Source organism: Anser brachyrhynchus, assembly GCF_964034855.1.
Source record: "Anser brachyrhynchus genome assembly, chromosome: 7".
Classification (NCBI taxonomy): Eukaryota; Metazoa; Chordata; class Aves; order Anseriformes; family Anatidae; genus Anser; species Anser brachyrhynchus.
The window spans coordinates 16187753-16653457 of record NC_137701.1 but is presented as its reverse complement, the minus strand read 5'-3'; the positions used below and the strand labels follow the sequence as shown (position 1 = coordinate 16653457).

The 465705-nt window shown below is 38.6% G+C and overlaps 7 protein-coding genes and 2 long non-coding RNA genes across 32 annotated transcripts in view; 5 read left to right on the top strand and 4 right to left on the bottom strand.

Moving 5' to 3' along the window:
• Positions 1-38592, bottom strand: part of CERKL (CERK like autophagy regulator) — a 54771-nt gene extending 16179 nt beyond the window's left edge. Inside the window, exons 1-4 of one of the 3 annotated variants that reach the window (XR_013953791.1) lie at positions 37942-38592; positions 14783-15025; positions 8757-8888; positions 2992-3055 (exon numbers count right to left, since the gene is read on the bottom strand). Coding sequence is in view for 2 of the 3 variants with exons in the window: in XM_080600449.1 (XP_080456575.1) it covers positions 2992-3055; positions 8757-8888; positions 14783-15025; positions 37942-38500 (998 nt within the window). In the remaining variant the exon portion in view is untranslated. The remainder of the gene's footprint in view (positions 1-2991; positions 3056-8756; positions 8889-14782; positions 15026-37941) is intronic. The other 2 variants (XM_080600449.1, XM_080600448.1) reach the window with 2 other exon arrangements.
• A 7673-nt stretch (positions 38593-46265) lies between these two features.
• NEUROD1 (neuronal differentiation 1) lies at positions 46266-49108 on the bottom strand. Its single transcript, XM_080600487.1, has 2 exons — positions 48987-49108; positions 46266-48595 (listed from the first exon to the last, which is right to left on the bottom strand). Exon 2 carries the CDS (start codon positions 48580-48582, stop codon positions 47503-47505), a length of 1080 nt encoding a protein of 359 aa, XP_080456613.1. The 5' UTR covers positions 48583-48595; positions 48987-49108; the 3' UTR covers positions 46266-47502.
• A 202-nt stretch (positions 49109-49310) lies between these two features.
• Positions 49311-108913, top strand: LOC308198287 (uncharacterized protein). The gene is made up of 4 exons (XM_080600501.1): positions 49311-52432; positions 76619-76688; positions 97439-97504; positions 106891-108913. Exon 1 carries the CDS (start codon positions 49379-49381, stop codon positions 50291-50293), a length of 915 nt encoding a protein of 304 aa, XP_080456627.1. The 5' UTR covers positions 49311-49378; the 3' UTR covers positions 50294-52432; positions 76619-76688; positions 97439-97504; positions 106891-108913.
• A 680-nt stretch (positions 108914-109593) lies between these two features.
• ITPRID2 (ITPR interacting domain containing 2) lies at positions 109594-154562 on the top strand. Of its 2 annotated transcripts, none has more exons than XM_080600330.1 (19): positions 109594-109643; positions 112691-112972; positions 113073-113121; positions 118403-118452; positions 119288-119344; positions 121960-121996; positions 123215-123313; positions 123823-124031; positions 124971-125680; positions 128788-128860; positions 135034-135125; positions 138826-140076; positions 142572-142652; positions 143022-143149; positions 144007-144157; positions 145259-145324; positions 146054-146464; positions 152751-152875; positions 153291-154562. In XM_080600330.1, the coding sequence occupies exons 2-18, from the start codon at positions 112738-112740 to the stop codon at positions 152859-152861; spliced, it is 3810 nt and encodes a 1269-aa protein (XP_080456456.1). In that variant the 5' UTR covers positions 109594-109643; positions 112691-112737; the 3' UTR covers positions 152862-152875; positions 153291-154562. The 2 variants fall into 2 exon arrangements, with proteins under 2 accessions (XP_080456456.1, XP_080456455.1); XM_080600329.1 differs by lacking the exon at positions 109594-109643 and adding an exon at positions 110341-112552.
• On the bottom strand, positions 153661-176751 carry LOC308198318. Its single transcript, XR_013953823.1, has 2 exons — positions 173337-176751; positions 153661-158941 (listed from the first exon to the last, which is right to left on the bottom strand). It is a non-coding gene; the product is annotated as an uncharacterized lncRNA (long non-coding RNA).
• PPP1R1C (protein phosphatase 1 regulatory inhibitor subunit 1C) lies at positions 158923-211397 on the top strand. 3 transcript variants are annotated; one of them, XM_080600528.1, is made up of 5 exons: positions 158923-163502; positions 166987-167047; positions 187598-187635; positions 189247-189307; positions 210964-211397. In XM_080600528.1, the coding sequence occupies exons 1-5, from the start codon at positions 163209-163211 to the stop codon at positions 211050-211052; spliced, it is 543 nt and encodes a 180-aa protein (XP_080456654.1). In that variant the 5' UTR covers positions 158923-163208; the 3' UTR covers positions 211053-211397. The 3 variants fall into 3 exon arrangements, with proteins under 3 accessions (XP_080456654.1, XP_080456655.1, XP_080456656.1); XM_080600529.1 differs by having other exon boundaries at positions 189247-189318; XM_080600530.1 differs by lacking the exon at positions 158923-163502 and adding an exon at positions 163509-164730.
• Positions 211398-215372: 3975 nt separating this feature from the next.
• LOC308198321 lies at positions 215373-236986 on the top strand. Its single transcript, XR_013953826.1, has 2 exons — positions 215373-215581; positions 233641-236986. It is a non-coding gene; the product is annotated as an uncharacterized lncRNA (long non-coding RNA).
• PDE1A (phosphodiesterase 1A) lies at positions 221276-404965 on the bottom strand. 18 transcript variants are annotated; one of them, XR_013953790.1, is made up of 18 exons: positions 375239-375257; positions 374896-375009; positions 279565-279678; positions 266348-266530; positions 265847-265913; positions 264725-264841; positions 263184-263324; positions 258251-258351; positions 255853-255978; positions 250419-250520; positions 250179-250299; positions 246236-246317; positions 244558-244678; positions 242595-242782; positions 232691-232966; positions 224900-225019; positions 222043-224573; positions 221276-221902 (listed from the first exon to the last, which is right to left on the bottom strand). XR_013953790.1 is itself a non-coding variant. In XM_080600441.1 (17 exons), coding segments are annotated over exons 1-16 (1932 nt in total). In that variant the 5' UTR covers positions 404589-404965; the 3' UTR covers positions 221276-224573; positions 224900-224942. The 18 variants fall into 18 exon arrangements, 17 of the variants coding, with proteins under 17 accessions (XP_080456567.1, XP_080456569.1, XP_080456568.1 ...); XM_080600441.1 differs by lacking the exon at positions 375239-375257 and adding an exon at positions 404587-404965 and having other exon boundaries at positions 221276-224573; XM_080600443.1 differs by lacking the exon at positions 375239-375257 and adding an exon at positions 378119-378151 and having other exon boundaries at positions 221276-224573.
• Positions 404966-438204: 33239 nt separating this feature from the next.
• DNAJC10 (DnaJ heat shock protein family (Hsp40) member C10) lies at positions 438205-462660 on the top strand. Of its 2 annotated transcripts, none has more exons than XM_080600387.1 (23): positions 438205-438346; positions 438843-439200; positions 441113-441278; positions 443060-443110; positions 444113-444195; positions 444381-444512; positions 445424-445517; positions 445748-445825; positions 447512-447555; positions 447922-448059; positions 449311-449400; positions 450057-450170; positions 450955-451069; positions 452062-452189; positions 452464-452580; positions 453823-453924; positions 454933-455088; positions 456433-456566; positions 458075-458128; positions 458515-458662; positions 459438-459557; positions 460765-460881; positions 461447-462660. In XM_080600387.1, exons 2-23 carry the CDS (start codon positions 439003-439005, stop codon positions 461456-461458), a joined length of 2391 nt encoding a protein of 796 aa, XP_080456513.1. In that variant the 5' UTR covers positions 438205-438346; positions 438843-439002; the 3' UTR covers positions 461459-462660. The 2 variants fall into 2 exon arrangements, with proteins under 2 accessions (XP_080456513.1, XP_080456512.1); XM_080600386.1 differs by having other exon boundaries at positions 438236-438588.
• Positions 462661-465705: the final 3045 nt, after the last annotated feature.

Below are 465705 nucleotides of genomic sequence, written 5' to 3'. Positions count from 1 at the left end.
AAAGAAAGAAAGAAAGAGAAAAGAAAGAAAGAGAAAGAAAGAAAGAAAGAAAGGAAAGAAAGAAAGAAAGAAAGAAAGAAAGAAAGAAAGAAAGAAAGAAAGAAAGAAAGAAAGAAAGAAGAAGAAAGAAAGAAAGAAAGAAAGAGAAAGAAAGATTGGATCCCATTCTCTTCCTGCTTATAATCAGGAATCATCATCTGTGTGTTTTTTTTTTTTTTTTTACCTCATTTTTGGTTTAGTTCTTGTTTTATACCTAGGCTTAAATATCCCTGCCACAGCAACAAAAACATGATAAACTGTACACCTAGAGGGACTTAAATGTGGATGCTGGATATTAATACTTTTTAAAACAGATATATATTCTTCTAATTTTGGGGGGCTGTATTTGTTGTTGTTATACACAGATGAATAATCCACAAAATAACAACAACAAAAATATGCAAACTTTGTTTTTTATTAATTTAACATTAATCATCAAGAGTTGCCTTTTTGGCCAGAAATAAGAGATACCATCAGGCACCAGGGATTCCAGACCTAATCAGCAAGAACCTGCTATGCATAAGGAGTAGAAAGCCTTGAGCAAACAGATTTAACTAAGACCATGAAGAAGCCTTCTTAGAGGAAAAAACATCTGTCTAGCCATCAGACACAAGTTTCTTAATCAACTGTTCCCTAAAGTCTGACTAACCCAAGCTACTTTAAACAAAATCCATAATAGTGTAGGCCCCTAATTAGGGAAGAAATACCTGTATATACCTTGCATATTTCTGTAACTGTACAAACAAGAGAATGCAGCTCAGAGGCATCACAAATGCACTCTATTTCTCACCACAGCTTGGCCCCAAGGCAGGGGAAAAGCACATTGCCAACGTGGGTAATTTCTTATGTCAGTAAGAAAAAAAAAAGGGGGAAGAGCAAAAGAGTTGAAGTATACAAGATGCAGCATGACATGTCTATGATCTTGCAAAACATAATGGGAGCTGGAGAAATCAGAGAAAATAAATGAAATAGAAGCCAGACAAAAACAGATTTGACAAAGAATTAAAACACAGCAGTATTGCTTACAGAAAGCACCAAGATACAAATACAAAGAACTTCCAACACCCTACTGGCAAGTTGAAAGCTTCTAATTTATTTCATATACTGTTTAACATGCAGGAAATATAACTCTTTTGGAAAGACAACATTAACATAACTCTTCTGGAAAGAAATTCAAGATCAGAAGTTGTATTTTACTGTACTTTTTACCTACTGTAATGAATAAAAACCTGTTCTGTCTTGGAGGTAGGGAAGCACTGTTCTCCTGTTTACATTGTAAACAGGGAACTGAGGGGCAGATACAGTAGCTGACTTGAACAAAACTGGACAGGAAGCCAGGGCACAACTGAAAAGAACTGGAATCTGCCAAGTCACAAACAACAGTGCACAGTATACAAGTAAAACTTCTCAAGACTCACTGGAAATAGTGAAGTGACACCATGTCAGGTGGCTACTAGAATTGCTAAAAGGGTGTTTTTTCATCTGTAGTATGATTTCATGGCTATGGAGTTAATTTTCAATTCAAAACAGATTCCATACATTTTCTGGTTTAATTTTCAATAAACTAGAATTATAATTAAAATTTTATTTGGGAAACACCAAAGCGTTTTCTTGAATAACCCATCAAGATATCTCCAGCTACATCAGTTGAAAAAATTACCCTTGCAATTCATTTTCTCTACAACCTCGCATCAAAAAAGCATCCCAAGTTAGATATTGAATAGGATGCTCTTATTGTGCTTTACTGAATGAGTACATGGGTGGAAGCCAGGCTTTTGGGGAAGTTATAAAACTTTTTTCAAACACTTCAGAAATTTCATTTTTACTCATAACCTCTGTTAATAAAATCTACTTAATTTCCACACAAGAGGAAGGAAAAAAAAAAAAAAAAAACACCTACAAGCCAAAAGCAAACACTTGAACAACCAACTTAGAAAGGATGGGGATCTTTTCACCTCAGACATCCAGTCACCATGGTATTTTCTTCCAGCTTCTTCTGTTCCTACTTCCCTTTGTATCTGGCTACTAGAGAGATGCCTCACACAAGTACTCCAGTAACTGCACCCAGTGATCACAGACAAAACAATAAAATATGGTTCAGAGCAGAAGGGGTTTGTGCAAGAGAATACCTGATAGGCTTTTCCTTTTTGCCTTCATATCTGCTTCCCAGGACAAACTGGTTCCCCAACCATCACCCCAAAAGGCAGTTATTAGATTGAAATAAATTATCCTCAAAATTTGAAATACCTAAAATACATCTTCTGATAAATTTTCTCACGTATCTCTGTGAGTTTCTAGAACTACTAAAAATTGAATCAGCCTATAAAACACTTCAGCTTTGTTGTGTAGCTCACTGCATATTCTGATAACAGCTCTGAGAAATGCTGTTAGACTTCCACAGCACACAAACCTATTCCAATTTATTCCAATTCCAACTGAATATGCTCCTGTAAATGTAAAAATAACTAAGATTGCAGTATTAATCTACACAACTGCAAGGTTTTTAAAAATGATTGAACAAAAATTTTCATTCTTGACTTCAAATAAGCTTGAATGATTTAATTTTAGAATTTTTAATGGGAACAAAAAAAAACAAACAAAAAACCATTCAGGTAACTTTTATATAAAATGTTCTCCTTAAGAGGCATTTGAATGGATAGAGTGAAATAAAAAGCACTTGCTTCATTCTTGCAAATACAGAATGAAGTCTTCATGAAATGTATTTAAGAAAGCTTTATGGTTATTTACCATTATTTATCAGTCTAATATACATAATTTTTTCAGTAAGTAATAAAAAAATAAAGCACCTAATTAGAATTGATTTTCTCCGACTGAATATATATTTGAAATGGAGTAACTCATGAAATACCTACTGGCATAGCTTTGGATAGAATACAAATAAAAACTACTGTTATGAGGCTTACTAACATTCATTGCCTCTAACCAACTTACCCATCAAATGCCTGGAGTTCACATTCTTTCAGTACCGAGAGAGCATGTCCTTCATATTCAGTTACTGTGGAAAACAACATTATTTATTATCAGAAGATTAGATAAAATATTTTTTTTCCTTCTAGCATAAGGAACATACAGTAATTTGGTGCAGAATATATTTTCTGATCATTAAATGCATTATAATTATGAAAGGTAAGTTGTACAGTCAGACTAGCTGAAAGACAAGACATTGAAACTCAGATGGTATCAGACACAGGCCTATTTAGTACATTTAAATCCAGAAAATTAGAGAAGATGTTTGTTGCATCAAAATGAAAGTTTTAGCACTGACACAGTTGGTAAACTTCAGGAAAATGTAAGCATACCCTCGGTTAAGACTGAATTATTTCAGTATCAATCACATTTAATTGCCTTTGTGTTAGGATATGCAAATTGCCAAGTCAAAAATATGAGTTAAACACAGAAGTATGAAATCAAGCCAAATACCAGTGACAACAGAATATAACACACAGAGGAAGGTGGCACAAGTATACACCAGAGTTCATAGCCTCTGGAGGAAATGAATCTGTCACTCTACATTGATGTCTCTGTGTTTGCTGATACCCTACATAGTACCGTAAATGCCAGCGAAGACAGGATAAACTGGCATACTACAGATGGCACAAAGCATCATAACTACATTTAGCATTTTCTAGGCCAGCTTTGCCAGAAGAGACAGCCCAGCTGCATCCACCCATCAAAGATTTTTGCTGACTGACATGACACTTGCAGATGGATTTTTTGTGTAAGAATGTGCATCATTATATGCAAAATTACATTAATCTTTCATGCTTGTCTGTCCCTGGTGCTAGCATAGTTTGAGGCTTTTCTCCAGTGTTTCTAAATACTGTTAAAATTATTAGTCGTGGTGTTTAAAACAATCATTCTGTATCTGTACCTGTTATAACATAGTATTTCTGCAGACTACCCAAATGCTGCTTACAAAAATAGAAAACGCTTCTCTCTCTCTCCAAACACACATATATAATAGTATCTAACTCATTCTTTAAAAAAGAAAAATCAAAATGAAAGTGATAGAATCTCTACAGTATGCACTAAAAATTGTCTATCAGCACCTAACTTCAAATTTTGCAAAGTTCTAGCACTTGGTGTTTTAGAAACTCTTAATGAGAAATTAGAATTATTTTGATATCAAAGTTAGATAATTATCATTTTGCTACATAAATGCTTATTACTAAAATAACTTTCAGGCATTACTTACTGAATTGCTTTCATGCAGGACCTATTCAGGAAGATCAGAGCACAGTATTTAAGCTACCACTGTACTCAGTGTTGTTTTTAAAGATGGTAACTCTACTTCTAGCAGTATGTGCAGCTCGTGAAAAAAATTATCAATAAAATCGTGTGCAAAAATGATGCAGAAAGATTCAAATACCTTACCGTTACTTCAATGAAGAAATAAAATCTTCCTGTGAAAACATGCAGCTAGTTACCAAGTTAAATGCCTGCTTTTTGAATGAAGGTAATGACATTTAGAAAGTTCTGAGTACAACCTAATTAAATTGGTATGGTAAATAAGATTTTATATTGTAAAGGAAAACATGCTCAGTAGTTTCCTAATGTAACAATATAAGTTACGTTTATTATTACAATATTAATTCGCTCAAAGAACAAGGACATGAAAATAAAGAGGGCACACGTCTACAGAGAAATCAGTAAAGGAAGTAAAAAAGAGTCACAGATTGATGGGAACTCCATCCTCTTTGCTTCTAATAGCTGAAATTTGGAAATTACACAGGCGAACTACTGCTAGGCATAAGTCTTGGGATGATTCCAAGAAATTTAAAATTTGATGAGCAAATGGCAGAGGAACACAGTATCCATTCTGAAGCACTGTGACAAAACAATAATGAAAAAAATAAAATTTCCAATAAAAAACTTGATGACAACTTATAGAAAATCTATCAAGTATAAAAAAAATATAAATAAATAAAAATCAACACAGGCGTAAAATGACCATGTCTAAAAGTTCTCTGCAGGCTAGACAACCTACAGATGGACATGTAAAAGTCATTCTGATACCTGGAAAAAAGATAGATGTTTGAAAATTTTGCTCCTGTTGTAATTCAGGAGGAAAACCAAATTTTGCTAAGAGGAACAAAGAGCATCTTTCACAGTTTAAGAAGGATTCAGGTAACATAATTGGCATAGATACTATTTTTTTTTCAACGATTTCTAACACAGATTTTAATTGAAAATGTTTTCCTTTTTTAAAGGCATTTTGCTCCCAAGCTCTAAATTACAGTAGGGAAAAGAAGGGAATTGAGTGATTTTGAGTTGAACAGAATCATATAATCCAAAACACTGTAACACCATATCTCATGTAGCAAAACTAGAAACTAAGGCTTCAGTCCCCACATAAAGAAAAAGTGATATATAATTGGTTCAATGCTTCAAAATGTGGGACACTTCCACATGACATGCCTAAATGCTGGCACTCATGTCACAGACTAGTGCCAATAGGATTAAAACTGCTTATAAGAACAACAGATTAACTGGTGTTAACATTGGAGGAAAAAATAATATTAATGTTATTTAGCGTATTGCAAGTTTAAACCAATGTTCTTTGCCCAGTTCTCAATCATTCTCTTTTTCTTTGTGATTCTGCCTTAAAAATGATGGGGGTGGAGGGGAGAAGGCTATTGTTTTTGACAAAACATCCAGCTTGTAATTGTGCATAAATGGAAGCAGAAGACTCAAAACTAAAAAGAGAAGACAAACTAGGAGTCTGTCGAGGTTACCTTTATTTTTTTTTCTTAAGTTTGTGTAGGATTTTGCAAGATTATCATGTTTCTAAAATAATAAAGCCAATCAGCAGTATTTGCCAATACTTGTAGGTGTCCCAGATTTGGGGGAAGCTTTTGGACTTTCAGAAGAGTCACCGTTCTTCTAAATGTCATATCCCAACAGCAGCACTCATAATTGCTAAACTCTTAAAAGACTGTATAAAAGACTGTATAAAAATACATTACCCTTTAAGACCTGTGGTCATTTTCAGTAAAATCAATGCATTTTTAGTGTGCAAAGTAATATGGAAAAAAAAAAATCTAAAAAAGTTTATTCCAACAGAATTGACAGTGAAAATTAAGTCATGACAAGGCTGATCATGTAAGAACCAAAAACACTAAAGAGTAACACCAAGAGCCAGCTACCAAAATATGAGATGGGATGAGCAGAGTTCTGTCTTTCATCACTTCATTGTCCAAGTTTGATATTTTTTGTTGTTGCAGTTGTTGTTTTTAATTAAATTTAAAGTCTTGCATTGTATATGCACTCAAAATCACTTCAGAGATTCGAATTTGCTATAAGATTTTTGTGTATGAATTTTAAGCTTTAAAGAAGTATATATGTAAAGACTAGAAGTAAACTATCTTCAATGTAAAAACTGTAGAGAAGCCTTCAATTTGTAGTACACAATACGCCTTTGTACACTGCTATGGAAGTAACTGGTCGTGTTTCAGAAAAGCAGTAATAATGAGATGCACACTTCAACATCACAAATAAAAGCCGTAACAATTATTGGAGGAAAAAATCTGTTACATTTACTTGAAATGAAGCACTTAAGAGTTTTTTAGATGTCACCAGTGAACAAGACTTTCATGCAGTCCCCGTTTTTTATTTTTATTATTATTTTTTTAATGCATAGCTCTTAATTATTTAGTTCTCTACTAGCATTTTAAACTCTAATGTAGTTTTCTCATTTTGCCTGTAGGAGGAGTGTTAGGCAGCTAATAAGCACTTCAGTATTTGGATGTTAGCAAAATAACTTTATTTTTAAAGGTAAGCAATTAAACATTTATCTAGCTAAAAACAGAAGTTTCTTTTCAGAATTTAAAAGAAAAATAATTGAAAATAAACTTTAAATTGCTTTTGTTCAAATAGGAAAAATGCTTTTAAAATCACTGAGAGTGATAATCATAGCTTATACTAAATTCTATGAATTAATCTTTAAAACTGTTGGTACATATTTGATATATTATGCTTTAGGATTTCAGATGACTACATAGCTAAAAACGTAATCTTACACACGTTAATGATAACTCTGCCTTTAGCTGAATTTTACAAACAAGGTTATGTTCACAGTAAAAATAAATGAAACACTAACCAGTAGTAAGGAATTTTTAAAGGGTAATTTTATTTAAATAGTTGCTTAAAACAGCTAAGTAATAATTTAAAACATAACATAGTTAGTAATCTCTTATTAAAATCTGCATGACAAAAAAAAAATAAAATATTTTTAAATTGTGACCAAACAACATTATGCTCAATTTCTAAGAAGACAGCATTCATTATTAATAATTTGTTTATGCTACTTTGTCTTGCAGGTGAAAAATACATCTGTGAGAATTAAAACTCACATAAAGCTTTTAATATTCCTTTGTTAGTTAAGAGAATTTAAGAAGAAATCACTACATAGTTCTAACAGATTGAATTCTTTTTCACACTTTTTGTGTCTTTAGTCTTCATTTGATTTTACTTTAAATTGTGGGCTAAATAATTTTAAAATATATAGAAACAGGTAATAAAATTAGCAAGACAAATCTCATACAAACATGTATTGCATTATTATATTCTTATACCTAAATCAGATTTTCTCAGAGCACTTTCTGGCATGTAGCCTGAACTAGTCATGATTTCACAAGAAGTTTAGGCAATAACTACAAGACAAACCCCATCTCTTTAATCTGGAACCAATTGTTTTGTAAACCAATTACAACAGACACGGGAAAAATACTTTTTGATATTAAAATGTCTTGCAAGAGAGTTTACACTTCACATGGATATGAAATGTGTAACCAAAGAACAGCAGTGTATTAAAGGGAATTATAATGCTATGAATATAAAATTATTTGGAGCAGGAAATATTAATACCATTTCTCTGTAAACTTGGATATTTGGGGGGACGACATTTCATGCAACTTAAGTAACTTTCAGTCATTTCACAGAAGGGGGCAGAAATAATGAGATCATTACTATTTTACTGCACTAAGAAAATCTGTTGTTTGCCTACTCAGTTTCTTACAGAAAGCCAATGAAATAAAACAGCTAAAGGGCAAATTCAGTGAAAGCCAGAAGGGCATAAAGCAGAATTCTGGCAGAATTTTGAGCTTTAAATCCAAACCTGATATCAAGAACCTATTAGTGAGCAGAAGGTAGCATCACTACAGCATTGAACTTGTACCTTCATGTTCTCCAGACAGCGATTCATGCCCGCCTGCCTGGTGAGAACTACCCTTGCCATCCAATTAATCACTTAGGCTTTCAGGTTATCCCTGAAACTGAGTCAGAACCTACAAATAGCATGTTCTTCCAATCAGCCCCAATCTCATGACCAATAAATTTTCTAGGAAGAGAGGTAATATTTTAAGACGTGTCTGTCAGAATGCAGGAAAAAATCTCAGCAAACATATACAAGACTGTGAGACAATAAATGCTTGTTTCCTTTTATTCAATGTTTGGTTTAAAAGTATGAAAGATACATTATTGGTATTGATGGCTATAGGGGAGAAAACTATTCAATGAAGAACAGAATTACTAAAACATTTTTTGATGAAAAAATACATTGCATTTTATAACTACATTAAATAAATTATAAATATAAATTCATTACTTGCAGACAAAGTCAATAAAGATTCAAATTGTCTTTCATGCTTAAGTATTTGTTTCACACAAGATTAAACTATGCTTTTGAAGCAACTTACCTGTGACGTCAGTTTTGATGTCAGCAAGCTTAAAAAGTGGTGCAACTTTTTCATAATAAACATGAGTGGCTTCTCGTTTGTGGCTGCTTGGATTAACAAATACTTTTAAAGATTTTGGTCTATTTTGAAAGCCTAAAAAGAAAACACAAAACATTTAATATTGCACGCAACCCAGCTATTCCTACAGCTTAACTGCATTTTTAATATTAGAACCAATATACTTTAACAGGATATGTAAATTAGAGTTTAAAAATGTATCCATTTCTTCTTGGATATGTGCTATGTATCTTTAAATTACAGAACTGCTTACTTTTGTGTGTACAGTTAGGAACAGTAAAAATGAATCACACATTAACCAAAATACCGTAGAACCAGGAAAAAAAAAAGTATATGTCATAACCTAGTTAAAGCCTGAAACAGGAGCATGTTGAATGTTGAGAAACTAAAAGATAAGTGGCAAAAAATATCAAAACATGTTCTTTTTGGAATTTAAAGTGAAACATTGCCAGCAGGCATAATGACAATAACACCCAACAGAACTGACAGCACAATTCAGTACTTTTGTTTTCTGGGATTACAAATCAACATTCAGAAATCTAGGAATTATTGTTCATTTTATTTTTTTAAAAGCTACGTTTAGGTATTCAAAGTAACTTGAACTCTGAACAAGCAACACTGAGAAATACTGTTATGCAAACAGCTCTGAGTCCTGCACATTGAGCCAATGAAATTTCTTCTGCGGAAGTATTTTTTGAATTCACTGTATCCTTTTTTTTTTTTTTGGGGGGGGGGGGGGGGGGGTATTAGTAAACATTTTTATATAAACACTACTTTTCAAGTTCCTATTTCTAGAATTCCTATAGTTGCTGTTATTGAGTGAGGATGATTTATTACAAAAAGCAAGTGGTGGTGCAAAATACTACCTGAGTTTTGCTAGTTACTTAAAATATATGATTTGAACAATTTTATATTCAATTAATTACTTTATAAATTCTCAATTTACTTTTAGTTTTAAGGTTAGATTACCACTTGTTTAGCCAAATGAAAGCTAGGTCTGATAAAGTACACCGCATTCAACGTTCAGGAAGAAAATTAGCAATAGGCCTCAACTCCAAAAGGAACCAAGAGTGAAAAATTTTTCCTGCCCCATATAGAGTCTTACTTCAAATTTTACAGCCACGCGAACCTTAAAAGTGTTGTCTGGGACTTCCTGAAGTTGTTTCCCCACTTCCTGTACCTCAACAACTGAACAGGAGCAAATCTTCTGAGAAATTATAACTAAACATTGTTTTAGCATCAAAGGAAAAGTACTCCTTAAGTTCAAAATATGATTATAAAAGTCCCATAGATTATTCTTTCACTCATTTAAACATATCAAAGAATCTGCAAATGAAAATTAGCACTTTATCCAACTTGTGCTAGTAAATCTTAGAAGATTTCTTAAAGATACTGAAAGAAAATTTAATGCGACAGTGTACTCCCAATGCACTGTTAATGCCTGATGAATCCTGAATGTCTTCAGTAGGAGGCCTTAGTACCTACACAAAGAAGTACATCCTTAGGAAACATGCCACATTGTGCACATGAAATAAAACAGCACTTAAGTAGAGATAGGTTCCCCATTTATGCCAAACTACATAATATGTTAAACACTTTCAACACTAAGAATTTGTTGCTAACCATCACTGATTTTCAATTTGAAGTCACTGGCTGCTTTGTTTCTCTGAGACATACAAAATCCATGATAAAGAAAAAGATAAAGCAGTAGCTTCCCAATCTTATTAGTTACAGAATTTCCCTCCCTCTCATATTTAAGTGATATTAGCATAAGACACACAGACTGTTTAGGAGTAAGGCAACAACACTTTTCCCCTATAAATGGTATGCTGATGAGTTCTCTCTGATGCACCACCATTGCTAACTTGAAAAAACCCTAAGAGGAAAACGTTTAATCTTTAAATGCCTGCTGGTAAGTTTTTACAAAAATCATTTTGAGAATATGAAGCAGTATCTTGTATTGCCAAAAGAGCAAAGAAGCATTATACAAAAGTGACCAATACGATCATGAAAGGACACAAGCAAAGGTGCATTCCAAAGGCTCTTGATGGAAGACCAAATCTGTGCTCATTTCTTTTTCATTTCACCAGCGGCATTTGAGTAGATAGATGGTACACTACTCATGTGGTTTCATGCCAAATGATTGCCAACAGACATGAATGGATAATTCTGACAAAAATTATTAATTATCGTTCAGAGTGCAATGATCGTGTAACAAACAACTGAGTTTAATGAAAGAAAATCCAATCATAATCAAAGACAAGATTTTCACACAATATAGTGTGAAACACATATAGTGAAAGTTCTTAAGTATTTTTAAATAATAATAATCTTTTAACTTTCTTTAAACAACACTGTGAATGAATTGGTCTGCAACTGATTTCAGTCTGTCAGCCTTTTGGTGCTGTCCTAACTGGTATTCTGTTATTGTTTTCTGTAGCTGCTCCATTTGAAATGAACCTGCAGCCTAAAGCAGGAAGGCCAACTGTTCCTCTAGTACTAACAAATGTGCTAATATGCACTAGTTTAAACTTGATCTATCAAGTGAATCAGTGAACCATGAAGGGTGGTGGGTCAATCAGGGTGTTCTGAAAACAAAGGCTCGGAGGGCAGCAGAGACGCTATGCTCAGACATACATCTGTGCTGCTTTCAGTTCTTAGTTTTATGAAAATGGGTTTATGTTACAAAAGTTAAGAGCTTGGAATCACGTTGTTATTACATGCATTTATAAATACTTTATACAGCAGTAACAATATTATACATGAGGAAAACTAATAATATGAAACATTTGTTAATGTAACTATGGAGACACCACTGTTAATATTAACTTAGCAAAGTTAATGTTTAACATTAATGGTTTAATTAAAACTTCATGCACGAAGTTTCAGACATTCGTATCAAATCCCAATACGAGAGAGATACTACAGAATGGTACATAAAAATAAAATGCACTTTATGCATTTTTAGCTACTTCATCATTTAATCTTAACAGAAGTGTCTTCTGTTAACTTACAGAGCTTTTAAGTGAAACTCTTTCAAATTAACTCTGTTAACAAGAATAAGACTCATCACAGCTAAAAGAAATTCAAAAAAAAAATAAAAGAAAATAGGTAAGCATTGCTAATTGTCCTTTTTCTCCCATTTCCAGGGCTGTCTTAACCCTTTAAGTAGCCCTGGGCATTTGCATGCAGAGAGGATTCCAAATTAAGCAGTGAATTCCACTTACACAGTATGTCTACAGCACATGCCCATAAGCCCTGCACAGAAACATGCAATGTATAAATGGAAATCACTGTGAGTCAGGTGCACAATAGGTCTGACATACAACACCAGACTAGGAACAACTGTCTAAGCTGCCATTTGGGGCTTTCCAGGAGCCAGTCCAGAATCTGGGCTCCAAAGGTGCATGCCTAAAGGTAGCAGCAGTCATTTTACATCAGATTAACAAATACACAATGTACAGATCAAAGTTTTCTTGAACATCGTATCATTGAGCAAGCTCTTAATATCTCGCAGGCATGCATCTGGACAACAGCACTTTTATGTAGAAAATAAGAATTTTTTAGAAGTGGGAAGACAGTAGCACGCTTTTTACCCTGTTACACACACACAGAAATGATCAATGCTTAAAAATCTAAAAAAAAAAAAAGTAAAATAGAAATTGTATTTATTTTCAGTTCTCAGAGATGCGCCTTTTAGAAATATTTAGCCATTCTGACAAATGAAAATACATATTTACTGACAGCTGTACCTAAGCATACAGACACTCTACTTCGGTAGATCACCTGCTTTTAATTTGCTCCATCCTAGAAGCAATAAAAATCCTTCAAGTAAATAGTTCACCAGTTAATGAAAACTTACTTTCTCACAAGATACATTAGGAAAAAGAAATACAGTTCAATTTCGACTATTTTAGAAGGATGGACTTTTAATTTTGTGTTGCAGTCCGTAAGGATATATCCTCAAATATAAGGATATAGCAGGATTATATCTCTGCTTATAGATAAGCAGAGATATATCAATGCAATGCACCTTTTGAGATTTTAATTACTGAAGAAAGAGCAGAACTTGATCTGTTGTATGCCACCGGGACCTTCCTGCCAATGTTTGTCACAATTTAAATTAGAAGAAAATTTTTTTCCTGAATTATATTGTTAGTATATCAACACTGTTTGAATTAATGATAATGTCTCTCTGCCACACTCAGTGTGGAAATGTTGCTGTCAATTTGCTGATTTTCTGGAAAAGGCAGAAAGGCAGTTTGAATACCTACTCAGTCTTCAAAAATCTAACAGTGTGAAAAACTACTTTTACTATAATTGCAAAACTCGGAACAATATACACTTTAGTAAACAGTATTGTGGGATTTGTGTTTGGATATTTTTCCCAACACACTCTGAGTCCTGATTATTCCTGAAGGAAAGGAGATAAATGTACTGAGTAGACATCAAGAAAAAGCTGCACGAGGTTTGACTTCTGGAGAAAGATGAAAGCTGAAGGAAGAACCAGAAAGAGCAACATTGCACAGAATGCTTTTTTCAGGTTCAGGTGGCTTGCAATTACAAAGCTATAAAACAGAGACTGCACCTCGAAGTGAAGGCAACCTGAGCAAGAGATACTGCCTCTTTTTTTCTGTGAACATATGGTATCACTGCTCCTGATGGATGGAGGGTAATCTGGGAACAAAACAGACATTTGCTCCGTATGCAAATGTCCTTGCCTTTATGGGTAGCTAGAGATCTGCAAGAATCTTGGCACTTCTGCAGATTTAGATATTTACTGATAAAGCTTTTCAAGAGGGGCAAGGGGAGGCAGTCTTTAATACACTATTTTGTTTGGAAAATCCAAAGCATATTGTAAGCAGTGTAAGTATGCACAATTAATGAACATTATTTCACTTTCTCTATTTCTGCTTAACTTTAATAGAAGAACACTATAAATCACTATTGGAAGTGCTGTTACAAACAGTACAGATGTGTAAAATTTGAATTCTGCAATCAGGCTCAGTATTAACAATTCAGCTGAAGTTTTAATAATCTATTATAAGATGGATCGTTTTTCTTCTGTAATGAAGAAACTCATTTGCTATAGTCAGTAAACAGACACAATTTTGAGATAAATCAGAGAGTTTGGTTTGCGTTTTGTTGTTTTGTTTTAAATCACAAGTGTACTATATTCCATGTCTTCCCAAAATTCGTAGTATTAAATTACTGTGAAAGGCTTTGGCTTGTTTTTGTTTTGGGTTCCTGTTTCCCCCCCACACACACACCCTGAACAGTAAATATTAACTTCTTAAATTTGATGCAACTTCCATGAAAAATACAACTTTCATTGGTTAACAAAGCATCCTGAAATTATTATAGCATACAGAAAAATATTTTTTTAAAAAAAGAACTGCCTCTCATCACTAACTAGCGTCAATACACTAGTATCAAATTATACAATAAGAGTCCTGCAGAACCTTAAGAGCCCTTTCACTTGTGATTTTATGCAGAGGAAGCCCCTCCCATTAGCCTCTAAGAATCTGTGGATCTCAAGCAGGAGCTACTAAACAGGTTCTGGGCAGTCTCTGAAGAGTCTCCGGTGCTGCAACAACTCCAGTACCATTACATGTGCAGCAATTCCAAGTGAAAGTACCAATATTGTCTTTTGTTTCTTTAAGAAACAGATTTCTCAGAAGACTCTTCAGTCAGAATGCAATCAGCTACTTATTTTCAGTGTTTGAACACTTCCAAAATATAGCATCAGCTTATTTTTTTTTTCAACATGCTTTACTCATCGTCACTTTGTTAAGTTTTATACTTCACCATGTAAAACTTTGGTAGTGAACAGCATTTTCCAACGACATTATTCATTTATTTGTGTCTTAATTTCTACAGGCAAAATATTTTTTCTAAGCATCATTCAACCTTATGCATCACCAATAGAAATAAGTCTGAAATAATATCAACCCCGATTAAGTGCTTACCATTCAAAATTTCCTTTAGATGTCTAAACCATGAATTACAGTGATCTTCACTTAAGTTGTTTAAATGGACAGCACAGTCTGTTAGTTTATTTTCTTCTTTATGCAAGCATTTAAAAATAGTGATACCCAATAAAGTACCACCTCTTTTCTGTCCCACAAAACGACGACGTTTTAGTTTGACTGAAAATACATCCTTCATCTCAATAATCTCCTCTTCACCCTGTAGAACCGTACTGGAATCACCTGTAGGGAGGGAAAAAAAAAGTTACCAACTAGAAGTAATATTTAAATCAAAATAAACAAACAAAAAACAACAATACTGTTATGTCCTCATCTCTAGTTTTACTTGTTGCATCTGCTCATGCCTATATTGAAACTTATTGCATAACTTATTGCATATCACATGTGTCAATCACTAATCTTATATTTTACCAACTCTATTATTTAGGTTAGGTATCCTGCTATACAAATAACACAATTTCAAAGTGGCTATAGTACCTCTTTTTTGATTCAAAGGCCTCAACAAATTTGAGGCTTTAAAAAAGTGACACCTCCCCCTCTTTTTGCATTGTTATTGAAGTGACAAGGCAAATTCTTCATTCTCTTCTTCTGAGTCATCTCTCTCAGAGATCAGAAAGTGTGCTAGGACCTAAGCTGACTATATAAATATATCTAATTACATATATAATTTATTTTTCCAATTGATACTACTGCTGCCCTTTGGGTTTAGACTAGAAAGAGATCAGAAAACAGCTGAGCAAAACCAGAAAAATACACCGAAAGCATGTCACCCATCTTTTCTTTCATTTTCAAGTTACATATTTGATTTAGACAACAAGAAAAACAATTTCAAAAGGGCTTGTGACAGTTCAAAACTCTCAGCCCCAGAGAGAGTTGTGTCAGGCTGGAACATGAAATGAAGGCTTTCTTATCTTGGGACTGACATACACGAAGATCTTGTGGTTGCTGACAGTGTCATGTAATGACACTAGTTGCAAATGCCTTTTGGAGGTGTAATAATTGAGCCACTGTGGTATAGGCTTATTCTGTTCCTTTTCTGCTCTCTTAAGATGTAAAACACCCAATTCCTCAAAAACAAACCCAGTCAAATACACAGACTGAAGGAAAAAATTCACCATTCCTGTAGGAGTCAGATATTCTGGACAGGAAAAGCAAACTTTCTCTGCCGTCTATGTGTTTACAGCAGATGCAATGTGCTATAGACCAATAAAGAGCCCCTCACAGTCCATGGCAGAAAAAAGCTAGAAAAAGAAACCTTTTTGAAATCTAGCAGCAGCTCAGTCAAGTGGTTTCTCAATAGCAAAAGGCATACCAGAGTGTGGTACCAGACCTTTGCCATATAGTACACCGAAGTTCCCAGGAGAAGCTGTGAAATGCTATTGCAGAGTTCTTCCTGGAGAGGAAGGACAGCACTGAGACCACAAAAACAGGGCTCACCTGTCCCAGTACCCCACGTTAAGTAGAGGGTTTCAGCAAGGTGAAAGTTTTTTTGAGCAGGAAAAGAAGCCTGCATGGATTCTTGTGACGGTTTGAGATCAGCATTTCCCAGCACCTGTCCCTGAACCAGGCCCTGCGGTGGCCGCACTCCTCTGCAGACGCCCCGCAGGATGGCACGCCAGCGGCAGGCTCAAAGGGCAAGCGGGCACCCATGGCACCGAACCTGAGGGCTGGATTCTTACCGACTCTACATCGCTCCTCTAAAACACCTGGGGAGTCTTCGTAGACCTTAAATGAATCACTTGGCAACATCCTGGATCACTTGTCTAGAACTATAGATATAGATGCTTATTTAAGACCCATCTTAACTATAAAAACAGCATTTTCAAAGGGGAGGTCTGCTCATCTTTTTTCCAGAAACACTTGTCAGACACACAGGCCACTGGACATTCCAGCACACACACAGTGTTTTAGGAACTTGGGTAAGCAACGACACATGAAGTATAATAGCAGCTGCTCAGCAGTTATTCACCCAGACAATACAAATATGCTAAATGGGTTTGCTTTTTAAATATTTTAAATTAAATAACATTTTGGAATATTAGCTTTGCTGAGAACATCACAAATTTTGTTGTGCTAATGTTATGCATACAAACCGTAAATAGATTACAAACATTAGGCTATTTGTCCTGCACAAAACAATAAAATGAAGGCCTGCTCAAATACTCTATTTCTGCTAGTAGTTTCCATAATACGACCTTAGTTGTCAGTCAGCTAAGGCTCATCTCATCTTGTCTCTTCATGCTACTACTTCAGCCAGAGTTTTATTTGCTTTTAAACCTTCCTCTTCCTCTACATTTGACATAGTTGTTGCTTAGATGCACATCAAAACTTTTGAAAATTAAAATAATACATTCTTACTAGGCAGCGTTACATTTTCAAAAATAGTATTTGACTCCAGCTGTTCTACTGGAACACATTTTTAAATACAGCTTGGAGAAGTATATAAACTATAGGAATACTGAATCATACAAAAGCATCATCCTCAAGTTTTAAGTTGTAAAGGAAATACTGAATGAGTTAGTATGATCAGAACCGGCAATTTTTACTACAGTTGAAAAGGAGTCTTCATGCAAGGCCTTAGGGCTATTGTACAATTTTTTATCTTCCATTTTTACTGAAAATAAGATCATCACAAATACAGTAAAATTTGATAAAAAATTCAGATGAAAATTTAAGTCATGAGTTATATGTATCTATTTTATACATTTATAAATATGTACATATATTTATAAATATATTGTATATATTATTATAAAATATCTCTAACAGGTAGTAACAACCAAGTTTACTTTAAAAATAAAGTACATATTGGATTAGACACTTTTTTAAACTTCAAAAAAAAACAACAAACTATCAGTTTGTTAGTATCATATTGGTTATCGCTAGCTGTTTCAGGACATTAACTGTCCTCTCACATTACTTAGAAAGATATTGGGTACCATCTGTTCTTGCAAGAGATTTAAGTATACATCTATTAGATATCATGCTATTTATTTAATTCAGTACCCACTTCCCATTGTTGTATCTTCTGAAAAAAAAGTCAATTTAATTACAAGGAATAAAGATAATCTCTTCTACCAGGCTGCCCTGTCATCATGAGAGCTGAGAGGGAACCTGTATGAAGTAGGTTACAGGCGTTAGGAAGAGTAAAACTAACAGCACTTAACATTTAACAAAGACCTAACAAAAACAGAATATATGGCACTTAAAAAAAATTACTATAAGCCAAGAGCTTGTCTAAATCAATCTCAGCACATCTGTCTGATGTAGAGCGTAAACAGGATTAGAGTTGGATTTATCTGCTTGACGCTAATTGTACTCACAGTTTCTGCACATGTCCACTTTTTTTTCCCCCAAAATACAGCATGAAAAAAGGCCTGCCTGATATATGAATTTCTAGGAAGTGTTATGCTTCAATTTATCCCGTCTCTGTTTTTAAAAAATTAGACTATCCTACATTTTTCCTATTAACAGTAATCTCTTATTTAATAAAAAATTTTGTCTAAATACACCAAATCAAAGGGTGAAGTACTAATGCACTCAAATACAGTTTAACTGTAAATAGCAAATAATTTTAAGTGTTAAACTAAGTTTTAAACAAATAGAGTATCTCATGTTTACAGCAAAATTGATCAAAACATACAAAAGAAAAAAACAGTATTATAGAAAACAGAACAGCTTGAAGAAATGCATCATTAAAATATAAGCACCAACACTTCAACAACATAACATTTGTTGGACTGTTATCTGACAATAGAGGCCCAACATCTAGGAGTGGTATCTGAGGACTTAATTTCTGTAACAAATATCTGAGAAATACATAAGTCAGGTGTCTGTATAGTTCAAGTACAAGATTTGGAAATAAGGAACCTAAGGTTCTACTCCCTTGGTCACGAATTCTTCGTATGACCTTTGGCAAGTCACGTAGTCCCACTTCATTCTATAGATAGAACTATTACACATTTTATCCTATTAGGCTCTCAAGTTTCCTTCATTGATAGTTCATTGCTATACCTGAGTACAGTGTAACATAATAGATAAACAGAAATAAAACCATCAAGATTATACCAAAGAAAATACGGTGAACAGTAGTTATTACAGTTCCTCTTACACAGCATGAACACTGTCTTCAACACTATTATTCCAAATATACAATAAAATACAACTGTATTAATATATATTTTTAAAAGGAAATAGAATGAAAAATAAAAACAGTTTTGACAATATGTTCACAAATTTATGCTTAGCAATATTTATTTAAAAATAGTAATTTTAAATAATGCCTAACTATTGTGTATAAAACACCAAGTACTAACTCAAGCCCGTTCTTTCCATCAGAAAGTGCAGTAAGGGCCATGCACCTGACTCATGAAACCACTCCAGAGTTTTCAGCTACTACTTTGGTTATGAAGGACTAGCAACGAGAACTATAAATGTGAAAGCATGATCATTTTTTGCCAGAAGAGCTAAGAATTACTGTATAGCTCACGTCAGACTATTCAATATTAATTTAAATACACAAAACATAAGACAGAAAAGCTACTTTCAAAACATCTGAATTTTCAAGCTATTTCAAAAAGACCAGTCATGCAACACCGGGGGGGGGGGGGGGCAGGGGACAAAAAAACCCACGATGCTATGCCTCCTACTCTCTTTCATCTCTTTCAGAAAGCAAAACTTCACTTACTGCTTGGCCAGAATATTGAACAATGAGATGGAGAGAAGGTGGTAAAGGTGGTACAGCATAGGCCAGGCTGGGGAAGACCTTTTTTGTTGTTTGTTTGTTTTTTAAGATCACCTTTATGCTACTTTAGTCCTTTTAAATGGTGTTATAAAGAGATACATAACACAACCAAGACCTTAGTTTAGAAAAAATATTTTCCAGACTGTGTGTAATGACCTCCTAGGGAACCACAAGAAGCTCAGGAAGTATTACAAAGCACTGAAGAGGTGCATCGCAGATCCTCCAGACCTGGAGAATAAAAGTAGGGTGCAGCTCCTACCTTCATCTTTTAATGCCACCTATTTACATGTAGCAACAGCTGTAACCCTTCAGGGCAGAAAATTGAGCTTAAAAGCATCTGACAGGAAAACAACCGATTTTCATTCTCCTTTAGAGAATCTCAGGGTGAAGTGATGTATTTTGCCAAGCCAATGCAACACCGTGCCATTAATCCCTCTTCCAATACAGGCACCTACCACAACTGTGGAGTCCAGCCTTTTCTTTGTTTTGTGTCTGGCACTTGACAAAGCCAAGTTAGTCAATTCAACTCCCTAAGGTAGCATAGATTGTCCATTTTATTTTATTTTTTTGCTGGCCTAGTCTTCTGACAAGTTGGTTAATGCAGTCATTTCAACACAAGTCCTGCAACCAGAGATGGCTCAAAGTGATAAGAATATACATAGCAGGAAAGGAGGAAGGACTGGAACTGTCTCTTTTCATCAGCATGAAGTCAATGCAGCTTGAGCCAACATGCTGTGCGCGTTAACTTCTAATTGCTAACTCCTCAAAGATCATCAACAAGAGTCAGCAAGAACTGGGAAAGATGCACACTAATTTTTTAGAACTCTATTCATGTGTTATTAAAAAAATATATAATACTCAGAATAAAACTGTACTTTAAAAGTCTATAATGACACAGTTTGTTGGACAAAAAATGACATTATTTTAATACAGCAGCAAAAGGCATCATGATAATTTTTTACTATTCACGTTTAGCAAAGTCACCCCAAAGAAGGAAACATGGCTGAAATTACCAGCCAGCAGGTCACTCTTCTCTATACAATGCTTTATTTCTGTATATGTCCAGGAGTACATTCCTGTATATTCATACAGGCATAATGTTCCTAGAAATAAAAAGGTTATGAAAGAATACTTTCATAATGCATTAGGATAGTCACCTCAAAAGCATTTCAGTCCCTACTTCCATAAGTCCCTCCCATGGTATTGTAGCACAACAAGTTTAATATAAAGCAGTCCAAGAAACAGAAGCAAGAATCCTTGACTCATGACTTCAGTTGGTTGCTTCCTCCAGCCTTCTGCCCTCCCTTCCCATCTCTCTCCATGTTCCAAACTTCTCTTTCCACAGGACTCCTTCACCAGTTGATTCTGATCCCTGTCCTCTACCACATCTTTTAAAAACTAATCATTCTTGTCCTTCCAAATACCCTAAGGCCTTCCTTCTTGCATGAGGCTCAGTACACGTCAGTCCCTGAAGCTTTCACTCACATCATGTTCCATGAGCAGCAAAGCACCTTGCTCTCAAACTACAAGGTAACAGCAGAACTTTGTCAGCCAAATACACCAAAATTCATATTTTGAAAGGAAGCCCAATAGTTTATTGAATAAAGACCTGAGCCAAAAAACGGCTCCACCATTGTGTGATTAAAACTTAGCACAAGACCTAGCATTTTTTCCAGACAAGAAGCTCCGCCTTAAGGAAGAGTTTCCCATTCGTTCTCCAACAAACAATTTAAGGGAGATTGTGAATTGAAAAAATAATCTCCAAAGAAGATCTGCTGGGAATGATGCTTTAGAGAACAGGGTTAGCTGAAAGGAAGGGATGCAGAGAGCCATTCTGAAACTAACGCACTTGACAGGGGACATGTGAAGTCTTTGCTTTTTAATAGTTACGTTTTCTCATTAACATCACATTAAGAAAGAGGTCACTGAAAATAAATTTACTATAGAAAGCTCTACATTTTACATTAAGAGTGTGGCCCACATACTGCCTAATTTCATAATACGATTGGGAAAGTAGCAGCAAACCTTTCACAAAGTGCCTGAAACTCTGTGGCGTTTCCTGTAAGAAGTGGAAGAAGTTATGTGACAAACGTCCATGCAGTGGAACAAACATCAGCAGGTTGCATCCTTTCGTAAAGCCTCTGCAGACACGGGCATCAGATAAAATGGATAGCTTTACAAAGACCAGCAGCACCACTAACATATAATGGAATTAATTAAAAGAGAGAGATCGGTGAAATAAAACAGAAGACTGGGATCTAACGACTTATGTGATTTAATACAATGGGCTAGCAGAGCTGAAAGGTACTAAAGAAACCCCAAAGAGGAAACATGAGCTTCATTTCACACTCTGTTGAAAAACCTCACATATACACACCATTTTGTACCTCCTAATTTGTGTCATAATCATGACAATTACTTTTGCCATTTCAGAAAATAATGGTGAAAAATTAAAATCACCTTCCAAGCCCACATGACATTACCAAGTTTGATCAATTACAAGTTAATAATTAATTCTACTTGCACTCTTACTGGCAAGAGATTTGCTTCAGCCTCAACTACAGATTTACAAACCATCCAATACTGCTAAATACCAGTGTCTGACATTCAGGAAATTCAGCATGCCTTGAATATCTGAATTTTCATCTTTTCTGAAAAGATTTTCAAGCAAACATTTTCTTCAGAAAAAAAAAAAAAAAAAGAACAGACATCCCATTCTAAACACCAGACAATTCCCTTCCATAAGCTATTGGTAATTCATGCATATTAGCAATTCATGCTTTTAGGTACTGAAGCACAGCTATCAGCTGCTAGATAAGCTCATCCATGAACCTCTCATCGATTAACAGCTACATGTTCAGTTTTACACTCATTGATCTTTAGTCTGTTTTTCTAGGAGATTTCTTCAAAAACTCAGCCATCCTTTGTATCATACTGCCTGAACCTTCTACACTCGCCCAAGGGTCGGAGATGGCAGCAGCACCACCAAAATCCTCTGGCGAGTATAAAACCCTTCTCTCGCCCCCAATGCGCTTCAGCTCGCTTGCCGCACAGGAATCGGAAGACTGTAAGACTACACCACTTTGCCTGCAGGGATGAATGAATCCCATTTTGTTCATGTAGACCACACTTAACAGACTTAAAAAAAATGCAAAGAAAAAAAAATGTTAGATGATCTTTATATTTTTTCCCCTTGCTCTTAGTGAAAATGTTCATATTTCTCTAATTAACTTTACAAAACATTTTTGGCATATTAAAACATATTTTATTCAACATGATATATGTTTAGTATGAAAAATAATTGCTTAGAACACAATACAAAATTTAAGGTATACTTAGTCAAGTTTTCGGTATACAAATGAGTTCTTTGTACGACGAAGAAAGCTTTCAAAATACAATACTCTAGAATCTTTCTGGTATTACTATCATTGTTAGTAGAGGGAACTTGCTACATTTACAGTGATGCATAATCCTGTGACTGAGGAAATTACATTCTCAGACTTTCATCAATTCTAAGATTTTGTTTGTAGCTTAACACGATGACAAAGCTCTCACAAAAGATTTGATACCAATATGATGTGACACAACTGAACCAAACCTTAATTTCACTCACAGTAAGAAATCACAGGATTAAGTAACACTGTGCAGTCTTTTAGAAAAGTTTATTGCTTCCAGATGGATGCAAGTTTCCTTTCAGCACTGATTTTATCTTCTGTACACAGGGTGCCAATGTTGCTATAAATATAGACAAAATGTAGTTATAAAGATAAATTATTAAAATATTGACATAAACAGGCTTATACAATACTGCCTCTTTCCACAGAGGGCAACTACATTAGAGCAATGCATATATTACAAATGTTCAACGTTAAAACACACGCACCCGTTTCAGAAATTACAGCCCATGTATGAACAAGCACAAATTTACAAGGTATCCATAAAATGACTTCTAATTCAAACTGCGTGCTCTTTGCCCCACGTTGTGTAGTGCCATGTGTTTCACTGCATGGTGCACACTACCAAGATGTCCACCTGTGCCCATGTATCTGTGCAGCAAGCTAAGTATATGCTTACTTCATTTAGCAGCAGAACTGTTGAATATACACTGTAATAATACACGTATGTTGAAATTAAACTAAAACTGTAAATAATAAATGTAAGCTCATTAAATTTCAAACCATGCGCTCAAGACACTGACAAAGTATATCAACAGCTCTACAAAATGTTTTAATAAAAAAATGAATTGTGGGGAATAACTGATTGGACTGTAAGAAAATCATATACAATGTTATTTTGGAAATCAAGATACACTAAAAAATTATGGGGGGAAGATGGTACTTTGAGTTGTTTTAATATTTTATGTTGTTACACAGTTCAGGAACTGTAAGAATATTGGTCACAAGTTATTTAAAATATTATTTGAAATTATCACGAGATTCTCAAAAATCTAAAGATCTCCAACTTTCTTTAGATTTATGTAATAACCACTGCATAAATTTGAATAAGATAATGCATTTTAAATAACATGCAGAATCCAGAAAATGCTTTATGAATAATATTTTAGCATTAAGTACCATGAAATTCAAAATTAACAACCAGTATAAAAATAACTTTCACTTTTACGTCAAACTGCATTAATATACTAAGTTACACATGGAAATGTATGCATTTTCAGACATATCAACTGACACTAATAAAAAAAACAGACACTAATAAAAAATTCTAAATAAATAAATAAATAAATGAAGCAAAAAACACCCCACAACAGTCCATGACTTATCCTTCACATCTTTGCATGGCTGGTAACCTCAAACAAGTCATCTCCCATTGTTTTTAGGCAAATTGGCAAGTTCCTTGTCATTTCAACCTATTACTCTTAACTTTGGTATTGTAACTGTAGCTACATACCACATTTACAAATGTATTCCTAATCATAGTCACTAAAGGTGATTTGTATCAAAGCATGGAAACCTAAGGACGTTTTCATAGTCTTTTGAATATATTTGGGGAGATAAGTAATAACCACACAAAGAATCACAAGAATGCAGCGTGAAAGAGTACCAAGAATTACCAGGATCAAATAGAAAGACCACTAATGAACTTAACAAAATACTCAATTTCTGATGAGTTCTTGCTGTTGGAGAAACACGCATGTCAGATGACAAAAATACTTTTCAAATTTCTATTAAAAACCGTGAATTTTTACTCCTCCAAAATGTGAAATGCTAGCACTATATCAAATGGTCACACATCTACAGGGACTACTATCACTACAAGGTTTAAATAAGTATCTCACTTGGAGATCCTGAAAATTTTACTCTTAGCATAAAGATCCTGCATATGGTTGCAGGATCAGGGAGAGATTCACATTCAAAGTACCCGTGCAGCCACTAACAGATGCATCTTCAAACTGGATTCAGCAGCAGCTTAGTTAATCCACACCATTACTTCAGAAACACGTCAACTAGCTACCCCTATCACTAAAATCAAGCTACTCTACAGCCTTTGCAAAAAACTGAGACTAAGAAAACTCAAGTAATGATGTCTTTGACAGGATCTTATGCTATAGATTACAATAAATATGACTCACATCTGTCCTCTTTGCAGAAAGCCTACTTTCACAACCAACAAAGCCAAATGATGATTATCTTAGAGTCTTTACAGCTCTTTCTACGGGAAATATAAAAATAAAAATTTGTTGTAAAATTCTTTAAGTAGATGCAGCTTAGGAAGAGGCATATCAAGAGGGGAACAAAACATCTACAGCTGAAAATACACAAATAGGGAACAACAGATCAGAAAAAAAAAAAAAAAAAGAGTAATTCAGAATTGGAAAACTCCAAAACCTAGTGAAGACTTCCAGCAGTGTTCAGAAAAATTCTCAGCACCACTTACTCATCTCCCTCTTCTAAAATAGACCATGTAGTTATCAATAAGGATGGAAAAGTTCAGAGTCTAAAATGGCTGACGCAGAACAAAAGTCTTCATTATGAACATAAGTACCTTGCAGATGGAGGCTAGGCAAACACTGATGTACAAATTCTACCAAGAAAACTTGCTTAGCAGTGCAAATACAGGTAGAGTTGCAGACGAGTAATGTGTGCTCTTTTACATAAAATATAGTTTAAATATAATTTAGCTGTTTTCTGGTACATAAGACCAGCAATATCAGCTCAGAGCAAGAGTCCATCTGGCCCAGTATCCTGTGTCAAACCATAGCCATAAGCAGATGGTAAGAGAAGAGAAGGAATCGAGCAAGCATTTTTTCTATTTCCCTCTAATACTCTTTTACTCCCCACCTGCTTTCATTCGGGATACCCAGAACTGACTGTGGTTTCTAGGTATTTAACAGCCCTCAAATGAGGCCTTCAGTCTGCAGCTGAATCCACAAAATCTTTTAGCATCACCAATATCCTTCAGCACTATGTTTCACAGTTCTTTTGTATTCACTGCATCCTTTTGTTTTGAGCCTGGTTCTTCTTATTTGATACACCTGACTTATTATATTGGAAGGTAGAAAGCTATTGCCATCTGCTCCCCCCATGCCCTATCTCACCTGCCTCTCTGTCAGATCAAAAAGAAATAATCCTTAACATAATAATCCATACAACAGTTTAAGTGATAGATGATATTTTCTTCAGAATAAACTTATGATTATATACAGTAGGAACAGTCTAACAACAGTTCCTGATCTTGATCCCAAGCTGATGATGTTAAATAAGAGATGAATACATTACGGTATTGTAATTACTGTTAATTGTATCAACTCTTGATTCACTGTCACATCTGTAAAATGGACATGTCTCTGAAGTCGTGCTGTAGGACAGAACCAACAGTATCTAAATGCTTTTCCATTTCTATTTTAACAGTCCACAAACATACAAACTCAATGTTTCTGCTTCTCTGTGTTTATCCCATGTCAGCTTTTTCCCTTCCATACCCCTTTCCAACCACATTGTTAATACCAGAGGCACTACGAACTTTTCAGGCAGCCTTCACTCCATGCATTAGAGAAAGAAAACAAACACTAGAAACATAAAACAAATAGAAACATATTTAAAGACAGCCTTCTTTCTACTGTAAGTTCATTTCATTAGTCTTCTTCTGCACACAAACTAATATTGTTAAACTTGCAAATGCAAAAAAGCAGTATCTGCTTTAAGGAAAACAAACAAGTGTATATGTATAAATATACCCTCGGCTCAGTACTGAATTTATGGGTACATTCCACAAATGGTTTCCATAAAACGAAACCTAAGGATGAAACTTCAAAAAGACAACCTGCTTGTTTACATCATATTTTAAATAATTAACTCTCCAACAAATGTAAGTGCAAAGAAAATGCTGTTTTGTTTGTTCTTCTGTAAGAAATAAACATACAAAAAAAAAAAAAAACCCACACCCTTAGTTGTTACTATTCCTCCTTCACAAAAGATGTACGAACAGAAAAGGACCTGGAGGATCTTCCCAGTTTAATCACAGCCTTATTTAATAAACACATTGCTGTTAAGTGACCAAGAATCATCACATTTCTTGTGAAATATTCATAAGCATTCTTTTTCCTTCAAAAAAAAAAAAAAAGCAGTACCATGTTAAAAATACATATCTATGTAAAATCTTTTCCTGATTATCTGAACATGTTGATATGTTTTTGTGGGCTTACCCTACAACATACTAACTGCAGAAATTGCTACACAGCACCACAGATCAGTTCAAAGTTTGAAGTCCACATGAGTTACCAACAGCTACAGCCACCTATCTGTTTGTGTACTATTGACTAGTGCCATGACAATTTTGATCCCTTGCTAATTATCTCTCTGCCAGGTACATTCACCTTGTAAAGGCAGCAGAGCAGGCCCTCGAAAAGTCCAGCACCACTCAGGTCTGGATCCTTTCACTGCCCTCCCCGGCAGGGCTGTGACGAGCAGTTCACCAGGGAGAAGAGCAGGGCAGGAACAATTTCTTGGTGAACCATCTTCAATACACTCAACAGACCAGCCAAGGAAACGTGTTATTTTCACATAAAATCCCAGCCAGTCATCTTGAAATTTTTCCTGTTTCCTTCTACTTTATTCACATGAGTTGTCATCTAAGTCAAAATACAATTGACTTTGATTTTAAAGCCATTTTCATATGTTACTTTAAGTGAGACTATTTCACTTATTCTGTTTCTGCTATACTAAGCAATACAGAAAAATATAAAGACAATTTTTTAAACATCTGTCAAATAAGTGTTTTTAATGTAATGATGAGCATTTAACTACTCAAACTCAGTATCTGCAAAACAGCATTATATTTAGTCATCAGTATTTATTACTGTTACCCTTAGCATGATCATTTGTATGTGAAATTTTGTTTTTCCAAGACTGTCTGCACTGTGTAAAGCTCTGTTTCCAGGATACGTATAATAGTGCAGCACATAACATCTGTTGCTTTGCATTTTCTGAGCTTTGCAAAGCATACTTTCCTATACTCACTTGAGTGTATGAGCTGACAGAAGAGATATATGGTCACAGTTCAAACAAACCGACAGCTACGACTACTACTCCGAACTAAAAAGCCTCTAAGTAACTACCATCGTACATAGCCTGCCTGAACAGACAAAAGCTGGGAAACCCAGAGTTCAGCACTGAATTCTGTTCATGAACTGACCATTTGTTTAGAATTGCAACACACAGGGAGGAAACAGCCACATGCTAGATGAGAGAACTGCGGGGTAAACTCAATTACCATACGCTTCTAGTCAGAGATTTAATGTGTTCTTACATCTACAACTGAATGAGAAGCTGGGGTGGGAGGAATTGCCGCCAGACCTTAAACATAAGTAGAATTTTATTCCATCAAATCCTTACAGAAAGGCTAGTATAACACAAGGCTCACATGAAAATTCAGACCTACATTTTTTTAAATACATTTTCTTATTCTTTTTTTTTTTTTTTTAACCAAACATATTTGTCTGTTACCACACTGACAGACCATGGCAGAGCTTCCATGCTATTACTGAGGAAAACTAACAGTTCCTTATAACATAAGGAAAGCAAATGGTGGGCCTGGAAAATACTTTTTTAATACCTCTACAAGTTATCTTGGGGTCATGTGAATAACTTTTGATCCACTTTGGATTTTGAGCTCCAATTTTACAAAAAATGAAACACTGTGGTTTGAAATACTCTACAAGCTCTGGCTTGCAATCACATTACAAAACCCTCAAATTAGTATGGCTTGAAGCCTTTTCTTGTTTTTTTTCCACTTAAGGACTTACATATTTAATGTATCAATCCCAAAGTTGCTAAGAACTACATCATCATACATAGATATATATAAGTTCTGTGTTATGATTTTGTTTTCTTTAATCTCTAGCATTCATAATATACTATTCAATATTTGGCATTTACCATACACACTACACAGAAATACTTGGTAACATTCAGCTAGGATGACAAATACAAATCACAAGAAAAAAAAATCATAAAACAAATACCCACCTATGAAAAAAAAAAAAACAAACAGGATATTCTTCAATCCTAAAAAGAAACACACTAGGAAAACATGGGGAAGGAATCAATTCAGAAGCCCACCCTCAATCCCTACATAAACATTTCAAAACACTCCCACTTACAAGTATGATAAAGACACAAATACAGCTCAAGAGTTTAAACAAATGTGTTCGTCTCCAGGCACCAAACTCATTCCCAAAAGATAAACCTATAGACTACTTTTCTACATCAGACATGAGCAACTCCTGAAAGCTAACTAAATAAGGGGGATTTGGATGTTGTGGAGAATGCAGCATGGATTCTTCTCCAAAAAAGAAATGGCACTGTTGGCAATTCTAGCACCACAAACATTCCAGGTTTGGGGGACATTTCTTGTTTCTCCACTGGACTTACTTTTTTTTTTTTCTTCCTCTCATTTTTAATCACTCCACAAGGACGCACAATAGGAAAACAGCTATATTGAGACATTATGGGGAGCACAATGTTCTCATTCAGTAGAAGCAGTGCATTTTTAATCTGCATAGTTTAATAATAAGAAAATACGTTAGGTTTTTAGGTTCAACCAAGAAAGACAACTGCATGTTAAATGAGTTGACTTTATTTTTCCTTTGGTAAATTTGTCATTGAAAAATATGAAGTAAATTACTTCTAGCTTCATAATCACCTTTGGAATTAATACACTTTGAATAAAAAGGTATAATGAGATGAGAATGCATGTCAATACACAAAGCCAAAGAAATACAAGAAGCCTAATTATTTTTCAAAATACTAATCTCATACATGCATTTAATTTTTAAAACCATGAAGAGTACTATGTGAAAGTGAATACTATCTTCATACAAACATACATCATACATTGGAAGCAAAATAATCAGTCACTTTTCCAAATAACACAAGCTCAACACACCATTTTTTTGTTGTTGTTGTTGTTTGTTTGTTTGTTTGTTTTTCCTGCAGAGGGCCACAGCAAAACAGTTTGATAATAAAGGCTGAAGTCCCACACAAATACCAATGTCTTCAACTCTTTATCATAATCTGTATAAAATCCAGTTACCCAGACCCATCTACATGTGAAAGATGATTATACAGCATGCCTTTTCACCCAAGAGGAAGAGCTTCCAACAGGCTAAGAACCCATTTGGGCTGCATTTACAAGGTCATGACTAAGCTGCCAGTCGCAGCAGCACACCACAGCTGAGCTTCACCTGTATTTGCTGCTTCACTCATTCAGCTTCACTTGCAGACATCATCCTAAGCTGTTATTACTGTCCACAGCATAAGCTGTGCTTCACCGAACAGGGGAAGGGTCCCCAAACTGTGAGAAACGAGTTCCAGAACTTCTTCCCTAGTGAAACAGTTTGAGAAATGCTGTCCTTGCACAGCCTGCACACACAAGTATTTTTAAGACCATCTAAACAGTGGGAAAGGGGAAGTTCTAGTCACCTATTTCAAGTTGACATTTCAAGTTGAAATAATAACAATAATGAAACTCTATGTAAAAAGGTTGATTTATCAACTTTCAGCTGCACTTAACTCTGTAGCATGCCAGAGTATGATGAAATCCAATTAAATCAAAAAATAGAGAGTTAACGTCTGTGAAATAGGAATCAATTTAGAAAAAGATCCCAGTGTAATGCAATTCTATAGGAGTCCCAGTAGTAAATGACAAAAAGGTCAAATTTTGAAAGGAAACAGCAGATACCACCACAAAACTAGCAGATGTTCCTAAAGGATCATCTGTACAAAAACATAAGCATATGTGAGAGAAATCCAACACTATCATGAAATCAGTTGGTGTCTAACATAATAGCAGTTCCTTATGGCAATATGGTAATACATGTATCAGATACTCAACACATTATGGCTTTTTGTCTGCACATACTGTTACAACATAAGTCATAAAAACCAAGACCACTGATTTCTTTGAAAGGAAAACATTAGGTCCATGATCCACAAAGACTATCCAATTCTTCAGGTTTATGCTCTCAGATTTGCAGCTATTTAGGGTCATAAATTGTCTAAGAAGGATACAAATATTTTTTAGAGTACTACACATATTGAAATAGAAATATGCCTCTAAAAACAGGGCCTAATGTAGTTGTATATACCTAAATGAAACAGCAAGCAAAAATGGATTCATTGTCTCCAGTGCTTGTTTGCTTGTTTTGGCATAAAAGTGGCAACAGCCATTAGTTACCTGCTGTTCTTGTTTAATGTAACAAATATACATTTTTAAATAAATATATTTAGTTAAAAAGACATCTACAATGAAAGGAAAATTGTTTTCCTAAATTTTGTTTATTTTGACTCCAGCAAGAACAGACAAACTTCCCTACTTTATTTCTGTTTTATAATTGCAAAATAAAGACAAAAAGGCCTTAATCGAAGCATGTCTTTTGTCAAAATACAAAATAAGAAAATGCAAAAGAACATCATATCCCGAATTCCAGCCCAGTCAGGGAGCACAATCCCCACTGCTGTCCCATGCAGGTACTCCAGAACCTCACCCCACACACACCAAGGAGAGAAACAGCTGCAGGCAAAGAAAGCAAGTGGTGGTCTCAGGGTCTGAATGGACAAGCTATTTGCAAGATTTTGTATTTATTTCCTGCAGACATTGCTTAAAAAAAAAAAAAAAAAGTTTATGGCATGTTTTCCATAGTCCTGTAGGCTCTTGGACATTTAAAGAGCACTGCTCCTAAATGGGAGGGACTACATGAAAGAAACCACACATTGTCCAAATGTTTGGGAAAGGGTGGCTAGTGCTGCAGACAGACTCGAGCGGTCTGATCAGAGAGACCAGAGTCTCTCTGCCATGGGAGTAAGCTACACCTGAAAGTCGAGATAAGCTGGTAACACATGTGACAACATACAAAAAATGTAAAGGTGCAGAGTAGAGGAACACAAATAGTAAAAATGACAACCAAGAAAAAGATTGCAACAGCATGTAGAATGTGAACAAGGCAGAGAAAAAATAACATTTCTCAAAGGCTGAAGAACAGGACAATTGAGAAACTGAGCTACAAGACTTATGCTTAGAAAAGGAATTTGTGAACTGTTTTTAATGGTTTGAAAAGAACTTTAGTTACCAGTGAAGAAGGGATGCTTAGCCCTGTACCATGGTCATCAAAATAGCACTAGCATGGATATCAAAGACTGGTGAGCATATCAATTTTTTTTTAATGTATGCGCTCAGATTCTTCCAAAGGAAACAGTTAACTCTTGCACACCTTTGCACAGAAAGCACAAAGAGCTAGCAGTTATTCTATGAACAGGAAACTGATAAGTTGGGTTTTTTGCTTGTTTTTAAAATATTTTAGCACATGAATTTGCATCCTACCCCTTTTTACCTCACCACCTTATTATGCCTCCTCTGGCTTTCCCTGCTTTTCCTGCCCTGTACCCCCCGGCATGCCCCTGCACGTCGACCAACAGCTGTGGTTTCCCCTCCATTCCCTGGTGCCACCTTCCATTGCCCCCCAGAGTCCCCCCACACCGGTGTGCCACCTCACCAAAACCCTCGCCCCTCTGCGGCCTGCTCCGCTGCCACTGCCGCCCCCCTCGCTGCCGCCCCAGGCCTGCTGGGCCCCGGCAAGCAGCACAGCCCGGCCTGGCTCCACAGCACCCTGCCACCGACCCTCGCTCGCCAGGCAGGAGGAAACAAGGAAAAAAGCTGAGCTTTGCCTTGCCAACGGTAACAGCACAGCAAAGCCTAATTATTTCTTAGTGCAACAGGACAATGAAAAAAAGAAAAAAAAAAAAAGAAAACCCACTACCTTTAAGCAAGTCTAAAACTCTCCATTTGATGGGCTACCAGAGCTATACGATAACAAAACCCACAGTATCAGCAACAGAAATACATTTCTATTAAAATGTAAATGCCATGAAGAAGAGTTATTACTTATGTGAAAGATAAATAACTTTGGGATCCTGTTAGCTCAAACTCACGTCACACTGTGAAGCAAGTCATGAACACATGCTATTTAACACACATGTAAACCCAAGCACACGGCAATGCAATTTGCAAGACATAGCAAAGAAACTTATTTTCTGGAACAAAGATTTTAATATCTGCTCTTTTTGGATAGAGAGAATCACAATACATACAAAAGCCCCTATTAGATGCCCAGGGTATGTTAATCCCTTTCAACATGCGCAGAGAGGTGCATAAACATGTAAAGTATAGGAAAAACAGCAGAAAACATGAAGCAATGTAAATTGTTCCACAGACACCTAGCCATGGACTCTCCCAGACTGACCGACTGATAAAGGAAAAAAGACACACAGAGAATCAAGACATTATGTCGAGAAGTTGACTGAAATAACATATTTGTGAGACTGATAATTAACATACTCAATTTCCTTAAATACTTTTTTTTTTTGGCAAAAAAATGAAAATTAACATTCTTTCACAGTTTCATGCAGCATTTATCTAAGACACATGCATTTTATGGACTTCCCTGAAAAAGATTTGAGAGTCTCTTTCACGTTTAGACACCTTGGGATTGTTTAGGACTGCATGATTTCTTCCTTCAATTTACATCTTAAAGCCATATATCCATGTGATACATACACATCACACTCTCAGTTATACTTTATATTACTTATTTTTGTGTCTTTTCCTCAAAAACAGTTTTCCTACTTAGACAATACATAAGCCACTTAGAGAAATTATGTTCTCTACATGTCAGGCAGAGAATCAAAAGCTTTCAGTTTGACCAACGTACAACTTTGGTAATTCACATTTTGTAACAGGCAGTTCCCATTTCCATTATTCCTGTCTGACCAATAGACTGACAGATGTCTTACTTTAGAGATCCCAAACAGACTATTGGTATCTATTTCACCCACATCTGTTCCTAAATAGCCTTGGCAGCAGGCCACTATGCACTCGGAATTAATTTTAAGTCCTTTATTGCTAACTCTTTCACTGTTTCAATACATCAGTAATTTTTTCCTTATTGCTGCACTTACATAAAATATTTATAAATTCTTATTTTAAATGCATATCAAGAAGATGATACTGTATATACTTAAACTACACATTGATCTTTTCTAACTCATGATAAAAATATATAGTCAATAATACGCTGACCTCGTGATTGCTCCAGAGATATTACTTTCTTGTCAGTCAATTAATTTAGAATATTGTATTCAATTACTCATATAAAAAAAAAAAAAGAAAAACATTTTATCTGACAGGTTTTTTACCCAAATACTCAGTCCAGCCTACATGCTGTCAGTCTGAGAGAATGCGTTCATATAACCTTGAGTCAAGTACACTAAACACACAACAAACTACACTTATAAAAAGATTTTCATAATTATCGAAAGCCTCCAGGCTTCCCATACCAATAAAAAACTGAGTCAGTGCTGCTCTTGTTCTGTTTCCTATCTGATAGAAGTCTGCTGAAAAACTGCAATTGCCACAGAGTTTCCCAGTTGAAAATCTTCAAAAAGATGCTGCTGGCTTTAAGGACGTATCAGGATTAAAGTTCTCATTCACATTCAACAGAGAAGAGAAAAAAAATCTTATTGGAAGAACAGAATAAAGAAAGCTGAACTGTTCCAAAATATAAATAACACCCACATCCACCATTGCTAATCCTCTATATTTTATTAGCTTTTAAACTTTAGCCACAGTGAAAAAATACTGCACTCTGAGCATCTCTTCTTAAATGCAAATAATTATTTTTCTGTCATTCTGTCAAGTGTATTACCTTCTGGAAATTTCTAAAAATCACAGCTAATATTCTGATCTGTTTTTCATAGAATCGCTTTGGTTGGATAGCTTTCTCTGCTGTTGCTTTGCAGCAGCATCCAGACTGAGAAGCCCTACAGTCTGAGACTGGATTATTAACACAGAGAGAGAAGTCTTGCCTTTCCTTAACTTCAGCGATGACTTTTATGGCATAGGAAAGTCACGTGGAAAGAAACTAGAGTAAAAACCAGTAATGGCTGCCTGCGAGCTCTGCTTTTCATCCCAGCATCCAATGCATCATTAAAAGCAAGCGACCTGGCAGGTGTCAGAAGGCAGCAGGCTGCCGTGAGAAGGGGCTGAGCTGAGCACCCCCAGGCTCAAATAGCAGCCTCGTGGCGGGGCAGCCAGGCCCTGCACCACGCTGCCCCCTCAGCCACCCCCCACATCCTCACCCTCAGGCCCCAGGCTCAGGCACTGGCCCAGGCCTTGCTTCTGCCCTAGGCTTTGCTATCACAGAGGACGACAACTTGCGAAGGATCATTCTTATTGGAGCAGGGAGGTAACAAAAACCCTCTAGGAGACTGCTGCTGCAGAAAGCAAGGGGAGAGTAAAGAAGGGAGTTCACTTGGTAATCACATTGGCCAAAAGCTCTACAGAAACAGTGTGGTGGGGCAGAACTGTGCTCACATCAGGGTTTACATGAACAAACCCAGAAAAAGCAGATGTCATGTACTTGGGAACATTAAGTTGCAGCTCTGAGCTGAAAGAGCCAAGGCGGAACAAGCTGCCTTTTGATGGGAGCCACGGAACTGCGGATTGTAAACAAGGACTTCAGCAAGGCAGGAGTAATCTTGGCAAACTGCTGAGGTGCGAGGGAAGAGAGGAGAAAGCGACTACCTGGCGCTTCTCTGACTTGACTGCCATAGAAGAACGGTCTTGTCCTAAAACAGAAAGAATTAGTACGTACAGGACCAAGCAGGAGACATCTAGTGTCAAATTCAGGCCACCTGGCAAAGCATGTTTTTGAGCCTAAGGTAAATTACATTATGAAACTTTTGGTCTGGAGAAAGTATGCTTAAACCAAATCCCAGGGGAATGGACCACTGAGAGTGATCCGTGCTGTTCAGATAGCCGTCGGCCATCTCTTGTACCTTCACAGCTCAGGCCATGCACTGCACCGCTGCACTATGGTCTCACAGAACGAGGCAGTCACGGGCGGCTCCTGCAGCACCAGCACATGTCCCACACTCAAACACTCCCTGGTAATTGCTACTCAGATACAAGAACGTGGGAGAGAAAAAACATCCAAATTCCAAAATCCCTATTTGACCTCTGCGATTGCCGAACAAATACCATCCTGACCTCCAGCATCCAAGATGGAAGGCAAAACAGACAAGTCCTCCACTGGATCCATGCTGCAAGGGCAGCAAGCCCAGCACAATGAAATCCTCAGCTCCAGCTGAGCTCACCTACAGACACAGGCAGGCACACACAGAGCTGTGCCAGCCCAAAGGAAGGAGTCACAGGTATTGGCATCTATTTAATGTGCATTACATTTACATGTTTACATGTTTACATTTACATATTTACATGTGCAGTAAGAGTCAAAATCCTGATATAACTGACATCAACTTGTCAGCACTGCTTAGTTCTGTCATCCACAATATGTTTGACTTTAAACACAGAGTACTTTGTTATTTTGCAGGAACTAAGACAGAAAATCTCCCCTTGTCTGTGTGAGTAAACTCAGGGTGAAGAGTTCTTACACAAAGTAGCAGTTTAGGGGGATTGGACTTTTCATAGAAAAACAAAAAAGAACAATGTATTCCCATCCCTGGAAGCATGAAGCAATACATATTGAAATTCATTTTTCTTGTTTGTACCTTAAAATCCACCACTGGTAATAATTTAAAAACAATCATGGACTTATAGTTCCTGATATATGACGATTCAAGCTACATTAAAGTAGCTAGCACATAAAATGGCAATCAAACTAGAGCGTTCCACATGGAACTAAATAATTCATAAATTACACTTCAGATCACGTACACAGAGACCTGTAGATAGTCCCAAACGGCAAGGAGGAGAGGCTACAGAGTTGTGCGTTACTGAAACTGCCACACTGGCTCCACAAAAGGAAGGTCTGCACAAACATCAGCACAGACATCATAAGAACTGAACAGCCCTGCTGAAAAGCAGGTATTTCTGTCTTTGCACAACACTGCATGAATGTGGTTACACAGCTCAGAGGCCAAGAACCAGCAGCTGCGCATGGCACCACATTGCTTGGTTTGAGTAGCTTTGGTGTCCCTAAATGCTACATGAAGTGAAGCGTATCTTCAGCTCTGGGCATTTGAGTACTCCTCCACAGCAGTAGCACCGGAACAACAGCGTTCCACACAGCTCTGGAGCCACATCTTACCCGTACAAAGTTTTAAGATCCTTCAGAAATAATGCTAAACTGAACTCGGACTTTTAGGCCTGGAGAAGTTAACTGTGCCGTAACAGAACACAGCTGTGTTGTCTGGAAACCGCATTCCTGAAACACAGCTTTGACTTATCCTTCACGTAAGCACCGGGAAGTCATTGCAGCAAACGGGCACTGTTAGGAGTACATATGCAGTTTTGAAAGTGACTTTGTTTTCAGAGTTTCTAGTAGGAAAAAAGAAAAAAAAAAAAAGACTATGTAAGTTTAGGGATCGTTCTTTTTCTTCTAAACTTTGGGATGAACTTTGTTTCACTTGACCACATCCTACAACGGCGTACCCTCACGGCATGTCGTATGTCACAAGGCGCCCGGAGCCCCCGGGCACCCCGGGCACGCCGATGGCGGCCGATGCAGCCGGACGCCGACGGCACCGAGCCCTCTGACCGCTCCGCCCGGGCTACCGAGGGGCTTACGCAGGCACAACTCGCGCACCTCGCATTTCTGCGCCACCCGCTAAGAAATAAAGGCTCTTTGCAGGATTAGGCGCTTCGGGTGCAAGTCGCTCGTTGCGCTATGAGCTATTTTGTTTATTTATTTTTATTAAGCAACAGGACAACCCCAGGGGGAAGAGGAGCTCAGAACCCCCTTACAGGCGGCGGTTCGCGGTAACTCCGTGCCGGAAAGCCCCGATGCCCTGCCCTGCGAGAACGGGCTCGGCACGGCTCGGCTCGTCCCCTGCCCCGGCCCGACAGCCCCGGCCCGTCCCACCTGCGGGGCTCTCGGGCACGATGGGGCTCCAGCGCAGCCGCCGGGCGCTCAGCACCACGTCGCAGCTCCTCTTGCCGATCTCGAAGATGCCCCTGAGGAGCGGCTCCTCTCCCCGCTCGGCCGGCGGGGGGCTCGCCGCCAGCGGGGCCACCCTGCGCCGCCGCTCCTCGGGCCCGGCCCGCCGCGGCGGGCGGAGGAAGGGGCCCGCGGCGCCCAGCATGGCGGCCGCCCCCCGCCGCGTCCCGCCGGCTGCCAGGGCAGCGCCCGCTCCGCCCCGCCCCCGGGCGGGGCCGCGGCCGCCCAGGGGAGGGCGGCAGGGGACGGGGCCCGGCCCTGGCCCTGTCAGGAGCCGTCCCGGGCGGGAGGGAGAGCGGCGGCTGCGGCCCCTCGCCACGTCCCGCTCCGTGGTGCGCGAAGGGCAGGGGGCTTCTGGGCGCCCTAACGCAGCTGGGCCCCTCAGCACCGTGCTGGCACCGCCGGCCCCCCTCTGGCTTCGTCGCCCAGCTGCTTTTAGTTCCTTCAGGAGGGCCACAAAGATGCTCCAGCTGACAGCATTCATGTAAGCCCCCTCAGAAGCGTTCCTGCTTTTATGTTATCACCGATATTGCTATCACTTGGCTTTAGAAAAGTGACATGAAAGCGTAACTGCCCTCTCCTGCTATGAAAGGTCAGGTGCCTCCCAGGTGCTGCCTGTGGCTTAGATAAATCAGGTCAGCACCGCAGCAGAACTGTGTAGGCCTCAGCACAGGTCTCAGGGACATGCACACCTCAGGGGGACAGGGGGTCCAGCACCACACATCCCTGGAGCATCTCCCGTGGGACAGTGCAGGATGAGTACCTGGAAGGTTGTTGCTCACCTCTCAGTCCCCTGACATAAAGGCAGGGGAGGGAGACACACTACTTTACTCCCTCCCCCTCAGTAAAAGATAGATGTTACTGTTTGCAGGTGTGACAGCTTTACTCGCAGGTGCTCTAAGATCCACTGATGACAGTCACATTAGAGCTCCTCTAGCAACCCCAGTTTTTAAGGTGCTTTTGAGCCTGCCAAGGCTTAACTCAGTGGAAAACAGCAAGGTTTTTTTTTTTAGTTCTGAGTTGTATAATGTCATGCTGGCTTACTAATGCATGGGAAAATACACTTAAACAAGCAGCTTAGTAATCTTATTACAAATACATAGGACTAGAGATAAAACCAAGAAGTAGAGCATTAAAATCAAAATACTGCCTTTTGCTGACCATGAGTGACACAAACAGCTCAAGCTATGTTGGGATATCTCCAAGGTTCTTTGTAGTGGTTGTCTCTCTAGAAGAGAAATGCTGTTACAGAGAGGCAAGTCTGTCTGCAGTCAAACGTCCCATGAGATATTAGATGATTACATGAATATAAAGCTGCCTTTGTTAATAGTTCCATAAAAACCTATACCAAGTGCTAATTAGTAGCCAAGAAGACCATTTAAAGAATTGTGGTACAGGTTTTTGGTACTCGTTTCCATCTATTACTTTGAGTTTAAAGCATGCTCTGAACATTTGCTAAATACACAACCTGTAAGTGCTTTTGAATTTGCACCATGCTATTGATTCAGCTTTAATTAAGTAGCCCTGACAAACCTGCCTTTCTGAGTAACATCACATAAAGCTTCTGATTGCTTAAAGCTGCTAACAATTGTCTTATTACAACTTTGCCATTATCCCTTAATTTCCTTTGTTGAAATATAAATATATTGACTGCAGAGTAATCAGATAAAGTGTAAACAACTTAAAACATGCAAACCACAAAAGTTTTGCATAATATTTTTTTCCACCTAAAGATGACTGAGTGACAAAGCACGAAAAGCTGCAAGTGAAAAAAAAAATTGCCTTACCAATTTATCACTGGTACAGCTGTAGATGATTAAATTAAACTTGTATCTTATTTTGGACATCAGTAGTCTCTAATATGTTTTCTTTCAAAAACAAAGCTAAACCATTAAAATGGAGGCATAATTTAAAAATGGATTTAGTTGCATTTATTTTGAGGCAGTATGCTCTTTATAACCCCTACTGTCATTCGTATTTATTTCTGGGACCATTTACTAGCCTATTCCATCTACATGTATTATATATTATCACTAGATTTATCATAAGGTACAGGAAAGGATGGACTAATAATTTTCTTAGAGCCATAAAAAACTATTCAGAGGAAGACCATTACAGCTTCTAAGGGATTGCAACATCCTTCAACTAATGTTTTTGAAAGTTCTAAAACTCCAAGTAATGGCAATGGAAATGTTTTAACTCAGTAACTTAATATAATAAAATGTAGTAGATTAAAACAAACCAGTAAAGTTGAGAGAATTGCATGTTCCTCCCATGATTTGTTACTACTTGCAAGTCTGGTCACTTGGTTTGTTAACAAAGTCCTCAGTCCCTACAGTCCCTTAAGGAGGAGGCAGACCATTTTTCCTGGATAAAATACAATTATATGCAAGTCGTATAAATTATATACTACTATACATAGTCAATACTATTATATGCAAGTCCCCCTGTACTTGGCTCTTGTGAGGCCACACCTCGAGTACTGTGTTCAGTTTTGGGCCCCTCACTACAAGAAGGACATGGAGGTGCTCGAGAGTGTCCAGAGAAGGGCGACAAAGCTGGTGAGGGGTCTGGAGAACAAGTCTTACGAGGAACGGCTGAGGGAGCTGGGGTTGTTCAGCCTGGAGAAGAGGAGGCTCAGGGGCGACCTCATCACTCTCTATAGGTACCTTAAAGGAGGCTGTAGCGAGGTAGGGGTTGGTCTATTCTCCCACATGCCTGGTGACAGGACAAGGGGGAATGGGCTAAAGTTGTGCCAGGGGAGGTTTAGGTTGGATATTAGGAAGAACTTCTTTACTGAAAGGGTTGTTAGGCAGTGGAATGGGCTGCCCAGGGAGGTGGTTGAGTCACCATCCCTGGAGGTCTTTAAGAGATGTTTAGATGTAGAGCTGAGTGATATGGTTTAGTGGAGGACTTGTTAGTGTTAGGTCAGAGGTTGGACTAGGTGATCTTGGAGGTTTCTTCCAACGTGGATGATTCTGTGGTTCGTTTTACTTTTTGAATACCACAGTTTTCAAATTGTTATATTGAATTGGGCAAAAACACAGAATAGCCCATCAATATTTGAACCATTTTTACAAAACTACTACTAGTACTTTCACATGTAGAACTTCCTTGTCCTTTCATGTTAAAAGGGTTGTGTATATTGCTGATCCCATGTAACATCCTAGGTGCTGTTCCCATTTTAGATTAAAAGAGATACAAGACAAACAGTAAACTTGTAGCAGTAACTGCATAGTAGACAGGCAAATGCCGGTCTAGTATACACCACTGAGCCTACATGTAGGGCCCTGGTTTGTTCTACATCTTGGAGCACAGACAGGATTTGGGAGCAGAGCATACAGGTACTTCTGATGGCAGAATGAAAGGGACAGCTGGAAGTACCACATTCCACATAAGGAATAGGGATGATATAGAAGTTATTGAAAATTGCTCAAAGCAGCTAGTTTCGTTATTGCCTGCTCTCTCACGTACATTTTGATTCAAATACAATAGATAAAAGAACAGATACACAAGAAGTCCTATTCACCTCTTAATAAGAAGTACATTTAAAGACATTTGACATGAGTCCTTCAAATTAATATTGCAGCTCTTCAGCCTCCAAAAGCATTCCAGTATTTATAAATATTTAGTGTTTTCCAGACAAAGTAACTGTCTTTGAATTTCATGTACCTCCTTCGGCTTTAGGGTGACTAATTATGCAGCACACAAGGATATTTATCTAGTTCATCAGCAGCTCTGTATATGACAGAGCTTTTTTTCCTCCAGTGATAATTACAGAAAAACATGTATTTTTACAGTATACCAGGTATAGAACATCATAGAACTGCGTCCACAAAACAATTTTGTTGAATGCTTTAGTTTGAAGCCATGTTACTCCATTTTACTTTAGAGCCAGTAGAGCTGCCTTAGAAACTTAGCACATTTGTATTTTTTTAAAACAGATGGCTCAAGTAAAAGTAGAAGGGGCAGAAAGGAGGGGGGCACCACAGGAAGGGAAGCAAGGCCATTGCCAGGGCACAGCAAGGGCCAGCTGTTCCCAGGGGACAGGGAGCCAGGGGGACCCCAAGGCGAGCACAGCAGTGCTGTTCTGGGCAGGGGCCATCGCACGGTACCTGAGCGAGGCCACTCAGCGGAGGGTGCCAGCACCAGCTGAAGCGCAGATCACTGGCAGGCTCGCTGTGAAGAGGCAGGGCTGAGGCCAGGGCAGGACATTAGGCTGCGTGCCTGGCTCTGCACCAGCAGCAGGGCTTGGCACCAGTCAGGGCTGTGACTGAACTGGAGACCAGCATCCTACAGCATCTCTGAGGCAAGAAGGTGAAGACCCTCCAGGATGAGCTTAAATAACTCTCGGGCAGATTGCAGGTGGGGCTGGTCAGGGCGATTAAGGCTAGTTAGTGCCCTCAGTGCCCTGGAAGCTGAAATGAGAGGAGTGTCAAGGAGCAGGAATGGCAGGGGCCCCATGTCCCTGAGAGCAGGGCCATGTGTAGCCAGGTTCAGCCAAGAGCCCAGATGGCCGGGCACATCCATCGCTTCGAGGCAGGTCCAACATCAAGCTGGGAAGCAGAGTCAGCGGGGGCAGGTCTGGTGGCAGCAAACATGGCCAGTGCCAGTCCGGCAGCCACCGGGGGAGTCTGTAGTGACAAGGCAGGTCCAAGGTCAAGCCAGGAAATGAAGTCTGTTTGTCAGGTAGGGGAGGCCTTTGTGGTTTCTCAAAGCTGCTTCTCCGCAGTCTGGACCCAGAGGGGACACTGCGTGTCAGGGTGCTGGCCTTGAGGACATGCAGCTAAACTACAAGGGGGGAAGATCCTTTGGGCCCAGACAAGAAGCAGCAGAAAACAGGGAGATGATCCTTAACTGACAGCATTCCTCACTGTATGAAGGACGTCATCTCTCACTGTGCTAAGAAGCAGTGGGAGTCTCAGAAATCTCTTCCAGGAGAATGTAGGGAAGGGAGGAAGAAGAGGTTGGATAGGAACAGAAAGTGAGGGAAGTATGGCTAGTGATTACTGGGAGAGCAACCAGGTAAAGCAAGCTATTGGAAGATAAACCTTCTCCATCAAGAAAAGGACTAGAAAAATGCAATGAAGTGAATAGGTGAGAAATTGTAAGGCCAGCTTTTGATTCGTGGATGGTATGATACTGAAGTTAGGGAATGGGAATTCAGGAGAGATGAGGGGAGGCTGTGAGGAAAATATCCGCTGGCCGCTCTGGAGAATTTGACTCTATGTTTCTGGTAGCTGGCCTGTTTCAGCTACTAGTAGAGATTTGTTCTGGAGAAATCTGAATTTTGAAATTGGCAGCATGTCCTTGTCTGGTGTTTTTCTGGCTACAGTGTCTGTTTATGCAATAAAGGTTTAGTGTGTGGTCAGTCATACTTTAGCTTTTCATTCCCAAATATTAGCTCTTCTTCTTGCATTGCTCCTCTAGAAGGAATGTATTAGAACTATCAGCATTAGTTCATCTCCTTTGTGTTGGTTTTCCTTGTCTTCAGAGAAGAGATATTAAGCAGAATACCAAGCTTTTTACACAGTAAATGGAGTCATAAATTGTTTTTTTCTGAAGAAAAAAATGGTAGCAACAGTCTGTAGAGGAGAGCATTACCGTTACTATATATCACTCTGTGTGCCTGAAAAGGAGAAGGAAATCATCTGGGGGAAAGAAAAAAAAAAAAAGAAAAAAAAAAAAAGAGAGAGAGAGAGAGGGGGAGAAAGAGAGAAAGAAGATCAGATAAGGAAAAGAAAGTCTGAAGTTGTAGAGATGGACAAGTTGGTTTAGGACAGATGTCTGCAAAGAAAAGAACAAGAAGGAATTAAAAGATTGTGCAGCGATGGAGTCTGAAGTGTAATTCATTCCCAAGAGCATCAGGAGCTGAAACCAATCTTAATTTAAAATAAAATAAAATAAAATGGAAAATGTGATAATGGAGAGGAATATAATACAAGATTTTTTTCACCAGAGGACATTTTTTTTTTTCCACTAAGGTTGATAATGCTTTCTTTTAAGATAATGAAGTTTTAATATGAATCTTCTGTTGTTCTGTCACCAAAATGTTAGCAAATACTGTATAATGTAATTTCTTCTATTTTATTTCATACAAAATGCAGTAATTATGCTGCAAACTGCTACAGTCTAGGAAACTGAAAGGCAGGGCTGGAAGTCTATGCTTTACATACCCTGTAGGCAACCTAAATACTTAAGAGAATGCTTTGAGAGCATTGTCAGTTTTAATTTTGTATTGCATAGCTTCTGACAGTTTGTTAAATACATATATGAATTATTTAAAAAACACTTATGTACATATTTAAAGAACAGTCTATTTGTAGGTCTTCAGATCACTGGTTCGATATGTATTCATGTACGATGTTTTTCAAGACTTTGTAATTTGGGATTTTCAGCTAAGGAATGAGTGTAGAGCATTTGTTAATTTCTGAAATAATTACTATACAATCTGTCTTGGTGAATAGAAGCAAAGACCAATATCTACATGTTTTCCCTGACGGTTCACCAAGCAAATTTTGATTTCTGTGAGTTCTTCCTGAATAGGAGAGAGTGAGAACTGAGAGATAATTCCTCTACGTGCTGTATATATACACAACATAAGTTGACTGTAGCTCTGAAATTTCTAAAACTATCAGATAAGGTTCTTCATTGTGCAGGAGCACTGCACTGTTAATAACCCTTTATTTCCAAGAGGAGGATTTATATTTATTATGTTTTTAATATGTCAAAAGCCACCATTCAGGTCAGGGTGAATCCGGTTTTGATCAGCTGCAATGCTGAAATAATTGCAGGAATTTGCACACTTGTGGACGTGACCCATCATAGTCGGGGCCTTGGCTGTGCCACAGGCAGCGAGGGCCAGCAGCCCCCCAGTCCTGGCCTGTTGCTTCAGAAAACCCAGAAGGGCGAAGCCATGGGCTGCGAGCATTGTGGTGCACTGCTCCTGCAGACATGGCCCCACTGCCTTCTTCTCGAGCGTGCACCAGGGGCAGAACAATTTCTGCTGTCAGAGAAGCGTGGCGGAAAGAAGGGGAAGGCCACTTGTCCCAAAGAGCTGCAAAAATAGTGTTCTAGGCGTCCACTGGATTACCCAGCATGTTTGTGGGGATGACTCAACCCCTCGGTTTCCTCCGCATGAGGAAGTTAGATAATCCCACTATAGCCTTAGTTAATTAGAGATATGTTCATAAGACAGGAACGGTGTGAGTAATTCTTTCCTTTGAAAGAGACCTTGATAGACCTTCCTGTGGGAGTCATGAGCAGAGATTTCAGGATTTGGCCTGATATTAGCAGTAAGAAAAAATAAATATCACGGAGGCATCAGGAGCAGCGCCGGAGGGGGGGAAGAAAAAAAAATCTCCAATATTTTATAAGGGGAAATAAAAAACAACCCTAAACTAATTGAAATAACAAAACTCACAAGTGATTTGTAAAGTGGAGCCTCCAGTTACCAAAATGCCTAATTAATTTTCCTTATTAGGTAGCAGACACTCAGATAGCCTAGCTAGATCTTTTAAGTAAATTGCATTGGCTAGCGGAGTTGAATTTCGTTATTAAGTATGGAAAAGAAAAAAAAATAAAAAATTAAAGAAAGAAAGAAAGAAAGAAAAAGGTAATTGAAAAGGTTTCTTGTGGTTTGGAAATGCCTTCCAAATATTCATTAAACATTTAAGCGACTAAATTCGCAGAATATGTTCCCAACATTGGCACCGGTTCTGCGGTATTCCTCTCATCAGATGGAAGTGGCGCGTGTTGTGCGGAGCGCATTCATGCATAACCAATATCATTTTCATAAATTAAAACCTCCCCTGCAGAAGGAACATCTGTGCCTGCCTTTGAATAAAGACGGTGGCACGCCAGTGGCCCCTGCCCGACTGCAAGAATCCCCGAGCGGCAGCGGCCGGGGGCCGAAGGGCCCGCCGAGCCCGGCCCGGCTTCTTCCGACGGGCTGAAAACCGACGGCCGCGTCCCGACACGGGCCACCAGGGCCACCGCTCCGGGCGAGGCGATCCCGGTGCCGGCGACCTGTTGGCAGCCGCCGCTGCCCGCCGGCGAACGGCGCGGCCGCCGCTCCGCGCTCCTCGGCCGCGCAACCGGCAGCGACCCCAGCCCCAAGGCCCCCCTCCCCGCTCCCATCCCCTAAATCCTCCCCCCTTCTCCTCCTCCTCCTCCCCGCAGCCGTGAGCGTTTGGCCCCAGCCCCGCGGGGGAGGCGAAGAACGCGGGTCCCGCTCCCGTGCTGGTCGGTTGTTTTTAACGCCAATTTTATTCTACAAATAATAAGTGGTGCACCTTTCATGAGCTATCCCAATGAAACAATAATCCCATAGGAATTACACTAAGAAAAAAAAAATCACATTTAAGGAGAAATGCAACATTCGACCAAATGTTCAATACTATGTTGTTGCAAAAGGACGGATGTTCTCTAAAATCCCAGTGTGCATTACACCATAATATACAGGATTACAAACAAAATTACAGTACAGATTGATTCCAGTTGAACCAGCATTACATTTCAAACAGCACTTATTCTGGACTGCATTGTACATGCAATAGCTATTGTTCTAATTACGGATTAAATGGTTTGAATTTGTTTCAAGCTACCGTACTAATCGACTACAATAGGTATATAGCCCAACTTCAACAACCTGATTAGTTTTAGGTTCCAATTTATAAGATGAATATATGACAACCACGGATCGTGTGAATATGTATAAAATCATGCATTTATATCGTCCGGAAACATTAACATCTTCAAGTTCTCTTCAGAAAAAAAAAAAATGAAAAGAAAAAAAAAAGAAAGAAAAAAAAAAACCACCACGGAATGCAGAGGGGTTCAAAGACTAAAAAGAAACAGTGCAAATTGTACGTGATAGTCAAGCAGCTTTTGATTTAAAAAGGGTGTTGGCATTTGCTCATAATATTTATATACAAGTTTGTGCAAGTCATGTGTTGAATTGATATGTTTTAATAGAAAATAAGTCTCTCGTTCTTATATCTTCTCAAGAGCTAGGGATCTGGTTCTTATTGTCAGGGGAAAAGGAAAAAAAAATAAAAGAAAGAAAAAGGAAAAAAAGACTTTCATGGGAAAGCAATTGCCCGGATTGCGCTTTTTTGTTTTTCTTTAACTATTCGAAAGGAAAGAAGTGCTAAGGCAACATAACTTCTCTAAGCACTTTTCTGCTGGTTTAAATTAGTTAAATTATTTTGTATAAATTAGATATAATTCTACCTTTCCAGTATGTATAAAAATCGATGAAGCTGCATGGTTTAAAATAGGAAATTCACGTTATAAAAAGTCATTAAAAATTCTGTACAAAATCACAACAAAATAATTCGGCATGGGAAAGGTAACAAGTAGGAAAACGTTGGTTGAAAAATAGAGATCTCCTATATACTTCGTAATTGGCCCATCGCTAGGTTAAAAATTGCATAGATCCTAATTATTGCTTGCGGTTTCGGCGGCCCGGGCGGGTGGCGGGGGTCAGTCGTGGAAGATGGCGTTGAGCGGGGCGCTCAGGACCCGCTCGTGGGGCGGGTGGCCCTCGTAGGGCGCCCCCAGGCCGTCCAGGGGCAGCTCGCAGCGGGCGGCGGCGCCCGAGAAGACGGCGGCGGCGTGGCCGGGCGCGGCGGCCAGGGAGGCGGCGGGGTAGTGCATGGTGAAGGCGTAGCTCTTGTCGAAGTCGGCGGCGGGCTCGTGCTTGAAGGAGAAGTTGCCGTTGATGCTGAGGGGCGGGCTGAGCGGGCCGTCGAAGGCGGGGCTGGCGCCGTCGGGGAGGCCGCCCTCGAAGAAGGGCTCGAGCGCGGCGCCGTAGGCGTGCGGCGGCTTGAGGTGGAAGAGGTGGGAGCTGTCCATGGTGCCGTAGGGCGGGCTGGGCAGCCCCGGCGACTGGTACGGGTAGGGGGGCGCCGCGAAGGGCGCCCCGGCCGCCGGCATGTGCGGCGGCACGTCCGGGCTCTGCTCGGGCAGGAAAGTCCGCGGGTTGAGCTGCAGGCAGCCGGCCACCAGGTTGGTGGTGGGCTGCGACAGGCCCTTGCACAGGGTCTGCACGAAGGAGACGAGGTCCGGGCTCTTGCCGGAGCGCAGGATCTCGGAGAGCGCCCAGATGTAGTTCTTGGCCAGGCGCAGCGTCTCGATCTTGGAGAGCTTCTGCGTCTTGGAGTAGCAGGGCACCACCTTGCGCAGGTTGTCCAGGGCCGCGTTCAGCCCGTGCATGCGGTTGCGCTCCCGGGCGTTGGCCTTCATGCGCCGCAGCTTGAAGCGCTCCATGCGCGCCTTGGTCATCTTCTTCTTCTTGGGGCCCCGCCGCTTGGGCTTCTGCTCGTCGTCGTCGTCGTCGTCCTCCTCCTCCTCCTCCTCGTCCAGGTCATCTTCCTCGTCCTCCTCCTCGCCGTTGCGCAGCGGGTCCTCCTCGACCTCGGCGGGCAGCGCCTCCAGGTCCTCCTCCTTCTTGTCGGCCTCGTGCTCCTCGTCCTGCGAGCTGAGGCACTCGTCCGCCCAGCCCGGGGGGCCCTGCGCCGGGGGCTCGCCCATCAGCCCGCTCTCGCTGTACGACTTGGTCATGGCGAGCGCCTGCCTGCCGGGGGGACGGGGATGGGGACGGGGGGGACACAAGCGCCGTGTCAGCAGCGGGAAAGGCACCCCGGGGACGCGCGTCCCGGCACCGTTACACAACGCGCCGGGCGGTTTAAGCTGATTACGCTTTAGGGGGGTGACACCGCCGGGCACCTGCCCTCCCTCCCGCCCCGACGGCGCCCGCCGCCTCCCGCCGGGGCTCCCCCTGCCCGGCCGCCCGGCCACCGGCTCCCCCGCGGTAACAGGTGCGGGGCCGGCCCCGGTCCCCGCTCCCCGGGCGGAACAATGCAGGGCGGCAGCGGGGTGGACGGGGGACCCGCACGCCCGGTCCGGTGACAAAGCCCCCCTCCCGGCCGGCCGCCCCGACGCCGCGGAGCGCTGCCCCCCGTTACCTCCGCTCCTCAGCCGGTGCAGCGCGGCGCCGGTCGCATAACCCCGCCGCTGCCGGCGCCCGCTCCGTGCGAGGGCGCCGCGCGTGTTTCCGCGGGGCGCAGCGCCGGCCGCCCCGGTTATATAGCGGGGACGGCGCTGCGCGGCGGCGGCGGCGGCGGCGTCGGGCGGGGAGCGGAGCGGGGGGGGCCGGGGGCCGGGACCGCGCCGCTCGCCCCCGCCCCCCGCCGCGCCTCGCCCCGCCCCGCCCCGCCCCGCCGGGCGCCGCCATCTGTCACCGGGGCCATTGTTCCGCCCCCCCCCCGGGTGGCCCCGGGGCTGCGGGAGAGGACCAGAGGGGACGGGAGGGGACGGGAGGGGACGAGGTGGTGGCACCGCGCACCGGGGCGCGGGGATGCGCGACGGCACCGGGGCTCCCCGCCGCGCCCGCCCCGTCCGTCCCGCCGCGCCCCCCGCGCCCCCGGCCGCGTTTCCCCCGGCAGCCGGCGCTGCCTCCCCGGCTCGGGCCGTCCCCGGCTCCGGGGCTCCGGTTTCCCACTTTCCCGTCCCTCCCCGTCTCCGGCCTCATGATTGCATCGCTCCAAGCGTCCCTTTTCTCCCCCGGACCCAGACTCCTCCTTCTCCATCTGTCTTCTCATTTGGCTTCTGCTTGTTTTGCTCCCGAATCTTTTCCCCTTTTTCTTTTTCCCTTTTTTTCCCTTTTTCTTTTTCCCATTTTCCTTTTCCCTTTCATTTTCCTTCCTTTTCTTTTTCTTTACCTTTTCACTTTTTCGTTTTTCCTTTTCTCTTTTTCGTTTCCTTTCATTTCCTTTCATTTTCCCCTTCCCCGTTTCCCGTTTTTTTTTTCTATTTCTTTTTTCTTTCTTTTTCTATTTGTCTTTTTCCTTTTTTATTTTTTTCTCTTTTTTTTTTACTTTTTTATTTTTCTCTTTTTTTTAACTTTTTTTGTCTTGTTTTGCTTTGTCTTCCTTTTTTCTTTTCCTTTTTTTTTTGTTCATTTCTCTTTTTCCTCTCTTTTCCCTTTTCCTTTATTTTCTTTTCCCTTTTGCTTTTCCCCTTCTTTCTCCTTTTCTGTCGCTCTGCCCCCGCCCCCCCGTGGCGCGACACGCGAGCCGCACGCGTCCCATCCGAGCTGCGCCCCCCCGGCCGCCCCCAGGGCTCTGCCCCCCTCGCCGGGGGCGCAGCCGGGGCCGGGCCCTGGCCCGGGGGGGCCGGGGGTGGGAAGAAGAGCCCTGGAAACGCCTTGCGGCTGTCCGGAGCGCCGGAGCCGCTCCCGAGGAAATCTCCTGGGTTTGCAGCATTATCTTAATTAAGATAATTGATTCATATTGCACCTGCGAGAGTGCGGGGAAAGGATGCGTCCCCAAATAGCTCAAAGCTATTGGAGAGGGGAAGCCGCGCTGTGATTTAGCGAGTGATTTACTGCCTGGGCGGCGCGGGCGGGCCGCGCTCTGCGCTCTCCGTCCCCAGCCAGGCACAGCCCGAAGGATCCTAAAAACAACCCCCAACCAACCCAAAAGTGCCGCTGCCGCTGGCCCCCGGCCCCGCTCCGCACCGCGGAGCCGCGCTGGGAAAGGGCGAGCGGGGCACGGCGGAGGGAGGGGAGAGAAGGGAGGGCAGGGGGTGAGGGAGGGCAGGGGGGGCGAGGGAGGGCGCCCCGGAGCCGGGGGTGTCCGGGGGGAGCGCGGCTCGGGGCCGCGGAGCCGGGCTGGGTGCGCCCGCACCGCGCCAGCTGCTCCCGGGGAGACGCGCGGCGGTGCTGGAAACCGGTGGGAAATGATAGAGGTGCCGTTTCTGCTCTTTTTTTTTTTTTTTTTTTCCTTTAGGACTCAGTGTATTAATGTTATTGAGCTTTTTTTTTTTTTTTTTTTTTTTTGCCGTTAGATAAAGGCTGTCGTTGTTTTAATTCTATAAATGTGAACTTCTATTTAGTTAATGGAAAAGACGTCGCCACTGAGGTTTAATTATCAGCTTTTTAAGTGACTGTTTTAGGCAAGCACACACAATTACGAAATCACAATAGATTTAAAATATCGTTCAAATTGATTAAAAAAAAACAAAAACAAATCAGAGAAGTACGTACCATTAAAGCAAATGTCTAAATCGTATTGGTAGGCCAGCTACCGCTTGAGTTTAAATAACATCAACAGCCTCCGCTATTGGTGTCAAACCACCTCTGTTATTAGGAAAAAGGATTCTTATCAGGCGGGATTTAGATGCTGTTATAACTGCAAAATCTAATTATTTTTGATCCAGGCATTTACCCCCAGAGTCCCACCTTGTTTAAATAAAGTGTTTTCTTTCCTCTTGAACAAATGCATTTCCATTTGAATTAAATATTGATAATTTGACCTTTTAGTTCCTTTAACTAATCAAAAGGAAAAAAAAAATCCAAATGTAGATCCTAGTGCCTTGCCCTAGTGGGTCTTTCCGCTTGAATAGACACTGAGATTAAATGAGTCAAACTTCCTCTTTCATTGCACTCTCTTTGCACTAATTGCTTATGCAAAAATGCAGATTTGTATTAATTAGTAACTCCGCTGATTAGTTCGGTGGTATTTTCACGTAATAAATCATGCCGCAGACACGATTTTTGGCACGTCCCCAGTAGTGGCTCAGGATGCAATAAGTTTTCCATATTAAATAAAATCTTAGACTAAATCTACCTTTTCGTTGCAGGTACACTGTGTACCACCTGCTGTATGCACCTGCTACGGGAAATTACCTTCTGTCCCTGGCAAGCCTCTTTCCCTTCCTTAATAATGCACTATTCTTCACAGGGTGTAGACTTTAAAATGTGAATCATGAATCACAGAATCAAACAATTAGATAAATCTGATGTTATTCTTAACCCTTTCACATGAATAATGCTCATTTTTAAGGGTATGAAACCTATTTAAGATGCATCAGGTATAGATTTTTTTTCTTTTCCTTCCTCTGCCCTGCTATTTGAGCTCCTTTTACAGCACCATTCCCTGCGTTGCCCAACTTATAATGCAGAAAAACATTTTTTTCTAGTTTCTTTTCCTTCTTTGAGTTGCAGAGACTGACCTTTTGCAAGCAGGACACTGTTTAGCTGGTGTTTGTGTCGGGTACAGAGGCCTCAGCAGAAAGAAGGCTCCACAGCATCAGTCATGGCATCTACACATTATTGAAAATGTCCCAACTTGCCCACATCGTGAAGGCAGCGTGAGACTCTCCAGAGTACACACAGGCTGACGTGGCTGGTATCTTAGATCTACAGCTGAAAAAATCTTTCCAAATTCTTTCCCAAATCACCCCAGACCGTACCTGTCTGTCTGTTCCCCTCGGACAGGGTTGTCTGTGCTTCACACCTTTTCCCAAGCCAGTCAGCACAACAAATACCGCCTGCCATCTCAGCCCTTGGAAAGAAGAATAACAGCTTCCAACTCAATACGAAAGAAGCAGACGCTGGTGTCATTTCCGTGTAGGTGACAATTTTGGGCGCAGATACTAAAGAAATCTTTGCCTTGCTCCTGCCAGCCTCCCACTCGTGTGCAGGGCCACTGCTGCAAACAAGCCTGCAGGGTCCGGCCCTTGGCCCCCAGTCTAACCAGTGCGATGGGGTGGAAGAGCAGCAGGCACAGGTGCCAGCAGATTATCCAAAGCTTTGCTGAGATTAAAATCTTGTCTCAATATGAGTTATTGCATATTCTCTAAATAGAAATCTCCTTAGTGGTGGCTTTAAAGGGTCTGCTTTTGTTTTCCCCTGAGAGAAAATAACGGTTGAACCCCAGGCTATACACATAATAGCTTGCACATTCATTCCCTATGGCCATGTGAGCTGAACATTTTGCAAAAATTTGCAGTTCCTAGCAAAAAAATCTCAGTTTGTTTAGTGTTGCTTTCTTCAAGAGAGAAAGCAAAAGTCAAAACACTCTTACTGCATTACACTAAAAATGATCCTGATTAATTTCAGAACATTGTTGCTTATTTTAGCTGTATCCCAAGAACAAAACAAGGAAGGTTAAATCAATGATCCAGTGGGATGGAAAAAGAGATTCAAATAATCATTAAATCTTATTACATAATGCGGCTTTGTTTTTACCTCTCAGAGTGAGTTCACACCTGGGTTTGGGCTTTAAGTGCTCCACAGTGAGCTGGGCATGATGGAGAATCAATCGTTTTCCCATCACAGCACAGTGCAACCTCGACATCTGGAGAACCAAACCAGTCAAATGAAACACTTGCTAAGCACTGCAAGTGTATATGAGGATATTCTCCATTTCATTCAGCGCTGCATTTTGAGTGGTTGCCTTCCTAAGCCATCCCTGTCATCACCCCCAAGTTACCCCCATAAATGCCACGGGCATTTCACAATAGTGCAGGATACTCCCAAGAAAGTTTGTCATCACATGTGACAGCTCCTCATCAGTGCTAGCGCTGCATGGCATGTGTGATGGGGTGCAGAGGGAACTAGCGATGCTTGCATTGTTACTCCTAGCAAAGCCTGCAAACAAGCCCACGCTGTAGTTGCTATTGTCCATGGTGCAAACTCTTTCACAGAACAGTGGTCTGCAACTGAAGAAGCAACTCCATGCAGTCATTTGGTAGTCAGCCTCCAGCAACCTGCTCTTCTTCTCCTACTTCCCACCCTGATAAGATTCTTGAACTATCTTAACTCTCCACTGCAATTACAACCTGTTCTCATGCAATGTCCTCCATTTTCTGGGGACAATCTTAATATTCATTTAGATAAATTATATAAATATTAAAGCCATAGGACAGTGGCCTAGAACAACATGCGCATAAACAGCCTGTAGCGACACTCCAAGGACTTTCAAAGGCAAGTTTCCACTAAGATCAAAAAGAAAAATGAAATACAAAATATTTTATTGTAAATTCTTGTGGAAAATTAACTTTCTCTGATCTTGCAGTAAGGAAGATAAAAGGGGCCAAGCACCTGAGGCTTGTAAGCCTTGTTCGGGTGCTTGGTGTATGAGAATTGAGGGTCATTGACTTTAAGTAATTGTGGAAGAAAGGTGGGCAAGCTGGGGAAAAAAGCGAGGGACTAGGAATGATCTACATGCCACAGGGTGCCAGGTGCCCTTTGCAGGAAGGCTGGCTTTAGCAGAGTTATGGCATGAGTGATTGCCAGTGAAGCAATTGCTACGGATGTTCTTGAGGGAGTCATCTCGCAGGGGGAGGTCCTGAAAGCAGCACTTCAGCAAAGGCTCCAGGAGAGAACAGACTTCAGAGGTGCAGAGGCTGAAAGACATGCCACCAGGCACACACACGCTTCTCTCCTGTGCACAGGTAGACCTTTCATAGCCACCTGTGGTGACTTCTGCCCAGGAAAGCACTGCTCTTTGCTCGTTGTCTTCTGAGGCTAGAAAAAAACATGTCCTGGAGAGCTGTAGCACTCTCATCTGCCTTAGTCCTTCTGTCAGAATTTTCTTCTTGCTGCTGAGCCTTTGCTTGGTTTATGTAGATTCCCAAGAGAGGAAGAACATGCTGGTAAATCACTGTCTTTCCTCCACAACTGAGCTCCAGTTACATGCCACTATGGTAATATAAATATTTACTCATTTTGTCCCTCTTCACCCCTTGTAAGAGGATAAGAGCATCTGGCCCTTTGTTAGTAGTCTATTGTCAATTTGCTGGAGCATCCACTTGTTTATGCTCACTTGTACAAGAACACATAAATAACCTTCCTCTCCTCTGTTCTGCAGAGCACAGCCACTGCTGAAAGTAGGTCTTAAACCTACTCTTCTAACAGGAGTGGAGAACTCTCCTCTGATGGCGTGCAGAACTGTGTTTGCCCGTACAAAGCACAAGGCAGTGGAGAGCAAATCTATGATTTTTGCATTTCCATAAATTTATCCTGCCACTTCATGCTACAGTGATTGCTACAATCTTGTTGACGACACAGAAAACCTCAAAACCAGCAGCAGGGCAATGGAGAAACAGATGTAGCATCTTTTCAAATTGACTGGAAGTGTAGTGGAAGCAGAAATATAGAGCCTACCAGCCCAATGTATTTCTGAAAATCTAGTTCAGACTGTCATTTGCAGTCTTTCTGTATCCATCTCATCTTTAGATAGACGAGTGCTCTGCAAAGCTAACAGTAAATAGAATGACTGTGTATTCTTTCTGAAGTTAATTTAAAGCTTAAAGTTGTCCATGTTGATTTTGATTTAGAGGAAGAAATCTAATGTAAAGGAAATTACTCCCTCTAGAATTAAAAAGCAGCTTATTTATTCATTTATTTATTTATTTTATTTTTTTAGTATATATATTACTTTAACTACTGTAAGGTTCAAAGTTCAAATAGCAAGAATTTCTCAATAAAAATGTATTACTTTGATATTATATTCTATTTCCACTATATTCTAAATTATACTTGAAAAGTATAAAATGTAGCTATAATTAGAGTCTCTTTGCAATTTCAGCTGGTGTCGGCTATATAATCAAGTTCATAAGTAATTTATAGCCCATTCTTCCACTATCTATCCACAACTAGTTAAAAGTTTATTGGGTCTACTTGATTTCAAATTACCTGTTGAAGTTTGGGGCAGCTCATTCAATAACTACTGTGAGCCAGTGCATGTAGGAGCTCCGATCTCCTGTGTCAGAGCTGCAGAGCAGGTCTGCAGGTCCGTCAGCAGCACCGCTGCTCTCCCATCCTTCAGTGAGGGGCTTTGTTCTGAGAAAACTAGCCTGACTGTGACAATGTAGGTGCATACTTAAAGGCAGGCATGTAAGGGATCTTAGTAAAGCCAGGGTGATTGCTTGCACATCTTCGAGCTCACAAATTTACAGAGCTAGAAGCAAAGCAGTATTTCACTGAGCTTTTGAAACAGGTAAGCACTCAGTTTTGGCTGCCTTCTCATGTGCAGTCAGACAAATGTAACAGCTTGCTGCTGCTCAGAGAGGGAGGGCTCATTTCCTCCACCTCCTTTTCCATTTCTTCCCTTCCTTTGCTCTCGGAGCAACCTGCTCCACCTCAGGAACCAGATCGGGTGCCTGCGTGACTGAGCCCAGAGAACTCCTCACCACTGCAGGAGTTACAGATCCTGGCAGACCTGATGGACACCTTCAGGGGCAAGGCGAGGGGCAGGAAGCACAGCTGGGAGCAGAATAAGGAAAAGGAGAGGTGGGAAAAGGGGTGGAGGAGCCTCTTGCTTTTTCTGCTGCAATGAGATGTTACATTGAGTCGTTGTGTCTTGGGGAACTGAACCATTTTAGCCATTTTCTCATCTTGCTGAAGTATCCAGGATGAACCTGCTGAAGCGTGGTTGGCAGGCTAGATGAACCTTTGATCTGGTCCAGTATGAAAATTATTGTGTTATTCTCCTTGATTTAGAAACCAGTCAGTGGCAGAAAGTAACTCTTGCCGTTCCCAGACTCATGATCCCTGAAACACCTTCAGTGAGGCTGAAGTCTCCCTGGATGGCTTAAGCCCACTTCATCCTATGCACTGCGCCATCCATCTGCAATGGGTTGCCTTCTGACTCCAAGTTCACCCTCGTGTGTCACTGCCTGCTAGTCCTGCCTGAAGGACAGATGGCACAAGGCTGCTTAGAGCTACATTCTTAGTTTGAAGAGATGGTAGCCCTCATTCATGTGGTAGCAGCATTGTTTGAGTCAGAAACGAAGCTAGCAAGTTCCACGGGGAAGAAAATGTCTGCCAAGATGTTTTTTCACAGCAGGTTGGAAAAGTTTCTGTAAAAGGATGGACTAAGTGATATTTGGAAAGAAACGTGCAGGAGCTGGTGTCAGACTCAGAGTAGCTGGTCTTCAGGATCCATCCCTGATGGCACATGACTTTTATGCATCTCTGCAGCTAACTCCTCCTTCCGAGGTGCAACCAGCACGACTAACATACAATCACTTTCAACTGTCTTATGGTTTGACTGAACTGATTATGATCAGAAGCTTGTTTCTAACAGTCTTAATATTACTATTTATTTGATTACAAAAATTAGTATTTTGTGCAAGTCCTTTCTGTAAAGAAAGGAAAACATCTTTACTTTAAATGTCCAGAATTGCTGGGTAAACCTCAAGTATCACACAATGAACTTAATCATGCCTTTTTTATTATTATTATTTTGTTTTGTTTTGTTTCTAGTTGAATGCAAGAGAAGAAGCCTTCATTTCTTTGCATAAAGGTGTAAATTGGAAATAGTATTCTTGACCGTGATGTGAGATTGTTTACAAGGAACTGAAAAAAGCCTTCAATGAGATATAGGCATTAGAATATGAGATGAAGTGAGAAAATAGATTTGATCAAATATTTTGCTTCATAGAGGCAGTAGAAAAGGAATTGAGCACCTGTGCAGAAGTTGGCTTTGGCGTGTTATGCTGTGGTGGGGAGATGAATGGCGATGAGGGCAGAGCTGCGCAGATGCGTGGGAGGGGTGGGGGAGGCAATGAAACAAGGTAACTTCGAGCCATTTCTCCGCTCATTTAGCTACTGCACTCCCAATCAAATTTCCACATTTATTAGGGAAGATGAAGAATGTCTCCAATTTATACCAGCTGCCGGTTGCCTTACACAATTAAAATGTGCAGAGGTACCACGGTGCTCTGCGGTCTGCAGGGCACAGCCTGCAGTGCGGATCCGCACTTGGCCCTGCGCTGGGGGAACGGGACCAGCAGCAGCTTGCCTTCCCTCCGGCCTCTGTAGCCATCAGGGCTCAGACCAGTAGTGCTGGCGACTCCGGGCTTGTCATCCAGGACTGTGCCACCCATGCACAGAGCAGGATTTTGTCTATGGACTCTTGATTCTGGTCTGGAATAGCAGCAGTACCACAGCATGAATACCTTTTTCTCTCCACCACCATATTCGGTTCATCTCAACTCATATATATATCCCTAAAGACAGCACAGAGGTTCCTGTATAGTTGGCAAACAATGTGGTGGTAAAAACCCTCTCTCGCTTCCTTCTCTCTTCTCCTTCGCAACATTTGTTTGGTTTCTCTGGCAGAAAATACAGGGAAGTCCTGTTGCTGTGTACCAAATAAAGCAAATATTTGTGAGATAATGAAAAGAAGCAAACTAACTCCCTCTAAAAATCTCTTTTCATGTTTGCATTTGTTTGCATGAGTATCTTTCTCATACATATTCTAGAAGTGAAATGGCAATGCTCCGTGTGCTCCATTTGTGTTCATAAGTAAATTTGTATATATATGTGTGTATGTGTTGAAGGATAACAACGTATATGTTCATGGCTATTAGTATCCTTCATTATTTACATATTACTATAGCTCCCAAGGAAGCTCCATCAGAAACTAGGACCTTACCATCTTTACTATTATAAATGGAAAATTAGAGGTAATCTAATCCGTTACTTCAAGACCCAGCTACTGCAGAAATATGCTGGCAAGCCGAACGACGACTGTTATAAATCAGCAAATAACGTGCATGAAATTGTATATTGTCTCAGAAAACTCAAATTCACAAACTGGCTTTGAATTTGTGAAAATATAAAATAATGCAAAAGGTACCTCTCCTGGATAACATTTTTTTCTAGGAAAGACTTGCATAGTTTTTGCTGTTTTGGTTTGGTTTTTGTTTGTTAGTGTTGTTTGTGGTTTGTTTGTGTTTTCCATTTAGCTCTCAAGCATGGTGGTGAAGACTCTAAAAGTCAAACAACTACCGTACCTAGTGAATGTCATCTTTTTTTAGCTTGTCTATAACCTACACGTTTTCATTTTCTCAGGTCTTTTCATTAACTAAAACTCTGCTGAACTTTTTCCAAATACAAGAGTTTATGAGAAAAAAGGATGCTACTGAGAAGGTTTCAGAATTGCTGCTTTCTGACGGGATAATCAGTTCACTTTGAACAGAACTATACTTCTGACTGAAAACATGCAGTTCTGCAACATCACATGGAAACATGTTTTTGAAATACTAGTGGAAAATACAAAGGATTTTCTAGTGACAAAAAAAAAATCAAAAGTCATGCTTAGTAAATATTTAAAAAGATATTCTTGGCTTCATGGTGGATTTCAGTAAAAATAGATTTGTGTCTTAAAATGCTAAGCAGTGATTTCAGATAGATTCCTACTGATTCAATGGCAACTGAAGGGGTGCAAATCTTCACAGCCAGTAGCAGTTAGAGCTAGACAAGAAGAAACTACCAATATATAATATTTTGGTGGCAAAGGGCAATTATTACAGAAAATGTAGAGATTACATGATGGAAACATTCATATCTCTTTCTCTTCGATAGCTGTAGCTTCTCATGAAGACAGATGAAAATGTCTTCGGCGTGATCTAAATTGCACGTAAGCCTCAGGGTTTCACTTCATGTCTTCTGATGCATCTCTGATCAGGCTTTGTTTTGGGATGTCTGATGGTATAGGACCATTAACCGTTACCAGTAAGTGCTAATGTTAATTACACTAAGCACAATTCTCCAGTTGGTCCATCTGTTATTCGTTTTTTTCTGTTACCTACTTTTGTTTGGGGTTTCCTCTTCACTCAAGATATTTTCTAGCTTTCTTTTGGCTTTATTTAAATAATGTAAATCGTCATGCTTCAATAAAATATGTTTATACTTTAAAAAAGAAAAAAGAAGTTCATGTTTTCAGGTGATTTTCTTAAGGTTGTTTTGGCATGTGTTTTTAATGTTTAGCTATAGTCTTTTATCTGAATGCTTAACAACAGTAATGTCTTGGATTTCATACAGAGTACCTCTTGCAAAATCAATCTCAGTATAATTTTGGACGAAGTTGGGCTGGTTTGCTCGCGTTTGAACCCTGCATTTTGCTTCTTTGCCGTCATCGTGTGAGAAGCGACTCGGTTTCTGTTTCCCTCGCTACCTTTGCCTTTTCCTTTTCTGATCCTTTTCGGCTGAAAGCGGTATTTTCAGTGTTATTCCCCTGCTGCGGCTCTTCTGGAGGGAGCTCTGGTCTCCCACCGCCCCGGGGAAGAGGCGAAGGGCGCAGGTTGCGCCCCCGCGCAGCTCCGCGCAGCTCCGCGCAGCCCGGGCTCGGCCACGGGCGCGCAGCTCCCCCTGCAGGGCGCCCAGGGCATCCCGCACGGCGCCTCGACGGGAGAACACTGAAATAATAACAATAAAAAACAGCGCAACGGATTTTTATAAATATAAAATAAATACATAAATAAATACACCCCCCCGCCCCCCCCTTCCCCCCCGAAGTATCTCAGCCTTTCACTGGCAGGCAGCACGCCGAACTGCAGCTCGCAAGGTCCAGGGATGTAACTGGAAGGACTTTGTAGAGAAACTTGACTATCTGGCTTTTGGGATAATTTTAGAGCTTGGGAGCTGAACACAAAGTTTGGAAAGTAAGGCTTGGAGCGGGGACATGTTTTCCTCCTGTATTCAGTGGGAGGTAAGCAGTGAACCAGTCTGGAAAAATGCTTTATCTGTAAACTCCGAGGTTTCATAAATTTCGAGATGGGGTGAGGTTATGGTTAAGTCTAGGATCTGGGAAAATAAGAGCTGCAGAAGCAGGTTGTCTGTTGTGTATTGCAGAGCCATGAGATTGGTACAGAGGTGTGTGAATGCCCAGTGGTTAGACAGAGGGCACAGGTGTTTAAGCTTTTGTAGGTGGACAGCTACTATTCAGTTTAGGGTTTGGAAAGGTAAGTTTGGAGGCATTTTTCCTAATATACATGGTAGGCCTTTTGAGGTAAAGGGAAGGCAGGTCTGAAGCTGTTTAATGGTCTTTTTTCAAACTACTCAAAGAACAGGGTAGTTAAGGGCTAAACCTTTCTTAAGGGCTAAGTCTGGGTCAAGTTTAGGAAGATCGGACCCCAGAAGCAGTCTCCTGTGATGATTTGTGAGGCCCTCCAAGACCTCAGGTAGAGGTCTTGGAAGAGGTCCACCATTAGATAGAGAGGGATCTGAAATCCTCTGTCAATTTTGGGGGGGCTATGAAGGTGGTTTTAATTTTCCTGAAAGCTAGAGTTAGGGCTAGGGTTTGGAAAAATGTTCCTTGCTGTATTTTGTAAGGTCCTCAGAGATCAGGTACACTGAGGAGAAAGGAGGTGACTGCCTCCCTCCTAATACTCCAGTAGCCTTTCCTCAGAGCTGTTTCTTAACAATTTTCCTTAGTGTTAGACTTAGGGTAAGGGTTAAGATTAGACCTGGGAATGTGAGGTATGCTGAAGTGAGGAGAATTTAATGTGATATCCTTAATTTTGGAGGAGCTTAGGAAACACTTTATTTTATTTTTTTAAGGGCTCATGTTTAATTACAGAGTGGAAAGCAGTGCTACGTATTTCAAAGCCCATGCAGGCTGCACCGTACCAGTAGGTGTGAATGCCTTAGACTTCAAAGCAGCCAAGAATTTCTGAGGCTTGATCAGGACTCCTTAACAGGTTTAGAAATCTGCAGAAGCTGGTTCTTTGCTGAAGTGTTCAAGCCTGGTGCAGGTAGCTTGGGCTTGGTAGTTAAAAATTTAAAGACCTTCATTTTTTGGACAGCAGGTGGTGCTTGGTCTACATCATCACTTTAGTTTTCATGAAAGTGCAGAAAACATGTCCAGAGGTCCCAGATTTGTAGCTTTCTTGCTTTTGTTAAATCTTAGTGTCTTTCCTCTTCAAGGGCAGGATCACTACTAGCTCTCACCTGGGGGAAAAGGTAACTTTCTGGTATTACAAATAGTAGAGACCTCTTTATTGGATCTCACTGTGATGTTCTTGAGAAATAAAGGCAAGATCTGAAAGTTTCTTGATTGCTATACAGATGATATTCTCATCTGTATGCCACAGAAGATTCTTAAAATTCCACATTTAGAAATATGTATCTCATCATGAGCACAGAATCACCTCCTAGTTACTGAAAGGCTGCTAGGAACACATATACACACACATGCATGCACACACACACACAAGACTTTTCTTCTTCAGGCTGGATAAACCCATGTCCCTCAGCCTCTCATCACAGGGCACATACTATTTCCTGAAAACAAACAAACAAACAAAAAAAGATGGTGGTGTCATAGGTTTGTAGTTCTTGACGGTTGTAGTGAGACCCAGATGCAATGGGTTCCTCTGAAATGAGAAGGGAACCGTGTCTACAAGGCTCTCATACACCTGTAATACTATAACACACATACAGAAGGGGAAGATTTTCTTTAAAATTGCATCCTTCAGTGGTTGCCACATGCTGTGCCAGCCCCTGTAATGTGAAGCAAATCCCCCATCCATGCTGAAAGCTGTGACTCTTGCAAATATCGCAGTGCGGGACATCCGTCTGTGTGTGCCTATGCACACGAATGTGGTTAACAAACGTGGACCAACTCAAAATACTGAGGTTTTAAATCTAAATTCCTATTTAGTATTCCCTTATTAATGGGATATATATTTTCTTTTCTGAAAGAGGCAGTATTACCTAGACACAACATAGCACATCTTGACACTGGCAGAAAGCTTGCAGGTTCCAGATACTGGCAAAACTTTTTAAAATCTTAAATTGTTTACATTTAGAAGCCAAAAACTTTTTTTGAATGTTCAAGCCTTGCATTTCCCCTAGCAGTTCGGCTTTTCCCTGTGTGTGGCATGTCCGATGCTGACACTTGGTGGTGCTGCAGTTACTAGGTTCGCGTTTCTCTGTTTCTCTGCTGAGGTCGGTTTGCTTCCTTCCTTCCTTTGCAGATAGAGCTTGGGCTGCGGGCTGGTGCAGAAAACGTCCTGTTCCCGTCGAAGACCCCCAGGACATCGTTACTCACATTCCTGAGCAACCACAGTCCATCTTGCAGTAGTTCTTAAGCAAGCAATAATAACTGCGATAATAATAATAATAATAATAAATCTGCCTTTATGGTGCACATTACACTACAAAAAGTGTAAGCATCCTTCTAGTCAAACAGTTCAAATAGAGGCATGGCCCAGTGATTACCATACACAACCAACACCAGCTCTGGAAGGGCTCTTCAGAGGTAATGGAGTCCTCTGCAGGCAGGAGCAAGGGTAGCAAGAGCTCTGCCTTGCCTCTTCCTGAATACCCGTGTAGCATTTATGGGACTGCCTCAAATATGTTTTTCACCAGCATCACCCACGTGGGATCCCTGCCTAATGAAGACCACAGAAAGATGAGGCACGCAGGCTGTAGGTGCGCCACTCCCGTAGGCAAGGGACAGCTGCCCCTGCCTGGTGGGCAGCGGAGGTCCCCACTTCTCCCAGCCTTCCTACTTCTCCCAGCCCCTCCAGGGCTCGCCTCTAAGTTCACAGGACTCCAAGGAGCTACAGGAGGAGAGGGGGCTGCATGGTCATCCTGCTCCTCTGCTTTGCTCTGCGAGGCTTCAGGTTTTCCCCCAGGCTCCCTGGGCACTTGGCATGTCTGCTGGCTTTACCCTCAGGGATACCTTCAAGATATCCTCGTGTGAAAACGGATATTGCACACAATCCTTGAGGGATCAGCAACAGTGCTTTCCTGCTGCGAACAAGGTACATTCCTGTGTGGGAGGCAGATGGTGCTGTGATGAATAGCTGTTCCCCTATCCTTACCCTCACTGGCTCAGCCTTCTACCTTTGCAAAACAACAGCCCTTAGTTTCAGGCAGGAAATAACCTGTAGGGACAAATTATATTAATTATTAGGACAAAGATTACCTGTTTAAGTGCAGATTCTTAGTACTAATTCGAAAAATAATCAAGATACTTCATTGTAATTAAATAAAATCTGCTCTTTCCTCCCCAAAGATTTCCCTTTAAATCTAATATATTGTTTGGTTGGTTAATTAATACTGAAATTAAAGACCCGGAGAAGTTGCAGTTCACATAGTATAAGCATGAACTAGAAGCATGACCGCTGTTAGGGGCATTCTGGGAAACTGTCAGATTACAGGCTTAAAAAAAACAAAACATGCTCTTTCTGACAAAATGCGGTGAACATATAAACAGCAAAGAAGTAAGAAGAGGAAGCATAATGAGTGTGTTCCTGCAGAAGCAAAGGAGGCACTGAGCTGATGTGGAAAGACTGTCTGCCTTATGAGGCAGTAAAATATGTTCTTACTTGGTGGTACCCTGTGGCGAAAGCCTCAAAACATATGGTAGGATCCGTTTGGGTTTTGGACACATGTTTTAATGCTTTTTAACATGCAAGCTTCATATTTCATTGGTCTTGGTAGATAAAAGTGAGCTTCTTATAACATCCTGCTGCTTTGCAGAGGATGATTTTATATGTGTGGACTTTGGAATTGGGACAGAAGGAGGGAATTATGTTCCAGCAGGAAAAAAAGAGATGCCCATCATCAAGTTATGAATGGGAGAAATTATAACATATATCACTTATTTAAGCACTGTCTGGAAGTTCCCTTCATTATTTTAACAGAATATTACTTTTTCCAGAAGAAAGACACATTTGTTTGGTTTTCATTTCTTGGTGTATTTTCATCATAGCTGTAATTCTCTCTTTCTTTCAATATCTGAAGATTAGATATGTTTAATAGAAGAATTTTTGTTTAACCTTTGCCTGTGGAACAGATATAAAGTTTGTTTTCCTTTGCATGCTGAGGTCTGTCCTTTTTACCAAAGGATTATATTACATGTCATTTTCCCCTGGAAATTAGAGAGCAACCATGGCTCTTCTGGGAAGTGGGGGAGCATAGCACAGTCAATCTGACATATTGACAATGGTTTGCTGAACTCTTGAGAAATTTGCTCCAGTTTATTTTAAATCTGTTTTAAATTCAATGCCAAATATTGCTCGATCTCTCTTCTTTCAGTCTAAAATATATCTTGTAACTTGTAAGTCAGTAATTTACAGATGCACTTGTATATCCTGTTTCTCCTGCTTAAACTCATTTACCTTAGCATGGGAAAAGTCCAGGGGGATTTTGCCACAGTTCTATAAGAACCTGCTTCCAGGATTAATTCCAGTGTTTTTGTCAGAAAGAGGTGATTTTTTTTTTATTTTTTTTATTGTACTCTCTGCATTCACAGAGACAACATTGTATAGTCATTTCTTTTTTCTTTTCATGAGTGTCCCCTTTAGTCTTGTTAGAACATCACACTCAGACACTCCCTGCTTTCAGGGTGCTTTTCAGCTCCCAGGGCTGAATGCAAGCTGGACCTTGCAAAAGGAGCTGAAGCCACAAACAAAAAGAGAGAGCCTGAGCTGGACCTCAGAGCAAACCTCACTATAAATAACTTCAACATTATTATGGTGCGAGTCTCCCTGCAGGATAACAAGAAATCTGGTATTAGTACCTAGCTAATTCACAAAGCAGAAACCAACAGTAAAGAACTACGCCTCCTTCCAGAACAGGAGACCTAATGTGTGGCCTGTAATTAGGGGACAGTGGGAAGAGAATAATCCCGTTCACAGCCAGAATGAGCTCTCCTTGAGGAAGCTCTGCTGGCTGGCAGAAGTCCCTAATGGCGTATATGGCAGTATGATCCCCTTGGGAAGAGCAGCTGTATCCAAACACCTGCATAGGCCTCCTGGTCCCGGCACTATGGCCCTAACCCAGCACTCAGTGCCCCAGGTTGTGTTCCCCCTGCCGTAGCACAACCCTTAGGGTTATTCCACTTCATTCAAAGCTTTTCACAGAAGATGTAGAAAAAATGCTGTAGGAGATCCTGTATCTAGCTGGACACATAAAAAACTCCTTGTTTTGGTGGCGTGACTGCAACCAGAGCAGCTGCCAGTCATTCCGATGCTGCCCTTCACTGTGTTTTCAGGCCTGACCTCCCTACTCCTGCAGAAAGAATAGCTCTGGGATATAATACCTTTCTCCTTGTTGTTGTCACTGTTAGTTCTTGTCTTTTTTTTTAAATAAGGTGTAAGGGTTTTTTGAATGTAATTTCTGGCCAGGCCCCATGATTCATACAAGCAGTTCTCAGTCTCCTTGATGCTTTCAAGCGACTAAATCTGTTTTCATAAACTACTGCATATAAATACACAGAAAAGAGCACAAGAAACAGCCTTTTAAAAAAATCCTAGTCCTCAAGATTTCCCTCTTAACGCTTCATACAGAATACAGCACTCTGTCTCTTCCGCTGCTCCTTAGTGCTAAGCAGGGCTGGAAATGAAGTGGCTGGCCAAGCCCATCCGGCTCAGCTTGCAGCATTTGCCTTGTCCAGGCTGTGGCAATGCACCTCCAAGGCAGATGGGTGTTTCTGAGTCCTAGCTCAGTTTCTTAACTGCAGCACCATTCTTTTTTTCCCACTCAAAATGTTCTTCAAGACCTTCTGTTTCCTGATGCACATACTGAGGGGCTTGGCTGCGCACAGGCAGCGAGGAGGTCTGGTTCCTGCGCAGAGGCAGCTGCAGCTCCCGCGCAAGGGTCACAAGCCTTTACAACAGCCATGGGGAAGTTTCTGTGGAAACTTATCCCGGGTGCTGCTGCTGAGTGGTCAGGAGGTTTCAGCCGAAAACTTTCTTTCTGGAAGTTATTCTGTTTGATGATTTTCTTTTCAGATCACATTTGCAGACTGCTAAAGTGCACAAAGGGAATGTGGCCAGATACTTTCTCTATGCCTTGTGTTCTGGCCGAACCTTGTAAACAAGCTATAACCCTCAAAGTAAATTTTGTTTTGCTTATCCTGTTTTTATTTTTATTTTTTTTTTCTTCTCTCCAGCTGCTCAAGACAAGAGGCTATATCTTGTTAAAAAAAAAAAAAAAGTATGCTTTTCTCCTGTCCCCATATTTCTTTCACTATTTAGGGGAAAAAATATACAATTACCATCCAGTTCAATTCTTTCAAACTGTAGATTGTAAAAACAGTTCTGCAAATTGCCCAAATCTTTTAGGGTGTGCACCTTGTTATACAGTAAAACCCCATGATGATTCATGGCCCAGCACTAGTGGGCTAGTTCAGAGGCTGCTGCTCTGATGTAAGGCTACCTGATCCATCATGTTTTGCCTTCAGCACGCTGCCCACTGTGCTGTCTTTGTGAAAGTTCATGCTCTGGGGAGAACAGTGCATGGAAATGGCTTGCTGCCCTGCAGGAGGTGCTTGCTTTCTCTGTTTTAGAAGTATCCACCCTGAGAGTAGACATTACCTTGATGGTATGACTCCTTAAAAAACGTAATTTCTTATTGCTTATAAATAAAAGGAGAGGAGAGGAAAAAAGAAAAATGAAGAGGAAATGGGAAAAGGACAAGGAAAAGAAAAATCAAAAAGGAAAAGGAAAAAAGAAAACAAAAAGAAAAGGAATGAGAAAAAGAAAAAAAAGGAAAAAGAACAAAAAGAAAAAGAAACAAAAAGAAAAAGAAACAAGAAGGAAAGGAAAGGAGGAAAATGAGAATAAGAGAAAAAGAAAGAAAAGGACAAACAGGGCATTTGAGGACAAGGCTAGAGGAGAGCCACATCCTGCCAGGTTGCCTGGGCTGTCTCTGCTCAGCGTGCTGAGAGGTCCCCCGGGTCTGTCCAAGGGAAACATGCCTCTTGCAGCTGATCCTTTGCCTTAGTCAGAAACATGCAGGGTCTGAGAAGACCCATACTTGTGCCTCCACTCTGCTGGTAGACTGTTGTGCATTAAGTTATTGCAAGGCCCAGCCATGTGTCTCTGCTGCTCTTGAAGCATATATCCTATTTCTCTCAGGCGAAGTGAGACAGCCATGAGCCGTGGTTGAGTGAACTGCACACGAGAGCAAAACAGGTTTCGGTCCAAATGGTCCTTGCATGGTTTTGAGAGTGAGCTACAAAGGCCAGTGCTCAGGAGCCACTGCTCCATTCTGCTGATGCCACGGGGTGCCCGAGCTCTGCCACGTGGGCACAGCGTGGGCCCTCAGCAGCACCTTGCCCACCACCCTGGGCAGCCCCGGGGCCTCCTTCATCGGGTGAACACTCGCTTCCTCCGAAAGCAAGCCGGGCCTGTGCTGGCAGCCCAGCAGCAGGGCTGCTGTACGGTCATGCCCTCCCTCCACTGAATGGGAGGAAAAGGTGGTGTGTGGGGGCACATCCTGTTTTGCAGGCACGGAGGGGCCGGGGCAGCATGCCACTCGCACTGCCTGTGCCCCGTTACCTCGCTCTGCTCCGTGAGGCACCCACTGTGCCGAGCCCGGCCCCAGCCCTGTCTGGCCACCCTCGCCTGGCTGCCAGCACAGCAGTGACTGTGGGGTGAAGCACAGGGCCTGGGCTGTGCTGAGGCCGGCTCATCTGGCTGTTCGGCCCTCACGGTGCAGTCTGGCCTTCCCCCTGCCCCACACGGCTGTGGGGAACGGGAGCCTTTCCTCCGCACACGGAGCACCCCTCTCCTGAGCCGCCTCCCCGGCATCACGTAGGCCGAGCTCTCCCTGGGGTCATGGATAGTCCTCTCGGCACGGCCAGCTGCGTTCCTGTAAGATGTGAGGAAACTTCACCTTCTGCCCCCTCTTCTGAGCGGGACTGAAGGCAGCCGGCGGATCACCAGCGGCTGGGGAAGGAGGGGAATGTGCTGACAGCCAGCACAGACCCTCGCTTCCTTAGGAAACCGGCCCAGAATTGGGATGGATGTATAAACAGAAAGGGGCTTGCAGTTTTATCTTCTGTGTGATAAAGCAGCGCCATGGAAAGTAGCTGGGTGCAGGGAAAGGGGCTTTTCAGGAGGTCACGTTTCCTGTGGTGGTCAAGAGAGGACACTGCGCTTCTCAGACGGGTGAAAGGGCTGTTTCAGAAGGCCCGTCCTCCCCCCGCAGAGGCTCGCAGCCTCTCCTGCATTTGTGAGATTGCATCTGGAAGGAAACAAAAGATGCAAACACCAGACCCAGTGTGTTAACTGAAAAAGATATTTTTCAGTCAAGCAGATGGTGAATAGAAACCTGCCATAGAAACCAGCTTACGCAACTCTTTTCACAACCAGCACGCCTGGTAAATACAAAGCACCAGATAGAACAGCGAGATAGAGCCAGTCAAAACAGCCTGTGCTATTAAAATGGTGAAGTAAAAAGCATATAGCAAATTACAAAGAGCTTGCAAAGGGTATGGAAAAACACAAAGGCAGTGATGTAATCCGAATATTGCTTCCAAACCCTGCAGTGATGGTCTTGGTGAATGTGTATGGCCGGCAAGCCCTACGGACACCAGTCTAAGCTCACCACAGGCGCGAGCCAGCCAAGGCTGTGGGGCAGATCCAGGCTCTGGCACCTGGCCTTGGGTGAGGGGAGGCAGGAGCAGCAAAACAAGGGGGCACAGTTGTGGAGGAAGAGAGGGGAAGAGAGGGCACAGAGAGCAGGAGGCAAACACCTGCTGTGCGGGTGCGTTTCTCCAAGCTGAGTGCTGTAGGGCTGTGACGGGCACTTGCTTTGGTTTAAACATTTAGTCATTTCGACTAAATGTTTATCACAAAGACCTGAGCTGTATCAATGGATTTAATGTTTGATAGGAGGCAAGCTCAACTAGGATACACAGCATGGTACATTAGCCATCTTCTGCTTATCCAGGCTTCGCCTAAGGATAGTGGGTATTTCAGAGGGCAAATGTTCTCCAAAACAGCCTGTTTCAACTCTCACCTGGATCAGCATTCTTAATTATTATGGGGAGTAAAATATAGTTTGAATTTTCTGGAAGCATTCAGAGGGTATTTTCTATCACTAGGATAGCAGGATCCAGCCTGGCAAAGAGTGGCACTTGAGCTTTATGCTCTGTGAACAAACCTGCTGATTTTCCAGCTGGTTTCAAATCTTCCCCTATTTTCCCCTAAATCTTAAACTTTTGTTTTAACAGTCACTTGGGTCCCTTGTATGGGTTGCATACTCTGACAGCAGCTCTCCCGTGTCCATGCCTTTCCTTCCAGAATCTTATTTTTGATTGACTTTCACACAGAAGAAACTCCCGGAGGAACTCGTTGAACCATATGGGTCTTATCTTTTGACATAACAATTATTGCCTGATAATAACACAATAGCAATAGCAGCATGTTTGGGAATCAACAGAGAAATACTAATGAATGTTAATGCATTGTTTTAATTTAGTACATTTGTTTTGTTGATGTACTTATTAACCTTCTGGTCTATGGTTAATAAGGCAGTCTATTTTAAGGTATTATTATCTGGGGGAAGAAGAGAAAAACAATGCTGATGAAGTTAGACAATTTGTTCTTCATTTCATTCACATTTTGCTTGGTAATTGACAGCAGATTTTAACAGCCAGCCCATAGACTGTGCTCTGACTGGAGAGACATTGATGTTATTTTAATAACACAGTGACAGAGGGATATGTTAAAAAGAGAACGCGCAGCTTATTTTAGATGCACAAAAGGACATTATGTCCAGGAAATGCCATGCGTCGCCCCAGGCAGCCCAGAGGGCTATAATGGTCACACAAGCTCTGCGCAGTGGTGAACGTGCCCAGCAGAGCCCGCGGCCACAGTGGCCAGTGGCAGGAAGAAAGCCAGCAACAAGCAGAGCATGGGGATGTTTGGTAGAGCACAGAGGGTCCCTCCCCACGGGGGCCAGTCGCTTCCTCTCTGCCTTAAATTCATCCATCCCTTCTATTCCAGCCTTTTGTTTCCATACTTTCTGGCTCCTATGGCCATAGTGATATGTGGTCCATTGGTGTCCTCAGCTTGGTACAAACCATGTAATTGCTGATTGGTGTGGGATTTGGGGTTGCTGAGGAAGGGACCAGAGGGTTTTCATTGGGAAAAGGAAGAGCCTTAAGAGTATCTCATAGTATCCTGAGACAAGGTATGTTCCTCCTCTCATCCCCCCATCTAGAAAACTTTTCCACTCTGCACTAGATTTATGTATGCATCTAGGGGATGCATCTAAGAGTACAACTCTCACTGGAAGGTAATGAGGTTGTGTTTCTAAAACCTTCTGGCCTGTTTGAAAGTTTCCCTCCGGGGCTTTTATCGCCACTGTACAAAAAGCAGAATCCCTCATTTACCTTAGCAGGAAAAACAACCTTAAAAAAATGGAAAGATGGAGCCCAGAAATGTAATTTTCCAAGCCCAGACAACACATACCTGTCAGGACCAAGTTTTACTGCTTTGTTTTCTAAACTGATCCACTTTCTCTGTGGATATGGAGACAGTACTTTAGTGCATGCCTATGCTGTGATTTTTGGAAGAGCTAAAGCTAAATTGTGTTATAATTTGCTTATTTCCTATTATAATTTGCCTAAGCCTACTTCTATCAACAAGGGGCTTAATAATAGCATCTGCTAGTTGACTCTTAGCTGCAAGTAAGCTACTTCAGCCATGTTTTCAGATACTAAATATTCTCTTTTTTAAATTGGGAAAAATATATTCCTGATAAATCAGGTCACTTTAAAATAAATTTGAAAGAAGGTGTTCTCCTTCTGCTGGGGTTTGTGTTTGGATATTTCTATTTGGTGACTGAGACTGCACACCCCTACACAAGTAGCTATCTGGACAGGGTCAGTGCCCACATTCTGGGGCTTGTGAACCCCCCCACCCCCCAAAAGGCTGTAGTTGAGCAATATCCCCCAAACTTTGCATTGCCACTGAAGTTCTGGGACAGGAACCTGTGCTCAATATTCATACCATATGAATTAAGTCCTTGTGTTGTGGACATGCTACAGCTCAACAGTGTTTTAGTGACTGTATGCTTACTAAGGCTGTTATTTTGTTACTTCCTTCTGTTCACAAATAACAGCAGGAACACAAGCAGGTTAGGACAGCACCACTTTATTCATTACAATTTATTCATTACAGTGTGCTCTCATATTATCCTTTTCCCTCTGAAGCAGCTGTTTATTCTATACCCTGCTGGTGCAATTAATGAGAATAACAAGGTCCACTTGTGCTGACTAACGCAGAAACCCCAACAACTTTCCAACAGCCACAGCAGGAAGGAGAGATCTGTGTGCTTGATGTCTTGGAAAAGCAATGGCATCAGCCTGCAAGTGTCGGGATTTGGTCTGTCTGTGCTTGGGAAGTCCAGGTCTGATCAACATAGGTTGCCTAGGAAAAGTAGTTGTACTGTCAAATTACTGTTCTTATTACAATACAACCACTCTCCAAAATGGCTTAGACCTTACTTTAAAATGTTTAAGAACCTATTTTGTCCCATAAAGCAACTCCTCCAAGAATAAGCATGAGTATTTGTTCTGAAGGTTTTTTTTTTTTTCTTTGAGTCTCTTAGGTATGCGTATTATACAGCTATGTGCCTTTTTTCAGTTCTGCACAGAGTATCCTGCTTTTTTCTTCAAAAGTATTGATTTCTTGGAAGCTGTATTGATCTGTGCTGGAAAAACACATACAAGTCATTATGGTATTCTTGTAATTTCTTATTAATTTCTACACAGACTTCAGTGCTTGTCTCCTACAAAGCATGCTTAGTGCAGCACTTTAAGGACAGTCTGATACAGTGATCTTACTGTTCAAAGTACTCTTCAGGTTTTTGAAGCTCCAACCTGAATCAAACAATTGCATTGGAGTGGTATCATCGATTTGCTCTATGATATGCCAAGTTGAGTAGGGAAGCATTTTAACGGTCACTTCAAAGAAGCCAAAATGTACTGTTTGGAAACTATTCTCTAGGAAGGATACCAAAGACATGGCAATGCTGGCTACTGCAAACCTGAAATTCAAGTGAAACCTCGAAGGGTGTGGATCTGTGACTCAAAACCACAAGGAGCTTGTACAAATCCCTCTAAGTTGAAAGACTGAAGATAACAGTTAGAAGCTTGGCAAAGCTAGATAGTAAGCTGCTCATGAAGTGAGAAGTAAGGTGAAAACAAACAAACAAACAAACAAACAAACCTGACTGTCCTGTCTTTAAGTTAAGACTAGATTATATTTTTCACATCAAATTTTTCCTGATACTGCTTAGAAAATGGACAAGTGAATTGGTAGACCTCAGATAACACTAGAGATGTAACCTCATCTATTTTTTAAGCTCTTATTTTTTCTTCAGTCATGTCTGAAACACAAAGGTTCCTTAATGTGCTGTTGTGTACAGGATTCATTTGTTTCCTGTTTAAATGTTTGCTTTGCCTTATGGTAACGTAACAAAGATGTGTTAGTCCAAGTTCATTCTTGGATAAGTTTGAATACAATGAGGCTGTGTGGATTTTAAGTTCATCCCACTCTATGAAGAAGAAATTTTTGATAAGCTCATCTAAATTTTTTGTCTTTGAAGTTTGGAAGAAAGTGAGTGGTCCTGGAGATCCAGATGGTCTGCTCTCTAGCAGCTCCTCTGCATGTTCACGTTGCTCAGTAGTTCAACTGCTCATGCTCTTTCTCCCTGTGAGAGAGTGGTGTAGGAAATGATTGAAACCTTGCTTGGTGCTGTTGTGTGATACTGCACAAGTTGCTTAACTCTCACTTGCCTCCCTTGGAGAAATAACCTTACATCTGAGTGTAGCCTGAAGTACAAGACAATTGATGGTTGGGAAATACCAGCAGAAAGCTCAGTTAATTGACATAGATTTGTGCCAATTTAAACTTCTAATAATAGTGGCCTGGTGGTATTATGGAGCTTGGGAAACAATGTGTTGTAAAATGCAAACCAATATAGCCAGCATGATGTATTGTAGGTTGGAGTCATCAGAAGGAAAAAAGGTCTAGTCAAAACAACTTGAGGAATTAGTACCAAACAGGCTGATAAGGTCCTTTTTCCATCAGAAGGGCTTGTGACAGCATACAGAAGTACTTGTCGTTCATGTCTAGAAAGAAAAGTGTTTTGATCCTGTGACAGCTTTTCACCATTACTATATATTAAGAACAAATGTCATCCTTTTCACAGCTTTCACCGGAACAGCCAAATAAACTGCGTCTATTTATAGCCTCTTGAAGAATACAGGCACTGGTATTTAAAGAACAGTTGGTGATTCATGGAAAACTGATAAACACTACTTTCAAAAACAATGGTGCACAGGGCTTGCATTGTGCTCCCTATAGCTGCTGTTTCTTGTATCTTACCAGTTAGTCATACATCCTGAAACACCCAGGGATCTTCCCTGTGGTACAGGTCTATTTGTGTCATGAATCTCATTATTCTTAGATGCTTTGTTTTCTTAATATTGTACTTGGTGTGCCTGTGCAAGAATACTTCTGCCCCTAAAATATGAATCCGTGGTAGTCTGCAGTGAGATGCTGGTAGATTAGCACCAGGACAAAAGTCGCTGCTATCACAAGTCACACTTGGCTTGGCAGCCTTACAGACCTGTAGGAACTGACCAGGCATGAAAATAACTTTTAACCCTAGGTTGGTCCTCTGGTATTACAACTGAAGCTTTTTACCTTTGCTGCCTGTGCTGTTTGTCCTGAGTAGATATAAGATGCCAGAATGGATGAAGCAGAATCTTTCCTAAGCATTTAACTGTGAAAGAGGTGGTTATTTTACTTCAACTCATTTCCTGAAACATTATATAATTTCTTGTTGAGCAAAGATAAGAGGCTAAACACAGTTGGTATTAATCTCTCCTCTAAATTAAAACAATGAGGAGCTATGCTCTGCAATACAGAAGAGGGAAATGAGAAACTAATTCAGTAACTCTAACTGAATGATCATAATTTCATTATCTGAATTTCCAAGGAGTTGCTGCTAGTGTACTACTCCAAATCAGTGATCATAAATGGGAAATCTGTGGTCTGGGGGCAGGGTGTATTTTATGTTGCTGCTTTCCAGAAATGAAAAGATTTAACAGAGGTCCAGTGGCCTAGTTGATGTGGGACTAAATCCGCCTCTGCACCATACTCTGGAGCCTGTGTCCCCGGCTGACAGATGGCTGTGCATAGGGGAGTGCATAGAGGAGAATGGGTTTTCAGGTGCCTCCTCTCAGTCTGTTCTCCCCAGTAACACAAGATCTACTTTCTGATTCTGGAATAAGTTCCTGGACTCTGGATTTCCCATATGCTGAGTGCTCTTGCTCGGCTGGGAGGCACAAAGGCCCTTCCCTGTCCTCCCTTCTGCGGTTAATGCATAAAGCCTCTTGTCTAACCTGTTGGTTCCTAGTGCCTGAGGACATGATGCCAGTAAACAAAAGGTATACTATAGCCTAGGATGACTTTCATTTACTTGAATATTCTTCATGTTTCTTTTGGGTTAGCCCCAAGAAATTCTCTTCCCAGAGCAGCTTTAATCTGTTCCCTGTTGAAAATAGGTAATATGAAGCCAGTCTAGTCATATCTAGACTGGATACATTTTTCTCAATGATATGTCATTGATATGGTTATATCCATTAGAGATGTTTTCCCTTCCATATGCACCAAACCAGAGTAGTTTTCAGAAAACACTTAAAGATTAGCCACAGCTGGTTGCCACATAATGATAAAAAATGCCAGCAAAATTATTGATAGGAAGTCGTAGCATTCATCAGTGTTGGAAGTGAATTGTTCACTACAGTACTTGTTGCTGGAGATGGTCAGTCATGTATCAGTGCCAGATTGTGCTGTATTTGCAACAGAGGACGATGGGTGGTGGGTGGCTCTTTCTCCAGTGCAGAGTTGGAGTTGACAAGGCAAGGAGTGAGCTTTTTTCCTCTAAAAAAACTCAGACTTTAAGTGCAGTGTTGTGATCCCAGTAAACAGGAGCTGATGCATTATCTGTGCTGAACCATGAGACTGGGCGCATTTCACATCAACAGACTTGGCCTGGATTTAATGAGTAACTTCACAAATGTTAATGAATGTAGAAGTGTAGTCTTCCTCTGGGTACTGCTGTGGGCTGTATTTGACTGCTTGCTGTATCTGAAAATGTGCCTACACAGGGTTAATGCAGTGTCAGCAGTGAGCACTGCCTGCTAATTCCAACCCTGTACCCTCCTGAGTCTGTGCTGCTTTCTGAACTTTGATCAGAAATGACAGCTAGATAATTGTTTAAGTGAAAGCTAATTATGTTATTATTTTATGTTCACTGGTCAATAATATGTACTTCTTGTCATTTATAATAGTGTTGGAGGGGGCACCTGGATCAATTCAATGCAGCCTCAACACCAAACATCCTATTTTTTTATTTTTGCTATGTGCATACAAAACAGTAAGCTCATTCTTTCAGCTCTCATCTCTGTGTGTGTTAATGCTTTGAGGGAGGAAAGCTTAAAGGGGCAGCAGGGCTTGCTCAAATACATGCAAGTTGGTTTGCAAGGAGGAATGAAAATACTGCTGTACTTTAATGAGAATTGTGAATGTAGTTATTTTTATCACAAAGGGCTTGCATAAAACCCTATTTGTATACGTCTCTATTGTTTGTGAACAATGGAATGCAACAAATAATGAAGGGAAAGTTATGAATGAATGGGTGTAGGTGTTTCTGCTCAAATTTTCTTTTAAGATATGAAACTTAAGTATTACAACAGAAGTATGTTTTTGTTAGGACCTACCTTCCCACAGTAAATTAAGGATCTGTGCCAGATTTCCTTGCTGAAAATTGCCATAGCTTTAATGACTCTTACCATGAGTGGAATTACCATTGCTTATGGACTAGTCACAAAAGAAGATTTCTGATGTCTAGGTGCAAAAGATGTAAGTAGGTGCTCAGTAGTACACTGGTAGTATGCATCGATTTTAAATTTCGTTCACTAGTACTGGGTAAGTCTCAAGATGTTCTGGCAGCCATGAAGACATCCTAGTTAGCATGACAATCCTGTGAAATTTCTGAAGCATATGAGTGGATTTAAACACTGTCTTCAGATGACGCTAGACGGAGTCTGGAAGAAAACCACTCTGGGGTTCTAAAATGTAAACTAAGGTATTTTGTATACCACGTGTATTTCTTCCTGCAGGGAAAGGTGGGGAAAAAAGCTGGGAAAAAACATATCTGACAGTTTTAATGCATCTTCATCTCCTTTACCAACAGTGGCTTGTCATCTCTCTGTGCTGAAGGATACCAAACACCAGGCTGGTGGGGCATAGATCTTCTGGACAAGGTAACATCTCTCTCCTACAGAAGCAGCTTCTTTCTTGGCCTACTGTGTAGTGAACCCTTCTCTTCTTTTCCAACCACTGTTTAAGTACTTTACATTAGGTAAATGTTGACAGAAAAGTGTAGTACTAAGCGGTAAACATATGAGGTATGTTCCACCATGGTTAACTCTGAGAAGACTTCCAATTTTGGGGGTATGCATGGTAGCTGAATGCAAGCAGTCAGTAGGAACTTTGGTCTCAGTAGTCTATTGCCACTGAGATGTTTCTGGGGCTCTTAAGACCAAAATCTTTTCTTGGCCTGAGGTGAGAACCTCAAACCCATGAGGAGACTCATGCTGACTGCTGTTCGTGTTGCTTACTACTTCATCTTTGCATTTATTGTCATTAGGGAAATTCACTTTTGGGACAGCCTCTGTTTTTGGCATGTTTCCCATCCACTGTATTTTTTTCTGGCTCTTTTCCCTGCTCTTGAGTATTCTTTCACTTTGTCCACCTTTTTCCCCATTCCTTGTATGAAACTAGCATTAGAACCATCATTGTTAGGGTTTAACAGACCAATTAGTTTAACAGCATGTCATTGTTTTCATATTAAATTGTGATTTATAAGATGATAGTGTTGGATAGCATATGAGTTCCTGGTGGGTTATTTTTGTAAATACAAGTGCCAGCATCCTGCTGAGTTTGTTTTTGTCCTGTTCGTATAATGAAAAGTTATGTTCCAAATAAGCCTTTTGGAGTTAGGTGGAACTACTAAAGTAGGACAGATATCTGATATCACTGCCCTACATTTACAGGTGCCTGTGTGAAATCAGATATACAGGACCTTGGGCAGACTTTTGCAACTTGTGTAGAGCATTAAGAAAGCTGGGTTGGATGCAGCAGGCCAAACTGGAAAGAGCTTGTTGGTTGTGGGAAGCAATGGAAGTGTTCAAGGCCAGGCTGGATGGGGCTCTGAGCAACCTGGTCTGGTGGGAGATGTCCCTACCCATGGCAGGGAGTTTGGAACTAGATAATCTTTAAGGTCTCTTCTAACCCAAACCTTTCTATGATTCTAATGTTACACTTCTTCTGATCACTCTTGATCCTATGCCAATCTACCAACAGCATCTGAACAAATCAGCAGTTTGTTTGTACACAGAGTGTACGTGGTTTCCATATTCCGTTTTCCTCGATCAAGCTGTAAATGTCATGCCTCCTGCTGGCAGACATGGTGGATTCCAGTGAAGATATGGTATTGCCCTCCTTCGCTCTCATCCTTCAGTCTCTTCTGTTTCCAATGGGAGTATTTCCCAGACACATACAAAGAAATTATTGCTAGGAAGTGGCGGAATTGTAATATTACCTGGCTTAAAGAAGGCCTAATTGATGGCTCCTTAGTAGAAACCCGTTTTGACTTCGTCTTCAGAAGTTGTACTGAAAATGTTAAATCAGGTCACATATAATTTTCAGAGTATTCACTGTAGTGAGTCTAACATACAACTCAGAGTAAGATGTCTAACAGTTAAGTGTTCCTTTAAGTTTCAGTTCACTGTAAGTTGCTGAAAGAAAGCTTTTTCCTCTGGAACCTGGCTATGGACTTTGATTTGGGGATGTCCCTTTCTAAAAGGATGCTGTACCCAAATGGCTGTGAGAGTCTCCAAGGGACTGTCTTACACCCTGTTTGCCACCCTGTGTCTATTTGATGTGGGGAATTACTTGAAGTTTTTTAGACACCTATAGCGTGAAGGGACTGCAGAACAAGATTGCTGCTTGCAGTCATTTTTGGGGAGTGATTGCAGCCTCAGACCTGTGACAGCAGATCCTGTCCTGTTTGTACTTGAGGGGTTCGGCTAGATCAGCCTAAGATACCTGCTAGTGTTAGAGGATACAATGATGGTGCAACACTCACTTTGCTCCCACAATACTGTCAGAAAGGAAAGCAGGTGCATTTTGAACATGTGGGAGAGCTTCATGTGAGGGAAATTGTACTCCTAGATAAGAAGCAAGCAAAAAGGTGATCTGCCTGGGAAAACCAATTGTACAATGCACGTGTTTTAATGCTGCTTAAGTAATCCCAAACAAAAGTTAATTTTGATAAATCCTAATGTAAGTGGTCTGTCTTCCTTTGTAGAAGTGAATTCATTTAAAATAGCCACTTAGCATGGAAGTGAATTTGTCTATGAAAGCAGTGAAGTGGTTCAATGGATCTACTTCAATGAGCTAAAGGTGTAACTGCTGCTGTTTTTACCCTCCATGAGAATATGGTCTCTCTTTGCTATTAAATCCAAAGAAGTCAAAGCATTGGAAGCGTTTTAGCATGACACCAGTAGGTCTGAACCCTAGCTCTCCTGTAGCTGACCTCCCTTATCTCACCAGATCTAAAAACTAAGGGCTTTGCCTCCACTCTTATAGAAGAGCTAGTGTTAGCACCCACTCTTTTCTGTGTTGGAACATGCCCTTTTTTTAATGAAAGTAAAGCCTAAAATGTTGCAAACGTTTTCTGAATGTTCCCACATGCTTTACCTTGAATATGCTATGAATGTCATCTTCTTAAATAAGGCCGACTATACTAAGGCTAAGGATGCTTGTGACATTTTCAGGATCAGCATTAGTGTTAGTGGATTTCTTTCCTGCAGTACAGATTACTGATGGTGCTACGTATGTAATGATACAAGGAAGGGATCAGACTAACAGTCACTTGATAGTTGACCCAAATAGCTGATTATGTGCACGCTCTCATTGAATCACAGCCACAGATCAATGAAAAAAGGGAAGCTAACTTTTCTACAACTGCAGCAGGCTAAGAATCATAGAATCATAGAATATGAATGCAAATTTTTACCATCTGATGCGTGGCAAATTGGAATTTGTGGGCAGAGCTGAGCAAAAGGGTTTTTTAAATTAGATTGACTGACCAGACTTGGAGAAAGGACATCTCTGGTTAGCTGAAACGTTTCACTTTGACTTTAAAGGGTGCAGTCAAAATTAAAAATAAAAGCATTTAGAAGTGATGTTGTAAAAAGTGAAAAATTTTGCTTTTGCAATGTCATGTTTTTTGATAACTTATTTTTAAGTAAACTATTTGACAGACGTAGGGAGAAAAGTGCTGAAGCTATTTTCCAAAGTCAACATGTTGTGACAAGGTTAAAAATCTAAGTTTTCACATTAGGTTTTCCCTTTCTAGACACTAATTCAAGGAAATGTTAAAAATACTGTTACAATTGCTATTTTAATTATTCTTTGTGCTTTGGCATGTTTCAGGTTTCTTTGCTTTATCATGTAAAATCCCTATTAAAGAATATTAAAACCAATTTCCTTGATATAATTTCTTTAACAATAGTTACCCTCTAAAAGGAAGTGTAGCAACTAATTGTACTTTTTACAGATAACTTTTTGTTTTCTTTATGCTGTCATACTTACGCTTTAAGACATTTTAGTGAATTTAGGACTTAATCTAGGAGAAAGAACCTAATTTGCCATACAGTGGGAAGCAGGGATTTCAGAAAAGTCCTGGAGTGAGAAAACAATTAAAATGCTAATGAATCTGGCCCAAGCAAAGGTGTTTATCCAAACAGACATGAAGGGAAGGAGTATAGTTTGAAATTGCAGCAAGAGATCAAAAGATGTCTGAAATGATTGCAAAAGGAAATTAAAATATATATATTAAAGCATAATTCATTTAATTAAAGGTTTTGTAAAACAGATACAGAACTAGGCACTGAAGTGGATGATGCAGATGAATGTTTGAAACGAGCAGCTGATGTAATGTTTAAACATGTTAATAAAAATATGGGTGCTTTGCTCTGCCAAGAATGAAGGATTTTTCTGTATAAATACAAAGTGCTGATCTGTGGAGACAGAAGAGGACCAGGCAAAGGTGCACATGGGTTCTTGAGAGGTAGATTTGCCCATTTTCCTTGTTACCAGCTTGTCTCAACTGAGATGTGACCAACTCCTTGATTTGCTGGGATGAATGCACTGGCGAGAAAAGAGGAGGCTGGCTTGCTGATGTTGGGACTGGAATTGGCGCTACTTAATGTCGGTTGCCATCTGGATGTGGGAAACAGGTGGTGACCCAGGGGATGGTGACACCCTTCTTGGTCATCACTGGAAAGATGAAAAGTTGCTCTAGAGGTGGTTGTATCTGAAGTCATACACAATGGTATCTCCTGTGCATAAAATAGACACTCAGGAGCTGCAAATGCATCCTGCTGAAGTCCTGGGTATGTAAGTGGGTGTTTGGTGGATCAGTCACTTCAGTGCAGCTGGAGTTGCTCCTCTCCAGGATGGAGAGGTTCTGCTTCTGCTATGCAGGGAGTCCACTACAGGCAGGTCTTTGGTCATTCCCCCACTGTTTTCACCTCAGAGGCTATTTTCAGAATGAGAATGAAGCGTGTAGATTGTTTTACCCTCGAAGCAAAAAGAGACAGCTTTGCCAAAATCAACAGCGTGTTTCAAAGCCTTCCAGGTTCCCTAAAACACAAAGGCTGACTCAGAGCTGTGACTCATGGTCAGGAAGCAGCAAGCCGGGGACTCCTTATCTGCTCTCCTATCTGGGGTGTGGGAACAAACGGTGGGGTGGGGCAGGTGCCTGCTGGTGGAAGAGTAGAGGAAAGGTTAAATATTATGACAGCTTCCACTTCTTGGGGAGAGGGCTGGAAAACAGTCATCCTTTCTTGCGTCCTTCCTTACTGGCAAATGGAGCTGTTTTAGTATGAGAAGCATGTGAGTACTGTTGTAGGTTCATTGACAGCTGTACAGTAAATCAGTCCCTGTGTGAATTATTTATGTGGAAAGCATTAGATTAAATCCTACCAGTGATGAGAGTACCTCAGGCATGCAGGAGATTGTCACTGCTGACTTTGCAAGGACTCTGGGCTATGTCAGTCTACTCTGTCTGGCTCTATTTACTGTCACCCACCTTCCTCCCCGCCAGCACACCAGTGATTCATGGTTGAGATTGTGCAGGGCTTTTGCACCTGAATTCCAAAGGCATGGATAGCAAAACCAGACCTTTCACTGGGACTTTAAAAGCTAAAGGGTGCTGCAGGGCCTGGGATTGTACCAGTGATTGACAGTGCACAGCATCTCTTGGCAAGAAGCTGAAGAATGCAGAGAACTTCCTGCATTAAGTTTGTCTGAAGCACTACATGCTCCCTTCAATCATTCCCTACTTTGGGAGAAAATAGTTACTTTTAAGCTTCAAAAGATGCGTAATGGTCTTTCCTTTCACATCTAATGCTAGGCAGTATTACCCCTATTATTTCACTGCTTCCTGACAGGCTGTCCAGTGGGCCGTGCCCAGCCACAGATGTGCTTACTTTGCTCTTTGATGGACATATGGCCCAGGACAAGTGATCCTGACTTGTGCCAGACCCATCTCTGTGTGCCCTGGATCAGCTGTGGGAGCATGAAGATCCCTTTGTGGCCTGGCCTGTCTTACTGTGAGCTTCCCACGCACCTGCCTCTGCTTGGCTCCTTTGGCTGGTGGGGCCATGTCTCAGACCCGCTGCCAGTCTCTGTGCAGTCTGGGCTTTCCCTCTCTTTCCCAGCCTCATGTGGCAGCATGTGTCTGGTGTAAATGAGGGTGGTGATTAACCAAAAAAAAAAATTAAAGAAATTTCTTCCTCTGGCTAGGATCCCACAAGACAGATGTTCCTGGGAAGTGGCTGCTCTAGGGCAATCCAGAGGAGTAACTGCAGCTCACGCAGGCACACCCAAACCAGCTCAAAATGAATTTTCTGGAGCAGCAATCAAGCACTGGCCCTGTGGGGTTGGTGCACAGGTACTCTGCTGGTACGGGACACCCAGCTCTGCTGAACTGGCCTGTGGTGTGCTTCCCCTGGGGTGCACCCAGGGCTCCCCAGGCCAAGAGGGCTGGCTTATCCTGTTGGAGAAAATGAAAGGGAAAAGCTGGAGGGGGCTGGGTTCAGTGCCCTGTGCTCCATGCAGCTATTTGCACTGGGATGTGCAGCAAAGGTTTGTTGCTGTTCTGCTGGTAGGGCTTGATTGCATCCGGGAGCAGTGCACATGGCTTCAGAAGTGAAAGGGAACAGGGAGAGACTTTAAAAGGTGTCACCTGTGCTTTCCCTCCAAGGTCAGTCTTGGTTTGACAATGCTGTAATTACCTGCTCGGCTCTATTTAGGGTATGTAAGCACGTGTAGGTGTTTGAGTTTACTCGTACATATGTGCTGGACATCCTGCCTCTATAGCAATACTTGCAGACTAAAGGTACCTGCTTTCTAGCGCGAGCTCTGCTGAGGTGGCCTGGCTGCAGCTGTGACAGCGATGTCTGAGGGACCCCAGCACAGCACCCCGACATACCCCGTCCTGTGTGTCAGTGGTGCCAGCTACTCCAATTACTGTTATGCCTTCAACAAAAATAATGTACAGTCATCTGGCTTTTTCCTATTTAGTTCAAAGTCTGTGAGCATTGCACCTTTTTGGTAAGGAGTCCTGTTGGGAGGAAGAAATGTATTTTAAGGAATTAGTGACTTCTGCAGCTCTTGTAGCTCTTCCAGGTATTTCTCTTCAACTCCTATTTCTTCCTCTTCTTGATCCTTTGTTGAACGTTATAATCCTGTGTTTATATCTGTCTGTTGCCATAGAAATAACTCATGTTGCTAACTAAGCTAGGAACTTCCTTGAGGGATAAAGGAAAGGGCTATTCCTTATAATTGCCTCATCTGTGAGAAAATAACAAGTCTCCAGATGGATTTCTCTTCAAAGATCACGAATTTTAACTCCTCTACCCTAATGTGAAAAGTTAGGCCCTTTGGGTGGCATTACACTAGCTTTCTTCAAATTGTTGGTCTAGCAGTGCTTCTGTATCCCGCCTCCCAAATCTGCTTCAGCTCTCCATCAAAAGGACCTAAGGATAGTTCAAGCTTTCTTCCCATCAAAGCTTTGCTTTTTCTGTTGATGCTGCAAATGTCTGACTGTTAGGTATCTGCCTAAAATATCAGTACTCTTTTGGAAGGAGCTAAAGTCAGTGAATGGCAATAGCTCCCCATTGTTGCTGACCCAGGGTTTGAACAAGGGACCTTCCAGCTGATGTCAGGTGTGGTGGCCCCTGTCTGCTCCTGGAAGTCCTTATTTGTGCACTGTCTTGTGCCACTGGTTTGCCCACACCTTTTAAAGTCAAAACTAAAGTCTTCAGTTTATCTTTGTTCTGTTGGATGAGAAAATTTACTGCAAACAACTACATAGTCTCTAACAAAAAACCAAACAAACAAAAAAAACCACAAAGCATTATATAGAAGGGAAGCCACAACAGCACTTACAAATGAAATGTGACTTACAAGGCTTTAAATGTCTTTTTGCCCGAAAAGTGACTTTTTTGCATTTAGATTAAGGAAAATGTTAGCATTTAGGAGCAGGGTGGTTTAAGTCTTTTCCACTGTAGGGAGAAACAAAGTGAAGTATCATACAAAACAATGCAAATTTAAGAGGAAGTTTTTGGCCTTCAGGAAGGCTGCTTTACATCCAGTTAATGTTTGTGTAGCGTGGAAGCCATGCTCAGCTTTGGTAGAACAATCTCCTAATTCAGCAACTGCTTTTTAAAGAAGTAGGGCAGCTGTTGCTGTTTGCAGTCTCTGCTCTAATTTTGCATGATTCCTGTCACTTAAAAATAAACTAAGCCCCATCCTGGTGGGCATGGGTGGTTGTGTGACATTTTATTTCACTAGGTTCCAAAGCACCATTTCATCAATCTTTATTCTTCCCTCCTTCTGCCTGCTTTTTCCAAATTCTGCTTGGTATTCTTTTCCTCTTCTGTCAAATGAAGCCCTACCACTTCTACAGTTCACCTGTTCCCAGTCTGTTCTATGCTACTTCAGTTCTTGCCATTTATTTTCTTAAAACACTGCAGAATTGGTGATGTGGGTTGAAAATGTTAATATTCATCTGCAGAGCTTGATACTTGTTACAGAAAACATTACTGGATTTAAACTTTATGAGCAGTTTGGGAAGTAAATATCCCACATGTGGGTAAACTGAGGTATGGAAGTAACATTTTTTCAAGGTTGCAAATAATTCAAAAGCAAAGAAAAAAAAAAAACAAAAAACAACAACAAAATATAAAAAGATCCTGAACTGACCCTAGGTTTACATTTCACTTCAAGTGTCTGCATTCTAGCAATCCACAATGTTCATCATGTGGAAAGAGTAAGTGAAATGAGCAATGTGATACTTTAAGAATCCTTTAAAACATCACTATTACACTTCGGATGGTCATGAAAATCTGTTTGGATTTCCTGTTGCTTTTTTTTCTTCTTCTGCATTGCGTAACTTCACCCCAGAATCTTTAAAATCAGATAGGGAAAGTATTTGAGCCCATGTCCCTGCAGTCCTCTAGCCAGGCTCTTACAATGGGTGCTCCATACTTGGGTCTGAGATGGCAAAGCACCTGAAGGTACAGAAAGCCAAAGGCACTGTGTTTCTAAGCACTTCTTTGCTACAGGCACACTCATAATGCTCATGTTTATCTATAAACCCTGCTTGCGAAAACATTTATCTCCAATTGTAGCATCAAATATTTGGGCAATTATAACCTTGGTGAAGGCTGAATAGTCTTGAAACCTTCACCACAGCTAGAGGCATACTTTTTTTTTCCTTTGCCTCACACTTGTGCTGGGGTTAGGAAGAGGGACCTGGGGGTGGAAGAGGGAGAGAGGTAGGGATGTCTGGAGTGGTGGGGGAAGGATGCAGTGCTTGTCTGGTTCTTTCAGGTCATGTCCAGAGAGGCCCGCCATTCCGCAGAGCTCATATCCACAACCACATGCTGACCTTGAAATATCCAGATGTCTCCATATTTCATGTGTTGACCTCTCAACAACAAATGGTGTTGGAAAACACTTGCTTCCTAGCATGTGCTAAAACAACAGTTGCTTTCCATAACTTCAGTTGCAGAGCTTTCTGCTATGTGCATGTTTTATTTTTCTTTATTTTTTTACAGTGCCAACCTCTTCAGAAGTAGCAGGATGTTGTGATCCATACTGATTCCTAATTTGACTACCAGCCACCAATTTTTTTTCAGGAAGTTTTTTGCCAGCTATGTCATAAAGAGAAATCTGCTCTGACTTGATAAAAAAAAATAGCTTGAACAGCAGTGAGTGCAAAATGATGAGAAGCAGAGCCAGCTCGTCTCCAGCTCACCTTCCTGTTTTCCTCATTAATACTCATTTTTGGGTAATGTCTGAATCCAAAGCAACTTGAAAACATCACAGTAGTGCACAAGTCCAATGAGGCCAGGTCTGAATCTAGTCCTGCATCTAGGGAGGGACAGGTTTGTCCTTTCAAAACCTGAGGTAAGTGCAGAATGAGGATATGACTCGGCCTGTCTGTTACTAATGATCTCTCGTAAAGAAAACAGATGTTAAACACAGATTTTCTTGGAAGCATAATATACCAGTAATTTAACAGGCAGGAATTTGGTTATAACATGCTGACCTTTAGCAGTCCTCTCATAATTTCTTGTAACTTTCTTGCTAAAAACTTGTTTTGAATAAAACCTCAAACATTTTTCTCTAATTTTGAACAGAATACCTTTAAATGAATGCAAAACCTAGTTTTTCTCGATTTTTCCTTTTTAGGCTCACTTCCTCTAAGTAGTTACAGGAAAATCAGAAGCAAGTATTCACTGGAATAATTAAAGCCAGTATTGAAATAGGTAAGGGCAGGAGTCCTATAAAAATATGCAGTTGGAAGCAAAAATAGAGGAAAAAAATATATGTTGCAGACCATAAAGTGAAATAGCTTCTTTAGCTCTGGAAAGCTCTGGGAGGATGGTGTCTGCCTCGAGACAGGAAGAACCCAGCCTCCTGCCTTGATCCCACGCTGTCTCTCGTGGGGCTCGGTCCTAGTCCCTGGGCCCTCTTCCCTGGCATGAAGAGTTGTGACTTCTCTTCCAGAGTTTGTTGGTGGATGCTTTAGCTTGTGTTAGGGTATGGTAAGATACTAGATATTTAATATAGTGTGAATATTTTAACTTTTGTGGGGGTCACAAGTACTGTGAAATACCTTAATCTGGGTTTTCACACAGTCAGTGTTGTATCCTGGCTGCCCTAGCTGCATTTTAATACTTCACTTTTAAATTCCCCTGTAAGCCTTAATTAATGCACCTCTAAGTCTCAAGGTGATGACTGAAAACATGTTTCTCAATCCTTCTCCCCTTGAGGTCAATGGAGAAGGCTGGCTTAATTTCAGTGGCGCGACGTGGCACACTGTGTTTGAGGTGTGCTTGTGGTGGGCTTGGGGGGCACTTTGCACCCCAGCAACTGTGAGGAGTGCGGCCTTGCTCCATACAGGGCCCAACAGTTAGGTTGTCAGTCTCGTCACCTCCTGAGATCCCTGCATGGAGGGGCTGGTGATGTACCTCCATCAGTCCTCAGCACCCATCTTCTCTCCTGGAGAGCTGGAGAAGTGTGGTGGAGCTGGAGGCCCTCCCTGCCTTGTTCAGTGGGATACTTGTTAGTAGGGGCACAGTGTTCCTGCAAATGTGCATGGATTTTCACAGACTCCTCTTTGCCAGCTGAGGACATAGGAAGGGGAGGAATTCAAGGTTTGGTATGTTGTTTGTGGTAGGGGCTGTAAAAGGTGCTCCATTCCTTAAGCCTTCTGTTTATCGCAGAAGTACCCCCAGGTGACAGAAGGCTGAAAAAGTGATTTTCAACTTCCTGTGCTTTCAGCAGTGACTTCTAACCCTGACCTACAAAGCATAAAGGGAAAGAATCTGAGGAATGTACTCAATGGCTGTGGAGCAAAACCAGCTACTTTTAATGAGAGTGACCAAGAAGCACAAACCTCTCCTCTTCCCTGAGCACAGGCTGAGGGCAGAGATGAGGTCTGAGCAGGTGTTCTCCCCTCCTGGAGCCCACCTCATCAGCATGGGTCTTCAGCACCATTCTCTGTGAGAATGTGAGAAATGTGTTGAAACCCTGACTGCAGTTTTGCATTCATTTTTTCGCTGCCGAAATTCTTTCGGGCATGTAGGAGTAGTAACTGCTGGGAGTTGTGCAGAAACGCTGACTTGGAAGCTGAGAGCTGCTGCAAGATTTGGGTGCCTTGTTTGCAGGAGAGGAACCTCTGTGCTGGCACAAGGGACTTACACTATGTATGATGCTGCCTTGGGATATCTTCTGAGAGCATAGCTTCCTCCTCAGCCTGGTTTTGAAGTCTGTCAGACCTGGTCATAGTATAATAGTGGTCACAAAAAAAATTGTTCTCTTTTGGGGAAAATAAGCAGAAAGCCCTGTGCTCTAGAATATTTCATCTCTGCCATGATTTCAGCTGAATTCCAGTCATTGTTTTCCTGCTCATGCTACATAGCAGAAGTTCATAGTGATTTGCCATATGATAAGCAGAATCTTGTCTCCAAAAATAGTTCACTGCCGTGCATAGATCCCTCTTTGCTTTTATTTTGAACCTTGCTTTTTGAGGGGTGTTTTCTACCTTCCTGGTTTTGAAACAGAAGACAAAGATATAAAAGTCTACTCCAGCCTTAAGCATACCATGTGAGGTGAAGTAATCACCTCTCTTGGGAAAGCTGCAGGTTGCTTGCAGTGGAGAATGTCCTGTAATAACATGGGAGTTTATATTTAAGAACTTTTAAGCACCCCATTTTCATATCTTAAGATGTAGAAAAATAGATGAACATATGAAAAGCAAACACTTGGGTAATTCGAGTTAGATGGGCGTGCTGCTGGAAACACTTAGCAGGGGTGGGAACACTGCACGGTGGGGGTGAACACAGGAGATGTTGTATGGACTTTGCAAAGTGCAAGTGCAGTAAGCTGGAAGATGGGGAGGGTGAATCCTGTGTGAATAGGCGCAACATGCATCCTGGTGTTGTACATTGGAGCTGAATGTGGTTCACTGAAAATATTCTAGTAGAACGGAACATTTTAGGCTGATGTCAGTTTAATTCTGAGGAGTGCAATAGCACAAGAAGTACTAAGTAAATTTGCTTGAATTGGAGAATCAGTGTTACAAAAAGCCATATATATTATAGCTACAGCTGTCCTTTTACAAGAGCTACTGAGTATCTGGTCACAGTATGGGCTTAGTGATATTTGCACTGCTCTCAACCTCAAAAAAGAAATCTAGTTTCATATAGAAATGAGTCTGAGTTAAAAAGTTCAAGCTGTAGTCAAGTCTTGGACTGAGTTGTGCCTGTTGGGCTACCAGTGAAATGGCTCTCTAAGCTGTAACATTAGGCAGGGGATTCTCAAAAAAAAAAAGAAAGGGGTAAATGTGTTTAGGCATGGTCCTGCTTCCATGCAGGGATCCAGGTCCCCCTGAACCATTTGCACTGTGTTGGTTTACATCTGAGATCTGCTCTGGAGCAAGCTGAACATCTCTGTATAGGCAGAGGCAGGCTTTTCTGGTCTGCCTCCAGGTGTGGACGAGAGGATGATGAGCATCAGAAACCAAGTCCCACTTGAACTACAGCTGTGAGCCAGGCCACACCAGCTCTTTGAGGGATACTGGAGAAGTGAACGGCAAAGCCAGTGTGAACTTCCCCGCTGGGGGTTTTGTGTGTTAGCACGTGAGCTGGTACATGCTGGGTGTGCTGGAATGCATCAGAAATTTGAATAATTTTTTCTAGCGTACTGACTGTGGGTGCTAAGACTGTATGATGCATGTATAGCACTGACATGGCAGTCGGCTGGGAAGTTGCCCTCATCAGTGGCTGCATCATTACCTTAAATAAACTTGACTGGAAACTCTAGTGTCAAAAAAAAAACAAAGTGAAGATCTTCATCTGGATCGCTCCCACTAATGTACTTTGCAGCTGTGGGCAAGCTGTGAATCACACAGGAGGAAAACTGCAGTGGTGGAGAGCAAGCTGTCCTGCACAGAGCTGCTGTCAGTGGTACGGTGTCAGGTCCTGCACTCGGCTGCTTGGCTGCTGCTGCGCTGTGCTGGCCATGGCACTGTGGCCTGTCTGCACCTGGTCCTCGGCAGCTGTGAGTGAGCAGAGCGTTGGGACTTGGAGAGAAGAGAAGGGCAGAAGCCTCATCAAACATGTGGTGTCCATCATAAAGGTGGCAATGCTTTCTGAGACCTGAGAGCTGTGCCAGAGCCAGAGGTGGAGCCTGGACTGCTTTAGTTCTTAGTTCTCCGTGAAGCTGAAAAAATGCCAGAATGTTGTTATTGTACAAATGAGGATGCTGTAGTTTCTTTAGAGAAATATTCTACTAGAGTGCCTGAGGTCCACGCTTGAAGGTTGTCCCTACTTTCTGCCATGTGCCTTATAAACACGGAGTAAGAGCACACGCCATATAAAAAGGATTGTGAGGAAGCAAAATACTATTGATGACTGCCAGCAGTTGCATGGTGCAGGTGGCCTGTCTGTGAGCTTGTGCTGCAGAAAGGAATAGGAAGGACAGTTGTCAGGTAGCTCTGTAACTACCTCAGCCCAAGTACAGGGACAGCACAGAGAAAACACAATTTTGAGCAGTTGTAAGTTGAGTGAAGGATGGAGCTAACAGAGAATGAGAACGTAGAAGTTGGAGATGAATCTAGAATGTAAGCAGCAGATGTGATAGAGGAGCGCAGGCACTAGAAAGCTTGGCTATAGGATGTCTGTCTTCTGGGTGGTTGTAGTGAAGCACAATGGACTTTTTCAAGGTGAACAGACATTCTGCTACAGTAAATAAAATGCAGCTGATGGCAGCCTTCATCTGTGTATTTTATCTGTACTGCTGAAGGTCTAGAGGCAGCTAAACCTTCCAAGTAGTTCCTAGGTTCAATCAGATGTTGCTCAGATGTGAAGATTAAGAACACTGAAAATAGGATCTGCATTACGTAGCCCATAGTGAGATTTTCTGCAATTTGTTGCTATAAAGCAAGGGATAGTATCAAACCTTTCTTAATGAGGATTTGCCAAGCTTGCCCTGAACTGACATCCAGATCTCTGTGGGATCTCAAAGCAAGGGAGAGACTAGTTTGGACAGGAAGAGGAAGGTCTGCATAAAGTAACTGTACAAGACCAACTCAGAAATGTGAGTGGATGAATTGAAAAGATAGGAACAAGGAAACATCTCTTCAGAGAAATGGCAGAATCTTAATATAAGGCAGTGTGGCAGTTAGTTAATCAGGCACCAACTGGACAAATTTTTAGACAATAACAGAAGCAAAGGGGTAGGAATACCTAAACTGAAGAGAAGAAAATACATTTATTAACAGATTAAAAAAGGGGGGGTGGGGGGGGTGGGGAGGGACAACGCTTTTAGTCTCTTTACCTGTTTCCTCTAGTGCTCCTGTTACTTCTTTCTTTTTTGGTATTTTGAGCATCAGAATTCTTGCCATATTCTTGAAGCTTTGAAAGCAAATGGGAAATCACTAGTCCCAACCCTGACCTTATTTCCTGTGCTACAATACAGAGACAACCCAAGGGAACTTTCAGGTTAGTTGGACATTCCCTATCTTTCTATTTAGATTTTATTTTCACTTTCCTTACTTGCCCAGCCTCAGTGTTGGCAGCTAGCACAAATTTATTGTGTGATCTTTATCTCTGGCATTGCCCTCTGAATGGTCAGCCCATTATCTCCTATCCCCATAAAGGCAACCTAGCTGTTGTAGATAAAATCTTGTGTACAGTACAGCTCTGGTGTGTCTTTGGGAGTGCTCAGATATAACCAGGAGGAGGAACTGCTGAATGGCCTCCTTTCTTCCTCCCCTGACTGCATGGTGGAGGTGCTGCAGCCACTGTCCTGATGGCAAATGTCCTTTGGGAAGAGCACAAAGCAGAGAAGTCTCTTCTGCTATGGCTGGAAAGTTTCAAAGAGACGGATGAATATCAATGGTCATGAAGGTTTAAACAGATCTCATTAGCTATGTTTCTGCTGGAAAGAAAATGTGGTGGGAGAGAGGTCTTTGATTCCATACACAGCCATCCTAGAGTAGTGTGCAACTGATGTGCTTAATCCCAGTAAAATCAATTGATGGGTAAGATGGGAAGATGTTATTAGCATACACTTGTGTATTGAACTTTAGATTTACAACAGACTCCTCTGAAGTCAATTGAGAACTGACTAGGTTTAATTGAATAAAGTCTTTATCTTCCTTGCTAGCATTATTTTGTGATTTTTCTTAAGCAGAAGAAGAGGCGGTGGTCTTCAGTGCATGCTGTATTTATTGACAGTGGACTTACAAGCAAATCTCTTGATTTCAAACCTTCCAGTTGGTTGAAGTTAGTGAAACTCTAAAACTAGTTGAGAGCTTTCGCTAAGCTTTTTTTTTTTTTTTTTTAGGAACTTTTAACTGTTGCAAATGAGTTATACTGTTTTATTCAGAAAATTATATACTTTTACCAAGTATACTGCTACCTAATTGGTTCCCTATAAGCCTTTCTCTGTGTGTCCACTGAAACAACTTGTGTAGAGCTTAAACAGATTTTAAAAGTTGCTCACTTAATTATTGTTTGTAGTTTGGATCATTACCTGAAATGTTATCTGTCTGGAATTAAAACATAGCATTGGTAATTTGATAAGTCCATATGGCCTCTTTTGAAATGGCAATTTTTTACTGTTTCTTTTCAAATATCTCTGCTAACAGTCAAACAAATGTACAATTTATGAAGATGCATTTTAAAGCTCTGTTAATCTACTGGCCAGCTTCAGACTGTAGTTAAAAACATGCCTGGTTACACCGGAAAAACATCTTCTCAGCAAACTGTCAACTTCCTTCTGGGTTAAAGCTCATAAACATTTTTTATTTATGAAGATTTAAAAAAGTTTTTTTTTTCTGTTTAGTTTCATAAACCAATCATGACTTAATCTGTTACATACTGCTAAGAAATATGGGTTCAATTAGTTCACTTTTTATGTCAACCCTTTGTCCAGGTCTGCATTTGCAGCTTTTAACTCTTACAGATTTATTTTCATGTATTCAGTTTTTAACTCTGAGACTTGGAACAACCTAGTGTACAATTTATCACACTAGTAATATTTTTCTCAAAGGTAAAGTAAGACCAAGTAATCTGTTGTATTAAATGTTTCTTTTTAAAGAAAAGACAATTATGTATTTGCCTGAATTTGACTTATTGAACATGTCTAGGCTGTTATTTCTGGACTGAACAAATAGTTCTGTGCTGCGGATCCTCAGCTGAACATTGTTTTCGTATAACAACTGAGGTTTAAAGCAAGTAGAGCCTCACTGTGATGTTAACCAGAATATTATCTGTTTGGGTTACAGAATTTTCTTACATAATGTGCTTCACTGTTACTTCCAGAGTTCGGCAGCTGTTAAACAAATATTGCCACAGAGTGTCTGCAGATTTCAGTGTTTAATTTCCTCTGTGCTATTGTTTGTCATTCAACAGAATACAAGTATGTAAAGTTGATCAATAGGGAAAGAAAGTGGCTCCTTTAAGTGGTGTCCTGGAAAAAACCTATGTATTTCTAATCCATGCATTCTCTAGTTCTTTCTCCAAAAGAGGCAATGTAGGAAGCAATAGTTATTTTTAAGGTACAAATTACTTTTTCCTTGATGGCATGCTAAAAATATCAGGAGGTTCATGGATAGGCCAGCTAGGTAATGATGTCTGTGGTGCTCAGAGGAGCCCAGAATAGGCTCTTCAGGATGGCTTTCCTAGTGGAACACGTGAGTTCCTGTGCCCAAGGCATGATTTACATTTTTTCTTAATGCTATTTACTTGATATTATTTCCTAGTTAAGTAATAGCTTTTGCGTGAATCATACCTACTTTGTCTCAAACTAATAGCGACTGCTTTGTCCAGTAAGTATTTAAAAATGGAATTGGTGCATGAAAATAGTAGCAGGTAAAGAAGCTATAGAGAAGAGGCTGAGGGGAAGGAATCCTTCTTGTTGCTAGAAAACCCTGATGGTTACTTGTAGTTAGAGAAATGTGTTTACAAACTCATTAGGGATGTTTGCCAACTCTTGAACTTAACCTGAAAGGCAAAACTACCACTGCCTTCAGGATTTAAACCTGAAACAATTACACCGATGAAGAGAGCTGCCTGTGAATGGAGGACAGGTGTCTGACAGTGGATGGTGGCATTTCACTGGTGAGGGATGGGAGGGAAAAACAAGGAAAAGAAAGTAATACTCTAAAAAAGAGACACTGAAGATGATACAATGCACTAGCTGGAATAAGCCCTGAATACAAGATTTTCAAGCAGTGGTCATATTTTAATAGTTTAATAGAAATTAATAGAAATTCCAACATGCTCAGAGTTAATTTGAAAAGATTTCCAAGCATTTCTTTTTCCACAACTCCATAGTAATAGCTGCTACAGGAGGGACATGAAATGAATCTATTGAATCAAGGATTTTAGAAAGGGTATAAATAAAATGTGTAGGCTATTTATTAGACTGCTTTCTAAACGAACAATCTAATCTCTTGTCTGTGTAACTTCATTATTGGTAATTGAAAGGGCTCAAATATTTTTCCGCGTGTTTTAACAGCAGATGTGGACTAGTCCAAGTGCATTGAGACTGTTTTTCCAGTTGCCAAGAGACAGTTTTCTTCGAGAATGCCCTGTGTTATGATAGCAGTCTTGGTGCCCTCGAGTTTTCTCGGAGGGTGCAGGGAGTCAATGTTCTGGTAACTCTTACCCCTGAGAAGAGTGACATGAGCTCAGATTCACTAATGTATGGAGAGCAGCAGCAGGCAGCTGCTGATGTTCAAACATGTTGAATGTTAAAAACCTTTTTTTTTTGTTCTGCCAATGACTTTATACCTTCAGGAAAAGGAATTAAGCTTTCATGATGAAAAGAAGAGAAGATATATTTTAATTGAAGATTGTTTTTTAAAAAAAGTTTAACAGACTAATAATAAAACCATTCCAAGCTGCCTGCCAGCTACTGTGAACAATTATTTGCTGATGTTGTGAGTGCTGTGGCTGTACTTTAAAAGTTTGTTCCCTGATGCCAGTGATCATGTTGCATTGTTCCTCTCCTATTATTGACATCAGAATGTGGGCCAGGAAATCCTGAGTCTTTGGCTCTTTAGTCTTATGAGTTGAGAATTATGATTAGCTATGAGTTAAGGAGTTGGACTCGATGATCCTTATGGGTCTCTTCCAACTCAAGAGACTTTATGATTCTAAGAATGTTTAATGGAATGAGTGATGGATGTTTGATAACCTTTTCTAAGTGGATTTCTTTTCTTTTCTTTTCTTTTCTTTTCTTTTCTTTTCTTTTCTTTTCTTTTCTTTTCTTTTCTTTTCTTTTCTTTTCTTTTCTTTTCTTTTCTTTTCTTTTCTTTTCTTTTCTTTTCTTTTCTTTTCTTTTCTTTTCTTTTCTTTTCTTTTCTTTTCTTTTCTTTTCTTTTCTTTTCTTTTCTTTTCTTTTCTTTTCTTTTCTTTTCTTTTCTTTTCTTTTCTTTTCTTTTCTTTTCTTTTCTTTTCTTTTCTTCAATTTTCTTCAATTTTCTTCAATTTTCTTTAATTTTCTTTACAGTTGTAGGTATTACACTTCAGAACTTAGATTTTGTTTTTTAAATCAGTCATCACTTTTGTGCATTACTTGTTCTTCTCTATTCCCAGCTGGCTGCTTCACAAGTGTGATTGTACATGAGTAAGATGTGGTGATTGCAGTGGGGATGGCAAAAAGCACAGAATTGCCATTGAAGGTTAAGGTGTCTTGCAGGAGGCAGCATCATAGAATAGCCTGGAGGCACTTGCTGGAGGGTAAGCAGTGAACTCACCAAGTAGGCTTGGACTATAGATTTGGTCTGTAACTTGTTCTTTGGATAGTGTTAAACTCTGGAGAAGCTTTTCAGGTATTCTCAGTCTTGGATGTTGTGAACCACAGGTGTCAAAGCCTTTCATTGTACAGAGGACATAATCACTCAGTTCAGGCCTGTGAGTGCTGTTCCTGCAGCTGAGTATCACCTGTACCTTCAAACGGAGCAGCTGTCCTACGTGCCTCAGCACAATCTCACAAGCTGTCATCTTCATGCTCGAATAAGCCTTAGTATGAGTTGGGGCTGAAAGCAGACACTGTAGTTACCCACTGCACAACAGAAGTGTTCTTGGCATTTTGTAGAGACATATTGTGACATGCCATTTCTCTGTGAGCAATGATTTTTCTCTGCAAATACCATTATACCATTATACCTTTTTTTTTTCTCTCTTTTTTTTTTCCTCTCCATTTTGTGCTGTCAAAACCTATATCTCTTTCAGTTAGGAGATATTGGACAATTCAGCTGAAATTCCATCTTCTCCTTTGTGTCATCAGACCACAAGTTCATTCTTCAAAAAGTACATGTGCATCATATTCAGAGTGAGCTATGGGGTCCAATTACCATGTTTCCTGTCACTCAGACAATCTGACAGAGGAGGGAAAGAGAAAAACACCCTCTATCAGTAACAAGTGCTGGCTATCTCTCTATCTAGCTGAAGTCCTTTTTTTAGCCTGCTGCTGGTGCAGGTTCAAGGCATTCATCCTTGAGAATCAGAAATGCTTACCTTGAATCTATAGTAGCTAAATATAAGTGTAATTTTCTGTGTTCCTTCACAATGCTGGGAAGAACTCCAAAGACCTGGGTTGAAGATGAGAGATGTGATGTCCATACATGGGGGTAAAAATAGCATAAGAGAGTGATTGGAAATAATATATTCAGCCTACAGCCATTAAAGGGAAACAGTAAGTTGAAGCAAATGCCTCTCGATGATTTGCTTATGAGACTTCTCAAAAGTGCTTGTTCTAGCCCTGTCACTCACGATACATCTTGAAGCTGAGGTTATTAAACCAGGCAAGGGTCAGTCCTTAATGATTCCCTGTCCATCTTTCTTTTAGCTTTGTTCCATGCTTGCCCAAAACTGTAGCTTTCTTAACAAAACTGTTTATGAAAACTTCTTGAAGAAACATCTTGTTTTTACCAACTCTAGTACGAAGCAGCACTTTGATCATTACAAAACCTTACACCAGTCCTACCACCTCTGTGTGTCTCCCTCCTGCTGCTGTTGTTTTCTCTCTCCAGCTGGAACTCAGCTCCAATTGTTTACCACTGGCCCCCATACATTGCATATACAGTCGTCCTCATCCCTCAGCCAAAGCAAAGCTATTCAGGGGAGGATCTTTTGTATTTTGATCTTCTGAGAATTTTCTATTGCTGTTATCTCCTTGACATTTCTCCCTTTACCATGCTTAATTCAAAATGAATAAAATTGTATTTTCTTCAAGTTTTAATGCATCCATAAAATGTGAGAGTAACAGGCTACAAAGCTATGAAAGATATCCTGTTGTTATCTTATTTTTTGTTATTTTATTTTGTTTTGTTTGAAGGCCATCATATTTCAATTACTACCTTTAGTACAGTCATCACTCCTCCAAGGTGTGTTATGTGCAGCTGTAATGTTTGTGGCAAGAGCTGTCTCTGTAATTAGTGCACAGCAAGCTAATTTTTGTAGTGGTTCTTCAAGTGGTTATACAGCTGCGGAATGCACACCAGCAAGGAAATACATAAGAAACTTTTCACCCATTTCATAACAATGCTGAAAATTACAGGATTCTGATTCTCTTCAAACTTTAAACAAATGACTTTGAGATTTTTTTTTATTTTTTTTTTAATTTTAAGTTATGTCTGAAGGGAACCATATGCTGCAATCTCAAGTCAAATTAACAAGCTGTAGGAAAAGGTTACACAACTATGTGCAAATAGACAGCTGTTTAAGCCACCCAACCAAAGGAGAGCCAAATCTGATAGAAGACTATACCAGAAACTATGCTCATATTTACTCAAAATTCAAATGACCTGAGATTTTTTTTTCCTTTCTCCCACCCTTTTGCCACCCAGGTAAATTGACTTGGATGCTTTTTGGAGGGAGCAAATGGTCCTGAGAACAGCCTGGTTTATGAAGAGGTAAGAGCTGTCTGGAGGGTAGGAGGTGGGGGAAGAAAGCTGGACTGGTGCTTTACTCCTCAAGATTTGTGTAAAATTATCCTTGAACTTTTGCTATTTCACATCTTAGCTTTGCCTCAGGTTGTGATTATCCAGAAATGAGTGGTGGACACAGCTCATCAATGAATTTGCTGTATTCCATTGCTTTAAGGTTGATATAGGCCTCATGCAAGATGAATTTGGTGTACAATGTGCCTTTCCTAGTAGCATCAGTCTCATTGTGACATTTGGTGAATATTCTGTGATGTCCATTTAGCTTTCTTTTCCTGAAATACCCCTACTCACTTTGCAGAGAGAAGTGGCAAGGAATGTTGTCCTACTGCGAGCAAAAAAAGAGGTTGACGAAACAATGAGCTCTTGCATTTGTTAGCTCAACTATTGGCTCTTTGCACATCCACTCACTCAGAGCATAACTGATGGAGCTTGAATCCATGTGTGTCCACCACATTCTTCCATCAATCAAAGCTGCACATGTGGCTTTGTACCTGCACTGTGATATGTGCCTGTGATATGTTCCTCGATTGTTTTACTGAAGTAATATGGGAGAATTCAAACCAGATCTCCTGAGGCCAAACTTCAGCCTGAAGAATCATTTCACTAGTGCTTGCCCTACTTTTCTTCTCTAACCCATGTATTAAAATCTGAGGACACTTTTTTTCCAGAGACAGGAAATCAGTTCCTGGTAATTTAATCCCAGTCCCTTCATATAAATGCCCTAACATCTCTAGGAAAGCAAAAAGAATCTGTCTATATACACTAGAATTGTCCCCAGATCTAAACATTTGTTTGACAAATATTCATTTGAAAAATCTTGAGACCAACTCATAGAGACTTTTAGGTAGTGACACTGATGTCCATTTGTCTTCCACTGGTGCTGATTTTTGTTTTTTTCCCAGAGTGCAAAGTATCAAGATTTCTACACCATCTTTTGTGACGATGGCTGAGTTGGATAATTGAAGGGCTAAATAGCTCAGTTCTTCATGCCTTGCATCCTTCACACGCTGGTCTAAAGCACAGCAGGACTTTGTTGAGAAGAAATTAAAGTGGGATGGTAGCATTGCTGGAATTTCTTCCTCCAGTCTCCCACTACTTCATCTTATTCCGTTCAAATACTTATTCCAAATAACCACAGTGTTTCACTCAGACTTTTACTAGACACATTAAATGTACATTAATGGCTCTTGCATGGATGATGTATTTGTAGCTTTAGGGGGGGGGGAAGGCAAGGCCACTTTGATATCAGTTTATGTACCACACAGTTTGTTTCTTGGAAAGCTCTAGGCCATTAAGAGTAGAAATTACACTGGAATATGTTCCATATGGCAGTTTCTCAGGTACTGTGAAAGCTAACCCAAGTTAATGATTAAAATGCATTTCTATCACTCTTTCCTTTTAGATGCAAAAAAAAGGGTTGGAGTTTTCCTTTTAATACTGTCATCTTTTTTTTCTGTGGCACTGTCCTCGTTACCACAGCATGCTTGCTTTTTTGTTGTGAAATATTTCATCTCAGCAGACAATCAAATGGGAGGAGGGTGGCTTTGCTCTTTAAGGTATTCTTGTATAAAAATGAGCCCTTGGTGATATCAGTGATTGATGGAGCACTAATAGCACTGGCGGCTTTAAGGTTCCTATTACGGAGTAATACTGGAAAATGCCACATGCTCCCTTCGTCCTTGCTGCACATTTTGCTGCAGTGCTGTCCCTCTTTGGGCAGCTGCAGAACATGCTGTCCTTGTGCTCAGCAGAGTCAGCAGCCACTGCACTCAGGAGGACCTATTTTGGGATTTGTCCCTATCAGAGGGACTTTCAGAGGTTGAAGGTGTAGCAGTAACATGGAAGAGAGATTAAGCTCAAAACCCTGTTTTGATACTCTTACATTCTTGGGGGCATTTATCCTCTTCTGTTATAAAGCAGAAGGTTTTTATTTGCCTGCCTGACAGGATGCTCTGACCTCATGACCACTGGATGGTGCATCCTCTGTAATAAGAAGCCCGGAAAGGAACCGTCACCATTACAAATATAGGAACCAGGTGTAAACACTCAGAAAAATGAACTTTAAAAATTAATGTACTTCAGGTTTATTTAGTTGCTTTTTTCCCAAAACTGTTCTGCCAGAAAAAAAAAAAAAAAAAGTCCATGCCTAAACCAGGAGAGCTTCCAGTGTCCTTTCCAACTATCACCAAATCAAGGGGAAAAGCTTTGGGCTGGGAGTCACATAAAATGTGGAGAGAAATAAATGCAACTATCCTCTGCTTGGCAGGGCAGCTCCTCAACCCCTTCTCATGAGATGAGGTAGAGCTGTGGACATTCACTCACCACCAAACTGCAGTTTGGTGGCTCTGGGATGTGATCAACAGCTGATATTTACTGAGACCACACAGCCTCAGCTGTTTGCCTTTGATGGCTTTCCAAGGCCAAACTAACTTTAAAAAACAATAGCATCAAACTATTTTTCAGAGAACCAGGGGTAGGATCAGGTAGAGAGAGATTCAGGAGCCTTTGCTGACACTTTCGTGCACTGTCTGGAGTGGGGTCCAGCCTGCTCCCTCTGGCACGTGGGCTGCTTCACTTCACCGTGTGCCAAAGATTTTCTCGTTCTGTGCTTTGTCTAGTGCATGACTCAGATAGCTGTAGAGTTCATGATGGGAGCATTTAGACCCACTGCAGCTGTGCCTGCTGCTGGAACAGCTACTTTATATCCCAGGCAGGTCACAGCACAAGACAAAGAGCAGCTGTGCTGCCAGCCCACGGGTCAGGAAGCATCTGCACCTTGGAAGAAAACTGTCAATTATACCAACAGATTGGTCACCTTAGTCCTCCAAAGTTACTAAAAAGATGCTGATCAGTTCATTTCTGCATGGTATTTTAAAACCGTGTGACTAGAACTACCACATAATGCTTTGAAGTGGGCAGTACTTTTGAATTAGCATTTACTTTGTGTTTTCACTTTTTAATTTTTTTTTTTTTTGCTAACACTAGAATAAGGAGATGAATTAAGCACCTTTGCTAATAAGCATGCATCTGACTTCATGGCTTCAGCAATTCATTTCTGAGGATTTACCAATGGAGCAGCTTAATCATGAAAAAAACTAATAAAGGAGAACTGAAAGTTAATGTTTTTCTCAGTGCTGGTTGCTGACAGTATTTTGGCTTGTGATAAAAGGAAACAAATTGTTGAGCTCTGAACATCTTCCTCTTCTCCTGGTACAATTTTTCAGCTATTAAGGAGCAGTTGTTTTTTCCCTTAAATCTTTGAGTGTTTCTGGTCAGAAATGCGGGTTTTGTGCTACAGCCATGTTGTCTTTCTACAAAGACAAATTCCTGAGGCTGGGATACTGGGACTGGTCTGAAAAACACTGTGCATTCTTCCTTCTTCATTTAAATAGAAGAGACACAGAAAGCTTGCAGAGGATGGGGGTGGAAGAAAATTTTGCTGTTGACTCTTTTCCAGAAGTGGGTGAGAAATTTAAATACAATTGAAATTAGATGGTTCAGATGGTCTTTGATGGTACAGATGAAGCTGAGTTTATAACTATTTTGTTTCAGTTGTCTTAGCTGTTGAAACCTCATGCAGTCTAGCTAGCAATGAATAGGAGCTCAGCTGAAGTTGCCAAAAGCTTCATATTTGATTTTCCAGCAAGCAGTAAGCTTAATGGATGTGTTTGCAGTGTGACTAATACATAAGCATTGATTTTCTAGAACCAATATATCAGGATACCCTGCAACATGCAAGGCTTGTAAGTGGCTACAGTTTGGATGCTGTGAAAAAGTCGTCTGTGTTTAGAACAATTTACTTCCTTTTCTAATTGACTTCGGAGGCAGAATTGCTTTATCAGCAATTTGCTGCTGGGAGTGCAAGGACCTTTTGTGAAGCAAATGGGCTCTGGCCCGGCAGGAGGGGGCGAGGAGGGTGGTCTGGACCCTGGGCTGCAGGACTTGTGCTGGTCCTCGTTGCTGGATGGGCTCTGCTGCCTTTCAACTCAGACAGAAAACAGGAGCGCAGCGGAGCCACTTCAAAGTGTTTTTTCGGCAACACCACCCTTTGTCAGACAGCACCAATTCCCTAAGCACCGTCAGTGTACTGGAAATAAACATGAACTCCTCCACTCTGCTTTTATTAATTGCTAAATGTGCTTTGTGAAAACTAGCTAAAGGGTGTTACCAGCTTATGGCTTTGCCAAGGCAGTAAGGTGGAGTTGCATGTGGGAATGAAGCCTTGTTTAATCAGGTTTTATAATTACAATTTTAGCTAAAGCATGTTGGGTCAAGCAGTTCCTGTTTTAATGTACTTACTGTTTAGCCTTAGTTTAAAAATTTACCAAACACCTATTCCATAACCATTCCTTACTATTGTGCATTGATCATCTACAAATATACATGCAATACCCATATGTTGTATTTTTGTTTCTTAATTTTTACTTCTATAACCAGCTTTAGACATCAAATTCCCCTGCAGTCCACTCAATTTTTTGAATTGGTTTTAATGATGGCAGCTTGAACTCATAATAAAGATGGGTGATCAGAGAGCAGTAGCAGAGCTTTTCCCTCTCTCATACGATGGGTGCAGTTTGGTTTTAGTGTTTTCCTAATTGGCCTGTTAGATAAAGAGCAGGTTTATACCCTCTGTGGTGAGGTGTAGAGAGGAGATGCTGTAGAGAAATTAAGAGCAGTGGTCTATGCGTGGTTCATACACAAGCGGTAATTTAATGTCTTTTGCCTAATATGTTTTGAGTGGTAAAGCAGAGGGTTAGAATTGCCCTGATTATAGAGATACGAAAAAACTTCCCAGTCTTAGGAGGAATGTTTCCAGATTTGAGACTGAATGACTTACTTTCAAAATTGTGAAAATGTGAAAAACCCAGCAGAAACTGCTGAAGGCGTGAATGACCAAGCGCAGGAGCCGGAGCTGCGGTGCTGCAGAAGCGTGCTGGGGACGGTGATGGGCGAGCTCAGGAGCCCACACCAGCCTGGCGACTCGCACAGCAGCCACGGAGCTGGTGCCATAAAGGTTAGCTATTTATAGGCAATGGGAAGGTTTCTGCTTTGTATTTGTGACTGCAGGTGAGCAAATACATGGAAAAATTTTATATTCATTTGTCATCTTGGTTCAGCTGATAAATCACCGGGTTTCTTCCCCAGTGGCAGACCTGTGCTCTTGATTTCTGGATTTAACATCTCTAACCAAGACATCTGCCAGTAGCTCTGAAAGATGGGGTTGTATAGCTTCTTATTGGTTTTGTTATATTTTTTGTAAGGTTTTGAAAACAGCATGTGAAGTGTTTCAGGGGGCAGGTGGAAGCAAAACCCTCTCCAAAGTCTTTTTTTCTAAGAAAGGAACATACATTCAGGAAAAACAAGAAACTCATGTTTGTCAGGAATTAGAGCCTAAAAGGTGGCTTGACTTTTTTTTTTTTTTTTTTATCTGAAAGCTTCTTTGGAGCCTTAACGTGAGATTAATATTTAAAGTATGCTTGTACTATCATGAAGTTAATCGATGGAGGGTGAGCAATCCCCACTTAAAAGGCACAGACATGGAAATTGGTGCATTCTCCACAAGAGACTCTTAATGATTTCCTTTCAGAGGCTGTGCACACTATCTTAATTATACAGAAGCCTACGTAAAGGTACCATTGGATTAGATCCAACAAAAGCTAAAGCAAACAATATGACAACGAAAAGGGCACTTGCGTCATTTCACTTTAGCATTTATAATACAAACAATAACTGGCAAATAAAAAGCTTCTAGACTGTGGTGTGCTCAGTAGTGCCAGGATAATTATTCCTTCACATTTAATCATTAAAACAAAGAATGCCATAACTGAAAATACAGGGACAGTCTTTCTTCTGTCATCATTTGTCTGGATGAAAGCAAGACCTTCTTTCAGCAAGGAGGTGTGCTTCCTGTAGCTCTTTGCTGCCTAAATTAAGTTAATCACCTCTAAACTTCACAGATAAGCCTTTCTGTGTGATCTTGTCCTGCGCGCATGAGTGCACACATCCAGCAACAAAAATGTATTGGAAAGGCTGGTCTATAAGGCCTGCAGGAGATAGAGCTGCTGCAGCTCGCCTTCAAGATCCCGTTGCTTTCTGTGAAGGCTAGGATCTGAGACACCCAGTAATGTTAATTGACACGATCATTGTTCCTGCATGGTAACTCTGGCATTCTGATCAAACCCACCTTGTGAAGCCAAGGCTTCTGGATCCGTGAAACTCCAAGCTCTTGTTCTGGAGAACTCAGCTTTAAAATGTGACTTTGGCTGTGGCAGTGCGCTGTTAACACACTTTGTCTCATAACTGAGGGGGAAAATATCCAAATCTTTACACACTATTTTTTAAAAGGATACTGATGTGGTATCAAAAGTCAGGCCTCTCCAGACCTTAATTTCTCTGCATCTTTGATTGTTAGGTGTATTTCAGTGTTACTAAAAATAAAAAATAAAAAAAAATGTTATCACAATATTCCTTAGCTCCTCGGAATGGCCAAACCCTCTGGATGGTGCTGGGGGCCTTCAGAGGATGATAGGTAGAGGACGGAGTCTCCCTCTTCCCTTACCAACATTTCTTACCTTCCTCTGATCACTTTGGTGGCCGTTCCTCAGAAACTTCAGCTTTTCATGGAGGTTGCAATGCAGCACCCTGTGGCGGGCTCCACATCCCCAGGCCTTACTCTTGTTGCATATGTGGCACTTTGGCTGTGTACTGGCATGCGTTGAGGAGAGAAGAGCAGCATTTTCTGTGGGAGGGCAGGAGGATGCACAGTCCTCCTCCAGCTTTGTGCAAGTTGTAAGTCTTGACAAGGGGCATTTGCAAGATGGGGTGGACACAGACAAGCTCACAGAATTAATAGCTGTCAGTGTGACAGCACTGACACTCCCTGCATGTTAGAGGTTAGTGTGCAGCATATCTGGTCCCTACAGCCACCAGGGTATGGGACAGAGGAAAGGAGGACCATATATGACATGTTTCTATATCCAGAACAACTGCCTTCGTCCATAGAAGGCTCAAAACTGTTTTAAATGTTACTAATGCATTTTTTTTAATATAAGGCAAGTTTTCCAATACTGGCAAAGCCTGATATATGAAGTGTTTGAAAGCTGACTTCTTGCCGGTGTCGGGGAACCCTGATTGAAAATACTGTGACCCATCCTTTCCCGTGGTGAGGGTAGGAGCCTGCTGAAGAAAGGGCCGTACACCAAAATAAGCTGTCACTGTCCCAAGCTTCATGCTCTAGCAGCGGTGATAAGAGCCTTGGTAAAAGTATGTCATGTTCTTATCCCTTAGGTGTTATGTCGTGCAATATCTGCCCTAATCAAACTAGCTTCTGACTTATTTACACAAATGGCAGAGTCCTTATCTTTAGTAGGGCAGTTTTTTCTCACCCTTCCATATCTACTGCCCACAATTTTCTGTGTGTGATAATCAGAGCCATTCCTGCAGTAAGTGATTGAGTACTTGGAAAGAGGCACAGATGTTAATGTACGTGCGAGAGTACTCGCTAGCTGCCGGCAAATGGGAAGTAAGAGCTGCAGAAAGTAAGAGCACTCTGGGATTAACCAGCCTCTTAGGGTGTGTGCAGGCATTGACTATTCCCACTGCACAGCAAAGGAAAGTTTTCCTCTAGATGTTGGAAATTTTTTTGTTTGGGTGTTGTTGTTAATTTTGTTGTTGTTGTTGTTTTGTTTTTTGCATACTGTACTTAAACTTTCAGTTCATATTTTAATTTATTAAACGGATGGGAGAATCATCTCTATCAGAGTTCAGGGATTGGAGACATGTTAGTTTGAATTACTGAATGCTCCCAAAGGCAGTATTAATTTAGTATCTAAAGTAGGAATAGACTGAATAGACAAAGCCCTCTGATTTAGCACCAGAAGGCTTGAACGTCCATGTAACAGAACCATTTCTCTGGGCAGCACAGGTTCTGTTCCCATTTATATGTGGCATCACTTTCACTACAACCAGTCCTTTCTACGCTCTTTAACAAGCTATGTTTAAAGTTAATGAGACTTCTGTGCATGAAGGTTTTGCCAGCCAGGATTGTAGACAGCAATGAGGTACCTGATTAGTACAAAATGTGACGCTTTCGTGTCTTGGACTTCTGCCCAGTGGGAGCCACTTCTGTTGACCACATCAGATGAATTCACGTAAGTCACCAAAGAGTTGCAGGCCAGGAATGGCTGTTGGTTTCTACTGGATCAGACTAGACTCTGACCAGTCAGCTAGGGAAATATCCTGCACTCCAAACACTGGAGGATCCATTTATAAACATTTAAAAATACATGCGACAAGATGGAGCTGTTAGACTGGAATATCCTCTTTAGAATGATACTGCCTGACCATTAAATGTCTATGAAAAAAAGATTTAAATAGCATAGTGACTCACCAAGAAGTTATTGAGCTGGGTAAATAAATCTTTCTTTAGATTTTATTGATCGGTGTGAAAGAGCTCGTGAAGTAAAATATGGCTTTTTCTTTAAGCAGCTTCACAGAGGAATTCTGGCCTTTGCACAGTGTTTTTTTGTTTTGCTTTGTTTTGTTTTGTTTTACTACCCTTAAATTCAAGTGTAGTTAATTTATATATAACAGGGGAAAAAGTCGATTTTGTTCCTTTTATTCCAGATTTGTTTTAATGGGGGTAATACACTGACATTTTAAATATAGATAATTTTTTTCTTCTCTTTCTTGCTGCAATATTCTTTAATCGACAATCTTTTGTTGGCCAAGTGCTAGTCTGAAGGAGCTACGAAGCCTGGACTCCCTCTCTCCCACCCCCCTGCTCCCACTGCCAACGATGGAGTTTATACTGATGGCACTGAGCACTATTGTTTAAACGGATGTCTCAACACCAAGTGGATGTGACTTGTACCAAGTAATACAAATACACCAAGACTGCCTAGCCCATCCTAGCTGTGGTTTTACTTGGCAGCTTTCTCTATTCTCAGCTTAGAATTTTCTTCTCATGTTTTTTGTCCTACCACTAGTCACAACTATAGGACAACTTGGTCAACGCCTTAAAGTCAATACTATTATCACTCTGGAATGTCTTGTATTTCCCAAGGAAAGGAAATGCATTAATTTTAGAGCTGAGTCAAGCCCACAAATGAATCAGTATATTGCGTAGATATATGACAAAACATTTTTGTAAATAACTGCTCTTGCAAACTGGGCTGCTTGGTTCCAGGTGACAATCAAGGGGCATGTCCTCTGTGCTTGCTTATACACATATATTGTGTGGATTTTGGTGATGAGGAATAATCTCAAGTTTATATTTGGTGGGGTTTGTTTTGTTTTATTTAAATTCTGAAGAAAAAACTGTTTATATAGATTATTTTCCTCTCCTTCTCCAGCCTCAATTTCTGAACTTGCTGGCAAATTTCAGCCCAATTCTAGGAAAGAAGAGAATTTAGCATTGTTTCAGTATGTTTCATAAAGCAGATAGTTGGACAGATAAGTGACAAAGGCTGAACCATGAAGTCACCCATCAGAGAACAAAAATCCATAGAAGAGAGACATTATAAATGCTCCAATGATGGAAGACTCAATGGAAGTGAAAATATCTACCCACAAAACCTGAATCCATAGGATACTCGATTGCCTCCATTCTGGAGCTGATGAAACTTCAACTTATTCATTTAAAAATAAATAAATCTGTCCGGTGAGTAGAAAATAGTATAGTATGCTGGTCACATTTGGGTATGCTGTGCTGATTTGTTTTGCTGTCCTCTGGATCATTGTTTGGCAGTGGACAGCAGCTACTCCATACCTCAATGTATGTTAAAAAGCTGAATTATTTAAAATGAAGAGTTCTACCAGTGATTTCAGTGAGAGCAGAAATGGGACTGAAAATATTGGTAGGCTGCTTTTCATTGTGGAGGATAAGATAAACAAATAGCTTTTAAATGCAGGTAAATCTTTCTCTTCTCTGTTTTTTTTTGGAGGGGGTTGTCCCTTTATCAGCCATTTGGAACACAACATTTGAAAATGATGAGGAAGAACAGTATAAACGAAATGACTGTGTTGCAGTTCTTCAACTGTAAAAAGAGCACAGAACTCTGTAGTATGGGATACATATGCATAAATGGACACTGTCCTAGAGCCATAGTCTTGTAAGGATGTTGCTCAGGAAGGGAATGAAAGTCTCTAAAGTTAAAGAAGTCTCTAGAATTAAAGAATTAAAAATTAACAGCACTGAAGGAGAAAATTCAGAATCAGTTTTAAAATTGAAATGAACCACACTTAAAATTCTGCATCTGTGGGGTATTTTTTCCTTAGCCTGCTTTCCTGGCAAAGGTCTTAATATCTTCAAAAATTACAACTGCCCATTGACACAGTTCAGTGATGTGAGTGCATTTACATCTTGGATGATTTAGAACCACTTTTACTCTCTCCTCTTCTTTATGGTGTTTTTTTTTTTTTTTCATACATTTCCGTACAGTTGGACTCAACTGCCTCCATCTGATTTGGTGGTGCAGCTGTAATCCTCTTCAGTACAGATATCCGGCTCTTCCTTTAGAAACTTCCTCTTGCTATACTATAGTTCTTGTAAACGCCCTAACGGAAGTGGTTTTTTTCCTCCTTCCTTCTGCTGCAAGAGGTCCTAGAAATACGAGTCACTTTATAAAACAGGCAATATTGAGTTTGAAAAGAGCCCAAAGTTCACTACTATTACAAAAAAATATATATATATCTGTATAGAAACATCATGTATATCACTTATATAAACAAAATGACTGGCAAAGCTGTGGAGGCTGTCTGAACACTTTAATTTATTAGAGTAAAACTGCTAGGTTATTTTCCATCCTTTTTATTCCATATGTTTGAGAGAGAACATCTGTCTGGTAACAGTGATGGTTCCAAACCAGTATAGGATTTTCTTCTTTGTAAAGAAAGATACTGGAATGACACTCCAGATGCAATTGCCTTTAACTTGCAACATTTCACTTTAAATACATAATTTAAAAAAAGAAAACATTTTTAAAATGAAATGCAGTATGTTGTTTTATGAGCATCATTTTTATTTAGTATTTTATGGCACATGTGTATTTTATAGGATGCAAGGAGACTCTCTGTTCTGCCTTAGCAAATTAGCTTTTCTGTTACTTGATTCAGGTTCCTGCAAGCTTTGATGGTATGAAAAAAATTAAGGTTTCCTTTTGTAAGTATGTTAAGAAAATCCTCAAAGGTCTAAAATGGCAGATGCTCTTGGAGTGCTTTGTCAGTATTGTGAGAGAGACAAGGATTTCAAAAGGCTTAACACAATAGAGGGTGTCTGTCCTATGACACAAACAAAAATCATAAAAAAAACCCACCATAAACAGCAACAAAAAAAAACAACCAACCAAAAATAAAAATAAAAATGAGGCATTTCCACTGGCAGGGAAAATACCTATGGAAGCTCTGTGGGCGAAAAGTGCTGGTTGGTCTCCTGCTCTTGCTAGAAACAAGACGAGGGTGCTGAGACGCACTTGGAGAAGCTGGGAAGTTGCCAAAGCAACTTGAAGAGATATCTGCACCTTCCCAACAACTATCTCCTTGAAGGAGCTCTGCAAAGATTAATCTCCAGCCTTTTTGCTTTCATTTGCAGATGCATGATATGTATTGGAGAAGTCAGAAAACCAAACTGCCCATCCCTGAAGGGGGCCATCAAACACAGAATATCACAAAAGACAGTACAAGACCTTTCTCCTTTGACACACAATAGCTATTGCTGGTATCTTGCCAGGTTGTCATTTTCATTTATAGTATAACAGAGGCCTAAGTAGACTTTTTTTTTTTTTAATAGTCTTGGCTCAGAAAGAAATCGCTTAATTTAACATAGTGCATTTACTAAAATGGAGCTGTGGAAACTTTAAAGATATACATGACATCAGGCTATGTGTTTCTTTGCATTCTCTTGCTCTTGAACACACACCCTGCCAAAGCAAATAACTGCACAATATTTATCATAGTTTTGTTACTATGTAGGAATGCTTTTTGTTATGATGTTTGTTAAGGTGAACTATTCATTAGCTCCTCCTCTCTTCTGTGTGGAAAAAACCAACCACATTGAAATCCAGTTGTAGTCGGGATATATTGCTGACTGGGAACTGCTTGTCCCAAGGTAAGGCCTACACTAGGCAGCAGCATGAAATTTCTCCTCTTGTTGAGAGCTGGTTCTCACTGCAATTTGAAAGTCCAATGGAATATTTTTTTTCCTTATAGTACCATTCCTTTAAATGTTCCAGCCTTTAAGATTACTCTCAGGTCTTCAGTCAAAAGGCCTTTAATAGGGCGTTAGCCACACAGAGCATTGGTACACTCTGAGCTTGTCCTTCAGGGGGACGTTGGGTTCTGCCCTCTGGGAAATATTGAAGGATCCCTTGATGCCCAGATCCAGCAGGAAAGCAGTCTGCTCATGCCCAAAGCATAGGAAAGCATAGCTGTAGCACAGCAGGAAAGTGCTACTCACCGTGAACTTGGACACTGGGACGAGTCCCCAGAGGAAGCGGTGGAAGTGCCTCGTTTATGTCTTTTTGAATTATGTAGGAATGATTTTTTTATTTTTTTTTAGACAATCTTGTATCTGAAATAATCCTCTACAGGAAAAAAAAAATCATCTTCAAAGCTTTTTACTCTTTGGAGAACAAAAGACAGCAATTTGATTTAGCAGGATACCTTGGGCTAAATTGTATCTGTGTGTGTATTCAGTGTATATTCATATATATTTATATACACATTTATGTATACAGGTCCAATGCCCAGATGACAAATGTAAGAAATGTAAGAGTTGGTTTTTTTTGTTGCTTTTACTTATTTATTTATTTATTTATATATTTTTACTATAATGCCAAGCAGTACTGCTATGGTGCTACGGTTATAAACCCTATTTCAGGAATCTATGCTGTAGTAGTTCTTTCTTATCTAGCTACTGCATTTTCAATTTTAATAGTTTCAAAAATAATTTGGAAAAAGCAAGTTGGCCTGATTTAAGTGACAAGAACTCCTGACAGGATTTTTTTCCCCAGTCACTTATTTCTTTGAAGTACATCTAACAAATCACCATCTGAAGTGAGAGGAGCTTTTATTACAAAACAAAATCACTTTTTGGTTACAAGTACAGAAAGAAATGAGAAGCCAGATATTTTCCATAGAAAGAAGACCTACTTAATATGGTGAGTGTGTGATCCTCATCCATATAGAGTCAAAAGGAAACTTTCTGGGACGTGATAAAAAGGTGCAAGTGAGAGTCCATGCTGTATGTGGCAGGCATTGCAGGACTGCATTGTAAAAAGCTACTGGCTGCTGTTTACATTTCAAACATTCCCTGAATATGTGTTGTCACAACAGACAAGCAATTATAGGCAATAATGTCAGTAATTTGTGGATTAAGAACTCCTTAAGGATGTATTGGCACAGCAGACAGTAGCCGCTTTTAGCTTGCAACTGTTCAGCCTCAGCTCTTGGCTGTGCCAATGAAACTGTTACTTCCCAGACGCTATTGTGTTCCCTGAGAAGCAGCAAAACAATCGGAGCAGTGAAATCTCTCACACCGCTCCTACCACCCACGGGATTCTGCAGCAGCTCTCACCGAATGTCCCAACCTTAAAGATTCAGTTTTAACAGATATATCTATTGATGCATACGCATGAAACAGAAATATTGGCTATTAGCTAGAGTAACGCTGTGCTAGGCTCTTATGAGCAAACCCAGAAAAATCAGTTTTTAAGACTCCAGGGCTGTAAATACACCCCTGTGTAACTTGGGTCAAGCAGGAAGCCACAGCACAGCGTGTCTGGTGGTGTGGGGCAGGTGCTGGGCCTCTAACTCACCTTGCTGGGAACAGACGTGGCTCAGAACATGGCCCAAACGTGATGGGGAAAAAAAAATTGTATTGTGTGAGTCTGCCATGGTGAGAAAATACTGTTTGGGGATCAGCAAGAAAAATTTAAGTGCAGTCTGCTCTTTAGAACAAACACTTGCATTTAAAAAGAATGATCAGAAATTCCTTGTAAGGTTTGAACTGCTAAGCTAGAAAATGAGAGGATATTACCATAGTCCCTTACCTGTGGCAAGAAATATCTATTTATTAAGCACCATCAACTTGGTCATTCCACAGCCAGATTTACTTTTAGACAAAAGGTATCTCATGTGCCTGCCTGTCAATGCCAGCTACACCTCCAGAGGACTCTAGTCAGTTTTGCTTTGTGCCTAGTAATTCAGCACCTTTTCCCAAAGCCAGCAGTAAGAGGGACCTTTTCAAAGAGCTCCTCTCCCAGGTGCCACGGCTGCGGGCGAGCTTTTGGGGCTCAGTGGGCAGCGTCTGGCATGCATTGGGGTGCTGTGCCAGGGCTGGCCCAGCTCAGGTGCAGGGCTCTTGGTGCCGAAACCTCGGCCAGCATCGCAACGAGCGAAAGGACAGCGGCTGGGAAAGCCCTCCGTCCCCTGGCCGTGAAAGTGGCTTTCTGCGTGACACCTTCTTCCCAGGCACGGGGACTCGCCTTTAGCTGGGTCCTCCCCACTCTATTTTGCTTGGTTCAGTGCTCCCTGAAGCAGACGACAATGCCTGGAAGCGCATCTCCCACTCCAACGCGGCTTGTTCGGTGCGGCGGCCGTCCCGCAGCCATCTGCTTGTGCCGGAGCGGAGGCCTGTGGGTTTCCCACCCCTGCAAGAGAGGCAGGAGGCTCCGCGGCGGTGCCGCGGGGGAGCCCCCGCCCGTCGGCGCGGTGCTGCGCGGTGCTGCGCGGTGCTGCGCGGTGCTGTGCGGTGCTGTGCGGTGCGGTGCTGTGCGGTGCTGTGCGGTGCGGTGCCGTGCGGTGCGGTGCGGTGCTGTGCGGTGCTGTGCGGTGCTGTGCGGTGCGGTGCGGCTCCGCACGGCCCCGGCAGGAGGCGAGCTGCCGCCGGCCCCGCTGCCATCACGTGGCCGCCGGGTTTTCTCCCCGCAGCGGTATGAGGAAGTCACAGCCGCCGCCGCCGCCGTCCGCAGCCTCGGCGGGCGCAGCCTCCGCCGCCGCCTCCCCGCCGCGCGATATGTGGGTACCGCGGGTCGGGGCGGGCCGGGCCGGGACCGGGGGCAGCGCGTGGGTGCGGGCGGCACGGCGCGGCGCGGCTCCGCTCGGCTCCCTTCCCCTCCCGCCCCGTCCCATCGCCTCCCCGTCCCTTCCCCGCAGGGTGGCTCCGAGCCGCGGTCGCCTCCCGGCGTGAAGCCGCCGTCGCGATGGAGGAGCCCCCGGCGGCGGAGGAGTGGCAGGGGGCGACCCAGAAGAGGAAGGCCTGGGCCAAGAGCCGGGACTCCTGGCAGGCGTCGGAAGCGGAGGACTTCTCGGCAGCGGCGGCGGAGCTGGCCCGCGGCGAGGAGGAGGAGGAGGAGGAGGAAGACGACGAGGAAGAGGAGGAGGAGGAGGAGGAGGACCACCTCGCCGGCGGCAAGCTGCCGCTGGCCGCAGAAGCAGGTCAGGGCGGGGGGCGGCGGGGCCGGGGACCCCCGAGGGGCCGCCCCCGACGGCCGGGCGGTTGCTGACTGCCGGCTTTTCTCTCCCGCTCTGCCCGCAGGCCACAGCGTGCCCAACGAGAAGATCGCGATATGGCTGAAGGACTGCAGGTGGGTGCTGCTGCTGCTGCTGCTGCTGCTGCTGCGGGGGGGCGAACCCACCTCCGTGGCGGCCGGTCCCGGGGGGGGCGTCTGCACCCCGGGACGGAGCGGGGTTTGCCGGCAGTGCTGCTGCAGGGCGGGATGGGGACGAGCTGGCGCTTGGCACCTTTACTCCTTCGTGTGCCATGCAGCAAGGCCGCAGGCTTTCCGAAGTCCTCTGGCAGGGGAGGAACTCGGCTCGGGAGAGGAAGGCAGCGTTGTTTTGGAAGCTGCTCTGTGCCTCGCAGAGGGGCTCCGGCTTAATGCCTCCCCTGCTGCCCGGTTCTTGCTGCAGCTTTAAAGAAACTGCTTATGTGGCAGTGGCCTCTGTGCTTAGGGGGTCTGCAGGAGCAGTGACAGTGTAGGCTAGCTTGATTTATCCAAGTCTCTGTCAGTCTGCTACCGTATGGACCGACTTCCTTAACTTGAGGCATGGGGTGCGTATTCTGTGATTCTGGTGCTGTTACAAAATACGCCGTGGGTGTTCAGAGCGGGCTGACTGCAGTACTTTTTCTTCAGCCTCAGTCACATAAAAGCATAAATGCTACATCCCATTGCAGCTGCTTCTCTCCTGTCTTTTTCTCCATTCAGTTCTAGCAGCCCTTGGAGCCAGAGCTGATGGGGGGAAGTGAACAATTAGCTTTCCAGTAGTTAACAAAATTTCAAGATCTCCCCTTCTTTTGAGCACAGCTACTTTAAGATGAAGATTTACCTCTAAGATTAGCTGTGCCTTTATGATCTTTTGATCCAGTAAGCGGCTGAGCTGAGCTTACTCCTGTAACTGAAGTGCGGATTGCTTTGTAGTTGCAGTGTCCTCAGTGTAGTTTTCTTCACAATCTCTCCAGGCTGTGCCTTGGGAGGGGGTGGTGGCAGCAAGAGTCTTGAAATCACGCTGTACCCCAAAATCCAATGTTCAAACCAGACAGGCTGTTCTCCCAGAATGCAAAAATGGGAGATTTTTCTGAATTTACCTGAAATCAGACCTAATGAAGTATATCCTTGAAAGTCTAACGAAGCATATCCATAAAGTGTTATAGATTTGGTGCTGTATTAAAACTACTTTTTGAGTTGGGAGAGGAAAAAATGAAGGAGCAAAGGGGGAAGAGGCCCTTGAGGGAGAAATGCTTGCTAATGCGGCTGTGGCACTTTTCTCGGTATCTGCAGGATTTTTGTCTAGAACCTTCCCTGGCACCGTCGTCTTTTCTATTTTGGTACAGAATTTAAGGAATAGCACACTACTGCAAATTTGCAGCACAAATATCTAATTGATATTCACAAATCTTGAATAATAATATAGAGCTTGCTCTTTTATTCGGGTCCTCCAGTAATCCGTTGTTAAAACCAGCTCCCAGCGCTTCTGTGGAATGTGTTTGCATCGCTGGCAGTTGATTCACGAAATGTGGGAATCTTATTTTACACTCAAATTCCATATCTTACATGTAAGGAAATAAAGCACAAGTTTACCCTTTTGCTGATATAGGGATGCAGGCTTCAGTTAATGCTTGTCTGTGAAACCCTTTGTGGCCCTTTCACAGAAGTCTTTTAAAGTGTAGTTATACTGTTGTAAATATTTTCAGAAGAATCTTGTGTCTCATCAGAAAGATAAAATTTGAATTTATTTTTTTTAAAGATCTCTTAAACCAAACTATCCAAGCTGGAGTGAGCCTTTGAGTCTGTAGCATGCAGAGGGCATGCAGACACTGCTCATATCACATGGGAGGTACAGTCCCAGCTGCCTGAAGTAGCGCACAGTTCCTTGTGTTTTAAAATCACAGAATGGGTTAGTTTCTGTGTATATGGTATACATGGGAGCAGTAGTAGCTAGATACATTCAGGAAAATGGTTATTCAGCTTACATGGTTATAAAGTGACTGTATGTATAGAAACCCTGAACTGATTGACTCCTGATAACAATGTATATAGGAAAAGAGGAAAGTGTAAAAGGTGTCAGAACAGCCCTATAGATACTATGCTATTGTTTAAAAAAAGAATACTTGAAAACAACAGTTGTTGTGAAAACTTATGATTGTTTTCATCCCAGATAATTATTATTTAATAACACTGCTTTTGCTGTGGAGCTTTGTTTGCTACAAAGTGTGGGCAACCTATGCAAATTGATCTCTTTCTGGTCTATCGCACAACTGCTTTCTTACCAGTTAGCCCTGCTACAAAAATATAACCATTACTATAAACAAGCATTCAGTTACTAAAATAAAGTATTTTCTCTGTTACATATTTTCTAAAAAGTCATTCCCATTTTGTCTGAGTTTATATCAGCTTTTGTGAAAAGTACATTGGAAGAAAATTGGCACATTTTAAATCCCACTTTCTGTTTTGAGTTGGCAGTAGCACAAAAAAATTAATATCAACCCACTGCATAAACAGATCTGCTTATAAGATTTATTCCTTCATTTGTTTCCAAAAGCATCAATGGTGTTATAAGTTAGATAAAAAGAATTACTAGTTGTCCTGTGTTAACCGTGTTAGCAGTTTGGAGCTCATATTGCTTGGCATATCTGTTTCACATCTGCTTTGGAGGAGAGATGAGTGTTCCTCGTATCCCATGCTTTTTAACTTTATTTTAAAAAAGAAAAAAAAAAAAAGAAAAAGGCAGCAAAACAAGAAAAACAAGTATGTATCACACTGTGATAAGAATTATGGAGGCTTCAGAAATGTCAGATGTTACCCAAAGTTTCCGGTTTGCTCATGTTTTGGGAATCGCGTGCCTTTGAAAAAGGGATTCTTTTCTCTCCTCCCAGAAGCTTGACAAGGCATTTTGAAGCAATGAGAAAGCTTGCAAAGACTTTTAGTTTTAACTCCTATTGAACTAAGATGGGAAAAAAAAGTGTTTGTATTACACTGATAGGAAAGGAGAAACTTTTGTCAGCTGTGCGGTGGTGTGTGTTATTTTAATTCAGTAAGTTTAAACTCCTCCAGTAGCATAGGGGGTGTCAGAGGTATTTAGGAACTATCTCCTGTAGATATGCAGGAAATGAGTTCTTGAAATGCCTCAGAAAGAAGTTGTTTTTGTTTTTTGCTTCAAGTTTAAAATAAACACTGCTCCTACCCAAGTAAGGCTGCAAAAGCAGAGGTTTAAATGGTGTTTCCAGCACCATGCAAAACCCTCGTCCCACTTGTGCAGGCGGCCTGCCGCTAGTGGCAGCTGAGCCTGCAGGACTGTGGGGACCCCCAGGCCTGACACGGGCCCTGCACAGCGCCCTCTTACCTGCGTCCCGGGGTTCATCCCGCTCCTGATACACCGCTGCTGGATTTAAGTCATTGGTACAATATGGTAATAAATGTGTGACTCATCCACGTGGGAATGCAAATGAAAAACTGCAGGGCTCCTTGGCCCAAGTGGCCGCTTGGCTCCAGCCTTTTCCAATGCCTGTGGTGCTCCTAGGGCCCTTCATACTCTCCCCGCTGTCCCCACATGAAGGTGGCAGGGCCTGTGGCTGCCTCTGGAGCTCCTGCACATGGAGTGGCCTCCAAACCGTACCTGTCACAGGGTGCCTGGGGACAGGCCCTGGGGAGCTGGCTCCTGGGCACCGCAGCAGGAAAACAGCCCTACACCAAGAAGCAGAGCTGCTCCTGCTGTTGTTCACAAGGATTTTGGTGTGGGTGCTTGCCCCTTGTTTAAATTTGTGCCTCACCTGCTTCTTAAACGCAGTTCTAAAGGAAGGGGATGCAACGCAGCTGTATGTGTGTGCAGGAGCGTGAGCAGGGAAGCAGACGGACAGAGCTGCTTTTCCTGTAGCCACCAACATGCTGCAGCGCTGACGGGCTTCACTTCTGAAAGAAATGCCAGCTTCAGTGGTTGCTTTCACTGCTTTTTGCCAGTTGGCTTGTGCATCCCTGAGCTTGACCAGCAGCACGTTTCTGTATGGAAAAGCTGGAGGTGCTGGAGTAGCCACCAGGGAACAGGAGGGAGAAGAAGGGGAAGGTCCCCTTCACAGCCAGCGCGTGAGCAGTGCGCTTGGTTGTTACCACAGAGCACAGGGCTGGCTGGAGTGTGAAGGGCCTAGACAGCCTGCCCTAACTTCTTTGAAACCCTGACATGAAACGTACACAGAAATCGAGGAGACTCAGTCTCTGTGGACCTTGTCCTGTCACCTGCAACACATTGGTGCACCTAGCTGCTTCTGCTGTTTGAGTTGGCCTCTTGCTGCAGTGGCTTTTCTTTGCTTTTCAAAAGATACGTCAAAGTTAGCTTGCTCCCTATCAGCATGTTGCATGTGGAAACTGAACTATTTTCGGGGTGGGGGCGGGGGGGAGAGTTGTAAAGTATAAGGTCTGTTACAAAGCAGATGCAAACTTCTGTTGCTTAATTTGGCCATGACACCAAAACAAATACTGTATCAGAGCACTGTTTGCTTCAAGTTCCTTGGGCAGGTTTATGTATTCGTCTAATTAAAAACCCAAATGAAACATACATAATATAGGCACATAAATCATCTGCTTTTTCCTTCTTTATGAGTATTACATTTCTGAATTTGTTTTGGACTTTGAGTATTATGCTACTCTACTTAACAGTGACAGGTCTTTTTGGTTAGAAATCTCTGAGACAAGACAAAGAAATACCCAGATAAAGTCGACAAATTTAATGAGAGCGCAGAAAGGGATTGGACCTGTTACTTGCATGGTTTCTGATGCTAATTTTGGACACAGCGGGATTTGAAAAATCTACTGCCTTTCAAGGAATAGCCATACTAAAGGTCATCTAAATAAGAGCTAATATAAAGAGTCTATAAAACGCCATCATTGGCAAGTGACAGCTGACATAGCTATCTAGGTTTTTATCTTTCTGATCAGCAAGTGCAGCTTTTCACCCCTCTCTCCAAAGCTTGAGGTAAATCTATGGTAAGAAGTTTTAAATTTGTAGAAAATTGGTAAGGTTTTTATCATGTAAATGAGATTGAGTTAGTCCATTCAAACCCCATGCTCGGTTTTCGGTTGTTTTGCTCAGAATTCTATGATTTTCCTCGAGAGAGGGCTGCTGGCCCTGAAGCTTTGCCCCAGCTCATGCCTCAGTACTGCAGTCGTTATCAACCTGTTTTGTTGTTTTTCCCTACAAAGCCTATTTGCTCAGAGGGCTGGGGATTGCTTGGGAAGTTATTGCCAGTCCTCATATGTTTGTGCTTTCTGGGGGCGGAGGGAGGGACAACCGCTATCACAAGCTTGTTGCACGCTGTAAGGAAGGACATGAAGCAGCAAGTTTTTAAGCTGGTATTAATCTCTTCTGTGGTTTCAGAACGCCTCTGGGAGCCTCCCTGGATGAGCAGAGCAATCCTCTGTTGAAGGGTAAGGAAAGGTTTTACCTACTGAGATCTTTTTTTCTGAGAAGCAAGCTCTTGTGTATGCTCACCCGAGACCTCAGCAATTTAACAGTGGCAAAAATGACAGTCTAGTTGGTCTTGCTGAATTATTCTCACTGAGAAGCAGTTGTGCCTGAGAAACTCAGGAAAGGAGGGTAAAGATCCCTGTTCAGTCTTTCTGGAGAGTTTAGTAAGCCTTAAAAAAAAAAAAAAAGGCAGAATGAGGAGTTTTTTCTCCGAGCTGGCGAGCATTTGGTAGTCTCTGCATCTAATAGCTCAGGTTGCCACACCTGAAAATTTTACTATCTGAGCAGGTCCGAATACTAAAGTTCAAAGTACAGTGAGAATTTGCAGGTAGTGACACAGCATAGAGGAGTTACTGGCTGTCTCTGGAGTCTTTGCTTGAACTCTTAATCTGGGATAGGGAGAGAGAGAGGGGAATGCCTAACCCGGACTCAAACTTTGGATCCCTCTGGTAAGAGGTCTGGAAGCTAATGTAGCAGCAGAAGGAACAGATATGGTGGGTAATACTCCTAGGTTTGTACTTGCAATTAATTTGCTTGCAGTCTGACTTGGGGATGTTTCTGAGCATAAAGTTAAAGCAGTGCTGTAGTTGTTCTCTTTCTTTTTTTTTTTTTTTATGTTCTCAAATGTAACTTCTTTGTGCATTTTTAGTGTATGACTAATGCAGGGATTGTAAATATGGTCTAGTTATATCCTGTTGTATCAACTGAAGTGTCTTGCTAATACCTTTAGTTAATCTGTTAAAAAGAAAACACTGCAGCATTACAGTTGTTGAACTGCTAACTGTACATTTTCAGGCATGCTGGTGAGAAATGGAGGAAGTTTTGAAGATGACTTATCCCTGGGAGCCGAAGGTGGGTGTGGCAGGATTACGACTTTTTCTATCGAAAAAAGAATCATGTTCAGTCATCTGATTTTTATTTTGAAAGATAGCATTTCCCTTCTGGTCAAAGTAAAGCAGACTAGAAAACCAGCACAGAACACACAGGAGAATGCAAGTAGATATGCTTTCTGAGTCTATTAGAATATTGTGTTTGTTAAACATGCTGGTCTGACCTGAAGGTCAGAGTCAGCCCTGAGTTCCTTCTGCCCTCACATGCTAAAGCCCACAGCTGCAGCACAGCCCAGAGTACTTGCTGGAGCTGTGTGAAAGTGTTTTCCCCTACATGTTGTTCTTGTCCATGGGTTCCTCTTGACAGTTGTGCATGCTCCACTTCCACCGAAATGCTTGGGAGTGGCAAGTGCAGGCTTTTGAAAGGAGAAATGAAATTCTGTCAGCCAAGAGGCAAACTCATTAAGAGATAAATGCTTTTAAAAATGAAAAATGTCAAAGCTGAGTAAATACTTTGGATCAGGCATGTTATGTACTCTGCCATTGTTAGATGCTTTCCTTTTCTTTCTCTTTCCCTTTTTAAAGAGAAGGAGATGTGGCTAGTCTTGTTTGGTTTAGCCTCCCTTGGTAGCTTACTCTTCATCGTGGGATAGAGGTGTCCACAAACAAATGAACAAAAAACTTCTAACAGTAGACCCTGAAATAAAATAGCACAAAATAGTTTCTCAAACTGGGTGCCGGTGGTATCTGCAGAATAAGAGCTCTAAGACTGTATCTGTTACCAGTTAAAAATAAATTTAAAAAAATCAACCTTCATCTTTCAGTGTTTCTTCAGCTACAGCTTTTAAAAAGTGTTAGAACCTGCGTAGTACAAAGCCCTTTTGTCCACAGCTGTCTTGCTAGTGATGTTGAAGTAGTGGGACACAGCCTGGAGAAGGAAGTGTCTTTAATATTTAAAGACTCAAGACTTCTGAGGAAAACAGTTGATCTGATAATGATGGAGAAGCAGTAAATTATTCGCTTACTGCAATAGATTAAATAGGATTATTATTATTTTTTCCTGTCAGTCTTTTCCGCTTGTTAGATTGCCAGCAGTATGAAGATTTCATAGGAAAAGTTTCTTTTTAACAATCATCCAAGATCTGAGCATATGACTAAGAATATGGGAGTCAGCACATTTTAGAAAATCATGTCACTTTTTTTTTTTTTTTTTAATTTCAATTTTTCCCCTCATCATTCTCAAGGATTTCTGTTCTTGGGGAGCAGAGAGTCTCTTAATGCTAGAATTGCTGGTTCGTTTCCATGTATAAGGACACGGGTTTTTCTGCAGGGCTTTGCTTCTGTGAGAGAACAACGGGACAACAGAGCTGCCTGGAGCAGCGCTGCGTGCCCTGTCATACAGACAGCCTGTTTTCAGCTGGCATGAATGCCTTGCTCTTGTGCATCCCTGGCTGCTGGAACCCAGAGACAAGCCAGAGCCCTGTGAGAATGGTGTGGAGGGCACTGGACAGGGTTCTGTAACCCCAGCACCCTGCTGAGCTGTTAAAACCCATGGTTCAGCAGCTAGAACTAGTCAACAATTAATCCATGTAGATAGGCTTGCTTTCATATTATATACAAGGATATTTTTAAAAAATGCATGTTCTGCATTTTGTATACATTTAAGATCCTTCGTGATGTCTCTGAAAAGGGAGGTGGTGAGGTTTCCATGTTTTACTCCCCGTTGCTGACATTTCCCTTGGAGGCACAGCAAGTTTAGATGCAGGGTTTTCCTGGCAGCGTTTGACATACCTTTGCTCTTTCCATAGCTGATTCCGAGGGTTGCTATGACATATGTGCACTCCTTGCCTCTCTTCTGTGGCAAGTTTGTTAATATTGAGTCGCCTCTTTGGGGGAGCTCATAATTTAAGGCTGGGGCTCAACTCTCTTCTTTGACAGGGTGTTGATGTTGTAGGAGAGTAATGCTGCCTGGGGTGCTGACGTGTGGAGCTGAGCTGCTGCAGCTTCAGAAAGGGCCGGGTTCCCCGCAGGGGGCTGGTGACCAGGCGCCTGGCATCTGGTGGCTGGCCTCCTCAAGAGTCCCCTCAACTCCCCATGTGGTGACAGGTCCCATCAGCTTGGTGTAGCTTTTGTTTATGGCTGGCACAGCTTGGAGAGCCAGGGCCCGGCCCCCACCAAGAGTTAACTGTGTTGGTTTAAGGACACGCACGCGGTCTCTGTACCTGGCCATGGGCACCAGCTGCTCTTCTCTTCTAGCTGAGCAATCTTCACATGACTGCATCTCCTCCTCCTCCCCCTTCAGCTGGTAATCATGTCTTCAACTGCAAAGCAATAAATTGTCTGTTTATATAACAATTGCCAACTTACTGCATGTAAAACTTCAAGTTAATATGATTCATTACGGCAAGTAAACATGAGTCCGTGCGAGATTTTATTTTAGACAAAGCCTGAATAAACCAGATTGTCTTTATATCAGCTGTAAACTAGGAACACTTGACAATCATATTTATATGGAAAGAAAAATCTGGCACATGCGGGAGTATTCATAGAAGCGCTTGTTGGCTACTTTTTTGTGTCAGTTGTGGGTAGTGTAATTGTGAGGAGCTTTGTGCATAACAACTTCTTGTTTCTCTACAGCTAATCATCTACGGAGTGATACCCAAATGGAAACATGGTAAACTTCTCTTTTTTTATTTGTTTGTTTACTTCAGAGAAATACTTATATTGGAGGGAGAGGTGGAGAGGGTGCAGTGGATGTCGTGAAGGCTACCCCAGAGCTAAAGCTCTTCTGGTCCTGCCAGTCTATGTGAGAAGGAAAGAGAAAATCTAGATACCACAGAAATAGTCAATATGAAATGCAGAAAAAAAAGCAGATTTTAATTATTCCAGCAGACATGAAGTAGTTTTGGGGGATGACGGGGGGGGCGGGGGGGCACGACACAGAGAAACAAGATCTTCTGAGTAACTGTGGTATGATTTACCTTCTTTGGCTCACTGATCCCTCACCATTTCTGTTTTTGCCTGTCAAAGCAGGTGTCCTTTGGGAGTAGGGAAAAAGACTTAGAGAGGAGAAGCTCCTGCTTTACAGGGATAGTTTCTGAATGAAAAGTACTGTAACTAAAACCCCTGCTGGGACTCCAGCAAACACCGGCACAGCCTCGCTGCTCCTCCTGAGCCGGGCTCTGTAAACGTGCTCTCAGGTGAATCCTCTCACCTTTGGTTTCTTAGTGGTTGTTCTGCTGTGTGTGCACTAGGATTTTCATGGTAAAATTCCCCCTTGGCAGGTTTGTCCCTAGGAGTAAGTAATGGTACGTCTGAGCCCGAGGTACCAGCTAACGCTGAGCAGGCTTCTCCAGACACAGGAAGGAAATAGCTTGGGATTGGGAAAGAAACTGGCCCGCAGTCCCTCTTGGAAATCATCTTGCTCCATTTCCTCCAGCCTGGAGCCTCTTTGCTTTCCTCAGGAGCCTGCCGGGTGCAGCCAAGGGTGAGGGAGGGCCGTGGCACGGCCGGGTGGTCCTGCCGGAGGAGGCAGCAGCCCGGGCAGGGGCAGGCCGGGCAGGGCAGGGCAGCTTGCCCGAGGCTGGGCTTCCTCGCTGGAGGAGGGTGGGATCGGGGAGGGTGGGGCAGCCGGGGGAGATCGGGGTTTGTTTTCTCAGCTTGCATTTGCCTTCAAATACTTAGAGTCTACATACGTTTTTACTGAGGCGTCCCAGGGCTCGCTTTTGTTATTGTATTTCAATAAGTGACATGGCTAATATAAACCAGATAACGCTGAACGGGGGAAGAGAAATTCAGCAGCATTGGAGACTTAGCTCCACTCTGAGACGGAGAATCAAATCCCCGAACAAAAGGGGTTTATCGCAGTGGTCCTGTCCATTTGTGTTGACAGCAATGGTATGCTGGCGAAGGAGAGGAGGCTTCAGTTCCACCAGAAGGGGAGAAGTATGAACTCCACCGGCTCTGGAAAAAGCAGTGCAACTGTTTCAAGGTAAAAGAGTGCTATGCTTTGAAGGTCATGGCGCAGTTCAGTGGAATTTGGCTCTGTTTTGCTGGCAAAACTTACTTCTGTTTCTAAGTTAAATGGACTTGGCTTGATTTATATGCATTGTTGCATTTAGTAGCTGAGAAGGGAATTCTCGTTTGGTTGCTTGAAAAACTGCTATTTGTTTTCAGTTGTGGTTTGCAGTAAATACTTACGGATGGTCCTAAGCCTTAGAAACGTTTGAAATCTTAAATAGCACTTTAAAATTGGAGCTCTGCAGAGTAAGGGCTGACTTTATAAATAACAGGATTGGATCTGAGATGTGTCAGGGCTGATGTCTCTGGTGGTGTGAACCAAAACTTCAGATGCAGTTATCTCCAAAATTATTTCCTAAAGTAGTCTGAGCTGTAGGAGTCAAAAGTTCAATAGACAAAGCTTGCTAGTGGACTGAACTAGTAGTTGGACAGAAGGCACTGTGTCCGACATAGACAGTAAACATCTTGTCGTTTGTCTAGTGTTTCTGAATTACTGGAGCTTTATGAGGAAGATCCTGAAGAAGTGCTCTATAACCTTGGATTTGGAAGAGATGAACCAGATATTGCTTCAAAAATTCCAGCAAGATTTTTTAATTCATCATCATTTGCCAGAGGGATAGATATCAAAGTGTTTTTGAATGCCCAGATGCAGCGCATGGAAGTGGAAAATCCAAATTTTGCTTTGACGAGTAAGTATGTTTTTGAAGCAAAGTTTATTTTTAATTTTTTTTAAACTACGTAAACAATCTCAAAAGAAGGTCTTATATGTAGTGTTCTGGCAAAACCCTTGTACAGTCTAAAAGCCAAATTCCATTCAGAAGCTGTAATGAGTCTCTACCTTGGTTTTAAATATGGCAAGAGGTGACCATCAGTGTTTTACACCTTGGGGTGAAGGAAAGAGATCTATAGCTGCGAAAAGAAATGAAGGGCGTCCTGTAGGATGTGTATTGCCTTCTGTTTTGTTTCATTCCTGTCTCTTTCTTCCAAGTTTGTCTTCTGTCGTAGATTTAGAACACTGAAACAAGTAGCTATATCCATCTTTTTCTTGTGTTCTTCAGTATCCATGTAGTATTTTTGAAAGCTGTCAGCAGTGACCTGCTTCTGTAGTTGTTGAAATCTGTCGGTATTGTTATTGACTTGGACAGGAGCTTTGTTAGGTCAGGAATGAGCATTTCTGAAATGAAGGCATAGCTGAAATGTCCTGTTGTATTTGTAGATGGACGGAGCAATCCAAGTAACACTTTTCCTGCCAGAACTCTGTAAATTAACTTGCGGTTGTGTACCTGTGTCCCTTTTTTACTTTGTGAAGACTTTCCATGCTGTTCTCCTTGTGCGTTTACCAAACACTCTTGCAAAGTTTTTCTTCCATTTCTTTTTACTGTGTGGTATCACTTTCAGCTTACAGGACTAGACAGTGTTCAGTCCATCTCTGGGACTCTGGATATAAGTAGAGAGATATTTGTTGGGGTGGGTGAGTGCAGGTTATGATGAAAATTCCCTCTTCAGATATGAAGAAAACAGCCGTCACTGACAGTTTGTACAATGATGTAGAGATAGATCAGCAATTCTGAGCTGTGATGACACCAAAGGTCCTCTTAAGCTCTGCCTTATATTTTGTTCTTGTGCAGGTCGTTTTCGCCAGATTGAAGTGCTTACTACTGTGGCCAATGCTTTTTCCTCTTTGTATTCTCAAGTCTCTGGGACTCCTTTGCAGAAAATTGGTAGTATGAACTCAGTGTCTTCCAGCAAAGAAGCTTCCAGCCCTCCCCCTTTAAATCGCAGCAATACAGCCAGTCGGTTAATGAAGACCTTGTCTAAGCTCAATTTGTGCGGTGCACAGCAGGCCGATGGTAGTGGCTGTCCTGTACCTTCACCTGTTGAGAAAGGGAAAAGTCCAGCTGAACCAGGGAGTGAGGAAAATGACGCTAAAAATGAATCTAAGTTACAAAAACACTCTAAAAAGAAAGACTCTCCCTCTTTTCTGGCTACTGTAAAAGAGGAGATAGCCAGTAGTCAGATGAATGCTACAGACGCTCACAAACCCGCAAGCCTGCCTGCTGGAACTGATGATAAGCAAGAGAATACTGTGCCTGCGGCAGATGTGCAAAACAGCAGGCTGGCAAACCCCCAGGACAGACTGTGTGAAGAATCTGGTCTTTTGGACTCTTCCAACCTCAGCAGCAGTTCCAACACGTCCAACAGCAGCACGTCCGAAAGCGGCGCCCCGACACAAAGGCCTCCTGTGGCATCACCGGGTAGAGAGCCCTGCGTTCCCCTTGCAAACCCCTCCATAATGAATCTCATGCTTCAGCAGAAAGACTCCTTCGAGATGGAAGAGGTAGGTGGAAATATATGACTTTGTTTTCACATACAGTTTACATAACTTGCTGGCTGCCAGCAGAGGAATGTTCCCTCCTGTGCAGTTGACAGTGTTTTCTCCAGGAATGCTTTACATTCTCTGGATGATAGGACAGTTGTCACTTTCTCTTGGTAGGCTGTGCTAGTTGATCCTCTTATTGAAATAATGCTGTTGACGATGATGTTGTTGTTCCTGAGAGTCAGAATGAATGTTCTCATTCTTCTTTTCATCAAGCGCAGGTAATTGCAGTCACTGGCAAAACCTATTAGGAACTTTTCCATTCTTAACACAATCTTTTCTTGTGGAAATAGACCTAGGTTAGACTTTGTATATAAAAAAGCCTTTGTAGATTGCTAACTGTTAATCTTTATTTTTTGTTACCTAAAAGTAAACTCAATACGTTTGTGGATTGAGCAAGACAGTGAAAAGTGCTGTTGTGTAGGGTAAGGTGCTCATCTCATGGTTTTGGTTTTGATGGCAATCTACTGTATGTGGTCTTGTTTGTTCTCTAGAAATTAATGTGATGAAACTTGCTGTTTGATGCACCTTTGGCAGTGGCTTAGATATAAATTTCTTACGAGCTGCCTTTTAACGTCTTCATAAGTGCATTTATCCATTTTTTTTGATTGATCATTGTCCCAAAGGGATTCTAATGCCCAGATTCCTGTAAGTAATTCACTTATGGGGGTAGTAAATGTGCAGCCTACAAATTCAAAAATGCATTTTTTATTTTTTATTTTTGCATAGACTCACACTTTGAATTACAAGATCTCTCTTAAATTACCAGATGGTTTTGTGGACACATTTTGAAGTATCTGTTGTTAACAGTCCAGCAGATAACTTTTTCGTTTATGTGAAATAGATATGTAAAATGAAGGGTGGTGATTTCTGTGCTGAAATGAGTGAAGAAAACAGGCCAACAGAAAGCTTCCAGATTTTTACAGAACGACAAAGTGATTTACCAGATATTGCCTAGTGCGGCGTTTGCACTGCAGACTTTTGAGTGTCTTCTAGATCAACTGATGTTGTAGTTGAAGAGACTTAATTGAATGGAAAGAGGTAATCTAGCCTCTTGTAGTTCTTGCCATTTGTTTGAGCCTATGTGCCATCACAACCATGTTGTATAGCCATCTACTGAACGAGAACAAAAGATTGATCCAGCTGAGGGGGGGGAAAGAAACTTGGTGTATTTTGATTTATTCAAATAATTCCTGGCTTACTTTTCAGCTGCATAATTTTCTTGATCCAGTTTGTTGTGTACAGATGTTTGTGCTGGCAAAATGGGAGGAGTGTGAGTGGTGATGGCTTTTTGCTGCATTCTCAATAGTTGGACCGGTTTTGTATATCCCAGAGGAGAAAACTGTATTTTGGCACTTTTAGGTGAAGTTGAAACAACTTTAAAAAAAAAACAAAAAACACAGAATTTTCTTTCAAAGTAAGTTAGACTATAAAGGGTTATGGAAGGAAGAAGGCTTACCAAACTCTGCACAAGCCAAATGCAATGCATTTGCAGAGTTTTGGTTGACACACTTTGCAGTGATGCCAGTACATAAACACAGCTGTTTTGGCATGATGATATGTGGTGTGGGATGGAGTTGTGGTGAATTTCGTTTATGCAATCTAATATATACGTATCAACTGCCTTCAGATCCCTGGCAGGAGGGATTCAGCTTTATTAAAGAAACTTTAGAACAATACCTGGCAGCTTGATTTTATTTTTGTTCATCTCTAAGCAGGGTCTAATGAACAATAAACAGTACTAGAAACAGTGAAAATAACTCCCACCCTTTTCTCTTGATTTGGAGTGCATTCATATGCCTAAGAAAGATGACAGATATATCAAGGAAGCTCTTTGCATGCCGACAAATGCCTTGGCAGTTTGAGCGCCCTTAGGAAGTCTGTCGCTGTGAAGATAGCTGCTGCGGGGGTGAGTCAGGGCAGGATTTCCCCCAAAGTCCCTCTCCTGAGATGGCCAATTAGAATCACGGAGGTCATTTACCAGCATTGATATTGGCTGAAGGGACGGGAGGAGAGGGGAGTGCTTCTGCACGCTCATCTAGCGGTGCCACTGACATGGTCAGGGTGCTGTCTCCTAGCCTAGGACAGGAGGTGGAAGGTATTTAGGTGAGAAGAGGCTTGGTGGTTTAGAAGCTGCAAATTTAGCCATCGGAAACTGGGAGGCTTAAGAAAATCAAGACATCTTCCCTTGAAGGCCGGTCTGATCAAAGGGCTTGTAAGATTACTTGCTGTTCCCGTTTGTTGTTGTTGTTGTTGTTTGTTTTGATATTTAATTTTTTAAAAAAGACACTTTTCCTAAACTTAAATGGTGAGTCCCTTCTCTGCTCCCCTGCATTTGGGCAAAATAGTCATTTACCTCTGAAAAACAGCCTTTGTCTCCTAAAGGATAAGTCTTCCAATTTATTGTGTAAGAGTAATGCTGTTTGCTTATTAATGGTGAAAAGTTCAGGCCAAGTACTTCTCAAAATCCCTCTAATTGAGAAAATGTACTGTTGTGGCTGCTATACATGATATCAATGCAAATAGAGTATCTTCTTTAACCAAATGCTAATTTGGGCTTTAAACTATTACTATGCTGATTTTGCATTTTTAATCTAATTAAAATTAGAAACAAAAATGTCATTGTTTGGCAATTTTGAAATTAGGCAGGCAGCCCATTAGAGGGGAGAGTTAGGGAGTAGTTGCATTGGGGGTTTTGTGCATGTAGACTTGCATGTGAACCATGAGGATTCCATCTGTTGCCCCCCCAAATAAAATGTATTATAGCTTTTGAACTAAACAAAGGCCTTCCTGTTGAGATTTTAGGCATATTATTTTCATCATTTGAGAAGTTGTCTAAGAACTGCTTTCTTAATAAGGCTGTTTCACAAAGTGATTAAGTAAGAAGATTAATTTTCATTTAGTTTTATGTTTCCCAGTTGAAATCTGCGTGGTTCTGCATACATTATCTTCCTGTTTTGTGGAAGACAAAATAGAAGTATTTCCACAAGTAGTACCCTGGTGAAGTCTGGAGTAACCCAGGAACACATTCCAGTTGACCTGACATATTCATCTTCTGTTCCCTATAGATCCAGAGTACAGAGGGAGATCTACCACACGTTCCAGCTTCTCACCAGCTGGCGGTGACCAAGTCAAGGAAAGGTGGGTAGACTGCAGCTCCCAGGAAACAGCAGCGTGCTGAGACTGCTTCCCTTTCTGAAATGCTGAAATCTGAGACTTCTAAAGTTTCTTTTCTCTTTAGAAGAGAAGAGAGATCTGTGTTTCCATTTCAGTTAAATCACAGAACGTTACTGCAAAGCGGCAACCAAATTACAGGCGGGATGACAGCGCTGTAACCTCACTGCCTGTTTTCACTTTTGTGCCATTGATGATAGCTCAGAGAAACTGAAACGTTAATTCAAATTGTATGGGATTTTTTTTTTTCCCTAGCAAATCCTGTAATTTAAGGTACCTATTTAAACTAAAATTATATTGTTTTAAACCTAAATTGCATGGTATGTCCAGCTTTTGCCTATGTGCTACTGCTTCATCTGAAGGCTGGCCGCAGAGAAGACTAGTGTCTCTGCACCCACATGGAAGTCATATTCCTTGGTGTGACAAAATGCACTGGCTCTTGTGGCTCACGCAGTCTGTGCTTTCATCTCAAATTATTATTTATATTTTATGGCTCAGGAGAGGTACAAGGCTGATGAATATTCTGATTGTCACTGGCCTTTACCCAAAGTTGGAAAATTAAGTCTCTTCTCTAACTGATATGTGTAATTAAAGAACTAGATCTTGTTGCGTTTAGCTACATGCCTAGCTTTGTTGCAATGTCTAGGTGAAACATGACTAGCTATTTGTGTAAGATGCTAAAGAGAGGCACAGAAACTGGTCTTAAGGCACAGAGGTCATCTTATTTGCCTTTCAATAAATGAACTGACAGTCTTGTGAACTGTCAGCTGAATTACATTAGTATGGTTGAGCATGCTCTGAACCTGCTGAAGGTTAATGACAGGCTATTAGGGATAGCTTGTGCTACAAATTCAGCAGTGTTTTGTTCAACACAGCATTGCACTTGCAAGTATTCTTTTCAGAGAAAGGTGACTTATGGAACTAGCAGCTGTAGTCAAGGAGTAGAAAAAATATAGATATATTTTTCTTCTTCTAAAAAGCTAGTTTTGTGGCTTTGGTTCCCTGTAGATACCTTACCCTCTTTCTCCATGCAAGCAAAAAAAAAATAAAAATTAGATGATCGTGTGTATACGTGCTGAAAGGTACCTAGCAGGTCTAGCAGTGGATCTCTAGTGTGGCAGGAGCAGGGCGTGCTGGTTTGTGTCTCCCAGCTAGTATATCCTACCTGTTTGTGAATACACTTGGCAAAGAGTAGCAATGACACTTTGTCCTTGTTCCAGCATTGCCAAGAGTTCTCACGTAAATTGTCTTATGTGGATATCAATGCTGATGGCAAGCCTGCACGTTTGCTAAAAATCAGTTTGGGATCAATTTTTTATTTCACCTGGAAGATGTAGAAAGTGTACGATGTTGTTATATGCAGGTCACAGTGAAATTGCCCAGAAGTAAAGCATTTGGTGCGAACTTACTTGAAACTTCAAAATAGCCATTTTTTTTTGCAGGTTGTTCAACATGACCAGTGTAGAGTTTTGCTTTCTCAGGAAGCAGGTGCTCGCCAAATTGAAAGACATCCAGTGTCAGTGGTCACTCTTTGAAAATGCTGTTTGTTGTGTCTGAATGTGTAATTCTGCTCTTACAAGCAATCACTAGAGGTGGGATCAGCTTGACACTCAAGCACTGGTCTTCTGTTACAATGTGATTTCGGCTGATGATTCTCATAGAGACACCACTTCCAGTGGTATTGGCTGTGCTGTACATAAGCACCCATCTATGAAAATTTGTTCCAGATAATTATTTCCTCTGTTGGAATAACAATACTTTTTTTTTTTTTTTCCTCCTGTAGGGGTACTTCTGTGTTAATTAGCAGGGTTAGTGCTGTTCAATACAGAATGTTACAAACCTTGCAGTGTCATCTTACTTCTACACAGAGAGCTGTGGATGCTTTCTCTGACTTTTACAGCAGTTGGAAGGGCATTTGAAGAGGTTCTATAATAAGATGTGAAGTATTTGAATTAAAAAAATGTCTTCACCACTGAAGCAGCCTGGAGAGTATTAACATATGCTTGAAAAGCACTGAGGGTGCTGCAGCTTAGGCTTCCCATTACAGCATGTTTCACATTAGCTTTGCTTGTAAGTGGTAAGCATATTTTTTCAAAGTGGCTTCCAAATGATTCTTTTGCTGCAGTAGTATCTTTGTGAAACATGTCATAGGGGATACAAAGAATTCTGGATCATGTACTTTTTGATGTACTTTTTAGGTTATGAAACCTAAACTAGGTGAACTAGTTTATCCATTAGGCCCAGAAATGGCATTCTGTTCTTTGCTGTTGCAAAGCTCAAATGTAGATATCTTTTTGTTCATGGATTTTATTTTTTTTATTTATTTTTTTTTTAAGGAGTAAGCTTCAGTTGCTTTGCACTGTAAGCGTACAGTGCTATTAAATGTCCACTATTAAAAACAAAACAAACATTACAAAACAAAAGCATCCAGAAAAAAACCACCTTTTACAAAGTTATCTGGAAGGAAAGTTCTTTAGTTAAAAAACAAAATTCTTCCTGACATTTATACAGCAGTACCTTCCATTCCAAAAATGCCCAACAAACAGGACAAATATAGGTACAACATGTACGGAACAAAGTATTCTCAGGGCTTTGTCAATTGTGAGTGTTTGGTTGCTGCCATCAGCAGCTTTGTGAAATTTTGAATAGCCCCAGGCCTGTTTCTTTTGTGGTATCTGACACAGATATTCAAAAACAGTAACTAGTTTTGAAAATTAAGTCCTTACAAGTGAAGAAAGCACATCATCAGCACTTCCTGTCCTTAGCATATTATTGTATTTATGGCTCTTAGTGGGTGCAGCTCCACAGTAGACAGGAGATGGGGGAGTGAGAAGAAAACATTTGGAACAGATTTAGAATTCGCAGGAATCTGTGTTCGTATATCCAGAAGCTAAGAAATCCCTGGAGACTTTGAAGAGTTTCCGCAGGAGTGCTGCCTACAGGACTAGTGCTGGGGTGCCATGTGTGATCAATATGGGAAAACAGGGCAGCAAGTCTTTAATCCCAGAACGGAATACTTCATAACTAAGTTGGGGAGTGTCAATTTATTAATAACCTCATGAAAAACAGAGTGCATTAGAGCTTTACCAATACTGCAGATGGAAGAAACGTAGATGTTACTAGAGCTTCACAGACAGTTTCTGTGCATTTCTCCTCTTCTGCATCAGCAGTAGAGTGACGCAGAACACATAAGACAATTATTTGATCGGACTGTTTGGATCTGTGAGACTGTCAGTCCATTGGCAGTTGAATATTATTTTACAAAAAATGAATTATTTCATTGTTTGATAATGATTCTCTAATTATTCTGTTTTCATTTTTTTTGGTAAACCACAGACCTGTCTGTTCATCATCTATTTCTGTTTAGAACTTTGACAGCTTATCTTTTATGTTTCTGAATACCTGCATTTTTCTGGCATGTATTCCATGCCTAAAAATATTTTAATGTTTTGTACAACTTAAAGCAATCATCCAAGGGACATTTTCATTTTGTGCTCAGTTTAACTGGGACATGAGTTTGACTTTTCCCTCTCTTTTTGCTCATCTTGGATGGTTCCTCTTCCCACACTTTCCTTACACTTTTAGAGAAAAGTATATTATTATATATCAGCCTCTGATGCAGAGTTTTCTGCGTTCAGTGTAAAGAGAGGGGAGCCATGTCTGATCAGCATCTCTTTGTCTTAAGACTCTGGTGTTGCCAGGAGGCATTTTAACCACGATCTGAATGTAACTTGGTACCTTTTATTTATTTATTTTAATGCTTCCCCCTCATCTGCTTGGATCTGAGAGACATCCAGGTGCCGTGGAGCAGGTTGTACATCTGGATCAGCACTTGACAAGAAGGGTGGATGCCATTACATATCAGCATAGCCCAATGTAATAGTTGATATTTCTAATCTTTACAGAGCCAAACCTTATCATTTTACTACCAAAGTAGTAGAGATTCCTCTTTGTTAAAAGTTTTTACTGCATTTACATGGTAGTCGTATAGAGGAGAATTCTGAGAATGTGCAAGAGACAAAGGTAGGTTATGGTAGAAGAAAACTAATCATACTTAGAAAATGTCTTCTCTGATTTGCTTTAAAATGTTCAGAAAACATCCTGGCACCTTTGCAGCAGGCATGGATGGCTACATTAAGGTAATGTGTCTTTAGGTGGCTCCAAGGCAGTTTGAAGCTGTTCATACAGCACTAATCTCTTGCCATGGATAAAGGCGATGAGGCAGGTATGAGTGGGCTAGGTTGGCCACTTAACTGGCAGTGTCTGTCATGCAAGGCTGTCAAAGCATGTACATCTATGTCTGTATATATGTATGACTGAAAAGGAAATAGAAAGGCAGGTCAATATTTTTCTTGAGCAGTGATAAATTCCACGCACATGAAACCAGATGCCAGTGCACACACCGGTGAATTCCTTTATCTGAACTATTTGGTATCTCTCTCCTGTAGCTAAGGCTTTCAGGGCTAATGCTTTTTTTTTTTTTCTCTCTCTTTTTTTTCTTTTTCTTTTTTCTTTTTCTTTTCTTTTTCTTTTTTTTTTTTCTCTTTTAAATAAAAAATCACCAAATGGGAAAAGAAACAGAGAGGAGGCCAAAATACATGACTGTTTACCTCAGAGAAGATGGCAGCTTCCCACCAGACCCAGATGTAGTAGCAACCTGCACACAGCATGCTCCTTCAGCAGTGTAAATTGTATTGTGTGCTTGCTATGAGCCAGGTCTGGTCTAAGTGAAGTAATCCCTATTGTCTTCACTGGGAGCTGGGTGGGGATGTCTGCCTTGTGGTAAAAAAAAGTTGTTTATCATTGCAGGATATTGTGGCTACCATGATAACAGAGTAGCAGCACAATTTGAAAGGCACTCCCTGAAAGCTGTATGAAATCCTCGATGAAGAAGTTTGAAGGGCAGTTTCCCTATCCTGTCGTTCACCTGCTTCTGTACCTATGCAGGCTTTTATTTCTGCATGAGTGAAATGTTCATCAAACTTAATATAAAAAAAAAAATAGTTTTGAATATCCAGTAGTTTCAAAACAGTTTTCATAATACATTCCAATGCATTGAGCTGTGAACTGGGATTAATTATATGATGACAGTTAAGTGGTGGAAGGAATGCGGGGCAAAATTCTGTGTTCAGCCGCCGAGAGCAGAGCAGCAAGCTTCTGCACCAGGGCAAGGGGGCAGCAGGGTGTGGGGGCTAAAGGCCGCTGGGGTCTTATCCCATACCCAAGCTCTTACAGGTCTGCTGAGGACTAGAGGTGAGATGTGGTTGTTGCCCAGGCTGCCATGGTCATGGGGGTGTGAGGTAAACCCTGAACGTGAGAAGTGCGTCCTGTGTCCAGTGGAGAAGAATGCAGGGCCACACAGCACCGTGCTGCGGAGCTTACTGAGATCTCCTGGCCAAGGAGCTCTGTGGTGTAGGGCTTGCATCAGAGGACACCACTCCTGGGTAGCACTGAGGAGTCTGGAGTCTCTCTAAGCTATTTAAACACTTACCTAATGTGGGTAGAAAGGAGCAAGAAGGAGGATCTTATCTCTGGAGTACAAAATGAATGCTGGGAATGTGCTTTGGCAGGTTGCCAGTCAGTGTGTTAGGGATGTTTTGTGTTTGTCCACCAAACCAGTGAGGGACCATCTCTAGCAGTTCTCCGTCCTGGGCACTGCTCTCTGCTCATCTAGTTCTGCTCCACTGGATGCATGGGATGGTGTGGGCTGGCAGGAGACACGTGAGCTCCTTTATCACTCTGATCAGGAGGGCTGGCAAACCTGTACGTGTCAATGCAAAAGCAGCTGTGGCACTGAATGCATGTGAATTAACCAGTGATTCAGTTTTGTGGAAGGAAAACTGCAGCAGTGGCAACATCAGCAGACTTTTTTCCACAGCACAGAAAAAAAAAAAGTTTCTCTTCCACTACTGCTTGAAGTTTCACAAGTAGAGTTTTGCATGAAGAAAGCTTTTGCACTTCGTATGATTGAAACAAAGAGGTTGTTTTTCTGAATTGTTCAAAAGGGAGTTTGGAAAGGAATTGTGCTATCTACTTGTGTTACTTTGATGTAAAAGGAAAGCATGTATTGAGTGTGACTGGGCTTAAGCAGTTATGATCTGTAAATGAATTACAGTTGGGTTTTGCTTTGTTTTAAGCAGATCAGCTGTTACGGACTGCTAGTCAGCACTCAGATAGTAGTGGCTTTGCTGAGGATTCTTCCACAGACTGCTCTCCGTTTAATCAGCTTCAGGTGAGTTTCCCGTATTGGGGTTGAAATATTACCTGTAAGTATGGTAGAGGAGAGACCAGGGGAGGGAAGGAGGGATACTGGTGTTTGACCTCCTTGATCATGACTGCCAGTCCCAGTCCTGATAAAATTTTTCATTTTTGAACTGGATCTGCTGAGTCCTTTACCCTATGTTAAAATTTAAAGCCTTTCTGATAGGAGAATCTGAGTATACGTGGGCCTGGAATAAGCTCTAAATTCAGTATTTCCTGTATTCTATTCATAGAACAGCTTGGGTGGGAAGGGACCTTAAAGATTCCAACCCCCTGCCACGGGCAGGGATGCCACCCACTAGATCAGGTTGCCCAGGGCCTCATCCAACCTGTCCTTGAACACCTCCAGGGATGGGGCATCCACAGCTTCTCTGGGCAACCTGTTCCAGTGCTTCACCACCCTCTGAGTGAAGAATTTCCTCCTAACATCTAATCTAAATCTCCTCTCTTTCAGATTAAAACCATTTCCCCTCGTCCTTTAATTATCTGTCCAAGCAAAAAGTTGCTCTCCATTTTGTAAGTCCCCTTTAAGTATTGAAAAGCTGCAATGATCTCTTCCCAGAGCCTTCTCTTCTCCAGGCTGAACGTCCCCAGCTCTCTCAGCCTGTCTTCATAGGAGAGGTGCTCCAGCCCTCTGACCATCTTTGTGTCCCTCCTCTGGACCCGCTCTAACAGTCCCACATCCTTCTGGTGCTGGGAGCCCCAGCCCTGGATGCAGCAGTCCCAGTGGGGCCTCACGAGGGCAGAGCAGGGGGGGCACAATCCCCTCCCTCCCTCTGCTGGCCACTCCTCTGGTGATGCAGTCCAAGATGCAGTTAGTTGGCCTTCTGGGCTGTTCATGGTATATTTTTTGTCACTGGCTCATGCTCCAGAATTGCAGTCCATTCCTCTCATGACTGCAGTGAGCAGATTTAAGGTAATGAAAGACTTTAGCTTTTCTGGTGATCATTAATTTCTTGCATCGTTTTTGCCTTCCCACTCATTTTTTACATGCTTTTCTATTCATTTATTTTTTTAGCTAGCAGCAGACAGAATGTGAAAACAATTTCATACTAACTTTACTGTGAAGGTGTACTAATATTTAGTCAGTCTTAAGCTCCCACTTTCTTTCCTGTTCCAGTTGCTTTGATCTCGGTTCTGGAATTTGCAGTGACACTGACCAGAGCTCTCAGGTCTTAAGGGAGGGATGCTTTTGTTTAGCCAGGTGCTTATGAGACTGATCAATACGTACATGTGCTCAGCATTATACCTGATACCTAGGAGAGGTGGTCTCTGCCTCTCATAAGTCACTCACACAGTATTAACCATACCTTGGTTGTCCTGTCAATCAGCCAGAGAAAACTCCAAGATGGATCCTGGTCGCAAGGCCATTGGGTAGCTGTCTGGGACCTAAACCACAGTTGAGAGAATACAATGGAAGCTTGGGTATCACCAGTAACGTCATTTCTGTGGCTTTCAGCTACTGAGCTTTTTTACAGTACAGTGACTTTCCTTGTGGCACACCAAACACATTTTAAAAGCCATTTTGCACTTACTAGGAGGAGGTTCCCATCCTCCCCATCCACCACCGTTTGCTTTTCAGTTTTGGTACTGGTATTCTGTCCTTTTCCATTTAGTACTTTGCCAGCTGAGTACCAAAATGGAAGACAAGACAGGTCTAGTCTTTGTGTCTCCAATAAACATCAACTTACTCTTACCAAAAGCAACAGAGAGAACAAAGAAAAGCATGAGCATGAGTTTCTGTAATGAACATAATAATCTGGGATACTGGTTCTACTCTGTACTAAACTGGGGCTACACTGAAATTGGGAAGCATGTTAGAAGGAGTCTCAGACTAGAATTGGTCACTCCTGATCTTTATATCAGTTACAACCTGATAAAGAGTCCATTAAAAGTGCGTTGCAACTAAACGCCTCTTCACTGGAAGCCTAGTGGAGTTTGTGTTGGTTGCAAAGTGATGAGATTTTTCTGCTTTCTATTATGCTGTTTTGAAAAGATATATTGAGACTGCATGAGATTTGTGCCATGGAGTTGCTAGGCTTTCTTCTGCCACTGTCACTGCTTTATTCAGACCAAGTACTGAGCTGAATTTAGAAAATACGGATGAATAATGAGACTAGGGAATAAGAGAACTTGGCAGCTAGTGAAGAGAACCTATGAAAAGAAGACAAAGGGGATACAGAGGGGTGTATGGTAAGTTAGTGCCATCTACTGTTAAATAATTGACTCTAGCAGCCATAGCATTCCTCTGGAACTCATGAGAAAACTGACAAACTGGAATCATATTTCCTTTCTTCCTTGACAGCCAAAAAAAGATTTCTAGGGGATATTTTGGTCTCAAGGTAGGATGTTCTTCAGGGGAGTTTTATGTTACCAAAGAAGTTAGAAAAATTCTCCATCCAAGTACTTGAATTTTTGTTTGCCTCACTTGTAAGTAAACAATGTGATGGAGAATTAGAGAGACAGATACACGTTTGTAGCACACCTCATTTCATCTAGACATTAGTCTTTTGTTCTTGTCATACCTTTGACTTGAACAGTATCTGAACCTGTACAGTCTTTAATACTAATTTGTGGCTGTGTCAGTGAGTGCAGTGCTAAGCACATATTTACAATGACGACCTTTGTGACTGAAATTCTCTTTTAGATGGTTGGAGACGGAAGTATTGTGCAATATACACCATAAATATTCTGTCTAGAAGGAACTAATAGTATCCTAACAGCAGAGAGGACTGCAGAAGTTAGAGATAGTAAAGCTTCTTTAAATTTATGTGTAAGTTTATGTGTAAACTGTGGTAAATTTTCAAGACTGTACTTTATACCACATATCTTACGAAAAATTTGTGCCCACTTCTAAATATACCTGTCAATCAGACTGGCCTAAGGAATATGCTTTGCAATCCATAGACTTTTCCTGCCATTTTTTCCCTATTAAATTAACAGCTGCCTTATACTGATGCTCTGATCAAGTATATAGGGAAATGCATCCTTCTGCAATAAGGAATTTAAAATGTAGTTTATAATAAGAAGGGAAAGATGTATTAGGAAAAAGAAATGGAGAATAGGGTAAAAGTGCTGGATTGTCTTCAATGGAGATGAGCAGCCTAATATTAGATTCCCAGCATCAAACAATTCTGTGACTTAAGACAGGCTGTGTATATAGGCAGACTGTTTTTTCCCACTCTTGGTGTTTCATTCTTGGTGCGGGAGAATCCATGATTCTCACTTCTCTGTGTGCATTCCCTAACACAACCCTTGGTTTCAGTGCTGAGTGTGAACTTTTATATATGGGACGTACCACGGTACCTTCACCCTGATATCCCTTTGTCATTGCTACCTAAATACTAGAATTTTACTGCTGCCACTTCTGTTCTTCTGGTAATAAAGAGTTTATTGTCAAATCAAGAAAATGTGTGAATGGTTTGCCTTTTTTTTTTCCCTTTCCCAAAACCATCTCCTTTTGGTGCCATACTTCCGTATGCTTCTAACCTATCTGATACTATGGTTTCTTTGTCCTCTTTCACTGTTTCTCCTGCACATGAAAATCATTTTGAATTATTCTACCATAATGCGTAATGGATATGGACTTAGACTCTTAGCCTGACTTCCTGAGAAGACAGTAGACCAGTCTCCAGTATGTTCACCCATTTGCTGGTTTGAATCTTTCCTAGGTTCAGGAGTCTTTGCAAGGCATGGGAAGCAGTGCTGACAGCTGTGACAGTGAGACAACCGTGACATCACATAGTGAAGAACAGAAGACACCAATAGCCAAGGAACTGCCCTGTTTCAATAAGTTTGAGGAGGAGGAAGAAGATGAAGAGGAAGAAGAGGAGGATGATGAAGATGAAGAGGATGATATCTCTCAAGTAGAGAAAGGAAAGGTAGAGGCACATTCTGAAAACAGAAGGAGAGATGATAAAAAAATCCATGACTATGAAACTGAACAAAATGGAGGCGAAAGCAAGTCATCTTATGTGTCGAAGACAGTTGCAGGAGAGGTCAGCTCTAAAGAGGAACATGTTTCCAGTGAGCAAAAAGAACTGGAGCTGCTGGAGGAAGGCAGTGATGAAAGTGATGTTGACAAAGACAATGTATTTGAGTTTCCTCAGTATCAAACACACCATATCCTCAAGTCACTGGAGTCTCTGGAAGGTGGCAGCTCCTCCCCATCTTCTGTGGACAGGGTTCATGTTGCTTTGCAAAGAGCCCAGATGAGGATCATCAGCACATCTGATTCCAGGGCTGGACGCGCTTTCCTTAAGTCAAAAGATCTCCTGAGGAAGCAGAGAAAATGGTTTGCTGAATCGGGCTATCCTCTAAGGCGGTCTCAGTCTCTCCCAACTGCATTACTGAATCCAGTGAAAGTGGTGTCCTCTGTGAACGTCCAGTTAGCTCCTGGAAAAGAGACTCTGTGTGGTCCTCCTTCTTTCACCTACAAGTACACACGTATGGAGGAAGATGAAAAACTGACGTCCGGGGATGACAAACAGGAGGGTAAGGCAGCTGCCAGCCAGCCTGTGTGCAAATCTACGCTGTTCATTGCGCCTTCGTCCTCCAAAAAAGAAGTTCCCCAGGCTGGGCCCCGCAGGCTGTCTGAAGAGCCCAGTCCCACCAGGGGACAGAGCTGCCCACTGCACACGCCAGCACACATGTCCCACTCAACATGCTCCCTCCACTCCCTTCCCACTGAGTGGCAGGACAGACCACTCTGTGAGCACATGAGGACACTGAGCACCCACAGTGTCCCGAGCATCTCTGGTTCTTCCTTCAGCTCCTTGCTTTCCCCCTTCGGCTGTCCCTTCTCTCCAAGGCACTCTGGATATCCTCATCGACCTCATGCTATCAACCCGCCCTCCACCGTGGAGATGCAACTGCGCCGAGTCCTACATGACATCCGAAACTCCCTGCAGAACCTCTCACAGGTAAGAGGAAGAAAAAATTTCCCCGGGCAAAGGGGCTTCTTAGTTTATCTTTATAAAACCAAAACATTAGTCTGAATATTCTTTTGTGTAGTGTGGGAGATCAGGAAAAAAAGGACATCTTGTGCAAGTTTGGTTTGCTGCTTCTTTCAGGAACTTCTGTTTAACATGTCAAATGATCCTGTCTCCAGTGCTCCACTATTTTTGCATTGATTTTTTTCTTGTTACAGTTGATTCTTGGGTGGGGGAGAGGAGCAATGTACGCTTCATCAGCTATTAGTTTAAGTTGATAGTCATTAGCTTTAGATTTGAAAATACATATTGCCTTTAATGATACTTTAATCTGTCTCTTTTCTGTGAATGATTTTTTTTTCATTGCAAGTCCAATGGCTTCATTAATAATGTCAGTGATGATTGTTTGTTCCATGCATATGTCTGTGCTGTTTCTTGCCAACCTTCTGGATGTTCAACTCTGGGTGTTCATCTAGTCAACATGAAGACATTGGCCTTTTATAAAGAATCAGTATTGTCACAACGTGTGAAATTTTGGCCATCTCACCTGTCAGAGAAGAAGTGCTTTAAAATGAAGCACATATTTTTTTACTGGTTTCTGTGACACCTTCTGCTCTTCCCTCCTGATTACCAACTGTCCCCTCTCCACCACCTCTGTACTGCTATTCTCTGAGTTCATGATCCAACTTAGGAGTCTGCAAGCTGCTGCAGGTGGCTATATAGGCAGAGCACTTGCAGACCCTGCTTGTTGATATATGAATACATGAAGAATATGCAGTGGTAGAGCTTCAGTGACTTCTGTGGGTTTTATCTAATTACAAACATCTGCTTCTCTGCTCCCTACTGGAGGTGGTGGGCTGTGGTGTTTGTTTTTACATCCCTTTTCTTCTGTTTATTTTGCCACTTGTCAAAAACCTGAGACTAGTCCAGCCTGACTTTGGTTATATCAGCTGCCCCTGCTTCATGGAGTGAGCTTTGGTATTGTGACACAGCACTGCAGTGGAAAGCTGCAGGCAAAGGGGTTTTAAGTCAGCCATTGCTCAAGGCGTGTCTGAGAGCGAGCATTTGCAGAATTTGACCTTCTTTGTAAAATTCCCTTGTGTGAATGAACTGCAGCCTTGCTATGTGTCAGGGTACAGTGTCACTACTTACACCATGCTAACTAAAGCTGCTGGAGAAGAAACCTCTGTATTACACCCAGAATTCATGTTCACGCTGATTATAATAATAATAATAATAATAATAATAATAATAATAATAATAATAATAAACAACAACAACAACAACATCAACATCAACAAAAACAACATCAGTTTCAGAGGGGATAATAACAGCTCCTAGCCCACTCATCCTGCTTCCAGAGTAATTTGTCTAGACTAGTTCCATTTTGGAGAGTTTGGTCCTTCTCACTACAGAGATTTTTATGAAAAGCTATTGTTCCAATACATAGTTTCCTTGTGCTGCTTTTCTCTGCAGACAAGACTGAGTTTGGCACACAGCATACTCGTCTACTATAGAAAATGTTGAGGTGTTTCAAATATATGCTTCTCTTATTAGGAAGGAAAAAAGAGGAGTAGATAAATTCCCAACAGAACAGGGAACAGAGAAAACTGGGAGAGGAAAAACAAAACATCCATCCCCTTGATGTGATCATGTTTGAGCAAAGCTCCTCTAGGTAAATTGACATGCTTCAAATTTTCCATGGCGTGTCAATAGTCCTTTGAATTCTTTCAAAATTATATTGGACAAGCTGTCTTTTTCTTGTTTGAAAAGGTAAGTGTTTTTGCTGTTTCCACTGTTCTTTGCTGTGCCGTGTCTCTACATGTAACAGCCCCTGAATTTTAACTGGTTGCTGCAGATGTTGAAGCAACATGCAAATAGAAATTCTTCAACAATTTTGTTTTCATGAGAGATCATTGGCAAGCAGGGATCTTTGAATGTAGGCAATATGGTGAGATTATAAAACCACAAGAACAAAATCAGCGCGCACACGCACACACACACACACAGAACTGCGGAAAATCCCACAACAAACGTGACTGTGATCACGATTTGAAAATGAGACACTTTAACTTACTCAATTCTCTTTTCTGTGTTGTTCTCTTTGTCTTTAGCTAAGACAATTGCAACTACTGAGTTTTCACTAATCTGCATTAGGCATTTTCTGGACCCATGTCTGGTGCAGTAAACTTAGCTTTTATCCCTACTTATTTTGTCAGACAGGATTAATTTTTTATTCTTTTTTTCAACTTCAACACGTTTGCATTACAGAGCTTTGGTACACATGCTTCAGTTAGGAGCCGGTGCTTCCATTTTGTAAAATTTCCTTTTCCTGTTACAATATTTACTTTGGTGGTGGAAATTACAGTGCCAGAAGGACTGTGTTTTAACATTGACTGCTTTTGGAGAATCTGACCATTTGAGAAGATGAGTTCATAAATGGGATTGTTGACATTCCTCTTTCAAATTGTTCATTTCTTCCCTAGTACCCAGTGATGAGGGGTCAGGATCCTTCAGCTGCCACCGGTTACACTACTCAGAGATCATCTATTCTACCTCTCTATGAAGTAAGTGCCCCTGTTCACACAATGATACTTAGTCAAAATAAAATAAAAAGAAACATCCTATAAGTGCCACAGACTGTGCTATGCATGGTCTTTGCTCTAAAGTGATAACATGACTCTATCCTAAATGTCAAAAAAGAATTAGTCTAAATACATGGAAGTAATTTCATGTGTTTGTATGGTACAACTGAAAATGTTTTCTTGAATTATAGCTAGCTCATAACATGCAATATCTGTAGTATTCTGAAGTTGTTGAGCTTCTGCTTGACTCAAAGAGCACACCTAGTCAAATGCGGTTATAGGGCCCAGACTTATTTAATTATTTTTTTCACCTTTTCTTTATTTTCTTTCCTCTTTATTTATTTATTTTAGAATACTTTCCAGGAGCTACAAGTTGTAAGGCGAAATCTAAATTTATTTAGAACCCAAATGATGGATTTGGAATTGGCTATGTTACGTCAACAGACAACAGTTTATCAGCACATGACAGAAGAGGAAAGGTAAAATGATTTTGTTTTTAAAAGAGAGAAAGCACTTTGACACTTCAAGAAATGAGCTGCTGCCTGTGAAATCAGAGAAAAAAAAATCTTACTAGTTTCAATATGAACAGGGTTTGAGATGAATTGTGGCCAAAATAGTTGTTTACTCTCATCTGTATATGTCTTCATTCTAGAGGGTCTTTTTTCTGTTTTTTTCTAATCCTTATTTCTCATTAATCGATGATTTTTTTTCCCCTTTCTGGAAAGTGATTTTACAGCTGTGGATTTTAAGGACTTTATCATAGGATATTGGACAGGAAAAATCTTAAAGATTTTTAGTTTAGATTTCTCCCCCCCAATCTGTATAAATGTAAGTAAAAAATAAAAATTGTAGCATTCAGATGCTACAATTCCAACTCACAGTAGCCACTCAACAAGTCACAGATGGCATTCATTATTCTGGCTCCGTGTGTTTGGTCACCATGAGTTGCAGGAACCGCTGATGTGGAACAATTTTTGAAATTGCTGATTTATTTACTTTATTTGAATTAACTCTTCACTAACTTACTTTAAATATATTTTAAATCAGTTGGCCTACTTTGACAGTGGTGTCTGGGCCAAAATGCAGTTGCTACAATAAAGCTAAAAACTGTGATACTCCCTGTTGTCTAGTTTTCTCCATGGAGTGATATATTTTCCCCAAGCTCCCTTTCTATAAGTGTAGCAAGACCTTAGTTCCTTCTCAGGCTTTCAGCTAATTTTCAGTGAAAGAGGCGTTTTCTGTGTTCCACCTTGAAATCCGTTGCATGGAGTCCGATTGCAATGTGCAGCTGAGGGCAGTGAATGCCACTGTTCTTTTTGTAATGGATTTTGTATAGATATGAAGCTGATCAGCTGCAGAGCTTGAGAAAGTCTGTCCGCATGGAGCTTCAGGAGTTAGAGATGCAGTTAGAGGAACGTCTACTTGCTTTAGAAGACCAGCTGAGAAGTCTGCACATGTCTTCCCCTTACAGACCTCAAACACATGTAGTGAGTATTACTTTTTCAACAGCATTGTATGTTTTCTCAGTGTAATGTGCATCAGTTTAATGTTAATAAACCATTACTGTTAAAACTTTTACAAAGGGATGACATCTGGGGAATCTGATGACAATGTGTCTATTATCAGGGGTCATTTTATTGTTTTCAGGCAGCATCTTAGGGAAAAGATGTGGAATCAGAGGGTCTTTCTTGCTATTAATGCATGTCAAGACATTTTTGGGGTTTTCAGTGCTTTCTTCTTTTTCTTCTTCATGACCCTGGGATTTCTGAGTTTTGGTAGGTAGTGCTCATGTCTGAAATCCTTGTGGGGTGATTATGATCTTTCTGGAATTTCCCTGCACTGATTTCCTTGCTTGTGAAAAGAGGGTAGAGAGACAAGGCACTGTGTTTCTCTCCCAAGAAACAGCATATGGTTCCCTCCAGCTCTACATGGAGCAAAAAACAGGAAAATCCAGTTGTCATCTTCAGGTTTCTTTTTCCACTTCTTTTTGTAGCTCGTTCAGATGAAGACTCCCTGCCAAACACAGGGAGAAGCTCTGCTTGCACAGACACTCTCCCAGAAGCTCAAGAGCAGTGGGAGAAAGGATACTGGTGTCTGGTGGTGTGGATATATCTTTCTCTTCTTTTTCACTCAGCAGAAGACTGTTCCTCTATTTCCTGCTGCAACTCTATCATCAGCCAAACAAAAGAAGCACAGACAGAAAGTATTATATGTTCTTCCTGGGTTTCATTCCTCTTTCTTAGCCAATCCCCTTCTACAGAAGAAGCACTGGCCACATCTTCTGCTTTAGTATTTTGTCATGGGAAAAAAATTGAAACCCAAGAACAGGAAAATATGGTATTACTGTGATCCCAAGCCAAGCTTGCATTCTTTGAAACATATAAATATCTTTTCTTTTTTGTAAATCCTTTTATAGAAGAGGGCTAGCTTTAAAAATGACTGAAATAAACTTTCTCCAACCAGCTCTGCTTCCTGGTTCCAAGTTTGTGCTTTTACCAAAAGTTGTCTGAGACACAGCGTGTTTATATATTAGATTCTGGTAGCTCTAAAAAAAATCCCCAATGCATTAACTTAACTTAATTTTTCAGGGTATGTATGGTAGCAGAAGTGCTGACAATCTATCGTGCCCTTCTCCACTGAATGTCATTGAACCAGTAAGTAGCATACTGTATGTTTGGCTAAGAAAAATAAATAAATAAATAACAGGAAGGAATATCTTAAAAAAAAAAAAAAAAAAAGATCACAGGAGATTCATTTGACACACAGTCCTGGAAATAGTTTACTCACTTGAGTAGTTCTGTTGAAAATAGTTGCATTTTCCCCTAAGCAAAGTTGACCATAGGTATAAGCAGCTGTGAAGTCTTGTTTATTTTTAAGAGGAATATGCAGAAGTGAGATGTTGTTGCATTTATTGACTGATGATGGTGAATTTTCCAGGGAAAATTATTTCTTATTTTTCTACGAAGATTATGCTAGGAGTCCAGAATAAGCTCCTGAACCACTGAAGTGGTAGTAGTTCAAAGACTGCAGGGGAAAAAAAAAAAGAAAAAAAAAACTTGAATTGTTTTAGCAAAGAAAAATAAAATCAAGCCTTTACGTGTGCCTCTGTCGATGGCTCTGGCAGGGTGCATCTGTATTGCAAAAGTCAGTGGTTTGGGGAACTGCCACAATTCTTATTTTTGTTGGCTTTCAAGAGAGCCCATTCCTTTTTATGGTCTTCTTTGTTACAGTCATAAAGGCAAAGCATATATTTATTTTATAGCCGTATTTGTTACATGGAGGGAATGAGTAAGTGATTGAATAAATAACAAGAAAGCATGGCTGTGTCTGTATTTGACTTTTTTATATGCTTATTCAGGCCTGTTTCTTTTCTGAATCCTTAGGTCTCGGAACTTATGCGAGAGCAGTCATTTCTAAAGTCTGAACTGGGTTTGGGACTGGGAGATCTTGGACTGGAAACTCTACCAGCAGAGGGTACAGAGTCCGTATTCTCCCATGGAAACTCTGATTCCTCCTCAGTGTGCTCCACTGCAAGTAGAAAAGCTGGTGTTGGATCCTCTGAGCTAACGGGAAAGTCTAAGAGTCAAGGCAAGAAGTTGTACCGAGCCTCTGTTGCCTTAACACCGGCACCCCCAGTGAGAGCAGGCACTGGACAGCAGGTGGAAAGCTCTGAGGAGCTTGCAGACTCCAAGCTGGAGGTGGAGCAGAAACTCGAAAAAGTCCCTCGAATGCCTTCAGTTGATGAAATCCACAAAAGCGTGGAGCAGGAAGAGCTGCAGCAAGTTATACGAGAGGTGAGGAGAGAGGGGTTGAGATCTAAGATGTTCAAACAGTGTTTACGGAAAATTAAAGCCAAACTACATGTAACTCTTTTCCACCAAGGTTTTTTATTCCCTCTCAAGCCAAGGCTCCTTACTATTACTGCCCTATTCCTAAAGACTCACAGTGTGTCACGAGATGTCCAAGCCACTTTTTTTTTTCTCAAGCAAAGCAGTGGATGTTTTTTCAGTGACAGTGGTTTGCGCACAAATTAATAGCTAGTTGCTACTATAAGTCTAGGTGAGAAAGAATTTACCATCTCTACTTCTTGGTTATGCAGCAGTATTTCAGATTCGCAAATGAAAATTTCTCTGTCATGTTTGCTTGCTAAAATGCCAGTTTGGATTTCATTTGATTGATGAAACACTGTGTCTAAAACAACTCTGTAGTAAATGTTAAAATGTTAAAAATACTTGCCTGGTCCCTCTACCCCAAACCACTAACAACTTGTAGAGTGTAAGTAAAGCAAGCTGAAGTCAGATGAGAAGTTATTTCAGACACCAAGACTGATGTTGAACCAATGCTGTTGGACCAGTTTCATTGGCAGTCAGTGAAACTGGAGGGTGCTTGGGTATTTCTCCTGTGGGCCAGGTTAAAAAACAGAACTAAAATTACATGCTTGCTTTGTCAGTGACATGACAAAAAGCTTTATGGCAAGTAGTATAAATGGGAAAAGAAACTTTTTTTTTTTCAAAAGCAGTGCCTATGAGAAAGTGGTGCTCTTTCTGCTGTGAGTACAGAAATGGGAGTTGAGAACTTACAGGTTTTATTCCCTCTCTTTCACTGGAGAGGGACCGCCTGGCCTTTAGCTAGGGGTCATTGGACCCTTAGCCTTTAGCACATCCTTTGAAGCTTTGGTGTGGTGCTGCCATAATCCACTGTAAAGGCCAGCAGAGGTGCCGTGCTCAGGAATATACAACAGGCCAGGTTGTAATGCTGAGGTACCACCCAGGTCTGCTTGCTTTCAGGCAGCGAATAACTGGGATCAGCTTTGTCTTTAAAACAGATGGGAGGCAGGCTTATCCTGCAATAAAACAGGAGCTGTGATTCCCGAGGGATCTTTTTTTACCACTCCTTCAGCCCCTTTCTTCCAGTGCAGAAAAAGGCAGAAAGTACTGGACTATAAGGTATCCTTTTACTCATTGTGCGACCACAAGACTGCTGTGTCTGTGCGAGTGGAGATGTTCTCTTGGCTGACTCACTGTGGGCTTTGCTATGTGTAGGCACTTAACACTGGCACAGTGAGATCTGTGAAGTAGAAGAGTATTACTGAGGAGCGTTCTGATTGAAGATAATAGCTGGAAGTATAAGAAGATATTTACTTTGCTTAGCTTTGGGTGACTCCATATATAACCAGAGCTGAGACTGCCAAGAATGATGCTTAGCCACAAGCATTAACAGTCAGAAAACTGCTGGTGTTAAAATAGGATACAGTTTGGCAGTGAGGTGAGGTGGATGCCAGCTTTCAACAAGTAACCTCATAATGCTGAATAATACCTTGCCCCATCGGTAGCCCCATTAGAGTCAGCGGGATGAGTTATAGACAGAGGCATTATCCTGGGGAAGGAAGGGTACTGCAGTCAGCTTGTGGTGGTGTACTACTGGACCTATAACCTCACCATTATTGTGGTCAGCATTTGGAACTGAACACCTTCTGGCCATCACTGACACTTACAGTGGAGCTTGTGATGCTACAGTTTTAAACTTCTACTTTGAATGCAAATGAATGAACAAGGTAGGGTGGCAAGCATTTATGTTTTAAATGTCTTCCTGGCGCACTGCCTCCCTCCTGCTGCCATCTTCTTTTGCTAGAGTTGGAAGAAGTCTTGGGAAAGGCCTTGTTTTAGGAGATGTCATAAAATACTCCTAAAGTTCCCAATTTCTCTCTTCCTGGTCCATTTGCTTTCTTTTCATCCATTTTTAAAGAGATTCCTTGCCTAACGTTCAGAGAATATTTGCAAATGTGCTTATCATGCCTTGCACTTTGCTGCTGATTCTGAGCTGAAGCCAAAATGTTTCTTTTGTGTTGTGTCCAGCAGTTCTATAGAAACCTGTGTTTCACAGGTCATGGTGGGATGCTGCTAAAGGAGAAAAAGAGAGGAAGGAGAGAGCTGTAATTCAAATGTATTGTAAGAACAACAGAGACAATAAAGGGAGCTGGAGTCAGAGTACAGAATTATTTCAGTTAATATTTTCTCTGAGGCTATCCTATGTGAAGGTTCCTTTTTAACTTTATTAATTGATAACAAAAAAATAAAATGTGAACTCTGCATAGAGATTGTTCTTTGAGTTGTGTGGCACTAGGGACTTAGTAATGCTAAAAGCATCTGTGCTGAACTGAGAGACTAGTATTCAGATATGAGTAGTCAGCAAATAGCTGAGCTTGACTCACTTTGTAAATGTCTGAGCACACAGAGAGATTGTCCGTCAGTTTGACTGTGTTGGCAGCCTGTTTTGGACCATCTCTGATTCAGAACATGAGAAGTTTTGCATTGGTTCATAGCACATGGTAGTTTTTGCAGAGCCAGAATGTACTATTAAATATTAGTCAGGAAAATCTCTTGTATTTCATTAGAGCTAAAACATAGCACAAACCGAAATGTGTCTTCCTTAAGTAGCCGTATTGTTAGCAAAAGAATTCCATTTTTGTTGTCAAAAGAAAGAAGTCTATTAGTATGCATTCTTGATATAGGCACTCACAAATGTTAAACCATTGCTTATTCCTCCCATTCTCTGTAGCTGCATGACCTCGTGTTGGGGAAAGAGAAGTCAGGCAGTGTTGCAGAATTTGCCTGGGTGGGTTGTAATGTATGTGAGCTTTGACCTGCAACTATGTGCTGGCATTAAAAAAAAACAACCCCTTGGTGTTAACTTTTAGCATTAATGGACTAACTCCCACAGAAAAGCATTTAACAATGCGAAATGTTAAACGCCGAACAGTGGCCCCCTTGTTTTGTTGAAAATACAGCCTGATCTCCACCAGAGTATCACATGAGGTACTTACTACTTGACATGTAGGTCACAGTGTGGCTAAGAGTATACCCAGGCCATCTCACTCTGCTCTTCTGCAGTTCAGAAGATGGGATAGTACGAAAAGCTTTCTGTTTAAGAATAACGTGTTTTTTTGTTGTTTTTGTTTGTTTGTTTGTTTGTTTTTGCTAACAGCCCTCCATCATAAATGACATTTTAAAGTTGTCCTTTAAAAAAAAAATGTACAATTTTCCAGTCAACAGGTTTGAGGAGGTTGTGATAGATTTTTAAGGATAGATAGATGGTTGGGTAGAGAATCTTCAGTTTTCCATTTCCATTTAAAGCCATGTTAGCTCAGCATTGACCAAAATTTTAATGTCTGTTGGTTGTTCGTCATTCCCTTGGGCAGACCATTTAGTTCCTCATTTTACAAGCATGCAAACTCATCAGTGCTGCCATGAAGAAGTGGCACAAGAAGAAAACTGACTAGAAGTAATCCTTTTAATTCTAGAAAACATACCTCAGATCAGGAATAAGAGGACAGTGAAAAGCCTTATGTCTGTTTTCCATCAAGAGCTGCAGAAGGCCTACCTCCAGAATTGCTACTGAGGCACATTTCACTATCAAGGAGTTCATTATATAGCAGCAACATAAGATTGTGGTAATGGCAATTCTTTCACAGGGAGAAAGATTACTGGTTTACTGTAGTAAAACTATCTATGAATGTGGAACTGTGTTATTAAAGCAATATTGAATATTAGTGTTGTATTAATGTAGTATAAGTATCATAACTGAGTGGGTTCTCTCCTCTTTCCAATGTTCAATTTTTCATTCAGCTGCTAAAAGTATGGGTGGAGTGCTCATTGACTGCCTTCTGTCCTTCCTACAGAGGAAGCCTTGGCATAGTGCTGTGCGCTGTGCAGAGTAAATGGAAGGTGCACCTTGCCCTAAATTGCTTGTGATGAAAAAGACAAATAGTGGCAAATGTCATGACAGGCACATGGGACTGAGTCAGCGCAGGAATTGATACCACACTCACCATGCAGGAATGACCTTGGTGGGTCTCAAAAGGAGCAAGGAAGCAGCGGCAGTGAAAAGCAGCAGCAGAGGGTGGCCTTGTTGTGTTCTGAGCAGAAAGGTGAGAGGCAGAAGGCTCAAGTGAATTACCAAGGTCGAGTGAGAAGTTGTTGGAAGAGCTGAGAACAGAGCAGGAGCTGCTTTCCTCCCAGTCTCTGCCTCATCACAAGACTGTCATAGTAGACCATTTACTTGCTAATTTGGGAAGCTTTTATTAGCTTACTTTGTAAAGTGATGTTTATTTTTGTCTATCCTGAGAGGAGGGTACAGAGTGCCTGCTTTGTAGTGTCCTCAGAGACCCAGCCCTTGTGATGCTGAGAATAACAGTGGAGAGAGGTGAGCAGAGCTCTGCTACAGCAGGGACCTGCTGGATAGCCAGGCTGCTGCGTGGCGAGGGCTCTCACAAAACTCGCGCTTCCTGCTGCATCTGTCAAGTCTGCATGGTGTCTTTCCATCTGCCAGAGTTTCTAAATCCAGGAGGCACTTACTGAATTGACAGTGGTCCTAAAGCTTTGTACATATGCGTGTGTGCATCAGCATAGATATTCACAGGACTTTTGGCAGTCAGTAAAATGGGTCCTGTTGAGCACTGGCTTTTCTTTTGTCCATTAAACAGCAAGCAATACAGCTGAAAACCTGTTTCTAAGTAATATTGTAGTCTGTGAATTTCTGCTTGATGCAAAGTAGTAATGAAACAAGGAACTTTGCCACTAATGGTTTAGGGATTGAATTGCTTGCCAATGAGGACAAGGGATAAATAACCCGTTGCGAATTCTGCTGCCACCCTTCTGACGTTGTTGCTTAATCCTTTTGACGCACCAGGAAAAGGGGAGACTTACAAGAATAATTGCAAGATGTTCACAGGGATGAAAAGAGGGCTATGCAAACATGGCAAGGCCTTTAGGAAGGCTAAATCTGAGTAAATATTAATCCCGTGGTATTGGTGGGGCATCAGAACACGAAGAGATTTTTTATTGGAGAAACCAGGGTAAGAAATAAGGGCTTTTTTTCTGGCATTTAGTCTCACATTCATTACAGCTACTTGGGCACTTGAAAGCTATTTCTGAAATGATGCTGAAAGGTATTTTCTTTAGCCTACTGAATGGTATTTTCTTTAGTCTAGGATCAGTTTTTCATGCCAGGAAATTATTTGTCCCTTATTGTAAGTAAAAGAAAACAACACTGCTTAGCTGGGCTAATCAGTGCTAACATGACTGACCATGGTTGCCATGCTCTGTTTCTCACCTGCCTACATTCTTCCACCGTCATTGTCCTCACCTGTCCCTATAACCACATCTCACTTGTTACTGGTTCCTGAAGTGAAGACTGTCCAAAAATGAATTGGTGCCCAAGATTTCTTTTACTTGTGAACAGCCCGTATTATTTTTCTCTGTTGTGTCCTCTTTCTCCTTTCCAGCACAATACGCTATCATAGAACTTGTTTTTAACTTATTTTCTCTTTCTTTTCTTTTACTGTAGCTGCCAATGCTCTGTTCCTTCTTTGTTCTGGCCTCACTCACAGTTAGGTGCCTACTAGTTATAATTCCTGTTTTTAACTATAAACTATGTTTCCTATAATTAAACTTAATGGATAAATGTTTTGTCACAATAGTGAAAAACAGTCTTTGCTGGCACAGATAATATCCTGTTGGTCAACAGATGATGTGAGGAACTGCTGAAGTTCTCTGTTTGTCTTTGCTGCTGAGAGTATGATTAGGATTAGCCTCCTCTTGATTTATATGAAGACAGCAGCTCATCTTTATAGACTTGAACCTTTTCTGCTGCATAATGCATCTGTGAGGTAGATAGATCTTCAAGATATAACTAATGTTAAAAAAAAAGGTGCGTTTGGGGTGCTTTTGATATGTATATCCTGAAATGCTATTTTCAGAATTTTGCATAGTTGAAATATATTTATTCTTACCATAAAACCAGCAGTCCTAAGTAGAAAATGCAGATATACTTACCATCTGGAAAAATAAAACTACTTTGCTTTGCATTTATATGATTTGTAAGAACTTTAAAATTACTTACATTTATTTTTTCCAAGGGAAACCCTCTTATATTTATCTGTTTGCATTCTTTAAAAGTTGATTTTTTTGGTGTTGTATGCTTTCATATGCTAATAATGTCAAACATGTCTGCAATATCACTTAGTTTTATTCATTGGTTGTATAACTTACTGACCTTAAAAATTCCTCTAATCCCTTTCAGATCAAGGAATCTATTGTTGGTGAAATAAGGCGAGAAATAGTAAGTGGATTGTTAGCAGCCGTATCACCCCAAAGCAGATCTGCAACTGCAAAACAAGATGCACAGCCATGAAATGGGTACTACAGGTAATCTTTGTCAATCTGCCAGAATCATTCAGTAGTTCACTGAAGGTATTTTGTTATCATGTGAAGTATCATCGTTAACTTAAATCTTGCTTGTTTCCCCCCTGAAATACAAGTGATCAGAACTGAAGTTCATTAAACACAGAGGTTATTGATATCCTGGACAGCTTTAGAAAATCAGTTGTTTTATAGTTTGGCCCATCCTACTGTCAGTTTTCATGTAGTGGTCCTTGATTTTTTTTATTTGTTTCTTTTAGTGTCCTCCATGGTAACTTCACATATGAATGCATAATTCATGAAGATTTCCTTAGTATGCCTGCATTAGACACGAATGTTATCAAAATACATGGTTAAACACAGAAAACAGACTTCCAAAAATCTAATTTAGCTATTTTTCTTGCTTTCTCTTTTCTGCAAGGTTGGATGTAGTCCGAAATGCTGTGGAATTCTGCTTTGGGTGGCATACACTGGCAAGTGTCAAGTTGTTTTTGCTTCAGGAGACGTTAAAGCTGCTGAGATAGGCTACTGTATTCGACGCTTGGTTCTATGATGTGTGCCTTTCCTTGAGTTCCTATCTAAAGACTTAGACACTTTAACTCATTTATTACTTCCCATAAAGCATCAACAAAATTGTGGCTCTCTGAAAGGTTTTGTATTTATTTGTATGTCTTTGTTGTAAATTTTTATGTAGCTAATTTCTTTTAGTGATGCATCATGAAACTTGAAAATTTGCAAACTTAACCAATTTATAAATAACACGCTCACGTTCAGCCTACCTTTTTAAAAAAAAAAAAGAAAAAAAAAAGAAAAAGAAAAAGAAAAAAGAAAAAAACAACAACAAAAAAAAAACACTGACCTCTATGAGGTATTTATTGTGCAATAACTGATCCACTTTGAGAGCTTGAAACAACCAATAATTGTTTCCACTTCTGTTACTTAGTGCCACTTCAAAAGAAGGAAAATATCCTGTTGAAAAAAATTGCTGTTAATTCTTGGGGCGGTTACTATTAGCAGAGTGGTTGAATGACATGAGGTTACTTAAAACTACTTAAAGTTCTGACACTGAAAGCCTTATCTTTGTGTAGAAGACAACTTTTAACTAATTTTATTTGCTTCCTTACTGTTTGTTTGCCCATCCCTCTGTAGAAAAGTGCCTTATTTTAAGCACTGTTTTTGTCTTTGTGTTGACTGCTCTCAGTCATTCCAAGAAAAGGTCTCTTCTGATTTATATTAACAAAATGCAATAAAAGTACTGATATTCTGAAAGCAATTAGGATGTGCAACTTGGAATGGATGAATGACCTTGCTTGTATTACGGGGAAAATGGAAAAAAAAATCTTTTCCTTCCCTATCCTTCACTGATTCTATTTTCAGTTAGACTAGTGAACATGCATTTGTTCCAGTGGAGAAAATTGGAAGTCATTGGAGGTTTTATGTGGTCAAATAGACACTTAGTGGATATGTAATATCCCATTTTGCTGTGCTTGGAATCTCTTTACTCCTTTGCCATTTCCAGCAACTAAAACTCTTTACTGTGTCAAGGTCTTTAATCAAAAATAGTTTGAAATGTAACAATATTAGAAGAAAAAGTTTATAAGATTTTTAATTGTGTTAGGAAGACACACAAGGGCTGATTTCTTTAAAAAAAAAAGTGTATATTAAACCAATAAAATATTTATTTTGCCTATAATCTGTGTCTGTTTTTCTGCACTTCCCTGTGCATGTTTTACTCTTAAGCAAAATAAGTTCTGTAGATTTGGGCCCATAGTACACAGAATGGAGAATGGCAGGAAAGCTTGGGACTTGGATTTCAGAAAGCTTTCAGATGTTCAGTGTATCCAATATGCTTTGGAAATGTGAGATATAAATTTGAGAGAAATGTTGGCACTTAAAAGCAAACTCTTAAGGTTGTTGGCTCCTCTTGCAGCTCTCAAGAATTTGGTTGGGCTCAACCTCTCCTCAGAATTTGTCCCTGTGAGTAGAGCCAGAGCTTTCTTGAAAACCTCATCTTGCATGCTTAGAAGCTGAAATATAAACTCCAACATCACTTATGCGTGGAAATTTGTATGAGGTTGCAAGCTGCAGTAGGTTTCTCCTTTCCTTTGCAGCTTGCGTGAGTACGTAGTTCCACTCCAAAATGTCACCCAGAGAACACCCAGCCAGACCCGAGTGCTACAACCTCCGGTTGTGAATGCGCAAAGCCAAAGCTTACCCAAATAACTGGAGCAGCAAATGCTCCCCTTGTCCCCCAGCCAGATTAATTAGCACACCCTGCCGTTAATGTAAATCCTGTGCCTGTGTGCTACCCAAAGTGGTGTTCCAAGAAAGGTGACAACTATGGCTCTGATGGAGCGATGGAGGAAAACACCCCGGAAGCTGGCGGCCGTCAAACAGGGGCTGCCAGCAGCATCCTCCGTGGGTGCGGCAGCCTGGCCACACTCCGCCTTGGTGAGAAAAGTCACTTGTATACAAGGTCCCAGAGTATCTGGGCCTCATTAGCTTGGAGCTTATAAGAATATTTGATCTCAGCAACTTAGAGTTTAATGTTTAATATATCCTAGGAAGTGAGAGAGAGAATGCCAATTTTTCATTCAGTTGATGGAAGGCAGATTTGCGAGCTTCTGGCATAATATAAAATAAAGGCATTTCAAGACAATATTTCTAAAAGCTATACTGAAACTAATGAATATACAAGCACCTAATTTTCTGTAATCCCAATAACAGGATTCTGCCACTCTTAAAAACACCTTCATCTAATATTTTCTGAGTGGCATTTATGTAGGTATAGGCATGCCTATAAACACTCGTTTGAAAGAAATAAATGTAGTGCCCTGCTGTCATATAAATTAACCTGAACTGATACCAACCTCTATTGACATTTCTGTTTGTGTTTTAGGAACAGCTGTCATTATTATTGGACACATGCCGAACCTGGGTGGCTTGCCCTTTAGTAATGTCAATTCAGCTGTAATGATTTTCTGAGCAAGGATGGTTTTTCTTTAAAGACTGAAACTGCTACTTTCCCTACAAATTAGTGTTGTCTTTTTTTCTGCCAGCATGCCATTTGATGTGAACTCTATTGCAGATTGAAACAGCTGTATTAGCGGCTGATAAATATTGATCAATCAAATTTGCTATGAATAAAGCCAGCAGTAATACCAGAGAAATTTTGGATGCTTTTCTGAGGTTTACTGTGATAGTGATCTTGGTGACTGCCAATTGGCTGCAGGACTATAAAGCAAGGGCTATATTTTGGAAAATATAAAAGCTAACTGTTTTCTACGGTTACAGGGCAACTCCATCCTTACTGATAGCATAGCAAATAGACTAATCTTTAGCCTCCTGCAAAGCAGCAAGTGGCTATCGTGCGGCACAGTTTGAAGCAGAGGTTTGGTGGTCTAGTTTTTGGAGAAATTGTGCCTTTTTTTTTTTTTTTTTTTTTTTTAAGATGAGTGAAAGTCTGTTTCTATCCCCCACCATTTCAGTGAAAAGCTACAAAAATGACCTCTGCTGAAATAAGGTGGTGACATCTCAGCATTCAGCAGCTGGAGAAAATAGCTGGGAATACAAGCGTAGCCCCACAAACCATGTGGGATAGCGCTGCAATGGCTGTGAGGTGCTGCTGCCACTTGGCCACAGCACTGTGTGTGACAGACCTGAGAAGGAAGGGACTGAGGATGACCACCGGCCCAGCTACGTGGCTGGGGACAAGTACGTAAGAGGCGGAGGCTCCTGCTGCTGGTAGGTTCAGCAACTCTGCTTGGAGAGCAGACTCAGGGTGGTCCTGCGTCTGAAAGAAGCAAAGGGCTCTTGGAACTTTTTCAGGCCCTTGCTGACCAAGACCTTCACGGGGGCGGGAGGCTGCCTTGTATCTACTGCTTTGTCTGAAAAGGTGTGGTGTGCCAGCCCTCAGCAGACAGCTTTTATAAGCCAGGTGATGTCCAAGAATATGCTTCAAGCCACATGCTTCCTAAAGACTGGTTTGCTCTGATTGAGGTCTCTTTTAAGGTGATAATTCAAAAACTCATTAACACATTCCAACCACTGATCTTCACCAGTATTACTCTACTGAGTCTCACAAGGAAGTGTTTATACTGCCTTTGGATTTTGTGTACTGCTGAGAAAATGGCTTCCACTTAAAATATAGTGTAGATAAAACCATGTTTGTTCATTCATATCACAGATGAATCAATTTCAATGAAATTGGCCGAAAGAAGATACTGATTATAGAGAGAGGTAACAGGAGCCCAAACTGGAAACTAAAGTAATTCAAGCCATGACTTACCTGTGTAGAACAATGTTGTGCCTAAACTACTGGAAATTTTCTCTTTCGGAGGAGTTTCTTCAATGGGGAAAATAAACAGAACTCTGAAACTTGGCTGATGATGCAAAATAGAGTAACTCCTGGTTAGATGGCTTCAGGCCAGTATAATGCTTTCTTCTGAATTTACATGACAATGTCAAAATAATATATGATTTGATTTTCAGGAAAAACAAGAAACGCATTGCCTTGGTGTGATGCGAATTTACTTTGGTATTTTATATATGAATTTAGATGTGATAATAAACTTTAATATTCATGCCATAGAATAAAAATGATCAATATCATTACAATCAAAATGTAACAATAAGAGCAATGACTTTTTTTAAGAAACAAAATAATTCGATCATTCCAAATAACTTGTATATCATTCAGTTCTGCATAGATGCTTGCTGAGTGATGGAGAGTATTGTATACAGATATATCTTTTTGTATTATTGTTTTATTTTTTTAACAGAGTAAAAGGGGTAAGCCTGGACAATGGTTAAGTAATTAAATTATAGCAATGAGAAGACAGCGTGACAGAAAGAAAGAATTGTCAGAGCAGGTGAGTAGTTTTTCTGCCTACTGTGGTATGTTTGGTACAGATGCCTAATTGTATAGCTTTTTCAAAGTTTGTGAAGATTTATATAACAGCATAGAGTTTCCGAGTTTCTTTTTTTTTTCTTTCTTACTATTTTCTAAACCAGTTCTGTTTTCCATTAGTTATTTGCTACAACTCACTAGGAAATTATAGTCTTTTTTTTCTTTTTTTTTTTTTAAAGAAAACTTCTACACAAATTAGCTTTAGGTTTTCTTTTAAAAGTGTAAAGACAAGACAAAAGAGGTCATTTTGAAGGCCAATTCCTGTGCTACATATTAAACAAAGCTTAGGATGAAATTGCTTTTAAAAGCAAGTTTAAAATATATACTTAATAAATTAAGTATTATTATTGGGGGGCTTAGAGGAAAATTTGTATATAGGCATGTTTTCATGCTGACATAAGTGATGAAAAAAAATCTCAGCAAACGGATTGATGATTACTGAGCATTAGGAGTCTAGCAGCATGGGCTCATGAGACAGTTGGAGTTAGAGTGCAGTTAGAAACATAAGAGCAGCCATGGCAGATGAAACCCAAGGTCCAGGCCATTCAGTATCTTCACTCTCACAGTGGCCAACAGCATATGTTTGGGAAGAGCCAAAGACCAAGTGGAGTGCGAGGAGCATGTCCACCCTCCCACCTTTCAGCACGCAGTGGCTCTGGATTTTCTGGACAGTGATAGTATACTTGATGGATTTCTTTTCCGTGAATATATCTTAATTGTTTTTCTAGTGCATGTACAGTTTTGGTGTCCACAGAATCCTGTGGAGATGAGTTCCAAAATTTACGCCCAGGTTGTATGGAAAAAGGATTTTTGTTTGAGCCAATCCCTTAATAATTTCACTGGGTGCCTTCTAGCTCTGCCACTGCCTTCAGACCCTGTGAGGTTGTGCCCTGTTGGAGAGGACACAGTTCACACTGGGGTCACCATTGTTTCCTAGCCTCATTCTTACTCACAGAGCTGCCCCGCACCTGCTGCTCCCAATGCTCATTTAAGAAATAGCAAATGATGATTCCCCTGACACCTTCTCCAAGTCACCAACCCTGTGATAATCCCTCCAGCTGTGCCAGCTGGACAGGTGTGGGCAATTCAGCTCCTCCGATGTGTCTGGCGTCTGCTGCAAACACCACCTCTGAGGATCACTCTGACTTCGCTAGGTCTGTCTTCTGAGATGGAGGAGGAGGCAAGAAAGAAAAAAATGTAAAACTCAAACAAAAATCAGAAATTTTAAAAATATATTGTGAATTTGGCATACTGAGAGTTTATAGCCCTGTTGATGAAAATCATCAATCATTTTCATCCCAGCAGGCTGTGTTTGTATACAGAGATTTCTAATCTAGACTCTGAAACTGTAGAGGTTTATTCCTTGTTCAGCTTCCCTGTGCTCTATATTTTAATTTTTGTTTAAAAAAAAAATATGGTAGAAATTCAATTTTATATTTCAGTTGTTTAGTTCAATGTTACAGTCAGACAATTTTTGCATTAAAGATTTAATATGGAAAGAAGGTAATGTAATTTCATTGTAAAGTCTAAGTAAACTGCCCACAGTAGTTCTGTTCATTGAAAAATGTGTTAGATTTACCCTCTCTTTGGTAAGGAAGTGAACTCTAGCATGACTTCCTGCTGAAATACCTCTGTAAACCTGTTATCAGAATGTTACTCTCTGCACTATTGAACTATAGTCTATATTAGACATGGATCTTTTGACTGTCTAATCAGTTTATGTCCCATTAATACAGCCCATTTCCTATGTTTTGGATGTGCTGATTCCACAGATGGCAGCGGTCAGCACCTACCAGTAAATGTTTGTACATTACTTGATAGTCAGGAGAGCTGTGACTCCCAGAGGAAGGCTTGAGCTGATAGCATCAGTTCTTACATCCTCAGGTCAAGGTAACTTTAAACTGATGATTATTAGAATTACACAGCTAAGGAGTGATTATCTCAACTAAAGAGAAATTATAAATAAAAATAGCTGTATTTTTTACATATCTGGTTCTTATGAATCCATATATACAGTTAATGTTGACCATAACTGGTGTTCAATGGACAAGTACTGCCAATAGAAATTTAGGTTATGCTGTTAGTAGGTCGACAGCTTTCACTTCATGTCCCGCTGACCCTGTGACTGCTCAATAAGGCTTTTGGTTCTCCATCCTGGCCTGCCTGTGGCAGCACTTGCTGCTCACAAGACAGATGTGTTCTGCTCTGTGTTGCCCCACATGTACAGATTATAAATCTTTCACATTTTCTGCATATCAATATCTGACTGTGTTTCCAGAGGTTGAGTGGGAGCTACCCACTCAACAGCAACACCTGTATTTAACTATTTTGAAAGGAAGTTTTCAGGGCCCTTTTGGAAATGTCAGTGCTTATTCTTGGAAGAGTTGCATCTGATTTTAGCACCTTCACAGGCAGCTCCAGGTCTCTCTCCTGTCCAGGTTGGTGCTGCAGTAGTCCCTGATCACCACAGAGAAGCAGAAGCAGATCGCAGCCACAGCCAAAATGATGTGGAGCGCAGGGCAGAGCCTGCTGAGTTCCCTTCACAGCAGCCTGGGTCATTGGCTGTGAAAAACATATAGTCCTCTCCTTATACAATAGGGAAAGTATCTCAGGCAGGAGCTGTGAATAATTCGATAGCTCATCATGACAGCGGTTCATACCAGAACCCAGTGAATGACATAGAAAGGAAAGATCTTAGACAGTTATTATTATTTTTCTTTCCATGATAGTTTTAGCTGAATCATGAAGGAATTTGAAACATTGTGGGGAGTGCACTAAAAACAGAAGATGAGCTAAAAGGATTTGGCAGTACTTAAATGCATTTCAGCTCTTCCCCAGACTATGATGCAGTCTATAGAAAATGCAAACACATTTTGCCTGGAGACATCTAGTGCTGCAAATTAGGTGTAAGAGTAAGCTGATGCAGTAATCCTGAAAGGCTATATCCGACTGCTCACTGAAATATGCCTCTTCTACTATTAAAAAAAAAAATACTTTTATTGTTGTAATGCACGTAAAGACGGCTGGGCAGCCAGCTCCAAAGCAGTGCAGAGAAGAGAGCAGCTGAGGCAGGCACCTCCACATTGCAGGCCTGAAGGGCCTCTCCCCGCTAGGCCTCTCCCCTCTAGGCCTCTCCCTGCGGCCTGGCAGTCCATTAGGGACCTGTCCCTCTGTCCTGTCCTGCCCTTGCTGTCTGGCTCCCTTCTCAGCCTGACAAGGAGTGGCTTTGTTACTTCGTTTCTTCAAGCGGCTGTTGAACTTGTTTCTCAGATACTATTGCTAGCAACAACTTCAAGACGTGATTCCTTTAGACAGCAATGTCCAGCAGTCGAGAGCTGAACCACCTCTATCAGCCTGTCAGCCCGTTAATGCTGTAACATTCTTTCACTATCTGAATGTGACCTGACTTTATCATTAGTGAAAGAAATTTTAAGCTTTTGCAATGAGAACTATAGCGCCTGTAATCCTATAGCTGTAATTGTAGCATAATTGAATACACAAAGTTTCATAGATACCTACAGTAGATGGCTTGTCTGTGATAGACATCTACAAGTTAATGGCATGTCTGCTCATGAAGGTCTTGTGAGACTGTATAATTAGACTGTCCTGAAAACCTCCCCCAACTCTGATTGTCCTTAGTGAAAGCTGCCTGGGCCTCTCTTCCTTCACTGTCAGCTCCGAGCTGTGCCAGCAGAACTGCTGCAGTTGTGCTCTGCCTCTAATCGTCTATCTATGGAAAGCACATTGTGATTAGTTTTGTAGGAGCAGTGAAGGTTTAAAAACAATCTTAAGAAACACTGAGCGTCATTGTTCGGTGTGTCTCTTTCATTTGCTGTGGTAAGTAGAACTAAGGTAAGCATTTCACCTTAGTGCTAAAAATATTCCAAAATCAGATAGAGAAAGCCTAAGATAACCTGATCTCAGGCCCTGCTTCAAGCAGCATGTGGGAACAGGTACCTCCAGAAGTCCCCTCCATCTAAGACTTTTCTGCAGTTCTACAATTCCAAGTTAACGCACTTGAACTATCACAATAAATCTGACAGGAAAATCACCAGCAACGAGACATTCCCTGAGCTGATTTACTCTGGTCTCAAACCATTGTATATATTCTGTCCTATCAGATGCTATCTGATAGGAGTTCCTATCTATTCTACTCATCAAAAAAACAGGTCGATGCTACTTTTTACACAGCTCAGTAAAGGAAAGCTTTCTACTACATTGCAGTTCCAGTTGTACAGTTGCTTTAATTAAGGGAGACAACTCTGAATAGGGGGGTATGTGGGCAAATTAAATGGTTGCAGCTTGAAGAAAAGATGTGGGAAGACAGCATCAGTATAAATCAATTGCATTTTTTTTTTTCCATTTAGCCTCTCAGGAAAAGGACAATTCTTTCAGATTCAAAGATACTTGAAGAATATTATATACGTAATTCACTTCTGTAATGTGGTGGTTTTTCAGTGAAAAGAACGTCCACAGATTCAGTCACTCAAGTGATCTTTTTCAGTCCTTTGTTTTAATGGATCTATGGAAAAATAAGTCAAAGTTATAACTAAAATTGGTTCCAGTTTATGAGTGGTGGCTTTGCAAACTTCAACTTTATGTAAGTCCAGGGATCAACTCTTGTGAGAAAAGCAACACAGCAGAATATGAAGCCTGTTATTTTTGGTAGGGTGTGCAGTGCTGAGCTCCATGTCTCTGTTCTGATCTCTGAACATCTGCTGCAAGCCACGGCTTCCTCATAGCTCTCAAAAATGGTTTGTGCCAACCAACACAAAGCATCAAGCAAGTTGTCAGTTAAGTCACTGGCATTTTTTCCAGCTACTTGCCATCAACTAGAAGCCACTGTGGTACAAAGGAGTTTTAATTTGGATGAGGAGAGAAATTTCAGCCCTGACTGTGAGTTATTTTTGATCATTGAGTCAACCAGGCCTTTAACTTCTAGTATATTCTCACCTTCTGGGCTAGACGTTTTTCATAAACTAACTGGCTTGTGTATTTGTCTCTGTTCAGAAATATCCTGGTATTCTGATAATGTGTTAACTATTTTCGTTTGTATGAATCCAAACCTTGACTTCCAGGTTTATTCTGCTGTGCACAGTCTGTGCATTATTTTTACCCATGATCTGTACTCCTTCCCCCGCCTTCCCTACTGGCACAGATGGGGAAATATTCAGTGGCTTTAGAATAAATCTGTGATGAACTGTGAAAATCCTTGATCCTTTCAGTGGCCTGGACCAGAAGTGTGTTTTCAAATTCCTTTGAGTTTTGGTTTCAGAGCCTCAGCTCTGAATTCTGCTGCTTCTCTGTTTCCTTACTGCAGTCTGTCAGGGCAGGCTCAAGTTACTCTTCTCTGTGCATTTTACCTGTTTGCTCTTCATCCTGACTGGTTGTATTTCTACTGAGAGAGTTCACAGATCTTCCAAAAAGCTGATGAAAATTCACTTGCTCTCTGCAGGTAGCCTTATCCCAGATAAAGCTGACTCTTCGAAGTGCCATACCAGTCAGGACTTGCCTTGTTTTCTTTCTTTCCAATTGTTTGTAATGGTTACCAGGAGATTGACCCAATGCTCTTTGGCTGTGGGCTTAGAGCTATGCTTACAACATAGTCCTTTGACCTGCCTACAGCATTGTCTGTCCAGGGACGCAGCTTTAGCATCAAGAACACCTTTGCTGCAGGAGCTCTGCTGTGCTGCTTTGCAGTGGTCAGGAGCTCTGAGCAAACGGGTAGGTTATGTTAATGGTCACTGTATATTGTTTCATATACTTCTCATTAAGATGAAATTAAAAGTGAAAATCAAGCAGATTCACCAGAATGTTACTGGTATGATTGACCAAATTATTTTCCTGGTCTTAAAAGAAGGCACAGATTTTGTACCCCAAAGTAGGATTTGGGACTCTGAATTTTAGCCTTCTAAAAGCGAAGTGACTAGGCTGAGCCATCTTTACTTTTTCTAGGGTTGATAGAGATAAAATGTCATCTCCAGTAGATGCTATATTGCACTTAAGTGGGACAGAACAAAACATGCTCTGATGTGTCAAGCTGTCGGGAGCCCAGATTGCTGGCTTAAATGTGGAACTTCTCAGTATCTGAAGTTATCTGAGATGGATCCTACCAGAAGAGTTTGCAGTCTAAATATGAACTAGCCTAAGGTGCAAACTGCACTTAGCATGCCAGATATGCTTCAAGAAAGTGTAGGCATCTACGTAGCATCATCATCAAAAAATCTTCCTGGAAGAGGTTTAGAAAAGTATTTGGAAGAGCAAAGGCGGTTGTGTGATACGTGAGAAGAGGAGAGCGGTTCTGGCACACTGTAACAGAAACAGAATTATTGCATCCACCCCTCCTGCTACCTCCACCCCCAAAATCTGAAAACTTCCTGATTTGTGTTCATCAATAATTAAGAGCCCATCAGCAATACTCAGAGGGAGCTTGCATTGCACTTCTGAGCAGCCAGATAGTAATGTACGGTGGAGAGATCCTCTCTTTCAAATCCCAGGGCTCCAGGCCATGCAATGCTAGTATTGCATTTTCAATTAGCTTCTGAGTGAATGCTTGGCATATGCAGAAGTGAACTGGTACACAATTAGCTTATTGTTCCTTTTAGCTTTGTGCTGAGAGGATCTGAAGGACTGGAGAAGAGAGGGGAGAGGGGAGTGGGGGGAAAAATAGTCAAGCCAGCGGCATCTCTGTGGATGTGGAATAAGGGAGCTGCTCAGCTCACACAGATCCACTTGCTAAGTCTGGAATTACAGCTGTTACTGAGGAGCACACAGCGTGGCTTTAGGGAGGGTGCCGGGGAGAGCCGCAGAACAAGGCTCTGTTCTCAGGCGCTCCAGGCTCTGCTCTCGCCTGCCTCACCTCAGCATTGCGATGGAGCCCAACAGCCCCAAAAAGATCCAGTTTGCTGTGCCGCTCTTTCAGAGTCAAATAGATCCTGAAGCAGCTGAGCAGGTAAGAAGACAAGTTTCTCTCATGGTTTTGAGGGAAAGGGGTAGAATGGGGGCGAGGTGCAGGGTGGTAACAGGTCATACTTATGGCCTAAATGCTTTTCCAATTTATATTAGCTTAACTACAGGTTAAATGCTTTGGAGGTTATAGCACTGTCTGGATACATGCAAAAAGAGAGTTGGATATATCCTCCAGCCAGAATAAGCCTTCTTTATCTTGGGTAGATTTATTCAGTATATATTTTCTGTGCTGTTCCTGTAACTGGACCTTGTGCTCTAACGCATACGCTCCACTTGAATACACATTCTCAATCAACTTAAGAAGATTGTTTTTATATAAAGCAAAACGTGAAGTTTATAATAGGTACCTAATAAGACATATTGCACAGTCCAGTTAGAAGACAGCTTATTTACCATTCATTTTAACATGATAAAATGAGTTACATTTTGCACAATTTATCCCTTCAGTTATATCCTGTATTTTACATGATTATTATAGTCTTATTTATATCATTTCTAAAATGTTTTAAATATTTGAAAAATATGTACGTAAGTGTAGAAATATGTCTGGATGTAGAATTATGTATGTATGAGATTAATATGTATACTATTTTAGGTTTTGACTCCCATACACGTACACAGATATCTGTAATATATATAAAGCAATAGAGCAGTCTATAGAGGAAATATGTTTTTCTGTACACATGGTTATTATGTACAGCTATGCATAGATGTACATAAAGAAGGACAAACATAAGCTTAGTAGAAAAGCTGGATAAATTGTAATTAGGTCACTCAGTATATTTCTCTCAGTGCAAGTACTTCTCGACATTTGCTTCTATTTTTGTACGTCTAGTTTTAGATGATACCAGGGGAATAGCATAACCTTGACAGTTCTGTGTTAATGACGAAAGTATTGGCACCTTCAGGACAGGTATCTTGTTTCCTGAATATTCTGATGTGAGCCTTTGCCAGAAAGTGATGGCTTGTGAATGACCACTGAATGAAGAAGTACTAGAAGGGTGCAGGAGCGAATTGCTGCAGGTCTTCATTTTGTCCATTGGTACTTCTGAACTATAAGATGTCCACGTTTTATGGAAAAGTCCTGCATTGAATTCAAGCAGGATGTGTTCTGATTTTTTTTTTTTCTGAAATCTGTAAGAACCATAGCATTTGGATTTCACTGAATTCTCATGGCTTTTGAAATGCTGTGTCACAAAATCTGCCTAGTATTTAAGGGTAATCATTTTGTTATTGTGAGTTTAATTCCAAGTGCTATTCAGTTATACTGTGGAAGTGTGATGAAATTAAATTAGTAAATTCTGCAGTCAGCTACTCTAATCTGGAATAACCCCTTTAAACCTGATGACGTAATTTTCCATTTACAGCTCTGAAAGCAAAATTTGAACCCAGCTCACTACAGAGCTCAGCAACTAAAAAAGAACAAATGCACTGACATTGAGCACTCGTGTCAGTGTGGTTTCTAGCTGAAATACTCAGTCTCTCTCTTAAATTCAATAGAATATTGATAGCCAGGAAGTTTTAGTGTAGCAACTTTCAATGCAAGTATGTCCATTATAGGAGGGTAGTCCATTATCATGCAGTTCAATCAGTGTTAATGGAACAAAAAAGCTTAGTCAAATAAACTTCAAATAATAAGAACTGCATACAATTTCTATTCAGAATTACATATTGATAGGTAAATATCTATGCTAGTGCCATTTGGAAACATTCTTTTTAAAGTCTTGACTACTGTTTTCTTTAGTTAAAGAACAATAACACCACTTCTGGCCACAGTTTAGAAATATAAATTCATCAGAAAACGTATATGCAATGTCAGCTCTCAAGTGTGCCTCAAAAATATTCATATTCATAATTGCTTGTGAGAGCTGTAACAGCAGTAGCTATTTGCATATATAAGTTCACAAACTACTGCAGTTATTTTCCTGAAACAAAGCTAAATGCCAATATTTTAAGATATAACCAAAACACATCAGCAATGAATGTCCAAAAACTTATTCGAGAAGGCTCTCCCCTGTGTTTCAGATTTCAATATACAAGCAGCCGCATGACCCTGATCACTGTCAGTCCAGAAGAGCAGTCAGAAAGACAGCGATGTGCTGCTGTTCCTTCAAATATTTTCTTTTTTAACTTTGCCTGGTTTACAGTCAGGAGGACATCAGATGGATTGATTGCTTTGCTTTGGGCGTGGGGTGATTGGTGGGCCCTGATGACTCTGTTTGGTTTGTGCATGTTACAGATCAGGAAAAGAAGGCCTACACCAGCATCACTCGTCATCATGAATGAGCACGTGCCCCCGGGTAAGTGCCAGCATACTTTCCAAACTATTGAATTTGTGTATTCGGGATTGTCTGCAGAATGGTTAGCCAACGAACTACATGATTTTAGAAATCCAGCATTAATTTCGAAGCACTAAATATTAAATAATGGACCATAGAACAGTTTGGAGTAAAAACCATGAATCTATGTAAATCTTGGCCTTCAGATGATGGCAATAATTTCAGTATTTTATACTTTTCTATGTTTTGTTGTATGCACAAGGAAGTAAACATGATCCCGATCCTTAAGACATAATTTGAGTTCTTAAGACGTAATTCGAAACACACTACCTACTTTACTTCACATCAAACTTTTATCTTATATAGCCCTCTGCAACATTATTTTCCTGTCTTATCTGTTCATTCTTTAAAAAGCAGTTCAGGCTTTTTCTCACTGATATATCCTTTAGATCATTACTGCATGTCTGAGAAATGCACTGAGAGAAGCATTTAAAGAGCCCTGCTCTTGAGGTTGAGATCATTGCAGCATGGCACGGATTAGGGATGTTCAAGCATGGCATATGGCTAAGGTTATATTATTTTGACACTGCAAGTGACCCATGCATTTGCTGCAGGGCTAATGCTGATCCCAGTTTGGAGAGTAGCATTCTGGCCTATGTTTCAGGCAGTTCAGCTCTCAGTAATGATGCATGAAAGATCTGCCTCAGACTGACTTTCCTTAGGTTAATGGGATCTACAGTGCCTGTGTTGCTAGGACTTAATTTAAAGCAAACTCACCTTGACTGATAATCTCTTTTGCAATTCACTTTGTACAGTTTGTACCGTCATATTTCCTTTTATAAACAGATACTTGGTAGAGTACCAAATCAAAACCAAACAGAGAATAAGAACTCTTTTTAATTTACAGGAAATTTTAGTGTAAACAAAGTGGTGCATGTCTGTTATCTCCTTTCCTGCAATGTTCATAATAAATCTTTAAATAAATCATTTTTATTATCAGTTAGGATTGCTGCAAGTATCAGTAAACTTCCATGTAAACCCAAGAGCTAGTATTCGTCCTTTTCACTTATGTTTATTCATTGATATGTTATCCCCTCTTATTAGGTACTGGGAAACTAGTATTGATGAAGGTTCTTTGGTTAAATTAAAATCTTGTCTTTTTTTTATTATTATTATTTTATACAGAGTAAGACAAAAATAACAAAATTATAAGCACCTTCATTTTCTTTCCCCCCTTCATGTCGTTTGTGCATGAGTATGTGCATACATGTTTCCATATGGCATGCTGGATACGGGCAAGTGTTTTGAAAGGAGTGTGCACATGTAGCTATGTAAACCCACCGAATACAAGATCCACAAAACCAAATTGGAAAGACAGATTATAGATTTACAACGGGAGTATGAATAGTAAATAAATTCATTATGGGTGTGATCTTGCAAGGTGCCGGGCAACTTGTGAAATTATTGTATACCTTCAACTTTCAGAGGAGTCAGCAAGTCCTAGAGACTCTTGCCAACTTGCAAATTAAACTCCAACTGCTAGTTTGCTACTTGATTTTGAATAGAGTTCAATAGTATAACAAATAATGATTCATCTCCAAACAACGGTTAATTCATTAATGCTTGTGTTTACAGTCAATAAAATAACAGTAGTAAGGGTGAAAACTTGACACTACCACAATTTTCATTAGAAGCATGATTCTCTAAATATATGAGAAAACTGAGCAGCAGAAAAATTAAGTGATATTGTCAAAGACAACTATTAAATTAGAACTGGACTAAACTAGAATCCTGTCTCTTGATTTTTACCCACTGAAGTACTCCAATTCCCTCATTAGGAACAGATAGTGAAGTATATGCTTCCAAGGGCATGAAATGCATGACCCAGTGCAATTCTAAATGTTCAGATGCCCATGCAAAGTTTACTCAAATTATCTAAACTTCTTTTATTTTGAAAATCAGCGAGAGGCATTTTCTGAGAATTAGACTTTTCTATAGCCTTCTGTTGCATCTGCTCTTGATTGCAGCATGAAAAAAGTAGCATTTTTGTGGTATTCTGGCATTCTGGATATAGACCCATCTGGAAACCAGAAGGGAGTAAAATGACATTTCTGGACATTTCAAAACTTTGTAATAAATTCTGTTTGAATTGTGCCATACATAGATCTAAAACAGTCATTTTCTTCTAAGTCTTCTCATCCATCCCTGATGTCTACAGCAGATTTGAGAGGAATCTGTCTTCACGGATGTAGGTAAGGGCCATTGTACTATAAAGTGAAGATGGAATGGCTACTAAGGATAAGTCATTTAAAACAACATTTGGAGATGACAACTACTTCAAAATTTTAAGAAGAGTCTCCTTGGCTTCCCTGCTTCCAAGGAGACAGTAAATGCCAGACCACACTAAATGATTTACAGGCAGGTGGTAGATGTGACTGCAGGAGCTAATATCAAGACCATAGTATCACTGATTGGTGCATTTGTTCCTGCTTACTCTGGTTGGCATCATATATAATTTCAATCAAAGTCAGCAAAAGAGAAATTTGAATCATGACAGCATCAATAATGATTGCAGTGAACATTATGGGCTTGTGAAGCAACATAGTGATAAAAAAACCTCAACTTTCTCTGTATGTGTTCTGTAAAGTGCTTCATTGTGGATTATGTCACATCTCAGCAGAGAAGTTAGCACTAGAAAAATTGAGACTCAAGTTATGAAGTGATTTACCTTGAGTGATTGTTGCCATCAATTGAGCTATATTTTTTCTGAGAATCTGATATTTGCTTTCATAATATCTAATTGGTTTTACTATTATTTGAAATTACAAGACCGTTTTACTGTCTGTGAGAGCAGAGCCTAATTTTAGTGGGCAGAACTACAGAAACTTGCAGTGCTTCATCCTAAGCAGGATGCCTGTATGGGTTACTGAGGAAGCCCAGTCATATCCTGCTATAGCTACAGTTGTTCGATCCCTATCCTTTAAAAAAGGGATGTAAGTATGTGGTTAGTTTTAAAGACATTTTTACCTGTCATGCTGCAGAAGAGCTTAATCCAAAAATTGCTAAAAGCTCTCCTGCTTCTTCTTTCTCTTGCAGTATCATTGAAGCCAACAGAAACTGAAAATTACATACCTGGAAAGCAACCTTTTCTTTAATGCCATAATATACTCACAATCTCCTGTCTCCTTAACAAGTGTAGGAGAATGTATATGAAAATCAGTTCTTACTATATGAAATACAGGTCTATCCATGCTTTAAACCAGCAGTGTCATACTGCAATGGCTCACGTGAAAGCTGGTATTAAGGCAGAGAAATGACAGCTGAGGGAGGAAAACATATCAGACCACAGCTCAGGTTTAATGCCATTAGTGCTCACTTTGATCAGAAAACAATGCCAGTGCTCCTGTATAGACTGGCTTTGTTACCGAGCCAAGGCAACATCAAACAGTCTGGCTGGCAGGGTCTGCTCAGCTCATGTCAGAGTGTTCAGTCTTCTTGAAATATTAGAATAGGGGTAAACATTAGAATAAATTCTGTGTTTCTGAACTTTCTATGTATTTGCTGTTTGCAACTCTCCTTTCTACTCAGTTGCATGGTTTGGCTTCCTTCCTTGTAATGTAAATGTTACTTTGTGTTTGGAAATAAGAAAAACATAGCAATGTGTTTTGATAATTCTTCAGAGCTGCCTTTTTGTATTTGGCAAATCTCATTTCAAGGTAGAAAAGGTAACTCGTAAGAAGGCTGTACCCGTATCCAGATAAGGAACTTGCTTGCAGTCTGTGTTTGGACATTAGCAATTTTTCTGTTGTGTTCCCAGCTGACTTTCAGTTGTCCAGACAGGGGCTCATGCCTCCCAGCTCACTGCAGGATCTCCAGAGCTCTGGTGAGATGCCTCAAGGGCAGGGTCAATATTTAGTACAGCCTCAAACAACGCAGACGGATGGGTAGTGGGAGTAAGAATGGCCCTTACACCTGCTGCAATCCCATGACAACCCAAAGCAGATTAGGGTGGGGTTTTTTTTTGCTTTTTTTTTTTTTTTTAATGCTAAATTGGTTCTAGACACTCCCAGTCTATCCCTGCATAATAAATCTTATTGCCATGTATAGCTGTGCTTTTCTGATGATGCAAACTATGCCAGAAGTATATCCTTGAGAGGGTAGATGTGTTATGTTCTATCTGACATTGAAGTTTTACATTTAACAATCACATTTTTTCTTGCAAGGCAAAAGAGAGTTGCTAGGTAGGAGACAGCTGTTTCTGGTCAACTATAAACCAGTCCTGCAGTCCTTTCTCAGGCAAAACTCTCACTGAAACTTGAATCAACAGAGAACTCTTGGTCTCACAGTTCATGAAAACTGATATGTTTTTCAAAAGCATGAGATTCTGGTAGGACATACTGCCTACTTTGGTTCAGAAAATAGAGAGTGAGTAAGCCAAATAACAGCTGTTTTCAATTGCAAATTTAGGCTTCTAATGTGGTTATAAAAAAACCTGTCATTAACTTTTTTTTCTTTTTTTTTTTTCTTTGGTCTAAAAAGTTGGCCTCTCTATATGCTAAATTTGAATATCATTTAAGTGTGCTGTCTGTTTTTATTATAGTCTAGGACTTCATGGAGGTATGGCAGTAAGCAATGAAAAAGATTTGTTTGCCCGCCACCACAGGACTGGTACAGCTAGCTCTGCGTGCGTTACCACTGGCACAAAGATGCTCAGAGATTAGGCACTGCTGGTCCGGGCAGTGCAGACCTTTGTGTTCCTCAACGCTGTGCTGAGAAGGGCCAGCTGACACGGTGAAACAATGAAATACATAAAACAAACACTGCATGAGCCCTAACAGGCAACAGAGGAATTCTTGAACTGGAAAGAAAATGTCTATGCTTGAAAAAACCCTGCTATCTGCAGGCTGATGTGTGACTTCAGAACTTCAGATGTTCAGTGGCAAACTACATCCCTTTTTTTTTTTGCCTATTTACGCTGTGCTAGGATGTTGTTTCATTTGGGTTAGTTTGAGTTTACTCTGCAGTTCAGGATCACAGAGTCCCTGGGACAAGCCACAGCATAAGTTCCTCACACATATGATATGTGAGTGAAAACTCCATGATCTGACCCACAAAAATAAAAAGAAGTTCATGGACTTAAATAAATTAATGAATAAATAAGGACAGGAAACTGTGCTTGAGCTGTTTTTAATGCAGCCCAGAAGCAACAGCTCACGCATTCCAAACAGAAGCCATGAAACCTTTTTTAATTTAAAAACAAAAATAAAAATTCCTTAGCATCTTTCAAAGGCAGAAAGGATTTTATGTCATCATCATCATCACTTGCCAAAGGACCTGTCATGCTGCCTGCAGTAAGGTAAAGACACCACGCTGGAGGACCAGGCTTTGATTTGGCTGGAATGAACTGTGCACTGCTCTGTCTGATCTAGAGGTTATCACAGAGGCACCCGGATGCATTTTTGCTGTTTTTTTTGAGGTCATGAACATGTTAGTTCACAAATATAAACATTCCCACAATTCATGCATTGTGTAAAACACATAGTCTGGAGCAGTGTGAAATGCGTACTGCTTCATACAGTGCCCAAGTAAGCTACATGTCTTGAAGATGAAAAAGAGCCAATAGTTTCAGGTCTTGTATTGTTCTGAACTGGTACCTTCAGGTAACTGTCAGGCCATTTTAACTCGCCATCTTAGCTGTCATATATTTGGTATTATGCCTTCACTCTTCCTTTGGCTGTTGTAGACATACAGCCTAATAAAAATATGTTGTGTCTGTAAGTGTTACGGTAGTTAAAGCAGCCTTCAGATTTCTTTAATTTGCACGGAAGAACCGCTATGGTAAAGAAGTACAATAACTACAAAGCATTATTGTGCCTCCTCTTTGGATGTACTACGTGGTCCTCAGCTCAGCTCAGGATGAGCCTTTGCTATTTGCAGCTGACAACCTAAACCCCCAGACTACACAGACAACTACAGTCTACTTGGCTGAAATAAGTAAATTCACAGTCAAAACAAGACAAGTTCCTCACATTCAGTGATGTTTGTCTTCCCTCCATGAGAAGGGGAAGCATGAGCTGCAGTCACGGTCATAGAAAGCTCTGGGTTGTGGAAGGGACTGAGTATGACTGCTGTCTGGAAAGGGAAGCTGGACATTTACAACCAGAACTCAGATTTTGGACCTAGATGGGAGAAATGGTGCGGCTGAGAGGACATGACGCTCATTCATAGTTTGGGTAAAATTACATTTATCCATTTCTCTCATTCCATCCTTTTATACTCCACAAGTGAATTTACTTCCTCTTCTACTTACCTGTGCAGCTGAGCTCCTAATGTGTGCCATGACACTGCTGGTTGCTGCTGCTTCCTGCCCTCTGTTGGTTTTGTGTTTGACGGGTCAACATCCGTGGAGCTATCTGAAAGTACAGGAGGTATTTTTAGAACTGAACCTTGTACTCTTCATCTGTTTTCCTCATTCCTTATACAAAAGCACCATAGAAACAGCCTTCTTCCATCCCAGGAGATTATTTGCAAATCATTTTTAATATATATGGTTTCGTGTTACATATCTCCAGCTCCTTGATTATCCAGTGTCAGGACTGATAAGCTTTCAAACAGTTTACCTCTGTTTTCATCTTAATGCACACTAATGTGACAAAGAGGTGTGCCATGGGGTAGAGAATAGCAGTGTGGAAAGCTACATAATGTTGTGAGAAAGCCAGTTTGACAGCTTCAAGCTTTATTACGCTCATAAAGCTTAGCACTTTGCTAGAGAAACCCTAACAGATTTGCTCTGTGCCAAATACTTATACACTTCATACAATTTGTTTTGGTGAGAAATGTGAATACATGGTGAGCTTCCGATTTAAAAAAATGAAACATGTAGGCATATGTAGCTACCTATAGTCAAAGTACCTAAGCTATATTTATTTAGTACAGCTATATGAGCAGACAATTATTGGGGCTTGTGACATTTAAATATATATTTTTGATCAAAATAGGTCCAGTTTAGCCTGGAGCAAAACATTCTGTTTGCATTTTGAGTTGGGTTATTTGTTTGTTTGTTTTAACAGCAGAAAAAATCATAGACAATTTGAAATTAAGTCCATTTAAGCACAGTAAGACAAATTGGCTTAAATAAGAATATCAAATTATTATGTTTTAAGATTGTTTAAATTATACTTCAATAATATAATAATACTGATCCTTTTTTTTTAACATAAAGTAATAAACTAAAATCCATTAATAAATGTTTCAGCCTTCCTGAGGAGAAGGGGAAAAAAAAAAAAAACAGCATGGGGTTTGTCTGACCTCTACTATTTAGTACTTAATGCAGCACTCATTCACCATGGTGATGTGTGCAGAATAAATAGATAATGTGGACAGATGAGAGAGAATACATCTTTTAGCACTAACCTCATTATGTTCAGAATATTGGGGAGGGGTTGCACTTAAAGCATCAATCAAGATAGCCCCATTTATTGAGCTTCCAGAGAGGGAAAAACAATTAACTCTTTATGTGAAATAATTCAAGTTAAAGCCTCACTTCAACATCCACCAACAGTAGGAATTTAATGAATTTGGACTGAAAGCTAGCAGGAACTCTAACCAAAAAGATGCTATCAGTCAGGGGAGTTTTCAACAACTGCACAAGGCTGGACTGCTGAAATTCAGAGACTGTACGAGGACCATAGAGCTTGGCTTTCCTTTCCTTGTGTCTGAGCTGGCTGTGTCATCAGCTGTGGAAATATGATCAGTTGAACCAGCCTAATTCCTTTTTACAGTCATCTAAACAGTTCTAGGATAGAATTATACCGCATGTCTGTTGGAAGGAACTGTTTTCCTCTTCCACCCCTCAAAACCCTAATCGTGTGTCTGTGTTCAAAGTCATCACTTCTAATATTTTCCTTAAATAGCTTTACTGGGTGATCAAGAGAGTATGATAGCAGCAGAATGAAGTGCAGTTACACGCTCATTTCTGTTGTGTTTTCCTTGGGATACCTAGGACACAGGCATACCACAGAGAGTGAATGTCTTGGCTTTTTTTTTAATCTTGTAGAGCCAAACCACACTTACAGAAGTCCATTAGCAGTGCTAAGTACACAAACGTGCATTTTAAAGGCAGTATATTCCACTTGGGACCATATCCTTCACTCTGACAACATAAGCAGAGAAGAGTCACACACAGCAGTGCATGAGCTTGCTTGGGCCAGATGGAAAGTTCTTATTGAAGTAAAGCAGTGAGCTTTACTGCGTCCTACAGTACTGTTTATCCTGGTACGTAGACATCCCACAGCCTAAACGTTTCAGCACTGAGTCTCTATCACTCAGAAAAGAGAAAGGCTTATGGTGATAGTATTCCCTTCAAGTCTCTCTGAATTCTCTGCTGTAGCTATTCTCAGACAGTGGTGTAAAGCAAAGATGTGGGTGAACCTTTCCTGCTCTTTTTCTGACCACCACCAATTTGGAATTATATTGAAGAACTAAATGTGTTGGAGGAGGCCGGGGGAACCACGGGGAGGGGGAGAGAGAGAAAATAATATTTTTCATCAAAAGAATTGTGATCCAGGTGTTTTGATCCAGTTCAACATTATTTTTTTTACTTTCTGTTTTTTAAATAAGGTAAGTAGACAGCGGAGCTTTAATTGTTTAGAAATGTGCTTTCAGGCTTCCTAAAACGCTGATGCTAGTGGATGACTTAGGCCTTAATGTGTATAGCATATCCTGTAGGAGGGTGTGGAACAATTCATTCCACATGAATCACAATGATGTGCTGCTGATTGTGACAGTGCAGATGAAGACGTGTAACACAAAACACAGGATCCCCTCTGGCCCTGGTATTTAGTGAGGTTAGTAGAAATTCTGAAAAATGTCTTTGGAAATTACAGGCTAACTTATTCTGCCTTAACAAATGATTGCCCTGTCATTTCCATCCTGTCTAGCCATGTTCATGGTGAGAATGAGATTATGGAACCTCATTATGTTGACTCTTTGAAAACTTCCAGATAGAAAAACAAAGAATGAATCCACAAAAGTGACATTTGCATCTTCTTTTTGTATAAGGGTCATAAAACCCAAGAAGCACTATTGCTAATAGTTCACTTCATATGCACATAAACTGATACGTGTATGTGAGGGGTTTTATGCATGTGCAATCTAATCATAGGAAAGCAGAGAGTAGTTGGCAAGGACTAGCTTTAAAACATATTTTTACTGAAATCCTTGAGGTATTATTCAAAAAGGAAGGAAACTGCAAAGGCAGCAATAATAATCACTGGCTAAGGAAGAGTTTTATTTGGTATATGTTTTCTTCTCCCCTGGTAAATGTCACTTTCCAGACTGTACAATATACAACCATTCAGCTAGGATATTTTTTCTTGTTTTATGAGCTATAGCAAGCAAAGAAATGTTTGACTTTTTCTTAGTTTTGGCTGTTGATGATGCCTTTTATTTTAGAACTTAGAATGGTCTTGTTGCTCACAGCAGAGAAAGGAACAGCTCAAAGGGGAGTTACTGCAGCTACAACTCCAGTACATAGATTGCCACCGGTGGGTCAGTTCCAAGCCATTTTCCATTGCAATTGATCCCTCTATATAAAGCTATTAGGGAATGCTTTAAACGTATATCAGGGGACCAGCTAGTATTGTATTTCTGGTCATCTTGGATTTTTCTTTATGATCTTTGCCTCAGTTGTATTTAGATTTCAACTTCTTCACTATCTCATTTGAACACAGACTGAACATAAATCAAGCAATCATCTGGGAAGTAACATACTACTGACACTATTCAGTATTACTGGTGAATTCCCAACTTGTTCTCTCAAGGTACTTAGCTTTTTTTACTTGAAAATATTTAATGAACATGTTAAGTCTTTTCACAAATATATTATTAGGAGTGTTAGAGTCAATGGGCAAACTATTTGGGAAGGTTTTGTGAATGTGCTTTGGTAATAGTTGGTAAAACATTAGCCATTATTTGCAAATATTTAACAGTTTGGCAGTATGTTTTGTTTGGACATATTCATTTCAGTGGGAAGTTTCTGCTCTTTGCTCCTGTTCCTCCGAGTATTTGCTGGCAGTCACTGAACAACTCTGGCCCTCTTCAAGCCTCTTAGAAGCAATCTTCATCTTTACTTCCCCCCTTTTTCCTCTATGCATTTCTTTTCTTTCACTGTCGTGTTCCAGGCTAGTCTGTGCTGTGAGTGTGGAAACTGCCCTTAATAACCCATGAGCAAAGATGCAATCTTTGTTGACGTATGCTTTTGTGTCAGAATAGACCTGGTGTCAGTATAACCTTTAAATAGGTAAGTTCTCCTTCTACACAGACAGTCAAATTTTGAGACAAAGTGTCATGCTTTAGGTTGATTTTCCAGTCCTTGTCCCTTGACTTGTTCTATATCTCTGTGATACTCTGTTTTTCCAAGGTCATCTTGCACTTCACTTTGACCCTCCAGCACCTCCTGGGGCACATAGAAATGCTGGCTGTCAGGTTCTCCTCCTACTGTAATGACGTTCTTCCCCAGAGCCACCAGAGATTATGCCAGAAAATCAGCGTCACCCTAGTTTACATATATTTGCCTCACAAAGAATTTTTCTTATCTACATTTCAGTCCAGAAGAGAGTTGAATCATGCTAAAAGAATGTCCATAAAAGAGAGTTGTGTGCAACTCATCATGTATCTTTTAAGACACACTTTACACACATCTGAGACTTGAATTTACAATCAACATTCAGGCCAACAGGCCAAGGATTTCAAATTCCACATCACCAATCACAGCAGTTTGCTTCAGTTTGCTTCACTTTTATCTAGTTGAATGAATTAACTTGGATCTCACAGATGGAGTGACTATTAATGTGACTGTCATTATTTATATGTGTATTATATATTTTTATATTTTGTTATCTATATTATGCATATGTGTAACAATTCAGACTAAGAAGTCAGCCGACAGATGGCTGAAGTTCTTTCCTAGTTGACGTAATGCTAGAAATAGTTCACTAAATGACAGTCATTTGTCTGTGTTGTTGTTGCTTGGTTAGTTGGTTGGTTGGTTGGTTCCTCGGTTTTAGATTTTTTTTTGTTGTTGTTATCTGGTTGGTTGTTTATTTGTTTACCATACTCATGCTATATATCTTGGATAAAATTGTGGCTTTGAAGTCAATGGCAAAACTTCCTGTTGCTTATGGCCTAGTAAAGTCGGTAGTAAAATGATTTTCTGTTTTTCGCTTTTTCTCATAAACTCTGGTTTGTTTTGCTGATGCAGACCTTAGATTTGCCACAGTATTTACACTGAGCAGCACTGAACTTGTTTTGAACTTCTGAGCTGGAATTGTTTTGTCTAGAGCAGTATTCACTTCCCCTAACCTTTCTGTAAACTAAACCAGGCACTGAAGTACCTCTTGTTCCAGAGGGTCAGAGCATAATCGGCAGTGCAGTGTGTGCACAGATGACAAATTACAAAGACTGGGGATTAAACTTAACTTCGTTGTGCTGGAAATGGGAAAATGTACTTTGCTTTTAACTAAATGATATTATTCTGGAAGGAGTTAATTTACTGCGGCTTGGAAACCAGGTATAGGCCAACCCTGACCTGGTACTTCTGGTCACAGTGACACCTCGTGGTCTTGCAGGAGATGTCTCCCAGCTGTAATGCCATGAATTACTAGCTGGGCTGCAAATTACATGCAAATTACAAGTTTATCTCAGAGAAATTCCCCCAAACCCTGTAAGATGTTTATGTTGGGACCAAAAAAAATATATATATATATATTATCAGAGATACTGAAAGAAAAAAATAAAAGACTGACTTCCTTTCTTCTGATTCCACTCTTGTTCTCATTCTTCCACTCTTGCCCCTTGTTCTTTGAGAGCTATCTCTGTTGACTTCACCAAAGAGAAGTCTGTGGTATATAGATACACTTCAAGATAGTGATACACTTCAAGAAAGCAGCTCCAAGCCTAGCATTGATAGCATTGATCTAAAGTCAAGTCAATTATTCAGTCAGTCATCAGTTATTCAAAGAGAAAATTTATTTTAAATGTATTTCTCATTGCTTAATTTCTTTCCCTGGGAAGAACTGCCGAGTCTGTAACCATCCCCATACAACTGACGAGGGACTTCTTGTCGGGAAGGTCTGCCCCAGCATTCCTGCTCACCAACCCTCTCACAGAGCAGGGCTACAGAAGAGGGCCTCGCAGGTGTGGGGCTGCAGGACTTTTGCTATGAGAAAAAGAAATTTTAGGATGGAAGATTTTTTTCATGACAGGTTTTTCCACAAAGGCTGCTTTGTGTTCTAGTAAAATCATGACTGGGCAAGTAAGTAAAATAGTAAATGGAAGTAGTAAAACTAGCAAACAAACAACCAACAACAAACCAACAACAACAACAAAAAACACTCAAATATTACAAGGGGACTTTACCATTCTGTCAAATTAGTTCAGTTTGCCTTTAAAAAAGCTCCTGATTATGGTGCATATTTTGGCCACAGCCTTAAAAATTGTTAAAAGAGTCTAGCTCTGTAAAAAATACTCACCAAAGTGCATAAGTGCTGCTCAGATCACATCCTGCCTATGCAGAGCAGCAAAGCACAGCAGATGCAGACATGCTCTTGCTTACACCCATCTGTCTGTGTGCATGACTCCTGGATGCATTACAAGAGGATCTCCATTAGCAAAATGGTGATGATTAGGAATGTGATGGTGTTTTGCTTAATGTATGACCAGAGTATTGAAGAAGGCAGAAAGAAAAACTCAGTCATTATTGATAAGAAATAAGTCATTATTAATAAGACAGGAGAAAATAAAGAACTTAAAACATCTTCCAATGTATATTTTCAGATGCTATATTCATTTATGGGACTTAAATATTTATTTATTTAAGAGGTTTGGAATCTCTTAGGGAGGGAGAACAGAAAGTTGAAAACATAAAGCTTAGGAAAAGGATGATTTTTTGATGCTTGTAATAACAATTCATGAGTGCTCTGTGGTAAGGCTGCAGACCTGATTCATCACTGTTATATTCTAGTTTAATGCTAGTGAAACTAGACTGATTTACATAGTTGGGTGTGAAACTGGAATAACAAGCTCGTGAAGCAGGCACCACCATACAATTCCTTTTTAAGATTCGTGTGATGTGAACAAATGCATTTAGATTCACATTTGATATTTGTAATGTCTCCAGTTTCTTCCAAACCAGATTACAGTATCAGAATGTATGTTTTAAAGAAATTTTGATCTGTGTATATTATGAAAGGGTTTTATTTCACATTCTTACAGCTGTGCAGTTGTAAGTGGGCCCTTGGGTACTGCCTGTGTGGTGTGCAGTGATGCAGACACTGCTTAGACCACATGCTGTTGTGTTGGTAGGAGAAGTATGATCATTCTTTTCATTTAGAAGTTGTCTTTGAGCACCGTCAGGAAGTATTTGGTCTAACTAAGATGACGGCTGTCCATACTCAGTACTAGTAATGGCTACTTCAATACTGAAGTTGGGAAATAGCTTTGTGAATATAAATGGGCTAATTTACCTGGAAAGAAAAGATAAAATGTCCAAACAAACTGATTCATCAGGCCTATGGCATTTTAGCTAATTCTGAAAGGCTGGTTACAGTCAGAAGCTCATTGGAAAAAACTTCTAGATGAACTAGAGCAATGTTGAGCCAGCTTAGTGCAGGAGATGGCATGACCAACTACCCTTGGGCTGAAATAGCATGTAAATGCTGAGTTAGTAATAAATTCCTTGCAGAGCCATTTCCCACTGGTATAAGAATATGTGATCTGGATGTAAAGAAAGCCCAGGTAAATCCAAGCCTTTTGTTTAGGTGCAGGATATGGAACAGCCAGGTGGTGGAACAGCACACAGGTCTGCTCTTCGCAGACACTGGGGTCCTTTCCCGTCCAGCCAAGCACATCGTTATGTAGCACCCCATGTCCAGCTGCCCAGCCCTTCCTAACAGCTTCAAGATTGACTCTCCCTGTGTTGCACTTCCAACAGAACAATCAATTCAACTCTCTGATGCTGTAAGCAGGAGTATATCAAAATAAATCCAGAGAAAGTCACCATCTAGGAAGAGAATTCTGCAGAACGGGAGTCTCTTTTTTTTTAGAAAAGGAAACAGTAAAATCAGTAAAATTGCCACACTATGGTTTCATCTGAAGTTTTTTTGTTGTTGCAACTTTTCACATTTATTTTTTATAACTGACTTTATTTTTTCCAAGTAGCAATTAAGGGCATGGTAGTGCAAAGTGCTGCAGCCCTGTGGGAGTTCCCTGTCCTACAAGGGGGTTGCCCATAAGCAGAAGACCACTGCCGCCTCCTTGTTCTGTCCCACATGCACATTTCTCTCTGACCCATTCCCTTTGGTTCCATCAGTTCAATCTTTCTCTGTCCCCTCAACCAGGACAACCTTGCCACTCTGTGCCAATACTTGGTGTGCAGAAGCCATCTACCGCACAGTCACCTCAGCTAGGGTGGCAGGTAGGTGCTGTCAGGGTAGCATGGGATCTTCCACAGGATACGTGCCTTAACCGCAGGTGCCTTACATGTTAAGCATCCTAATGCTTGTGTTTGTAGCAAACTCCTCTCTTTCCTGTTTTTATTAATATTTCCTATACAAATCTTGCTATTAGTGTTCCCTAAAGGAGCAGGCAGTAATTTAGATGCCGATTAGTGTGTGAAATGCAGCAGAACAGTAACGAATGTACTCTCCTGTCAGCGTTTGACTGAGGAGGGAGAAGACCCTCTAGCTACATTTACCGCAGCAGCTGCAATACTGGAGTTTAATGAGGTGCTTTTGCAATGTGAAAATTTTCAGAAACATATACTCGTGCCGGGAGGGCCTACCAGGATATTTTTTTGTAATTAAATGTAATTACATCCATACCCATAGTCAAGTTCTCATTGATAGATACAGGCAAATAGAAACCAACAAGCAAAAGTCGAACAATTAACTACATGAGGGTTTTTTGTTGTTGTTGTTTTTGTTTTTTAATGTTTGCCTTATCGTACTTTTTCCATTTCCTAGCTCCGTGGTTTAGTAAAAAGCTATGAAATTCTAGCTAATCCAGCAATGTGTGGTTAGCGTTCTGCCAAAAGCAAAGTATGAAATATTTTTTGATCTTATTTTGTCTTCTGGAAGAAAGGAAATGTAGTTTTTATAGCAGAAAAAATCACAAAGTGATATTACACCAGTCAATTTCTAAATCAGATTTCAGTGAGCTTATTTTACAAATACAAATGCAAATACAAACTGTGGTCATCAAACACCAGTGAGGCAAGCTGGTAGATTAATAATAATAATAATAAAAATCCTTATTTTACTGATGGAGAAACTGAAATGTGAAATGACAGAAAACAAAATGTTCAGAAAATTTCTGAACATTTCAGAACAATTTCAGAAAATGCCACTAAGTGGCAAGAGAATGAAGAATTATTTGAAAAATAATGCATTTCTTTTTCTGGTTCCTGAAATTGTTTGTGCCATTTGAATGCAAGTTTTTGAAACAGGTGATCTGCCCTGTTGCAAAACTAGCACACAGCAGGGCTGAGAGCAGGCTTCTGCTGCCCACTGCCTGAACACCAACCCCCTGCACCTGGAGCCAAGAGTCACCCTCCTTTTCATCTCAGGAGATGGCTAAGGGGAGCCGGAGCCAGGAAAATGAGTTTCCATTTTCTGCCTACAAAACTGTGTGTCATCATCAATCATATTCATAAGAAGTCAGCAGTTGGTTCATTTCTTTCACATTTTTCAAGAGAGAAAGCTTTGCTGACAGGTATGGTAGTGTTTCACCATGGAGACACTTCACAGAAACTCACGAAATTGGCAGAATTGTTTCATAGCTGTAGCATCATCTGATTTCTGTCTCCATAGCTTGGTGTGTCCTGCACTAAAGTCTGCATGCAAAAGGCTGTGTCCATAGCTCCGCTCATTTACTTTGCTCTTTCCAGTGGTACCATTGACACAGTGCAGGGGCAGGACTGTAAGCAGGCTCCAGACCAATGGTGGCATCATGTCCTTAAACTCTTTCTTCAGGATCATTTCACTGAGATTCAGACAATTTTTGTTTAACTTTTTAACTTACATCTATTATAGGCACGTGACTCGTGCATTATTTCCACTATCTGAGCAATTAAAGAATTATTGTAGTTATTATTTTAAGGGCAAATTTAGATACTCTGACCAGAAAAAAAAAAAAAAAGTCCAAAACCCTACCAACCACCTATGATTTTACCTGAAGCTCCACATATTTGTTTTCCCAAGGAAAATTCCAAACTCTCTACACAACACTTTCTCCAACAATTACACCAGCCTTTTACTGAGTTTCTCTTGTGTAAAAGCCAGCCTCTCTGACCTGGTCTGTTCCTCCAGTTCTTGACTGAAACCCTACAGAAGAGGCTTTTATTTGTTCTTGCCAAGAGGAAAGAAAGCAGGGTACTTAGCTGGATGAGATGAGCTGTTGCTGGATGACTCCACTGCAGAGTCCATGAGTGATATCAGAGGCCACATATTTTAAAACACATCACCTCTTGCCCTGCATGACTGCTGCAAGTGCATTAATGTTACCCAGTGGGAGAAGAGAGGCAGATGAATTTTGATCTTGAAAACGACCGTCAGGCTTCCCTCAGCATGTCCTTGCTGTTTCCGCAATGTAGATTCAGGAGAAGAGTGATGAGCTGCATTAGGCAGTTGTCATTCTGCCCATAGCCAGCTTCCGCATGCTCTGATCCTGTCTGACCTCAGATAACACCACCTTATTTCTGACCTCATGTAAGGACACCCTTGGAGTAGCTCAGCTTATTCTGTCAGCTTGGTTGGGTGGCTGTGCTAATAAATGTTCAAAAGAGCTAAGCTAACATGAGCATGTGGGAGACAAATCCCCACTTTCCAGTATCTTGGGTACATACCAATCTGTTCTCAGTTCTCATCTGATTTCTAACACACCACTTGAAAACAAAAACGTAAAAGCTGTCAAGAAATGACTCGAGTATTAGATTGTAGTTAGCTAATTAGGGCAGCTGAGAATAAGTCAAACTGGAAAAATGCCATATATTCATATCTGGAGTATAACAGAGCAGTATTGTGTTCTGTGAGCAATGTTATGGTCTGTGAGAAGAAAATGGAGCATCATTAAACAGTCTCCCTGGCCCCAGAAAGAGAACCTGTAGGGAGAATTTATCTAAACAAGAGTTTAATTTCATATAAGACAGAAGTATACCTGATCAATTGAATTCTCCATGTGTAATTGCCTAGTTATAAACAAGACAAGGAAATTACTTGTTCTGTATAAATATGTGGTGGTTTTTTGTGAGTAGAAGTGTGCACAGTAGTCAATGGGAACTGAAGGACACTGAGAAACAAGGGATTTCATTCTCCCTTGTGAATCATGTCTGTTTAGTTTCAGATCATTTCCTCACCTCTCTCAAGAGGAATTTATGTTCAAAGAGTTTAGTAAAGAAATTCAGTTTCTAATTGTCAATGGATTTGACAGGGGTGTAAGGGTGGGAAATGTCTTGTTTGATTCCTGTTACATGGATACGTCTCAGTTACAGCAGCTGACAGATCATGTTCTTTCTTACCTTGTACTATCCATTCTCGTCACAAATTTTGCTGTCTCTGAGATCTCTTCTCATGCCAGAACTAACCTGTTGTAGTGACAGCATCAGTGTGGACCTGTGTGTCTCTGGTGGACACGCTCTTATTAAGAACATGCTTTCATGACATTATTTAAACTGCTTTCAAAGCAATATAATTTAGACTGGAAAAACACTATTTCTATCCAAGGAAGAGTGTTCACACAAGTATAATTGCAACCCTTCAGTTAGACCAGTATAGCTCAAACTATTTCCCTGGACAGGGAGCTCTTGGTCGAGCTCCAGTGCACACTGCCCTCCTGCTCTGCTCTCTGTCATCTCTAAATTTCTCCTCTAGCTTCTGCTACAACCCACTGCCCATGTCTCTCATCACTACCTCAGCTGCACACACAGAAGAAGCACTGCCCTCTTCTTGCTCTATCTCCCTTGCTTTACATCTTTTCCTTCTCTCCTATGTGCAGAATTTTTGTGTATTTTCTATTCCCTGCCTTGGTCTATGGCATACAGTGATCTCAGCTTCCCTTGTTCCTGTTTCTTGTCACCTCTCCTTAAAGATCTATGCTCTCCATTGACACTTTTTTTATCAAAATAAGCATGCAATGCTCTTTCTGTCCTCAAAATGAATGTCTACCAAGATGTACCATTGACCAAAACATACCTCCAACCATCTCTGTCTTTCCTTTTATCTCACAACTCATGTAAAACACTTCACACTTTCTGCTTCAGGTTTGTCTCCTTTGGTCCTTCAGGTTCATTTCTGATATCTCTTTATTGGATTTGAAAAACTGTTTGTTTTTGTGTTTTTGTAAGCTGTTCTTGAATTTCCACAGTGTTTGATGCTGTTTATTGGCATTCCTTGCCCTGCGGATATAAATGATTTGTAACTCCATACAGGACCAGTTCTTGTTCACAAAATTACCCTCTTATAAAGGCTGCTGGATGAAAGGAAAGGCTGGAAACTTTCCAGTTCTGGTAGGTTTAATGTCACCCCACTAAGAGGAACACTAAACGTGCAAGTCCAAAGGGTTCGAGAAATGCAAATCCTTAGAAACAAGACCTGAAATATGACAAAGCTGCTGACAGCAGCTTTCCTTCCTTGTGCAAGTCTCAGCCTGAGTTTACCAAAAATACTTTGAATTTGGACAAGCTTAGAGTTTCAAGAAGGAACGGGACATGACTTACTTTTCATTGTTCCTTGCTCTAAGTTCCTGATTTATTCAATTTTCAGCCTTTGAACTAAACCCAGGATTCTGAGCTTAAAAAAAAAAAAAAGAAAAGAAAAGAAAAGAAAAGAAAAGAAAAGAAAAGAAAAGAAAAGAAAAGAAAAGAAAAGAAAAGAAAAGAAAAGAAAAGAAAAGAAAAGAAAAGAAAAGAAAAGAAAAGAAAAGAAAAGAAAAGAAAAGAAAAGAAAAGAAAAGAAAAGAAAAGAAAAGAAAAGAAAAGAAAAGAAAAGAAAAGAAAAGAAAAGAAATCTAATGTTGAGTCATTGAAGTCTGTGTCTCTCTGTTATACTATCAATATGAAAGATTATGAACACTTAAATAATCACTCATTTAGCCAGCCTATCTTCGTGCTCCAAAGAGCTTTAAGAGGATACTAGGTACTGCAATAGTTATTTACAGGTAGGGAAGTCAAGGAAGAAATTAGTCATCTACCCAAGGTCATGCAAATGTCAATGGCAGGAACTGGCCTCCTGATTGTCTTGTCTAATTCCGTATCTTTGGGACCACACTGGAGTAATCAGCTCTGTTTTGAACCACATATTTTATCCTGGAGTGTAAGTCATTTGGATGTCTCTAATATAATGGTAAATCCATACTTTGAGTAAACCCACTAAGTCAATTAATATTTGCAAGATGCATGGACATGAGGGTAAAGAGCACAACAGGAAATGCAGACAGTCTGCCTGGACTGGCTCTCCTCACACACAGCACACCGCAAGCAGCAGACACATAGAGACTAAGCTGGATGAAGTGATGTTACACAGACCTAGTTCTTCTTTCAGATCTGCTACACCTCAGTAGAAACTGCACAGTGGTATCTGCACGTGGAAAAAATTGTAAGGCGTGGTGGCACAATTAGGCATTGATGTCTGTTTTTAAGAGACACTTAAATTTTAGAGCTCCAAACTACTGTGCATCAAAGATCCCATATGATCTTTGTCAAATATTTGGGAAATCATCATCAGAAGACACACTTTTTGACCATTAACCACATCAAGACAACACTAGAAAAATAATTTAATCTGATGCACAAACTGATTTAGTGCTATGGTTAGGAAGATCCTTGGCTCCTCTGCTTCATCCAATTTCATTTAGTTGTTCAGCTAGATGTTCAGAGGTGCTTTTTTCATTAGAAATCTCTAGCATTCACTGTTTCTTCCATGCCTATGCTCAAGAGCAAACTAAGGCAACAAAAGCAAGCAGTACCAGGAAATATTTCACAGCCATTTCCAACACTACACCAGTGTTTTTTTAAGATGAAAGACTAGACTTAGTTACGCTTTGGTTTGCTGGTTTTGCATGTTACTGTTAGGTGCTCTTGAGTGTCATTGCTAGTGTATTAACAGCTGAATGGAGGTGGAGTTCTTGTTGAGGATTACTGCAACCTACCAGGCGTTGGTAAGCCTGCTTTTCTGGAGAAATGGGAGAGTGCAGGGCCTGGGCAGAGCAGCCCTGGGTCCCCACAGCCACTCAAGCATGGAGCCCTGCTGCCAGCCCAGCCAAAGGGCCGGGTGCTGACCACACACCACCACTTGTCAGTTCACAGTCAAAACACGTGAGTGAAGGGCTTTAGACACAGTACTCATGTCTAAACGCTAATCGGGGCCTCTGGATTTCTGAGGCACACAAACGAGCTGTAAATCAAAAGGGAAATTTCTTATTTACAATGGTGCTGTAGGGTGCAGTGCAGAGCTGCAATACTTTGCACTGAGAAAGTCTTTTGTACTAACTTTTCTCTTTTCCTATCTTTTCCTCTTCTAGAAAAAGATGAGAAGAGAACAAACATCTCACAGGCAGAAGTAAGTGAAATATATATATATATTTTCTTACAATGCATTTACAGATAAAATAGACCAACTGTTAAAATCCCTTTGCGGCCTACTGGTCCATCCCAGCTGATGTCTTTCTTTGCGCAGTCACCCCACCTCCAACAGCACAGAAGGTCCCCTAGAGCAGGGAGCTGGCCAAGGCACATTTCCCCTCCACCCCGCCGCCCTGCCCGCTCAAAACAAAACTGACCTGGCCCAAGGTGGCCCTGCCAGCTCGTCCCAGCCAGCACTGGCTGTGGGGCTGCAAAACCACTGCAAACTCGCCCCTTGCTGTTGCTTGCCAAGCCCATGGCTGGCACAGGATTGGTGCTGTCTGCAGGACAGCTGAAAGCTGGCTCCTCCGCTCTCATTTTCTGATCTCCCCTTGCACAGCTCCTGCAGTTCCTCAACCACTTTCTCCTCCCCTGATTGCCCAGAGAAGCTGGCAAAGCTCTAAATAGCAGCAGGAGGTATTGATTGTTTTAGATTTGGACTCTAACACAGACTCACAGTGATTCACTGGGGTGAGGATCAACAACCTATCCCACAGTGTTTATAAATAGCTTGCTTTTTCAAAAGAAGACAATTTTTTATTTATAAATGTTATCACTCCATCCACTGTGATAAGGTAATATGATTGGCTGTATTCATGTGGAAGTGTTTTTCTTAAGAGCTGTCTCAAATGTTCCTTGAAGAGATAGATCTGAATAGCACTGGAATATATTTCAGTCAGTTTTTGCTAACTGTACATTGCTCTAATTACACTTGTGTTACTCTGTATGTAATTTTACTGTTATTTTAGAACAACTCATTTTCGTATGTGGGTGTGATTTTTGGGGTCAATAAAGTTTAACTGTGTCTAAAGATACCACTTAAGCAGGCCTAGCTAAAGGCAGAGTGGTTGATGAAATTATTTGGGGAGTAATATAACACACTGAAAAAGTGCAGAGGGAAGGATCTTCCATTTACTTATGTAAAAATGTATGTATTAAGAATTTCAGTATTACCTTATCTATACACAGAAGCATTCTTTATACCCTGTTTAGTTGGAATATTGATTAAAGTAAATCTTGCATTATTTTAATATCTAAATTATTTATTTACCTTATGAGAGTCAGCTACATAGACTGTTAAAAACACAGGCTGCCTTAATTTTATGCTTAACAATATATTTTTGCAGTGAATTTTCAGTAATATTGGGTCTGTTTTGCCTGGGAGCTATAAAAGTTGCCAGGAACTGGCATCAGGTTTGCAGAGTATCATTTTCATAGAAACTTCTCGGAGTGACGTATGCACCCTCTAAACTCGGGGCAATGCAGAGCATTGCAGGATATTACAAATTGCCCATCACTGCTTGCATGTACTCAGGTGTTGTTTCAGTCCCACCCTACTGTGGCCATAAGGGTGTACCACTTAACACTGGCAAGCACCCAGGGTGATTTCAAATATGAAACAAGAATTTGCATTTGTAGCAACCCTCCTTAAAACATTTTTCACATAACAAGAGGGAAAAGTTGCGTGGCAAGACTCTGAGTTGCCAAGCATGGAAGGCTCTCTCCGCCTCGGTCTCTCACCGTCTCTCTCTCTCTTTTAAATCCCCAGTCCCAGAGCGCCTCGCCAAAGCAAAGGAAGCAGAGCGTGTACACCCCGCCTGCCCTCAAAGGTACTGTCCAGGTACTGTCCCTGCCCCTGGCAGCACACTCCCCCCCCATTACACGCGGCAGCTTCGTCCTCTCCCGCGTGTAGGGGACACCCAGGGATGAGCCATGGCCCCGTGTGCCCATGAGTAGCACAGCACAGGGCACTGAGAAGTTGGAACTTACCTCCCTTGAACACAGGATCAACACAGGAAGCGTGAAGCCTTACTTGTCATGAGAAATCTCAGCAAATGTTTAGAGGGCTTATGAGCTTTTAAGGAACTAACATAAAAGCAGCAGAGTATTAGCTGCAGTCAGGCAGCTCTATCTAGGCCTTTTTTCTCCAATGACTGAACAGAGTTGGACTTGCGAATGCTTGCAGGTAGGTGAGATCTATGGCAATTTATCAGCTCTACAGACCAGCACGTTTCAGTATAGGACCATTTCCAGACTGCAGACCAAAGCCAGTCCTGCCAGGTGTCTCTGGATATGTTATGACTATTCTCTATTTCCATTCCTTCTGCTCAGCACAATAGAATATCTGATTTGTAGAGTGAACCCTGTGGTTAGGTAACTTACTGTAACAGCCAGTTCTACAGATCTCTTTCTGTAGCTTCAGTTCTCCAGCACTCAGCAACTGTGAAAACATCACCCAAGTGCTGCACAAGACTTGCTATCTGTTTTTCAATATGGGCTGGTTTGTTTATTGGATATTATAAATAATTTTATTATAGTCAATTGTAATAACTTATGGAAGGAAGAAGCTTTGCATGAGTAGCAATAACACCAGTTGATCTCACTGCTGTATTATTTTGCTCCATGAGCCTAAACTAAATAATGTGTAAATTAAGTGCTCTGTAATATAGGTCCTCATAGCTCCTCTCAAGGACTGCAGCCTACTCAGTCTTACCCCTGTTGAGGTCTGGGGAATTGCCTGGCATAGTTTGCTCCTCCATCAACTTTATTCCCAGGGAACAGTTTTCTAGTAGGAAAGACAGTTCACAACTGATCTGAAATATCTTGTACACAGAAGAAAGCAAAGAACAAAACGCCTCTCTTGTGCACCTTAACACCCTAAACTGCACGGTACAGCTAGACAAACAGGTGGACAGCTGAAAGTTGGTAATCCTACTTGTAAGCAGCTTGGATTGCTCCAAATTTAACATACTAAACTGTCATAAATACTATCCTTCTTATTTAAAAAAAAGTATTGGAGTAGAAAATTCATTATTCCTTCCTCTTCATTGCTATGAAAACATGAATGTTATTTTGTTTAGACTAAGAGATTAGTAGGAAAACATAGCAATCCAAAATACACAATGCTGTGAAAGCATTACTGTGAAATGCAGAATTTTGTAAAAATTCTGTAATGATTTAAGGAAGTCTACTTTTATAGCAGTTTGCAATACTCAGCAATATTTTCAGAATAGTAGACTTCATGATTTCACACTATTCACTCAGCTTTGAGTATGTTTTCCCGGTATGCTGTTTCTCCCTCAGTGTACTCACAGGGTAGTCTTCAATATACAGTAAAGAATGAGATTCTGGATGACGAATCTCTCTCAATACTGTATCAGGGCTATAGTACTTGTTATATGGAATATACAAATACATGAAAATATATGAAATAAATATATGAAAATGCAGTACTGGTGATGATCTATGTGTGATAGTAAGTATATGGAGATCAGCTTCTTAGTTAAACCTGGGCGTATTTTCCTGCTCTGCCATCGCAGTCACCTAAACTGAAACACAGTGCTCTTATTTGTCTAACATTGCCCCCAAATACTTTGGTTCCATCCTTACAATGGTTTGGTCTGTCTTGAGGTGGGCCTGTAGTTGCTGTAGCGAGCTGTAACAAATCCATGTGTCTGCAGAGACAGTGTCAGGTTAGGGTGCAAGCAACAGGCAGGTTCTTATCACTATATATGTGCGTGTACTTTGGCTTCTGCTTTTATTTTCCTAAACAAAATTGCACCAGAGTCCCTGCAGACGTAGCAAATAGCTGACTCATCTCAGAGCATTGTTCTTTTTACTGGAATACAGTGTGCTGGAAAAATCAATGTAAGAGCTATTGATTTAGGTGGTAATCTGGAGAGCAAATCAGACAGCAAACCAGATAACAGCTCAGTTCCTGCTAGTATTGTATTACTATGCCTAATGGATGGCAAAGAGAATTTTCATTTTGCTTTCAAAATTATTTCTTTTGCTAATTCTGCTACAGCAGTGTTTGTTAGTTCTGTACTCTTACACTGTATGTAATGTTAGCAAAAGTCAGAATCTGAAGACCAAATTCATAATATTTTCAGTATGTTATGATTTACCTCTTCTCATGTTGTTTTCCAGGTATATCAAAACCTTTTACCTGAGGATAGTAATAATAACTAATGAAATACTGAACATTAGGAAGGCTGAAACTGCTTCTCTATTTCATGTCAGCTCTAATGTCATAAGCTAAACTTTCAATTTTACTAAGCTTACGCCGTTCCACATCAGTGTTAGGTTTGTCTCATGCTTGAGAATCTAGTTAATTTTTCTATTGTCCTCTGAGTTCATCACCTCTGTTTTGTCTGTGTCCCTCCTTTCTTCCCTTACTCTTGGGTGTTTATGTCTGAACTTCAGATTCTCTCTTCCCCAACTTCCAATGTGCTATTGCGTTAAGCTTGAATCCCCATCACTTTCTCCTTCCCATTTTAAGATCTTCTTCATGTGCAGAAGTTATCTCGTACCTCCCTATGAAAAACACCATAAAAACAACCAGGGGAACGTGTCTCAATTAGAAGTCACCAGTTCTACACGGAGCAATATTTTTCAGTCAATTCTCATTGCTCAAGGCTTCTTACTCCTACTTACTGACCTGCTTCTCATTCTGTATGAAAAAATAAAGAAGAATCCTTTAGGCCTTTTCCTCTGTATCAAAGCAGATGTCCAGCTGTTTTAGCAAAAATATCCATTCATCCATGAATGGCATCCTTAAAGTTATCTTCATTATTCTGGTTGGGGAGCCAGAGGAGCCCTTGGAAGGTGTGCTGTGTTCTCACCATTTCCCCACACACCCACACATGCACTCTCTGGAGAAGTTTGAAACGGGATAATAACCCTCTAAAGTAGAGAGGAGCAGCTCAGACTGCACTTATCCCTGGTAATGGTACTTCCTTGGCATCTCATTACCACATGAAAATTAAAAGAGCACATTTGAGTCTTGGAGCTACATCTGCAGCTTCCCATCGAAGGCATACTTTGTACCAAGGCAGTTTTCCTTTTGCCTAGATAATCACACTTTGTTTGGTATATCAGCTCATCCTTGAAAGGAAACACAGACTGGAGTGACAGGAAACCAGGTTTACAAAGACAAACACAAGACAGTCTGAGCTGTTCCCAAACCTGCATTGCTCCCCAGAGCTCACAAGTCTCCACATTATCTACCAGCCTTTGCTATTAATACTACCAGCTATTTAAATATCATCAAGGTCTTCCCTCGAGAAGGAAGTGCTCATTCCCGAGTGGTTTGAGGATTTCATTAACAGTGAGCCCACTGGTGTGGGTGTGCTAGAGGTCAGGGAAATAGGAAACCTTCCCTCATCTGAGTTCACCCTGCAGGAGGCTGGTGGGCTCATCATCAAGACCCTACTAATTTCAGTGGGCTTTACAGAAAACTCTTGCTGCTTTCTGTGTTCATTGGACCACTTTTACAATTAGCTGCCATCAGATCATAATTAAAGTCCTACCCCACCAAGGTGAAAGGTACCTTTGATTCTGTTTTTCCCCTACTCCTTGGGAGAATTCATCTTTTAAATTCCCCTCTTAATGTGTTTTTCTTTGCAGACAAGCAAAGACTTTTTCTTCAGCTAGGTCCTAACTACAGCATTTGAAATGGGATTAAGTCTGAGTTGTTATAAATCTAAGGAACATCCAACAACATAAATTTGGCTTGGCTCATTAAAACAACCAGGACTCACTCACTGGCTCTTCCCAAAGTGTTGAGACCCAGGGATTTGATACATGCATAATTCTAGTATTTACAATGATGGTTGATATTAAATGAGCTCTTTCTAGTCTCTGCCATGAATTTCAGATGCTGGGCTTGTTTAGTGCCGCCTTGTTCTTCTCTCCGAAGGAAACAACGTGCAGAATAAATGATTAAAATCATGATGTCCCTCCTGAAATATGTAATTTATTAGAAGCAATTAGTACAGTATGTGGCCCTCATCCAAATTTGTAACCCCTTAGGCCAGCTTCACAATGTCTGATGCATCTCATTACTTTGTGACTGAAGGTTAACAAGGAACATGGATAGAGTCTGGAGACATAAAGGATTGTTGTTAGTGTGGCAAGCACCAAGTTCACAGCCCACGAGAATCATCACAGAACAAAAATCTCAGGCTAAATTTACTTCAAGTGGCAGAGGAATTAAGTTTGTGCAGTGACTACAGAAACCTATATGATTTTATGGGCTGCTTTCTTATATGGCAAACTCCAAAGGGCTTCTACCATTAACTAAATACATCAGGGCAAAACAAAGAAATATCATACTATACAAAAAAAGAAAAATACTGTGTCTCTGTGTGATTTGTGCTTCACACACAGTCTTAAATTAATTTTTTATGAAATTTATGTTAGCCACAATCTTATACACATCTTGCACTGCTTTCTGTACATCAGGCTAGGTTTGTCAAAATTCGCAGACTAAGCTGGTGCTGTTCATATGCTTTTCTTATGGGGGTAAATCACTTTGGCTCAGGGCATTACATTTTTCCAATCTCTACAATGATGAGAAATTACCTACCCTTTTTTAATGCGACTGTGCTGCACATGAGCCATGAAGTCAGAACAAAAGAAGGAGCTGGTTTTCAACTATCCCATCAGTTCTGAACTCATATTCCAGACCTCTTTGCTTTTCCAGCAGGCTAAGGGACTGAGATGAATTCTGGGCGGATGTCTGGGACTGCTCCACAATGCAGGCACAGTCCAGTACGTGAAGCAATCACCAGGGATGGAGCTAAGTACTTCTCAGATCCCTTAGCAGAGCTGCAGTGGTGCATTCTTCAGTTCCTCCTTTTTAGGCATAAGATCCATCTCAATAGTTGTTTCTTGGGTAACAAAAATGGTCAAAGCTGTACCTTATTATTACCTCTTGTTTGTTAATGTGTTGTAATGTAATGTGACACAGCACTTTGCTGTGTGCATTTTGCTTCACAGGTAGAAGGCACGCATCTGCCAGGACTTCCCAAAGCACTGGGAAAAGAAAATCTATTCTGCAGTCTTGTATGATTATATTTTTTTTTCTTTCGCATAACCAGGTCACAAAAGAAAGCTGCAGCTTTGGTTTCAAAAGTAGTTCTTTTCTTTTATATACCATTCTTACCCACATTTTAGTCAGAAAGCACCTTGAAACTGCCACACCACTTATTATAGCATGGCCTTGGACAAATTTCCTGGCTCTGTTCCATCTGATGTATCAGATCTAGTTACAGAGATTGTATTTGTGAAATTCCTGTACATACACTGCTGTAAGAAAGAGACAGGATATGCTTCTGTGCTGTCCTTTCTCAGGATGGTATCTTCCAGTGCTTTGTCTATTTTCCTCATTCTATCTACTCCCCTCTCTCCTTTCTGAGACTCGTAGTATGGTAACAGTATATACAATTTTTTAAAAAAAAAAAAAAAGAGAGAGAGAGAGATAAATTATCTCTGAATCTCTAAGCTGGTGAATGGGGTGCATTAAATTGCTGCCACCTCAAGTTCAATTGGCTACCACTGTTCTGCTACTGCCCTAAAAGTTGGCAGATGCTGCCATAGTCTGTGTTTAATTTCTTACTGCTGGCAGCTTTGAGTACGTTTCATTTCACACAGCTGGCAACTTCTGCCTCAAAATGGCTCTGGCCCTGGCTGCAGTAAATACCACATTACCTTTAGAGAGGCTGAGATGTTCAGTGGAGATTAAGCTTGACATCTGCTGTACATCAAAAAGGGGGCATTTGTGCTATAACTTGTCATCTGCCACCAGTACCTGGTGTGTGAAAAACAAAAGGTTGTGCGGAGCACTAACATCAGTCCCCTAATCACCATGTGTGGTCTACGGGCCTGATCCAACCCAGACCAAAGTCTGGGGGAATATTTCCACTGACTTCATTCAGTTTAGCATGAAGTCCTCATATCTGATATTTCATTCTAATCTTCACACAATGAATGTTAAACCTGCCTCTTTCTAAGGGTAGACCCTCTTACGACAGAAAAAATGACTTTGCTTTTATGATAGAAGGGTTAGCTTACAAATGTTTGTGATACAGCATTTATGTATGGCTTGAAAGTAGTGTTATTGAGTATTGTTATACCAAATATAGAGCAGTGTAAACATCATAGTATTATTAATTGCTCCTAAGCAGTAACAGAAGACATTAAAAAGTCAACCTTTTAAGCAATAACGACATAAAATATTACAGAAAGAGAATGTGGGAGGCTTAGTACTTATTTTCAAATGTAAAGTAGAAAGCTCAGGATGGGCAACGTGTTATTCTGGTTACTTTATATCATAAGACATATTTATAGTGAAATTCCAAAGATTTTGGCAGTGCTGTGCTCTGAATTGAAACAGCTTTTGAAGAAAAGATAATATTTCTATACGAGATGTTAGGTTCTTGTGAAGCCAGTCATCTGGAAGGGCATTAAATTTTATTTCCTGACTGTAGCCGTATTTCTGGGTTGGAGGTTAACAACCAAGCCCCACGGCAGACTCTGACTCCAGTGAGCCCTGCTGGAATAAATAACTGCCCCTTTGCACTGAAAATCCCAAGCTTGATCCTGAGAAAGCTGACCAAGCGAACCACTGGGGCTCCTGTGGTGCTTGACATCTCCTCAGCTCCCGGAGAGGAGCTGCGGGCAGGGTACCCAGGGTGTTAGTCAGGTCCTTGCCCCTCCTCAGTTCTGTGCCATCAGCCAGCCACACAGGGGACAGCAGGTCCCTCCTCCGGCACCACCAGTGGGGCTGGCACAGGGGGCACAGGGCAGCTGGTCAGGTTGTACTGGGGTCTGCTGGGGGTGGAGGTGGGTCAACAGGATCACAGGTATATGCAGGGGTACCTCCCTAAAGAGGATTTTTGCAAAAACCCTCCACAGTATGAGACTCACCTCCTCTTTAATTTACTCGTATATGAAAATGTATCTAACTGCACACCTCTGCAGTCCCTCCATGTCTGTTGATATCTCCTCTTCACCTAGTCACATTTCCTTTACAAACATCTCAACCCTGAAAAGGCAAAGCTGTCAAAAGACAGCATGCAAAGCTACAAGCAAGCCCAAGGTTCACAGTGAACTTTGTGTAGTGTGAGTGGCACCACCGTGCACTGAGCACATCTGTGGTGGCTTGTACAGCACAATCCTCCCACAAAAACAGAAGACTTGCTTCTGATTCTTGGGGGCCACCTGCATGGTGGTGGGGATGTTGTCTGAGTTTTATGACTTTTTTTTTTTTCTTTTGAAGTGTACGACTAGTAGTCTGAATTTATTGAAAATCAAATTTTTTTCTAAAGATGGCCATGTGGTTCTCCTCCTCTCCGTAATTTCTCCCTTCCCTCACCCCTTGGGATGCGACATTGCCCAGTTTAGCAGGAACAGAGAGTTCCAAAAACCCTCCACCAGAGCTTTGGCATGGAGACAAGAACATGAGCAGACTGAAGATTTCAACCACATCCTTTTAGGCCCACAGCTAGGACTGAAAACTCACATGAATTATGTGTGTGAATGTGACCAGAAAAACACAGGAAATACTGCAGCAAGCATATGGATCTGAAAAGGGATTCATTTTCCTGTGAGCTGCCTGGGCCAGAAGGAAGTTGTTTTAAGAGCTCTCATTAGGTTTAGCTGCTAATTTTTCCTGAAACAGGATTTTTCAGGTTTTTCAGCTTTCACTCAACCTGTGAACCAATGTTATTTTATAGCCAGAAGAGACTGTCAGCAGGCTCTGAGCAAACTACAGAGTAATTACTTTTAAGAACACATTTAATAAGACTTGTGGGATTGAATGACCACTACAAAAAATATACTTAAAATGTTTGCCATGATCCTCCCAGCCCATGGTGCCCCCCTTTTGTATATGTTGTGCGCACAGCAAGAAGTCTAGGGGACCATGTGCCAGGCAAACCCTGAAAATGGTGTGGGTTCATGGGCTGCTCACGGTGATGGCTCACCTTTCCAGGCGGCACAGGAGGCACCAGACTTGTAGCTGTGCCTGGAGAGAGCAAGCAGAGGACACAGGGAGTCCAAGCACCCCTACCCAGCCCAACCTGGGGCAGGACACAGCGGCAGGATGAGACCAGATGGATGTGGAGGAGCAGGGCCAGTGAAAACACGGTGCCTACAAGCTGCCCTTCCCCTGCACAGGCAAAGGTGGGCAGCACACTAATACTTTTCTCTCAGGAACGAGGAGAAAGGATGGAAATTCAGCATTCTCTTCAGTAGCCTTGCAATCCCCGAAAGAGCTGAATTACTAAGAAACAGGCACTGGGATTTTTGGCATTAAAGCTCCCCCTGGTGACAGGCAGGTGTATTTCCTTATCAGTAGTTCTGGTGAATTGCTGATTTATTTATTTATTTATTTATTTTTCCTGAAAGAAGCCTGTTAAAATTTGGAGGAAATCGGCAAGGAAGGTTATAAGAGAAGGAGCTGAATTATATTAAAGTCTCTCTGCGATATGCATTTTTCAACTAAAATCTGATAGCTTGTTACTGCATTTCACCTGCAGGTCACCAAATTTCCCCAAATCCCGAAGTGCTCAGAGCTTAACCTTTGCTTCAAGCTCTCTCTTGGCAAGATCAAAAGCAAGAATAGTGTTAAAAGTCATTTTTACAGAATCCATTACTCTGAAATGAATGTGTCTAAGCCTTCAGAGATGTGTTTACCTTTTCTGTACTTTGTCCGTATTTTCCACAATGAAACTGAGTAAACTGATATTCTGTCACCTAGATTATTGTTTGCACTTTCCAGAAAAATTGAGAGCAACACTCATTTTCAGCCTCTGACTATTGAGTGCCAGATAGTGTGCTTCCAGGATGTAATTACATTCTAGTTGCACTAGATGTTGGCTCTGGGGTATTTTGATGCCTTAGGCAAACCAGGAGATGTAGGTTTCTCACAAGATCAAGTCACTCGCACAATAAGGAGCCACTAAAGATTTTGCCCCTGATGTTCTGCTGCCCATGGCAACTGCAAAGTGAGACCAGTTGTATCGATGGTAATGCGAATCACTTGTGGTGACTGCATTCCATGTTGAATAGCTGATTTCTTAATACTTATTTTGAATTTGCCAGCAATCCAAAAAAAAAAAAAAAAACACCACAACTTTACAAGAATTTGGTAAACTTTCAGTTGTCAGTAGGCTTAGTGAATTAAAGTGAAAAAGTGTCAAATTTAGAATATGACTAAAGGTGTCAAAAGAAAACTTTCACTGTTTCATCTTCTTTCTCCTCTCCCCAAAGGTCAGTACAGAGACATTTTTCCAGCCCCGCTCTGTGTTCTAAGCTAGGACTTCGGTTGTGCTGACTTAGCATATTTCCGAACAGAAAAGCACACTGGTTGTCCATAAGCTTTAGGTACTAAATTGTTTTCCCTGTCTCTGTTTCGGAGAACCGTTTTCCACCAGCTGTTTCAGATTCGATGCTGTGTGGGAAAGGGTCACTTCATTTTCCTGGATGCCGAAGAGCAGGAGCCCCACTTCCCGCTTGGCAGCTGACCAGCAAGAGTGAGTGAGCACAGCCCGGCCCTCGCTGAGGACCAAGAGGTGCCTTCCTTGTCCACTTCCTGCTGGCTGCAGCAGTGAGGATCGGGAATTTAAGTAGGTAGAAATGATGAGAGAAAATAACACTCTTCAGCGTGTTTTTTAGCTGCAGCCTGTAAGACAGGGGCCAGCAGTTATTTATGAGTTAGGAGCATGGATTCTTTAGGAAAACCTATCTGAACACTGGGAACAGTATTGAAAATTAGGGATATCTATCCACCTCCCACTTCTACACAGTTACTTTCCAGACTAGAGTTGTAATTTTATGTTTAAGTACAGTTATGTCTTATGAAATAGTAATATATAGTAAGCACAGTTCCCTTGTTGACATTTCTCTGCGCTGGAAAATGAGGAACTTGTATGTTATGTGAGGACAAGAGTCAAAGGGCACAAACTGAAATGCATGTAATTCAATTTAACATAAGAAAATTTTGTTTTCACTGTGAGAGTGGTCAAACAGTGGAACAGGTTGCCTAGAAAGCTTGTGCAGTCTCTTTCTCTGAAGATATTCAAAACCAGAGTGGATACAGTCATGGACGATCTGCTCCAGCTGGCCCTGGTTGGATTAGACAACCCCGGGGGTACCCTTCAGCCTCACCTATTCAGCTGTTCAATAGCTGTTTTTCTTACCATTTCTGAAACATAAGTAATTCATATGTTAATGACAACCATGATAAAAACTTCACCTTGCAGCTGCACGTACCAGAATTTCACCTTTTGTTCTGATGGATTCTGAGACATTTTCCCCCAAGACACAGTATTGACCAAGCAAACTGACTTAGAGAGCACTCTTCACAGAATCACAGAATCGAAGTAGTTGGAAGGGACCTCGAAAGATCATCAGGTCCAACCCCCTACCAAAGCAGGCTCCTTAGAGCAGGCTGCCCAGATAGGCATCCAGACATGCCTTGAATATCTCCAGAGAGGGAGACTCCACAACCTCCATAGGCAGCCTGTTCCAGTGCTCTGTCACCCTCACCGTGAAGAAGTTCTTTCGCATGCTGGTGCAGAACTTCCTGTGCTCTATCTTGTGGCCATTGCCCTCATTTTTTTATCTTGTGGCAATTGCCCCAACTCTTGCCGGAGTAGGGAACATACTGACAAAAAAGTCAGTTTGCTTGGTCAATACTGTGTCTTGGGGGAAAATGTCTCAGAATCAAAAATTAGAATTAGTGCAGGCTGCAAGCCCCAAATAAGTTAGCTCTTAACATGAGAAACACCTCTCTAGCACCAGGGTTGTTAATAAAACCAGAAAAGGGATTGGCTCTGATTTTCTGGAAGAGCTCTGGTGCTCCTAGGCAGTTAAACTTACTTGGTTAGTAACTCGCTGCATAGGCTTTGCTTTGGTTAGTATTAAATGCCTGCTGCAGGGGGCTAGGGGAAGGATTCAAGCCATGTTCAGCTTCAGTCTTCTGAAATGGATCCCAGCTGTTCGAGGTGATCTCAGCAGCTCACAGACAATAAGGTGGTGAAAACTGAGTGGGTTCATTCTTTCCAGCAGATTCCTGTTTGGACGTAGGAACTGCAGCTACTGTAGCGGTAATGTAAAATGGTAATTGCCTGCTATTCATATGCCACCCATGAAGTAACTGTGATGGGGGTAATTCAATGTAAACACTGACTTATCAATCACTTGTTTAATCATCACAATGTTTTTGTAATTTTGAAGGTGTTTATAAAATACTTAAAAGAACAGGGGAGCTCATTCCAACGTTTACAATATTACTGATGTTAGGTTATGCAGATGCCAAAATCCTATGTCCTTTGTCATCGTAAAAAGGATCACAATGAAGACTGTAATTACAACTCAGTGGGGGATTCATCAGCAAATTAACAGAGAAGCTTATAGACTTCTGACAGAAACCAAACAGACTGGATTAATTAAAAGTGAAAGCCACACAGCACATGGAAGTATGACAGCGAAGCCCAGAGATGGATTTTTGACTGACCAGCAGAGATTTTGCTCCTGTTGTTGTTTTACAAAGCACAACTCACTGGAAAGCTTTCTATCTGTGCTTTAACAATCTCAGGCTGCACAAAGTATTCAGCAAGAGGTTCAGATCTGCTACTAACAAATCTTGTGCTGTATCTGACCCAGACCATGGAAAGAAATAATGTCCACAAAAAGAATGACAAAAAATAGGAAATACAGATCCCAAAGATAAACCAAGCAGAATTCCTGGGGTTTCCTGCCAGTAGTTGGGGTGAAACAGAGGAAGCTGTGAAGCAGTAGAAGCTGCTCAGCCCTTACATGCAGAACTTCATTCATCCTGTCTTGGGCTCAGTCTCCTGTTTCTGAGCACTGCATTCTGAGCACTGAGCACTGATTCTCTCCCCTTGGGACTGTGGCAGTCTTTTTTTTTTTTTTTCTTTTTCATTTGTTTAGGTTTCTTGACCTCAGAAATATCCCCATGTCAGCCAAAATATGAAAAATCAAAACCACGGTACAATTGTCTAGGAAAATGAGAGCAGCTGGATAATTCTGTCTGTTAACGCTGAAGTCAGATAAGAATGCCTAAAGAGAACTGAAATACAGCTGCACAGAAATGTCTCATGGAGCTGTGGAGATCAAAATGCTTCATAAAACATTTTCAGTAAGGTTTTGAATGCACAAACCTCAGAGTGTTTAAATGAATTTTCCTTGTGTTTTCATCTCAGATCAAAGATTAATTTTCCTATAGCATGCCTAGACTTTCTTACAAAAAATCAAGCAAAGCTAAATGTTTTGGCATTGCTAATATCATAAAGGAAATTAGTCATAAAAGAAATTTTGAAATTTCAGATTTTTTTGTAATTGCAAGCAAACAACAATTGTAAAGCTCCAAGCAAGTGCAAACATTCAGCTGTTGAAGTCTGCTGCTGTCATTTTTATAAATGCTTTGGCCTGTATCCATTCTGCTTAACTAAGTCAGGCATGTAGTTACCCTGGGCTTGTTAGAGGCTGCCAAGTGGAGAATCAGACTATGGGAGTTTCTCTCTGTTGATGGTGTAAGGACTCACCAGCAGTACCCGAAGGTTGGTGGGCATCTGTGTGCAATTTTACATCCGGAGTGCCCTTGGACATCCCACAGGGACAGTCCATGTGGTGCCAGTGGAAGAGAGAAAGCAAGGATGTTTTTGACGATGTTACCTTTTACAAAGTTTATTATTATAGAGGAGCATCACATATCTTTGCACTTAAAACAAAAGACCCTGATGGTTACCAAAAAATCTGCATTAAGTAAAAACATTTGCCATGTACCAAGGCCAAAACTTGTGAGACTGGGATAGCACTGGCCCCTGTAACTTAGGATAAGTATTCCCAATGATATGCTCTAGCAAAAGGGGCTATAATTAAGCTCTTGGTGCAACCTGATCCTGTATGTGTCTAACCTGTGACTGGGCCTAAATTTAAACACTTGTCCTTGTATGTCAAGGAAGAAGCCAGTCACAGCTGGTGAGCACCTGGTGCATTTAATCTGGATGTGGTCTCAGGTCTCATGTCTCCTTAACCTGCAGTCATACTTAATATTGCAGATGTACTTATGTCCCTTCATTCCTTGTACACATTTGAAGTTTCCCTGCTATAGTTAACAGAATTCTACGCACATTTAGGACATAGTATCTTCCTACACGTTTGTTAAATTTTGCAGAGAAATTTTCTGAGTAAACTTTAGCTGTCCAATGGGGTGTACACCAGGGCTGCATTACAGTGTCAAGGTTTGCCAAGGAGGTACAAACAGAGCTGATCAGGATGAGAATCTTATTCACATCATTCAAGTTTACATCTGTAAATGTCCCTGGGATTTAAAAAAAAAAAAAAAAAAAAACACTTCATTAGCTTCCAGAGACCCATAAACAAACAAAAGCTGAGACAAATATTTGTTTCCACAAAAGAAATGATGGTTCTTAATGTTATCAGTGGTTCCAATCCACCACCAGTGACAGGTTGTTTTGCTGTACAAGATCATTTCCCTGCTTCACTAAGTGGAGTTTATACCACCTCTTTATACCACTTTTTCTTCATACCACTGCAAGCTGCTGTGAGCAGGACATACATAAAAGCACTCCACTTTGTTCTTACTGCTTAAAGCTAGGAGCCAAGCAGCAGGCCCTCTGCAGCACTTGAGGCACTGTGAGGCCTACAAGGCGCCTCGGCTGCAGGCCCTTCAGAAGAGGAATACTGCCTCGTGTGTCCCTGCCATGATGGTGAATTCAAGCACACAGCTCTAAGCTTCTCTCTGAATGATGAAAAAATGGGATGAAAAAATGTCAGCTGAAGAAATGTAAAGCTTCCAGCTGCAGGCTCCGGCAGCTCACCCAGGCCAGAGCAGCAGAGCCCTGCAGGAAAGCCTTGCAGGACTTCATCACACATGTGGAAGCCATCTAGCCACGTTTTTCACCTCAAGCTGTCGTTGAGGTATTTGACTTAGAGCCATCCTCCACAGAATCAGCTAAGAAATGTTTTCTGGCTTTCCAAAGGGTAAATTAAGGATGGGCTGAGGTTGTTACAAGCCGAAACATTCACGTAGCTGATGGCAGGGACTTCTGCTTTTCATTTGGACCCTTAATACTGGCTGACTTCTGCAGACGATGGCCTAGAAAGGAAACCAGCAAAAGGGTATGTTTGCATACCAGCAGAAGTTGCCTGGAGCAACGAAAGCCTTTCTGTTTACTCTGTTGGCTACCGTAAGTGAGAGGTGCTGTCCCCTGGTCACAGCTAAGCTGACCTCTGTCTCCGGTGAATGTTCTGGCCAGCACATGGAGGATTAACAAAAGCATTTCTGTGCTGAAGCAGCTCCTCCGTGCTGGTGTTACGGAGCCAGAGCTGCTTCAAGCAGCTTCTGGGAGTGGAAACCAGAGAGGAAAGTGCTGTGTGAGAGAATAAAATGGAAAGCAGCCAGATCTTTGCAACATGAATTTGCTGCTCTCGTACAGTCATTATTGTGATAGTGTAACACTGGGTCTTTTGACTGGGCAGAAAGTAGCGTAAGCCCCCAAATTCGTCTTTTAAAAGGCTCACCGTGAGGACTACATTTTGTATATCTGGAGCTAAGAGAAGATTTACTAACAACCATTAGGTGCTTAGAAAATTAGGCAATCCTTGTTGCTTTGTGTCAGAAAGGTCGTTCACAAGTATTTATGAGGCCATGCTGACCTGCTGGATACACTGATGATCTAATCTACGCCAGGTGTGACCTACATAAACCTATCAGATTTGCCAGTACTTCAGATCATTTGTTTTCATTTAGCTATCAGTATTTTTTTAAAAAATGTATGTTATAGTAAAAAAAAAAAAAAAAAAAAAAAAAAAAAGGAAGATCAAGCACAAAAAATGATCTCTCTGTCTTTGAAAACAGGAAGAAAAAGTCCCATTGAATCTGGAGGATCAGGACCAAGCTCTGTGTAATGCCAGATGACCTGGCTGTGTTCAGGCTGTCTCACTGCTTGCCGAGTAAGGGCAGACCTTTGCACGTTGGTTACCAAGGATCAAGTGATTAGTTTTTTACATTACCATGAAACCTTGGTTAACCACAGCTTGCAAGTACACACACCTTCCAGAGTCCTTCGAGGTGGTTTCATAGAGAAATATTTTAGAGTTTGGCCCTTGATATCCTTTGCTAGTTTCAACTCAAGCTGACCTTTAGCTTTTCTAACACCATCCCTGTATTATAGGACTGCATTTTTCCACCATATTTCTCATTTTTAGCTAGTCTTCACTTTCATCTACAATATACTCTGCTGTATACATCATCCGTTTGGCCTTGGAGCTCACTATTGGGGTCCCTGCTTAGCCAAGGTGGTCTTCTGGTACTGCTGATTGTTTTCTTGTATCAGTACAGACCATGCCTGTGCTTGGAGGAGGCTGCCCCTGAAGACCTGTTATATCTCCTGGGCTCTTCATGTCTGCCTCCCACTGCATCCAGCTTACAATTTCCCTGAATAAGACAAAGACGTGGTGGATGCTGTCTTTCATGAAATGTAGCTTGTTTTTCTGTTATTGTTTATATATATATTGTATATATATATATATATATATACACACAATATATATATAATATATAATATATAATATAATATTATATATATATAAAATTCAAAAACCTGTTTCAGTTGAAAACTAAAAAGATGACAGGAGTTTTAGAGAAGTAAAAACATTTTTGACTTATTGTTAAATTCTAAACAAAATGTTACATAAAAGAACATTTCTTTTTCCAATTTTGTGGCTTGAATACATGATTTATGTTTTGATATTCTCATTCTTGCTGGGGGAACCGGAACATATTTCATTTAGGACTGGCATAAAATAGACATTTTCATTTGGCTATGATCCTCCTTGGCCAGGTTTGTTTGCTTGATAATTTCAAGGCGATTTAAGTTCTGAAACTCTGAAAATGTCTGCTTTGTCTGCAGCTCAGCTTCAGCTATCACTGCTTTTTGAAAATCTGGAAATCTATTTTTGATAGGAAGAGGATCAGTTCCAAATCATTAAACTAAATAACCCTTCAAACTTCAGGGAATTCAAATTGCCAAGCAGACTTCAATCTGAAGTTTGGTAAATGTCAACACTGTTCCTTGGGCAGTGAAGCAGGGTGAAGGAAGAAGTGTTAAATAGGATAGGGAACTGCCTTAATTACTCGAGATAGAGAACTACCTTAATTACTTTTTTTTTTTTTTGAGATATTTAATTCAGAAACACTTGGTTATTTCATATCTTGTGACACTGCTTAGCCTTCTAATCTGGTGCTTTGGTCAGATGGATAGAAGCAAAAATCAAGCTGTTGATTAAACAGCATAGATTTTATTATGTGACTGCAAAAATGCCAGGAAGTTGTACCATTTGCACTCATAATTTATAAGCAATCTACAAATATGCTTTGAGGCAGTGACTTCATCTAAAAAGAATTACCAGTTCAAAGTGTATTAGTGTGCGTCTGCTGAATATGGCTTGGCATTAAGGGTTTCTTCATCAGCATTAATTGGATTAAATTACCTGCAGTGAAATATGAACCCTTTGAGGAAAAACAATTCTTGTCCTGCTGGCTTCAGAAGCATAAAAGAGTGGGGGTGGAGTGGGTAGAGGAAAAAAATCAAAAGCCAGGCTTCACCTTAATGCAGAATAGGGTGATTTTAAGCAACCTGTGGGTGCAAAGTCATGGTGAGCATGCAGTGAGAAGGTGAAGCCCCACGAGCAGTGAGCAGCCTTGGGGATGGAAGGATTTTGCTCTCAGGCCTCCCAGGTAAAGAGCAGAGCCCCAGCCAGAGTGGGGCTTGGGACTGGCCAGCAGGACGGCTCAGACCCCGTGAAGCACCTCCACACACCACAGCAGACCAGGGCAGAGCACCTAGGCTGGGGACAGGGCAGCGAGAGACCACCAGACAGAGCCAGGAGGCAATGCTTTGGGTGGGCAGACTGCCCATAGGCTCAGGGTTACCCACTGCCTGGAGTAAGGGCCGTGGAGGACACAGGGTGCAGGCCGCAGCGAGCAGGCTGGGCCAGGCCGCAGCGCCCGGCCAGGACATCTCCTCTCAGAACATCCATTTCAACATTGCAAAATTTCATCTAAGCTTCTAGCTACCTGAGAATGAAATGGAGACAGGAATTATGAAAAAAAAGATATTTTTTTTTACTTCTGGAAGTTTTCTAACTCCTGCTATGTGAGAATCAATGGATAATGCTCATTTATGTCCTGCTCTCCATTTCCTTACATTTCCACATTGCATATTGCAATTAAGCCATGTAGCCAAAAGTCTTCATTCCTATAAAAAAAATCAATCAATAAAAAAAAATGTTCATCATACTAGTTGTATACCCCATACCCTCATTTCTTCCCTTTTTTCATCTTCAAAGAACTTCCTGAAAAAATGCTTTATTCTGGCTCCTACCAATCCCTGCCTGAAATATTCAATAATATATGTTAGACAGGTATGGCGAATGCAAAAGAAATGGCTCTGTAAATCCAGAGATAAACAATAAGAGATGAATTTGTGGTACAAACATAACATCATTTTGAAATGAACGTCCATTAAACTATAGATAAGTGAAATCATATTTAAAGTGTTTGCCTTACTAAAGGGCATTACTAAAGAGGCCAGCTTGGAGGTAGCTGAGCACTCAAAGTATTTCTTCACTTATCACAGTTATTTAATAGGAAATGGGTTGGTTATTGCAGGGCCCACTTAACAAGGACTGTGACTAGGAAGCATTAATTTATTTGTATGTTTTACAACTGAACAACTGTTTCCCAGGGAACCAAGTGCTGTCTGTGTGATCTAGAAAGAGGAAACCAGAGAAGCCAGGGCCCAGCATGGAGCAAGACAGGCTCCTGCTGGATGTGGAGCAGGCCGCACACCCCTTCTATAAGACCTTATATAAGATACTTGTAACTTGATTAAACTGGAATAACTGAAGTTGAAAATTTTCAGAGTGATGAATTTGTGAAAAAGTATCTTATATTTTGGAGTGATGTAGATATAAGTAGTGAAGTGCAGGAACCTCCGGCCTATTGCGTGGCTGGGGCCATGACCCTTGGATATAAACCATCAATTTCTCTTACCTTTTAAGAGGTTATCTGGGTTCTGCTCTGGATGCAATAAGGATGCACCCTTTTTTTGGAAATTCTGCCTCTAGAAGTGCTGGGACAGTGCGGTTATTAGATTATCCATCTGCACTCAACTCAAGTGGCTAGGATGCAATTTCTCCTCAACAAAGGAACTGATGCATAAGGGAAGCTTTTGGTTCTGACAAACAGAAATGGTGAGCAGACTTATGTATGATTTGCAGTGAAACAAAAACTGTTTTCATGTTATGACAGCAACGGCACCAGAAAACTTAGACTTATGTTTTGATGAAATCATGAATCTCTGACTAAAAGTTATGTTCCCACTACAACTGTTTTAGTCAAAAACTAGGGAACTAGTCCAGCGAGTAATTTTGTGCATTTGTTGTTTACATTTTTTGAGAATACCAACTCTTCTTCTCTGGTTTCTCTTTTCTATTATCTTTTTAGCTTGAATTTGCCTCCTTTTTTTACCTTGAATTCTTCTATCATGCCAAGATGGAGCTGACAAGATTGGATTAGGCCCATTCACTGAGGCCTGTTTTCTTACAATGAACATGAAAGAGGGAAAATAACTACAATCTGATTAAATGTCATAAGCCTGCTTCACTGGCTGGCTGAAACCAACCAGCAGCAGGGACTTCACAACTTTTTTCAAACCCAAACCTCCAAATATACTGAGATACCCCTTTCATCAATCCCCGTGTGGAATTCAGATGTCAAGAGAATACTCTTGGTGTGAGAAATGATCCAATTTTGTCACCACATCAGCTCCACAGAATCTTTGTCAGGTTGGTGCTCACTTTGCATCAGGACAGTTCTCATCTATGAACCATGGGGAAGCACGTTGAACTCTGCTGCATGTAGGAAGCTGTGACCAAGAGGCCCTGGGTCTCTGTGAGCAAGGATTTTCAGCAGATCAATCTCAGGGAAGGGCTCAGGTTGAAATTTATGAGTGACTCGCTTGTGGATCAGCATCTGCAGTCCTCCCTATTTGCAATTATTAACATTAAAAATTTTGTGTGGTTTACATGGAACCAGTAACTTGATATTTTGAACTTGGATCTGCTGGATGTACAAGCAGTATCTTCAAAAATATCCTGGCTTTTTTTTTTTTTCTGGTTGTTGTTTGATTGATTGATTGTTTTAACGAGTAAAATTTTCAGGGTCAAATATTTGTTGTTCATCTTTAGTATATTGCTTCATCACAGAGTAGAAACAAACCCCAAATACCAATATTCTGGTACCTCTTGATTAATATTTAGGAAAAGAGAGGGCATGAACTGTGTTACCATTGTGATATGTATGAAGATGGAAAAGATGAAAAAGAAATATTTCTATGTTCCTTTATATTAAACTAACACTACCACAGGAGCAGTAGTAAGAATAGTTGGGGTGACCTAAGTAATAAGTTTTCACTCAATCTCCAGACAGAATCTAACATTTTAGCAAACAACCTAAATATTGCTAAACAAAGATTTGGGGTATGAATAGATCCAACATCAGTGCAGCTTGCTTACAAAAACAAATTAAAAAATTATATGTCTGTGGATAGAGCACCACATTGTTACTTGTTTATCATTTTCCCAGTGTTGGCAAAGAGCAGGTCACACAGCTTAAATAACCCTGCTGGAGTGACAACTGAGAGCCCCTGCAGAGGCCTCTCCTCCCGAATTGTGTCGGCCGAGCAGGCCGTGGGGGTGAGCGCCGCAGTGTGCTCCTGGGCACGGGCAGCGCCGGGGCCTTCTGACCGGCCTCGGCAGCCACGGTGCTTCACTGCAGCATTATATGACTGCACGTGATTTTTAATCTAAACGTATGATTGCTACCACTTAACTAAATATTTTTATTACTGTTGACTCTTTTGGTACTGTTAAAGTCTAGCAGTTTGTGCGCAAAGTATCCAGAAATGCCACCATCTTCTTCTGTTCACATGAAGCCACCCACTTCATGTGGTCCCATGATACTCAGAGGAGTTTCACTTCCTGTGTGTCAGTTCATGCTACCTTCCTGCACTGTGTAGCTGTCTTATTTCATAGTCACTTCAGGGTCAATTAACTCTGGCAGCCTCCACTGCAATGTTTTGTGGTTTGTGAATTATGGCATTACAAGGTTTTCTACATGTGCTGGCCAGTGCAGAGAACACTGCCAGTCTGCACTTCCAATGGCAGAGGTGAGAGAGGTGAGGGCAGGCAGTAGAATAGAGGTTATGGAAAACAAAACAAAACAAAACAAAAACAACTGATCATAGAATCATGGAATCATAGAATACCTGAGTTGGGAGGAACCCACAAGGATCATAGAGTCCAACTCCTGGGTCCCCAAAGAAAAAAAAGTCAGACCACGTGTCTGAGAGAGTTTTCCACACACTTCTTGAACTCCGTCAGGCTTGGTGCTGTGACCACTGCCTTCGGGAGCCTGTTCCAGTGCCTGACCACCGTCTTGGTGAAGAACCTTTTCCTGATATCCAGTCTAAAAGAAATACAGTTCCTGCTGCCTGCTGGGTGCTGGCTGGGCTGCACCATGGGAAGGCCACAGCAAGCAGGCCGCAGCAAGCAGGCCGGGCCAGGCCACAGTGCCTGGCCAGGACATCTCCTCTCAGAACATCCATTTCAACATTACAAAATTTCATCTAAGCCTCTAGCTACCTGAGAATGAAATGGAGATAGGAATTATGAAAAAGATAATTTTTTTACTTCTGGAAGTTTTTTAACTCCTGCTATGTGAGAATCAATGTATAATGCTCATTTATGTCCTGCTCTCCATTCCTGGCATGAGAAATGATCCAATTTTGTCACCACATCAGCTCCAGAGAATCTCTGTCAGGTTTGGTGCTCACTTTGCATCAGGAAAGTTCTTGTCTATAGATCATGGGGAAGCATGTTGGAGAACTCCTCTGCTGCATGTAGCAAGCTGTGACCATGAGGCTCTGGGTCTCTGTGAGCAAGAACTTTCAGCAGATCAATGTCAGGAAAAGGCTCAGATTGAAATTCTGGTAGAGTAATTCCCACACCTACTCTGTGAGCCTTTAAAATTCAAAAGTTGCTTGAGATTGGCAATAGTAATCTCTTCAAGGATCACCAAGAAAAGAAAAGAAGCAAATACTGTTCTGTTCTACAAAGTGTCTGTTAGTGGTCTTTCCAACGAAGCATGATAAATTTCCAAAGATCTGATATTCAAGGAAGAGAATATTTCTGTTGGAAATATATTACGGTACTGTCTGAATTATGATGTTTGTAGGAAAAGGGAATCAGTACGAGCACTAAAAATATTTCTATTAGTTTATTTATTTCTTTGTTTCTTCCTTCAGGAAAACAAATGTCCAACGTAAGCTAACACAACTTTTAACTACAACTTCTATATTTTCAGGGATAAAGCATCTGAAGAGTCAGAGTGATTCAGCATTTCCAGAAGAGGAAGAGGGAATCAGTGAAAGAGAAGAGGAATGGGACCACTAACCCACACAAGGATGCCTGGGGGCCGGGTACCGCAATGACGGAGCTGCAACACCGCGTGTGCGTCCCACAATTCACCACCGCTTGTGTTCCCGCGGAGCAGGGTGCGCTGGGGAGCACGCCTTGACTGGGCTTTACGGCCACTTGCAAATTCATTTTGTGAGCCTTATACCTGGAGATAAAACGGTTGTTTTAAAGTCACTCTTCTTTCATTTTCTATGATGTAGAAATGTCATTTGCAAACGTGGTAGTGATCTGATGGCAGTACTGCCAGAGCTTAACTTCTGCGTGTGAGCTGTGTTATAAGACTTGTTGTAAATAAAACCCATTTAAAAGCTACAAAATAAATAATACATTCATTTAGACAAGACTGTGTGTTGTACAGTGGGTTTGTCTACCCTGCAGAGAAATGTTCATATAGAATGATCCCTTCAGTTAAAGACACCTTTTGCCAGTAACATCAGAGTTAGCTTCAGTAACATAGGCAGAAACAAAACAAGCGGAGTCGCCTCTCCAGAGCAATGAAGTCTGTCACTATGACTGCAATGGCACTATGACTGCAATGGCACTATGAGTGCCATGTCGTCACGGCTATAGTGGCAGCACAGCAAGCTGCGGCGATGTAGCATGTGTCTGAGGCCTGGCAGTTTGGGTTTGTGGTTCACACCAGCATTTTCATCACAGACCGTGCAAACTCTATGGCTCCAATTGAGCTCAAGAGAAAACATAAAATGAAATAAAGTGGAAAAGAAAAGCCGTGTTTCTTCAAGTCACACTTGACAGATCATTTCCTTTTTATCAATAGCTGTTTTTTAAACCAGTTAACTGTGCTTTTGTATTAACTAAGTTTGCTACAGAGTCTTACCCTTGGTTTAACATTCCACTGCTTTCAGCCTTTCTTAAAGGGCTGAGACAGAAGAAAAGAAAAAACACAGAGCTTTCTGTCTCTGCCTTGCCTGATGATTTCACTTGCAATCTGAGCTCTTCCATTGCTGAGAACAGGGTCTGTTAACAAGTGTTTCTTTGTATTTGGGAGCCATCTTTTTGCCCTCCATCTATGGCTCTGTATCTATCCTCTTTGTCACCATCTTCTGCAGAAACATTGCAAACAGTTCCTGTGACTCCAGCTCAGTACGGGCTCGCAGGCAGGACTAAAAGGACTCTCCAGTTGTGCAGGAGTGGCTACAGGACTGAGGGCTTTTTGTGCCGCAAACAAGGAAGGAGGGAAGTGACCCTTCATAAAACATTTGAACAGACCAAAGTTAAGACTGGGGCAGTATCGAGAAGAGCTGGGCTCTGGTCCCAGCCTTGCTGCAGCTTTGCCTTTGCTCAGCACCAGGCTCTTCGTTAATCTCTGGCTGTACTCCCAGTGGTAAAATGCCAATCAGCATGGATGCATTGTGTTGCTAGCTAATAAAGTGCTTTTGATATAAATTACTTTCTTGGTTATTAGTACCCATAGGCTTCAAATAAGCAGTATCTAGGACTTATGGGCCAAAGGAATAAAGCATGCGTAAATACGAACAGTCAATACCAACACAAGGCACTTTGGGACCTCAACATTTCAGAGGCAACACAAAACACCAGATAAGTATGTACAGAATTCACCACAAAGAGTCAATTTCAGGATCACTGTTGGACTGGAGGATGATTATACTTTATAAATAACAGCAGATTTAGTTTGAACCAGATCTGAGTGTGTTGCAGGGCTGTTACTGCAGAAACGAGAGGACAACAAGTCTGTTTTACAGCCCCAATCTGGAGGAAGCATCGTGGTCTGATAAGAGCCTCAGATAGTCACGCCAGAATTTGGATGCATCTCTAACTCCAGGTCTTATCACCTCCCCCATCTGTAATTATTCCAGCTGTGCTTTATCATCTTAAAAGCCTGTTGCTTTCTCTCTTTCCTGACCCAGGGTTATGCACGCAGCATGTCCGAGTGCAGGAACAGACTGATCATTTTTGGCAAAGGGACAGGACTTGTCACTCATATTTTAGTATGGATCCACCATGACACTGTTTGCTGGTGGAACCTCATCTAAAGGACACAGACAGGATGCACATTTTTCTATACAACAGTACAACAGACATTTTAAACTCAAAATGATAAGCAAACTCTATCTGATCTTCCACTTGTGAGGCACACAATAAGTCAGGCTATAAGGAAAGAGTCAGTAAAACAGCAGAGCCCAGAAAAAAAACAAAAGAAAAATGTCCGTCTAAGTGCTTGTCATGGAGCGGAGCTGAAGCACTGCAGTGACTTGTCAGCGAACCTCATGACAAAAATGTCTGGAAGTCAGAAAGCAGGATCAGGAAAAGTAGTCTGCTTCCTGAATTATGGCTTTTCTGGGACTTGGCCCAGCCTCCGACCTTTAAAACCAGTGGCCCTAGAGAGAGAGTTTCTGTATGCTTTGGGTGCAAATGAAAGCTCTGGCTGTCTTGCAGCATGGTGAGCTATATAGACACGTGCCTGAACTATGAAGATCTCTTTGTAACAACGCAAAATGCTGTCTGCAGTCAAAAATGATAACTGCTTTGGTCCATTTCTAATGATACAGAGAGAATGGCAAGGGGAGGGAGGAAAATTATTAAAAGAATGAACACCTGGGCAATTGCTCAGCTTTCCTGTAGGGATTCAATTCTTTAGGGAAGCAAACATTTTTGTGGTTTACTTATAAATGCCACAGAAATGTTAATATTGTTTAAACTCCATGTTTCAAAAAAACATAGGGTGTCAGGCAACCTGTACATGGAGATCTTCGTTCATTTCCCAAAAATGACTGAAGGTTTATATGTTATTAAGACTTGGGTTGACGTTTTTTAGCTGGTGGCACTGCTGGAGAACCAAGCACTGAAATCAATGGATCAGATAGGGCATAGCAAGCCCTTTGTATAACTTTCAAGATGAAAAAAATTAATAGTCACTATAAACATTTGTACACTTTCACTTGCTCAGACACAGAAAGGTGATTTCTGTATGCTTGTGGTGCAAGAGTTGACCAGAGAAAAGGCAGGAATCCTGAATATGTAAAAACAACAGAGGTAAAGGAACGAGAATTATGTGACATATGAAAGTATTTATGTAGAATTACAGGGAAATTTCAAAGAGAGGTCTTTGTAAGCAGCAGTGAAATGCATGTTGTTGCATCCATAAAATATGCAAAAGATTTCTTTATTTCCTTTGCTAGCTGTTTAGTTGCTATTCCTTAACTGACTGCTGCAATGTTGTGAGTCGATCATTGTTACCCAGCATATTATGTCACTAAAAGCATGGAGTAAAACCAAAAAAATCCATTAATTTTTGTCTTTCTTTTTTACTGTAAATGAATCAATAGCAGATTGAGAGAGTAGATAAAAAGTTGGTGAACTTCAATTGTCTGAAATGGCATGCCGATATGAAAACGCCCGAAAGGAAAATTGCGATGACGTATTTCCATTTCAAGGCACCTCCTCCCAAAATACCTGCTGCCTGCTGGGGAGTACTTGCAGGCTTGGTGGGAGCAGGATTGTTAGAGATAGATTGTATTAGTCCATCTTCCATGAATAGGCTGATGGAAAAAGAGAGCAGGGAAAATAAAAAATAAATAAATAAAAATAAATTAATTAATTAAAAAGGCAAGTAAGACAAGTATTGAACATAGTTCTTCTTTAATGGGCAACTCTGTGTTCTTTTTTTTTCCTCTCCCCCCATCAGGTTCTTACATCTACCATCCTTCCACGCTGCTGTATGTTGCCTGTTCTTGCTTTCAAAATATTGTAGGAAATGTTATTTGCAGAATGAACTACAGCAAGATTTGAAAGAAAACTGTCTCTTTGGACTGGTGTCAGTCTTTTCCCAGAATCCCCTAACTCATTAATGTATAGCATTTTAAAAGCACTTTGTTATTGCATTTTACAGCCTTGTTTCTTTTTCTGAAGTTATACTTGTTATTCCATGACAGATCCTTCCCATTAGAGAGATTTATTGAGACATTGTGCTAATAAGTTAGTTGGAAAAATTCCACGCCTTGACTTACAGGATGGTATGTGTTGTTTATTCTCCAGGTGCAAAGCCAGATAATACTTAAATAGATACAAAGTAGGAGCCAAGATTTAAAAGTCCTTTCTAAAGCATAATTTCCACTGAAGTCAGAGGAATTTTGCTCAAGAATGGCCATAGGTTTTGGCTGACAGCAGACTTTCTTAGGGGAAAGTATGGTGTGTAGTGTACAGGAAACCTCCTGTCATCCTGCTGGTGATTTAACTACTGAATTACTGGCATTCTCTTAGGCCTGCCATCAACGCTGCTGAAATCTTCAAAGATTACCCTGCTGTCGTCTCATAATACCATTAATTGTCCCCACCAATGTGAACTGGAAAAGGCTCTGATTAGCTACTACAATAATCAAAAAATTCCCATTAGTTCTTGCACCACTGGTTTTACTGAAGCCAGTCAAGCATCTGTAACACGATGGTGCTGCAGTCCTGCTGCCTGAGGAAGGGGTTTTAGTCCGTCTGTCCTCTCTCTGACAGACCGCAGTACCAAAGACAAGGTCAGTGGTGGGTTGTGCTCTTTAAAAACATGTTTATTCTGTTCCACGAGGCAAACGGGTGGGTGGCTGGCCAAGCTCCAGTGCTGCTGGTGGCTGGGGAGGGACCTAACAGGGTCCTGCAGGCTCCGGGGCTACCTCTGTGTGTCTGGCAGCTGGCACCATGAAGGCAAGTGCCCCAGCTCAGTGCAGGCTTCCCCTCTCTTGTCTTTCTTTCTTTTACAGTTTGAGACATGAGCTTGTTATGAGGGACCCTATTTCTGTGGAGCCTAAAGGGACAGCATACCTTCTCCTGGCAGGTTTTTAGAAGACAGAGTGCAGATGGCAAGTGGCGATCTGCACTAGGACAGCTGGCCCCAGCTGTGTTACTGATTTTACAGAGATTACATCCTCGTGCATGTATGTGTGTGTCCGTCCTCTATGAGCTCTTGTGTACACCAAAACTCCAGCCTCTGCATAGCATGAAAATCCTGTGGGTAGGTCAGGCCTGTGAAGAACACCTAAGGTGTTATCTGTCCCCAGTTCTCAGGGTACACCATAAGGTGTATTTAAAGCATGAAGCTAAAAGCTTCCTAAAGCTCTCCATCCATTCTCCACATTGGTGCTTAGGTCTACGGGTCTTCTCTTATTCTCCTTATTTTCTTCCTTAGCTGCTCAGCACAATGGTGGGTTGTGATAAAAGTCTCAGTTGTTCTGTTCGTTCCTCACAAGTGCAATTACATTTGACCTTTCCGCAGGGAGTATTATACTTGGCAGCTGAGTGGATGCTAAATGTCTCTCGTGCTTTGTTGAGTTCACTCCTTTACCCAGCAAGGCAGCAGGGTCATCCTCAGCAGCAGCACCTTGGGCAAATATCAAGCAAGATGTTTTTGCACTCTTTACTAAGCCTCAGGCCGCTTGGTGACATGCTACTGACTGCCAGATACAATAAAGCTGGCTGATGGAGTTTGTACAAGTTCAGTGCCTAGAGCAAGGGTATTTCTGCTATAGATTTGGGTTATGGTTTTTTGTTTGTTTGTTTTGGGGGGGGGGGGGGGGGCAGTATTTGTAAAGTAACCTGGTATTTCACAGATTCACAGATTCACAGATTTCTCTAGGTTGGAAGAGACCTCAAGATCATCGAGTCCAACCTCCGACCTAACACTAAGTACTCCACTAAACCATATCCCTAAGCTCTACATCTAAACGTCTTTTAAAGACCTCCAGGGATGGTGACTCCACCACCTCCCTGGGCAGCCCGTTCCAATGCTTAATAACCCTTTCGGTAAAGAAGTACTTCCTAACATCCAACCTAAAACTCCCCTGTCGCAACTTTAGCCCATTCCCCCTCGTCCTGTCACCAGGCATGTGGGAGAATAGACCAACCCCCACCTCTTTACAGCCTCCTTTCAGGTAACTGTAGAGAGCGATAAGGTCGCCCCTGAGCCTCCTCTTCTCCAGGCTGAACAAGCCCAGCTCCCTCAGCCGCTCCTCGTAAGACTTGTTCTCCAGACCCCTCACCAGCTTGGTCGCCCTTCTCTGCGCTCGCTCGAGCACGTCCATGTCCTTCTTGTAGTGAGGGGCCCAAAACTGAACACAGTACTCGAGGTGCGGCCTCACCAGAGCCGAGTACAGGGGCACAATCACTTCCCTCGACCTGCTGGCCACACTGCTTCTTATACAGGCCAGGATGCCGTTGGCCTTCTTGGCCACCTGGGCACACTGCTGGCTCATATTCAGCCGACTATCAACCAATACTCCCAGGTCCTTCTCGGCCAGGCAGCTTTCCAGCCACTCATCTCCCAGCCTGTGGCGCTGCTTGGGGTTGTTGCAGCCCAGGTGCAGGACCCGGCACTTGGCCTTGTTGAACTTCATACAGTTGACCTCAGCCCATCGCTCCAGCCTATCCAGATCCTCCTGCAGAGCCTTCCTGCCCTCGAGCAGATCGACACACGCACTTAGCTTGGTGTCATCTGCAAACTTACTGAGGGTGCACTGGACGCCCTCATCCAGATCATCAATAAAGATATTAAAGAGGACCGGCCCCAGTACCGAGCCTTGGGGGACTCCACTAGTGACCGGCCTCCAACCAGATTTGACTCCATTCACCACAACTCTCTGGGCCCGGCCATCCAGCCAGTTTCTAACCCAGCGAAGCGTACGCCAGTCCAAGCCCCGAGCAGCCAGTTTCTTGAGGAGAATGTTGTGGGGAACGGTGTCAAAAGCCTTATTTGTCAAAAGCCTTATTAAAAGCCTTATTTGTTTGGGGGGGGGCAGTATTTGTAAAGTAATCTGGTATTTCTAGGGCATGAAAGATATTTGGTACTCCTGCTAGGCAAAACTTACTCTGTTTTGGTTGTGTAACAATTCATTTACTTAGTTTATACTGACCCTTAGTGGTAAGCTGAAATTTGAATTGCATTGCTGGGTTTCTAAATTTTGCTTTTCTCTTTCGCCCAACTGTTCAGAAAATGGCAGGAATATTTGCTGTGCATCAGGATAGTCTAACTATGTAAATAACCTACATTGTCTTTGACAAACGTAATGGGCATGTTAAAATAATGACGACAGGTGTTATTAGCTCTTCTGAATGGAGGGCTGGGGAGAGTGGAGGTGTTGAAAGGTTATTCCAAAATACAAAACAAAAACGTTGGCATTGAGAAGCAATACTCTCCACATAATGAGAAACAAATAAAAACTCAGTATCTGGCACTAACGAACACCTCGAGCTAACTGTGGAGCGAGTATTAATTAGGTTTCCAAAATAGCATCTTTCTGAAAAGCAGCTGAGGTGTAATATTGCTCCTTATTAATCAAAGCAATGGGACAATGTGAACTCTGCAAAAAATAAATGGTTTGCAGATGGCTGTGTGCATCTTTAATAAAGACAGAAGAACACAAGTTACAGCTTTAAATGCCAGAGAGCCTTTCTGCATCTTCTCCTTTTCAGAAAGCGATATTTGCAGTTTTCAAGGCAGTGAGGAAAGTGTGTTGGTTTCTTATTACATTTTCCCTGCAGCATAAATTCTGTTGATGTGCTTCCCTAATCATGCTAATTATACTGCCATATGTTGCTCTCATCTTTCTTTTTCTCTCCTAATGGGACATAGATTCTCTCTTTTGAATATGTCATTTGTTTATTACATTTATCAAGGGTTTTAACATTATATGGGACTTTTAATTGCTTTCTTAAACACTCAGCAGATTGAATATTAAAAACAGACATGAAGGTCAATTATAAATAATATTTAAATTGATTGTGCCGTTTTTATTCTCTAATTTACTGGAAATATCAACTGTGTAGCCCTGATCCTGTACCCATTATTTGCTTGCTGACACGCACGTGTCCCTCAGAACTTTTTATGGCTGCAATCATAGTTCTGCACTACCCAAAACCACCTTGTTAGTAACAGAACGGGGGTCTTTCTCAGACACGAATACTAAAATAAAGATTCATTATCCACCAAGTAACAGTGCTTGACACAAATTCATTGCCATTCATTCGAATTGTACATTACTGGAGTACCTCAGGAAATGAAGTCAAATGTTCATTTCTGACTGGAAAGAAAAAAGGAAAGAGTTCTCAAAGAAAAGGAAGTATAATTTCAATAAAAGAATTAAAGGCAGCTAGAAGTTGAGTAGTGCCTTCTACAGAATATCAGAGTTTCCTCCTGCTGCAGAATACCCTCAGTAATACAGCTGAATACAGAGAAATAGGGACAACCTATCACGACCCAATTATCAAATTAATTCCTGACATAATTACACTGATTTGACTGGTTTTCATGGCATTATAGCATGGGTGCATTTGACCCATTCGCTCACTGAATTTGGACAAAGAAAACTATAACAGGCTATATATAAATAAATAGCACATACTTTCATGTTCGTTGATAGGTTTTTCACAATATTTTGATACAAGCCTTAAGGTCTTACTTTACTAAAAGTCCTTCTTGCAGGTTCAGGAGAGTTGCTTGTGTAAGTGCTCAGGATCAGACCCTATATGACGATGAGACAACTTTATAACTACAGTCCAAACAAAATGAAAAATCATCTGTTCTGTTGAACTGTGTTCAAGGCCCAGATTCCACTTACTATTTTGACTCTGACCGCATTATATTCATGTGTTTAATTTTGTGTTACTTCAGACTTGTAAAAGTGATCTACATATGGTGTTACAAATGTACAAGACTCCTCAGCTTTAGAGTACATATGCTGAGGACAGTACCTATCAAGATTAGCTAATGAAAAGTTCTCCAACAGTAATCAATCCATATGTAAGAAGCATCGATAATAGTTTTACTGCCATCTTTTAGAGTTGTGGGTTTGGGAGTATTTTGTTTGTTTGTGTTTTATTTTGTTTTTGTTTTATTTTGTTGTTTGTTTTCGTTTTTATTTTTGTTTGGTTTATTTGCAAAGTTTTATTTGCCTCAACACCTTAATTACTTCAATTATTGACAGTCTACCAAATGTGGGATTATGCTTTCTTTCCTTCTGATCGAAGGGCTGAGCTATACACGCCCAGCCTCTCACTGCCTTTGCTGCCCACTGCAAAAGGGCTGTAGGAAGAGGACTTGCCTAAGCAGAAGTATTTTGTAGGAACATTCAGCCCAACAGCCCAAAACAGTTAAAATCCGTGTTTTTACAAGGTGTTTTTTTTTCTTTTCTTTTTTCCCCCACATCCTCCACATTTATATCTCTCTGGTTATGAGTTGCCTCTTTGTTCCCAGAGGACTACTTAGAAGTCCACAGTCCTGTAAAACTTCTGAATGTCTGTCCCAGGACACAGACAATGGAGACCCATTAAAAAATTGCATGACCAGGAAAGTAAAACTATCCCAGGAAAGCTACTTAAATGTTTGCATAGTGTATTTGACAGAGAACACTTTCTTTTCTTTATAGTATTAAATGCCATTTCTACTCATTTTTCCATATCTGTGTTTTCATGGATTTGATTTTTCAAATAATTATTTACATTTGGATGCACTCCCCTCTCAGATAAGTCTTTGCTAAGCTACTCTAAAATTAAAATTTTAAGCCGTTATTGAAGAATGTTAGTTATATTTATCTTTTCCACTTCCTCATGTAATAACTCTATAGTCAGTTAAAAATATGCATTTTATACATTACAACTAGGGATCTTGATTAATTTCTTAATTTGAAGTTATTTTGGTCCCAGTAGTTGCTTGTTTGACTTCTGGCATACTTACAACACATGACGAGCCTTCAAGCATGTGGCTGAAGAGGGAGAGCATCTGGGATAAAGGAATTGCAAAGAACATGCTATGAAGTAGATGTCTGTATTTACTACCATCATGCACCTTGTTAGGATGTGATGCAAGTCCAAGCCAACGGGATTCTTTCCACTGATTTCCGTTTGTAGCAGAATGAGGCCCTGTACCACTGAACTCTGCTGATTAAACTTATGCTATGGCATAGAGGTACCTCTGAAAGTCGCACCCTTCCTGAAGAATTGCTGCTAACATGAACAGTCCCAGCAATTTCAACAATGCCAGCCCATGGTTAAAATTTTGGGGAGAAAATACTGCTTTATTGGTTATGGCTTCCTTCATATGAGGGCTACTTTAGCAGTAAAGGTTAAGAAGGAAAAGCTTACTGAGAGAAATTGTTTTCAAGAGTGCTATGAGATGCAAGTGAGTTTGTATGGCAGACTGGCACAGTTACGGAAAAAGCATGGAGCTGCAAGCAGGCAAAAGGTGTGGAAACAACCATTTATGATCTGTCACTTTCCAAAGGCAATCATATGCAAATGAGCAATGCTTCAGTAAAGCAAATTTGTAACTAGCATTCAATAGCTTCACGATCCTTGCCCTCAAATCAAATTTATTTAGGAATATCATCATAGGAAATACGGACAAATACAGCAGAATAAAAACACACATTTGTAGATTGCCTTGTTGAAAATTAAATAAAAAAATACTGGCTAGATCATAACCCATAACAATATTACATAATATATTTGTCAGATATCTCAAGATAAAAATACAAAATAAAATTCTTGAGGGCTAATCTACAGCTACAGTTCCTCAGTGTGCTCGATGCAGGGATACATGCCCATAATGCTGTGGGAGAGATGCATATACAAACACCATTTCTTATGGCCCCATGCAGTGTTTTGGTAGTGCAGCCTTGCAGGTTTCAGAGAGAAATTCTTGTTCAGGAGAGGCCCCAACAAGAAGCCTCTCTGCCATCTGAATGTGAATTCCACCCAAGGTCAAAGCCTTAGCTAACACATGTTGGTTATTACGGTCTTCTCCACCAAAGTAAATTTCTCCTCATCCAAATAACACAGTAAGCTTTGGGTCATGTCCAGATAAAACCTTGCTAAGAATAAAGGAAGAAAGAAAGAGAATTAGCTGGCTTTAAAGAAAAAATAAGGACTCTGCTTGTATTTCAGTAACATCTACCACAGTGATTAAAACTGAATACAAATGAGCAAGTAGGAATATTTATACACAACTCACATTTCTATATTAATGAAGGAGATCTGCAGGCACTGAGTACCTCCTATGAGATCAGGAATTCCTCCTAGCCTCTGCAGTGGGAGATCACAGGACCGGGTATAACAACAGGACACCAAGAGCCCCACAGGATGCTCCCAGTAGACTGCAGAATCAGCTATAACTTCTGCTTCTATTTCCAGGAGAAAACTTCTGCAGAGTATCTCAACGGTGATGGGACAGAGATACAGAAAGAAAAAGTCAACTTCAACTACAGTAAAAGTCTGAAATTGAAAATACAATAAGAACATTACATTTGGATTGCTCCTGACTTCTGTTGTCGATGAAGCATAAATCACGATATTGAAGAACATTACAAAGATATAACTGGCCTAATTTTTAAAAATACCAGTCATCTTTTGATCTTTTCAAATTTGGTGGGACTGCAGATGCTCAACACATCTGAAATAAGGTCCCATGTTTCGAGAGAAAAGACATAAAACCAAAATTCTCAGATCTTAAAGAAGATTTTCTACTGCCACAAGATATGGCAATTTACATTTAAAAAAAAAAAAGTCTGATATAAACAATATGCTTCTTTTGTCATAATGACTATGAGAAACCATAAGATGGTTTACATTTCATTATAAAGGAAAAAATTTGCCCAACATTCCCCGAAAAGGATTGCAAAGGTGCATGGAGTGATCCAGGCTACTAATGATTTGCTCAAACACTGGCATATAATATATAAATTCTTAACTCTTAGCAAAAAATATCAATTGCATTATAACATATATGATACAATTTCATTCGTTAACATTTCATTCTTTAACTGCACTGTACAGAACTTTGTCCATGCCAAATACAAGCCCTGGACCAGATACACAAAACAGTTTAAATGCACTTTTTACAACCTATATGCACAAATATTTCTTAAGTTAAAACTATGCATACTAATTATGCATAGTGTGTATATGGCTTACATATTCAACAACAGAAATTCCACCTTTTGGCATGCCCTTATCCCAGGGCTCAGAGTTTGTATTGTTCCCAGCTCAATTTCAATGGTTGTGCTGTCAGAAAGGAGACAGTCAAAGGTATGGATGTGTACGCTTCCCTCCATATGGGGTGATTGGTTTACTATTCCTTCTTCAATTGGGGGATAACGTGTCTTTATTGAGGCTGAGCCTGGTGCCTATGTTACGCGTGAGCTCTGGTTAGATCCCTGAAGCAGCAGGTGAGTAGTACACAGGCCTCTGCGTAGAGGGGAGAGCCACTGCCTCCACGAGTCCTCTTCAGAGTGGACCATGGCTGATTGCAGACTTTTTGGTCAGTGAGGTAATAACCACGGGGTCCAAAAAGGGGAACGGGGAATGCAGTGACCCAACTCACCCGCAAGCGTACAACCTGAAGAGGGGGGTGGAGGATTCCTGGTAGGCTGCAGCGGTTGTTGCAACGAGGTCGTTGGCGGGCTGCATGAGGCCAAGGGGCAAGCCGAGGGGCCCGTGCAGCTTGAGGGAAGCAGAGATGAACATGAAGTCTCTTTCCGGGCACAGCTGGGGCTGGATGGCTCATCCTGAGACTTCTCGCAGAGGTAACCGCCTGCGTGCTCCGCTTTCGCTGCCTCTCAGAGAAAGATGCTCTGGTGTTTTCTTTTAATGAAACAAGGCAAGGAAGGACTTTGTTGCATACTTGTCATCAACTTTGCATTTGAGAAAAACCATGATATAAGTCTTAGTGCCACCTTCCAGTTCTGCCTGAGAGGCAGAACTCTGCTGAAACGAAGCAATTTCCAGGTATTCATGTAGCAGTCTCTTCCGCCTACAAAACAATAAGCACCAGCTTCATGGTAGGGCTGACACCACTGCTGTGACATCTGAGAAAACACTGTTGGACTGAGAATGTTTTAATCATAATACTGGATGCTATTCAATTAATTATAAAGAGGTTTTCAAATACTGATTTCTTAAACACCATTTCTCTCCATATGGCAGCCACCGCAAAGGGAAAGAGTCATCATTCATGCAGGCTCATCTGTACAACTCTAGAACTTCCCACACAGTCTACATATTTTTAATTCCAGATATTTAAAGGAAGCTAACGAGTAGAACTTCAACGTTGCATGCAGCATGGTTGCATGAACAAGTGTCTATAGCAACATCTCATTTTGACTTTCCACTTCTATTGGATGCCAGTAGCAGTGACATGTAACAGCAATCCAGTGCAGATGATCATTGCCATGTTTTCACATGTCTCATGATTAATTGAAATGTCTGGTGTCAGTGATACAACAGAGCGAGGTCCAACTTTGGCTGAAAAAATCATTTTGGCTAGTTTAAGAAAGCAGAATAGAAGAGGAAATAACAACAACAAATACAACTGAAATTTTGAGAGTTGTTAAGTGCCTTGAGTTACCAGCTCAGGGTTTAATGTTTTACACTTTTGATCATTTTGTCCAATCACTCTGCACAGAAACAGGATGATCCAAGAATAAGGTGACAGATAACAGCCTCTGAGAGCACAGGTGCAGGAACAGACAGTGTTCTTCTTTTCTCCTGCAACAGGGTTCAAATGAAAATTTGTAAACAATAGGCCTTTAACTACTATTACTCACAGTATTTAATATAATTGAATCAAGGATTTATTATTGCATGATTATTTAGTCTCACATTAAAAATTCAGACACGTAAAAGTATTGGGTTTCCCTTCTATTGTATTGAATAACTTTTAAAGGGACATAGAGTGGGCTATAGCATATTCCAGTTTCAAAATTTTGTAATAAAACCACAACAGGAATAGACCAAAGAGGATAATAATAACAATAAGTGAATCCTTATCATATAAATCTCTCCTCTTTATAGGAAATAAATATCAAAATTACCTGTCCTGCCTGAAATGTCAGAAGCTTTTAAGAAATAGGAAATCTAGTTGTGTACCAGTGCTTGTTTTTGCTCAGTGGCTTTTACTATATCTTCTGATTTCTTACAGTGTATAGGCTCACCTGAAAGAAAAAAAAAGAATGTTATTGGGAAATCAAGCAAGGAAGTATACCAAATAAATAGCACTTGCACAGCCCTAGACAAGCAGAAACTCTTCTCCCTTTTCTATCTGAAGGTTAAAGTGAGGTTTCAGTCATGGCTTTCTTTAACTTCTTTCTTACTAAAATAAATATAGGACTGACTTAACTAATCATTGTGGTTTATCCAAAAGGCAAAAGATAGAATGAAAGCAATAGACCACACACCATGAAACAAAAATACAACATTTACACAAGCAGTAATGAAGTGTTATTTTTTTAATCTTCCAACTTATTGAAAGTCAAAATTCACCATCTGCAGAGATGTGCTGTTTGAATCCTCTTCGATGTAGGCATTAAAAATAGGGGCAAGTTTCACTTAGTGGAAGATGTCAATGTCAAGTATTAAAAATTCAATTAGTTCAATCAGATAGGAGAAATGATATCGAGTGACAAGAGTAGTTTTCAAACTAAGTGATACAATACGGATTTCAAACTTCTAATCATAATACTGAGTTCTTGTTTAAACTATTCCTTGAGTGATTTTGAATGAGTACAGCTGGGAAAATTATAAACTGAGTTTGGATGGTAGCCATGGGGGAAATGCAACAACCTTACAGTATTATTTACTAGCTGTATGGTAACTTCTCAGTTTTAACCAATGAACGGAGTGGTCCCACCAGTGATTAATAATGCTGAACTGAAAATGTGAAAAAGGAAATGCACAGAGTCTCAAAAGTAACAAAGATGAGCTGGGAGAAGGGGAAAAGCTACAGAAATAAAAATACAGGTTGGGGAAGACTTTTGAAAGACAAAACCCAAAGGCACGAGTAGCTAAAAGGGAAAGCAGTTGATGTGCAATTCAAATGGAAAATTGAAAGACAGTAAGTCAAAGCTGAAGAAGAGGCTCAGAGTTTAGAAAAGAAAGAAGAGAGGAATGGGAGCTCATGCGAATAAGCATGGGGAAATAGCATGGGGAATAGCATGGGGAATAGCTATGACTTCACCACTGCGTCACAGTAAACCAGAGAATTTTGTTACTGGTTTTTACCAATGGTTTCATTGCCAGGATGCTGCCCACTCTGTAACTGGTGTTCTTCCCCTCGCTTTTCTTAGGTGAATGTAGTGTGTGTGGCTGATAGACAGCCAGGTCTCTAAAGTATTTTGAAGCCTTATAAAATGAAGTAAAATGAATTAGAACAAAATTTTCTCCAGATCTTCCTGCCTGCAGTTATTTTTGGAGGGATTCAGAAAAACTTTTATTATTATCCATAAAAAAAAAAAAAAGAGGAGGTGGGGAGGGGTATGAAAGCACAATCTATTGCTCTAAATATTTAATTTTCATACTTGACTTCAACTGACTACCATGGTTTTAGGAGTGAGAGTGTTCTGTGAAGGCCTTGTGAAACAGGCACTGTGTATCTTCATAGAAACAAAAATGTATTGATGTAAATGAAAATGCATTAATCTTCGTAGAAACAAAACAGTGAACTCTAACACATACATAACTTTCAGTGTGTCAGTGTGCCAATTTTACAGCAACCTCCGAATGGTCACTAACAGCTTTTATCTCATAATCCGTGTTCTTTTTACTAGCACGTCACTTGATCTTTTAGTATCACCTTCCCTCCGTCTTCATCCTTGGCACGAACACAGCTGCTTCTGCCAGGCCCAGGCTCCCAAAGCCCTGCAGCTCTGTTTAGCCACACATGGGGAACACCACGAGCAGCACACAGAGCTGTGATCTGACCTGCTCTGCACAGACAGGAAGGGTTCCGTCCGACACAGCAAAACGCAGCTGAGCACCAAAGGGCTGCCACAAGACTGAGCTGCCCCCAGCACTTGCACGGCATGGATGATAACTTGATGCCACCCACATGGCCATAAATTAAACTGGCATGTTGTTGGTGTGTGTTTGTGCTGGTTTACCTGGTTATCCTCCAGAGGCTCTCAGATAGTGACTGCTGAAGGCTCTGCATGCTTTCTATAACTCGCTGTGACTGGATAGTCCTCTACTGTCACATGGGACAAAGTTACTGGTAATCTGTTTTATCAGAGATTTATTGTCTCCTTTACATTTTGATATTAAGGATTAATGTGGCTATCATCATGAGTGAAAAGTTAAAAGCGTGCCAATTAGCCATTATAAATCATTGAAACATGGAGTTGTTTAATAAAACATAAGCAGTTTTTAAATGAATGTTCTAATTAATAAATCACTCAGGAGAAAAGGAAGATCATCACTTAAAAAAAAATCACCTTATAATAGTTCCACTTAATCTTGTGACATTCAATTAAATGACAGTGAGATTGTGGAAAGGACAGAGGTGCTTCAGAGGAAAGCAGCATTCAGTCCCAAGCTGAGCTCTCCTACCAGTGCCCAGTTCTCCCTTTGCACTGACCAGGACATGGGGCAGAACAAAACCTGGTAATAAAATGTGATGGCATATGAGAACTAACCCTAGAAAGAGATGTGATATGAGGAAAGGAAAACAATCCCTTTTCTCTCTGTCTTTTTTTTTTTTTTTTAACAGAGAACCCTCTCATAGTATGCCTAACTATTTGGTGACAGTATCCAAGAAGGCAGATCATCTTCCCCTGTGATTACCTTTGTTTTCCATCCCTGTTATATTGCAATTGCTTTCCTACAGAATGCCGAGAGTTAGTTTTCTGTTTTTTATAAAGGACAATGACCGCTAACATATGAAATTAAATCTGAATAACTATGTTGCTTTTCTCCTTACCTACTTTCAGGTCTCTCTCCCAGCCCCAGAGCACCCAGGAGCTTGCTTCTCCACCCAGGGTGAGTCAGCAAGCACTTTGGGCATTGCTTTAGCCTGCTTCCCCCATCCTTAGTACAGGGCTGGCAGAAAGTTCAGAGGTAGAAAGATTTTGTATGGAGAGTGTTAATAATGCCCTGATAAATATATAGTGCTTCTTAAAATGATTAAAATACTCTAATTTGAAAACCAAGAAAAAAAAATAATAATCATCATGAAAACAATGTCTTATGTATGCTACCTTCTGCTTGCTTGCAAGTGAAGCATTCTGCTGAAAATTGCCCTGGTTGAAAAAGTGTCCTGTGTGAGTCTGCTGGCCATTAGCAGTGGAAAAGTAATAGAAAAGTACTTGTTACTCCACATGGAGGAACAGTAGATGAGATACGTAAAATAACATTTAAGAGTAATGGTGGTTCCTAGTCAAGGCCGAATCCAGAAGGAATATGCATGTATATATAAAAATATATATATGTGTGTGTATATATATATATATATTCTTTAATTCTTAGATTCCTGGTATCCACAGTTAGCTTCTCTCTTTCTCAAGTCTGTTCTCATTTCTATGTGCATTTATTCCTGCATGGAAACATACACTGCTGTATTTTTTTATTTTGGATTTTTACTCTTCCTGACTGTTCTGTATTATTTTCCCCAGCCTTTCTTTATTCCCATGGAAAAAATATTTTAATGAGAAAACAAACATAGTTAATTATGATGACATGGTATATTCTATGTTCATACTTCCTGTGAGACTTAAGAATTTATATAAAGGTTGGAGAGGGAAACATGCACTGTTGTTTTCCTTTGATGTGTCCAATTCCATGCACAAATACTACCTTATCCTAACAATTCCATCATTCTGGACAGTACTGGACTCTTAGAATAAATGTGTTGCAGCCAAGACTTCAGTGAGTCTCTCAGTCATGATGGTCAGCACTCAAAAGCCAGTCATTACTCTTCAGTTTTCATCCACCCTGAGTCTCCTGCAAAATCATCAGAGCTATTGCAAAACATATTTTTTAATGTTGGTTATTTTTAAATTATGAATTAGTGAAGAATGTTGTGTAAAATTTGCAACACCAGTTTCTTATTTGCAATCTTATTTTTACTTTAAGAAGATCTTCTAAATATACATTTAAAATATTTCTCATATGTAACAAAAAATTCTCACTTAATTCTTGAACTAAAAAATAACTGTTTTAATAAATTCAGTATTTTCCATTAGAAAATACAGTTTCAATTAAATCACATTTTTTTCACATAGTGAGAAATATGTTCCATCCAGGAAAACGAGAAGCAATTTGAGATAAGATACATATTCGGTATATACAAATGTCTCTCTGTTTCATCATTTGCACTTAACAGGAGATTTTAATATCCCATCAATTTGTGAAAAATATATGTTAAATGGGAAATTCTGTGAAAGAGTTTCTGCTGACTTAAAATATCATATTTAAATAGTATGTAGTCAAATTTCTCACTGAAATAGTAATATGGCTAATCATCTGTCCTTAGGAAAGAAAGTTCTAAGAATATGATGACATAGTTGCTCTGTAAGTCATTTCAAAAGACCAGAAAGTATTCAAAATAGCTTTCTATGACAGATTTAAATATTGAGAAAATAGGGACAATGCAAGAATTAAACGTTATTAAAGTATAAATCAAACTATTTGATGAAATAAAAATGAAACATAAATGACATTGTGACTGACCAATAAACCCTAACAATGGAAGAAGGCTCAGTGGAGATGGGCAAGGGCAATGTAATATCAAATAACTTCAGATAAGTAAATTTAATATTAAACATTGCACCCTTGATCTGTGGAATATCTGAAAGAGCTTGTTCAGAGAGTATTAGACTGACACTGATATGCTACAGAAACCACGCAAAACATCAAGCTCTCCACTTTCCTGTGATTTATCTACGCTGGCATGTGAACACAAATAATTTCTGAAGGAGATGGCAGAGAGTCAATTCAACATACTGCAAAGAACAGAAGTTTCACAGAAGTATCTGCTACATAAAATGACAACTGAAAAGACCTTCAAATATCAGATGCCTTTAAAAACAAAACCTAGTCAATATCTTTATTCTATCCATTGTAGTACTCAATTAAATACTTGTGGTAGTGTAAACCAGAAAGCTCTTCAAGCAAAAGAGAAATCCAGACTCATCCTGTTGTTTTCTGACTGAAGGGACCGGGAATTACTTGTGACAGAGTCCACGAAAGGTTCACGAGACTAAAAAAAATGCTGTCTTATTTTCTGTAGGCATAAGTTGCGTGACTAAGGATGTGCATGTCCACTGGAAAAACGTTAAGGTTTCCCAGGTCTAAACAGGTGAAAAGCCACTATTCTAGAATGCAAGATGCAATGAACTGGGAACACATACGTTCGCTGAGTAACAGTGTCATTCACCATGACAGCAGCAAGAACTGATGACTGCATTCATTAACAAACTGTAGCAGATGAATAGTTTCCAATGTATTTTGAAGAACTTTTCAGAATGTGCCATAGCTGGGCGCGTGTTCTATCAACAGCATGAGCTGTAGCCTGTGCTTCTCACATATTCTCACCAGGAGGAAAGGCACAGCATATAGTGTAGAGCAGTTTGGAGAAAAGATCCTTTCAGTTCCATTTCACTTCCAAAGTATGCAACAGTTTAGGTTTTTCAGGTACAGATGTTTAGTTTCAGTAGAGAAGCATACATTATTATACTAAAACTTTCTGTGTCGATCAGCTAGAAAATCCATCATGGCTCAGGCGTAAATTGGTGAATACCAGTAAGCGTGTGTTGGCCCATATCTCAGCCTCTGGAGTTGCCTTGAAAAATAATTTGCTGCTTCTCCTACTGTGTGCTGGATCACTTGATGCATCATGTCTCCTGATATATCTCCCCTTTTTCCATGACTTCTTATTATTCCATGGTTTAGGTACTGCTGCCTTTTTAGAGATGCAAGGGCTGAGTGCTGTCCTTGTATAAGCTTTGGTTTTTCATTCAGGACACTACCAGCACTATTTATTTCCAGAAAACATTTGAATCTCTCTCTCATTTCTGCACCATTATTCATCTGAACTGTTTTTGACTATTGACATATCAAGAGAAGAATCCTCCTTGGATTGGTGGAAATCCTGTTATTAATCTTTTTTACCATCTTCAAGAAAAAATATACCTTCTAGATGACATTTGTCACTGGAAATAAACTATTACAAACTCGACCACTTCCTACCCTTTTTATAAATTTTGTAGATTGAAGTGTTAAAACATAAGGCCTTCTGTAGCAAATTTCCTGCCTTGGCAAATGAATTCCTCAGAAAAAGATTAGTTTTTTTTCCAAAGTAAGAAACCTCTACTCTCATATGAAAGGTGGATTTTAAAGATTCACAAGGCAACAGAGTGCAAAAATTGCATGCCAAGTCGTATCTGATTTCACAAACAACATTTACGTTCGTAAATCATCTACTGACCCTCAAGGACAGCTACACCACAATGGCATTCTTCTCAGCTTGAAATACAACAGGTGTAATTTTTCCTACTGTCTTCCTCGCCCAGGAGATGGGAAACTTTTCTAAGGTACTTAAATTTCAAATTGGACCTTAACAGAAAAAATGGTACAAAAAAATGCATGTCAAAGACAAAAACGTCAATTATTAGATGCTGTGGAATCAAATGCTGTGGAATTAATTTTAGTGTAAATATTTTGATTTAGCACCCTAAATTAACCATCTGTTATTGCTGGTGGAAAAAAAAAATAATCTGTCAACAACAAAAGCATGGGAGCACTGAAATTGGGTAGAACGTTGGACTCCAGAATAAGTGGGAGTTCTCCATAAAAAAGATTTTTTAGAAATACGCCAAGTCATATACTTATGTCTAAGCTAAGCTTCATAAGCACTTCGGTGCTGTTGCTCAGACAATGCCATATTTCTGGCACAGTATTTCAAGGCTCACTGTCATAAAATTATTAATGAGTTTAACATTTTAATTAGAAGCGAAGAAAACAAATGCCATTATATGCTTTGATTATTCCTGTTACCTTAATACCTCAAATTTATTCTAACAATAAGCAAATTCAGACCGTATGAAAATAAAATAAAATTGCACTATGTCTTTCTTTTACATTGCTAACATCTAATCATATTGCTTGGGCATCTTGAACTTGATAATGTTTTAAAATCATCGGATACTAAACCACAGTCAGCTTGTGATAAAATACTTACATTCCAAAAAAAGTATTGTGACATTATAGGATTTTTTTGGCTGCTCTGCCTGTCCTGGAAACTACAGCCAGGAGACTGATCTTTTGTATTAAGAGCATGACCCAGTCCCAGGCCTACTACTGTTAGGAAATAGCATCTACATAAATTGATCAAAGTTAGATTAATATTCACATTGTATTTAGTACAAAGGATGTACTTTACAACATAGTAGTCATATTAGGTGCCTAAACTAAGGTTGTGCATTTTAATAGCACAATGATTACAAAATGTTAGATAGTTCTATTTTGAAAGTTTACTTCATTCTTCAGTAAGGAAGCATATTTAATTGCAATATGCACCTATAAATTATTTTAAGATCATTCTTGCAGTTCAACTAAAAGTCTTGGTATTTTATATGAAGGACTTTCTACAAAATACCAAATAACTAATATCAAGAAGATTATACTTGCTTATATCAAAGCTCTTTTATTTGATGGGTTTAGGACACTATTGCTTCTACATTGCCTGAAGCAACTTTCTTATCCAGGAGGTTTTACAACACCTTGTTTTGATATTTCACTACTGTCAGTGTTTGACAAGGAGATACCAGACACTGCTGCAGCTTCGCCCTGGACAGTTTCATTAGATTGACTGGTGCTTTGTGAAGAAGTATTACCATTCAGTGGGTCTGTATTCTGTGTTTCTTGCTGGGCATCGGTGAGATCTTTCTGGTTCGGATCAGAGTTAGTGCATTTTTCTGAGTTGGATTCATCACTCAGAGAAGTGTCGGAAGTGACTACTTGTAGGACGATGGATCTGGTAGGACAGGTTGTACCATCGCTTCCCTGACTACTCTCATTTTGTATGCTTCTTGTCTCTTCCTGTAACTGTGCATCTGTGGAATTTCTGCTCTGGTCTTTTTCCTGTTCATCAACATTTCTCACAAGTTCTTCTACAAAGAGGGAACAAAATATGTGAATTAGATATGAAGGACATGCCACAGTTGTTTGATTTCAGAGTAGTGACTGAGTTGCATATGGGAACACTGTGAACATAAACTTTCTGCATGAAGACGTGCATCAGTGTGTTAAATAAGGGTCAGATTCTGGTCCTGATTACACTATTGCAACTGAACCATAGTGGTCTGCTTTCCGGTTTAACCTCCAATTTGGACATCTTTATTTGGAGGCAGCAGCAGCAAACACACTGTAAGCTGAAGGATGTGAGCAGAAGGACCCCATGATGAAGCACCAGCAGTGGTGCTTACCACAACAGGACTGGGAGGGGCAGAGCTCACCAGTTCTGCAACAGAGAAAGGGCATGGAGGGGAACACCTTGCCAGGAAGGGGCAGGTGTCAGAACTGAAGCGAAGCCCTGAAGGAAGTTGGCTTCCCAGGCTGGAAAAGTCCAAGGCAGCTACACAGAGTTTTGGCTGGGAAAAAAAAAAAATCAGAAGGCTATATACATGCAGTCCAGTTCTGCTGCCATTATGGCTAGTGGCACATACAGAATAGGAAGGAGGAAATATGGGGAAAATAGTGGTTCAGGGGAGAGAAGCTATAGGAAAAAAAAACAACAACAACAACGAAAAACTAATGGAATGCTCTATTCCATACTCTGTTGCAGAAACTTGGAGAAAAGTACAAATGAAATGGCCCAGAGTGAAAGGAGACAGAACAGAACAGCACAGAGGAAGCACCAGGACAAACCAGAAGATAAAATAAAGCTGCGAATGGAAATCCTGTGACACAGGCTGAAAAGTGTGATACAAATAACCTGTACATGTTCATGAAGGCACTATTTCTCTTGTTATTGGAATCAATTTCATAAATTCAAATTTTAGAATCTGTATGCTAATACAGAAGATACAAAATACTACCAATTTAAAAAGTGAAAGCATTGCAGTTTGAAAAATACCTCCACAAAATAGCCACATGTCATGGCATAAAATTACTAACTTGGCTGTGCCCACAGTCTTACAGAAGTAAACCAACCATTTGGATACTTATTTTCTTCAATAGGCAAGTCTCTGGAAATAAACTTTGGTCATGAGTGACCAGTCCAAATCCAGACCAAAAGTGATTGAATTTGATGACTTAGGGAGAGGAATATTTCTGCATCTCAGACTGCAATCACATTTCCACCACAGTCAGCATTGGGCATCCATTTGGCATCTCTGTAACATCATTTTCCTGAATCCAAAGAAATGTCCCTTTGAGGTGCAATTTGGCCTGTGAAATGGGATGGAAAGGAAGACTTCCAAACCTGAGGTGAGGTGCAGAAGCACAGAATATTTAAATAATTTCCTTTCAAGTTCTTATACTTTCTGGGATACTTTTAAGAAACTCAAGAAGTTTCAAATTTGAGCAATTTCAAAAGGCAGTTTTTCTACAGAATTTAGACTTGTTTTGGACTTCTGAAACTTGGACAAGTACTCTTTTTTTCTACACCCTTCAGTACAGCTCGTACAAAGAAGTGGTTGGACTAAAGACATTAAGAAATAAGTATGCACGACTTGAAGCAAATGTGATGTTCAATCCAGATATGTTAATTAAAGCATCTGTCATTTGTTATATAATCTACCTACCTAAGGCTTTTGTCCCATGAAACTGATTTACATCACTTGCTTTGTTTATTTTGTTGTTGTTATTGATGGTTTTATTGTTGTTGCTGTTGGTTTTTACTTTTTTTCCTTCTTTCTTTCTTATTAAAATGTCCCTATATCAGCCCACAAGTTCTTGCACTTTTCAGTTCTGTCCCCCATTCCACTGGATGCGGGGAGAGTAAGCGAATGGCTGTGTGGTGCTGAGCTGCCTGCAGGGTTAAACTGCAACAGTCCTTTTGGTCCCCTGTGTGGGCACAAATGGGTGAGATAACAACAGATCTGACCAGAGTGTGTAAGAACAAATTTGTTTATAATTTGTTATAAGCATTATATTATTTTAATACTTGCCAGCACAACGCTGATTTATTTGCTCTCAAGGTTGTTTTTTGTAACCCTTTTCTTGTTGTTTGTCAACTCCAAGGGCTGGTCTAAGGTTGTTTATGGTTTTTTCAGTTTGTATATAGCATATGCTCATGTTACACTGACCACAAACCTTATCCAGTATTTGTATCCAGTATTAGTGTCATTCTTGTACCTCAGGTAAATTCTCATGGAACCTATTAGCAAGTACACTCTTTACCTTTTCTCCACAGGGACCCCATCTCAGTGGGGAACAAGGCTGGACACCTTCCCATTCACCTTCCCTTTCTCATTCATATTCTAGAACAGCCACCAACTACTACTACAAAAGTGGCAGCAGCAGGCTGTTGAATAATCCTGCTGGCTTAAACCACAACACCTTCTAAAAAACACACATCTCTTTTTTGGACACTGAGCATCTTAATAATATCACACCCATTCAGATAAAGGCAGGCACAAGTATGCTTTACAGTGAACTCAGGGCAGGCATTATTGTTGCTACCATTTTTGCTCTCCCTGTTTTAACTTGGTTAGAGTGCCTGGAGCCAGGCTTATTTACATATTTTCAATTGTTTGGTTTTGTTTTCTTTACAAGAATCCAAGTGTTATTCAGCAAAATTTCTTTGAGTTTGTAAAACGTTCTTCTCCTAACAGATGTGTTAGGGATGGCTCAGTCATATCCCTCTCTTCAGTACTTCTCTGCCATTTCTGAACTCCTGCCTTAAATCACTGTCTTTCATGAGAAGAAACAATGTCGTCTGATAAATAAACATGGCATAAGTGGTATCTTTCTTCTCATGTGTTTAGGCTGGGATGTTGGCAAAGTAATTGTCATGCATTCCTTTGTTTGGAAAACTGGCAGGAGTTGTGATGCAACAGCCAGGTTTCAGAATACTTGAAAAATTCTGCTACTCAGTAGTTTCAGCTTTTGTGGGGTTTTTGTTTGGTTGTGCATTTTTGTTTGGTTAGTTGGTGGGTTAGTAGTTGTTTTTTTTTGTTTTGTTTTGTGTTTTTTTTTTGCATCTACAGAAAATGTGTTAACTACTGAAGGTGACTTCTTTTCTTTCCCTCTTTGACCAAATACTACTACTCTTTCATTATGTCACCTTTTTTTGACTTAATAAGTGTCTGAAAATTGAAGCAAGTTCTTTAAATAAATATTGTACTTGTTGATTATGAGCCCACCTTGTATTGTTTCACAGCTGAACAAGAAAGTGTTGGTAGCTGTGAGCACTGCAGAGCAGCTGAGATCCTCCTCACTTCTTGCTTTGTTTAGACAAATGTGACCTTTTAGTTGCTTTGAGATTTTTTAAATAAATAAACCATCTAAACATCCTAACCTTTTTTCAATAAAAGTACCTTGTACTGTGTTTTTATTTATGAGAATGTTGTAGGATTCTCACTGATTTCTTATTAAAGAAATAAAATAATAGGCTAAGTCCTCATGAAGTTTCCCAGTGCCAGCAATGAACATGGCTGGAAGCTTTATTTTGTCGTAAAAATTTGACATACCGGTTACCTATTGTTTGCTGGACTGCATTGGAGTGCTGAATTCCTGTCAGTCCAAGGAAGGACTGAACTTTTCATAGACCACCAGAACTGTCATACAGCTCTGGCTAGCACTGTGCCTCTGGGAGTTAACTGCAGGACCCCGTGGTCTCCAGAGTATCACCACTCTGCTGCTGCTCAAGCCCTGGTGAGGCTGCATGACCAGCTGCAGCACTGATGTCCACTGGCTCAGTTGCGTTACTGCCTGTGTGCACAGCTACATTTTCAGGATGAGGTTTACTAGGTGGTGAAGAAGCTTTTCTACATTTTGGGACTTTCTCTTTTACTTCTCCATCTGTCCATTGACTTTCTTTTCCTGGTCTTTCTGTAATAAGAAACAGATCTTTCAACTACCATCATCTGTACAGTAGAGGGCTTAAATGAGACTTTTCTGTCTCCAGCGACTGCACTGCTTTAGCATGTGCTGACTTACCAAGAGTGGAGATGAAAAACACAAAAGCCACATGTAAGCGGAACACCAGCTAATGGCAGCTACTGTCAGAGCATCATACACCAGTAAAGCTAATGTCTGTTGAATCACATCACTATTTTTATTGCTCTGTTGAAAATAAGCTATAATAATTTACCCTTATGGAAAGATGCAATGACATTGAAGCATTAAGAATTAGCAAACTACTGAATTAGAGAGGAAGGCTGTTCAGCTTCACTAAGAATGAAATGATTTGAGGAATTTTTAAGTAAGAATGCTACTTGATGTTATGGACTCCCTTTATATATTACTACAAGACTTGTTTGATTTCTAGGCTTGTCAGTTTTCTTTTTTACTGGAAAACCAGACTCCACAAAGTAGGGACAAAAGACCTAACCCAGGACAACACTGGAAGGAACTGCGTCTTCCCAAAAGACATGTTCTCGCATCAGCCATTTTAAAGAGAGGAGGAAGAGAGCAGCAGTAAAGATCAAAACTATGCAGAAAGCAAGAGGACTGATCCTGGTGCCTCTGGGACTCCTTAAAGAAATTTCCAAGAGTTCCCAAACAACCATGGCTGACTTTTCCAAACCCAAGAATAGATCACAGCAACCCACAGAGTTATCTAGTCACCAGCCCCTTCCATGTTCAACTCCTCAGGCAGATTTGATCACAGATTTAGAAGTATAAAAACTACTGCAAACCATATAATCCAGTGGCACTTGATGCCACAGCATTATGTCATACAGGGAATGTAAGGAAAGGCTTTATTGCCCACTGGTATATGTTGTGGGGGGACAGGTAACAGGTCCTGCTCTTGGGTTCAGTTACAGTTCCTCAGTCTGATGTACTGGACACCACAAATACTAAATGTTTCCTGCCACTCTTGGCTCAGACCAGTCACTGTACTTCCTCAGACCTCAGAAAATTTCTCTTACCACAGTTCTTAACACTTTTCTGCATTAGCTCAAAACTGCTTGTGACCTAAACATTTTAGCACTGCAATTAAAATCACTGTCTCTGGTACTACACGGGGCTCTGTTAGCCCTCTGAATTTATTTTTCTCCAACAGATTAATACAGTCTATTAGAGTAGATTTCATGTGCCAAACTGTCAGTCGGTTTCCGTGACTGCCACACATATCCTCCTAACACCCGCCCCTCCTCGTGTCTGCTAAATCAGATTAATATGCCATCAGATTTTTGCATTTCAGCAGCTGTTACTCTCTTCTTATTAGGGAGTCTGCAGAGATAATCTTTCAGACAAAATGGAGCTGAACCCTGTGGTTATTGTGACTGGAAGGATGCAGGTCTGAAAGTGCCTGAGGGGGGCCTGCAGGTATGATGGCGAGGTCTTTCAGAAGAGACATTTGCTATTCAAAGCTGCAGCCCATGGGAAAAAAAAAAAAAAAAAAAAAAAGCTGATCCTCACTACAGAGATGCAAATTGTTTTTTTTCTTATTTTTTTTATCAAAATTAAGCACAAGACAGTGTGAGAGCCTTGCTTAGTTTTTCAAGCCATGCAGCACTTAGGCAAAAGGTGTTGAGGACAGTTTGCCACTGATTGCTTTCCATACAAATAATGCAACTTTTGTTCAGGTCCTGTAACAGTTAACTCATCACATAAGCATACACCGGGAAGAATGAATAGCACTGCTGGTCATATTATCCTGAAGTTGAACAATGTTAGCATGCTTTAATGATGGGCCCATCCAACTGGCAGCTAGACCCTTGGTCTGTACACTGCATTCCTTTGTTTTATTGTATGACCTGTGGTGAGTGTCCTAAGCTGTCTGTGCCTCTGTTTGTTCACCTGTAAAGTCGAGATAATGTGTGCAATTTTTCTATGTTCTAAGTATAACTGCATCATGAAGTATCTTCTATGACACTTAAATCTTTCCCAACAAGTTGTTTCTTACAGGTTTTTCAATAGGCCAATAATTCCTAGACCTTAAAATCCATTAAGCAAACATCTTCCCTAACGTAACAACCTCTCAGACTCATCTCTGTTGCTACAACTATCACAATTCAAATAGGAGCAGCCATCACTACTAGGTGTTGAAAAAAAGCAGAAATGGTCTCTTTATCACTGTGTTGGGTTGAACAAAGACAGATTATCTGGTGATTAGGGGCTTGGAATATTAATTAAACATCAAGGCTTTCAAATTAGAATCCCAGATGTTTGATCATTATGGTAATTCCCTGGTAACATAATTCCCCGAAAGGCCTGAGAAACATTCCTCTAATTCTCCAGTGGTGAAAGGTTGAGGACCCTTAGGCTATAGAGGACTGAGCTACTCTGCATCAATTATACAAGACATGGCCTTTTTTTTTTTTTTTAAGAAAAATTGAGCCATCTTATTTTGTGAACCATTTGGTAAAGAAGCTCACAAACTGCTGCCTGGGTAGATAAGCGCTTTCCTTATTAACACAGGCTTTCCCAAAATAAGGCACTTTGCTGCTTGCACAAGCTGCCTGCTCTGAGTCAACAGTCTCAAGAGCACCATTTCAGGGAGCAGTAGCACCAGCAGCTGGACCTGCTGGATCTCCAGGAAAGCTGCCCTGTGTACAACCCTGCCAGTGTGTCTTGGTCTTCTGCTCTGGCCTGTCTGAGTACAGGAGTCAGACCATCTACGTCAGCACCCACTGCCTCCACTGAACTGCCTCCCAGACAGTGCTCCACCTGTAGCCTTACCCTGATAAGGTGAGAAGGTAGAGCAAGTCCAGGTCATGCTCAGGAGACTGCAAGGATTATTGCTAGTTTTTTTTTTATATTTTTTGTTCATCTGTATTACTACACTGTATTATAGAGATAACTCCTCCTGAGTCTGGGATCTAATCTGGTGGTCTGGGAACAACATATAGAGTTTGCAGACCTACGGACAAGAATGCAGATGGTTCTTTTAAAAGCAAAAGTACTGTTATTCAAAGTCAGTTCAGGAAGTGTTTGGAGGTCTCCGCGAACAGCCAGCCTGCTTGTTATCACTGCATGTTGTCCTCATACATGTCACCCTCTCGGCACACTCAGCTCTTTGGGGTTTGTAATAAATTATCTTTCCAGAAATAATGACAGCAACAACATTCCTTTCACCTGGCAGTGATTTATCCCTGGTATCTCTTCCCTCAGTAGGTGCTCCTACTAACATATGAATAAAATACAGCTTTGTACATATGTCCAGAGCAACCTAAAGGCTTCTCAGCAACAGTCAGAAAACCTAGCATAAGATCCTGACAGAACAGGACAAATTATCTCAGGTTCAAGGTCTCAGGCTATTCACTTACAGACTTAGTCAAACTTGAGAGCAATCTGAAAGGAATTTCAAGTGGAAAGGGTTCAACATTTTTTCATTCTTTACTACATGCTAATTTGGCACACTCTGATTAAGGATTTTTAGTCTTTGCAGGGCGCAACATCAGAGAAGATATATTGCTAGTCTGAACCAATGGGGGAAGATTGCTTCTTATTATTATGTAACAAGGAACATATGTGCTACCTTAGTGCTCCATAGAAGATATTAATTTAGTGAAAACTTCTTTTCTTCTTTTCCAGCAGCTCTTAGTGACCACACATGGAGTAAAAGTTTTAATTGCAATGCAAAAACATGAATGGAAAATAACTTTCACAAAACCTATAAAATCCCCCCATAGCTTTTATTTAAAAAAACTTAGCATATGTATATTAAAAAAATAGAAACCTGTACTCAAAAGTATTCTCACTATTCACAAGGTCCCTCTAGATTCTAACCAGCTACCATGAAGGTCTTCATGCCGTGATCCAGTCAACTGCAGATGTTGCTGCAAGTAGCCTCTTTATGCGGGCAGTTTTCTATAAATCTCTTCCTTGTTCTCACAGAGGTTTTGCAAAACAGATTCAGCCAAAATCACACAGAGCAGATATCATTCATCAAGGTCTAGCCCCTACACCAGATACCTCCACTTACCCATCAGTTTTCCTAACGTACGTTCTACTGTAATCCCATAATTCTGTTCAGGAAATACCTAGACATACTTCATCAGTTGGTGGATGAAAAGAAGGGGATCCTAGAATCTGGACAACTAAAATCTCAACAAGGTCCATAGATGTCTTGAACTTTAATAAATCTGTTTCTCACTGTAAAAAACCTGCCTGATTTCTTGGATCTTACTGGGCCTCACAATAAGATTGACTGTATACAGAAACAACCATTTACCTTCAAAGAATTCTTAAATCTCTCACTGTGAGAAGCTCTGGCTTTTCTATGGCTGTTAATAGTCCCATTTAACTTGATTAAATCTATCACTAATTTATAGAGCACTACAAAGTACTGAAAATGAAGAAGAAATTAGCTTTTTGATAGCATTGTACACCTCCATGGTAATGTAGCAGAATGCTGATGTACCAAAATCAAACTGGCTGGTTAGTAGTAGATGTAACTGAAGTGGCAAACTTCCAGACAGCAAGTTCTCCATTTTTCCACGTTGAAGGATGTTGGATATAGATAGTCCAGGACTGTTTGATTTCTGTAGGCTGTAGCTAAGTGGTCCGTGGCCTACTCCTGCCATCCATGGATCATTGTAAATTTGTCCTTTTGACCACACAGTATTAGTTGGATGATATCAAAAGAGACAATTGATCATATGAAAATACTTGTGCAGAAGTGACAATATGAGTTACACCTCCTCCTCAGCTGCCACTTCTGCCTAACTCTCAATTCATCATCACCATATAAGTATGGAAGCTTGTTCTTACTTAATATTCTCTTAATGAGAGAGAAAAAAAGATGCTGCTTTGGATGATGGAGTGAGAGACAAGGCTGGCAGTGTATACCAATGTATCGTTCCTGATAGCCAGTATCAGATCATGTACAGTTCTTCACAGCAGTGAAACACTATACTAAAATGTTCTAGGTGCCTACTTGGAAACAGCACAGACTGTGTGGACAACATGTTCTCAAATGGCATTCAGTTAACCTGGATTAAGCTTATAAATTGTGTTCACACAGCAATTATCACAAATCATTTCACTCAGATAACTGCAATCCCAGAAAAATTTTCAGTTATGGCTCATGAACTAAGATGCTTGATGTAGGTTTGTCATTATTAACTAACAACTGGCAAATCAAAAGTCACTTTTGGACTTATTTGAGTCTAATACACTCTGCTATTGCCAAAATCTTTATTTTGGGTTATTTAAATAATTGCCTACAGCATAGTCCCAAAAAACCTGTAATACAGAATTTTGTTCCATACAGTGGGGAACAAATAGCATTTCTAATAGCAAAGTATCATTTTTATGTTTCTTAACAAATGCAGCAGCACATCATACTTTGAATTGTTGATTTTGGCATTTAAGGCAGATGTCAGTATCAGTTATGATTAATATGCAAAAATGCACTTTTTCAAACCATCCCTCTAAAGATAAGCTGAGCAACACAGAGCCTTATTGCACAGGCTGTAGGATTTCCTCTCATAGCCTGGCTACCTACATCTCTCTATGCCTCCTGAGAGAACAGAACAGGGCCATCTAAACAAACACGAAATAAAATCCATGAATACAATACAACTATGTATTTTTATAAGGTGAGGGAAAATCAAAAATTAAATTAGAAGAGATATTAGGGAGTAAACTATAAAAACATCCCTTCTTAGTATATCATACCTTCTTCTGCTAATTCCTTCCATCTTTCTTTGTTTGCTTGAATGATCTGCATCAAGTTGTTCTTAAAGCTTGTTAGGTCTACAGTTGCTAGAGAATTTTCTGTGTGAGTCCCTCCATCACTTGCTGTAGTTTTAAAATTGTGTCGTCTTTGTGTTTCAGCATTGCTTACTGCTCCCAAACTATTCTGGCTGCAAAAGGGGAAAAAAAAGAAAAAAAAATGAATTAGGTGCACAATAAGGTAGTTTTTAATAATACACTAACAGTTTGTTTGAGTCAAACTCCTACAGGTAATCACTATATAGAAATAAGAGTGTTCAACAAAGTATGCCCAAAAAGTATGCCTAAGATACAAGACATTTCTGCAACTCATGAAACTGTAACCTGGGAATAATTCTTACCAACCTTTTTCCAGGAAAGCCAGGGGGAGGGTGGGGGTTGTGGAAATACATTACATGTAGGCTGGATCTTGAAAGAAGGTTTATGTAACCATTTTGGAGCAGCTTCTTTGCTATGTTTTTAATCAGTATCTTTGGGGGCTCACAGGAAAAACATCTGATAGCTATTTGACCCATTTGAAAAAAGCAAGACATGACAATACATTGGCAGATAAATGAGTTTATCTTCAGGTAAAATTTCTCTTCAAGGTACAATACTTTCAATTGTAGTCAAAACAGGGTGTAGTACAGTGGCAATACAATCCAGCCCTTCAAAATAATATGGAAAACTAAAATACCCGGAACTTTATTAAAATTAATAAGAAAAAAAAAAGGGCATTAACCACCACTTACGAGCTACTGCAGCTACCTTACAAGTAAGGTAAAGTACAGGCCAAAGTGATTATTTGTATGTGAATATGCAGATACATGTAAAGGTATAGAAAAAAATATTGGTTTTAGGATGAAAATTAATTCTGGAATAATTTCAATTTTAGGATGAAAATTAATTCTGGCTTTGCACAGGTAATCACATCACAACATACTATTTTATTTTGTAGACATCTTCTATCATGGTGCAAAAATCAAGAGCTTGATAGGCAAAACAACAACCAACCAAACAAAAAAACCACCTGCATCTCATTAATAGTGTACTTAAATCTCTCAAGTGGAATTTAAATTGATTCATTTTTGGCTTCCATGTATATATGAAATAATACTAAAATGGGAATGAAGAAGCAAAATGGCCTACCGCATCTTTATCAGGAAGTGTAGTGATAGAACAAGGTGTAATGGCTTTAAACTAAAAGAGGGTAGATTTAGATTAGATATAAGGAAGAAATTCTTTACACAAAGGGTGGTGAGGCAGTGGAACAGGTTGCCCAGAGAGGTAGATGCCCCATGCCTCGAAGTGTTCAAGGCCAAGTTGGATGAGGCCCTGGGCAACCTGGTCTAGTGGGAGGTGTCCTTGCCCGTAGGAAGGGGATTGGAACCAGATGATCTTTAAGGTCCCTTCCAACACAAACCATTCAATGATTCTGTAACAAAATACTCAGAAAAAAACTAAAGCTGCCTTCACCACTTGCACTTCCAAATGTCTATCAGAAATCAAAGAACTGTTAATTAGAATTATACTGAAAAAGTCTCAAGGATAACAGAACTAGGAACTTCATTCTTCATTAATCTATTACAAAGATTATACTCAAAGGAAAAATGTTATCAGAGATGCAGTAGAAAATAAACTTATATTTTATGTGTGTATTCTACTCATTATTGTGTTTTTGCCTTTTATTATGCATGATCATCCACAGTCAATGGAGGAATAGCATACTGCAAATACAAGATAGCACCACGTGGTGGCAATACTGTATAGCTATTTATGTTACTTTTCCAACTCTTAAAATAATTATAAAAATTCCAAGAAATACATCATTATGTTAGTTATGTCAGTTCAAAACAGAAACAGTGTATTCATACCCGCATTATTATGTTAGTTATTTCAGTTCAAAAAAGAAGTAGTGTATTCATACCCGGGTGTCCCAAATGCAGGACTTTCAGATTTTGATGCTTCCTCTATAAGAGGCATAACAATTTTCTCCATTGAGTCCGTAAGAAGAGAAAATGTTGGTTCTACTATGAAATCAATGAAACCTGAAGGAGAAGAAGAGAAAGATTTCACAACACTCAAAACTAAAAATAAATTCTTGATATCAGGCTGATTTTCTGACTGTAGTGCTAACAATATACTAGATACCACTTGTACAATCTTGAGGGGAAAAAAAGCAAAACTAAAAAAAAAAAAAAAGAATCTGTGTAGATATAACTAGACGATAGTAATTATAGCTTTTCATTCCTTTTTCTTGTAAATTTTATGCACTGCAGAACACACCTACCATTTTGAAATGAATATTAATTATTGAATAGAAGGGAAGCACAGTTGAGCCAAGGGGCTAGAAGTCATACTGTCTCTTTTACCATTCAACACTTCTTGCCAAGGAGTTAATACTTCAAACTGCTGTTTATTATTCTGTGGAGGTAAAGTGTTATTTCACAGTGTGTAGGAGTGTTCTGTCAAATCAGCGAAGAGAACAAGTAACATCCCTAGGAGACAGCATTCATCCCACAGTTCTGAGATGTCAGCTCTGAACAATGTCTTTTACATTTTAAAGTGCTCATCAAGGTATGGAATGACACAGTGAGAGAATGAAGCATTATTCACCACTGAACACTTCAGAGGAAAAAAGTAAAAAATAAAAAAATCTAAAACATGAGCTAGCAATGGATTTCCAGGAGTCTTCATACTCTAACCAGGCAACACAGCACAAAGGTGAGCAGCAGTGCTTCAGCCTAGGATCCAGCTTCCTTTCTGCAGTAGGTGAGATGCTCAAGTGCATTGCCTTTCAAGTCCCAGTGAAATGGAATAAAGGACATTCTAGGTAACAAGATCAGACAGTACAACATGCTTCAACTCAAGGGTAAGACACCTTCACCTGTAGAATCTCTACAGCAGTTCCGTATTCACTCATAAAAAGTACAGCTGTTAGTAGGACATGCTGATCTATGCAGTATGCATCTAGGATAGCCTCAGTGATCTTTACCAATTTTTATTACATTATTATTGCTGAAGGAAACGGGTGTAGAGAGAGCCAAGACCTGTATTTCTGAAAATGGGAAGCTGAATTTTGCCTGCTGCTGACCAAAATGAAATTAGAATTGATGAGAACAGAACATAGTGGTCCTTTTCAGCCCAAGGAGGCTTGACCATGACACACCAGATCTCCACAGTCCAGACATCTGATGTGTGAATTAGCTTTAGTTGAGATGCATCTACAAAACGTTACCAGGTTTTCAGATTGCGGCACAGATAGACCTTTAAGTTCTTAAGCAAGAGACAACCTGTTTGAGGATATTATCTACCAAACTCTGAAGTGTGTACAGTAAAAATTGGGCACATATCCAGTACTTTGCTAAATCCCTCTCCTATCCCTCCCTCACAACACATGTGTTGCAATAAGCCCATATTCTTTGGAGACCAGTATATTGTTGCTTTAAGGGCACATGAGTTCAGTGAACAAATCAGTACAAAGAAATAATTTCTATATGATGGGATTTGGAACATTTAAGATTCAAAATGGGTGTAGGAAAGGTCCGTATGATTTTATATGCTCCTACATATACAAGAAAAAGAAAAGCACAACTTGTCATTACCTATTTGGGATTGAGCTACCAAAGTAGACTTGCGGTCACAGAGTGGCGAAAACTGAAGACCTAAAGCAGCCTCCTTGTCTCCCTGCAAACAACAATGTTTAATATTATAAGCACATATTTAATATATGGACAGAGAGACAAATGAATCTGAACACTGTTAGTATTTATTCAACAGATTACTTTCTTCAGTTATATTCTTAAACAAAAACAAGCTGCAGGCAAAAAGAAAAATCACTCTACCTTTAGAATTTCAGGAAAAGTAAAAGTCAAAATTATAGCTTACATTTGACAATTTTTATATAAATTTTATATAAAGGAACTTATTGCGAGCAAGCTCTTATTAAGAGCAAGGCATCTGCCAATGAGATTTAACATTTGTCAGGGAAGAAAAATAAATGACATTTTATATGAAGTCTGTCAGTATTCACCATTTAATCCTGCTGATCCCAGATGTGATGGGATTGGAGACATTTAGCGTGTATGTAATAGTACACCAAACATTAAATGTTTCCTTCTATTACATTGGTTTATTCAATGTGTAAAATTTTTTCAGTGGATTTGCACAGGTAAAGGGCATGATCTGACTAATTCATTCTCACTAGCTTCTCTACTGCTGAAGACAGAAAAAAGAACAAGTTCAATTTCATTAGTAATATGACTTGTACAAACCTAGTTCTGTAAGTATTTGAACACCTTACACCTGAAAAGACTTTTTTTTTTTTTTTTGTCAAAACAGTCTAGACAGGGTAGTGTTATTGCCATTTTACAGCATGGTAGGTCAACCGACCTGCAAAAGCTCAGAGTGTCTAGTTGCGCAAAAAGCTGAGGAGACAGATCTTTCAAAGGAAGATATAATTTGTGTTGCTGAAAAAACCTGGCTTCCAGAGGCACTGACATTATAGACCAAGGAAAACTTGGTCTTTCAAGTAAAATGGTTCTACATGTTAGCCATGGAGAGTGCTGTTTCATGATCATTCAGAGGGCAGAGGTAAAGGAATATACCATCTTTGCAAAGATCTTATCAGAAGCTGTTGTATAAAGGGGGCAGTATCAACCTTCCTTAGTCTTTTTATCATACATCATATTTCTAAACTTCTCTCAAATCTAGTTTAATAATAGCAATGAAACCACTTCAGACACAATGACAGATGTAACCCACAGATTGTGTTTCATGTGGAAATAGAGATTTTTATTACTATGGTAATAGTAATAAATTTTACACCCAAGTGTTCATAACTTGCCTTTAGTGTATAAAAGAACACAGGTTCAGTTACTACTAAGAGCAGTGTTAGTGGTATCTCTATGTAAATGCAGGCGACAGATTGTGATTTAATATAAAATGGGGTAGTTCTAACAATTCCAGCCATTGTAAATATAGGATTTCTAAAGCAATATTAATTTTGCAATCTCCTCTTAAACTAGATATTAAAAAAGAGAAAATTCCACACTGGTGAGGAATCCATTTGATGGTTTTTTATGTTTTCAATTAAAATAATTAATACATAATTAATACTTAAGTGTCATATAAAACCAAGTCTGCCATAAATTGTAATAAAGGACACAGCATTGATATCTAAATTGATTACTAGAATCTCGTAAGATTTAAAATCAAGAAAAAGATCAACAGAGTGAAAAAAAAAATCTTTTCTCAGGTGTTGAACTCACTGGACAAATTTTCTTTTGCACTTTTGGATCTCTGCAGACTGAGAGCCTAATGTTGTCTGAGCTGTGGTGCTTCTTTGAGTGACTTGAACTACATATTCCTTATTTTTAATTTTTGAGATTGGTGGGTGTATTTCTATTTTAAACAAATAGCTCAGATTTTCCTTGGCATTATAACACACCTTCTGTAGTTGTTTTTAAACTTTAAAAGTTCTTTGGCTTTTTCCTTAAATTAACACCTGCACATATTTAAATTATGATTAACAGTTAACAAAGATTTTTGTCTAGGTGAAAGTTCATTTTCTTGCTAGGGCCCACTACTTTGAAAGCTGCCTGTTAATACATTGTTTTCTTGGTGGTAGTTATCAAGCTCTGCTGCTTTTTCCTGCAAGGCAGTAGAAGTAGTTGAATTGCTATTTTTAGAAAAAGTAATTTTTAGAAAAGAAGAGGAGGACTTAATGGATTTTGTATACATTTGGACTACTTCATCTTGGCTGACACAGATCTGGAAATCCCAGAGATTTCCACCACACGTATTCAGATCAACAGAGCAGATGAGGCATAACCAAGCCAGAGCATCTAGGAAGCAAGAGGCCTCCCATGTCTGCACTACATTTCTATATGTACAGTTACTTCATCACACTTTATATGTGTTGGAACTGCTCCACACATGCTGTTATTCTTAGCCATACCATAAAGGGGGAATTCAATTCCTTGCACATTCCTCTACAGTCTAAGTGACTTTCACATTTTATACTGCTGAGCTGCAGAAATACACACTTGGTGACTTGATTCTATTGCTAAATGCCTGCTCATGGCTTTGAACAGTTTATTTGTGATCCAGCTACTTTGTCTGATGAGAGTATAGCTAAAACATTAGCTGATCCTGTGCACTCAACAACCAGCATAATGCTGTTTATTGCTAATGCTACATCCACTTGACTGAACACATTGCCTCACTGTCCCATGGGCTCTGTCTAGTCTGTCTCTCCGTGTCTGAAATGTTTTTACAGTTGGTCATTTCTGACCTTTTCAAGTAATATATATCTGTGGTAGTCTGCTCTTCCTTTTTCCTCTGAAGTTCAAAATCCTCATCATTTCCATTTACAGAAACAGACACAAACTCATGACACTACTCAGTATTTCCACAAAATTTAGTCCATTCTTTGTTTAGAGTAAGGCACCAGCTCTCCACTCTGTCTCCCCATTGCAAACCCCAGAGTCAAGGATGTCCTGATGCTCCCTATTGAGAATTTGTATAAAGAACCACTGGCAACTAGGCAAGAACATTCTAGGGCAGATCAACCTAATAACCTCCTGGTTACTGACTGACTGGTTACTGACTGGCTGGTTAACTTACTGACTTTTATTCTCTGATCCTTTTTTCCAGCGTGACCTGATTTGAAAATGTTAATATATAGCAAAATAATGACGATCAAGATGAGTGAGACATACGCTGTTTCATTATCTCTATTAATCATTTTTAAAAGCTGTGCATAACTGTAGGAATTGTGTAATATCTAAACTGTATTTTGGTTACTTTAAAAATGTGCATGGCCAAAATAGTCATTACAGGGAGAACGTTCCCCCTTCAGAGAAAATTTTTTTCACCTGCTGAGGTGAGTCAGAAAATGGCAGTAGTGACACCAACACCTATGGTTTTTTTTTCTTTGAATTCAGTATCTCATAAAAAAGACTTTCACAAGGGTGTGCCTTCATTTTTGTTTTAGGATATATCCTAAAACATCATCAATATATCATCCAGGGTTAACTGGATGATTCCCTCTAACCTCTGGTTTTGGATCAGGCTGTTATGAAAGCAAAACCTTCATAACGATGTGGTGTATGCATGGCAAGCACTGGCAAGGAAAAGTAATAGGAGGGTTTTCTGAAATATTAAATGGAGACAGAGCTTTGCATTCTTCTCTGAACGTGAATCTTTCTATTTCAAGTCCCTCACCCTACCCTATCAACGCTTCTTTTTAACTCAAAGCATATATAAATTTCTGTCTACAGAATGAAAACAGCTTGACAAGTTATATTATTATTGAAAGAAAAAAATGCTACAATACTTAAAATCCTGGTATCAGCTGAAACAGATATGGAGCTATAACAATTTCATCTTATTCACTCACATAAAGTTGAATTAATGTCAGTGGTATGTATTAAGAGTAAGGAATATATACTACTGACTATGCTTGTCAATCAGACTTAAGAAAATACTTAATTGTGTAACAATTGCTTCTTGAACTAATTTATTTAAAGATTTTTAAAATGGCACCTGTCGAAAAAATTCTTCCATCAGGGCCATGGTCCACCGGTAGTGCAGTTCCCAGGATTTTGCTGGATGGCTTATGTCTGCCGCATGTAGAATCAAAGACATGGCTTTGGCTTTGTCTACCCTGTCAATTCAAGGACATGCTCCAATTATCTCAGAACAAAAACAACTATTTGAAGTCTTTTCTTGTACATGAACTCATTTAAAGACTACAGATAATGAACAGAATGGAAAATGACCTACCCCTCTGCCTGCTGTAGAGTATGTCGCATTGTTTTAATTTGTTGAAAATGACCCGACATATCTGTAGACAAGACCATCTCAATGACCAAGCTACGCAATTCCCTAAGAATAATTAAAAGCAAAATGACTCATTACAATTCATTTATTCTACATATGGAACATTTCTTTAAGCAGTACTTGTTAATTTATAACTTTCTAAACAGCATCATGGTTTTTATTACCTTTTTTAAAGCATTTAAATAAATAATTAACAACTTGACCATTATATTGTAAAAGGATTGTGTAGAGGCAATGTACTTCAAAAAATGTTCTCTGTAATCACTATTTCAGAGTCACACTGGTTCAGAATTCCTCTTTTCTGGTATATAAACTAAAATTAAAGGCATTTCTGTAACATATTATAAGTCATTCCTTCTTTTCCAGAAGTAAAGTATTCAAAAAAAGTCAGTCTCTAGACTCACCACCACACAGGAGAATATATGGGTATCTTTTGTTACTGCCCTCATATTAGTGCAAAGCAGGCACAACACTAAATCTAGGAAGAAGACTGAAAACACTCAAAAGAGCAAGAGGTATTACATCTGAAATGCTATGAACATTATGCCAATATATGAATATTATGTCAAACTACAACTCATCTCAGAAGTTCCTTAATGCCTATTATATGAGTCAAAACAAGTTCAGGATTTATAGTTTATCTGTATCTTGGTATTAGGGCTAGAGATTTTGGCTTATCCATCAGTTTTCTCTTAAGTGAATATTAAAATAGTAAAATATGAATCGTGAGAAAGCATATTAATTTTCATAGTATGTGAAAGTACGTTTATTTTGTCAGTAATTGTTACTGATTTGGAGAATTCTGCTTTTCTCAAGGTAGAAGGATTGTATGTAGACCTTGTAGGAGTCTATTGCTTCTCTGTATGTTTTTAACAAGGCCTAGAGAGTACACATGGTGGAGAATTCATTCACATTAAATCTTTGTTTATGAAGCATATATCTTCATGAGCAAACCCCTATCTTAAGATGTCCAAGTATCAATTACAACAGTAGAATCCTACTTAAGTAATTCTCACTGATCTTTTATTCTGTATTCAATCTTTGATTTATTTAACAATTTTTTTTCAAAGAAATACATTTTAAAAGAGGTAAGTTGTAGTTTTCTTCAGGGTTGTTAGAACGTTTTTTTATAATAAACTATCAAGACTGCTTTTGAGTCAAATTAATGGCATATTTAAGCTGATACTCCTCATTGTTTTTTGTGTTATTCCTGACTTACTTTGATATAACTGGATAAAGACTCAGCCCTCTCACTTCTACTCAAATGATAATATCCAGCTATAGCAACCTGAGTTTAGAAAATGACTTACCTTGTCTGACCTCATAACGAGAGACTAATTTGCATCCCAACCTTTTCTTCTCCACAATGCTTTGAAAGCGTACCCTTCAAACATAGCCAAATCCATTTAAAAAAAAAAAAAAAAGCTAAACTGCATGAAAACTGAGGGCTCAGCATTGTTAAACCTTGCTGTTTGCAAAACTGAAATAATTATCACTTCCATTCCTATGGAAGATTCTCCTATTACCTTTCCAAGTTCTGAAATTTCTTTCAGGAGTATTCAGTAATATGCCCACTCCCATCACATAAGACACATACACAAGCAAAATGCAGCTTCTGGTAGATTCACACTGTCATGGCAAGTGACAAACCCAAATTATTACATCTGTCACCTGAAGAAGGATAAAACAATTTACTGTCCTTTTCACACACTACTGAAGATTTCAGGCCACTAAAACTGCTAAATAGCAAAGGAGAAGCTCTCCTACCTACAGTATGCAAAGATTTTTCTACCTGCACTCTCATCCATCATTAACAGAGAGACAGAAAATACAGAACTGGTAGAGAAACATTTAACTAAAGTTTCACTAGATCCAAGAGGGCTCAGTGTACTACCATTGCACAGAAGATTACTCTTGGAATCAAACCATTCCTTAACTGTCACCCAGGGAAAAAGACCCTCTCAACTTCCATATTGAAGGAGACCTCAGCCAATCTCAGACAGAACTCCCGTAGAGAAATCTCTGCCTACTTCATTAGGCAGTCCACAGCTAAAGGTATCATGATAATATAGCTCATGCTACCACAGCAAAATGATGCATGGGTGTTACCACCTTTTGTTCTATGACAAGAAAAGTAACTGTAATATTTATAACACACAGCAATTTTGGGGAGCCCACAGTTTGAAGAATACTGCTTTTGTGTATTCAGTATCCATTTTTCTTAAGTAAATGGTTATCTCCTCTTCTGTCATCTTTTCTTAATCTTCCCATAAACATATGTCCTACGGATATTTGTAAACAAGTAGCAGATGAAATATTATGTGAAAAAATGACATGAATAATGTTGCAATAACAAGATATAAGGAGTAACACATGAATTTCTCCATTAAGTAGTTATCCAATAAACAGAAACCAGTTTTACCTGGATTTGTTTATGACAAAGACATTTAGTCAGTTGGGCACTAGTGATCATAGAGTTAAAACCGCAGGAACAGGATAGGATGAGAACTGAAGACCTAAGGCTCATTTTGCAAGTTATAGCAATCCTTCTTTCCTCAGGCAGAAGACTCCCAAGAACAGTTGTGAAAGAGATGATGTTCATTATGCATTTTTTTTGTCTTTTTTATATAATCATTTATAATATCAATGTATACTTTATGACTGGAATGGTTTGGGACTTTAATACTGCCTGTCTATTTGTAATCATTGACATAACATATAGGGTGCTAAAACACCATGCACCCAGTAAATTAAAGGAGAAAGTAGGAGAAAAAGGGATACCTCTTTAGTTCCTGGGAGGGCTAAGTGACAGAAAAAAGCTAATATGGAAAACTGGAACATATTTTCAGAATTGAGAAAAGAGTGAGAAATGACTACGAATGTCACATGCGTTATCCACAAAGGGCATCCTCATTAGGATGCTGGCAGTGTTTCTCTGTTCATACCCAAATTCTGTGTTTTAAACTTAACTGAAGCTGACAGTTTATTAGTTCATTTATCTTAATGTTAATATGTAGAAAAGAAAGTGTAATACTATAAAGTCATTCCTAGTCATTTTGCTTCATCTTGTTGAAATAATTAGCAAAGCTACAGTTTAAATAAGCAGGGGTATTAATTGGAAAAAAAAAAAAAAGAATTCACTGCAACTCAAAAAACAGATCGGACAGTGGTCAAGAAATTAATTAGTGCCAGGAAGTACATTAAAAAGTTGAACAAATTATCATTTTAATTTACTGCCAATATGATTCAGTGCAAATTTCAAAACTGTTAGTCTAGTAGCTTAGTCACCGTCCTCAGGGGTGCTTAAGGAAAAGTTGGACATGGTGCTTAGGGACATGGTTTAGTGGGTGATATTGGTGGTAGGGGTACGGTTGGAACAGATGATCTTGGAGGTCTTTCCAACCTTAATGATTCTATGAATTTCAATGTAGATCCAAGAAGTTCACTCTCTAAATAATTAGAAATTGAGGAGCTTCTTTCATTGCACCAACAAACAATTGTATCTGATGACAGGGTAATGGAAATATTTTTGAAAATTAGAAATAAATACCAAGAAATCATGATTTCCATGACTGACCATCTAAAGCATCAGATTTCTACAGGTTGCACATGTTCTCGGACTGGCACTTTGGAAGTTATGTGTTTCATTGAAAGTACAGATTCTAAATGTCTAAGTAACAGAACATGGAACTGTGTGTCCTAGTGTAGCTGCTTGAGCTTATTAATCAGGTTTCATAAATTTATTCTAAATTGTACTGAATAGCCCCACACGTTGGACCAGAAATTCTACTCTCTATTAATTTCAAACCCACCAACTTCAAATTGGCTAAATATAATAGTGTGCGGCCACTGTAATCCATCAAAATTCACAAAGCTAAAACAAAATCCCCCAGTAAATTCAAACTGGGTTACAGTGAGAGGAGATTGAAAAGCATTTAGTCTGTGATTGAGTAACTTCTAAAGAAACATGGTATACCATCACATGTTCAAAAAACATGGAGAAAAGAAATGCAATAGAAGAGCAAATGGTCCAGAAAACAGGTCCCAGCAGATCAAGATTCTTTCTAATGTTGACATTGAAAATCTGGCTGTATATGAGTATTATTGCAGAAGTTTACAATTTACTTCCAGAGATCTTTCTCCAGAACTAAATTTACAATACAAATTTTATGATAACTAAATCCAAATGAGTATCCTCTGAGAAGAAATCCTTTATGAGAATGAAAAAGTGTATGTTTCTCCTTTCACTTTTTACTAAATTAAAAAATTAAAAATTCTTTAATATCAAGCATATTGGAGCACCTACAGAAAATAATGAACTGAAAGCCAAAAGGATCAGCCAACTTACATTCAATAATGTCTTTGTTTAGGGATGTACTAATCACATAGATAAGTAAAATCATGTAATTCTACCACGTAAATCAGTCCTTTATCTGTAAATATACACTATGCCAAAATGTGTTGTGATATTGATGTATTCTTATAATTGTAGAGTTTTGTAAAAATATAAATGAAGTAAAGTATAGCTCTGTTATTTATGATGGCATCATTTACTGTGGCAGAACCTCTTGGAAGCGGAACATCTCTGGCTGGATTCACAGTCCACCTATTTAAAAGTTATTTTTAGGATCTCTAAATGATAATAGCTATGTCTACAGAAACACACAGAAGACTCATGTTTAAGGGCTATATGTAGTGTTCGCTATGCTATACAAACAAGCCTCTTTTAATAGCTGAGAAAAAACTCTAGCACTTGCTCATTTTGTTCTTACATATCTTGGTATTTGTGATATGTCAGTTATGATCCTTACTCTTTCAGCTGGTGAAATTTTCTTCAGGAAGTACATTAAGAAGAAGAAAAAAAAAAAAAAAAGTAAGAATTCCATGGTGCTTCTGGACCTTTACTTTATTATTTTGGGACTTTCCATATATCTCATTTTTTAATGCTTAACGAAGATATGACTATGCTGTGCCACATTACACAACAGAAATCCCACAGGCAGTAGTGATCAGACTGGCAGTAGAGTGTGACTCTGCAATGGGGTTTTAACCCACTGTTAGACAAAGATAACCTACCTCAAGAGGGGCAGCTCTGAGGTTTTGCTGAAGAACTATCTCATCAGAGACTTTGTCCACACACTCCAACACTGTGCCTCATAAAAGCACAACCTCACTAAGAAAACTATTTGGCATCTTCCAAACAGTACTTCTTTACACCACAGCAGATTTCTCTAAGCTCTAAATATCCATTACTTCCTCCAGTGCCAAGAGTTTTTCCTGTAATTTGAACTCTTAAAATAGACTCCATAGAGAAGGCCTGGAGTTTTTACTATTTATAAACATTGGAATTATGTCTGAATGTCAGAAGATGACTTACCTCCAGTCATCTTTGGTTAAATTTGCCAGAATGTTCATCTCTTCTTCTTGCATGAGTCTATAAGCAGCACTTACATGATGATTTTCAAGAACAGAACGATCATTGTACAATATTGCAACATCTGACCTAGTGTTAAAAGACAGAAAAAAAAAAAAAAAAAAGGGCATGATTTTCAACAGCATTCCAGTGATAGCACTGGAGAAGGTAGGATATTATTCTCTATGAGAACTATTGAGTATATAGACATATATATATGTATATATATATATATTCAACAATGTTTATTTTTTCTGTCAAATACTGATAAGTTTTCCATACTAAATGTATAACAATTTATCATTATTACCATCATATATATTGTTTGTAGGAAAGTCATAGTTTTAAATGGATAACATTCTATTTATCTAATAAAACTGTGACAAAAAAATACTGTGAGGCAAACCTAAAGCTTCTTGACAGTAGACTGGATCATAGAGCAACAGAAATGCTCTAATTAGGCTACTCAGAAAAACTCTTTGGCAATACAACCATTTAAAATGCAACGCATTCACGAGAGAGGGTCTACAAATAGAATGGATATTAGAAAGTTACCACCTCTATTCTGAGAATGAAGTGCTTTGGCTCATGCTGCTCATAATCAGAAAGAGCTGTAAATATTAAAATGTTTTAAAACTTCAATTTCATATGTTATAAAAGGATGCCATATTTTGTCAGAAAAACAGCCCAAACTTGAGCGTCATAACAAAGGAATAGCAGAAATGCAAAGCTGAATTTTTGATTGCGTATAAGTGCTTTCTAAAGCCAGACTGTTACCTTAAAAGTTAGCACCATCAACCATATCCTTTCCTTCCTAAATAGAGCCTAGCTTAAAATACCAACATTACATACAGATTCTTCAGGAATTTTGATGTGGTACAGATTTATCAGATTTCAGACTTCAATAATTCTTCGGGAACTTATTGTATTAAGACCTTTACCCAACTTGTTAGGCCTCTTTGGGTCTCCCTTCTCTGCTATACATCTCTTCTGATAAAATTGTTCCCAAGTACCTCTGTTTGGTCAACTGAACAGTCTGTACTAGAAGAGAAGTGCATTGATTTAGCAGTGCAGCTATGATGATATTAATAAGGTTCAATCCCTTGTTCTAGGGAGTATATATTTGGTGTAACCACCCACATGTATGATAAGGTACCAAGAAACCTGAAAATTAAAATAGGACTAGAAAGTTTACTTAGAAGGAACAAACCATATCCTACCTAAATGATGAATATGTTTATGTCCATAATTCATGGGAAGAATAATGATTTGCCAATCACATACATTTTTGAAGCACACTTTGGCCCACTTAGCTAATTATGTCAAATTTTAATCAGTATTGGTATTTTATATGACTATGACAGCCATTTCCTCAGCATTTTGCAGGCAAAAGAAACCTGGAATCATGCCCTGGGATGTCACATCAGGGCCAATTCTACTAAGAGCAAAGAATGAGCTCCATGACAAAACAAATACCTGCTTGTAAGTATGTCCAAGTAAAAGTCAAACAGCATAATTCATTTTTCCACTTTTGCAATACTTCAGAGCAAAATATTAAAGACAAAAATAGAAAAGTAAAATAAACTTGGAACTACAAAATGAAGTTTATTTTTAGAAAGACTATGCTGAGGAAGAAAAGAATTATGCCTTTATTTTAGCTGCAGATCTATATTTTTTTGATTATTGAAGGGCATATCCCAGGGCCTAAGTACGTTCTGGATTTAATTTAACCTTAAGCATTGGGCCTTTTCTGTATAGGTGAGTGCAAGGATACTTCTGTTCAAAGTAGTAATATTTCTTGACAATAGAGATGTTTTGTTAGACTATACCAGTGTTTTACTGTATTTATTTATATATGTATTTATTTATTTATTTATTTATTTTGAAGAGCGTGTAAAGTGGATTGCAACTGAGGATACTGAAAACAAAGTACAGTCTAGAGTGTGAAAACAATAAACGATAAGACACTTAGTACTAGGGTTAGTATCAGGTGTACCACTTATCACCCACTAAAGGACTGGTCAGTGATTTTTCTTTAATAGGCTGAAAATATTTTAAGTTATATGCTGTTGTTCTGGACCAGAGGATATGACATGCTATGCCTACATCAGAATGCAGTTAGTCTGACTTTCAAACTGGATTTCTTTATCATAACTACTGCAGATCCTGTCATAACATGCTAGGAGAGGACCCTTGGTATGGATTTATAAAACTGTGCTTGAAGTTTTCTCCCTGCATATTCAATTCATAAAATCAGGAATGGCCTAGCTACCTCATGGCAGTATCAGTAACAGGAATGAAACAGTTCAGATGAATCAACAGCAAACTCCAGACATGATACTTTAGGGACCACTTTGCTTACCTTGTCTGAATATGAAAATTATTTGTGGTCCCAGTATGTTCATAATCATGGATGGCAGCTGCAAATATCATTGCTAAAATTTCCAGTTCTGTGAGCCAGTGCTAGTAAATGAAAAACAAATCTTAGACATAATTTCTATAACAGCCTAATTCAGATAACTGCAGTACTGGAAGTATTTTGCACTACCTTCAACTAAATTAAACTTCACACTTTTCTGATTTCAGTTGACTATAGATTCATAACACCTAAGTATTATATAATAAAATAAGTCCTTGTGCTTATTAGGATTTATCTAAGACCAAGTTAAATACTTTATGATCACAAGCAAAGTAAATATTGGCAGCCAAAATACATAAGAAGTTATTAAGAAAATTACATGGTATATTTCATAGCTGTTTTGAGTAGAAAAAATCTAATCTGCTAGACACTATCTGGCACTTGCCAAATTATGGTAAATTCATCTAAAAACTTGATACAAAATTAAGATTATAATTTATCTTTTAGTGAAAAATATATAAAGTTCACAATACTTTCTAGGTAAAACATCAGCATTAACTATTTTTCACCTGTACTATAGTACAGAAATTAGGCCTACGGGAGATTTTTTCAGTTCTAAATTATATTGTGCTTTGTGTTATCATATCATTCAGCTAACTAGAAATGTAAAAATGTCGTGCACAAAGCTGGTATACAGTTACACAGAACAAAAGGCAAGAAGGATCATCTTCTACACAAAATAATACAGACCCTAGAGTTTTATGCACTTTTATACATCTTGCTAATTGAGAATGTCCTGTATTGATCTTCTTGTGAAATCATCTTTGTTATTTTTTCTTTCAAGTTCTATTTTATTACTGAGAAACCAAGCTCAAGGAGAAAATGTACTCCATCTAAAAATGGGGGTAGAAGCATCGTATGAAAATTAACCCTGCAATCATAGGACTGATTAAGTCAAATGCCAGTTAAGCATTTTCACATATATTTCAGACTTTTTTCAGTGTAGAAGTAAGCTTCTGTACTATAAGATCTAAGAATTATCTTCATCCTTAGGCACTCATATAGGCACATATATGTATATGAATGCATATGAGATGTATAAGATGCCAGAAGTTGTACCAATTTTTCAAAGAAGAAAGAAAAACATCAAAATTCCTAAGTTGTGTGAGAACAATGAAATAGGTCATTCAGACACCAAATAAGATAGCTGAGGAACAAGTAGTGCTGGCTGTTGGTGAAGCTGTATAGATTTAAAAAGGTCACAATGGAGGAATGAGAATGTACTGTAAGCAGTTCTAAAAATGGAAAAGATGACCTTCATAGTATTGTGTGTCATAAGAAATCGGGCCATGACTGCTCCTGGCTTTCACACTGTTTTCAACATACCAAACAGAATAGAAACCCAGAAATTATTAGTAACTGAAGCTAAACATAAACATTTTCTTTCAGATGCCTTTTCAAAGCTCTTTTTTTTTTAAGTTGCTAGATAGTTCATTTATAAGTCTAGTGCTTCTTAAAAACAGTATCTATAGATTATACAGAATTTTCATACCATATTATACAAAGGCAAGTATTCTAGACACTGTAGCAGTACAGTCAAAATTCAGATTAGTATTAAAATCTGCAAATCAGAGAACTATTTAGCTAAAGGATTCCTAAGGAAGCAGGAGAAAGCTCTTAGAGAGAAAATTAAGAATTGTTTCTTCAGAGAGAGAGGGAAAAGCAGTCTCTTGTATCTGGAAGTCTGACAGACTACAAAGAGCTGGAATCTACTTCCCTCCTGGAAGATACTGTGTGATGCAGGTGTAACAACTCTTGGAAAAGATCTCTTCTATTGAGAAATGTTTTGCAGTACTATAAATTTCTTATAACTAAATAGATGCATTTCAACTTTTCATGAACTCTGGTTCAAACTATTTTTTTAAACAACAGTGGATTAAAAAATGAGTAAGAACAGGAGTCTGACAATACACTTGTTGACAGTAAAGACATTTTTTTCCTTTCATTTGAGCAATACAGGTACGTGGGAGGAGAAAAGGGATGGTGGGAAGATGATCGATGACTCAAAAGTTCTTTACAAGATGTATTCCCTGAGACTTGGATTCTTGAATCTTTATAAAGATGAAGACTTCATAAATGCTAGCTTGAGATATATATTTTAGTTGTATCATCTGGGATTTAAACTCTTGGGGAGGTTAATAGATTGTCTGCCATCTGTGATATCTAACTTTCTAACACACATCTGAAGTGTCTGAATCTTTTTTCTTAAGATAGACAGCCAATATCTTCTGGAAAATATAATGAACATTTTATTTCTTTAAATGAGACTCTGAAAATGTGCTATTCTTCACTGAAATCTTTTTACAGGCTTGTGGAAAAGGATAAGTTCTGAACAGCCAAGCATTTTGGCAAATGGCCAAATATGGCTCTATTCCAGGTGCCCATAAAAGATACAAAATGTATGACCTCCTCAAGAGGAGTCTTAAAAAGGATTTTCTAAAACCTTTTTCTAACATTTGCTTCTGTATGTCTTTCAGAACTCAACAAGCATGACAGCAATTCTTTGCAAGATTTGGGAGTCAGTACCAGTTCTGAAAAGACACAGTAAAAGCACAAGAATTTGAAATCACACACCAGTCTGCAAAACTCACAGAAATTTGTTATACAATTGCATCAAACTGATGTGAGTATCATCCAAATCCAAGAATTCGTTAGATGATATAGCAGAAATAAAAAAGCTACTGCAAGTAGCAATAAAAAGCTACTGCAAGCCAATGCAGTAATCTGAAAAAAAAAAATAGTTTGAGAAGCCAACTTCAAATCATTACTGAGTAAGGTTCAGTAAGGGTGTAATCAACCAGGCAACAGGAAAGAAAGGGAAAAAAAACGTTAAGCAGAACATTTGTGCATGATACTGATGAGTTCTCAGACTGCAAATGACATTTGGGGCAGAAATACTTTGCAAGCTGCAGAATCACTAGGCCTTCTTTCAAACACTGATTTCTATAAACATTTCTTCTGCCTGGCAAATTGCATCTGTTTGAAGGCACTCTTGACTAAGTGTTGTCCTAGTTAGATAACTTTCCAAGAACTTTCCAATATCATAATTCAGCAATTCAAATGTGAATATTTAAAAACTGGCCTAATTTTATAGGAATATCTTGTACAGGCACTGCAAGATTAATGATCTTCTACAGCACAGTAACAGCAAAGTTTATACTTTTCTAAAAATATTTGTCTAAATCACATCAAAGTGCAGTTACAAGGTTAAGTTGCCAGTTGGAGAGACCTTTCTCATTCTCGTGTGCAACTGGTGAAATAGCAGATATTCAAATACAAAACAGATTCCTTCATTCAGCGTTCAGAGACACCTAAAGTGTGTTGCAAAGTTGTTTAGTCAATGGATAAACATCCCAAATTGAGTGGGATAGCTCATAAAATTCAAACCTTGTCCTGGCATCACAAAGAAAATCTGGGACACTACTGCCTTTTTTGAAGGGGGTAGGAACACAGGCCAAGGGGATGTTTATAATCTGTGAAGAACAAAGGGATTTTTCTCCCTTTTAAGCTGTTTATCCTGCAACAGAGACATGTCTCACATGACTTCATGCTTGCACTTGATCTCACAGTAGAAGACAAGTCTAGGATAGGAACCATGATTCCTTCAAGATTTTTTATTAAAATATGTTTTCTGTAGGTGAACACCTTATACAACTGTAGTTTGGAGTCAGAGAGTCGTCCAGCCTATTCTTCAGTCTCATATAGAAGTCTTTCTCAAGAAAATTTTTCAAGGTTAAAGAGAATCTTGGCTGGTGAAGACTACAGACTTCACTCTATAAGTAGCACTTCTATTAATACGTAGCTTGAAAACCTTCATGCTTAGAAGTAAAAAGCTTCCTTTATGCTATAGAATTCTTGCAATGCCTAGGAATTTCTTGCCTCTGCTGAAGCCAATGGCAAAGCTTTCAGTGAGAAAAGGCTGAACATAAGTGAATGATTTTCATTTATTGTCTATATACTGGAGCACAAACACTTAAACTCAGCCTGAAAATTTTTTCTTTCTAAAGGTCTAATGGAATTGTTTTGTGGCTATGCAAATAGAAATCAGATGCTATCACTTTCCGCTTTCTTTTTTTTTTGTTTTGCTTTGTTGTTGTTTTTTTGTTTGTTTTTAAGAAAAAATTGTTATACCCATAGTGAAGACAAATCATCAAAAGAACATAACAGAAATGTCCATTTTCTTTCAGTCAATGTTTACTTTTTTTGAGCAAACTGATAGTGAAGAACCTCCCACTACTCGTATTAAGTGAAAGATAAGTGCTTAGAATAAAAATGCTTGCACATATTCACTTCAGATTCCCAAATAATTACTAAAGAATACTGAGATATTGCAGTAATGCAAAACAATATAGGCACATACAGTATGTAAAGGCAGTCCTAAATAAGGTTATAAATTTAAAGAAAATTTAAAGAAATTTAAATTTAAAAGAAAAGAAAAATAAATTTAAAGAAAAAGCAACTGCAGAGTGTTTGAGTAAGGCTGCACTGATTCAATATACTTTTCAATGGCCAAGACCTCAGCAAATACTAGTTTCCTTGCCTGATCACACCTCCCAGGCTCCAATGTAGAAGCAAAAATTCTCACATTCTCACTCCTACAAATGTACCTCTTTCAGTATGATACACAATGCACAAGCCCAGGCAATGAAAAATGAAAACGTTTTAAGATTTTTTTTCCCTTTTTTCCTCTGCATCAGGAGATTTCCAAGCTGGAAAAACTGTTAAAATGACATGAAGTTCACAGTCTGAACGGTAGTTTGGAATCTCTCTGCATAATTTTCGAGGGAGCTTTTTACTGAAAACACACATATACATTTATCCAAAACATCAGAGACTCTGCAAAAAGAAGTAAATTGAACGTCATACTATTTCTTACCATGATACCAGTGTGAATCATTATGTAATGCACAGTTTGAGTAACATCAGCTGCATGGATCAAATTGTGATATGGATTTTTGTATTTGCTATAACCAACCTCAAGAGCTTCAGCAAATGTAATAAGATTGGGAACAGGGATCTGGAGGAGGGAAGCAAAAATTAAAATTAATATTTTTTCTTGCAACAGATGCAAAGTTAATCGTGCAATAAATAAACCACAAATAAGTACATCATATAATTTAGTTAATAAATAAGAAAAGAATAATTTAAAATGTAAAGGTCTAAAATCTAATATGCTTCTGGAAGTCTTCATCCAGTTCTTGTAGATGTTACATCCTACTACATACACCATGCACAGCAGGTGGTTAGTGTACAAGAGACTTTAGACCTATCAATCAAATAGTTTTTTTAGAGGTTTCTGTCTGTATGCATAGATTGCTCATATAAGAAAGGTATAACAGATAGCAGCCAAACAATAAGATTATTTCTTTTTCTTCATCAGCATTACATTGCCTGAGACAAGTTTTCCTTGAATCTGATAGTCTTCATTCCCTCCCTCCTGCTTCCTCCAAGCAATGTATGAAGTGCAAGTACTATCTACCACTATTTTTCCCCATATAATGAACTGATATTTTCCTTAAGATTTTTTAAATTATTATTTAAGATTTTTATTTATTTAAATATTTTTTATTATTATTATTTAAAAGCCGTGCAAGGTAAACAGTGGGATTGAGAATGGGTTTAAGCCCACCGAGCCAATAACATTGTGTACTTTCTGACTGTGCTGTTAATGGTGGCCCTGATGTGGTTCTGACTTCAAGCACCCAGAGCACTCCTGAAAAAAGGTAAGTTTGTGTTATTGGTTAAGTCATTATTCAAACCAACTTCAAAATGTGCCAGCCTCTTCAAAGGGTGCAAAATTTTGCTGTGGAGAGGTTTTGAACTCTATTGAGACTTTAGTTCAGCACTATCATAGTGATAAATTTGACACTTGACCCGGTTTTTAATCTCAGCCTTTCAAAGCTGGTTATAAACATTCCATATCATATTGCAACACCCTGCAAACACTATCTAAAAGCAGCCTTCTCTATATGTATCATCAAAGTTGGTTTGGAGAGGAAGGTTCAGCTGAAACCTCTGAACAGTTTTGACCAACACACTATGAACTAGGCTATGAATAGAGTATGTAGGACTAACTACAGTTTTCTGCCTTATTAGGAATCTTTCTTCCATCTATTTAATCTGTTTAATGCTTAAGGCATTTAACTGCTCAATAGCAACATCCCATCCCAAACTGACTTGACATGGGTCTACATAGCATTCGATTTCTTGGGCTGCAGAAACATTTGCCTGCTCTGGGTGAAGTTTCATTCAGTGGAGCTATTGGCATATTATGATCTTCCAATTGCCATATTCTACAAAATTCTGCACTGCATTGTACAATAAAATACCATTTCAAATATATCCTAGCTTTCTTATATTTTAAATTTGACATACTTATTTTTGTATACGTATTTTTATTAGTAAATAGATTCTGACCTTGAAACGGCTCAAAAGGTCGTATCGAGTAAACAGCTCATACATCATAAATTTCAGACTGTGCTCTCCACTTGCTTCATTTAGGGCAAATACGTCAAAAGACCATTTATCAACATCCTGTAAATGAGGGGGGAAAAAAATGAAGTTTCTATCTGTTTAAATAGTTTTCCAGCTCATCACTGGAAAAAATATTTAGATATTTTGTGGTTTTGGAGTTTTTGTTGTGTTTTTTTTTTTGGGGGGGTGTCAATTTTATTTTTTTTTATTGTCCAAGTCTTTTGAACTCTTTCTGTTGATAACACATTGATGATAATTTCAATATTAATGATGAAAATAGTTGTGATGATTATGAATAAAATACTCATAACATGACCTATGCAACTTTCTATGCTTCAAATCAAAAGCCTTAATCTTTTACATTTAACAATCTGAATAAAAATTTTCTGTAGAACCTGATGAAGCTAATGTGAATGTCTGTCCTTGAAATATGCTATTATGCAAGGTCATTAACAATATAGCCATATAGCAATTTGTGAATAATACACTACTTTCAGGCTGTTAGGAAAAAACATGAGATACCGCATCCTTTCTCAGAACATATTGTTCTATATTGCATACGAAGCCATAGGAACTTGCCGTAGCCATAGGAATCTCAAATAAGAGATTGACTTTTAGGTAAACTACAGTGATGCCTTTTAATTCACAGAAATACTATACTTGTTCCATAAGCTGCAGCTTCTTTTGTTAGCTCTGTCCCCATACTACTTCCCCTTTTTCTTTCCAAAAAGGAAAAAAATGCTGCTGAGACACTGATAACCATACTACTGGGAGCTGATACAATCGTGGCTCTGACATTTTTATAAAACTTTCTATATGATTTTGTCCTAATGCTCTAATAACATCGTTAAATTAAATCACAACTAAACAGTGAAACAATAAACAGAATCATATGTTATTTGTGAATTTGTAACTATTAAAGTTCTCTGTTTTCTTTGTTCAGTTCTGCAGTAGTAAATACGGCTAGGGTATGTTCAGTAGAAAAAATGCATTAATTTCACCCTAAAAGACACTAAAAATAAGTACTAATACATCCAAATTCCACAACAATTAAACTTTTTTCACCTTAAATGTTACAATCACTTCTGCTGGGTAAGCCAAACCAACCATGCTAGAAGTTCTACGGTACATCCTAAAAGAAGAAATAAAATATTCAGCCATAGAATTCCATTAAAAATTATCTTTCATAATATGTGAAACAACAATAAGCTATTTGAGGATCTGATCCCAAAGACGACATAAGTCTTTTTATGAACTTCTGAGAAAAACTCTTCTCCTGGGGTATTACTGTTTTATGTCCATGCAGTCTTTGGTACATTTTCATATAGAAATTTCCAAGCTATAATGTTTACCCCAGAATTTTCCAAAATCCAGAAGATTTTGTTACAAAAGTAGAGGTCTCATCTGGATTTCTGTATATAAAAATACAAAGGTTATGGAAGTTGAACCTAAAATCCACCTCAAAGATTTGCTTCAGGCTTCTCCCACCATTTTGTGGGAGCTTCAACAACAAACAGACACTGTGGTCAAATGCAATGCTTGCTGTAATGAAAAAATAGCTCTCACCTTTCTACAAAAATCCCAGCCTGTACAGCATGCACAATGCTTCGGAATTTGGGCTTTTCTTCAGGTCTCCTCTTCACTATTCCCATTTCCCTCGTGAATGTAGAAGCTAACCAGTCCCGTACTTCCAGCGGGACAGAATCTGACTGGATGTCAGAGAGCTCATCCTCAGTGTCCAAAAGCCTCCTAAAAAATTAATAAAAGGTAACTGAGAAGATGGCAGATTGAAGCAAAAGGTGTATGGACATGTGAACAGCTAACAAAACTTAATTTAACAGGAGCAGAGGTTGTCTATAAAATTAACTTAGTACATCTTCAGATGCTTCTCTGGCAGACATACTCAGGCCTCCAGGAAGGCAGGCACAGCAGGTGTCTTCCTTTCTTCCCCTGTTCATGTTCCAGTAGGTAAAAGATGCTCAAATGCAAGATATTCAAGGAAAGGCAAGAGAAGGATTTTCCACTGAGACATTAACAGCTTTGGTGGATTGAAGTGTAATAATGAGTTATAAAGTCCCAAGGAGAGGTTTATGAGTGACTGACACAAATGCCTCTAGAAAGGGTGGCCTGATGCAATAACAAAGAATACCAGTGACCCATATGATCTATCTTCCAAAATGGTACCAAAATAGTTTTCACACTTACATGCAAAGAAAACTATATTACCTAACAACACTATGGCAAATTAGTTTCAATGAACACCCTGTATACATGTCCATTGCATTATTCCAGTGCAATAAAAGTATTAATGAGTATGAATTCCTTCTGTTTTGAGATTGATATTCCTGTTGAAGGAAGGGTAACAAAATCATAACAGTAAAGATATTATACAAGATTAGATTACAAGTCAGCTGTCAAAGTTCTTAATTGTTTAAAAATATAGAAAAGCTATGCATACCTTTTGCAGAATGAAAAAAGTAACTTCAGTTAAACAGAACTGGAGATCAATTTATTTAGAAGAAACACGTAACTAAATATTCTCCTAAAACAGTCTCAATTCTTCAATTCTACATTTCTATGAACATACCAGTAGTAGGAAAACTGCGTTTTTTTTTGTTATTACCTGCCCATATCACTCATCTGCTGGGGTTTTCTGAGAACCAAAGTGCTTATTTATTCTGATAATAAGTTTTCCTTCATTAAGTTATGCAAGAAACTTCAGTCAGGATGATCTGAACACAAGTAAGGCATGCCACCCTTTAAAAATATTTTATTAAAAATAGCACCAATTGAATTGCAGACATTATTTGATTATGTAGATCTATTTCTCTGGTGATGTCTTTCTGAAACTACTTGAGTCTCCATGAATTGGACACGAAGCAATGGTGGACAAGGTATATTTAAGTGTGATTTGCTTATATATAACTCCATTGATTCTTCCTCCTATCTGTACACTTTCATATATTTTTAACAGCTCTTTCACGCTTTTTGCTTTCTTTGTTTCCCTTCATCACCATTTTCAAATCCTTGCCTAATCCAGGTCATTTCTGACATATAGAAGAATCGAGCAAAAACATGGGTGATGGAGTCCACATGTACATCTAATCCTGAGTGATTATAGGACAATGCCTAGTAGGAAGCATGACACCAGATGTGTCATACAAATTATTTGTGAACAATGAAACATAGGACTTGTAGGACTTGACAACTAGGATTAAAAAAAAATAAAAATACATAAAATTCTCCCAACATCAACCATGCTTACTGAAAGAAGAGCAGGAATATTCCTATTTCTTATAGACATAAAATCGTTAGACTACAAGTGTCTTCAACACAGGGTGCAGGAGGAGCAGAATGGACAAGAATTATGAGATTTCTCTGGCAGTGGGAGACTCGACAGAAGTCAGTAATTAAAGTTGGAGGAGCAGGACTTCTGCAGAAGAAAATATTTGGGTAAATTATCTTGCAAAACTGAATCCAGTCTAAGACTGCCAATACGGCAAAAGCTATAGATTGATTTTATTCCACCAATTTAAAACTAAGTTATAGTCCACTTAAATCCCTACTAGTCTAATGCTGATATTAAATATCCCTGGAGAGATCAGTACATTTTCATTTCTGATGAATACTTGGCATTTGATGTATTTGTAGTATAATCAGGAATAAACATTATAATCCCTAAAACAGCTTTATAACTATCCAAAATGCTACTCAAATGACATGAAATTATTCCAGCAATAAAAGGACCACTGTCAGTAGGCTATCTCAGATCCCACTGCATGAAGAACTCTACACAAATTTGCTATAGTCTGGTGCAGAACTGAATTTGGGACCAAGACCTGAACTTTACAGATATTAGCCACTGGAGTAAGAATTATGGATAGCAAGACACATTGCAGTTTCTCTAACTTTTTTAACCATTCATTTGTAAAGCAGGAGGACTATTCAGCCTGTACATGATAGCAATGAAGTTACTTTATGAAGACAGAACAGAGAAACCAGAATTTGAAAAAGTGTTGAACCAAGATATTTTGCTCAGTTTCCTCAGCACTCCAGGAATTTTCATGACACCACTCCTTTCTGATGACAGGTGACTGAACAATGTTTTATGTGAAAGACAGAGATTAAGTGTTTCTGGTTCCTACTCAAATCAGTAGGAAAGCAACCGTAACACAGAATTACATTGTAAGCACAATCCTTTGTAAATATCAGCTCTTACAGATACCTCAGATCAGAACACCTTCAACATATAACCTCAATAAGTTTTCCAGAAGAATTAGTTATTTTAAGAAGCCTAACTGAGACAACATTTAAGGAGAGGAAACAAGGGCTAGTAACTGTCTATTTTTTTACATCTTCCTGACCTTTTGAATTGTACGATTCATATTGGGGAAAATTACACATGGCATTTGCATTGCTAGAAATGGCCTTTGAATAAATTAACTAATGACTGACATTATTCAATAATTACAGAGACAGGGTCCATCTATGTATCCACACAGCTGAATAAATGGATGGTTAGATGCATCTATAATTTGATGGTAATTTTGTTTAGAAAAGATTTTTTTTATATATTGCACTATGCATAGTACGCTTAATTATCACAAATTGTTGGAATCCAATATTGAATTAATTTTATAGTTCATTACTTTTGTCCACTTCTATTCATCTATCTATACCTTGATTAAAAAAAATATGGTATTTCCATTACATTTCCATGGGTGTGTATATATATGTATACATATGCCGTCTTGTGGATTCTGTGAAATATATCTTTAATTGTTCACCTTTTATTTACTGATTATGAAAACACTTCTTTGAAATTACCCAAATTTATACCTTAAGATGTAAAAATCTGAAATAGTTTTATCAGTACTTGTATATAATACATACTTGTAAACAATACATGTATAAATTTTACTAAAAGTAACACAAAGAACCTTCAGCAGAAGCATCAAAACTCACACATATTAACAAGAAGAATTAATAGTATTTTACCACTTACACTAGAATAGTAGCTAAAATTTGTTTGGTTTTTTTTCATTCCCCTTGAATTATATTTTGATTTTGATGAGCCACCATTTATTATTATTTTGCTTTTTAACATGGATCTTGTTTTCATGTTGAGCTACTTTTAATCTTGGTTGCTGGCTGCTATTCTATACATGCAAATCATTAGAGTGAACTAAGTAGATGACAGAGCCCCTTCTACATGCCTGTCCGTCTTGCTGTTCCTGTTGGTCAGAACTTAACTGAAAAAAAGGCTGGCTCCCAGCAGATGTATTATGATGTCACTCTGGTGCAACCACTGAGTATTATCACATCATCATTGCTTTGAAAAAAATTCTACAATGCAACATTTTCTACAATTACTGGGGGGGGGGGGGGGGGTGGAAGTAATAATCAGAAATGTATATTAAGAACATTTTTATTCCTGAGCATTTATACTACTGGTCTTTTAATGTATACCTACTTAGAATGCACAGCTTTTAAAAGCTTCAGTAAAATCAGTGAAACAATAGGAAGTTATTGGCGCTTGGGTTTTGCCTAGTGAAAGTTATTACTGTCTAGATAAAAGGAAAATATATTTACATAATTTTGCATTCTATAATTCTATTATGTAGACTTCCTGCTCCAACCTGCTACTTCATGGATCACAGGTGAATAGGTAAATTATTTGGGATTATTCGGAATGCCTTTACAAAGACAAACATTGTTAAACCACTAAACTTCATGCCAAATATTACAGAGGTGTTTTTTTTTTTAACATTTTGCAATATAAAACTTTACATAGATTCAAAAATGCCATCAGAAAAAATAATGAATAAAATAACAAGTGTCAAGAAGAAAAATTGTACCAATATGAATTCCATTCAGCTGGGAAGCATGAACTCCAATAGCCCAGTTTAATTAAATATATATAAATATACCAAGGCACATGATGTAGCTTTTTCTTCCCTAAAACTAATCAAAACTTTAAAATGCTAACAAACAAACAAAGAAGCTTTAACAGCGTGGTCCACAGAAAGTACTTTTTCTTCAACACAAATTCAGAACTGCAGGGTTACATACAATTATTTTGCCCATATATCATTAGCCTATTAAGTAGATGCAATATGTGGAAGAGATATGCGTAGGAAGGAGAGGGGGAGGCTTAGGTTATTTAATTCTATTCATTCCATGATTGGAGCTCCCATTGACAGTAGTGGGAATATGGTAAAGTATGGTCCATGGCATTTCAGCTTAGCAATCAATTAATGCTGCAGTCATAGTAACTAATAACCTGATCTTCTTGTCATAGTACTGTGTTTTTCTGTCAAGAATAATTCTTCAAAATTCAAGTAGTGATAATTTCTAGCTCTCTTTTCATTTAATCAGAATTTTAAATATGGTAATGGACTAGTCAGAAATACATTTCTTTTCCCTTAGGAATACATACCTGATATATTGTGGAGGGGAAGAAAGAATAGCAAATGAAGAAAAAATATTAGATAATCACTACAGGGAAAAAAAAAAATCATCAGTGCCAATCAGTCATTCTGCCTAACAGAGATGGTGAAAGATTTGAAACAACGCAATGATGCATTTATGGGGGCCAGAGAAAGAATTAACTCTTCATCATTTAGCCAATCACTCAAGCTGATGACCAACTCCTTAACAGTAAATTCATCAAAGTCCTATCTTATTTTTGGAAGGTCCAAAAATAGAATTCACATTTTCATCAATTAATTGTGTTGCAGTTTCTCACTATCTTCCTGAAAGAACATGAATCAATATATTTAGTTTCTATTTACATCCTCTATCTTCCCTTACAATTTCCACTTACTTCCAGTAAAAAAAAAATCTCTCGACTTCCACTGAAGATAATGAATTGCAAAAATTATTGTGGTGCACTTTTAGTGTATGAAGGCCTTTCTAAAGAAACAGTGCATTAACAAACATGTCACACTCTTAAAATTTAGCACATTCTCAGAAGAATTGTCCTCAGATAAAGATCAATTAATTACAATAAACACTCTAGACTCTGGATGAAATACAATTATTACAACAGCAGATAACCGATGGGGGAAGGGCCATTGTTACTGGAAACATTCATTTATTGACATGTGCTGCCTCTCAACTACCTTTTCTATTCAAATACAGACCTACATACCAAAGGCCATCAACAATCTTAAGATTCAGGTCAGGATTTTTTTTTTTTTCCCAGGAGTAAATCTGTAAATTGATGTATTTTCCCATTTTTATTCAGTTGCTTTAACATGGTATTCTGGAAGCTCTATAGGATAGGAACTACTGAAAGCCATGATTCTCAAATAAATTAATAGTAATAACTTTGAGATAGAAAAAATCAAAAACTTTTGAAAAGGGATGCAGCCTATTTATTAAATATCCTAAATGAAATGAACTGCAGAATTGCAGTCAGAATTTAACAGATTTTCAGTAACTTCAGTTTTTTTGTTTGTTTTTAAATAATTTTGATGCTATTTTAAACTTTCCTTTTAGAATAGCCTTTGGCTTAGTACAAAAGATTTTGAAGGTTTATCTTAAATTTCTATACAGGTGAAATACACTGAATTAATCTCAATACAACAAGCTTTTTCTGAACAATTTCTCAGTATCACTTATGAATTCACTTAATGGATGAACTGAATGATTTTCTTCAAATGATACATTTATTACTGACAAAGCAACTTCAGCAAAGAACATTTAACCATGGGTTCAATATGGAGGACAGCAATACACACTCATAGCAAGCTTGTCTGATTGTGAATATTTAAGATTGAGATTTAACTTCATGTCATATAATTGCCATGCTTAATAATTGTCAATTCTGATCTCTCCTCCACTAAGTCATCTCAGAGAGAGCTCAAGGTCCATATTTTTCACCTGGCAAATAATTACCAAATCGAGTATCCCATTCCTCTTGTTTAATCCTTGTATCATTAGGAAGATTATTTTCTTTAAACTTTCCCTGATTTTTTTAAAAACAGTTAATTTTGAGGGGAAATATTGTCTAGCTCCTCAATGATGACAACTGAACTAAAATAAATTACATCACTGACTGAGTGTCCTAATGCACTGAGAATGAAACACAGTTACCTTCATGTGTAAATGAACAAATCTGTCTTTTCCAGTACATAGATTGGGAATATACACTTTTAAAATATTGAGCAACCTAAATCTCTTTGATGTAATAGAATTTCACTCTCAGTCCTTGAACCTGCAAAGGTTTGCCAGTGGGAATGTCTCCAGTGATGACCCTGAATAGATAACGGTGTCTTGATTAGTACATCTTCCATAAGCAAAGCCTTATAATCAGTGAAATATGATTCACAAAGTCAACTGTATTTTGTACACTATGTGCAAGTGGGACCTGAATGCAAATAGCCCTGTAACATTAAGCAACCAACTCCTGCTGTGAGATGCTAAGCTATGCAGCAGCTATTCCATGCTGAGTTAGTGGTAATTTAGAGCTTTGCAACACCGATACAAAATATAGCTTGTGAAAATAAAATGACAAAGAAATGTAAAAATAATAAAAAAAAAAGCCTTAACTGAGTTTTGTTATTGTTTAAATTTTTTAAAAATACAGAGAAGCTGCTAAATCTAGATTGATGGCCATAAGAAAGATAAGAAAGTGAAAGAGAAGGCACAAGGGTACCAGATTAGTATACCAGTTAATTATTTTTTGGAGACATTAATTACTAGTCTCAGACAGATCTGCTGCCATGGACTCAATTTGTTGCAGTACTGAGAACCTTGAAATCACCAGGCAACAGCATTCTTCTGCTCATAAATATAATTAAATTTGTGTACTGGAAGTTGCCTAAAAATAGGCTACATTGATCATTCCTCACCCTGGGATCTCTGGGAATCAGGGCAGAATTTCATTTAGTTGGTAAACTTCATTCTATTACACAGAGCTCTGTGAGCACCAGCATCTAGCCAAATTGTTGCTCCTTTTTCCTTAGACTCCATGTGACAAAGATACACGTGCATGTTCCTATCACAAATACTTCTGTGGTGCACTCTTTAGGGTCATGCCAGCATTTGGTGATATGAAATGATGTTAACTCTAACTCTTGCAAGTGACACAATCCCAATTTAAAGCATTTCCCTTTTGTCCTCAATTTGAAGATTTGTTTCTCTGTGCTTGATGTCTGGTGACAGCAGAAATACTTGGTGCATTAATAGAGCAGTGAACTGAAATTCAGTATGGTCCAAGATGTTTATTATAACAGCAGTCACAAAGATTGGGTTTAATGACCTCCTTTTTCACTAATATACATATCAGAATGTGTACATTTTTTAGTAAGAGCTTTTTCTCAAGGACTCTGTTCAGCATTATAGTATCACTGAAATACCTTCAGTATTTCCAAATCTCTCATGCAAACAGATGACACATATTGTTATAAGACCACCCTTAATGAGATTTCCTTTCTCTTTCAAGAATGTTGCAATAACTTGTATTTGTTATTTTTTTCTTGTGGAATCAAACAAAGATGTTCAAAGCAATTGCTAGCTATATACGACAGATCTAATTCATATATTACTGAAATATGGTCTACTTTCAAAAAAGTTTTCAAAAGGTTAAAGCCTTCTAAAAGGGCATTATACAGTCTAAAACAAAGTAATATCTAGATGTGGAATTGAAATGGCACAGATAAATATCTTCCTGAAACCAAGTCTATTTGATAAAATATTAAAGCACTTTAAAAACGTAAAATAAGACCGTGATTGGAACAAAATATTCTGACTTTATCCAGAACAACTTTAAAATGTTCACCACAAGAAGTTTAAATTTTAAGGTTTTATTGGCTCTCAAATGCATTTTTTTTTAAATCTTGTAATTTCCATCCACATTTTATCTGACTTATTTTCTTCTCACTTAGCATGAATAAAGCGCTGTGTTTACAAGGAATGGAACAGCTGTCCTGACTGAATTATCAGCCTGTATTTATTTCCTGTTTGACTCCAAAAATCCTTCTTCCACTACCTTGAGCCAAGTGTCAGGTACTAACGGAGACAATTCTGCAAGACTTGTCAGAATTATTTATAACACCTATTGAGTAAGTTTGAACTTCTTCCACAGAGGAGATCTGCTGAGGGGCTGGAACTGGGAGATGTTCACTGATTATTCTCAGCTGACAACAAACCTCGTCTTCAGTGACTGAAGTGCTAGTTTTCTTTCAAGGAAGCATTTAGTGTGGCTCACATTTACTCTGTACTGAGAGATGCAACAGTCCTAAAAAGCGCCCATTAAAGAAGCTTGTTAATTAACATGGGGACACAGTTAATTAAGCTCAGAGGAAAGCAGCACTTATATACGTATGATTTCTCTGTGCTTTCCAACTTCCCATCACCTCAGAACCCCTCACACAGCATATTGACAATCACTGCCCCAAACCAATTTTTCATAACTTTGGAACATTATTCCTACTGTCTGGCTAGTTTCTAAGGAACAGCTTAGAACCCAGACAGTTCTGAGAGTTCTGCTCACAGAACTCCATAAATAAAACCTGATGTGTTATTTCTCTGCCCTTTCCACAACCCATCTGCCTATATTTTTAGAAAGAGTTTGTATGGATAAGCATTTTTAAAAACTAGGTATACCTACTATTTTCACAGAATCACAGAATCGTCTAGGTTGGAAGAGACCTCCAAGATCACCCAGTCCAACCTCTGACCTAACACTAACAAGTCCTCCACTAAACCATATCACTAATGGCTACATCTAAACGTCTTTTAAAGACCTCCAGGGGTGGCGACTCAACCACCTCCCTGGGCAGTCCATTCCAATGCCTAACAACCCTTTCAGTAAAGAAGTTCTTCCTAATATCCAACCTAAACCTCCCCTGGCGCAGCTTTAGCCCATTCCCCCTCGTCCTGTCACCAGGCACGTGGGAGAATAGACCAACCCCTACCTCGCTACAGCCTCCTTTAAGGTACCTATAGAGAGCGATGAGGTCTCCCCTGAGCCTCCTCTTCTCCAGGCGAAACAACCCCAGCTCCCTCAGCCGCTCCTCGTAAGACTTGTTCTCCAGACCCCTCACCAGCTTCGTTGCCCTTCTCTGGACTCTCTCGAGCACCTCCATGTCCTTCTTGTAGCGAGGGGCCCAAAACTGAACACAGTACTCGAGGTGCGACCTCACCATTTTATTCTCAGATTAAAGGCTACAGTGCAGAGCAACAGACAGAAGGCAAGTAAGAGGACCTGAGAAAGATACCTCTTATTTGGCTAAAGGGTTTGAATTCTGTAGCCCATTTCCAGCTGCTGTTTGCATGCTAAATAAGATTCAAGGTGCTGACAGTTTACACATTTGATTGTACTTGCATGTGCACACACAACAAAATGCATCAAATCTCAAATAAATTAACAGGAAAAAAAGGATCTCTCCTAGTGTAAGTTGCCTGTCTAAAAGAGCAGAAGGTCCTTCAAGAGAAAGGGTGTGGGATGACTGGTCCACCTGTGACTGAGCAACCTCTAACTACAGCCAAAGTTTGCATCCTAATTCTCCTTTCATTCATTTGTGAAGCTCCTAATAAGAGGATGCATTCCTGTATTTTACCTCTCTATTCCAGGCCTTGAAGCCTGCAGAGATGCTTCCAGATGAGAAGTATTCCCTGCAATAAATTTTATTATGCTGTTAAATAGGTTGTAAATCATAACGTAAGGGATGCATTAGATGGCAAATTTTCTCTTCGTTACTGTTCCTAATCTGATTGTAGAGATATTTAGAACTTTCTCTCAGCTGATATTGAGGTCTGACTCCCAGAAAGGTGGAGAAGAGAACGTGACAGACAGGATCCAGTTTTAGGTGGCTGGTTGAAGATGAGATCAATTAATCAGGACAAAACTCAGGGCTGAAGTATGGGCAAATAAAAAGCAGGGGTATTTTCATGCAAGTTGAAGGTACTCTGTGTTGAACTTTTGGTCCTAATCCTGCAATACTTTGTACAACCAGACATCATTGCATTTTCTATTGTATAAGTCAAGTCTCAGGAACTATTATATCCCATGAAGTATGCAACTTTCTTCTGGGACCTAGTTAGTAGAAGTAATCAGTACTCAGACAGTTTTCTCACTGCTCTGCTAGGTGTATAAATTGTTATTGCTGTATGCTGTTGCAATTACTTTTATCAATACAACAATCCATGTGTGAGAAAACTTGAAGAAACCAGTTGAACTTTGCAACATATAGAAGTGCATATTCAGGCTCAGCCGGAACAGGTCATTCTATTTATGATATAAACTATTATTTCTAATCTTCTAGTGGGTACGGTTAACCCACTTCCAGACTCCTGACTGCAGTTGCTCTACACAGGACAAAGAACCTCTATTCTCTGGGAGGAAAAAGGACAAATATAACCACACAAGCTCACTCCAGCCTCAATCGCCATTTGACTTGATACACTGTTTTTCTTCCTTAAGAATTAGTTTCCCAGAAGCTGGAGAAATTTTTTCTCCAAGTTTTCTTTAAATGTTTTAACACAGATTTAGACTACAGAATACTGCTTGTGGTATTTAAAGCATGATTACCTTTACAGTTTGCCATTCAAAAGAGCTTACTATGAAAGAATCACTGGAGACTACAGTTTCACTCTGCCACATAATAAGTGTCTTAATTTATAAATTGTTTTTAATGAGGAAGAGAAAAAAAATGAAACAATTTTATAGATAATATTTTACAACTAAGAAGTGGAAGCTCAGTCTGTATTCCTAGCATAAATTTAACACAAAGGCCACCAGATCCAAACAGTGCATCACTCTAAGTCTGAATATAATGGAGACTGCATTACTCCAGACTGAAAACAAACTGAAACACTATAAACAGAAATAAAGAATATGGGGTATAAAATGCAAAACACAATAAATAAGAATAAATGTTGAAAAATGAGTTTCATTAAAGTTATTTCATTCTTAAATACTACTCATAGCATAGGTAACATGCTTTATATGTCTACATATATCTTAAAAATATAGGTATAGGTATGCAAGGAGTTATATAAACTGTATGCTTAATGTATATTGGTATTGTGAATGATACCAAAATTTGATAGGTTTATGAGCTCGGTTTGAGGTTGTATTGGAGAAGAGAAGTATTCAATAAATTAGAACAAACACAGTTACCTGTCTCAGAAATAAATATATGCACAGTATCATATAACCTGATTTAACTACCAGTATTTTCAATTATTCAATTTAATTTCATGCAGTTTTCACACCAGGCCCAGGTGCCTTGGAACTCACACAAGCTGTTTTGCCCAAGTCTGTTCAGTTCAGCTTAATTTAACTGAGTTTGTAAATGTAAGCCCTTTCAAATTCACAGAGATTTCTGATGTTTTTCAAGTTGTTCATTTAACTTGGGATCACTAACAATATTTCTGACAGTGTCCCTAAGAATGATATTGTTGTTAACAGGCTCCTCAGGAAATCTCCTTGCTTACCACTGTTTTATCATCTTTTACAGAACTAGATGTGTGTTAACTCTAAAGGCAGGACACCAGTGTAAGTGATTCTGCCAACTTAGTCTGTAGTGTAATCTGGGAAAAACAGAGTATTGATACCAGCTTCATTTGCTATTGTTTTCATCCTTCTGTGTCCAAATGGGTAGGCTTTCTATCACCCAATAGTAGGTGCTCCAGATTACAGACTTGCAAGGTTTGGTGAGTGAATCATACACATCAAAGGAAAAGAAACAGGAAAAAGCTAGAGCTGTAGTTTAAATGATGTACCAAATTCTCATACTTGCAAGAAAGCAAATGAGCTACTTAGGTCCATGCAATAATTAGTGTGATGTCAGACTTCCTAAATGTCATATGGAATCAAGACTAGACATAGACTGTATGCTACAGGAGTACTGAAGAAGGTTTGGCAGACAATTTTACGAGAACATTCTACTTAGAAAAAAAAAAAAACTCTAAGAGGCCAGCAAGTTGAAATAAAACCTGTAAGTTGGCTAGTTAATATCAATTATAGTACATATCTTAAATTTCTTTCAAGAAGCCAAATACTTAGAACTTCTAATTTCATTCAATTCAACCCACATTAAAGATGATAGCCAGTCATACTGCCAGTAAAAATAATCATAAACAGAGCACCAAATACTATAAAATAAATCACAGCTTTTCATGAATTTATGTATTAAGGGGACAGATTATAATATCCTGATTCATCTCTGTGAGCATGTCATTCCCAGACAGATCATTTTTTTCAGAGGTACAATCCTCAGAATGATTATCAGTATATGGTCTTTGGGGGAAAGAAAGCTCATCATCCCTCCTTCCGAAAATTCCCATGACTTTATACCATGGACATATGACAAGTGAGGGAGATAAGAACTGAGCAAACCCTCCAGACAGCTACATCTGTCCTTTAGAATTTCACTTGCTTTAACCTTGTCACTAAGAGATCTAAAAGCCATAGATTGTTCTACTGACTTGTGGAGACCTTTAGCTCACATCATTTACAACTGCATGCAAAGACTATATTTCTAAAATGCGACTCCCAACATTTCTTCCTTTTTTAAACTAAAATGGTCTTAAATTAAAAGAGGGTAGGTTTATATTAAATATTAGGAAGAAATTCTTTACTCAGAGGGTGGTGAGGCACTGGCACAGGTTGCCCAGAGAAGTTGTGAATGTCCCATCCCTGGAGGTAGTCAAGGCCAGGCTGCATGGGGCTTTGGGCAACCTGGTCTAGTGGGAGGTGTTGGAACTAGATGGCGTTTAAGGTCCCTTCCAACCCAAACCATTCTGTGGTTCTGTTCTCTAAGACTTACCTGGTTTCATCGATATAAACTGCCTCCAGCACAGATGCTGCATATTCAATGTTCTTTTTTAAATCCACCACATTAATGTCACCCTTCTCCAGCTGCTTCACCAAGCATCGTAATCTGTGAAAAAGAAAATAAAAATGTCGCTGCATTGCTTATATCAAATTTTAGTAACAGCATTTTCTATCTGAAGCAATGGAAAATCCACTGTAGAGGAAAGAGACTTTCAATGCATCTCATCTTTAAAGAAATAAAATTAAAAAAAAAAAATGTTTTTAGAACACATATAATGATCAACTGTCCATTTTTGCAGCTTGCCAAATTTGTAAGATCTATTAAGAAAAGTCAGAGGACTCAATAACTATGATCAGAGCTATTTTATATTGATGTATGACACTGCTATGATGCCTGAGTCTCTAATTTTGCTTAAATAATAAACAAAATTTTGCAAGTTGTCATACTATGATTTTTCTATGCTTAGGAGGTCAATTATGTCTTTAATATCCACTACATATAACTTGTTTCATTTTAATGTCTTTATTTTTTATTTGAGCATCCAGTATGTTTTTGCTGCAGAATGTGTGTTATTATGAGATAATGTGGAACTCTATTGCTTCTGTGTTTACAGAGAATTCATCATTATACCAGAAGAAAGGTGGTGCCTATGACATTAGAAAAATCCAAATATTTTCCCAAGTGTGCTTTTGCTTTTAGTTTTGAGAACATTCTTTTACATTACAAACATGGCTACGCCCAAAAGAGATTTTGTAATGCATCAGCTCATGCCTCTGTAGCAACACACTTACACAGACAAACTACTTGAACACCAAATTCTTCCTAAACTCTTTGATGAGAACACTTCTGACACTGCTCACCTTACCTTTATGAAGAAGACACAGCACTGTAGTGAAATAAAAATTTATCTGTAACTGTGTAGAGCTGTGACTAAATGGTTGTTTAAAGAAGCATGACTCTTTTTTCTTTCTGTGCTATATATCTCTTAGCTGAAATGATCTACAAGTTTTTTACCATGCAAGACAGATTTTTGTATTTAAAGATATATTATTATTTTAACAATTTACATGAAATAATCTTTTTTATGTGAAAAAATTGTGTGAAACAAGCATTAACTTTAAAGGTGGGTTGAAACTAAGTCAGCACTAGATGACTACTTTCAAAAGAAATCTGACATGAAAAATACTATAATATAAAAAGAATATAAACAATACGAAAACAGATAGAAATAATGAATAAATGGATAGAAATAATAAATAGGTAAATGAAATTATGGCAGTCTGATGTCCATTTATTTTTATTAGGCATATAAAATATTTCATTTGAGCTAATTAAAATGCATGAATTTTTTTAAATGAAGCAATGTTTGGAAAAAAACTCCCATAAAACCAGCTTCACATTTTTCCCATGTATTTGGACTTAAGCATAATTATGTCCAAGCCTGAAAGGATAATTTTAGCAAATGGAGTTTTAAAAGATCAGCTTCCTCACTTCTCCAAAGTCTTAATTCAGTTGAAATTAGTATAGAACATAAGACAAATAGGGCTCTTAGCAACCATAATTACTTGGCATTTTACACAGTGTGTTGCAAATAAACAGAATGGAAAATTTAGAGTTGTTTTTTTTTTCAGAAAGGTGAGGTAGGTGGCTGAAACACCATGGCAGCACATCTCCTACATAGAAACAACCTTATGCATATGGAAGCCTTTCCAGGACATAATTCCCTCCAACTCAGAGCACCTATAGACTGTCACTAATTCACTGAGTAGACACTCAGCCAGCAGTACTCAGCACATGCACAGTAACTCTCTGGAGGGGTCTGCTCCTCAGTAATGCATGCGCACACACACCACACAAACACCCTCCTGAACACCAGTGCCAGAATGCCCAGGTGAGGCTGGCAGCACCACTGCCCTGACTTGCCAATAGCTGCAGGGCAGTTTCACCACTTGCACTGTTCTCTTGTTGTTTGACTGAAATTATCTTGGAATTGTACCTTCCAAGGTGGAAGGATAAACAGATTCAAAAATGCAACATTTTGCAGGGGAGAGCCAGGCTACAGTACAATTGCAGTTCAAAATGGCGTCAAACCTTATGATTTCCAGTGGTATTTTTAGCTCTTATCTGTGTGGCTCTATGTTACCTTAGGACACAGATCAAACAGATATGTAGAATCATTTTATATTTGCAGAAGAAAAGGAGACCCTGTGGGAGCCGGTAAACCATGATGACCTTGCAAAGTTTTACTGCATAGGTGGCAGTCAGCTGATGTGACTTGCCCTGTAGTTATTGTTCTTACTTTAGGAGGAATGCAGAACAAAATAACAAACAACACAATTTGGAAAAGCTGTTCAGGCAAAGGTAAAGTGATTCTGAAGAGGTTACAGAGCCACAAAAAGACAAAACATGTACAAATTGGTACTACTAGTGACCTTGTCACCTCACTTAACCACACCTTTGCAGGTATGTTCTCAAGAGCGTCTGCTCATTGCAGAGAGCTGACCCACTGCAGCTCTGTCATAGAACCACAGGATAATTTTCTTTGGAGGGGACCTCTACCCAGTCCAAGACCTTGATCAAAGCAGGGCCAACCTCAAAGTTAGATGTAACTTGAAATTTAGATCAAATCGCAGTGGGGCTTGAGTTTGGAATATCCGCAAGCATGGAAATTCCACAAACTCTGTGGGCAACTAGTTCCATTACTTAACCGGCCCCACTGTGGATTATTTTTTCCCCAATATCTAATTGGAACGTCCTTTGTAGCAACTTGTTCCCATCAGCCCTCATCCTTTGCTGTGCACTTCCAAGGAAAGCCTGGATCTATCTCTGGCATAATATCCCATCGGCAAGCTAGAGACAGCCATAAAATCCCTCCACCTGGAAATCCTGTCCAGAAAACTGGACTTCCAAGCCAGCAACGTTACTTAAGTGGGTTATAACATTATCTGAACAGTCATATGCACTCAAAATACTGTGCTTTAAATGAAAATTGCCAAAGATTTAAAAATGTTCTTTTGGTAAAGAATAAATATGGCAATTTATAAGACAAAACAGGAAGTGGTTAAATATTATAGCCCATCATTTGGCAAGACAAAGAAAGTTCTGTAAAATGGAGAAGGAAGGAAAAGAACTAAAAGCTAATGAATACTGCAGCTGTACTGGACAGGATTGTTTTTTATTTGTTTGCTTTTGTTGAATTAAGTGTAATAAATGGAAAAGAAATATGAGAAATACAATTAAAAAACATGATACACTACTTAAAATTGGAGCTATTGGTATGATGCTGCCTGTGAACCACAATACTAAGAAATAATAGCAAAGTGATACAAAGAAAACCATATGCAGAGCTAATATAACTCAACATGAAAGAAATAGATTTGTGGAGAAAAAGAGTTTATTTCTCTCAGGACAACTGACAACAACATTTTAAAACTAGCAGTCCCAGTTTGTAAGGGTGAAAGATACATCTGCAAGTAATAAAGGGAGTGGGTGGAGAACCATCTTCTGGTAAACACCATTAACAGCACTGTGGTATTAAAAAAATACTGGACGATCCAAGCACACTCTGCTCCCACCTACTTTTGATAGCGCTTCCTGTGAGGTGAGCAGGAGCAGCAGCAGAGGCAGTGCTTGCCCAGCCCTCACCCCTGTGCATCTGACACTTTTGTCCAGCTGTGGGCAACAAGCTCTGAAGTCCAGACAGCAACACAGCCAAAACAGGAGAAAAGGAGGATTTGACTGGGAGCAGAAGTTGAATGTTCTTGATTAACAGTATCAAAATCAGGATGCAGTTCTTCCCTCCTTCCCCACTGAAATTCTCTTTACCCAATGTTTGAATTAAAGTTTTGAGAAACTGTAACTTTCAGGGGTTGTACCAGATTAACTGAGGACAGATTTTAGGTTATTTAAGAAGGTTTCCTATGACAGTTTCAGTAATAAGGGGGGAAGATGAAGATAAGTAATCAGTGATTAAAAAGGCTGTTTGCAATGCTTTCAAAAGAAAATGTTTTATTCTATGGAATCAAGCATTCAACAATACTAAGAAATATGGATGGAAAAACTATCCTAAATACGTATTGAAATGATTACAAAGAAAGGTGACAGAGACAGGTTTATTAAGAATGGAGATTGTTAGGTAGAGAGGTAAATGACAATTTCAATTTCAGATTTTAAAGACTGCCTCTTCCTTTTCAAAGGGAAAATTGCTAGTGATCACTGAGAATAAATGGGAGTCACAGGTTCAGCTTAGCAGTCTTCAAGAACCAGAGGAAGAAAATTGAACCTGAAATTAACTTCCAAAGAATGCCCTGATCTGCCAGCTGCTCCTCCCTACTACCAAACAATGTAAAGAACCAGCTTTATAACTTACACATCTGGACTTAACTTAAAACTGTTTTGGAAACTTTGTACAAAATAGCTGGCTTTTGCAACAGCTCCTATTAAAGAGGAAGTGAAGTAAACTGCAAAGAGTAAACCATAATTAAACCCTGTTTCCTATTATCTTTTGAAATTAATGGAAGTGACTGTTTAAGGATGGACAATTAATATCCTAATAATTATTTGAAAATAAAATATTCTAATCAATAATAATATACTAAAAAATGCTGATGCTAATTTCGGGGGGGGGGGGAATGAGTTATTTCTCTTAATATTCAATAATCACAATGCCAGTTTAAAAATTATCTGTTGGTTACTTGAACTACAATTACAAGTTGTAAATCATTATGTTCCCATAAACCAGCTGAGAAAATCCTTGTGTTAATTCCTTGACAAAATGGTGAGCAAGTACTGACAACATGTTAATAAGAGTAAGGACAGAACAGTAATTGTGAACAGTAATTTCATGTTTTGTTTAGACAATTTAGTATTGACTAAGAAAACTAGGTCAATAATTGCAACTTATTATACAAGTGATTTGTCTCTCTATGTGAACGTTACAAATTAAAAATGGACTGGTATGTGGCATGAAATTAAAGTAAGGAGGAGGAGAGTAGCCATGTTCTGACAATCTGGCTAGTTACAATTTAAACATCAAAAGTTTTTTAAAAATTTGGAGAAGTGGGAAATTTTCCTCTGAAAAAATGAACTGGAAAATTAAAACTGGAAGCTAATTTAGCTACCTGTAGTGATTCTTGTAAATCACTTGAATAATTTTCACAATCCACAGAAACCATTGCTCACCCAATAGATCCTCAGCTTTCAAAGGCAGAAGTTATATCCTCATTCAAACATGAACACTCTGAAAAAGGGCCAATATCCAGCAGCTCCACCACATTAACAATGGAACGTTCAGCTCCTTTATTTAAAAGAACCCACTCCCAGAATCTAAGTAGTATGACCTGCCTGCACATTCAAGATTTAGGAAAATCGTTTGATTGGGGAAAATCCAAAATGGAAATGGAAAACCTTCATCTTGGAAAAGTCACGACAAATAAAACATATTATTATTTCCCTTGAATTCTAAAATTCCCTACATAAATTCACCAAATTATTTACACGTGACTCAATATCATTTGAATTTTATATTTTTCTAAGAAGAACATGCATATACAAAATAAATCTATGTATAAATAATCCAGTCTCTCTGTCAAATACTTAAAAATGACTCAGATCAGAAATAAAAAAAAAAAATGTAATAATAACAAGCAATCATGTACAAAGTCCACACTTTACTTCTTCAAGTAAAAATAATAATAACATAAGGATTACTAGAAATCTTTTATTATGATGACAAAGGCTATAATTTCCCTTCTGCATGTTTTCTGCAAGATGGGAGATAAATATTGTCTCTCATAAATATGAAACAGGAAAATCACAGTTTCCATTGTATCTGGATATATCTGTAATATTTTTAATACATGGCTGTGAAAGACCAGATCATATAAATGGATGAGAGGCAGTGGGAAAAAATCCAAAATATGCTAATAAAGATTCAGGAATAATTCCTTTGGGTAGCCACTCCTGTTTCCCCACTCCCACCTGCAGTTACATCCTGGCCAACTAACGTGACTTCAAAATAGCTAACCTCTACTTTGAGGTTTTTTACACTATGGTACTGAAAATTGTGTTGACATGGGGACATTTTGCCAGTCAAGGCAGGGACCAACATGTCAATGGAGAGCAATTGAAACTGATGGCTCCTTACTCAGACCTTGATATGTGTTTTGCTTCCTGAAACTGTAGCAAGGCAGTTAACTAATATTTCTTCTAATTAGAGGTGCTGTCTCAATAAATTCAGTTATTGAGAAATACAAGAAAGATATATTACACTTTTGGTGCTGCAAATGTGTTTTATGAAACTACTTCTCAGTCACTCCTATGTCTGAGCATATGCACAGGAAGCCTCGTGGTTGCTAAGGGTTTCACGAATCACAATTCATTTTGTGATTATTTTAAGCTCTGTGAGTGGTACACACTGATCTGTAATTATGATTCAGTCATTGGAAAATAAATATTGAATTTGCTGGTAATTCAGCCAACATCTTGATATACCAAAACTTCAAACCCATATTGAAGAATTAAAATAGAAATTCTGCAGCTATATAACACACACTCAAAGCTACAGCTTCGTAATGAAAAAATGCATTTTCATGGTGATATTGCCTTGGCTGTTTAAATATTAATCATGTTTATGCAACATGAAGCGGTTTCCTTCAGGCAGGCATTGCCTATTAGGCTTCAATTCATTTTACCTTACTCACTCTGTACATTTTCATAGTAATACCATGTAAATACTTCCTCTGGGTCTCATTTAGTATCAGGGTCAAGTGTGTTTAAAGGCTTAATTAAAATTTAGTCAAAATTTCCAAGTTTTCTTTAATGTCTAGCTGAAATCACACAAAGCAAAAGTGTCTTACATGGTTTCCACTTGAAATCATAAACTGATCCAAGCTCTCTAAAGCAAATAACTTAATATGTATACACATTCAAGTGTTTTCTCTGTCGTGTATTAGATCCAACCGGTAACCAACCAGTCTCTCCTTACCCTAAACTCTATGGGTATTTTTATTGTCTCAGTTTCCATTTTGACTATCTCATATTCCCATTTCACAATCAATCTATAAAATAAAAATCAAATAATACATCATCTATTGGACTGATTTGTAAATACTAAGGATTTGTAAATCCTTTGAATGTTTTTTGATAAATCTCTATTTTTGTCTGAAGACTGACATTTGATCTATAAGGTTCCCCTGGATTTTATATACATCGTATAGAATGTCAGTTAAAGCTATTTAATCTTGAAGTTGCCAAACACTTGAACAGTCTGTATGTCTCAAACTCTTCATCATAATCTAGCTAAATTCACTATCAACAACAAGCTGGGAAATCAAATGTAAACTCATCACCTGCCAAAAATCATGCTTAAAAATGATGAAAGACTTTCAGTAAGTCTTACTTGCTGAAGTTAATGCAATAAACTCACAGAAAAGTCACATATCCTTTATCCCTCATAGACAAGTAAAAAGCTTTAATTGTGCTGCAAACAGCAACTTTGAGCACAGTAATCGAAGAAGCTGGTAAGAGGCTGAAGAAACTGCTAAGAGGCAGAAGTTTAGCCCCTAAATCTTCCAAAGCAGTCTCCTGCATTCTTTATTAATTTTTATTTACTTATTTATTTTAAATCATGGCAGAAGAAGGATATTTCCAAAGAGATTACATCACAGAGATATTCCTCCCATCATATTCATGCGTTGGCTCTAAATTCCAGGAAAAAAAAAAATATATATATATATATGTGTATATATATATAATATATATATATATATCCAAACCTCTGTATCACTGAAAATCATCAGAGGAGTGCAGACCTGGCACAGGTCTCTTTCTATGCTTCTGAAGAACTCTGTTAACCCTACCTCACAGCAGCTCTTCATGGCAACTGCATCTCATGTACTTGTAAGAAAGATCATGACCTACTTCTGACCCATGGATGGTCACAGTGTCATAGGATGGAAGATGTCTGCTGGTTTAAAAGAGTTCCTGCTAGAAAGCATTTCTCCAGACAATGGTATTATGCCACAATCCCTCTCTCCTTCACATGATCCAGACTGTTTTAATATGATCTTCACGCACCAAATACTTGATTTCGTAACACAACCCAAAGCATGGAGTCTCTCATGTCAGCAATTGGATAAATTTAATGGTCTGAAAATACTTCTTTCTGGTTCTGAACTCTCTTGTTCCCTACCTGCTACACAGTACTGCTAGAAGCTGTATTTTACTTTAGTTACTCTTGGAACTCATAGATGTGAGAGTATGTCCTCATGCAGTGGTATCTTATCATCTTATCAAATATCACAAAATTGATAAAGGTTTGGAAATAGATCTCTCATTACTCTTTCATTCTGTCTCTCCTCTCATTCACCCTGAAGTCATTAGCATAGAGGGGATGGTATACCCATGCTGAACCATTATGCTGAATATCTCTTTCATTCCTCAGGATCAGAAAATGTGGGTTGAAGAATACTGATATTCATCCTTGAAAAACAGCATGCAAAGAGGCAGAAAGTCCTTTTAGAAACATTAAGAAGAAACCATCATTTAAAAAGCCAACTAGTGTTCTTTCATTTAAGACCACATTAACCAGAATTGGTAACCTTGTACTGAAAAAAAAAAAAAAAAAATCTAGACTACTCATAAGATATACTGAAAGTCTCTTTGATGCAATTTCTGTGATTGTTAAGGGCAGAAGTTTGGTAAGTGCTAGGCACTGAAACACCCAATTATTAAAGAAACTTCATTTATGACACTTAGCATGAATATCCTTCCTTCTCCCTGATAAAAGTCAAGTATGAGCAAACAACCCAGGAAGTGTCCTTCACTAACATTAATACAACACTTTGTTCTGTGTCTTCTCTATAGAATCAAACTGTATTAAATACGACATAGTCTGCATAGAGTTAACATTTTGATTTCTTGAAGATAACGATTAGAACCAGAACAGAATTTCCCTGAGGAATATCATAGAAGAACATATATAAATCTTTACAGCTAACACTTCTGGCAATATTTAAATTTGTTTGTATGTGCAGTTATGCTGTCAAGATAGTTAGTTCAGCTGGCCAATCTGGACCAGTCCATGTGACCGTGCCTTCAACACAAACATAAACTTACTTGAGGTCAAGCTTTAACTTGTCATTTGGTTTAGAAGTCCTATGTTCTACTAAGTCAAACTTATAATTAAATTTAAGCACTTTAAGTACCAGAATAAAAAGGTTATACTTTTAATATATAGGATAATTATGCCTTCCAGATGGGATGACAGAGTCAATTTATTTTGAATTCTGGTTTAAAAGTATGTCATGATGAATGAAGCACAGATCTCTATTTATTGGAAAATAATTGTGAAATATAAAAAATACAAATATTTTCATTATGAACTATCATGGACTATTGAATAAAGTACTAAAATTATTTAAAAGTCACTCTACTCTGCCTAAAATGTTATAGAAAACAAAAAAAAAGCACCTTAATTCAGATGTCTTTTTTACTGAATAATTAACAGCTTCAACACATCTATTTTCAATAAAAGATTTTTTCATTCAAAAGACAGAGCAAGACATAAATGCTTTAGCACAACAGCTGTAGTAATTACAGTACAATTTTTCTGTAAAATCATTACCATCTCAGTGGTTCTGAAGAAAGGATAGAGTACGTGTAATGTATATAACAATGTAAAAATATGAATAGGGTTTTTATTTAAAATTGTAATACTGCAATTAAACGAAGAAAAGAGAAAAAAAGTAGGAGATGCTAGAATCCAGCACTCTATGTAATGTGTGAAACTTACTTCTGGCATTTGGAATTGTTAAAAATAAATGTTCCACTGAAGAATTGCCAAATCAAAGTACTTCAAAGTAGATCTTGGTAATGAGAAGTAGAACATTAGAAAAGCTTAAACACACTTGAGAGCTGTATAAAGGTTTAAAAGAGGAAAAAATCAAGCAGATGACATTTCCCCTATATTCTTTAAGTAGGATGAAATGTAACATGACCATTCTTACACATGTGAACTTGATCTAGGTCTTGTCTACATGAGAAAATAAATTTGAATTAAGGTGTGAAACTGAAATTCACTATCTGTCCTTGATAGCTCCATCTTTGAATATTTCAGAATGGGTAGAACTAAACAGAAACAAGTCCCTGCAATTCATTGGAAAGAATATTTCCAGAAACAAAGTTAATCTTGACCAATAAAACTTTCAACCCATTATCCATCATACAGTATACAGGCTGTCATAGAATCATAGAACCATTAAGGCTAGAAAAGACCTCTGAGATCATCTGGTCCAACCATTCCCCTACCACCAACATTACCCACCAAATCACGTCCCTTAGTACCACATCCAACCTAGAATTGGTTCACCAAGAATTTTGCAGCAGACATCTTATTGAATACCTCCATATCTCCAGGTGAAAGAAAATGTAACACAGAAGATATCTCTCAGCCCAAACGGACAGCAGCAGAATTTCTAAGAATGTGTCATGCTTTCTACAGAAGAAAAAAAAGGTGTTTCCTTGTTTTAAAAAGAAAGTTCTGTAATTAATCATCACTCATGTCTAAGAAGGTACACCATCATATAAGTGATCCTGCTAACAAGAGAATCAGATCAATAATACTTTCCTAAGACAAAGTACATGGACAGTGCCTTATAAAGCACCTCTTATACTTTAATGGAAAAAAAATGAAATAATTATCAGACTTTCTGTCCAACACGATGACCATCTTTCTTAGTTGCCAAATTATGCACCATTCCATCACTTTATAAAAAAAAGTCCTACACTGATTTCAAAATGAACCACATAACCAAATTCATCCAGCTATATTTAATTACTTGCGAAATTGCTTATAAATGTTGTTTGTTATATAAACAAATCCTATACCAGAAAGTGCTTTCAGCAGGAAAATAACTGGGCTTTGAGGCAAGCAGTGGTTTACAAGAAAAATTCAAAAGCAGCTTTCAGTAACATAAAATTTTGTTATTAATTTCTGTGCCTGTCTCGGACTCAGAAATTTAAGTCTGAATTCTTCAGATGATAGCACAAAATCCTTAAATATACTTCTCTAGGAATGTGAAAGGTAATCTGTAAAGTTCAACTCCCTTATGGTCATGACTAAGAGAACTGCTAAGCAGTACTTCATTTTTCATAGCTCTATTTAATGAATCACTACCCTTCAGATTCTCTGCAAAGTCCTGACATTCCTTCCAAATAAGAACCTGGTTATAGCTGAATTTTGAAAGAGAAAACTAGTAAAGTTCTTGAGTCTATGTTACAAGATAGTGTTCATCTACACGTACCACAGATTTAGGAAAAGCCTGTGTGTATAATACATACCAGATGTGACTTGAAATCAAAATAGTCAGTAAAACAGTTTTTTAGAAAGATTTAGAAACTGGAACTACATAGTGTGATTTGTCTGTCTTTCTCAAACAGTGCATTGTTTTTTGTTGTTGTTTGTTTGTTTGTTTTGGTGGTTTTTTTCAGATTCTATCTTTTCTTTTTTTTTTTTAATTGGAATCCTCATTTTTTAAATCAAGTTATTCACTTTAATCTAAAATAACATCACTCAGAGAAGTAAAACGGTAGTTTGACCAAGGAAAACAAGTCAGCTGTAATACTTTGGTGATCAATCCAGGCCTCAATCACAAGGGAGTGCTCAACTGAATAATGACCATAGAGAAGTACTAGAGCAAAGTATACAGGAGTTTCATTTTATAAATTAATGCCAATGAGAAAGTGCCTGATTCAGTACTAAACTATCAATATATTACTTTCACCTGCCCACATTTGCATAATGTCTTGAGTATGCAATGCAGGGCATTCTTCAATAGTTGATGGTAAAAGAAAAATAAATTATAATGCTAAAGAAGATTGATTTTCACTGAATGTAGCTTTGTATGTGTGCCTTGATCAAGAAAACCACAAAAATAAGAGCTCAACTTTTATGAAATTAGTGTTTACAGCCTGTTTGATTGTGGTCATTGTGATGAAAACCCTACTTAAGATTTTATTGTTAATATTACAGATTGAGAATTTTCATGTTAGAGTGTAAATTCACTGCAGAAAGATAATCTGAAAATGACAGAAAATCAAAGAGATATCACCTTTTTGGGAGGCCACCGCTCGCTCTTAGGTCAGCAAATGACAGTAACTGCTGCAGACTGCCTATGTGCTTATATGGTTTGAATAGTATGTCAAGACCCTGGTTGGCTCTTTGCTATGTGATGTTCAATAACACTTGATTTGACCATACTTGGAATTGTGCCTTGTAAGCCATTCTATATCTATCTCGGCTCATTATTTATGTGGGTTTGGTGTTTTCCTAATGCCCTTTTTTATGATTGTTTTTGACTGAAAGTTTTATTGTAGGGAACATTAAAATTGTAAACTTTGAGACATTGGTAGGTTGACCCAAGGATTCAAGGATGCAATTTGGAAAGATGTGTGAAAGATTACAGTGTTAACATTGCCAGAGGTTTGCATTTTCTGAAATGATACAAAAAGAAAGAGAGAGAGATTAAAAAATACATTTGTTTCCATAGTGAGGATACAAGTCAAAAAAAAAATATGGAAAAGCAAGAGAGTCACAAAACACCCAACTGAAAGGGGGATATATATATGCTCCAATTTTTTAACAACTCTGTAGTGATAAAGTTGTTAGAGGTATTCCTATAGATAAATAAATTAAATACACGCTGGAGTAGAAAAACGTGCACCCACCTTGAGGCTGGGGGATCAAATCGAGCAATAAGGAGACCTAAATCTAGCTTTTAAACATTTAAGGAAAAAAGGAAGATGTTAAAAGACAGATTTGCTTCCTTTTTAGGAAACCTGTGCTGAAATGCCTGATTGATTAACTGAGAGTATGTGAGAAAGTCAGGTTAAAGCCTTCCTCTGTCATAGTCAGCCAAGGAATATGAATGAAATGTGAACAGAGTAGAGACACTGACATTTAATAGAGTAACTAAACTAGCAGAAATATTTATGTATTTTTATGAAGAATCTTGCCCAAGACTCAATACCATAAAATTAAAGTGAGATAAACAGGAACAGCTAACAGCAATGAAAAACTGTCTGCACCCAGAAGAAAAAATATGATTAATGGCATAACTTTTGGAAAACTAAAGGACTACTTTTCTATTAATCTACTAATCATTTTTATTATCTTTTAAATTTGCTGTCTGACAAATGTACTTCTAACTTTGCATAGATCAGCATATACCTTAAAATACTGCTAGTATGCTACAGTTGGATACATGTTAATGTATTTTACATGAAGAAAAAATGAAACTAAAATCAGTGTAATAATTTTCTTCCTGTAGATCCTGGATCAGGAATTAAAGAATTCGTATTGCTGTGAATCAGGTTGAGTGTGAAGTTAATCCATGGAGTAATTTAAAGTATAATTTGCCATAAAATATCTGTTATCTACCCTTGTTTTCAAAATGTACTAGTACATAAATATTTGTTTAAGCTTTTCATTCACTATGCTTATTATTTTGAAGCTATGCCAGATGTATTTAGTTTAAATTTTAATCCAGAATAGTTAATCTCAGACTCTTCTCTAGAATACCCTTATTAAAGTTCAAACTAGAGCAGCATTATATGACCAAACACATGCACACACACACACAAAAAAAAAAAACTTGCAGTACAAAGAAATAAACCTTTTAAAACTGATTTCACTAAATAACAACAATAACTCTGGAAGAGGATTAATCAGATGAAGATCTAATTCTGATTATAGATTCTAATTTCTGATAATAGAATTGGAGGAGCTTACTCAACCAGAGCTATTTTGCTACATTCTGATGTATTTAAAAAAGCGATCTTGGCACCTCAACCACAAACATGATTACAGAAATGACTTAAAATTTACTAAACTTTCATGACCTCATTTACGATATCTAGCTTTCTGACATGGATTTCAATTGCTTTTGTAGTAGGAGGAATTAATTAATTCTTCTCAGAAGCATAATAGCATGACATACAGGTACATATTTGATCATAAATAAATGTGAGCCCCAGAATCTGACAACATATAATATAAACATAGGAATAATTTCTTTTTGAGGAAGATTTGTGAGTTTTACCTCTGTGGCTTACCACCTCTGGTTTCAACCGGACTGTCCTATCATTTTTCAGCTGAAAATTCAGGCTGCAATTACTTTTCATAAATCACATTAGCCCCACAAGTCCAGCTGCACTGTGCACATACCAACGCCTTTCCTTCAGAAGCCTGTGAAAGCTTCCGAGTAAAAGTGAGTAAAGCTATTCAGATTCATTTTAAACACTAATTCTCTGATCAATTTAGCCCAAAGAAGCACAAAAACAAGTGAAAAGATTACGGCAATAAAGACTGTATCTTTTCGTCTGCTTTGCCATTAATCTTTCCACTCAATTCATGTTCAATGCTCTCCAGCAAACTTTCAGTCCTTTGAATACAAAAATTTATAAATTATATTGGTTTGAGATAGTAAATCCTCTATTATATCTTCTTTTCTTTATAGGCCTAGCTCACAAAGAATTCAAGAAGGAATCCTTTGGAAACCCCCAGCGGGAGCAGAGCTTTGCCAATATCCTGCTGAGATGAAGAAGCAGCCACCTACGCCAAATAGTGACTTTCGTGTAAGTAAGGTGGGACTCTGGGACTCGACAAACAGAGAAGCTTTCCCACACATAGAAGAAGGATTCACTGTATGAGTATTTTTCAAACAACACAAGTACCAAACTGTTTTGTATCATATCCACATCTATATATCCAGATTATTGGAACTCATGACTTAGCACTAAGCTTTGCTAAGGACAATCTTTCCTTTCCTCTCTGCTGTTCTTGTTACACACCAAGAATAAACTTAACCAGGATAGTTTCTGATGTAGCCTCTTTAGAGGTCCAAGTTATAAATTGTATATATGGTAGAATGATTTTGAACTGGCATGAAATATTCCAAAAGGAAAATACGTCATCTTTAACAAAATATTATTTGATTTTGCAAACCTTTTATGTGTATTCCAGTTAACTCCACCAGATAATACTCCACCAGATTCATAGTTGTCTTAAACTATGAATTTTCGGTGTCTTATAAAGCAAACTAATTTTTCCTCTCTTTGATGGTGATGGAATAAATGCTACCTTAAGCATCACCAAGGTTTTCTGTAGCATCCCTTCTAATGCTGTAGATGTAATGCATACATGGCCTAGGTCTGCTTTGGAAATTATAATTACTTTTGTTCAGAATTTCTCCAATGTTTCCTTGTGATGAATAATTCAGTTTTTGAGCTGCTTTTCTGAATCTTGTCAGCACCTCCCAATCCCACATTTGTAAGACTGTGGCATTTTTCCAAAACATATTGTCTCATAAATCTTGTTTAACCAGAAAAATCTTTAAACAATATTTTGTGGACCTACATCAGTGAATGAGCATGGAAACTTTTCTTTTATAAATAGGATTATAGGAACCCCATAAAAGTCAGTTAAGAGGTTTTTCAGACCTTTTAGAGATTTTGAGTTTTAAAAAGAAACTTAGATAAATATGTCATGATAATCCTATTCACGATGCCTATAGAATCTTTATTTAATGGACCTGTCATTGCATTTAGCTAGCTGCTCCTAACTGTTAAAAGATAAACACCATTGTGGAATGGATTTATTTTAGTGCATTTCTTCTATTAATGAAAATATGTCCCTGCAGTTTCTCTACTGCTACATCAGACAGTATAATTGTGCGATCTGCCAGATCATTTATCAGCATCCTCCTATAGAACTTGACTGTTTTTATATAGCTTCTAGATTTAGCTATCATTCTAAAATTTAAAATAAGAATGTCTTATTTTGTGGTAATCACGGCAAATCTATGAGTTACAGTGGTTCTCCTAAGGTCACATGTTCTACTCTGCATTCAGATTTGACATAATCGCAATATTTATCTTTTATACTTAATGACAGGCATTCATAGCATTTAATACAGTACACAAAGCACAAAAACTTCCTCAGACTTTTCAATATATTTCACAAAGAAAACAAAAATTATTTCTGAATAACAGAGAATGTATCATGTAGGCCATAAGTATGGATCCTTCTCTCAACCAAAATGTCATTGAACGTGATACGGTATCAGAAAAGCTTTTCGTTCAGAAAAATTAGCATTTTCTTATGAAAAGCAAGCCTGTATTTTGTCAAAAACCTCTTATCAGTAGAGCACAGAACAGTGGAAGCATTTTGCAGTCACTTTGCATTTTTCTGCATGTTCACACTGGTACTTGACAGAACAGCTTTATGTCTTCGGCAGTTGATTCTCACATGCATCAGCCTCTGGGCCATCTGATAAGGATTGTTCTGCTCCTCTAAATCAGTATGTACATTAGACCTCTGCTTAGCTGACATAAGTATGTTTCAGCCAATTCCAGAATGTCTGTTTTATCAGGGGAACTCTCAGAAGCCCAACCACAAACAACAGTCTGGTCAGTTCCTAGTCTTCGTGATTTTATAATCCATTTTGCTTATGACCACTGACTAGGACACCAGGATGGAGTAGAAACCAGGATGTCCAGCTATGAAAATAAGCATCTTAATTCACAATTCTGTAGATTTTTTTCTTGTGCATGCTGAAGGAAATTGACTGCATATTTTCAGAGAGGAGCAGGTGGCAAAGCAGAGACTAAAAAATCATAAGGGAGATAAATGAGCCTATTAACTTCTCATTCATGTTCCTTTTCACAAATAAACTTTCTCTTTTAACTAATCAATAATTTATTAATAGCATGATTGTAAATGGCTGTGGAAGTGCTGTCAGCTCCAGCAGAAGGTGCCAAACCCTTGATTTTAAGTTGAGACCACTTCATAAGAGCTATTCACACATAAATACATAAATTGTAACTCTAATACCTAAGCTAGCCCCTCTTCCAACAGAACAAAGATGAAAAATTATATCAATGGAGTCAAGATTTAATCTAATGATCCAATTACATCTGTGGAACCAGGTCAACTGAACACGTAATTATCATCTCTCCAGAAGAGCAGGAAATCTATCTTGTGCAAAAGTGCCTGACCTAAAGTTCTGCTCACCCATCAGATTTCGATTTCTGTATTCTAAACTTCTCACAAGAACTGCAATACATAATACATGCAATATTTAGCAGGTTTTGATCCCATATTCCCGATGTATGTTTAGAAGACAAATTTTCATGACAGTTGTATAGGATGGATTTAAAAAGATAAAGATTTTAGAGAACTGGAACATATCCTATCTACTATTCAGAAATGTTTAAAGTTCCTGGAGGCACAATGTACTTTTTTGTTCTTGTTTTGTTCAGTCATTTTTGACAGAATGATAGGAAATTTCAGCTTCAGTTCTTTGTCTCTAGAGAGACATACATCAACTGAAAATATCTACAAATGTCAAAAAGAAACACTCTATTAAGCAGCTTGGAGAATCATAACTGGCATAATACTAAAAGATCCCTTGAACTTTCACATGCCTATCAATACAGCTAGCTGTGCATCAATATCAGCTGGAGAGGTCATGTAGATGAAAATGCCTGAGACCTCTCCGAACAAAAACAAAACAAAACAAAACAAAGGAAGGAAAACTACTGCCACAGTACATTAATATTTTACTTTTCATTTCTTTTCTTTGAGATGTACTTCTACATATCACTGCAAAGGAAATACTTCCAAGGAACTGTATACGCCTAATATGTTGGAATAATTGGCTTCTTCCCATGACCCAACAAACACTACCAAAAGCAGCTCTGCTGCCTGTAGCTTTCTCAACCTAGGTCAAAGGAAAGAAGTCAATCTACAGAGCAACCCATGCTGTCTTCAGGTTTGGGGTTTGGCACAAGTTTCAGCTCTGATATGTTAAAATTTCAATTATTAAGAAAATAATTAAGTCAGGCTTTAAAAAGTATTAACCAAATAGATAATCAACACTAGATATGGAAAAGGAAAAAAGAAATAGCGTTCATAATAAAAATATAATATACCACAAGTGCCTCTAATATCCATTTCAAGCAAGGAAATTTTTAATAACAGAAAGGTCCCTGCTGTACTGATTTGGCTCTAAGTCCCCAGCATTTAAAGCTGTGCAACCAGTTTGGTCTGCAACATTTACATGTTTGAAAGGAATATCAGTGGGAATGCTTTATGCCTGTTTTTCTATCTTGCTCTCTGAAGCAGAAGAAAAAGCAATATAGGCATATACCTGTGGAGAGGATTAAAAACCAGTTAAATGTACATAGAATACACCAAAAGAGATTTTCCATTTCCACCAGCCAAAAAAACATATAAACCTCTAAAAAGCCAGTGCATATAAATAATGTAGCTGCTTAGGTCATCTGCAAAGCTTTCTATATAGTAAAGAATTGAATTATGGTTTCCTGTTCCGTTGTTTGTTGTCTTTGGTCAGTACCCAGGTGTATGGAAAAGTTTTTGAAGTAATGTTTATCACTGAAAAAGAAAATTCCTGAGAGCTACACACTGGCTAGCTTCTTTAGCAGGAAGAAGAGGATTTGCTTAATGTTATTTTGGCATACAAAACATAAATCTGGTCTCAGAAAAAGATGCTATATACTCTAGTCTCTTGTTTCTTGAACAAATTGTACAGTATCAGAATTGACAGAAGATTTTACAAGCCCTAAAGTGCAAAGCATTCTGTGTAAACATGCATGACCGTTTTTACTTATTAGCTCTACAAGTTGTGTGGCTTTGCTACTTTGATATTATGAACTAGAAAAATTTTGAATGATCTGTCATTTATCAAGGTTCCCTTCAAGAACAGCTGCTGCATAGCCAGACTGGAGAGCTGGAGAGCTCAGTCATGTACCCAAAACAGTAAGCAATTACGTGGAGAAGCAGTCTCATTAGCATCAAGAGGGAGACGACGTAATTACAGATTTGTACAACTTGGCCTCAGAACAAAACAAAAACAAAACCAGGACCTTAACTTCTGATTAGTCATCTTATACATTAAATATACATTATGCCCAGAAACAGGAGGCTCAAATCCATTATCTAATACAGGCATCTAGCACCATTTGAGATGCCCTGGCGTATCTCACCTGGTCCCCAGCTGCTGCTCCAGAAGAGCGCAGGTGTCCTGCAGGTCCTGTGACATAGCTGCCAGCCCTGGGTGGATGTCTCAGACACCCTGAGGTGTCTCAGATGGCACTAGATGCCTGTATTTGAGCGACTGATTCACGCCTAGGCTGTCATTTCTTTACAGGTTAAGCAGATAGATGCTCCTCCAGACAGAAGATATTCAGTTCAGAAATCACTGAAATCTACTTGAAGATATAACAGGAGAAGGATTACATTTCTTCAGAGACAGAGAGTGTGTGGGATGGTGCTACTGCAGTATGACATAAAAAGCCGATCTCGTACATGTGTTGTGAGGAGAACAGAAAAAAAAAAAAGAGAAAGCCAGAGACGGAGACAGAGAAAGCGCATATAAACTGCAGTCTTCTGAGATATCAGAAACACAATTATCCCTCGTTTTGTATGATTTTTCACCTTTCTCAATTGATTATAACCTGATTTAACAAGCAGGCCTCCTTTGTTACTGTGCCCAGGTTTTAATTTACTTCTCATTCAAGCATGACCCCAGAGTAACACACATAGGAAAGTAATGGAGATTGTTGCATCAAAATCTTTTTGCACCACCAACATGGTACTAAAGCGACATAGATTACATCTACCTCTACTTCTGAGTAAATAATGTATAGGCCATAACATAAGTGGGAACAAAACCCATCTGATAAAATGTATGATAATTTCTTTTTGTTCTCTTTTGAGATGAACTATGATCTGTAGTCCAAGCTTGGGTTCTACACTCTTCATCCAATTTATTAGTTTCTCGGTCTGACTACCCGGTTACCCAGGGAACATGCGAGTGTTCCAGTGTAAGCATCTCCCTCCTCCCCCTTCCTGTCTCCCAGTACTAAATCTTCTCAGCCCCCCCGTCCCTTTGAGCTGAGGACACACACTGCGGTTCCCTGGGGAGAGACTGGCTGAGATTCTTTTTCAGTCATCTCTGTGAGGCCGTGCCTGCCCCCGAGGAACAGACTCACACCACTGCTACCACCAGCAACAGCAGAATGCAGGCTGCTACCTGGACTTCACATGGGGGCTGCTCGTTTGACCTCAAAATCCCTCCAAATCACATTCAGATATTTTAATGTGAGGATAAGAAAGGAACTGAAAGATGAACTTGCTAAAGCATCAGTTATGATGAAATGAGCTAATAATAAAAGGCCATGTAAAACAATAGTTTCTTGAAAGACAGCTCACCTGTTTATATGTATAAAATATATATATATAATATATATATAATATATGTATATTTCATCATGTTCAGTCACTTTCTAGGATTTATGATTATATGCAAGATCCAAAACTTAAATTTACAAAATAAGAATATTTTCAAAGATTTTTAAAGTGTGAATAGGATGGATACTGGACATTAAAATCCATATATTAGCCCGTATATTTTTATGTTGAGCTAACAGTCAGAAAAGAGGAATCAACAGCTGACAAAAAGCAATTTGAATGATCAACTAAGTGGACAATTGCCAGGATGTCCTCGCTGGATTTACTGAAGCTGCATTTTACACATTCCCCCTCTAACTAGAACTGCAAGGAGTTCATATCTTATCTCTCCCAGGCTTCACTGTTTCATCTATACAAAATTATTAAATACAATTTATGCACAATACTTTGTACCACAGGTCAATAAGAGGAATTTATTAAACCAGTAAAATGTATCTTTCGCGGGTGCTTTCTGTCTGTAGAATTTACAGACATCTCAATAGCCTTTTATATTTGCCACGATCATGGTAAATATCATCCCTAAAAGGGTTATTAATAATACCTATGAATTTTTAATTTCATGAGATTTTGAAAACCAATAGAAATGTATGTATACAATCATGCAGTTGTGAATGTATTCATGGCCACTGTACCCAATAATCTTATACATAAACTTTTGGTATCTTTTTCTAAAGAAAACTTTTGCTAATGCAATGCAAATTTATCTATTACAAACTAGAAAATAAATGTGTTTGGACTATTAACTACTTCTGCGTCATGCATGCAAGGAATTAATTCAGTAGCTTTACGTGTTTAAATTGAGGTTGTTTTTTTTTCAGACTCTCAGAGCACGGCAGTTCTGTTCTTTTCCCACTGTTCAGCCAACACTAAAAAGCAGGAGGCAACCTTCTTATGCTGCTGTAGAGAGCCTCCAGCTGATAGAAGTTATTTGACTTTGGTTCTGGCCTACGGCGTTACTATTGCCACACAGAAGTTGTTTCCTAAAAAGTCATTTAAAAAGTTGTATAATAAACACTTCCTTCAGATTGCTTGCTTTATTTTTAGGAAGCCATCTAAACATATAAAGGATCTATAAGAGAGAGCAAAATATTGGCCTGTTTCAGCTCTTTTAAGATGTCACTGGGCCTCTCACACTTCCTTGCCACTTAAAGACGTCAGAAATGCCACCGGCCCCAGGCAGCATAGCATTTGGGGTAGCAGCACAGTAGAGATCTGAACACTGGTGTCCCGAGGCAAAATTAAGACAAAATTAATTTTGTCCCGAGACAAAATTAAGTTTAGCTTGTGCTTCTGAGAAGACTTGAATTGGCTCTGCTGCGAATCTATAATTGTAGTATTTACAGTTTTCCAAAGGAAAGAAGTACTATTTGTTAAATCAGAAAGCCTTGTTTGTGAACAATGGAAAATACTACTAAACTGTACTTTTCAAATAGTGCCAGCTATTTTGCTACAGAATTGCACAGCATACCATATCACGTCACTGGAGACTAAAATAAAACCTTCCCAGAAACCCATGCCCTATAATACTAATTTTAAGAGATTCCAAAGTTATTCCAAGCAAATGGCTTTATCTAAATTTGGCTATTAATTCCAATACTCAAACTGATTTTGAAAAAGACTATGTTTTGTGTAAACATAAGAAACGACACAGAACAATATGTTTTCTCCGTGCACCGTATGAACCATATCTCACAGACTGTCAGCTGAAGAGAAGAGCAGGGCTGAAGGTTGGGAGAATATTCGTCTCTTCGCTTGTGATTCTGCCTTAGCACCAAAGGCTAAGGCAATAACTACATAAAGACTGCTTAGCCCCTCAGTGACCTCTGAAGAAGATCCTCCATAGCAATGTCTCTCTGAATACATTTCTGTCAGAAAGTCATTTGTCAACTGAAAGACCATACCTTCAGTTGTACAAAATATTTTAGAGGTCTCTGTTCAAAAAGCCCAAAACAAGTTCAAAGGGTTCCGCTTTTACTATGTTAGGGCCCATCAGTCTTGCATATTCACTTTATTATAGTTTTGCTTTTGTTTTTGTTGCTGCTGGCATTACTGACATTTAGTCATAACTATGTCATACCAAAAGAAATAGAAGTAAAATAAAAGAAGAAATAGTGTATCAGCAGAGAAGTATAATAGAGGTAAAATGGTATAGAAGTTCCCAGCCCCCTGAATTTTCCTGACTATTTTATATGGAAAACCTGAGAAGATCAGTCTCATCCTGCTATTTCTTGACACAGAAGTAACAGCCACTGTTTAATTAATAGTGAACTGCACTGCCACTTTTTATATTCTTTCTGATGAGAAAATGCACTTACTCATTTACTGTGATTGAGTTTGTTGGATTGTCTAGGAAACAGCTGAAGCACACATAGGGACAAGGCAGCTGCAAACATCTGAAAGTGCTGATGTCTCAGAGTCCCACTTGAAGAATTCCCTTCAAGGTCAGGGACATTTATGCCCTGCACATTCCCCAGCCAGAACAGTTTCACAAGAAGGTTTTATATATATATGTATCTGTATATATATATATATATATATATATATGCACACATACATTCATATTTATATATTATTATATATATTAAATTATTATATAAATTTATAAATTATTATTGTATATATTATTTATATTTATAGATATATTATATATATAAGCAAAACAAACAAAAAACAGTGTTGATAACAAGAGGAAAAAAAATACTGTTCATATCTTGTAGTAGCTACGCAAAGACATTCAGTGCAAAGGAAATTTTCCTCTTTCTCATTTTCATATCATGTAATGTTTATTTAACTAGCTTAGTCCTCTTTAAGTCAGGAGACACATCAATTCCAGATGCCAGTAGTTTAAAATTTTGTCTCAGTCTGAACTTTAAAGTATAAAATAACACCTAATCCTGTAACTTTTATCCTTTTCAACAAGGATAGATTGTGCTACTAAAACTGTGAATCTGACTCAGTGATTTTCAAATAAAAGACATAAACATGCGTTGTGCTTGGTTTTACCTTTCAGAAGTATTTATGTGAAAGTTAAAAACAGTGAATAAATAAAAATATTTGTTTTGAAAAAATATAGTGATTTTAAGTTACTTAGCACTTAATCAAATCTGAGTTTTGAATTTTCAAAAATCAAAAATAATTTCTGATTTGAAAGATTGTTTAAAAAAAATAAAAAACACCAACACCACATTGTCACATAGAATACATAGGTTATGTTAAATAAACCCTTTTGGAGAAATCTCTCATAAACATAGAAATCTATTAATCATTAAATTCATTGAAATAAATACTTTCAGAAGAAATCTGCAGTCCATTTCTCACATTTGATCATTTAGAATAAGTAAAAGGCCCTACAGAATCAGCAATGAAATATCTGATCTTCTTTTACAACCTGCATATTCTTCTGCTCTGCCATCACCCTATGCCACCTATGGAAAGGGTTGACATAGTGTCAATAAAAACTGTAAAGCTGTTTCAGTTTAATCCCATTTCAATTAAAAGTGTCACTAAAATTTTACAGAGTCCTTCCAATTTACTATTCATGGTTAAAGAAAGAGGTTTTTCTCACTTATCAAAATTTCAATACATACTTACTTGCTTTCTATATTCAGTCTTGAGCAAAAGGAAGCAATCCATATAAATGTAATAATGGGTGGTTCTTCACATTCTCTAATAAATACATGGTTAAGATCTTTTAAGCTGTACAACTATAGCTAGTAGAATATCTAAGCTTTCTGAATCTATTTTCCTTTTCAAAGAGAAAGAGGCTTGTAATGTGAGGTTTTATTTGGTAGAATAGATTAGATTTTCACAGCACTTTCTGTCCAAGGATATTGTGACATTTTATAAACAAGTTGAAAGTTACACACCAAATTTTTATCTGTTCTACAAATAGGAATACTGAGGAACATGAGAAGCTAATTGCCAAGGGTCATGGGAAATAGGACAATTCTCTTGGCTCACAGCCTTATTCTTTGCCACTCTGTGCCATGTGTTTCTCCTGTATGCTGAAAAAATAAATGAATAAATAAATAATAACACTAGCAGGGAGTTAGCTACATTGCCCAGAACTCAAGACACTATGATGACTGACTACTGAAAACTGCCTGCCTATCCAAACCTTTTTACATAAGGCTTAAAATGCTTCCTACATATTACTGTACTGGTGTTTACATTCCTGTTTTTCAACCACCTTTTTGCCATATTCTGATAAGTTATCTCTGTTCTCTGGTCATATTACTGTTCAGCCTTAAAAAAAAAAAAAAAAAAAAAAAAAAAAAAAAAAAGAGTGGTTTCAGAGGAATTGATTGTGCCAAACCTATTTCATTCTGTTGGACATGAGTAGTTGTGTCCGGAGTAGTTTTAGCCTTTCAGGCTTGAGATGGAAGATATATAAGCCTGCAAACTTAAAACTAGTGGGGTATAAATCTCTGCAATACACTGAAATATACTGTAAAATCCAGTAAACATGCTGGTTACTACTGTGCCTCAAAGGACAGTCTTTTCTTCCATTTTCAACATAGCAGGTCATTTTCACAGTCCTCTACAAAATAGTTTGCTGGTTTAAAACCTTGTGATTCTGAAGTCTTCAGAAACTGAAAGGATGAGTGGGAATGGGAGGACAGATCTTCTACAAAAAGTTTTTTTTCCTATTTTTTCTACTCACAAGGCACCAGATCTAGTGAGTTCTGATGAGTTCTAGTTCTAGTGAGTGAATTAGTACGACACTATTTTCTCCTGTTGTAGCTGATTCACCCAAGTGACAGCATCATCAAAACTCAGATAAAGCTTCATAACAGAAAGGTGGTTATAAAGCCTAACTTCCCTTGTTTTTAGATTTCACATTTAGAGATCTGGACACGGTTGCTGACATTAATATAAATTCAAGAGCAGAACAATAACAATCTCTTTCCCCATTTTGATGAACATGCCGCAAACTTAAGTTCATTTCCTGCTAACTCAGCAATGTGTAGAGATGACTTTTTGGAACCATTTTGTCTACTACTGGCTCTTTATAAGTTATTCTCAGCTCTCACTAAAGTGTAAAGGACTGGGAATCACAGGCTGGAAGGAACCTCTGTAGGTCCAACGTCCTTATAAAAGCACACTTAGCTGTGAGATCAGACTATATTTTATCCCTAGGCTAAAGGAAACTCATCAGAACATATCGTAACTGCTGCATTACAGTGGATCCATAATATCTTCAGGTAAGTCACTTATTCACTGAAGAGATTACAATATTAATTATGAAGAGAGAGAGAAGACTGAAATTTAGAGTAAGGTTCTTGATGATAATAACTCTTTCACCCCCCAAAAAAAGAGTTATTAATGCAAATTTCTTGTAATGAAATCAAGTATCAATGAACATAGAAAGTTGCATTAAAAAAAAAAAAAGTCATTTGTTTCTTTGACTTTGCTTATTAATGTTCTTTCTGTTCTTTAAAATGCAGTATTTCAGGTAATCCAAATTGGACAAATTTATTACTCAATGCAAAGAAATTTGAAGGCTATCAAATGCACAAGGCCATAATCTCATAAGAAATGCTAGTACATTTTTGTTCAATATATCTATAGTACTGAAAAATAAAATACGTAAGACACATATAGTGATTGATCTGTCATAAATCTATGAAGTCAGTCTTTCACTATATAAAAATTACCCTTATTTTATTTCCTAATTTTTAAATTAAAGACAGGTGATTCTAGAGTGCCAGGAACCATAATCAGTCTGACAAAAAAGTACTGATTTGCAGTTGCATCATGTTCAAAATGCTCATGAGGTGATACTTCAGTTCTCAACAAATGTATGGAGCTAATGATAACTCTACAGTACAGTAAAATTCAAATAACACTCATGAAAGCTGTGCTTATTTGAATATATTTGCAAATACAGGTCTAGAGAGTAGAGACCATCCTTGTTTTGAAGTGATGTTTAACTATGTAACTCAGTGCTGACTTTTTCACTAGTAAAATAAGCAAGGATAACAGGACATTTTTTTCATCTACAAATCATTTTATGGTTGGTATGCTTAAAAACACATTAATGCTTTAGCTTTTTTTTTTTTCTAAGTTTTGCGAAGGATGAGATAATTACTTCAGTATCATTAAATAGTAGATATCCTATTTTTTTTAATTCTCTTTTTAAATTTCTGTTACATAATGACTGAATTCCCACAGCTTAGCAAAGAGCAACATTAGAGCACAGTTATTCTATTTGCTTATCAAATACTTAAGCAGGTTACCATATTTTGGGTTACTTTCTAGATGTTCAGAGATGTATCAATGCTAAGATTTACTCTCATAACATAAGATGTTATGCAGAAATAAAATTGCTTTGAAAGCCACTGGGACAGAGGCCACATGATGTTACAAAACTTCTGGGAAAGGAAGAGCCTGTTTGCTGTTAAACGGGACAAACAGCTCTGCATCAGCAAATGAATGGATGGTGCTTCCCATGTACAATATTTACAGTATTTACAATTATTTACTACTCGCTTTAAAAACATTCTCAAAGCATACTTTTTTAAATATTTACTTTGATTTTAGTATGTACATGCCAACAATAGGAACCCCACTCAAAGGTACTAATGAAGAAACTCCAATTATTTAGCTATATTTTTCCTTAGAAAAGTCTCCAAAATGTATTGCAATCAAATCTTTTCCCCATCTATAAATAAACTCCACAGAACCAAATTGAAATATGTATCTTATTTCAAAAGATCTTGAAAAGCTTTTGTACCTAAGATATGATATTTCTCAGCTCATTTAAGAACTCCTGTGATGACTGCTTGTCCAAAATTCTCATCTGCTGTGCAGATGGAGGAAACTCCACCCACTGGCAATGGCAGAGGCCTATGAAGCCACTAGTGGAAGAAGTAGTTTCTCAAAACTATCAGAAGACTCCCACATGTCTTAGGAGGAACAGCTGAAATACTTACAAGCAAATCCCCCTTGCCTTATTTCCTCTTATTCAGTATGACCATATGATAAACACATTTTATGACCTGCTCTGTCAGAGGTCCATATTGTTTCATAGAGAAGTTCAAATGTTTGATTGCCAAATATACAACTCAAATTCATAACTGTTTTTTCTGATGTGTGAATTGGATCAGTTATCAGCAAACAAAAGACAGAATTAGTCCTTCAATCAGTAGGCTATTTAAGCATGTGTGTAACTCTAAGGTCATGACCAGTCCACTGCAGTCAGCTACTTCCATGTTCAAACTTCATAGGTTTGAATGTCAGAACAGATAGCTGAGCTTACCTATTCTGATGACTTGCATAAAATTGTACAGCTGCTGTTGGTCAAGCCAAGCAATGATCAACAATTTTTTCCAATCTGCTTCCCCCTGGTAGACTTTATGTAGAGATATCAGCAGATTTCTTGGTTACTTTATGGTCCTCCCGAGGCAGAGCACAGGACCACTGGATCTGTGGACCACAGGCTGCAAAGCACACGGCTGGAAGACAGGTGTACATACCTGATGGCACATCATGAGATCTCTAGAGAAAATGTTTTTTCATTGCCAATTCCTTTGCATACCAAAATTTTACCTCTGTACTCTCTCACTATATCCCCAAATAAAATGACACAAAAAAATAAGTTGCTTGACACATTAGGGCCTTAATTTTGAGAGCTACCCAATAAAAATCAATGGTGATTGATTTTAAATCCCCTTTTGAACTGAAAAATACTATGCTGTAACCATACGATATTAGAATGGATTATTCTGAATTTGAGGGAAACTATATGCAGATTATGAAATATTTAAAATTCTTCCAGTCTTTTTACACAACAATTTTGGAGGTTTTATTTCAAAAATTTCAATGTTTAAACTTCATTGATTTGTGCTTTATGGTGCAACAACATTTGCTTAATTGTTATGTTGCTATTTTCTTTTTTATTTCTACACAATAGCCAAGATTTCTTAACACAATGCTACACTACTTTCCAGAAAGAGAACTACTGCACTTCTCCCAGATGTTCATATCCTAGACTTCAGTAAGCCTGATGTATTCCCTTTGAAAAACACTTTTCACAACAATATGTCTACAAAAATATGCATATTATTCATCATGAAAAAGATGACAAAATTGGAGTTATTTAGCTAATGAGAGATTAAAAAATAATAATAATAAAAAAGAACAATACTGAATTACACTATTATTGCTATCCTTGGATTCCATGGGCTGCCTATTCTATACTCAACTAGACAATATCCTACAAAAACCTGATCAAAGTTGGCCTTGTATTGGAGGAGGGGGTGGCACAGAGAAGAACTCCAGAGGTCCCTTCTAGCATTCATTATTCTATATTTCTATGATAGGCAAACCAGGAAAGACCTTTAAAATACTCTTTCTTCATAACTATCAGATCAGTTGCTAAATTTTCCTTTATCAAACTGTAAAGGTACATTTACTGAAGGAAAAGTCACTATAATAATCTATAATAACTTGAATAAGCTTGGGATCTTGTAAGATATGAAACAGAGGCTTATCTTCTTGAATGAAGTCAAAGTAGTCTTAGCTACTGATAGCTAAGAGTATGAGTTAATCCTGAGTATTAAAAACAGTGGACCCCATTTAATCATACCAAGGCTCTTACTGACTTCTGCAGACTTTATAGAAAGAGATGTGAATTTTACTCAAAGCACAATAACTAGTAAGGCATATCTTAAATAACTGAGCCACCTGGCTATGCTGATGGTTAAATATCTTGGGTCTTTATTAGTTCTACATGTCAAATTAATCATATCTTCCTGCCTCAAGAACACTTGTCACTTCCCTTTCTTTTATGCCTTCTTCAGCCTTTCTAGTAAAATCTATTAATTAGTAGTGTAAGATCTTTTCAGAAACAACTAATGTTGTCTGCTTTTATTTTTGTTCTTGGTAACAACACAAACACATCCATAATGGGTCATGATAAAAAATCCTTCTATCTCAGTAACCAGTTTTGAAAACAGTAAAAAGCAGATGTCCAGGGAAGACAATGAGAGTACAAGTAGTGCACAGTGACACTGGATAATCTCCCAGACCGCACCCATGTGGGGATCAAGGACTCCCTGACACAGAGAAGGTTTCTATGTATCTAGAAATATATTATCTACCTTCTATGAAGCTTTTCAGTCTCATCCTGCACTCACATAAACTTGTGGTATCCACAGTGTCCTTTGGCAAGGAGTCCCTCAGTATAATGGTACGTTTTGTAAAGAATCATTAATTATTTACTTAAAAAAGGTCATGGCAATGACATTTCTGTTTCTTGATCATTTTGCTTCTTACTCCTGGTAATTCTTAACATATTCATAATTCACAAGTTGAAATCCTGTTGGCACTGTATGCAGCTGCAAAATCCTTGCTCTTTTTAACCCAGGATCACATATATAAGTCTTCAAAAGGTTTTATTTACAGACTACAGTACTGTGCATAATATATTCATGAGGTTGGGTGGGTTGGTTGGTTGGTTTTGTTTGTGTTTTTTTTGTTTGGTTGTTTGTTCGGTTGGTTGGTTGGTTTGGTTTGGTTTTGAATAGTTAGCTTTCAGAGAAAGGAATAAAACTCATTACATTATGCAAATGGATTCCTACCAGAAAATTTAAAGTTCTTTCCTACGATAAGTGAGTTAGAGTACTCCTAACAAAAGAAGCTTTTATTTTCTTTTGTCCTGTGTGTGTCAGGAACAACTTTTCCATAAAAACGTAGTTGCTGGTATAAGACTGCCTTTCATTTAGCCACAACCTTTATTCCCAAGATTGTTTCTTGTTATTTACTTTTCAGCTACCATCTTAAATAAATTATTTTGTTGTCCATATGGTCATTCTAGGACTCTTTAGGACTGTTGTCCTAAGCATTCCCTGCTCAGGGAATCCTTCAGCTCCATGCACTTTCAGTCAGATGAATCCAATCAAGTCAGAGGGTACTTTTTCTGTCTCCGAGAGGACTAGTGGCTCTATTGAGTCAAAATAAATCTCTTTGGAAAGATCTGAGTCAGAATCACAATACTTCGCATGAATTCTAGCTACTGAAAATGAGAACCAGAATCCAGTACTGTTACTTGTGAAAAAAAATAGGATATAGAGGGATCTAAATGAATAAATACAGACTTAATATATACATGGGTGAAAAAATCAAATGAAAAGGAGTGAAATCAATGGGGACAGGGGAACACAGGAGACTGGAACAAACTTTTTGATTATAGCAGAAGATATATACAGGATTTAATAGTTAATTAGAAACCATCAATATTACCTTTCAGTATGAGGAAAGAATATGGAGGAAAAGAAAGAATTTAATAGAATTTAGTGCAAAGGGCAGGGCAGGAAGGAATAATTGACTAAGGAGCGAGATAAATGTATACGTGTAGTAAGAACTGTTCAAAGACTTTAGACAGGGATTTGCATAAAACCCTTAGCTCATTCACTCAGGCACAGTAGGTCTGAGGACTATGAAGATGATGAATCCCACAGCACGTCTGCCTGAATTACTCTGGTGTTGGGATAATTAACTCCTCTGTGTGCTCTGAAGGACAGGCTTTAAAAGTTTCTTCTGGGCATTGAGATGATGTTCTAAAAGTAGCTATTAAAGGCAAGGTCTTAAATTTGCTGATTAACATGAATCTGCCAAGATACAAATAGATGTATCCAAATAGTTCCTTAAGTCCACCTCTACATTTAGAATGTGCTGATGATTGAAGTCACTCTCCATATTTGGAGTACTGCCTACTGTCAAGATCTTCAGACTTTCTTTCTTATTAAACACAATAATCATCATGAACAGATTTACATAGGAAATAAATTCATACATATCTAGATATGCGTATCTAGAAGGAATTAGGAAAAGAAAAATCACTGGAAACCTGTGAAAAGCAAATGTTAGAACAGAAAGAATTAAATCGTGATGATGGCAGCTATCAACCAGACAATTGAATTTATGGCTCCCCAGTAATTCAGAACATACTTTAAGAGAATAGCATGGTTATTAACTGGGGAATTATGGAACCATGAACAATTTAGTGTTTTAGGTTTAATAAAGACTGAACCAAGTAATCTCAATTGCTTTGTTTATGGAGCAGTACAACAAGTGAGTAGAGTAGAACACACATAACTGGATTTCCAGAAAGATTTGGACACTAGAATACTTGGAAATGTAATGCATATTGGCTCGCAAAGGAAGGTAGCTTTGAGAATTGAAAATTCTCATGAAAATGATAAACAGAATAACATCCAGATGATATATAGCTTTGCTAATATCTGGGACTGAAAACTTTTTTTCTTTCTTTCCTTATGATTTAATAATGGCAAAATGAAATTCTCTGATTTCAAGCCAGGTGAGAACAAAGAGGATTTAAAAGGAATTGCAAATGCACAGAAAACAACCTTATGAAAACAATCTCATAGCACTGGAGGCTATGCAAAATGTGAGAGAACATATTTTAATATCTAGTTCAAAGAGAGGTAAAAATAAGCATTGCTGAGATAAACTTAATGGGATCAACTATTCATGCTAGGATGTCACTAAAAAGTGCCTGTAATTCAGAGAAGTTTAACTACATCTTAGAAAAGAAAGAGGGATTTATTATCATATGACTTTGCTATAACTGGAATAAAGTTTTCCTATAGCCAAGCAAATCTATAGAAAATAGAAATTACTCAGAGAGTATTTGCCAGGAGATGGAAAGGGTCAATTAGAGAGGAAAGTTAAAAATAATTAAGTATAGATTGGTTCACATGTGACTGGACTGACAGCATCTAGAAATATTTTGAGATCATAAACAAAAAGTAGAATAGTTATTCAGTATGAGCTCTCATATTAATAGCCTGAAATTAAACATGGAAAAACTGAGGCTGAATATCAGGAAAGCTTCCTGGCAGTGAAACAAACTGGGCTCCCAAGGGAAACAATGGAATCTACATAGTTTTAAACTTTTAAAACTAGACTAGACAATAACACTCAATGTATTTGGGAGAGTATTTTTGCACTGGCAAAAGATATGGCTGCATGACTTGATACTGGTAGGTCATTGCCAACTCTGCTTTCCATAAGTCTGTGAAGATATGCATAACCCTCACAGCTGCAGAGTCAAGAAAATTATCTCTCTCTGTTTTCACAAACATTAGCAAAAATTGGAGATTGTCACACTTCCCAAGAAAAGACCTGACTTTGAAATATTTTTCTTCAGTTGTTCCAATGAAACTCACAAAAACAATTCAACCAATACATAGGGCAGAGCCTGATTTCATGTTTGTTGTGTGCTATGTTTTGCTCATTTATTAAGACAGAATAAAAATGTAAGATTTTTGGTGAAGTGAGATAGCCTATGTCCTGCTGATTTGCTGTACTAGTCTGTAAACTAACTTTGATGCCAAGTAGTACTGTTACATGTTTTGTGAGTTTAATTTGTTGTCGTGGAGACTACAGTTGGTCTATAGGTGTCTTTTTCTCATTTGCAAGCTAAAGAGATATTTTTAATAAAGGCAATGGGAAAATATTTTTACTTTAAAGTTTAACCATCCTGTTAAATATTTCCTCTTAATAATATGCCAAAACTTTTTAAAGCCTCTTGATACTCATTCCTTTCTGCACACATTGTTTTCTTTACAAACAGAACATTTTATGTTTAGTGCCAATTACTGCTCTTGTTTAACTTTCATATAAACCCGACTGACGTCAGCGAGAATGCACAGGTGTAACTGTCAGCAGAGCAGTAACTACAAGTTAGCTGTAATGAACTAAGCAGTACACTGTGTACTAATGTGCCAATAAACATAATGATTATCCAAATTAAGAATGTTCTAACAAGTTGCGTAGTTTATTGATACACCCTTGCAGACCATACTTTCCCAGTTTAGTCTTTGAGTTAACTGCTAAGAAACAAACTTACTTTGTGCTCCTTAAATGAGAAAACCAAAAAATGCCTGGAGCAGAGTTGTTCTGCTGTTATTTATGTCACAAAGAAACAAAAGTGAATGTTCATTTACTAGCTAATCTTTGTAACATGGAAACATTTTGCTTTCCAAAATTAGGTGGCTGAATCAGGGTTAGTTATAAAAACCTCCTGTTTGTTTGAGAAACAAATCTGAACTGGCAAAATATTTGAAGCAATATTCAGTAACTATCATGAAAGAGGATTACAGAAAAAAAAAACCAATCATGGAACAGGAATATTTATTCCTTAAAAAAAAAAAAAAAAAATAAAGTTTAATAAACAGCTTTTCATTCTGTAGACAATTAGAAGACAGACAGTTATTGCAATGCAGTAATTTTGTACCTTTTAAAACTGTTCTAATGAATTCTGACATTCTGAGATCACATTGCTGATGGAAAAAGTAACAGTGAGAAAGTGCTAATAAATCCAAGGAAAACATGATACTTAGTGAAACAGAAGGTTTGATGGCATTGTTGTTAAGGATGCCTTGTGGCTTTTACAGCTCTGTTTATATTTCCAACACACTATGCAAACTTTCTTCAGATAAAAAAAAACATGCAGTAATGGAACCAGAGGGGAATTGGCTATATTGTGAACAAGTATTCTGTGATACCTCCATTACAGGGTCATGTCCCCTGAACAGCTAAGCAATGTTGGGTTCATCTTCTGGATTTCTTTGGCAGTACAAGGTGCACCTCTCTGCAAAAGGCAGCATAAACTCAGACTGTTATTTAGGGGCGAAAGTAGAATTTAAATGGCACTGGGCCTACTACTGTCCCTAATTTCACTGCCAATTGGCATTATATTCTGTGATGTCAACATAATTAAATACATTATTTAAATGCACATTACTGATGCAGAAGTGATAAAGCATACCTACAGGGAATAATCCTTGAGATTAGTATATTATAGCCTTCACTATTAACAGTACAATGTTTCTATGTGAATTATTGACTATAACAGTGAATCTGCTATACCAGGGCTAAATTTTGCATCATTGCTTTACATAGAACAACCTTCTATCCATTCTGCCATACCTAACTGCATGTTATACCAAATGGTGTTAAAAGTGATTGATATCATACTCTGTTCTTGTCTGTCCACACACTCATTCTAGTTTCTCCAGAAGGGATCTGGCAGGGTGGTTGCAAGGTGAGTCAGTGATGAAAATTAAAAAACAGTCTGCAACCCTAGTAAACAAAGCAGAGACTGGCTTCCCCCAGCTCACCTGCCCAAACAGACTCAACCCTTGGCCACTGCTACATCCTGCTGTGCAAGGCAGGGAAAGAAATGTGCTACAGGGAGGATCTCAATGTAGTTTAGGTGTAGTGGGAAACTTTACTCTCAATAATACTGCAGAGCCTATTTCAGTGGTAGATAAAATGGTCTGTTTCTTACCAAAGCTATCCCTATGGCAGCATGGACCACATTTCTCTGAACATACCATGGCCTGAAGATGGTATGAAGCTCATTCAGCATCCTAGGAATTAACATGTGTGTATACAACAAAGGTCCCATGACTGCTGGGATCAAACCATTGTTTTCTTATTGGGAATTATGTTCCTTTTAAATTCATATGACAGCAAAAACCGAAGAAGCTGGGGGCTGTTTCTGGCTTTTGGGCCACCCAGTCTGATACTAATCATCTTCACCTTTGTCCATTATAACGACTTGTATACATCCATGTAAGTCCGTTTACTTCCCGCAACAGGTCCAAATTACTGTGGTTTTTCCTTCAGTTCTCCTTTACACAAAGACTCGGCAAGAAGACACTGACAAGTTTAGATGCAGTCAGAAAACATATCTTGAAAGGAAATGCACTCTTGGAAAGGCCTACTGCACAAGGTCATGCCCAGCATCAGAATGAGAAAACACTACATCAGCTGAGCAGTCTTTGTGATCTCAGTAGAGGAAAACCTTGACAGTGGATATTTTCAATGCTAATCCTGACATATTTCTTTTCTGTACCTATATTTGCAGAAGGATGGTTTAACTAAATATTTGAGCGTTGAGATGTACTCACATGCAAGACTGCCTCTGTGCATGCTGTAACTTAGATTAGCTATTAAGCCTTTCTGTTGGGGAAAAAAAAAAAAGCAACTGAGAAATATAATAGACAAAGTTGTGGCAAACAAGAAGCTGGTGAATGGCTAAACTATAAGGAAGAAAACCAATATTAACAGACTGTACAGAATTTTAATTAAGTAGAGCAATAATGGCTTAAAAGATAAACAGAAAGCTGATAAAAATCAGTGAGATCAAAGTAACAATTTCCACAAATAAATTAATACGATTTGTGGAAGAAAAAAAAAAAAACAGCAAAACCAGCTTGTAGTACTGATTTCTCCATAACATGTCTATTTTAATATATGTAGTATCCTAACCAAGTAACAATGACATATGCAGATGGTGTTTTGGAGCATTAGTAAACCTACAAGTAAATCTACCTTTTTATCTATTTTTTTTATCTTTCTCCTCTACCCTGGGAAAATTTCAAAACTGCTGACAGGCCCAGCATGGAAAATCACTACTTAATACAGTTTCCCATGCAACTATTTTCTTACCTGTGCATGCACTAATGATCAAACAGAGTTATTGCCCATATTTCTTTGAAGCGTGTTGCACAGCACTACAGGCACGTTGGTAATGTTATAGGAACTCTTTGCAATCTTTCAACCTTCCACAAGTAAATGTTAGTTTAAATTTAAAAAAAAAAATAAAAAAGAAGAATGCCAGTCCTCAGAAAACATTTTAGGTCAGAAAATATTAACTTTTTACATTTTTTAACGTAATTTTGCTTATAAAGTAGTGAAAGGTAGTTCTTACATTATCTCTTGATTGCATCTTTGGACACAAGCAATGTTTGCAGGGAAGACCTCAATAACAAACTGATCATTGAGCATTTCCTCCATGCTTAAGAAAGAAAAGGAAGCAACAAATAGAGTCTCAGGCACTTTTTCAGGACAATCAATTTTTAGGTCACAACCTCAACAAAAATATGATTTAGAGACAGTGGGCAGATCACACCCCACAACAGTTCATTCTTTTTTTTCCCTTGAGTATTCCTTGAAGGATACCTCAGCAATCAGCAGATTTTAATGAAATGATAATTCTACTAAAATGCTTCTTTGAACATACAAAATTAATGTTTTGTATCCCTTTTTCAGAACATATCAGAATCCTAAAATATTCTAGGCACACTAAAATCTGAATAATAAACACGATATAAAGATGGTGACGAACAGTCCAGGCTGCAAAGGCTTTGTGATTCTTCTTTAAAATATGCAGTTTCATGAAATGATATACATCAGTCTATCAAAACCTTTTTATAGAATGTGGTTTACTATTATTTTACTGGAAGGAAGGAAAATTAAATAATTTTTGAAAATCAAAAAAGAAACATGATCTGAACAAACTGTAGGCTGATCACCAGTTCTACCAGACAGAAAAGAATCCCCAGATTCCAGAACTAAAATGTCTTAAGTTCATATTCCTTTTCTATTATTGGATTTTTTTTTAAAAAGAAATCCAAGTTTCCCTTTTTCATCAGTCAGAAACTGTACTGAAGTAATTTTATAAATAATTCTTTTGTGTCGAGACAGCAAATGAGTGATTAACAGTTGTACTATGGCAGACACATTTTGCACAGATGATTATAGAGAGTTAACGGTCAAGAATAATAAGAGAGAAAAGGTTACAAAAGGAATTTTCCCATGAGCTTTTTGCTCCCTACATGCTATAAACCTTCTCATCTGAGAAAACTCAGATGGCCACATCATACCAAGAATTACCATGCAAAGTGGGGGTAGGATAACTAAGTAGCTTTGCCAAGCAATGACACTGTTCATGCACTTTTGTTCCTTTGATGATGGTACTGCATTCTCATAATAAAACAGATCTCAGCAGTTTTTTTGCAGTCACAAGAGACAGAACAAAGACCTTAACTAAAACAAACACTAACAGCAAAATCAAGTATTTCATCTTATTTTTCTGACTCATATACTCCCTGAGAATGCAAGATATTTCATTGTTTAGTGAAAGTCCCTGGATAAACGTAATGTCCTTCTTTCATTTCTCTTTAACAGCAAATTTCGTAATATCCTTTTTGGCAGGATCAGAACAGATTGTGGAAATAATTAATAGCACTGTTTTTTGTTTCACTTTGTTCTATTTATACAAAGGTTTTAAAAAAGTAGAGAAAAAGGGAGGAAAGTTTGCTTCTGCAACACATGTAACTACTGTTTTATGAAAGCTGTATATGTATATTTCTTTTTTTTTTTTCTTTTCACATTAATGTAAATAAAACCCAGAATGTGTAAAGGTTTTTGATTTACTTTACTGTGCAGATTCTTACTCAGCTTTATATAGCAGTTATAGTTTTAATTATTTTGACAAATTTGATTTTTTCCCCTGAGCTTCAGATCTGCAGGAAACAGGAATCTCACAGCAAAACTGCTAACTCAAGCACTCTGTAGAACAATGTGACTGTCTTGGAAAGTCCCTTCACATAGCTGTTCTGTAATTTCAAACCCATCCCATTCATCAGCACAGAGGACCTGAAGACAGGTGAAGACAGAGTCCTTTCCTGAGTTGGACAGAATCTCCTGGGGTCTGGGCAAGCAAGCAAAACTAGCAAGCCAATGCTGAGTCTATTACAACTCAAATTTAGTAGAAGGTCATTATATCAATTTGAGATAAAATTTCATTATGTCAGTAAAAGTTACAATGCAAATGAAAGAATATCCACTTTGTCACCTTTCAAGTGCCGGGGAACTGAACAACATCTCTAAAGTAAAATCTGAATTTTCAAATGGAAAGCAATATCTTTTGCCTAGCTTCAGAAATGGCTGTACTGTTTTGGCCAAAACCTTCAAATGATTTAAAAAAAAAAAAAGAAAAAAAGAAAAAGAAAAGAAAAGAAACAGCCTGGTAGAGCAAGCATGGAAATTTTCAATGTAGATTTAAGAAGATTATAAATGAATGAAACACATCTTTACAATCAAAGTATTGGGCAACTTTAGCCCAACTGCATTTTGCGATTTCCATTCCTTCTACACTACATTTTTATCTTTACAGTCATTATTTCCCACTTGAATTGTGTTACTGTCCAGAGGCCTGTCCACATGTGATAGTTTATTCTCCTTCTGAAATGCTCACTCTCCCCCATCTCCTGGCACTGTAGCTACTTACTACAGCACATGCTAAAAATACTGCATTAGCACTGAACAGAGCACAGTCATAGTATTTGGTTCCTATTAGGGCAGCAGATGGGACATCACTGGCTGTGACCTCCCATTCAAGGAATGGCATTCATGGGATATAAATTTGTTTAAAGTTAAGATATTTTTCCTTTCCCTTTAAGTATCATTTCCTCATGACTTGTTTTTCTGTGCTATTCCAGCTCATATTCAGATTAACAGTTTGTTTCTGGAAATGCTCTCCAGCCTGTTAAATTTTTATTGTGAAATGTTTTGACTAGAAGACAGAGCACTCGTCTCTAAAGCAGAATAGAGACAGCAGTCTGTATATCCCTTAAATGAGCCAAGGTTTTCCTGTCCACTTTAATCACAGTTAATCACAGCCAGAAATCATTCTAGTTTGCATAACGTTCCATGAATAGTGAAAAGCTACTTAATTATATCTATGGAGTACTTAAAACTCATGGATAAGAAACCATCAAGGAAAAGATAAACAGATAATACTTTAAATATAAGAAACTACTTTTTATACATTTCTTTACTTATTCACTTACCCCATCAAGAAACACTTTGTTTGAGGTCAGATGTTCTCAAAGATTTCCATATTGTGACTCTAACATAGCTAAGAAAAATGTTTCAAGGTGCCTCTCCCAAAAAGAGCAATAAAAAGGGGGGTATTTCTTTTTTTTTTTTTTTTTTTTTGAGAGGTATTCAAAAGAAAAAGAAAAAAAAAGTCTCTGAAAAGAAGGAACATACATTTTCCTAACCAACTCTACACATAACTCCCAAGTGAGATTATTTATTTCCAGTATGGCTTGATGTTTTATAAATTGAAATATAGCAATAAAAATAATCTATTATTCCCAATAATACATACTCATAAGGCTTAAATTCTAAAGATGTTCTAAAGGTCTCTATGGTTTCTTAATAAAGCTGCTTTACTACCATTACTTATTGTCAAGGACAGAAAGTTTTGTAGGAGTTGCTCAGGGGTAGTCTGTAACAGCTTATTTTGAAAGGAAATGTGGAATAGTCAGAAGGTCCTCACAGAAATGTCCTGTCAGCCTCCTCTGTTATAATGAGTATGGCTCTAACTGAGGTAATCCTAGAAGTCTCTGAGACTAAACAAGGGCTGAGCAAGCCCTCTATATGAATATATTTAATGCTTCGCTTTCTTTTTCGTTTTTTTTCTGTAGGTTCATTCTCTTCACTCATGGTCAACAGGGTACTTATTCCCATACCTAATTCGTGTTTTACCATGTGGCTATCCACATGTTTATAATCAAATATCTCTGAGTAATGCTCTGCCTGGGAACATTTCTTCAACTGCCTAGACTGAAGAAAAGTTTTAAAACCTCAGAGTTCCTATGTTTTCATTCTGAAAGCCTGTTGGTTCTCTTGTATCTGCTTCCTGGCATCTTATATCTGATTTCAGTATTAGATTCTAAAACATTTTTCAGCATCTTGAAAATCATTGTTCTACATTTCATTTTAAGGAAGTATTTTCAAAGAGCCTTAAAGAATGCTTTTTCTTTGCATATTTCCCACCTTTGAAAATCCTTTACTAATCATTCTCACTGCTCAACAGAAAAGTTGGGACCAAATGTCATAAATAAGTCAAATCCTCAGAGCAGAATATGGAAAGAACTGCTAAAAATTAGTAAGTGCATTTTACTCAAAATGAAGTGCACTTTCTAAGCCTGATTCATCGATTTCTAACTATAGCTTTTAATTTTTAGTCTTGGAGATTTATACCTTTTTATGCCTAAAAAACAACTTTATATTCCTACAGCTATAATTTTGTAGGTTTACGCTCAAATTAGGAACACATTTAACTGGAAGCCTTAAATACCAAAACTTCATTGATGAATTTTAAATTCCATGAAATGGACACTCCTTTTGGGCAACCTCTGCTATAAGATTCCAAGGAGGTAAAGTTCTTGTTGCTGAAACTGCATGACAGTAGTCAAGTTTAGTGACCACTTCAGAGAAAAGAGAAAGTAACAATTTTGCCTAACCTTAATTTACACTATTAAGATTGAACAAATTAAAACAAAAAAACAAACACCATAAAGTGCTCATTCTACTTTTGACAGCATGTGGATGAACTCCTTTACCTAGCTAGAGGTACAGAGAATTAAATCTAGATTTGTGAAGCTGCAACAATGGGCTTTATACTGTCAGACAGAGGTTTAGGACTGAAGACAGTTTTTCTTACCACTAATCATTGTTTGCATTTTTGCAAAAAGATATGTTAAACACAATGTGTTCCTGTTCAGATCTGATGTTTCACACATGGTCTTTCTTGATGTAATTTGGATATGTCTGGTCAGATACAGTTTTGGTAACACCTGAATGCTCTGGCTTTTCAGAAAAGAAAAAAAAAAGTGTAATTAATAGCCCTTGTAACAGCTGTTTATCACATTGCCAGAAACATTTCCTATGCATCCGTATCACTGATATCATTAATATCTGGTAACTGACATAATGGAGCAGTCTTATCCCATTGGTGTGAATATCAAACTACCTAGCATTTTACCTTACTTTATTAAGCCATGGGATAGTTTTCCATAGGAACTGGTATATAGGTTAGTTAAGTTCATTGAATAAGCCATTAAAATCATACACTACATACAAAAGCATCAGGTTAGTCCTGGTTACCTAGTAAGTCACTTTCCATGTAGGAATACCCAGTTTGCAGGATTCTGTCATTCAGAGAACCCGATCACCAAAAGATTAGTAGTTAAGGCAGTTAGAAATACAACTTTACTTTTCATGTTGCTGAGTTCCCTGCACATGGAGACTGCAGTAATGAAGGAAGGACTTCTTTACAGAAATACCCAGACCAACATGTTCAACATCTTCATTCATCACAGACAGAAAGCACCCTTAGCAAGTTTGCAGACAGTACAAAATTGGGAGTGTTTGATAAGACGGATGGTTGTGCTGCCCTTCAGTGGGAGCTTAAGAAGCTGGAAAAATGGGCAAATATGAATCTCATGAAGTTTATATCATAGGGAAAGGCAAAGACCTTTACCTGGGGATGAATACCCCCATGCACCAGTACAGACTGGAGACCAACTGGCTAGAAAGCAGTTTGACAGGAAAAAAAAAAATGGGAGTCCTGGTGGACAAGTTGAACATCATACAGTGCCGTACACTTATGGTAAAGAAGACCGACAACCTTCTAGGCTGCGTTAGGAGAAGCAAGCATTGGCAGCAGCTTGGAAGTGATCCTTCCTCCCTACTCAGCCATGGTGAGACATACCTGGAGTGTTATGTCCAGTTCTGGGCTCCCCAGTACACAGAGGCATGGACATACTGGAGTGAGTTCAGCAATGGGACACAGAGATGATTAAAGGACTGAAGCACCTGTTGCACAGAGATTGAGAGCCTACCTAAGATATTTCTGACAACATGTTCCCAATTGCCTCTTGATGGTGGAGATCTGACTCTGATATCATTATATGAAAATCCTTAAGCTAAATTATAAAGCTTTATTATTATTTTTTCAGTAAAAACTGTAATCCTTAAAGAACTCTCTCTCACACTGATGAATGACTGATGCTTGTTACAATGGATGTGAGAAAATACTGAATCAGCACAAAGTGCCTTCAGTGATGTTATGTTTACAAGCTGAGCATAATTAATTAAGATCTTAAAATTTCCTCAGGCCCTAATGAAATTAGTCTGTAAAGGGGGTCCAGGAATCCTTTGTTGGAGTGTATAGAAAAATTACAGTTGGACTTTTACATATGGAAGAGATTAAAGCTACTGCTGTTCTGACTTTTTGCTCACTGCTTGTAACAGCAGAAAGTCCAGCAGAGGCAAGTAAAGAACTGTTCACGTGAAGGCCCAAACTAATGGCAATCTACTCTCTTGGAGACTGGCAGTAAAGGATCTGCTGCTTGCCAAAGGAATTTGGCCATGTCCAACAATTCTTCATTGATGGGTAAAGCCATCCATCTAGGCACAGATGTGTGCAATACATTCAACACTGTAAGGATTTTCCTGGATTGCTTCCACATAGATGTCAGGCAACTTTTCTCATAAGATCTTGGAAGGATTTGTAATCATCTGGGATAAAAGAGCATGATTAAAGGATGTCTGGCTCGGCTGGTGATGACAAATATACTGGCATCTGCTATTCCTCCTCCTGAAAATTCCCTTCCAAGGGAACCAGATCAGTAACAGTCTGAGCAATAGGAGGAATAAATATATCTTTCATGGTCTTTGTGGTGAAACCTTATGGAGTTTTGAGATACCCCATGGTGGTACCAAAAAGAGGTATCACTTGAGGAGCTGAGGCCCAGGCAGAAGGATCCCTGTAAGAAGGAAATTAAGAATGTCTGGTGTAGGGAACTACAGAGAGACAAGATCCATGTGGTTTGGAGTAGAAAGTCTCTCTGCTGCCTTGAAAATCTGATGAGGAAGAAGAACATTTCTTTTGAAAATGGTACAGCATTGTGATGATATCTAGATCCTTTGGAAGGTGCCAAGAGAGGCACTAAAACTAAAACTAAAACATGGGAGAGTCCAATAACAGTGTGTAACAAATCTCTGTTCTGCGCCACATACTGTTAGAAGGCTGTTTAATAAATAAGTTTAATTAGAATTATCCATTGATAAGTTTTTTTTTAACTAAAAAATTAATTTTAATTGCGATTTTAATTACTAAAACCTGACAAAAAGATTCATATAATTGAAATGATAGTCATTGAGCTAAGTTAAAATGTAGTTATTTAACTCAGTGATAAAGACATTAGCCCATGAGCCATAAAATTGGAATTGGTTTTTTCCTAGTGGATATTTAATACAAAGTGGTAAAATATAAAAAGAAGACACTATGAAGCCAAACCCAAAATACCTTCTGATCCACAGACTATGTTTTTATTTCAGGTTAAATAGTTCATTTTGAACTAAGTGATATTTGCTTCATTTTGTTTGAGTGACTGAATCTCATAAATCTCACCATTTTTGTTGAGCCCTTAAATAAACAGATACATATACATGTACACATGTATCATAACGGATAAGCAGCCAAACATGAGTTATTTTAGTATTATAGCAAAAAAGAGCAAATTCCAGATTGAGATGCTTAACAAGGGAATCCTAAGTAGACGTAGAAGTGATATACCTCTGCACTTGGTACTGGTGGGATCAGCACTGTAATACTGCAGTCCAACCACATGTTCATAATTCAAGGAAGATTTAGAAATCTGGATATAAAACTGGAGAGAAAAGCAATAAATATAAGTGAATGGATGTTTTACGGTAAAACATCTGGAGTTTAAACTATATAAATAAAAATAGAGCCAATTTAGAATTCCTAGGACAGAATTTACAACATCTCAGAAAGGGACAAATATATATATATATATATATATAAGAAAAAAAGTACTGCAATCCAGCAATCCAGCAAGTTTATATAAGTGAGTCAAATGAAGTTTAAATTTGAGAAAATAACACAAGATACCTTAACAATGAAAGCCATTAAGCATTAAAACAATTTACAAAAAGGTGTGGTAGAATTTCTATCACCGATCATTTTACCTTTATGTTTTTCTGGAATATGTAATTTATTTAATAAATGCAACTGAATTTGAAGCAGAGAATTGTTCTGAGTATCTATATGTACACTGCTAAGTGTGAAGGCAATACAGGTTAATACAGTAATCCTTTCTTGGTTTTAAAACCCATTATGTATAAATTAAAACAAGACTAGTATTTAGTTAGAAATAATAAAGAAATGAATATATGATCATTAAGCCATTCCTGTCATTTGTCTGCTTTGTTCACTGCAAATTACTGTATAAAGAATGTTCTGAAATAACTGATTCTTATACTTGGAGCAGTCAACAATCTCTAAAGCCATTTTCCATTTTTTACATTTCCTGCATACTATGAGATTGTAATATTCAGTTTCCTTCTGCAATTTATCATCTGATATTGAAATACTGTATTATGTAAATTATAAAGATAACATTCACAATATTATACAGACTATTTCTCAATTGGTCTTCATGCAGAACAGCATTAATCCTGAAAGATGTATAACTCAGCAGGTGGACTAAGGGTTCTGTAAAGTAACACAATAGAGCTTTAAAATTAAAATAATAGTTTTAACTATTATAATAATTCAATCAACAGTAGTTCTCTATATCACATTTACTCAAACTTCTCATAGAATCATGGAATTGTGGAATATCCTTAGTTGGAAGGGACCCACAAGGACTGTCGAATCCAACTCCTGGCTCCACACAGGACCACCCAAAAACCAGACCATCACTCTGAGAGTGTTGTCCAAATGCTCCTTAAACTCTGGCAGGCCCAGTGCTGTGACCATTGCCCTGGGGAACCTGTCCCAGTGCCCGACGACCCTCTGGGTGAAGAACTTCTCCCTAACACCCAGCCTGACCCTCCCCTGTCCCAGCTCCATGCCGTTCCCTCGGGTCCTGTCGCTGTCCCCAGAGAGCAGAGCTCAGCACCTGCCCCTCCGCTCCCCTCGTGAGGGAGCTGCAGGCCGCCATGAGGCCTCCCCTCAGCCTCCTCGGCCCTGGGCTGAACAAACCCAGTGACTTCAGCTACTCCACATACGTCTTGCTCTCTAGACTCTTCACCATCCTCAAAGCCCTCCTTTGGACAGACTTTTGACTACTTTCCCTTAAACAGAAAAATTTACAATTATGTCCAGGTTGTTTAAATTTTCTTTACATTCTGATTTCTTACAAATACGATTCTTTTTCTGCACATGCAATTTGACCATCATCCCATATACTGCAGAAGTCTTAATGTTTTACTTTTAATTAGTAGAAGAATTGGATTAAAAATAACACTGTGTTTAATCCAAATCAGTGTTGGGTAGGCTGTTCATCTTCTATGGGCTAATACTGTGAAACCCTAACTGTCAAATACAGTGTTTTCTTATGTGCAGTCTCACTGATTTCATTAGACCTCTCATAATGACTACCCATGGGCACAATTATTTGCAGGATCACATCTTTACTTAGTAAAGAAACACCATCAAAGGATAGTCAGGAAAAAATATGGATATAATGAAGTCAATCCCTTTTACCAAACCAGTCTGCAAGATTCTATAAATGCATACTTGGCAGTCTCAGAAGGGCGCTTTGCATGGAAGTTTCAAACATCTGTGCTGCAGCCTAAGTACCACATTAGTGAATCTCTTCAGGATCCATACAACATCTTAGGACAGTGATGATAGCAATCCAATTTATCCAGTCACACTTTGCTCTGTGAATATTCATTATACAAAGTCAGGAGAGTTTATTGCATGAGAAAGAAAACTGTTGCTGTAAAAGAGCACTTGTAGAACAGTAGGTGTGCTTTTAAACTTATCTACGCTGGTTATCAGTACCTTGAGCCATTTAAACATGAGGAATTTGTGAGGTACGTTATCCATGCTCTTTGCTTACTGCTTGGATTTTATCTAATTTCATAAAAGAAACTAAACTGGACACTTCTGTAGAGAGTCTTCAGGGTGGTTAATACATTTTGCTTTACCCCTGAATTTTTTCACATCTTATTTACCAGCACAATAGATAAAAATCTTTGTTCAGTGAGTTTGTTCATTGTAAAGCTTACTTGGAGTCCTTTTCTACCTTTAAACAAGAGGTGGTAACTCACGGCTTTTTTGCCCATGTAAGCAGTTCTTTCAGTTCAAGTCAAACTGATTAAATTCAACCTCTTTTGGCAATTACTTAAATTTCTAATTTCTTTGCAGTGAAACGAAAGAGAAGCTGCTGCTAAGATGCTTCCTCTGGGAGCTGACACCTAATAGCTAAAACACAATAAAGACCACACAGTAAAAACATAACTTTTTGACTACAGGCCTGGTTCTCCCTTTTTGCTTATACTCAGTCCTGATCTAGTTTTTCCACCCAATAGGCTATAATTAACATATACCAGTTTGTGATGTGCAATATAATGTATGGTAAGATGTTTGGTCTTGATGTTTGGATGCTGGGAGACAAATTGAGTTTACCTGCTAAATTTACCTGTAGACAGTAGTCACAGAAGTAGGTATTTCACTTGTTATTTCAGATTGTACAGAGGGGAAGAATTAGAGTGTGTGGAAAGCAAAATGATGTCAACACCACTATCTCTTCGTTAGTCTGCATCTAGTAATTCCTGGCCCACAAAACAATCTTGACACTGGGGATATCCACGCTGGTCCTGATAACCAGACTGCATTCCTGCCAAAGAAAACTGGGCAGAAGCATCACCCACTCTGGGATGTCTGCCAAAGAAGTACCTCCATATTTCAGGAAAGCTGCAGGAGAGCATGGTTTAAGTGTGAAATTTACACAAACAAAGGACTTCTTCAACACAGACACATCCAGGACTGAAGAAATCAGCTAAATGGGAAGAATGCAGCTACACCAGCAGCCGCATAAGAAGACTGGCCACTGTGTACTTACATAGCTGTGCTCTACTCTTAGTGCAAGTCCTCTATCCACCAAGATCCCAAATCTGCTATCAAGAGGAGTGATTCCCACTGGTGAGAGAAGAATTCACGCCTCACTCTTCTGCTAGGAGGAGTCTGTGCAAGTCAGTGGTCAAAAACTGTTCTGCCTGGGGCACATGATCAATTTTGTTCTTGCTGCTGCTCATCCATAGTTACTGGTGGCACTGACAGACACAATCCTCATAGCAGCAAAGCGATCAATGGCACAGCAAGAGTGCTAACTCTTACTTCCAGCTGAAGCTAAGGGCCCAAAAGAGATAAACAAATATAAGAAATAAATATAGGGCCTTTGCTAAAAGGTAGCTCTATTAAATGACAACAGGGAGCAAATAATGAAGCAAATTTACAGAAAATTACCAAGATGAGGAAGAACAGAAATTGCCAAAAGCACACAAAGATAATGAAACAAGAACTCAATTTTTTTTAGTAAAATAATATGAAAACATATTATGAAAAAAAATCGGTAAAAAATAACTGAGATTCCCAGAGAGAAACAGATCACATAGTTAATAAAACATTTTAAAGGAGCATACATGTTTTAAAAAGTAATAAAATATAGTCAAAGCTAATTTGTACTAAGCAAATCCTGTCAAACCTCTTTAATTTTCTTCTTTGCTAGACTAACTGGTCTAGTGTGTAAGAAGGAAGTGTTTTTGTAATATAATGACTTAATAAACTCTTTCCTGCTATCCTAATGAGACATTCTCATAAAGAAAGTAAGGAAATATAATTTTGATGAAACTACCTAAAATGAGGATATGTCTGGTTGAATAAACAATTACGAATAGTTCACTGCCACAGAAAGAGCACAATTCAAGTGGTATCATAAGATACCAGCTCAAATCAACTGCATATTCTCTTGGATAGAGACATAAAGCTCGGTGATAAGAGTTTGTGAACATGACCAGAATAGGTGAAGTTGCAAGTACCTAGGAGGTTAGATAAAAGTTTCATTTGAAGAAATTCTTCTTATTACATGATATAACATTTAATAGAGACAATTGAAAAATGCTATAGAAAGGAGATGGAGACACTTGATGAGGCAGCAGTAACACCGAAAATGATATGGAAATTATCTTGGGAATGATATCATGACTAAGAAGGGATAATAGCATAAAAAAACAAGTCTTGCTGATATAAAAAAGAGTTGCTTCGATTTTGAGACACATTCATTTTTCTCTCAACTAACACCTATATAATTTTTTACTGGAATAATCTGTCCATTTGGAGGAATTATACTTTGAAGAAAGCTGTAGACATACCACAAAGGAAAAGGAAACAATAAAACCCAGACATTAAGGAAAATTCACCTGAAGAGAAATACTGAAGAACTGGATTGGTTTTGTCAAACAAAGAGAAGACTGAAAGCCAGAGAGGTAAACACGCAAAAAAGTTCCTAATAAGAAGCTGATGACAAAGTATTCCTCCATATACTGAGGAGAGAAAGAAGCAATCTTTTCAATAGCTTTGGGCATTTTTTTCCTGCAGATCTCACTGTAGTGCACATACACTGAGAGACCATGCAAGGAAGCTACGTCCTGTCATGGAAGCAGCCAGTAGCAGGATGGAGTTCAGGCTGGGCTAGGAAATACTCTTCTAGATTCCTTAGAAAAGCTTTATGTAGTGTGGTACATTAGGTAACAGAGTCATTAAAGGCGTTTGTTTTTTTTGGTTTTTTGTGGTTTTTTTGTTTGTTTGTTTGTTTGTTTTGTTTTGTTTTTACATTCCAGGAGGGTGGAATGTAGATGGGGAGACCTGGTAACATAACAACAGTACATTTTAATTGGGCCCCTGAAGGGGCAATCATTCTGACTAGATCAGTCTTGCTGAACATTGTTTAAAATCTATATGCATTTTTATGGGGATTTGGTTGTTTCTGCTTTTTGTTGTTGTTGTTCAAAACAACAAGAAAATTCTGTTAATTATTTAGAAATACCACCCCCGCTATTCAAGTATAATGTTTGTTTATTTAAATTTTAATTTTTATGAACCATGTCATTATAGCGTTGAAATCCTTTCTCCAGCATTAAGGAAGCTATTAATTCTGGTTCACAGAAATGTTTAAACAATTTCTTTTAATTGTCCATTATCAACAGTGAAGGTTAGTGCAATACATTAGTTTTACACCAATGCGTTTTACTTGGTTTGCATAATACAAACATTCCAGTTAATGTGTATCCAAAGCCTCGAGAAGACATCATTACATTTCAAATGAGAGGTTAGCAAGACCTATTATTCCAGTGCTGAAAACTGGATTGCCTAAAGTAAGGGGATTAATAATTTAAGATAGATCAGCTCAGCACAAAACATCTCTCCATTTCTGCTACCAGGAGACCAAACTAATTTCCTCCAAAAATACAGATGTTTACCCATAAAGTGTATAACAACCACCATGGTGTGGTTAGAGCTGCATGCTTTAAGCTCTGAATGTAGACTGAAAACCTTAGAGCTCCAACAATCAGAATAGCAATACAGAAGAATCAAGCTGACTTAATTTCTCTATGTCAGGCAGTGTTTCTAACACTAGTTGCAGGCCTGGAGGAAGGCCGTGTGTCGGCATTTCTGGTGATCAGGAAATTGCTTTACTTACTTTTTGCAAACTCAAAAAAAAAAAAAAAAAAGGATCTGCTTCCTAAGTGGATTTTTCAGATCACTGTTTCATTGAAGTACTTTGCAGAATCAGACACTTTTAACAATATTAACGAGAAACATTACAGAGCTCACTCATGCCAGTTGGAAAATGACTTAACTACTAATCTTGTTGTAATGTCTCCTGAATTCATCATTAACCTTGGAAACGTTTTCCTAGAAGTAGAACAAAACAGCACGCTAGCTAGCAGTATCCCAACCAGACTATCAAGACAATATTACATATTTAATATATTTCACCAGTCACTATCTGTAGTCTACCTACAGATAACATGGAGTAATTAACACAATTTATGTTGTGGTATATTAGGGATGAGTAAGCATGTAAGACTGCAAATGACCACGCTCTCATTAATTTCTCTGTCAGCTCACCACCTGCTTGTCTTTGCATTTCCACATCCCTCATTATATTCTATATTACTCATTCTCTTTCTCTTTTAATTTTGCCTTCACTTCTTTATTATCCACTTTTCTATTTTTTTTTCTTTTTTTTTTTTTGCTTCACATCATCTCTGCACATCTTCTCATCACCCATTCTCATTCTCAATTCCACAAACTCTTATCCAACTTCTCAGTGTACTTCTGCCACTAAAGCCACTCATTAAATCATAAATGATCTCCAGTTTTGGATTTTTTTAATCCATTATATTCCATCCCTTATGTAGCCTTACCAGTATCTACATACTTGTGGACTTTCTCTCTCCTTTTTCCTCCTTGTTTTTCCATGTATTTTCTCCTCTGAATAATAACAGATTCTTCCCACCAGTAGGTCTTTGTGACCTTTCCTACCCAAGATCCTCTGCTTCCTTATATATTCAACCCAATCATCAAGCTCAATTCTAGTGCTGACGTCCTATCTTTAAACTCCTGACACTTCATCTGCATCTGTGGAGGTGTCTGTAGCATCTGTCTTTGGCAAAAAAAAAAAAAAAAAAAAAAAAAAAAAAAAAAAGGTAGCTAGGTAGCTGGATAACAGTAGGAGCGAGAGTGTAAGTAGTGTGTGTGGATGGGATGCATAAAACTCTCTGGAAGGATGTTTTCACAAAACTGTTGATGTCAAAGAGGGAGATGACCATCAGCTACAGGAATTCACCAGGGAATTATGGAGAGACTTCTGAAATAAAAAAGGAGTCAGTTTAAAAGAGGTATAAGGGAAATACAGAAATTTGGAGCAGCATAGAGACATCTTGGAGTGGCTAAAGCCACATTCAAAACCCAGTTTGATGCTGACAGAAGTCACCACGCAGCCACCAGGTGAGCTTGAAGCACCTCAGCAGCGTGCATCCCAGCAGCAACAGGCACACACAGCACTGCAGAAACCTCCACTGCAAGGTGCATGGAGGTAGGAGAACGAGATTCATGTCCTCACTTGCTCACACCAGCCCTGATCCTCCCACTTGTCCAGTTTCCTATGTCATTCCCCAACAATTTTTGGTTTGTTACAACTATGTGCAAGCTCATGTATATGAGTTAGGGTATTAACTAAGGATAGAGGAACGGAACTGCCTGCATTAGCCAACTTAGCATCTGTAGATGGTCCTGTATTGCACATGAAGCCTTTGTTATCTCCACTACCTCCTGCTGAATTTCACGTTTTCAAGCTGTGAGTAAAATCAGATTTCCAGAAAAGAATATGAGAGAAAATGACATTGATTCAAATGTAGTGTTGTAATGGCCAACTTCTTAACAAAGAATATACCATTAAGTCCATTTTTGTACACTAGCAGCTTAGCTCAGAAAACCACAGCTTTACACCAATGCAACCTATGGATTTGATGACCGTCTATCATGGTCATCAAAATTCACATTTTTAAAACAATTTTAAAATCACACTTGAGAGCAGAATCCTAGTAATATTTTGGGATAACAGTTCCAAAGATTTGTGTAAACTGTTTCTCAGACTCTCTTTTGGTTTTGTTAATTTACTTTGTCATTATTGCCTCATAGGCACCATAGGCATTTTCAAAAGTTAAAAATACTTAAAATGTAACTCTTCTAAATGCCTTGCCAAATCCTGTTTTCACTTTCACATGCATTTATAAAGTAAACCATCATAGTCATGATTCTTAGGTGGGCAGACAGTTTGCATCATTTTTTCTATTATCTGCTTATCTACCTACCTAAAAGACGAAATATTGAAGAATTAAAATGAATGCTTGCAAGAGCTGGCTAAATGGAAAATTAAACATTTCAAAAACCAAGATTCCCATAATGTCCAATAATAAACAGAGTATTGGCTTGGATTGTTCTTTGCTATTCTCTCCTGGTTTGGAAATCAACTTTTAATAACATTATCTGATAACAACTTAAGGACTGGCAAGAATATTCTACACACAGAATACACTAATATATTAAATCTACAACAGGAAAATAAATAAATAAATAAATAAATAAATAGATGTTTAAAACATGGTAACTTCCAGACATAGCCAGTTCTCATTCTCATATTTAATGCAGATAATTACCAGGCAGATTAATGAACAAACACTAATGAACATCTCAACACAATACAATGACCAGGCCCATCGTACATGGTTCTGCTCGTGGGTGAGTCAGGACTCCTTTTGCTTCAAGTACACTTATGTGCACACAGGATGCTTGGAAACCTAGAAAGTCAGCATAGTCTGTTTTTAAAACTGATGGGCATGAGATTCCTGTGATCTAGCCAGGATTATGCTGGAAGCTGTTTCATCTTGTTTGACAGAAGCAGCTGTTTAAAACCTGCATAAAGGAAGCCCACCTCCCTTCTTTGCTGCAGCTTCTCTCCACAGCAAGTTCCCATCCTAGTCTATCCTAGACGTGGAGGCAAGAGAACCACCTCTGTTCTGGTCCCTGACCCCAGCCAGGTGCCAAGCCATGTTTCAGCGCAGCCTTCTGCCTGCCACAGAAACAAATTCAAAACTCTGCTTTTACCACATGGAAAACCTGCTTATTTTTAAAAAATACAAGAGAGGACACTTCCTCTGCTGACTCATTAAGTTTGCTTCACAGAGCTGCTGCACTGGCAGAGCTGCAGTTTTCATTCACAGGCGCTTGTATGTGGATACAAAGGATGTTAAACTGAGACAAAATGGGTACTCAGTACTCTGTGGCAAGTGTAGGAACCAATGCCATGAGAAAGCAGGAATGAGTACTCTTAAACTATACCAGGCAACGTTAGCCTATGACTCTCCAGAAAATGCATGGATAATGCAAAGGAGAAGTAAAAATAATGGTCTCCCACCACACCAAAGGCTGCAAGTTCTGTGAGGCAGAAGAATGACTCTTACCTTGTGCTACAACTCCTTTTCCCACCAATTTGAAAATTTCTGCTAATCTGTGATGTGGGACAGTGCATGTCTGTCTACCACTACCACTTACAATGCTTCTTCTTCACTCGTGGGCCTTGTCACAAACATGTGGAGAGCTCAGCATAACAGAGCCACTAGCTCTGATGAAACATATTTCCAATACAATGTATTCACAATGCCAGGACTCCTTGTGCTTGCACTTACAGCTTAATTCTTTAAATCTGCCTTCAGAATATGTCAATTCCACCCTAAAAAGAATTATGTTATCACTTCTGATTATTCAGAGAAAAATAAGGAAAAAAGTTCCCCACCAGGGAAAAGCAGAATTCCACCTCATATCTCAGCAGAATTCAATTTCTTTCCTGCCTCCCATCTTCTCAATTCTTTAGGATATGCAAAAAAATTCACTGTCTTCTTTCTCTTCCACTGTTGCTTTCTCTGCTTGAAGTACCGTTCTGTTGAAGTACTGTCAGTTCTGTTTCTTCAGGGATACTAGAAGTTCCTCTCTTCCCTTCTTAACTCCCCCAAAATGCAACTAGCCATGCATGATCTGCCGCTGCTCTTCTGCTACTATCCGAAAAATTGACTCCTTTTAATCCTAGTGGAGGCATAGCCTGACTTTTGTGCGAATGTCCTTTCAAACCTTGCACTAGATAATGACACTTTAATTCCAACCAAAAGAAAGTCTACAGTCAAAACTGTTGTTAAATCAGTTCTTGATTAAGTATGAATAAAGCGAAAGCTCTAATAAGAAGCATGAGATATGATGCAAAACTGGTTTTCATATGGTATTTTCCTTAGAGTGCGAAACCCAGAGAAGAACAAAACTGGATACACAACAATACAGAGCAGAATGCTTAAATAAAGAAGCGTGCTCTCATTAATGAACTGTCTTAAGTTATACTTTAGTACACAAAAAGTTGTACTTCAATACAAAAAAATAAATAAATAAATAAATAAATAAATGGTTCTAATCCATCAAATCTTTTGTTTTCTACTGTCAAAAGTACAAAAATAAATAGTCCTCTTCACAACTCAGTTTTCAAAACCAGCTGGGATTTCCCCCATCACTTCAACAGCAATCTAGACTATCATTACTGTGATGACTATAAAAGTTCTCCCAACTTCCTATCTCAATCTGGTGATTGCCAAGCTATCTCTACCATATAGTATGTTTTGCTGTAAGAGCAGATGTTTCTGTCCTCTCAATCCTCCTCCCAATGCCCAGTTTTTCTGTGATTACTTTTTATGTTAACCTCTTTCTCATTCCAGTTTCTAAGTTAAATCTTTTAAGGTACTGCCATTTAAAAACAACTGTTGTTTAAACCAATACACAACAACATAATATTTGGGTATTTACCCATCAATATAACCATTACAGCCACACAGAAGAGGCAGAAGCAAGCATGTAGGCAGAAAATACCTTCAGCAATATCACCAATGAGATGGCCATGGTTAAGCACTGTATATAACCTTGCAGAAGGTGCAGCAAACTTTGCTGTTAGGGCAAAGGGAAATCAAGAAACCAACTGTGATGTCAGGGTTTTCTTGTGGAACTGTGCTTTTACATTCCAGCCTTTCTTTAAAGTAAGAAGCAAAAGATGATGACATCTTCTCTTCCCTTCCCACCTTCCTCCTACACCATTGGAATAAATTATCACTCATTAAATTAATATGCTACATTAATTTACAATTAAGCGATCACTAGCAATAATGATATATAATGTACATTCATAGTAATTGTAGTGCACAATTCAACATAAACCTGGCAAAGTTTTCCATATATCTGCTTATTCTCTACACACGAGGAATAAGGATAATAATTTGGACCCATTGAAGACCACTACTAATAAAGAGAGAAAACAACCTTTTTTTTTTTTACAACCTTTTAAACCACTATATAGCTTTAAGGTCTACTAATTTCTAGGTTGCCTACTGTTACAACCATTTCCTTTTCACTGAGATACATCCTTTTCATGTGATATTCTGATTTTGTGCCTACTCCATGGACACTAATTGAGAAGGTGCAAGAACCATTTATGCTCCTGTAAAACACGAGGATACCTGTTCAGTACATATTATATTGAAGTCATAGTGTAAAAAGAGTAAACTATAAATCACAAATAAGAAAAAAAAAAATACCATTCTTATATATCAGAATGTGTTTGTTTGTACTTGGAAAACTCCTGAATATTTTGAGCTTCCAGGAAAAAAATAAATAAATAAATAAAAAGAGAGGGCATTACACTGATGGTTATTTTTTGCTAGAAAATACTTGTCAGTATATTTTTTCCATAGAAGAAGAGTCTGCCAAAAAGTTGTAATGTCTAGAAGTCACAGAACGTGCTGTTTCTATATTTTACTATACTACATGTAAATGAAAAATAAAGTTACTGGTATAGATTATTCTTATTCCACAAATGATGGCAGTATAAATATTTTGTAGAAACCTGGTCTTTGTAAACATACGCAATATACTGCACAGCCCTCACCTGGCATCACCTATGTGCCCTGCAGTGGTGTAAGAATCATGCTGGAACAGCTTCTGCCAGCGGATTACAGTAAGATTCAGGATCCAGTTTTTGGAGCTGATTTTATCATAAAACAAAATAACAAATCAGACTTTTTTATTTATGGAACTAGAAGTAAGAGACCAAATGATTGGACTGGGTCATTTTCTTAGTAAAAGAGGAGATAAAGTTACAGAGAGATCTAGTCTAGTTAATTGCAATTAATACAACTTCCATAATATATAGTGAACAAAGATAATGGAACAACAGCAACAGTACAAGAAGCTTCTATCATAGGCAGACACCATATTAAAGATAGTAGTAGAGCTCCCTGAAGAGTTAGAAAACAAGTGTTTTTCCACCCTTGTTCTCTCCCAAAAAGCAGGAGAAAGAACACCATGAACACTATTTTTCCACAGAAAATGTGACAAACAGAGAACAGAAGAGAGAAGTATTTTGAAGCTAATGTATTAATATTTTTAAAAACACATTAAATCAAAGTTATACAGCAAAGAAAAATTCATTGCTATTATCCAGCTACAGTTGATCAGGAAATCTCAAAAGGCCATGGATTTCTTGAAATAATTCCAGGTTTTCTTGGATCCCACTAAGGCAGTTACCAGAAGAACAACTTTTCTTATGACACTCTGATTCTTTTGCTTCCATTCACAGTGAAGACAAAGAAGACCAAAGTCACAAAAAACAACAAAAAGCAGACTGGAGTGTAGAAAAGCATTAGCTTCAGTGTAAGCATTGACTAACGATTGTGGAAATTCTTATGTTAATAGAAATCACATAAATCTGAGAACTAAAACACTTATTATGTCATCTAATCTATGCAGTTGGCAGGAAAGGATTTGTTTCCTAAAGCATATTTTATATGGCTTTATTCAGTCCAATTTTAAATGGCAGAGCTATGAAGCTCCCACTGCATTCTTTGAGAAAGCTGATTTGTTTATTGTTTGAATTAATTTGACCATTTCCAGTTATAGCAAATATGCTCAAGATGCTGGTCTTAATAAAAATACGGAATGTCCTCAGTAATTTATGTTAGCATTAAAATAGCTAGTGAATATCCAAGCTATGAGCTCTGTTGAATTATCTTCGCATATAACAGGCTGATATTTTGATATTAACAAAGGCAGGAATCTCTAAGTATTTAGCAGTTGGGTTCTGATGCAATTACAAAATTTCATCCAAATTGATGTGATTTAGTAATACTTCTATATGATTCATAAGCTTGGCTTTTTTACACAGCTATATTTCTGAATGAATTTTTTAGTTAATTCGTAGCGCAACTAGGTTGGAAATATCAGAAGTTACACTTCTTTCACAGCATTTTTATATTATTACCTCTTCATGAATTCAGGATTTAACAAAAAAAAAAAAAAAAAGAGTGTGAAATAACTTTTTTATTATTGATTTCCACATCTGAAAATATAGTACTTATCATACTCTTACACAAAGGATTGGTAACATGGAAGGTAACATTTACAATAGATCCTCAGTCTGGTGTTTGTTTGTTTTTTTTGTTACTGGAAAGGCAACTCAAACAAAAGCATATATCCACTGTAAATGTACCTTGCTAAGGAAGATACTCACAGGTACTTAAGTTCTGATATAGCTCCCAAGAAAGACTTGATTTTTTTAGTGTACATCTAAAATTACTTTTGGCTGTATATACAGATTACACTCACACATACACACACGCACACACTTATATATGGGCAATTTGATATTTTCTTCTTTTTTTGTGGGAAAAAATATCATCTGAACTGCAGATTCAGTTACTTCAAAGTAAGGTTTGCACCCAGTAAAACCATACTACTTACATGGGAAGAAAATTACAGGATTAAAAGGACTGAGGCTAAATCTTCACAATATGTGTGTAAGAGCACTATTTCACTGGAGAATATTTTCCAAAGTCAGAAGGAAAATGAACTTTAAAAAAATCATCTGCTTAATGTACTATGATAGCATCTGTATTTACTGTACATGATACGATCTTTATGGCATACGGAGATTGTCTTTCTGTTTGAGCTGCCTAAAATATTGTGCTGGTCTCGACCTTGGAAATGTTTCTTAAGCATTTACTGTACTATAACAGAGATCTTTTGCCAGAAGAGTCACTGCAGAGCCGTGGGCTCTTAGGGGGCTTTCCATATTAGGGGCTTTCTTGCTCTGGATTAAGCATGCCAGCAATAGTTAGTTGCTGCTCTGTATTTAAAACTGATTTGCAGGAATGAATTGGGTAAGAAATGTTGAAATTTCTTGTATTTCATTGAGTTAAGCTTACAACCACGAGACAATTTAGGGAGATATCCATTAAGAAAACTTTTGCAAACTATCCAGTGCTACATGAGCTACAGCAGATTTCTGAACACATCAGGAAATATGCACTTCACCCGCAATTCTAATGGCCCCAAAAGACTGTGAAGAATGTGCTTTTATAATAATTTTTTAAAGGTTACAGTTTATTGGATAGTTATCATTGATCCTTTAAAAATGGTTACAGATGTTTAAACAGAAATATAGTGAACTAAACTATTAATTTCAGTCAACAGCTTTCTACAAAATAACGTCTTAGCCCCACTTTATTAAAGCAAAGTGCAATACATTTCATTTAATTTCTGATATAAATTACATAGCAAATCCACACAGGACTTTCCAATATAAGGTTAGCATTTAGGCCATTTCATTCCTGTAATAACCTTTTAATCTCTGTATTCCCTTTCTGCACCATAACTGTACACTACTGAAAGACTTCTCCCCAGGTAGCAGAACATAATCCTGGCATGGCTACCTGAGTTTACTCTGAAGTTGAAATGCCAGCCATTACTGTAATCTCATAATATATGACATCAGTAGTGGCCATCCAATAAATAACAAACCTGTATTTGCTCTGGGACCATCTATAATCTTATATTTATTTGTCATATAAACACTGTGGTTTCAATATCCTACTGGTCATCCAGTAAGAGTTGGAGTTTTGTTGAAGATGTCACTAGCCATAAAAAGAAATGTGAACTATTGCAGGTATATTTAATCCTATGGCCAATGAAACCTTACTAGTAGTTAGAGAAATATTATTTCCCATGCAAGATCACTTAGTCTGAAGCTAGCAGTGGCCAAAGGAAATAAAGGGGTATGCTTTAGTAAAAGATAAATAAAATAAATCCAGTCCTGATTTGTAAAAAGAAATTTACAATTGACATTAAAATATAAAATAATCAGAAACTTATTTCATGGATCAAAATCACATATGTAGGAGGCAGTGAAGATCCACCTCACAAAACTTCCAACTTGTTACTCTTTAAACATGAGCTTTTCCTATCAGAAGAGTCTTGTGAATTAGTTATATTTTAATCCCTTGGCTGTATGTCCCAGCAAGCAAGTTCCTTTACTCTATAAGGCGCATCATTTCAAATACGAAAACTCTGCCACCCAGACATAGTCAACTAAACCAACCAAGACTCATGTTCCACATTTAAACAGTTTTATAATTCCAGAATACACTGAGGGACTGCAGAGCTGTAGGAAAACAAAACAAAACACGCGCACCAAAAAAAAAAAAAAAGTTTCAAGAGCTATGTTGCTCCTCTTTCATAATAAAGGCAATCCCCCACAAAACTATAGAAAATGTAGATGACAGAAAGAAAAATCTGCAAAGTCCCCATACAAGGAGAAAAAATATAATCTGACCACCAAAATTATCTAATAGTATCTAACATTAAACTCTTTTTCTTGAGCAATTTTTTGTGTGTTCGCATATGAACTTTAAGCTAACAAATAGGATGTAAAGTTCATAATGTCTTCAGTTCAAAGAAACAGTAGCATCACTTACCTAAAGATTGGTCTTTGGAGATGCTTTTTCTTGATTGTAACACAATCATCCATTTAAAGACGGAAAAAAGACTTCTTCCAGCAAATAACTCCAAAAAGACCAGGGAGTAACCAGGAAACTTGGTCTTAGCTACTGTGCTGCAGAGAGCACACAGAACGATATTTTGGTGCTGGGGGAAGCCTCCCTCCCTCTTTCTGACAGTTGAGCAGAAAAGGGCCATAGAGGCCACATAAGACAGGCACGTCCGTGCACCAGCAGACCTTACAGGCTGAGCAAAACTGGAGTCAAGTTGATCGAAGCACAGAGTTGTACTGGATTCCTTTCAACTGTGCAGGAAAAAAGGGGAGCTTTGCCAAGTGCTACCCAGGTAAAAATGTTTTAGATTATTCCAGCCATGAGAGCACTTCTTACACATGCTGGTCAAAGTCTTAAATGCAGAGTCACTCTCTCCCTCGCTCTTTAAAACACACTGTTCCAAGGCTCAACTTGTTTTTCTTCAAAATAAAAGTTGTGCAGCTGTTTCAGCATTCCCATGCGAGTACCTTCAGAAAGTTTGTTCTGGTAAAAGAACTGTATACAAATTAATGAAGACGGATGGATCTGGTCTGTGAGGCTGGCTCCACTTCAAGAGATTGTAATTATTTTACAATCTGGCTTTTATTCACTCTGGATGATGTGTGGCTATAGCTATGTAAATTAAAGCACTGCTCATAATTTTTAGCATTCATAACCTAATAACCTAGAGTTGGCTGAAGCAGAATATGGTGTTTGCAGCTGGTAGTACCATAACTACATAAAACAAACCAATGCTATGTGAGTGAAGAAAACAAAGCTGACCAAGTTCAGATAGTGACAGTAGCAAACTGTTACTGTTTGCAAGATAAGATTTCAACAGAGATTCAAAGTCAAGAGCTTACTCTGACATCACGCTGACATAAATCAGGAAGAATTCAACCGCAGCAAACAGAGGCTGTAACGAAAGCTTCAAGGCAGGAGCAGGACTGTGGTTCTCGTGGGACTGGTCATGAGTGGTTCAGGTGAGATACCATTTCCCAGGCACCTCGAGGGGTCCATAATAAAGTGGTGCTGGCAAAGGTCTTGATGCGAAACATGAAACCCAGCCAGAGGAGCAGAAAGCAAGCAGCGAGCACTCACCCGCGTGCAGCTGGCTGCACAGCACCCTGGCACTGCATGCCCCCTCCTGCGGAGGAGGGAAAGGACCCACCACAGTGGTTCCTTCCCTGTGATCCCATTTCATTCCAGCTTAACTCTCAAAAAGCACTTACTATGTGCTAGGTAACGTTTCTGATATGTGACAAGCAGGATCAGGAAGGCTGGGAGTCTTTTGCAACTGCAGTATTGGTTGGAGGCAGAGCAGAAGAGTGGTAAATTTACACAGTTAAGAGTATAATACTGGCATTATCAAATTAAGCATGAGGGACACTAAATCTGAAAAAAAAAAAAAGACAAAAAAAGGTAATACTGAGATGTGACTTAGGCTGTACTTGACTAAGCAAATTCATACTACATTATCCACAAATTATGAATTTCACCAAATTTCCATGAAATAATGATACATAACAATCAGGGAGATAACCAATATCCTGGTAATATGCACTTTCACATGGGAAAATTTAGGAGATTAGCAGATTCTACTGAAACAGGTAAAATATCTTCCTAGATCTAATATATGTTGCTTATAGAACATCATGATAGTGCAAAGTTTGGTTAGCCTGAAACTGATCCCCACACTACATGAAACTATTTCCATGACACAACCACTGAGCAATTATCTAAAGAAAAATGGTCAAGACAGCCATCACCAGCTATTTATTGTTGATTCAGTTTTACCCTGCCCCACTTTTTATTTCTACTCCTTTGAGAAGTAGACAGAATTACACCTTCATCAAGACAACTATCTTTATCAGATCACAGGTTCATTTTTGTCAGGATCTTGAAGGATCTGAGGATCTTTCTTCAACAATATGCAGTGTTCAGAGTGCTGTCATATTTTAAAAGCCTTTCACGTAGTCATGTTCTTTCTTATTCTTGCCTGCCAAGATTCACATTTCTTTTCATGCAGTTTTCCTGCTCTGGCTTTCAGCTTTTCAAAATAATTTGCTGCTTTTTGAAGCATGTTCACTCACCGTCTATAGAGAAAGCTGCAAATCACAAAGAAATTTATCTTTTCTTTCTGTTTCGTATTATGTGCATAGGATTGCTGTACTTAGGTTATTCAGAGAGATTTCATGTAGCTCAGCATGATGATCTTGGTATCTTCTGAGAGTTTCAAGGGAAAAAAAAGATCTTCAAATCCTCAGTGAGTGCTATACCAAATATGTTTTTCCATTGAACTCCCCAACCTTTCATCTAGCAGTTTTACCAGTCCCCAAACTAGTACACATCTTAACAATTTTTTTTTCTGGGCCTAGTCCAATGAACATTGTTGTTCATGGGACTTCCATTCAAGCATGGCACTGAAAAAAGTACTGTTTGGGGGAGCTGAAATTCCTGCAGTGTAATTACTTCGGCTACAAGGAATTTGAGAGCTGTTAAAAAAAGGCAGGGAAGGAAAATGTGAATATTAAATGACAACAGAACTTTGTTTTAATTGGATAGTTTTTCATCTTCCAAACAGCCTTTTTTTGTCCACTTAGAGTTTTCATTCAACACAGCAACAAGTCACAGAATTTTTCCATATAATATTCAGAAATCAGCTCTACTTGTTGAATGAGTATGCACACAAATTCTTCAAAAAGTGCATTAAAAAAGGTATGACAGGTTAATTAGACTGTATGAAGCTTGAGTCCAACTAAGATGACTCCTGCATTGTTCAGTTGAAAAATCAATATATAGAATATAGAATGTAACTTTTTGTAGATTTCAGTATTGGATAATCCAGCAGTGATCTTAATCAATATATTGATCATGCAGAGATATTAATCAAGGATATACCTGTACCAGATACACTGAATGAAGGCATTTTTATTAGAATGAGGAAGTACCCTGCTTGAAAACACAACAGCAATTTTTAAAAGTCCTCTATAGATAATATACATCATATTTTCTAGCTTCATACTAATCCTTTCAGAGGTAATTAGAATGGTAAAAATCTGTTTAACTGATGCCCTAGAGATCTCTTATTTAATTTCCCAACACTGGATGAAAGTCAAGCAGAAAACTCCTGAATTGTTTTCCAATGTATTTTCCCATTGTTGTTGCTATTGTTTGCCCATCACAACCAATGACTATTCTTTCTAAATGATGCAAGCTATTTTTACTTCATCTCCCAAGCACATATTCATGTGAAAGCAGACTTTTTCGACTAAAAGCATATAATACTTTACCACTCACAAAAACAGAGCTTCACCAACATCAAGATTTGTAACTACAGTTAAATTTTGATGTCTAGTACTATTTCTCAATCCAAAAGATTACATGTGAGCTAGAACCCAAACTATTTTACTCTACTTGTTTTAATGTCACATTTTTCTCATTGATCTGTAGCTCTTTGCCAGAAGTCTAGAAATATAATTATTTTTCCTACTGTAATTTCAAATCTGTTGGCAATTAAGATGGTAACTAAGAGGTTTGACATTTAAAGCTTTAATCCATTACATGCCATAATCTGTGTTCTGCTTCCATAATAAAGCAAGGGGTCAGAAATCTTCCCCTGCTCAAGAGGAAGCAAGAGAACAAGTGGAGAGATAAGTTTCATGCATCCATTTATTTTATGGACTAATTAAAGTAGTGAAGAAAAAAGGAAGACAACTACTTCTACATACTTCTCTCTTTACCTTTTTGAAATGTACAGGTTTGAAATATAAAAATCTAAAATGGGACTTATGCCCAGAATGCTATTTTATTTTTCAGTACAGTACCTGGCTGCAGTTCACTGTTTAAGATGTTTGTAAAGCAATTAAATCACTAAGTATGAAGATTTTTTTTTTTACAGTAGGAAATCAGTGTATCTTGTGCATCTCCTAACAAGATTTACATTTAGGTACTTATATTGGATTAAATACACTCTGTAAAGGCAGGTAGAGCATTCCCCATGCATAAGAAACTAGAGGGAGTGATGTGAAATCTACCTATGCCGTCACCGTCACATTGTCAAGGAAGACTGTTTTCCAAGGCTTTCTGCAAGACAGAATAGCTGGTACAGGTTCTTTGTAATGGTGTGGGGAATATATCTCTCAGCACCCGTTTTGCCTACTTCAAGTTCACATGCAGGCTCTCCTGTTCTGACACTACTGAGCCAATAAAATCACCCAGCTGTCTGATGTCTTGTACTGTCCCCAGACACTGGTTAAATTCTATAGGAGACGCTGTGATTGCCTGCCACAAAAAGGTTGAACTTTATCACAAACTCATCATGCTTAATTTAGAATAGTACCTACAAAAACTGCATTTGTATAATGGTTTAAGAGCTAAATTATAGTTACCCACATTCTCCTTATAGCTACCCATATTCCCCAGCACAGTTCATCCCATCATGGATCAGGCTGAATGCTTTTTCTCTCAACAGTTCTGTGAGGTTTGCATTAAGCTGATTGCACTCTGTGTACATAAATGTGTAGGACAGCCTCAATTTATTTCTTTGTGTTGACGTCAGCAAAACCCACTCTGGAACTTAACCTAATGACTTCGCCAGGCTTGAAAAACTAGAGAGTACTGGAGATAACTGTGACTCATTCAGAGTACAGATAGAAAAGTTGGCAAACATTGCTGGATCTATCATAGTGCATGTGGTAAAGCTCTGTGCAAACAGTTATGCAGGTCTTTAAAATCTGGCTTCCCTTTTCACTCCTCATAAGTAAGAATATTTATAAAATTGTGTTATTCTCTCTTGCTTTCCCTGTTTATATGCACACACAAACTGAGCAGAGACTTACGTCAATGCCATCACACAGATTAATTTCCCTGCTGAGACTTTTCTGCTTAGACTAGAGCACAGTAACTTGGTTTAAGAAGCTTCCCAGTTCTTCTCTTTTGCTATTATATTTTTCTACATCTTAAGTCTTGAGCAAATCAGTGGTACTTTTGCACAGAAGAATATCTCCACAAGTTTTCTTCACAAACAGGATCTGGCATTTTGTGGGAGGAAGCTCATCTTCTACAAGCCTCTGGGTCTCAGCCTGATATTTTCCCGGAGTATCTGACTGGTCCCTTCATTTTTCAGGCTTTCTTCGGATGTAGCCAGTCATCTTCTGCAATACTACAGAAGATGACTTTCTCTGCTACTGCAGGAGCACCTCGAGGAGACTCACCCAGCATGTCTTAAAAATCAAATAGTGTCTGTCAAAGTCTGTCAATAGTGTCTGCTCTCTTCATTGACTAGACATTTAAGAAGCTAGTTTAGACTAAAGGACAGGTTCATTGAAAATTATAATACATCGAACTTGTATTGTCATTTCACTAAGGTGGGAGCATTAGTTAATCTTCAAAGTAACTGAAGTGACAAAGTATCCTGCACCACTATGAAGAAGGATGGTGTCTAGAATCCCCCTACATGACCATGAATGAAGAAATATCTATCATTTTTTTCTGATCAGAAGATAACAGAATAGTAGTTGGAAGGAGAAGCAGACTAACCAGTTGTTGAAGTACATGCTGCAGCTCTGCAGCATGAGGAACAGGAGCCAGAATACAGACTGAGCAACATGCTATGAAATGCATACCTATAGACAGATAGACATACAAACAAATACATCCATATAGATACCCATGATATATAGACATCTATCTATAAATAGATACTGAAACTTAACAGTTCCAGGGAATTAATACCAAAAAATACAAATACCAATGTCTCACAAAACATTGATTCTCCAGATCAATATAACTCTTCTGAAGTACTTGACCAGTATCACAGGTATTTTGTTTTGATTCTACCTGATATTACTAGGATGTTATACTTGGTATCTTTAGTGGAGAGGAAGGGAAGGGGGGGAGGGGAAATGAGAAGGAGAGGAAGGGAAATGTAAAGAAATTCCTTTGGGATATATGATGCTAAATTAGTGCTGAGATACACAAGTCAAAACATGGCATTTTTTGGTTTTGAGCCAGTGCAATATTATTGTTGGCCACAGATGATGAAAATTCAATTTCTATTGGAAAACACTGTAATTGATGTGCTTTGAGTTTCCTAAATGACAAATAATGACAACCATATAACAGACAATAGAGCAACTTCAGACTTACACACTGTAATTTTTTAAGGGAGTAAAAGGGATATAAAATGCCAAGGGACTTAGTACAGATGGGCTACAGAATATCAAGTAATTATTTTTTTTTTAAGTTATTGCCTTAAATATATGTGACAGTATAAATATTCAGAACAATCTTTAAAGATAGGAAAAATAGGTTGGAACAATCTCCAAAATAATATGAAAAGGATAACATGAGTAACTGTGGCATACGTTAGGAATGGCTATTGGCCAATGTCAAGATCATGACCAAAAGAATTTATCTGCTAAACAGCAGCTCTCCATGGAAAATATATGGCCATTTAATAGGACAGACTGTGCTAAAAAGAATCAGAAGAGACATGCTACATTGTGGATGCTTTTTCCTTGAATTCCTTAGGTGAAGAAAGTTCTCAAGAACTTATGAAATTTCTGAGCTGACTGTGAAAATTTTCTCTATAGTAGAAGATATCACCTGAAAGTCTGGAATAAAGATGCAAGAATCTGTCATAGCTATCTCTCCACTGCATAGGTTATTATTCTTAACTCGCATTCAAATCCAGTTTTCCATTTCTGTGTAGGTGGCAGAGTATGATCTTCAAGCAAGTTAAACAATCAGTCATACATAATAAAGAAACCATTGCAAGGCAACTGGAAGAGTTTTAGGCCTGTTCTGATTAATGACATATTAAAAATAAACAACATTCTTTAAAAGATTTTTTTTCAGGTAATTGTGCTTCAGATACATTGGTAATATAACTTTTTCATTTCAGACTCTGAAAGTATTTTGCACTGCCTTAGTCTCCAAGTCTAGCTATTTCTTAGCTTTCTGGAATTTCATTCATTTTCATTGGCTAAAATACTCTGGCCTACACACAGTTATTGACATGTTCTGGTTTTCCATCATTAGATATCTGGCATCCAGTTTGAGAGACATGGAGACTAGGAAGTATATACACATGCATTTCCCTAGAGGATTAACAGTATCTGGGAGCTGTCACAGTGCCTTTTCCTGTCAACTACTTGCTCTTTGGTCACATTGCCATTATCCATAGACCAGATACAAAAGAAGTTGCAACAGCAAAAACTCTACAGGTGATTTTATATCTTCTTGCAAAACTGTTTCTTTGAACCAGCATCGCTAATAATACCAGAGCTTTGCTTTCTGATTGCAAAAATTGCTTTTAAATAATGGTTTCCCCGCAGATGTCTTGAAATCTGACATCCATCATTTTAACTTACAAATAGTGATAAAGAAATTCTGTGTTCAGCTCTACCCCCAGATATGTAACATGGCCATAGACAAAAAATGTCTTGTGCATGACTCAGAAATCTATTATTCTAACACAATAACATTTTGATCATTCTTATCTTTGTAATAGAAAGATGTTCACAAAACATAATGCACACGGTAATGATCTGATTTTTTTTTCTATATAGATTCTATTACTGTCTTTCCAATACAGACTGCTGGATTTCAAGGATAAGAAAACTGCATAGATATATCCTTTATTCTACATATAAGTTACCTACATCATTTTGCTCCATATACTAGCTCATCATCTCCCCCCAACACACAGTACATCCCAAGTCTGTGTTTATTGTAATGACATCTGTCCAAGCATGCCAGGTGTGCATGTGCTAGTGGCAGACTAGTGGGAAGTTTCTCTCTCCTAGCAATACTTTAAGGACACCCAGAAAAATAATTAAATAAATAAATAAAAAATAAAAAAACTTTGGTTGTTTTTAGCATTAGCATTTCCAGAGGAAAATAACAAGTAAAGTTGAAATTTAAATTCTGTATATCACATATTTCTCTTAGCTCAGTAAAGTGAATTCTTACTATGGCTGTATTACAGAACACAGCTCTCCCAATAATTGTAGTCTAGATTTTCGAGAAATCTTTGAAATGTATTTCAAATGCATCAGCTCATTTGATTTTAAAAGATTCTGTGCAAAAATGACAGAGAATCCTTCAATCTCTTGTTGGAGAAAGTGAGTAGAATTCCACTAATATACAATGCATTTCCCCCTGAAATCACTGCTAGAGACCCTGAAGAAGGGCTCACTAGTGAGTCTGTTTTCAGGACCTGTTACTCCTTTGGAAAAGTTTCAACAGTCAGAGAATCTACAGTAGGTAAGTCAGAATATCACCTAGCCAACAATGTTTTAAAATAAATGCAGTTCTCAGAAGTAGTTTAGTGCTCACACTTTTCTTCAAGGGTCATAAGTTTGCAAGCAAATGTAAGATAGAAAGGACTTGACTAGCAAATGTGAAATGTACCAAACATATTGCACTTTATAAACAGTGGATGAGTCATTGTTTCCCGCAAGGTCTCTGCCTGGATTTTTTTTCTCTTCCCCTTCTTCATAGCAGTAAATCTTTTTACTTTCATACATTCAAAATCTCTTTTCAGAAAAATTGACTTCAAAACTGTATTTGAACCACAAACTGGAAAAAAAAAAATGAATATGCATTCATTTTATACAATAATCTGCCTGAACTAAAGCATGAGGCTGACTAATTTTGCTAGTTAAATTCTGAGATACTTAAATGTGGGTACAATATAATTGGCTTTATTACTCATACAATTATTTTACATATGTACTTAGCACACATGTAATGGGCTATTCTGCCAGCTCCAGAGAACATAGTGTTTTCCTTATCGACTGAGAAGACAAAGCACACACCAAGGCATTGTTAACTTCCTTACATATGGTTTGTAGGTGTACCTGGACCTCAGAACAAGTCGGTATTTTTCACACTGAAGTCTTAAAACTGAAGTAGAAGCAACAAAGACCATCATTTTAATGAATTATGTAGATTCTTTCAGTTCTTTCATGGAACTGCCAGATTTAAATGTTATTAAACATTTTTCATGAATCACTACTGAATGATAAATTAAGACACAACATTAAGTGAGAAAAAGATTTTCTAGTAATTAAAAATATCTTAAGAACAGGTGGAAAATTGTTTAATAAAATGTAGGCTAAAACTGGCCTCTGTATAATATTTCATAATCTAAGCTGGAGAATAGGTGTGTTTTTCCCCATCCAAAAAGGTACCAATTCCATAGTTGTTACCAGAATTCTACCACTCAGCTCCATTCATCCCCTAAAACAAGGACTAACAGTTTTGCTTCAAGCTCATTCTAGCTTGCCTTTTATCTGGAAACTGTCAGAAAACACACACAGAGTTGTGTTATTGTTATGATTCTGGACTGTGTTATGTGGGTACTTTCTGATAAGAATCACAACTGACAATTTGAACTAAACCACCGTAACAGAGTTCAGATGAAAATAATTAATGCAAAGATGCAAGATTCTTTTTTCAAGTCGCATGAACTTCATGGTTCCTCTTAGTCAACACATCACAATATTGTGTGCTTTCATTATCTCCTTTTTACAATTTTCTCTGACAAAAGCAAGAGTTCCCACGGAATTCTGCAATACAGTGTTTATTTTGACATCGGTTTCTTCTCTGGCAAGTGTATTTTATACCAGAATTTGTTTTTGTGCTCCTACCTGTTAAATGTTTGACACTCGATAATAATTTTAATCTCTTTTTTATGAGTAGCAAAATCAACTCTCTGCTAATATTTAGCATACTTTTTTCTCTTTAATACCAAATACATATTCTCTACCACTTTTAAATACCACTGCCATGAGCACACTAAGACTCTGGTTTTTATACATACTATTGTCAAGCAATAAAGCATAATGAGACTAATTTGAAATGAATTATATAAATAGCCAACTAGCAGATTTTTAATTATCTTGTTGCAGAATTTCTAATTAAGCATGGAGATCTGCACTTTCACTAACATTGCTCTGCTACTATAATGACAAGACAAGCTAGAACTGGAATTAACATGTTCAAGATAAAAACATTCAATGCAGTCAAACACTTGAAATAAAATAACACTGAATATTCTGGTTTGGTGTAGTGAATGACTTCACTCTCTGCATACATGTAATCAAGAAACTACATAACAAGGGTTTTAACACCCTTTGTAACAAGCATTTAAGTAGCATGTAAAGCGAAATGAGCATGTTATAATTAATGACTATATGGCAGGTGCTAAAATATAATTGTTCATGTAACAGCCTTTCTTACAGAGCAGTTGGGACATTTATGAACCTGGTGTTCCCCGACTCTGTACAAGCAAGCATCCGTACCCACATGACTTCTGTCAGTAAAATGTCAATTACTTCTACGAATTTTTCTCACTTGGATCAATGCAGTGCTATATAATTCCTTTATTAGTTATACTAATTCTGCTGTTATATTCTTTGACCCTTAGGAGATGATTTTTTTAGTGAGATTAGAGGGACCCGCTTAAAAACTAGATTAAGAACATGTCACAAAAGCACATAGCCTAAGGAAAGCATTACGGGCTACATAAGGTCAACTCTGTTATTTCGGCATGATCATTTTGTAGAAAAGAAAGGCAAGGAAGATGATGGAACTTACAGGAATTTCTGTATAAAAACAAGTTGTTTTCTACTTCTGATAACTTCTGTCTTTCCTAATGCTGTGTATACCACTGTTTATGTTCAGAGGAAGGGATTTTCCTGGTTTGAAGAGCCTTATCTTCTGTGGGGTGAGTTCCAAGAGTGACTGTGCTGTCAGGAAGATCATGTTATAAAGCCAGGATGGGGGAAAGTGACAAATTACACTTCTAAGTGGCTCAGGGTATCAAAAGCAAGAACAAAGGAAATAACCTGACTGAAAGAAGTGAATCTTTAAAAGCTCTAACCTAGCTGACACTTTTTGGAAACGGAAGGAATAATTGCAGACTTAAACCAGGCTCTTCTAGCAATGGCTGTCACCAGTGAGAAAATAAGCCAGAAAGTTGGTTTAGTTCTTACAGTAACTGGTTCTGATGCACTTCACATTATCAATACTTTCCTGCTAGATCAGGCAAGGGGACTTAACTAAGAAATTGTATTGCAGATGCTAAAGTTGTACTCTACCTACAACTGAAATATGGAATCTGAACCTTTGAGTTAAAAAAAAAAAAAAGGTGCTCTGGGACAAAAATTATAGAGTGATAGTAATGAAAGACTGTATCTGCTCTTGACCAGATAGATTTGCAAATAAAGAACATTTTGCACTGCAGAGTGACACTAGGAACGTTAAGAAGGACACAAAACCTCTTAAGACTAACACTGTATGTGGAGCTCAAAACCAGATACATAAAAACAGCATTTTGTAAGCAATAGAATCAATGCCCACTGTTTGGAAAGAGAAGCATGAACTGCAGGAGCTGGATCGCTGTGGAGTTCACAAGTGCTAGCAGAGATTTTATCTCCCAGCATTTACCTGTTTCATAACAGCATGACACTAGTTAATTTTGTTTAAGTTTATCATTACCTTCTGGATGCTTTTCAGCACTATTGAAACGTAGCTAGTTGTTCTCCAGCCTGTGTTTGTACAGCTGATTACTGCTGCCTAGATGTGGCAAAAGACTGGCAATTGCACTGCGTTTTTGAACCACAGCTATCATTTTGAATTCTAATTTTTCCCTCCACTGTATTCTCAGCTCTTCCTGTAAGTTAATAACACTTCAAACTTGTGAACAAAAATTGACCTGTGTCAGAGCATTTCAGAACCAGTGGATACATCTTCCTATTTTGACAATAAACATTTGGGAACCCTTTGCCAAATGTAATTTCCAATATGTGTATGATTCTTAGAAAGTTCTCTGAGCCCTACCAGCAAGTACATGGATTTGTTTCTCAAAGAGCCACAGAACAAAAGGGACTATAAAGCAAGTGACTATATTCATTCAGTGACAATGGCAGAGGAAAAAACAAGTGTAAAGAGGCAGAGCCACCACACAGCACACACCAAACTCACACTCTCATTTCAGCCAACTATACCAAAAGCTTACCTTCACATTTCCAGGAAATAGTTTTATATTAGTAACAGTTGTGATAAATGACCCTTCATTCCGTTAAAAATGACATTGACTACAGGTAAAATATAAATATAGATCGGAAAAAAAGTGTTTCACCAACTGTATAAAACCACCTTGGAAACTACATGCCTCATGACTGATAAGTACACTATCCTCACTGTTTTTCTTAGATTAATCTAAAATTATGACCTTAGGGTAATATCTGAACACTTGTGAAACAGCTTCAATTGTCACTTTACAGTGATTTAGCTTGTTATTGCTAATACTGCAAAGTCTCGCATGCTTATGCTGTATCAGGGGTGGAAGCTGATCACTTCGCTGAACATTTATTGTTATGTGACATGAGTGGCATTTGGAAAAGATTAATAGCAAAAATAACCTGGTTATTTTTCCTTTTTGTACAGTGTAGACTGATAGATAAAACTGTGGGCTGGGGCCTAAGACCCCTGAGCTTTTGATTAGGCCATTGATTGATCTCAGATGGGTCACTTTCTACTTAGACTGGGTAACTGTCAACATTGGGAACTGATGAAATTTCTCCCCTTCAAAAGGTGCTTTGATTTTTATGGATTAAAATGCTTTGCAAGAACAGATTATCTTTCTTTGTTTCCTCTACTGTATCAAGCATATTTTCTTTTTTGTTTTAGTAACTTTTTAGCAATGGCTGCTTTTCAAATCTTTCCTATGCAGCCACATCTAACAATATATTTTCATTCATTCCTTTTATACATCAGGTGACCTAGTCTCACAGATCTTGTAAGCTTGTGGATATGTAACTTAGTATTTTTTTCTAACAGTTTCCACCAATTCAGTATATCCTTTGATATAAGATTTAGGGAACTGCTTTAAGGTGACAAAAGGCAAATATCAACTTGTTCTCAAATTTTACTGCTTTGTTCCAAAACCACACTTACTATTTGGAATACTGCAGCAATTTCCTGCTGGTACTTTGATCCAAGAACATCATGAGCTATGCAGGTGGTTTCTGTCACACCATCATTCACATTTTTGACAGATTTTGAGTCTGTATAATATTCCCAGATAAATTTCTTAAAGTAATCTGTGCCAGGAAAGTAAAGCTTATGTTCTGCCAGCTTGCTGACACAAACCCTATCTGTGATATCAGCCTTTTGCTTAGTCAGTAACGCAAATAAACCTTCAAATCCCAGTGAGAAATACTGAAGAACCTTGCATGAGAATGTTCTAAGAAGGCTGCATTAGAAGAAGGCCACTACATTTGGCCAGGCTGACTCACTAAAATCACAAAGTTATGTGTAATTTGTTTTATAATCATCATCTTGCTTTTTTAAATTAAAATATATATATTTATATACTTTAGATGAATTTGGAGTTAAGTAAAATTAACTACCCTCTCCCATCAGCACAGTGCAATCTTTCAAGTTAAGCAAACTGTACAATGAAAGGATCATTTTCTGTCAACAACTTCCCTTCAGTTGATGCTACAAAAACAAGGGAAGTTATCCTGTTTCAGTTTCTTAAAGGACTCTTCACTAACGTCTTTAACTAGGTGTAAGGTGTAAGGAGGAATAGTACTGAAATTTCACAAGTCAGCCTCATACAGGTAGCCTGGAGAAGAGGTCAAAGATACAACTGTTCTGGACTCTAAAAACAAGATCTAGAATCATGGGAGGTGTTCAGAGCTCTTCCTAGCTGCATACTCCAATGGAGAATTGAAATGAAATCTACTTTACTTTCTAACATTTCTGATACTGTGAAATTTAAAAAGACAAATCCATCAGAGATTCTAGACTGAACATTATGATGCACAAGATATCCATTCATTCATTTTTCTGATATAGTAGTACTGAAATATCTACACTTTGACATAGTCCTTCCAGACAGAAAACATATTCACTCAGTCTAAAACTTCAACCTGTTTTGAAATACTGTTTTGCCCTTTCGTAATTACTAAGCAGCAGGACATACTGACTGAAGGGGTTTAGGGGATAATTTGGGTTGGGAACCATTCCTACACCTATAGCTTCTGCAGAGTTCCAGGTCTTCTCCCTCCCTTTTGGCTTCCACTGAAGTCATTCCCTCCTCACCTCTCATCACTCTTAGAACTTTTTTGTTCCACACCATTTGATTCCTTCATTTTTAATATTTTTAGTATTTTTCCAGCATGAAATGTGGTTTTGGAAGTTTTTGACTCTAACATACAAGAATGTAAGTTCACAGGAGAGACCTTCAACTAGAGCTGAACACCACCGGACCAGGTAAGTAAACGCAACTCTCTGTACCTGCTCTGCCTGCATATGAATAGAGCTCAGATGACATGGAAAAAATAACAGCTGAAATATTAAAATATAACTGCTGGTACAAATTAGTAAAAAATATCAGTTATTCATAACACCTGGGAAAAGTTTTCATGCATCCCAAGATTTTTAAACAATTTACTAACGATGTTTATTTGTTGTGATAGTACCTAAAATTCCCAGTGGTAAAGACATCTTTGTAACAACTGCTACACAAAAAGAACAAAAAGCTGATTCCTACCCCAAAGATCTTATAATGCAAGTTAACTGAGAAATTAACAGAAATGAGTGCATTGGTGTGTTACCAAGTTTGGATTTTGTTTTAAACATTCATTGCAGTGACTGCATCCCACAGTAGTTTGCTTATAGGCAGAATCAATTATGTTTGAGTCACTTTTATGAGGTTCAAAATACTGAGAAATTACAGCTATTTCAGGTTAAAATAGACACCTTATTTGTTTCAAGATAATTACCAGGAAGCATCTGTAGGAATGAAAGCTACATATAATTTGCTTGAAAGAGGAGATTAAATAAATATGCAAACTGAATACTAGACATAATTACTGGATCTCTAGTGTCCCTGTTCAGACAGTGAATAAATGACCTACTAGTGTGAAACTGGTTTCTCACTTCAGCAGTCAGCTTCCAATAATGACAAATACGATAGCTAAACAGACTGAAATATTGTCTTTTCTATAGCAGCTATCTCAGCACATACAGTTTTTACAAAGATGTGATGTATTTCTTACAAGTCACTCTAAGGAAGGCAGCTCCAGGAGTCTTGGAGATCAGCCTGCTTAAAGAACACACCTGTGCTGTGGTGGCATTTTTGTTGTTGTTTTGTTTTATGGTTTGAGGTTTTTTGTTTGTTTGTTTGTTTTTTTTTCCCAGTTGGTTCAGTTGAAATGATAACTTTCTGAACTTACAGTAATATTTAGCTCATCTTTGAAGGGTGCAAATAGATAATGAATGGTGATTGCAGTGATAATTACACTTGCCAGGAAGTGATGAATCATTTCATACTCTCTTGCTGGTCTTATTTTAAAACTAAGAACTTGGCAGTTATCCTTATGTTATTTTGAGATATGTCCAAAAAGCTAGAGCACATTTTTCAAGACCAAGGGTTAAATCAGGCACGCAGAAAAATGCAACAAGAAAGCAACTGCTCAAAGAAGAGAAAAGGAAAGGAAGAAAAGCCAAGGACAACAAAAGTCCAACAATTTCTAGAGATATGGTCTGAAGCTCTACTTAAACTGGCAGAATGTTAAGCTTTACACAACTGGCACAAGGAGCAAACATGGAATAAATATCTAGAAAAAAGTGCCGAACAAGAACTAGGAGGAGCTTTAAGCTACAGGATATGATGAAAGAGCTGCAGAAACACAATTAAGTGTAAATAGATCTGAGAAAAAGAAAACAGCTGAGAAGATCAAGAGTTGAGTTTGTTTCCTGTGTGAAATAATTAGTGCTATGTGCATTTATATCTGAGGGGAATCTTGTAATGGTGGAATTTCTCAACGTCACAGACTGAGGCAAGTCTAACAAAAGCACATGAAACTTCTCTGCTTAGCTTCTCTCAGAAGTAAAAAGCTGGGCACAAACATCCGAATTATTACATCAAACTCTAGCCTTCATTTCTCAATTTTATCTGAGATTTAACTGAAAACTAGGACAAAAAGTCAGCCACTCCTGAGCATGGCTGCTTATGTCCCCCACACAGCTATGCTCTTCACAGAGGTAAGCTGAAAACAACATGCTCAGAAACTGATTTAGAATAGTTAAACCTATGCACAGGAGCTTTTTCTGTTTTATCCAAATATGGCAGTAATGGACAAGTAGAATCAGCAGGATCTTTTAAAGTAGAAAAAGAAATAAGAAATCTTTTCCTCCACATGTTTTCTTCTGAAAGCCTTTGAGCACTGAGGATCACATGAACACTGAGAGGTGCCTGGAGAACGTTTGGTTTGAAAATTTTCACATTCTTATTCTCCCACAGCCACTGAAAAAGAAGGTCTCTGAGAGGCTTAAAAGTAGCAGGCAACATTGTTTGATTTTTCCATGCACTGATCTGACAAGAAGAGATTAGAAATTTCAAGCATCTGCTCCTGACCCTGACACAAAAAGACATAAAGCTACAAGAAAGACCTTGTTAAAAAAAAAAAAAAATCTTGCTTGGAGTAGGAGTAAACGTTACATAAAATGAGTATTGACAGCCTGTAAGTTCACGTATGAAGTGCCCCAAGCCTTTAATGTATTTCAGTTCTGTTGTTGGTTTGTTTATTTGCCTCTGATTATCAGTATTCTGTATTTCACCACATTGGTCAGATTTTGCCTCCTGGAAAGAAGCACCACCCAGCAGCTACACCAGCAGTGTGCATCCTAAAAAGCAGAGAGACTAACTCCTGGAAACTTCTAAAATATTTTTAGCTGCTATACTCTAAGTAATAATAATAAGTGCTTATAAGCATAAAACTCATACAGGAGCTTAATGACCTTGCTTTTTCCTTTGCAAGGATTTTTTTTCCTTTTTTTTTTTTTTCCTATTTTTCCCTGGGATATTCTGCACTAACAATAACTATCTGAAAGGTGCAGTTTTCACACTTTGTCAGAATGTGCACTGCCTATTTACTGATTTATTTGCCTGGAGCTATTGATATGTCTGTTACACTTCAAGAAACAGGTTTGGTATGAACAGGCTCAGAGAAAGGCTTAATGTAACCCAGTGTTTGTACCAGTGTTTTTGGATACGTCCTCTGTTTTGTGCATGTGACCTGTATGTGAATCCCTAGGAATTTCAAACCTCTGCATATGGAATTTTTCAGTTTTAGATTTACTTTATAAGTGTCTTGAGAAAATGTATATCCCAATCACTTCTGTTCTAAGGAGTGCCTAAGTACAGTTAGATTAATTTCAACCCTTAAAATGAAGAAAGTGTTGAGTGTCCAAGAAGTACTGTAACTTCATGCATATAATCTGTGTCACAGATAATTCAAACCTCTTTAAAAATATGGATACTTGCAAACATGCATTCTGATAACCTGTACAAGAGCACAGCCAGAGCCAGAGGGAGTATTTAAGGTGAGAGAAGTGCTGTTATATTCTGTTTCCTTTTACATACACATATAAATTGTGCTGCTGCCAAATCCCAGGAGTGGGTGTTGGGGGTGTCTTTGTTTTTCTTTTATAGATAGCTCATATATGCACAAAAAAAAAGCTATATTTATCTATACAAACATGGCATGGCACGCTTTAACAAGTTATCCTCTGAAATGTTTAGGATTAGACAGAAAACAAAGGATTGAAACTCAAAGGCTTGTGTTATTGGAGACTTAAATTGACTTCTATCACACACACCTACGAAGAGAAGCATGTGCACAAGAGGAACCTACACATGAAAATGTTCCATGGAAAAAGCTTAAAGACTACCTGTGTTACTGTCTTTACCTTTGTATATTTTTGCATGTTCCAAGAACACCAAATATCCACCAATCTCATTCCACACAAGTACACAGCAGAAAGTGCATCAGGAAATATGTGAAAATAACTGTGCATCAAAACCATTTAAAAAACTTAAATATCTGCTAGGCTGTCCAGAAGACTACTGAGACAAATATTTGAATATTATCAAATACTGAAATTTAATTCCAAATATTAATGACTATGGACTATGAAAAAATGCATTTAATTTCAATATAAAATAAAAAATAAAAATTACATTTTTTATTTGGTAAGAGCTATATCAAATACAGTCCCTAGCACCTCACTGACCAGTCAATCACAGAGTTCCCAGTCAGCATTAGCACATAAAATATTTTCAGGTATATCTGTGGCATATTTTGAAGTTAGTTTAGTTTGCAATTTTTGTCTAAACAATCAATTTCATGCCATAGCTTTTATTATTCCTTTGTACTTTTCTGCTATTTATTATGAGTCTAATGTTATTGCATTTCAGAAAAGTGACAGAAAAAAAAAATGAATAAAAATATTATGTTTTAAAAGGTGTTTTACCTTTCAAAAACAGTGGATGAGTTTCTCTCCAGCCACTCAGATACATTTTTGGTAGATTAAGTACACAGTGCCCCTGTCTCTAACGATTATTCTTACCTTCTTACATTTTATTAAATAAAAGAATTCCATTTAATTTCTTTCTCCACACTTTTTGAAGGTCAATTGATGCTGGTGAATGTAACTGATACTGGTTTATTTAACATCACATATCTAACTGCTCTAAAGCATTCTAAATTTCACCTTCAAACATCAGTATGTGAAAACGTATCACTCAGATTTACCAGATTTTCAAGAAAAAAATATCACTATTAGTAAGAGGAATTTTCACCCACATCGAAACATATCAGAACAGTTAGTTATGGAAAAAAGTAATTATTTATTCTATTTTATCAGCCAAAAGCATAGTTACATAAGAATCAGCAATAAGGAGATAATAACTTTGTGATACATGAAGACAGCATGCTTATCATGACATTTACGCCTACTTGGATGTTCATCTGGAAAAGTCATATTGACAGCTTAGAACTTGAAGCAATCATTGTTCCCAGACACATACAATTAATAGCTAGACAGTAATGAGATGCTAGTCTATGTGAGTATGCAGAGGGTGGAAGGTTGTGATGTACACACCTATATCCATTATAAAAACTTCTTATTGTAAAGACTGTGTTTATTAGCATAAACTGTAATAAAATATCCATTCTGTGAACCCTATGTATATCTAGTTTTCAAATCTGGCCACTGTCCAAAATCTTTCTTTTTGTAGGATGGGAGGGAAGGGGAGAGAATTTGTTCCCCCAGTGTGTTGTCATTTTTAGCTACAGACCACTCCCATGTCTTTGCAAGGTGGACTTGGCCAAGTCCCATTGCAATAAATCACCTGAACAAGTCAATAACATTTCTCTGGAACTCTTACTGATTGTGTAAAATATCAGAAAAGTAAAAGATGCACAAACTTCACAATGTTGTAACAGCTTACGGTCGCATAAGAGCCCTATAGAATTTGGCATTTTTTATGGAATAAGAATTTTAAAGTTTTAATCAGTCTTACCAGAGATTCCAAGTTTTAGAGGCCATAGAAGTTAGTACACAGAAACAAAGTCTCATACTGACATACTGGGGGAAACACAGAATAATCAGAAAGTGCAGAGGAAAGCAGGAGCAGAGACGAGGAAAATTCAACATAACTTGCAAATCAGGTGATTTGGTTAGTTGTTTTTGCTACCTTCGACATTGAAGAAAAAATAATAAGTTGGAAGCCTACTTAAAATGGAAAGCCAGCAAAGAAATCAACCCTGACATTGCAGATACTGGAATTATCAACAGTGTATACCCCTCAGCTATAAACCTCACTAAACATCAATTCTGATCCATCATTCGGTACACGTTATATCATCCAGAATCAACAGTAGTCACAGAGACACAGAAATGTGTCCCATGGTAGTAACATGAATGTGTGCAACTTCTGCTGCTGCTTGCTTTCTTTCTTTCTTTTTTTCTTTCTTTCTTTCTTATCTAAAGCAAAATATTGGGCCTATAAACAAATCCTGGTAATTTGGTGTTAAGATATATATTTCACATTTCCAGTATATATTTTGCTTGATCCATTTTTTGTCTTAACTATTCTTTTTAAATAACTTGTAATACTTCCTGCATAATACAGCAATGAGCCATCCACCCAGTAAGTGTACATTTCATCAAACCCCATTTACATAAGCTTATCTGAAGTGTATTAGCTTCACTTACCAGATTTTATTGTAGAAGTACCTCAGCACCACCAATCATTCAAATCTCTCTCTCTGAGACATGAAGGGTTAAAAGAAACTCTCTTGCTAGCAAAACACAGTGACATGACCAAAACTAAATCAACTGAAACTGAAAATTAAGCCTTTATTCTCGGTCAGGTACTAGTTCTCTCTCTTGCTCTCAGAACAGGTATTTATTTGTTTAAAAGTCCAAGAAACATTAAAGTTTTTGTGTTACTGGAGCTCACAGAACTACTTGAAATGTTTGAGAAGTTGTTTGATTGCCATGTCTACAGACAGAATAAGCAATACGGTCATAACGAACTACTACAGACAGAAAATACTACATTCACAAGAATATGGAACTATGACCTAGTTTATACCAAGTTACTGCAACTAAGTGTGAGTTTAGGACTTTGCAACCTAATCATTCTGTAATAAGTAGGACAAAGATATTGATCAGCATTTTTGAGAGGAGGGTGATTTGAGCGGTATGTTGTTTAGAAGCTGACTGATCCAAAGTGACTAGCACCTGCACAGGGGGAAAAGCTAGCCTTTAGGTTTAGGCTAAGTGTGAAATAGCTTATCATCAAGAGGAGACTTGTCTGTCACAATACTTCTAATGCTAATGAATGAATTCTGAGAGAGAGTCTATTGGTATCTTTTGGTCTGTTTTGCCAGAACTAACCCTTTTAAGTGAGGAGTGAAGAGCGCTTGCAGTCATGTCAGGATTTCATGTTCTACTTAAGTGACCAAACATAGAAAGAATGTAACACTCATCCTGCAGGAAAAATGGAGGAGGAGGACAGCCCGCTCCAGAATTATTACTGTCATCTACCTTTAAGACTGTTTTTCCAAACATTAATAGGAAGAGAATCAAGTAACACATTTAGAAACAAAAACAAGTGCATAACCTTGAAAGGAAGTGAGGGATTTTGTGAAAGGAAAAAACCACTCTTCTCTGCTGCTTTCTCTTTGTGAGTCATATTCTGGGCGTGGTACCAGCACATCTTGTTGTCCTATTTCTGTGGAAAAAATCCTTGAGCGAGTTCATTCTTGATTAAGTTAGCATGGTGCCAAGCAAATATAAAACCCCGAATCTTTGATTCAGCATGTTCTATTGTTGCAGTTGCACTGAGGGAGGGAGGCGATCGTATGTTGCTGTTAGCAGAGCTCCAACACTGGCAGCACAGTTAGTGGCACTGGGGATAACATTTCTTTTCCTTTTGTCAGCTTCAGTGAAGGGAAATCTTTTCAACACAAAATAGGGATTTTGTTCCTCAATATCCCAGTTTCAGCAGTGAGTTACTACTTCCAGCCCAGCTCTGACAGTCTGTTCCTACTCCATGCCACAATCCCTTTAACTGTGCTAATAAACCAGAGCCTTGAAAGCATCTGGATTCCTTCAAACAATATAGCTTGAAGGTAACTCTTCTTTCCAAAATAGGGTGGGGAGGTAAGAGAAGCAAGCACAGGTTATTGTATCCATAGCAGCGGACTGAAGCTGGCAGAGCTAAGCAACATAACCTCTGGTGTTAATAATTCTTCCCACAGCATAAAATTGATTTTTTTTTTAGGCTTACCATATTTGTTAGGAAAGTTGTAATGTAAACAGAAAAATAAAGGTACCTTACCTTGGAGTACAATGAGCCGAAATGGAAGTGTTATAATTGAATAACCACATCACTATAATTGGCAATATATTGCTGCTCAGATAATGCCTTAATGTGTTTTCACTTTCATAATTCATTTACACAGATATGGCAATCTGGGTAGTTGCAATCACAAATGTAGGCATCGGCACTTTCTAGATAATGAAATTAAAAATTAAAAATGGTAGCCTACATTTGCTCATTAACAGTCTACTTTTGGTACAGAGATAGTTTACTGAGCAAAACATCTCATTTAAATATGTAACTGCTGAGTTTAATTCTTTCCACTTGAAGGCATGGCAGCTTCTAGACTCAATGTTAGGAATGGCTTTCAATGTTAATTAGGAAGAGAAGCATAGGGAAACTGAAATATTTGTGATGGGAAGAGAGACATTTTGTAACAGCGTAATAATGCAAAAGACAAGAGCTCTTTCAATGGGGAAGGCTGGATTTAATCATGAAGTGAAGCAACAAAGGCTTTTGTGCTTCTGACACTTTCCTCTGAGGCAACTCAGCAGGGAAAAAACAAAACTAACTTATTTGTTAGACACTTTTAGCAGCGCTGAGAGTGTACAGTGAGAAGCCTTCAGCTACCTACAAAAATTTAAATGCAACATTTAGGGCTTCATGACCTAATGTAGTATAGGCTTCTATTATATCAAACACTGTACAATATTGTGCATATCATGCTAGTTGCATGCTACATTAGAAGTGATTGCAATGTAGCTATTTGGTTTAAGCGGGCTATATAGATAAACTGTCCCTTCCCATCTGTGTCTCCCTTCCTTTCTGTTCCCATTCTTCTAATGCCAACAGAGAAACCACTAAATTAAGATTTTAAAATGAAGCACTCTAGCACTAGAACAGAGCTGGAAAGCACAGTGCAGAAGGTATCCAGATGTATGATTGCAGTGGTCTGAAGTTCTCATTTCTACCATTTGCTTTGTTATCAACTGCCTGGATGATGCTCTGCAACTGACTTTTTTTTTTTTTTTCCAGTGTCTAATTCCCATCAACTGCACAGTGAAAGTTTCACAGTTGCTTTAAAGATGATGAGATCTACTCATGGTGATCACAATACAACTTACAATCTGCTGATTTTATTGTTAAAAATAATTTTTGTGACAAACTGGGATGCAATCAAGTGCATGGGAACACAGGGGCCCACCTTTACTGTCTGTCAAAAACAAAGCTCATTAGCAAGACTGGCAAAAACCCAAAATCATGGCAATAAATAGCAAATTTGTTGCAGTCTGCTTCTATGTTATTCCTTCTAGCTCCAGCCAAGTGATAGACAAAGGGAGGTAAACATGTTTCTTTCCTTTTAGGAAGAAAAAAAAGAGAAAAGGAAAAAAAAAAAAAAAAAAAAGCAGCCTCAGGAAATCCTTCTTTTCCTATCAGGTAGCATGCTCACTTAGCAATGCAAGAGAAGAATCACTTGCAGTAACAGCTAACTGAAAAATTACAACATACTTGACATAGCCCAGTGTTCAGAAAAAAGAGTGACCAATAAACCTTAGCCAAATTCCACTGCATCCACGAAATACTGCAATCTTTTGTCACAATCAAGTAAATCTGTTTTGAACTCTCATTTATTGTGATGTAATTCAATAGCCTCCAATTAAACTGGTGTAAGTGAGACCAGAACCAGGTTAATTTTATTAAATTATGGGTTTGATGGAACAATCACAGGCTGAAGTTCTGTGGTCTATGGGCATACCATCAACTGTATCATGATAAATAGGCCTCAAAAACTACTATATTTCTTTTTTCTCATTCAAAAACCCCAAACCTCTTTCATTCTGTCCATTTCAACAGAAGCTGTAGTCCAACACCACACTTTCACAGATGGAATGAATTGACTGTTGGAGCTTGACAATTTCTTACATCTCTGATCTGCAGTCTCACAAAGCTACAAGATTTTCTGATCTTTCAGATTGAATCATGAATTCACAGTACAACCAGAAACTGTAGTGCCTTTAAATATTATTATATCCTAATGGATTGGATAAAAGATGACTGAGATAGTAAGTAGAATCCAAAACTGGGCCACAAGGCACTTTTTTCTGAGATACAGAATTGCATTATGCAGCAGCCTCCTTGTGAGAATCATCAAATAATTTTCATCAGTGAAGCATCATATGGAGATTTTTGCACTCATGCCCATGAAGAAAGCTGGAATTGGTCCCATGCATGTGGTAGCCTGCCAATTTCAGTAAGGCATGGGTGCCAGCTAAAGACAGATTTAATATAGCTTGTACAATGTAGAAAAATTTCAGTTCCACGCCAAGAGGATCATCATAATGTTAATCATTGTCAAATGATAAGAATGCACTTCACTGTGAGAAATCACATCTGTTGTCACTTGTGAGGCTTTACGCTGTTGTTACAGAGATTTAAACAGCATCCTTCTGAGGCCACTTCATTGCAGTCACAGTATGTAAAGATGCTATACTGTTTTTCATTACTTGGAATGAAAAAACATAGTAAATCTCTAAACTTCTATGAATTTTACTTTTCCTCAAGATCCTTCCCCTTGAAACCTTCCTCTACTGAAGCTGAAGTCTTAAGGTTTTATTCTATTCCCTTGCTCATTCAAACTAAGAAAGAACTTGACATTACATTTAACTTTTTAAGTAAAGATAAAGATTGAAAAGTATTTAAAAAATCAAGTTCTATTAATAACCATGTGTCCCTAAATAGTAACATGATTCAAGGACTCTGCAACTTCTGAGTCCTCCTCTCCCAGAGCAATGAGATGATCTTAATATTGAACTGATGTTGAAAATGTTCTAAACTTTCAAACTAAAAGGTCTTCAGTAAAACACATAGGAAATCACACACTTTCACTAACTCATTATACAGTCTTTATATTTTGCTTTCATTTCAATGTGAACATAAGGATATTTTTAAGCTACACAAAACAGCATTCTGGTTATAGCCTTTCATCACATAGAAAAGATGATCAGCACAGTGCTAGGTGGCTAAATAGGACCTCATAAATGAGATTGACTGTTTCCCATATCCAGAATGAATCTGGCCAAAACTGAGTATAACTCAGGGGAGAAATAGGTGACAGAGATGACTCAATATGGCATATGCTCACCTGAGACACCTAATTTTTTCCAGGAAGTGATAACATGAATAAATCAGGGCATTTTTGTTACTGTAGAATTCAATTAGTCTACAGCAGATCTGGCATGGTAGTTTAATAGATATTCAAGCTTCCAATGAAAAAGCAGAAATACAATTAGAAAGCCAAATCAAAGCCAAGATTTTCCATATGAATTCTAATACCATGTTTATTTTATACATCAGGACATGCATTGTCATACTTCCATTAAATTTATACACAAATTAGTCTTCTAAAGGTCTGTAAGTTTTTGAGCACAGACTTTGGTTTAACGCTATAACAGTGATAGGAACAACTCAGAAAGTTTGGATTCAGCTATAAACTGTCATAATCTTCGGGGATGCTCATATCCTGTGTTTACCCCATATCCAGCTCTAAAACAGACAAGCAGCTGTTGTATGTTCACTTTTAAACTTTCTTTTTCCCTGTCTGCTATGCAGACAAACCATTTTTATCTTAGCTAAAATTCAGTTTCACACAGCATATGTAACACATTCAATCCACAGCAGGGGTATATGGGCATGTTCTTGGAATACTGAAGAATAAAATACACTAGAGGTGAAAGCAAGGGATAAGTTTTGGTATGTTAAAGCAGAATTAGAAATCATAAGGCCTAGGCCGTAAGTCTTCTCTGATCTTCTGTTTCAACAGGACAGAAATTTATTACCAATCTTTCGTTTCTTCCCCTATAAAACTTAACCGTGGAAAACTGCTAAGTATGCATCATACTTTTTTTAATTACAAGGCCAGGAAACCAATTATGTAGGTTTGGAAGCAGGTCGAACCAAGATGTTTTAACACTTTAATTCCTAGTTACTTCTGCACATTACATATTTAAATGTTTATGGACGGGTAGGGTGTTCTAGGAATCAAGAGGAGAAGGAATCCATGATGACTAACTTGCGCAAGACAGACAGTGTCTAACCAAACTATCCAAGAGAAAAACTAAAAATAGAAGTAAATTCTTTCTTGAAGGCAAAGCTTCCTCACAGTTATCACTAAACTATTTAAATGTGTATGTTATTAACATTCTTCATTTTGACATGTGCTTGACAAATATTTTTAAATATTTCCAGAGAAACAAACAATATTGAATCAATCTGCTCAGAACTTCGAAGTCAAAAGGCTCAAATAAGCGAGTGGTTTTACCTATGACATTTTAAGTTAAGCACATAGTACTTCTGACTAAATTCACATAAACCACAAAGTATCCAGAAGAGACAAACTTATTTCAAATAGTATAAATCATTTTCGCTCTTCTTACATATGCTCTCACCACTTTAAGTAATACTTCCTATCATTTAATGATTGCACTTTTGCTCTCAAAGATACATGTACTATTTCTTTCAAGAAATCAAAACAGCTATACAGTTTGGAGAAGGCTTCATGGTGGAAAAGGAAGGAAGAGCCCAGCACTTTCCAGTGCAATATAGTAATGTGGCACTGTTAAAATCATCAAATATATACACTATAAGGGGAGGTTAAGACACCTTTCTTCTCATTATTAACTCGAGCTTGTATCCAAGCTCAGCTTTACAGGATAAAACCTGTATTTGTCTGTAAAACACTCCTAAAGAACTATAGGTACAGACACTCACACACATCACAGGTAGATAAATTTGAAGTCTCGTTTCTGTCCCACTTATTTAAAATAAAGACCGATAACGCCAGTCAAGAGAAATATAACACTAAAATGGAGTTTCCTTGTCACAGCACTATTCAGCAGGGAAAAGGCTATGGTATCTCCATCTCACTGCCATTGGTTGTTATAGGACTATCCCATAAACATGCTTTCTCTCTAAACTACCTGATGTTATGATTAGTGAAGGTGTCTTAGTAGCCATGAGACATATGTCATAAAACAAGACACTGAAAATAACTAGGTGGTGGAGGAGATAATACAAACAACAACAAAGAAAATATTCAAAACAAATGGTTAAAAAAAAGCACAAACACACATCACTGCAGGTAACCCAATGTTGATTCTTCACATAAATTTTGCAGATGACACACCAAAAAGAAAAAGCCAACAATAGTAGTTCATTTAAATTTACCCAGGCAGAACAATAGTTCAGTACTGTATACGAACAAAAGAAAGAAGTAAATACTACCCGGTAGTCTGTTCCTTAGTGTCTTTCTGGCATAAATTACACTAACAGTGAGCCATTCAAATGCAAGTGCCTCCAAACACTATTTATCAGAGAAATTCACAACAATTAAATGTCAACATAATATTTATGGAGGCTACTTATTTTCCCGGGGGCGCCAAAAGTCTGGAGAAGGGTTGGGTCAAACAAACTGCAGCCAATGTCAAACAATAGATAATGGAGTGTAAGCACTTGCATAGACAAACATCTTCCTTTAGATCTCTCCCTGTTAAATAACACTGCACCAAATAATATCTGCATTCTGCTTGGAAAGCTGCACTGCTGTAATTCAACAGTCTGTAAGGCTGAAAAGCTCATTAAATAAACAGCAACAAAAACATGCAAAAATGTTGAATGACTATGATTACAAATATTTATGCCATCATGCAGCAAGCATAAGATCAGGGAGGAATAGTTGAGCAAAAGCCCATTCCTTTCTCTGACTTCTTAAAGCAAACAAAACAACAACAACAACAACAACAAACACCACACCACTTCTTTGGAAGGATATTTGTAGAACTACTAGTTCTGGAAAAAGCAATGCTTTAATGTATGTCTCGCTCATCTTTCTGTTCTCCAGCAGACGATGCTTAAAGTTATACCAGCTTCTCTGAAAGGCCTAAAAATCTGATGTATTTGCTGAAATTGGCCAATAGAGAAGCACTCCGGCCCACTCCTCTGCCATACCTATAACTTAATTTTTGTAGTTAGATGTAAAATTTAGATTTTACAGAAGCTCTATTCTCTCCCATGCTTTTCAAGAAATATAAATGTTTTATTTTTCTTTGACAAGGAACAAGTAGCTTGAACTACTAAGCCTTACCTCTGCATGCCTGCAGAAAGTCAGAATTGCTTTTTCTCAGGTACCTGTTGATATTTGTTGATTTGTAGAAGTTCTAAATACTTTTCAGGAATGGCATTAATGTTGATATATTTACCTTTTGGAACACTCTTTTATTTTGTTGTTTTATGATTCTGACTCAGATGAGCATTACTTCTCTTACTCATTCTGAAGAGCCTATAATAAACCACATCACTCTCCATCTTCATCATGCAGACAATAAACAGCACAATGTCGGCCGTGCCTGAGTATTCTGGTCAAGAAGAATAAAATATTTAATGAAGCAGTTTAATGTGGTTGTTTTTTTGTTGTTTGTTTGGTGATGGTGGTGGTTGGTGGTTGATTATTGGGGGGGTGGGGGGGCAAGGGGAGGGTTTTACAGGCATCCAAAACATTGCCAGTGGCGTCAAGGGACTTTATAAAGCACAGGTAAACAATAGGCTTAGGGGGTTTAGGTTATGGTTCTGTGACTGTTGGTTATAGGTTACCTAGCAGTACTTAACAGATCCAGTTGAGGTGCAAATATGTGATTACAATCGTACTGCATTCGCCAAAGTACACAGTATGGATGTTTATACTGGACTTCTTTCAGGTCAGACTTCTTTCTGTTGGCTACAGGAGCACAGATGTTATCTGATGCATCATAAAGCTGGAGTGACATGGGCAATACTTGATTTTCATAAAATATGCTACTACAAAGTTAAGCTTGCAAAATACTGGAACAAACTTGAACCCTCAGCACCAGTTCATATTGCATCAACACTTTCTGTCGTGTTTTGATCTAATAGCAGGATCCTATACTAGGATTTACTGTGTCACAGAATCACAGACTTAAAACAAGAGCAATGTGAAACTACAGTTCTTTAGCTGGCAAACTGCACCAGCTCAAGCCTGGCTGAATCCGTTCACCTCATCACCAGCTATTCCTATAACCAAATAGCTTCCTCCATTGCAAGGATGCTACTGAGTGTGGAAACACTCAAAGAATCCAACCAAGGAACTGATTCAAGTTAAAATTAATAGTAGGGATACTATGTATATATGTGTGTGTATATATATATATATATATATATATATATATGTATTACTGGGCTGTTTTTAACCCAGAAGTATTCCCAGCACAACATCAAAACTGGTCATACTAGCACAGCTAAGAAAGCTAGCATGGAGGCAAGAGTTGGGAGGCAACAATGAATCAGAGGACACAACCTAATCCATCACGGCTGCTGGAAAAGGTGACGTTTCTCAGGACCAAGTAGCTGACAAACTTGCACAGCTCACAGAAGACCGGTTTAGAAATTGCTTTTCTATGGGAATCCACAGGAATTAATGCAACAAATCATGTAACGGTATTTGACTCACCCATATGAAATGATATATGCTGGCAAACAGCCAGAATCACCCAGAGTTTTAGGATTAGTTCACATACTCATTTCAAATCATTATTCCTTGCATATATGTACTCAGAGAGCGTGTCTGCATTAGAGCCGCAGACTACCCAGCAACCAGCTGAAGCCATAAGGGGTACTGAATGCATTTACTGGTTCTTTACAAGCAAGTCTAAGCAGTTTTCTAAAGGAGAAGAGAGGCGAGGGAGGCGGCTTGCTTGTTTAGTTTGCAACACTGCTTGCCTACTTGTTCAGCTCTACCACCTGGGAAAGTTGAGTCACTTTGGTGTCAGCTGTAACTTTCTAATCGATGTACTCAATTCCTGTTCAGCTTCCCTCAGCCACATTGGAGCACAATTCGCTCTCTTGTTTTAGTTGTAACTGCTCAGTTTTCTTATCTCCTTTGTAAAACTAAAGGATTCATCTTCTATTAAGCTCTGACTGTCACTATATCTCTTCCCTGTGAAGCTATACCTTAAAAATTCTGTGACTCTGTACAGAGAAACAAAAACAAATCCAAACTTCCCAAATATCTGCTCCGCCACTCTGCAGGTTGAGAGTCAAGCTTAGCCCATTTGGTTCTTGGTTGGTTGGTTATTTTGCTCCCTTTGGGGGGCTTTGAATGTTTCATTTATTTGGAAAAAAAATAAAAACTTCCAGTTAGAAATGATGACACAGTAGCCCAGGAGGACTTGCTATCAAACAGTATACCTTTAACCTGGTTTTGCAGCCTTAGTTTTCTGACAGTCCCCAGTAAATGGTTGCAGAAATAACTGCAACTGTTTTGTTCTAGCCCTCCTCCAGATATAATATCAGGAGCAAACCAGACTGGATGGCAGAAGCAAAGAAAATGGAGCAGTGCTAATGCTTAGTTCACTACTAAACGATTATTTTGACATCTTACAGGAAAACTTCTGTCAGATAATTTTGATAAACCTGAGGTTATGTTTCTCTTTCAGAAGTCAATGCCTATTTTTATTATAACGTCCACTGGTAACTATGTAATTTCAGTATTTAGGCATTTGAGTTTTCTCAGCTCTATATAATTAGCGTTTTTGACCAAAAACTTTTGAGAAGTGGGTAACAGTTTGGCAGCAAGCTTCAGTGTGTACTATCTAAACTGGAGAGTGAGGTTGTTGAAAAATGTTCATAAAAATTGTTCGGCCTGCAGGGCAAACACGGGCCCCTGCACAAGTGGTTGGCAGGAGTTCAAAATAAGAGGAAAGTAATTACTTGTGTAGCAGATGATATGCTATCTCTTTCTAGGCAGAGATCTGAATTGAACATGTATGAGTTAAATAGTCAGAGAACGTATCTTCTAGGAAATTTTAGAAGTGTTTGATTCAGCATAAGTAGAGGTAGAAGTCTAAGCTAAACAAAAATACAGAGGATAGAAATTTGAGACTTCGTTTAATTGCAGCTTAGCAGTCAGCTTCATAAAATATTATCTTTAATTTCCTTTGCTGTGTTCTCAGATAAAGCACTTAATTGTAATTGGACACATGTGAGGGGTGTATGCACATGTACATTTGAAGGTCTGGAAATCATGAACTTCCCTGTTATATCATATAGAGACTGTGAGACTAGTAAAGACAGACTTTTCCTGTTCTTAGTGATATCACAGGCAAATTATGGCTTGTGGACCATTCCTTCTATTTGCAATTACTTCTAATAGAGCTTTCTATAAGCACAGCAATTCATCTACCCACAGTAAATTAGAGGACTAGCATTTACACTAATCCATCAAAAGCACCACTAGGTGCTAGATATTTCAGCAAAAATTAATATGCATTGGGAAATAAGTTCTCTGCATCCTGTAAATGATAATGATGGAAATTCCATTCTAACAACAAAATATTATTATTATACTAATATGACTGGATAAGAGAGTTTTTTAAATTGCTAAGGCTAAGTAACTGAGTATGGCTAAAATAGTTATTGTAAAATGTAACATCTGTAATTTTATAAGTTTAATTAGATATTTTTTTTTATGCTACAGAATTATTGTAAATTGACAATTGCAAATTACCTTGAGTACTCAGTCACAGAAACAGACTTTGGTTTGGGTATGAAAAGAAGCAGTTCACAACTTGTAAGGAACATTTCTTACTGTAATTATAGCACTAATGGGATCCATATCAATCACCAGTTAAATCATTACACAATTTCTTCAATTTTCTGTTCAGATCATTTCTGAAGTCATACTTGAAAAGTAACAGCTTTTATTTTATTTAAATTCCATTTAGACATAGATCTCATTTGATTTTTTTAAAGAGCTTATGATTTTCCTATAAAGAAAAGTTTTCATGTTAGGAAAAAGTAAAGATAGGCAACATTACAAGTAAAAGCTACTTGAACAGTATATCCATCTGTTCCTAATGTAGTTACCTGTAAGTGACAATTTCTATATCTTTTTTTTAAGCATTTTTCCATCTCTAAGTCTAGCTCCTCTTCTCTGATTCTTTAGTACTTACAAATTGAAAAACCTTCATATCATAAAACTTTAGGTTTTGATAATGATGATCTTTTCAGTTAATTTTTTTTGTGAGTTTTCATAGCTTTCCCACTAGTTTCTCAGGGTCTGAATGAAGGAATGACTGAATGAGGTTCCCTACCTAAAGTTACCCAAAAATTCTGGTCTCTTTTAGACCTAACAGGCTGCTAATCTGTGATTCCATTTGATGCTTTTAAAAGCATCCTCACTTCTAACTCGGCAAGTGTGGAGGAAGGCATTTCCTTGACATCAAGTCAAGTTTCCCCAGGTCAGTGACTTTTTGCCTCTACAAAATTTGTACACATGCAGTGACAGGGTCTTGTCACTGCAGCACTCCAGGATCAACAAACTAGGTCTAGGAGAGTCAGGCTCTTTTAGTGTCTAAAAAACCTCTGGGGTCTGTTTTTGGACATAGAGGAACAGAAAGGGAAGAAGGTAAGGCAAGAAGTTTATGCTTTTCGTCAGCTCCCTTTTGCCATCCAAGTTAGCACAAATTAGTTTTAGGCAATAGCAAATATTCTCTCACATATAGAGGCAATAGAACTTATTCTCTTTTTAAATCTTTTTTTAAATTCTCTTTTTAATTTCTCTTATCTATGAAAAGCAAGTTATTTTCTCACAATTAAGTTAAAGTTCAAAAAAATGATACGCGCTTCTAATATCAGGTTCAACAGTGGTAGAGACAAGATAGTTGCAAAGAACATGCCTACTTGCAAAAAAAAAGGTATGGTGTGGAGGAGTCTGCCTGTTCTGTGTGCGACATTGAGTGCAGTGGCAGACAGCCAAGGTATACTGTAAACAGACTATGCATCATTCCACAGAATAATGAGGAACACAGGGTTAAGTCAAGTCTATCTGCAGATTAAGAATACCAAAGACTGTAAAGCCAGTGAGCATACAGAGCTCTGCTTTAGATCTGGTCCTCTGAGCTGTGAAGCAAAATGCTTTAAAGAAGCTGCTTCTCTTTCAGATCTCATTACCGCTCTGTCAGCGCCCGAAGAGAAGCTCTCCTGGGCAGCAAATCCTCCAGTCCTGCTGACACCAGAATACAATTAATCTGGAGACTTAGTTTCTGCCTAAAGTAAGGTCCTATCTGAAAGAGAATGAAAGGCTAAGGGAGAAGCGCACTCAGTACCATTAAATGGTCTGAGAAGGATCCACCTGGCCAGGTTGTGAGGAGATAAGAGATTCCTTCTGGAGAGGAATGTGTACTACACTGCCCTGAGGCTGGCAGCACAAATTCCAGCTGCGGTTTGCATGGCTTTTCTTTCCACTCTTCTGCATAACAAAGAATTATTAAAACCACACTATTATATGACTTATTTAGCTGTCACTTGCTATTTGTTTTTGCTTTCTCCCTGAGGTACAAAACAGAGGAAGCTTGCAGTCTGCCTATTGAAAATGTCTGAATTCAAAGACCAGATGCTCAAGACAGAAATGTACACGCCTCCTTTTTGTAAGTCCTGTTTCAGTGACCTTGTTTTATACATTCAAACATCAATAAACTCAGTACCAAATCCAAGGATCAAATTATTAATTTCAAAATAATCTCTTCTCTGCCAAAGAAACCCCTTGTTTGCAGCACTGCTGCAGTTTCAACAAAGATAATAGAGTTGGATTTTGACTTGCAATGCAGAAAGCAGAGCTTGGCTGTAAGGCCACATGGACAAGGTGGAAGCTGGATGTACTTTCATGTTATTCATAACATCCAAGTCTTCACCACAGCACACAGCAAACGAGTAAAATAGAAACTGTGTAGAAAGGCCCTTCCATCCAAGCTCATTCACAGTGCCCCGCTTTTCTTGTAGGGTATTCAAATAATGATTTCTCATTCATCGTTAATCATATTCAATTCAACTATCTCAAAGAACAAACTACATTTACACACAAAAAAAAAAAAAAAAGTTAAATGTATATGGAACTCTGAACTCTGCAGCCAAATCCAAAGCTAAACGTCTGCTATGAGAAGCCAAAATACTAACAGAAAATAAAAACTCATTTTAAGTAAGGAGCTACTGTGCAGCTTTTAAAAACTTTGCAGATAGTTACCTAAATGAAATCTAATGTTTATTCAGAAGTAATGACCTGCCTGTAAGAAGACAATCTGCACTCTCAACTAGTGAAGCACAGTAAAATCGTTTTGAAATCATATGTATACATTGGTGAAAACTCTGCAGGCCTGTGGAATGTATCAGCAAGAACAGATTCAGCTCCATAATTCACACTGCATCTTGCCTACAATGTAGTTATATTACTATAAGGGTGTAATTTGGCTTCACACTAACAATTCCCTCCCTAAGATGAAACAATTATCCTGACTGACAATAATTCATAAGGCAATTCTTCCCAAATGACATTGTCTGTGGCAGTCCTGCTTATCTGTCCATCTTTCCTCCCACATACAAATACAGTTTGATATCTCTGCAACAGCAAAATTAATCCTTTTTCTTAATGACTGATGTTTATACTACAAAATGAGTACAGGGATCTGCTCTAAGAAATTCTACTCTCTGAACTTTTCCCATACAATATTCAGAGTAATGACTGGTCAGTGATTTCCTGTTGACTGGTGACTGACTGAAATGAAATCATTGGGAAGTCTGAGAAATGGTCAGCTGAGACCTTATCCAATAACATAACCTGTTTCTTTTAAATACTAGTATTTTAGCGCTATCTTTTCTTGTAGTTATGACAGTCAAGAAGATGGCACCAAACTAAGAAAGACAGTTTTCAAACATTTGAACCCCATTTGATTTTGATACACACAAATTCCAACCATTGTTTTAATGACTCCTAAAGAAACCTGAACCTCCTTTCCTGGAGCTGTTGTACTCAGTGTCTGTAATGTTTAGTATTTACATTTGTTTGTTTAATGGAACAATTCTGAAAGAAAGCATTTCAAACCAAGAAAGCTATTACTCTGGCATTAATAGAGAATTTACAAAATGAACAAAAGCAGCAGATTAGACCCTACTTAAATGAAAGTCTGCACAAATTGGTGGAGCTCTCTGGTAGTGGAAAGTCAGAGGCAAGATGTGTGGCACCAGGAATTGAGCAAAATATTTGCTCCATTGGGTACACTTATAGGTTTCTAGGGACAACATGGTTCCCAAAATGCATAATCTAAAACAGAATGATGATAGTATTTAGAGCAGATATTCAAAAGGATATCACAGAAAAGTTGTGATAAATCTGTGACCACAACTGAAAAGTGACTTTCCACAGAAGCAAACAAACTTTCTCATGAAAGAAAGCAAATGGCAAAGACTCCCTTTCCCATAGCCAGCTTGAATCTCTACCCAATGCACAGCGGAAACAGGCAGAGCCATAGCCAGTACCTCCAACACTCATAGCACTCAAAAGTGACCCATAGGTTTCAAGCAAACATGCTCCTTCAACAGCTGAAGGACTATATAGAAACTGTGGCATACCTTTAGAAACACTATTTCAAATTTTTCCAGATAAAATAAGTGTAATTTCCTTGCTTCCAAAGCAAGAAACATAACATGTCCATTCATTTGTAATGTCCTGTCATCAGGTTTCAGAGTGAAAACCAGAAAAATACTTCCAATGAAGCACTGAAGTTTAAGGTGTTCAGAACACTAGTTTGATGGACTTTCTCTCTGACAAGTTGCAGACATTTGTTTACTGATCGCTTGCACCAAAAGTCCCAAAAGTCTACACTGAAATTTGCATTTGAGCAGAGTGAATTACACAGTGCAGGTGCATGGTGGTCCCTTAAAGTAGTCCTTTAATCATCTTTCAGTATTGCTAAGTACAAAAATAATTGACGAGAAAAAAAAAAAAGGCAGGGACATAGCAGCCCCCTAATATCTAAACATCTTTAAGCATCTTTTAACACAGGCTTCTTTACCTGCGGTCTCAAAAGACAAAGTACTGATACTTCCTATGGAACAGCAATAACATATATTTACCTACATACACTGACAGGAATGATGGAACAGCTCCAGTAATGCTGATTCTGAAGCTAACGTTTACAAAATTACATCAGAGCTAAGGGAGTGTTAACATAAAAGGACTTACCTGCATTTCAATTTGGATAACCACTCTCACTAGTCATACATCTTTTAAATTAGGTGATTGAACCTTACACAGGATCCAACATTAATCTGACTACCATCATATAAGAGAGTGAGGTACTGTATTATGAAAGCAAATACTATTCACAGCTTACAGATAACTCTCCCATTTGCTAATTAGTCATTTTAACAAACAGATGAAAACGGTCTTTCCCGGGGAACAAAACAAAAGCCAAGGACGGAAGCTACTCACATTCCTTTGAGCCGTTGCCACATTTTCTCTGCATGTCCTCCTATTTGATACTTTACAGAGGTGCTTTCCAGTTCCCGAGTTGTTTCCGTCGCTCGAGCCCCCATCGTTATTGTCCTACAGCGATACAGTTACAGTCAGGCTCAGCAGCAAGTAAAAGCATTCCTTAGTCCACTACAAATGTCAGAAGATCCACGCACGTTAGACAGTAGCAGCTTTCACATCAAAACACATCAGAATTACAACAGCTGAGGGATGATCCTGCCTGAATTGCTATTCACTTGGATAGACAAATCCACTCTTCCCCCCCACACAAGCACAGAGCAGCACACACAGCTCCTCTGACCTCACGAGTCTAATCCATACGTGTGAGCCAGCTACTACACTACTGACTGGCTGCACAAGCTCCTTCCTCATGCACTTTGTCTGCTGTAGGGATATGCACAGAAGCACAAAAGATTCCTTAAAATGGACTATAATTCATTGCCATGCAGGATAAATGTGAATGGTTTTAACGATCCAGAAGGAAAGAAAGGCTGGCTTCTGCTCTGCAGGTTGGAGAAACAGGCTGCAATAGAAAAGCAGATGGTAGGAGCCAGTATCAGCCACATCACCCTACAAAGAGCACGTGTTCAAATGCCAGCACTTTCTTCTCTTTAGTTGATCCTGAATTGATTCTTAAGGAATAAATATCTACCAGCCTCTTGAGAAGAAAAAGACCGAACAAATGCTAAGTCGACAGTGAAGACAAGTATAAATCCCTGCAGAAGAGAAATCAGAGAGCTCTACAGGTTGTTATTGAAGGAGTATGCTGTAACGATGACTGTTCACCTTCTCCTAGCAACTCCACACAGTAGGTAGCTGTCAATTTAACTGGTGGGAAATGCAGCAGCTGCAAGACAGCCTGCTCAGCAAATCCTTTGGGATAGCAGCATGCCCGTGTCAAAATCTGATGCTGAACTCTGCGTGTCTGCCAGCAAGACAATTAGGTGCACGTAAACAGCACAAGGGTTGAGGACTAAAAGGTACACCAGCCGCACAGCATGTTGCCAGCGCTGTCTTTCAAGTGCAGACCTAAGCACCCAGTTGTACAGCCAAGGCTGGGTTTTGGAGAGGGCGAAGGGGAGGATTTCCTCGCCTGCTCAGCACAGACCCAAGTTAGCAATGCACCCCCTGTACTTTGTAAATAGCACCTGTCTCACTCGGTGAATCAGCAACAATCTTTGTTTCTCAAGCAGCAGCCAAATAATCAAATATACCGCAGACTTCTCTCAGTGACTGTGTTTGTTTCAATCAGAGCGAGAGCTGCACCAGAAGCCAGGCAAGAGGCATGTGCCAAGTGGCAGTAACCGTGCCGGAGCTTCGCCAGCTGCTGTCATCGCAGCCAGCCACTGGGCTGGGCTGGACCTCTGAGGGCAAGGGTCTTCAAGATGCTGACTGGAAGGAGCATAAGGTAGCAGATGCATACCTCAGTATGGCTTTAATTGGACAGTTTTATCTGTGTTCATTGTTACAAAGGTATAACAAATCTGTAACAATGATGTCACACACCGATGATAGATTCCCATCTGATGCAATTGGCAGAAATGGGTAATATCGTTAAGTATTCAGGATCTTGCAGAAAAATATAGAAGAGGCTCACTGATTTGAAACAATCCCAATGCTCCTCAGAATCTTTTAATCTGATTTCTTTCTCCAGGAAACTTTTTTTTCTGCTTAAGATATAAAATATCCCCTATGGGAGTTATAAACCAATTTGAGATGCATCTGTTACACATTGATTTCAGGTGGATAATTAAATAGTACATTTCATTTACTTCTCTGCTTTTAATGCATACACAGTTTTAAACTGGTGTTATTTCACTGACTTTCAGAGACTTATTCCTGACTCAGACCAATAATAGTCAGTCCCACGTTCTTCACTAGCAATGTCCAAAAAACAGTCATTGGATGAGCAACATCTCTTATAATTTTCAAAGAGCACCATTAGACAACAGTGAAGAAATTAAAAAAAAAAAAACACACACCATAATTTTTTGTTTCAGAAACTGCAAAGCATTTATTTGGTTAAAGGCAATAGTATTTTTGAAACTTCACTGAGGAACCACTTAGAAGCTTCCAAACTTTCCACTCCTGTTGTGCATGGAGTCCTACTAAAGTTTGCAAGAAAAAGTATAAATATCCCTCCAAAGAATAACTGATGAGAACTCTCACACTGATCTGGGCTCTTCCTTGCCTCGTAACTTCCAGACCTCTGAAGCAATGCAAAGAACAGAAGTATTTATAGAAACCACATAAACCTCCAAGGACAGAGGGAATTTTAAGGGCCTATTTTTTCTCATAAAGTATTCCCTGCTCTTGTCGTCCAATTTTACAACGAAAAAAGAAAATAGTGCGTGTAAGCTGTTCCCTCCCCCTCACAAGAAAATATGTAGTTGAAAATACACTGTTTTGATTTACTGGAGAGAACTATTATCAGCAGGTAGTATCCTTCTGGGAAGAACAAGCTGCCCAAACAATACCACTGTGAGTGGAGATACACCTGTTGATTTCACTGGAACTCCGCAAAGAAAAACAGGAACAGCTTCACTCCTTGTGGGCCCACGCTGCTAAAACAACAGGAATTCCTACAGCAGAAACACCTGGCAAGGCTTAGCCAAAGGACAGATAAAGTAGCCTCCTCGCTGAAGGCTTATACTGATATAGCAAACCACCAGAGATGACATTGGAGGATAAAATCTTGTCTTCAAAAATGAAAGAAGCAGAAGGAAACACATAAAAAGGGATAGATATGGCATTAAAAAAACCAGGAGGTAGCCCAAGCAAATGTTCTGCACACCCCTAAAGAGAGAGAAACCAACCATTAAATTAAAATAATAATAGTAATAAATAATAATAATAGTAAATACAATATTTTTTTTTAAAGATACGCTGCTATCTTGGAAATGTAAACAAAGAAACTCTCATGGAGGCACTGGGAAAGGAAAGGCTTTCATCCCTTCAGCTCCTGTGGGCAAGCCTCAGAGAAGGCAGCAGCAGAGCCCCATGCATCTCCTCCCCTGCAGGAGAGTAGGCAGCAGCTGAGCCGAAGCAGCATTAGCTCCCCACAGATGCACCAGCTGATGTGGGGCAGAAAGGGCAGGAACTTGCTGCTGGAGTAGAGGGCAACCAGAAATTACAGTCCATAAGCAACAACAGGGGGACCAGGGAAGGAATTGCAGCTGACCTGACTTGCTCAGAAATACACCTGTGCCCTTCTTGTACAAAGCGGTGTAAAGGTGATCTAGAATACTAAACAAGAAGCAGTTATTTTAAGGAAGTCAGAACAATGAGAAAGGTTGCATCTGAGATGATAAATTATCTCAGATAGATTTTCTCTGGCCTTTTCCTTTTCTTGTTCTGTTTGCCTGCTTCTGCCCTGGCTAACCCTGTATTTGTGCTACAGTCCCCTCATGAACGGAGTTCCTAGCTTGCCTGAGATGCCCATCTGTGTTCATTATTAACCAGTAAGAAGCATAGTAAAGCAAGAAGCAGTATCTACTCTTATTAAAGTTCAAGGACTTGATTTAAATACACAGGTCTCCAGCAATCTTGCAATGGCAAAGTACCGATGTTACAGCAATGCTGGATTTTCAGACTCTCCATAGAATACATTAATAACATTATCAGCCTTATGTAACTGATGGACTGCAACTTGAGAGACTTACACACACAGCCTACACAGTGCATTGGCATTGACTCAGTTAAGTAGATAAAAGAGCTGGGATTGGTACAGGTTGATAACTGTTAACAGTAAATAGATGACCTAAAAAGGAGAATCAGCAAGGAGTATTTTCCCTTTAATATTTTTATTTTAGTATGTTTTCCTACGTCTGATTTACTCTATTTGGGGTTTCTCCGTGTAATCACTAATGTACATATGTTCAATCTTGTGTCTTGCAACTAGCAAGCTTTAAGTATAGCAAAGAGAAGAATTATCTTCCATTTGCTTGCTATGTGCATGTTATCCCATACTAGTTAAGAACTTTGAGTCAGATTTATCAAAGCTTTTAGGCAATTAAAAATGAAAGCAAATACCTATGAAAGCTTGCAATCAAATTAGCTGGTAAACCCTCAAGGTACAAACAGATACCTATTTGCAAATCTAGGTATGACATATTAAGACCTTGTCACATCTGTTCATTCAATACTGCCCCTTACTAGAGGTCACCAGCTCCAAAATTCTGTCATTACTGTGTGAGCAGTCACAGACAGGTTCAGCACCAAGTGAACTTGGGTTAATTACAGCAGATGTCTCAAATCTGCATTAATGTCATCTACGACCTCACAGCAGTCAACAGAATGCCCAGGTACCTTAGGTAGGCACACCTTTTATAAAGTTTGCTTTGAATATGGCCTTTTCTTCCATTTACTTTAAAGAATCATTCATTTACTTTACTGAGCCAAATAGTAAATATTCTGGGAGATGGAAAAAAATATATAATAATTGCAGAGATGAGAGGTGTGCTACAGATAATCCAAACAAAAAGAACTACAAAGGATAAAGGTCTTGTATCACCGGGAGCAAGAAATAGAAAAATAAAACAAAGGCTATTTTTAATAAGTGGACTTGGAAAGAGTTTGAGAAGATCCCACTGAAAAGTGCTGGAAACAAAGAAAGATAGTTGGCAATCCAGAGGAAATCAAATGTTCAGTGGAAAGTGTGCTACAAGTCAATGAATGAAATGAAGCAGGAGAGTTTTGCAAGGCAAAGCGATAAAAAGGATGGCCTTGACCTGCTTTGTAAGGTAGATGCTCAGTTCGCAGTTACATGCAACATCTCCAGGCATGTGGGAACTGATCAGCAGAAATTTACTAGTAAAGTTAAGCTGAAAAATAACAGGAATCAAATGGGATGCCTGAGTGAAACTGAATGGAAAGTACAGAATAGTTCTGAGCTCTTCCTTGCTATGATTCCATTATAACTTTTCAGTAGTTCATTGTAATTCTTTAGAAAGAAAGTGAGAGGCTGTGGTTACTTTGTTCAAAATGTGGTTATAGAAAACCACTGAAGACCAGATTAAAGTTTCTCAACATAGAAACTATAGCAATTGCGTGTAGCTCATACAGTGATGGGCAATCGGCACAACCTAAGAAAATAGAGGTTATTGTTTTTCTAGGGCTTTGTGGCTTTTAACTGCTTTTTTTACAAAGAATTGGCAAACTGTTTTTTAATAGCAATGGCTGAAGTCAAGGTACATTCATGTACATGAGGAACATTCATGAAACAAAAATCAACCTTTAGGAATTCCTCAAGAAGCAGTTTGGCTGCAAAACTAATATGCTGATTTTTGGAGAAGAAAAAAAAACATTCTGGAACTGGCAGTGCTGATGGAATAAGACACAGGAATTAAATTGCAACAGAGAATCAGAAGGATAATGGTGTTCTCCATAATAACATGAGATTGCTACTTTTAAATGGCAAAAAGGGCAAGACTGCCCACCACCATAGTGTAGAGCAAACAGCTGTAGAATAAACACTAATGTCCTGAGTTAGATGTGCTCCTATCAGAGCACACTGTTTTATCACACTTCCTACATTTTTGATTTCTTCTTTAGGAGTATTCATGAAGCCATTATAACTCTGATAACCATGCATGGAAGAGGTAATGGTAAGGTAGAAGTCACTTCAATACAAAAGCTGTGGTTGACTGTGGAAAATGAACTGCTAAGTTATTGGTATGGGCATACAGCTGGAGAAAGAGAGAAAAGAATAAAAGGCAAAAGGAAGAAGGCAAACCAGATTTGACAAAGCATCTTCAAGTTTATCCCACAGAACTAAATCAGAGGCAAAGAAAATAACTAGTCCATGGTGCAGTAAGTGTGTAGACAAATACAGCATGGAGTGAAGTTGTCTTAGCTAACTACTATCTAAAGAGGTTATTTCAAGCATCCATTTTGAACAACTCAACAACGAAAATAAGAAAATTGTTCCCTTCAGCTATATATTACTTCCACAAGGACCATAGCAACAAGAAAATGTCTCTTGATATTTATAAAAGACTATAACGGAACAGATGCCAGCAGAGAAGAAAAACCTCTCTATCTCAAAGTACAAATGCAACATAGGGATTCTACTGTTAACAGAGCTGCATTATTAAGTGTGGAACTATACATTACAGAAGACCAAAAGTATAAATTAATTCAAAAAGGACTAGGTAATACATCCAGTGCAAGTCCAACGAGTGTTGTTTAACAAAATGGTTCAGATGCAACCTCCAGCTTAAGATGTCTACAAGCTGTGGAATATCATAAGGTAAAAAAGCATAGTACAGAAGGATTACTTTATATACAGTCTTTTTGTTATATTCCTTTTCTAAGTATTTTCTCCTGACCATCATCGGGAACAGAATACTAAGTGAGAGAAGTATGGTATTTCTTATGTCTTTATTCAAAGACATAAGTAATACATAAGTAATACATATGTATACATATAATACTGTAATATTACATAATAATGTAATAATGTAATACATATAATAATACATAAGTAATACATATTTGTATTTTATTCAATACAAAAATGGTTCTTGTGATGTAGAAAAATATTTTTGAATAATTTTAAAGTTAAAAAAATGTATCTGTAGAATCAGTAGTTTTATTCCTTGATTTATTAAGAAGGAATTTTTCATAAAACCTTTGCAAAATGCCATTTGCTTCAATTAGCAAGAGATGGAGTCATTGGTACTGTATACACATGGTACAAAAATAAATATATAAAGAGTACCTAGCAAAGAGCCAAGAACATATTCCCTCCATCCTTCAACTTGACCTGGATAATATGTTTTATAGTAAAAAACCTACAACAGATATGTAAGATACCTAAGAAAATGAACAAATTCAACCTTAATTTTCACAGCTTCTAGTTTCAAAGAATTCCATCTGTATAAAATTAATAATCTCTAAAAGTCAGTATGAAAGAGAATTGAATATTATTAAGTACATGACATGACAGTGTTGGGGTATGCACAATATTATCTGATTCAAAATTAGTCTGTTCAGAACCTCTGCACTTCAGGGACTTGCTACATTACTTGAAATCCTTGCTGAATTCAGAAGGGTCTTTTGTTAACATATTGTGCATTTTAACCTTAATTCCAGCAAGATGGAATCCAGCTTTTGGCTTATAAACATCTTAAAAGATGATTGGAGTATTCAACTGATGGTAAAAACTGGCAGCACATTTAAAACTTAGTTCAACAGTCTAGCATGCAACAAGATTAATGAGAAGAGCAAACCTCTGCTGACAGTCAGATGTTTAGTATCACTTAACTGTGTTTAATATCACTGGAACAGGCAAGTTCAACCAAAGTGTAAAGGTAAAGTTTAGGGAAGTTTTAAAGTTGTGCTGGCAAAACATCCCTCTGTCAAGTTTTTCATATCAACCCATGATTTGGAATAAATGTCCTTGAATATATTTTCCAAACAAAATATAAGAGAAATATGTTGATTCAAATCAAAGCCATAACTAACATAATGAGTTTTAAAATAAACTGTTTCTTTCTTAAATATTGGACTTCTTTAGAATGACAGATTCTAAAAGTATAAATTAATTATCTACTTTATTAATTCATATTTTATCGACCTTTGAACAATTGGATATTAAACATCTGTAGAAAGACTGCCTGTTAGTGGGGGCCAGTAAAGCTACTCACATTTACAGGTTGAAAACTGAGGCCAGGGGAGCGACTGAACAATGCTGAATTGCAAAGGCATTACTGGTGGACCAGTACATTAGCAACAAGTATATACACCCTACAGAAGATGTAAAATCAAAAGAGCTTTGTATATATGTAGGAATAGCTGTAGCTCCTCCACAACTGTCTGTTTTCACTGAAATGTCTTTGCACCTGGTGTTATCCTACAGCCACAGGTAGGGCTGCAGGTGGGGTGGGAACTGTAAGCCACCACTGCACCTCTTGTCTTACCCACTGCCTTCATATAGCTACAAACACCCATGACTGTACTTTGATATGGCTGGTGAAGTCGTACTTGTGATAGAGATTTACTAAAAGGAGTGTAAAAGAGTAAGCCCTATAAAGCTGAGCTCATCAGGATCCTCTTTGGGCTGCCTTATTTTGCTTCCCTTTGCTCGTTTATTTATCATTAGAATTTAAGTTGCCACTTCCTTGAATGTGCTTCCTGCTGGTATTAATTTCCACCAGTGTTATTTCTGAGCATTTTTACCACATGTAAGCAGTTGTGAACCTCTTACCAATAAGAAAGGAAAAAAAAAAAAAAGCCTGGAAGTTAATTCAAATGGAACCTGTGTCAAGCTGTGGCAGCTGGAGGAGTGAACTCACCCTGCTGCTGCATTCAAAAATGTAAAAAAATATTTAATAAAACAGTGAGGCAGTTGTCCTTGAATTAGATCACAGACTGAGCATAAACCAAACATGGATTTATCAGCTTACAGATGGGAAAAGAGCTGAAAAATTTCTGCTTGATCTGACAGCTACCTTAGCAGGTTAGAGTTTCCCTGCTCCTTATTAAGTCCCTGAAGTCTAACTGCCACAAAAAATAAAATAAAATAAAATAAAATAAAATAAAATAAAATAAAATAAAATAAAATAAAATAAATAAAAAGTGCAAATTTCAGATTATAAGCAAGAAAATGCAAAATACAGGAAGTGTTTAGGAAACCTCAGGTGAACTCTTCTATCCAGTTTTAGGCACCAAACTTTATTACTGTGTGCGTGCAAATTTCAGTAAGTCCAGATGTGGATAAGAATAAAGAATTGCATGAGTATAGATGAATGTAAGTAAAGAATAAAGTTAGCATAAAGAAATGATACAGTAACTGTATTGAGTAGTTTGGCAAGATATAATGCTTTTATATATATATTGTATGTCAATACTAAAAAACAAACCAAAAATAATCAATGTTTCTCAATATTTAATTGGGTGGCAGAAACAGTAATCAGATTAATTTGCAACAAGCACCAAGCAACAAGTTTAGGCTAGAAGTAAAGAAGCACTCCCCAGCTATGAAAAACACTGGAGCTGAATACCCAGGCTGACAATGGAATCTTTCTCTCTAAAGCTTGAGAAGAGAACAGACAAAAATGTGAAATCAGAAATGTAGATGGTCCCTTGTATCTTCCTTACTTCCATTTTTTAAGCTTGATTTTTAAAATACGTGTTCAATTAGCTTGGGTTGAGATATTCAAAAATACCCTATAAAAACAGAAGAGAGTGGAGGATCCCACAGAGAAGCAACAGGAAAGCACATTATAAGCTCACGAATGCTCAGCTACTTGCAGGAGAATTCTTACGACTGGTAAAATCAAATTTTCTGTTCTGTTAATGGAATGCAGTCATTTTCTTATAAAGAGAGAGGGTGTCCTCAAAATATCCATGCTATCAATTCTAGAAACTCTTCAGCAACAAATAGCAGTCTGTACTTCACTCAAAATGAAAATATTTCTGTTTCTGACTATTCAGAAAATATCTGTGGATAGCACTGAGTATAAATGCATGCTTTTTGATCTGAAAAGTGTATTGCTTCATCCAGCCAGATGCAGTGCTGCACACAGATTAGCACACCAGTTTGACTAATTCCACATCACTTTCAAGAGCAATAGTATTGTTGAAGTATATCTTTACAAAAGACATTTTTTTATTTTAATGCTTAGAGTAATATATAATTGTAAGAAAGAACCCAACTTGTTTCTGAATTGTTCATGTTTAATTGTTCTTTAAAAAATAATAAGAATAAAAAAATAACTTGTCCCTGATTTCCAGCTGCTTTAGCTTCAGCTTCCAATAATAGCATCTTTTTTCCATTTTCCTTCTTTGCCTTACACATCCTCTCTGCAGCACACTGCTAACTCTTGTTCATACCTACAGATCATTTTCCAATCATGTTATTTTTTTGATAAACCAAAAAAAAAAAAAGGAGTTCTTAAATCTCTCACAAAATGGTACATTTGTCACTCTTACATGACCAAAACAATTTTCAGTGTTTGTTAAAGTATCTCCATTCTCCAATCAGCCTGAGCACCCCAGCTGAGCTCTCAAACAGTTCTGTTTTCTGTGGTGCCACAGCTGTTTTCTGGGAAGTAACTTAAATGGTCATCAGAAAAAAGAAATTCATGCAAAAAGGGGGAGGGGGTGTTGGGTTTTTATACCTATTGGTTAGCCAAAGTATCATATGTTTGATAGCTTCCAACACTGATGGGCTCATCCATCAGATTATGTATGTGACTTTTAATAAAAGATAAGTAAAAGCTGGACAATAAGCCTTTTCTGATTTAAAATCAATAGCCTGAGTGGACATGTAAGAAATAAAATGAAATAAAATAAAATAACAGCAAAACTTTGGTGAGACCATACTCATTTTAACAAACCTGTAAACTGAGGTGTTCTGTTTTGGGATTTTGCTCGAGAAAGTGACCGTATAACTCAGACAGTTCCTCTGTGTGGATAAGACCTGATTCAGATCCCACTGAGGTCTTCCTGCCTGGAGAACTTTTCTTTGTGTGGCTGCTGCCTATGTCAGTACCGATGCAAATGGTGAAGTGCATCTGCGAAGCCAGAGGCCACCCAGTGGCACAATCCTTTGCATGGGCTGGGGCAGGAATTTTACACAACAGGAAATATTTCCTGTGATCCTATTTTTAAGTAAAGATATTACATTTTGACATACAAAAACAGAAAGAAAATGCACCGGTTATTAATCTGACACTTTTAATAAAAACATGATTTGAGCTGTAACTCTAAAATTGTTGCACATTTACACTAAATGGTCATGACTCAAGATGGACCTGAAGAACAAGCCAGAATATTACTGTGACTACTCAAATGCTTGATACAGCCTTAATAATATCTTCCTTCCATTCAATAAAACAGCCCCTTTTCTGCAATATCAGGGCTATCAAGACCTTGGATTTGATTATTGCAGGCCAATATCCTATCTGCAGAAACAGCCAATGTTACATAGCTAGGGAACAAATTAACTAAGCATAAAATGAGCCTTCTCCAGCACCTTCCCAAACAAGGGACTTTTTGAGCCAGGGATTGCATTTGATAGCACATCTCCTGGCTCTGGCTAGATTCTTTCCATATGAATTCCCTTAAAGCTTTCTTGAAATCATTTATTCATTACTTTCTACAACATCCTGGGGCAATTTTGCTCTACACTTCAGTAACACATTACAGAAAATACATTGTCATGTGTATGTTTTAAGTGTAACACATGCTATACATGCTATCCCTAAATTCTTCCATTAGAAGAACATTAGATAATTATTTCCTGTTCACATTCTCCATCCCACTCACAGCTTCATGCTATTTATACAAAAATTAATATGTGAGAATGACGCGGATTTACAGAATAGCATATCATTTTTGGGTTGTTGTCGGTTCTCCTCCTAAGAATCACAAATGTTTCCCATGCCTTTTCACAGTTGCTGAGCCCTTAGCTGACATTTGTCAGACAACACCTGGAGAATGATGTCCAAGTTTGGGTTCTTTGGAACACGAAAGACATTGACATACTTACATAAATCCAGCAAAGTACCACCAGGGCTCTGGAGCACATGATGTATGAGGAGAGGCCGAGAGAACTGAGCCAGTTCAGCCTGGAGAAAAGAGGTCTTAAGGGAGACCTTATTGTTGCTTACAGCTCCCCAGTCAAAGGAAACAGACAGAGGTGGAGCTAGACTCTTCTCAGAGGTGCACATCGACAGAAAGGAGGCAAAAAGAAGAAATGAAGAATTATGGTGTTAGGGGGAAAATGAGAAATTCCAATATTTTGAAAAGAATTTTCACCATGAGGGTGGTTGAAAGCTGGAAGTGGGGCTGTGGAAGCTCCATCCTAGGAGGAGTTCCAGGGTGGACTAGACAAGCCCCCAAGTACCTTGATCCAGGCTTTGACTGCTTGACCTGCAGCGGTCCCTATCAACTAAAACTGGGGTTCTGGGAGTCTAAGATGGAGCAAAGCAGTGCCACTGTGGATAAAGCTGCATTGGCAAAAGCTGTGCTCTGCACTGCTGCAAGCTGGCACTTTGTATTTCCAATTACTTAAAAGTTCTTTTAAAGTACTTGAAATCTGCACACTTCACATTCTCTTCAATAGCAGGATATAGACTATATAATTTACCTACAGGATTCATTGCTTCAGGATGCCATTGATTCAATTATAACATTAAGATATAAATAATAATGACAGCTGCTATTAATGTAACATCAGATAAAAATAAAAAGGCTAGCAATTTTCAGGCTTCAGCTCATAAGCATATCACCGGGTGGAACAAAAGCAGAGTTATCTTGTTACAACAAAACAAAATCCTGGCCAGGCATATCTAATACACAATTCTTTCAGAGACAGAAAATTGAATTATTTAAGCATTTTCCTATGTCTTATATACTGTTTTCAGTACTAAATATTTGAAGAATCATTTTGTATATTGATTTCTGAAGATAAGTACTAGACAATCCTCACATCAGTAATTATTTCTCTGCTTTTCCTTTCACTTGTTCCTTCAGAATATAAAAGCACAATTATGACAGCATGCAAAAGACAGATAAAATATTGAAGTCTTGCTACTTACAAATTATTGTTCAAACATATGCATCTATGAAATCCACGTTTTTGTATGCAAAGGCACTACAAAATACATTTAAAATGTAATGTTCAATAACCCAAAATATAATGGTCTATTCAGTTCAAACAAAGGCTAAAACATTAAAAGGCCAAAGTCTGGAAGAATTATCTGCTTTGTTTTAAAAACACATTTAAAATGAAGAGACCTTAGCAAATTTAATCTGCTATAGCTGACATCATTCCTGGGCATTGATTCAAATTCCAAATTTAATTTCGGTGAAGCCTTAGTAAAAGTAATGCCTTCTGCAGATTCAGAGCCATCTGACTGACATTATCTACTGATGACAATAAAAAGTAACTTAACCAAATACGGTTTCTGTAAACAGTTCTTAACATTAAGGATAGATGAAATGTATGTTAAACTGGCTTGGTACAAGATTCTGGGTCACTGGATGTTGCTTACTATTGTCATGGTTTATGCACTTCAAAGAAGCATCAGTACAGATTTGAGTTCTTCCGAATGCATTTTTTTCTTTTAGCTAGACATATGCTTTGTGTCACAATTTGATGACTTTTGATATATTGATATGGTGAAAATGTACTTCCTACTGTACAGAAAGGTATGGCTTGGTGAGCAAAGCACAGAACAGAGCACGGGAAAATCCAGGCTGGGGAGAACCTCTGGCCTGGCGTACCTCTGTGACACTTAGCATGGTTTTACATTTGTGACAATGGTAAAAGGGAGATGAAAAGTCTTTTTATTTACTTGACGTTTTATGGTAGATATCAAAGTGTACTTAGTTCATCCTCGTTATTGACATTGCAAAATTGGCAGGAAATTGCATGAGTTGAACCTTTCTTGGGAAATTTTTAGGTTACAACTTTGCTCAGACAATTTATCTGAAAGTACATTTGGCAGAGCGCTCTACAATCTCACAAAAGACCACATTGGAATTTGCTGGGGACTGACAGAGCTCCAAGTGTGTATATTTGCTTATGCAAAAATATTGCTTGCACAAAAAAAAAAAAAAAAAAAAAAAAGCTGATTTTTATCCAAATCAATTGAATGGTGTTCATTAATCCTCACTCATGCACATTTGTACAGGTCCTAGGATTTCTATTTCTAAACATATCTGAGCATACTTTTCAGTTACAATGAAACATCCACATATTCTATATTACTTTTTAAATGGAATAATAGCTTTTTGAAATAAACCCATAAAGGTGCCATCAGATATAAAAACCCTTCGTTCCTTCAGTTCCTCAACTCCTTCCCTCATAGGAGCAAGTGTTAAACAAATAAGAATAGCCCAAAGAAACACTTAAAGAGAGAATCGCAATCCAGGAGCTTTATCTGGAAATGTTTTCCTATGCATTAGACCAGAAGTCTAGAGACAATGAAAAAATATTTTTCTGCTTGACTCGGAACGTCAGGTTATTCAGCATGGCCATGGCCTTCAGGCTGATTGCTGAAAAAAAGCAGTGCTCTTCAGAGAAATATCTACTTCTGTGTGTTCCTGTAATTTTACTTTCCTAATCAATAAAAATCTTCAAATTAAATTTTTGTTTGTAAGAACATCACAGTTGACTGTACATTACCAAATGGTATTTTAGAAAAAATCTGTGAAAGATGCAATAATAGATACACTCCTTTTGTTGATTGTGGATATGCCTGAAAACTTTTGTGCTAACAAAGTCGTTGAACTTAGTTAAAATGAGTACTGGGAAGGCAAACATGGTTGTTCCTTGTTTTAACAGAATAAGTGTCATCTCTCAACACTGTTTCACACAATTACTAGCAGATAAAAACAACTCTTCCCACATTACAACTACTTCCTAAACTAGCTGGAACTTTTATTTTGATAAAAAGTTTATTCCCCATTACCCATCTTCAGTCTCTGTTCCTAACTTCCTAATAAAGAAAAGGGTAGAAATTTTCTTTAGCTATGACCCTTGTCAACAGCAGTAATGACATGGGTTTGTTTGTTTGTTTTAAGAAAGAAGCAGAAGAAACAGCAGAAGAAGACAGGACATAGATGTTTAAATTTCCTAGGGAGATCGTGAAGGTTAGAAAGCTCCTGATGATAGCTCAGATTCAGCTACAAATGCAAGCTTGATCTGCTTGTTCTGAATTATTTAAACTGGACTATAGCCTCTGCTGAAAGCAAATAAAGCCCAGAAAGTCCAAATTATTTTTTCAAATAACAAAGCTGAACCACATCAGGTATAGAAACAACTGATCTGCTTTAAAAGCTGCAGACTGGAAGTTGTAAGGATTTTAAAAGACAATAACACCCACCTTGTACAAGCTTGCCAAATACGGTTTTCTTGGCAGAAGGAAGCGTGCAAGGCAGTGTTTTGTTACTTAATGAAATCCAGGGGCAGAGCCAAAGGGCCCCGATAGTAGGCCATAAATGGGCACGTTCACCAGGGCCATTGCAGTTCACTTTACCCCCACCCGTAATTCAGAGCCTGCTTGTACACTGCTAAGGCACAGCAGGCGTAAAGGACGTGAATTTAGTAAAGTACATCCTTTTAAGCCCTTTTCTAATGCACTTTCGTATCACTCATTGTAGGGCAAAGTTTATTATCTTAATCTGTGTCATTATGAGTCTGAGATATTCGGTATCCAACAAAGCTCGGTCAAATGTAAAAGATTATAGCATGTGATAAAAGGGCTGTATCTCTGGCACAAAATAATGCAGAAGAGCAGAAATGATGGCCAGCTTTCACTATGTAGCCCTACACATTAAATTAACACCAGACCAAGGCACCAAGAGCTGCACAAACAAAATTACTCTTGGCACTGGCATTAAGTTTTCAATAACTGTGGCCTTGTTAAGTAAAAAAAGTACTTTGTTCTGTTGAATCATTTTAGTTCAGAATTTCTGATTATTCTTATTCTCCACATGTTTTTAATAGCTAGTATCTTGTGGGTTAAACAAAATATTTTCTCTGAAAATGTTTAAATTATACAATATCACAAGCTTCTCATAATCTATCCATATTTTCTGAAGTAGTTTTTTTTCAATTTGTGTAAAATTTCAGCCATATGGATGAAGACAGCAGCTTAAGAAAGATCTTTTGCAATGCAACAAAAGCAATGGGAGAAAAGCTCTGCAAGGTTTACGTTCAACAGACTTACTGCAGATTCAGTGTAAGTACAAATAAACGTAATCCAAAGTCAGTACAAATCCATGACATCCCAATGGATGCCACAAAATATTTATAGGCATGCTGGAGAGCTCAAATTGAAAAGAAACAACAGAAAAATAAATTGTCAATGGCAAAGAAAACAAACAGGAGACAAAACCAAAATACTCATCACTCTGATCACAGTAATGCAGAGATAATTTTTGCCCATAATCTGTTCACTGCTAGCCAGTACATAAATTGCCTTCAAAATCCTAGAAATAACATGGAGTTTAAGTCAAAAAAGAATTCCCCAATGAAGAATTTATGGTCTTTAAATAGTTTCTTACCAGACTTGGCATTTTCTTTAAAAGCTAAGAACATGCATCAAGAATAATAATGATGAACTTACAAGACTGACAGTCATTTTAGAGAAATTAAATCTTTGCATTTTATCCTCCTATTCCTTTCATTTTTGTCCTTCTCATATATGTACATTTAGTGCTTAATTATATAGAAAACATAGTTATTTGGTCCCAAGCCAAGAATCCATTTGCAGAACAAAAGCATAAACAGGAGAAAAAAATTGAAAAAAAATATTTTGGATTTTTAATTAACTGATAAAACATCTTGTAAATTTGCATTAATTACACACTGAATTTCAGAAAAGCAAAGAACGAAAGCTGTAACTATGGGCCTAGTTCATCGAAGTATTTAAGTGAATGATTTGAAATCCCTGAATATCCATGTGAAGGTGCCCAAGCAGACAAATGCCTGCTGATAGCATGAACTGCGGGCCCATAACCCAGCAGCACAGCACTGCCTGAAGTGGCTGTCTCAAGGTTGTCACCAAGAGAGCAAGAAGCAGACATGACGGTGGCAGTCATGCAGTAGCACCGCAGCAGGGCACATCATGCCAGGTGAGCTGGCCTGCCCACAGCACCTCGATGCTATGTGCAAAGGGCATCCCATGCTTCTGCCAGTTTTTCTGAAGCTATGAAGCATCTCTGTGCTAGGAGTTGCAGCAGCTGGCCTCTGCAGACAGCATAAAAAGGAAAAAAAAAAAAAAATCCCAGTAGCATTTTAGTGATTGCTCCTTGCAATATCGTAGTAACAATGTTTCTGTCATCAATATTAATCTAACTAATATGTTGTAAAATTAGAAAATAGGAATTCTTTGGAGTTAGCTGGTCCAATTTTGGAAATGCCCTTTAAATATATTTCAATATTTACAGTAAAACAGGTCAGCCCCTTCATGTGCCACTTTATGAACATGTTTCTGCTTGGTCAGTAGCTATTCAAGGACAGCTGCAAGGATTTTGCAGGAACACTGGCACGGGTGCATAATTGCACAGTGCGTTTACATGGGACTGGTTTCTCTGTGATGTACCAGTGCCCAAAATCATCACAACTGGGACCTATACATCTGCTTTTTGTTGTTGTTTTTCTATTTAAAAAAAAAAAAAAAAAAAAAAAAGGACTATCTTGTTATTGTCACAAAGCATTTAAAACTGGGAAGGAACAGAGACATGAGAAAAATCCTCAAAAGAAAAGATATCAAATGAAATGTGTTATGGGACACTCTATCCATGTTTATTTTAACTACAGAGTTGCCAGTCTTTCGTCCTTCCTCATCTGCAGTCTCATTTACATGAATGAATAGTCTTCATGTTTTCCAAATACTAATACTGCAATACAAAAGTGTCATAAACTTGGCCTTTACAACAGCAAATGCATCATATTCAAAATGTTCTTCGATGTAATATCTCCCTTATTTAGGATTCAGTGAAGACCACAGATGGAGATAACATTTGCTCACACTATTACATAGCAGACTATTTAATAGTCAATGTGTCAGAGCACTGTTCACTTCGCCTTAAAATAAGCAGATTTTAAAAGAAGTTTCAGTGGTTAAATCTGAAAGAGGTTCCTTCTTTCCCTTTAAATGCAACATGGACATCCAATGAAAGTACAGATCAAAATCCTAAAAGACTTCACAGCAGTTACAACTAAATTTATAAGCATAATCATCTGTATGAGCACCCTAAAACTGTTATCTTCTTACAACCACATTACAAATACAGTGCTGAGATTTAATGAGAATAAAAATTTAATACTTTTTTATGAGTGCAAAGCGAACAAACAGGTGCACCTACCGAGTGATAACACAGTACTGTGAGAAGTGGCAGAGAAGCAAAATCAACCAAGTGCTGTTCGCTTTGTGCACAGTACATAATACTATGACTTGAACTGTCACTTACCCTGCACCCCCTTCAACAATAAATCTTCAAGGCAAAGATAAAATGAACCTCTCTTCCAAACAAATCATTATATTTTTTTTTTCTGTGAGTAAAAGTACTCAGACAACATTTAAATATTGTGCAAGAAAAACAATCTGACAAAAGCAAATAAATCCTAATATCATAAACAGCTGCACACAGCAAAATTCGAGCATGTAAGCACAAATAATAAAATACAATGTCTGAGATGCATGTCAGGATATTCCATGTTCCCTTTCCTAACTACTTGCAGGACACTCCCTGTATTGAAAATAAAGACAGAAATGGCGACTGTTGCATTTTTAAGGATATTTACGTGACACAGAACTGGTGTTCTGAAGCTTGATTACACAATAATTTTTGTATAAACACCTGTTTATTTGAATTGGTGCAAGATGCAGCCTTCTGTAAAGGCCTCTGTTTAAAAAAAAAAAGGCAATATTACAAATTGCTTACATTCATTCAGGTCATCCCAAAGAGCATACCCATAATCAGCAAATGTTTCATTTGCATATTTTTCCTATATTGTGCACAAAGGCATGTTCTGCTTGAGTCCATTCTTTTTAAGTCCATTTTCTATTGTGATGCATAGTATAGAGTTATGTTATTATTTTCAGTTGGTTTATTCTACCACATACCAATTAAAGCCACTCATACATCTCAAAGAATTTAGTCTGGTGCACAGAAACTTGGGCATGAGGAAACCTGTGGGGATTTAAGCCCATGAAGAAAACTTAAAAGAAATATATGGGATGCTTCCTGTATCCACTCATACTTGAGAAAACATGGAAGATTATTCCTCTTTATTTTTAATAACTTTCTAATATTACTAAATCAAATGATGTTGTAAATAAACTGTGATTTCATAACTGAACAGTTTGTCTCTCCATAGACACTAAGAATGCAAATGAAATTCCAAGTTTAACATCTTTTTTCTTCTATGTTTATTTTCTTGTATTCTTCTGCCCTTGCTAAAAAGATGTTTTGAAGGAATTGCAGTTTTCCATTTCCAAATTGCAACTCAGATTTATTAACAGATTTACTAAAGGCAGCTAAATAAAACATGTCACTTAATACAGCTTATTTTGGATTATGTGAATACAAAAGGAAATATATTCAACATTCAAAGGAAGCACAGTTTCCCTTTCCTCTTAGAGCAGTACTATCAATAAAAGCAACCAAGAGCAACATTTTTTTTTTAAAAAAAAAAAGTGTACCTTTCTTGAAGTATGGCTTTTGCAGATGATTTTCAGTATGTTTTACCAGTATCACACATTATAACAACAAACTATTGTAATTCAGCTAGCTAGACAGACAGACAGACAGACAGATAGACAGACAGACACACATTGAGGAACTTCTGAAAAAAATTACTTAATAGATATGATATCCTAAGAACATGCTCTGCTGATTTATTTTTTTAATAAAACTTCTTTAAAGTCACTGATCCAGAGAACTGAACTGGAAAAAAAATGGAAAATTTGAATTGCTGTGCTTCATTTTTGAAAGGAATTATGTAATTTACACACACACACACACAAAAAAAAAAATCAGTATGTTGGTCATATTACCTGCTAGATTTAAAATAGTAGTCACTATTTTATTTACATTGTTGTAATTTATATACTTAGGATGTAAACTTTTCCTAGAACCTAAGTAATATTCTGGTCTCTGTCCATTGTTACAGAAGCACTTTTACCTTAACAGGAGTATTTTTAAGAGACTCCTCAAAGACTTCATCATTTTCATTTGCACATGTTATCAGTGATGCTATCTTCTCAATGAAATTGTTGTAATCATTGGCATGCTGGAAAAATGTGCTGTTGTAAGTGCACTCGCTTGAGAATCCAGAGAGGCATGGTCTTTTGTTTTTTTTTTGAAGGCTGCTCCTCTGAGCTCGCCTAACTCGCTTACACTCGCTTACATGCCTTTGTCTGCCCATTACTAAATGGAAGTGAAACATGTGCTCTGTCATAGGTTTGCTGGTGTATTATCTATTATCTTCAACCTTTCCTTGACAAGTTTCTGAAAGAGGGAGAGGGGAAATCTGGATGCCAAAATGAAAAGGGCATTTTTACAGCAATCTGGCATGTATTACATTTGGTGATTTCTTTTCTCTTAACTCTCAAATTAAGAGAATGTGAGAAATCTAAGGAGACTGCGTTAGAATTGTTCACCAAGCTTTTCCAAGTTCCTTCCTCACCCGCTGGAATCAGTCTGTGCCCCTCCAGGAAGATCCCACCGCAGAACAAACCCAGCATTGTCTGGAAGGCCCAGACACCTCTGCAGACATCGGACTTTCTAGACTGCATACAGAATAGCTTCTGACAAAGACCTGGAAATACTCCTGCAAGCTCTTATCAGATCTGGAAGTATATGGAAATAAAATGTGTTTCTCACAGAAAAGCTGTGCTGTACCATCCACTAGGAGCACTTTGCTGCTCACAGCTAGGTAAAACACAGCACAGCCCTTCACAAATGGTTTTGCAGATGATGCTGTATCACTTTGGACTGCTTCTACGTGAATGTCCAAACTCAGTTGCCTATAAGTTACAGAGTAATACTTAACCACTAAAATATTTAATTTGTGTAAAGAATTCTTTTGACAATTAGTGAAGAGGTACAAATCCAGCTAGAACTATTACAATATGCTCAGATTCGTCACTGAGCTCTGTTTCAACATTCGTATTTCACCAATCCAATGATAACACCAGTTTTACACTGCAGTTTTAAAATATCAGAACTTTTAGGCTTTTCATGTGGTTTCAAAAAGTATTAAAACATTCCAATATCATCATGCATATTTTGGCTATTAATGTTTGGATTTTATTGCATTATATCTCAAATATATTATGCATCAAACATATCTGAAGATATATTGTAAATATTTATTGTTGACTGCCTTTTCATTTACTTTAGTTTTCTGCATTATGTCACATTTTCTTTTTCTTTCCTTTATCTCATTTTTAATTCCCCACTAACTGCTCCACTGCTTTTACGTGGTCTAACTGTAAAAACCTCTAGGTAAGCATTCCCGTTCTGGCTGCAAGATAAACCCATGGACAAGCTCCCTAGGTTGGTTGTTCCTGGAAGTATTTCACTTTCAGTAGCTTCTTTTCCCTTAGAACCCAGATCAGAGGCAAGGAGCATGAATTTTACATGGAGAACAAACCTTGCAGTCAATCTAAAAGGGACATGGCTGCAAAATGTCCCCCCATGAGCAAGGGCTGGTTTCACATGCAGTGTCAGGGCTCTGCTGCCACCAAGCTCGTTATAATTTACATTGTACTCTGGCATCTTTACTGGTCCCTGAGGAACAATTGTCCACTAAACAAAACTTTCTGCTCCTGTTACACAGAATTATCCACTGTGCTTTGGGCTCCCCTCCCACCACTGTAAAATAAACTTCCCTTTTAAATACTTCACGTCACCCAAGGCCACCTGCAACAACCAGGCCACACAATGTACGTTCTATAAAGCTCCATTCTTTTGCCTTTACCCCAAACCTTTAAAAATTACCGTTGACAGAGGATTTCAGATCTGCATCCTGTTTAATGCTGACCAAGGTAAGGTACACCAAACAAAATTTTGTTTATTCTTCCACTGAAGCCTTTCCTTCAAACAAATCAATAGGCAAGACCTTTAGCATAACTCCACATTAGAAACAGCTTACAATAAAGGATGTGAATTATAAAATAAGCTATATTAATATTACTAGCTAAATTGAATATTCCTTTCTGACATAATCTTCTTCAATAACAATACTTTGCTAAATACTTTTGCTTGACGAAACAGGGAAAGTAGTGGAATAGAAAACCCACTTGTTCCCTCAGCCCCTTCTGTTTCCTAAGGAACAATTCCCTGCCCAGAGCCATGCCGCGAGGACAGCTATACAATTGCTGCAGCCTGCTCACGGCTCAGCTAATTCCCTCAGTAAGAGACTGCAGAAGGAGTAGATCTACAGAGCTGTGGGCATGAGGTCTCCACTGTATGTGTGTCAGAGGGATTGCCTCCACACAAGCTCTGATCTAGCCCCATGGATCAACCAGCCTTTAGCGGTCAGAAAGCACGGTGTGTGCTCCTGGAGCAAATCTTACTTTCATCCAGAAGGAACCGAGCTCGTGCGCTCAACACAAGTGTCTAATACAAATGGAAGGGTCGTAACTGAGGGTGATTATGGCCCTCCATGTCCGTCAACAATATCAGAACCAGTGAGGAAACTCAGGCACCTATTTCTATTTTTCATAGAAAGAAGAGAGGTGTTTCCTGTACTTCCTGTGACAGTGTCACACAGCAAGAGAAGCTTTGAGCAGATCAGACAGGAACCTGTAGAGGCCAATAAGCTGAGGAAATCTCTTGGGGAAAAGCTGTCTTTAAAGCTAGATTTTTTTATGCTTGGAGCTTTCCTAAAATTGTTGTTTGTTGGCCAACGCCTTCTAGCCAGGGAAATAAAATGGGAAAGAAAGCGAGAAGAATAATGGGTGCATGCTTCCTTAGCTCTACAGCAAGAAGCGAGGCAGAAGTCAGTTCCACGCAGAGGCTCTTCAAGAAAGTAAAAGCAGTGGCAAATTTGGTGCAATGCTATTTTTTATCCCCATGCAACAATTTTAATTTTTTAGAATATATCTAGGTGCAATTTGTTAACACCAAATATGATTTAACTCTTATAGTGGGACATCCCCTGAATTAGGATCTGGCAATTCACAAAAGCAGCAATAGAAAGGAAAAAAAAAAAAAAAAAAAAAAAAAGATGCAATGGTTTTCATGAATGTAACTTGTGAAAACAATTTGTGACTGGAATGCAGTTAAAAAACCAACCTGTTTGTTCCTAGCCAATTTAAATCTCTCTGCTTATTCTGCATGGAGAGCTACTAAATCTCAGTCATGGCGGCCTGCAGCTCCCTCACGAGGGGAGCGGAGGGGCAGGCGCTGAGCTCTGCTCTCTGGGGACAGCGACAGGACCCGAGGGAACGGCATGGAGCTGGGACAGGGGAGGGTCAGGCTGGGTGTTAGGGGAAGGTTCTGCACCCAGAGGGTGGTCGGGCACTGGGACAGGCTCCCCAGGACAGTGGTCACAGCACTGAGCCTGCTGCAGTTCGAGGAGCATTTGGACAACACTCTCAGACTCATGGTCTGATTTTTGGGTGGTCCTGTGTGGAGCCAGGAGTTGGACTCAATGACCCTTGTGGGTCCTTTCCAACTCAGGATATTCTATAGTTCTACAATTCTAAATAATTTTAAATAAAAGGGATTATCTTTTTTTGCTTTACAACGTTACAATTCTATGTGCCACTCATTGCTACATCCCTATTCACATCAGCAATGCCCTGAGATTTGCTAAGAAGACATCTGCTATCACGTTTAAGACCACCTAACCATTTTCCTTGAGCATTCCTCAGGCATAAAAGCTATTTTCCACACTTTGTTTCCATAGATACAGCTTTTTTTTTTTTTATTAATCAGAATGATAGCCTGCAAATTGCTCAGCAAATACATCATCAGCAACCAGTTAATATTCCATGCCATGTCTGTTTACACAGTGCCCCACTCTGATCATACTTAATTTTGGACAGCTAAGGCAGAGTCGGATGGCAGAATGTGACACTTTCTAAATGGAGATTTTGACATTCTGGCTCAAGACAAAAGCCTATGTCAGTTATCACTTAATAGCGTGGCTGCTGACCATACTGAGAAAAGCAAACAGCTCCTGCTTAGAAGAGGAAAAAACCTGTTAGGGAGACAAAATTAAAGCATCATTTCACCCAAGTATTTGACTAAATTGAATTTTAATCCTGGAAATATAAGCAGACAGACAAAACAGCAGAGGGAAAGGGATCTGTCATTCCATCAAGTTAAATGGAACAACTCTGGAAATACGCATGCAAAGTAAAGGCTCCAGCATCTTCTGCGGAGACAGTGATTTGGGTTTTTTCCTCTCTCTGTCTGAATAGAACAGTGAGGCAAAACAGATGGGCTAATAATTACTACTGGCCTAAATTTGCTACATTAGCTTTCCAGGACAGAAAAATTCAACCCTATAACTTCAGCATATACATTCAAGTATTTGAAAAATATGGAAGAGGTGAGAAGAATCAGAAGTACTCAGAACTCAGAGGCATTTTAAAATAAAAAGATCTTTTTAAATCACATCCAAACGTTCTCTCCTTTACCTTTTCCAACAAACCATACTGATAAAAAGGAGAATATTATCTCAGTATTTTGTGCAGCCAGTTGAAAAATAAATAGAATAAAGCACAGTTACATCCCAAGAAGAGGAAGAAAGGAAGTGTGCTGTAGAAACACAGCATAAAAAACAGCTTCTGAATTTCATTTTCTGATGTTATGGGGGTAACCGTATTTTCATGGTTTATATGTTAAGAACAGATTAGATGCCTTAAGCATTTCCGAATGGGTGAATTATGCACAGTTTAATAGCATTACATAAATACCTGAAGCACCTTAATCTGGGCATAGAAATAGTACTTATATCTTTCACTGCTAAAAATGTTTCGTTGCTCAAAGTTTGGCCAATGAAGTCCTCAAAACAAAATTCAAAGTCAGGGGTTGATCTGCAGAGAAGAGAGGTCTGGGAAATGAAAATCTGTACTGACTGGGGAGACTAAAGCTCTGCCAGCCATTCCTACGGGACTACAGAGTCAGAGTTATCTCTGCATTGCATTCACACCAGAGTAGTATATGATACTCATGCTAAGTGTCCAGTTTTGAAATATTTAACAGAATGATGTGGAAATTTAAGATTCCAATATGGTCAAAGTTAGCCATGAAGAAACAGTGGTGTCACGGACAAAAAATAATTCTGTGAACTTTCTGTGCCCATCTCACATTCTATATAGCTACATTTATTGAGAGAAAGCACCAGGCTAGTGGGTCTGCAACAAAGGCATATCTCAGGTGATCCTACGCAAAATTATGCTTCATGTATGCTCGTGACAGAAATAATTTTGAGTCTCTTGATGTTGCTGAGGCTAATGCATCTGCCACGATGTTAGTCTGACAGTTGTTTTTATTTAAATTTCTCAAGCAAGTCCACCAGCAGTGGGCAGATATTACTATGGCAACTCAGCACAATTGGAGAAACTGTTCTGGAGTTGTTAGGCAACACAATGCCATCAGCTGCTGATGTTGCTTAAGCTTATTGTAGTTCATGCTGTCTGGAGCCATCTAATTAAACACACCAAAAAGGGCACTCAATTGGGAAGCTGATGTGGAAACAAGCTGTCTTTGTGATAAAAAATAAAGAAGAACAATACAGACTGCAGGAAAGAAAAAATAAATAAAATAAAATAAAATAAAATAAAATAGAAAGGTGGCTCATTTTTTTCTTTTGCAAACCTCAGCATAAAACAGGAAATGACTTCAGTAGGTTTCTAAAATATGTGTAATAATTCATAATGTAATTGATTAAGTGGAAAATCATACAGTAAAATTCCAACTGCATGCAGAGATATAAAATTATATTCACTTTAGAGCACTGTTTCAGTTCATATTACTGCAATCATTTTAATTTGGCCTACATTGGTCTACATAAAACAAATCTGAGTAGCTTTCCTGAACAAGAAAATTCTTAACATAGTTTGAGGAGTGCAAATAAATGGTAGAGCTACCGTTCTCTTTGGCTATCTGAAAAAGTTGAGAATTAGTGGCTACAGAGATAAACACATTATCTCACACATGGGATGGCTCCTGCAGAGCACTGAAGCACATTGGCAGAGCAATGTGGACAAGTGAATGCTGCTGCTGCCCATGATGTTCTTGTTATGTGGAAAAAAAAAAAAAAAAACACTTTACCCTTTTCTTTTGGCACGATGGAGCAATAAATTTAAACATAAATTTTAAAGCAAGGGCTGACCAGCAAACTGGGAATTATTATCCAGTGATTTATTACTCCATCTGTCTTTTCTATACTGAGCTGAGTATATGTTTATAGGTTTGGAAAGAGGACAAAGGCAGAAATAATACCTTGCAGAAGAATTCCTCTACTTTCAAAAGGAAATCTCTGTTGATAATACCCAGCTTACTGCTAATTGTCAAAGGAAATGGATAACAGCTAACTTCACAAAGATGACTGGAAAAATTTATGTGAAATGTGAAAGTGTAAAATACTGAATTGGGACAGTGGTTTTGTGGGTTTGTTTCTTTGTTTTTTAAATCTAAGTTTCCAGACATGTAAACAGTTTTAAAATGCTGTAAGACACCAGGTCAAAGTACCATAGAGGAACTTACTTTAACTCTTCTAGTCTATTGTGGAAGGATCTCTGGGCCTAACACAGCTAAAAAAATCCTGAGTGGTTCATTGCCTGAAATATCCCAGTACCAACCTCCTGCACAGGTAAGCCTAGAAGTACCAGGTGAAGACAACTACAAATGTACTTGCTTAACACTTCAAGGTAAAAATCAGATCAGTTACAACGGTTTCAAGAATTTTCTCATTTAATTAAACCTCACCTATTTATTTCAAATCCACTGTCCTCTGGAGAATTGCTGACATTATTTGTAGCACTGGGCAATCAGCAACACCATGAAGTTCAACAAAGGAAAACGCTGGGTGCTGCACCTGGGATGGAGCAATGCCAGGCACAGGCACAGACTGGGAGACAAGTGGCTGAGGAGTAGCCCTGCAGAAGGGGACCTGGGGGTGCTGGTCAGCAGCAGGCTCCACACGAGCGAGCAGCTTCCCCTAGCAGCCAAGAGGGCAAACCGCATCTTTGAGACCAGCACAGCCAGCTGGTCAAAAGAGGTGGTTCTCCTGCTATATTAGTGTTGGTGCAGCCTCACCTTGAATACTGCGTGCAGCTCTAGGCTCACGATATACAAAGGATGTGCAGGGACTTGAAAGCACCCTTAAGGAGGGCAAAAAAGCCAGTGGAAGGGCTGGAGGGCATGTCCTATGAGGAGAGGCTGAGGACCCTAGGGTTGTCCAGTCCAGAGAAGAGGAGGCTGAGAAGCGACCTCACTGCTCTCTGCAGCTTCAGAAAGGGAGGTGACAGTCTCTGCTCCCTGGGAACCGATGGCAGGACATGGGGGAACGGCACAGAGCTGGGCCAGGGGAGGGTCAGATCGGACACAAGGAAAAAGTTCTTTATCTAGCCTGTTGCTGAACACTCTCCAAATGTTCATTTTACATATGTGTTTTTACATGGCAGCTTGTGCTATTGGAAATATAGGTGATGAAAAAAGAAGAATGTGCAGAAGTGAAATTAATTGTCTTCTGCTATTTTCTTCTCATTTAAATAAAATAGGAGTAACAGTTCAGAGGCCATTTTTCTCCATTTGTACTATTTGCAGATCACTTCATAAGAGAAGATAGCTATTCTTAGTCAGTTCTGAAGACCAGATTTTCCATCCACAAAAGACTAGGCACTAGTAAGGATATTCTAATGTTACTGAGTGACAATCATGCAAGTATGTAATTCATATACATTGTTTAGCACAAGGAATTGAAAAGTTAATGCTTTGCATACTTTTTTTTTTTCTTTGACTAGCAAGGATTCATTGTGCTGAAGCAGTTAAGATAACTCAGCACCTTGTTCCACAGCATAAGTACGTGCCCATCTTTGCTGGAATGACCTCAGATGATGTACTGATGTTTGTTTTTTCAAGGTTACATGTCTCTTGTACCTCATAGTCAACTAACAGCCTTCACCTTCAGCACCACTTCCAGCTGACAGCCCTCCAGTTTCTAAAAGAATTGTTAATCCGTAGAAGTACAACCTTACCTTTTTCATTATTAAATTTCCTATTGCTATTACTTTGTTTTACGAGGTCATACAATTGCTTTTATGCAGTATGTTTATGATCATCCATACTATTTCGTACCTCCTGACTTTGTGTCATGAATAAATTGAAATCAGTACGTGCCTACTGTTTACACTATGGCTGTTAATAAAAGCAATGCCTAAAATCCGGCAGCAGGCTGTTTTGGGGAGTCTGACCTGGTAATCTTACTCAACCCTGATTAGTTATCCTTTCATTTTGGCCCATTTTTGTCTCATTTTTCCATATCTGTTTGTCCCCAAAGATGACTGTTTTTCTTTAAAAGAGCTTGGTAGGGCTTTTTTATGTGTGTTGTTGTTTTGTTTAGTCTCTCTCTTTCTTTTTCTTTTTTTTTTTTTTTAATTTTGATAACAAAGGGCCTGTAGTTTGTTCTGCTCCCTTTCTTCAAATTCAGTTATTATAAACATCGCTCTCCAGTCTTCGGGTGTCAACGAAGTTAAATAAAAATCCTTTCACATTCCACGGCTATCAGATGTCTGGAAATGAAATAATTTGATCCCTTTCAGTTGGACATATTAAAATGTTTCAGTTTTCCTTCCAGATTTAGTAATACTCATTTTCGTACAGTCATTTCTGTTAACCATCCTGGTTTTGCCTCTACATACTGCATTATCAACCTTACTAAGAATTGAAGAAAAGTATTCATTTAGTCTGGGGGCAATAACCACATTATCTTTAATCTCCAATTAGAAAATCTCTGCTACCAGAGAATAAAGTCAAGCAGAAAATGACATTATTATGAGACATTTAATTTCAGATATAGATAGTAGAGCATATGCTGCTTCTGGTGGTGAATCCTTAAACTATCAAGGAACCATCAAGAATGGATGCTACTTAGTTGTGATTTTAGTAATTAGTGAGAACATAGTACTAGAAATAGCTTTAGGGGCAAAAGAATGAACTGGGGAGAACCAGCCATTTAATTTTAATTAAATAGGAAGATAAGTAAAAGGAGATACGGTCCAAAGATTTTCAATTTCCAATATACGAGCTTTGATTATTAATGAAATGATTTTGAAATAAAAATCTTTGGGATTCAAGCATGGAATAAACTTGAGATTTCTTTCAATTAGTGGTTCTCAAACTGCTTTTCCAGTGAACCATCATGCAGCAATAAAGCGTGGCACAAGATCACTCTTACATAAGGGGCACATCTATAGGACTGGCCATATGTCTGGGAAAGCAGTGAGAGACAAGCTGCTATTTGTATCTCATGGTTGTATTATCTGCATTTTTCTCTATGGAAAGAGTACACATATATTTTTAGCTGCAGTATATAAAGGAAGTACATATATACATAGGAAAATAAGTTCAACAAAAGTTCTCTCTGCCATCCCTTTATCACTTCATCACCGATAGATATTACTAGCAATTTTAAGAATATTACTGAAGCACTCCCCACAAATGCAGACTGTTGCTCTCTGTACTAGCAGACCACTTTGCCCAGTTTTTATTATTACAATCACGGCATTCCTAACCATTTCCCAGAGGCCTACCTCTGATCAACAGCCTGCCAGTGACGGCCAGGAGCCTGCATGCAGCTCGGCACCTGTCCTTCCCCACACTCTCTTGGTTTAGAGCACAGTTGTCTATGACAAGGACTAACACCGAACTTGCACTCCAAACACAGAGCCAACAGCTACGTCTAGAATCAAGACAGATCTAGTCTACCAATGTAGTAAAGGAACCCAGGCCAACCCTCTAATCATTGTGCACAAGAAAGGAAAGAACAAACCTGTGACCATCTGAATGTCCTCCATCTGAAAGCAGCCCCGTACCCATGCTGCAGAGGCAGCATGAAGGTCTCTTAGCAGTGGTGCACAAAGCCACCAGAAAGGGAGGTCCTGTCCCTGTATCAACATGCCTGGCAATACTAAAGGCAAAGCTAAAAGTCATACTTACATCAAAAATGGCTCACTAAAGCAGCAGTTTCACCAATCTTGAATTTAGTGTAGAAGGATTCTGCTCTGGAAGTTAGACCACAGCCCACAGTATGGGAGAGACGAGAAGATGGGAGCGGTAGAGGTGAAGTGCTCTCCAACAGCAGGAGTCCCTGAAAACATTCTGTCTGACTCATTAGGAATCATTCTTAAGCTGAGCAGAGAAAATTGAGTCATAAATGACTCATCCACTTACCAGATGGGAGGAAAGCATATATGAAATTTGGGACTGCCACTTGGTGAACAGTGTATCATGAGCTGCTACTGCTTGAGCCGTGAGTCAGCTTCTCTGACTGCCACAAAACAGGGAAAATACAGAGCGAAGCACACAGAAGCAATACACACCTTAACCTGCTGGCTAGTCCCCTCATCAAAGTGTACCACCAAGGAGAGGTGTTTAGAACATTTTGCTGCCAAGCAAGCCTGGATATTAGCTGGCCTTATCTAAATTATGGTTCACATCTTAACTTTTACACAGTTGTAACAGGTAATCAGTAAAAATTCAGGAGATGAAAAAAGGTTTTGTCACACCTGCTCTGTTGCAGATAGCTTCTTATCCGTTAAATATAAAGAGGTATTTTGCTAGAAAAGCAAAAATGCTTATTAAATGCTGATGAGCAATGCCAGAAATCTGTAAACTCACACATCTTAACTGTTTTAACGAAAGTAGAAAATTAAGACAGAGACAAGGCAACAGCTTCTTATCCTCAGTGGCACCAGCCAAATTTCAGGATTATGTGCTTCATCTTTTAGAGTCAGAAATCTCAGATAGCAGAGAGACTTCAGAGTGTAGATTTACATCAATCCCTTAATCTGACCTCACATTTTCTGTGCTGAAAGCCTCTCTGAGCTGCCTTTGTACATACTGAAAGACCATAAGCAGTTTGCTCTTGAGACTGGAAAGCTACTATAAATCAGGCTCCAAGCTGACATCTAAAAATACAAAGCACATAGCCACCCGTCCTTTTTCTGATCTGACATCCGAATGTTCAAGGTTAGTCCAGGACCCATCAGCCCTGTCCTATTTATTTACTTACTGATGTCATAAGCAGCTATAAAAGTTTTGCCTATTTAATCTTAGAGTCCGAGCATCTAGAGTCCCACTTGAGTAACTGCACCAGACTCCCCAGCAGCGGGTTAATCTGCAGCTTTAGCAGAGCAATATATACGCTTGACATATACTTGAAATAGGAGCTGAAGGTGTAGCTTCTATGGAATGGAAAGTATTTGGAAACTGGGGCCTGATAGGTGCGCTTCTAGATCAGAATCTCAACTGCAGCTCACTGTGGATGTTTTGTAGATGGGTATGTCCTTCCCATTATGGTACGGTTACCCTACTGTAAGTATGATAAAGATTTTTATAATTACACAGTCAAAATCTCCACATCATGACTTGTCACAGCCACAGAAATCAACTAAACAGGAGTTCCAGTATGACTTAGTATACCATAAATTTTAAAAGCTATTTGCAGGATATGCAAACAGCTTATGCAGTTACTGATAAAAGTATCACGATCTAAGTAAGCATTAGCATTTAAATAAGTTCAGCTACAGATGATGATTTCACAGTACAGAAGGAAAATTCAGCTTAGAATTCTGCTGGTCCATGGCACATTGTATATTTTCCAGCAAGTCCAAACTACTTCTCAAGGAATGTCAGAATTGTCATATGCCATTTTCACCTTGTCCCTGATGCACAAAACTGGTACTTGTATGCATTAGTTCCTTTGATGACACAATATCATAGCTGTAAAGCAATGGGTTTTCTTGTATGAAAACAAACCCTCATGGTACCAGTCTGACATCTCACAGTCTAAAATCAACATCTAACAGGCAATGTATGTATGATAATTTAAAATAAGACTAAATATTGCCAACCATACAATTCTTCTACTTTGAAAAGTCTGTGTAGAAACATTTGAAGTAAAAGTATTGTTTCTAATTTATATTTAATTAATAATGTTTGATGCCCAAAAATACCCTAGCATTATTGGAGAGCCAGCCACATTTCTGAGCCTTCTCCTGCCTTTTTTCCATGGGGACAAATCCAGACTAGTGATTTCTATGCTAGATATTTTAAAAATTTAAGTCAAACCTGACTCAAAACATCTCTCCATTGTTTTTATGCATTTATTCATAACGTGTGGAAAAAAAAAATACAAAGATATCCATCTATATCAGCAAACCCGTTAAGAAAAACAGAATTATTCACTTTCATTGTTGAAAGAGCCCTTAGAACTAATTAAAGTTCTCTCCACTTATTTCTTTGGGAAATGGAATTTCTCTGTATCTACAATTGCAAATCTGAAGCCTAAATTGCAATTAAGTAGTCCATCATTTCCTTGCGGAGGCTAATTTCAAAAATGCAATATGCACAGTTGGATGGGAAGAAATATCTATAGTTAATGGTGCTCAAACACAGCAACCTTGCTGAGAAAATTCCAGGTAATTCTTCAAGTTTACAGCTACTAGGTTGGTTTCAGTGTTTCATTCTTACTAAGCCTTTCTGGCCTGGGACCCACAAAAGGGACACAGAAATTTGATCTTAATGGATCATGCTTGTAAAAAAGCTTATTTAAGTAGCAGGCTAACAGGGACAGGTGGCCCCAAGCCTTCATTCAGTGCTTCAATCCTTTTCTATATAGATCTTGCATTTTTTTGCATTAAAGAAATAGAAACAAACAGATTATGCATAAGAACAGCTTAACTTTATTGCCTAGTAGCTGGCTAGCATCCTGGGAAAGAGATACCTGCATTATACGTGATCTAAAGCTTGTTGCTGGTGTTTTGTAATAACGTATTTTAACATAGCATAGTATAGCATTCTGCAGTAGTAACAAGTGGAAGAGATTTCAAGCAGACTTTATTTAGCCTTCAAAGCACACTGGAAGTTCCTGCTGACCACCTGAAATGTGACTTTGCTGCCATTATCACTGTCTCAACTTGTGCCAAACAAACATTTTTTTTTTTAACCTTAGAAGAAAACTTTGGAATCAAGCTGCCATATGTGAACCACTAAAATTCTTTTTCAGCCCTGGTTTCCAGCAATAAGTTCTCCTCAATTTAAGCATGTTTAACAGTCTGCTGCTAAAGTACCCAGAAGTACAGGGTCTGATTAAAGCAAAGTCATGGGGATCAAGAAGTCTGGAGGGTATTACTGTTGTACTCTCCCATTGATCCCTATATTGAAATCAATGACACTGTTTGTTTCCTTGTCTTCTTTATCTGTGAAAGAGTGAACTTCAAAATTTATTCAAGAATTTCAAAATCTGTATGTAACTCTTGGAAATGGAAAAGAAGAAGAAAAATATAAGGTACTGTTTTTGAACTGTATTCTTAAAAATGTTAGAAATAATTAGAGATTTGCAGAAATTGTCATAGTAAAAATTCAGTTATCTTTGACTGTTAAAAAATGTTAGCTTAGTTAGGATCTTTAAAGATTCACTGAAAGATATCATATCTATGACAAAAATGGTCCCTCTGGAAGAACATGGGACATCAGAAACTCCTGAAAGAACTGGGTTTCTGACTGTTTCTCTCTCTTGTCCTGAAGACAAGCCAATAATTCAGTAAATGTTATTGTAATTCAGCAATTACTATTATTGAATTTTCCTCACTATCACTTTAAGGTACTAGAAACTGAGTGGTTGCAAAATGAACTGGAGTTTCTTTAAAGAGTAGAGTAGGTTTTACTAGAGAACAGATACTACAAAACGTGCCAGTGGGAGCCAAGTTTTCTCCTGTAGCTATCTGGAATGAACATGTGCTTCTCAGATTAAATGCAGTCCTTGATATGGCCACAGAAGATATGTACAGCTACAGAGGATCTAAGGTCTCCTACTGTTGATAATGACTCATATCCTGTATTTTCCACATAGGACAGCAAGTTCCAGCTATTTATGGTACAGCCCATTAAAAATTTCTTTTCATGAAAAAAAATGCTGTCAGTTGCCATTCAGGAGTTGATGTAGGAGGCCAGCTAGTATGTTACAGAAATTATCAGAGAAAAATACTATAATCACAAAAGAGCCAAGTGTTTCCTCTTGAGCCCTTTGAGATAGGAGATGCATAGTCATAAGCAGAATATTTTGTCTCCGAAGATTTTGTTCATACACAGATCACCCTTGAAAATAAAGGGTGGAAAAATATGGTATGACTGATTTCAGTCTACACCATTCTATGCTATGTATCTCAAGGATATAACAACTCCCCACACAGTGCCCCAAAACACAGGATGGGAAGGAGTGTACCTACACCATTGTTACACTGGATAGGGAAGGAGCAGTGAGTGTGTGTGTGCACACACACGTGCATGCCTGCTGCTGATTCATGCTGTACTCAACATCTTCCATGCAAAGCGAGGAATACTCTTTAAAGACAGGGTCACAATTTATGTTATGTGTGGTTTTTTTTTTTTGTTTTGTTAAAAAAAAAAAAAGCTTTAACTGTCTAATCAAAGAGTTATCTGTCCAGTCAAAATGTGACACTAACATTTATAGTTCAAATTCTACTAAGTCAAAACAGATATTTTTTGTATAGTCAAAACACAATCATTCTACCCATTTCAGCCTTTCTCTGCACCTTTGGGTCCCAACGTCAGTCAGTCCAGTATGGTGGGATTTCAGTGTCCCAAGTCTTCACAGGGAAGAGCATGATGGTGGTGGTGATGCTGATGTGATGGGTGGGAGAAGTGTGCCGGGGGGTCTCCTTTTTGCAAGAGGTGTGATACTACTTTGATGGTTTCTTCCTCCCCAGCCTACAGTCCACTCAGGGCTATTTTTATATTTTCTAACTAGTCTTTACACCCTGCTGTTTCTTTATTAGTCTACAAGTCTGCCTAACGTCCAAATTCACCAGATACGGTGTGTTTTACATACATCGGATACTTGTTTGTATTTTTTACCCTTTAAACCAGTCTTGTCTGCTTTCAAGTCTGCATTTATTTTAAGCACCAGAAGTTGGACACTGGTGAGTTTTTAGTCCAGTCTCCAGTACCATCTTGTCCCACTACTTTCAAGGTTTCTGTTGTCATCCCATGCTTGGGCTGAGAAGGCTCCTTGTTACCCGTATAACAGATCTTACATATGCTCCAGAGTGTGCAGATCCCGCTGATTTTGTGGGCAAACACACTGCAACTTGAGGCACCCTGCAGCACATTTGCTGGTCATTAGGAGTGAACTGAGGACCCACCAGAGCATTCCACTCATATCGCTGTTTTCAGATCAAAGCTATAGACATCATGGCAACAGCAGATATGCCACCAACAGTGCTGGCAGATGAGCAAATGCTGAAGTTCAAAATTATGCAGATCATCACATGCACCTGCTGGGTTTGACAATGGGGTTTACGTGTTTAATTCAGTAAACAGCAACACGGGAAGATATAAAGTATTTAGATATAATAATAATAATAATAATTAATAAATAAATATTAAAATAAGCACAAGCATTCCCTGTTGGAGCCAGGACATGCAGTGCGTGCAAGCCTTGCACAAAGACACCACTAATTGAACAACCACTCTTCGCTGTACAGCCTCACAACAGACTTCAGAGCATTAAGATGATGTATGGACAGCCTCAGGAATTTGCCATGGCCAGCCTCCGGAAGGAGATTCATTTGCGGTGTGGCAGAAACTCTGAAATAACCATGCTATTTGTCAAACTGGCACCAGTTTTTGGCAGGGGGCCATAATGTTGTCTTCCTCTCTTGAAAACCAGATGCCCATTATTGACTGTTCCCACATGCAGAGGACCTGTGGGACTCCTAAGGGCCTAAGAGATATTCTTTCAGAGTGACCAAGACTTGCAAAGCTTGCCACCATTTGCAGCTTCCTTTAACAATAACATGGCTCTGCTTCAAGTCTCCTTGACAGCAGTCCATCCAAGCCTGCATCTGATGCCAGCCTGGGCAAACAAGGTGGCCAGCTGCTGCTGCCATTTGGTGTTCACACCCAGCTTCAGCAGAACTTCCAGCTCCCTATTTCCTGAGTTTGAAATCAAAGTCACCGTGTGTCACACCTAAACAGCAGACCAAAACCAAGAAGCAAGCCAGTGGCTCTGCGAACTGTGACCCACATGGGCACAGGACTTGTACACATTATCCAAAGTACTTTCTGTTCCCAAGAGCCTAACTGGGCATTATAAGAGGCATTCCCAAAGAAAGCCCTTTTTTTTTTTTCCCAGCTCTTAGTAAGTATCAAAGAAAAACCTACTTGGACATTGCTTGAAATCTATAAAAACAAAATCCTGAAGCTTTCTTAGCAAAACCAGAAAGAAATAGAATAGAAATAACAGTCTTTGTGATTAACTGTCTGCAGGATTAGCAGTTAAGAGAAAAGTCAGAAAGGATGTTCGTTACCTCTACTGTACATATTTTTATGTGATTTTAAACTCTTCGGCACAGACAGGTATACAGTCAGCTCCAGACTAGAGAAACGCTTAATGAGTCTTGATAGTCAAGAAGTTAACTCTTGGAATGACGATGCTCATTTGCTGAGGGATATGAAAAACACTCCTTCAGTAAGAGTACTAGAGCTGCACTCTTTGCAGAAATAATACTTCGTCACATCAACTCACATTTCAGTACTGCTTAGCTACTGTACAGTGCTGCCACGTGATTCTGACTTGCACCTCAGGCATTTTAAAAGTAGTTAAGACAGCAAATGTTCTGATCCATGAAAGAAGGAGCTCACAAAACTAAAGGTGAATTGAAATTCGGATGGAGCCATGATTTCGGTCATTGTCAAGAGTGAAATTGCATGGACCAATATATATCCTGCATTTTACAAAGGAGACATAGGCATATTGTAGATAAACAAACATTTTATGCAGGTGTTTCTACCTGGTGGCTATTTCCTATAAACATTTTCTATAATCGAATGATCAGCTACACAATTACTACGCTATAGGAATTTAAAATAAAACCAGTTTTTGCTGTTGAACTTCAGTTGTGAACCAATGACTCAGTGGTCTATTAAACAGATTAAAAGAAATTTCTAGGTAGAAGTGCTGACTTTTCCGCATGCAAGTGGAATATTAAATTTTAATAGATTCCTTGGTGGTTTTTTTCAGTCATAATTTGAATGATTCACTGTATCCAGATGCTAAATACTGTTCATATTTCAGTATACACACAGCAGAGCTTCCACTTGCACAATGTAGTTCATTTCAAAGTAGCCCCCGATTGCTGAGGGATGGTTTATAAATTCAAAATGGCCCTTTAAAAAGGTCACCAGGCAGTAAATTTTACAAGTGCTGAAGTTCAGTTGTGTAGGAAATTAGGTGTTAGGAGACTTGAGTATAGTACTGATTGATCTCTCCAGAGCCGTATTCTGCCATGGGGGTCAACAGGAACTGAGTGAAAATCAGTAACAGGACATTATACTGTGATTAAAATCCTTAGGGATGATATATATAGTGAAAACATGTTGAAATCATTCAGGTTAGGATTATTGACAGTATAAATACAATCCAATACAAGAATCACAGCTCTCCTGTTGAAAAAAAAAAAAAAACTTTTTGAGAATCACAGAAGAATCACAGAATAGTTGAGGTTGGAAGGAACCCCTTGACCCCTTGAGCAGGTTGCCCAAGACTGTGTCCTGTTGGGTTGTGACCATCTGCATGGACAGCAACTCTACAACCTCTCTGTGCGACCTGTGCTAGTATTAGAGCACCACTTTCATGACAGAAGTGCTTACTAAATTGCCTGTACATGTTAAGAACTGGTCATACAAATAAGGCCAAAATAAGAACAGAGGATATTTTTCAAGTAAGACAAACTACACATCTGTGCTGTCAGATCTTTTCCTGTGTAGTTTGAAAGGGGAAATTCTGATTTGCGACCTGTTTTATCTATTTTTTATTATGATGTAGTCAAGGCCAGTTCTGAAGTGCTGGTCTTTGGAGAGATAAAGGGAGCATCTGAATACTACGGTCTCTATCTATAACCTCTGGCCAAAATATTTATACCCAGAGGGAATGGGGATGGGCAGGAGATGTCACTACCTGGTTACAGGTCCCAATGGGTGGATACTTTATGAGCATAGTTCATATGCACTGCTTTTATCTATAAGGACACACAGATCAAAACTGCAAATGACAGAACCAAGTGGAAAATGGCAATGGATAACAAAGGGTCCGCTTTTCTGATTCAAAACTAAGATCATCTATGTCACAAGCTGCAATGAAAGACTAAAGGAAAATGCAATTACACTGTTTAGTGAAATAAATATTTCTGCTGTCAAAGGGAGTGGAAATCAGTTCTCAGGTCCACTTATGCAACCACTCCAGTTTCTGTTCCTCCACAAGACTCTTAACTGTAGAACAGCCACAAATGGAAGAATTTCCTAACCCTGAATTCCTGCAGTCCTGTTGTGGGGAAGAATTGATCAACAATAAATCCAAATAAAATTGAAGTTGGAATACATACCCCTCCCATCTAGAATCAGAATAATTCAGGTCAAAAGGGGTTTAGGAGGTCTCTAGTCCTGGTTCCTGCTCAAAGCCGGGTCAACCATGAGGTCAGATTGCTCAGGGCTTCAGCCAGTTTAATTTTGTCAAAATTAAATTTGCAAATGACTCCTCTGAGGTACATGTATATCAGCACAGAACCTGGCAAACTGCCAGAGTTTTGCTGATTTACAATCTACTGATGAACTGGAAAGAATATGTTGAAACTGCCAGCACTGAGGTCAACAGACAACTTGGGATTCAAGATGCTTCTGAATTACTACAAAACTTCCTGGACCATGGCTACAGAATATAAATATGTGACAATTAATTTGTGCACAATGCTGAACCCATATCACTGTGGGATGGATTTGAAATACCAGTTCTGCACTTTAGAGAATTCCAGCCTGTGTCATAACAAGGAACTTTATTACAGCAATAAAGCAATTTATATGGCTTAGACTTTAAGGCAGTTTCTTGCTCCAAACAGCTGTGCAGTCTGGCCCACAGGGGCTCTTTAACCCAATAGTCTTCTGCCACACCAGTATTAATCAGAGTAATGCCACTAAAGTAAATATTTTCTTTGTCATATGTTTGGCCAAACTACATTTTGCACAAAAGGAAAACAAGGTAAAACGCAGGAATGTTCTGCTCAGGGCCAGAAGTGCTTCTGCTTTAGGCCACATTATTCCAGAGATGTAGAACAAAATTATTGTGCAACATCTGGGAATCCTAACACACACCCATATCTTACCAAAGACTAATTGCAACAGTTTCACATTTGGAAAAAATTATGTCAGCAGCAACAGTAACTAGTCAAGAAGCCTTCAGTCAAAATCCCCCAGAAACTTCCAAAACTTACAATAGCCCCAGTATGAAAAATCAGGTAGCATCTCAATGGTTGTAAAATCACTAAGGTAGGAAAATAAGTGTCAAAATTGTTTAAAAAAAAAAGAGAGAGAGAGAGAGAGAGAGAGAGAAAAAAACAAAAGCCACCCCCCACAAATCACTGCAGTCTTTCCAGGTGATGGAAACTAGATAGAAACTAGATTTACCTGAAGTATTATACTCATTAGAAGTAGTTCTGATGTTAAAAATTGGAAGCTAGTGGTGAGTGCACAGTTTGTTTCAACTTTTGTATTTCGTTTGTTCGTCATTCAAGATAAATTACAGAGGCCAGTGTTAATAGCTCGGAGTTGCCAGCCCTCCTGACCATCACAACCCTGAGGCCTTTAGATATCAGTGGCAGGATACAGACATCACACCCAGCAGAGCTGAAGCCAGGGCATTTCTGCACAGGTCATGGGCAGGAGGCAACCCTCTTCCACCACCCAAAGGTGCTGCAAGTGGAGATGGGTGGGCAGCATTTGTTTCTCCAGGTGCAGGTCACCAGATGGCCTTTGCCAATGCAGGAATGCTGATGGTCACACAACGTGCTTCAGCGGACAAGAGGGACAAGAGATTCATGTGTAGAGGTTCACCATCCCTGCTCTAAGTCCTCTTAAAGAAAACCACATGTCTCAATAAATAAATAGATAATTAAAACAGTAAGTCCCTTATTGTGCCTAATGTTTTAGCAAGAAATTGCTTTCACTCTCAACAGGGCTCTGTATGAGGATGTTTTTCACAATACATTTTGAAATGTGAGGGGTTTGTTGTTGATGTTCTATGCTGGAAGGAAATTAAAATTTTTCAGTGTTACTTGAAAGGAGTGTTTGAACCAGGGGCATTGTCCTGACATTTGGAAGAAGCATCTTTTAGGGTAAAATTACCTGTCTGACTTAGAATGAAGGGGGTTGTAAAAACCTATCTAAATCAGAGGGAGCAGGAATTTGAACGTAAGCCACAATGCTTCACACTCCTCTACGGAAGCTTTATTTCAGCAAGCAGTTGCACTCCACATCTGCATTAATTTGTTTTCTTCTGTACCCATCATCCAGGACTAACCTGCTAATCTCTTGAGACTACATTTTGAACACAATCTTATCAAGCAATGTCAGGTTTCTGTTGACACAGAGGTAATTTAGGAACATCTATTATCCCTTACTATAAACATTCAATACTTAGATGTCTTTAGGGTGATTTCTATTCTTAAATATACTGCAACTTAATTAGATCTGAATTGCATTCTCTCTTTAAAATGTTATTTTTTTCATTTCACGTGCAGTGAGAGTGCAAAATAATTACAATGGCCAACTCTAAAATCGCATGATGTTCTTTAGTGATGCATTTGTTTTTCCTTTCCTGCCAACAGTGACGACAATGCCGAGTACAGTTTTTCGGCTCATTTGGTGACAGCAGCCCATTATTCACCTCTGGCTACAGTTCCTTCAGATGTGCCTGCATTATCAGAAATTTTCAGGGAATAACTTCTTTTCCCACACACTGGGAGGGTTTAAGACTGCTGAGACACATAGCTCTTAGGCACACTCAGCCAGTTGTATTTTAGCTATTATGATGCAAAATTTCTACTAAAAAGCCTTTGCCCATGTGTTCACAAGGAAACATGTAAATGCCAACCTGACTCCTCAGAGCTGACAACTAATGGAAGCAGGGCAGCATGAAGAAGTGTGTATGTCCTACACTAAGTGCTTTTGTTAATTCTGTATTTGATTAATTTCTCAAAAACTTGGATATCTTAAAGAATGAGATAATAATAGTAATTTCTATATTTACTTTCATTAAACTGATTATGAAAATAGAGATCAAACAAATAGTCCAAGGAAGGAGAATAGTTCATGAGTGCATTTCAGTTCATTTGCTCTCAAAATATCCTCCACCAAAACAGATTCCTTGTAATTTATTTTTTTTAATATCACCTCCCAAAACCACAAATAAAATGTGTTCTTTTTTTGTTGTTTTGTTTTGTTCTGTTTTGTTTTGTTTTTTAAATCACTAAATAATTCTTGGGAAATGTGCCATAAGAACAAGCAGGAAGAATATATTTTTAGCACTTTGAAATTCATGCTTGACAGAGAGTAAGGGAGAATGGTTTGTGAAGTCTGACAGCATGCTAAGCAAGTAACTTTTTCTTTCTTCCAAGTAAATAAGTTGTAAAAAACATCAAACTGTATCAGGTTTGACAGTGACCGTCTCTTAAGTACCTGGATTTGATCACCAACAAGATGCTTCTGACATTTTCTTTTCTTGTACTGGTATTTCTTTGTTTGCTGTACCTAGTACAGAAATTCTGCAATTCTAATGAGAGTATTCAGAACTTAATCTTCTAAAATGTCTATCTTTCTTCATTACCCCTCCCCTTAAAAACATCTAAAGCTCACATTAATCCCAAGACTGGAAAAGCTGATAATATCTAAAGGTTAGAGAGAATAAAGCAAGAAAATAGGAGAAATGCATCTTGACATGAAACAGTCTAAAATTCACTTCCAAGCAAGTTCCAAATGTTCCAATTTCATCACACATCCTTTCATTTGACTGTGTCTAAACATTCATATACTCAAGAAATGAGAACAGAAACAGCATCTAGCAATAGCTGCACTAATGGATGTGTATTCACATAGGCTGGTGATGAATCATATCGTTTGTAAAAATGTCGTTGCTTATATGGGATTAAGGATTTCTTGCTGAAAAGGATTATCAAAAGTTACATGATGTACTACATTAGAAACACTGCCTGAAAACAAGGGTATCTAAGGCTGCTTTTTATTGCTCCTACATTTAAATTGAGGCCCTATTATTCTGCTTACCAAAACATAATCATGAGAGTCTTTCTCACCCTCTAAAAAAGGAGAGATTTATATCCCTGAGCAAGCTCTGTTATAAGAATAGGGACATAAATTGAATGAATTATAGATTTGGCAAGGAATCAGGAAGTCTTAGAGGATTTCCAAACTACAATAAATTGCTGGTTAAAAAAGAAAGCAAGTCACATACTTGTATCACATACACATTTTGATAGAACAAAGACAGTAAATACTTCCATTTTTGTAGCATTTGCTTCTTTACTACCTGTTTTTATCTCGGAATTCAGTTCTCTCCACATTCAATCACTTAGGGATGAAGGTTTCCATAAAACATTCTAACCTTTGCACTTAAAAAAAAAATCTAAAAACAAATATTAACTTGGCAATTTTTCTTGAATATGCACTGAGAACAGAAACAGCCATTGACTTCAATAACTAAAATAAATCTTTCACCTCTTTTTGTTTCTCCTATAAAAGCAGCAGCACAAGCAAGGAGTAAGCCACTCTGCCTGGCATTGCACCTACCAGAGGTGAGCATCCACAAGTAGACATTTACCACAGATCAGCAGGCACGTGGTAATTCATTGCCACAGAAAGCAGCAGTTCTTTGCTTCCAGACCTGCTCCATCACACATCTGGCCACAAGTCAGTCAGACAAGATGCAGCTTTTCTCTGAAGATGTGCTCAGGAGGTTGGAGGGTATCAGTTTGAGTGCTGGGATTGACTAATGAACAAGTCTGTTTTAAAAAGTTGGGACGCTCCACCTCTGAATCTTGCTTGGACCTATCTTTGCCACCCCTAAAGGCTACAGCTATGTTGATACAAAATTAAAACCCCACTAAAAAATCAGGAAGCTGGGATAAAATGCTGCTGAATGAAGGAGCAGCTGCAGCAAGAATGTCTACTGGCAGATGGACTGGGAGTCCAGACTCAAACATGTAAGTTGGTTTAACACTATGGAAGATAATTTGCATGCCTAAAACACAGCTATTAAATTATTTCCCTTAAGAGCTGGATACTTTTAGAAGAGCATCTTACTGAAGATGGCAAGGAGCCACCCTCTTCCATTAAATGGACACTTGGAAAAAAAAACCTGAAGTCTAAGGCAGGAAATCTGTCTGGGTTAACAGTAACCAATGCTTTAACTACTGATATAAACAAAAATTAGTATCTACAACAACACAGAATTCCAAACACTAACATTGTTAATAGCAGTGCTTACCTCTCTTGGAAACAAGCTTGCTTTCTTTGTTTCATTTAAAGCTCCATCAGTATCACCATGTTAGTGGCTTTTGATGACAGAGGCAAAAGTGGCTGTGTGCACAAGACCCATCTTTCCCTAGTGCAGCAACAACAGCAGACCTTTACTTTTAGGAAAGGAAGGAGCTTTCTGTTGCCACGCTTCCCTATGCATCAGCTATGCACTCCTGTAATAATGGAACCCATGGGGAAAGCGGAGCAATGAAGGTAGAAAAGAGGCACTTCCAATCCTTTGAAGGACCCTAGACATAAGTGATAACAGTCACGAGTGCAACTGCTTTAGTCAGTTTAATTTTTTAATGCCAGACAGCTAAGAATGTGCTGCAATTGAACACGTAAATCTGATCTAATATGACACTGCTACCTAAAGGGGCAACTACCCCTTTATATACCTATTAACTTCCCACTACCCCTGAGTAGAGTGTTACTGCTGTCTCCCTTGTATTAGTGCAAACATTTTTGTGGCCACATGGTAAGCTTCTCAGAAAACTGATTTGGCTGGAACTAAGCCAGCAAAAAACATAAAACTGATTCATTTTCAATCAGAATGGTTCCTTGCTTCAGCATACTGTGTGCTCTGTTGGCAACAGTCCAAAGGACAGGGCAAAATTCATGGCAGAGGATGGAAAGGAAGGCAGGATTTCTCCTTTCAGTAGAAGCCTGGCTTAAAAACACCAAAGTCAGAGACACGGTATTAGTTAAGCACTCTGAACGGAAACTGTACCCAGGGACTGTACATCTTTTATCTTTCATTAAGATCTACAGCAAAATGCCAGCATTTCCTTAGACCTTAGAATTATACATACCTGGTTCAATAAGGAGTCCTTGGTTACAGTGGAGTGCTTATGATTTTCTTTAAGCATGTACATTTCCTTGAAAAATAACACCGTTCTTTTCATTCTAGAGGTGAAACTTGGGATAAGCAGTGCACACTTCATAAAACTGAGAGCCTGCTTTGGAGACCAAAATAGTAGCTTGGTAGTCAATGCTCCAAAATGCGAAAGCAATGGCTGGGTATGCTACTGAATGAATCATAGGTGGGGAGTGAATTAATCAGTGTAAAAACTTCAGTGCATAAAGTAGAGAAACTAAAGGATCTGCAATTTGAACTGCTAATTTCATTGTCTTTCCAACGTATTTCCGTGCTACAGACAATCTCTAATGTCTCTTTGAGGCATTGCCATTGCTGAGGGCTCTTCAGTGAAACTAACCATATCTGAGCTTCTTTAATTTCCCAGAATGTGCAATGTGACTGCAACTGAAGCTTTTTAATTTCATTATCAACCAGAAAGCACAATTTAAATTTCTTCAATTCTATTTCTTCTGTAGTTACATTTTTATGGTTATCCAAGTCCAACGTGATAATTTATCATGCAGAAGTGGTTATGCTAATCTGTATCTATTTCTACTGTAAGAGGGTGGGGATGAGGGAACTTATGCCTTTTAACAAGAAACTTTAATGTGGAAAAATACAGTTTATTTTAAAATGTCATTCCTATGACATTTTTGCCTTTTTTGGAGACGCGTGGCTTGTTTAAAAGACACAAGCACTTAGGAGCCCACAGTTCCCCAAGGAAATGGAAAAGCGAGTCCGATTTCTAAAAGCTGCATAAAAACACAAAAACTCAAGCATTAAATCTGAACTTTCTGTTTAATTATTGCCAATCTTAGAATCTTTATTCATTAAACAACTTTCCTTCCTAAAACGTCCTACGAGCTAGACCTCCTGTGAAGTAAAACCCTTCTTTTACTACTGGACTTGCAAAAGCCAAAGTGAAGAAGTATTCTCAAGTCTTGTAGCTGATGTAGATTCTCATCTTTGCTAATAAAAATATTTTATCAAATGTCACAAAGCCTGCGATTATATCGATTCCATTTGCAGATGCTTGATAGCAACTGAAGCAAAATTCAGGAGGTATTCAACTGTGCGTAAGGACTTAATTAAATCCTTCCACTACTTGACATTATAGATATTCATAGCTCTGAATTTTGCTCCCAGAATTTCTTAGATTTCAGCTTTGTGTCTTGAATGGAAGTTCACTTACTTACTCAGTATTAGACATGAAAGAACAGAGTTATTCATATAAATGTATGACTATTAGTAAAACGTTCTTTCTTTGAAAAGGATGCAAAAGACGTACACAGACATTACTGAGCTCTACAATATTCACTCATACAGAACTGCTGCAATGCAACTATTTGTACAATGAGAGAAAGTATCTTTAAGGAAATGCATGCATTTGAAACTGTTGGATGTCTACATCCCTATTTTCTCTTATTCTGTAATTACCAATGCCATTTACTTGCAACTCGAAGTTTCTCCTCTAGAAAGCAGCACCCCCAACAACACAACATTCCCCCAGTACTCAGTAGTCCAAAAGCTAAAAGCACCATGCCGACCTACATATTCTTCCCAGATTATAAAACTCTATCAGCATTTTGTTATTTAGCACAAAGAGTTATGGTTTTCTGCCTTCTCCCACCAGTCTCCATATCAATTTTCTGCCCATTATTGCCCAACTCATTCTAATTCAAGAAAATAATAAATAAACTAACAAATGCAAGTTTCTAATAGCCTCACTATACACCACTCATGAGATATTACACTACGGTCACCCTACTCAGACCATGGCAGAAAAGGCCCTTTGCAAACCTACACGTAACATATCTGCCCAAAAAGGGCAATTGTCTGTGGAATGTTTTTGTGGTACCTATTGCTTTTTGTCTTTTGAGTTACATTACCATGTGTGGTATAGAAAATAGAAGAGAAAGAAACAGACTAATCTTGCCTTATCAAGAATGAAATCACAAGATGTTAATGCCCATAAATCCAAACTAAAAAAATAGCTGCATTACATGGATATAAAATATTTTTAAAATCCTAATAAAATGATAGAGAAGCCATTACCATTGCAGTACATAACCAAAAAAAAAAAGTGAACATATATATATGATTTCTGTCACCTGAAATATTTAATGCAGCAATCCTTTCTCATAATTTATGCACTTTTCTACCGTTCTCTGCATCATCACGCTTTTAACATTATCTTCTATGTTTCTATGTGATTTCTGTATCTACAGAAACATGCACTCACACATTACTGTGGTTACTCTTATTAACAAAACAAACCTGCACACCATAAAGTCATAGTTCTGTAAAGGGTTTTGCAATGCCTATTGTCTTTGAATAATGTTTAGGAAGAAATAGTTGTTAAAAATGTAAGGAAAAAGTGATACTATGTTTATGAAATAGGATCTCATTTGAAAGAGTACTTTAAAAAACATATTTTAAAAAAAAAAAAGTACCAATAATTCTACAGAAAGCTGAGAACACAGAAAATTCCATTGTCCATCATACCCCTATGTACATATGTATATACGTATGCCAATATCTATATCTACATATATATAAATATTCTATACTTTTAAACCCAGTAGCCTTTCACAGTTTATTTGGGCTTCTCTAATATATTGCAGAGGTAAATATAAGGATAAAGATTCCTTGCATTCAGCATTTTAAGGAGATAATTCAACTTTTAGAATGTCAAAAACAAGGCAAATGTCAAGTTAAGAATAAGCTATCCACATTGATCTATGCTTTGCTAGATAATGCTGTAGTCTCTATAGAAAGTACTTTCTCCATTTCTGTATGTGCTTTAATCTCATTTGCAACATATTTGAAAGATCAGCCTCTATCTTCAATGGTTCCTTTTTGAAAAATAATACAATGATTTCAGTACAAGCTTCCCCTTGCTGCAAGTGACATATTCTATCTGTCCTTTTTGAATAAATGCATAATGCATTTAATCAACTAAACCTAGACCACACTGTTAATCAGCACTGGAATATGATTTATCAGTACCCATTCCCAGTTTCATTTGCAAAAATAATTAATTAGCTTGTGAAATTACAATTCTGTGAAGAAGAAACTATGTCATTATCACTCAAAAGTAAAGCTAGGCATAGCCCTTACTCATCTTTGGATATGCAAGATTCTGAAACATTTTCTTCAATCAGACTCTCATGTAACATGACCTTTTCTAAAGTGAAAAATTAATGTTTGAATCAGGCAAAGTATCTGACTTGAATCAGACATATTTCTGAGGATTTTATTTAGGTTTAGCATCAGTCAGAATTTTCGCTGTGCTCCACAAGTATGCGCTAGAAAATAAATGGCTACAAAAATGCATATGGTAAAAAAAGATTTGGAAAGAAAAGTTACATGCATTTTGATTGCATAAATTGCAACAGGGCACTTCCTACAAATAATAGGAAGAATTTATCTGGGACTGGGAAAATATTACAAAGGATATAAAATAAGACATTATCGAATATTAAGTTTTAGTTTGTTGGCATAAGAAAAAAAGCACATTTTGAAACTTTAGGGTAAAATGCAGTAAATAGAAGACTTACTTTAGTGGGGTCAAGATTCCACATGGAGCAGGCAAAATGCCTCATAAGGGACATTAAAAATCAATGTAGGTAAATAATCAATGTAAGTATATTCCTCTGGAATTAACGCTTAATTTCACATATGGTGAAAACATCCATCTTTATTTGCACATCCTTTGAAATGCAGTCCTGGACATACTATTGTAGAAACATTTGTCCCTGTTACTTAGATTAAACAAAATCCTTCAGCAAATTTTTTGTCTAGTTTGTGAATCAGCTAGAAGACAGGCGCTGGAACAAGGCTCATCGTCTGTTTACCAGATATTTCGTGTATGCTGGCCAGCACATTACTCTCATTTAAACAGAGCCCATTCTCAAGAAGCTGCTGTTTACTCACAGCAGTAAAATATCCCTCAGAGTCCAGCCAAATAAATTCAAGCCCACATAAACTTTCTAGTTACTACTTGGGGCAATACAGGGCACAGGACATGCTATTTCTGGTTTCTGTAACTGCTCAAGGACAGATTTCCATTTAGCTTCTTATTTCTCTTGCCACACCCTTAGGACAAGATAACTAACTGAAATACAAGGTTCTGCCAAGAGATCTCTTCCTGTGGCTACAGCTCCACCATCCCACCTTCACACAGCAGTGAGAGGGAATGCAAACAAAACATTGCTCAGAATAATCAGATATAGGAAATTCCATATTACGAGTTTTCTTCTTCTCATAAGAATACACTCAAAAGTACATGTAACAAACTACATAAATATTCACGTAAACAACTACAGAAAGCTAGAATTAATTGCTAAATGCATCGGTCTGATGCAGGACTAGAGTTTATTTATCTTTGTTTTGTCTAATGGAAAGAGCATTTAGGCTGTGTAAACTGCTGCTGATGGAACTGTCAGTCATTCAGACAAGTAAATAACTTTTGTCTTCCAAATTATGCTTTCTGAAAATTTTCATAGCTACTTAGCCTCAGTCCCTTTCTGCCTGAGAGCCAAGATTCCTGTTAGAGGTTCTTTCACTCATGTCCAGAAATCTCCAGCTCCTGGAAAAGTTCTGAGATCTTCTGGCCTGCTTCTCCAGACTCTGAAGCTGAGTTTCAGGCACAAAGTCTGATAAGAACAGCCTTCCACCATTGCCTGAATACTGTCTCATACATCAGTCCCAGCCAAGTCAACTGGCATCTGAGGAACACTTTGAATTCAGAAGCTCCTTTCTCAACATAACAAGAACCTTCTCCTAGAGCCAGTCCTTTACAGCTTTCTCCCATTCAGGCTCATTATACTCCACATGTAACAGGAAGAACTGCTTGAACAGTACAGTCCCATGCCTTTTAGAGCCAAATTCCCAAGGCAACAAGAAAGAAGGTTGAGAAGGATGGACAGGGAGTGGACAAAGAAACTGAGGTCCATCTGCCTTTGTGAGGCAAACTAACACATTATTCTGTAATTGGAAAAGGCCAGTAAGTGTCAGGTAATTACAAAGGATTGGCTAACATGACGGTTTGGTAGGCTACAAGTAACCTGCTAACCTGGGGCTAAACTCTTCTTGGTGGCACTGTACCAGCTGAAGAGTTAAATCAGCCTCTGTCTCCCACTGCTCATTGTTGTCCTTGAGAAAGGGTGTCACACCTTCCCAGCCTGCTGCCTGGGTGCTTGCATGGCAGTACGCTCTGGCCCATTCTAGTAAGAAACAAAATTTGTGCCAGAGAAGAACTATATGCTTACTGTTTAAACTTACCCAGCTTGTTTTGACTCCATCAGATAAGAATTTTTTTCACAGAAAGGAGGGCTGGTAACTGCTAGACGTACAGATGGAACAAGAACAGGACATGCCTCTAGAGCCAATGTTCATTTTCAGAAGGCTGGGTCATTTTTGGTTGTTCTTTTCCTTAAATGTGCACATAAAATTGCTTGTTACTTTAGTATTAATCTTCAGAGTATCATATTGCCAGTTTTAAAATGGGAATAGAGAGAGCCCTGTGCTTCAGAGAAATGTTGTGAAAAATCAGCTGGTTGCTATTTACAAAGTTGTTGCACATGTATGCTAAGCACCAGAAAGGCCTACAGAGTTAACAGCTCTGTCTTAATTCTGTGCTAAGAACTGAGCAGGAAACAAAGCACTAACCATGGGGAAAAAAAAAATACAAAGAATAGCTTCGCACTAAATGCATATAATCTTCTAATTACTGTCTTTTAGTATACTACAACACATACACACAAGCAACCATAACAGCTGCTAATTTAAAAAAAAAATACAAACAGCTGTGATTTCTTACTATTTTAAGCACTTTCTGTTAATCTTAGCAAAGCTATTTCAGTCAAGTTATTTGTGATTAAGAAGGTACCTTGGTAATAATCTGGACTAAACCGCAAGCATAGCTCATGGTGACAAATGTTATATACACTGAGGTAAGATGTTTGGGTTAGTATTTTCTGAATATTCTTTTAAGTTTACAGAGCATTCTAAGAGCACGGTGTAAGTAACAGATGGATGGAGAAAGTGTGTCCTGATAAATTACATACATTTCTGTTCCTATTTGAATTGTAAATACCATGTTGGTACAAGTTACCCTGTGAATAAGTTGCAGTACACACTTACATAATCTTCTGCTAATGTGAAGTGTTGAAGAAATGCTTGGTGTTAGCTAGAAGCCTGACAGAGTGATTTGAATGCAAGCAAAAAGCAGCTAATACTGAACACTGACTTTTTAAACAGATTTTTAGTGGATTTAGCTCTATCGTTTACAAACCAAGAAATTAAACATAAAGTGCAATTAGGAGATTGAATGTCTTCAGTACTAAATCCCTTGCAAATTGCTACATGAAATATGGCATCTGTCACTTAGAATTAATAAATTCTCTGTTTTAGCATTTTATCAAAACAAGAGTTTTTTTCTCCACTGTTCTCTATTAATATACATTTTGGAAATGTTCCATCTCCCAGTGCCTTCAAATGAAGATATCCAGCACAATGTGTACAAGGCCAAGCAGCTGAAACTAAAGTCAGGTTTAAACTCTGATCCAGACTTTCACTCTCACTTTGGGTGAGTCCAGCTGCACCCAGACCAAAGCTGTGAATGCTTCCCATCTCCTGGACTTAAGCAAGCATCATGACTAACAGGAGGTGGCTGGGTGGGCACCACCACCTGCTCTTCCTCTCCTCTCACTCTGGAAGCATTTTGGGAAAGAAACTCAGCCTTACAGTGGTAGAAAGGGCATCATACAGTGCAGATACAACCTTAAACAACCTGTCTTGAACAAGCACGTTGATAAATTCTAAAGCTTATTTATTTAGTGTGGAAAAAATGCAATCGACAGGCTAAAATTATCACTCTAGCCATGAACTCTAAGCTGCTGCAACACTATGCAAAGTCTGTTGCCAGTTGGACACCGGACACATAGCTAGCTAGTTACAAATCATAGCTAAAAAAATCACATAACTACAAAACTAAAACTAAATTTCATGTGCCTACTGATATGTAGCAGGAAGTTACATGCAATATGTATGCTTTCACAAATATAGAATACCATATTCCGACCTCTTCAACAAATTTCTTGTTTTCTCACTGCCTGCACAAGTAGAACACCTTAAGACGCAGAGACAAAAACCTTTCCTCTGTGTTACTGCACTCAGGGTGCCTTGAGACTTCTTTAAAGGAGAATGGTCATAAATTGTCTCTTATTATGTAAATAATATTTCTTCAACCATAAATCTTCCCTAGCATTCAAAAAACACAGATAATGGTGAGATAGCAACGACTTTATGAACTGAGAAATTTCCAAAGATATTGGTAAATAAGTGTCCTACAGTGCCAAGATAATTCCTTCTGCATCTCAGAGACAGAAAAGATTTTACATTAAATTACTTATAAATAGAAATAGATTTATTATCTTTGTAAAGCAATTTCTCTCATTGCAGAAAACTGTGAGATGGGCTCCCTCTAGAGTCTTTTCTCTGATACAAACTTTGAATTAAAAAAGATTGCATAGATCATTTATATGCATCAAAATCATACTCAGTTCCTCTCAAAATAAAAAAAAAGGTCCGGGATAGCACAAGTGAGAAAATTTTACATTCCCAATTAAATAGTTGTATGTACTTGTACAGATCAATTAAATTCTTAATGCAGCACAGTAAATTTTGTTCTTCCATATATTTACCACAAGATCCAAATAAATTTTGAGATATTTCAGAAACCTGAAGTGAAGTGTAGAACTGGAACCCTCTATCTATATGAAAAAAAAATAATGGAGCTTGAAATAAGTATGTTAAGAGTATGGAAAAACATTCTTTTTCCCTCAAACACCACTTAAAGTTTTTGTAGTAATTCTAGTAAAACTTGCATTACCCTAGTGTTTGATCTTGTTTAATTCACATCAGTAGACACTTTTGTACCAGCATGAACATGAGAACATGCCATCAGATTATTAGCTCCAGAGTAATTAAAGAAGAGCACAAAAAGTGTGGGTGGGCAACTTTTGCTATCAGCTATGGAAAGTTGTATTATAACACAACACTTATTCTCGTCTTCCCCCCAGAAGACAGTGTGGAGGGAAGATGGCGAGCAACAGGGTGAGGCTGGGCTGTGTCTTCTCCCCCACCAAATACACAAGGGCAGCAGAGCTGAACGAGCACAGATGGGGGAGAAGCTGAGCCAGGAAAAAAGCTGCTGTCATTCTTTTTACTTCTAAAGCAAAGGGGAAGCAGACTGTGAATCTCAGTATATGCTCCCTGACATAATTCTGTGAGATGCAAATCTATAGTATCTCTTTCTCCACCTAATACAACCAGCAGTGATGAATCCTAAGGAAAGGAAATACATCAATTTTACAACAATAAGCTGTTACCTTTCCAGCCTTGTGTTTTTATGTTGGTTTTTTTCCCACTCTTTGGAGGAAAAAAAAAACTTTGCCTTCAGAAAAACAGTGTATTGTAGACATGCAGCCTCTTCCAGAATGAAGAAAGTACTACTGCCTCATAAAATTGACAATTACAATTATGTAATTAACATAGTTATACATAAATTACAACTCAAAATAAACATGTGGATTAACATTAATTTGTCATTAACAGAGATACAACAAACCAGAAATGCTCATTTCACTTCCTAATGCTAGTATTCATGCTCGTTTTGCTCTGCAGATTCTATCTCATGCTGTAACTTAAAAAAAAAAAAAGGAAAGAAAAAAGAAAAGAAAAAAGAAAAAGAAAAAAGAAGAAAAAATAAGAAAAAGAAAAAGCATATTACTAGATTAAGACATCTTCTTAGTTCTGAAGGTTCCTTCAGAACAGTTAAGAAGAGTTGTCATAGATTTTTGCTGCAGATTATCAGTTATTTCATATTTCTCGTTTTCTGTTTGCTATGTACTGCTAGGACAGATATCGTAGTCATTCTCTGCAATCTGGCCATGAAAAGGTATAACTAGTAAAGAGCTTGCTGCCTTGACTATCTCAGTCTTCCTTAAACTCAGACTGAGCACAGAAAATTATATTTATTGTCTCTTAAAATAACAGTGACACTGCTTAAGAGAAGAACAGGTTGAATGGAATCGTGCAGTCCCTTAGGCTTTTGATACGTGTACGTCAGAGTCCAATTGGTAAATAGGACTCCAGACTGAGAGCAACAGTATTCTAGGAAAGTTAATCATTTTTGAAAAGCACTTTATATTTGGGTTGTAAGCACCAAGGCAAATAGAAATAAATCCATTGTATGACATATATTTTCCTTTCTTTATGCTTCAGTGCAAAATAATTACATCACGTGAATTTCTGTTAGTAATGCAGCTAAGTCTTCCTTATTGTTTCATCCATTAATAAAACATGCTAGCATCTGTTATTAAGTTGGAAAGGACTGTAAAATATTATACACAGCATCAAGTAAGTTTATAAACAATTCAGGACTTCTTATAGAGCTCAATGTGCCTTGAAGTCACATTAGCATCCTTTCTTTTGCTGTTTCCATAGGTCCTACAGCTCCCCATGAGTTGGGTAAAAGATGTGCGGTTTGAGCATGCTTGGAAGGTAAGTTTTTGAAAAATAATCAAAGGAATGAATGACTATCAAAGTAGATTTCTTCAGGGAGAACCCCTTCTGGTGTCTCTATATTTTATTTAAAAGGTTTTCAGTAAATGTGCATCACAAAACCTCAGTGCATGGCATCCTACAATGCACCATCTGAAAGCATAGTAACATTTAGTCTGTGATTAAAACCATTTTATGACAACATCCTACAAAAAATATGTTCAAACATGAATAAATTAAATAGTTCCTCTAAACCACTTGTCTACATAGGAAATCAGCAGCCACGGCGGCCAACCCCCAGCACGGTAATTTTGCAGCTCCACGCCCTTACTGCTGCTAGTCTAGCAGTGTGTCTGGCCTGGGGCCGAGCTGAGGCTAAGCATTTTATACTCCTGACCCAGAAGCAAGGCAGCACACTTCTGGGAGCACTGACACAGTCAGTAGGCAGGATGGAGTCAACACTGAGAGGTCTGAGCATTAAATTGCTGCATCCTAGCTGAGACAACCAGGTTTTCTCCTTTCCAAGGAGACGAGAGTTAAAAACGTCCCTCTCAGCTGAGCCTGGCACCTTCCTGCCACGAAGCTGGCACCTGCCGTGCCCTGCGAACAGAACACGCTGCAGCTGCCAGGGAGAAGGAAGGAGAAGGTAGCGCCTGGTGAGGACAGCTGTGTGGAGCCTTGTGCCCGCCCTGCCTGGTGCCAAGCCGCAGCACCATCCCGTTCTGGCAGGCAGCTCCATCTTTGGGGGAACTTCCCGAATGGAAACGTGACCAGAACTGTGCAAACAGTGAGGTCTGGTTAACCACAGTGGCAGCTGTGGACCTGCTGAAAAGTATGTCTCTAATATTACTGAGACAGGTATTTTGAGAAATAGATCTTAGGACGAATAGGCCCTTCTTCCTATGTTAGCTCTACCTGATTTAAAAGGTAATCATTGCATTTGCTTCTAACGCACTGAATGTCACAAAAATGAATACTGATATTAAAGCTGTTTACTTTGAAAACAGCTACAAAGCTCGTAGTAAATATTGCATGTTTGAACAAATGCCAACCAGCTAAAAATTGCTTACATATTTAAAATAGACATCAAAGACAGTCAGGGTTGAAGCATCTTGATTTGCAGTCTCTGTATGAATGCTAGTTTACATAACAAAAATGAATCACAGTAGCTTTGGCTTCCACCATGTTTCAATACATTCTTGGATCACATTAATACATTATGGCATTTCTACAATTGTCAGATTTGTTACCTTGATTGTACAGACTTAAATTCTGCAAACACTTGCACACAGAAATATCATCTTTTTTTTAAGTATACAGCACTTCAATGTTGTCATTTTTTGTTGTTTTTGATGTGCACATAAATGCAAATTGCCTACAGAACTGAGACCCTGTGTGCTAAGCAGTTTCCTCCTACTTTGAAATCAGACCTAACAGCCCTACTAATATCCTCATAATTTGCTTACAAGAGATCACAATTATTACGGCCTTTCACCTTAAACACCATCTGAGCACAGAGTCACAAACAAACGTAAGCAGACTTTCTTCATTCAAATATCACTTACTAAAGAAGTTGCAGGAAGCTGAGATTTCCAAAGTTGTGCTGAGGACACGGTGACAACTCTCATTCAATTCCATAAAACTACGCCAGTTCACACCACAGTGAAAGCAGAGTTCTCTGCTCAGGATCCGGCCCAGCAAGCACACTGGACGTTTGAACCCAGTATTTAGTCTTTAGCATGTAAGCTTATTGCAAGTGTCTCATGGGCAAACTTGCTGAATTGATAGATACTTCAAAAAGCTAGTGTTTATTAGAAATCTTCACATTCTTGCAATTTCATCACAGAAGTTAAAACTATATGATGATTCAGAGTGCAAATTAAGCATCTATTTTTGGATTATGAATTTTAACAGGAGCACAGGGACCAATTTTGAAGGAATATAGATAAAAATAATACCATTAACATCAGTTCCAAACTAATGAGCTAAGTTTAGCTGGTTACTGTTCTTCAGGCTCATTAATGATAACTGAATATGAATCACAAGAAATGTAAAATACATTGATTTTTTTTCTATCAGGCTTCTTAAACATTTTCTTTTCATTAAAATTACACATACAAGGTAAATAGATGGACAATGCAAGGAAATCAGTTTTAAATTCCCTGTACTAACTCAGAAAAGGCTTAAACTGCAGCACCCTTTACAGTTAGAATTATAAACAATGATATATGTCATACCAGTAGAAAGGAAGGCTTTTACTCACATTGTCACCTGCAGAAATCAAACTAAGCATGGTATCTAATAAAAAACCTTATTGTATACTAAGACAGCTACAACATATGTAGAAAAGGTCATGTTAATATGCCACATACATGTACACAATTTGATACTCCAGTGCTAGAATATGTCCATAACGAATAAACGTTTATCTGTTTGCAAAATGGAAGGGGTAACATTATCATTGCCAACAACAGCAGGCAAACACCTGCTGCATCCTTCAGTGGTAAAATACCAAATATACCAAAGCAATGATCTTTGTACCCCAAGGGAGGATGATTTTAAACCTCAGTGACAACAGAAACTTGTGTTTCTATTCTTCAAAAAAGCTGCCACACAGCTTTCTCCTACTGTGCATGACAATATGTAGAGATTTGTTAAAAACATATGGTTTCCACTACACTCTGAGTGTTATGGTTCAGGTTAGAAGAAATATAACAGCCCTGAAGAAATACTGAGGCATGAAGACTAGTAAAATACAGTTGTGACAGACCTGCATGTTGATGGGGGGAGTTGCCCTCCACAAATAGCACCATACAGCCCAATCACAAAATCCTCGCTTTGAAGAACATTTACAAGAATAATGTTCATGATGTCAAAGGAACTATTTTTGTGAATAACTGTTCATCGGTGAGTAAAGGATCACAACTTAAGCCAATAATTTGAAAAATACTCATCTTTAAATAACCAACCCAGTATGACCCCATCAGTCACTTTCACTCCCTTTGACGGGCATGATTTTATAACCTCTAGCCTAAAAATGTCCAGCTCTGCCTACCTCAACTCCATGTGCCCAATCACTGACTCTTCTCCCTCCTTTCTATCTTTTCTCTCTTCTTCCCATGAGCAGAGCTGTTCCTAGTCAAAGTTACAGTCTAGCTAAATTTGGACTAGATGGTCAACCAGAAGTAACCACACTCTCCAAAGAGCACAACACTTAGGCATAAGCCCATGAATGGAGTGCTGGAAGTCTGGGCTTCAGCCTGGAGCAGGGCATTCAGTCACACATACACACACAGGCTAGCAGACCTAATGCTGAGGAATGAGAAAGCTGGGCAGTGAAGGGAGGAAGGAAGACTAATATAGACCTGTCTCATTTCATCTGGATTCATATCATCAGTTTAAAGTCACGCAATGTGACTTGCTGTTCATGGGACCATGGCAGTTTGTGAAGATGGGTAATCTTAGTGCTGCAACAAGAATGTTTTGGTTTAGTTTGTTGTTTTTCTGTTGTTTGTTTGTTTTGTTTCAAGAACATACCAGGCAGCTAAGAGTCATGAAAAAGTACTTCTGCAGCATCCAAAATGGCAATAAGTCAGTAGAATTAAAATAGGATGCTAAAAATGTGAAACTAAAAATTTCACCCATAAAAATAGGATGCTATCTCATCCTATAAAAATAGGATGCTTAGATTTTCCCTTTGGGAAATTTTTAATTAACAATTAATGAGAAACAGTAAGTGCATCTTCCCCATTTACTAAATACTGTCAATATTAAGAGTTGTTCCCATGTTTTTTTGCTCTTTCTTCTCTTTTTTATGCAATTAACAGCTGACTGCCTCTGCTAATCTCTCTGAAATAACACATCTGCAATCATTTTTGAAGGTTTCTGCTTGGTTTTAGATTTTTTTTGAAGAGCTGCATTGTTGTTACTATTATTGTTTAATGGAAAAAAAAAATTCAAGGATACTAGGAACTTAGAAACTGAATCACCAATATTTAAAACATCGAATGTTGAAATACTTGGACAAACACACCGTCTGCTACATTATGGCTGTTTGCATGCCCACTTCTACCTAAGGTCTCACTTCAGGGGATATGGAGATTTTTTAGAAGTTTATGGATACGTTGTGAACAAATTAGTCACCTTCACCCTTAAATTTTTACTGAGTTAGGAAAAACTGCTAAGCCATTACTAAGAGTAGAGGAAAGACAGGACTTTTGGAACTAAATCTGTCAAATTTTGTCGTAGTCCACATAAAGGTAAAAAAATCATCTCAAAACACCTCTTCAGATAAGATGTCTGAAAACCTTATAAAATAGTGAAACTCAAAGCTAACTTGTAAATAAAAAATTATCCTACTAAGACTTAAAAAAAGTGTTTGTTAGCACTTCATGCTCTTATAACATTTGTATCTGTTAAACCATGCATTAAAGCACATACAAATATTTCTTTGAGGGTATATGCAAGCAAAATAAGGCTTGTACAAGGGAAAAACACCTTAAAGAATCATAATCAGGAATTCAAAAGATCAACCACTGGCAGACCAAGTCAGATGGAAAGTACAGTCTTGCATTCAAGATCTGTGAAGAAACCCTTAAGCTGAAGTATACGTTACAGGAAACTTCTGCCCCCACAGTCTTACCTCATTTTATCTTCTCATCTTTTCTAAACTGTCAGAAACTGTCCTTCTGAGAAGCACCTTGCAAACAGCTTTTCAATTGCATCAGAGAAACTCCAAATAAACTAAAAAGTTCCAGTAAAATAAAGCTCTGAGTGTTTATAACACCAAATGCCACACATCAGAATTTTAAAATCTGATAGGAACGCTATGGAATTCCTGTGTTAGGCTTTAGTTACGATTTAGCAGATAGTTTTCATTTGTTCAAGGGTTCCCCACGAATTCTGCCACCAGGAATGGCAGAAGTGATGTATGCTTTCTGCTCACAGTTTCTCCTGCCAATTCCACGTAACATGAGTTTATGTTGATTCTTTAACAACCAGAAACGGGAACTAGTTTGCAAATACAATGGCCTGAAGAGCTGTATCGTATGACACCAAAGAAATAGATTACAGGAAAAAAAATAGCTAATGAATGGAAAAAATAAAGCCCAAATCCTCCTAAGTTACCCACTATCCATCATATGGAAACCGTCAAACTCTCACAGTCTACTTTAGCTTTTATCCGTTTAAAGCTACTAAGAATAAAAAACTCAAATGCCAAAGTCGATAAGTTCAAATTCAAAGTGTAGTAAAAGTAACAGAATTTCTGCAGAAAATCCTCTTTGCTAACAGTTATCATATATTTCACTGTATATTTCCTGAGGACTTTCTGCAGAAGTACTCAGGAAAGCTGAATGCTAATTTTAAAGCAATCAAAAATGCATAGATGTCTTAAATTACAAGAAATGGCTCTGTAACATCTTGACTATCTAAACAGAAGCAGATGGTTTACATGGCTTTACTGCTTAATTAAACATTTTATATACTCTGTAAAATTCTATCTGATGGCATTCTTTCTGATTGGCTTTCTAAATTTAAATTACAAAATAATTTTATATATACACCATATTAAAATGAAAATTAATAAAAATATTCATATCCAATACTAACAAATCTAGTTTATTTTCTAATACATGTGAAAAATTTAATGGTCTACCTCTTTCTTATTTCTTCTTTGGGATAATGCTAACATCTATCTTTTTCATAATTCTGCTAGATTCCTTTATTTTAAATAGTCCTAATTCAAAAGCCAGTATTTTAGATTTTCCCATCCCATTCCCTTTACAAAAATAAAAACAGAGAAACAGAAAAAAATAAGATGGAATTTATTTTATGAAGGACTTCAAACCAACTCCAAACAAGATATAGATATGGATGTTACTATCGTAGTAAGATACAGCTAGATGTGTGGGAAAGATCTGAGAGAAACAATAATGAAGAAAGTTTAAAGAAATTGCTTGAAATTCCTGTCATGAATGAAAGACAATTGGGAAGACGTATGCTGTCTCTGAGTTCCCCAGGGAAAAAATAAAATCAGTTTACCTAGGTCCATAAAACCACAGTCACATCACTGGAAGAAAAAGGGGAATGCAAAGGAAAGACTGAGCACAGCAGCCAAAACTTTAATTAAATCATTACTAAGTACAAACTCGATGTGGTAAGTCAAGTGAAAGAGCGACTTTCACTATCGTTATTTATAGTTACTGGCATGACTTTTTAAAGCAGATGCAAAACTGACGTAGTAAAAGGTAAAAATAGACAAATAACAGCAGTAAGCTGGGTGCTTGTTCAAGTGTATGACTGCTAAAGACAGCCATGGATTAGAATGAGCTTCATTCTGTTCTCATGGCTAATAGTTCAAACTGGATAAAATCAGCATGAAAAGGTATTATCATTCATTGCATACATGAATGGCCTCGCTCAGTTACACTTCACTACAACCGTTGCACAAGCAGATGACAGAAGCCTATCAAAGTGAAGTACAGAAGAGGATGAAGTTGGCTTGTGAGTCGTGGAAAGTCACGAGGGTCATAGGTCATTACGCCCTCCACCTAAACCAAAAGCTCTACCATTAGAGAGTATTTTAACCTACAGCAGCTTTTCTGGTTCTTTCCAAGCATTTGTTCAGCACTGTGCAGCTCAGAACTCCATGAAACTTTGGAGGACTTTTCTGATCCCCTTGACCCAATAGAAACCCACACTAATGAGTAGGGGAGCAAATCAAAACTTTAACAGGTATTCCTTAATTAATGAAAATCAACTATGTAACAGCCCAGTCCATTATATTTTACTGGTACATTGTAGAAAAACACAGAAATAACATTATTTTGCCATCTAGTTGTACAGACGTATTTTGATTTAAAATAGCAGTTGTGAAAAGAAAAGGGCATTTTATTGACTAAATCAGAATAGCAACTGTAGAAAATTGAACTAATATGATAAAAGGACAGTTAGCTGCTAAAGTGAACCCTATCCTTACAACTATGTAGGAGTGTCTGCTTCCCATCTCCATTAACACTCAAACTCAGCATTCACAACCACAGACAAAAAGAACAGCAGAATAATTAACTCATGGAACTCACTACCATTAAGAACTGAAACAAATAGTTTAGGGAATATTTTTAGACCTGCATTGTTTTCAATAATATATATAACCACTGTACCTGCATTACTTTAAAATAAGTTAAAGTTATTACATTTTAATCATGACTGAAGATCAAGAAATGCCTTTTCTTGTATTCCTCTAGCTAAATAAGAAATCTTTTACACTTTGCAATGAAAGATACATCTAACATTGCTTTCTAGCTACATCTTAGTTCGTAGTGATACCTGAGTTCGCTTACCTAGCAGTTGCTTGTATTCCTCTAATTGAAGCTTGATCTGGAAAAAAAATAATAATAATAATAATAAAAACCTAACTAAACTAACTTAGGACTGACATGTCTCTTATCTTTAACAATTGCAGTAAGTGTCCCCACCCTATCAGAAAGATACCAAGTCAGTGAGTACCCACATAAAGAGATAAAAGTTGCATTTAAATGTGTAATTTAAAGCATCATTTAATTTTTTTAAATTGAAAATTAAAAATAATGGTGTCTTTCACTTTAACCTACTTTGTCACAAAATCATTAGGGAGGAAATTTAAATGTTTCAGCAGATATATTTTTTGTCATTAGTTTGACAGATGTTTTGATTTCCATAAGGTTGTAATAACATGAAAACCAGAAACTAATTTCTCAGGTACACTCCATATTTTTGTCTTCACTGGCTAAACTGTCTGTTGGATTTTTGTTTGTTTGTTTTTGTTGTTTTTGTGTGTTGTTTTTTTTTTTACCCAAATATTTCACAATGGAACCATTTGTTTAGATAACTGGGACTGAAAAGTAAACAAACAGCATGAATCAATTCATTTTATCAATGACGCTTAAAGTGCTTCTATGGCAGTTTGACTTGGGCTGAAGTATGTAACTTACATTCAGTTTTGTCTACATAAAAAGGAGTAAGTTCAAATAGAGAACTGTTTGACATAGTTTCAAACAAAGCAAGTGTGCGGAGAGTCAAACTGTAAGTATGTCTGAATTGCATGGGCAGTGTTTCAAAGATTTCTTGCAATGCACATTTATTTGAGAACCCACTTTCCAGGCCTTGATCATAAAACAAGTCTACCCAAATAGCGACAATGGGCAGCAAGCTCAGTTTTTAACCATCTTTGAGCTTTATAAAGAAGCCTATCACTTCCCTCAAAAGACCATACCACTTCTGAATCCCTTAATAGCCCTCACTGTGACAAATGGTACTTTGCTTCTTTGCCTGACCTGGGTGAGGAACACCCCAGCGCACTCCTGAAGGGGTTCAGCAATCCTGGCACACCTCACATGTTACTTGTTCTGCTGCCCTCCTCACAGTGAGAAGAACTGTGTTCAGCGGGGCATCCCAAGCAATGTTTCAGGTCTGTTTCTTTTCAGACATTTATGCCCCTGTGCAGATATGTGAGGAAAGGCAAGTGACCAACTATGAGGAGACCACTGCAGCCTGTCTGTTCCTGGAGCCTCTCTCTGCCAGGAGCCTCACTGAGGTGAGGGCAGCTCCCCGTGCTATGGGACAGCACTCCTGAGGAAATGGGCCCCTTGACTGTCTTTATCTTCAGAGACCTTCAGGCATCCACTGAGAGGCTTCTGGGCTCAGGGCAGAGATCAGAGCCTGGCCACAGACCGGAGAGGTTGTGGTGGGTCAGCAACCTGGCCATGCCCAGGCAGGCCTGGCACCACAGGGCTTCTTCAGCACTCTTCCTCCTCCTGCCACTTGTATCTCTTCACTACCAGCCTCCCTCAGCTGGCTGGAGGCTCCCTGAGGATGCGGCCAGGCCCTCACATGTAATGGCTACCTTTGGATGCGTTTTGGGTTTGCGTGGCAAGGTTTTGGTAGTGGGGAAGCAGCAGAGGCAGCTTCTGTGAGGAGAGCCCAGGAGCTGCCCCACATTAGATAAGAGCTGGTTCTGTCTGTCTCCAACAGAGACTTGCCGCTGGCCAGAGCCGAGCCAGTGAGCGATGCGGGTGGCACCTCTGTGGTGATGTATCTAGGAACTTGCAAGAAACACTGTGCCACAGCTGTGTGAGAGAGGAGTGAAAACGTGAGAGAAGAAGCCCTGCAGACGCCAAGGTCAGTGAAGGAGGAGGGCAGGAGGTGCTCCAGGCACTGGAGCTGAAGTTCCCCCGTGGTGTGTGGAGAAGCCCCTGGTGGCGCAGGTGGATGTGCACTGAAGGGAGCTGCCGCCCTGGGGGACCCGTGCCGAGCAGTCCGTTCCTGACGGACGGATCCCGTGTCACAGAGCCCTGCGGAGCTGTCCTCCCGCGGCAGGGACCCCACGCAGGACAGCGACCACGACCAAGTGTCGGAGCTGAAGCGCTAAGGGCTGGCCGCCATTCCCTGTTCCGCTTGGGAAGAAGAGGCAGAAGAGGGCGGACGGGAGGAGAGTGTTTCCAGTTTGTTTTCAGCTCTCACTGCTCTACCGTTATTAACGGCCAATAAAATAATTTTCCTCAAGCCAGTGCTTTGCCCGTGAGCGATCTCCCCGCCCTTATCTCGAGCTTTTTTCCGTCCCGCTGAGGGGCGCGGCGATGCTGCCGCCCACCCGCGGCCACCCCTCAGACGGCCCCACGGGCTGCAGCAGCATCCCAACCCGCTAGGGGCGGGCCGAGGCCGCGGGGAGCGGCCGGGAGGAGCCGAGACCCGCCCGGGGCGGGCGCGGCCGCCACGTCATCCCGGAGCCGCCCCGCCCGCTCCGGCCCCGAGCCGGATCCCGGCGCGGGCCGCCCTTCCGCCGGCGCCGGGGAGAAAGCGCCGCCGCCCCATGCTGCTCCGCGCCCGGCCCGCCGCCGCCGCACGGTGAGAGCCGCGCTGCGGGCAGGGCACGGCAGGGGTCCGGAGCGGAGCGGAGCGGGCGGCAACCCCACCCCGGGCGGTCCCCGGCGCCCCCCGGCCTCTCCGCTCCGTTGCCTCACGGCCACGGCCCTGCGGCGGCCCCCGCGCCCGGCCGGTCAGCGAGAGGCTTCCAGCGCCCTCCGGCCCCGAGCTCCGGCCGCGAACGGCGCGGTCCTTGGGAGAAGTGTCCCCCCGAGGCGCTGCGAGTAAGTTCGATGGAAGAGCGGGGCGAACCGAGAAAGCGTTTGGGCCAGCCGCTTGGTTAAAGCTCTGCTTCGTTGCCTGAGTCAATAAGGCAGTTAATAAAGAGCTGGTCTGTTAGTTGTGCGGCCTTTGGGAAGCAGGTAGCTAGCCATCAAAAAACTTCATGTGCAGACCACACAAAACCTGGCGATGCAGCTCTTTACTCGTGTATATTGAATAACTTGAAATATATACTTTTTTTTCCCTCTTTTTATAGATTGTAATTCTTGCAAGACTTGTGACATGAAGTAGGACAACCAGGATTTTGAAGAGGTCTGTCATAAGTACAGCGTATCTCCAAACATCAGTGGATTTACCAAAGACTCTTCTCAAAGCCTGCTCGAATCAGAACCTGTAAACTTTCCAGAAGTTTCACGATGGAGTTCATATTGTCCAAAGGAGATCATACGAGATATTTGAGATTTTTACTGTTAGTTTTAGTATGTGCAATAGTTCTTGTGTGCACTGATCAGGACTACTATAGTTTACTTGGAGTATCCAAAGAAGCAAGCAGCAGAGAAATAAGACAAGCATTCAAAAAACTGGCATTAAAGTTACACCCTGATAAAAATCAGGTAAGTTACATCTTTAACAGGTCAGTGTTGTTGAGGTAAGGGATCTTAATGTTTAAACAGAAAGTGTTTATATTTTTACTTTATCTAAAATGTTTCTCTATTCTTGTGAAGTAATGTACACAGCTGGCAACATGATTTAGCTCAGGTTTTCTGTAGAGACTTACGAGAAGGGGTAGACTGGTAATATACATGGTTGTGTTGACATTTAGGTCATGTCAGATTGCTGAAGGAAAAAAGGCAGTATCATTTACTTCTTGTTTGCATTTTTGTAAATACAAGAAAACATGCATCTGTACCATATTACCTTGTTGGTAAACTGATGAGTTTATCTTTTTCTATTTAGCTTAGAGGACCTTACTGTTTTCCTGCTGTGAATTCTCAACCAAAGAGCAAACAACACCAGCCTGTCTTGAGACATCAGTCTCCAGGTGTCAAACAGAACAAAGCAGAAATTCTAGGACTGTCAAGGCCTAATGAAGGAGGGTGAAAAGGAGCTGTAGGGTGAATAGAGGAAGATGATTGGGAATGGCTCAGTGTGTGATACTGTATTTTCCAAAGCACAAAGAAATTATTTTTTAAAATTTAATTGCCATATTTTTTTTCAAGATTTCCTTAATTAATCAGAAGTTCATAGGAAATATGATGGTTTGGCACTTTATGTGCAACTACACCTGCACAGAGACACACAGGACATTGATGTGCCATGTAGGCTCACGGCCTGCCTGCACAGAGTACAAACTACGTTTTTACGATGGATTTGAATGTGACAAAGCTCAAAGAGAAAGCCAAATCCCAACCAAGTCAGAAATGCCAATTTGTACCTATTAACAGCAAGCTATGGTTTCACTGGGTTGATATGTTCAAAATATTAATATTTTAGGACAGATTCTGTAGCTTTCAGGTATGCAGATATTACTGAAATGCTACAAAGAATTTTTCAACATATTACTTGCAACTTTAAAGATGATCATAAAAGATGAAACCGTTACACAAATTCCATAATAGTGATTCATTTCATGTACATCTATGTAATCATGTGAAGTATCGTTCAAAAGGCACTTTCTTAAAGCAATGTGTAAGCAGAAATCAAAAAGGTGGGAGAGAGCACTACAGATCTTGTTCACCGCTGTTACACTGCACCAGCTCAGGACCCAAACTGGAATTAAAAGTGTATTTTTCACCATTCTAATTCCAAAGAACCTAGAATACCTAGAACCAATAATGTTTTTCAAATAAGTAAAGGAATCTATAAGCCATGAGATATACAGAAATATCAAGTCTTCATTCTTAAGGTTTTTTAGTGGTGGCTTTTTTTTTTTTGTTCCTCTGCATTTGCAAAACAAGGTGCATAATATACCAGGACCCAAAGTAATAGGAGAAAACAGGGAATGCGTTTCTGCAAGTCCATATACCAGAATAACTCAGTTAATCTACTGAGCTCAGAAGTACAAAATATTTTCAGTTGGGAGATGCATTGACACTGTTTTACTTGTCGGAAGAAGCATCCTGCTGAATTTGCATGTATGCTCCCACTTCTCCTACACACACATTATGTATTATCTTCTCAAGGTAATAAAAGTTGCACAGGAAACTTAATCTGGAAGGAGAGGAGATCAAACAAAAGTTAGGAGAGTTGAAAGAAGAGGCATCACTGAAGAATGTTACAGCTTCCTACCAGTTTGCTTTGTATCTCAGTTGATACCTTAGCGAGGATGAAGAAATGAGAAGGAGATGCACTGGGCTTTAGGAAAGGAAAACTTTACTGTAGTTTGTTTGGAGACCACTAGTGTCAGATTCCACTGCAACTGGCATCTTTAGGGATACAAAAAAATTTTCAAAGATTATACACATAATGCTGAGAAAATAATGTGGTTTATTAATTACTTACTAATTATAGTTTTTCCTTAAATAGAACGATCCAAACGCACATGAAAATTTTTTGAAAATAAATAGAGCCTATGAAGTACTTAAAGATGAAGATCTACGGAAGAAGTATGATAAATATGGAGAGAAAGGCCTTGAAGACCAGCAGCAAGGAGGTCGTTATGAAAGCTGGCACTTTTATCGCTATGATTTTGGTAAGTGACAATGTGTGTTTGTGACTTGTTTAAAGCAGTCACAAGCAAATGCTATATTCAGATCTACATCAGTCATTTCATAAACTTCTGATGTATCCTGTCGAGATTTCTGCTTGCTCGGTTGTTCTGTAGCTGTCAATTTCACTCTGAGCCAATTTTTTATTTATCATGTTGATGGCTACCCACAAAATAACAACATGATGCTCTATCTACCTAGCCTTTTGTTCCTGCTGCCCATCTTTTTACTCTATGTCAAGTGCCTTTTTTTTTTTTTTAATTCCAGTGTTACTGTTTCATTGGTATTCTTTTTAACTCTTCAGTACAGGAATTGCATTCTCAAGTGGATTTCGAGAGATTTCTGCACTGTCAAGCCCATTTTATATGCACTTCTACAGTTAGAGATCAGTGAAGAGGTAGAAGAAAATGAAGAAAACAAATCATAAATAAAATGATCTTGAGACAAGTTATTTAGTGTTTATCTCAACAAATCTTTTATAGCTGTAGGAAAAGGTGGGGATGAACTATTCTCAGAGCTGCTTTGGCAGAAGTAAGTTAAAACAGGCAGTTGAGGAACATGGCTTGATTGATGTGAAAAAGAAAGCTGAAATGAACCTCCACCCTGGCAAAATAGTCAAAGCCAGTAGTTTTTTTGGTGTTTTTTTTTCCCCTTGTGTAGGTTGATGTAATATGTTCCCCATCTCTAAAAAAAAAAATTGTCTCTGCAGATTGGAATTGATTAAACTGGAGGCAACTATCACAGGAAAAAAATGGAAATTACTCTAGGCAGCACTGCTTGATTGAGAAACAGTATCCTTGAAAGTCTATTAACCAGTCATTTGGAGTGGTTTATTTATATATACATGGATATATATTTATATACTATATATGTATAAGTACAGATGTAATATGTATAGATATTTTTTCAAGTGCATGGGTGAGTGTAATGTATTACATTATATATGAATGGATAGTAACATAAAAACTGTCTTGTCAACTGTGAAAAGTAATTTCTTGTTATTTATTTGTATTTAATGCTTGTATACCTCAGGTGAAATGGGATCTCAACATGTTAGGTACTGTAAAAGAACTGTAGCCATAGTAGCATAATATAATATATAGTACTCTGGGTATCTTGTTACTGGCTTTCTTGAGTACTTGAAGTAGTATACCAGTTGTAGTGACGTTCTAGGTAGAACTGTATAGCTTTTTAGGAAAGCTGCTGTTCTTAACTTTATTCTGTGTACTTCATTCCGCAGTATGCACACACTCTATTAGTGAAAAAGCTTGTGGCTTAAACACCTTTTTGTTCTAAATAGTTTAGATAACCAGAGGCTCAGAGAAGACATTAAAGCTTCCATACATTACATATAGTGGTCTCACTGAGAGCTGGAGTTTCTTGAATTATAATCTGACAACTAGTTGACACTATTTCTAATATGCTTGCTGTAACACCGTAGCTGTCTCCTAGAAGCCTGTTGTTGATAGGAAGTGGTAGTTCAATTTTCTTGCTTGCTCAGTAATTGGTCTACTAAAATACCAAAAGAACTCTTCTGTTCTGCTGGTGGCTTTTGTAGCATGAAGACATGGCAGTTCATATGAGATTAGACTAAGGTTACATGTTACTAAATAAATACGGTTTAGTTGTAAAAACCTCTCTCTGCCAGCCTGCTGTTTCAACTTAAGTGTACTGCTTTCTGTTTCCTGTCTTGTGAATAAAATTATGGTTTGTTTCTTCTTTTTAAAAATGGTAACATTAAAAGAAATTGTTTGCTTTTTGATAGGTATTTATGATGATGATCCTGAAATTATAACATTGGATCGAGGAGAATTCGGTAAGCTTTAAATAAATAGCTTAGTTTGACAATCCAAGGTAAAAATGTTTACATTCTTAGCTGTGTATCTATAAACTTCTATTACATACCTTTAAAAAAAAAATTGTCAGGAAATCATAAGAGAGAACCAAAAAACCCCTAACACTTCCTGGCAAATGCTAGTTAGCAAATAGTTCTATCAATAAACAATTTGGTTTGGTTTGTGAGATCTGTAAGAGGAACTTATTTGACTTATTTAGTTTCTCCTTATCTTTCATCACGCCTTCTTGGTGTCTTGTCTAAAAATGCACTTGATAGAATTTCTTTTCTGTTTTATTTCTATTCATTTTTTTCAGAATATCATTTTCCCTGTATATCCTCACAAGCAAGAAAATTAAGGAATATTTTAATATAGGCAAATATAACCTCTAAAACTCACTGTAAAATCTATGTCCAAAAACACAGAGGCTGAAAGATATGTAATTCAAGCTGATAACATGTATGTGTATATTTTGTTGCCGTTGTTTTCTTTTGTTTGTGAGAGTATTGCATTGTTTTTTCTAGTAACTATATTGGTTAAGTTGTGTTTTTACCTGTTAGACAGGGATTCTACCTAAAAACATTGCCTGGTGGAATCCTGAAAAGAAGTGATTATCAGGAAATGGAAAGTACTGTCGTGTAACATTGTTTTAGCACTTGTGTTTTGTTGTTAAGGTAACCAAACTTACACTATCAAACATCTCAGGCTAATCTGTAAAGATTAATTATTCTTAATAGAACACATGTTGAAAGTCAGGGTGCTGAAGTATGATTTTTGTTCGTTTGCCTTCAGCAGCAAGTACATGTGAGTGAATTAAGTGCAATCTTTATCCAATCTCAGTTACTGTTACTAACTTGTGTCTAACATAAGAAAATACTTAATTTGGCTTTCAAGGAAAACAGTATAGTAAAAAATGTACATTTGAGATATATCTACATTGTAGGTGTGCATTACTTACTTGTGATTTTCTTCTCTTGATCTAGATGCTGCTGTTAACTCTGGAGAGTTGTGGTTTGTGAATTTTTATTCTCCTCGGTGTTCCCACTGCCATGACTTAGCACCTACGGTATGTATAGCAAACAAGTGACTCTTAAAATTCAGTTCCTCAACTTAAATTTTAACAAAGCAGATTTTTACACTGAAGTCAAAACCAAAGACAATCACTCAAGGTTCCAGGAAGAAAACACATGCTGATTTTTCAGTATTTCTTCATAGGAGAATATCCTTTTTCCCCTCCCTTTTTTTTCCTAGTGGAGGGAGTTTGCTAAAGAGATGGATGGAGTAATACGCATTGGAGCTGTCAACTGTGGAGATAACAGAATGCTTTGTCGAATTAAAGGGATTAACAGTTATCCAAGTCTGTATGTTTTCAAAACTGGAATGGTAAGTGATAAAACTTTAAGCGTTTTTTAGAATTACTAAAATCTGGAAATGTATTTCTTTAATACTTGTTCAATTGTGTATCTCTATATAAAGCTTTCCATTTGTTTTAACTTCTTTATAAGAAATTACTTTTTTTCTACGTTTACCTTGCTTAAATTAATTTATACAGCTGAATTCAGTAACTGGCTTGTACAGTCCTTTTTTCCTGTTTATTTATTAATCATTTTGCTGTTCATCCATAAATTTCTGATTTTCTTCCTAAAATGCATTTTACTGTGCAGCAGTAAACTTCTGATTTGGGAAGATACTGTCAGCAGTGGTGCATTAGTAAAGCAGTGAGTCTAAGTACTTGAACAACTTCGCTTATGCTATTGCAATGAACTTTTAAAATACAAAGAACAGTCTCTGGTTTGAGTTCAACGAGTATGACCGTTTACCTAAAGAAATTTGGAAACTGCTTCCACAAGACTTCCTCCATGCTAGGAGAAATTATGTATGTCATGCTGTGTAACTGCCTGTTGAGTAGTAGTTCTGGGAGTGGCGTACAAAGACTTGAATAGTTAGACGCATTTTGACAATGATAAAATTTGTGAGGTTAGGTGCAGAGATTATACGTACATGCAAATGGACTGATGCAAGTAATTTTAATTTTTATTTAAATAACAATATAATCACTGGGAGCTGGTATTTTTAAGACTTAATTATCTTTCGTTGCTTGACTTGGGAAGAAATCACATTACAAAATTTAAATAAAGGTTAAATTTCAGGCATTCCAATATAGGAGGGGAAAAAACAGAGCTAGGGCCTCAGGGAGAGAAGGGGGTCTAGCAGTTGCATAAGTACTGTTATGAAAAACACTGGTGTGTGTGTGTATATTAAATTCTGTGAACTTTATTCTTTGTCTTCTATAGCAACCTGTGAAATACTATGGAGACAGGTCAAAAGAAAGCTTAAAGAACTTTGCTATGCAGTATGTTACAAGCACAGTCACGGAGTTATGGGCAGGTAATGTTCATGTATTTTTACTTGGAGTGCTGTTCTTGAAATTGCTTTTATATACTTTTATAAAAGATGTCAGAAACTATTTATGAAACCAAATCTGTCCACTGTTGCTAAGTGTTACATTTGAGATTAAAAATAGTATTTATTGTAGTTTGTTAACATAAAACTTTGTTTCAGTCTCATTGAAGTATACCAAAACCAGTCACAAACTTACGCAAATTGATTTATTTTAGGAAACTTTGTTAATGCCATTGAAACTTCATTTGCTTCTGGCCTTGGTTGGTTGATCACCTTCTGTGCTGAACGTGGGGGTAAGTGTGTCAAATACTAGTCAAATAAAACGAGCAGGGGGAAAATTAAAATTTATTTTTGTAGACAATGGCATAATCCCTTTCCCTTATAATAAAGAGTAAATTTGTTCAAAGTCTTAGAAGCCACAGTATGTGGACTGTGGGTCACCTAAGCTCCATTCTACAGGCAGTTTGACAAAAGGGACATTAATAGAAAGATTATGGTATTGTGCTTCTCTAATGTCATGTGAGTCATTAAAACAGCACTCAAATACAACCCCTAAGGGAAGGGAACAGGTAGAAAAGAAGTATCTCTGACTTCAGTTTCCAGCACAAGCTCAAATGACAGATACTGCATATAGGCACATAGCAGCTTGTCATGGTACTTGAGTGTAATCGTATCGTATCGTAGAATGGCTTGGGTTGCAAAGGACGTTAAAGACCACCCAGTTCCAACCCCCCTGCTATGGGCAAGGATGCCACCCACTAGACCAAGTTGCCCAGAGCCTCATTCATCCAGCCTGGTCTTGAACACCTCCAGGGTTGGGGCATCCAGAAGAAAGGATGTATCTCGCTTTAAACCACCAATACCCCAAAATTAGCTGAATATTTTCTTAATGTTACCATTAAAAATTTGTTTTGTGATTTGACATCACATCTGATAGCAGTCTGTGTGCAATGCTCACGTTGCTTATAATAATAAACACTGTTGAAGTTGCTGGACTTTTTGTTTTTAATAAGCCATTGGTTTGAAACCAGTTACCAGACTCATTTGTTACTTCTTCAGCATGTTTGTGAAAGGACAGAAGTATGATTTAGTTTGAAAGCTTTCTCAACATTGATCACTGCTTACACAGAAAGATACTATCTAACATATATAAAACAAATTATAAGTTAGGATTGGACATAGTAATCATCTCTTACCAATGTCACGACAGAGTGTAGATTTGCATTATTTTCAGTGTTTGTTTTGTCATGGACTTTCTTGGATCGGTATTGGATACAGTAGGAGAAAATTGCCTTGGTTAGCTGGTAGAGCTAAGTAAATTTGCTACACCTTTAACAAATAAAGATTTCTCAGTCTTATGAAGAGACTTTTGTTCTGGGAATTGAACAATCAGAGTTAGTGTTAGGTTTACATTTGTAAATAGCTTGATTTCAAGTTGTAATCCTTTTGTAATTAGGTTTTCAACTTTGGTCTAGTTACAGTGAGGTCGATGCAGATTTTTTTTCTGAAAAAAGATACATCAGAAGCTAACTATTCAAACTAAGTCTGGATGGGTAATTAGAGCATATAATATTTATTACACTGAGTTGTTATTTTAATCACAGGGAATTAACTGAAATCTCCTTATAGGACAGTATATATATATGTGGTGTGGTTTTTTAAACATTGAGTCATACAGGAAATTTTTACGGTGAGTCTTAGTACGGCAAATAAAAACTTAATATAACTTAAAATGAGAATTGTTTGTTCACGAAGCAAGAGTATGTTCACACTGTATTTTAACTTAGAGTGTACAACTGTGCTGATTATTAGATGTTACGATTTAGAGTCACTGAAATGTTGCATGACTAACTATGTAGCATGTCTGTTGAAGTGGTTACCTTTGCAGGGAGGAAAGGGGTAATTCTAAAGAAAAGTATGTTTAGTGGATTAATAATTTGAAGTCTTATGTTTGTAAGTAAATCACTTCTATTTTGCAGATTGCTTGAGTTACCAAACACGTCTTAAGCTTGCTGGCATGTTGGTAAGCAGTGTTTTACTTTTCACCTGTTATATTTAAAACAAAATAACAGAGTTGAAAGAATGAAGTGCTAAATTCTTACTGAGTTTAGTGGAACTGTGACTTCACCCATTAATTTTCAGAACAGTGAAAAATTTTGACTAAGTAGCTGTTGAAATTACATTATTTTTAAATATATATATATATAATGTGAATGAATTAATATTAAGTGATGAATGATAGTTGTGTCCTTCCATCTTCTAAACGTTGTACATAATTGGTTGTATTGGGATTTTTAAAAGCATTTCTGAACCTAACATTGAAAAATACCATTCTTCGTTTTTGTGTTGTCTTGTTGTGTTTTGTGTTTTTTTTTTTTCTTTATTACAGGAAGGCCTTGTTAATGTAGGCTGGATGGACTGTGGCACTCAGGGTGAGCTTTGTGATAATTTAGATATCTCATCTAGTACTACAGCATACTTTCCACCTGGAGCCACCATAAATAACAAAGAGAAAGGAGGTGTTTTGGTACGAGTTGTTTCTAAACAGTTCTGTATTTAGATAAGATAAGGTGATGACAAAGGAATGTGTAAATAATTACCAGATTGATTATATACAACCGAAAAGATGGTTTTATTTTTTTTGTCTTCTAAGCTTGTGTATCCTGATGTATCTCTCTTGGTTTCTAAGGCAGTCATCCCTGGTGGTAGTCCCCAGCTTGCTGGTATGCTGGGAGAGTGAACAAGAACACAGTGCAGTAGCAGCAGCCTGTAACTCTGCTGAACCATCTCTTCAGGAGCCTCATTGAGTAGCTGTGGGAATCCAGGGGGCTTTGTGACAGACCCAAGAGCCTAGTCCTGAAGCTGCTATCCAGCTATTCTGGGCAACCTTGGGAGATTTCCCATTTGCCCCCAGTTTTTACTCCAGAAAGAATATGAACCAAGTATCACAACTTTGAGAAATGCTTCTCCAAACAGAATACTGACACCTGTGATGAATACTCCTACATTGTCTGTCCGTATGGCTTATGCTGTTTGGCTCTATTCTAATACTGTAACCTCCTCCTACATTTGTATGGTAATTTTAACTTCCTAAAGTGATAGGAGACGTTTCTCAGTTTAATGTATGGTTTGTTCCTCTATTGTCACTACTGTTACCTTTAGTCTTAAAAGGAGGAAATTAGACTTGCAACCTACCCATTTTCAACCTTATCATAGAATCACAGAGTGGTTTGGGTTGGAAGGGACCTTAAAGACCATATTGTTCCAACACCCCTGCCATGAACACTAGATCATGTTGCCCAAAGCCCCATCCAACCTGACCTTGAACACTTCCAGGCACGGACCATCCACAACTTCTCTGGGCAACAACCTTGTACCTTACCACCTCTGGAGTTACTGACTGATACTAATTCCTAAATTTTACAAATTACTGAAACATAAAAATCTGTACAATGCAATAAGGGAAGGCTGTAAAAATAGACTTGAAATCTTGTAAATTTGATCATAAAATTTGGTTTGAAATTTGAATTTCAGGACTTTCAGCACCCAAAATACAGTATCTTGAGTTTAATGTTGTGGGAAAACAAGCTGAAAAGCAGTAGTCTGAGTGCTGTTGTCAAATTATATATGTGAAAAAAGTTGATCAAATAACATAAACTGTACCCTTCAGTTGATAGAAAAGAACAAATCAGAATAATTTCCCTGATGCTTTGAGTACTAATCATCAATAATCAGGATGATATTCATAGTTTCTTAAACAGTTAACTTTCCTTTCTAGTTTCTTAACTCCTTGGATGCCAGAGAAATATATCAGGAAGTAATGAAGCATCTGCCTGACTTTGAAATTATTTCTGCAGCATCATTAGAGGTAAATTTAAAAAAAAAAGTCACAATGTCTATGAAAATCTTTTATCAACTATCAGTTTTAAATTTTTTAAATGCTGTTGGTATGACAACCTAGTATTACTGTTTCTGAAGATGATATTTTTTCCCCTCTGGCCAAAATTGGTTATTACTAGTTACTACTTGTGTAGTTTAGCACAATAAAAGTGGGGGCAGAAGGGTGTGCATATTTTTATTTGTAGATAGATATTTAGTAGGAAAATAGAAAACCACAGACATTGCCTTTGGAACTCACTCTGCAACAGTAACTTCCTAGTTACTATTTTTTGAATCAACTACCAAATCAACTTCATCATGTTTTGCAGGAGTGGGAGGGGAAGGAAAGGAAGGCTCTTTTGACACTTGTAATAGTGGCAGCTTGACCTCCAATAGGAAATGTGATGGAAACAAAGTGTAGAGAATAGCACATAGCCAGCTTGGTTTCAGACTTCTTCCACTTTTCATTTAATATGCACTGAAGGAAGTTTAGTGAAAGGACTACACGAAAGAATTTAGTGAGGAGGGGGACATCACTTAAAGAACAAGTGAATAATTGGGCATTTGTCATTCTAAAACATAAAAGGAATTTATAAATCGGTATAAGTAGGAAATAATGATGTTTTTTCCACCCCGCATTTAAAGGACCGTCTAGCTCATCACAGATGGCTAATTTTCTTCCAGTTTGGGGAAAATGACAAATCAAGTGTACAGGAATTTAAGAAACTTAAATTTTTACTTAAAGATGAACATATTCAGGTAAGAATGCTCACTTACCTAGTATTAACCTCTCTTTGCGTTCAGAGCACAAGTCAGCATGTTGTTATCATTATTAGTTATTATTGCACCTCTGGTACCAAAGAGATATGCTATACTGTGATAGATGTGTAGTAATGCTTTTAAAATAAAGCAAGCAGTGAAGTTTTCCGTACTAAATAATGTCTGAATAATTTAAAAGTAGTTAGGAAAGACTCTATTTTAAGTCACCTCTCTTGTAGCAAATGTTGTTGCTGCAGATCCCCTTCAGTTAACAATCAAAACTTAACACTTTAGTGTCAAATTGATATATGTGAAACTATTTTAATTATTAAAAAAAAAAAACTAATTATTTTGAAAATATAATAAAAAGAAACCAAATTCAAACTTTGTACTAAACATATATGGATTGTGTTACTATACAAGATACGGATTTCAAAAAATGTGGCATTGACTAGAAGAGTTCTAAAGTCATTTATTTCAGGTGTCTTTCTACTTCCTTGCTGTTTTACTTGGAGAGGGGAAAAAAATATTAGGTTTTATTCCTTGTTTTGACCTTTAAATTTAAAAGTAGCTGAACAGCCTAATATAGCTATGGTAGTAGTTTTCCTCTAACATCAAAGATATGTTTGTCTTAAGACCTCTGATATTTGTTTAAAAAAAAAAAAGGCTACTACTTGTCCATACTTAGACTTCATGTTGTGAATTTATCCTAATTTTTACTGCCCTTCAGAATATTTTGGTGTATTTAAATTTGTATGCCTTAATGGTGCTGTCTGTTAATTAGGTTGGCAAGTTTGACTGTCTTTCCTCACCAACCATCTGCAAGAAGCTATATGTCTATCAGCCATGTCTAGCAGTCTTCAAAGGAAAAGGAATTGAAGATTATGAAATTCATCATGGTAAGGGAAACTTTGGCAAACTTAAATCTTTACATGATCACTTTAAGATGACACCATATTTGGCACACTGCATTTGTTTTCCAAAGAAACAGTTTTGTAGTCCTAGTATTTGCTCTTTTTTTTGTGACCTTATTGTAGCCTTGCCCAGACCTATCATTTCCTTTAGGGTTTTTTTGGGTCCCCCCAGTAAGGGATCAGCATATGCTAAGGGATGTACTTTGCGTTTACTGTCTTGTCTATTTCAGTCATCCTTACATCTACATCCGTACATATGAAAGAAATCTCTGAAGCTGATCAAGACAGCTTATGCTTTGGGTAGGACAGCCAAAGAATGCTGCAAGGCACACCCGTCACAGAGGCTTTACGTGCCAGATATACAGTGCTGTCCACATGATAAACTTGGATTTGATTTTGCTTGTCACTGCACTGAAATGAATTCCTTGTTTAATTGATTCCCATCCAAGAAAGTCTATACTGAGATGTTGCCACTTAGATTCATTTGCAGAGTAGTAGTTTGGTTCCATGAAAGGTTGGAACTATGTTACTGCATACCTCTGAAAGGATTGAAAAATGATGGTATGAGCGAGAACAACACAGGTTGCTACAGTTTTGTTTCAACAATCAGTGTAGCTTCATCCAGAATGCAGCAAAAGGCAGTTATGCATGATGAGGCTCTGATTTTTCAGTCTCAGTTACTAGGAACAGCTTGCAAGAAATCTCAGCCAAAATGTAATATTAAAGAAGAGAGGGGATAATTGTTTGACCACCTAGATAAATCAGTCATACCTAAGGGGGGAAGATGATCCCATACATCTAATGAGTGTTGTCAAAGAAAAACCTTACATGCCTGCAATTTCCACCCCTACAAAGAAGACAAGGGTTGTATACATACAGCATTTCTAGATCTTTTCCAGTATTTATAACAACATAATATTTTAAAGAGATCTTTCATGGGGAAAAATAAAGTTTCCTTTCTACATTGTTCTTTGAAGGAAAGAAGATCTTATATGACATCGTTGCATTTGCCAAAGAAAGTGTCAACTCTCATGTTATCACCCTGGGACCTCAGAATTTTCCTGGCAAAGAGAAGGAACCATGGCTTGTGGATTTCTTTGCACCAGTAAATATTTAATATCTACATTTCCCCTTTTCTAAAATGTGTTATGTAAATATGTAACAAAATGCTATTAGTATTTTGAAAGCATCCTTCGACATCATGAGACAGTACTGTAATTTCTCATTCCTTGGCAGCACTAGTTCCTAGATTGTGTGGGCTTTTTATTTAGTGGAGTCTGTTGTCAAAGCAGCATATTATTTGTTTCAAACAGCTTACGTTCTCCTGAGAGCCAACTGCAGGGCAAAGCAATTGTGTTTATTTGCATTTTGTTTTCTAGTGGTGTCCTCCTTGTCGAGCTTTGTTACCAGAGCTGAGAAAAGCATCAAAACATCTTTATGGTCAGCTTAAATTTGGAACGCTAGACTGTACTGTCCATGAAGGGCTTTGCAACATGGTAAGCTGTAGAAATTTAAAACGGAGAAAAAATCATATCAAATGGTTTATATATAGTTTATATATAGTGGTGGGAGCAGATCGTGCTTGTTTTTAATACTTTTTTTTCTTTTAAAGGGCAGTAACCCAAACAGGGCATTTGTATCAAGATTTTTTTTTCAAAGCAACAAACTATACAGTCACTACAGATAATATCTAAATGCAAAAATACAGGTCAAATTTTGGTCTGATTTGGTAGTGTTATTGGAAGACTCAGGAAACTGTTAGAATTTAGTAGTTCCTCTTTTTTCTTTAATAAAAAGTAAAGCAGACTCAGAAAGGTTTTTCTTTCTGTAAATGCATACATGCACTCGTTTTGTTCTTCACCTGTGAAGAGGGAAATAGTAGAACATGTAAAAAAAAAAAAAAAAAAACCATAAGGTTCATATTGATGCAGCATTTTTTGAAGGTGTCTGCAAAGACTTTTACTTTAGTTCACCCAAAATGACTGATTTTTATTTTGTGGGGCTTAAGTGGAGGATCAGTTTTGAAGTAACAAAGTTTATTACTTATCAGCTTGCACTCATTCCATTACTACATTTTTGAATAAAAAATAGATTATTAAAATCTTGCCCAATTTTCCATTTTTAAATTTGCTTAGCTTTTGCTTCAATTAATTTATTGGGATAAAAATTATTAATATTACTTTTCTTGATTTCCAGAAAATATAGTTCGGCAGATTCCCTGCTCAATGTGCATCTGCACATTTTATTGTTTATAAGAGCTTATGTTAGAATATTGTGTCTATATTAAAAATGTGAATGTCTTAAAACACATGAAAACTAGGTTTAAAAAAAGGAACAACTTTAAAGTTGTGTTTTAGATGTGCTTATACACTGATTTCAAATTATGGGAGCATCAGTTTTCAATAGTGGACGATATGGTTCTTCATATGGTACAAGTGTTTCCACCTGAGGCCTGAGAATAGTGTTAAAAACTAAAGGCTTAGAAGGCCTGTGGGTTAATTCCTGTATTGCAGAGTACACTTCAGGACAAACTATACTATCTAAAATACAGATTGGCTTTTTTTTTTTCTGGACTGGTTTTTAATGGTTTCAAACTCCCACCTGCATGTATATTTAAGCAGTTGTACTGCACAGAAAGGATAAAGTAGCAGCTGTGAGCCACCAATACCAATGGCAGTTAAAGGAAAGTATGGGAAGCCTACTAATTCCTTGCAATTTCTCATTGTCTGTTTTGTTAGCATAATATTCGAGCTTATCCAACAACAGTTTTGTTCAATCAGTCCGATGTTCATGAATATGAAGGACATCACTCTGCTGAGCAGATCTTGGAGTTTATAGAGGTATGTAAGTTACAATCCTTGTTGCAGTTGTGCTGTATTTGCAATGTATGTCAATACATCTTTAGTTGGAAGATTCTAAGATTTATTTTAATTAGACTAGTAAGACAAGGAGTGGAAAAAACATGTTGGGCAAGAAGTGATGCAGCAACTATCAGGCTGGGACTTGACACTTAGCAGATCTATTTCCCTACTCTGTCAACGTATTTCTTTGATGTCATTAGCAAATGTCGTAAGATCCTTTCCAACCTACAGAACAATAGTAATGATTTCCACAGCACAGAACAGATAAATTAATTAAAAATATGAAGTGCTATACTATTAAGGTGAAAATCTCACACAACGTGACATTAGGAGGAAGTTCATATTTTTTGTCAATTAACTTGCTGCTCTCTATACTTAGTGTCTGTTCCTCAAACTTTCTTAACTCACAGAACTGCAAATCATTGATACTCAGCATCATTGCTGCCAGAGTTCTTGTACCATCTTTCCTCCAGCATGCAGGTTCTCTCACTGCTAGAGCCATGGGCTGTTTTTCCCTCTTCAAATCAAAGAAACTTTGCATTCTTTCCAGGCAGCTTATAAAAAAGCAGGTGCAAGAGTGCTTATGCAGCACTCTTTCCTTTGATATTCAAAGGCACCTAATGCACCATATGCATTCCTCTGCATCCCAGTCTAAAATGCATGGCTGAGTCTCATAATCCCTGTTCTTGCCAGGTGAGCTGAGTTTTATACCTTTTGCCTCCCTTTATGCAGAAGAGGAAGACAAAACTCCCTTTTGCAGTCTTTTGGGGTTTGTTTTTGTTCATTTTTCCCATCAGATCAGGCATGTGACATCTGATGCTTGCATGCCTTTCAGTGATATGGAGTCTTCCCTACCCCAACATCAAGCAGATTTCAGTAAAAAAGGGACATTCTCAGACTCTTGTACAGTCTGTATGTGATGACAGTAGGTACAGGTTTACAGGATATTATTGCAAGGTACGTGTCCATAAACTGTCTTTGATTTAGGATCTTAGGAATCCATCAGTGATCTCCCTAACACCAGAGACTTTTGTTGAATTAGTTGAGAGAAGAAAACGAGAGGAAGTCTGGATGGTTGATTTCTATGCTCCGTGGTGTGGACCTTGTCAAGCTTTAATGCCAGAATGGAAAAAAATGGCCAGGGTAAGAGACATTCAGATGTTTTTCTGTTTTTGTGTCCAGTTATGCAGTTACTGAGACTGAACAACTGCTGTCTTAAACTTGTCACTGAGAAAGTCTGGTGATTAATATGGTGAACAAAACAGGGAATTCCTACCTAACAGTTGTATATTGTTCCAGATGAAGTTTTCCTTTTGTTTTTCAGTACATTAATATTGTAGCCCAGTCTTTCCTATTGATACAAGTGAGTTTTTGAAGTTGTGAGAAACTTTCAAGTAAAGTTACTTAATGCTTAATACTTTGCAGAGATAGCAACTCTGCATTTGTTTAAAATAAAACATAAAAAATTAAAGCTTTACCCATAAATAGAATAAGAGCTAGTTGAAATAATTTGCCACTTCATCCACAGTTAGTCTTCATGATCATTAATCATTTTTAAGATGGCACTTAGACCTTTGTGAAATCTCTGGTTTGAATTTTAGATTAAAGGAATTCAATCTTACCTAATTATTTCTTAAAAGATGTTTTTTCTGGAGATCATGTTTTCTTCATTGAAGGTAAATAAATGTTAAATTCCATATGCTTTAAGGATGACTGTTAACTGAATTCCATATACTTCAGTACCCAATTGTTGGTGCTGAGAGAGGATGTTTCTGTTTTCCAAGGTCGTTACAGTGTTGTCCTATTTGCAAAGGTAATATTTGCAAATACCACAGTCACTGACAACCATCTGGGTTTTCCTGGGCATGCTTTGGGAATTTGAACTAGAAACTTTGGGCAAAACATGAAACTAGTCCATAACTTTCAGACATTTAAAACTCACTTGGACTAGGAATTCTGTCCAGGATTCTACCTATGTTCTGGTCAAATGTCTGTGAAGTATTATTAGTTCTATAGTATATGTTCAGTAATCATCAGCTTCCTTGCCCATGCCAGGTGGTTTAGGCCTTTGCAACAAATCCAGCATGTTCAAGACAGACACAAACTGTGAAACTGATAGCTCATCTACACTGTACCAGGATCTGTTATAGTTATTGAGCCTGTGATACAAAACATGGTAAGATGATAGTCAAACTAGATAACCACGCTTGTATGTACCTTTAAGGTAAGACAGGTGCCTCATAAACCGTGTCTATACAGTGCATACTAAAATGTTATGTGGATGCTGGGAATGCACCTGGATAGCTGGATCCCATTAGATACCAGTGATACATTTACAGGAAAGAAAGCCTCGTGATAGTCTTGATTTGTTGGTTTGTTTTCTCCCCAGCTACGTATTCAAGTGATTAAGGCACAAATTCTGAAGTACTACTGAAATTGTAGTATTATTGACTAGCAGGTTTGACTGCTGTTTTTTCTTATTTTTAGATGTTAAATGGATTAATCAGTGTAGGCAGCGTGGACTGTCAAAAATACTATTCTTTCTGTCACCGAGAAAGCGTCCAAGGATATCCTGAAATAAGACTCTTTCCTCAAAAATCAAAGACAGCTCATCAATATTAGTAAGTAGTTTACTTCACTTTGGAAAACGATAGACGATGTGTTACAAAATGAATTTGCATATTCTGTTGTATGGGAAAGGTTCATCAAAGCTATTAAAATAGGCTCCTATGACATTGTTTGTTGTCCTAGACATTGACTTCACTACTTCAAACATACCATTGTAATTTGATCTTCTGCTTCCGTAAGTTGAACTGAAACTCTCTCAGGAACCTTGATTTTTATTTCTTGATGCTTATTGAGTGCCAGTTTTCTAAGTTCGGTAGCCTGTTAAAGTAGATGATGTAAATCACATAATATAAAAATACTATTAGGCCTAATTGATTGCAACTTCAAAGAACAGTGTGATATAGCCATCTGATCATCCTCACTGGCAAACAGTCTTAGCACCATTGCAAGAATTGTCTTCGTTTATCTAGCTATCCCATTCATTGTATGATTAGTGTGGAAACATTATTCACTAATGAGCAAAAAAAAAATCCTATGGGAAATGAAATCTGGCCAAAACCAAACAGCCTGTCCCCTTCATTTCACAGTACTGTTTGAAGATCTAGGGATTTCAGAAGGCATATGCGTATTTAAAGATACACAAAGGTCTGAAATGGTAGATGTGTTACTGCATTCTCTTACAAATTGGAAAGCTGATTAAATGCTGGCAGATAATAAAATGGATTGCCTTTTCACTGTAGAGCTTAATAGCAGGCCTTCAGTAGCTTTCATCACTGGACTGCTTTAATTTGATTCTGCTAGAAAAATCTTCTCTTAAAAGCATATTTCTTTTCTCTGTTGAAAACAACTAAGTTGGTGTACCTGACTGTTATTAAATTCCTAATGGTAAATTAGTTATTTTTTTTCCGGCAAAAATATGGATATTTGTCTCTTAAAATAAAACTCACCTAACAGTATCAGGTCAGATCTTCACTAGTATCTCTATATTGAAAAATACTCTGTTATGAAATTGCAAATTAGTGCATATGAATCATGACTTCCTTTTTTTTTTTCTTGGCATTTCAAACTTAAGCAATGCCTCAAGTCCAAGTAATAAGCCTTCATCAAAGTTACTAGTTTGCTTAACTTTTCTACCCTCAAATTGAGGAAAATGTACCTAATTAGTAATAGTAATATTGTAATGAAGGGGCGTCAATTAGAAAACACATTAAGATATTTCTATTTGATTTTTGTTTCTTAGTGTCTGCAATTTTATCTGGAGTTATTACCAAAGATCCTTCATTCGAAATACTTCCAACTACCAAAGTTCACATGCTTCAGACCAAATTTCTTACTTTTCTGACACATAATTTTCTTCTTTTTCCTTTCTTCATTCTAGTTCTTCTGGTTCTTAATTCTGTATCTTTTGAAATGTATTAATGAGACTTTCTCAGATATGAAAGCAAGGCAGAAATATATTCTGAAGCACATGCTTTTAGGTTCATTATTTCATCATCTGTACTCCATAGAGAATTCAAACTACTGTGTGACTGGATATTTTTTCTTTTTAATCTTTTTATAGTAGCTACAATGGATGGCACAGAGATTCATATTCACTGAGAGGCTGGGCATTAGGGTAAGTTACACCGTGAAACTTTTGTTCACAAGCTGTGCATATAGTTTTCTTGCTAGGAGAAATTAATATCCAAATTGTATATAAATCAAGAATTCAAAACACTGATCTATATGTATTGCTTCATTTAAGATGTTAATGTTTCCACATTTTTTAAGTTAAGCTTTTAAAAGTGTGGAGAAATACCATTACTGTCCACCAGTTTCATGAAGATTGTATCATCTTATCTACCACGTCTAAAAAGTGACTCCTTAATAGTAGAAAGAATAAAGTAAGGATTTCTAGATCACTAGTACACTTAATTTCAGAAAGTTCTATTGTCTGTAAGTGGAAATTGAATATGTTTTAAGTGTTGAATTGAGTATGACTGTTACTCTCCCTTTCTTCAGGTATTTACCACAAGTGTCTGTAGACCTGACTCCTCAGAGTTTCACAGAAAAGGTTCTGAATGGGAAAGATCACTGGGTCATTGATTTTTATGCTCCTTGGTGTGGACCTTGCCAAAATTTTGCTCCTGAATTTGAGATCCTTGCAAGGGTAGGTTTTTTAACTGTATTAACAGAGTGCTTTCTTCTACTAGTAATGGTTACAATACTCCACAGCACATTATTTCTTAGCAACCATCCAAAAATCATATACCTTGTTCTATCTACAGGAAAAAAGACTCAGGTATTTAAAAACTGAAATATTATAACTGTTGCTTTCTAGGTTTGTTACACATTTCACTGTGTTTTTTTAAGTTTGAGGCATAATCATTAATTCACCTTCAGTATTTTTAATGTACACAGCTATTGTTCTTCTGATACAGGGAACAATTTATTAGAGCATTTCATGTTTATGGTGATAGTAAGAAAATGTTTCTTGCCATTTTATAGAAAATAAGAAAAATGTCTAGAAGTCTAGTGTAGTTTTACAAAGTCTTCAAAATCTCACTGATGATATTTTCAGAATGAGAGAAGGGGGACGTTCTCAGTAGAAATCCGTGCTTTTAGGTCCCACTTGCCTGGGGGTATTGCACCTTGTGTAGACAAGCGCGCACACAAAGGCCATCCTTTGAGGCAGACATCAGCCTGTGATAGGATGACCTTTTAACTTTGACCTGCTTTGCTCTGAATTCAAGTAAGAGTGCTCTGCTCAATGTGGGGTAGCTTCTGCTACAAGGGTTAACACTGAGAACAAAGCAAGTGACTACTCTTTAAAAGATTTGAGCAATGTTTTTTGCTTTTTTTGCTGCGTTAAAATTTTTCAAATTATTTGCTTAGTCAGCCCTGGAAACTTGATGTTTGGTTCTACTTAACATATTTCCTTTTAGGCCGTTAAAGGAAAAGTAAAAGCTGGAAAAGTAGACTGTCAAGCATATGGTCAGACCTGTCAAAGTGCTGATATCAGAGCCTACCCTACTGTTAAGTTTTACCCCTACCAAGGAATGAAGGTAAAGTGTTTCCTTTGTGTACAGTGCTGTGAAGCTACTGGTAGGAGACGCATTTCATTTCACATTAAACTTAAGAGATACTTTCTATAACATATCAAAGTACATTATTTAGATATTCAAGAGATACAATTATAATTGATTTCAGTAATACTTAAAACACTAGGAAAATGATGCAATAACAATCTGTTACTGTAAAAGAGTAAGTTTGTAAATTAATTGAATAGCAATGAAAATGTAGACTTAACCAGAACCAGGGTTTAATTTTGCAGGAGTCTCAAATGATAAAAGTTTTTTTTAACCACCAACTACCAAAGCAGGCAAAGTGTCTCTTAAAATGAAATGTGGATGAATTAATTTTGGTTAAGGAGGAATACTCTTTCAAAGTAATCAGTATTTCATTATAACTTTGACTTAGTTAGTATTTCAGGATAGAAAATTGGTATAAAATACTTAGTTGCATTCTACCTCAAACTTTCATAAACGACTTAAGTTAAAAATCACTGAGACCACCAGCTCCTATTAACGGATTAATAGTATTAGATTAAAAAAAAAATTCAAGTGTTCAGACACTTCTAGGAAACTGCCTTTGTTCTTGTAAAAGCAATTGACTGCTATTAAATTTCAAGAATGTTGCAGTCATCTTTTTAAATGTATTAGTCTAGAATAGTATTCAACGCATCCTAATAGTTAAACCAACTCTTAACTATGCTTTTTTTAAAACTTAATCTCTTAAATTAGTATTAAAGTATGAGAAATCCTTCCTCACACAATCCCATCAAATTCTGAGGGATTTTTCTGTGTTAAGAGTAGGGGTTTTTCAGGTCTTCCAAGCAGTGAACCCACACTGACAGATTTATTGAATATAGAGCACGAAGTCACAATCTTTTTAATGGCTGTCAACGTCAAATACCTAGCTGAATGAATGTGAGAAAATTGTAACCAACTATTTTATATTTCTTTAAGTTTAATGACCAAGACAACACTTGTATAGTTGTAAAAATCTAGCAGCTAAAAGTGGTTCTTACTGCAATGAGAATTAGCATTGTTGAAACAGGCAAAATATCTATCAATTTCAAATCAAGCTGCAAAAGTCATTGCCTGCCTCCCTGCATTCTTCTGGAATTTTAAATGAAAGTAAGCGCATGTTCTATTCAGTATAAAGCATGAGTAATATTTTACAACATTTTAATTGTTTTTTTCTTTTAAGAAAAGTGTTCTTGGGGAATATATAGACAGCAGAGATGCAAAAGGCATTGCTGATATTTTGAATGAAAAAGTAGAAGCAATTGAAAATAAAGGAAAAAGAAAAAAATCTAGAAATAAGGTAAGAATACTTATTCTGGGGACTTTTACAAGAGACATTATTTTATAGAATAGCGCTTTAAAACAACGTTAGCCTTTGCTCATTTTCTGTGAAGTATTAAATGCCATCTCTTCAGACAGCACCAGGTACATTTTACTTCGGCTTGTTTTGGTTACTATTCAATTTTCCATGTCTACAGATATTGCAATAGCAGTATTCTGATACATCAGTTGTCAGGACTTAGATGAATTTATAGACGTCCATGGAACATGAAAACACCCCTTTGGTATGAAAATACACTAAAGACTGTTGAGATGCACTGTATGTGTAATCCTTAGACTAGATTTACCAAGCAGACACACAAAGTCAGAGGCTGATTAGTTCAAGATTGGGATTGACATCCTACCTCAGAAAGAAGATAATACGCAGTTGTGAAGAAGTATTAACAATTCTTTTTAAGAAACATTTGTCCAACTGAGAGATTTTAGTACTTAAAATCGAAGAAAAAACAGTGCAAGTAGGGTAAAAAATCTGGAAGACTTATTTGTACTATTAAAATAACAATTATTTATTTTCCTGTCACTAGGATGAACTCTAAATGGTACTGGAGGTGGTGGATAACATGAAAAATACACTGAAACTGTGAATATAGAAGACACCATAAGGAAAACATAAAGCCAGTTACATTCATGACGAGACAAATGAAAATAGTTTGAGTTCATGGGCACATGTGACTGTGTATATGAATTCTGTTAAACTGTGGGGAGATGAAAGCATTTTTGTTTTGGTGGAGGCATTCAATGTTTCTGCAAATGAACTGTGCGTGTCCCTCTTCTGATACGCCAACTACCTTCTTCCTAGTCCAACATTGGAGTTAACCAGAAACATGGACTGTATCACTTCTGTCTACCCATTTTCTATTTCCTTACGTTTTTCTTGTCTGTTTCCAAACACTTTTGAATGTGGCACTCAGCCTATGGCTGAATATGCACTCAAACCACTCTGCAATGCAGAAACACAATGAGGGATTGTCTAGTTGAAAGACAAACAGTTAATCTGCTTTGGGTTTGTATTATTGTTTAGTCAGTTGCTAAGAGATTAAAATCAGGAATTTGTAGCAGGATAGGTTTATTGAATTCCAGTGTTCCTGCCCTTCAGCACATTACTGTGGCACTGGTGGTGGTAGCAGGATTAAGATCGAAGAGCTTCTCTGGTTGTTTGGCTTTGAGGTTTTTGTTGTTTTTTAATCAAAAAATAAATTAAGGACTTTGAACTTTGTGTTTCACTGACTTTCAAGATTTGAATTATGCCCTAGAAGCATCTGTTTAAGGTATTAGCTCATAATGTTATTGTCTTTTTAAATATGAATATATTCTGTGGACATGTTTAACCTCTCTTGGTATTGCCACTTCCTTCCTCTGAAGATGTGTGAGTTTTGTTTCAAATAGTCATTTGGCAAATAGGATAGCAAGTGCCTTTTTAATTTAATAACGAACACTGTACATTGCAACATCTACTCATGCATCTTAATGTAAATCCTGCTTTTACAGTACTATTTTTCATAGCTTCTCCCTAGACAAAAAATAATGAAGACAAACTACTACTACATTTAGGAGTTTATTGAAATATTTCATTTTTTTCAATAAAATGCTGCTGAGTGTCAGATTTTTCTCCCCTGCTGTGTGTTTAGATTTGGCATGACTAGTCACTGTAGTGTGAATGTTATAAATTTGTAAATACTTATACACAATTTATTTTATAAAGCAGGCAGCAATAAATAAAAGGAAGAGATTCTAGTAACTTTGAAGTATTCAGATGCTTCCTCCGCCTTGCTTTGGCTTCTGCAGTATATTAATAAGAAAGAAAAGGTATTGCATGGTGTTTTTAATCAAGTTGGCCTTCCCCCCCCCCATCTAAATCAAATCTCAAACTCCGTCACAGTCAAAAAAAGGAACATTTTTATACTTGTGACTTTAATACAAACTCTCTTCCTTTGGACAGCTATTACATCTATGTTTGATTTTAACTTCCCTTTTCATCTCCTCCTTTCTTCCTGAAGCCAGAGGTCATGGTTACATATTCTTGATCCTACTATTAAAATTCCAAACAAAAATGACCTAATACAGGATTGTACCATTTCTACTTTATTTCTAACAGGAATAGAATAGTAGGACTAAAATACAAGTACCTCATGATACTCTCCTCAGTAACACAATGTGCTGGCTTTACTATGGCTCAACTCATACTTCACTTATATTAAAAAAAAAAGCACATGCTACTTCCTTCTATTGTAGTTGAACATACAAATAACTACTATAAAAAGACAAAACTACTCCTCATAAAAATATCCTACACACTGACTTATTATATTATAAGGATTACTTACTTTGAAACACAGGATTTGGGTTAAAAACCAATAAAAGCTAATTTTTAAGATTTAATTCTGTATCATAAGCTATTTTTTGTAAAAAAAAAAGAACTTTAAGCTAAAAATAAGATGTATAGATTATAGGAAAGGCTTCAGTACAGAAAAGAGAGCTGTAGACTGTGCAGGTTTCCAAGCGATTTTTCCAAATTTAGGGCTGGTTTTTGTTTTTTTCTTTGCTAGTTGCTATTTCTGACAGTTTTCAGGAGGCAGGAGGGGAAAAAAAGCCTTTATTCCTAGTCAAAGCAGGAGACCTTGTGGCTGGCCTTGTACCTTTCCTTGTCATTTAACTACACATGCACAAAGAAAGCATAATGCACAATCAAACACAAAAGTGTGTGCTGTGCAACAGCTGGCATAGTACATATAGTCTAAAATACAACCCCCATTTTCCTGACCACATATATTAACAGAAATGGTATCTGTCCTCTCTGAGGTACATATTCAGCTACTACAGGACATCAGTATTCTGCCTCTTCATATGTAGACTAACAGCACATTTAGACTACCTGAAAAACAATACCGAATTCTTACTAAAACCATATTTTCTCTTCCAGTTTTGCTATCCTGTTACATAATTTAAACAAACATACAGCCAGTCAGACTTTGTACTAGAGGTTTAGTTTTTCAAATAAGTTGGATTGCCAGCAGGTGGCAGCAAAGATTCAGTCTTCTGCAGCCAGCCAGACCTGCCCGTTATTTTACAAGCAAAACGAAACCATCTGTCATCTACTGCTCTAACTATACAGTAGCCAACTGCTTTTCCCCTTCGACAAACCTTTTCAGCGAAGAGAGCCTCCTAACTGCAGTAAGCTTTCAAGCCATACAGGACATCGTACTACAAATACATATCAAAAAGTAGCATAGAAATTCTGTTTTGAAGGCTGGAAGTTCATGAAGTTTCGATCAGAACTGTAATTTCAGGATCATTTCAGGTTATCAAAGGCTACAGTCCTGTAGTTGCTATCTCCTAATTCACACACTAGCATGTACCATTTTTACCTCAGAATCACACCCATAATTTGGGATGAGCTACCACTCTGCTCGGGCTGCATGTAGTTCTCGGCTCCACAGTATAAAAAGGATGTTAAGGTACTTGAAAGAGTCCAGAGGAGGGCAGCAAGGTTAGTAAAAGGGCTGGGAGACACACCCTATGAGGAGAGGCTGAGGATCCTGGGGTTGTCCAGTCCAGAGAAGGAGGCTGAGAAGTGACTTCACCACTCCCTGCAGCTCCCTGAGGAGAGGAAGCCCAGAGGGAGGTACCGGTCTCTGCTCCCTGGGAACAGATGGCAGGACGCGCAGGAATGGCACAAAGCTGTGCCAGAAGAAGAACAGACTGAGCACAAGGAAAAGTTTCTCTACTGGGCAGGTGGTCAAATATCAGAACATGCTTCTTAAAGAGGTAGTTGGTGCCCTATGCCTGGCAGTATTCAAGAGTCATTCAGAAAGCCCCCTCAACGGCAGGCTTTAATTTCTGTTTAGCCTTGAAGCGGTCAGGCAGTTGCACTAGATGATCCTTGAAGGTCCCTTTTATCCAAACTATTCTTCTCTAAATTGGAAGCAAGCAGTCTGTTCAAAAAATCAGCACCATCTGCTGCTTCTCCTCTAGGAATGTTTCTCATGCAGTGTCAACTCAGAGCTGGACACAGCCAAACTTGTAATGACAATATTTATAAAACATGCTGTAATCAGCCAGAGAAAACTCAGACTAAAGGTTCTCACACAAAGACCACAGAAGTCAGGGGAAAACACAAATTTAATAGGCAGACTATTCAGTCTCTAACATGTTTTCAAATAGACAGCCAGGTCCAGCCGCCATCCACAAAAGGCATTTATTTATCATGCAGAAAGATCTCACCGTGCATTTTGTCATACACATCTGCTCCCTGGTTCTATTTTTCTGTTGCAATTTAAGTACTGTTTTACTCAGGTGAAGGCTGGCAGGCAGTCCTCCTACAAATACCTTCTAATTTCAACATCTTGAAGTCACCTCAAGCTCTTTCCACCCAGGAAGCCTTTCAGCTCTGCAGTATGTTATTTCAGGGTGGCCTAACAAAAGCCTTTCCTCCTGCCTACCACAGACACCAGCACTTTCTGCCCTGATGAGAGAGGAGCAGGTAGCCCTCATGGCAGCAGTGAGAGCTCTCCTTAGAAGAAAGGCGATCTTCTGCACCTCCCATGGGTACAGCCTATGGTGGGGAGCAAACTACCACAGCAAATCAGCTCAGCGTCATAATTTCCCTATCTCCTTGTCCATTTAGGTGTTAACCTCACTCCTTAGAGATTAATGACCATATTTAATCAGATTTAGCTAAATTAAATTAAAACAACACTGCAACCTCCCCCCTCCTTTTCCCAGCTCAGCCTCACCCACTCCCGACTCCTCCACCACTCCCAACTCCTCCACACACACACACCCC

Excerpts from the sequence above, each read along its gene's own strand:
- PPP1R1C (XM_080600528.1), top strand. The coding sequence starts at position 163,209 with ATGAAAATTCACTTGCTCTCTGCAGGTAGCCTTATCCCAGATAAAGCT. Across the intron at positions 163,503-166,986 it reads CAGGAGCTCTGAGCAAACGG|ATCAGGAAAAGAAGGCCTAC; the intron begins GTAGGTTATGTT and ends TGCATGTTACAG. Across the intron at positions 187,636-189,246 it reads CAAACATCTCACAGGCAGAA|TCCCAGAGCGCCTCGCCAAA; the intron begins GTAAGTGAAATA and ends TTAAATCCCCAG.
- LOC308198287 (XM_080600501.1), top strand. The coding sequence starts at position 49,379 with ATGCGCGACGGCACCGGGGCTCCCCGCCGCGCCCGCCCCGTCCGTCCC.
- DNAJC10 (XM_080600387.1), top strand. The coding sequence starts at position 439,003 with ATGGAGTTCATATTGTCCAAAGGAGATCATACGAGATATTTGAGATTT. Across the intron at positions 439,201-441,112 it reads TACACCCTGATAAAAATCAG|AACGATCCAAACGCACATGA; the intron begins GTAAGTTACATC and ends TTCCTTAAATAG. Across the intron at positions 447,556-447,921 it reads TTAAGCTTGCTGGCATGTTG|GAAGGCCTTGTTAATGTAGG; the intron begins GTAAGCAGTGTT and ends TCTTTATTACAG.
- NEUROD1 (XM_080600487.1), bottom strand. The coding sequence starts at position 48,582 with ATGACCAAGTCGTACAGCGAGAGCGGGCTGATGGGCGAGCCCCCGGCG.
- ITPRID2 (XM_080600330.1), top strand. The coding sequence starts at position 112,738 with ATGGAGGAGCCCCCGGCGGCGGAGGAGTGGCAGGGGGCGACCCAGAAG. Across the intron at positions 128,861-135,033 it reads GGTGACCAAGTCAAGGAAAG|ATCAGCTGTTACGGACTGCT; the intron begins GTGGGTAGACTG and ends TGTTTTAAGCAG. Across the intron at positions 135,126-138,825 it reads CTCCGTTTAATCAGCTTCAG|GTTCAGGAGTCTTTGCAAGG; the intron begins GTGAGTTTCCCG and ends AATCTTTCCTAG.
- PDE1A (XM_080600441.1), bottom strand. Across the intron at positions 250,300-250,418 it reads ACTCTACAGCAGGCAGAGGG|GGTAGACAAAGCCAAAGCCA; the intron begins GTAGGTCATTTT and ends TTGAATTGACAG. Across the intron at positions 232,967-242,594 it reads GAAGGAATTAGCAGAAGAAG|AAGAACTTGTGAGAAATGTT; the intron begins GTATGATATACT and ends CCCTCTTTGTAG.